A 576,716-nucleotide genomic window follows, 5' to 3' on the forward strand; every position below is an offset into this window, starting at 1 on the left:
TAATCATATACATACCAATAAGTGTATGTCGAAAGCCTTCACAAGTGGTTAACAATAAGGTTCAATCAACCTCAATATGTAGTCGACGATGCAATTGTAGCTTGGGCCTCCATGATAAGGACGGACAGCGAGAAACCTGAGGAACATAGAGAAAATAATATAAAATGGTCGTGGATAATCGAATTTGTATAACAAAGGAAGAAATGCAGGAAAAAATCATAATGAGGTGACCTCAGGGGGGTGCCCACGTGGCAGAAGCCATGATGTCTCGGAAGGATGCATATTAAGGCCGGCGCAAATGAATTCCATCAGTTTATAATCAAGAAAATAAACAAAATTGCCAAGAACCTATACAATATGACAAATCTCAGTGTTTTGAAAAAGCGAAAGAAGGTCAGCCCAGTGGGTCCCTGGCTACGTAGAGGAACAAAGCAACAGAATCCCATGCTGCGCAGGGTCCGCGGGCGGGGCTGCAATCCACGCTAGGCATATGATTAGAAAGCTGTAAACGTCAAACAGAGTAGATGTGTAACAGTGACGTGGCTATAATGAAGATGCACAGGGACAAAAGTTTGTAAGAGAGCACAAAATAAAATAAGATTGTAGGGCAAGGAGGCAAAGACGGTTGTAGTGTCCTCCGGCCGGGTAGCGGTGCAGTATACCCGCGCCCGGAGGACGCTGCTTAGGGCCAGCGTGTGACGACACACGCCGGCTATAAAATAAAGGGGCATGGCCCGGCTCAGGCAGTCGGGACCACGCGCATGAATCTAACGGATGTGTCCCTTGTTTTAATTGCAGCTGCGGCACTGTTAATAGCCCCACGTTTGCAGTCCATTACACTGGCGACAAGGCGGAAAGGAGCCTGCGTGCACTGCTGTGTGCAGTCGGTCCCCAGCAGTGGTTTGGAGCCCTTGATGTGGGCCATATAACCAGGGGGGCTCTGTTTATTCAGTGGAAGCCTGCGGTGGTGTTCCTGTGCGGCCTGCCCTGGGCTGGTGATGACCCCCAGCTCTGTGAGGTGTCTGAAGGAGAGTGGGAGTGTCCCTGAGCGCCCGGGCTGAGCCCTTCTGTGTGACCTCCACACTCCTCTGGTGACAGAAGATCACGGGGAAGCCTGCTACCCAGAGCGCAGAGAGAGCCTCTGGCTGCATTTTTCGGCACCTTCGGCGGGGCAGTGACTGCTGGGTCCAGGAGGTAGGGCGCGCACGTGCCGCGGAGAGCGTCTGCGACTGCGCAAGAATGGTGCCGATCCCGGCCATTGAGCCATTTACAGTGGATCGCACCCCATCGTCCCTCGCCCGAGGTGGAATGACTGGACTGACCGGCTACAGATATACTTCGAAGGGCCAGGCATAGCCCGAGACAGGCGCAGGGCCCTACTGCTCCATTTGGGGGCCAAAGACATCCACCGCATATACAAAACTTTAGTGGAGGCCACACCCAAAACCTACATGACGCTGCTGAACTCCCTAAACGCACATTTTGAACCAATGGTGAACAGAGACTATGAGAAATGTATTTTTCGCCAGGCCAAGCAGGAGGCTGAGGAGTCGTTAGACGCGTTTCACGGGCGGTTGAAGGAATTGGCCAGTACATGCGGATTTAGGGATGAACAGGAAGAAATCCGGGGGCAGATAATCCAGGGATGCTACTCGTCCAAACTCAGAGTGAACATCCTCTAGGAAGATGGGAAACCCCTGGCTGATATCCTCACCCTGGGCAGATCGAAGGAGCTATCACAAGCCAGAGCGTCCCACATGGAGGCAGCCCTCCACCGACCCATCAAGACAGAGCAGGCAAATGCAGTGGAAGTGGTAAATGTAGTGAGGCCCAAGGCACGCCAAGCCTCAGGGAAGAGACCGCAAGAGAAGAAAAAGGAGTGCGGTTACTGCGGAGGCACGCCCACCGCATGCAAGATTGCCCGGCGAGAGGGAAGAAGTGCAGTTCCTGCGGATGGATGAACCACTTCGCGGCGGTGTGCCGCTCCACAAAACCGTGGAAAGAAGCAGCACAGGCAGTAGTGGAGGCACATGACAGCGAGGACATGGACGACGACGCAGGAGACTACCCAGTCCACTACGTATTTGCAATCGATCAGCCACGACAGAAGAGACAACGACTTCCAAAGTGCAGGTTCAAAATTCACCAGCAAGATGTGAGAGCCACCATAGACACTGGGGCCTCGAATGGCAGCGAATGTGTACAATCAGTAAAGCCCACACCCGCCCTTGCAGGAAGCCAAAATCAGGATGTTCGCATACGGACAAAGGAAGCCTATCCCACTCCGAGGATGTTTCAAGACAGAGCTAAAACCCCAGGACCTCAAGATCCCCACCATGGTGTACGTGACCCAGGAAGGAAGCGGAATGCTGCTGAGTGGGCAGTCAGCAGAGGAGATGAAGCTAATTTCATTCGCCATGGTGGTGCAGGAAGAAGAACTTGTGGTCATCATGGAGGAGTTCGAAGACGTCTTCAAAGGCATTGGATGCCTAAAAGGGAAGGAAGTCTCTCTCCACATTGACCCGTCAGTTCAACCAGTGGCTCGGAGACACTGGCAGATTGCGTTCCACCTGCGGAAGAAGGTCGAAGACGAACTGGAGGCACTAGAGAGATAATGGATTATCGAGAAGGTCAGTGGGCCCACCCCCTGGGTGTCCTCGACCGTAGTAGCACGAAAGCCGAAACAACCAGGACAAGTCCGCATCTGTGTCGATACACACCTTCCGAATGCAGCGGTGAAGAGAGAACGTCACCTAACCCCCACCATCGATGACATCTTGGGGGAGCTGAACGGAGCGAAATGGTTTTTGAAGATGGATCTACGATCGGGTTACCACCAACTGCCACTCCACCCAGACTCTCGATACATCACCACTTTCTCGACGCATGCCGGTCTCCGATGATATCGACGTTTGAATTTCGGAATCTCGAGTGCTGCGGAGGTGTTCCAAAACACCATCCACGAAAGTTCTCAGTGGAATCACGGGAGTCCTGAATGTGAGAGACTACCTGCTGATATATACTTTGTGGATGGAAGAACACCATCACCGACTTCGCAAGGATCAAGAAATCCGGACTGACCCTGCACCGAGAAAAAATTCAGTTCTTGAGGAACAAAATCAGCTTCTTTGGCTATACATTTTCCTACAAGGGAGTGGCCCCGGACCCCGACAAGGTAAAGGATGTCCAGGAAGCCCCAGCACTGGCCAATATCTCGGAAATCAGAAGTTTCCTAGGAATGGTGAACTTCTGTGGGTGTTTCGTCCCAGACTTGTCCAACCTCACGAAGCCCCTCCGGGAGCTGCCAAAGTCTACCACCACGTGGCAATGGGGCCCGGAACAGGAGCAAGCCTTTAAAGACACCAAAGCAGCCCTGTCTGCAGACACTACACTATCATACTTTGACCCAGCCCTACCCACCAATGTTGCTGTGGACACCAGCCCATACGGACTAGGAGCAGTGCTCACTCAACTATTGAGCAACGGGGAGTGGGCCCCGATCGCCTATGCGAGTTGCTCACTGACGGACACGGAACAGAGATATTTGCAAATTGAGCGAGAGGCGATTGCCATCCATTGGGCCTGCCGGCACTTTCACGTATATGTGTATGGCCATCCATTCACCTTATCCACAGACCACAAACCACTCATTCCCCTGTTCCAGGGGTCAGTATCCAAGCCTCCCCCGAGGATTGAAAAATGGATCCTCCAGCTACAAGGGTACGACTACCAATTGGAGTACAAGCCAGGTTCCTCCAATCCAGCAGACTACCTGTTGCGACATCCCAGGGCCGCCACTAGAGCAGAAGAGGGGTATGCCGAGGACACAGAAGAATATGTCCGGCTTGTGTCCGAAAGGTCAAGGCCACTCCCCATGAGCCTGTAAACCATTGTAGAAGCCACCCGGACAGACGAATGTCTGTAACTACCCATAAGGGCAGTCCAATCGAACAACTGGCGCCACATCCAATCAACCATGACCAGGCGGACGCCAAAAGCAAGAACTGTCCTGGAGGCCATCATGAGAGTGAAAGACGAACTGTCGGTAGACAGCAGTGGTTGTCTACTCAGATGCCCTCGACTGGTGATCCCCTCAAGTCTTGCTCAACAAGCGGTGGATCTCGCGCACCGAGGACACCAAGGTATGGTGAAGACGAAGAGCCGGCTAAGGGCAAAAGTGTGGTTCCCAGGAATGGACCCCCTGGTGGAACTCATGGTCAGGACGTGCTCATGGTGCCAAGTGTCGGGCCAGCCAGATCGGCCCTCTCCCATCATCAAGGAAGACAACCCACAGCGGCCATGGGAATGTGTCAGCGTAGACTTCGGACACCTCCCAGATGGACGCTATGCCCTGGTGATCATTGATGACTACACGAAATATCCAGATGGCGAGATCGTGGGGAACCAGACAGCCACGGAGGTGATCACCAAGCTGGAGAAAACCATCACGACCCATGGCATCTTCGAAGTGGTGAAAACAGACAACGCCCCCCTTTCCACAGACAAGACTTTGCCGATTACCTCAAGGCATGGGGCATACAACACCGAAAAGTGACTCCCCGCTGGCCCCAAGCGAATGGGGAAGTAGAAAGGTTTATGCGCACCCTCAACAAGGTAATACGCATTGCGCATGCGGACGAAGCACCACTTGAAAGAGCCATTTACAGTTTCCTGTAAGAGTATCGGCTGACACCCCATCTCACGACTGAAGTAGCTCCGGGGCCAGGCAGCATGGGCCGAGTAGTACGGGACACCATCCCATATCACCCGAGTTGGACCCCGTCTCGGATTGACGCTGAAAAAGTATTTGCTAACAGGACCAATTCCAATGACCAGGCCAGCGCCAGCCGACGAGCCAGAGTGTCGGACAGTGTCTACGTCAAGGAACGGTACCCCAGGAGCAAATTCTGGCTTCAATTTGAACACCAACCTTGGACCTTCACCCGTCGCACTGGCACCTTAATAATGGCCCGAAGTGGAGCTGAAGAAGTCACCCGAAACATCTCTTTCTTCAAAAAGGTACAGGCTGGAACTCGGGAGCCACAGTCAGCGGACAACCTGGACGCCAGTCCCAATCATCGACCAGAAGAAGTAGAGCCAGATGGTGACCAGGGGATAACCCTCGAAGGGACTCCAGACGTGTCCGGCCAGAGTACCCCTGAGCTATTGGGGACGCCAGACAGAACCCAGCCAAGACCTCTGGAAGGGGAAGCCTCACAAGAAATGAATCAATCCTTGCCCTCCTCCCAGGGAAGCCACTCCGGGTATGACCTAAGACGCAACCCGATTCTGTCCTCCCGCCTGGCAGGGTTCATGGTGTAATGAACCAAGGACTAGAATCCTCTAAGAACTGGTAACAGATCTTCTCTGTCATATTATCAATAATTGGTTATTGTTTGATAAAGGTTGGAAGGAATTTAATGTCCTCCGGTAGGGTAGCGGTGCAGTCTACCCGCGCTCGGAGGACACTGGTTAGCGCCGGCGTGTGACAACACACGCCGGCTATAAAATAAAGGGGCGTGGCCCGGCTCCGGCAGACGGGACCATGCGCATGAAACTAACGGACGTATCCCTTGTTTTAATTGCGGCTGCGACGCTGTTAATAGCCCCACGTTAGCAGCCCATTACAACGGTGTGCTTAGTACCCATTTACCCTGATATACAAAGTAAATATATTCAGAAAGCCCGAGGTGAACGTTCGTAGATACAAGTCACAATGCCATTACAAGAGATAATAATAAAACAGTCTATGCTTACGAAAATAGGGGGGGCTACTAGTGGCAGAGGGGAAAAGGGAAAGCCAAGGACAGTGCCGGCGGAATAAAGAAAAAACAAACAAACATCCACGTGAAGGAACCGAGCAACAGGATCCCGTGCTGCGCAGGACCCGCAGGCAGGGCTACAATCCTCTGACAGTAACATGTACATAATTAAAGCCCTTGATATTATACTACATTTCACTGCTGCAGTGATCTAAATAACATAAATTGCTAATGGTAAATATATTGCTACAGTCTGTGAGGGCTATTTTATTAAGTGGAGGAGTGTTACTCCCCTGCTGTGAGCGCTACCAATATGAAAAATAAAACGATGAACTTATTTTAATACCATTATATTTTTTTTAACTACTGCACTCCCAGCCCAAGCCGAGTGTAAGGGTGGGACCTTTGCTTGTGATTGACAGCAGAGAGGAATGGTGACCAATTCAGTTTAAAGTGTGCATGTCACTTTGGCTGGCTGTCTTTCGATGGGCAGCCTGACATACACACCATAAACCTCTCCAACCCGAGCTCTGGTATACAAATGGGGGGAGAGCAGAAACAAGCACCCAGTGACTAAAGCAGCACTGAGCAAGCATACGCCAACCACTCCCAGTGCTTCTTTTGATCTGTTTATTATTCTAAACAGCATGAGAGCCACTTCAAGATTGGTTGCAAGAGTTGGCTCATGGACTGCTTGCATGGACGGACTGGAGAACATCGAGGACCGGAGAACGTGAGCCATTATGCATTTTATATTTAAGTATTTGACATACTGACAGTGAGTGGGACGAGCCACAATTAAGAGCTTTGGTGTTGACCCTGAAGAAATTGCTGGTTTTCCAGAGTGCTTGTCAGTGGGTCAAAATAATTGCTTTTTTTGCTGCACCACTGAATAATGTCATCATCTGCCACTGCTAAAGGCTCATTCTCTAGATCTATTTAATGAAGATATTGAAACACATAGCATCTAGCTTGTGAAGAGTGGTGCATCTGTCCAGTTTTATTTAGAGCTGTAGCTACAGAGATTTTATAGAAGCTATGATGAGCTACTTATACTTGATTTTCAAGCACAAATACCCATCCAAGTTGATTACCGAAATTTTGTTTGCCATTGATCAGAAGAGATGACAGATGTGCCACAAAGACTGAACTGACAATAGTACACAAACATGAACTCCACCGAAACCAAACACCTAACAATGGGATTGGGGAGGGGTGTGCCTAAGTGATGTTCAGAAAACCCAGCCTGAAAGAGTTCCTAAAAGAGCAAGCAGCGCCATGACACTTGAGCGCTTGCCTGCTAAGCTGCCACCCCTGATCCCCCCGGTAAGCACTTTTTTGATTGTTGGAGAATTTTTTTGTTTTAACGTTCATAACTTTTTTGCACAAAAATGATCCACATCAAATGTATATCCCTGGGGATTTTGAAGGTACACAGTGTTTGTGGATTCCCTTTGAGGGAACCAAGAAAATAGCTGAAAAGAAACACATTTTTTCGAGGGATATTGGGAAATATTGGAAAATGTGTTGTGCAAGAGTACCCATATTTTGTCTGCAAAAGGTTTGCCGAGCTAGGATCACCATCATCCCAATTCAGAAACAAGCAAGGTTGTGTCAAAACCTTTTTTTGCATTTTTCAATGAGATTGTCAATTTATTTCCTAATTTTAGTAGTTTCAACCGACATGCAGTTTGTGGGGGAAATGAGGAAGTAGGCAACATTCTGAATTCGGCAAGATACCTTAAAGTTTTCCAAACGAAACCAATCATTTACATAGAAAAACAATGAACATAAATGGGTAAAAATAGCTGTAAGTGACATTGTTTTCATCTGAAAACTCCCCTATCTACCTCCCAGGGGCAGAAAGACTTGATTTCCCGTCTTTGGTCCTCAGCCAGTGTGGGCCATTCCCGCCCATTGCTTTAGTTCCAGTTCTAATTCCCTTCTGGCTAGTCGGTTTTCTGCATTTTGGTATTTAGTCGGGAGGTATCTACTTAATGTGTGATTAGTAAGTTTTGGGGTATTCCTCTTATGGTTTAGATGCTAGTGTTTTTCCCTGGATTTCTATGTGTTCTGGAAATTAATTTCTTCAGGTTTGGTATGCCAGGGAGTTGGCCTGTTGCTTGTTCAGAACCGTGTGGAGCAATATTTTTTAATGGTATTTGTGTTGGCTCTTGCAAGCTTGTTTTGGCCTCTTTCAAGCCTTATAAGACATTCAACAGTTCTGTTTCTTTAATCCTTGGGGGGGTGAGGCCACGCCCCCTTTACCCCTCTATCCAACGCAGCTCTGTGACGCTTACTGGAGGTACCTGGTGGGTTAGTTGGACCCCAGGGACCCTCAGGATTGAAGGGGACTTAATCCCCCAACTTAAAACGCAGCACGGGAACGTTTGCACAGTGGTGAAGGGAGGAGGCGAGGCCTGATGTGACATGTGTGCAATCAGGCCCTGTGGCGCATTTTAAGTTGGGGGACTAATTCCCAAGAAAACAGTGTCCCTACTGTGCAACACTATGTAACATGATTTGTCACTTCTGAGGCCTTCTACAATTGAGAGGTAGATGTGCACTGGACCAAAACGTCTGGCTTTGCGATGACGCAGTGCACTGGAAATAACAAGAGTTGGCAGTTACTATCAGTCAGTCATTCAAGTTGGCTTTATTTTGATAATAAAATATCTTTAAAAGCAATACAGAAATAGCACAATTATTTAAAAAACATTAAGAGGATAAAAACCAAGCCATACAAAACTTGAATTCATTTATCATCATAGATGGCGGTAATACATTAACTAAGAAGGTACCAAAAGTGACCAAAATTAAACAATTTGAGAAAGCCGCTTTGACCTAATCAACCATGCCCAGCTTATATATTTGGATAGAACACAAACATACAGCGTCCGGGTATCTGGTCTTAAAATTCGCAAGGCCACACTACATTGTCGAGTTCCCAACTCCCTACACAGTGGCTTTAACCACCTTCCTTGGGGCATTTTATAGGCAGGACATTCAAACAAGAGGTGTGGAATCGTCTCTGGCTTAAGTGGACAGAAAGGACAAAAAAGGGTGGTTTGGGCTGGAGGTTTCCACCGTGCTGTCAAATCTCTCACCGGTAGCAAGCCAATTCTGAATTTAAAAAACAAAGCCCTGTCCCTGGGGATCGAAATAATGTCCAAGTAAAGTTCCCTGAGTGCCACATCCTTTACAAGCAGAAAGTCCCTTGAAGTCCGGCACAGGCTGAGCTTGGTGTTTCTCTTATTCGTTACCCAAGTCCAGTATAAGTTCTTCAGGGCTGCCTTGGGTGGAGCAGACCGAGATTGCCAAGCCCCTTCCAGCCTGAGCTCGACCAGCAGACTTTTCACATCCCTTAGCCACCTTATTTTTGCCCAGCCAGACATGTCTAATATCTCCCTTAGCCCCTCGGCATAGCTAGCAAGTTCCGGCACCCTCCATAGGCGAGCCCACAAGAGGAGGGGATGCAGCCTAGCCTGATCTTGAATGGAGCGACAGCCCATGTCCAGCAACAAGGGGAGAATGGGAGTGTTATTGGGGAGGGACATCAAATCCCTAAGAAACCTATTCTCAGAAAGAACTAACTTGCTCACATCCAAGGCGCCCCAGAGCTCTGCTCCATAGAGCACCGCACTAACGCCTCTAGCAGCATAAATGTCTAGCACTGGGGCAATAGGTTTCATCGATGATGCCCTTTGTTCTTTGAGAAGAGCCCCCACCACCCTTTTGTGGCTCAGGAGCATTTTATTAAGGTGACTATCCCACTTCATAGTGTCTAGACACTGAATACCGAGGTAGTCAAATTCCTTGACTCTTTCCAAGGGGACCGTATTAAGCACTGGGGGACGACCAAGTTTTCCTGGGAGGGTTCAATACAAGGAACTTGGTTTTATCGGTGTTAATCTTCAGACCCATTGACCCACAACATTGTTCAAAGCCCACCAGCAAGCTCTGTAGGCCAACCGGGGTTTTTGAAATTAGCAAGGTGTCATCTGCAAATAGTAGTGTGGGTACCCTCCTCCCTGCCAAAGATGGTGCGTCAGCAGGGATTTCTAGGAGGTGGTCCACTACTCCATTTATGTAGCGTGAAAAAAGGGTGGGGGCGAGGACACACCCCTGCCGAACTCCTCTGCTAACTTTGATGAGGGCAGTCTTTTGGCCCTGTGTTCCCCACCTCACCTGCGCAAAGTTATTGTCATGAAGCCTCATTATTAATCGCAGCAGATGCGGGGGCAGACCTAAATCGCACAAGACCCTCCACAAACGCTCCCTGGGCACATTGTCAAAGGCAGTCCGCAGATCGATAAACGCCAGATACAGACTGCCTTTGCCTATGACCACCACCTTCCAATATAGCATCAACAGCCGGAATGACTGCTCGATGGTCCCAGTACCCACCCTGAAGCCTGCTTGAAAGTCGGACAGTATCTTGTTTTCTTCTGCCCAATGGAGGACCCTCCCTAGGGTTACTTTCCCTGTCACTTTTTGAGACGTGTCTAACAGGCTTATGGGTCGGTAGTTTGCTGGGTCGTCCCGACTACCTTTCTTGAAGATCGGTAGGACCTCAGCACCCATCCAAGACTCAGGGAGTGAGGCTCCTTGCTCAGATGCATTGAGCAAAGAAGCAATCAAGACACCCCACTCTCCGGGGTTGAAATGAAGCAAATCCCCAGGCAAGCCATCCGGCCCCGCAGCTTTCCTTGGGACAAGGGATTTAATGGCATTTTCGACTTCTTTGACTGTGAAAAAAGTGTCCACCTCTAGATTACAACCACCAAATAAAGGTAGGGCAAAGGGGACCAACTCATCTTTCTCCGGGGCAGTATAAAGGCGAGAAAAGTGCTCAAACCAAGAAGCCTCGGGAATGTTACAAGTGATAAGTGAATCTCTACGTCTATGCTTAGCTCTAATTGCATTCCAAAAGCCCCTAGGATTCCTCCCTGCACTTGCGGATATCAGGTTACTCCAGAACTGATCTTCCCAGTCCTTCTTGGCAACCTTTTGGGCTGATCTGTAATTCTGCCTTGCAGCTGCTACTAACCCACCGTCTCCCTTCTTCACTGCTGTAATTAGAGCCCGTTTTGTTGCCCTACAGGCAGCGGAATACCAGCCTGGATTACCCTTCGGGCATGTTGCCCTCCGGTCGCTGCCTCCTCGGGTAGGGATGACAAAGAGATCGCCTATAGCTTTAGTGGTGTCTCTAAATAGAGAGGGAATCTCCTCAACAGTCAGTGTGGCCGATTCCAGCTTGGATGCAACACTAGTCATAATCATCCCTATTCCCCTAACCTTCCCCTCATCAAGGACAAACGTATCCCATTTTAGCCGTCTCCCGCAATTCGCGGCGCAGACTTCACCTGTCGACCTTATGACTGGGGGGGTTGGGGATCTATTGCCCATGCACCATAAGGGAGTTAGACACAGAGTAAGTGGGTTGTGATCACTATCCGTGGATGGGACAACCTCCATGTCTACCATGTGTGCCCAGAGCCGGAAGTCAAGGATGATATAATCTATCCTGGATGAGTGTCCAACCCTATTATATGTGTGTGCCCCATTCAGGTCAGAAATGGATCTCCCGTTAGCCGCCCTTAGCCTGAACTCCAAAGTAAGGGCGTTCAATTGTATGGCACGTTGGGACCATCTCCTGATTAGGGGTAAATCAAGAGGCGGAATACCTCTTCTGGTGTCCTCATCTATGGTGTCCAGAATGTCATCAGCTGCTAATGGCTCATACGTGCAATTTAAGTCACCCATAAGCAAAATGAAGGAGTTAGGGTTGCACTCCCTAAGCTCATCTTCCAAGGCCACTAGGGTCGGAGATGGTAAACCCCCTTTTAGGCCTCTAGTATAAATATTGAAAATCTCCAGGGCGTTACCTCTAAGGGGGTCCCTTACAGAAAGCCTCTGTAAGTCAGGCGACTTGGTTTTAAGCTGCCTCACATGAAAGCCCAAGGAGATACTGACCCAAATAGGTAGCCCACATGACGGGTGGCCCCTACCCACCAGGGGTGTGCTAGTGGGGACGTGAAAGGTCATGTAGCCCACTTTATGTCGGGGTTCTACAGACCATGTCTCCTGGAAAGCACAAATCCCGAAGGACTCGATAAGGGCATTCCAATCAGGCAACTCTACATTGCGGCTAATACCTGCCACATTCCAGCAAATCACCCTCAAATTACCAGTACCTGTAGGTAGCTCGGGAAGGGTGGGACACATAGGATGGGTTGGCCTAGGGTAAACAGTGTCGCTTCGGGCAACATCTGCCGTCAGGAGAATCCTGTTAGCGGCAGGACTGGAACCAACAGTTACATTCCCATTCTGAAAGCTAGAGGGGAAAACCGCTAAGGGAGCTGGGGAAGGGTCACTATCGCAAGTGAGCACACTATGCCCGGAGCCATTTAAACCACTACACCTAACCCTAGTGGTTCCCTTGCAGCCATTTATTGCCAATACTTGATCAACGTGTCAGCAGCCCCACCATGGCGAGTAGGGACGTGGGCCAACAATCCTTGGCGTGTGCCTGGGGTTAAGAGTCTCATAACGGGGATAACAGCTACTCCTGCCCTCCCTAAACACCTGGCTACCAGGCCAAAGGGTTGGCAGAGGCCGATAAAAATAACCAAGATCGCGGGTGTCTATACCCAGGATCTCACTGTTTGGGTCCTGATTACAAATGTGCTTGACTGCTCTGTAATCATTAAAGTTAACTAATATGCAGTCACCCTTTAGGTTTTTTGGCCTTTCACCCACCCAACCAACCCGTCTCACGTGGATGATTCGCCCATCAATAAAACCAGGGAGGGGTCTATTCTCTCTGAGCCAGAATGCTGTTTTATTTTTAACCCCTTCCATGCGTCGGACGGCCGGCGGCCGTCCGACGTCATGGTGGGCGTGTGCGGAGGACGTCCGGGGGCCGTCCGAACCACGACCACGCCATAAATCACCCGCACCGCGGGGGAATTTTCGCCGCAGTCAAGGGGTTAAGTTCAGTATACGACTCTTGAATACCTGGTTTAAGAGAGGGAACCCCGGTAAGGATAACCACAAATGGCTGGCATCCTGGGGGAAGGCTTGCATAAGGTGCAGTGATTACCCCTTTCTTGCCCTCCAACTGGGCTTTAGGAGCTGAGGTAGGGGGAGAGGTTCTAGTTGGGCAACAGGACCCACCAACAGTACTAGATGCTGACATGGTCTTGGCTGGTCCAGCTGCTCGAGGGTTGGGGGGGGTTGCGCTTTCTGGCAGATTTGGGGAGTTTTGAAGGTTTACCCAGGGATTTGGGCTGTGTTAGGTTAACCACGGGTAAAGACCCCGCTGCCTGCTCCCCCCCCCACAGGTTGTACTGGAGGTTCACTTGTCGTACTCTCCACGGGTAAGCCCTGCGACCTCCCCGCTACGTCTGGCGAAGAGCCGGTACCCCCTGTACCGGGCCCAGATATCAAGTTTGGTGCTTGCCCCTCCTCTCTCATTTTAGAGTGAAGTTTGATCAAGGATTTCACCGAGAAAAAGTTATCAAGGATGGTCTGTTCGAAGTTATCCACCCGCTCTGACAACTTTTTCAGCCTCTCTATTACTGGGAGAATAAGTGATTTCAGCAAACATTCAATCTTGGGGAGCAAAAGATTAACAGGAGGGGCACCTACATGGGAGGCCATCTGGGGATCTAAAGTCGGCTGTTGTTGCAAAATACCCATCCCCCCCATCCCCTCCCCTTTCTGTTGGCTTTCTGAGAGAGCTTCCCCCTCCCCCAAGCCCTTCTTCAGCACACCCCCTCTGGTCAGATTTTTCCTCCTTAATTTGTTATGGGGTTTGAGCATAATACCCTTACGAGGGCTGGCAGCACGCTTCCTTTTGGCTGAGTCAACAACCCCCTCTACCTGGGGCAACACTTCAGGTTGGGGAGAAGACGCGCTGTGAGCCTGGGACATAGGTGGGGTTATGATGGCTGGGGGGGGCGAGTTGGTGGACAAGTGGACAATCTAGCAATGTTACCCCTGCCCTACACTGGGCAACTAGGGACAGCCTGTCCAAACTAGCCCTAATTTGGTTGACGTGTTGGGCATCGCAGGGTGGGGAAACATCCAATAAGGGGTTGGCGACTTGGGCGGGGGAAGGAACTAACGCTAGGTGGCCCAGGGAAGAGCGTTTATTACCCAGGGATTCCCGTGATAGTCTACGCTCCGTCAAAGCAATCTCCTTATCTACGATTGAGAATGCGCGTGTTATAAATTGGTCCATGGTGCCACTCACAGAAGCACCCCCCCCTCCGAGTTATACTTGAATGAGTTGCCATCGGCATTTATAGAAGGCAACTACCTAGGGTTGAGCGATCACGGTATCTAGCAAGATGATCAGTCAAAGACCCATACACAAGAACTTGGGTCACCACGGGTAGAGTTAAATGCCGGACAAAGGTTGAGACCGACCAGCTTAGGGGGGTTACCTGGTCCGTCAATCAGCGAGGCGGCACTCGTAGATGCGGATGCGGGTGCGGCAAGTAGTCGCTGTAGACCACCAGTAACTCCAGCAGTTCCCAGACCTCTCACGGGCAGGACTCCACCCGGCGCCCAAACGTCAGCAAGAGTAGGCAGAGTGTTCCCAGTCAGTATATAGTTAGTGCAATACCCTGTAGGAGAAGCACAAGGTTCAAACCTCCTGTCCAATGTCACAAAATGATTATTAGTGGCAACCAATAGCCCTTACTTAGTACAGCTAGATGATCCGAAGGATTTCTTGTGGTGGGACCAAGGGGGGTGGCCCAGCCCAGTCTCCTTCAGCCACAAAACGGCCCCGCCCTTGGCCCGGGCTTCGCCTGGCTAGTCCCGCGAAGCGGGCCTCTGCGCCTGCTTTAAGCACCTCCTGGTGCGGGTGCAGCGTCAGCGGTGCGCGCCGCCGCTGTGCCTTGCGGGAGTTGTGGTCCCGGGGCGGCGGCGCGGAGAATGGCGTTTTCTGACTCTTGGCCGGTGGCGGCGTTCCATGTGGCCCTCTGGACTCTTGGCGGTGGCGGCGTCCAAAACAGGTAAGCTTCCTAGCAGCTTTCCCCCTCTCCGCCGGCCTCTGCGCCTGCTTTAAGCACCTCCTGGTGCGGGCGCGGTGTCAGCGGTGCGCGCCGCCGCTGTGCCTGCCGGGAGTTGTGGTCCCGGGGCGGCGGCGTGGAGAATGGCGTTTGCTGACTCTTGGCCGGTGGCGGTGTTCGATGTGGCCCTCTGGACTCGTGGCGGTGGCGGCGTCCAAAACAGGTAAGCTTCCTAGCAGTCCTTAAGACCTGGGAGGGTCTCGGTAGAAATTTCTCCTGGAAACATCCAACGCCCTTAAATTGATGTTCCTCTGCAAATTATCAAGCATCCCAAGCTTCTCATGAAGTTTCAATATGGCTTCCACCACACTCAGTTTGAAAATGGTCATCTGGCTGACACCTAGATGATAAGCAGCAACATTCCAGAGAAGCTCCAAGAAATTACAATCCCAGCAAGACCACACATCTCCAGATACTGATAGTCCAAATGTCGGAGAAACTCGGCGTCCTTCTCACTCCTGAAACAAACAGGCAGACACACCTGAATGCTGAGCGGGAAACAACGATGAAAAATTAAGCAAGAACCGGCTGGAAAAACTCCTGGGAAAGCTGGGTTTCAAAAATGCAGTTTGCGTTGTGGTGTAAAAACATCAGTGGAAAAAATCCAGGGAACAGCACGAATTAGAACTCCAGCGGGGAATACCGTCCGCTGCACAAACGCTGAGCAGGCAAGATTGTCAAGCCAAGTTACTATCAGTACACTAACAGGTGTCTACCTACAGTGAATATACATTAACTTCAGTGACATACACTTAAAGGTTTCATCAGAATCTCAGAATGAGAGCAAAATAATCAAAATCAGATTGGAGTGTGGCACTACTAGGAATAAACTTGAAATACAGATTGGAGTTATTGGTACAGCCATGGATAAACTCGGAACATACATTGGAGTTACTTGCACTCCCGAGGATACACTCAGATCACAGGGTGGAGTTACTTGCACTCCCAAGGATACACTTGGAGCACAGGGTGGGTTCAAAGGTTCATGCATATATCAAAGATTCTGAAGTGCTTTCTCTAAGCACTACTGTTCATCAGAGAAACATTGAGGTCAAGTCTTTAATACTTGGGCAATACAGTTCTAGTGCCAAGGTTTCAGGTAGGGTCCGTAGGATAAATACACAAGAAGTGATGGAGTAAATCATAGAGGGGTCATAGAAGAAAAGTCTATAGTCTTTGAAGAAGGAGATACCCGGTCCTGTTCACTACTATAGGAGGTTTAGTGCCCACTAACCTGATATAAAGTACTTATCCTAATTCTTCCACTTGACTGAAGTTCAAAGAAGACCTCAAGGCTTTAACTCAGGGAGTGACAGGGGCTCGAGAGAAGCTGTGCCGGTGGAAGTGAGGACAAAGACATCAAGGGAACTGGTGCCACAGGAACCACAAGTTCAAATGGACTTGAAGGAAACTGGAGCACTTCTCAGTTCCAGCCGGATTCTATACGTGAGTGAAAGGGGTGAAGCTTGTTCCACTGGTAGCGAGGCCAAGCCATGATTCAGGTTTGGGAAGGTTTTATATACACTATCAAAGGCTCAAATGATGTAGCTAGATCATGTTTGGCAGTTGCGGCACATATCTGTCTGGAAGGTTCTCTAACCTTGGAGAAAACATGTGTTAGTACACTCTCTTTGACCTTACACAATGAGCAGGTGCAACTTGTTGATCAGAACCAAAGAACAGGAAACAAGTGTATCATTTTCACTAGAACGTGCATAGCGGAAAACAACACCAAGGCCCAGTAGTAGCGGAAGCAAGGCTTCCCATTGGCTCACAGGATTCTGGAGAGGCTTGCAGGGATTCATGATCAATGGAATTACGGGTGCAGGGAAAGCATCGGTCATGGGTGTGCTGGGGAGCATCAGTCATTAGGGTGCTGTGGGATCATCAGTTATGAGGGTGCTCTTAGGGGTGGGCGGGATTTGAGTAATCGCGCTACGCAAAGCTCTGCGAAATGGTAAAAAATCTCCGCGAGCATGCAAAAGTTCAGCAAGCACGCGGAATTGCTTGTTCCACCTGTTCGCAATGCTTTTTTCCTGTTTACGAACTTTGTTTGCGTGCTCGGGGAGAAATATCTCGCAAACACCCATTTTGAAAGTGCAAACAAGCAAACAATTCCGCGAAGCCGTGGATCGTGGAATTGTTTGGCAATTCTGCGTTCTCCGCGGAACGTGAAATTACCCAAATTCCGGGAGCGGAATGGAATTTACCACCCAGGCCTTGTGCTGGGGGAACATTAGTCATGAGGTTCTTGGGGAAACATCAGTCAAGAGGGTGTTGGGGGATTGAGGAAAGCTCAGAGGGTGCAGGAGGAATATCAGTCATAAGGGTTCTGGGGGAACATTGGTCATGTGGATGCTGGGGAAGCATCAATCATGAGGGTGTTGGAGCAATATCAGTTATAGGGTGCTTGGGGAACCTCGGTCATGATATCATAGCGTGCCATTGGGATAAAGCAATATGAGCCTAGCATGCTAGACCATTACAGAGGGGGTGAGGAAGGGGTTGTGACAGAAAGGGTGCAGGAGGAGATCATGAAAGAGAGGGTGCAGGACGGGATCCTGACACACGGTAGTCCCTTCTGGCACACAGGGGTCACTGAATCAATCCAGCACATGGGCTTCTACCTGATCAGTTCAAGAGCAGATTTCTTACACCTTGCACAGGAAGTTCTCATGATATGCCCCAACCGGACCTTGGTTCTTCCAACACGCTCCTCTTCCTCACAGGGTACACCCGGCTTGGCTAGCAGACAGGTGCTGGCTCTCCAGGCTCCAGATCAGGTGGTCTTGGTTTTCCTGGGTGATGTTCCCTCACCCAGCAGGGAGACTAGCACTCCTGGACTCCCAGTCCTGGTCACAGGTAGGAGCTGACTAATCCATAAATAGATTCATGGGAGTGACCAGAGTTCATACCTACATGTCAGCCACAGTTATATGTGCATCAAAATAAATGTTAGTTCTGGGCTCCCAGCCCTACTCTTTATGATTCCCTTAACAGACTTTCTCTCTCTTCCTGAGATGTGTCCAGACCCCATACTTGTGATCTAACATTGAATCAAAGAGCACTTTGAAATGTACAGAAAGAGTTTTGCACTTCAATCATCCAGTTCATGTCTCACCCAACTTACAGGAATCCAACAATACAAAACCCATGTGTAGGGATTCCTCCACTCCTCATGTTTTCCGCCAGACCAATATAGGTTTCGAAAGGGAACCCAATGTCCTCCATGTAATGATGTACAAGTGCAGGCAAATTGAACTCAGTGTACAACCACAGCACACGTAATACACAGTACTGTTATCTTCATATATTATGCTACCAAAGGAAAAGCTGCATGCTGCAAATGCATTCAATCTGCTCAAAAGGTTCAGTGCTGTAGCTTTTCTGTATTGTACCAGAATGTGTTATTTTAAAAACACACACTGCCAGCATACATACATTTACCATGCGGACACTGTACTACACTTTACCCCTTGTGCAGTGTATTTCTTGCAAGAACATATGCACTCATTACATTTCCATTATGCACAACCCTCCACATCTACCTGATGTAAGTTAAGCACACAGCAGCAGAACTTTTAAAAAGGGGAGTGAGCCTGTAGGGCTCACTCCAGTAACAAAGGATAAAAAGGTCCTGTTCACTACCACTGATCACGACACAGCATGCTGCCTCCTCCGTGCTTGTGCTGCTTGACTTCTGATGAACAAATTATCTAGTTGCCATGTTTGTCAATGGTTCAAAAATTAAACAAACCAATGTTTTAATTAATTAGCCTGCATGATTTAGTTCACTTTTCTTTGGCTTATATGAAGAGCAACACATAGGGGCCCATTAGGATGGCGGGCGGACTTTGCCCACCCGCCATCCTCGTGTAAAACGGGACCGCCCACCATAGGAGCGGCGGTCCCGCCTTGAGCATTAGGATGCGCCTGCCACACAGGCGGGCGCATCCTGTATTTTTACCATTGCGGCGGGCGGTGCAGAAAGCACCGCCCGCCGCAATGGTAAAAATGCACGTTGTGCATTTCAAAGCACAACTTGACAGGCACCGCACCGTGCCTGCCATGTTGCACTTTGAAATGCAGGGGGTACCATAGGTACCCCCCATGTGCACCCCCCACCCCCAGACTCCCAGGAGGCCCGCAACGGCCGCCCGCAGGGAGTCTCTGCATGCCTTTCCGTGGCAGCATTGCCGCCACGGAAAAGCATGTCAGGAAGGGCATCCTAATATGGCTGTCGGTGTCTGATAGACACCGCCACCATATTATTCCTTTTCTGCCCCGGCCGCAAGGCGACCGGGGCGGAAAAGCGGCGGACGGTCTTTTCGTCCGCCGAGGTCCCCCCACCATCCTAATATGGCGAGGGGTCTTTAGTGCAATGATGTCGGGCGGATTGCCCCCGCCAGGCTGGCGGTGGCTACCGCCAGCCTGGCGGGGCAATACGCCTGACATCGTAATGGGCCCCATAGTTCTTGAACACACTTTTGTCCACTTTTTTTCTTTCATTTATCATTTTACATTAACAATTCTCATACAATATGATGTTTGATATAAAGGTACATTACTAGCAGATTCCTTTGTAACAAGCAAATGTTAGCAAAGCAGTTTACAGTTAAACAGGTACATTTTCCTTTCTGGCTAGTCTAATGTCAATCTTCTTACTACACTCCGTGAATTTCTACTTCCCTGTGAGGACTTCCTTTTCAACCAAATCCACCACGGCATGTTACTATGGTTAACTCGCTAACATTGTAACGTATCACTTCCTCACCCCACAGGTTGTACATTTTGACTGCCGTTTTGTCCTTCCAGGATAGGGGGTATGTCTGGCGTCTCTTGCGACCTGAGATATGCCCTAAGAGGCTCCAATATATCTTTAGGCCGTGACATAGGTGGTTGTAGTTCAGCGTACAACTCACTTGTGGTATCCCAGTATGTCATGCTCTTAAGCCAGCTCTTTACGGTAGGCTTCTGCCTGGTGCCCTAGCGAAGAATTACCTCTCGCTTCGCCAGCAGCATGGCAATTGCTATAAATCTACACGTGTTTATGGGAAGTGAATCTACATAGCCCATTAAAGCTATCAGGGGCATATCAGGATGTATGTCTGCATCAGCTGTTACATTATGTCTTGTATTTCTTGCCAATAAACGCTGATTGTGGTACAAGGCCAAAGCATGTGAAAAAAGGATGCCGCATGTTGATTGCATTTAGGACAGTGTGTAAAAGAGGTGTTCTTTATCCTGACCATATGTTGTGGTGTGACATAAGCCAGTCTGAGTACTTTAAATTGTAATAATTTGTGTCTGCGATTGCATGAGACTAATTTGACTTGTTCGCAGCAGCCTTTCCATAAGTCATCTGTGAGAGGTTGGCCATTGTCAGTCGCCCAAGTGTCTCTAATCTTGCTGTCATGACATGCTTCGCCATTTTATTGTAAATATGCCCCAATGTTTGGTGTGTAATATCGAATCCCAAAATCATCATATGCCTGAAATTTCAACATTTCTAACTTGTGCTTACATGTAAAATGCACTTTCAAGTTGCTCAGTTGGTTGAAAAGGTGACCACATACTCATAATACACATCTTCACAACTAAAACCCTTGTTTAACAAAAATACCCAAGATACGAATGTGAGAAACAACATAAACCATGTCACATGGAGAACAAACACTAGACGTATCAACTAAACTAAAAACCAGAAGTCCTAAGCCTTGTGTCCAGTTGGCACATCACACATCCTCTCTGGGCGTATGGACACACTCAACTTCACTTTTCACATCAATACTCATTGAAAACCTTGAACAACACATAACAACTAAAATGACCCTTTGACAGGCCATACATCCCCTATCAAGCTTCTTACCATTCTCTAGTGTAGTGCCTCATATTTCAGGGTTTAGGAGCAGACTAAGGGCCATGTGTACACCAACACAGATTCTAAATTTGTAAATGTGATGACCTATGTTGATCATTAACAAAAGAAGTGGAAGATATCCCCTTGCACATGGTGTTCTCATGTGTTCTTATTACAAGTAAATGGCAGTACTGGCAATACCCTGACTAGTGTAGCCTTACATATCTCACATGAAAGGGACATAACCATGCAGCTACTAATATTGTTGCATATGCATCTTTTAATACTAATCAGGGATTTTATTTGTCTCTCAACTTACAAAGGGGAACACAGGCTACAATACTTGTACATGCATGGTTTAATATGATGTGCAACAAGACCCATACTCACCCCCTCCTTGCTGCTGTCTGGCTTTCAACTGCTCATCCAGGTCTGGGTAGACCATTGTCAGGATGCATAGCATTAGGGGGGTCAGGGTGTGACATGCGCCCCCTCCTGCCTGGAGCTGAAAGGCCCAGCTGGACTCTTGCAATCTTCTTGGTCCAGCCTCTCAAGTCCTGCCACCATTCCCTGCAATGGACACAGCTCCGACGTGTGACCCCCAGGGACCGCACCTTCCAAGTGATGGTCCTCCACAGGAAGACCTTCTGATGGGTGTTGACCTGTGAGGATGACATGGTAGTAGGCCCTTAGTTCACATGCAACATGTACATATCCAAATTCTTTTACACATGGGTTATGAATAGCTGGCTCAAACAATGTAAATATTAGCATAGTGGTATTCTGAACACTGCACCTGTGGTCAATGAGGACTCTTTCTCATGAGAACGGTGATATAATGTTACAACCAGTACCTACACATCTACAGCAGTGTACTTGCCCAGAACAGGTAAATACACACTTTGCAATGCTTAGAAACAGATTTAGATGGATGACCCAATGATTATCAATGTCAGATGTGCATGGTCATGGTACAATGAAACTAACAATGCTGTCTGATCATCACTCACCTGCTTCTCTGGTGTGGCATATAAATGCTTGTGCAGGGGAAGGACTGTATCTACCAGCATTTTCAGTTCTCCGACTTTGAAGGCTGGGGCTCTGTGCCCTGTACAGCAAGACATTTTAGCTCCCAGCGTATGTCAGACAGCAGCAGAGAAATTACAAAAAACTGTTTGTGCAGGCAAGTGAACTCTCTCAGAAACTGCAAGACTTATATCTAGACTGCATGGGGGTCTTCAGTTCAGGTGGGCAAAGCGATAGGTAGGTGTTGGATACATTTTCCGACGTCATCCAATGCATTCCATTACATACTGACACCGCGCTTACCACTCAGTTCAAAAAATATCTGCGGCCCACAAGTAACTTGGTAACATAACTAATGGAAGTTTACCATGTCGGTTTACACGGGAGGCGGACACAATCAGAGAACCGCAACTGTCAACATAACAACTAACTGCCTATAGATGTGTCCAAATCGGTTCGGAACTGCAACGTATAAAAAATGCTTCAGCGGTGCAGAAAAAAAGAGGATGAACACTTTTTGAATTTGACGTCAAAGTCACAACATGAGCTAGTATTGATGTGTAAAGTGGCATATTTTAGCATACATGGTACATAGCTTATGACAAACAATAGTGAAATTCTCATAAAACAAAAATTTAATGATTGGTGTTGACAGTGTTCGCTATAACTTCAACTTCCATCAGGCTCTGTCCTGCACACACTCTTCCCACCCAGGCCAACCAGCCCACCTGGAACTATGCTTTCCTGACAGTGAGGGACACTGTACTAGCAATATGGCTGGTACATGTGGCTGGTGTTTGGAGCTCAAGGCCTAATGATAGTTGTGGCCAAGACAAACACCAAGTCCAAGTGTCAGCCATTCTAGCTTGTACATTTCCACTCACTGTCAGGAAAATATAGTTCCAAGAGGGCTGGTTGTGAAGAGTGTGTGTAGGACAGAGCCTGGTGGGAGTTGGAGTTATAGCGAACACTCCTCCTGCCACCCAGCCAAACCAGCTCAGCTGGGACTATGGGTACCTGACAGTGAGGGAAAGTGTACTCGCAAGACGGCTGACAAAGTTGGATGGTGTTTAGAGCACAAGGCCTTGATAGTAGTTGTGGTCAAGGCAAACACTATGCACCAGTGTCAGCCATCTTGCTAGTACATTTCACTGTCAGGAAAGCATTGTTCCAGGTGTGCTGGGTGGGAGTAGGAGTGTTAATTACTACATCTCCATCAGGCCCTGTCCTACACACCCTCATCCCACCCAGGCCAACCAGACCACTAGGAAGAATGTGTTCCTGAAAATGATTTGAATACACAGAGCATATTGTTCTGTCCAAAAACAACTCCAAAGAAATGGTCTCTATTGTCCAGAGTTTTTTGACCCCTTGTGCGGAGCGTATTGCCTTACCTGCATCCAACTCTTGGTGTGAGAAGCTGTCCTGTTTCTTTATAGGTAAGATCCAAATGATCCAGGACAGTTTTGGGACTAATATTGTTGGGAAGGCTGGACTCCCTATGCAGAATGCCCCAGTCTCTGATTTAGCCCCCACTTCTTTGACGGGTTTTTCATCCATTCCCCTGCAGGATTCACTGTCTATTCTAAAAATCCCTGAAATTGGTGCACAGACATAATATCGACTCCAAAATATCGTTTGGACAGAATATCTAGTTTTAAATATCGTTTGGAGGAAATATCGACTAGACAGAATATCGACAGCCAAAATATCGTTTTTAAGGTAAGTGAAGTAATATCGACTGTAAATAATATAGACAGTGAAAATATCCAAGTATATAATCTAGATAGTAAAAAATATAATTTTTTCAATAATATTTAATTATTTATAGTGTTTTTATGTTATAATATGTGTGAAAAGTGTCATTTTATTTTATAATTATTTTTAATTAATGATTTTTTTTTATTATTGTGTAATTTTATTCTGTAGCGGGTTGTGGGTTTATAGGGGAATAGGGTGGGAAGTAATTTAATTATAATTAATTAAATATGTAAATTTATTAATTGGTAGTAATAATTAATTAATTGGTAATTAAATAATATATGTTAATTATTTAAAATGTAATTGGTAATTAATTTAATTTAATTGATTAATTGCTAATTATGTAAATTAAAATAATGTATTTTCTGTAGCGGGTTGTGGGTTTATAGGGGAATAGGGTGGGAAGTAATTTAATTATAATTAATTAAATATGTAAATTTAATAATTGGTAGTAATATTTAATTAATTGTTAATTAAAAATATTTGTTAATTAATTAAAATGTAATTGGTAATTAATTTAATTCAATTGATTAATTGCTAATTATGTTAAATTAAAGGGTTATTTTTAGGGTTCAGGGTCAGTTTTTAGTTTTTGGGTAAAGGGGTATTTTTAGGGTTCAGGGTCAGTTTTTAGTTTTTGGGTAAAGGGGTATTTTTAGGGTTCAGGGTCAGTTTTTAGTTTTTGGGTAAAGGGGTATTTTTAGGGTTCAGGGTCAGTTTTCAGTTTTTGGGTAAAGGGGTATTTTTAGGGTTCAGGGTCAGTTTTTAGTTTTTGGGTAAAGGGGTATTTTTAGGGTTCAGGGTCAGTTTTTAGTTTTTGGGTAAAGGGGTATTTTTAGGGTTCAGGGTCAGTTTTTAGTTTTTGGGTAAAGGGGTATTTTTAGGGTTCAGGGTCATTTTTGGGTTTTTGGGGTACATATACAATATTGCCTATTATTTAATTAAATTTTGTTACTATATATATATGTTTTAAGAAATATGATTAAAAAAATATTATTTTTTTACTTTAATTAATTATTTAATTATTAAAAGTTATTTTAAGTATTGTTAATGATATTTTAGTAATTAATTTTTTATATTAATGTAATTAAACATTGTTTTTAGTAAAGTCGATATTTTTTACAACGATATTTTTGTAAACGATATTTTGTACTCGATATTTTTGTACTTACCTGTTTGTACATACAAACTCGATATTTTGGTTGTAGATATTTTTTCCTCGATATTTTGGGTAGTCGATATTTTGGTAGTCGATATTATTTCAGTGATCCCCTGAAATTATGTTCGGCAGTTGATCCCTGCCTAGCCAGGTAGCTAGCGGCAGCTGTGGAGGTGGTTAATTCTGAGCTTAACACCATTATTAATATGTCGCTTCAGACCGCCACAGTTCCACTTGAGTGGAAACAGGCTAAATTGCTCCAGCTGCTAAAAAAGCCGTCTTTAGATCCTCTTACACTAGCTAGCTACCGACCTATCTAACTACTCCCGGCTTTGGCGAAAGTGTGTGAGAAGGTAGTTTATAAACAACTTTCCAACTTTGTTGAGTCATCCGGTGCCCTCCACCCAGCCCAGTCGAGATTTAGGGCTACCTACAGCACAGAGGCTGCCCTTGTTGAGATGTTGAAGGCTATAGAGAATGTTTGGATGCAGGCAGCAGAGCAGCCTTGATTTTACTGGATCTCTCTGCCGCCTTTGATACGGTGCCCCATCATCAACTCTTGGCCCGTCTCTCCAACATTGGAATCTCAGGTTTAGCTTGGGACTGGCGTAGATCATTTTTAGAGGCCAGAACACAGCAGGTTTGGCTGCCCCCGTTTTCCTCTGCCCGAAGAAAGGTGACCACTAGAGTTCCGCCGGGCTCCACTCTGAGCCCCCTTCTTTTTAATTTAAATGTTATGCCACTAATCTATCAGGCGGAGGAGCTGGGAGCTAAGATCATAGCTTACGCAGATGACACTCAGCTCCTCTTTACATGGAAGGAAAAAGATTTGTCCCCGGATGTAGCCAAAAATTGTCTTTCAGCCGTTTTTAACTGGCTTGCAAGGGCCCAGCTCAAGTGCAATGAGGACAAGGGGCAAGATGGCGGCCGTGTAGAACGGCCGGGAAAGCAGCTCGACTGAGGAGATGCTGGTTTGATGGACAGTAAGACCTAAAACACCCGAAACCATGGACCCGCGGAGCATGGCGGCTTTGAGCCTGCGAGATTACAAGGATGCAATGGTATGAATCTGCAAAGATACGGAGATACGGAGATACATCCTAACCGGCAGAAAGAAGTGCGTTTGGATTTGTGATTAGCCTGTCAAAGGGAATATCGACTGTACCGATGCGACTTGCCTGCTGCGGGCCGCTCAAACGGCTGCTGCTAGAAGTGCTGCAGGCGGCAAGGAGGGGGAGAAGTGCTCCGGGTATCGGTTTGCTGGCAGAGGCAGCAGAGGCTGCGGAGTTGGCACTTACTACGGAAACACTGCGGAGCCTGCAGGCAAGGCGGGGTTTACAGCGGAGGTTGAGGAGGAGGAGGCAGACCGAGGCGGAGGCGGTGGTGCCGCAGCAATCAGAGAGCCAGCAAGGGCGCCCTCACCGTAGCACTGGGAACACAGCCCTGAGCGCTCTGGAGCTCCCCACAGACTGTAACCCGGAGGGGAAGAGCCGGGGAGACAGCACGAGCGGTAAGGGGCAGTTTGGGCTTACTGAAAGAAGGAGAGAAATTATGGCCCACAAAATCACTGCGAGCTCCAAGGCTGCCGCTAAAAGGAAGGCTGCAGCAGAGTTAGCTGCTTTATCTGCAGATAAAGATCTAGAGCGCAACAGGAGGAAGAAGCAAGATTCCCCCGTAAAAAAATTAGTACAGCAACAAGGGGGCAGTAAAGCTCATCCAGACTCCCAGGGCACCACCCCGATATCCAATATTTTTCAAAAACTGGTCAAAAATAAGGACTCCAATGACCCCAATGACTCTATTGGTCCGAATAATGAGGATATCCTGGCTATGGCAGGGGTTAATGATGGGGGTAATGATGGGGGGACCCCCAAAAATGCTGTGGTAGCACCCAGAAACGAAACAGAAACAGACACATCTATGTACCACGATCAAACTGGAGACATAGAGGGGTGTAAGAAAGCAGACACAGGCTCACCAGGAGATGCAACAGGAAAAGCAGAGGACATTCTGCTAGTTGCACCCCATGTGCTAGAAGAAATATTGGAGGAAGGGAACGGGGGTGATCCAAGCGACAAGAAAGAAGTCCCTAGCGAGGCGTTCTTCTCAGTATCGGAGGGTGGCGAATGGTCGGAGGAAGAGGAGGACAGCCTGGATCAAGAAATCAGTGGGTCCGACACTGACAGCGACCTGGACCAGGGCGGTTGCAGTCCCCCAATAACTGCAGTGAAAGTCACCTCAGGCTCGAAAATCCACCTCCAAAAAAAAGAACAGCAGACGTCTAAATCTGCCAGACCGGTTCAAGATAGCCCAGGAGGGGACGCGTCACAAATGTCTCTCCTGGAGGTTATACATCAGGAAATAATCTCTCATAGGGAAGAAGCTCGACAGGAAAGCCGCAAATCTCAGGCTGCAGCCAGGAAAATGCAAGGTGCGGTCAGAAAACTGACAAAAGCATGTGTGAGCTTGGGAGAACGGGTTAATAACTTGGAAGAGCGGGTTGTCTCAGTGGAAATTGGAGGCGCTGGAGAATAGGTCACGACAGAATAACCTGCGCATTCTGGGAATTCCCGAAGGATCAGGGGACTCAGATATGAAAGATATGAAAGCATTCGTGGTCAAGCTATTTGAACATGCCTTTACAGATCTGAAAGATTGGGATTGGTCTAGGGAGGTTCAGAGAGCACATCGTATACCTTTTAAGATTCATAAAAACGCTAAAGAAGGGGACAAACCAAGGGCAATTCTGATTTTTCTGGGAAACTTCAACCTGAGGCAGGCAATATCAGAGAGAGCGAGGCCTGATAAAAAAAAAGCTGTTGACGGTTATTCCTTTTTTGTGCGCCCTGACTTTTGTCATGTTACGGTGGAGAGACGCTGGAGGTTACGGCAGATGATCAAACCATTTCAGGATAAGGGCATGCAGGCGTATTTGATTAATCCTGCCCAATTGAAAATAATTAAAGATGGAAGAATATTATATTTTTCCTCTGAGATCAAGGCCAAAGAATTTCTGCAGCTATAGGATATTTAGAAATGTGTGGTAATGCATAGTAATGTTTAAACAGTATTTTGTAATATATGGAATTTGGTTTGGTATGGTATAATTAACTTGATTTGCATTTGGGGAGCATTTTGTTAAAAGGGATCTCTATTTAGGCTAATAACCATCACAATAGGTACTCGTAGGGGTGTTGCAGTGTGCAGTATACATGGTGGTGGGTGGTGGGTGATAGGGCTATAGGAATGTAAAGACGGGTTACAGGTTGTAATCTCCGCAATTCGGGCTGCGAACCATCACATTGCACAGACCTTAAGTCTGAGCGCCTCTAAGAAAGGGGGGGGGGAGCTCTGGCTGGGAGTGGGGAGAGGGGCAGCAGGGCAGCAGGGCAGGGAGGGGGAGGGTGGGGAAAAATGGGTAAAAAATAAGAAAATTTTTGAGATGGAAAGGTGTATAACTAATGCTAGGACTAGAACTATATGTATGTATAACAGACAATGTGGGGAAAAGAAATATGGTTATAATGTCAGACATTAGGATTTGCACTATAAATGTAGGGGGATTAAATGATTGGAAAAAACGACAAAGGATGTCCCATTGGGTTAGATCTAATAATGTAGACATTCTTTGTATCCAGGAAACCCATATACCCTGGGATAAAAGGAAGCTTCTGGATATGTATGGGTATACGCTGATAGGGTGCTCATCACAAACATCGATGATTAGAGGTGTGGCTATTTTGGCAAAATGCAATCTGGGGGGGGGTGAAACGTAGCAAATCTGATGGGTCTGGTAGATGGGCCATAGTGGAACTCCAGATGGGGATCACGCTTTGTGTAATTTATGGTCCAAACGAAGATGAGCCAACAGTTTATGATAAGCTGGAGGAAGAATTGGCTAATTGGGCGACCCCTATGATAGTGTGTGGTGATATGAACATTACAGCCGACTGGAAACAGGGAAGCAGGTATATAGGGCGTAAACGGAAGGTAAAGAGAGCTCTTGACTCTTTAATACAGTCACATGGTTTGGCTGATGTGTGGGGAGAAAAAATGCCCGGGGATCCAGGATATACATATTTCTCACACCCCGCACAGAAATATTCTAAATTAGACTATTTCTTTGTGACAAAGGGAGAAATCTGTAAGGTTAGAATTGTCAAACTACCTAGAATTATCTCGGATCATAATCCCTTGATATTGACGTATAAGACCCCCAATATCCAAAGAAAAATGTCAAAGTGGACTTTCGAAAAGAAACTTCTAAATGATGAAAGGTTTGTTAAACATATTAAACAGTGGGCAAAAGGGTTCTTCGAAATTAACAGATATAGCGCGTCTAGAAACAGCGTATGGGAATCTTTTAAGGCCTCATTAAGGGGGGAGACTATTAGCTGCGCAGCCAAATTAAGAAAAGAGGATAGAAGTAATATGGAAAAACGCACTCTAGAGTTAGCAGAAGCTGAGAAAAGCCATATAGTGGAGATAGTCTCAGGTCAGGATAGCTCGGGAACGGCTAGAACTATGGCTTTGATCAAGGGGGAGATTTTAAAAATAATTACACAGAAAGAGATCTGCAACTATCAGAGATATAGAGCAAGACGATATGAGACAGGCGAGCAAGCTGGTAGGGTCTTAGCCCTTCGCATTAGGCAAGAAACAAATAAAAATAAAATTGCGAAGATCAAATATAATGGAGTGGAACATACAGAACCTAAAGCAATAATGGAGGTATTCCAGAAATTTTATCAAAAATTATATGACCAGGAGACTGGGGTGGTAGCGCCCTCATATGACTACGGGCCACCATGTCCAAGGGTGGGAGAGGGGGATAAGATGCAATTGGACCTAGATATAACATCAGAGGAGATTAAGACTGCCTTATACGAACTAGCAGCGGGTAAAGCCGTAGGTCCAGACGGGCTACCACTAGAAGTTTATAGGGCTCTGGAAGAGGAAATTCTCCCTATACTTTTAGACCTTTTTAATGGAATCATCTGCTCTGGGAAGATCCCCAACACATGGAAACAAACTAACATCGTAATATTCCATAAGAAGGGGAAGCCGGAGGAAAGTCCCGGTTCGTATCGGCCAATTTCCCTGATAAATTCGGATGCAAAACTTTACTCGAAAGTTTGGGCTAAAAGATTAGGGAGGGTTATCGGCCAACTTGTCTCACCCTGGCAGCATGGGTTTGTCCCGGGAAGGGGTACAACCGAACACACGGCGCGGGCAATCTCGCTATTTGACGCAATTGCTGCTACGGGGAGAGATATGGCCATGATCCTTTTAGATGCCGAAAAGGCCTTTGACCGTGTGGTCTGGGATTTTATGTGGGAGGTTTTGGCTAGAAGGGGCTTTGGAGAGAAATGTAGGAATGCAATTAAAGCTATGTACATGGATCCTGTAGCCAGAATCACGGCAATGGGTTTACAATCAGAAGAAGTGGTGATCAGGAGAGGTACTCGACAGGGATGTCCCTGCTCCCCGATACTCTTTTCACTCTTTATCGATCCTTTTATTAGGAAAATCCTTGCTTCTGATAACATATCCCCAGTTATAATCAATGGTTATAGTACTAAATTATTGGCATATGCGGATGACTTGGCAATCACTACCACGGATCCTCAAATGGCAATGATTGAACTTACTCAACTCGCGCATGAGTTTGGATTATGTTCTGGTTATAGGCTTAATGCGGAAAAAACAATAATAATCGGCACAAAAAATATTCATAGAAGAGACCCAAGATATGTGGATTCTGCGGTTTACCTTGGTGTAAGAATCAATGCTAATGTGGGGAAAATTATTCAGGAGAATTATCTGCCTTTACTTGCCTCAATAGATAGAGAACTCAGAAGAATAGATGTCTTACATTTATCCTTGATCGGAAGAGTAAATGTATTGAAAATGTCAATGTTTCCGAAATTGCTGTATCTATTCCGTGCCATACCCTTACTGGTAGAAGAGTGCCTGCTAAAAAAAAATGGAAGCTGTTTTTTCACAATTTGTGTGGCAATATGGAAAAATTCGGAGATCCTTGGCTCGACTTTCTGCACCATTGGAGGGAGGAGGGCTGTCTGCACCTAATCTGAGGTTGTACCATTGGGTTTGTTTAATGTTGCAAATGAAATACTTAGTGAAATATGATGTCCAAGAGACTCCACCTGGCTCTTATAGAATTCCGTCAATATATGAACTAATAGTAGGAGAAAGGGCTCGGGGCCTCTTAACACGAGAAATTAATATTTCATATTTCAAAAGGAGTAAAAGCAAAGTAATGCTAAGCGCATGGGGCACGTGGAAGGCAATATTGAAATTTCTGAAAATCCCGAAGATCAATGGTACAACTGACTTATGGAGCTCAAAACCCTTCTCTCATCTTGGACAGAATAGAAATAGCAGCACATGGAAGATGCTGGGTATCAGATGTCTGGGGGACGTCATGTGTAGGGATGAATTACTAGGGTTTGATCTCCTACAACAGAAATTTGGTATTCCTGCCAATCATTGGTTTTTATATCATCAACTCAAGCAAACGATCAATTCATTTAGACCGAGATTAGCAATACAGGAGCTAAATCCTCTTGTGAAGTATGTAATAAATGGTGGCAAGAGGATCAAAATAGGGTATAGCCATCTCTTGAAGGGGTTGGGTGACGATATTGGACAAATAGAGTCTGCCTGGGCTCAAAGAATAGGGGATCCAAACATAGATGTAGATTACGCTCTTGCATTGAATAAAAGGGTATTAAGAGCAACTAATTTAAAAGCACAGCATTACAAGATGGTCTTTAACCTGTATTATACCCCCGCAAAGTTGTTTCAATGGGGCCTAAGAGACAACGATAAATGCCCCAGGTGTAATCAAGGCCCGGCGGATTTACTGCATATGTTTTATTCTTGTCAGAATCTTACACCTGTTTTAACAGAAATGGAAACATTTTTATCGGGGTTGCTAGAGCACCAAATATCTCTATCCCCAACCACTGTCTTGCTCGGCAGGGATGAAAACTTAGTAATTGAACATGAAGCTGAAGCTTTTATTTTTCTATCAGTAGCTGTTTTTAGAATCTTAATAGCCGCGGCCTGGAAAGACCCGACACCGCCCTCTTTTCAGATGTGGTTAACTAGGCTGATGGGGATCCATAACATAGAGGAATGCCTATACAGCTTTAAGGGTAAAAGGAGGAAAGATTATGGTAAAAAGATCTGGGCTCCCCTTAGGAACTGGAGAGAGCTGAGATGAATAGACTTTTTGAGCTGAAGGGAGAACGATCCTCCTACACTGTCAGGACTGTAACATTTTTGCATATTTCATGATTCTGATGTAGATACAGAAATTGATATATATTAACTGTCTGATTTTATCACATGCTATCTAGTTTAAGTACATATGTGTAAATGTCTGATTGTATCACATGATATCCAGTTTGTATTTGTAACCTTGTTTTATATTCCGATCCATCTCAATAAAAAAAATATTTAATAAAAAAAAGAGGACAAGTCGGAGGTTCTTCTGTATGCGTATTTTCCCTCCCAATTCTGGGAAGATCTTTGGCCTGCAGACTACCCCAGGCATAACTCAGTTGGCATCCCGGTTAAGAATCTGGGGATCTGGTTTAGTGAGGAACTCCGGTTTTATGTGCAGATAAAAAAACTGGCCGGAGTGTGCTTTGGCACATTAAAATTACTTAGAAAGTTCCTGGCATTGCTTCCCAGACCAGCAAAGGAAATGGTGACTCATGCCCTCATCTTGTCGCCTATTGATTATGCAAATGCATTATATATTGGCCTTCCTGGATACCATCTGAAAAAGCTGCAAACTGTTCAAAACGCGGCAGCAAGAGTGCTGCTTGGTATCACTGGCAGATCAAGCACAAAGCAACATCTTCGTGATCTGCATTGGCTCCCCCTGATGAAGCGTGTCCAGTTCAAGGCCCTCACTCTAGCTCACAGTGCCCTATATAAATTCAGGCCTCCATATCTCAGGAGACATTTTGATTTCTACGTTCCCCGAAGACAACTGCGATCAGCCACATTATGCCTTGCAGTTATTCCCCGATAACGCTTTACTTTAATGGGGGGCATCTCTCTCTCTCTTTTAAGGCGGCCAAAGCCTGGAATGCCGTTCCATATGAACTGCAAAAAACTCAGGAGGCTGTTTAAAAAGCTATTAACGACCTTGCTTTTTAACTAATCTACAGCTCCTCCTAGCTCCGTGCTTCTTGTTTTCTGCAGTTGGCATTTGCGCCAGGACACTCTTGAGTATCCATGCGCGCTATAAGTGTTTTATAACCTAACATAACATGAGGGGAAGTGTCATTGCAAGATGGCTGACACAGGTGCATGGTTTTTGGAGTACAAGGCCTTAATGGGAGTTGTGAATAAGTGTGTACATGGCAATAGTTTTGTGACATTTGTTCTTCATTACAGGTATGCAGGTTATCTGTAGTACATACACATCACATATTCTTTGACTATTAGTTTGTGTGAATAAAATAACAACATTTGGCTAACTTGAACCATTACAGATATGTCTGCAGAAGTGTCATTGGTAACTTGTATGAAATGTAGAGCTCATACTTACCAGACTCGAGTCTGTCAGGTATTCCAAATAAGCTCTCCGGCAGAATGATGGCATGCACCTTCCCCTCCAAGGCAGTAAAGTGCACAGGTGGATTGGGAGAACCCCAACATCTGTTGTGTGCCAGATGGTTTTTCTGGCCAAACGCTTGACCCTCTTCCTGATATCGTACCACCTCAATTGATTGATTGATTGATCGATTTTTTGTGTGCAGGGTGGGGCCTACCACATTCACTTTGTTGACTATCCTGTCCCATATCTGTATATTCTGACTGATGGAGGTCTGTTGGACTAGGGTTCCATATAACTGGGCCTCGACTCTAAAGATTCCATCAACAAGCACTGTCAGCTCCTCATCAGTAAAATGTGGCTCCTTCTTCTTCGACATAGTGAGTGCGAAGGTGAATGCGATTTAGAATGGGGTGTCTTAGAAAGGAATCTAAACCAAAACATTTATATGTGCAGGTAGTTATGTGATTGCAGTGAGTGAGTCTGTGCAGGGCTGACAGCAATATCTGAGGAAAGGCTCCCTACTTCTCTCAGCAGTATTGTGTTGGCAAAGGATCATGGTCTGGGAATGTTTTTGTTATAGGTGGATGGCTGGGTGTGTCTACTTTTTCAATTGACATCAGCTGTGTTTTTATTTTTGCGCTGACTATGCTTGGCATTGTGTTATTTGGCCTGAGTTTTTCTGATTTACACTTGCCATGTGGCACACAAACTACCATGGGTCCTCAACCGCCTCCGATGCATCATAATTGGCTCTGCAGGAAAACCAATGCATTTGGAGTGTCGGAATTCGTATAGAACAGCCTTTCCGGCCAATGCGGTTGGATTGGACTCATTTCCAACCAGCGCAGTCAGTTCAAATCCGTCTCCTACCGACGCAGTCGGTGATTTGCCTGGAATACATCATAATATAGCGTTCAGAGACTTTGCGGATTAGTCGGGCGGAATGTCTCCGCGACCGCTTTGGTCAGACAGTCTTTCCGACCGACATCGTAATAAAGCCCTAAGTGTTAATGGTGCCAAGTATTTCCTTTGCGGGTCAGGATTTGGAGGACATGCCAACAACAGGGAATATTTCTCCCTGGGCAATTATTGTAATTATTGGTTGAAGATGATAGAAGCACAGAAGAGAGTTGCAGGGCACCAAACTACACCTGCCATTAGGAAGCAGAAAAGAGCCAATCAAAGCTAGCCGAAAATCCAGACAGAAAATTATCCAAACATATTGAAGAAAATCCTAATGACTGAAATAGTAGTAAAAGACCACAATGGAACATCAGAGAACTACAGGCTTTACAATGCATCTTCATTCCAGCACCCCTTACATATGCTTCAAAGAAGAATTGCCATCTCAGAAATAAAACTTTGAAACAGACACTTTGCAATAAATGATTTACAAAACAATTACTAAGGCAATTGTTAATGCACCTATCACCAATAAGTAAAAAATTATACAGAAAAAATGGGTGCACAAGTACAAGGATCAGCCTCCATAAAACTGCTTGTGGAACACAATGTTTGCATCAATATTTGACAAAATAAAAACCCAGTACTCCAAACATCAATTAGATTCAAATAGTATAATTTTTATCATGAGTGATTGGTCAAAACATGCATTCTTTCATGTAATGCGAAAAGTTTTCAAAGCAATTGTAAAACTCCTTTATTTATAATCTTCTTTGGTAAAAATGTTTTTGCTTGTATCCATAGCTATAGGGACTTCCTCAGGGCTACAAGAATATGTACAATATCTATATTTTCAAACAAAAATTGCCAAGTGAAGAAGCCCACACTCTGATGTAGTTAAATAGTTACAAATACTTATTTAATGTTCATAAATAGGTTTAATCTGGTGCCACCTTATAAAAAAGATTTAACCCACTTTCTTTCGGCAACAAAACCGTCATGATCACAGGTGAATAAGTTGTGTTACATGCACCATTTTTTAAAGCAATATGTCACAAATGTGTAAACATAAAAAACAGGCAAGGGCATTTCATGTGCACTGTATAAACTGTCAGCCATATTTACATTTCTCATGTTCTATTTTTCATTGTCACAAATGTAATAAACTTATCCTGTGTGCAAAAATCAGACATCACCATTCTCTTCATTTTTTATTCAAACAAAACTCAATGCCTAGCTCTAGATCTCATCAATGACTGTAAATTACCAATCTTCACCCTTCGGTGCAGTGTTAAAGAGTCATGAGGCATTTGAATGCATTAAAGTCAATGTAATCTTTGTTTTTTCAGTACACGATCGCATGTCCAGCCGGGGCTCAGTGGCATTTTACTGAGACTGCACTTAGCACTTCTAAAGCGATTGGGCAATACTGTTGCTTGAAATAACAATACATTAAATTAAAGTCTCAGATGCAAGCAATAAATACCAAAGACACATCCTTGGCACCCTTGATGTTGTCTGCCATATTGAAACATGTAGATCATACTATTGTGCCCAAATGTGTATTCTCTACTCATCAACATTTCCTTGGGCTTTGTCCATGTGTTGCAGTTGGTAAATGTTAAAATCATAAACACTCCTGATAGGCAACTTTTACAATCCATTATCCTGCCTACAGTAATTCCACTTGGACTGCCTGTATCCTCTCAACTGAAATTTTATTTTTGCGCTGACTATGCAGAATGTCAAATAAATCTCTCTAGGAGAGGCTCTCTGGTAGGGGACTTCCTTGATATCAAAGCACTGTCCTGGTATGAACCAACTACCCCAGCCAAGGTCATAGAGAAGAACATCAACGCCCAAGTCTCTGAGTTTATCAAAGTAAACCACATCCTGGACAACTCCGAATCAGGCTTCTGAAGCAACCACAGCATAGACACTGCACTCCTTTCTGCCACAGATGACATCTGCTCCCTCCTTGACTGGGGTGAGACAACAGCCCTCATCCAACTAGACCACTCGGCCACCTTTGACCGGATTCACTCCTTCCACACCAGCCGGATCCAGCGAATCAGACTACCACCGTTCCTCTCAGAACCCATGACGGTCAGCTGTGGAGTACCCCAGGGTTCCTTCCTGACTAAAACCCTCTTCAATGTCTACATGGCCCCCCTCGCAGCTATCATCAGAATACATGGACTCAACATCGTCTCCTACATCGATGGCACCCAGCTGATCCTCTCCCTCACCATTGATCCCACAACCGCCAAAACCAACTTCCATAGTGGAATGAAGGCCATTGCAACCTGAATATCTGTATGGGTGAGGAGCAAAATGTTTATCAAAACAGCCGTAGATAGAGCAGAGCTCCAGAAAACCCCATAATAGTGTGTGGCTAGGTCTGCATGCTATATTGTATGTTGACCAGTTTCCTGTTTGCATATCTTGCAGTCTAGCACTTTAATACAATTCTGGTGGAGAAACAGGGCATACCCTGTTTTAAATGTTTTTAGCTCAACATTTCTTTCAGCTTAGGCTGTTTTCTTGCTCTTTATTTGTTACTGTTCTGTATGTGCTAACCAGTCACACAAGATGAATTGCTTTTCTGATCTATGATGACATGTTTGTATGCCACTGCAGGGAATGTTTTATTTGTATTGTTTTATGTTGTTCTTTTATGATTCTGTAGATTGAAATGAAGTATTTAAAGAATGGATAAAGGAGAACTTCAAAGAAAGACAAGAAAAGAAGAGCATCACCAATAAAAAAATATATCTATTTTGCATTTTTGAGCTCTCTGGATTCAGGTGGATCAGAGTAGAAGAAACAAGTCCTGCCACACTGGCACCCAGTACGGCATAGACGTAGTTGACCCACTTCATCTGAAGGAATGCCCTGCTCTGTATAAACAAACACAAGGCACAACATTTATGTTAAATTATCACTTGTGTGGACACAATCATGAGACGCAAACTATTTTTACAAATCAGTTACCTATCTTTAACAAGGGCTCATCTACTCCCTTTATCCTAAAACCACATGTATCTGGGACATAGTTTCAATTAGTCTCCAAAATGAATGAACATCTCCTCGTCTTTATTTAAACCTTTTGACCCTTACTATCCAGCTCCAATATATACTTAGATTCAAACTGCTTCTATTTGCATTTTCGATTTACATCTCTTAACAAGACTGGAATTCTGTCAAGGGCAAAGTAACAAAATAGTTCCCTGTTACCTTTGTGCATGGTTTGAAAATGGAGTGCCACAGGGTATTGTTTAGCCCTGCTTTTTATGGATCACATATAATCCTGCAAGCGTTTCTTCACTGGAAATGTGGTGCAGCCTAAGCAATTTTCTTCACATGGACACACCTGAGCATATATGCAAAAATCAGAATGACAAGTAAGATATGTCTCAATGCATTTGTGTGTTTTACTCAGAGGGGAGAAGTATTGTTTCATGTTACAACTAGACTTGAAGGCTTTGCAACTTCCACATTTGTAAAAACCCACTACTGGCGTGCCAGATTTCCTGGTCTTACTTGTGACATTATTTCTACATAATTTGTCTTTCAGAGATATACCCTTCCTAAAAGTAATGTTTGGATGGTTATCTAACAAATTTGAAAGTGTGTTCACTGTTTTCAGTACCCCCCCCAGTGTCTGTTCAGTGTATTCCTTTCATCTCTGGCCTTATTACTAAAGATTGTGATGAGCTTTGCCACAGTTATGGGGGTCCTCTGAGCTTTTTCAAGAGAGATCTTTAAAATAACTTCTTTGCATTCATACTTTCTGAACCTAGTCATTATCACTTTACATTCTTCATAGAGGGTGGAACCAGAGCTGCAACTCCTACGAGTCTGTAGGAATTCACCATATGGGATACTATGTATTAGATTTTTGGGGGTGACTGCTTTATGCATGCAATAATGTATTGTCGGGGGGTGGCTAGCAGCCAAACGAAATGGCCACTGCCTAGAGAGGCTCTGGGATCAGCCCGACATCCCCATCAATCCGCTGCACAATCCGTCAGCAAACAGCAGTAAAAGGCATCGTATCTGGCGTCAGAATTAACCGGGCACCCTTTGTCCTAACTGAGAGCCCCAAGAAGTGGTGAATTTCGAACTTGCATGGTGCCCAAGAAAAGCGGCCTGCACCACTCAGCACGCCGGGGTCTGGCGTGCCGCAGAGGCCGGGCGTCGATGTAAGCAGGGCACTGGAACCAGCAAGCGGCAGTGCGGCATCTGTGCGATGAATGCTGCGGAGTGGCCTGTGCTGGGCTACCCGCCTGAGCACAGCAGTGTGTAAAGCCGACATCGAGCTGCAATTTATGGACCTGAACCCATGCGCGAGGCCGGCCCTGAGAAGCGGCGATGCATATGCGCCATACCAGCTCTCACCTCCACAACCAATTGGTCTCTACACGGAGGCAGCAACGAACAGGTGAGCGCTCTGATCGCCGCAGCCAGGGAAGTACTGTTGGTGCCCCCAGCATGGAGTTGGGCACCCAGGGCTGGTGCACCTTGGCCTCGGAGGAATGCCATCCTCCAGACCAGCAGCATCAGTGAGAACGCGGAAGGAGGGGGAACCCTGCCAACACCTTTTTTATCCAAAAGCAGTTACCCTCTGAACGGCACCTCTGCATGGCAAGTACTACTACCAATGAGTGGAGCGGGCAGATGGCAATGATGAAGGTGTGGCTTGAACAGTGCTGGAATATCTAATGACTGTGTTTGGTCGGGGTCTTGGTGGATCCATTGCAGTCCCTGTGGGCTGCACAAATGCTGTGAGTTTACTGGTGGTTTAAAAATGGAAGCCCACTCCGTAGGGCTGCTTCAACTGGAGATGGAATCTGCAGGGGCTCCAACCACCCCTGGCACAGGAGATTTGCGTCAGGAAAACAGAAAGGCCGCACATGGCGACTACTGCCACATATTCGCATTACTTCTAGTGGTGCACCTGTGGTCTGGCCATAATCGGGGGCCAGGGTCAACACACTGTGCAGCACTGGAAACTTGAAAAGTACGCGTACAATAAACATCCGTGGGACCAGATGGTACACAGCACCCCACGCGAAAAGTCCCTCATATCTGATGGCCCAGCGGAGGTTACACTACAAGACATAATGTCCACCCTAAACAAGATCCAAGCCAGTGGGATCGATCTCCACAGACGTTACGGTCCTGTGAGCTGGCTTTCAGAAAATGACCGCAAGAGTGACGGAAGTCGAAACAATCACAATTACTATCTCCACAGATGTGGCAGTCCTGAAGCGGCAAGTGCACCAACTAGAAGCAGAAAACAAGCTCATGGCGGCCAAGCTCAACGTTCAAGAAGGCCGCTCGATGTGCAACAACGTCCGCATTATTGGCGTACCGGAGGGCAAAAGGGTCCGCATTAGATCTATTTGTTGAAGATCTTATTAAGACCCATATGCAGCCGGAAGGACTGTCCAGTTTCTTCTCAGTGGAACAGCCCACCGGGTACCGGGTGGCAGGCTGAGACCGGAAGCCCCCACCAGACCTATAATAGCCCGTATATTTAATTTTCGTGATCGCAACGCCATACTACAGATGGCGTGAGTGGCTCCTCCATTGTGCCTCGAGAACTGTGCAGTGTCATTCTTTCCGGACTATACGGCAGCAGTGACTAAACAACATCAGAGCTTTCTTGAGATCAAGAAAGAAATTAGGCGTCAAGAGCTCAATTACTCAATTCTGTACCCCGCAAAGTTGAGAGTAGAGACAGACAATAAAACCTGTTTTTTCAGGACTCCCGAGGAAACCCATGTCTGGATGGGAAGATGGCGTTGTGCCCCATGGCCTACGTGGAACAGGAAAGAAAGAGCAACAGTAGCTATTGGGAGCAGCTTCACAGTTCTCAAGAGACACAGGCTCACTGGAAGACCTAACACAGGGGAGACCGAAAAATGACGATACCTTGAGCTCCAACACTTCAGGGCAGAAACCTGCTGGACGCCGGCTGGGAGGTCGCATAGAAGTACAACACCATTGACACTAACGTACTGGGCCAACGTTCCTGGCCCGCTTTACTGTGAACTCTGACCCGCCTGGCATCTTTAAGGTTAAACATTGCATTTTATACTGTGACGGACTTAATTGATCAAGTACATTTTGAATGCGGGGATGGTTCGGGATGATTGTCAGACTAATCTCCCCCCTCACACAAGTACAAGTTATGGGGAAAAATAAGCACTCTGCGAAGTTGAAGTGGCAGGTAGTTATGTGTCTGTCTTGCAGGGAGGCAGGGAGGGGACTGGGTGAGGATCAGTTAAAGTTTATGTTCACTTTGTTCACACAGGTACACCAAATGCTGATTAGGTCTATACACAGTTTGTGTTCGCTACCGATATTGCATTGCCTTCCAAGCTCTGTCATCCAAAATGTGCCCCCTGACAGGAGGGGATGACTTGACCAACCTTATGCAAGCACAGTCTGCGACCCTTAATAGATTGGGCCCCCCTTTTCAATCAAATCATGGAATGTAAACAGCCTACATGACAAGATAAAGAGGGGGCTGGTACTGCAATATCTTAAACGACAAGCCCCAGCAGGAGCCCTCATCCAAGAGTCACACTTAGGTCGTCGCCGAGTGGATGAGAAGCAGCCGTCTGAAGCTGAACTTGGACAAGACGGAGGTCCTCATCTTAGGTCCCGCCCCCTCTGCTTGGGATGACTCCTGGTGGCCTACCGCACTGGGAGCAGCGCCGACTCCTACGGACCATGAACGCAACCTGGGTTTCATCCTCGACTCCTCTCTCTCCATGTCGAAGCAGGTCAACGCCATCTCCTCCTCCTGCTTCAACACCCTCCACATGCTTCGCAGGATCTACAAGTGGATCCCGACCAAAACAAGAAGAACCATGACCCAGGCCCTTGTCAGTAGCAGGCTGGACTACGGCAACGCACTCTATGCAGGTATCCCGGCAAAACACCTGCAACGACTGCAACGCATCCAGAACGCCTCAGCCCAGCTAATCCTCAACATCCCTCGACGTCAACACATCACCCCCACATGAGAGACCTGCACTGGCTCCCCGTCAACAAAAGGATCACCTTCAAGCTCCTCACCCACGCACACAGAGCACTAAACAACACCTGACCAACCTACCTAAACAACAGACTCAACTTCTACAGCCCCCGCCCGCCTGCTCCGCTCCGCCAGCCTCGCCCTCGCCGCCGTCCCTCGCATCCAACAAACAACGTATGGCAGCAGATCCTTCTCCTTCCTCGCTGCAAGACCTGGAACACCCTCCCCACCCATCTGTGGCAGACCCAAGATCTGCTCACCTTCAGGAAGCTCCTCAAGACCTGGCTCTTCGTGCAATAGCGGCACCCCTCCCCTCAGCGCCTTGAGACCCTCAAGGGTAAGTAGTGCACTTTACAAGTTCACTGATTGATTGATTGATTGATTGACAGGTGGGGATTTAAAATGGCGGCGCACTCTGAGTTCACTTCAGGTTCAAGGGCAGTGGGGATTCTTGTTCGTAAAAACTTCCCACTAGTTATAAACGGATCCTGGACAGACAATCAGGGATGGTTCGTGGCTATCTCATGTCAGTGGGAGGGGCAGGCGTACAATTTAGTCTCTGTATACATCCCACCTGCTCTGCAGAATCTTGCCTTCCTGCCCCTTGGTAAATTCCTGCTCGCACTCTTGCAATGCAAATGTATTATAAGGCCAACTTTAATGCCACACGGAACGCTACACTTGACAGACACCCCGCTAGGGACGAATGAGGGCCTCATCCTCATCTGTCTGAATTCCTTGATGCCTTTGGTCTAGTAGACGTTTGGCGCTTGCGTTTCCCTCAGGAACGACAATACACCTTCCACTCGGGAGCACACAATAGCCTCTCCAGGATAGATCACATCCTTACACTCTCGTCTGGCTTGGCGAGAGTATCGGAGGTTCTTCACCTTCTCAGAGGTATTTCCAACCACTCCCCTGTTCTGATACAATACACATCTCACATCTTGGGGAGGTGACGCATATATCCCATATACCCTCGTATTTTTAATGACGCCATTATTTGGAAAGGCCTACACAATATCACATGGCAATACTTCATGGAAAAACGAGCACTCAGTAACTTCCCCGATGACCTTATGCTAGGCCTATAAGGCAGTCCTGCGTGGCCAAGCAATATCCTTAATTACCTCACATAAACGTGACACAGTGCGTCAGGTGCAGACTCTTGATCAGGCAGTGAGCCAAGCCGAAGCCAAACACTCTTCTGATCCCAACGATACTACAGCTTATAAGCTTGGCCTCACAAAACAAGAGTACAGGACTACATGTGGGAGGAAGCTAAGGCCAAGGTCACTAAAACACAACACACTATTTACAAAGTTGGTGACAAGGCTGGCAAGCTTTTAGCTTGGCTGGACAGGAGGGAGTGTGCCGATTGCTGGGTGGCACAATTCAATTTAGACACCAGTGATGCACTTACAGACCCGCAGGACATAGTAAATGTGTTTGCTAATCATTACGACACAATATACACTCCAAAAGCCACAGCCACACTAGAAGAGAACCTTGCATTCCTTCACGACATACAAATGCCCAAACTTGCATCCCAAGAAGCTTGGGCCTTGGAGGAGGACCTGAGTCCTGATGAACTAACACTAGCCATAAGTGGGCTCCAATCAGGGAAAGCTCTAGGTCCCAATGGCATCCCCATCAAACTCTATAAAAAAGCAGCATGTAAACTCGCACCACACCTGCTCAAAATGTATGAAGCTAGCCTTAAGGCGGGTACACTTGGTATAGATCAGCTCACTGCGACAACAGTAGCGATCCTAAAACCCTGTAAGCCCCCTCAGGACTGCTCATCATATCAACCAATCTCGCTGCTTAATCCAGACGCCAAAATGTTAGCAAAGGCACTGGCCGCTATGCTCCAACCATACCTTACAACCCTAGTGCACCCGGACCAATCAGATTTTATGCCAGGCCGCAATACAGCACTTAATCTGAGACAACTTCATAGTGTAATGGCCCTCATGCCCACTATCCAGGAAGAGGCTGTGATACTCTCCTTGGACGCATGTATGGCCTTCTATCTAGTTGAAGGACCTTTCTTTTTGCAGTGCTGCAACACTTTTGCTTTGGACCCAAGTTTGTGCCTGAATCCAACTTCTATAGGCATAACCTCTGGCACATGTGGTGGTAAATGGGCGAGTCTCCGCTGACTGTCCCCTCGGTAGAGGAACAAGACAAGGCTGTCCACTGTTTCTTCTTCTGGTAGCTTTAGTATTGGAACCCTTGGAGGCCTGGATAAGGAGGGACCCAGGGATACGTAGGCTTAAGTGGACGGAGGGATGGGAAGATCACATTTCCCTATATGCTGATGACATCCTACTGTATATGGCATCCACCCGAAAATCAATATTTGTCCTATTGGACATCTGTGCATCATATGGGAGGGTTTCTGGCTATACTATTAACTGGGCCAAGTCTGTTCTCTACGTGCTTAGTGGCTCATCTCCACGGTTGCCACCCCAGAGTGCATGATACTAGTCGCAGACAGGGGGTTTAAATACCTTAGTATATGTATTACTTCACAACCCGCACATACTTCATTGAGCAAAACCTCTTGGAGCCCTTGAAAAGACTCGGCCACAATGTTAAACTTTGGCACTCCCTACCACTGACGCTCCTGGGTTGAGCTGCCCTGTTCAAAATTATTTTTTGCATGAAGGAGTTAGGTCCTTAAATGGGACGAGGGGTAGGCTGAACCCTTGTAAATACCAAAAAAGAAAATAATGCCCACACCCTCCTTATTTACAATGCATCTGTTATTTCTCTTAGGACAAAATGAAACTTAATTAGATCTGTTCAGGTATTTTTATTTTTACCAATCACTTCTATTATTTTGACAAAATTTCATATCTTTCCTTTCAGGCAGAAAAGCAATACATATTTACAAAACACTCAAATTACTTTTTACATACATATATACATTTTATACAACAACAACAAATACAGAAATTATTTGTTCACAAATTAAACAAGGGACATCCATATAACAATAAACATTTCAGTTATCATTTCACTCAAACTTGATTTCTTAATTCAAAATTATACAAGACAACGTCAAATAACAGGAGCGTTAATGTATATGCCTATTTTCTTTGTACACTTAATATTCAAGTTTGCTCCTGTTGATATGCCGACGTGTTTCGAGTTCGGGGAACAAGTTCCCAAACTCTCATCAGGGCCTTGTCATTTATCTGTAGTTTTCAATCATGAAGGGAGTTTTTTCATAATCCTTTTTGGGTACGCTTTTATTTCTTTATATGCACCAGAGCAGGATGGGAGGACTTGTCAATTATGTTGGTCTTCCTCATGTCCTTCCACCAATGTATGACGTCTCAAATCAATAAGCACTTGGCATATGTTCGTGAGTAACCTGTTATTTAATTAGGCATGTGTCTCCCTCTCCTCGCGCAAACATGTAACCCGTCTTCACTCGATTACAACGTGCACAAGCCTTAGACCAAAAATTCCTTAGAGTACGGACTACATTTTTTAAAAATAATGTATTGTCAGCAGTAGTTTTCCTATTGTAGCTTAGATGTTAATTTTCAACTCTTCAAATATAACTTTGATAGCCAAAAATTCAACACTTACATTGCTTTTTATCCCCTTCAAACTTCGAGTTGTAGGTATTGAAATTTAGTTTGGCAATAAAACTAGACACCTTTTCCTTCTCACCTTTCCATATCAGGAACAGGTAGTCTATGTAGCATAACAACACTACTACATATATGCCAAATTATTCTACTGTCTTGGACACTTGCTTGCTCCCACCACCCCATAAGTGGATTGGCATAGTTAGGAACAAAGCAGGTGCCCATTGCTGTGCCCTGAATTTCTGTACACATCTGGTTATCAAAGGAAAATAATTTGTTGTTGAGGCAAAATTCAATCATAGACAATATTATATCTGTATGAAAAAATAGGGAAAGTGACCATGCCCTAAGAAAATGTCTGCATGGCAGTATTCTTTCCCCATGTCGAATGCTTGTATGTATAATGCACACATCCAAGGAAATTAGAAAATAGTCACTCTCCCATGGGATGTCATAAACCCTACGTAGGAAATCATTACTGTCCTGGATATAGGACAGAAGGGAAAACAAATGGACGCAAGAAATGATATAGGACAGTATGGAAGACTCAAATTGACGCAAGAAATTACCAATATATTTGGATGTGTGTTTCAATATTGATTCAATGGGTCTCCCTGGAGGAGAAGCTGGCTTTTTGTGCAGTTTTGGTAGTAGATACAATAGTTGTATCTTAGGGAACCTATTGAGTGGGAAAGAATATTACTCCCACTCAATACCTCATTGTTCTCTGTTGTCTAGGAGCATGGCATAATACCTAGAATTAGTTGTTTCAATATTATGTTTTGATACAAATTTAAAACATTCAATATTTCTTAATTGCATCACATCCTCTTGTAAATAGGCTTCACTGGAGGGGATCACTGTATATTTAAACTTACATTGTTCCATAACATTGTCACCCTTATCCGATTAGTGGATGACAATGCCATTGTCCTTTCATTTGTCGAAAGATAGTCTGATTTGCATTTTAGTAAAGACCAAACTCTCAAAAGTATCAATGGAATCAAAGGAGAAGGTTAAAGGTGGATGTTGACCTGACGTCAATTGGAAAGTTCATCTCAAAGTTATTGCCCATAGTTTCAAGATTCAAATATTTATTCCCTTTCAAGTCTGTTTCTGTGTCTAACTCAGCAAGGGTTAATAGCAGGTCAACATCACCAATACTTAAATTACTCAATGTGGTTTGTTCCAGTGTTTTTGTTTACATATTTGTGATGTATTGCTTTTAAAAATGTTGCTTATAACACAACAAATTCACCAGTGAGAAGGTGGTTTTGTCACCTTAACTTGTTGGGTTAAACCTTTTCTGTAAGGTAGCACCGGATTTAACCTTCTTATAAACATTCAATAAGTGTACCCATTTAACTAGATTGAAGTACCCGCTTCCTCACTTGGCAGTGGGATTTGTGTTTGGATTCATGACAGGGTGCGCTGCCCGGGCGCGCGCTGAAGGCACGAGGGTCCCAACCATGAGGAACTGTGAGAGGAAAATATTTCCAATTTATACACATAAAACTAAAATCATATGTACAAAGACATACTTACAGCACAAGTTCACACACCCAAACATATATTTATTTTTTGTTGGTATGGCTGGTATGGCTCAAAAAGTTATTTTCCTACATAACACTGCATTAAGATTATTAATAAGTACAAGTAGCATTTGTAATTCTTGCTTCACCACCCCGGATAAATACATTGCAATGAAGCCAGCAGTTCCAAAGTATAATAATATGGAACAAACTATGTGGTTATGTTAATGCTCACGTATTTCCATTCCATTTTCAATAATATCAAACATATACTTTTTAATGTAATACTTTTTTCATAAAAATATTGTTCTCAATCATATTTCGTTAACGTTTATTCATTAGTGTGGGCGGAACTTACATTAAAGCTTTGTGAGATTCTGTGGAGTTCCGCCCACCTTACAAATTTCATGTATTGTAAGTACCACAGGGGTGGCTCCAAGTCTCAGTTTAAGATTGACTCATAAAATGCAATTAAATACAATAATATGAAATGGAACTTATTCATACAGTCAATATTTTCTCATGAAGTTGGCATGAACACCCTGCCTTAGTGTTTGAAAGTTAATGTGTTTTTCGGGAGGTGCAATGTTTTTATAAACCATGAACTAGTTCACTTTAATAGGAGAAGCCTCATCTGAAGGGCACGTCTTGAGAGGATGATGCTGCTTGCCCTACTAATGATCCCAGAAATATACACCACTAGCTACCAACTATAAATGACATTGGGAACAAGACAATACAAGCCGCTTCTTAACCAAATCTGAAGGCGCCATGTAAGGCTGCAGTAATCTCTTCCTAGGAATATCAGAATTATTTTTTGTTAGCAGTCAGGGTGTATTAATGATGAAAAGTCTGACAACCCTTTCCAATCAATGCGGAAAAGCTTCAGTTTTAATTTCTCCAGCAGTGAAAAAAAATAAGTTTAGCTACATTGCAACTCAAAAAAGCACGGCTCTCCTGGCCAAACACCGCTTATATGGAGAGCGATATTGATGCTGCCATTTCAACCAGAACACACTGAATTGCCTCCTATTTGTTACCATCCATACATGATGGGCAGATTGAAAGGAAGAAGAGGGAGGGGGAAGCTGTTATGTTCGGTCTGCTTCTGAACTAAATTCTTCCTTGCAGAAGGAAGGTGGGAGGGAGACCAGTGCAGAACTGAGGGAGGAGAGCTACAGACGGAAGCATGGGCTAGTAATACCACCGAGCACCAGGAACCTCAATACTCAGGCTGGACTGCAGTCGGTCACACCCCTATATCAGAGCTGAGCTGTAGGTATGCAACATAAACACCTCAAGGCGCTATGCCACAGCAGCCGTTGTACCAAGCATTAAGTATAAGGAGTCAGCGACTCAATATGGTACCCAGGATGAGTTGCCCATGAGGCTAGGTCTAGGGCGCCTGCTGTGCTCTCAGTTGGCGACGTCTCTCTGCCCTTTTTTTCCATCTTCATTTGCCATTTCGTTTTACAACTGCAGCGTGATGGGAAGGAGCCGGTGCAGTAAAGACAGAGCCGAGGATATAGCGTCTCCTCACACCAAAGAGAGGAAAATGACTAGAGCAGGGGCAGACAAAGTCAACCTGTGATTAGACCTAATATAAAAGGACTCAACAAGGGAACTCTGCATAACCTATCATTTGGGTGGGTGGTAAATGTTGCAAGGCCGAACTCTACACTGCAAGCGGAGCACGGAGTGGGCAAAGTTTGTGATCTCTGTCGTCAGAGTCGAGTATACTGCCCACCATAAATTTAATGTACTCAAATCTGATACTATTCAAAACTCATCCTTACACCCCGAATTAAAAGCAACATAGAATGAGGCATTATATCATTGTCCAGCCTTTCTTATGAATATTGATGTGTTCAAATAAAATAAAGAAATGTACGTTCATCCAGTCTCATTACTAGTAATCTGTAGCCATTTGTAATCCTCCAGTGTTGTATGGAAGTTGATCATTATGTCCAGAGGTGAAAAGTGAGATAGGAAAGTATAGCTAATCAGCATGTTGCACTTTGTGCCTAATGTTTGACAGAATACAAGTGAACTATTTGGAAATCCAGTGCATTCCACATGTCCATCATAGTACACTAGAAAAAAATACGGTAAAGCTGCGACTTTAACACATCCTATTTTGTCCCAAATACCCCAAACATATATATTTTGACTTCTAAATTAGACAAAATCTCCAGCAGATGGACATAAACGCCATTGTGCATATCCGTGCCCAAAATGTACCAATTTATATTGCACCCTGTGATTACAGTGGACTCAATAAAAACACCCTTCACTTCTACACTCTCAATTGAGTGTGATAGTTTCATCAGATGGATCATATGCATCTTGTGCTAGCTCCCATTCACCATATAAACATAGCATCATCATAGAAAATAAATCCGTCCTTAATCTAACTTTAAAAAAAATTATTTAAGAGTATTGGTACTAGAAATAAACAACATAAATGTCCCAGTACAATCCTCAATCTAGCCCTCAAAATAAGAGTATGAGTTGTAGGAATCTGCAAATACCCAAGGTCCAATCCTACTGGTGACAACATAGTTCCCATATAGCTTCCCACGCAACGTCCATGTGTAGTGTAGAACGCTGTTCCATTTTGAGATGCCAATATATACGTAGTCGACTGAAAGTCACTAGACCCCCTTCAGGAGAATACTACCAAAATTTACATAGCACTATCCCTGGTGAATGTAGCTGCCATCTTTATGAATGAAAAACATTATATGCAGCCTCAAAAGAATGCTCCCAAAATAAAAGAAGTACCATTCCAGACTCAATATCGCTGCCATGTTTGTGAGGGAAATTGTTAAATACAGCCAAATAGAATATAGTAAAAAAAAAAAACAAGTGACTGAGTGAAAATAAATTTAAAATTGGAGCTGGTGATGATAGCCATCAGTTTTTATGTGAAGGAAACAGCATCCCAAATAGAGGAGAATTGAACTAAAAGCAAAGCTATACTTTTGGGAAAAGCTCACGTACAAAATAAAAATGAACAAACCCAAGTCTATTTCATCCATCCAATGAACCAACCTCACCTTTATATATACTCTTATAAATACTTATGGTACTATGCCCACCAAATTTAGAGCTGTCCCCCACAAAGCAAATATCTCTAGCATTTCCTGAAATGTTAATACTGTGGTTCCTTTGAATGCATTGTAAGTTTGGAACGGCTCAGTCAACATGACTAAGGCGTACAACAAACTTTCCACGTTTTTTTTTATTTTCAAAAAACAAAATCCCAAAATAGAATTTTATTTTGAAAATATAAAAGCACAATGACCCCCTTGCCCTGGGTATTCTCATGTGTAGTGTGGTGCAGAGTATGGTGTCTATAATGCGTGACAATGGTGTATGGTAGAAGCAGTGGTGGTCGGGCTTGGCGTGTACTTAGCTGGAATATCAACAGCATAAGAATGGCCGCTAAGTGTTGGCATGAAAGGGTGGAACTCCTCCTTCTGAAACCTCACCTGCTTTGCCTCTTAGAGAATCATCTATTTACGATAGAGTCTAAAAATATGAATATTCCGGGGTGCTATATTTCTGGGGTTCAGGCTTGGCAGCTTGCAAGTGAGGGGTGGTTTATTTAGGCAAGGGTTAAAAGGCTGGAACTCTTTAGGTCTAATATTTATGAATTACAAAGATGGCCTATTGCCAATATAGCAAAAGATTAGCTGTTGTTTGGATTAGCTAATGCACCCATTGCCTTCCAACATCTCATTTATGATGTCTAATGGGATTCAACAGATGTTTTTGCTGTAACATAATTGGAAGGCATCTTGATTAACCCTGGGCGAAGCACTACGCTATGCTCGCGGAGTAGCACAGTGCGAACATGCGTAGTGCAGCGTAGCGTAGTGCAGCGGTCATTTTTTGCTTGTTCGCGGTCCTGAACGTCATGTTCGCGACCGCGAGCAAGCAAAATGACATCCCGGCGAGATTCTCAACGCGAGGAGGTCAGGTTTCTCATTGTGAGTGGTTGCGCATGCTCGCGACCGCTCTCAATGAGAAACTACCTGTTTGCGTTGAGAAAGCAGCCTCTCGAGTAATAATCTACTCGAGCAGCAGAAAACTACAGCTCGCACTGTGCAAGATGCAGTTTTCAAAGCTTGCACAGTGCCGGATGCTTGTCCAGACTGTGCAATCATTGAAAACGCATCTTGCACAGTGCGAACATGCTACTACGCAGCTCGCGTAGTGCTACGCGAAGTTCGCGTAGTGCGAAGTGCACTTCGCGTAGCTTCGCGTAGCGCTACTTCGCGAACTACGCCCACCCTTAATCTTGATACACTGATCATTATTAGATTAGTCATAGAAAACATGCACATGAAGGGTTTTCAAGACTGAGGTTAAATTCCTTTCATGGAAATTTGAAGTAAAGACAGTCTGTACGATTTGGTGGTCTCTAGTTGGCAGAGGTAGGTACCTTTGACCAAATAGGGTCCCTTGCATCTAATCAGGGTAAAGAGATACACTCCTAAAATAACCCCTGCTCACCCCCTTGATAGCTTGACACGAGCAGACAGGCTTATCTCAGAGGCATGGTGTAAAGCATTTGTGAACACATACAGTAACCCAGTGACAACACTACAGATGGACACCACACAAGTTGTAGTTTAAAAATAAGTATTATTATTTAGTCTTAACACAAGTGACAAAAATCCACAATACTGTACTATAGAAATGGTAGAAATAGCTTAGTTCTCTTTAGATGGTAAATGCGACACATTAAGTTCAATGTACCTTTGGATGCGTAACTCTATACAGCAAAAGTGTTGCAGGGAAGGTGATGAGTTGGTTCCTTACACGCAAGAATGGTGATGCGTCGGTTCCCTAGTGCTGCGTAGGGGACGGTGATGCGTCGGTTCTTCTCAGCATGGGGAGGTGATGCGTCAGTTTCTTACTGCCGCGTCCGTGGCGATGCGGCCTGCAACGCCGTGATGGAATGAAGATCAAAATGGTGTCTTCTTCTTGATATAACAACTGTGTGTGCACGCCCGACGGCCGTGCGGCTACTCAACTATTATTCCGAGCCTCAACAGGCCCTGCAACACGCTTCTCCGGCGATGCGACGGCATCTCCTGTGAAGGTGACACTCTGCTCTGGTGATGTGAGGCGCTTCGGGTGATGCGATGGTGACAGCGGCAGCGGCGATACGCTTCTCCGGTGATGCGACGGCATCTGCTGCGACTATGACAGTCTTCTCCAGTGATGCGATGACAAGGGCTGTGGTGGCGACACGCTTCTTCGACTCGAGATGCGCTTCCAGCTCTCAGCAACATGCAGTCTCTCGGAAGGCCCTGCTCATCAGCAGGCACTTCAATTCCCAGCAAGGGAAGACAGGGGAGTCTTTTGTCCCTGAGACTTAAGCAGGAGGCAAGATCTATCTCAAGCCCTTGGAGATCCTTTACAAGTTGATTTGAAAGTAGCACACAGTCCTTTCTCCTTTCTTTGGCAGTCAGGCAACCACTGCAGGCCAATCCCCCAAACAGCACTCAGCTTACGAATAATCTCCTCCTCAGTTTCTCTGGTTCCTCTCCTCGTCAAAGGTTCTTCTTGTTTCCCAAAAGTGATCTAAAATTCCGGGGTCTGTGTCCCCATATTTATACTAGCAAATGCTTTGACCTCTGAAGGCAGAGGGTCCTGTACCCAGTTAAAACCAGTTCTGTGCAGTCCTGGAGCACATTGTTGACAAGACTCCTTCTTTACTGTGACAGTGTGGGCCAGAGACATCAGACACACTACAGGAGGTGGAGCCATCATTGTGGAAGGCAGGCCCATCCTTATTCTGGTCCCAGGTGCAACTCCTCCCACACAGACTACATGCAGATAGCTCTATTCAGCCCTTTTCTGACTCACCCTGTCTCCTGGAATCCCCCAGCCCCTGTCACTCAAACTCCAGACATAGAATACACACCCTAGCAGAGGCAGGCTTGGATAGTTAAGCAAGAAAATACCTACTTTCTAAAAGTGATATTTTCAAACACAGAATGTTAAAACCAACTTCACTAAACATGTATTTTATCATTCTGAGATCAGGCATGCTAAACTCGAATTTTTACCTAGTTCCCTGAGTCAGTTAGGATTATAAGATGTAATAATAAAACTGCCCATTCTGGCTCGTGGGGAAAAGGTAGCCTTGCAATAGTGAAAAACAAAAATGGCTGTAATTCGGACATGCCACACACATCAAGGCATGTCCTACATTTTACCTACAATGCACCCTGCCCTTGGGCCTACCATAGGGGTGACTAATATGCAGAAAAGGGAAGGTGTAGGGGCTGGCAAGAGGGTGCATGTCATGCCTCGGGACTCCCCTACGCTGTCCCTTTAAGATTCATGTTATTTAAGGAACTAGGAAACAAGGAACGACGCTTCACGTTCCTGCGTCAAGCTCCCTTTGTTTCCGGATCCGTCTGAATCCAGTTGCCTGACCTTGTATTTCCTGTTTGGATCTTCCTGTTGATTTTTTGGCTTAGCGTATTCGGCCCCCGCGCTATCTAGTGCGGGCTTCGTTTTTACGCTTCTAAGCCGCAGCGTTTCGCTGCCTTTGGGCGCACTTCATAGACGCCTAGTTTTTGTTCCCTTGTTCTTGAGCCTCGCCCGGCGGCCGGGCTTCGCTCCGCCATCCGGCTGGGCTCAGCCTTGCTCTCCGCTTGGGGAGTTCGTTCACGGCATTTTTGTGAACTTTCTTGTTTCCCCGCTGGTCTTGGGTCTCGCCCGGCGGCCGGGCTTTGCTCCGCCATCCGGTGGGACTTATCTTTTTTTTTTTTTATATATATTTTTATTTGGAGTCAAAAATACATCACAGAAAAGAAAAGGGTTTTTAAAAGTACATATTTTGATCATTCAGGGCACAGGCTTAACAATGAATTCTCATATTCTTTAAATACAAAAGACAAATACTCAATTCAAACATGCATTAGATAAATAGTTAAGACTTCTAAAATGGAAAAGCTTATATAAAATCATCAGAATATGAATCGGAGGGGGAGGCAAAGTACATAATTATATTTCCAATATTAATAGACAACCAAGTATGCGGATTAACAATTTATACATCTTTTACATAAGTCTGCCTCCAATTAGTTATCGGGGCCCAGAACCTTCTTCCGAAGTCTCGTACTTTCCCTCTCTTATACTCATATAGGCAAGTCTCAATATTATGTATACCAAGGAATCTAGATAACCACATATGAAAGGATGGTGCGACAGTGTCCTTCCACCCCGCAGAAATCAAGATCCTAAGAACGGCAACAGAGATAAATACCAGTGCTTCTTCTTCCTTGCCCAAATTTAAATTTGAATCTGTGCCCAAAATCATCAGGGTAGGGGATAGATCGATCTTATGACCTAGCAGCCCCTCCCATAGCTTTTCAATCTCTTTTTTCACTGGAGTCAAGAGAGTGCAAGAGAAGAACATATGCAGTAGGTCTGCCTGACCCCCCCCACATCTTGGGCAATTATCGTCCGCTCTAGCCCCCCATGTGTATAGTTTTGCCGGAGTATGGTATAGGTTAAATACCGTTTTATAATGTTGAGCTCTTAGGTTAGTAGCTCTGAATATTCTTTTATTCAATGCTGTACGGTGTAGCTATTGTCCCATTTCCTCAATTTTATTCCCACTTAGTTAGTTAGTTAGTTATGAAGAGTCCTATCAATTCCTGTCCCCATTTTTGTTACACCTCTTCCTTCCATGTCCCCTGATTTCCAGTGTATCTACATATTCCTGACGTGAATACTGGATCCCCCCTTCCTTGGCATTTGGTGGCACTCTTGCGTGGATCAGGGTGGGTGCATATATTCCACACTACAGGGAATCACGGTAAGAGCGCTCAAGCGCTACCAATTCTTTTATCATTATTGGCTCTTATGTGAAGATTATATATTCCATTTTGGTTTGTTATAGATGGTTATAAACATCTGCAGAAGAAGTGGGGGGAAGGTTCTTTGTGTGCCATACAGTAGTGAAGGTATCTTCAAGGCCTGTTACACAACAGTTGAAGTAAGAAGGGGATTAATTAGACCATAGTGTTATGTACAGTATCTAGTCTACAAGTGCTCATTTTCCTATTGTGTCATCCCTATCCCAGCTCCAGACGCTGTACCTTATTTCCAACTTCATACGTTAAAGCAGCAACACATTAAGAGCCTAGGGTACGTGATAGGTTTTGTGTGCTTGTATGTTAGCGTATTCCAGTTATTGGGTTAGAGCTAGAGTGTTTTACTTCCTCTTTTTGTTACAGCCTACCTGTTATCCGGTTCCCTTCATTGAAGCACCCCGCATTCACTACTGGAGATCACCATCAACCATCTTTGTTTCCCCCATCTTTCCTTGTTTTGTTTCCCTGTTTTCCCCTGGCGTGTCTCTCGTACTCTAGTGCTTGATAGAGTCGGAAGGCCGTAGGGGAAGGCTGCGGACTACTCTTCGGATTCCTGACGCTCCTGTGGAACCAGCCTGCAATCCTTACAGAACGTGAAGCCCACGTGGTACGTTCTGCCCGAGCGTCATGGATCTCGAAGCAGTGACCCTGGCAGACCTAGCAGGTATGTTAGGTAATCTGCAGGTAGAGACACAAACTCTAATGGCAAGGGTAGACACACTCCAGAGGCACCAGCCTTCGGGGGCTTCAGGAGGGGGTACACCAGTTGTACAAGTGACTACTCCCCCTATCATTCCGCTGGCTCCCCCTGAGAGGTTTGCAGGAGATGCAGCACGATGCGCTGCTTTCCTCAGCCAGTGTCAGTTACACTTTTCTTGTAAAGCCGCCTGTTTTCCCTCAGATCAGGCCAAAGTAGCCTTTGTGATCTCATATCTTAGTGGGTCAGCGGCCGACTGGGCAATTCCACTAGTAGATAGGGACGACCCTTTATTACATAGCTACTCAGCTTTTAGGCGAGAGTTCCGCAAACTGTTTGATAGACACATGTATACTCATTCAGCTGATACCGAATTGCTAGACCTTAAACAGGGTACCCAAGATTTGGTATCTTATATAACCAAATTTCGCAGCTTGGTGGTTGAATCCGAATGGCCTGAAGCAAAACAGAGTACTATGTTTTATAGGGGTTTGCGGGAGGAATTGAAGGACGCTCTCTCTCAAATAGTCGACCTTCCCACCTCCTGTCCAGCATTAATCGATTTGGTAGTAAAAATCGACCATCGCTGCCAAGAAAGAAAGAAAGAGAGAGGGAAACATGAGTATCGATACGCTGTCACGAAGGAGAAAAAGAGCACTCCTTATAAAGCCAGTGAAGACAGCGAACCTATGCAGATAGGTGTTGTTAGAGGACCTTTGACTACAGAAGAGAGACAGAGGAGAAGAGCTCTTCGGCTTTGTCTTTATTGTGGTAAAGCAGGTCATTTTTTGCGGGAATGCCCGGTAAAACCCAAGCGCACACAAACCAAGTTGTCGGGAAACTAGCAAGCCTGGGTTCTTGTGAGACAAAGAACCCAGGTAGATCTGGTCTTACAGTCTCTTCTTCTGGCATTAACACCACTCCCACGAACCATCTATACATTTCAGTACATATGACTCAGGGTGCACTTGGTTTACATGTATTGGTTATGATTGATTCTGGGGCGTCCGGAAACTACATGGACCAAGAGTGGGCAAAAGAGAATATGTTAGCCTATACAAAAAAGGAGACACCCAGTACTGTTACTACTATAGATGGCAGTTTTCTTATTTCTGGCCCTGTAACCCAACGTACCAGTCCTATTCACATGACTATAGATTCTGATCATCATGAAGAAGTGATGTTCGATTTGATTTGTTCACCACAATTTCCGGTATTGCTGGGTATTCCATGGTTGAGGTCTCAAAATCCTGTTATTAATTGGGAAACATCTACAGTGACCTTTCCTTCTGTCGTACCTTCACCCGTAGTGGGGGCAGCTGTAGAAGACTTAAGTATAGATAGCGACAGTAAAATGTCCAGTTCGGCATTACCGCCTTGTTACCAAGATCTACAGGCAGTCTTTGATGCTAAGGAAGCTGAGGTTCTTCCCCCACACAGAGTATATGACTGCCGTATAGATCTAGAGGCAGGAGCTAGGATTCCTTGCAGCAGAGTCTACGCCCTTACGGAAAAGGAGAATGTTTATTTAAGGGATTATTTGGATTCCATGATTAAGAAAGGGTTTATTCGACAATCTCGGTCCCCGGCCTCTTCTTCTTTATTCTTCATCCCAAAACGAGAAGGGGGTCTGCGATGCTGCATTGATTATCGGAAGTTGAACGATGTTACCATCAAGAACCGTTACCCCCTGCCTCTCATCGCCTCTCTCCTTGACAAAATACGCAATGCCCAATATTTCACTAAGTTAGACTTACGTGGGGCTTACCATCTAGTGCGTGTCAAGGAGGGAGACGAATGGAAGACTGCCTTTTGCACCAAATACGGTCTCTTTGAATATCTTGTAATGCCCTTTGGGCTATGCAATGCCCCTGCGGCGTTTCAATTCTTCATTAACGAGGTGTTAAAGGACATGCTTGAGATTTATGTGATTGCTTACATAGATGATTTGTTAATATTTTCTTGTACTTTGACTGAACACCAACAACATGTACGCAATGTATTGGAACGGTTGTTTGATAATCATTTATATTGCAAGCTAGAAAAGTGTACCTTTCACACCAGGGAAGTACCCTTTTTGGGATATGTTGTATCCCCTAGAGGTCTTAGTATGGATACCTCCAAGGTAGAGGTTGTGTTGGCATGGCCTGCTCCTCGTTCGGTAAAAGAGATCCAAAGCTTTCTGGGTCTAGCCAACTTTTATCGACGGTTCATCCGTGATTTCTCTACCTTGATATCACCTGTCACATCACTATTGAGGAAAGGAGTTCCCTTTGTGTGGTCTGGTGCGGCAGATCGTTCCTTTCGTCTGTTGAAGAAGGCGTTCACTAGTGCTCCTGTCTTGCGTTATCCAGATCCTGCATTGCCCTTTGTGGTGGAAGTAGACGCTTCTCAAGTGGCCGTGGGAGGTGTGCTGTCCCAAGCGGATGCAGTGACTGGAGAATGCCATCCAGTTGCCTTCTACTCACATAAGTTCACTCCTGCAGAATACAATTATGCCGTAGGGGACAAAGAACTTCTTGCCATCAAGAAAGCATTTGAGGAGTGGAGGCAGTATCTCTTGGGGGCTAGATATCCTGCTGTAGTGTATACAGACCACAGAAACCTCCAGTACCTCAAATCTGCCAAGGCACTAACCATGAGACAGTTACGCTGGTCACAATACTTTAGTGGATTCGACTTCACTGTCCAATACAGACCTGGGAGGAAAAACGGCAAGGCGGATGCCCTGTCACGATTGGGTTTCGACATCCCTTCAGACCCCATTGAGCAAGTCAACATCATTCCCAGAGCTAACATCATAGGAACCATACTAAACGAGGAGGAATTCCTAACACGGGTCAGAACTAGTCAAGTTTCAGTAGACATGATGCAAGTGGTAGGAGCACAGGAAATGTCGCTGAGAAGAGGACTGGTACGGGTACAAGGGGGAGTGGTGCTACCGTCAAAAGAGTTACAGGAACAGGTCCTAAAGTGGTATCATTCTCATCCAGTAGCAGGCCATCCCGGGATCAAAAGAACTATAGAAGCAGTGCGTGACCGTTTTTGGTGGCCTACTATGCGGAAAGACATCGAACAATATGTGAAGACATGTTGTGTATGTGCTCAAACCAAAGTGTCACGTCTCAATCCAGTGGGCCTTCTCATGCCCTTACCTTCACCTGCAGGTCCTTGGCATACTGTGTCCCTTGATTTTATAGTAGAACTACCGCTCACAAAACTGAAGAACAATACATTGTTAGTGGTAGTAGACCTATTCACTAAGATGGCTCATTTCGTGCCATTAAAAGGCCTACCCACTGCAGTAGAGCTGGCCTCCATATTCATGCAACAAATAGTCCGACTGCATGGTTTTCCTTCTGTTCTAGTGTCCGATAGAGGGGCACAATTCGTGTCACGATTCTGGAGAAGTTTATGTTCCCTTCTCCACATAGATGTCCGTTTGTCTTCCAGTCACCATCCACAGACAGACGGGCAAACAGAGAGGGTTAACCAGTGTTTCGAGCAGTACATACGGAATCAGATGTTGCAAACCCTGGAAGATTGGGATGAGTTAGTCTGGTTAGCTGAAATCTCTTATAACCACAGCACACACTCCTCCACCAAAACCTCACCTTTCTTTTGTACATATGGCTATCACCCCAGGTTGTTGCCCTCCGGTGTCCCTACTGATTGTCCAACCCCGGCTGCCTCAGAAAGGGTAGAAAGACTACACGAAGTACAGAAAAGAGCATTAGAGAGTCTTGAAATGGCAAAAGTGAGATACACTGAAGGAGCAAACCTACACAGGAGATTGGAACCCATTTACACACCAGGAGATGAGGTCTGGCTCTCCACTAAATACATTACTCTGGGGGGTCCACGCAAGTTTAGCCCCAAATACATAGGTCCTTACAGGGTGGAGAAAGTGATCAATCCTGTTGCCATCAAACTCGTCCTGCCTCCCTCCTTTAAGATCCATCCAGTCTTCCATGTGTCGCTACTCAAACCGGTTGAACCGGGGACTAGGGTTCCTATAAGACCTGCTCCTGTTACTCTGCAAGATTCGGAGGAGTTTGAGGTTGGGGCCATCATAGATTCCCGGAGAGTAAGAAACACATTGCAATACCTGGTTCATTGGAAGGGATATGGTATGGAGGAACGCACATGGGAGCCAGCGGCCAATGTCCATGCTCCCCGATTGCTGAGAGAGTTTCATCGAAGATATCCTGACAAGCCCAAACCGGGAGGGGAGCATTGTGGGGGGAGTGTACTGTCATGCCTCGGGACTCCCCTACGCTGTCCCTTTAAGATTCATGTTATTTAAGGAACTAGGAAACAAGGAACGACGCTTCACGTTCCTGCGTCAAGCTCCCTTTGTTTCCGGATCTGTCTGAATCCAGTTGCCTGACCTTGTATTTCCTGTTTGGATCTTCCTGTTGGTTTTTTGGCTTAGCGTATTCGGCCCCCGCGCTATCTAGTGCGGGCTTCGTTTTTACGCTTCTATGCCGCAGCGTTTCGCTGCCTTTGGGCGCACTTCATAGACGCCTAGTTTTTGTTCCCTTGTTCTTGAGCCTCGCCCGGCGGCCGGGCTTCGCTCCGCCATCCGGCTGGGCTCAGCCTTGCTCTCCGCTTGGGGAGTTCGTTCACGGCATTTTTGTGAACTTTCTTGTTTCCCCGCTGGTCTTGGGTCTCGCCCGGCGGCCGGGCTTTGCTCCGCCATCCGGTGGGACTTATCTTTGCTTTACCCTAGGTTCTAGAGAGTTACATCCGACAGCCGGAATTAAGCTCCGCTGTACGGTGTAGCTATTGTCCCATTTCCTCAATTTTATTCCCACTTAGTTAGTTAGTTAGTTAGGAAGAGTCCTATCAATTCCTGTCCCCATTTTTGTTACACCTCTTCCTTCCACGTCCCCTGATTTCCAGTGTATCTACATATTCCTGACGTGAATACTGGATCCCCCCTTCCTTGGCATTTGGTGGCACTCTTGCGTGGATCAGGGTGGGTGCATATATTCCACACTACAGGGAATCACGGTAAGAGCGCTCAAGCGCTACCAATTCTTTTATCATTATTGGCTCTTATGTGAAGATTATATATTCCATTTTGGTTTGTTATAGATGGTTATAAACATCTGCAGAAGAAGTGGGCGGAAGGTTCTTTGTGTGCCATACAGTAGTGAAGGTATCTTCAAGGCCTGTTACACAACAGTTGAAGTAAGAAGGGGATTAATTAGACCATAGTGTTATGTACAGTATCTAGTCTACAAGTGCTCATTTTCCTATCGTGTCATCCCTATCCCAGCTCCAGACGCTGTACCTTATTTCCAACTTCATACGTTAAAGCAGCGACACATTAAGAGCCTAGGGTACGTGATAGGTTTTGTGTGCTTGTATGTTAGCGTATTCCAGTTATTGGGTTAGAGCTAGAGTGTTTTACTTCCTCTTTTTGTTACAGCCTACCTGTTATCCGGTTCCCTTCATTGAAGCACCCCGCATTCACTACTGGAGATCACCATCAACCATCTTTGTTTCCCCCATCTTTCCTTGTTTTGTTTCCCTGTTTTCCCCTGGCGTGTCTCTCGTACTCTAGTGCTTGATAGAGTCGGAAGGCCGTAGGGGAAGGCTGCGGACTACTCTTCGGATTCCTGACGCTCCTGTGGAACCAGCCTGCAATCCTTACAGTGCACTTGCCCAGTCAACATGGCAGTACCAGACTGCACACAGGCTCTGCAATGGCAGACCTGAGGCACACTTTACAGGCTTCTGCTGTGGGTGGCGCAACCAGTACTGCAAGTCCACCAGCAGCATTTGATTTAGGAGCCCTGGGCACACGCAGTGCAGTGTACTAGGGTCTGACAAGTAAACCAAACCAGCCAATCATGGAGTCACTAATCCATACATCAATTTACAATAGGGAGAGCATATGCACTTTAGCACTGATCAGCAGTGGTAAAGTGCCCAGAGTCATAAAACAGCCAACAACAGGTCAGGAAAAATACAGGAGGAAGGCAAAAAGTTCAGGGATGACCCTGCAAAATGGGCCAAGTCCAACACACTCTCTTCCCAAAGTTATGTTATATTGTATACAAGGATTACCAAAAATCCTGTAAGCTGCAAGCTATAAAACAATGGCTATTAAAACAATGGAATGTTGGGAGCTCCATTGAAAACAATGGAGTGCTCTGGGCTTATAATGGCTGGTATAAGCCTGGAGCACTAACATTCCAATGTTTCTTTGTTCACAGCTCTGGCTGTGAACAAAGGCTTCAGGGAACCTGAGGGGATTCTAATCCCCTCCCGCTCCCAAAAGGCTTTGTTTTTTTTGTTAGAACATTCTGTCCTCTAGTGACAGAATGTTCTAATAGCCTTATAGCCCTTCGTAGATGGGCTATACCGCTATTAAAGTCCCTCTCCCTTGTTAAAGGCCCTCGCCTTCGGCTCGGGGCCTTTAACGCTGGAGAGAATCTTTAATAGCCGGAATAGCCCTCTACGGCGGGCTATAAGGCTATAGTATAGTAGATATTTCAATCAAATGCACAGAATTGTAGGTTTTGTTGAATTTGTTTTAATGCTTTTTTCATGACGTCTTCATCATTACAACTATATTTAGGAAGCTCACATAAGAGCGTCTTTCAGTTGGGAAACTGTAAAGCAAACAACCTTTGATAATCTCAAGAGGAAATTTACCACAGCCTCATTAACCTACCATGTGACTCTTTGAACTTATCAATCGCTAGAACTGGCACAAGAAAAGAGGGTGGCCCCCTGTAGTCACACAGTAGTCACACAGTCATCAAGGGCGGTGGGCTACCACAATTATGGCCCTAGTAATTGATACAGTAAACTTGATCTCAAATAAGAGTATGTGCACTGGACCACACCACATAATACAGGTGGAGTAACTTTAAGTATATTGATATACTAAGGTCATATCAGCAGAAAGGGAATCTACCATAGGGATCCGACAGTCCTGATGAGAGCCGGTAGAGGCACGGATTCCTTCAGAAACATGCCGACCTTTATGCAGAAGGGAGGGGTGTAGGGTGCATAATACATTCCCTTATCCACCATCCTAGGGTATAAATTACTTTTTTTTTTATTTGACAAGGGAATCCAGTAATAAAATTGTTATCAGGATATCCCTTAGTTAGTTTTAAGACTCATTAAATGCACCTATTTTGGATCCTTATTTTTCCTTTTCTATTTGTTTGTATTGTCTCCCCCACCCTATTGCTCTATCTCAAGAATTGGTCTGTGCTGAGGCATCGCAGAAGCCCTATGAGGAAGCTTGCCACAGTACGTCGTTGGTGAGGGCAGTTTTTTACAAAGTAAATGTGCTTTTGCTACACCTTATTGTAGACTACACTTGATACTAATGTTGACTTCAGGAAACCTTACTTCTTTTCTGTGTTTTTCTTGTTTTCCAGAGTCCCTTGCTGGTATTTATTGAGGAATTTCTTGCTGTTTGTTTACTGGATAATCTGTTCGTAGTTTGATGAATGCCAATGGAGAGCCATTAGCATGTGACTGAATTACCACGATGATAGAATCACAGTATGGATAGCTGAACTTACCATGGAAACATACACACAATTTATGGTATGATGTTTATTGATATTAAGGATGTATACTTAGGGCCCGATTCACACAATTTATCTGAAACAAAATCCTAACTTTACAACTTTCGGTATTCACAAAAGGCATTCAGTAGTAGTATTGTTAGGATTCCTAACTTTTCTACTACTAAACTGAGAAAAATCCTAAGTTTACGACTTTCGGTATTCACAAAAGGTATTTAGTAGTAGTAAAGTTAGGATTCCTAACTTTACTACTACTAAATGCATTTTGTGAATACCGAAAGTCGTAAAGTTAGGATTTTGTCTCAGATTACTTTTGTGAATCGGTACTTACAGTTTGAGGTATTCATAAAGAGGTCATGTGCTAATTTACTACTACACAGGGACATTACATCTTCTATAGCAATATGAATATACTATGAGATCTGTACTTGTAATATGTCTTTTATGAGTAACACCAAGGATAATATGTGTAGTTCAATAAAAGTGACGGTTACAGGGCTTTTTCTTTTTTCCCCTCTGTAATCAGTGTTTGGTGTTGCTCTCTTCATGCACCTTTGTCTTTTACCTTCTTTTGGGTATTATAGTTGATTCTATGCAAATGTGGCTTTTTAACTTTGTAAAGGTCTAAAATGTATGTAATTTGTGGTCAGTTTTTATCTTATTCTAAAGCCCTGAAGACGTTACGTTGTGTTAAAAGGAACAAAATGGGTTGTCTGTTAGGTGATTTTGATATTTAATGAAGAATACAGAGAAATAGAAATTTTAGTTGGCCACTTGGATATTTGTCAGTTCATTGTAACTTTAAAGTTGCTCTCCTCTAATTGGATTAATAGAATATCGTTGCCCCTATGGTAAAATGTAAGAGAATGACTAAAAGGAGGTGTACTCGGTTTTTGCTTTGCCACAGCTGCTTGCATTGCAGCATCAGTGTTCTAACTCTGCCTTCTATAATCTGTTTCTACGTTTTCACTCCAACTGAAGCCTTATCTCTTTTCCTTTATAAATGGAAGCTGAGTGTTGTAGGTGGTGGGAGATAGGTGGGTTACCTTTGTAATCTCGTCTATGGGCTACTTAATGGAAATACTCAGGACATTTTCCCCTAATTCTGGTTGCCAGTACAATGAGTTGCACTAGCAGGAAAAACTCTGCATCAGCTAGTAACTCCTTTCATGCTCTGCTTCTGCCCTCTCCTGCTTCAGTTGCCATTATTTTATGGCTCATCCAAGGCATGCCTCCATTCCCACATGCATGACTACTGTCCTGTGTCATTGCCATCACATCCTACACAGGATTCCTCCACTCGACCTGCCCCCTTTAACTCTACTGCCTTGAGCCCACTAGGCCAAAGCTGGGTCTTGGAACTTTACAGAATAGATAAGGCAGGGGGCATTTTCCATACTTTTGCAATGATCCATTTGAAAGAAAGCAATCTATCCACCATGAGATATGTCTTTTCGACATTGTATCTTCAATAACATTTAAATCAGTATTAATTTGTAACATTTTCAATAAGTGAACTCATTCCTTTGTTAATTATTGTTCCTCAAATCAGAGAAGCACTCCAGTGTTATTTCATAAACATTTGCAATATTTTTAAGGCGCACACATTTTCTCTTGTATGTCAGGCTTTTAGGGCCTGGTTAATATTTTGATGGGCGGCCCTTCATGCCGCATGGGCATGGAGTGATATACTCCATCCCTATGGTGAAGGGCTAGCCCGAAAAATTTATAAATGACTACCAAGCAGGTGGTCAATTTCAATGCATTGTCAGAAACTGCCATTTTGGCTGTTCATGTCAATGTATATTGCTATTTGGTAAAGGCTGCATGATGCAACCCTGCACAAACACTATTTTATTTGTATTTTCAAAAAGAGAATCTCTAAACTGTATTGTCTTTTAGACAATAAAAAAGTAATGCTCCTTTCATCATGAGAGTCATCTCCTATGATGGGGAGCATTATTTGTTTTTTTAATTTCCCTCAGCGCCAGGGATTGCCTGGTGGTGACAGACAGTAGAAAAAATAGCTACATGTCCACCCATCCTGATTGGGCGGGCAGACATAAAGCCATTTTTCCAACCAAGCAAAAGGTGCATCCACATTTAAATTGGACAGGCAGGCCTTCATGTTAGCTGAATGTATACTCCGTCACCGTTGTAACGGAGTATACATAGCATCTACATTTAAATCGTCCCCATAGTGTGTGCATATCCAATCACTAATCCAACTTGTACCAAGTCACTAGCATCATCGTCCAACATTCTGTAGCAACTGATGTTTTTATATACATTCAAGTGAATTACTATAACTGATCCCAGTAGTCACCTGCATGACAGTAATTAAAACCAACAACTATAGACATCTTCAGTATGGATTTTGTTCCATCTCATATTCAAAATACTAGACTAATGCTCACTTTGGTGTCTGGATTACTCTTCTGCTCATTCTCTAAGTGGCAGAACCTTCTCTTGGTGTGTGGAGCTTCTTGTCCCACCCCAGAGATGTGGCTACATTGGGTTTTCACTCCTGTGGAAAAAACAAAAACAAAAGAGCAGCTCCTACCCTACATGATTACCATATGTCCTTCGAAGTCGGCTTCCTCTTTGAAGCTCACCTTTTGAACTCACGCCCTGTTTGGACTTCCTGCCACAGGGAGGTCACACCTACTGCCTTAGCAGATCCTTTGTGTTCCTTCCTGAGAGTTGTTTACACCTCTCCGTAGGAGGGCAGAGGGCTGTCTCAAGGACAGCAGCTTGTGTGCAACCATAACTGCCACTGGAATACTTGCCCAAAAAGGTGCAACCTTCTAAAGTTGCCATTTATGCCAAAAGTTACATGAAATTCGACTTCCGCAACAAGTCATGTTTAATGTAACAATTCTTTTGATACCTTGAAGTATCATATTTAGTAGTCCCATTTAGAAGATATTACTACTGAATTGTCAGCAGATAACCTAGTACTCAACTATGGGACTACTAGCCTTTAAAAGAAACAATGTGAAGTGTTTACAGGCAGTGTTGTGTTTATTACAAACAAGGGAACCCACAAGGTAGGAAGGACCCTGGGTGTCAACTAGTTATGAAAACCAATTGGTCTTTTAAATAATTATAAGTCAAAAAAACAGTAAATATAGACCAGAATCAGTACTATATTGAGTTTAAGATGTCCAGTCGGACATTTGAATTTAATAGATTCAAAAGCGGTTGCTAGCGATAAATCAGAACGTAATTGAGTGGGACACAGTCCTGTATACTTCAAGAACAAAACTTAAAGACAATCACAATTAAACACACATTTATTCAGGAAAAACAAAACAAGCTTTTTGCCAATACAAAATAGTGAGGGCAAGCTTTTAGAAGTAAACAGTAATGCACTCGTTTTAACATGTGAGTTTAACGTGCATGCTGTTTAGAGAGTCGACAACGTTTCGATCTATTACTAGATACAGAGATCATCATCAGGACAACAGTATATAGTAAGCCTGAAAATACGCTGCCTGTAAAGAAAAATTAAACGGGGAGGGAGGCAGGAAACAAAACATTAAAAAAACAATTATAAGGCAGCGAGAGAAAAAGCCAAGTAATCTCCAGAATTTAGACCACACTGTGAAGCTGAAAATTACATTAACAAGGAGTATTTAAGGGTGAACCAACAGGCTTGAGTGAGTGACAGGCCTGAGAAATTAAGAGCGCACATGCTACTTGCTGAAGGATGCTTGAAAAAGCGAAGGCCAAGTGATCCCTGCATGTAACCTGGATAGGTGGGACTTGGTAATTATTTGTAGGCATCCTGTGATTGTGAAGGATTGCGAATGTGGTAGTGAAGCGGTAAAAATGGAGGCCGAGTGATCCCGGCATGTGACCTGGAACAGTGGAACTTGGTAAATAATTTAAGGCATCCTGTGTTTGTGAAGGCCTGTGACTGTGGTAGTTAAGCGGTAAAAGTGAGTAGGTATCTAAAACCATGATGAGAATGCGCAACAGGTTCTTGAGATTTAAAAGAAAAGCGATGAGCTAAAACGTTCCATGAGCAAAGGGCTAAAAAGTGAGCCCTGTGGGGTGTGGGCCGCGGTGAGGGACTGGAGCAATCTATAAGGTGGCCATGCAGGTTGCAGGGACTCACCTGGATGGCGAACGTGGGGTAGGAAGCATCCAAGGTTGATAGAAGTAATGAGTGCTAAAACATTAAGCGGAGGTGGGAGGGGTAAGGAAAGGGACCGAAGTGAACATCATCAGGGGCGGGAGCTTACCTAATTCAATGTGAGATGGTTGAGAGCCATTGCAGATCTTAATGATAAAGCAGAACCGGATAATTATACGGCGCCAGTGTAAATTAGGATGGCGTCCGTGGGAGTGAGTGCGGTGGCGGCTGATTGCCGAACACAGGAGGGGCAGTTACTTGCTGATCACAAGATATTGCCTGAAAAAGAAGAAAAAGGACGTCAGAGGCATACGATGGCACTTAGTGGAATGATCCCCTGGGTAAAGAAACCCGTCTTACCAATTATTCCTGTGGGCCGTCTGGAGAAGAATCGCTGGTTTGTGAACGCCGCGAGTGAATGGCTAAAAGGGACGGCAAAGGTCACGTGACATGACGCTCCGGAAGGCATGCTCCCGTGGTTTAGTGGGATAATGGCATCCATGTTGGGTGAGTGCTGATGTGCATTGTAAGGACCCAGTGTCGAGTAGAGTTGTGACATACATGGAAGATTTTTAGGCATGTATTAGACATTTATACTCATGACAAAATTGGTCTAAACAACGAATACATGATAAGATGACTACTGGCACTTAGAACATTGCATTTTGGAGTTAGTTGATGGAATACTGGCATCCATGTTGGGCGAGTGAGGAAGAAAATTATATGAGATTCATGACATGGAACCTATCAAAGGCATGTAAGTGACATTTATATTCATGATAAAATTATTCAGATTGTGAACATTACATTTTAGAGATTAATGAAACATTGGTTGTTACTGTTGGTAGGAGGGGAAGTTAAGTAGCAGAAATTAGATTAAGGCTGTCCAATCTTCATTCCTGTTTAGACCATTTCTGATAGTGTCCAAACGGATGATAAGTTTTAGTTCCTCTTTATTCAAAAGTTGTGCTGGGTCAGCCCCTCTGGCTGGTAGTTTGACAGTCTTGAGCACAGTCCACTTGATCTCATCGTCTTTGTGACCTGCGAGATTGAAATGTTCGACCAGTGGTGCATTGGGGGTGTTGTAGCGAATCCTGCTGCGGTGTTGTCCGATACGAGTCTTGATCTTTTGTGTGGTCTGTCCGATATAGTTCTTCTGGCAAGGGCATTGTATCAAATAGATGATGTTGCAGGTGTTACAGTTGGAAAAAGTACTCAAATTGATGACAACATTCTCAAATTTGAAGGTTTTCCCTTCCATAGTTAAATCACACATATTGCAATTGCCACATTTTGAGTGTCCTACCAATGGTGTGAGACCCCACTGTGCATCCAGTGTAAGCCGCGATTTTTGCGGAAGGCAAACAAGGGGTGTTCCATGTTCAGAGTCCCTGCGTTAAGTGTGGGATAGATTTGCGGATAGGGTTAGATGTCATTGAAAATATTGTAATGCAGACTATTCTGTTGGTGTTAGTTTTAGGTTTTAGGCTTTGGTGATAGCAGGATTTGTCTAGGACAATACCGCGTACGCTTTTGGGCATTACGAACTAAACATTTGGGATAGCCATGGGCCTTAAGTTTAGTGGTTAGGACGGAGTCTTCTTGGAAGTAATCTTCCTTGGTGTAGTAGTTGCGCCTGATGCGTAGGAATTGGGAATAGGGTAAGGAGTCACGCAAAGCCCTGGGATGATTGTTTCATACCTTAGCAGTGTGTTGCGCTCAGTGGGCTTCCTGTAAAGTCTAGTCAGTAATTCGCCATTAGAGTGATATATGGTGAGATCCAAAAAGGGAATTAAAGACTGTTCTAGTGACAGGGTAAATTGAAGCCTCAGGCAGTTGTTGTTTAGCAAATGTAAAAGTTGTCGAATTGTTGCCTCATTGTTATGCCAAATTTTGAAAACATCATCGATGTAACGGCGCCAAAGTGTGACGCCGGAAATGAAGGGGTTAGTGGGTGACAAAATGATGGTGGTTTCTAGGAAATCAATGAAGAGAATGGCCAAGTTGGGGGCAAAAACCTGGTAAAACTCATTGTCAAAGGTGAAGAAGTTCCTGGTGAGGCAAAGCTCAAGATGTTGTAATATAAAAAGTGTTGTAACAGTGTGTGGCCTAGGTCTGGAGTCGAGAGTTTCTTGAATAACTGTCAGGGCCAGGACCTGAGGGATGTTAGTGTACAGTGATTCGACATCCATTGTGCAAAGTAAGTTGGTGGTTTGTTTAAAAGGGTGTTGTTCAACCATGTTTATCATTGCCATGCTGTCCCTGATATAGCATTGTGTCTGGGGTACAAAATCCTTAATGAAAAATTCAACACATTGGCCGAGTGGCTCCAGTATAGAGCCACAACCCAAAACAGTAGGACGGCCAGGTGGGGTAGTGAGGCTTTTGTAAATCTTTGGTAATGTGTAAATCACTGGCATTCTTGGTGACTTTACGTTTAGGAATTGGAATTCTTTCTGGCTGAGATACCTTTCGGTTTTGGCTTTGTTGGTGATTTGAAGGATAAGCCCTTGTAGTTCCTTTGTGGGGTTAGTAGGAAGTCTACAATAATGGTCAGTGTTAGATAATTGGCGTAGTATTTAAGCTTTGTGAGAGTCTATTTCTTGTAGGACAATGCCCCCGCAGGACATGTGACTGTACAGCACCCTGCGTAAGCACTCATTAGGCCTGCCTTAAGAGTGACTTATATTTATGTTAAAAAGAAAAGTTTGGGCTTTAAATGACAAAATCAAGTTTAAACCTGCTCAACGAGTCTTTACTTTGTCACATTTGGGTGGCACCATAAGTGCTGCGGTCTACAAGGGACACTTAACATACAGGCTCTGGGTACCCCTGGTACCATATGCTGGGGATTTTTAGTAATATAAGCTATGCCAATTATGGATAAGCCATTTAAACGTTCACGTTTAAGGGTCAGGAGATATGCACTGAGGCCTGGTCATCAAGGCCCAGTGTATCAAAGTTATTACACCAGCACAAACGATGGGGCAACAAGTGGAGGTGAACATGCAAATATCAACTTCTTCACATTGATTCAGTGATTTGGTATGCAAAGAAGGCCAAGCATAAATAGTTAGGAAGTAAGATGTGTAATAATGTCTTACACTTCCTGCTCTGGTAGGCCAGATCGACTCTGAATGGTAATACTACCTACGGGTAAAAACGTGATTGACTCAGTGCTTGAATTAACCTCAGCCATTAGTAACTTATGTGGTCCACCTGGTACTCAATAGTTATTTTTCCATGGAAGACCGAGACTGATTTGCATATTGTTGGGCCCTGTCTGTAGTTGCCCAGTGTGAAAAAGATAAATACTGATCAGATTTCCATTTGCTTTTTAATGGGTTTGCATTCGTATATGAAATTAAAAACAATAGCCTATCCAGCACTATGTTGTGTCCCTGCTTGGTTCACACCATGCACGTGTAATTACAAGCATCACCACTAGTCGTAAACTGCAGGCTCCCTCCATATAAAAAGCATAACACTAAAAATGAGAGGAAAGGGATATGTCTCTGAAAACACATAGGAAAGCTTTTAAAAATATTATGAGTAAAACATATCTGGGGATTCTACAATGGGACTCACTTGTGAAAGTACAGGAAGTCATTGCTTAGGAATATAACATATTCAATATATATGACAACTAGATATAGAAATATAATTTTAATATGATTTGACTTTTCTGTAGATTGACTGATTTGCTTATGGTTTTGATATCGGAGTTGCACTGGCATATGCAAAGAAAAATGTATTTAAATGTATTTAATAAACACTGTTCAAGCTGACTCTTTATTAAATCCATCACACTAGGAAATGGTAAATCGTGTATACCTAAGTTGCTACAGAAATTGTTTTCCTATACCCATTAAGCTGATGGTTGAGGCAAGAGAAGGATTCATCTCCTAACCTAATGTATCTGTTGTGAATTTCTTCATGCTAGGAGTTACAAACACATCTCTCTGCAGACAGATTGAAGGCTGCATATAACTCTAGAGGCAAAGGCAAGGTCATGATATGCTGTGCCAGACACACTGAGTTATCTGCCTCTCAAAGAGATAACTAAATCAATCCAAGTTTAATAGTTCAAATCCGTATTCTCGAGGGTAAGCTCATCCAAGAGTATGTGAGTATGCTATAGACCTTGCAATGTGGAAAATACAAACAGCCGCATCTAGAGGTCAGCACAAGAGCATAAATAAACAGAGATGATTTTTGTGTATGTTTTTTGTAGTGTAATGTATTATTTCGCACCAGGATTGTGATTGCTTTGCTTAAGTGATCAATTGTTAATGCTGCTGAAAACTGAGGATGTAGTATGTACCAGTGTGTGTTCGTGAAGGTATTCACACATGTTTCAGTGCAATGTGCAGAAGATATTACAGTTAGAGCTAGCATGGCACTGTAGTTATTGGAAATGAACATCTTTTGTGTGGTGTACACTCAGGTTTTAGCCTAGACTGTTTTGCTGGCTTTAGAACTCTGCACTTTATTCCTGATAGTCAGTGTTAAAGTGCATGTACTTCCCTGCTTAACAAGATGAAGTTGCCATACCACTAAGTTGGATTTTTAGCTTACATATAAGTCCCTAGTATATGGTATAAAATGTACCCAGATCTGTAATTTAGATGTCACAAGTGAACTACAGCACCCATTGTGCCATCCACTAAAGTTACTCCTAAGTAGCCCTTACTGCCCATAGGTAGGGTGCATGGTATTTAAAAGTAGGACATATGAAAGCGTCATGCTAATCATGTCCTTACTGTGAAAGGTACCAAAAACTATTTTCTCTTTAGCAGGATCCACTGCTCCATAGAAAAACAATGAGATACAACACTACATTTAATATTATTTTCTCTGGCTTGGAAACACTGTAATTCTTGAACTTTTTGAAAAATGTATTACAGTCCCAATTCCCCAATTCACTAGTGAATTCTGAATTGTAATAAATATTTTGGAAAAAGGTACTTTTATAAAGTTACCTTTTCCTTGCCTAAAGCTTCTGGGCGGCCATTTGCATGAGCTCCGGCTATCACACTATCACCCCATTGATAGAGTGAACTTGCTTTCAAAGCTGTGATAATGGCCTTTGGTATGGAGAGATGCTCAGTTCCTCTGGCAGGATGATTGGCTTGAGGTGCTGAGGAAATTTATTAACTTCAAAAAAGCCTACCCTGTCACAGCCAAATGTTAGCTCACACCGGGGCAGGGCCCTTCTTTGTTCCTGCAGTCAGGTAGGCAGAAACCCCAGTGGGACAGGAGCTGGCCCTTGAACTGGTATAGAGTAACTATAGAGGAGAGTTTACTCAATTCCCTGTCCATAAATCTGAGAAGGCCACACAGGTTTTTGCACAAGGGGAGAAGGTTCCACCATCATGGATTTACATAGAGAGAGGCAATGTGAGATGGTTTGCAGTAGGGCACATTGGAAGTGCTGCAAAAGTAGGAAAGATTACCCCTAGGAACATTTTATCCTATTCGTTAGAAAGGGGCCAGGAATCACCCTTATCCACATGCTGGTGACAGACATAAATGTGGCACCCACAGTGCCCTCCTCAGAACACTTTCCGATCTTGTGACAGAACAGAAGAGTACTGGACCTGCTGTTTGTAATCTGATGTGAGGATAGAAGTGTCACAAAAAGGCAGGCACAAATGCCTTCAAGTTTCATATTCAGGCTCAACCACAATAAAAAAAGGTAGAACAGTGTTATTTCCTCTATAGGCATATATTTCACTACAACTCCCATGGTCCATTGCAAACAGCTCAATCAGTCATGTGCGGGAGTGACTATATATAGAGTACTTACACATAGGCCAAAGTGCATAATTTCACCCGTGAAGTCAGTTTTGTTCTCGAGTGGGGCTGAAGAAGTGATGATTTATGGCTGGCAGTTTTGGCAGCATTTCTATGCTTTCCAGTAAAAGGAACTGTGGATTTTGGTGGCTAAAGGAGGTCTGCCTTTTCTGTCGTTCTCAAGTTTCCTGTTAAAGTACCAGGGAAGGACTTCTCTGGTGGTTCTTCGATACACACCAGCTGGTGTGTTTTTATTTTCTGAAGTGCAAGGTGTGCTTGATATATTTGAAACCATTTCTTCTTTGTGGAAGTCCTATGACCATTTGCATGATACAAGCCTATTGCTAGGAACAGCTGTTTAGCTGAAATTCTTATCCTGTTTGGCAAAGCATGCTGGGCTTCTGACATTATACCGATAAGTGACTGTTTGGTTTTTAAGTTTAAGAATGTTGTCCTGCTGAATCACAGAATGTTTTTTTTTTACTTCTTGCTTTTTTTCTTAACTCCCAAAATACAAGACTAGTTCTTCTATTTTTGAAAGGGGAGATTATTCCTTGTGACATTTAACCTTGCGAGATTTAATAAATACTTTGCAAGTAACATTTTCTTTTGTGAGTAGTTATCATTTACCTAAAGAATTTTTTTCTTTTTGCTGATTTTGGTCCATTGTCTACACAATAACCATTACAGAAAAGAAAGAATTTTCTGACTCTAATGTTTGGTGACATTATTTGGTTCATTGATGTGAATATTCATCATTGACAAACATACATATGTACTAATGGCAACTCGAGTTTTTTATGTGCTATTGAAATCTGACTTTGTAATGTTTTTTAGGACGCCCATATTTGTTAATGATTTGTAGTATGTCGTATGTGATGTACTTTCATGCTTTTTATTAACCGAATCAAGTGGTTTGACTGACTGACTGACTGACTACATGGGATTTACAGTGTGTGCATGGTATGTATGAATTTCTTTATAACACATATCATGCCTTACACTAGTTCCACAAAGGTTTTGAATGAGGATTTTTGAATTTATTTGTAATTCATTTGTATTGCAGCATTTCTGTGCAGATCATCAAGGAAGGGATGAAAAAGGAAAGCCATTGGTTCCAAAAGGCAGCAGTGCTTTCCAACTTCTTGTGCAAGTCATCCAGCAAGGCACCCAAACACTGGACAATTCCCATACCGTTAGCGACCCTCCGAACACAATGCGATGTGCACTCATAAATGCCAGTTCAGCAGTTAAGCACTGCTTTGAGTTAGCGGAATATATTGACAGTCACCTTTTTTATAGCGCTTTCGTAACTGAAACTTTGGTAAATGCATCGACCCCTATCGGTTCTTCAATCCATAGACTGAATAGACCACTTAAAAGGGGAGGGGCTTAGGCATTATCTATAAAGACTCCCTCAAAGCCAAATTTTAGTCAGAAGCTTCGGCAGATTGCAAAGCGCTGTATTTTAGCTTCAAAATTACAAAAAGTAATCTTTTTAAAGTATTTTTGTCTATCTTCCTCTGGACCCTAGGAGTAGCTTTTAAAAAACCTTGGGCTCAATTGAAAGCTGGGGCTTGCACAAATGATTTAACAGTTTTAGGAGATTTTAATTTTCATATTGAGCTTTCTGAAGACAAGGACACAATGGCTCTCTTAAAGACAATGAATGCCCTGGGCCTTTCACAAATATTGCACAAGCCCACTCAACTGGCGGGTCATACGCTAGATGACATATTTTATAATAATGCACACATTAACATAAAAGATGCTATACCCCTAACATGCTCAAACCAACTTGCTATTATTTTTTACTTTAATATCTCCAAAATACAAAACAGTAGAAGGCTTGAAAGAAAATGGAGGTCGTAATATAAATATCATGGGAAAGAAATATACAAGAAAACTTTATCTAAATACAAATGTATACTCATGAAGGAAAAAAAACTGCGACACCCAGTAGATAGATAGTGCCACAAATTGCTCTTGAGAATTATTTCAGGTGACTGCCAAACTAAATAAACTCCCTGGTAATAAAGGAGCAAACAGCAGCCAATCGTTATGTGATTCACTTGCCCATTGCTTTAGGGATAAGGTTGACCAAGTATATCTGGAGTTTGCCACAAATAAAAATCTGAACTCCATGAAAAACATTAAAAATATATACCCTACTGAGGAGGAAAGAAACAATCAGAAAGACCTTAAAAAACTCAACTCCTTTTGAGTTTGCTCCAGTGTCACTGTATCAGGGGATTTAGCGAATCAACACTACTAAGTAGGAATCTCCAATAGACCCATGTCCGCCATCGGTGATGAAACTGATTTCAGAACTTGTAACTAACAATCTTACAAACATTTAGAACTCTGTGTTTGGGACTGGGCTTTTCCTTCACAGTAGAAAAAGGCTTCAATCCTTCCACTTCTTAAAAAAGCTAGCCTTATCCCTGCCCTGAGGTTCCAACTATCATCCCATCTCCCATCTGCTGTTTTTGGCAAAAATAGTGGAAAAGGTAATGAAGCAACAACTGATGTATTTTATCCAGGAAAATCATCTTCTGGACCCAACACAGATTTGGCTCAGACCTGAACACAGCACAGAGATGTGCTGATCAAGGCCACCGAGGAGAGAAGAGCTGCGTCGGATAATGGAGTAACTGGGACATCCGATGGTGCTGCGCCGCTGCAGCGCCGGAGCCGGTTCCAGGGTGTAACGGAGCCAAGACGACACCTCGGGCGTGGAGACAAGATGGCGGCCGCCATCACCTCCACTTGAAACCCGGGACCGAGACGGGCCGAGATGGAGGCGCGACCCGCGGCGGCATAGGTGAGACGGGGACCACCACACAGCGAAAGACAGCAATGGTTCAGCTCCCGACTGCGGCGTTGGGTGGGTGCGCCGCCGCCGGGGGCCCTGATTGACAGGCGGGCCCCCCGGACTCCCCACCGCGCGAACAATGAAAAGTGGAGACGGGAGAGAGTACTGGACCACACACGGCCTGGCAAAGGAGGGAGCAGTGCAGTGAGGTGGCTGCCCAATGCTATGGCTCCGACCTTTTCTGTGTAGCGGACCGCCGGAGCGCCATCAACGCCGAGGCTGCCTGACTTCAACATGGCGCCCGGTACAGACGCAGATTGTGGCCCCCTGAGGAGTGGGACTGGGGTTGAGCAGAGAGCTACGCCAGTGACCACTGAGGCTACCGTGTGGGGACCCTGGCTCTAATTCTGCTTGGCGCCACCAGAGCTAAGGCCCGGGCTCATCGTGAATCGCTGGGGTGCACACACTGACACCTCCTGGATAACAATCCATGCCGTTTCAAGCCACTGCTCGCCTGCCTGACTTTAAAGTGGCGGCCACCATGGAAAATCAGTGCCCCGTCTGTTTACTTGGACTCGAGGACCCACACCTACCTCTTACCAGGTGCTACTCTAGAGGGGATAATAAATTGCTGCTCGCTCTTAATCCTGGTGCAGGTTCGCCAAAGCGCCACGATCGTCTTTACCACCATCTATGCGACCCCTGTTTAAGCCCCCTAGCCACAAAATGGCGCCCATTCCACTTCATCACGGATAACCTATGCATGTCCCGAACACCGGCAACACCCCGCACGCAAAGAACCACTCAAGCCTGCACAATGGGAAAATCAATAATCATGCAGAACCTGACTGTACCTGAGAAGGCACCGGAGATTCTGCCGAGTACCCGCACATTGGCTAAGCTGGCAACTATAGCCCACCTGATACATGGGAACTTTTCACCGGACTACCCTCCCCCTATCCCCCCTCGCTCTACTCCTCTCCGCTTTCCTGCTACTGACCTCTGCCTTCACCTGTCCTGGCCCTAATCCCCACCATGTTTATCTCCTCGCTCTACTCCTTTCCACTTTCCTGATAACGACCTCTGCCTTCACCTGTCCTGGCCTTTAGCCCCCACCCTGTTTACCTGAGAATTTTCCCTCGCCATCTGAGATCTAGCTATTCTGTCTGAAATCCGAAGGAGCTACCTCGTTTAGCTATAGGGGAGACAGGTCGGGGATCCCCTCCATGGACGTCACCTACCCTCTCCTTCAGGAAGCAACTCAAGACCTGGCTGTTCAAACAGTAGCGGACCCCCCTCCCCCAAGCGCCTTGAGACCCTCCGGGTGAGTAGCGCACTATAAAAATGCTTTGATTAATTGATTGATTTATTGACCCAGACGGTCTTTAGCCAGACTTCCTTTCGTCTCTCCTGTCGCCCCTTCCCGAACCCTCCCCCTATTTTTGTCTCTCCTTCTCTCCTCTCTCAATGGACTGAGACTGAACTATTTTGTCGAATGCCCAATGGAGCTACCTGGTTTAGCTATAGGGGAGATGGGCCGTGTAATCCCTCCTTGGTCATCACCTACCCAGCCGGCCCTTAGACAGACTTCAATTCATCTCTCCTTGTTGTCTCTTCCCCTATCCCCGTTTCTCTACTTCCATGCCCCCACCCCTCTACCCTCCATCTATTTTGCCCTCCACGTTTCTTTAAATATTTTTCCCACTGAGACCGAGCTATATGGCCAATGCCCGGTGGAGCTACCTGATAGCTATAGAGGAGATGGGTTTTGAGACTTCCCCTCGACCGTCACCTACCCAGCCGGACCTTGGACAGCCTTTCCTTTTGTCTCTCTGCCGCTTCTCCCTCTACCCCTTTACCCTTACCCCTCCCCCTCTACACCTCAATTATCTTGTCTCCTATGCTCTTGTTATTGTCTGTCTAGCAACTGATGTAAATTGGAACTGATTTAATCTTGTAATGTAATTTTTGTGGAACCTCATGTAAAGCACTCTGATACCTCCGGGTCTAGCCAGCGCTATATCAAACTCTTGAATAAATAACTAAATAAATATTCTCCTTGATTTGTTGGCAACATTCGATATGGTTGATCATTTTGCTCTGATCAACTGATTTCAGACCATTAGTATAGGGAATAGGGGATTTTCCCTACTGAAATCATTCCTAGAAGGAAGAGAACAAACTGTGTCCTTAGTCTCTTTTACTTCAAAATCATTCTCCCTTCCTTGCGGGGTCCCGCAAGTGTCCTCACTCAGCCCTACCCTTTCAATCTTTATGAAACAGAGTCAGCATCGCTGATCATTTCCTTTTTATTTTTTGTTACCCCCTATACTAATGACACACAACTTATGCTATCAGTGGACTGCACTGGCTGATAGTTAGGAACCGCATAAAAGTCAAGGCACTCTGCTTAGCCTATTAAGCTCTCCAGGGCATTGACCTGATTTTTTAGACAAACTTTTAAGTGGTATGAGCACAGCAGAAATGTAAGATCTCTGGGGCTAACAATGCTGTTGTCCCTAAATTTAAGAGCCCTAACTGGGGCGGAATCAGTTTTTTCCTTCCCGGCCACTAAAATATGGAATCTGACTCCACGTATTATTAGGGCTGCTCCCTCTTTGCTTACTTATAGAAAGGAACTAAAAACTTTGAGCTTTTAATAAATAAACTTTTACTTGGATTTTATCCAGTTGTGCTCCAACATTTGCTAGCGCCAAGACACCCCTGGGTAATCGAGCACTCTACAAATTGCTTAACATTAACATTACCATATCCTGAAATTGAGACATAGAAGTTCTTTGGCTCCAAAGATCTCTGGAGGACCGCCACCAAACTACCAAGCTGATCCGAAATAGGTGCGTTGCTGCTAGGCCAAACACTCAGATTACTCCCAATCTAAACTTTTCCACAGCAGCAAATCTGATACACCGGGACATCAAGGAGAGCGTATTCTGCCTCGTGGAGCCCTGTTTGGCTAGAGCTTGCAGGCTTGCCCTACTGGAAGAATCCAAACTGCCAAAAAGTGACTAAGTCTGAACACAGAAATCTTCACAGGGCAGAGATGCCAAAAGTATCCAGCCAGCAAGGTGCCCTTGGTGGACACAAAATTCAAATTTAACCCATTCAGAGTTTTCTCGCCCAAGGTCAATTGATTCGCCGAGACCTCATCCAGAGGCTATCCAACGACATGAAGCCCTCTTTGGCCACAGTGCTGCTGCCTTATCTCGCTCAGGATTTTTGACTTCTATTTCAGAGACTGAGGGCCTTAGAATAAGTATTGCAGTCCATGGGACCGCCGTACTCATGGTGGTGGCATGACCTCTGCCACACTGCGGGCCCGCCTACAGTGTTACAAGTGTGATGGTCAGACTGACACAGTCCACTGGGGATCCAGGATCCTGCAGCCATCACGCAGAGATCAGGGAGCTGCAATATGCTGGCAGTGCGGCTGCCGCACCACCAAGCATTTTACAAGTTACCTGTCCACCTCCCCTTTCACGGTGGTGCCTCTCCTGGGACTGAAAGTGCATGTGGGTGGCAGATGTTGTGCCCCCCTGGATTTGTACTCCCATTCACCTGCACTGTGTGGAATGCATACCACACCGTGTAGGAACATGCAGTTTGTTTTCTCACTGCAATGGTCCTTATGTTAGGCTCTTCTCCGAGTCTAACAGACCACTACTGTCAGACAGCCACTGCAATGCCCACCCGCCATGGATTACACTCACACCCTTGGCAGTACTCCAGCGGAAGGTGGTGGCGTCGCAGCTGGAGGATCGCAAAAGTCTTAATACGGCCCTAAGTCCGATGGTAAAACTTACAATGGGGTCAACACTAGTTTCTGTATGTGATCCATGCACCACAGCCTTAACTTATTCCTAGGTTCTGGTCAAGTGCAACCAGATGGTTGCACTTAAAGCTTTTGGCACAATTTATACATATAGACCTTACAAATGTATACCTCCTGTTTCCCTTATTGGACTTTTGTCATTTTAATGTCTTTTAATTTATTAAAATATATTCTATTTCTGTAAATTATTTTGGGATTGTTCTTGTGTTATTTTTTGACTTTATTACTGCTTTGGAACTGAATATATAGCTTGAACACTGCCTCTTAGTTAAACCTGTTGCCTCTGTGCCATATCTACCAGGGGGGTTTCACTATCATTTAATAGTGACATTAGTGGTTCACCCTGACAAGGGTTGGTATTACTTGAGGTCAGTACTCACCTCCCTCAATTAATACCCCAATTTCCAATAGTATTATACTGCTACATAGGTAGGTACTAAGGAAATACTTATTTATATTTATTTCATAAAGTTTTATATAGCGTGAACATGATGCCGAAGGATATCAGGGCGCTATACAAAAGGACCCAAGTGCCCCCCCACAAAACCAGGACGTTTATTATAGGTCATTTTGAGGTTTCCACAATACGTTTTGGGCCCTTGCCTGTCGCGGGTACTTGACCAACCCACAAGAGTAAGGTACCATTTTTATCGGGAGACCTGGGGGAACACTGGGCGGTAGGAAATTTGTGTCAGCCCTGTGATCCTCCAACTTTCCCACACAGAAATTTGAGAAAAATTAGATTTTTTCATCAAAATTTGAAGTTTGCAGGGGATTCTGGGTAGGAAAACATTGGGCGATCTATGCAAGCCATACCTCCCTGGACTCCCCCAGGTTTCTAGTTTATAGAAATATGTGGCTTTGGAAAGTTTCCGTAGATGACCACCAAGCCCAGGGCCAAAAACCCAGGAGCCCCTCTGCAAAATCAGGTTGTTTTATGATAGGTGATTTTGATGTCTCCATAGTATATTTTGGGCCCTTGCCTGTCGCTGGTACTTGACCCACCCACACGAGTGAGGTATTATTGTTCTCAGAAGACGTGAGGAATGCGGTGTGTGTGAAATGTTGTTGATTTGCGCAGATTACGGAACTTTCCATCACAGAAATGTGTGGAAAAGGTGTTTATTTGACAATGTTTGAGGTTTGCAAGGGATTCTGGGTAAGAGAACCTGGTGAAAGCCACACAAGTCACCCCATCCTGGATTCCTCTGGTTATCTAGTTTTAACAAATGTATGGGTTTGCTAGGTTTCCCTAGGTGCCGGCACAGCTAGGGTTCAAAATCAACAGCTAGGCACTTTGCCAAGAAAGAGTCACTGTAAAAATGTGGTGTGTCCATGTTGCATTTTGGGTCATTCCCTGTCGCGGGCACTAGGCCTACCCACACAAGTGAGGTATAATTTTTATCGGAAGACTTTGGGGAATGCAGGGTGCATATAATTTTGTGGATCCAAACAGATTCCAGAACTTTCCATCACAGAAATGTGAGGAAAATGTGTTTTTAAACAAAGTTTGAGGTTTGCAAGGGATCCTGGTGAGAGCCACACAAGTCATCCCATCCTGGATTCCCCTGGGTGTCTTATTTCCAAAAATGTAGAGGTTTGCTTGGCTTCCCTAGGTGCCGGCAGATCTAGGGTTCAAAATCTACAGGTAGGCACTTTGGAAAAAAGAGTCCGTTTTCACTGTAGAAATGTGGTATGTCCACGTTGCATTTTGGGCCTTTTCCTGTTGCGGGCACTAGGCCTACCCACACAAGTGAGATACCATGTTTTTAGGGAGACTTAGGGTAACACAGAATTGTAGAGCAACTGTTATTACCTATTAACTTTTGATGCATTTCTGCCTTCCAAATGTAAGACAATGTGTTAAAAATAAATCACTTTGAAAAATGTGCTAGTATGGGTACCCACAATTTCGGAGATGTGCAAATAGTTACTGTTTCTAAACTCTATATTTTGTTCCCATTTCAGAAATACATAGGTGTCTTTCATACCGATTTCCCACAGCTATATTTTCCCAAATGAATTGCTATATGCCCGGTACACAATAAAAAAAACATTGCAAGATGCTGCTCAGTTATTGGCTCTGGGTTCATATGGTTCTTGGTGAACATACAAGTTCTATATATCCCCACAACCAGAAGCGTCCATCGGATGTAATGGTATATTGCTTTAAACATTCTGTGATACTTACAAGAAGTTACTGGTGAAAACGTTGGCAAAAATGGCTGTTTTTTTTAACTCATTTCATTTTTTCCTATTTTCAACTGTTAGTTTCTAAAAAAAAAAATTGAAGAATATACACAAATGACCCCTTGCTGAATTCAGAATGTTGTCTACTTTCTTTCGAGTAAAATGCCAAAACCGTGTAAAGAAATGTTGGTTTTCTGACTAAAGTCAGCTTGTGCTGCAATTGAGTGCTGGTAGCACGAGTAGCGTGATTAGCACCATACATTGCACAAAGGTGCATGACCATTCAAGTTGATTTTGCTGCCGCTCGAGTAAAAAATGTACTCAAGCAACAGCAAATCTACCTACGGCAGTCATCTCACTATGACTCTTCACAAATGTCGGAGACCGTCTACGTTAGAAAATTGCACTAGAGGACACTAAATCTCACTCAGGCTCATCAAATTGCATATTCTGGCACCTAACGGGAGAAAAGAGCTGTCACTCAGCAATTGGCGGAATTTGGGCAAAACTCCGGGCTAAAGGTTAACGCTGAGTGGCCAAAATTCCACGGGGGAACAGAACATTCCACCTACCTCTAAAATCAGACTCTAAAACTTGATTGACAACGAGAAATATTATTTGAGCTGAGGAGGTTTAGCACCTGCTATTTTTTGGCATTGATGTATACATTGTAACCATCGTTACCCTTCTGAAATAATATGATACATCATTTGCTTTTCACGGTTAGTAGATTATTCTCGGTTTGCTGCATAATTCAGTCAACCGTTCCCACGATGCATAACTGCATTGACTCTGTAAATAGGTAATGTTAGCTACCAGTATCAAATAAGATCCTGGAGCCAAAATAGAAATTGATGGGGCCAGAATAGCTAAGAATATTCCAAGAGATGAGCAAAATAAGAACAAATGTTATATTCTATTAAATGTTCCTGCTACATAGGATGCGGCTAAAATTCAAAATGGACAATAAAAAATAAACAGTGTAATAATCAATTCTAGAGATGCAATGGCATACTCCACTGTGAGTGCCACATACTAACCCCGGATTGTAGCTGAAAATAGTGTTATTGATTTACCCGGCTACATTTTCAGAAAAAATGTAAGCTCACAGTGTGACACGTTTAGGAGCTTTATAAGCCTAAGTTTTTATCTGACTGTGATAGCTTTTAACAACGTTGGACACCTGGTTAGCATAACAAGGTCAGCTGGGCAGAGTGATGCCGGTATGCTGCAGTCTGAATAAATTAGATTTAAATCGTTTTGCTGAAAGTATGAATTTAGAAACGCTGACTCCAAGTAGGAAAAGTGTAAAACCCATCGTTGTTTGTGACAAACTTAAAAAAAAAAAAGAGAGAGAGAGAAAAGTTCGGTGCGCTTTCAGTAGGCCTCACTTGCGGCATATGTTGAGCCTGATTATGCTGCAGCGGAGCTAATCGATGCTGCGTCACTGGCACGCGCGCATCGAGTCCTGCCGCATAGCGAGCATGCTATGCAGGGCCTCACGCAGCCAGTATCTGTGAATCTTGAACTTCTCCTTGGAGATTACTTCGGAGACTTTCATTTCATGGATCATTTCAAAGGTCATGCAAAAAGGACTCCATCCTCTGCATAATAAGAAGGGAAATGAAGATGGCGAATGAATGTAATTGGATTTCTTGGCATAACTATTCATGAAAAGCCTCGTGCACATTTGTTTTTATGCCAATGACTAGGAGGGCATGCACGGCTCTAACATCCAACTTAGTATATAACATTCGTAGCAGCGTGGCATTGCTATTCTCTTTTATCCTTTCCTCTGCCGTTGTAAAACAGGACATCTCCTTCTTTATTTTTGGTGTCGGGTGTAGTTTCCGTCACCCAGGGCTGACTTGGTGTAAGAAATGCAGTGAACAAAGATTACCTCAAAGAACTATGAAATGGTTTGGTTAGTTTTAAGAGTAGAGGCAATTAGATTATTTTGCAGCAGTTCTTATAGCATTACAGCGGCTGTCTGAAAATATGCATAACAGGCATATGATTACATACATGTAATCAACGTTTTCTTTTTGTGTTCAAAGTATTTTATTGCAGTTTAAACAAAAAGGAAATACAATTAATAAATGTAATGAGTGATACAGGCTAGACCAAGCGGTACATATGCAAAAGGTATAAAGGAACATATGAAATCAGATATAAACAAATGACGGATGGCAAAAATAAAAGGTAAAATTGTACAACATGTCCTTGTAAAAAGTAAGAAAAAACGGTTCATAAGTAAAAGTAGCATATATACTTAAAAAAATAACCAAAAATATTGTGTAGGGGGGGTGTGGCTTGCCGTGGAGTGTAAAGGCCGCTTGAACGAGCGGCTCCGCCGATCCAACCCGATGTTCCCCGGTAAATCCGACCAATTATACATAGAGCGAGGTCCGCATGGCTCACCGACCGCCCCGGTACTGGACTGGCCTCCAAAAAATCAGATTGATCCTGAGCAGGAGGCAGGGCGGAGAAGGGACTACCAATGAGCAGTATCCCCGGACTTGAGTGGCAGAGACGTAGCGCACTGCAGTCCGTGGCATGAAGATCCAGCTTCTGGCAGCGTCAGCGGTGCCCTCTGAAGACAGGAGTCGGGGTTGCCACCAGCCGGAGAAGCCTGGGGACACAACAATGGGAGAAATAGGCGGTTGGCCCGTAGAAGAAGAAGACGGTGTGGTGATGTGGGTCTAGGCCTGATCACGTGAGGGGCAGGTATAAATTAATGACACACACACTCTGGTACTGGGTAGCCGGGAAGACCACGAGCGGTCGTACCCGGGGTTTATTATACCCTCGGGGCGTGCCCGCCCTGAGGGGTGGAGTGGATGCGTGAATATGGTTACATTGTTTGGTAGAGCCCGCCTGGCTCTCTACATCCCTCCTTTATTTCAGTCCGCTTCATTCTGGGTTCTTGGCCTTCAGGGAGATGCGCACACAAAGTCCCTTAGCCGGTGGCTCGGGCCAGGGTTTGGCCGGAGATGGTATCTTTGACTTCGGCCCTTCGGTGTCTGGGTGACCCCAGCCGGGGACACCTCTTCTTCCTCTCTGCAGGCCGGGGAATTGGCAATAGATGAGTTCGGCAGCGGACTTGGGACTCTCATTGGGTCTTCGACTGGCCTGGGAACGTCTGAGTTTCTCACCGGTGATGATGCTGTCGGAGACTGTCTGCCGTTCCATGGGTTGTCCTCTTCTTCCTCTTCCCGGTCCCCCGCTCTTCCTCTCGCCGGCTTAAAACACGACACATTCCTGGTCACTCTTTGGTCACCTTTCCTGACTGTCACCATGGTTCCTTGGATTTTCTCTATGGTCCACAGGTCCGGTTCATAAGGGGTCCTATACTTCCATCCTGGGTGTCGATCATGGACCACCACAGCGTCCCCTTCCTGAAGGCTTGACTCTCTCGCGTGTCTGGCCGCACTTGCTTTCCGGTTGGTTGATTCTCTTCGGGATTGAATGGCATCTTCGTCCCTCTCTGGCGAGGCCCACGTGCGAGCAGTTGGAATGGTGTCTCTGGGAGCTCTTTTAAACAGTAGATGTGCCGGGGCACATTTGGTGGTGCTGTGGGGCGTCTGCCTGTAAGCTCCTAGGAATTGGTCCAGAGCTGCTTCCGGATCATCGCCGTGATCTACGGCGATCCGCAGGGCTCTGTTAAGGGTCCTCATGAGTCTCTCCACCTCTCCGTTTGCCTGGGGCCACAAGGGAGTGATTTTTCGATGCTTGATTTGGAGGGCTTCCAGGTAAGCTTGAAACTCTCGGCCTTGGAAGGGAGGGCCATCATCTGATTTGATTTCCTCCGGCAGGCCCATCGTTGCGAATATCTTATTCAGAGTCTTTTTGACCTGTGGGAATGCTGTAGAGTGGATCACCTCCACCACCGGGAATTTGGAGAAGGAGTCGACTAGGACCAGTGTGTGTCGGCCATCCGGGAAACTCCCAAAGTCCAGGCTCAGGTGAGTCCACGGTAATGTCGGGGGGGGTTCAATTATGACCGGTGCTTGCGCCGGATCCCCTCCGGTGATGAGACACGCATGGCAGGCTTTCATCATCTCTTCTACTTTGATGTCCATCGCCGGGAACCAGACCCGACATCGTAGCCTGGCTTTCGTCTTAGCCATCCCCTGATGTCCGACGTGGGCGAGGGGCAGAATCTTGGCCTGGAGGTTTTCCGGCACTACTATGAGGTGCCCTCGCAAGACCACTCCTTCATCTCCGATGCTGAGCTCGCTCTTGATCTGCCAAATCTGCTGGCGGGCATGACTGACCTCAGGTCTGAGTCCTTGTGCCCCCTCCAGAAAGTGCGCCCATTGGTTATCACGGAGCGCGTGCTTGACTCTGCGCAGCATTCCGTCTTCTTCCGTGGCTTTCCCGATTTCCCGCAGTGTCATGGTCTCCGGGCAGGCGCTTTCTGAAATCATGTGCACAAAGGCGTCCGCCTCGTGACTGTCCTCTAGTCGAGTGGCCGGTTTAGTGCTGTCCGGGTGTCTTGACAGGTAGTCCGCTGGATTGTTGGCTCCGGGGCGGAAGATGACCTTAAAGTTGTACCCTTGTAGCTGGACAGCCCACCTTTCGATTCGGGGAGGGGCCAGTCGCGATGATCCTGCAAATAGGGGCACGAGGGGTTTATGGTCCGTTACCACCTGGAACTCTTGACCACACAGATACAAGTGAAAATGCTGGCACGCCCATTTGATGGCCAGGGCTTCTCTCTCGATCTGTGCGTAACGGGTCTCCGTATCCGTGAGAGCTTTACTCGCATAGGCCACTGGCTTCCATATATCGGCCCCATATTCTTGTAGGAGTACCGCTCCCAGGCCCACAGGGCTTGCATCGACCACCAGCTCCGTCTTTCTCTTCGGTTGGAAATACGCCATCACGGTGGTGTCCAGTAGGCTGTTCTTTATCGCCTGGAACGCTGTATTGGCCGCCACCGTCCAGTCCCACTTGTGATCATGACGGGTGAGCAGCCTCAGTGGCTCTGCCAGGTCTGCCAGATTGGGGATGAACCTCCCGCAATACGTTGCCATCCCGAGGAAGCTCCTGACCTCAGTCGGGTTCTGCGGGGTGCTAGCTGTCCTGATGGCCTCTGCTTTCTTGGGGTCAACTTTCAGGCCTTCCCGGGTGAACGTATAGCTGAAAAAGTCTATTGATTCCTGGTAGAACGTGCATTTTGATTTGTGTAGCGTCAGACCCTGTTCTGCCAGTCGTCTTAATGTTGCTCTCAGGTGTGCGTGATGTTCTTCGAGTGATTCAGAATACACCAGAATGTCATCGCTCAAGTTTATGACTCCACTCAGTCCGGATAACACCTCCCTGATCGCGTTCTGGAACACTTCGGCTGCCGACGAAATTCCAAAGCTCAGCCTTTTGTACCTCCTTAGACCTATGTGTGTTGAGAAAGTGGTGATGTAGCGGCTGTCTGGCTCCAGCTCCAGTTGGTGGTACCCCGCGTTTAAATCTAGTTTGGAGAACCACTTTGCGCCGTTGAGGTCCGCTATGATGTCCTCCATGGTCGGGGTGATATGCCTTTCTCTCTTCACAGCTACATTTGGCAGGCGCATATCCACACACAGCCGTATTGCCCCTGGCTGCTTAGGCTTGGGTGCCACTACAAGAGGAGAAACCCACGGCGTGGGCCCCGTCACCTTCTCGATAACTCCGAGATCTTCGAGCTTCTTTAGCTCTTCCTCCACCTGCGGCCGCAGGTTGAATGGGACTCGCCTGTGTCTTAGGGCCGTCGGGCGTATCGACGTGTCTATGTGTAGCTTGAATTTCTTGTTCTTTAGCTTCCCTAGTCCTCTGAACAGTTCTGGAAACTCTTCCATCAGGAATTCCGCATGTGACTGGTGCACCTGGTTTGCAAAGAACACCAGTCCAAGGTCTTCGGCGGTGTGGCAGCTTAGTAGCGTGCCTTTCTTCCCTTCCGTGACGTGGAATTTCACTTCGGTTGAGTACCCTCCATGCACAATTATTGTCTTGATCACTCCGCGCAAAGGCATAGGCTCAACTCCTCCGTACGTGTATATCCTCGCTTGAGAGCGGACCAGTTCCGGCTTTGGTATCATCTTCTCATACTGGTCAGAGTCCATGACGTTCACGGATGCCCCAGTATCTATGAGTGCTTGGACCGCCGTGCCATCTACCTTGACTGAGCACATAGAAGGGGGCCGTCTTCGCGTGGATACCGTGGATGCTCTACCCACATATGAGACGACGTAGACTTCGTCGTCTTCATCGTCCTCGTACCGCAGAGGTCGCTCTTGGGCATGGCTGTCTGGTGGTGGGTCACCATCCTCTTCTAGCGACAGCTGGCGTACTCTCCTTTGCAGATTTTTCGTCCTGGTCGTCACCGGTCTGTACTTTCCGCCTCGACACACCTTGGCGAAGTGGTTCAGTCTGCCACATTTTGAGCACGTGCGTCCCTTTGCTGCGCACGCTGCTGTGGCGGAGTGGGCCTCTCCACAGTACCCGCACGAACTCCCTGGCGCTGTCGTTTGTTGCGGCCGACTTGCTGCCGGCTTTCGGTGGATCGTCTCCACTCTCTCCATCTTGACTTGCACAGGTTTGGTCGGTGCTGGGGTGGCTACTGGGGTGTACAGCGCAGTTTCCATCTCCTCCGCCCTTACGTCAGATAGCTCGTGCGACCTCGCGAGTATCAGGATCTCATCGAGCGATATCCCTGGTTGTCGCAGGATTAGTTTCCTTAGCAGCTTTGAGCGGCACCCCACGATGATTTGGTCTCGTATTTCCTCACGCGGGTCCGTGAACGGGCATGTGTTTGCCAGCCGACGTAGCTGTGCATAGAACATGTCTACTGACTCGGATCCCGTTTGCCATGCTCTTTTAAATTTAAACTTTTCGAAGTCGTTATTCAATTGGGGGTCAAAATGCTTGTTCAGAGCGGCCACTGCTGCCTCGTAATCGTTGTCTCTCCCGGTGTTGGGAAGAGTCTCAAAGAGCTCATCTATCTCCGCGCCGCCATACAGGATCAGTAAGGACCTCTTGACCTCGCCATCCGTCTCCCTCGTGCCCTTGAAGTAATGGTTCAGTCGACGTACCCATGCCTTCCACCTCACAGCCGCAGTGGCTGGATCTGATGCCTCGCTGAATGGTGGAAGCGGCGCCGCTCCCGAATGTGTATGATGGCCGGTTTGCGGGCCGGGGCTGCGGCTTGGGCCTGTACCTGATTGTTTCCCGCCCGATCTGGTGGTGGCGGCTGTACGGTTGGGGCTGGTGCATCTACTTGCTGCGCTGGGGCCCCATCTACGAGGGACATGTCTGCCCTTGGATGCTATGCTCGGCTGTCTCTTGCCCTTTTCCGCCCTGCGTCGGGCCTTGCTACGCTTGCCGCTCTCCCTGCACCTTCCTCGGCCGGATACCTTGGGGCAGTGGTCGTGTGTAGACCTTTGGCGTGCCCTTTTCTCCCTTCCGCGTGTTAGTGCAGTCAGTTGGTTTGGCCAAGTGTTTGTTTCCCTTCTGGCCTGCAGACGCGGCCACGTGGAGGCAGGGATGCCTGCAGTACTCCCAGCAGCCGCTGGGGGCCGCTTCGAGTGGTTCGCGCGGTTCGCGCTCCTCGCGCAGCGTGCTCACAGGGCCCTGAGCAGCAACCGGCAGAGGACGCAGTGGCCGGAAGGCGTCGCGCGACGCACTGCTAAGTGCGCGGCGAAGGTGGGGTGGGTGGAGGCGCGGCACTGTGCTCCGCCGGCCTCCGCAGCGTGGGAACTGCTGTCCAGAGTCTGCACTGGTGACCTGCAGACGTCGCCGGGAACACGGGCCAGGTAGGCCGATAGGCGCTCGCAGGGGGCTGATTCTGCGCACTCACCCTGGGCGCTCCACGGTCCCGGCCCTGCCAGCTGAAGGCGCTTCCGACGGGAAGACGGGTGGGCAGGCCGCGGACCGGAGCAAAGCAGGAGTGGACACCGAGCGCTTGGGGCAGCGCCGTCACTCCCTCGTCTTCTCCTGCACGCGCAGGACAGGCCGGCCTCGTCGCCAATGTGGTGATGTGGGTCTAGGCCTGATCACGTGAGGGGCAGGTATAAATTAATGACACACACACTCTGGTACTGGGTAGCCGGGAAGACCACGAGCGGTCGTACCCGGGGTTTATTATACCCTCGGGGCGTGCCCGCCCTGAGGGTTGGAGTGGATGCGTGAATATGGTTACATTGTTTGGTAGAGCCCGCCTGGCTCTCTACAGACGGGAGTGAGCACTGAATAGAGTCCGGTGCCCTGGGAGAATCAAGGTGGATGAGAAGGAGAGCAGACCCATAATAATTGATGTGGCGCAGTATCGTGTGCGACGGTAAGTGAACAGAGGCAGAACAGCCGCAAGTGTGGGGGACACAGCAGACGTGCACCGGCGAGTGCGCCATTACACACAATGGGAGATGACGGCCCTAGCACAGCCATTTTGGTGAGGCTTAATCTGCTATATACAGGCCAGTCAACCGAACAGTGCATATAGGGCCAGATGTAGGTAATTCGTATTTACCGATTCATAAATATCGAATTTTACTGATTCGGTATTTATGAATCGGTAAATATGAAGGTGTGAGATGTAGGTATTTTTTCAAATAGAAATACCGAATCGTTAATATTCGGTATTTACCGATTCGGTAAATCCCGAATTGGTATTTCCTATTGATTCCTATGGGCTGTGAAGCCCATAGGAATCAATAGGAAATACCGATTCGGTAATTACCGAATTGGTAAATACCGATTCCTGCCAGGGTGCAGGGGGTGTCACTTTGACACCTTCTAGCACCCCAAATACAGGCATGTGTGCCATGTGGCACACAGACATGCCCTAAGGGCATGTCTGTCTGTCACATGGCATAGGTGAGCATGCACACATGTGCATGCACACCTGGATTCGGTATTTTACCACCCAATTGGATTGGGTGGTAAAATACCGAATCTGTAAGGCCTTTGGGACTCAGAAGAGTCCCACCTACATATTAAAGTTACCGAATCGGTAAAAATACCGATTCTGTATTTTACCGATTCGGTAAATTTACCGATTCGGTAAATTTACCGAATCGGTAAAATTGGCCCCCTACATACCGAAAACCCATTTACCGGTCGGTAACGGCCGAAATCGGCCATTACCGGTCGGTAAATGGCCACCTACATCTGGCCCCTAGTGAGCCCCTAGTGATTTAAGACTCAGAATCGGACCCGTAGAGAGGGCACCCAGGGACCATATGAGGGACCTGTACACCAGAGGAAGAGGAGGCCAGGGTAGGAGGCTGCAGAGAAGCTGACATGCACAATAAACTGCTGGTCCTGCGATTGCCTCTATTGAAGGGTGCCTGTGTTCACAGCAGGTGACAAAGAGAAGTTTTTTGGCCCTCCGCCCACTTCAGTGGTCTCACGAGAATGGCACTGTAACCATGACAGGGGCCAGAGGTTCACGTGGCCCCACCAGACAAAATTGGACAAATACGCTGTGCCCAGAGATCAAACGGCCAATTCAGAGGGGGCAGATGCCTCCGATCGCAATCAATGACCTCCCAAGCAGTAAACCCGGAACCTACATTGCAGGATGTCATGACTTCAATACAGGGGATCAAAGCAGACCGGGCAGGCAAAAGTGACGTAGTAACTACGGAGGTGTCCCTGCTCAGGGCAGACCTACGCAACATGAAGGAAAGAGTAATTGAAGTGAAGGGAACGACGGCTGGGCTGGTGGTGGACAAAAAAATCCTGCAGAAGCAAGTCCGAGAATTAGCACAGACAACGAGGGATCTAGAGGCCAAGCTGGAGGACCAGGGGGGCGCTCCTGCCACAATAATATCTGTATAATAGACTTGCCAGAGAGGGTGGAGGGACAGGCAGGCAATTGAGAAAACGAGGCAGACGTGAGAACCCACGAAAAAAGAGACCATATCCGGTTTGAATAACAGTGGGACCAATCAAAGGGGATCCACTCCAAGCCCACCAATATCCCTCGTTGAAACAGAAGTTTTAATTTGTAAAGCAGAGAGCAGCTCCTGATATCCAGAAAGGAAAGAAAATAGAGAAGAATAGTAAAAAGCCATCGAATAAACACTACCCGACCTGTTCCTACATATGAAAGGTCTACCCATCAACAAGGAGTAGACAGGCACGGAAAGAAGGATCACATCAATATACCAATACAACGTGCCCGACATCTTTTAGAGACGGATTCCTATTTGGGAAAACGGTGTACCCCTTTAAATAACTGTCTTGTCCTGAAGAAGGTGTTCCCGCATCCAGGGGGCTAACACCGAAATGCGTCAACGCACCTGATTAAACACAGAATCCAAGCAGAGCCTAGGGAGTAACAGATACTCATGAATTTTTGATACTGTGACCCCTTTCTGAATACACAAAAGGCAATTGGATCAAGTAATGTTGTAGCACTAACACTGAAAGCTACCACTTTTCCAAGGGGTTTGTTTGCAGATTAATGTTATGTATTTTTATTAATTGATTAGGAATGTGCTAATGTTCTTACCTTTTTTGATTAATTAATTAGGAATGTGCTAATGTTCTTACTTTTTTATCGGTGTTCAAAGTGTAAAAAATACTGTGGACAATTTCGCTCAAATGTCAAGAAGTAACATGTACAATGTTGTTTTAAAAGCTTTGTTTTACTTAAATATGTTTTCAGGCAAAATCCTTTTTGCTGAAATTTGAAACTGATATATATAGGTTATTTGTTCATCCTATACTTTTTTTTTAAATAAAAGACTGTGAGCGTTATATTATAGTGTGGAAACTTCAATTAAATGCTTCCTTTTGTATAAATGCGTGTTGGATGAATGAGATATTAATACTAGTGAGTACTTTTAGCTTAATAGCAAGGTTTTTTTCCAGGGATTCTCCTTAGACTTTCCTTGGGGACAGGCAGAAGACCTGTTTGTTGAGGACCTTGTAACTAACTCTCACCAGCCCATGGGCCTATCAAAATTATTTTCACTGGAGAATCCCTGGAGTATGGCCGAAGTCTGGAGCCATGCCACGACCCATAATTGAGAGACTATTTAACTACTGAGACAGGGATGTGATCCTTCAGGTGGTCAGGAGCCTCCACCACTCGAATATGATAATGTCCTCATTACCTTCTATCCAGATTTTATGCAGAAAGTGCAACAGAGAAGACTAACTTTTCTGGACATTAAAAAGAGCCTATGTTAGGTACTCTGTGCTTTTCCCGGCAACACTTTGAGTGATGGCAGAGGGCAAAGTATGGTGATTTGAAACTCCCAACAAAGCCCAGGATTGGTTAAACAGCTGGAGGACAGTTACGAAGTCACGGCACCAACAGCAGAATACATCGAGGGATGATGCAGTAGATCCTGATGGTGGGCCTGGATTGGGGTGCTGATCAAGAAAAAGGGACAGCTGTGTTGATATAGGAGTATTATCGCAGTGAGAGACTCCAGGGGTTTGGGACCTTTGAGACTATGTTTGGTTTGACCTGACCTGGCGCAGATGAAGTGCGATAGCATGATGGCCTATCGGTTGAATACCCTTTAAACAGATAAGACTTATGCTTCCTATATACAGCCAAATGTGATGAAATACTTTTGCACTTGCCTAGATCTAAAACGTTCCAGCACCTACATCACACATATTAGTAGGTGGTTGGGGATGGACCGGCGGTCTCTCTGGCGTTGAGCCGACCCCAGTTGGGATTGTTGTTTTGGGGCAACAGGCACTCTGCAAGTTGGGGTGGTGGTTGTTTTTGAACCCGCAGTGCAGCAGGGGGGTATTCTCAGGGTGTGCAATGCTGGATATAGCACTGTTTTAAAGTTATACAAGTTGCTAGCCTGGCAGGGTGTGCGACGATGAAGCGGCATACAAACAGGAAATATGTGTGCAAGGTAGACTCCTCACACATGTGGTATATGGGATACAGCCCCAGTGCTCAATCATACACTCATGTCAGAAATGGGCACCAATGAGTGCCGGACCTCCCCTGGACAGGGGCAGGACTACGGGTCCTGACCTGGAACGTCAATGGGCTGCAACACAAGATAAAACGTACAGTGGTGCTACAATACCTCCTTAGACAGATTCCTGACATAGTACTAATCCAAGAATCTCACCTTAAGGGTACAAACTACAAGGCGATTTATAGGTTTGGATATAAGTTAGCAGCACATGCAGGCCTCGCCAAAAGTTTGAGATGGGTTGGGATCTTGCTCCGGACGATTCTACCCTTCACTCCCGAGAACATATGGCATGACCCACTGGGCAGATATGTGGCCATCACAGGAAAGTGGGAGGGCAAAGTACTTAATCTCTGCTCGTTCTATGTACCACCAAGTCTGCACTTGGACACATTGAGGGAGTTGGGGGCCTTGTTACTAGATCTACTGGATGAAATCCTAATAATGGAAGGGGGCATGAATGCAACAATAGATCCAGGGTTGGAAAGGATATCGGCGACAGGTCGGGAGAATGGACAGGATACCCTAAAAGATTTTGTGGGTGCGATGAGGCTAGCACACTTATGGAGAATGCACAATCCAGAGGACACAGAATATACGTTTCACTCCGCCCCACATGGAGGGTACTCATGCTTAGATTATCTGATGACGCAAGCAGTGCATGCACATTGGTTTACAGGGACAGTACATAAGGCAAGGGGAATTTCTGATCACTCGCCTGTAGAAACCCACTTAAAAGGAGTTATGAGAGATTATACCATGCCCTCCAGAGTGGACCTCTGGCGCTTTAAGGATCAGAAGATTAGACACGAAATAGGAGAGCAGATGGGACAATATTTCAGGGATAATGTAGGAACAGTGGACTCGTCATGCATATTGTGAGAGGCCTACAAGGCGGTGATGCGGGGGTACGTGCAGGGTCTTGTGGCAGGGAGAAAGAAGGAGCAATGTATCCAACAGGACACATTAGAGAAGGAGATCCGACAGCTGGAAGGGAAGGCCATGGGATGTAGCAAGACAGCAGCGCAGGTTAGGCAGCCAATTTGACTCAAGCAAAAAGAGTTGAAATATATAGTACAAGAGGAAGCCAAGAAACATGCCAGAGCGACCCAAAAGCGACTATACAAGGTTGGGGACAAGGCCAACAAGTTGTTAGCATGGTTGGAAAAGAAGGATAAAGAGCGCAGCTGCGATTAGAGATAAAGACTCCACAACAGGAGACTAAAATGACAGGTGAAAAATAGCTTCAGCATTTGCGGATCACTACGAGGCCCTATAAAAATCAACATCCAATAGAACGAGGGAAGATTGTGAGGAGCTGCTCAGAGACCTCCCAGTCCCATGACTCTCGGACAAGGACAGGGAAGCATTGAACAAAGACCTCATGACAGAAGACATACTAGGGACCATGGGGGACCTAAAGTCGGGTAAAGCGGCTGGTCCTACCGTAATACCCATAGAATTCAATAAGGGAGTGACATAGAAATTATCCCCACGCATTCTGGCTATGTATAATGAAGCCCTCAGTGAGGAGAGCTACCAGCAGACCAGAGATTGGCCACAATCATGGTAATCACGAAACAAGGTAAGCCATCAGAGTACTGTGGATCATACCATCAGATATATCTAGGCTGTGGGGTTTTAGGTTTAAACCTATAATAACCGATAAAACCCCACTGAAAGAAAAATAGCCCTCACCGGTGAAAACATATAAACACTGAAAAAACACCTGCACAACCACAAACTAAATGCCAATCAAAGAAAGGAAAAAGGGAGTGAAAGAGTCATTTTTTTCTTCCTGAAGAGGTCAATACAATTTAACTTTGTTGTACAAGCTAGCAGTAAGAAAGACTGGCTAACATTATTCTGCTTGAGTTTTGTTCTTTAGGGATGCCACTAAAATATTGTTTCTTCTTCCTTTTACTTTTTTCAGTTCTGTGGCCTCTGATCTAAAGATGCAGGGTTTAGTTTGATATTTTAGGTGTAGTTTAATTATTTTATAAACTGAAGAGAATCAGGAAATATCAAACTCATATTTGATATTTTGGCTGCATTTGATTCTTTCACTGATAGGTAAAATGGCTGGTTTCATAAAAATCTTTCCTAATATGTGTCATCACATTTACCCACAGAGAATGGGTAAAAACCTTTAATACATCAGACCATAGTTTCTAGGGGGTCAGTATTGATGGTAGGTGAATTGCCAACACCTCAGGCTTTAAACATTCAATGCAAGGTATAGTGACAAGTATATATATATCACCAAGCATCTGGGATAGTGGTGAAAACATGACACCAAACTTTTGGAAAACATGGAACACAGTGTCCCTTGTAATGCTCTGCAAAAAAGGTTCTTTCAAAGTTCAACAAAGATTGGAGTGATATTGTTTGTATTTGCAGTGATTCAGCTATGTATATAAAAAAGTTGTGTGATGACCTGTCAAATTGATACCCGAGCTGAAGTAACTCCCTCTAGGAGATCCTTGCCACTTGTTAGATGGTATGCTGAAAGCATCTTTACAGTCTTCAGAGTTAATGAGGGATGCTATTGACTTTTTAGTCCATTCTGGTGCACTGTTTTCTTATGCACAGGAACTAAAACGCAAATATTTATCATTTTGTGCTTTATGTGGCATCAAAGAAAGATTCATCCCAACTGTGTCCCTTAGCTGATGGTTCTCATCCCAAGGGGCTATGAATGCTGAGAGGGCCTTTTCACAGAAGTTTACATGGGAAGGAAAGAGCGAGCGCACATGACCCAAAGACTCACTGAAGAAGTATTGTATGGTGTACTACAATAAGATTAAATTGCAAAAATCTATTTGGACCTCATATACACTATATGTACACTGTTTATATACCATGTTCTTTCAGGGCAGATTGAAGGGTTCACGCTATGTCTGAAACATAGAGAACCCATCCTATTTTCAAATTCCCACAGAGGAGAAAGGACATATTTGTAATAATTCCTCAACCGAGGAATGGGATTCCTAATCACACTGGGTCAAAGATGTGTGTCACAAAGCAAAACATTTCTTACCAAGACAAAGCAAGCAAGCAAGCAATAATAAAAGCAAAACGTTCCATAAACACCGGAAAAACACTTTTTCTGTTGTTTTTTGTGGCGCGAAAATGTGTAACCACTGATAACAACTGTTTTTAAGATATTGAAAACACTGAAAAAACCCCACCAGAATTCACCAAAAATAGAAACTGAAAATAGGAAAGCCTAGATATATCTCCTTAACGTAAATGTATAGGCATTTATATAGCGCACTACTTACCCGTAGGGTCCCAAGGCGCTTCGACCGCTGCGAAACCCTTCCTGGCTTCCCTGAGAGATGGTCCCTTAATGGGTATCTCCAGGGTGAGACCAGGCATCCCCGGCGGTCTGGTGGGGCCGTTAGTGAAGATGAGGCAAGCTAATGCCCAGAGTTGCCGAGTGTGAACGCTGATCAGAGTGGGCACCGAGGCGAGAGAATTATCGAGTCCGCTGACCCTGGTCCAGAAACCTGCCGCGCCGGGAATCGAACCCTGGTCCCGGGCCGTCCTCTGCTCTCGGGTCTGCCGCCTCTAACCAGTGAGCCACACTACTTCACGTAGAGGTCAAGCTACTGGCAAAGGTATTGGCAAACAGGCTTGGGGTGGTTGTTTCCTATTTAATACACCCAGACCAGTCTGGGTTCCTGCATCACAGGAGCACCAGGATTAACCTGGGAAGACTGTGCGATGTCTTACATGCTATTAACATTGACTCAGGGGGAGATGCGGCACTGGAGCCCCTGGTGTCATGGGTCAGAATGGACCCATTCATCTGAGGAATAGGTGGGGACAGGGACTGGGACGAAAAGATATCTCTGTATGCCGATTACATACTGCTATATGCCACCAACCCTGTGTCCTCAGTTGGCCGAATCATCCATATATTCCACCTGTCCAGAACCTATTCGGGATATGGAATAAACTGGAACAAGTCCCTACTAAATGTACTGTATGGCACAGCACTGAACCTGCCCATTAGCACTCGTTCCTTAGAAATAAAAGATGCATTTAAATAACTAGGTATCATAATATCCAAAGTGAACAACCGATTCCTAGGAGAGAACTTGTCCCCCAACTAGATAGAGTACACAGAGATATCGTCCACTGGAGGAAGCTCCCACTGTCCCTAATAGGGCGTTCAGCCATTTTCAAAATGAAAGCGCTGCCACAATACCTGTAACTACTAAAGAACACCCCATGTAGCTTCTTTAAACAGATAGATTCCTAACTGAGACTACTTTTATGGGATGGAGTCCAGGCTAGAATTGCCCTACAAAATTTGCAGCGCAGTGTTTACAAGGGAGGGCTGGCAATTCCTGATATAAAATGTATTATTGGGCAGCGCAACTAATAACCATTAATGAGTTATTTTTTTCAGGAGGAGAGGAACCCGCTTATAGAATGGATCAACACTACATGGGAGGAGGAGACTACTTAGCTCTGCTGAATGGGTGAAGAGTGAGTGGTGCACTACCCCCACATACTAAGGTGACAATACAAGTCAGGAGGTAAGCTAACACATTCCTGGGTTGGGAAAGCAGGTTGACTGAACGAATGCCACTATGGGTTGGCAACCACCTAAGGGAAGTGGGCCAACTAAAATGATTCCAACAATGGCAGACCATAGGGATAGAATACCTGGGAGACTTGTGGAGAGGGAGTAAGTTGATAGGCTTTAACAATCTCAAAATAGAGTACCAGATGTCAGAGAAGGAGTTCTTACGTTACTTGCAGTAACAACATGCACTAAAAAGACATGTAGTAGATGGGGAACAAATTGCAGAATATAATCCACTTGAAGACAGGCTACTTATGGATCCCATGCTTGAAAAGGCTGTTTCATTGGTATATAAAAAGATAATGAACAATTCCCCTGAGCCTTTGATAGCTCTTAGAGAGGCCTGGACAAGAGACTTAGAGACATTGGACGATGAGGATTGGACGGAGGCGATACAGAGTCCAAGGTTGGTGGCGATAAAGGCCATATTTCGGTTGATACATTTGCGTATACTGCACAGATCATACACCTCCAAGGTGCTTCTGCACCGGATCAGGCACAGTGACATTGACCAGTGTACACAGGAATGTGCGGAAGCGGGAACATTCTTTCATATATTATGGTCCTGCCCTAAGGTACAACAATTTTGGAAGGATGCCTTACATGTCTTGTCAGAAGTAAGTGAGCTGTTCCATGCAATGCCAAATGGCATATTCTATGTGTGAAGGGTGAGGTTAAATGGCCAAAATATTTTAAAATATGGCTGGCAACAGCGAGCATAGTTGCTAAACACAACATAGCAAGGGAGTGGGAGGCAAGCCAACCACTGAGTGGGACAAAATGGCAGGAAGATCTGGACTGGTGCTGCAATGCTAAAAAGGTGGTGTTCCAGGGGAGAGGGTGCCCAAAGAAATGGGACAAAATATGGGGAAGCTGGAAACACTACAGAGGACTTTAACTGTTGGCTAGCTAGCTGTGTGTGGGAGAAACAGGAAAGATTACATACTGAAACACACTGAAGTGTACTAAACCTTGCCTTCTTATGATAATCTTGCTGTGTATGCAAAATGATGTAAGAAAGCGAACTGTGTAACAATACAAATCTGCTGAGTGTACTTGTTGACTTCCATGATGCCAGGTTTTGTTCACTTAAGAAACAGATTACAAAAAAAAAGAAAATATTGTGTAGGGATTGGAAGGAACAACCAGGTATCACGAATTATACTGTGATGGTTAGACGAGGGAAAAAACAATGAGACAAAGGGGGAAAAGATAGTGAGGGAGGGGTAGTGATGCGCCAGTGGAACTGCTCCAAAGTAAAAATAAAAAAACAAACGCAAAGAAATCTTAAAATGGTACAGGTAATAGAGGTGATAGAATTGTATGCCCTGGAGTCCTGTGCACAGTGTTGAATATAATTGTCCAAAGATCACCAGACTACAGTAGAGATAATTGGAGAGGAGTGTCAACCAGAGTGCTGCATTTGAGCGTGTCCTGACTGTTAGGAGAATGTAAATGCACTTACTGTCTTTCTCGTGCCCTTTTACATAGGTCTAGCACAGTTCACCAGATTAGGATTAATAGAACAAACTCCTTGGCATCCATGTGGCGTTAGCATTTGCGTATTGACTAATAATATAGGGCTGTCATACAGACATAATACATATAATGCACAATCTACATCGTTACAAGATTCCCGCAAATATTTATTTTGGATCTACATTTACCAATATCGGGGCATCCATAAATTGGTGTGGGGGCCTAAGGGATGGTAACAGTTCTCATGTATGACTTGAGAGACACTTAGACATTGGAAATTACTGGGACAATCAGTATTATCGGTCCTAGTTCAATGGTTATTGTGTATTGTTTGAACTATTGAACCTGGAAACACTAGATTCACAAAGTTGCCACAAATCTTTAATCTGACTTGGTCCTTATCTCCTGTTACCAGCTGACGCAGATTTATAGAGGATCTTACAATGAAGCACCATAGAGGGGCATTTCTCTCTTGATCTAATTCTGCAAAGCTAATATCATTTTGGAATACAGATATAGATTAGGACAACTTTAGAAGTAGAGTCAGACAATACTTTTTTTACTGACTTGTGGGAGTTTTTTCTGCCCTTTTCAATCTCATGTCTTCCCCTCATTTCAATAAATTCAAGATCCACATTAAAATAATTATGAACTGTGTATCTGTCTTGTGCGCACTAAATGTACAAAACTGAAACATCTGTTACATGAGCCGTTATTTTACATTCCACCGGTAGTGTCAAGGGTTGTTATTGCAAATGTATAGGCGCTTTTTAATGTAGTGGAAGGATATGTAAACTTTTAATCAAATAAAACTTCAGAATACTTTTCAAGTTGCCAGACAATCTGAGGAATTTTGTACATGTCAACATAATTTAGCGGCTACACATCCTAGAGGCCAGTTAATTTTCATGCACTTTCTTAAGATTAAAAGTTGATAGTGAATGCTAATTGTTTTGCTTATTGTAATTTACCAAATGAATAAAAATAGCACTTTCTTGGCCCTACGTAAAATTTGTCTTCCTTTGTCAGATTTGTATGAAACCTATTATCTCTGTACTGAGTTTTACTTTCCATAACAATAAAAAAAAATAGAGACATGTCTGTGATTTTTGATTGCATTTGTCAAAGTTTATTAGTAAATAAGCACTATTTGTCCTCATTTAACTATGTCCCCCTTGATGGGACTGCACCATACTTATGGTATTTTTTGAATAGAAATGATTTTGTTTGTGCATTGCTCTATGTAAGTTAGCATGTGTGGCATTAATTTGTATCTGGGTGCCATTTTGAATCAAGATCGAAATGGATCCTTTGCCATTACAGAGAAATGGCCTCTTCGAGGTCATGTTTTTTCAAAGCTGAGTTTTGCTACACTAATGAATGCACTGTTCTTATTAGCGCATACCTTTCCTACTAGGTAGAGGCCTTCTCCCACTTGTCTAGTGGCAGGGAGAGCCAGAGCGAACTTGGATAGTAGGTAGTGTTGTCCGGGTTCAAAATCAAAATTCATTCCCTGTATTTCTCTGTTCAGCTGCATCTGCTTGGAAAATTCCATTGTGGGCATGCCTTCATTGGTTCTGAAATGTACATAATGTATCTTTATGCTTGCTGATGTCAGTCCCTCTGCAGCACTGCTAGTGACTTAGCAGACTCGGCTCCACTCTGGGTGTACCTGAATAAACAGTTATTGGTTTGTATTCTCTACTGTCTGATTGACTCTTCATTTGGTAAGGAAGGCTGAAAGGTGGGCGTGAGTGACCCTGGTGACCCTAATCGGGACACTTGAATGAATGAATGAAATGAAATTGGATTTATAAAGCGCATGGCTGCCCTAGAGCGTCCCAGCGCTGATGAAAATAATAAACAATAGTAATAATAGCAGAATACTCAAGAGGGGAAGATCTAGGGTGTGTTAGGGAAAAGGAAGGTTTTGAGTGCCTTTCTAAATTTCGGATAGGAGGCTTCCATCCGGAGCTCCCTGGGAAGTGCATTCCATTTTTTTGCCGCATTCAACGAGAACCGGCGGCCTCCTGAACGTGCTTTCCTGACTCTAGGAGTAGTGGCCAGGTTTTCTCCCTCGGACCGCAGGGTTCGGGCTGATTTATAGGGGCGAATCATGTCTCTCAAGGCCGGAGGGCCTTTGCCTTGCAGTGTTTTATGAGCGATACAGAGCGATTTGAAAGAGATTCGCTCCTGAATTGGGAGCCAATGGAGGGCTCTTAACAGGGGTTTGGCTGAGGCCCGCCTCGATGCCCCCATGAGCAGCCGGGCTGCGGCATTCTGTACTCATTGGAGAGTATTAATGGAGGCCAAAGGTGCAGCCAAAAAGAGGGCATTACCATAATCCAATCTAGATAGGATTAAGCCCTGGATTAGTAACTTTCTTGATTGGAAAGGCAGAAGAGGGAGTACCTTCCGCACTGCTCGGAGAAGGCCAAAGCAGCATCCGGCAACTTTCTCTGCATGGGTCTTAAACGTTAATTGAGGTTCAAACCAGACCCCAAGACTTTTAATTTTTTCCTTGGGTGGAGGAAGTTCGCCCATGCAGGAGGGCCAGAGCTCAGCGGGCAAAGATGTCGCTTGATTACCCAGAAGCATGATCTCTGTCTTAGCTCCATTTAATTTGAGCTTAGAATAGGTCATCCACGCGGAGACTGCAGTTAGACATTTGAAGAGATCATCTGGGCATCCCCCTTGGCGTGCCAGCGAGACGACAAGTTGTGTGTCGTCTGCATAGCTGATGGATTTGATCCCAAAGGGGGCTATTACCTCCTCTAACGGGGCCATATAGACATTAAACAGTGTGGGGCTCAAGGAGGAGCCCTGAGGAACCCCACACTGAAGTGGAGTGGATTTAGACATGGAACCATTTTCCCATATCCTGAAAGATCGTTTTTCCAGGAATGATTCCAGCCATTTGAGGGCAGATCCTGTGATGCCCAAGTTGGCGAGACGTTTAATCAGGGTTACATGGTCCACGGTGTCGAATGCAGCGCTTAGATCCAGGAGGATCAGAGCCGCTGATCCCCCTGAATCCAAGATGCATCTGGCCTCCTCTGTCACCGCTATGAGGGCCGTGTCGGTGCCCTGGCCTGGGCGAAAGCCCGTTTGAGAGTTGCTCAATAGACTATTAGTCTCTAGAAAACCAGAGAGCTGCCTGTTCGCCAGTTTTTCGGCCACTTTGCCCAATCCCGGAAGCAGGGAGATAGGGCGAAAGTTGGCCAAATCCGAGGTGTCTAAACCCGGTTTCTTTAAAAGCGCTTTGATTTTGGCCTGTTTCCAGCTCGGGGGAACAATGCCTGTGGTAAAAGAACTGTTTAGCAACTCTGTGGCCATGGGGGCTATGGTACTCATGATCTGTTTAAGGATGTGCATCGGGGCGGGGTCGGAAGGAGAACCACTCTTTATGTTCGAAAGAGTGGTGCAAAAGTCTTCCCTGGTTATAGCGCTAAACGCTTTAAATTGAAGACTAGTGGACCCGGTGGAGAGGGCTTCGATAGACGGAATTGCAGGAGAGTGAGGGAGACTGTCAAGAATTTTCTGTATCTTTCCATCGAAGAAGACTGCTAATTGATCGCACCTTGCTTCGGGATCATTGTGCATGGTGATTAGGGCTGGAATTTTAAGAAGCTGGTTAACGATTTTATACGTTTCCCTAGAGGAGTTGGCTGCAAGTCTGATATTCTCCTCAAAGAAAGCTGCCTTTGATTTCTGTCGTGCGGCTTTATAGAGCCTCAGGGCCGCCTGATAGGATGTCTTGCTGTTAGGTGCCCAATCTTTCCTCCACGTGCGTTCGGATTTTTTACAGGCCTTTCTGAGATCTCTTACTTCAGCCGTAAACCAGGGGGATTTAAAAGTACTGCTCTTTTTTATAGTTGATTTAAGGGGCAGAACCGTGTCCAGAGAATTCGTAAGCCAGTTATGGAAATTTGTGTCTGCTTGCAGAGCATCAGATCCAACTTCGGGAATGGACTGTTCAAGGGCAGTTTTCAGGCTTTCCACCGAAAGCCTCGGCCAGGCTCTTTGAAGTATACGAGAATACGGAGCCTTGACCTTTTCGGGAAGAATTTCCCAGGAAAAAGGCACAGCGAAGTGGTCCGACCATGGTAGGGGCAAAGGGGACCTCACTATAAACTGGGAGTTGTTATAAAAGATCGGGTCCAACAAGTGGCCTTTGTTGTGGGTGGCTTCCTTGTTTAAGAGCTCAAGTTCAAAGGTTTTAAAGTTTGAGATTAGATCTACGGCGGATCTGTCCTTGAGATCCTCAAAATGCAGGTTTAGGTCTCCTAATACCATAAAGTTGGAGGCCCGGGCTGCAGCTGCTAAGGTGGCTTCTAGCAAGGAGTCAGAAAAAAGCCTAAGACTTCCTGGAGGGCGATAGATGAGGAAGCCTGAGAGGGAAAGGGTCGGTGAGATCTGGATATTAAATCCGGCACTTTCTGTATCAGAAATTCCACCCTCCTCAAGTCTGCAGGTCAGGGAGTCTTTATAAATTATGGCAAGACCTCCGCCCTTCCCTTGCTCTCTATTATGATGCTGAATGTTAAAGCCGCTTGGAAGTGCGGAGATAATGTCAAAGTCAGTGTTTGAGGATAGCCATGTCTCCGTGAGAAATAGCACGTCCAGGTTGCAGTCTTCAATAAGCAGACTGATCTCTACCGAATGTTTTGGCAGAGATCTGCAATTGAGTAGCGCCATCTCCACTAATCGCCCTGCCTTCTTAAGGTTAGACTCCTTCTGGTCTGGGCAGACTTGGCAACGGCAGAAAGGGGCATCACTCCGGGCATGCTGCTGGCAGCCCGGGTCCCCGAGATGTTGAAGTGCCAAGAGCTCCTTCCGCGATAGTCGCGAAGGCCCCGAAGGAACCACGGGCAGAGTGGCTGGCCCGAGGCCCAGTCTGGCCCGGACGGGCCCAGACGGGCTTGCCTCTGGCGCGCCTCCGGCGCGCCATCGGCGCGCCCGCTGCGCCCGCCCGCTGCGCGGACGGGAAATGGCCTTCATTTTAAGGCGCCCGGGTCGTAATTCGCCCGGACGCTAGAGCGCTAACCGGGCTTTCCCTCCCAAGATGGCGGCCAAAGTCGTCGCCCTCGGGGAAGCCCGTCAAGTCCGAGTATGGCCCAGAATCGGCCCTCGGTGAGCCTAAGGTGGGTACAGTAGCAAGCCCCAGTTGTTCCTGGCCAAATTAGTGCTCCTGTGCAAATATGCAGAAAAAACGACAACAATTTTAAAATAAGTATTTAAAAGCAAGTGGTGTGCAAAATGTGGCAGATAAAATGATTTGCGTGGCCTAACTCCCGGCTTTCCGCCTCAGGAGTGCTCCGTTATAAAATGAAATTACTGATGCCTCATTGCCTGTGCTTTTTAAGGTGCCCGGGCCGTAATTCGCCCGGACGCTAGAGCGCTAACCGGGCTTTCCCTCCCAAGATGGCGGCCAAAGTCGTCGCCCTCGGGGAAGCCTGTCAAGTCCGAGTATGGCCCAGAATCGGCCCTCGGTGAGCCTAAGGTGGATACAGTAGCAAGCCCCAGTTGTTCCTGGCCAAATTAGTGCTCCTGTGCAAATATGCAGAAAAAACGACAACAATTTTAAAATAAGTATTTAAAAGCAAGTTGTGTGCAAAATGTGGCAGATAAAATGATTTGCGTGGCCTAACTCCCGGCTTTCCGCCTCAGGAGTGCTCCGTTATAAAATGAAATTACTGATGCCTCATTGCCTGTGCTTTTTAAGGCGCCCGGGCCGTAATTCGCCCGGACGCTAGAGCGCTAACCGGCCTTCCTTCAGTATGTTGAGTAAGCAAATTATTCTATGAGTATGTCAAAGTCCATTCAAATCCATAAAGTGTCATTGAAAATATTTACAATTTAAAGATGTTTTATCCTCCCCCTTTACTCTTCCACCTCCCCCACCTCGTTTGATCTCATTGAACTCTAAGATCATTGCACTAGGAATGACTTGCCTATAACCTTCCAAATTTCATGCAGGGCCATTCGTCAGCACTGAAATGTATCAGCAAAAAATCAAGATTTTAGGAGTAAGCTTAACATGCTCAGTTACCAGCAAATTTATTGAAGATCCATGATGTTGCACTAAAGTTGTTAACATATTTGAGGAAAGGATATGGCTTTACGGCTGGAGCGGTGCACATGGAAGCTGGGGAACTGTGTTTGAGTCTCGGCAGGGACGCTTAACATTCTGTGATTCTGGGCAAATCATTTAATCTCCTTGTGCCCAACAAAATTTAATGTGTCCCTCTGCAACGTAACTGGTGCTCATGTAAAGCCATTTGATACCTTTGGGTCAAGTTTGCACTACATAAAACTCCGGAATAAAAAATAATGATTCTGCTCCCTTAATGTTTTTTTATCTCCTAGCTGGTTGTGCGTTAAACGGTATATTCTTGTACTGGATGTTAGTTGTTGAGCAATGTCAGAGGATGACACATGTGGCAAATGTGTTCCTGCTATTTAGTCCACCAGGGTTGTTCGCTTATGAATAGCCGGTTATTGGACCTTTCATGTGAGATCAGTTGAACCTCTAAATTACTTTGTGCATGTAAAGGCCAGTAACACTGGCCCTGGAGACATACACCCAGAGTCTAAGGGCCCGATTCACAGAATGAACTTAAGACTAAATCCTGAACTTACTACTATTTGGTATTCACAGAATGCACTTACTACTTTCAGGATTCAGAGAGTGAACTTACTACTTTCGGTATTCACAGAATAGATTTAAGACTACTAACTCTAAGTCCGAAATCGGGGAGTAAATTCCGGCCCGGAGGCGGAGCTTCCAGCTTGAGGGCGGAGCTTGCGGCCCGGAGGCGGAGCTTCCGGCTCGGAGGTGGGGATTTTTGCCATGCTGAAATCTCCAACTCTGGGCCGCAAGCTCCGACTCCGGGCCGGAAGCTCCGCCTCCGGGCCGCAAGCTCCGCCCCCAAGCCGGAAGCTCCGCCTCCGGGCCGGAATTTACTCCCCGATTTCGGACTTAGAGTTAGTAGTCTTAAATCTATTCTGTGAATACCGAAAGTAGTTAGTTTATTCTGTGAATCCCGAAAGTAGTAAGTTCACTCTGTGAATCCCGAAAGTAGTAAGTGCATTCTGTGAATACCAAATAGTAGTAAGTTTAGGATTTATTCTTAAGTTCATTCTGTGAGTCGGGCCCAAAGTAATTAAACATCCACAGTGTCCCACAATTTCTTATTTATCCACGAAGGGTCCATCCATGCTAGGCAACCCGCAGATTCCATTGCTTTTCACTTTCTCCACCTTGTGCATGGGCTTTTAACTGAGGCTAGAAAGTTTAAACAAGCATTTGCAATGCATTAGGTCTTGCAATTGTCATATTTTGAGCTATTGTCATTGTGTTTTAAAAACAAATAATAAAAGGCATTGTTATTTACAATAGTTCAAAGTTTCTAAAATGCAAGACCTATAGCTATAATACATAATATTATACCATTAAAGTTCCTTGTACAAGTACACCCACATACTTACAGTTACAAAACACAGCAAATAAGGAGGCACGCTATCTAAAATAAATGGTAAAAAAAGTAGCATTTCAAAAACTGACCTCCAGTCTGCACACAGCATGCAGCATTACACCTACCCATAAAAGTGTTTTTTGTGCTGCGTTGGAAACATTATGAACATGTCGTACATCTGAGCATTGCATTCTGTGCACTTTGATAAAGCGCTGTGCACAGGTAGATGACGCTGTCTAGCTCCTGTTTTGGGATCTTGGAAATGCTAAGGAAAGTTTTTCCTTGGATCCCTCTGGATGCAAGAAAGACTCTCATTCAGGCATTGATTGTGAGTAGGCTGGACTATGGGAATTTCCTATTGGTCGGACCAGAGAAGAACTGTTCTCTAGTCTCCAGATACTGCAGAACACCACAGATAGAATGGCTTTGAACAACCCTAGACGCATCCCATCCTGCTGCAGTCCCTACATTGGCTGCCTGTTAAGAGGAGAGCAGTCTTTAAACTTTTGACCCTGGTGTTCAAGGCAAGGTAAGGTCTGGTTCCGGCATATCTAAAAAAGAAGGTAAGAGCATATGTGTCGGGGCGTCAATTAAGATCCATTAACCAAAATCTATTAGTCCCATGCAAAATCAATAAAGTGAGAATGGGAGGGCGGGCTTTCTCATATCTGGCCCCCTTCCACTGGAACAGGCTACCGGAAGCATTACGGGGCTGTACATCCCTGGTTTACTTCAAAAAGAGCTTAAATACCTGGATGTTTTAGGAGCCTAGGCCCTCCAATGGGCCTGTTTTCTCTGTATTGTCGGGTGCCGAGAGATCCCCCCGGGTATGATTAGTAGCGCCTTGCAAATGTTAAATAAATAAAAAAATCCATTTTACAATGGCATTGTAACAAATACTATACAGGTAACACCACAAGATTTTGTGGGCTGTTAGTGAGTGATGCTACACATCAGTGTTTAACCCTATCTGCGGTGATAGGGTTGTCACCTTGTGGCTTCCTTATGAGAGACTGGAGTAAGATCGTAGAGTTCCAGAAAGTAATTACCGTAGTTTAGGTGGAAAACCGTTGTGTAAAATTAAAAGTCTGGCATAGGGTGGAAGCCATTTTAGGAAGGCTGCTCTTTTGTGCCCCTTCTGCAGGGGGGTTAGCAGCAGTGACGGGGACACACCTTTAGTTTTGAGGTGTGGTGCAGAAAAAAAGAAATTCACACGGCCTCCCTTACAAACTCGCAGTTCCGCCCATTGACGGACAACTCCCAGAATATCTACAGCCGTTTGAATTTCAAAAGCTACCCGGCAGCGCTAATATTATTGACGAATTACATCCTTTAAATGATCAACAACAGAAGATGAACCTGATCCGAGGTCCATTCACAGATGATGCATGTAAGTAACTGACACTGACAGGTGATTTGCGTACCTGCTCCTACCCAGTACTTTTAATGGGTACTTGTTTTAGCTGCGCGTCTTCAGGCATGTTAATAAAATCTGCTTTAAAATTCTCAATGGTCCCAAGTGCCCCAATGATGCATCCCCAAGACCACACCTACTTTCCTCCTCAGCACTGCCGTCTAGGAAGAATCGATGAGTTCTTTATGTGAATGTTGAAACTAATAGTTGCAGATACAGTTGTTTCTCCTTGACTAAAGCTCAGGGTGTATGATTCTTATACACCGTTAATCAGATTCATTCTGCATCCTTCTCCGAAATGTCAAGGAGCAGAGCCTCTGCCAGATTATGCCCAAGGAGGAAGTCCTGCTGCTCTACAGGAAAGAAAGTTCACCCTTCTTTGTACAGTGTTTTCTTCGTTCTGTATCTCCTCCCTGATCTCCTCCCTGTTTTCTGTAAATGCACCTCGACACTCCCACTTTGACCACAAGCATTTTCAATGCAACAGGTCTCGTGAGTTCAAGCTATCAGCATCGTAAATGACAATGCATTTTATTTATGTTTAAAAAAAAACATAAATAAAAGGCATTGTCAATTACAATGGCAATAGCTCAAAACCACGTAAATGTGCGACCTATTGCATCAAGCCCCACATTAAAATGTACAAGTGCCCCCTGTGAACTTGCAAGTGACAAAGAAAAATTGAAAAACGCAACCTGTAATGTTTTGCCGACCTCAGAGGGGCACAGAGCATGTGTTGGCATTTATATTACAGCGGCCTCAAGCATGGGCATCTGCGGGGGGGGGCAAGGAGTGGCGCTTGCCTCCCCCGAAGCGTCTCTCCTTGCCCCTCCCCCCCCCCCCGCGCACGCCCATGTACACAAATGCATCCCGGAGGGAGACCTGACGCCGGGCTCATCCTAAGGCAGGACATCATCCAACCGTCCGCCTTAATTTTAGGCATTGCAGGGAACAGAGATGTTGCCTGCAAAAGGCCTCAGCTCCCTGATGGGGCAACCGCGCACTCCCCTGTGCACAAGAGCAGCCCCACCCCGCCCATTATCATTCTGTGTGGGGCCGATTGCCACATGCAGAATGACAATGGGTCAGTCTGGGCTGATACAGCATGTGGTGGCCTCCTCCGGCCTCAGTTCAGGGCAGGGCATTCTGTCACATGGAAGTGCAAAAACGCCCATGCTGCTGCTAGGTGATAATCCAGTTAGCCAAAGGAAGGCTGTGAAAGAAGTTGAAAGGAAAGGATTATAGATATAGTATAGCAGCCATGGTTGCTGCTTTTTTATTTTATGCAACTAACAATCATAGACAAAGACAATAGTTCTGGCTTGTTTTAGGTGTAACATTACTTGTTCCAAGTGTAACGTTACTTGTTGTATTATATATCTGGATGCAATGACAGAAGCAACAAAAATACCAGTCGGGCGGCACATTATATTAAGCACAGATTTTTAGCTTATTTGTTTTAAGCCACGCATTTTATTACATCAAACACCCTTTTGGAGAGACCCTCCTAGTTTTTTCAAGCCACTTAACGCTCTGGAAACAACACCATGTCAGTCGCCCAACATCAAGGAACTGTGTATCATGCATGACTCATGCCTTCCACTTTTTCAGATTGCCTATGTGCATTGGCATAGTGAACCCTGCTCCACCCACCCCTTGCTTTAGGAACTACAGCAAGGGTGAAGTTCTTTATAACTCTCATAATTACTGTGAAAAGGTGAGTGAGTATGTAAGTGAAGAGATGGGTGGATGGATGGCTGGATAGATGAGTGAAATGATGGATGGATGAGTGAAAGGGTGGATGACGGGCGAGTGAATAGGTGGATGGATGAGTGAAATGATTGATGGATTGATGAATTGATAGGTGAAAGGTTGGATTGATGAATTGATAAGTGAAAGGGTGAATGGATGGACGGATGAGTGGAAGTGTGGCTGTAAGGCTGGATGAGTGAGTGAAAGGGCGGGTAGATGGACAAAAGGATGGATCAATGAGTGAAGGAGTAAAAAAGGGTGGATGGATGAGTGAAAGGATGGGTGAATGATAGGTTCAATGGATGGGTTCCTGAGTGGATGAGTAGATGGATGGGTGGGTGGATGGAAGGATGGATGGCTAAGTGAAGGAGAATTGAAAGAGGAAGGGGGATGGGTAAATGGATGACTGAACGGATGAATGGCTGGATGGATTAGTTAATGGATGGATGGGTGGACGAGTGGAAAGATGAGTGTATGGATGGATAGGGTGAAAGGGTAGATGGATGGATGATGGATGAGTAAAATAAAAGGGTGGATTGAGGATAGATAAGTAAAATGAAGGATGAAGGAAACGTGATGGATAGGTTTGTAAATGGATGAATATGGACATTGTTGGGCACACAGATGGAAGGACAGAATCAATGGTGAAAGACTGAATGATGGATGAAAGACTGAATGTTGGATGAAAGTATTAGACATTGTAAGCCCCATTAACTTAAGCAACATTTCCTATACATTGACTTTCTCATGAGTGATTGTCTCTTTATAATATGTGTGTGTTGTAACGCACTCGAAAACTCTGCCCACATACTTGGGATGAGTAGCACTATAGAAGAAATTAAATAGACATGAGAGAGGGTCTATATGAAGATGAGGGGCGCCATTGGAGGGTGGTATCAAGGCAAGTCTGGCCGGACTGGGCATCAGGTGTTTTCTCTGGCAGCTGGAAAGGTGGGGGCTGTTTTGTTACCACAAAGGACCTGCACATTTGCTAAAAGCTGCGCGCATACTGACAAACCATGAAGTGAACAATTGTCTCAACTTAATATAAACTTATTTTCCCTTGTACTTTAGTGGTTGTCTATTTACTTACTTACATCAGAGAATATTGCACAATAATATAAGTCTGTAAACCTTACCTTTTGTCCTGAATTTTGACCCGCTGTCCTGAATTTTTACACTCACTGTCCTGAATTTTCACCCATGCCAGTTGGCTTGTAAATCTGCCCTGTAGCGTTCAGCTTTTGGTATGCCAGTGGGGTAATTTTATGGTTCAGGGTGGGTATGGGATTTGGGGTGGCAGTGATCATTTTAGGGTTCAAGGTGGGTATGAGTGGGTGCCAGGGGTAATTTTAGGGTTCAGGGCGGGTATGGGTTTTGGGGTGCCAGTGGAAATGTTAGGGTTCAGGGTTCAGGGTGGATATGGGTTTTTAAGTGCCAGGGGTAATTTAGGGTTCAGGGTGGGTATGTGTTTTGGGTTGCAAGGAGGGACATTTTAGGGTTCAAGGCGGGTATGGGTTATGGGTTTTGGGGTGCCAGGGGGCTAATTTTAGGGTTCAGGGAATGTATGAGTTTTAAGGGGCCAGGGGGGTAATATTAGGGCTCATAAGTGTGCTCTAATTGTTGTCCAGTTTCAAATGCAGAATTCACCACTTTTTTTTCTCAGCTTGGTCTGAGCATTACCCGAACCTGATTGTCTGCCAGTTTAGCCCCGCCCCTATTGATTAACATTAGCCACGCCCCTTCATTTGCCAGGTTAACCCCCCCTGGAAAAATTTCTGCGGATGCCCATGGCCTCAAATGAGACCAGTAAACAGCAGCGCCGATGCTGGCGCCTTGGCTGCCCGGAGTCGAGCAGCGGGGTTGCAGTGGCAAGAGGAATGCTCCCTAGCAGTAGAAATAGCAAGTAGTTCCCAATGGAAAAATTAACCAGCTACAGCGTAAGGGGACTGTAGTTGGCCGGTGCTTCTGGGTCCAAAAGAGAAGGGCTGAATCGGCAGAGACAACGAATGAATTGCAACCAAAAAAGACCTACGCAGGAATGAGCCAACGGTAAGCACAGGCGGAATTTACCCTCGGTATAGTGCTTACAAGAAGTCTTGCAGACAGCGCACGCACTGTCAAGGCTCGACCTAAAAATGGTCATCACTGCCTAATCCAAAGATGATACATCATCATTTAACCCCTGCTCCAGTCCATCCCTCCCTTACAGCTTCATGGAATGTTTCAATATGGCGACATCAAGTGATCACAAATCTCAGTTCTCAAAGACCTTTAAGCCGACCTTCAACTGTTGCTGCCAAAGAAGGTCCTTCACAACAAACCTTCAAAGGGGTCTTCTAGAGAGAATGAATACAGAAGCCTGGCTGCTCCAGTATTACTTCTTCGGAAACGGCTTGCCCAGCCCTGTGCAGGCAATGTGTATGCATTTAACATATGTCGATTGTGCCACTACTGTCTTCTTCTCCCAGGAACAGACTTCCCCAAATGGGCCTATTGTGTCGGTAAGGCTTTGGTCTACGATATGACAAGCAGACCAATTAACTTGGTAAAGTAGAATAGTTCAAGCAAAGAATCTAATTAAGTGCCGATTCAGAGAATTATGACTAACGCCCAAAGTACATGAACAAGTACAAATATGGCCAAAGTAATATTAAATAGAAAGATACTTTAAACTCTCCTTTATGATTAATCAACGCGATGTTGTTATTTTGGCACAGGTTGTGCCTACAATGTAAATCACGACTCTTAAGTTGAAACACTACTGATTTACACATTATAGTCAAAAAATAAATGGGGATTTTTTTTTGAATGAGCAATTAAATTATAAGGCATAGGACATAAACACGTATTAAAGATCCCAACTGTGACAGGTAACTTGTGCACAGATATGTGTCTGTGTTAGTCAGTAATTCCACTCACTCAGCCCACATACGTTGCACACACCCACAACCCAGAGCACTAAGGAGTGTTGGGCACACTATTAACAGCTATTCACAGTGGGAATGGGTACACATGGGGGTTGCGCGGAGGACCTGGACTCACAACCAAACGCTCTCGTCACTGCCACATGCCATGGACAGAGGGACTGATGCCCCATTAGAGTTACGTGCAGGGTTTAGCCATATGTCAGGCTATGGCAAGTCCTGCTGCTCACAACCAAATGCCATGCACAGCAAGTTTACCAGCCCATGGAGTCCTGGGCACAGAGGCCGCAGGCCAATCCTTGATGCATTTTACTGAAAGTGATGTGCAGCACCAGATTGGCCACTGGTGGAAGGTTGGACCAAGTGCCAAGCCGTGGGACAAGGCCTAAAGCCAACACTGACTGGCTGACAGGCTTTCCACAGAGGGAGATTGATTTTAGATAATCTTGTTTTAATATCTCCTGAACAAATACAAAAAGTAACTCAAAATACAGTTAGAGTGAAGTTATGTCTAGTTTCGAGAACAAAACCTTAGCATTTGTCTTCTGAAATTCGCTTATAAAAAAAACACAGTTGAAGTGTAGTTAGAAAATAGAACCGAAATCCCCTAAAATTCTAAAGTTGTTGGTGTGCTACAAACCATAGCTTGAACAGTACACCTGCACAGGAAAACCCTACGCACATTTGTTGTGCGAGTTATAATTTGCATGACATGTATGCAAACCATGGAACTAACGACAGATAGATAGATAGATAGATAGATAGATAGATAGATAGATAGATAGATAGATAGATAGATAGATAGATAGATAGATAGATAGATAGTCAGTCCTCATTAACGGTATAAAGGTATCTGGAAAATACCTATTTAGACTGAAACTAGTGTGTGAGCCCCCTGTTCCAGCACATTCTGAGAACTTTCGGCCAGATTCATGAAAGGGCCGTTTTGCGAGTCTTTAATAGCGATTCATAAGGAATCGCTATTAAGGACTTGCAAAACGGGATTCATGTAGGAATTGCTAAATAAATTGCGATTCCTACACATTCCTTATTTGCGATTAGCAAATTGCTAATCGCAAATAAGGAATAACTCCCCATTCATTCCTATGGGCCTTAAGGCAATTTGCTAATCGCAAATAAGGATGCGATTTCAAGGGTGCAGGGGTGTCCAAAGGACACCCTGTAGCACCCCTGAAATGTGAATTTACACTGATGTTGTGCACACACATGTCCAAAGGACATGTGTGTGTGTAACATGCAACTTAGAAAAATACATTAAAATGCATTTTTCTAAGTTTTCGCTATTTACCACGAGGTTTGACTTCGTGGTAAATAGCGGTCCTAAATTGCGAATTCGCTATTTTTAAATGTTTCATGAATAGCATTTAAGGAATCTCTAATCCTCGCATATTTGCGAATTCTTTATTAGCGATTTTTGCATTTGGGATGATGAATCCCAAATGCAAAAATTGCACTCGCAAAGGGCCAGATTCTCAGAATCTGGCCCTTTTGCGAGCGCATTTCGCTTGATGAATCTGGCTGTTTGTCCTGAAACATTTTGCGAGTGACAGCAGTGATTTCCATGGTAACAACACATTCTTCAGGAAATTATACATCACATGGTATCGGTAAATTAATTTGTGACATTACTAATGTGGTTTGCCCACAATACGTGTAATTGTGCACAGAGAAGGCAACACCACAAAATTATGTAAGATTTATTCGAGAGTGCTTCGAAATTTCAAGGTTTTCTAAATTATATTTATAACATGTATGTCCAATCTATCAATAAACAAAAGCATTTCTTCGCAGACTGGTATCAAGAACCGAAGAGAGACACTTTTTTGAATGACTAACTTCAATGTCTGATCATTTATCATTTTGATACCTCTCATGGCCAGTAACTAAATATAAAACAACTGAAAACAAGATAAATAACTTATGGAAATTGGGCCCATCATTTTCATATCATGTAAATGAAACTTCCCAGAGTCATTTACATATAAAAATAACAAACAGAGCGGACATGGAGTCCTGCATTTAATCTCTAAATTACAATGAACAGATGTGAAACATTAAGAGAACAATATTCATGTTGGCAAGAGAAAACACTTTAACACAGCATGCATTGATCCTAACAGATTGGTTTTTAAATGCTTTTCACTTGTGATGGATATGAAGAAGACAGAGCAACAAAATGAAGCAATAAACTAATCCATATACATGCTATTTATATGGATAATAGTGTTTGTTATAAAAAATACTATTTTATAGCCAATATGTATGTTGTTTGTTGCTGTACTTGTCATTAAACCGTTCTACATCCAGCGGGCTTTTAGATAAGTAACTTAACAGAAATTAATAAAGATTGTGTTGCACATTAGCTTCCATTTTAAAAAGGTGAATCTGCCACACTGTTGACGCGATTCTATTCTAAATGACTGATAACGTGTTGCTGATGAACTTTTTGAAAGCACAGAACAATAATGCTAGCATCCCGCCAGAATACTATGGCCAATGCTACTTACCGCTCCCAAAATGTAATTGCTGAATACTTAAGGATGCTCTCTAATTTACTATGGAACCTGGACATGTGAGGAGCCTCACTATGTTACTGATCTCCCTGCAAACAGTGAAGATATGAGATCGGAACCAGGAAAGGCTGTCTAGCAGAGTCTTGGATAAAAAAGACATTGCAAAGTATAAACTCCTAAAATGATGGCCGGGGTACAAAAAACACACCTCACACTTGCTTCAATTGTTATAATAGATGGGATTCTTGGACCATAAGCAACACAATTAAAGATCACTAAAATATAGCACACCACAGAAAGCCCACGGAAAAGAAAGAACAAAGGCACATCTATAAGTAAACCATACAAATATGACAAAATAACTATACTTGTCTTACAATAAACTGCAAGACATAAGCAATTACAATTGTGAAAATAAAATGTGCACATCAACACATACACAAACACATGCACACCCACATGCAGAGATACACAAATGCCTGTAAAACAACCAAAGTGCATGCGAACTGCAAGACACAGGCCACAGATGATATGCCAGTGAAGGACAACTCAGCAATCTGAATCATATCCAACTCCATACTGGAGAGAACATCAAGGCCCTCATTTTGACCTCTTTGGTTTCACTTTTGACCACGATATTACAATGATGGCAGTCAAAGGTGAAACCAGCCGCTCATTCCGGCTGGATTCCGACGGGTTAAGGATCCCTTCGAACAGGCACATAATCCCTTAAGGACGGTGTTTCTGCCATCGGGATTACGATGTCGGTTTCCGACAGGCTTTTCATGTCCGGCTTTCCAACATGAAAAGCCTGTCAGGAAGTTATTTTGGGGGCCCTAGGAGGGCCCCCTTGCAACAGTGGCCTCCGGTTTGGGGACCCATATGGTGCCCCCCTGTCAATCCCTGCATCGAGTGGCAGGCACCGTGTGGTGCCTGCCACATGGTGCAGGGATTAACAAAAACGTCTATAAAGGAATGAGTTGTTTGCGACCGCACCATGTGCGGTCGCATCCTAATACTGCAGTCATGACTGCAGACCGGAGGTCGGGTAGTCCCGATTCCACAAAGGCTGTCCACCAGACATCGTACGAGGCCCCAAGTCTCGGCAAATAGGAATTTAGGGTTTGTCAAGATGTTGAAACGTCACCAAATTCCAATATGATCGATGACACACCTTAACACTGTTTAGTGCCAACACATGCTCAACTCCCATTACAAGCTTTAAAATACATTGAGTAACATGACTGACTTGGAAAGCACTGGCTAGGTGCTCTTGATACTGCCACCTCCATAGATCACGGTATCCATTATGGATAGTATTGGAAAATGGCCCTCTCTGAAGGGTCACCCCAAACATTGTTTTCTTCCTCCTTTTTTTACCTTCTTTTTGACGGCTTTAGGACTCGGAGGACTTTACCACTGCTAACCAGGGCTAAAGTGCATGTGCTCCCTTCTTGAAACATGGTATAAATGGTTTACACCAGTTTGGCACATTTACATTTCTTGTAAGTCCCTTGAAATGTGGTATACCATATACTCAGGGCCTGCAAATTAAATGCTACTTTTGGGACTGCAGCACTGATTGTGCCACCCACACAAGAAACCTTTCAAACCTATCTCAGGCCTGCCATTGCAGGGCCTGTGTGTGCAGTTTACATCCATTTCGACTTCTCATTTAAAACTACTCAGCAAGCTTTAAAGCTCCCTTTTACTACACATATGTCACCCCTATGGTAGGCCTTAGGTAGCACGTAGGGCAGGGTGCTGTGTAAGTAAAAATGAGGACATGTGCTTTTACATTTCTCATGTCCTAGTAGTGACAAACCGCTACATTTATTTTTCGCCACTTTGTGGCCTACTTCTCTCATAGGCTAGCATTGAGAATCCCTTAAGACACCTTTAAGCTGTAATGCTGGATCAGAAAGGAGTGGCTGCATCATGTTTTATATCTTTAGAATGGTAATGATAAATCCTCTTTAAAGTTGGCTTCAACCTTAATATTTTATAAATACCACTTGTAGAAAGTGGACATTTCTCTGCACTGTGCCTTACAGTATGTCTTTAATACATGTTTGGGGTGAGTGACAACCATACTTTGTGCATTCTTTCTAGACAGCCACAAATACAGGAAAGGCGGGTGTGACAGAGAACGTATCTGCATTCATCTGGATTCTGATTGCTCTTCCTAAGCAAGAAGGGAGGTGGAGCTGACACTTACACCTGAATAGGCAGTGTCCTATTTGTTTCCCACACAAAAGGCTGATCACGCCCTACTGATTATCTGGAGACAGGGCTGGGAAGAATGGGGGGCCTGTGCACTTCAAGGGGCTGCTTTGATGTCACAAGCACATCTGGGCATGAGTCCTGGACCTCTGACCCTACCAAGAAAGACACTACTGGACTTGTAACCGAAGCTCTGCCAGAAGAACTGCTGTGCTGCTTAAAGGACCCAAATGGATGCTGATCCAGAAGGCCTGCTTTTCTGATTGTTGCCCTGCTGCTCACTGACGTTTCTCCAAGTGTTCTCCAAGGGCTTCTTGGCTTGGCTCCTGTTGCTTGAGACTCAGGGATATCAAAGTCTCTATTACCGCTGCTAAGCCTGATTCACTGGAAGCGGACCCAGACACTTGCAACACGAACATAGACACATCTCCTGTCTGTGTGTAGCAGAGCTGGGGCATCGACCCAGGTGCAGGAGTAAAATCACCACTTTGCACTCAGAACCAATGTAGCACATCGGACCCATATATCACTGTTGCAGCAGTTTGAAGAGATTGATCCATCCAGTGACTGTGTGGAGAAAAACGGCACATCGCTCTATGGATCCAATGCTGCTCATCCCGGTGCCTTGCCTTCAGAACTCATGCATCGCCATGACTGTGGCTAGAAGAATCAACTCAACCTCGATCTGCGGGATTGACATCTATGCATCTCCCGGTGCATTCCGCAGTTACAACCAGGAAAGGTACTTTGCTTTCCCAGGTCTGCGTGGGTCCTGTAGCCAGCCACTGCTCAATCGTGATGGGCCTGAACTTTGACTTTGCCCCGGTCCAGCGTGACCTCAAGTAACCCCTAAGGCGATATTTGCGTTAAGTGCTTATTTTCACTTATTCTTTTGAAATTGAATTCTCTACTTGAAATATTCAGTGAGGCACTAACAAGAGATCCTACTTCACCAAATAGGAAGAGATGGAAACCGTGGGCCAATAGATAAAGTTATATGACAATCTTTTAGAATACTTTGAGAATCTGGCAAAGTGCAGTTGAGGAATCCTCTTGGATGGGCATCTGCTATTCACTGTTTGCCATTTTCAAGACAGGCAAAAGGTGATACAACGGAAAGACAAGGACTTTCAGATAACACTAGCAGTGAAGCACTATAGTATTTGCTGGTGATGCTATCTATAAATCCAGAGATATTGGTTCATAGCCATTAGTTAACCACCTAGATGATAAATATTTGCTAAAGAGATTTCAGACTCCTATCTCCTCAAGTACCTCTTCTTCCAACCCCAAAACCGTCATTGCTCTCACTGCTCTAACTGTCCGAGCAAGCCTCTTGCCGCACTTTAACCATATCCTCTATAAATAACTGGTTATAAAGCTGTACCCCTCCTTCGCCCATTGCTCCTGTTGTCTGCTACACTACCTCATAAAAAATGCAATTTTCAGCAATCTGTTTCTTTACAAGTGTTCTTTCCAATTAGGCATCAACAACAGAAGCCACATATATAAATACCTATGTAGCAGTTTAGTGTCACAAGTTATCCTGAGGTGTGAGGTTGGGAAAGAGGTGCTGGAGAGCCTGTGAAGGGCCACAGAGCAAACACAAGGAGGAGATGGATGGAGTGCTGACACTTTTCAGACACTCACCACCAGTCACAAATCTTGGTTGAATCCATCATCATTCTTTAACTCATTACGCCACCCCAGTTCAGACATAGCTATATGCAAATCAGTCTTAACCCTCTGTCTCATGGGAACAGTCCAGCCCGAACTGCCAAGCCAGGTCTTCCCATGACTGGAAACAAGCCTCCTGGGGCCGGTTTTACGGTAACACCCCTCATCAGTCAGGCAAGCTTGCATCCAGTGGCAAAGTAAGCAAGGGTCCCACGTCTGGGCATACCCTGCCAACTTAGGGCAAACAAAGCAAACACAAGGAGATGATGGACGGAGCGCTGAAACTTTTCAGACACTCGCCCCCAGTCCCAGATCTAGGTTGAATCCATTATCATTCTTTAGCTCACTTCGCCACCCTGTTCAGAGCCTGTGAAGGCCCACGTAGAACTTGGAGAAGACGGAGCAGGATTCTACTTAAACAGACTCCAGGATTACATACAGCAAGAGATCAAAGGCAATTGGTCATGTGCTGAATAGTATATTTTTGAAGCTCATAAGAATGATGGGGGAACATGGTGGTCTGCTGAACGTGCTGGCTGCGAGCTCTGAAGCCTCCGCCTGTAACGCCGCTTACCTGAATGGAATCATAGCCTTTCACACTTCTCCGAAGTTGTGCTGCCTTTCTTTGACATTTTAGTTTTTTCCCTGTTTGTTTGCTTAAGGGCAGGACTCTGAGGCCTGTGTCCCCCCCAGCGGCAGCGCCACGGGGGAGGTAGAGAGCTAAACACAGGCTCTCTCTGCCTCTTGGTGCCCTCCGAGCCCTGACGCGATCGGCATGCGGCAGCCTGAATCAGATTAAAGGGTGTCGTAGGCAGAGCCAGCACCTGTCCTCTGGCAGTAGACCCCTTTCCAGAGCCTAGGGAGTGAAAAAAGAAAACAACGTCTCCTGCACATAGAAAAGGACTGGACAGGACAGCTAAATCATTTAAAAAAGGAGGAACAACAGCTGATGTAGAGGAAAATACGCCAACCTCCCTAATACCTGCTACTTCTCAAACTGTAGAGAAACAAACCCAGATACACATGAAGGAATACAAAAGTTGGTGGAGGAGAATTACAAAGTAATGGTGTGATTCAGAGTTTAGACAGCAGCTCAAAAACTGCACTAGGGATTACTACTCTGGGTGGTGCAAAACTCAGCACCCGTAAGACTGCGAAAAGGGGTGCTAAATCCATAATACCATCTACAAACCACTCTGGATAGAGACTTAAGATTACCCCTTCCTTAAGATCATATTTTAAGATTAAGAACACTGATGAATCTCAACCACACCAGACCAAGACTTCCAGAATGGAATCTCCCAATATCATTGAGGAAGTAGATTCTGCAATACTTTCAGAGAATCGTTTCCCCCCCTGCGGAGTGAAAATGTGTCTACTATCCCCTTTGGGGGCATTTTGCCCACAACATCCTAAACAACATTAGAACCAAGACGTACTCTTATGAATGCTTGAGCTTTAGAGGGGAAGATGGGGGTGGGGGCAGAGCATAGAAGGTCAAAACATAAAAGAGATACCGAACATAGAAATTTCCCGGATCCTGCTCACCCTATCATGTGAAATTAAAGACAAATTTGCTGTTACGGAACAGAACCAAGCTAATATTGAAGCAGCTTGTGAGGATTTGGAAGAGAGGCTGGCAGACATTACGGAAAGACTTCTTGTAATGGAAACCTCTCTGGGATCACTGCAAGAGGAAGTCAAAATAAATCAAAAGTAAATAACTGCATTGAAGACAGGAGAGAAGGAGCTGAGGGACAACCTTGAGGTTCTGGAAAATAATTCCAGAAGGAATTATCTAAGGGTTCTAGGTGTTCCGGAAGGCATGGAGGGAGGAAATTTAAAGAATTTTATGTTAGATTTATTAGTAGAATTCGTCCCAGAAACAGTAAAACTAGATCCACAGAATGACATTCAGAGGGTACATCGTGACCCTTTTAGAAAACCTCCGGAATAGGGAAAGCCTAGAAAAATGTGTTCAATTTCAACACCAATACTACCAAAGAGCTAATTCTCTCAACGGCCCTTAGGGGCAAGCAGTTCAAAAAGCAAGATTGGTCCTTTATGATTAGGTCAGACATCACAAAGGCTATGCAAACTTACCGAATGGGAATTAGGGAATTAGGGAAGTACATCCAAGACGTGAAGACTTCAGGGGCAACTGTACATATAAAATTCCAGGCAACTCTCAGAGTGATAAGAAAGGGGGTTGAGGTAGAGAACTTAATTGCTAAAATCAAGACTCATAAAGATTCCGAAATTGCATTAAGTCATTGTATAAGGCAGAGGCAAGAGCTCAAACAGGGCATGTTGAAATACCCAGATTGGATACAGGGAGGGTTCCCTGTATCAGGGAGGGGTCCCTAGGGTGGGTGGGAGAGGGAGCAGGATGACATTTATGTGCTTTTTTGTTTATTTACACACAGGGTGGGGAGCAGATAGGGAAAAAATAAAACAATATGGTTCTCATTAGTGCAAAGAGATAGTATTTTAGGAGCGAGAGGAGCGTTTGAAGGTTGGCACTGTATAGGGAATGGGAAGGAATAACCAGAGAGTATGGCTAATAAGTTAATACCTTAAGAATAATGTCCTGGAATATAAATGGCTTAAGGGTGTCTTTCAGGTGAAGGAGGATTCTGGAATTTATTAAGCTTTCTGATACTGATATTATCCTATTGCAAGAGACGCATCTACGCTATAAAGAGTGGCTAGAAATCTTAAAGAGGAATTGATGATTTTCGCATCTGGTGTGTACAAACCAAACTTGTAATGTGAAAGGAGTGGGAATTATATATAACAAATTGGCCCAGATTAGGATAGAGGGATTGAAGGTGGACTCTAGGGCCAGGTGGGCAATAAGCTTCTTTAAAATTCATAACATAGGATATGCCTTTGTGTCCTATTATGGCCCAAATATTGATGATCCGACAACACTTAAGGAACTATATTAACACCTTCTTGAGACAAAATATCATATCATTTTGAGAGGAGATTTTAATACCCTTCTGGACACAGTCCTGGATAAATCAACTTTTAGGGCAGCAGTAAACTCTCCCAAAATGAGGGAGTTTGCCTATTCTTTGATACAAAATGTATCCATGGTAGATATATGGAGACTAAAAGCAGGACAGGAAAGAGGGTATACTTTCCAAACTAAAAAACTGACCCTGCATCAAGAATTGATTTTTGATTGTTGAGGCAATGAGGTTTATTTTCTTATATGTGTGTGTGTTATATTTCCCCTTGGTCCTATGCCCTTAATATTTTTAAGGGGGGGGGGCTCATGTATAATTCTGCAGTGAGATCACTGATGACATCACCGATTACATCTCAATTGACATCACTGATGACATTATCCAGCAAACTAAACTTAAATACCCTCCATTAAATACCATTTAGATTTATTTTAAAGTAAGAAGAGAACACAGATGAGAGTTGTACAGCACAGAGCTCCCTGTAACCTTATTATCTACAACATTCCCTTATCACCTAAGAGACAGTTCTCAACAGATGGTCCTGTCTCTTCTGAACCACTTCTCTCAACACTAATAACCAAAGTAATACATTCACCATATAGGCTAGTCTATTGCAAACGACAAAAACACGATTCATGAACTTGAAAGATGTCCGGACTGCAAATGTCAGATTTACGCAAACAGCTACAGCATACAGGCAGTAGAGAGGTTTTAGCGGAGAGGTCACCAGTGTAGAGGCTAGTTTACTAAGTATTGTATTCCAACTTTATTAAATGGTATTACAGATCAGATGACATATGTTAGAAATAGTATCACTAATTAGTTGTACAGAAAGAATACTCATTTAACTTTTTTTAGCAGCATAGTAAATATCTTTAAGTCTCAAAAACTTTAATGAAATGCTTAGCTTACACTCACTGGATGATGTCATCAGTGATGTCATTTGAGATGCCATCAGTAATGTCATGAGGGATGTCATTAGCCATGTCATAAGTGAAGTAATATGTGAGATCATAAAAATTGCATTGCGGGGGCACGAGTTAAAGTTTGCTCTTCTAACTATACCTATTGAATTTCTATTGTTTTGTGTGTGTATGTTAAATCTGAACCTACCTATATCGTCCCTGTAACCTTTGTTTATTTAGTGGATTGCTACTTTTTTTGTTTTCATTCATAACTATAACTACCCTGTAAGCTTTGGTTTTTTTTTTAAATGAATTTGTTTGTTTTTTTAAAATTAATTTCTAAATATAACATCCCAGTAACCTTTGTTTTTTTCTACGAATCAAATTTATTATAATATTAATTGCACTACAATTTCACTTATGAGGTTAATTTAGTAATACTGTCTTTTACAACTCTATAAACAAATTCAATTTTCACAAAATGCATGTGTGAATAGCTAATAATAATAAGAAGAAGAAGAAGAAAGTTTATTGTTTGAGTTAATTAAAACCATAACAATACATTTTGTAAAATCAAGTACTACAGATGAAACTCTTAATGTTTGGCTACATTCTCATTCCCTTAATCCTAAAACATTCTGTATCTAGTGCAAATATTTTCTTATTTTTAAAATATAGACGTTTTGGTGTACATAATATACAAATTAAAAAATCGATCAAAATCGAACAAGAGACTTTTGTTGATCCATGTAAAATATGACTCCCAAGGTTCTGGTACTATTCTTTGTTGAGTCCGAGAGAGCCCTCTGCCGCAGAGTCCACCATCCTATTACCCTATTCTAGGCAGGGTACCAGGTTACATTTCAACGCTTGAACATGAGCCAAAAGGAAGTTTATTAATAGGCAGTTCAAACGGGTGTCTGTTGGATTTAGGGTTGCCATAATCGCCGATCTGCACGTTCTTATGCCTCGATCGTTCATGGCCTTTTTTAGTAAGATGGCTGGAGCATGGGCTAAATTCGGGCAGATACAAACAAGGTGAATGAAGTCCTCCTTGCTGCTCCCACATAATCCACAATTTTTGGGTCCGTCATGAACCCAGATTGGCTGGTCCATGGTGGAAGGAAATTTTCCCTGTTGTAGCTCCATTAGCTGTTGTTTTCTAGGGGCCGGGAATGTAATTGTTAGATTCGGGGCTGCAGTGAGTGTTTTGTATTTGGATATAACCATCCAGGCATGTTTTCTTGTGCTGAAGGTGGCTTTATCAAATAAAAGTAAATGGAATTTTGCTGACTTATTTATGGCTTGCTTGAAGGCTGGGCAAGGCAGATTGGTTCCCCAAAGGTTTATTGTGCCGGTGTCTGTTAAGGCCTTCTCGAGAAATTGATTGTATGGGGACTTTGCATCAGTTTTTATTTCGTCCCACAGTGCTTTGTGCAATTCTGAAGCTGCTATATTCTGTTTCAAGCTATACCAATGCTTGATAGTCGCATACTTCCTTCCCAGTGTTTCGTTTAGAACTCCAAATTCTGTTCTCGTCTGAGCTGGTGAAGCTTCCCGTTGAATTTGGAAGGTGGATTTGTAGATAGCCGTCTGTACTCTATTCAGTAGATCCACATCTTTCCAGTGGAGGGCTATGCTGCCGTATGACAGCGTCGGGAGCACTTTAGCTTTTATTGTTACCAGTAGAGGTTTGTATGATGGCCCGTGAGCTTTTTTGCTAGAGACCTAAAGGCTCTCTAGGCAATGTAAGTTTTTGCTGCTGGTGATTGTGTCAGTTGTCGAAGTTAAAGCCCAAGTACTTGTAGTTAGGCACAGCTTCTATCTTTTTTCCCTCCAGTTGGACGTGTTGATTGACTATCCGTCGTCTGGTGATGAGCATTGTTTTGCTTTTTGTTGTGTTTATCTCCAGGCTGTTAATGGTTATGAATTCCACCAGCCCCTCAAGTGACCTTTGAAGGCCAATCTTAGTTAAGCTCATCAGTACGTCGTCGTCCGCGTAGGATAAATGAGTTAGAGGTAAGGAGCCTAGTTTGGGGGGTGGGATGAGATCTTGTTTAGGCTTGAGGCTAGGTCTGCCATAAAAAGATTGAAGAGATGCGGGGCCAGAACACAACCTTGCTTAAGGCCTTTGCTGGTATTGGTTTTTCTTGAGAGCCGTGTTCCGTTCCCCAGTTTTACTTCCATCCATGTGTTGGAATAAAGGAGTAAAATTCCTCTGAGTGTTTTTTCCGGAATATTCCAGCTGCGCAGTTTCCTCCATAGGATATTGCAATCTACGCTATCGAAGGCCGCCTTTAGGTCAATGAAACAGAGATGGAGGAGCTGTTTCCTTCGTAGGTATTTATCGGCTAGCACTGAGAGTGACAGGACGTTTGTCATTGTCCCCCTCCCCTTCCTGAAGCCTGTTTGATTTGGCGGGATTATCTTTGTGGCATCAGACCAGCTTATCAGATCTTCAAGGAGTAAGGTTGCATAGTACTTCACATCCACATCCAGGAGAGCGATCAGTCTATAATTTGCTGGAGATGTTCGGTCTCCTCCTTTGAAGATAGGTGAGATTATTGAGCCTTGCCAGCTTGATGGAATTTGATTTTCAATTTCTACCTCATCGAATAGTTTTTTTAAATTTCCACTCCAAAAGTCCGGGTCAGTTTTGAATACTTGTGGGGGAATGCCGTTCGGGCCTGAAGCTCCACTGCCGCGGCTCTTCCTTATTATTCTTCTTATGTCGTCCTCGCAGAAGCCTGGGTGTATGGAAGTGTCTGCTGTCTCGTTGTTCTCCAAAGGTTGTGCATCTTCTTGATTGGGCATTGATGTCCATTGATCCCCATCTGATAATTGAGTTGCACTGCATTCTTCCTTCGGGAATGCTGCATTTGTACAGGGGGTTTTGTGTTCGCCACTAGCTATGGAGCTCGGTGTTCTTTGTGTGACCTTTTTATTATTGTTTTGTTCTTCTGCTCGTGTGTTTGGCAGATCTTGTATTACATCCGAGAATCTCTGTATTAATAGCGCAGCCCAGTCCGCTTCTTGGACATTTGATGTTATTGGGTTTGAAGGATGGTTTAAGCCATTGATGATCCTCCAGAATGCACTTGAGTTGGTGTTCTTTGCCGTGCAGAGTAATTTTGACCAGAAATCATCCTTTAGGGATCTTTTATGTTCCCACATTTTCTTTTTATACTCTTTCTTAAGATTCTGTTTAACTACTTTCTCATTCTACTGACTTTTCATTAATATCGAGCTCTAGTATTTTGAGTTCTCTTTCCTTCAATAGTTTTGTTCTCACAGCATAATGGATCATTGCTGCAAGTTCACTAAATCTTGCCTTTGCCCCCTGATCACATATCCCCTGGAGTCCCACACTTAAACATCCCAATTTAGTTTTCTTTGAAGAGGCTTTAGAAATGTTTCTGAATTCAAAGAAAGCCTGGTGCTCTGGGTCAGCCTGCTGGTACTCGTATCACCACCCCTCCAGGAATAAGAAGCAAAGGAGATAGTGTCGGGGTCTTATGTATCCAGCTGGGTGGTAGCAGACTTGGCGGCTAATCCTGGCTTCGCCTTTTGACCAAAAGTATGTTCTTTGACAAATCGTGTTTCTTCAGGTGCCAAAATCAGAAAGTCTAAAAAACAGATGGGCTGCCTTGATTTAAAACCATATAAAAAGTACCTGGAGGATATGCTTTACTGCGGGTAGAGGGGAAGGACTCCCAAATTATTCTAAGACACCTGTGGTATGTATTCTGATGGGCACAGCTTGAGTGAAATTGGCTGGCTCGTATCTGAAAAGACTTGATCCAAGTCTGAAGTCATGACACCATCCTGCAGGACTGTCTAAAAGAGTGGGCAGGTTCCAAGTTTATGCCAGTAGAAGGTAGCCTTGCGTTAATGTTTGTTCTCTCATCACAGCACACTCAGTAAAGTGAGAGAAATTTGGTCAGGGAATAGAAATCTCTGCATGTGTGCAATAGGAAACCCTCAGTGTGTGGTGTGTACTATACAACATAAATGGATCATGTATATTGTTTGTGATGGGAGTCTGTTGGCTGAATCTGAGGAGGGCACAGAAGACCCATACGTAGATGCTGCATTTATATTGCGATACTACGTCTCAAGTTCACTACACACACAACTACCCACGCATACAGACACACACACACACACACACACACAAGAGATACCTTAATTGCACATATTTCAGAAATTCTGCTGTAAATCGTTGTATTAACCCACTGGAATTATAGTTAGGTGGGTTAATGCCCATGCTATAAAGATTTGAATTTACCCTGCAGTTCACAGGTTTTGCCCTGAAAGGGAGTACTCAGCATTTCATGTTTTGAGGTTGACATCTTGCGTGCTATCAAGTAGGGTGATAGTGGCATCAAGTGATAATTCAGTCTGTGGCATCCGCTATGTATATAGATATTATGATTGTTATCCCGTCATCAATGTTAGTGATTATGACAGCCAAAGCAGGTACACAGGGAGTTACAACCCCTGTAACTGTAACAAAAGCTACTCTGCTCTACAAGGCCATGACTTAGATGATATTACAGCAAAAAATTAAAAACAGGTCTAGGGGGTCAGAGTATTCCTACACTGACCCCTTCTGTGTATTATTTTACTTTTTTCTTGGGACTCCACTGATCAGATCTTAGCATGATCTCTGTCGGATCCATGCAGGATCCACGCCCCTAGATTTCTATATTTTTATTTTCTGAAGTAACTCCAAAACTACTGAAGGTTTTTACAACAAATGACAAAAAGGGATCTTTTTCTACCAAGAGTTAGCCTTCTGACAATATTGGTCCTTTGTGAAATTGCATGGGGAAAATGCATTTTGGGTCCTCTCCCTTTTTCTTGGCCCCTGGTTGATGGATCACCCTGAACTTTTCCAGGCAGCAGCTGGAGTGAATGGTAAACTGGTTTTGAAAATTTGTGTTTGAATATATATATTACCTACTGGCGGTCGCCAGTAGGTAGTTATAGTTAGAGCCTATTATCCATAGGAAAAGCGTTTGTTCTTTTCCCAATAACTTTGGTGCCGGTTTACTAATCTTTGCGAAGTTCTCAAAACTAGTGGGGAGCTCCGGTCCGCTTCTATCTTAAAAGTTTCAAGGTGTTTGGGCTAGGGGGGGCCAAGAAAAAAGTGGGGTCCCAAAACATGTTTTCTCCATGTTAATTCCCATAGAAAACTTTAGACACGGCTACAGCCCGAACTGCTGAATGGAATTACACCAAATTTGGCAAAAAGGTAGCCCTTGGTTCAGAAAGAACTGATATATATATATATTCAGTGAAAAAACCATAGGTTTCACACCAGTTATAGTTAGGAATTAGCATTTAAAAAACCTATTAAATTCACTGAAAAAACCATAGGTTTCACACCAGTTATAGTTAACTGGAAATTTTACTCGCATAAAACGATTGAAATTCCCACGTTATAGTGATGTCACTGACCATGTCATGAGTGATGTAATATGTGACGTCATCAGCAGTGCATTGCACACGCAAGTTATAGTGAGTCCAACTAACTATAATGTGGGAATTTCAATGGTTTTATGAGAGTAAAATTTCCAGCTAACTATAACTGGTGTGAAACCTATGGTTTTTTCAGTGAATTTAATAGGTTTTTTAAATGCTAATTCCTAACTATAACTGGTGTGAAACCTATGGTTTTTTCAGTGAATTTCATAGGTTTTTTAATAGCAAATCTCTATAGGTATGAAATGTAATATTTTTTATATTGAATTTTATATTTTATAATTATGTAATATATTTTTTTATGTTTATTTATTTATTTATTTTTTTGTGCCCCGGAGCGCTCCCGCAGCGTGCACCGATGCGCTCACCGGTGAGCGCAGTGTTACGGCGCACCCCAGGGCGCGTACCGGTGAGCGTCCCGTTAGCGCTATTGCCGCGAACGAAAACAACATCGTGACGTATCGCGTAGCCGCGTAATGCATCATATGACGCAGGGCGTAACCGCATCCGGAAGCACCCGAGCGCATACGATCGTGCAACGTAAGCGCCGCCGGGTGTGCCCCTGGGCACGCACCCGGGCGCGTAGCGTAAGCGCGTCGGGTCATGTGATCTGAAAATAACACTTTTCATTGGTTCAGATCAGTTTTGGTTTCCAAATGATGAAAGCCCGGATCATGTGACTTGAAAATAACACTTTTCATTGGTTCAGAACAGTTTTGTTTTCCAAATGATCAAAGCCCCCACCTTTTTTCCACATTCTCACTTTGTTATTTGAGTGAGGAAGACCTGCTTTTTCCTAACAGAGATGGCTACAGTCATATCAGCAGCTGGAGCATCTGCCCCACCACCACCACCACCACCATCAAAAAGACCACCAGAAAATCACATTGGTGGTCAAGAAGAAGAGGAGGAGGATGATGAAGAGGAGGAACAGACAAGGCACTTCCTGCCTGAAGATAATCCCCCATACAAACCCAAAGAGCACTTCATATGGGAGTATTTCAAAATCCCAAGGGGTTTCAAAAAAGTCAACGCTGCGAAGGTGACTTGTCTGATCTGTGGTGCTGAGCTGTCCAGGGGGAACCACAACAAAAAAGATTCCTTTGGGATTCATACGATGATTCGGCACATGATGCGTTTGCACCCTAACAACTATTCTGCAGCAGAGGTAAGGGACCCCTGAAGTAAGCTACCCCAATCAACAGCCAGACCCTCAACATCGAAAGAACCCACTCCATCGGGTCCAGAGGCAAGGGAAACAGTCCCAAATATACAATCAAAGTTTGGGGATTACAAAATTGTTTGCATATATTGCAACAAAACAATTAATTATGGTCAGCAGAGCATCACACTAATTAATGTTGCTATGGATAACCACAAATGCCCGAGGAAACCATCATTTTTCCTGATTTTTTTTGTGCTCCAGTTGAGCCATTTTCAATTTCGTTTTTTGTTTCTCCCCAAAGAAAATACAAAAAAAATATAAAACTGTTCAGAAAAGCCAAAAAAAGTAAAAAATGTTCAAAAAAACAATAAAAAAATATAAAACAACAAAAAGAATAAAAAAAACAGTTCTTTTTAGAACTACCTCTAATTTATAAAAAAAAACATTTTTAAAAAACTCTGACATTCTTTTTTCTCAACGGTACGTGTAACGGTACGCTCCCGGGTACGCGTACCGGGGCGCGCACCAAAAAGAAAAAAGAAAAAAAAAAGAATGAAGGAGTGAGCATGAGGGAAAGGGACAGAGAGAGTTATGTTAAGAGAAAGAGAGCTAAACGGAACAACAGAAAGTGACTGTAAGTAAAGAGCAGTAAAAGAGGGTGGATAAAAGTGAATAAGGGTAAGACATGGGGAGTGACAGACAGAAAGGAGAGAGACAGTAAAGGAAGGAGTGACTGAAAGGGAGTGAGTGAAGCAGCAAACAAAGGTAAGTGAGGGAGTGTGGGTGAGTTGTAGGGAGTGAGCATGACGAAAGAGTATTGACAGATTGAAGGGAGAGAGACAGCGACGATAAGAGAGACAAAGTGAGGGAACGGAAGTGAGAAACTGTGAGGACAGACGGACTGAGAGAAGTAGTGACAGGAGTGAAGTAAATGATTAAGGGAAAGGGAATGAGTGAGGAGCAAAGGAAGGGAACAGAGGGTAAGGGAAGTAAAGCAGGGGGACTGAAAGAAGTTGAATGTGCGAGGGGAGTTAGGGAAAGGGGAGTAAACATGGAGGATAAGAATACGTGAAGGAAGCAGAGTAAAGAAACAGGAGTGAGGTAGGGTGAGAGAATAATAGTGAGGTTAAAGGAAAAGGTGATGACAAACTACATTTTTTAGTCATACTTACCATATAATTAATGTAACTTTAATTACATTCTTTTACTATAATTTGTATCTGTGAAAGAGAGAAGGAATAAATAAGTTATAATTAGTAAAATATGTATTTTAAAATAAAAGATACAAATGAAGAGGTTAAAAATCATAACAGTGTATTAAGAAATAAAGTAAGATTGAAGGACACAGAAAGGGAAAGAAAGTAAAGTAGAAGGACAAAAAGAGGGAAAAGAAATAGAAGGAGAGCAAATTACTAAGAGTAAGGCATATAGTTTCACTGACAGAGAGGAAGAGAAGAAGAGAGAAATGAACTGAAGGTAAGAAAGATACTAAACGAATGTGAGTTAGCAAAACTAAATCAGGAAACAGGAGTAAGTAAAAAGATAATGACTGAGAGGGAAAGGAGTCTAATTAAGGATGCATTTATGAGAATGAGGAATGGAAGATAACTGAGAGTAAGTGAAGGAGAGTCATAGTGTGAAGGGATGAAGGGAGAGAGGATAATATAGAAGGATTGAGGGAAAAGGAGTGAGGAAGTTAGTAGACAAAGAAACTAAGGGAAGGACTGAGTGAAGTGTAGTACAATGAGTGAGGAAAGGAAAATGAGTAAGGGAGCAAAAGAAGGAAAGAGAGGAGAAGAGGACTAAAACAGTGGTACTGAAAGAAAGTGATTCGGTGATGAAAGTAAAGAGAAGAACATTGAAAGATAGGAAATGAGGGGTAGTAATGGAACCAGAGTAAAAGAAAAGGGGATGAAGAAATAAATCTGTTTCTGCTTACATGAGAGACTATGGAATGGGTTCAATATACAACAATAACTTGCGTTACAACATGCAAGATATCTACAGAGGAGACGGTGTACATTGAATTTAAGACTTAAATCACCCACACAACACAACAACTCTATGCAGAGCTACTCTACCTCTAAGCACTTTAAATTAATATTTTACTGTTTCACTGGGTTTTCCCCATGTGTGTGGGGGGTGTGTGTGTGGGGGATGTGTGGGGTGTGTCTGTGAGGTGTGTGTGTGCGTGTGGGGGGGTGAGGTGTGTGTGTGGGTGTGTGGGGTGTGTGGGTGTGGGTGGGGGTGTGGGTGAATAAGGTGTGTGTGTGGGTGTGTGGGGTGTTTGGGTGTGGGTGGAGGTGTGGGCGTGTGAGGTGTGTGTGGGTGTGTGTGTGGGGTGTGTGCGTGTGGATCTGTGTGGGATGTACTTGTAGGTACCTAAATCAGCCACAGAACCCAAAAGCTCTTTTCTCAGCTACCCTACCTCTGATCACTCAAAATGATTATTTTACACTAACTTTTTTAACTATTTTTCACCAAAGTACGCTCCCCGGTACGCTCCCCGGTGCGCGTACCGGGCACTCCCCCCACGAAAATCGAATTTTTTTTTGCCCCGTGGGGCCCTTTTATGGCCCCCACATCAAACCTAGGGGGTCAGGAGGGGTCTACCCTGCCCCCTTATGGTCATTTCCCCCTTTGTTTTTGCCACCTCTTGTGTCTCGATCCTACCGAGACACAAGATGGCGGCCGCTCCGGACTGTTTGGAATGTTGACAGACACCCGAGAGCCAATCAGCTTTCCGCGCGCGAACTCGCGGTACCCGCCTGGTGCGCTCCCCGGTGCGCGTACCGGGGCGCGCTTATAGATATATATATTTTTTTGAACCTAAATTACTCAAAATACACTGGAGCACATATCTTGAGACATAGCAAAAGCACATCGGGCTACCAGTCCCTACAATTTTGCCAAGTTTGGTGGAAATCCATTCAGCCGTTCGGGCTAAAAGTGAGTCCAACCGCCCTATGGAAATTAACATGGGGAAAACACGTTTGGGGACCCCCTTTTATCTCGGCCCCCGCTTGACGAATCCCCCCCAAACTTTCAGGGAAGGACCGGAGCGCCGCGAGGCACATTTGAGGAAAATTTCAGGCAGATTTCTCAACCGGCTCTAAAGTTATTCCCAATAGAATGTTGCGATTTCCCTATGGAAAACAATCTTAACTATAACTACCTACTGGCGACCGCCAGTAGGTAATATATATATATATATATATATATTCACTGAAAAAACCATAGGTTAGAGACCATATATAGTTAGCTGGACATTTTATTGACATAAAACCAATGAAATTCCATATATAGTTAGTTGCACTAACTATATATCGCGCACCCGCAATCCACTGCTGATGATGTCACATATTACATCATTCATGACATGGTCAGTGACATCACTGATGACATCACTGATGACATCTCAAATGACATCACTGATGACATCACTGATTACATCTCAAATGACATCACTGATGACATCATCTAGAGTCTGTGTGTTTTTGTAAAGTTTAAATATGTTTTACATATTGAAGAATGAGTGGATGTATGGAAGACTGAGTGTGTGTGTGGCTGGCTGGGAGGTGTGTGACTCTGTGCATATCAATGTGTACTTGTATCAGTGATTGTATAAGAGAGTAAGTATGTGTTAGTATATGTGTGAAAAGTATGGTGTTCTGTGTTTAACTGTATAGATGAGGAAATCAAAGTGTGATTGATTCTTCACAGGACTGACTAGGCGTATGAGTGCATATGATAGTGTTGTAATAATGAGTGACTGTATGTATGAGTGATTGTATGGGTGAATGAGTGAATGTGTGTGTAGACGTAGGAATCAGTGAGTGCGTATGTAGTAACTGGTATTGGTGTGTCATGATGTCATCAGTGATGTCATTTGAGATGTCATCAGTGATGTCATCAGTGATGTCACTGAAGTATGGTGTTCTGTGTTTAACTGTATAGATGAGGAAATGGAAGTGTGATTGATTCTTTACAGGACTGACTAGGTGTGTGAGTAACTCCATGGATGAGTGGCAGTGTGTGAGTGTCTGCATAGGTGTATGAGTGCATATGATAGTGTTGTAATAATGAGTGACTGTATGTATGAGTGATTGTATGGGTGAATGAGTGAATGTGTGTGTAGACGTAGGAATCAGTGAGTGCGTATGTAGTAACTGGTATTGGTGTGTCATGATGTCATCAGTGATGTCATTTGGGATGTCATCAGTGATGTCATCAGTGATGTCATTTGAGATGTCATCAGTGATGTCATCAGTGATGTCACTGACCATGTCATGAATGATGTAATATGTGACATCATCAGCAGTGGATTGCGGGTGCGCGATATATAGTTAGTTCAACTAACTATATATGGAATTTCATTGGTTTTATGTCAATAAAATGTCCAGCTAACTATATATGGTCTCTAACCTATGGTTTTTTCAGTGAATTTTCAAGGTTTTGTAAATGCAAATTCCTAACTATATATGGTCTATAACCTATAGTTTTTTCAGTGAATTTCATTGGTTTTTTAAAAGCTAATATCTATAGCTGTAAAATATATTCTTTATTACGTGACGTATCACGTAGCCACGTGAGACGCCTCATGACGCGTCGCATAACCGTGACGTATCGGCTCTGCAGCGCAAACAAAACCCGTAACGTAAGCGTGCCGGAGCACGCTTACAGATATATATATTTTTTTTAACCTTAATTAGACAAAATCCACACGTGCACATATCTTGAGGCCTTGCAAAGGCACATCAAACAAACAGTCCCTACAATTTTGCCAAGTTTGCTGGAAATCTATTCCCTTAATTTTTTTTTTACTGTTTCTCTTGGTTTTCCCCTTGTTACGCTTACCGGGACGCTACCCGGTACGCGAACCGGACGCTCCAAAAACACAAGATGGCGGACTCCCGTTACGCTGCCGGTTAGCTGCCCGGTTCGCGTACCGGGAAGCGCCTCTACCGCGAAAAATCGCGGGGGACTTTAATATCCCCCTCATCAATCCTAGGGGGTCGGGAGGGGTTTACCTTGCCCCCTTTCCTTCATTTCCCCCTTAGTTTTTCACCACATCTTGTCTCTCGATCGTACCGAGAGACAAGATGGCGGCCGCTCCGGACTGTTTAGAATGTTGACAGACACCGGAGAGCCAATCAGCTTCGCTTCGCGAAGTTCCGTTACGCGTCAGGTACGCGAACCGGGGCGCTAACCGGAGCGCTGTCACAGATATATATATTTTTTTAAACGTTAATTTCTCAAAATCCACTGGAGCACATATATTGAGACATAGCAAAGGCACGTCGGGCAAACCATATCTACAATTTTGCCAAGTTTCATGTAAATCTATTCAGCCGTTCGAGCTAAAAGTGAGTCCAACCGCCCTATGGAAAAATTAATGGGAAAAATGTGTTTTGGGACCCCCCTTTTTTCTCGGCCCCCCCTTGACGAAACCCCCCCGAATTTTCAGGGGCTGCTCAGAAACAAAATGTGCCATTTTCCTGAAAGTTTCAGCCAATTCCGTCCACAAACGCCAAAGTTATTAGACATAGAATTTTCAGAAATCCCATAGAGAAAAAATCCTAACTATATATACCCACTGGCTATCGCCAGTAGGTAATATACATATATAAACATATATAATCTGCATATCTATATAAATATAAATGCATGCATACATATACATATATGCATACATATGCATGTTATTTACATGAAAGTTTTAAAAACACTAATAAAAGCAAAGCTAAAAAGCCACCTCATTACAAACAGAATGGCTTTAACTTAAACGAGGGCGAGGTCTATTGCATTTTCAATGCTTGTTTACTTTGGTTCTATCAAGAAGGCATTCAGATGTGTCACACATTTGCCATAAATTCTGAATGTTAGCACTCTAGTTGCTCATTAGATCACTGTAGTAAAGCTAGTGCTCACCAGGGAAGTCTGCTGCTAATCATGGTTTGCAGCCATTTTCCCGCATTTTTTATCCCGCAGACTTTCAGTCCGCATACCATTATCCCGCAAGGTCATTGACCTCGCATACCATTATCCCGCATTTTTTCAAAACGCATGTGCATTTATCGCGCATGCCTTTACAAAGAATTACGTTTTAAAGGCATGTATGGTAAATGCATTTGCGTTGTGAAAACCACGATGACGAGAGAGGTAAGTGGGTTTGTGTTAATTTTTTCGTGGGTTAGTGATTGTGTAGTGTAGTGTTGTGTAGTGTAGTGTTGTGTTAGTGTAGTGTAGAGTTGTGGTGGTTGTTTAGTGTAGGGTCATGCTGGGGGTAGTGTTTTAGGGTTTAGGGTTGTGTTGTAGTGTTTGTGTAGTGTAGGGTCATGCTGGGGGTAGTGTTTTAGGGTTTAGGGTAGTGTTGTAGTGTTTGCGTAGTGTAGGGTCATGCTGGAGGTAGTGTTTTAGGGTTTAGGGTTGTGTTGTAGTGTTTGCGTAGTGTAGGGTCATGCTGGGGCTAGTGTTGTAGGGTTTAGGGTAGTGTTGTAGTGTTTGCGTAGTGTAGGGTCATGCTGGGCGTAGTGTTTTAGGGTTTAGGATAGTGTTGTAGTGTTTGCGTAGTGTAGGGTCATGCTGGGGGTAGTGTTTTATGGTTTTGGGTAGTGTTGTAGTGTTTGCGTAGTGTAGGGTCATGCTGGGGTGTAGTATTTTAGGGTTTAGGGTAGTGTTGTAGTGTTTGCGTAGTGTAGGGTCATGCTGGGGGTAGTGTTTTAGGGTTTTGGGTAGTGTTGTAGTGTTTGCGTAGTGTAGGGTCATGCTGGGGTGTAGTGTTTTAGGGTTTTGGGTAGTGTTGTAGTGTTTGCGTAGTGTAGGGTCATGCTGGGGTGTAGTGTTTTAGGGTTTTGGGTAGTGTTGTAGTGTTTGCGTAGTGTAGGGTCATGCTGGGGTGTAGTGTTTTAGGGTTTTGGGTAGTGTTGTAGTGTTTGCGTAGTGTAGGGTCATTCTGGGGGTAGTGTTTTAGGGTTTTGGGTAGTGTTGTAGTGTTTGCGTAGTGTAGGGTCATGCTGGGGGTAGTGTTTTAGGGTTTTGGGTAGTGTTGTAGTGTTTGCGTAGTGTAGGGTCATGCTGGGGGGTAGTGTTTTAGGGTTTTGGGTAGTGTTGTAGTGTTTGCGTAGTGTAGGGTCATGCTGGGGGTAGTGTTTTAGGGTTTTGGGCAGTGTTGTAGTGTTTGCGTAGTGTAGGGTCATGCTGGGGGTAGTGTTTTAGGGTTTAGGGTAGTGTTGTAGTGTTTGCGTAGTGTAGGGTCATGCTGGGGGTAGTGTTTTAGGGTTTAGGGTAGTGTTGTAGTGTTTGAGTAGTGTAGGGTCATGCTGGGGGTAGTGTTTTAGGGTTTAGGGTAGTGTTGTAGTGTTTGCGTAGTGTAGGGTCATGCTGGGGGTAGTGTTTTAGGGTTTAGGGTAGTGTTGTAGTGTTTGCGTAGTGTAGGGTCATGCTGGGGGTAGTGTTTTAGGGTTTAGGGTAGTGTTGTAGTGTTTGCGTAGTGTAGGGTCATGCTGGGGTGTAGTGTTTTAGGGTTTTGGGTAGTGTTGTAGTGTTTGCGTAGTGTAGGGTCACGCTGGGGGTAGTGTTTTAGGGTTTAGGGTAGTGTTGTAGTGTTTGCGTAGTGTAGGGTCATGCTGGGGTGTAGTGTTTTAGGGTTTTGGGTAGTGTTGTAGTGTTTGCGTAGTGTAGGGTCATGCTGGGGGTAGTGTTTTAGGGTTTAGGGTAGTGTTGTAGTGTTTGCGTAGTGTAGGGTTATGCGGGGGTAGTGTTTTAGGGTTTAGGGTTGTGTTGTAGTGTTTGCGTAGTGTAGGGTCATGCTGGGGGTTGTGTTTTAGGGTTTAGGGTTGTGTTGTAGTGTTTGTGTAGTGTAGGGTCATGCTGGGGGTAGTGTTTTAGGGTTTAGGGTAGTGTTGTAGTGTTTGCGTAGTGTAGGGTCATGCTGGGGTGTAGTGTTTTAGGGTTTTGGGTAGTGTTGTAGTGTTTGCGTAGTGTAGGGTCATGCTGGGGGTAGTGTTTTAGGGTTTAGGGTAGTGTTGTAGTGTTTGTGTAGTGTAGGGTCATGCTGGGGGTAGTGTTTTAGGGTTTAGGGTAGTGTTGTACTGTATGTGTAGTGTAGGGTCATGCTGGGGGTAGTGTTTTAGGGTTTAGGGTAGTTTAGTTGTTTAGTGTATGCTAAAGGCATATTCGTTCTAAAAGTTTTCGTTATTTTAATTTGCGGCCTAATAGTACATGCGGGATTTTTTTTGCGGACTGATGGTATGCGGGATTTCGTCATATATTCGCTAATCATACTTTCTATGGCAAAATGAACCCCCTCATTTTGTTCCTTTTTAAATTAAATGTTTTAAGAGTTACCACTTTATTCCAATCAAGATGGCTTCAGGTGTGCCATACCTTTGTAATAAGTAGGACTGTTAGCACTCTAGTTGTTCTTTAGAACACTCTGGGACATTTTGTCATTGGGCTATAGTTGGGCTACATCTGGCTGATATTTGGGCTACATTTGTTTTTTTTTTGTCTCTGGTGGCCATCTTTGGGCTACATTGGGCTACATTGGGCTACATTGGGCTACATTTGGGCTCCAACATATATATAGCCCAATGTAGCCCAATATATATTTTTCAAAGTTAATTTTCGTAAAAACCACTGGAGCCTATATCTTGAGACATAGCAAAGGCACATCGGGCTACCAGTCCCTACAATTTTGCCAAGTTTGGTGTAAATCCATTCAGCCGTTCAGGCTAAAAGTGAGGCCAACTGCCCTATGGAAAATTGCATGGGAAAAACACGTTTTGGGACCCCCCTTTTTTCTCGGCCCCCCCTTGATGAAACCCCCCCAAATTTTTCAGGGGCTGCTCAGAAACAAAATGTTCCATTTTCCTGAAAATTTCAGCCAATTCTGTCCTCAAACGCCAAAGTTATTCGACATAGAATTTTCAAAAATCCCATAGGAAAAAAATCCTAACTATATATACCTACTGGCTATCGCCAGTAGGTAATATATATATATATATATATATATATATATATATATATTCACTGAAAAAACCATAGGTTATAAACCATATATAGTTAGGAATTAGCATTTACAAAACCTTGAAAATTCACTGAAAAAACCATAGGTTATAGACCATATATAGTTAGGAATTAGCATTTAAAAAACCTTATTTTACTCACACAAAACCAATGAAATTCCATATATAGTTAGTTGTACTAACTATATATCACGCACCCGCAATCCACTGCTGATGATGTCACATATTACATCATTCATGACATGGTCAGTGACATCACTGATGACATCACTGATGACATCTCAAATGACATCACTGATGACATCACTGATGACATCTCAAATGACATCACTGATGACATCATTGATGACATCATACAGTGACTGTATTTTTCTGTAAAGTTAAAATATGTCTTACATATTGAAGAATGAGTGGATGTATAAGTGTCTGGACGAAGGATTTAGTAGGTGCATGACTGAATGTATGAGTGAGTGGTTAAATGTGTCTCACTGAGTGCATGGGTTAGTGACTAAACTGTCTTAATTTGTGCATCATTATGTCTTTTGTTCTGTAAACTGCTGCATGTGTTGATCAGTAGCTATATGAGTAACTATATGGGTTATTGATTGGTTGCCCAAGCATTTGTATGGGAGACTGAGTGTGTGTGTGGGTGGCTGGGAGGTGTATGACTCTGTGCATAGATGTATGGGTTCAAAAGTGCATGTGGAAACAGCTGTATGGGCGGTTGACTGTGTGCATGACTGTATTGGTGAGTGAATGGATATCTCAGTGCTACATGTCAAAGTAAGTACATATGTAAAATACAGTACATGTGAGAGTTGACATATATAAATAACTGTGCATAAGAGCCAGTGAATGTGTGAGTGGCTGTATGGATCATTGTGCTCTTGTATCCAGGATTGTATAAGTGAGTAAATATGTTTTAGTATATGTTTGAATAAGTAAGATGTGTATAACTGTATAGTTGTGAAAATGGAGGTGTGATTGATTCTTTGCATGACTGACTAGGTGTGTAAGTAACTCCATGGATGAGTGACAGTCTGTGAGTGTCTGTTTACACTGAGTGTATCTAAGGTTATATTAGAGTCTGAAGAGGTTCATCGTATTATCACATGAATGATGTCATCAGTGATGTGATCAGTAATGTCAAATGAGATGTCATCAGTGATGTCATCAGTGATGTCATTTGAGATGTCATCAGTGATGTCATCAGTGATGTCATTTGAGATGTCATCAGTGATGTCAACAGTGATGTCACTGACCATGTCATGAATGATGTAATATGTGACATCATCAGCAGTGGATTGCGGGTGCGTGATATATAGTTAGTACAACTAACTATATATGGAATTTCATTGGTTTTGTGTGAGTAAAATAAGGTTTTTTAAATGCTAATACCTAACTATATATGGTCTATAACCTATGGTTTTTTCAGTGAATTTTCAAGGTTTTGTAAATGCTAATTCCTAACTATATATGGTTTATAACCTATGGTTTTTTCAGTGAATTTCAATGGTTTTTTAATAGCAAATATCTATAGCTATAAAATGTATTCTTATTTAAATCCCAAAATATATTTTATATGTTTATTAATAATTTTTTTTAAATATTTTTTTTGTTTCGCTCCCGGTCCGCGAACCGGGAAGCTTCCCGTTAGCTCAATTTGATGCCGCGACCCGGTCCGCGAACCGGTAAAAAATCAACTTAGTGACGGTATCGCGTTGCCGCGTAATGCGTCTTATGACGTACTGCGTTAGCGCACCCGGAAGTGCCCCGGGGCGCGGACCGAGGCGCGAAGCTCAGCGACCCGGAAGCTAACCGGGGCGCGTCGCGAAAGCGCGACGTATCGCGTTGCCGCGTAATGCGTCTTGTGACATACCGCGTTAGCGCACCCGGAAGTGTCCCGGGGCACGGACCGAGGCGCGAAGCTCAGCGACCCGGAAGCTAACCGGGGCGCGTTCCGCAGCGCGTAACATGAGCGTGAGAGGTCATGTGACTTGTTAATAAAACTTTTCATTGGTTCATTTCACTTTTGGTTTCATAATGATGTAAGGCTAGGTCAGGTGACCAAAAAATAACACTTTTCATTGGTTGAGAATTATTGTTTTTCCCAAATGATGAAAACCCCTCCTTCTTTCCTCACTCTGACTTTCATCATTGTGAGAGGAAGACCTATTTTGCTTGTTGGAAAATGGCTTCATTGGTTGCTTCAGCTGGTGCACCCCCACCACCACCTCCACCTCCTCATGGGAAGAGAGGACCACCTCCCCAGGTCATTACCAACACTGAGGAGGAAGATGAAGAAATGGATGAGGAGGGAGAAGAACCACAGTTCTTAGAAGAGTTGCCCCGGGTTTCCAGAAAGAAAGCCAGTTTCATCTGGCAGTTTTATTCGATCCCTCCTGGCCAAAAAAAAGTCAATGCGAGGTATGTCACCTGCCGCATATGCAAAGAACAATTGTCCAGAGGGACGGACAAAAAATACAGCTATGGAAATCACACAATGCACAGGCACATGACAAGGAAGCATCCACTAAATTACAGCCGGGCGGAAATAAGGGATATGCAGGACAATCCAAGACCAACTCCTGTGGCCAGACCAACAATAGCGATTTCTCTAACACCAGAAGAGGCACGGGAAACTGTGCCAAATATTCAAGAAAATTTTGGGCACATGATTCACTTATGTATGCACTGTCGTGCATTATTAGCTTGTGGCAACATGAGCATCAATGCTATAAACCTGGCGTATGAACACCATGATTGCCCTAACCGCCCCCAGTAATTTTTTTTTTGCTCCTGTTGAGCCCTTTTCAACGCCTGTTTTTTGTTGTTTCCCCCCCCCAAAAAAAAACCAAAAAAAATATAAAATCGTTCAAAAAATACAAAAAAAACAAAAAATGTTCAAAAAATAAAAAAAAAATATAAAACAACAAAAATATAAATATATATATTCACTGAAAAAACCATAGGTTAGAGACCATATATAGTTAGCTGGACATTTTATTGACATAAAACCAATGAAATTCCATATATAGTTAGTTGCACTAACTATATATCGCGCACCCGCAATCCACTGCTGATGATGTCACATATTACATCATTCATGACATGGTCAGTGACATCACTGATGACATCACTGATGACATCTCAAATGACATCACTGATGACATCACTGATGACATCTCAAATGACATCACTGATGACATCATCTAGAGTCTGTGTGTTTTTGTAAAGTTTAAATATGTTTTACATATTGAAGAATGAGTGGATGTATGGAAGACTGAGTGTGTGTGTGGCTGGCTGGGAGGTGTGTGACTCTGTGCATATCAATGTGTACTTGTATCAGTGATTGTATAAGAGAGTAAGTATGTGTTAGTATATGTGTGAAAAGTATGGTGTTCTGTGTTTAACTGTATCGATGAGGAAATCGAAGTGTGATTGATTCTTCACAGGACTGACTAGGCGTATGAGTGCATATGATAGTGTTGTAATAATGAGTGACTGTATGTATGAGTGATTGTATGGGTGAATGAGTGAATGTGTGTGTAGACGTAGGAATCAGTGAGTGCGTATGTAGTAACTGGTATTGGTGTGTCATGATGTCATCAGTGATGTCATTTGAGATGTCATCAGTGATGTCATCAGTGATGTCACTGAAGTATGGTGTTCTGTGTTTAACTGTATAGATGAGGAAATGGAAGTGTGATTGATTCTTTACAGGACTGACTAGGTGTGTGAGTAACTCCATGGATGAGTGGCAGTGTGTGAGTGTCTGCATAGGTGTATGAGTGCATATGATAGTGTTGTAATAATGAGTGACTGTATGTATGAGTGATTGTATGGGTGAATGAGTGAATGTGTGTGTAGACGTAGGAATCAGTGAGTGCGTATGTAGTAACTGGTATTGGTGTGTCATGATGTCATCAGTGATGTCATCAGTGATGTCATTTGGGATGTCATCAGTGATGTCATTTGAGATGTCATCAGTGATGTCATCAGTGATGTCACTGACCATGTCATGAATGATGTAATATGTGACATCATCAGCAGTGGATTGCGGGTGCGCGATATATAGTTAGTTCAACTAACTATATATGGAATTTCATTGGTTTTATGTCAATAAAATGTCCAGCTAACTATATATGGTCTCTAACCTATGGTTTTTTCAGTGAATTTTCAAGGTTTTGTAAATGCAAATTCCTAACTATATATGGTCTATAACCTATAGTTTTTTCAGTGAATTTCATTGGTTTTTTAAAAGCTAATATCTATAGCTGTAAAATATATTCTTTATTACGTGACGTATCACGTAGCCACGTGAGACGCCTCATGACGCGTCGCATAACCGTGACGTATCGGCTCTGCAGCGCAAACAAAACCCGTAACGTAAGCGTGCCGGAGCACGCTTACAGATATATATATTTTTTTTAACCTTAATTAGACAAAATCCACACGTGCACATATCTTGAGGCCTTGCAAAGGCACATCAAACAAACAGTCCCTACAATTTTGCCAAGTTTGCTGGAAATCTATTCCCTTAATTTTTTTTTTACTGTTTCTCTTGGTTTTCCCCTTGTTACGCTTACCGGGACGCTACCCGGTACGCGAACCGGACGCTCCAAAAACACAAGATGGCGGACTCCCGTTACGCTGCCGGTTAGCTGCCCGGTTCGCGTACCGGGAAGCGCCTCTACCGCGAAAAATCGCGGGGGACTTTAATATCCCCCTCATCAATCCTAGGGGGTCGGGAGGGGTTTACCTTGCCCCCTTTCCTTCATTTCCCCCTTAGTTTTTCACCACATCTTGTCTCTCGATCGTACCGAGAGACAAGATGGCGGCTGCTCCGGACTGTTTAGAATGTTGACAGACACCGGAGAGCCAATCAGCTTCGCTTCGCGAAGTTCCGTTACGCGTCAGGTACGCGAACCGGGGCGCTAACCGGAGCGCTGTCACAGATATATATATTTTTTTAAACGTTAATTTCTCAAAATCCACTGGAGCACATATATTGAGACATAGCAAAGGCACGTCGGGCAAACCATATCTACAATTTTGCCAAGTTTCATGTAAATCTATTCAGCCGTTCGAGCTAAAAGTGAGTCCAACCGCCCTATGGAAAAATGAATGGGAAAAATGTGTTTTGGGACCCCCCTTTTTTCTCGGCCCCCCCTTGACGAAACCCCCCCGAATTTTCAGGGGCTGCTCAGAAACAAAATGTGCCATTTTCCTGAAAGTTTCAGCCAATTCCGTCCACAAACGCCAAAGTTATTAGACATAGAATTTTCAGAAATCCCATAGAGAAAAAATCCTAACTATATATACCCACTGGCTATCGCCAGTAGGTAATATACATATATAAACATATATAATCTGCATATATCTATATAAATATAAATGCATGCATACATATACATATATGCATACATATGCATGTTATTTACATGAAAGTTTTAAAAACACTAATAAAAGCAAAGCTAAAAAGCCACCTCATTACAAACAGAATGGCTTTAACTTAAACGAGGGCGAGGTCTATTGCATTTTCAATGCTTGTTTACTTTGGTTCTATCAAGAAGGCATTCAGATGTGTCACACATTTGCCATAAATTCTGAATGTTAGCACTCTAGTTGCTCATTAGAGCACTGTAGTAAAGCTAGTGCTCACCAGGGAAGTCTGCTGCTAATCATGGTTTGCAGCCATTTTCCCGCATTTTTTATCCCGCAGACTTTCAGTCCGCATACCATTATCCCGCAAGGTCATTGACCTCGCATACCATTATCCCGCATTTTTTCAAAATGCATGTGCATTTATCGCGCATGCCTTTACAAAGAATTACGTTTTAAAGGCATGTATGGTAAATGCATTTGCGTTGTGAAAACCACGATGACGAGAGAGGTAAGTGGGTTTGTGTTAATTTTTTCGTGGGTTAGTGATTGTGTAGTGTAGTGTTGTGTAGTGTAGTGTTGTGTTAGTGTAGTGTAGAGTTGTGGTGGTTGTTTAGTGTAGGGTCATGCTGGGGGTAGTGTTTTAGGGTTTAGGGTTGTGTTGTAGTGTTTGTGTAGTGTAGGGTCATGCTGGGGGTAGTGTTTTAGGGTTTAGGGTAGTGTTGTAGTGTTTGCGTAGTGTAGGGTCATGCTGGAGGTAGTGTTTTAGGGTTTAGGGTTGTGTTGTAGTGTTTGCGTAGTGTAGGGTCATGCTGGGGCTAGTGTTGTAGGGTTTAGGGTAGTGTTGTAGTGTTTGCGTAGTGTAGGGTCATGCTGGGCGTAGTGTTTTAGGGTTTAGGATAGTGTTGTAGTGTTTGCGTAGTGTAGGGTCATGCTGGGGGTAGTGTTTTATGGTTTTGGGTAGTGTTGTAGTGTTTGCGTAGTGTAGGGTCATGCTGGGGTGTAGTATTTTAGGGTTTAGGGTAGTGTTGTAGTGTTTGCATAGTGTAGGGTCATGCTGGGGGTAGTGTTTTAGGGTTTTGGGTAGTGTTGTAGTGTTTGCGTAGTGTAGGGTCATGCTGGGGTGTAGTGTTTTAGGGTTTTGGGTAGTGTTGTAGTGTTTGCGTAGTGTAGGGTCATGCTGGGGTGTAGTGTTTTAGGGTTTTGGGTAGTGTTGTAGTGTTTGCGTAGTGTAGGGTCATGCTGGGGTGTAGTGTTTTAGGGTTTTGGGTAGTGTTGTAGTGTTTGCATAGTGTAGGGTCATTCTGGGGGTAGTGTTTTAGGGTTTTGGGTAGTGTTGTAGTGTTTGCGTAGTGTAGGGTCATGCTGGGGTAGTGTTTTAGGGTTTTGGGTAGTGTTGTAGTGTTTGCGTAGTGTAGGGTCATGCTGGGGGGCAGTGTTTTAGGGTTTTGGGTAGTGTTGTAGTGTTTGCGTAGTGTAGGGTCATGCTGGGGGTAGTGTTTTAGGGTTTTGGGCAGTGTTGTAGTGTTTGCGTAGTGTAGGGTCATGCTGGGGGTAGTGTTTTAGGGTTTAGGGTAGTGTTGTAGTGTTTGCGTAGTGTAGGGTCATGCTGGGGGTAGTGTTTTAGGGTTTAGGGTAGTGTTGTAGTGTTTGAGTAGTGTAGGGTCATGCTGGGGGTAGTGTTTTAGGGTTTAGGGTAGTGTTGTAGTGTTTGCATAGTGTAGGGTCATGCTGGGGGTAGTGTTTTAGGGTTTAGGGTAGTGTTGTAGTGTTTGCGTAGTGTAGGGTCATGCTGGGGGTAGTGTTTTAGGGTTTAGGGTAGTGTTGTAGTGTTTGCGTAGTGTAGGGTCATGCTGGGGTGTAGTGTTTTAGGGTTTTGGGTAGTGTTGTAGTGTTTGCGTAGTGTAGGGTCACGCTGGGGGTAGTGTTTTAGGGTTTAGGGAGTGTTGTAGTGTTTGCGTAGTGTAGGGTCATGCTGGGGTGTAGTGTTTTAGGGTTTTGGGTAGTGTTGTAGTGTTTGCGTAGTGTAGGGTCATGCTGGGGGTAGTGTTTTAGGGTTTAGGGTAGTGTTGTAGTGTTTGCGTAGTGTAGGGTTATGCGGGGGTAGTGTTTTAGGGTTTAGGGTTGTGTTGTAGTGTTTGCGTAGTGTAGGGTCATGCTGGGGGTTGTGTTTTAGGGTTTAGGGTTGTGTTGTAGTGTTTGTGTAGTGTAGGGTCATGCTGGGGGTAGTGTTTTAGGGTTTAGGGTAGTGTTGTAGTGTTTGCGTAGTGTAGGGTCATGCTGGGGTGTAGTGTTTTAGGGTTTTGGGTAGTGTTGTAGTGTTTGCGTAGTGTAGGGTCATGCTGGGGGTAGTGTTTTAGGGTTTAGGGTAGTGTTGTAGTGTTTGTGTAGTGTAGGGTCATGCTGGGGGTAGTGTTTTAGGGTTTAGGGTAGTGTTGTACTGTATGTGTAGTGTAGGGTCATGCTGGGGGTAGTGTTTTAGGGTTTAGGGTAGTTTAGTTGTTTAGTGTATGCTAAAGGCATATTCGTTCTAAAAGTTTTCGTTATTTTAATTTGCGGCCTAATAGTACATGCGGGATTTTTTTTGCGGACTGATGGTATGCGGGATTTCGTCATATATTCGCTAATCATACTTTCTATGGCAAAATGAACCCCCTCATTTTGTTCCTTTTTAAATTAAATGTTTTAAGAGTTACCACTTTATTCCAATCAAGATGGCTTCAGGTGTGCCATACCTTTGTAATAAGTAGGACTGTTAGCACTCTAGTTGTTCTTTAGAACACTCTGGGACATTTTGTCATTGGGCTATAGTTGGGCTACATCTGGCTGATATTTGGGCTACATTTGTTTTTTTTTTGTCTCTGGTGGCCATCTTTGGGCTACATTGGGCTACATTGGGCTACATTGGGCTACATTGGGCTACATTTGGGCTCCAACATATATATAGCCCAATGTAGCCCAATATATATTTTTCAAAGTTAATTTTCGTAAAAACCACTGGAGCCTATATCTTGAGACATAGCAAAGGCACATCGGGCTACCAGTCCCTACAATTTTGCCAAGTTTGGTGTAAATCCATTCAGCCGTTCAGGCTAAAAGTGAGGCCAACTGCCCTATGGAAAATTGCATGGGAAAAACACGTTTTGGGACCCCCCTTTTTTCTCGGCCCCCCCTTGATGAAACCCCCCCAAATTTTTCAGGGGCTGCTCAGAAACAAAATGTTCCATTTTCCTGAAAATTTCAGCCAATTCTGTCCTCAAACGCCAAAGTTATTCGACATAGAATTTTCAAAAATCCCATAGGAAAAAAATCCTAACTATATATACCTACTGGCTATCGCCAGTAGGTAATATATATATATATATATATATATATATATATATATTCACTGAAAAAACCATAGGTTATAAACCATATATAGTTAGGAATTAGCATTTACAAAACCTTGAAAATTCACTGAAAAAACCATAGGTTATAGACCATATATAGTTAGGAATTAGCATTTAAAAAACCTTATTTTACTCACACAAAACCAATGAAATTCCATATATAGTTAGTTGTACTAACTATATATCACGCACCCGCAATCCACTGCTGATGATGTCACATATTACATCATTCATGACATGGTCAGTGACATCACTGATGACATCACTGATGACATCTCAAATGACATCACTGATGACATCACTGATGACATCTCAAATGACATCACTGATGACATCATTGATGACATCATACAGTGACTGTATTTTTCTGTAAAGTTAAAATATGTCTTACATATTGAAGAATGAGTGGATGTATAAGTGTCTGGACGAAGGATTTAGTAGGTGCATGACTGAATGTATGAGTGAGTGGTTAAATGTGTCTCACTGAGTGCATGGGTTAGTGACTAAACTGTCTTAATTTGTGCATCATTATGTCTTTTGTTCTGTAAACTGCTGCATGTGTTGATCAGTAGCTATATGAGTAACTATATGGGTTATTGATTGGTTGCCCAAGCATTTGTATGGGAGACTGAGTGTGTGTGTGGGTGGCTGGGAGGTGTATGACTCTGTGCATAGATGTATGGGTTCAAAAGTGCATGTGGAAACAGCTGTATGGGCGGTTGACTGTGTGCATGACTGTATTGGTGAGTGAATGGATATCTCAGTGCTACATGTCAAAGTAAGTACATATGTAAAATACAGTACATGTGAGAGTTGACATATATAAATAACTGTGCATAAGAGCCAGTGAATGTGTGAGTGGCTGTATGGATCATTGTGCTCTTGTATCCAGGATTGTATAAGTGAGTAAATATGTTTTAGTATATGTTTGAATAAGTAAGATGTGTATAACTGTATAGTTGTGAAAATGGAGGTGTGATTGATTCTTTGCATGACTGACTAGGTGTGTAAGTAACTCCATGGATGAGTGACAGTCTGTGAGTGTCTGTTTACACTGAGTGTATCTAAGGTTATATTAGAGTCTGAAGAGGTTCATCGTATTATCACATGAATGATGTCATCAGTGATGTGATCAGTAATGTCAAATGAGATGTCATCAGTGATGTCATCAGTGATGTCATTTGAGATGTCATCAGTGATGTCATCAGTGATGTCATTTGAGATGTCATCAGTGATGTCAACAGTGATGTCACTGACCATGTCATGAATGATGTAATATGTGACATCATCAGCAGTGGATTGCGGGTGCGTGATATATAGTTAGTACAACTAACTATATATGGAATTTCATTGGTTTTGTGTGAGTAAAATAAGGTTTTTTAAATGCTAATACCTAACTATATATGGTCTATAACCTATGGTTTTTTCAGTGAATTTTCAAGGTTTTGTAAATGCTAATTCCTAACTATATATGGTTTATAACCTATGGTTTTTTCAGTGAATTTCAATGGTTTTTTAATAGCAAATATCTATAGCTATAAAATGTATTCTTATTTAAATCCCAAAATATATTTTATATGTTTATTAATAATTTTTTTTAAATATTTTTTTTGTTTCGCTCCCGGTCCGCGAACCGGGAAGCTTCCCGTTAGCTCAATTTGATGCCGCGACCCGGTCCGCGAACCGGTAAAAAATCAACTTAGTGACGGTATCGCGTTGCCGCGTAATGCGTCTTATGACGTACTGCGTTAGCGCACCCGGAAGTGCCCCGGGGCGCGGACCGAGGCGCGAAGCTCAGCGACCCGGAAGCTAACCGGGGCGCGTCGCGAAAGCGCGAACGTATCGCGTTGCCGCGTAATGCGTCTTGTGACATACCGCGTTAGCGCACCCGGAAGTGTCCCGGGGCACGGACCGAGGCGCGAAGCTCAGCGACCCGGAAGCTAACCGGGGCGCGTTCCGCAGCGCGTAACATGAGCGTGAGAGGTCATGTGACTTGTTAATAAAACTTTTCATTGGTTCATTTCACTTTTGGTTTCATAATGATGTAAGGCTAGGTCAGGTGACCAAAAAATAACACTTTTCATTGGTTGAGAATTATTGTTTTTCCCAAATGATGAAAACCCCTCCTTCTTTCCTCACTCTGACTTTCATCATTGTGAGAGGAAGACCTATTTTGCTTGTTGGAAAATGGCTTCATTGGTTGCTTCAGCTGGTGCACCCCCACCACCACCTCCACCTCCTCATGGGAAGAGAGGACCACCTCCCCAGGTCATTACCAACACTGAGGAGGAAGATGAAGAAATGGATGAGGAGGGAGAAGAACCACAGTTCTTAGAAGAGTTGCCCCGGGTTTCCAGAAAGAAAGCCAGTTTCATCTGGCAGTTTTATTCGATCCCTCCTGGCCAAAAAAAGTCAATGCGAGGTATGTCACCTGCCGCATATGCAAAGAACAATTGTCCAGAGGGACGGACAAAAAATACAGCTATGGAAATCACACAATGCACAGGCACATGACAAGGAAGCATCCACTAAATTACAGCCGGGCGGAAATAAGGGATATGCAGGACAATCCAAGACCAACTCCTGTGGCCAGACCAACAATAGCGATTTCTCTAACACCAGAAGAGGCACGGGAAACTGTGCCAAATATTCAAGAAAATTTTGGGCACATGATTCACTTATGTATGCACTGTCGTGCATTATTAGCTTGTGGCAACATGAGCATCAATGCTATAAACCTGGCGTATGAACACCATGATTGCCCTAACCGCCCCCAGTAATTTTTTTTTTGCTCCTGTTGAGCCCTTTTCAACGCCTGTTTTTTGTTGTTTCCCCCCCCCAAAAAAAAACCAAAAAAAATATAAAATCGTTCAAAAAATACAAAAAAAACAAAAAATGTTCAAAAAATAAAAAAAAAATATAAAACAACAAAAATATAAATATATATATTCACTGAAAAAACCATAGGTTAGAGACCATATATAGTTAGCTGGACATTTTATTGACATAAAACCAATGAAATTCCATATATAGTTAGTTGCACTAACTATATATCGCGCACCCGCAATCCACTGCTGATGATGTCACATATTACATCATTCATGACATGGTCAGTGACATCACTGATGACATCACTGATGACATCTCAAATGACATCACTGATGACATCACTGATGACATCTCAAATGACATCACTGATGACATCATCTAGAGTCTGTGTGTTTTTGTAAAGTTTAAATATGTTTTACATATTGAAGAATGAGTGGATGTATGGAAGACTGAGTGTGTGTGTGGCTGGCTGGGAGGTGTGTGACTCTGTGCATATCAATGTGTACTTGTATCAGTGATTGTATAAGAGAGTAAGTATGTGTTAGTATATGTGTGAAAAGTATGGTGTTCTGTGTTTAACTGTATAGATGAGGAAATCGAAGTGTGATTGATTCTTCACAGGACTGACTAGGCGTATGAGTGCATATGATAGTGTTGTAATAATGAGTGACTGTATGTATGAGTGATTGTATGGGTGAATGAGTGAATGTGTGTGTAGACGTAGGAATCAGTGAGTGCGTATGTAGTAACTGGTATTGGTGTGTCATGATGTCATCAGTGATGTCATTTGAGATGTCATCAGTGATGTCATCAGTGATGTCACTGAAGTATGGTGTTCTGTGTTTAACTGTATAGATGAGGAAATGGAAGTGTGATTGATTCTTTACAGGACTGACTAGGTGTGTGAGTAACTCCATGGATGAGTGGCAGTGTGTGAGTGTCTGCATAGGTGTATGAGTGCATATGATAGTGTTGTAATAATGAGTGACTGTATGTATGAGTGATTGTATGGGTGAATGAGTGAATGTGTGTGTAGACGTAGGAATCAGTGAGTGCGTATGTAGTAACTGGTATTGGTGTGTCATGATGTCATCAGTGATGTCATCAGTGATGTCATTTGGGATGTCATCAGTGATGTCATTTGAGATGTCATCAGTGATGTCATCAGTGATGTCACTGACCATGTCATGAATGATGTAATATGTGACATCATCAGCAGTGGATTGCGGGTGCGCGATATATAGTTAGTTCAACTAACTATATATGGAATTTCATTGGTTTTATGTCAATAAAATGTCCAGCTAACTATATATGGTCTCTAACCTATGGTTTTTTCAGTGAATTTTCAAGGTTTTGTAAATGCAAATTCCTAACTATATATGGTCTATAACCTATAGTTTTTTCAGTGAATTTCATTGGTTTTTTAAAAGCTAATATCTATAGCTGTAAAATATATTCTTTATTACGTGACGTATCACGTAGCCACGTGAGACGCCTCATGACGCGTCGCATAACCGTGACGTATCGGCTCTGCAGCGCAAACAAAACCCGTAACGTAAGCGTGCCGGAGCACGCTTACAGATATATATATTTTTTTTAACCTTAATTAGACAAAATCCACACGTGCACATATCTTGAGGCCTTGCAAAGGCACATCAAACAAACAGTCCCTACAATTTTGCCAAGTTTGCTGGAAATCTATTCCCTTAATTTTTTTTTTACTGTTTCTCTTGGTTTTCCCCTTGTTACGCTTACCGGGACGCTACCCGGTACGCGAACCGGACGCTCCAAAAACACAAGATGGCGGACTCCCGTTACGCTGCCGGTTAGCTGCCCGGTTCGCGTACCGGGAAGCGCCTCTACCGCGAAAAATCGCGGGGGACTTTAATATCCCCCTCATCAATCCTAGGGGGTCGGGAGGGGTTTACCTTGCCCCCTTTCCTTCATTTCCCCCTTAGTTTTTCACCACATCTTGTCTCTCGATCGTACCGAGAGACAAGATGGCGGCTGCTCCGGACTGTTTAGAATGTTGACAGACACCGGAGAGCCAATCAGCTTCGCTTCGCGAAGTTCCGTTACGCGTCAGGTACGCGAACCGGGGCGCTAACCGGAGCGCTGTCACAGATATATATATTTTTTTAAACGTTAATTTCTCAAAATCCACTGGAGCACATATATTGAGACATAGCAAAGGCACGTCGGGCAAACCATATCTACAATTTTGCCAAGTTTCATGTAAATCTATTCAGCCGTTCGAGCTAAAAGTGAGTCCAACCGCCCTATGGAAAAATTAATGGGAAAAATGTGTTTTGGGACCCCCCTTTTTTCTCGGCCCCCCCTTGACGAAACCCCCCCGAATTTTCAGGGGCTGCTCAGAAACAAAATGTGCCATTTTCCTGAAAGTTTCAGCCAATTCCGTCCACAAACGCCAAAGTTATTAGACATAGAATTTTCAGAAATCCCATAGAGAAAAAATCCTAACTATATATACCCACTGGCTATCGCCAGTAGGTAATATACATATATAAACATATATAATCTGCATATCTATATAAATATAAATGCATGCATACATATACATATATGCATACATATGCATGTTATTTACATGAAAGTTTTAAAAACACTAATAAAAGCAAAGCTAAAAAGCCACCTCATTACAAACAGAATGGCTTTAACTTAAACGAGGGCGAGGTCTATTGCATTTTCAATGCTTGTTTACTTTGGTTCTATCAAGAAGGCATTCAGATGTGTCACACATTTGCCATAAATTCTGAATGTTAGCACTCTAGTTGCTCATTAGATCACTGTAGTAAAGCTAGTGCTCACCAGGGAAGTCTGCTGCTAATCATGGTTTGCAGCCATTTTCCCGCATTTTTTATCCCGCAGACTTTCAGTCCGCATACCATTATCCCGCAAGGTCATTGACCTCGCATACCATTATCCCGCATTTTTTCAAAATGCATGTGCATTTATCGCGCATGCCTTTACAAAGAATTACGTTTTAAAGGCATGTATGGTAAATGCATTTGCGTTGTGAAAACCACGATGACGAGAGAGGTAAGTGGGTTTGTGTTAATTTTTTCGTGGGTTAGTGATTGTGTAGTGTAGTGTTGTGTAGTGTAGTGTTGTGTTAGTGTAGTGTAGAGTTGTGGTGGTTGTTTAGTGTAGGGTCATGCTGGGGGTAGTGTTTTAGGGTTTAGGGTTGTGTTGTAGTGTTTGTGTAGTGTAGGGTCATGCTGGGGGTAGTGTTTTAGGGTTTAGGGTAGTGTTGTAGTGTTTGCGTAGTGTAGGGTCATGCTGGAGGTAGTGTTTTAGGGTTTAGGGTTGTGTTGTAGTGTTTGCGTAGTGTAGGGTCATGCTGGGGCTAGTGTTGTAGGGTTTAGGGTAGTGTTGTAGTGTTTGCGTAGTGTAGGGTCATGCTGGGCGTAGTGTTTTAGGGTTTAGGATAGTGTTGTAGTGTTTGCGTAGTGTAGGGTCATGCTGGGGGTAGTGTTTTATGGTTTTGGGTAGTGTTGTAGTGTTTGCGTAGTGTAGGGTCATGCTGGGGTGTAGTATTTTAGGGTTTAGGGTAGTGTTGTAGTGTTTGCATAGTGTAGGGTCATGCTGGGGGTAGTGTTTTAGGGTTTTGGGTAGTGTTGTAGTGTTTGCGTAGTGTAGGGTCATGCTGGGGTGTAGTGTTTTAGGGTTTTGGGTAGTGTTGTAGTGTTTGCGTAGTGTAGGGTCATGCTGGGGTGTAGTGTTTTAGGGCTTTGGGTAGTGTTGTAGTGTTTGCGTAGTGTAGGGTCATGCTGGGGTGTAGTGTTTTAGGGTTTTGGGTAGTGTTGTAGTGTTTGCATAGTGTAGGGTCATTCTGGGGGTAGTGTTTTAGGGTTTTGGGTAGTGTTGTAGTGTTTGCGTAGTGTAGGGTCATGCTGGGGTAGTGTTTTAGGGTTTTGGGTAGTGTTGTAGTGTTTGCGTAGTGTAGGGTCATGCTGGGGGGCAGTGTTTTAGGGTTTTGGGTAGTGTTGTAGTGTTTGCGTAGTGTAGGGTCATGCTGGGGGTAGTGTTTTAGGGTTTTGGGCAGTGTTGTAGTGTTTGCGTAGTGTAGGGTCATGCTGGGGGTAGTGTTTTAGGGTTTAGGGTAGTGTTGTAGTGTTTGCGTAGTGTAGGGTCATGCTGGGGGTAGTGTTTTAGGGTTTAGGGTAGTGTTGTAGTGTTTGAGTAGTGTAGGGTCATGCTGGGGGTAGTGTTTTAGGGTTTAGGGTAGTGTTGTAGTGTTTGCATAGTGTAGGGTCATGCTGGGGGTAGTGTTTTAGGGTTTAGGGTAGTGTTGTAGTGTTTGCGTAGTGTAGGGTCATGCTGGGGGTAGTGTTTTAGGGTTTAGGGTAGTGTTGTAGTGTTTGCGTAGTGTAGGGTCATGCTGGGGTGTAGTGTTTTAGGGTTTTGGGTAGTGTTGTAGTGTTTGCGTAGTGTAGGGTCACGCTGGGGGTAGTGTTTTAGGGTTTAGGGTAGTGTTGTAGTGTTTGCGTAGTGTAGGGTCATGCTGGGGTGTAGTGTTTTAGGGTTTTGGGTAGTGTTGTAGTGTTTGCGTAGTGTAGGGTCATGCTGGGGGTAGTGTTTTAGGGTTTAGGGTAGTGTTGTAGTGTTTGCGTAGTGTAGGGTTATGCGGGGGTAGTGTTTTAGGGTTTAGGGTTGTGTTGTAGTGTTTGCGTAGTGTAGGGTCATGCTGGGGGTTGTGTTTTAGGGTTTAGGGTTGTGTTGTAGTGTTTGTGTAGTGTAGGGTCATGCTGGGGGTAGTGTTTTAGGGTTTAGGGTAGTGTTGTAGTGTTTGCGTAGTGTAGGGTCATGCTGGGGTGTAGTGTTTTAGGGTTTTGGGTAGTGTTGTAGTGTTTGCGTAGTGTAGGGTCATGCTGGGGGTAGTGTTTTAGGGTTTAGGGTAGTGTTGTAGTGTTTGTGTAGTGTAGGGTCATGCTGGGGGTAGTGTTTTAGGGTTTAGGGTAGTGTTGTACTGTTTGTGTAGTGTAGGGTCATGCTGGGGGTAGTGTTTTAGGGTTTAGGGTAGTTTAGTTGTTTAGTGTATGCTAAAGGCATATTCGTTCTAAAAGTTTTCGTTATTTTAATTTGCGGCCTAATAGTACATGCGGGATTTTTTTTGCGGACTGATGGTATGCGGGATTTCGTCATATATTCGCTAATCATACTTTCTATGGCAAAATGAACCCCCTCATTTTGTTCCTTTTTAAATTAAATGTTTTAAGAGTTACCACTTTATTCCAATCAAGATGGCTTCAGGTGTGCCATACCTTTGTAATAAGTAGGACTGTTAGCACTCTAGTTGTTCTTTAGAACACTCTGGGACATTTTGTCATTGGGCTATAGTTGGGCTACATCTGGCTGATATTTGGGCTACATTTGTTTTTTTTTGTCTCTGGTGGCCATCTTTGGGCTACGTTGGGCTACATTGGGCTACATTGGGCTACATTTGGGCTCCAACATATATATAGCCCAATGTAGCCCAATATATATTTTTCAAAGTTAATTTTCGTAAAAACCACTGGAGCCTATATCTTGAGACATAGCAAAGGCACATCGGGCTACCAGTCCCTACAATTTTGCCAAGTTTGGTGTAAATCCATTCAGCCGTTCAGGCTAAAAGTGAGGCCAACTGCCCTATGGAAAATTGCATGGGAAAAACACGTTTTGGGACCCCCCTTTTTTCTCGGCCCCCCCTTGATGAAACCCCCCCAAATTTTTCAGGGGCTGCTCAGAAACAAAATGTTCCATTTTCCTGAAAATTTCAGCCAATTCTGTCCTCAAACGCCAAAGTTATTCGACATAGAATTTTCAAAAATCCCATAGGAAAAAAATCCTAACTATATATACCTACTGGCTATCGCCAGTAGGTAATATATATATATATATATATATATATATATATTCACTGAAAAAACCATAGGTTATAAACCATATATAGTTAGGAATTAGCATTTACAAAACCTTGAAAATTCACTGAAAAAACCATAGGTTATAGACCATATATAGTTAGGAATTAGCATTTAAAAAACCTTATTTTACTCACACAAAACCAATGAAATTCCATATATAGTTAGTTGTACTAACTATATATCACGCACCCGCAATCCACTGCTGATGATGTCACATATTACATCATTCATGACATGGTCAGTGACATCACTGATGACATCACTGATGACATCTCAAATGACATCACTGATGACATCACTGATGACATCTCAAATGACATCACTGATGACATCATTGATGACATCATACAGTGACTGTATTTTTCTGTAAAGTTAAAATATGTCTTACATATTGAAGAATGAGTGGATGTATAAGTGTCTGGACGAAGGATTTAGTAGGTGCATGACTGAATGTATGAGTGAGTGGTTAAATGTGTCTCACTGAGTGCATGGGTTAGTGACTAAACTGTCTTAATTTGTGCATCATTATGTCTTTTGTTCTGTAAACTGCTGCATGTGTTGATCAGTAGCTATATGAGTAACTATATGGGTTATTGATTGGTTGCCCAAGCATTTGTATGGGAGACTGAGTGTGTGTGTGGGTGGCTGGGAGGTGTATGACTCTGTGCATAGATGTATGGGTTCAAAAGTGCATGTGGAAACAGCTGTATGGGCGGTTGACTGTGTGCATGACTGTATTGGTGAGTGAATGGATATCTCAGTGCTACATGTCAAAGTAAGTACATATGTAAAATACAGTACATGTGAGAGTTGACATATATAAATAACTGTGCATAAGAGCCAGTGAATGTGTGAGTGGCTGTATGGATCATTGTGCTCTTGTATCCAGGATTGTATAAGTGAGTAAATATGTTTTAGTATATGTTTGAATAAGTAAGATGTGTATAACTGTATAGTTGTGAAAATGGAGGTGTGATTGATTCTTTGCATGACTGACTAGGTGTGTAAGTAACTCCATGGATGAGTGACAGTCTGTGAGTGTCTGTTTACACTGAGTGTATCTAAGGTTATATTAGAGTCTGAAGAGGTTCATCGTATTATCACATGAATGATGTCATCAGTGATGTGATCAGTAATGTCAAATGAGATGTCATCAGTGATGTCATCAGTGATGTCATTTGAGATGTCATCAGTGATGTCATCAGTGATGTCATTTGAGATGTCATCAGTGATGTCAACAGTGATGTCACTGACCATGTCATGAATGATGTAATATGTGACATCATCAGCAGTGGATTGCGGGTGCGTGATATATAGTTAGTACAACTAACTATATATGGAATTTCATTGGTTTTGTGTGAGTAAAATAAGGTTTTTTAAATGCTAATACCTAACTATATATGGTCTATAACCTATGGTTTTTTCAGTGAATTTTCAAGGTTTTGTAAATGCTAATTCCTAACTATATATGGTTTATAACCTATGGTTTTTTCAGTGAATTTCAATGGTTTTTTAATAGCAAATATCTATAGCTATAAAATGTATTCTTATTTAAATCCCAAAATATATTTTATATGTTTATTAATAATGTTTTTAAATATTTTTTTTGTTTCGCTCCCGGTCCGCGAACCGGGAAGCTTCCCGTTAGCTCAATTTGATGCCGCGACCCGGTCCGCGAACCGGTAAAAAATCAACTTAGTGACGGTATCGCGTTGCCGCGTAATGCGTCTTATGACGTACTGCGTTAGCGCACCCGGAAGTGCCCCGGGGCGCGGACCGAGGCGCGAAGCTCAGCGACCCGGAAGCTAACCAGGGCGCGTCGCGAAAGCGCGACGTATCGCGTTGCCGCGTAATGCGTCTTGTGACGTACCGCGTTAGCGCACCCGGAAGTGTCCCGGGGCACGGACCGAGGCGCGAAGCTCAGCGACCCGGAAGCTAACCGGGGCGCGTTCCGCAGCGCGTAACATGAGCGTGAGAGGTCATGTGACTTGTTAATAAAACTTTTCATTGGTTCATTTCACTTTTGGTTTCATAATGATGTAAGGCTAGGTCAGGTGACCAAAAAATAACACTTTTCATTGGTTGAGAATTATTGTTTTTCCCAAATGATGAAAACCCCTCCTTCTTTCCTCACTCTGACTTTCATCATTGTGAGAGGAAGACCTATTTTGCTTGTTGGAAAATGGCTTCATTGGTTGCTTCAGCTGGTGCACCCCCACCACCACCTCCACCTCCTCATGGGAAGAGAGGACCACCTCCCCAGGTCATTACCAACACTGAGGAGGAAGATGAAGAAATGGATGAGGAGGGAGAAGAACCACAGTTCTTAGAAGAGTTGCCCCGGGTTTCCAGAAAGAAAGCCAGTTTCATCTGGCAGTTTTATTCGATCCCTCCTGGCCAAAAAAAAGTCAATGCGAGGTATGTCACCTGCCGCATATGCAAAGAACAATTGTCCAGAGGGACGGACAAAAAATACAGCTATGGAAATCACACAATGCACAGGCACATGACAAGGAAGCATCCACTAAATTACAGCCGGGCGGAAATAAGGGATATGCAGGACAATCCAAGACCAACTCCTGTGGCCAGACCAACAATAGCGATTTCTCTAACACCAGAAGAGGCACGGGAAACTGTGCCAAATATTCAAGAACATTTTGGGCACATGATTCACTTATGTATGCACTGTCGTGCATTATTAGCTTGTGGCAACATGAGCATCAATGCTATAAACCTGGCGTATGAACACCATGATTGCCCTAACCGCCCCCAGTAATTTTTTTTTTGCTCCTGTTGAGCCCTTTTCAACGCCTGTTTTTTGTTGTTTCCCCCCCCAAAAAAAACCAAAAAAAATATAAAATCGTTCAAAAAATACAAAAAAAACAAAAAATGTTCAAAAAATAAAAAAAAATATAAAACAACAAAAATATAAAAAAAAAAGTTCTTTTCAGAACTACCTTCCCTTTCAAAAAAAATTGCTAGAATGTTTAGCACTCTGGCAAGCTCTATTTCTTTTGGTTCGCTCCCGGGTTAGCTTCCCGGTACGCGGACCGGGAGCTAACCCCAAAAATTAAAAAAAAAAAAAAAAGAGTAAGTATAAGGAAAGTAAACAGAGAGTAATGTTAAAAGAAAGACAGCTATAGGGAGTAAAGAAGAGATACTGTTTAATAGATCTATTTACCGAAGAAAAGACGGAAGAGGGTATAATTGTGAAAAACAAAATAGATAACGAAGTGAAAGAAAAAAAAAGAGAGTATAACATTAACAAAGAAGAGTTTCTTGGAGAATGTGAGTGAATGTTCAAAATAAGATTAAAACATGAGGAATAACAGAGAGAAAAAATAGAAAACAGAAAACAAAAAATAACAGAAAAAGATTAATTGAAACAGCAAAGAAATGTAAGTAACATAGAGCCATATCATCAACATAGGCAATAAAAGTTTTGCAGCTTTTATTGGCAGAAATGTGTCGCTAAAGCTGCTTTTAGCGGCAGAAAACTGCCGCTAAAACCACTTTTGCACCAGTTTTCTGCCAATAAAAAGAGCAATAATTTTATTGGCTGTGTTCATAATATGCCCCTACACTACACTACACAGAGAAAGCATAATGAACAAGTAGTGATAGAGTGATCAGTCAAAGACACTAAGAGTAATAGAGACGGATTGAGTGAACAAGAGTGAGGAACTATGAGAAGAGAGGGACTGAGAAAAAGAGTGGAAGGAGTTGAGTAAGTAGGTAATAGGGAAAGGAATGAGGGAAGTAGCAAAGGCAGGAAACTGAGGGTTAAAGAAATGAAGCAGTGGAACTAATAGTAGTTAAATGTGATAGAAATGTAACGAAAAGAGTACAAAATATTTACCTTATAATTGTCGTTAAATTACTCACTTTTTGTTTTTATACTTTCAATCTGTGAAAGAGAGAAAAAACATTTGAAAAATATTAAAACATGTATTTAAAAATTAGAAAAGACAAGGGAAAAGATTGAAGGACAAACAGTTTTTCAACAACTTTGACACTTACAGAAGCTTCTGCTTCTCCAGGCCCCCTACACAGTCCTAAAGATATACATTTTAAACTAACAGTATCTTGATGCAGATGAAGTGAGGCCTATCTTAAAACATGGTGCATCTTTTGCATTGCTGTTGTTTCAGAAAAGTGTCGCAAGACACTAAAATTTTAAATAATTGCTTCAGGATGCCAATAAGATGTCTACTATCCAGAGGTTTGTTTGAGGTGAGGCCTACTCAGGGTTGCAGATGAGATTTACACTTGTTGAAGAGTACAGAGGAGATAATACATGTGAAGGTCTACCAATGAAGTGAGTCATGTCCACTGCACTCTTCAACAAAGTCCAAACCTCCTATGTTTCCCTGGACAGACCTAAACTTGATCTGCACAATGTGATTCGTAATGATAGGAAACACAGGTGATGTAATTGAAATACGTGCAATTTATTTTGCTCATTTCACAATCACATAACTTGTGTTTCCTTTGCTTAGGTATCTCATTGTGCAGATGTAGTCTAGCATATGAAAGAATACGCAGAAGTGCAGCACTGCATGCAACAACTTTGACACTTACAGAAGCCTCACCTTCTCCATGCCTCCTACACAGTTCTACATATACATCATAAATGCAAACAGTACAGAATTAATTATACATGTTAAATGGTTTATTTTTGCTGTTCTCAGAATGTATCAAAATTCACTAAAAACAGTGACTTGAAGGTATTCATCATATAACAGCGGGGAAAAAAAAACACAATCAAAATGATTGTGTTTAAAAAACCCATACAACATAAGAAATCAAAATTCAGAACTCCTTAAAGTTAACTTACTTTCCATGACGTCCAAGGATGTCCTATGAACAGCTTACACTCTTTTGTGCTGTTATTACTGTCAGCCCGCCACTTTCTGAAAGAAAATCTCCATCGTTTTTAAAAACACGTTACATGCAATAAATGACTTCTTGCTCTCTACCACAAGTTTCCACAAGGCCAAATCTGGTCAGAGCCATTTATAACTCTTGGATTTCTTGTAAGCCAATCCCGTCATTTGGCATTTCCGCAACTTTCAGAATTAAAATGTTGAAGATCATTTTCACAATCCTGGAATAGTAATATCTTCCCCTTCTTGCTCAGTCATGTTCTACATTTCCTATGACACTGATACTGCTTACTATGAAGCAGGCTTACACTACCTCTATGACTACTACAATTATTTAATTCTCTACATCACTTTTAATCACAAAGCAATGTAAAACAGTAGACAGCATTGCAGACTTACATTCCCTCTACTCCATGTTTTGATTGGCTGCTTCAATTAGCTTATAAAAAGAAACAGTTTTTCTGAACTCATTCAAAGTGCACGTATTTCTCCATGACGTCCAGTCCTATGGTTAATAGTTATGTCTCTGAACTACACTTATCCTCAAGGCCAAATTGTGTAGGAGCCATTAGAACTTCTTGAAATTCCACAGAGCACATCCCGAGATTATTTCCCTAAAATTTTGGTTTTAAAAACACCAGGTAAGAGTTTTTAAGGTCATACGGCAATTTTTTTTTGAAAATTAAAACAGAATCATTGCAGAATGACCAGCCATTTCTAGACTTTAAATAAGCTGTGTAATGTCCTGATGTTATTGAAGGGCCGTCATGATATGTAATTGCTGCAGTTACAAAAGTCCTTCCTGATATTGACAACTGCGAAGCTACAAAATTTTTAATTAAAGTTGTCAATTTTGTTCCATCAGGCCTACATCGTTGGAACATTAAAATGACATACTGGCCATATGTTCGTATAAATAATGTGGACATCATTTCAGATTTACATTGGCTACACTCCATGTTGTGATCAGCTGCTTTTACTAGCTTATTAAAAGAGACTGATTTACTGTCTGGCAAAGTTAAATATATAAATCTTTCTGAGTCTACACTAGTAGTACTTGATACCATACAGTTCTCGCAGTCATGCTGCCATTGATAAGAAAGCCCAAACAGCTGATCTACATCTACACCTTCAGCATGTAATACATCAAGCATATACATTAAAAACTCCTGACAATCTTGCTGAATATTTTGAGAGAATTGTGTTTGGCCTGAACATCTGTCTAACAGATTTCGAATTTCAGACACACTTTCTATGTTTCTTCTATCAGTGCTACATTTCTCTAACACAGAATTTAACAAACTGCAAAATCTTTGATCAGAATTGACCACAATCTCTTCTTTTACATTTTCTAGAGAAAACAAAACATTAACCACTACATTAGCATAGCAGTTGACACCAGAACTGTTTTCAAACTGAAAACCAACAACATCTTCAACAGAATCCTTTTTGTTTCTGCTTGTAATTTTAGGTTCATCGACTTTTCGTATTTTTGCTACAACCTCCCCAGTATTGGTCACATTTCTTCGTTTCCGGCCTACCACACGTTTCTCAAACAAAGGATACTGAGGCAAATGTGGCGCATACTCTCTTCTTAACCTATTGTATTCCTTAACACAATCTAGATCAGCACAAATGTTTGTGACATCACACTCAATCAAGTACAATCCCGATAAAGTTCTAACTCGTGACAATGCCACATATGCCATACCCTCCTTGAACACAGAACTGCCAATATTCACCAATGCACTGTCTACACTTAAACCTTGCGATTTATGAATTGTCACCGCATATGCCAAGCAAACAGGAAACTGCTTACGGCGAACATATAAGTCTTTTACAAGCAAAAATCTAGCAGAACAACGACCAATTAGCTGTACTTCCTCAATGCCATCAAATTTAATTTTTAAAAATTCAATTCCATCTCTATTTCTGTATTTCACAAAATCAACAACATTACCCATTGATCCATTTACCAGACCTCTTTCAACATGTAAATTCCTTCTTAAAATTATACGGCAGTTCAAGCACACATTCAGAGTCTTTTCAAAACCTGCAGTTTTAGATATACTCTTCTCTAATGAATCCAATTTTGTTTTCAGATTCTCAGACAAAATAATTGTTGATCCCATATGCTCTACTCTATCAATAGCTTCCAGTTTCACAATCTCTTGCTTTTCTAAATGCAACATTTTGTTGTTAAATTTGGCACATTCTGCAAGAGTTGGCATCAAACATATTCCAGATTTCTTCTCAGTAATTTTCTGAAAAATATTCTCAGGCACAACATCTTGTTCTGGATATAAATTTGACAGTAATCGTGCATGTAAAGCTTCTTTCCCATGCTCGGTCACTTTTCCAATTCTAACATCTTGTAGAATAGTCTTGTAAACTTCATCCTTCGCCTGACGCATATTTTCATGCAGTTCAGCATAATTGAAGTTTAACCATATATTGACTTTGCCAATGCTGCCTAGGCACTTCCTGGTATCTTCATGCGTGAGCATTTTGAACACAGGTTGCCCTTTCACTGGTGTCAGCTGCAGAAGATCTCCGAAAACAATGATGTGTTTGCCACCAAATAACACATCATACTCTGTTTTGAGAACTTCTTGCATCCTCAAATGCACAAAGGCAAGCATGACATTGGAAACCATGCTTACTTCGTCAATGATAAGAAGTTTCATTTTCCTCAAGATTCTTGAAACTTCAAAACAAGCATCTCCAGATAGCTTGTGATATTGTAATTTGTTGTCATGCTCCACTGGCAGCATCAGTAAACGAAGTAAAGTAATCCCTTTAATATTATGTGCTGCCAGTCCAGTTGGAGCGGTGACAACACAAGACAGCGATGACTCTGTCCTTTCCTGCAAATAGCATGAAATTGCTTTAATGAGGAAACTTTTTCCAGTTCCCGCTTCTCCACTCACGTACAGTCGGACAGGCTTCAACGACGTACATGAGCACTCTTTCTTATCATGACTTAATCCATGATCAATTTGCATGGTAACTTCGTCATATATTTTCCTCTGCTCAACGTTGAGTTGTCTTTCCAACTCTTCTAAGTTAACCGCATCCTCTTGAGCATGTGCCATGGCTCTTTCCACTTCATTCATAGCAGTGGCAGCTTCATTTTCAATAACAGGTCCTCCTAGTGGATCCTGACTCAATGAAGCAGAACTCTGACTGTCCTGAGAACTGTCTCTGGCAATCTCGGCTGCAATCGTTGCTTCCTGCTCAATTTCCGCATTTAACATTTCTACATATTTGGGAAAAGCAGGACATTCTATGGTCTCCTTGGCGGCATTGAAAGAGTCTTCGTAACAGAGGAAATCTCCAAGCAGTTCCTCTTCTGCACGCCAAGGCTTGAAAAGTTGCAAAAGTGCTAAATAGAAAAACTCCTTTTTTTCAGGAGATTCGCCACTCAATTTTCGATGGTTTACCAAGTGGCATTTTCTTTGCTTGACCAGACATCCCTCACTTCCTATTACAGCATACACTCCTTTCTCAGTATCTTCTTTGATGTTCCTCTTGAATATGTAATTTTGAAGAACCTCATACAGACAAACATTCTCGAGGTGAATGCTTCGATTTGGATAATATGTATCCAACATGTTGGTCTTCAAAATGTCGGTACTGTTTGGCTCCTTTTCCGCCAAATACTCAATTTCCCGCACAGGTTTGAGAACTCGATTACGCGTTGCAGCAAGACCAAGACTCGCCCAAACGATACTCCTGGACTTGGCATAGAGACTTGCTGAAGACAACCGGTCAGAACATTCGTACGCTCCGATTTCTCGATGCGACAACATCTTCAGACTGAAACTGTACAACTTCTTGCTGAGGCTCTTTTCATGGGAAATGTCCTCCCACATATCCTTCAATTCTGTCTTCTCTTTTTTGGTGATGTAAGACGTCACATACCGAGCCACAGCCATACAGTTATCAGCCACAAACTGTATATCCATGTTAGCATTCCACATGGACAAAATCACCGGGTTGTAGTCGTTGATGTACTTGGACTCTTCGTTCCTCTTCAAATTGTAAGTGTTTTTAGGTGATTTCTTCATGACATTGTGTCGCAGCGAAGACATCAAACTGTTTACTCTTCCTTTAGAAATCACCAGTCGTGGAAAGCCGAAACGACATTTAGTGTAGAACTTGTCCTTGTTTCGGAATTTACGACGGCAGTACTTTCCACATCGATGGCTTTGGAAACGCAGAACTTTTTATCTTAGCCTTTTCTTCTCCTTTGCGTTTGGAACAGCACATGTAGAATACTGTTGGATGAAACTCATCACTGAGTCTTCTGGATCCGTTCCAAATTTAGGTGCATCCTTGATCCACAGCAACATATGTATATGAGGAGCACCTCTTGCTTGGTACTCCTTTCTCCAGAAGAAATCCAACACCTCTCCAAGAGGTGGATTCTTCTTATTCATGATGAAAGACATCATAGCTTCAAATCTATGATTGAAGTACCTACATACATTGACTGGATCCAAAGAGCACAGTTCTCCGGGTGTCTTGAATTCGATGTTATGTACGTTAGCATTTGCCTCTCCTAGAAATTCAAGTAAGTCTTCCCAGCCATACTCGGCACAGCTCAGAGTGAGGAACCATGTGGGAGTACCTAAGTTCCTCAGCATACATTTTAAATCACCATGACGACGGTACCAGTACTCATTAGTACCACGCTGACACGCCATGAGATTAATCAGGTGAGAATCCAAAATACTGTCTTGGACATTGACTTTATCCATAAAGTCACTTGCCGATATGTTTTGCATGTGTATACCACTTTTCAAGATGTGGTTCACTGCATATGACAGTCCAGACAGATCGCTTTCAAACAGGAGATGAAACAAATAAGGAATGCATTGTCGAAACCTAGCATCTCCTGCATACAATCGCAAAGTCCGGTATTCAGAAGCAGGAATTTGATGAGGTCGCTCATCATATCTTCCTCCCTGACCTGTTGGAAAAAGCTGTGGGAAACACCGAGCTTCCAAACTTTCCTCCCAAACACTAATGGGACTCCCTTTGGCTTGTTTCATTTGAAACAACTCAATAGCATTCCCCATGACTTCCTTGGAATGCAAAGGATGAACACTATAATGTTCATATATTTCTTCACTAGTAGAGGGTTCTACTTTCTCAATTTGACCAGCACACAAATCGCTATCCTCTTCCTCACTTACTTCCTCTTCTGCAACATATACATTCTTATAGTATTTATTATTTTTTTTCAAATACAATGTTGCCTTTTTAACTTTCCTAACATCTACTAAATCTTGCCATATTTTCTTATTCTTTGTCGGAACCCCATTAACTAAGATAACCAGAGGTTCCTCTTCCACTTTTTCTACTCCAATTGTGTTAATGTTTACCTTCAAATCTAGAGGCAAATAAACAACTCTTCCCTTTAATCCTCTCTGTAAATCTGATGGAGGCAATTTCCCTGTCTTTGGCTCCATTCTTACAATAGCCTGAAAGGGATGGATACTTTGAATCAAAATAGATTCATAAGTATTTAAATCCTTCAATTCAGAAGGAATCTCAACCAATTCCAGATTATTATGAACTGCTCTAGCAGGCATCTGGTTTTGATTTAATTTGCAACAACAATAACTACACACACGTTGATCCAATCCCAAATCAAAACAATTTTCTACCATCAAGTATGTTGCGAAATCCTTCCATTCACTATTATTTTCCCTTTCACTTTTTGCATATAAATCCACTAACTTAGTCTGATTCTTATAATAAGTGCGTCGACAACACACACAAGTGAAATTAGGCCTCTCACTTGATTTCACCTCAAACGTCGCAAATTCCCTCTGGAAATTATCTGTACTGGAAACCTGTACACTATCTTCCACATGACCCTCTTCTTCTTGCTCAATTTCAACATTCTCCTCTTTACTTCCAAAGTAACAAAACTCAATTTCTTCACATATATTCTTCACATCTATTTCAGAACCATGCAAAAGAGCAGCGCATAATTGTTTAAGCATAATTGCTGGACTCTTAGCATAATACAACATTCTAACTAATTTCCTCACTTTATTATGATGCACTGCTAGCATCCTGAAATGATGAAAAACACTCTGGCATACTCTCCTGGAAAGACAAGCCAGTGAATGACCATGCAAACCTGTCACTTCTCTTACTCTGCAAGGATCTAATTCTTGCAACAACCTTATTTTCTGCTTCAAACTTTTCTTATTAAATGACCGTACAAAATCACAAAGCAAATTGATGGAATCCTGTCGCACACTGCAAATACTACTACACTTCCAGGTGTACACAGGACCCTTAGCACGTCTTCCTAAAACCTCATTACCTAACACCTACACCTCTTCTGCCTCTGTTGTCACAAGTTTTTCTTTTTCAACTGGACAACCATCTTTCACTTCATAAGCACGACCACTGGTGTCAACTGCATGCACCAAATCATTATCCTGGAAATAACTCTCCTCATTAAAAAATGCCTCACAGCTTGAACTATGCATCCATTCTCCAGAAAAAACTTCAAAAAAATTACTACGATTAACTATTCTCTTCCATCTACTATTTCTTTTGAAATCATAAATTGCCTTGTTTAGCTTCCTAATTCTATTGATTATCAAAATAAATAACTTACGTTTAATTTCAAATGCCTGATCAATAACTTTCTCAACTTTTTTTTTGTCTTATAAAAAACCAGTTTCTGTTGACCTTTCTTAATATTTTTTAACAAATTGCCAATTATCCTGTTGCGGAACATTCGTTTACGAATCTCCCTAAACTGTTGTTTCCCTCTACTATCTCTTGCTCTAGCAGTAACATTTTTGATTGGCCTTTCCTTTCCATTTGAATTCCTTCTCGTTTTATGGACTGAAACATTTTCTGTAGTAATATTTTTTTTACTACACATATTTCTTATGAAATATTTTGTGCTCTTACCCGGTGCTTTCTTCGTGACTTGACAAATCTTTTTGTTAGAGGACTGCTGCTTATTTTCTTTCACCTGCTGTCTTTGACGTTTTGCAGCCTTTCTCTGTCTTTCTATTGTTGGCATGGTGAAATCTTGAAATGATCTGCAGTTGAATCTGTGGTAAAATATAATAAAAAATGTTATTAACCATTATTACCAAACAGTAAAACAATAACAGTGATCAAAAACTTAACACACTACTTGACATTTTAAATAGAAGATTTTTTAGTCCTTGCAAATTTACAATACAGAAATAGCAGAAAAGAAATGACATTTATATTTATGTTACCTGTGCTATTTTATATGTGAATCTGATCTAATTTTATGAGCATATTTTAATATTTTATTGAAGACACTACACATAACCTGCTTTTGAAGGTGTCTTTATTTTTAAATTAAACGGTTTACCTTTTTACTTTTTATTAATTATAAATTTTAAAAATAAATGTTTATATTTCCATAGGCTCAAGCAGGTCAGCTTCCCATCCTATGTCATATAATTCGGACAAATCTGCATCCTCATCACGCTCTTCTTCATCCTCAGGATTTAAATCATCCAAGGGATCAACATCCACTGATGTTTCAATTACAAGTTCAATGATGAGGTCAAAATCAACTGATTGCAGATTGTCGCTCATGTTGAGGTTGTCTTTATCTTTAAAGAAAGATAACAACAATGAGATGTTGCAGAGTAAGAGACAAATCTCAGAGATTATAATAGTAAAATTGTTTAACAAGAGTAATATTTTGCAGCTATTATTTAGCCATGTCCAGCAATGCTGAGCAGGTGAAGACTATGTCTAAATTTTCAGTGAACAGAACTCATCTCTTCTTAACCTTGGATAAGCCTCACCGACTCTGTGTGTCCTGCACATACTTAAATGTAAAGGGGCAGATTTATGTTAAATGGCACATCACCAGGCATGCACCAGTTAACGTGCACCACTACTCTGCCACCCATGGTGTGCCGTATTTACAATCAGATAGGAGAAAGCTTCGTCAAAACCCTTCGCCTGCTTTAAGCAGGCATAGGTCTTGACGCAACATTGTGGAGATGGGGCACCCCTGAGCCTTGCTTGAGCTGCATCGCACTTGCGATACAACTCCAGCAATCACTACCTTTACAGCACAGATACGTCACGCATCTGTGCCATTTTTGCCCCATGATGCCCCGCGTTCTAAATGCAGCACACCATGGGTGGCGGAACAGCGGCGCAGGATGACTGACACATCCCTGGTGATGCACCAGTCATCATAAATCTATCCCTAAGCTTCTTATCTTGTTACAGATGAACCGCCATATGTAGCATGAAACTATTTTGCATTTCCTAAATAGCGAATTTTAAGGAATAAATAGCAATTCTTTACCATTCCTAATTTGCAATGAGCAAATTGCTAATTGCAAGTTACCCATTCATTTCCATGGGCTAGGAGGCTCATAGGAATGAAGGTTTAATTTGCGATTAGCAATTTGCTCATCACAAATTAGGAATTTTTCCAAGGGTGCAGGGGTGTCTCAAGAACACCCTGCTGCACCCCTGAAAAAGAAATTTGGGGGCATATGGCACACATACATGCCCTAAGGGCATGTGTTGGCGTCATATGGCACCTTTTGTTTTTTTGAAAAAAAGCTTTTTGAAAAGAATTCACAAATTACCACCAATTTACCACAATAGTTTCCAAATCCTTAATGTCATTTTTTACATATTTTTTGTTTGATACATTGCATTTAAGTAGTCACAACACTTGCAAATCCTTCAGTGCAATTGCAAAATAAGGAATAGCAAATTTTGCTACTCCTTATTTTGCATCAAACTTGTTTGATACATACCATTTGTCTAATTAACATTCGCAAAGGCCGAAATTCGTAGAATTTTGATCTTTGCGAATGCTAATTAGCTTGATACATATGGCCCCAAGTGAGGCCTGTCTTGCGACATGGTGCATCTTTTGCATCACTGCTGCATCGGTTTCATGTGGTACGTTTTTTTTACACCATGACATATCTGCCTAAATGCATCAATTTGTAATGTTGTCGCCTCATAGCAAATCTTTTGCACCGCCGCTGCATCATAAAAGTGACGCACAGTGGCACAAAAGAGGCATACACCTATCATAAATCTGTCCCTAGCATTTTAAATGATTAATCCAGGATGACGATAAGGTGTGGCCTATCCAGAGGTTTGTTTAAGGTGAGGCCTACTCAGGATTGCAGATTAAAGTTACGCTTGATGAAGAATACAGAGGAGATAATACGTGTAAAGGCCTACCAATGAAGTAAGTAATGTGCACTTTATTGCGCCAGTCATCATAAATGTATCCCTAAGCTTCTTATCTTGTTACAGATGAACCACCATATGTACCATCAAACTATTTTGCATTTCCTAAATAGCAAATTTTAAGGAATAAATAGCAATTCTTTACCATTCCTAATTTGGAATGAGCAAATTGCTAATTGCAAATTAGCACCGCCGCTGCATCATAAAAGTGACGCACAGTGGCACAAAAGAGGCATACACCTATCATAAATCTGTCCCTAGCATTTTAAATGATTAATCCAGGATGACAATAAGGTGTGGCCTATCCAAAGGTTTGTTTAAGGTGAGGCCTACTCAGGATTGCAGATTAAAGTTACGCTTGATGAAGAATACAGAGGAGATAATACATGTAAAGGCCTACCAATGAAGTAAGTAATGTGCACTTTATTGCGCCAGTCATCATAAATGTATCCCTAAGCTTCTTATCTTGTTACAGATGAACCACCATATGTACCATCAAACTATTTTGCATTTCCTAAATAGCAAATTTTAAGGAATAAATAGCAATTCTTTACCATTTCTAATTTGCAATGAGCAAATTGCTAATTGCAAATTAGCACCGCCGCTGCATCATAAAAGTGACGCACAGTGGCACAAAAGAGGCATACACCTATCATAAATCTGTCCCTAGCATTTTAAATGATTAATCCAGGATGACAATAAGGTGTGGCCTATCCAAAGGTTTGTTTAAGGTGAGGCCTACTCAGGATTGCAGATTAAAGTTACGCTTGATGAAGAATACAGAGGAGATAATACATGTAAAGGCCTACCAATGAAGTAAGTAATGTCCACTTTATTGCGCCAGTCATCATAAATGTATCCCTAAGCTTCTTATCTTGTTACAGATGAACCACCATATGTACCATCAAACTATTTTGCATTTCCTAAATAGCAAATTTTAAGGAATAAATAGCAATTCTTTACCATTCCTAATTTGCAATGAGCAAATTGCTAATTGCAAGTTACCCATTCACTTCCATGGGCTAGGAGGCTCATAGGAATGAAGGTTGCAATTTGCGATTAGCAATTAGCTCATCACAAAATAGGAATTTTTTCAAGCGTGCAGGGGTATCTCAAGAACACCCTGCTACACCCCTGAAAAAGAAATTTGGGGGCATATGGCACACATACATGCCCTAAGGACATGTATAGGCGTCATATGGCACCTTTTGTTTTTTGGAAAAAAAATGCTTTTTGAAAAGAATTCGCAAATTACCACAAACAAGAAGTTGGTGGTAGTTTCCAAATCCTTAATATCATTTTTTACATATTTTTTGTTTGATACATTGCATTTAAGGAATCGCAAAATTTGCAAATCCTTCAGTGCAATCACAAAATAAGGAATAGCAAATTTAAGAATTAAGGACATTTTAAGTAATTTCCACATGTGCAGTGTTTTCAAATTATGATTTGAAAATCGTTTTTGGGGAAAAGTAATGGTTTGCAAATTTATGACAAGGACATAATGGTGTATGCTTCTCTATAAGGCATTTCAGTGTCTCTGATGTCATTTTTCCCATATTACATTATAAGACCTTTCCCCATAGAGCACATTCCTTGTAAATATGCTCCCACCTGTGCATGGTGAATTTAGATTTTGACTGTTTGAGTCACATAGCCATGTTAAAAGTCACCCCAAAAAATTGCAAACGCTTTAAAAAAACACATTCATGTGTCTTAAGGACATTTTAAGTCATTTCCCCGTGGACAGTGTTTTGTAAGTGGCGCAAAAGAGGCATACACCTATCATAAATCTGTCCCTAGCATTTTAAATGATTAATTCAGGATGACGATAAGGTGTGGCCTATCCAGAGGTTTGTTTAAGGTGAGGCCTACTCAGGATTGCAGATTAAAGTTACGCTTGATGAAGAATACAGAGGACATAATACATGTAAAGCTCTACCAATGAAGTAAGTGATGTCCACTTCATTGCGCCAGTCATCATAAATGTATCCCTAAGCTTCTTATCTTGTTAGACATCAACCGCCATATGTATCATATAACTATTTTGCATTTCCAAAATAGCGAATTTTAAGGAATAAATAGCGATTCTTTACCATTCCTAATTTGCGATGAGCAAATTGCTAATTGCAAATTACCCATTCATTTCCATGGAGCAGGAGGCCCATAGGAATGAAGGTGCAATTTGCGATTAGCAATTAGCTCATCGCAAATTAGGAATTTTTCCAAAGGTGCAGGGGTGTCTCAAGAACACCCTGCTGCACCCCTGAAAACGAAATTTGTGGGCATATGGCGCAATAAATTTTAACAACATTCCTTTACCTCAAAAACGATTTTCAATTCATAATTTGAAAACACTGCCCACAGGGAAATTACTTAAAATGTCCTTAAGACACATGAAAGTGTTTTTTTATTGCCTTTCCAGCATGGTTGGGTTACTTTTAACATGGCTATGTAACACAAACATTTAAAATCTAAATTTCCCATGCACAGGTCGGAGCATATTTACAAGCAACTTGCGCCACAGAGAAAGGTCTTACATTAAAATGGGAAAAATAACATCAGGGACAGTCAATTGCCGTATAAAGAAGCATACACCATTATGTCCTTGTCATAAATTTAAAAACAATTCCTTTTCCCCAAAAACGATTTTCAAATCATAATTTCAAAACACTGCACATGGGAAAATTACTTAAAATGTCCTTAAGACACATAAAAGCGTTTTTTGATTGCCTTTGCAGCATGTTTGTATCACTTTTAACATGGCTATGTAACACAAACATTCAAAATCTAAATTTTCCATGCACATGTGGGATCATATTTACAAGCAATTTGCGCCACATAATTCATAATTTTCTCCTTAAAGCACACTATTCTCTATCTAAATTAAAGAAATATTTTCTCACCTTAGCAAATACTTTGAGTTTGAAAACAGTCTCTGAAACACACCAATTTGTCTTCAGCAGAGCAAAAGGTATGCACTCCAGAGTCTGCAGCTATCAAAAGCACAGAAATGCTGTAATTCTTCACACATATCTCTCATGTCACCCAATCAAAACTCTTCCCTCACTTTTTTTCAAATGAAAACCCTTCCCCCCTCTGCCATTTCATGCCTTTTCTGCATGGCAACCACCTCTTGGAAGACTTCTGGTGTTTGCAAGTTCACACAACTTTGTTGCAATTGAACTCTGAACTCTCAGTGCACCTGCATATCCAGTGCATTCTTTCATTTAATGATTTTTTATTGACCATTCAAAATACATCTTTCAAAGAACACATCCGTGCACCCTAACTTTCTGTTTTCAGCAATCAAAATCCACCAATCACTGTTACTGCTTCATGAACACAGAAACTCCACAGTTTTTTTCATTTTAAACTCTCATTTTTTCAACTACCATTTCATTGCCACACTTCATCTGACTGCAGGAGAACCTTCTCTCACCATGTTTTCTGTCTGGATTGTTGGACATAGTTATATTCACTGGGCTCAAAGGTACGTTGAAAACAGGAAATTACCTAACCTCAATTTACAAGATGTGGAAATTAAGTGGTTTGGCCACAGAGGATTAAAATGTCACCAATTGATACCATTGGTGAAAACCTTTATGCATTTGTCCAAACCTGACCTGTTAATTGTGCACTGTGGAGGTAATGACTTGGGCACTTTGACTGGTGTAGGTCTGGAAATGCTTTTAAAGGACACCTTTGAGCAATTAATGGCACTTTTTCCTCAGACTGCCTTGGTATATTCAAATATATGCCAAAGACAGAAATGGAGGTGGTCAAACCAATTTTGTCCACAAATTGAGAAGTCGAGGAAGCATGTAAACAAATCTGTTTCAGCTTACATGAGAGACCATGGAATGGGCTCCCTGTACAACAATAACTTGCGTTACTACATGCAAGATATCTACAGAGGAGATGGAGTTCACTTCTCAGATGAGGGCAACAGAATTTTCACTCTGAATTTAAGAATGTGCATTGGTACCTACTTATAAGTACCTAAATGTACCATAAACCCAAAAGCTCTTCTCAGAGCTACCCTACATCTGATCACTCACAATTATTATTTTACTCTAACATTTTTCACTAATTTTCAACAAAGTACGCTCCCTGGGGCGCTACCCGGTACGCGAACCGGGAGCTAACCTCGCGAAATTTTTTAAAAAAATGTTTTTTTTTCGCACATATGGGCCTCCTCAGCCACCCTCACAAAACCTAGGGGGTCAAGATAAGTCTACCGTGCCCCCTTCTACCCATTCTGAACATTATTTGCCCTCCATCTTGTATCTTAATTCGACCGAAACACAAAATGGTGGACTCCCGTTACGCTTAAGGTTCGCGAACCGGGGCGCTCAACGGTTCGCGTACCGGGTCGCTCCCTGGGAAGCGCACCATCAAAAAAGGTGGGAAAGTAGTTCACAGAAAAGCCACTGGAGACAATTTCACCAAATATAGACTAGCTCATACTACATACCAATCCCTACCATTTTCACAAATTTGATTGGAATTCCATTTAGCCATTTAGCCTGTAGACCTCTCTAAATACCGTGAGGTAAATTACTTCACAAAACACATCTGAAGTGTTGGAATTGACAACCAATGAAAATGTTACTTTCATTTTCTACTTTTTTTACCTGACATTTGATTGGTTATATACCTGAATATATATAAAGGAAGAGAAGAAAACACAGCCATTTTGACTACTACTTCTTGGTGTACATTTCAATAGGATTTTCACTAATTCCTTCAACTTCTATCTAAAGGTAAGTTTTTATTTTTAAAACTGAAGTATATTGTGCACTATAAGTTAATATGGTAAACTTTTTCTGATAGTTATATACTATCCCTCTGTAGTAGTTATAGATTTAGATAGACTTCTCTGTTATAGTTATGGATGGAGTTAGGCTTCTCTTGTATAATTATGAATTTACTTACGTTAAATCACATACACTTTTTTATATTCCTACTTCCACTCTGATACTATACACTGCCCAAAGATAAATTCACTGAAAAAAATGCCTATCTAAAATTATTCCCAACATTGCCCTATCTCTACTAATATATATTTTTTTAATCCAAATTTCAGGCAAAATGGAAGGCGAAAACCAAGTTTCTTTTGAAATGGACCTGCAAGAGAGCAGCCAAGAATTGATTGATACAATTGATCAAATTGACATTGAATTTTTCGATGAAACTTGGGACAATGAACTACTGCAATGTGTACAAGCAGTAGATAACCTCCTTGCAAATGAGGACATTTTACACCCTCAGAGACTACAATGTATATTCCATGATAATTATGAAATTTCTGACAATGAAATGTTAGAAAGTTTAATAAATTATGAAACACAATCACAATAAAAAAAAATGCTTAAAAAATAAAGAAAATAAAAAATAATCAACAAAACCAACAATCAATTAACATACAGCATTTGAAAAGTCTATCATTCATTTTTCATTGCAGTACGCTGCCCAGAACGCTTCCCGGTTCGCGGACCGGGCGCTCCCCACGCAAAAAAACAATTTATTTTTTATTTTTTGTGCCCCGCGGGGCCCTTTTAAAGCCTCCACATTAAACCTAGGGGGTCAGGGAGGATCTACTATGCCCCCTTATGGTCATTTGCCCCTTCGCTTTGGCCTCCTCTTGTCTCTCGATCCTACCGAGAGACAAGATGGCGGCCGCTCCGGACTGTTTAGAATGTTGACAGACACTGGAGAGCCAATCAGCTTCGCTACGCGAAGTTCTGGTACGCGCCCCGGTCCGCGAACCGGGGCGCTGCCCGGAGCGCGCTTACAGATATATATCTTTTTTTAAACGTTAATTTCTCAAAATCCACTGGAGCACATATATTGAGACCTACAAAAGGCACATCGGGCTACCAGTCCCTACAATTTTGCCAAGTTTCGTGCAAATCCATTCAGCCGTTCGGCCTAAAAGTGAGGCCAACCGCCCTATGGAAAACTCAATGTTAAAAACACGTTTTGGGACCCCCCTTTTTTCTCGGCCCCCCCTTGACGAACCCCCCCAAATTTCCAGGGGCTGCTCAGAAACAAAATGTTCCATTTTCCAGAAAATGTCAGCCAATTCCGTCCACAAACGCCAAAGTTATTAGACATAGAATTTTCAAAAATCCCATAGGGAAAAAATCCTAACTATATATACCTACTGGCGACCGCCAGTAGGTAATATATATATCTTTACACGCGAGCGCACATATATATATATATATATATATATGTATGTCTCTATCAGTTTCTATCATGAAAGTCACAGTCTGTATTTTTGAACTCTGATCTTTTTACAGTTTTCGATATCATATATTAGTATTTGTTCTGCTGAAATTTGAATGTATGAATTATAGGTGGATGCGCAAGTCACTGTAACAGTAAAATGGATTTCTCTGCATTTGGTACTTTTTCCTTAGCACTTTGTGGGGTAAGACAGCTTTAACATATTGCACATATTCTGAATTTAGAGTCTCCTATGAGTATGAATCAAGGGGGCAGGAACATGACACTTTAACTGCTAATTGGATTTCTTTGCATTAGGCACTTTACCTTTTTTTACTTTTATGTGGTCAGATGGCTCTAAGATATTGTATATCAAAAAAGAGAGTACGCAGTTCCCCAGTTTTAAAATTAGACAGATGAAACCTAGTGAGTGAAGGCACACAAGGAGGGGGATCCACCTTGTTGGTATTAGAGTCCTCACACACCCAGCAAGCTAGGTGTCATGCTTCATCATATGAGCTCGCTCCTCGTCGGGTCGGCGGTGCAATGGGCTCTTTAGCAGGGATCTTTTGTTCTTGCTGTATGGTGCTGTGGGTGTGAGGGCCCTAGAGAAGGAAGTGAGTGGTGTAGATGTGTGTAGGTGGTTAAAAAAGGCTGGGTTGTCCAAAACAGAACTTTATTAAAGTGGTAACCCACCTTACTAAAAACAAAAAGAGTGGCTGCTCTCTGGCTTAAGGGTCCAGAAAAGCAGTGTCCTACTTTATATCAATGGTCGACATGTTTAATGCAGATATGTTCAAAATGATACAGTGCACTTCTTCAAGGCCAAATAAGACTATCTACACTATTAAGGAAGGGTGAGTAGTGTCCACACCGTATTGATCAATGTGCGAGCATGAAGTCCTGCAAAGGCTGATGGAACCTGGAGGGGATGACAAAAAACACAAAACAATGTTGTCATCCGGTACATACTCACTAGGTGTGATTCAACTGTCAGTGAGGAGAGACGGATGAACGGCCCCAGTTCAGGTTCATACTTGCTTTCCTGCTCGGACCCTGCATTAGCAACAGGGGCGCTTTTCCTTTTTGAATAGTACACGCATTAAACAAGCAAAGAGTTTTGATGATTAGTCATACCCACGCTTAATTAAAAAACACTAGTTTATTTTAAACCACACCGTTGGTTTTCTCTACCAGGGTCAGGCCCTGAGAATCTGTAGGGGCCATGGCACCCTTACGGTCCTAGTTCAGGGCCCCAACAGTCCCCGTTCTTTCTTCCACCCCCCCATGGTTTCTCCCTTTTTATTTCTCACCCACTTCCAGGACATCTACATTGAGGTATCGACGCCTGGGGAAACCGCTGGAGCGGAGACTTCCTTTGAGTCGGGTGAGTGATTCCACGTCACCCTCTGCTGTTTTAATCCTACTGTGTTTGACCCCAGTCCTTTGGCTTTTTTAACCTTTCTTTTGAATATTTATAGAGTTTGGAGAGGTAACTTCACCGTCTTATGGATAATAAATGCACCTAAATTTAGAACCGATTCTGATGAACTGTTTTGTCTTTCATTGAAGACTATGTTACCTGTGCCATTCCAAAACAAGACAACAGGTTTTACATTTTCAAGTTATCGATGTGGAAAATATTGTTGCCGAAAATACACGCCAAAGGGAAAAGTTTTATTGAAAGAATTGGATGGTCTGTTTGACATAGTGGTACCTGCTGATTTATGGACTGAATGTAACATCACAGTTGATTGGCCTAGTGATGAAAACCCAAGAGATGAGAAAACAGGTGCACGTTCAAAAGAAATAATGAGGAAATATAACCAGATGATTACTTTCTTGAAATGGCAAATTCCCCCAAAATAGACAGATTGGATAAAAATAGACAGAACTACACAATAAATAAATGAGGCTGTACCTGCTTACTATGATTGTCTGCTACAGGTATTCAAGCAGTATAGAGGTTTTGAGAATATTGGTGACAAAGGTATGGGAAATTTAGTATATTGATTTGTATCCGGATTAAGACCAGAGATATGTCAGATGATACAAACACACATGTTGTGTTGGCAATTGAAACCGATCGATGAAGTCTTAACGTATGCAAAATACTGTGGAGATGAGATAGATAATAGACAAAAAAAGTTAGAAGAAAAAGTAATGTGGGCACAAGTAAAACTGGCAGAACAGCAAAAACTTAGAACAAATAACAAACAAAATAGAGGATCAGGACAGAATGAAAATAATAGGGGAATGTAAAGAGGAAAAATGAGTAGAGAAGAAGGAAAGAAAAAGTTTCCTTGTCATGGGTGCGAAAAATTGGGGCACCGGAAAAACAAGTGTAAAAATATTCAAACTATTAATGGCCCAAATTAAAATGTAAATCTACAGACGCAGAATGAGGTAATATTGAGTAAACCACAACTGGTTGTAAATCCAGAGTCAGTTACTCAAAACTATAAGTTCAGGCGAACTTATTATATGTGAGCTTGTATTATATGTATCTCTGGTACCTTCAGTGGTTTTCAAATAGTCAATCACTTGCGATTACCTGGTAAAACAAAGGCAAGTTGGAATCCCACATGCTGCACACCAATATGAGAAGTCGGCCTGGCATAAGCTGTACACTATTCTAGTGGGCACCTTGCACCAGTCCAAATGACCTTTATTGATGGTGGGTTGAAAACAACCTTTATAGAAAGCTATCCTTGTGGTAGCTGTGGAGAGCAGCCTTTAGGCTAAGTCTTGGAGGAATGTAAAGCAACTTGTTTCACCAGTCTATGATCTTGTGAATGACCAAATGAACGGAGAACCACACCAGGGATATATATAAAATATATGTATTTATTCTAAACACATCCCACTAGTCTCTTTATGAGGCTAGAGGAAAAAGTACATTTGGTAAACTTAATAACACACAGTATAGTAGCACATTATACGTTGAGCCCTAGGGGCGTACCAAACCAAATATCAATAAAGTGGTATGAGAACTACAACTTGCATAGATACAAGGCCTAGAGCCTGTAGAACAGCTGGGCTCACCAGGAACCACCCAAGGTAGTGAGAGGGGACTCACGGGAATGCATGCAGTGTCTAAACACAGCCGCGAATCACCATTAACTTCTATGGGGAAAGTCGCGGTTGGAATTTTAAAGATAAAGGACACTTAAAGGAGGACTTTGAGCAACCCTTGAAACTTAAGGGGTTCTAGAGCCAACACCCACAGAAGCACCGGAGTACTCGAGTTACATCACCCAGGGAAGCTGGGTGCATAGGTGTCTTTTGGTGTGGGGTTTCGTCGTCGTTTTCAAAGGCGATCTGCTGCAAAGTGCTGCTGCTGAAGAACTGGAAAGTGTCCGAAGTGATCTAAGCCTGGATTGAAGATGAAAAGAACCTGAAAGCAGAGGGGACAAAGTCTGGGTCACTAGCCAGTGACCAGGGGCACGATATTCGAATGCCCACAGATGTCGGATGATTTCAGGTGAAAAAGATGAAGCGTGACTCTTCAGCCTGAGGACCAGGAGGTGTAGACGATGACAAGGTGCTGGATTTGAGCTGTCCCACAAAGGATGTAGAGTGCTGCGCTGTCCTTGCCTGGATTGGACCCAACAAGCCTTGGAAACAGCAACCCATGCAGGAATCAAAGAAGTGCTTCAGTGCAAACAAGCAAGGTCTGAGGGATTCACCACTTGGTGGGGGTCAGATAATGTCTGGAGCAACCAGAGAAGCCCTAGGAATATCAGAATGGCCTTTGTGGGGATCCACTAGACGACGGACCAGGGATTGCAAAGGAGCCTCAAGCAGAAATGCAAGAAAGAGGCCCACGGAACACTCATGGGTTGTAGGCCCACACTCTTCACTGCAGATAGTGCTCTGGGCTTGGGCTATAAGTAACACAAAGCACAACTTCAGGAAATCTTGGTAAGGCAAATGTGCATGGTGTCCAGGGATTCTAGTTCCACATCACTCGTGAGGGCTGCAGGTCTCAGCTTTGCTAGGGACTCGGGTCGGCCTTCGAGAAGTCTGGAAATCCTCTACTTTGGAATCTGGCAGGAGCTTCAGAGATGCAGACCGGCAAATGCTTTACTGGGGCCTTATTGAACAGGGGAGTCACTCCTTGACCACAAGGGAGATTATTCCAGCCTCTAATCTTCAGTAGAGCGTTGAAGTTCAGGATTCAGTTTCATAGTTTCATCCAGGTATAGTTTAAAGTCCTGTTGCCAGGTTTCCCTTACTTATACTAAGAAAAGGGCCTTGACATACTCTAGTTTACCCACCTATGGGAGGGTCTGGAAAACGGGTTGGCTACACCCATTTCCTTTGTCTAGTTTCGCACCAGAGCAGGGGCTGGTAGCCCCTGGAACCGGTTTGAACTGGGCTATGCACAGGGACACCAAATGTGCCCCAATGCAGACATCAAAGCACTCTCAGAGTGCACCCACCCAGCCCTAATACACTAAAGCATGTCTGGGAGGTGGTTACACCTCCCTGTGACCGGAAACCTATTGTCCAGGCCTCCCCTGCCGGATTTCAGTCAGCAGCAGGAGGCCAGACTTGTGCCTGTGGCTGCAGCATCCATTTAGTGATGCCAGTGCTCTTTTAAACTATTACCGGTTAGACCAGTGTGTACATGTCTATCCCTCTAGAAGGGGGGAATTCTAGCCCCGCCGCCAGGACTGGCAGGGGGTAGGATTCCAATGTGTTTGACACCAAACACGACATGTTTCCATGCAGCCATTCCAAAGTTAGCATTTACCACGATGTTATAATGCACTTAAGAGCATATGGTCTGGCTGCATCACAGAACAGCCTCAGAGAATAGGCTCCAAAAGCTGCAGAGGGGCCCAGCTCATGTGTGGGCACCCTCTCACACAAAACTAAGCACTCTGCCTTCAGGATTGATGAGGCCTGCCATAGGAGTGACTGATAGGCCTATATGTGTCAGTGATTAAAAGTAGATATAGATAACCTATATCTTAGTAAGGTGTGCATGCACCACCTTACCCAGGCTGCAGTAGCAGTCCTGTGGTGCCATTTTGGAAGGCTTCCCAGGGGTGGCATAATACATGCTTCAGCCCCTGGAAGGCCTCTGGGGTACCTATGCCCTGAGTACCTGGTGAACCATATACTAGGGACTCACAAGGGTAACCCAGTAGCCAATCTGGAGTGTACCTAATGTACATACAATAATTTAGAGAGGAAACAGCTAGGCTGGGGTTCTGGATAGCAGGGCCCCCGCCAGACTAAAGTAAAAAAACAGTGAAACACCAGCAAAAAGTCGGGGTAACCATAGTAAGCGGATCCTACTCTCCTACAGTTGCCATCTGCCCCTATGCAACATTTTGTGAACAGAGCAAAGTACAGTGTGGACACCGGATTTCAAGGAGAAAGTGGTAAGCTAAATTCAGTAACTTCACAATTTCTTTTACTGAACAGTAGTTCATCGGAGGATGAATTATGACGGTGCCTGAGGAGGGGGGAATAGGAATGCATACTTGGCGCATCCTTACGCGTAGATAAGTCAGGTCTATATATTGATGGAAAAGTAGAAGATATTACCTTTTTATTGGACACTGGTGCTACCCATTCTACTGTGAGAACAGCAGACATCCCAAACCCACCCCTCTCAGGTGAAGCCCTCTAAGTAGTTGGTATTTCTAATACCAGATCAGAACTCCAGACACAGAGCCCATGGAGGTGTGCATTGGTAACTTTAAAGAAATGCACAAATTTGTGGTCTGTGACTCCAGTCCTGTAAATTTGTTAGGCATAGATTTACTATGTAAGATGAACTGTACAATCTTTTGTACACCGGATGGTGTGACAATTCAATCCCCTGATGAAGATAGTATTTACAAATTAATGCTAGCAAAACAAGGTACGGAGGTAGATTTAATGTATTCAGTGATGACAAAGGATGACCTACCTGATGAGTTAAAACTGGCAGTAAACCCAGAAGTGTGGGATTTCACTGGGAAAGAAGTAGGGTTGATGGCAGGTGTAGAGCCAGCAAAAGTGACTGTAAAGGAAGGTGCTATTTTTCCAAATACGAGACATATAAGATGAGCCCGGAAATTCAATCAGGTGTCATACCAGAAATAGAGTGAATGATCCAAAAAGGCATTTTAAAAGAAATAATTAGCAGTCCTTGTAATTCGCCCATTATTGGCATTAAGAAACCTAACGGGAAATATTGCATAGTGCAGAACCTCAGAAAAATAAATAAAGTAGTGGTGCCTTGTTGTTCTGTAGTGCCAAACCCAGCAGTAATTCTATATCAAATACCACGGAATGCAGGATGGTTTACAGTAATTGATTGGTGTCATGATTTTTCTCCATTCCTTTATACCCTGACAGTCAATATCTCTTTTCATTTAAATTTGAAAATCGTATCTATGTCTGGAATCGAGTTCCTCAAGCGTACACAGAAAGCCCTTCAATCTTTAATCAGATTTTGAAAAAGTGTCTAGAAACATTAGTGATGCCCAGAAGTTCAGTTTTGGTCCAATATATAGATGATTTATTAGTCACCTCAAAAACATGAGAAGACTGTGTCCTAGATTCTATTGCATTGTTCAACCATTCGGCAGAAGGAGGGCATAAGGTGTCACCAGAAGACTACAATTTTGTCAAAACCGAGTTAAATATTTTGGACATCAATTAGAAAGAGGAGTGAGGAAAGTAACACCTGAAAGGATTAAAATAAAAAAGCAGATGCACTTACCTCAGACCCAAAAAAAAATCTGAATGTTTCTTGGTGTTGTAGGATATTGTAGGCAATGGATTGTAGGATTTTCCTTACTGGCTAACCCATTTATACAAATTACAAGAAAACGAGCAAAAGATCCTGTAGAATTGGACAGTGAAATCATGGGAGCTTTTGTAAAGTTAAGAAATTGTCTACGCGAAGCCCCTGCTCTTGGAATGCCAGATTATACGAAAGAATTTGCATTATTCTGTTGTGAACAAGATAATTGTGCGCTATCAGTGCTAACCCAGAGACATGGTTTGATGCGACATCCAGTGGCATATTTTTCTGCTACTTTGGACCCTGTAGCTTCGGCATTACCTGGTTGTTTGAAAGCAGTGGCTGCTGCTTGCAAGAGTCTTGAGCATAGTGCATCTACTGTAATGGGACATCCTGTGAAAGTATATGTCCCTCCTTTAGTGGAAATTCTTTTGACCAGACCAAGAACTCAGTATCTTACCCAAGGTAGGATGACAAAATATGAAATAATTATTTTGTGCCCTGAAAAAGTAACAGTAATCAGGTGTACGGTTCTGAATCCAGCAGCCCTATTACCTGATGTATATGGAGAAGGAGTGAGGAATGATGTTAAACATGACTGCCTAGATGTTACTGAATATTGTACCAAACCTCACCCAGACATGCAGGAAGATCCCCTGAACAATTGTGAAAATTAACTATTTGTAGATGGCTTGTGCATGAGGTGCAAGGAAGGAGGATTGAGTGCTGCTTATGCTGTTTGTACATTGGCTGGAATAGTCGAAGCATCCTATTTACCTGGAGTCAAGTCTGCACAAGTAGCCAAATTGATTGTTTTAATTAAAGCATGTAATATTGGGAAAATTGAAGAGTAACCATTTACACTGATAGGCAGTGTGGTTACGGGGTTGTGCATGATTTTGGCCAACTTTGGATACAAAGGTATTTCATGACTTCTTCAGGAACCCCTATCAAAAATGGACAATATGTGAAAGAACTTTTAGAAGCAATACAACTGTCAAAAGAAGTGGCTCTGGTCAAATGTGCTGCACATCAGTCAGGAAATGACAATGTGACTGCTTGTAATCGTTATGCTGACCAAGTAGCTCAGTATTGTGCCAAAACTAAATTGACAGTAAACAAGAAAAAAATTGAAACGATAGGAATCTGAGGCCAACTTATGCTTATCTCAGCCATAGAAACCTGGGATGAAGTGAAGCATTTACAGGATGAGGTAGAAGTAAGTGAAAAGGAAGGGTGGATTAAAACAGGATGTCAAAGGAGGGAAGAAGATGGTGTTTGGGTTCATCCATATGGCAGGCCAGTCATGCCAAACTGTTTACTCTCACAACTAGCAAGAATGTACCATGGAGATACCGACATAGGTAGACATTCTATGATTAGACGGTTTAGACAGGACTGGTTTAAACCGAAGTTTTGGGCTGTCGCAGAGAGCCTGTGCCAGAGTTGCTTAGTTTGTCAACAGAATAACCCAGGTAGAAAGACAGTGGTAAGCTGGGAAAGAATTAAAAAGGTAGAAGGACCATTTGTAGGTTGCAGGTTGATTTCATTCAGTTACCACCATGTAGAGGACTGAAGTACATTCTTGTTATAGTGTGTTTGTTCTTACGGTGGAGGAGGCATATCCAACCAGGAGAAATGACAGCATAACAGTTGCCAAATAATTATTGAGGGAACTCGTTTTGGTTTTCCAGTAACAGTGGAATCAGATAGAGGATCTCACTTTAGTAATGAAATTATTCGATTGATCTTCAAAACATTCAAGATTGACCCGAAAATTGCACTGTGCTTACCGTCCATAGGCCTCTGGGGTGGTGGAACAACTGAATGGTACAGTAAAATCAAGATTGGAAAAAGTTTGCGCATCCACACCACTGTGCTGGCCAGATGCATTGCCTCTTGTTCTGATGGGACTCAGAAACAATCCTGACAGAAACACAGAGAAAGCTGTACTAATTTTAAATGCGCACGGGTGCTAGCGTGTATTTTGGCGCGCAGCGCTGTAATTTTTTTAAAAAGAAATTTTCGTTTTGCACAAAGCCTCTAATAATAATTGTACTATCTGTATTTTAACTGCCACTAGTTCGCCCACATACCTGCACCTAAATTGTGTCCCCACTGTGCCTTGTTAGTGTAGCTCGAGGCGCCCGGCCGCCATATTGGGACTGCTGTGGATAGTGTGCCACTGGTCAGAGCGCTCTAGTGCTCTGCGTGGACAACAGGTGAGCCTGTATTTAAGGCGAGCACCTAGTGTGGCTCGACCTTAGAGAAAGCTGTACTAATTTTAAATGCGCACGGGTGCTAGCGTGTATTTTGGCGCGCAGCGCTGTAATTTTTTTAAAAAGAAATTTTCGTTTTGCACAAAGCCTCTAATAATAATTGTACTATCTGTATTTTAACTGCCACTAGTTCGCCCACATACCTGCACCTAAATTGTGTCCCCACTGTGCCTTGTTAGTGTAGCTCGAGGCGCCCGGCCGCCATATTGGGACCGCTGTGGATAGTGTGCCACTGGTCAGAGCGCTCTAGTGCTCTGCGTGGACAACAGGTGAGCCTGTATTTAAAGCTCGCTTTCTCCCGCGCAGCGGTGACGCGCAGCGGAAGCGCCTGACTCTCGCCTGAGTCGAGCCAGAGTCTGCCCGTCTGCGCCCGTCAGTCGAGCCAGAGTCTGCCCGTCTGCGCCCGTCAGTCGAGCCAGAGTCTGCCCGTCTGCGCCCGTCAGCGTCCCGGAGGCGTACGAGGCGACGGGCAGGACTGGGCAATTGTATTCCTTATATAGCTTGAGCTTGTGAGCATGATGCTTTACTACTCGGGTTCGGAACTTCGTTCCTTGCAACTCATCAATGGCTCCTGCCGTACGGTGTTTCCTGCTCGCCACAAGGGCAAGTACTGCTGCCCTGAGTGTGGCTGGCGCCCGCAGAAATATCTTGGCGGGGCGCCGCAGGAGGTGGTGGTTAGCGCTAAACATCTGGGCTTACTGCTCAATACTAGATCTCTGGGCAGGCATGCTCTGGACATATTTGATCTGCTGGACTCAGAAAAACCTTTGTTTCTGATGCTCACCGAGACGTGGCTCGGTGAGGCGTCCAACCCAGATGTTGCTACTGCTCTCCCGCCCGAGTATAACATCTTCAGGCAGGATAGGCCGAAGGGGCGTGGAGGGGGGGTTGCACTAATAGTAAATAAAATAGCCACCTGTACCATCATCCACTCGGACGCGATCAAGGATTGCGAATCCCTTGCCTTTGCCATTGTCCTTTCACCGCACCAATCGATGAAGGGTCTTCTAGTCTATCGGCCGCCAGGGCCTATGGGCTCTTTCTTTGAAGAGTTCCAGGCGGTGACTTCTTCCTTATTACTCACGGCAGAGCATTGTATTGTTGCCGGGGATTTTAACGTCCACATGGACGTGGAAACGGATGCCGATGCGATAAAAATGCGGGAGGTCACAGCCCCTCTGGGCCTGGTTCCATATCATATCGGACCGACCCATGAGAAGGGACATACTTTAGATCTGACCTTCTCTACGACCCCTATAGAGATGCTGGCTCCTAGCCAGGTTCTTTGGTCCGACCATAGGTTGGTGAAATTTTACTTCTCGGAAGTTAGGAAGCCCTCCGGCGCCCCCCGGCAGTCTTCCGTGGGATTCAGGGCACTTCACCGGATTACTCCGGAACTGCTAGCACAAGCTTGTGCGGACCACCCTTTCGTGTTAGCAGGAAACTTAGAGGAGGATGTGGAACAACTGCAGGCCTGGTTCTCAGAGAGACTTAATGATCTGGCTCCTCTGAGACCCCTCCGCAAACCTGGAAAAGGTGCCTCTGCCCCTTGGTTTACTGAAGCATTGGCGGCCTCTCGGCGCCAATGCAAGGTAGCGGAAAGAGCATGGCGCGCAAATTACGACGCAGCGGCGAAACTCACCTACAGGTCTGTGGCGAAAGCTTACCATCGGAACATCCTCGCGGAGAAGAAGGCTTATTTCGCGAGAAAAATTGAAGCTGCCTCCAATTCCTGTAAGGAGCTTTTCGCCGTTGTGCGGGAGTTCACAACGTCTCGCGCAGTACCAACCCAGTCTTCCCCTCCTGCGCCTTGGGTCAGGGCGATTGCTAATTTTTTCACCTCTAAGATCCAGCGGATCCAGGACTCCTTCCTTGTGCTGGAGCCTAAGATACCGGGTCGGGTGGAGAAAACCGCTGATACCCGACTCAACGCAGGTGTGGCCTTGGCAGCTTTCCCTCCTCTCTCGCTGACCGCCTCATTTGACCTGATGGCTGGCCTTAAATCAGGTTCCCCTCGGGATGCCTGTCCGGCAAAATTTTTGGCTAAAATGGCAGCTGTCATCAATCCTCTTGTGAACCCCCTGTTGAATTGTTCTCTTGCACAGGGTGTGGTTCCCCAGGCCTGGAAGCAGGCCATGATCATTCCCCTGCTTAAAAAGCCTGGCCTGGATGTGGAGGTGTTGGCGAATTATAGACCTATTTCGCTCCTGCCGGCTTTTGCAAAGGTAATTGAAAAGCATGTCCATAAGGTGCTTGCCGATTACCTGGAGTCACATGACCTACTGCACCCTACCCAGTCGGGTTTCCGCGCCAATCTTAGCACCGAAACAGCCCTCCTAGAAGTCTCGGAGGCGATTAAGGAGGTGCTGGATTCGGGCGGGAGAGCGATGCTGGTGATGCTAGATCTGTCGGCGGCCTTCGACACCGTCCCGCATGAGGGTCTTCTTGCAAGACTCTCAGAGGTTGGTCTCCGAGGGACGGTGCTCCAGTGGTTTCGATCTTTCCTGGCAGGCCGTCGACAAACGGTCTGGGCTTCTGCTTGCTCCGCCGAGATGTCGCCATTGGGTGTCGGAGTTCCTCAGGGCTCTGTCCTGAGTCCAACTCTATTTAACATCTTTATGACCCCTTTGGCGGCATTGGCGGAGTCTTTCGGGGCCCAGATCGTTTCTTATGCCGATGACACCCAGCTCCTCTTCACCTGTGAGAGGGGTGCGGACTTCGATGGAGGTAGGATCCAGGGTTGCCTTGAGGCGGTGTTTCAATGGTTTCATCACAATAGCCTCAAGTGCAACTCGGATAAATCCGAGGTCCTCTTTTTTGGGTGCAGTTCGGATCCGGACTGGAAAGTGTGGTGGCCTGAGTACATGTTTCCACCAGCAAGTTCGTCCCAGGTGGCTAAAAACCTTGGGATTAAGATCGATAATGGCCTCACACTACGTTCACAGGTAATCGGTCTCTCTGGTACCTGCTTTGGCCTACTCCGGATGCTACGCAAGTTCCTTCCCCTGTTATCGGAGGAACATAGGAAGATCACGGTGCAGGCGATCATAGGCTCGAGAATTGACTACGCCAACGTCCTTTATCTCGGCTTGCCAGAGTATCTGCTCCAACGGCTACAGGTTGTCCAGAATTCGGCAGCACGGGCCATTTTTGGACTATTGCGCCGTGCCAGAGCCTCGGGTCTTCTGGAGGCTCTGCACTGGCTCCCTGTCCGGAAGCGGATAATTTTTAAAACGCTTACTCTGGCGCACAAAGCCTTGCACGCCTCCGGAGCAAAATACCTGCAGAAGAGGCTGGCCTTTTATTTGCCTGCTAGGCCGCTCAGGTCTGAAGCCCTGTCTTTTGCGGCGGTTCCTCGTGTGAAGAGAGCCCGCATCGGAGGCCGCTCTTTTAAACTACTAGCACCTCAGTTATGGAATAAACTTCCTGTGTCCCTGCGCAGCATTCCTAATTTGTTGGCCTTTCGGAAAGGGCTTAAAACCTGGCTCTTTTCCTCTTAGTTTCGGCCCCTTTTAGGTTTCTCTTATTTCTGTCTCTTATTTTCCCTGTTGTGTTATGAGATTAGTGCGCAATCTAAAGCGTCGGGACACTCTTCTGAGTAGCCGTACGCTATACAAAACCCCTGCATAACATAACATAACATAACATAACACAGGGTTGAGTCCCCATGAAGTACTCATGAGGATAACAATGAGATTAGCCTTCTTACCTGGACACAGACTGTTAAGCACAAATGATGATCTGGTATTGGACTAGGGAAACATCCTTTACAATGCTACTTTTACCACGCAGTGCTTTTGCATCGCAACTTTTACAACGCAAACCATTACAACGCATTGCGCTGGGGGGGCGCTCTAGGATAGGGAATAGATTTAATTTACTATTCAACACCTTCCCTAGTGTCCACGGGGACTGGAGTTGGAATAGTAAATTAAACTATTCACTATCCAGCACCCCAAAGCGCTATGCGTTGTAATGGAATGCGTTGTAAAAACCGTTATGTAAAAGCATGCGTGGTGAAAGCATGCGTTGTAATGTCATACATCCATTGGACTATGTTAAAAGATTGGCTGACCTAGTGTATTCTGTCTCTCAGCAGGTTGGAGAAGATGCAGGGTCAGGCAGCTGGATCCAGCACATGATCTAATCCTGGAGACTGGGTGGTAATAAAGAATCACACCTGAGAGACGTGTCTGGCACCCAGGTGGAGTACCCCAAAACAAGTTATACTGGTTACAACAACAGCAGTGAAATGGGCAGGATTGCCTTACTGGATACATGCCAGCCATACCAAAGTAGTACCAGCTCCTGATGAAGAAACCCAACAACAAGAAATCAAAGTTGAGGGCGCAGAAGGTTGTGTAACTGAAGAGCCTAGAATAACAAACTCTGAAGTAGCTGATCAAGAACACCCAAGTACTAGTCAGGAAGATTGGGTACCAGCTTTCGACAAGTTCAGAGGACCTGAATGGACTTATGTGACTCTTGAAGAACTTAAAAATTTAGATTTAAATGAAGAAAGTGATGAAGAAATAATTGCAGATCAAAATGACAAAAGAGAGGTGAGACCTCCTTGAAGACAAACCAAGAAAACTTAAATTGTTTTGAAAGTTATGAAAGAAGACAGATCTTCTTAAAATGGCTAAAAATAGAGCTGCAGAAAGACAAAAACGAAATTGTTTAAAGAAATGTTGTAGAGTATGTTTATGTAGTATCCTATTAGTGATTATAGTATGGTTAGGGTTAACGATAGTGATACCATATTTGATGAGTATAGAAAAAAAAAATAGTACAGATACAGATGGAAAACTAGCTAACATAAAGGGAAATAGAGTAGAACTAGAACCATCAGATGGGTTAGAAATACATCACACAGTAACAGATAATAGCCCAGATTTAAATGTTTTCACCAAGTTATTGTTTGAATATGTAGATACTACGGAAATTAGTGATTGCTATGTATGTATGAAATTACCAGATTCAGTAGGAGAAGGTGTTACATATCATCATTTACCGGTAACATATGGAATTTCAGGATGTATGACGTTACAACGCAGGCTATTACAACGCCTCCTTTACAACGCAGTTTTTACATCGCATTCCATTACAACGCATAGCGCTTTGGGGTGCTGGATAGTGAAAAGTTTAATTTACTATTCCAATACCAGTCCCCGTGGACACTAGGGAAGGTGTTGGATAGTAAATCAAACTTATTCCCTATCCTAGAGCGCCCCCCAGCGCAACGCGCTGTAATGGTTTGCATTGTAATGACCGCGTTGTAATGGTAGTGCGTTGTAAAAGTTTTGTTGTAAAGGTTGTTCACCGTATCCCATGCAGTATATTAGCAAGTCTGTTCTATAAAACAGGGAAATTGCAGTATTATTACTCACATTTACATGTGAACTTTCCAGAGGTTCCTGTTCGAAAGAATATGAATCCAGTGCTCACCAGTTTAGCTGCACAGTTAAAGGGAAAATTCTTCTTAGCACAAAAACGCAATAGATATAGCAGAAGCTCACAAGTATAATTTGACATGTTCATTAAAAGAAAAATATGTTTGAATTTAGTAGAAGAAAGCAGACAAGATTTCCAGAAGAAAGCCAACAAACACGAACCCAAAAATCCACAATGGGCTGAGGAAGAAAGAAGTTTTACACCTGGCAAGGCTCAGGTTGCGATGGCACTAGATTTCGAAAAGAAAGGGAAAATTTGTCTCCATGGGTTAAAAACTGACTATAACAATGTATTTATTGGTTCCAGTGAATGTGAACATAATTTTTTTAATATTGGGTGATGGGGACTAAAAGGGGGAACTGAGCGAGTATTGTCCGGTATCTACTATATATGTGGGAAAAAGGCTTACTTTAAGCTACCTAAAAAATGGTATGGGAGTTGCTAATTTGGAAGAGTATTCCCTAAAGTCTATCATGTAAAAAGAATCACTGGAAGCAATGAAAACAATAACGAACTAATAAGCAATAAAAGAGCTTGGTTTGCAGAAATAGTTGGAGACATATTTAGTGAATTGATACCTTCAGTCATAGCATTTCTGAATACAAGAAGAATTTGTCAATTGTCCACAGTAGTGGATCGCTGATGAACTGATACTGCTTGAGGGTTTCTAATGATCAATACTGAAATGGTTGCGATCTGATCTATGGTTTTGCAGAATCAACTTGCCCTTGATATTCTACTGGCAAAAGAGGGTGGAGTTATGAAAGCGGAACATTGTTGCACTTATATACCTCACTAATTAAATAGGAGGAGTACACCCTGGAGGCACCTCAATGTCTCAGTCAGAGAGATAGAGGTGCACAAGACAAGCACAGATTCATCGTTTGTTAGAAGACCCCTCACTCACCAACCTAGTTGGTGACATGCTTCATCATAGGGGTCCCACCCGGATAGCCAAATGCCATCTGGGTGTGCTGCAACACCTGACAACAGTGGAGCGGGTTTTTTTTTTTATTTTATGTGTGTAAGTGAAAAACAGTGTTTTAAAAGTTGACCAGTTGAAAACTCTCTACAAAAGCCTCTTCATTCTGGAGTAACTGAGCAACCATAAAAATATTCGTGGGACACCATGCCAGATTAGGTTGGCCTGTGGTATCAGAATTGAAGTGAAGAACAAAAATGGTCTACATGTTTCAACCTCTTGAATGACTATCAGATTTTCGTCAGGACCAATGGAGGTAACCCGGGCAGTATACACACGCTAAGGTGTACCCTACCCTTGGCTACTCAGGAACCTCACCTAATACTCACAGTGGTGGTTAATGTTTCCTTTCCTGGTTTCTAGAAAGAGAAATCATGTAAAGACAAAAACATTTACAAAGCATAATTCATTAAATACAAAGCGTGTTTTAAGTGCTCCTCTCGTACAACATCCAGTGCTCTGTGAGGTGAAGCAACAATGGATGTGATTGCATGACCCACAGCTGGTCATGCCAAGTATGCCATTAACGTGACTATGGCACCATAGGACTATGAAACTGCCTTTGATTATATATTACAACCCACTCTGTGCTGTGTGTCTGTGCACTTTTTCAAAACTCGCAGTGTTTGTACAAATCCAGTTGTGAACGGTCAAAGTGCTGCCGAAGGGCGGGTATACCACTTCTCAAAAGATCAGAACACAGACTTGCATTTCGTCTTTAAATTCATGGGTGTCTACGCTCGCACTCAGCTGGTGTGGGATTATTTAAAAACAAAGCTGGTCGTCATACATTCGGAAGGACACATGCCAGCGAACACCATTAGCAAGAACAAAGGAAAAGACGAGGGAGTGAGGCCTACTTACAGCGCTAAAGTAGCGTGCCTCATGGGCGTCGGGTGTGAATATACGATCCTACCACGATCTAGGTGGGAGAGTCAAAGGGATTAGAGTGGAGGGCGGGGAGAGGTGGGACAAACAAAGTGGTGCCCACCCGCTAAGAGACTGTGACTTACTGTGTGTAGAATCTGTAGTGGCTGTTCCACCTATTCCGTAAACCTCATTGGGCCCCTAGGATAATGCTGAAGGCTCTGCATGATGTTAAGTAGCCGGCATTTCCGGGTTGATGCTGGGCAGTGCTGCTTGAGGTGACGCGAGTGCTGGAAGCGTCGGGGCGTGGTTGCCTGTGCTGACATGAGTGCTGAAAGTGTCGCGGGCGTGGTTGCCTAACGAGAAGCTGTTGCTAAGGATGCTGCGAGCACGAATGTCTTGATAGAGACAATGTAAAAACACTTGTTTCGCGTCCAAAAAGCGGGGGTGCCTGAATGAATCATGCAGTCACGAGGAAGGCTGAGGTTATTACAGTGAAAAGGGGTGGTCTCGGGGGGGGCGGTGTCTCCCTTTGAAACAATCCTGTCAGGGGATGATGAGGATAGAAAAAGAAAGAGGAACGTAGCGCCCTGGTTATTTAAAACTCATGGAGATGTGCTAGTGTTCCGTCCACCTTTTGCACGCTACCAAAACCTTACACTAGCACATCTCTATGAGTTTTAAATAACCAGGGCGCTACGTTCCTCTTTCTTTTTCTATTCTTATTATCCCCTGACAGGATTGTTTCAAAGGGAGACACCGCCCCTCCCCCCGAGACCAAGATGTGTTATTACACACACTGACAAGTAACATTTTGAGATACTCTAATCGTACATGTGTGTGAAAAACATTGTGTGTGTTTTGTAATTGCCACAACAAGTCCTGTGTTGTTTCTATGTGTGAATTCACGCCACACATTCCACCTGCTTGTTTTATACTTTTCTAGACACAACCACTCTTGCCTTGGAAGCATGCATGCACCAATATGGAGCATACCACCCATATATGATCGCAGCATGGAAAAACAAATGTATACCCCTACTCAAAGGAGAGGGGCTGTTATGTTATGTCTAATGCCTTCTCTTTATTTTTTACATTTCAGGTATACAACGAGAATTAGAAATCGTATGTATCTTAAACGCATGCTTTATTAGTAGCAGCGTATACCCTTACACTTTAACTTTATTTATTTTCCTATTAAAGTTTATTTAGGAGTGGCAAATACAGGACTGGTCCCTGTGTGGTCCTGAGGAAGAGCTAGGGGAGGCTCGAAACATGTCGACCCCACACTGAATCCCTTCCCATTTAACACAGTGTCAACCCCGCTTTTAACCATACCTACCTAGGAGCAGGAATAAAATTGTTTATGCCCACTAGCACGGTATTTTAAATCACTATACATCCACTCCACCACACATTGCACCACACATAGTCTTCCACAAAATAGTGCTCCTACGTAACTCCGCAAGTCGTGGCACGCCCCAGTTCGTAGAGAGCTGGGATGGCCCCAATGATATAGCATGTCACCATGGGGAAACCCTGGTGAGTGAGGAGACTCAAGAAAGACATTTTTCTTTCTTCCAGGCTTTTTACTGACCGTAGTGGGCAGAAGCCATTATCACAAGCTAGGTCTCAGAACCCGAAATTTTGGGTTTATTTTTGACTAGAAATTGGGTAATACATTAAAAATATTACAAATTTGGAAAAAGAATTAAAACCACTGCAAGTTGACAGTTTATGGAAGAAATTAATGAACAGTCTAACATCAATAGGGTCATGGTTTGCTAATATTGGTAAAGGATTTGTAGCTCAAGTAATACCACCTATTCCTTGGAATAACTATGATAAGTTTGGTAATAATGATCTGGAGCAAATGTGTTTAAAGGAGAAGAAAATATGAATGAAATAAACAGGGAAAGAAAAGGAAATACGAAGAAATTAGACTTGAAGAATTAAAAGAAGAATTATGTAAGAAAATGAAGAACATCAAAGGAAAAGATGAAATAGAAATGGAAAAGATAGAGAAGGGAACGAAGATATGCTAAAGTTGGTCTTTGATTTGGGTATGGGTGGTTGTTGATGGCATAAAATGCCATCAGAGAGGGAATTGATGGAGCAAGGTTTCGCAAATAAGCAACTTGCTCCGATGTAATCCCCATATATAACCTCGTAATCAATTACTAATAACGTTTGTAATACTAATTTACATGACATTTTTTCACACTTATTAGAAAAGGGAGAAGCTTGACTATGTATTTTTCTAACAAGTAACCAGAGTGTAACTCAAATGGCTGCTAACGCGGTAAAACATACTGCACATGCTTCAACTGTATAAAGTCTTAACGCTCGGAGGGAAATCACTTCTGCGCAATGATATTTAAAATGGCCGCTTAAGAACTCACATGCTAAGCATCGGCTTCCTGAAGCTAAACCGCTTTATATACTAAGTGTCAATGCATAACTAGTCTTTTTAATTTAATGGGATTAGAGTGGTATACAGTGAAATCATTTTATTTGAATCTAACATTGTCTTTTTGACTTCTCTGTTAGTTGGTATTTGGGCCTCAAAGAGAGCTAAGAGCTGAGAATCATGTGACCCCTATACCCATGTGTGATAGAGACAACTCCGGAGTCATGATCTAAAGTCTTGGAACCTGATCAAGGATACACCTTTCAAATGTCCTGGGAACCAGCTGAACATCCTGAAGACTCAATGGACAAATGGACAAACTGTATACAATGTTGATAAATGTATTATGAACATGGGTGCGAAATACAGCTTGGGAGAACCAAATTAATAGGCGGGAACATCAGACAAAGGTCTTCAGAAAAAGTATTAAACTTAGCATGGTGTGATGATCAACCCCTTGGCTTTCTCCAATCAGAATTAGAAATTTCCACAAGTTTGAAACATATAGGGGTGTAACATGCCATCAAAAGGTATAATTGGGGTAGTTAGTTAGATTAGGAAGTATTATCTCTGCCAGAACGCTGAGAGATAGAGATGTTGTCCGAATGCTGATAGAAATACCTAAAAGCAGACTAAGAATGTTCAAGTAAATAGAAATAGGAAGGAGATTTGCTGAAAAATCGAGGAGGCAATAGAACTAGGAAGGAGATTGCAGAAGAATCAAGGGGGAAATTAGCATCAGAGAGTGGTGAGATACAGGCATCAAATCAGGAAGAGGTTACCTGTCCTGTCCTATTCCTGTCCTGAACCTGACACCTTTCCGAGGGGCCCAAACTCTTGATCAGAGGAGTCTGATTTTGCACCACCCCAGGTAAATATAAATCTGTGCATTGTGTCAATGTGCCTTTACTCTCTATCCTGTCTTCCTGAGGTACATGTTATTGAATTTTATAGTTTGATTTAGATAAATCGAATCTTACCTCTTCAGAATGATGGAGTTAACTTTGTGATTTGTCTTTGATTTACTAAGAGAAAATTCAGATCAAACTTTTAAACTTTATACAAGTCTGTGGTTATTAATGAACAGAACAGGTAAACGCATAAAATGGTTATAATTACCATCATAATCAACTAATATAGATCCATTTATAAAGAAATGGCTTAGTATTAAATAGGCTCAAAACTGAGAGGTAAACGGACATATATATTTAGCCCTAAAATTGATCCCCAGTGGGGTTTCATTGACAAGATTGTGTGTGTGTCAGTGTGGTTCATCGGCCGAATGAATATTTAAAGATAATTGTCCGCAGGTTGGTGTCCCGCTGAATCAGTGTATTTGAAGTGTTTTTATTGATAGGTATGTTGATCTTGAAAGTGATGACGTTGTGGTCGCTCCAGCTTAAGCTAGAGTAGTATGTCATTGTGGCTTGTTCTATGGCTGCAAATGTGACATCTAGACTGAGTCCTGCAGAGTGGGATGGACCGGAAATGATTTGTTGGAGTTGAAAATGTCAAGTTTGGTTGTGATAATTATGGTTGTGGTTAGAATCTTCTTACCAAACCTTATGAGGAGGTCTCCTAGAATGTATAGGGTTGTGTGGTCCAAATGGGTGCTGGTTATTGTATCTAGTATGACATCTTTAAAGTTGGCAGTGCTGTGTGGTGGTTTATTTCTAAAGAGGAATAAATACGTTATAGTAATAGGGGGTGGCACCTAATCTTCAAGGATTCACAGTCATCCATGGTGTGGTTTTTACTTGTGTTATGTGTTGTGATTGTTTTGGTTGTTAGCCTTCCTATTGAGATTTTGCCAATATAATTTTTCTTTGCGATGAGAAAATCTGGTGGAATGGCTTTATGGCATGTGGGTGCATAGTCTTTGCTGAGCCCTGTTTCTGTAATGAAAGTGCGGTCCAGTGTTATCTCTGAGAGTAGGTCAAAATGTTGATGCACATTTTTTTCATGTACCTTGCGTTGAAGAGTAGGCTTTTTTATTTTTGTGTTTCTTTCTTTTCATGTAATGTGCTTTGAGGAGGGTGTAGGGTGTAGTATGGATGGAGGTACGGGGCATAGGGCATATTGGTGTGGCTGGGTTGTGGGCTATTTTGTTTGCAACCTTTAATGGAGACATTAGGGCGGTTGTGTGTAGAGAAATTAGCAATTTGAGATATATTTGTATGTGGGGGGCCTTTGTGGTGGGTAGTGGTGTTGCATATGTTGTGTTGAGCGGAATATGTGGAATTGTGAAAGAAGATATGATTAGGGGGACCTAGTGGTCCTACATTTGTACCTTCCCTAGATCTTTGGTTTCCTTCTGGTCAGTAACATTGTGTTTGTATGTTCCCATGGTTGTTGTTTTGCAAATGGTGTGTTATTTGTGATGGGTAGTGTGGTGTTGGCTTTGTGGATGGTTTTGTTGTCCATATAGCATTGAAGGATTTTGGCTATGGTGGTTAAGGAGTAGTCACTGCTGTAGTCAAAGCCTAAGGTGCCCTTTTATCAAAAGCAGGTGGGCAGACCTTTAGTTTTTTGTTTGGGGCTCAGACTCCTCCAGTGGGACATGGTTGCAGGATGCATCTTTAACCTTTGGATAGATAGGATTGGGTGCTTGATTCCAGGTCTACGGAGGTCTGGTAGTCCAAAGGTTTTCCAAGTCACAACTTTTTACAGTTTTAGGATATGTCCAGTTAGACCTAGGATCCCAGGAACAGCACTTGGGGGTCAAGACTCACACCAGTGGAGGTCAACAGCAGAGTTCTATCCAGGTCCTGTTGCCAACGGTCAGCTGGGCACCTGAGAGAAAATCCCTCTTGCAGCTTGTAGTATCCCTGTAGCTACACAGGAGATCATCCAACTAATCTTTCGAAGCCTAATATATGACCAGGGAACAAGTGGGAGCAAGTCCAGTGCTTCAGGTCTTCTCACAGGTCTCAAACAGCAGGTGCAGTTCTTCTTATGTTCCTCTAAAGTTCCAGAGAGTGTTCTGAGGAGTGTGCCTTGGGTGCCACATATATGATTGGCATCAGCCAGTGGTTGTGTTGGGGTGACTACTGGCTCCTCTCTTACCTAATGTGGTAAAGGGTTCCAGGGATAACCCTTCCCATTGTGTGTAGCAGTTCCTGTTTGTCCTACTCTTACCAATACCACAGTTCAATTTGCTCCAAAAATGCAAAAGGGGGGAACACTTCACTTCTTCTGCTGTGCAGAACATGTGTCCCCACATAGAGTTGTGGCCAGGGAAATAATTAGTCCCCACCTTTGTAGTCACTCAGAACCAGTTCTGGGGGTAGCTCTCCTCTCACTGGGTTTGGTGTCAGCCTGGCTGGGGAAACAAAAGGTTGCCTTCTCCAGGTCTCAGCCTACATCCTGCCAGTGTAAAGAAGAACAACTGCCCACAACCCAGGCTATTGATTCTGCACTGGGAGAAGTTTTCGCATCTGATTAAGGTCAGTTACTAGCTGGCCAGCTGCTAGGGCTAATGCAAATTAGCTTATGTAAGAAATTGGGTTGTTGGTTGACTGGTGTGTAAGCCCTGGTCAAGCAGAAACCACAATCCATGTGTCTCTAGCTTGCACCAATCATTAGGAACTGCGCACTTGCAGGCAACATAATCTTAGGATGGTGCCAGTCTGATTCCATGCACCCCCATAGGATATGTAGTCCCTTGGACCAGCTAGCTCGCAGTGCCAACATTAGCCCTCATAAATATGAACGGGGAGCGAACAGTTCTAGCAACCCCAGAACACGACAACTCTGTTCCCGCAGAAACCATAGTGACAGTTTTGTTTAGGCACTCGTGCTTTCCTTTGCTCAAAGAAATATACAAAGAATACACAAAGGGGCATTTTCAATATTTATTGAACCAGAGAGACTCTTGTATAGAATGCATGGGCTGTGATGCTTAATAGGCAGAAGCAAATACAAGTTATAATGAGTGTTGAAAATAAAACAAATAGTTCCACCATCTTTTTGAGACAGGTTATTTATGAGTACATATAAAGGAGAATACAATTGAGTGTACCCCTACGATGCTAACCCTAACCTACGTGTCTTGGGGGTGAATGTATGATCTGCCAAGAAAACCCCCGTATGGATAATCTAACCCCTTTACCTGGTGGGTAAGAGTGTAGGAGCCCCTCTTGGTCACAAACTGGACACCTCTCACTGAGATGTCAGGCCGCTACTATGTGAAAGCTTCTGCATGCAGGGACCTATCGAGATCAGCAGACGTATCTCCTCTGATTATGTTAGGAAACAAAAGGCTATACATAGAAAATGATATTCTTGCCTTGTGTCGAGATTGTGATCAGGGAACCATTGTTTGTGTTCTACAGCTACCGGTGTCGCCATATGGTTATAATAATAAACACATTTGTGGTACACACGTGAGAGGCCTTGCACTAATGCCAGGCAGTGTTATAGTATTCTTACAAATTGTTCTGTGTCAGCAAGGTCGATGTTTCTGCAAAACCAGTCAAAGCGTCTCAAATGCACAATGTGTGTCAAGCCTAAATGCGTCAAAGAGAAGGCAACTTCAGGAAAAAGGATGATACTAATGACTTTTGGGTCTAACTAGGGTATATGACACCCACTCCTCGCACATATGTTGGTGAAAAGCTATTCACAACAATCTAATCAAATGTTTGCATAAAAGAAGATGCTAAAGGCTGTATATAACAAAATAGCAAAAAAATCATGTTAAAATATAGGCACTCATGCTATTTGGGTGCCCAAACCAGAAAGACGGCCAAACGTATATAAAAATATTAATGCACTTAAAACAAAGGCATTTTAAAAACAAATCTGGAAGAAAAAATAGGCCAAATAAAAAGTTCCCACCACACAAAAAGTCAGATGTTTACATGTTCCGAGTGGTAGAAAAAACATTGCTGTTCCCAGCTTTTGTAGACAATGTTCCCAGAGCCAAATCTCTGAGCAAATCGATAGAGCAAATATAGTCCCATCCAGCCCCCACAGCAGCAGCTGAGGGAGGAAACACAGTCATCTTATGTTCCTTTGAAACAGAGCTTAGATCTAAACCAGTAGGTGCAGAGGTATTCACAATTGACAGCTGTACAGATGGGCCTTCAGGGGGTCCACCAGCATGTGTATGTTCCAAGGTTCATCCAGCTCCGATACCAAGCACAAATCCAGGGCACTCTCGTAAGTGCACAAGAGGCAGTGGAACACAGGCTGTACACAAAAAGGCCATACAGGCTGGATAGACAGAATCCAATGCTCTTTGAGTTCTCAAAGCAGGGGTATGCCAAATAAATGCACCATGCATTCACGGCACAGCAGGATGTGAGGCAGTGCCAGCTCCAGTTGTTCCCGAACCCAGACATCCAATGCAGCAAAAATATAATTAAAGCAGTAGCCTTGCAACTAGGATCAGGACCAGTGGAAGACCTCCAAAGATGCTTTCCAGATGGAATGGATGAAGGATTGAATAACTCTGAATACCATTGGTAAGGTGCTGACTAACCCAGAGCCTATGATCTTGAAAAATCCTACAAGTCCAGTCATAGTAGACATATAAAAAAATTAATGGACCAGCTCCCCAAAAGGCTGTGGGAAGTTTGTGCAGAGAAGCACCTGTATCCCCGAAGAGGAACATGCCACCTGGAGATCAAACATTTCCTGGGCCGAAGTTAAGGTCACATCTCTCTGAAATAATGAGGCTTTCAATTTGATCAGGGCATAAAAGCACACGCTGGTAGGATTAGTTGAAGGCCACGGAGTGTCCTCCCTAAATACAAGGGTAGGAGGAAATAGGACTTATATGCAACATGTCGCAATGGAGGATACGGTTAGCACATAGGCAACTGCTGGCTTCATTCCACAGCAACCCTGATTGTTCAACATCAAGTAACTCCCATTCAAGATCAGGCTGAAAGTTGGAAGTATCACAGCCGCCTGAGATTCTTTTAAGTGAAAGATTCACCACAGATGCATTGCATGCCCCATGAAATGAAACCTACTTGCACTTTAGGGACCAACTTAAAGTATTCTCACAGTCCAAACTGCTGAGAAAATCTTAAATGTCCTCATTTGTATACTATAAAGTGAAAGGAAATTCACATTGGTTATGTATGAATCCTTCACCTAACGCTTTCATACCTGCCCACTAGATGGTGTTGTTGAGTGTACTGAAAGTGAAAAGTGGAGATCAGCAGCGTAATGTACCCATGGATTAGCCAATCCGAGGATGCTATCTCTGCAATAGTGAAAAGGAATTTGTCTAGTTTCTCAATGTGTAACATTGTGTATTTAGCATCTTTCCGGGCCATTGTTGTCTGCTCTTTCGAAAGATGGTAAGGTGAAAACAGGTTTGTGACGCTAATGTGTCGTCATGGCACGTGGCCAGATCATAATGTTTGTAATGTGGTGCCTAACAATATATTCAACCTATGCTGGACCTACCCATATTATAATGCATACAAGTTTTGCTGAAGCACTTCTAATGTGGATGAGATAATGTTACCCAGGGAATACATTCTAGATAATAAGGAAGTCATCCTGTTGTCCACCACCGCCATAGCTTGTTTTAAGTTAACCCTGTCAATCTCATGCACCTTTCAGCAGCTTCTTTATTAGAAAGTTTCCATATCTCATTATAGACAGCATAAAGGAAGCTCTTTTGAAATGATTTCTGAGAACCCACTAAAATATTTAATAAATCAAGGCCATCAGATAAAAGGGACAAGTGATGTTTAACCTGGGACAGTGTCCAGGGTTTTAGCCAATCAAGGAGGTTAGAACAGTGTATGCTGTTCCTATGGCGGAAGACCAAGATGTCATGCAGGGAGAAGGAAGGGGAAGGACGGGATACTCCAGGTAAAGGAAGGAAGGCTGGGGGAGAGCTCCTATAAGGAGCAAGGCCCCTCATACACCCCGAGAGTTGTCATGCTTCATCATAGGCCAGCTCCTTGTTGGGCCACAAGTGTGCACGTTGCATAACTGTTCGACTGGCATTATTGCCATAAATAGCACCAGAAACTATTACAAGTCATTTGTCCTCATTTCCTATGGTTTCACTCTACAACATTACGTCCCTCCCAGAGATTTAGTTATTATTAAACCGTCCTCTTGTATTCTGATATAATTTCCAGGGCCAGCTGTCATTCTTAATCTTTACAAATAGCTTGTGAGCTAGTCTGACCCTGCAATGCTAATAAAAGGGACTAATATTTTGGCTGTTTTTTAAGAGATCAACTTTTTCCAGTGTGCTAAAAGATCTTTAAGTGTAAATAGAAGATTGGCTTGTACCTACGGGCTCCTGAGACTAGTGCGTTAAAATATTTCTCCTGGTAGGAACACTGGAGGCAAAATACAATGATAGCAATTGCAAAATCATCCATTGTTAAAGCCAAAAGTTCCAAAATAGCAACAACTATTGGCTTTCCCAGTGCTTGAAGGTGTTAAGAGCCATATGTATGAACTCATTTTCCTATAGACACATAATGGGTAAAACTCTTTGATACATCTGGCCCTAATTAAGTTCACTGCTGTTTGAATAATTTGGATCTCCCGTCTGTCAGGTTCCTCAGTGCCTAGTCATTTTATTTGTTTGCTTTACGTTGCTATTGTGCTCTACCTATGTGATTTGATAGGAACGCTTGTCTAAATTGCATCATAGTATACCACTTGGTACAAGTTTGTATTGCCAAAACATAAACAAAACAATTTGCATTTAAGCGTAGATCATGAACGGGAAATAGGTGGTGACAGTAAAAGACAAATTCTTCAGTTTGAAAATAAGCTGTCTGTATTCAACTTCATTTATGGAAATCGTTTGTTTGTTGCTGACAGAAAGCTATTAATTTCTAGCTAGCTTATGCTTTTTCAGGGAGTTTAGATGTAGGGCAAATATTAATGGTTAGGCATGTGTGATGGATGTTTCCGCTTAGAAGACTCTAATGCACTTCTAAAAAACAGGCAATTGCTGATTATGTGGTATTTGCAAGCTTTCAGCTCCAAAGAGCATATGGTGCATTGTGGCCTGAATACCATCAACACACACGTCGTTACATTATGAGCAGGAAGAGTGGAGACAGCTGAAGGACAAGTCAGGGATGGTGACAGCCGAAGGACGTGAAAGGGAAACATTGAGCATAACTGAACAGTTCTGGGATCAAGGAACCTTTTTGCATAACATATTGTGCTTAAGAACATTTATTTAATTTGATTTACCGGTGTTGCCGGCATTTGGATATATATTCAATAATTTCATGTTATTCTGATGACGCATTAAATTATAAACAATCTTTTTTTCCCATAGCATTTTTTTATATGAATTTTTAGGCAGGCATCAAGAAATGTGCTATTGGTCACAGTATAAGTTCAGTATCAGCAATGTTACCAAACGCATATCACGAATAACCATTTTTCTGCGAAGTCGATCATTTTTGTAGGCAACTGATTAGATGTGTGCATTTATCGGTATTAATATACCTCTTTAAACCAATAGAGCTCTGAATAAGAGAAACAAATTGTATTTTTTTTAATCAAACGCTTCACTTGCAAGTTTAATTTTTTTGAATGAGCCCTTTGCTCTCCTTAAGGTATTCACCCCGACCCCTTGAAGTAATCAGCTGCATACTTATCAGCCCTTCATCTTGAAGGACAGGACATGATGTTTTAAGGACATGCACTAATGAACTAACTTTATCCGCCCACTAGGAAAAAATAAATCAATATATGTTCACCGAATGTTCATTTGAAGTTCATTTCTTTGGTAAAGCAAAACGAATTAGCTAAAAGTTATCAGTGAACACAGTTTGGAAACTCTGGTGTTTATCATATAATTCCTTGCTGTTTTTTTCTGGTCTTCTTAGGTTCCTTGTCACGTGCAATTGTGTCACACATTTTTGTAAGGTCATTTGCGGCTGATTTAGAGGACAAAATTAAGCAAATGGGCGTAATAATCCACCGTGTGGGTTTGCTAGGGCCTATGTCATGAACAACATAAATAACGGAGCCACAGACGTGTATACAGGCTACGGGATTAAGACCCTGTGAGGTCGGCATAACGGGCTGTGCTTAAATAATTACGGGGCATATTATCAAGAACAGGCGATAAAATGATCGCCGCATTATCGGCAGGAAACTGCCGCTAAAGCGGCGATAATGGGCTTGATAATAGGTCCTTGTAAATTCCCATAGCAGCCCAGGTTAACGCTAGAACCTGGGCTGCTATGGGAATTCACAAGGGCCTATTATCAAGCCCATTATCGCCGTTTTAGCGGCAGTTTCCTGCCGATAAAGCGGCGATAAGTTTATCACCTGTGCTTGATAACATGCCCCTACATCCCTCTCCAACTTGGCCACAACCTGTGTGCTTGTGCTTGACAGGCAAAGTCTCTGAGTCTTGGGCGTGGTGGTGGATTTGGCCTCAGGTTGTAGAGCAGAAGGTGGTGGTGGCTATCTATGCCTCCAGACCCATGCTCGAGCTGGGGACTTGCTTCAGTGCTTTCTCTTGTACTCAGTGGTCTGACAGTGGGGGAGGTAGAGGAAACTTCTCCAGGGTCAGATTGTGGCCACAGGTCCTCCCAATCGACCTTCTCATCCTCGGACAGGGGGTTCTGCCAGCTGGGCGCATCCATCTTCAGGAACCATGAGATGTTCCTCATGACTGCCTCTTGGCCATTTCTGGCAGTGACCATGGTGCCAGTCATGCTGGTGATTGTCCATGTACAGGGCTCAAAAGGTGTCCGGTACTTCCACTTTGTTCTACGGTCCTTTATTAGCACAAGACCTCCTAGCAGGGGTTGTGGGGAGTTAGCATGTCTCTTCAGACTCACAAGCTTGTTGGTTCATGTACGCCTAGCCTGAGCACTTGCTGGTTTATACAGGATCGGCACCCATTCATGGGAGACGGGGATGGTGTCTCTTATGTGTCCCTTTAACATCAGGGACCAGGGGGAGCCCTGCGTGGTGCAGTGGGGTGTCCCATGGTACTCTCACAAATATTGGTGCAGGCTGAGTTCTGCATTGGAGACTTCCACTTTAGTGATCCAGAGGGCTGTATTCAACGTGCGCAGAAAGCACTCCACCTCACCATTGGCTTGTGGCCATTGTGAGTAATGCAGCAGTGCTTCATGCCCAAGGTTGTGAGTAAGTCCTTGAACTCCACCCCGTGGAATGGCGGCCCGTTGTCCATTTTTATTCCCTGTGAGAGGCCAAACAGGGCAAAGGTCTTCTTCAGCACAGGACCAACATATGAGGAGGCTGTTGAATCGACCACTTCGACTATGGGATACTTGGAGTAGCTATCAGCAATGAATGCCATCACTCATCCATCCAGGAAATTCCCAAAGTTTATTTCTCATCCAGGATTTCATCTGAACGGTACCTCGGTGGCCTCCTTGGTCTAGGGTTGTCACCCGAAGTTGGAGAGTTTCAGGGGTTACGATACATGCTCCCCGTAATATGAGGCATTCAGTTGTGATGCTTTATTCATTGTGTACCTTCCATATCTTACAGAGGCACTCTACCTAAGGCCGTGCCAGTTCTTGGCATCTCAAAAGATGTTTTGCATGAGCCTTGTTGGAGGGCATCCATCACCTTCATCATGACCGAGTCAGCTTCGGTCACCTCGCTGATCTCTGGGATGCTGAGCGCTTGGGGGCACACTCCTCGGGACACCTTGGTCACATACTCCTCCGTGGTGTCCGTGTTGTCACTGTTGTCATCTACGGATCATGGTGGGTGATGGCAGAGGAAGTCAACAGGGTTCTTGGCTCCTTGTCGATAGACTACTTCCAGCTAGTAGTGTTGCAGCTGAATCGGCAGGGGAGGATGTGATGCTGTACAATGGAATAAGGGGATGGGTGGTTGGTGATGGGTGACTACATGGAACAGCCACCCGCTGAGGAAGAGATTAAAGTGAACACAGGGCTACTTAATGGCCACTGCTTCTCTCTCTATTTAGGAATACCAATCTTTCGTTAATGTAAGAGCTTTGCTGGTGAATGCAAATGGTGCCAACTTGCCAGGCTCCACCTCTTGGGAGAGCACAGCTCCCAGACCTGAGGGGCTGATGTGTACCAACAACTCAGAGTGCCTCTCAGTGTCAACGTAAGCCATGTTCATCTTGTTGAGCAGGGCTTCTTTTACATTCCAGAAGGCATCTTCTTCGCTGTAGCCCCATTTCCAGGGAACATCTTTCTTGTTGAGAGATCATAGAGGCTCAGCAATGGTCACCAGGTTCAGGATGAACCGGCCACAATATGTGGCCATTCCCAAGAAGCTGCATACCGCAGATACTGTAGTTGGAGCTGATGCTTGTTTAATGGCATGAGACTTGCAGGGATCCACCTAGACTCTATCCTGCTTAAAGGCGTAACAGGAAGAACTTGATTGTGATTGAAGGAAAGAGCACATATCTCTGTAGAGGGTGGCTCATTGGTTTGATAGCTATTTCAAGACCACTCAAAGCTGCCACTGTTGGTCTTCAGTGGTTATCGCATTGATCAGGATGTTGCCACTTACGTTCTTGACATCCTGTAAGCCAAACTGGGTCTTCTGAATCACACCTTGGAAGACCTCTGCTCCAAAGTTCAGCCTCTAGTATCGGCATAGCCCTAGGTGCATTGAGAATGTGGTGATATATGGGGGCAAGATGGCATCCGAGCAGGATGTGTGAGTGAGAGCTCAGTGCTGTTCCCCTTTCCAACGGTTGCACGGCTGAGAGGGCATCGAGATTCAGCTAAGGAGGAGCATGGATAAAGATAGAAAAGATCTACTTACAAAATGTTTTACCGACGGTGATCTTTCGTGGCTTGATGATGATCGGATCGGTAGCGGGCAGCCCAGCGGGAGCGTGGAGGCTAAGAAGCCACAGAGTCTCCAGCGTGTCTAGCGAGTTCAGTGTGTGCAGTGGACTTCCACGTTCCAATGTGTGAGCGCTGCAGTTGCGATCATTGACGGCGGTGGGAATTCTCTTGCATTACTGAAAGGATGCCACCGGGGAAGGCAGATTGGGACGTTGTGGAGGCTTGACAGCAGCAGCAATAACTCCTGGAGGACACCCGGTAAGCGTGTTTAAAGAGGACAATATTCTGAACTGGCTACAATGATTGTTTCCTGCAAAAACACTATGTGTAGTAGTGATCCGCTACATTTTCTCACCTAAATTGTCTCAACCACCCGAACTTTTGTTTGGTTTTTCAAGAGTAATAATTGTAAGGGCAAGCTGTTACATTGTTTCACCCTAAACTGCTCTAACCTCCTGAGACTCTTTGTGGTGGATAGATCGTGACAGTGAACGCTTTTTTAGCGAGGCAGGCTGACTGAGAGGGGAAATATCAGTGGGTACTTGGAAAAAGGGAATTTATATCCAGTTAATTGCAGAAACTGTAGCAGCAATTACGTTTTAAAGGAGGTTTTTTTTTATCTACCCCTCAGAGAATCTGGAAATTGAAGATATTGTTATAACATAAGTTACTATTGCTACATCATAGTTAACAATATTCCTTCAAAATCTGGTTGTGAAGCAAAACTAAGTCAGTAAGTGATGCTGTGAGTAGAGCCGTACTCTCAGCTAGTTGCACAAAAGGAGGGGTAGATGAAGTTGGTGCAGAGACTGCGGTACAAGAGATCAGCAATAAGAAGTTACCCCAGGCACCCCAGATACATCAAATATTTCTGCCAACAAAAAACAACCTATTGCAGCATCTACTCGGAGTCTGGCTAAGGAAATAAATGATAAAGAGGAAATATCTATGAGTAAGCATTCTGAGGGGGCACAGAAGAGGGAGCACCATAACCACCAGGTTTCAGGAAATAGTACCTGTGCCTGCGGATTTAGGAGGGACTGTGAAAATGATCAATTCTGCAGTAGCACCTACAGGGCAGCAAGAGGAGTCTTCTACATTGGACGCAATAGCTGATCTGGGCCTCGAAGGTGCTAATAGGGAGAGCGACTCAGGGGACGGCAATTTTTTCTCTTTATCCGATCATTCATCTGCTGATTATAAGGATGGGGAATCAAGCATAAAAAAACTTTTTCGGGGAAAGATCTGGGATTAGCTCTGGTAGTAAGCTTAATACATCAAATCCGGAAGAGGACAATCTTAAAACGACCATGGTGCAAAAACAAAGGGCTTGCAAGGAGGTTGAAGCTACAGGTCAGGTTAACATAAGTGATGGTCTCTCTAGTTCTATTACAACTGAACTACCACTTGCAATGGCAATGACAAAGGGGGTTGAAGGAGATGAACAATCACAAGCAATAAATCAGCAAGGGGAGATCTCATTAGAAACAATTTACCAATGCATTACAGAGCATAGGGCTGAGACTCATACGGAAAGCACTAAAACACACGTTGCTTGTCGAAAATTACCGAACGCCGTTAGGCGAATAGCAAAATCCTGTACTGAGTTCACGGAACGATTGAATGAGGCGAAGGCAAGAATTTCTACACTAGAAGACGATATGGCAAGACAAAAGACATTAATGGATAATTTGCAGCAATATAAAGAGGATGTGCAAGCTAAACTTTTAGATGTGGAAAATCGTATTCTTAGGAATAACTTGCAGCTTTTAGGAATTCCTGAAGGCATCGAGGGACAAGACATTCGTAATGTTGTCGTGGAACTATTCACTGAAGCCTTCCAAGAACTAAAAGACTGGAATTGGTCCAATGAAGTGCAGAGGGTGCACAGGTTCCCATTCAGACAGAGGCCCACGAAACCCGGTGACAAGGATGGCAGACCAAGAGCAATTTTGATTTGTCTGAGTAATTTTCTGGCACGCCAGGCGATATATGACCTGGCACAGCCAGATAAAAAGTGGGCTGTGAAGGGAACTCAATTCTTTTTTGTCATCAAGCTGTGGGGAAAAGGTGGAAGCTACGCCAGTTAATAACTCCTTTTCAGGGGAAAGTAGCGCAAGTGTTATTGCTAAATCCTGCCACCCTCAAAGTGATGGTGAAAGGCCAAATACGCTTTTTTTCTACAGAATCAACAGCGAAGAAATACTTGGCCTCAATATAAATGTTTAATTTTGATTCTTTCTTTTTTGCTGCCTTTATAGCTGTGTATAAGGGTTTAGAATTTCATCGCTAGGGCAACTTGGTGGTGTTAGTATTATGGGTGGGCTATGTGTAAGGTTATCGGATTTAGAAAATGGTATGTATGGGAAACCCAATGCAATGTATTTCATTTAGTTTTGTGCTAGCTAGACAGTGATGGGGAGGATGGGGGAACACACAGGGGGGATAACTCACTCTATATCAATAGGGCCACTGGCCGTTGCCTGCAAAATGGGGAGAGGGAGTGTGGAGGGCGGGTGGCATGGTGAGGGTTGGGGGTGGCGGCATGGGGGGGTTGAGGGAGTGGTATGAGGGAATGGTGGGGGGAGCATTTCAGAAAAATAAATCCATGCGCAAACATTTCTGATTTTTTAGGATGGTCAAGAAGTATCAGATTAAGTTTAGGATTAAGACTAAGATTAAGAATGAGTCTGCAATAAGTGGTTTACTATGTGAGATATTGGAGATATGGCGGCTAAGGGAATTCGAATATGTTCTTTTAACGTTTATGGTTTAAATAATAGTAATAAAAGGCGTAGAATAGCTGCAGAATTACGTATTATAAAACCAGATATTTTGTGTGTCCAGGAAACATATATACCGTGGGTTTAACGCAAATTTTTGCAAGAATTGGGATACACACTTCTGGTTTCAACCAGGCAGACCTCCACTAATAGGGGAGTCTCTATTTTGGTACATGGTGGTATCATTGGGACAGGGAGGGTAAAGATGGATAATTATGGGAGATGGGCGATCTTCGAATGTTTAATAGGAACAACTAAGTCTACTATTTGTTCTGTTTATGGGTCAAATGTTGATGATGCTGGTATATTGGAAGATTTAAACGTTGAAATGGCATCTTGACCCACTCTGCTAATCTTATGCGGGAATTTTAATATCCATTTAGAGGGGCACATTTTAATTCCCAAATATAAGTATGTGGGCTGCAAATCTACTGTGTTTAAGGCCCTAGTTCAAGTATTGAGGGATCATGGGTTAGTGCACACATGGACGACACTACATCAGGCTGATCCTGGATTTACGTTTCACTAACATCCACATCAAAAATTGGTTAGATTAGACTATATATTTATGCCTAGGGCACACGCAGCTGGTGCAAAAAGGCAGTTCTGGCCCGAATCGCTGCTGATCATGGTCTTCTTTTGTTGGATTTATATATGATTTGGCAAAGGAAGGGCGGAACGACATTCTCTTTTAACATGAAACTATTGAACGATAAGGCATTTAGAGATCATTTAATCAGGTGGACAACGGATTTCCTGACAATAAATAGGGGACTAGCCTCGGGTCCTATCCTACTGGACACTCTTAAAGCTGGAATACGGGGCGTGGCACTTAGTTTTGGGCTAGCTAAACTCAAACAAGGGCAAATAACAACTTACCAGCTGTTGGATAAGCTGCAGGAAGCGGAACTGAAATTGATTAAGATACTTAGACAGGGGCTAGATGTTAAAGCTACAAATAGTAAGTTAGTGTCAGTCAATGCGATTTGGTGCAGGTTTATTGGCATTCAATATAATATCTATAAACAAAGTAGGTATGAATATGGAGAGTCGACCAGGCAGCATCTTGCACAGAGACTAAGCTAGACAATTCCTAAACACATAGCTTTTTATCCGTGTCTTAGTGATCTACTAATACATTTTTATTTCTTCTTTTGATACTCATAAGACACTCTTAATTTATTCGCACTGCACGCCTCTTTCACTAAACCAGCTCCGCAGTAGTCTGGCATCGCAGCACTCCAAAAAGGCACTCAGCCTTTTTGGTGGGGCCCGATGATGAAGCATGACACCGACCAGGTCGGTGTGTGAGGGCTTTCTTACCTACCCAAGTCGGGCCAGGTAGTGTTCTTTCTTGTTTTGCTCCTTTAGTGTGGTTTCCCTAAACACCACTGACCTCTCTTTTTTTGTTGATACTCCACAGAAAGTCAACACACAGGTGTTGAAGAATGGAGAATATTTATCTGAGCAAAATGAGATCAAAACAACAATAGTTCTATCAACAGAGGTTGAGATATGAATTTGTAAAGATTAAGTGCAAAAACAGTTCCTAGAAGTCAATAGTGATAAAAGGTTACTTGAGGTCAAGCAAGGCCGGGGTAAATTCAAAGTTCAAGTCAACCACGATCGAGGGCAGGCCTGCATAGGACTTAGATAGGTCCCACTTGGTTTAGGCGTAGTGTCAACGTCAAAGACTTGGGGAGTTGAGAAGGCACTGCGTTGCTCCATGAATCGATGCGAGCATCAGCACTGCTCCGCACCGTTGATTGAAGCTGCGGTGCCAAACTCCTTTGCGATGCAGTGTCTGCGTTGATGTCAAGCAAGAAGTCCATCGGCGTCGATCCCCGCCGGCTGTAGATGCGATGTCATCAAGCAACAGCGGCTTCAGTGTTTAAGGCGATTCATCGGATCCAATCATGTGAGCCTGGCTCATTGAAAGGGATAAATCGAGGCACCATTTCACACTCAGAATCCCCTACTCCATCTTTTTCCAATTGGTCATAGGGCAGAGGCACCCTTTTACAATGGTTGGCGTGCACCCAGTTCTGTTGGCCAGTGACCTTGACAGCTGTGCGTGTAGCCAAGAGGACCTGCTCCCGTCCCTTCCAGTGTGGCTCCAAACTCTTCTTCTGATGAGAACCAAATCTCTAGGCCGAATGTCGTGTCTAGGCCCCTCTGGTGTCACTGGCAGGGATTACCAGATCTGTTGGTGAATAGAACACAAACTTTCAGTTAACCTGCAAAGATAGTCTATCAACAACGGATACTCAATATCTGAAAACTGCTGAGGGCGCTCCAGACATTTCCCAGGCGTCCAAACACGACCTCGTACGGTGACAATCCTGTCCTACATTGTATTGTTGTTCTTGTTGAGAAAAGAGCTAATGGTAAAGCATCTGGTCACTGTAACCTTGTAGTCTCCTGCGTTTTTGACCATTATCCTTCTCAGCGAAACCTGCTGACTGTGGATGATTGGCAGCATGAAACTTTTGCTTGATACTCAAGCCATCACAAATTAATTGGATTACTTTGACATTGAAATGACTTCCATTATCACTCCAGATCAAACGGGGCAAGTCGAAACAAGGAAAGAATTCCTTCAGGAGTACTTTTGCAGTCGTTACGGCTGAATTATCTTTAGTGGGATAAGCCTCAACCCATTTACTAAAGGCACAAACAACCACCAAAACATTTTTCAGATTATTGCACCTGTCTAATTCAATATAGTCAATCAGGAGGACCTCAAAGGGGAAAGTGGGTGGTGCAAACTTACCGCATGGTGTAGGGATACCCTTTCCAAGATTGTGCATCATGAACACGATGCAATATATCACAATGTGCAGCTGTCTTCAAAATGTTATCATTTCACCACACAGGGTCTAACAACTTGCAAATAACCTCAGCACTAATATGAGCTGGACCATGGGCCATCGTAACTAACTACGGGAAGAACATATGCATCCAGCAATATCCATCTCTGCTTCCCTGACTTATCAATCCAACATTCCTCATCATTAAGTTGTGCTGTACTTTCTTGCCATATTGCTAATTCTTCTATTGTGGCCTCACGTTGTATTTCCTTCACATTCTCAAGTGTATCCTCACACATGGTAACTTCAGGCACCCTCCTAGTAGGACCTGCTATGAACATTCTATGAACATTCTTTTCATTTTAGTCTGGGCTGTTTCCTTAGCTGTCTGATTTGCAACAGCATTTCCCTTACCTACATTGTCAGTGACTTTCTGGTCTGCACTACACTTTGTTATAGCTTATTTTTTAGGGAGAGGAGAGGAGTTGGCCTAACGGCTAGGGCGCTCTCGACCTCGGACCTGGGGATCTGGGTTCGAGTCTCGGTAACGACGCCAAAACCTCCTGTGATTCTGGGCAAATCACTTAACCTCCACGTGCCTAAAATGTAACTCATGTAACGTAACTGGAAAATATGTAAAGCGCTCTGATACCTGATTCGGTTCGGGTCTAGTTCGCGCTATATAAAACTCTGCCAAAAAAAAAAAAAAGGGAGTGTCAGAGCGGACAAAAGCCTCAATATATAGTGCCCATGCTGAATCTTTGTACCATGTGAAGTAAGGAACCCTCTCTCTGCCCAGACTCGCCCATAATTATGTGCGACTCCAAGGGTGTACTGGCTGTCAGTGTAAATATTGACAACCAATCCCTCACTGAATTCGCATGCTGATATTAAGGCAACCAGCTCAGCAGCTTGAGCCGATCGATAGGGAACTCATGATGTCTCAACTACTGTACACAGCATGGTGATAGCAAATGGAGCAGTTGTAGTTAAAGCAAGAGCCATCGAAATATAGTTCCACTTGTGGGTAGGATTAGTGAACATCAGTCATGTCTACCGATCCTTTTGTCTTCTGTCCCAAAGATGCAGTCATGTTTGTCAACTTCATCACTCTCAGAAGAGAGGGGCTGTAATGTGGCTGTATTCAGAGTGGCACATCTTTTAATTGTGATATGTTTGGCAAACAATGTCAATGCATAGCCAGTTAGACGTGCACTGGTGAGGTACTGCGTCTTTGTTGTATTCAAAAGTGTACCATGACTGTGAGGTCAGTATCAGGTATGAGTTCAGCCGATTGTCTTTTTGAGACGGCCACAGCCGTGACCGCTGTTTGGCAAATCGGGAAGGCTTTAGCGACAAGGTCAAAAACAGCAGAAAAACAAACGCAGCAGTTGCTTATCTCCAAATGTGTGTGTTAAAACAGAAAGCACACAACCAGCCATCTCATGGACGTACAACACAAACACCTTGTTATAATCAGGAGAACAGAGTACTGGAGCCAAACAAAGCGCAGTTTTCAATTGCTCAAAAGAATGCTGAGATTCAAGTGCCCAAGGCAGGGGCTCATGCACATCTTTAGTGGTTAGTGCAAGCAAGGGTTCAAATAGTAAGGAGTAGTTAGGTATCCACTGTCGACAGTAGGAAGTGATACCTATGGAAGCACGTAAATCTCATCTTTCTGAGTCTGTGGGATGGGCATTTTAACAAAGGTACTGATGCGCTCAGGAGTCAATCTCCTACCCTCCTTCAACAGCAGATGACCTAAGTAGGTGACGTCCTGTTGACAATACTGCAATTTAGAAAGGAACACCTACAGCCCTGCTCGGTATCAGAAGTGATATGGAGGTCGTCAACATACTGCACCAATACATTACCTGTGTGTGGGAAGCGTAAGAGAATCCAATTGACCTTTCAGGGCCTGACTATAAATGCTTGCACTCTCTGCATAACCCTGTGGGGCTCGACAGAACCTAAAGCTCCTACCAGCTAGGGTGAACCCAAATAGATATCTGCTATTTGGATGAATAGGAACACTGAAGAAGGCATTTTTCAAATCAATGACAGAAATAATTTAGCAGAAGAAGGAATCATTGTCAAAAGAGTGGTAATGTCAGGGACCACTAGAGACTGGGGAACCATTATTATATTAACTTTGCACAAATTATTCGCAAAACGATAAACATCTCAATGCTCATCAAGAGAACCTGAGGGTATCAATTTAAGAATTGGAAGAATAGTGCTATTACAAATATTAGCTGGTGTCTCCTCAGCCACTTCCTTCTTCATCATATCACTTGATAATTTACAATAAGGCTCGCTCTCCTACCTGCAGTATTTTATACTGAGGGATCAACAGCAAAATAGCACTGTCCTTAACTCGTATTGAAACTGGTGGTATCTGCAGCAGTGTAGTGTAGTTCCTATTTCCCTTACAGGCTCTGCGCATTGGAATAATATACACTATAGTTTTTGCATAGTTTTAAGGTCAGTATGCTCCTATCGAGTACATTAAACTTAATTACTTGTGTGTGCCAGATCAGTTTCTGACAACCGCTTAAACATGACAACTTTGTTTCTCTTAGAATCGGAACATGTCTCAGAATTGTGGAAACAATAGATAACAGTTTCACTCAGTTAATCATGCATGCTTAGTTTCTGCAGAGTTGCAGAGAAAGAATAGAAGGGTGTTTCAATAAAAGGATTTACTGAACAGTCTTAGTTCTCATGCAAGTGAAATGAGCTGTTATGCTCGTTAGACAGCATGCAAGATATAAAATATACACCGTGAGCAGTAAGAAGAAATAATACTGCAATAGCATTGTCTTTTAGCTATGACTTATATTCATATCAACATACATAAATAACACTGGCTAAAAGTGGATACTCATCTGGTGCTTCTAAATAATTCCATCCCAGTGTACCTAACCTAAGTGTAGTACGAGGTAAGAAATAGGTGCTGTTTTCTATAGTATGGTATGCTATAGTTTGTATGCCAAGAGTGCCTCTAGGTTTTAGTCTGCTCCATACCTTAGAATGAGAAAGGTGGGAATGTCTTTCCAGATCTCAAACTCCAACACCCTACAAAGGGAGTCAGAATACTGGAAGCTGGAATCTCTGCGAGCAGGGAGGACAGCGTCTGGTCAGTGTGTCAGGCTGGGTTTTGAATTCCTTCCAGACTTGCAGTGGCGAGCCGCAGCCGAGTAGTGCAAGTATTCAGCTGCAACCATGGTTTGCCATGGTAAGTGAAGGTATGTTTATACCTGGAAGGTACCTAGGAATGCTAGCATTGACTTAAAGTCGGGCAGAGGAAGACGTCATGAATGAACCATTAGTGTATAGCAGTTCATTCATAATAAATAAGTTCTTGGAGAAATCAATAATCCAAGCAGGGAATGTCCCAATAGCTTAAGGGCCTGGTTTCTAAGAACTTGTTGTGGCGTGGGATGGACGGATGTAGGTGACCATGCCTGTATTTGGATTGCATGGCCAATGCCTAAATAAGGACTGGGATTCTATGCCTAAATAATGGCAATGTGAGTTGTGCCTACATAAGGACATGATTCAGTAAACCTATGTACGGGCATCTAAATTGACACACAACAGCAGTCCCACGTCTGTATCACCTGTCACCCACAAAGTGGGTGCCACATCAGCAAATTCAACAGGAAGAGGCGCATCGTTAGACAAACACTGTTTAGCTCGCACTACATCTGAACCCATTGTCATATAGACACCTGCTGGGGAACAATAAATCGTAGCATGAAATGTCTTCAACAAGTCCAAACCCATCAAATTTTAACCACAATTAGAAGTCAACAGAAATGGCAATTCACAGTAAAAGGACCCAAAGTCAACACAAGGGGCCTTGAAATGAGGCTTACAACTGGTATACCAGAAACACCTACCAAAACATTATTATGGCCAGACAGAGCCGCCCCAAGGACCATGTTTTGAGAAACAGAACTTTTCGTTGCACCTGTACCCACCGAAAATTCCTTAGTGGAACCTTGTAGTTCCGCTGTTACATAAGGACCACGCTGATCTACAGGTATCAGCATTGGTCCCTCGCTCTGTCCCTGGCTGTCCTAGCTGTAAGACATTCCTGTGACTTCATCCATATCACAGTCATCATGGTAGTACTGTCCATCACGAGGGTCATCAAAATAATTATTATCAGAACGACCTTGTGAGGCTGCAGTGTTCTGAGCCCTTTCAGCCCCACAAGCTCCATGACCTCGTCTACGAGAACCCTGTCCCCTGGGGACTGCCACCTTTTCCAAAAGCACAGGACACTCACTACCCCAATTTCCCTTCTCCTAACAGTACGCACATTGATTTGGCCCCAAAGGCCAAAGTATTTGGCTGCCTACTAGTGAGTGGAAGCTGTCGGGCAGTACCACCACATCCTCTACCAATTCCCCTAAAAGCCTGCTGTAATAACACTTTCATCTTTAAATCCTTGTGCCATTTCTCTGTCCTCTCTTTTTTCTCATTATTCCTATATTCATAAAACTGTGCCATATTCAAAATAACAGAAGGGGAATAGGTGGACCAAGTACTTTCAGAGGCCTGCAATCGATTCCCAATTTCAGGAAGCAAATTAGAAACAAATATATTAACAAACACCAGAACACCTCCCTGGATAGACAAATCCTGCCCACTGTAATCCAAAAACACACCTTCAAACCGAGTGAAAAATTCAGACACACTCTCATCTTTCTTTTGTCGACAAGCTGATAATTTATCCCAATCTACCTTTCTTGGCGGAATAAGGGAATGCATATAGGTAATAATGTGGCGTGGCAATGCCAACATTTCTGCTTGAGGCTTGTCACCTGGCATTCTCTGCCGGTCCCATGCTTAAATTTGATCCTATCCACCTCCCAATTCCACAACATGATCTTGCAAGTGCACCTGCCTTCAAATGTCAACCGGAACCGGTAAACCAAAGAAGATTTTAATGTCAGCAAGACTCATTACAGTGGAAGAATCAGCTTCAGTCAGTTCTTCATAATATGCAGTAGGATTTTTCCTAGGGTCAGTTAAATGAGTCTTCTGAGACAATACTTCTTTTCCCACTAGTATAAACCCATTGTTCCTGAAAATGGCCCGCCTCCCTTACCCTAGTAACATTGGCATGGCCATCCTTTAACACTGGTATTTCTGAATGATATATAGGATGAACCTTCCGAATCGGAAACTGAGACACTGACCTGGAACTTTTCTCATGTAATCTTCCCCTATAAGCTATTATTGTTCCAATATTAGAAAAAAAACTGCCCTGACCCCAATTCACTAATATACACCCGATCTCTAACATCATATAAAACTTGAGGGGCTTCTGCTTCAAAACACTGCTGCCAAAGACCAATTCAAGTTGTGCACATGGGTTTAAAGGCATGCTGTTGTATGAAGGTTCAAAATTTCTCATAGTCGCACAGACATCCTCTACACTATAGATAGGATTACGGGCCCACTGCGCATTCTGATTGGCTATTACCTGTTTCTCGTCATCTCACACATCAGATCACACTAACGGTCCCATACGCTTCTTAAATTTCATCCAATCCCAATCATCAAATCCGTGTACCGGCGTCCTACTACTGACTAGTATCGGAGGATGAAAAGCCATAGTTGGAAAGGCAACAGAAGTAACAGGCACTAACGTTACTGATGGTTGTGTTGCAGGAGAAAGAGCTGGAGAAAGGGACGCTGAGACAATAGGTGTGGCAGAGATACTAACAGTCGCAGTTGCCACAGACGGCAAAGAAACAGAAGGAGGAGCCGAAGCCACAGCAGTTGAAATACCAACAGTAGCTTCAAGAACAGAGACAATAGATGCAACTGTAATTGGCGGCTGTGAGGTCACCATAACAGTGAGATATATTCTTTGTGGGGCGTATGGAGGCGGAGTCGAGTATCCAACAATTCCACTACAAAATCATCATCTTCTTCCTGAACCACATACGATTTATCAATTTATAATCAAAACCTTCTATCTTCACATGCAACACCCCTTTCCTGTTTTTCCCTGTCATATACTACAGCCTTCTGAGTCAATGTATGCATTCTTCCTTTCCGGGCCTCTTTTTCTGCCTTCAATCGCCTCTGTGTAGGTGCTTTCTACCATGTTCCGAGGGAATCAAACATAGACTGTCTACTTCGTCTCTTAAACAAATGATCTTGTAAATACTCAATCTTTTGTCAATCGAAAGTGCCCGTCAATGGCCACTGCCACAGCAGGGACAATGCCACAACTTGGCGCCGGCTGACTTTCTTCCAATAGAGCATCAGTAGAACAACAACAACAACAACAACAACAACACATAGAAAACAACTTACTTACACTAGGCATTCTGAAAAGAAATCAAATTCACTATTTTATGCCTAGCAAAATAATTAGAATTGCTTTTACCCCAAAGACGGCCCTTAGACTGTACCGGAAACAAACCAAAACAGAACTATATAGACAAAGAACCAAAACAAACTCAACTGATATATGCAGGTTAAACAAATTATTTCTCCACTGCTGACTCTGCAGACCAAACGGTCAGATCCAAGGGTTTCGCCTTGCAGGAGTCCAGTCTGGATGACTACTGGGCAAGGCGCTGTCTGGCGGGACAGAAGGGGCAGCTGTGAGTACCAGAAACTCTTCGTGCAGGGATCACTGATCCGTCGGTCCGACCCGACGATGGCCTCGACCTCGCCCCCATCTGCGGAAGGGGATGGGCTACTCTCCCGAAGGAGTCCCCGTTCGGGCACCAATTGAAGGAAGTGGCACGATTATGGTCACCCGGGTCACTCACGACCACCTCTCAGCCTGCCATACAAATGAATATTCAATCAGACAGTTGAGAATACAAACCAATAACAATTTATTCAAAGTACATTCAGAGCGTAGCCCTGTCTGCCCAGTCGCTAGGAGTGCGCAGAGGGACTAACATCAGCAAGCATAACAGTACATTATGTACAGTTTGAAACCAATGAGAGCACGCCCACCATGTAATTCCCCAGAGAGATGCAGCTTGACAGTAAATTACAAAGTAGTAAGTTTCAATTCTGAGGCCAGACACGCACTATCTCCTCTTCAAGGCCATTCTGCCTGTGCCCACCGCAAGACAAGTGGGAGAAGGCCTACATCTAATAGAAAGGTATGCGCTAATAGGAACAGTCTATTCATGAGTGTAGCAGAATTCAGTTCAGAAGAAACATAACCTAGGGAAGGCCGTTTCTCGGAAACGGCAAATGGTTGGTTGTGATCACAATACAAAATGGCGCCTGTACACAAAATGGCGCCGCAAATGCTAACTTATATAAAACAATGCAAAAGCATGATTTTTATTCCAACAACGGTTTGAAAACGGCGGAACTTCTCCATCTTATCGAAAGTAGCCAAACACCGGCGACCGTTGTGTTAACTCTATTGGTGATCTAGTGAAAACCAACCTGTTTCATTGCTCTCCGTGGACTGCAAGGGTATATCTCAGTGCAGGTATCGACTGCCTCTGCTTAGATGCTGAATCCCGCACCGCTTCCGTGCCCCCAGTTCCCCACGATGCCAGCAGTGTTGGTCTGAGACACCCGAAGACTGGACTGGAACTGTATGTGGTATGCATACCTATTGCCCCACACATGTTTTCCTCCATAGTTGAATATTGAACTGCTAAGAAATTTGCACTGTCAAACTTCTGAACCCTGAACGGTATTTTTAATGAGATTCGTACTTACTGTAATGCAAAGACCTTGGTCCTAAATATAAAATATAAACAAAGTATAGTTTTTTTTAACTTGGTTTGGATTCTCTTCTTGAGTCATTGTGTTTATTATTGATAACTGTAGTGCAACAAATGTCTTACACTCCTATGTAAGGCCTGAGGCTGCTCGACCACACTACCACAAATAGAGCACTTTGGGCTTTATATTGAACCCTTACCACTTTTGGGGAACCCCTGGGCTGTGTGCATGGTAATACCATCTGGTAATAATACCAGATACAGAGGCAGCTTCTTACAGCAACTCCTAAAAGAATGCCCAGTAGTGTTTTTAGGATTAATTGAATAATAAGTAACTTAACAGTGATTTTTGCTTCTCTTTTGGTTTTGAGTAGTGGTCCCTTGCTTTGTGATAACTTTTCAAGTACTATTAGTTATGGACCTTGTAAAATGGTCACGGAAATGCTGAACTAATTGTACAATTATTAGATGATATGTTAATGTATGAAGGAGAATAACGATAAGAACAAAACTGACAGAAGAATTCGAAAATGACTTATTTGTTTTGTTTCGGTAATTAAATTGCCATTCATGGCCTTCCACAGGGACATATACTTCTAGTATTGTAATATGGAATAATAGCGACAGCTTTTGCGTGAGCAAGTAATATGAGAGAGCCCAATTACCTTTTACTGAAGGAAGCGTGGCAGCTTATATTATTCTAGTTAGCAGGTAATAAGGTATGTTCTCTTTGATAAATGTTAAGCAGGAACATCATCAACTGAGAGTGGATTTTTAGATTGCCCACTAAATGAAAAGGTAGTCTTATTTTTGCTATAAATGACACGCTGCAGGCGTGGCATGTATGATTTACTAATTAGGCTGCTCAAATGGGGAAAGTGTTGTATTCACTATCCGAGGCACTTAAATGGGAATTTCTCATGGAATACTTTTTTAGTATCTATTTTCTGTTTATTATGTTTGGTATGAGATATAGAAACCAGAGTATGTTCGCCATTTGAGATGGCATAAAGAACCATTTGTCCCGATGAAGGAGAATGAAAAGAATCTTGAGTCCTAAGTCATTGACGCGTGCGCTCTGAAGGACATTTTATGATCATTTGACTAACAAGTGCCTTGTCTGAATTAAAATGAGACAAATAAAAGAAGAAAATAGATTGAACGGGTCTTCTACCTAAACTGTCATTTCTCAGACAAGTATGAATCTCTGGAGTGATGATTTGGGTTCCTTGGTAAGACTTTAATTGTCTTCATTGTTTAATAATAACGCTATGATCATGTTAACATGATTTTTATCATTGTATTTGAGAATCTAATAAAATGATGTATTATTTGTGAAATTTCTGTAAATCCCTATTGGGCAATTTCATTCACTACTAATGAGCGATAGCGGAATAGAATGTTCTTGTCTCCCCTCTGCTTCTAGCAGATTAAAGTTCTGCTATTTGATATTTGATATAGTCAATTCTAAAAAGTCTCATTGGTATGTTAGCACCCTCTGCAGATTACTGTTCCTATTACCTACTGGCGGTCGCCAGTAGGTATATATAGTTAGGATTTTTTCTCTATGGGATTTTTGAAAATTCTATGTCTAATAACTTTGGCGTTTGTGGACGGAATTGGCTGAAATTTTCAGGAAAATGGAACGTTTTGTTTCTGAGCAACCCCTAAAAATTTGGGGGGGTTTCGTCAAGGGGGGGCCGAGAAAAAAGGGGGGTCCCAAAACGCGTTTTTCCCATGTTAATTTCCATAGGGCGGTTGGCCTCACTTTTAGCTCGAACGGCTGAATGGATTTGCACGAAACTTGGCAAAATTGTAGGGACTGGTAGCCCGATGTGCCTTTGCTAGGTCTCAATATATGTGCTCCAGTGGATTTTGAGAAATTAACGTTCAAAAAATATATATATATCTGTAACAGCGCTCCGGGTAGCGCTCCGGTTCGCGTACTTGACGCGTAACGGAACTTCGCGAAGGGAAGCTGATTGGCTCTCCGGTGTCTGTCAACATTCTAAACAGTCCGGATCGGCCGCCATCTTGTCTCTCGGTAGGATCGAGAGACAAGAGGAGGCCAAAACAAAGAGGGAAATGACCATAAGGGGGCATAGTAGATCCTCCCTGACCCCCTAGGTTTGATGTGGAGGCTTTAAAAGGGCCCCGCGGGGCAAAAAAAAAATAAAAAAAAAATAGTTTTTTTTGCGTGGGGTGCGCCCGGTACGCGCACCGGAAAGCGGTCCGGGGAGTGTACTATGAGGAAAAAAGAATGATAGACTTTTCAAATATTGTATGTTTAATGATTGTTCGTTTTGTTGTTTTTTTTTGTTTTTTTTTATTGATTGTTCGTTTTGTTGGTTTTTTTTGTTTTTTTTTATTTATTTATTTATTTTGGTTGTACTTCATGAATTAGATATAAAAATAAATAATGTCTCAAACAATTTTTAATTATTAAATAAAAATGTATTGGTCAGAATGTTCATAGTTCAATAAAACTTCCAGCATTACATCATCTGGAATCTCCACAAACATTCATGTTTCTATGTCTTGTAAGCATTCAATAAATTGTTCATCCAAAGACTGATCCATAAAATCTTCATCTAAAAATTCTTCATTTAAAATCTCCTCAGATGTAATGTCGAAGGAAACATTGATATTTTCGTGCTCCCCTTCCATTTTTTTGCTGTAAATTCCATAAAAAATAACTATATCAGAAGAGTTAGGGCACTGTTGGGTTTAAGTTCAGAGAGGTAGTTCTGATTTTTTAACAGTGAAGTTAACTTTGGGTAGTGTATGGTAACAGAAATTATCAACTTACTTTACAGAGAGGTGAAAATGCTCTTGAAATGTACTTCAGTAAGTAGTAGTCAAAGTGGCTGTGTTTCTCTCTCTTTCTTTATATATATTCAGGTACATAACCATTCAAATGTCAGGTAAAAAAAGTAGAAAATGAAAGTAACATTTTAATTGGTTGTGAATTCCAACACTTCAGATGTGTTTTGTGAAGTAATTTACCTCAGAGAATTTAGAGTGTTCTACAGGCTAAATGGTTAAATGGAATTCCAACCAAATTTGTGAAAATGGTAGGGATTGGTATGTAGTATGAGCTAATGTATATTTGGTGAAAGTGTCTCCAGTGGTTTTTCTGTAAATTACTTTCCCACCTTTTTTATGTGAGCGCCTATCACTGCGCGCCCGAACTGGCAGTGTTACGGGAGTCCTCCATTTTGTGTTTCGGTAGAATTGAGATACAAGATGGAGGGAAAATAATGTTCAGAATGGGTAGAAGGGGGCATGGTAGACGTATCCTGACCCCCTAGGTTTTCTGAGGGTGGCTGAGGAGGCCCATATGTGCGAAAAAAAAAAAAAAAATTCAAATTTTCGCACGGTTTGCGTCCGGTGCGCGTACCGGGTAGCGATCCGGAAAGCGTAAATTGTGAAAATTAGTAAAAAAAGGTTACATTTAAAATTTGTTTATAGTGATCATAGTTAGGGTAGCTCTGAGAAGAGCTTTTGGGTCTGTGGTACATTTAGGTACTTATAAGTAGGTACCAATACATAGTCTTAAATTCAGGATGAAAACTCTGTTCCCCTCATCTGAGAAGTGAACTCCATCTCCTCTGTAGATATCTTGCATGTAGTAACGCAAGTTATTGTTGTACATGGAGCCCATTCCATGGTCTCTCATGTAAGCTGAAACAGACTTATTTACATGGTTCCTCGATTTCTCAATTTGTGGACAAAATTGGTTCGACCACCTCCATTTCTGTCTTTGGCATATATTTGAATATACCAAGGCAGTTTGAGGAAAAAGTGCCATCAATTGGTCAAAGGTGTCCTTTAAAAGCATTTCCAGACCTACCCCAGTCAAAGTGCCCAAGTCATTTCCTCCACAGTGCACAATTAACAGGTCAGGTTTTGGCAAATGCAAAAAGGTTTTCACAAATGGTATCAATTGGTGACATTTTAATCCTCTGTGGCCAATCCACTTGATTTCCACATTTTGTAAATTGAGGTTAGGTAAATTTCTGTTATCAGCATACCTTTGAGCCCAGCAGATGTAACTATGTCCAACAATCCAGACAGAAAACATGGTGAGAGGAGGTTCTGCTGCAGTTAGATGAAGTGTGGGAATGAAATGGCAGTTGAAAAAATAAGAGTTTATAATGAAAAAAAATGTGGAGTTTCTGTGCTAATGATTCAGTAGCAGTGATTGGTGGATTTTGATTGCTGAAAACAGAAAGTTAGGGTGCATGGATGAGTTCTTTGAAAGATGTAATTTGAATGGTGAAGAAAAAATCATTTTATGAAAGATTGCACTGGATACGCAGGTGCACTGAGAGTTCAGAGTTCAATTGAAACATTGTTGTGTGAACTTTCAAACACCAGAGGTCTTTCAGGAGGTGGATGCTATGCAAAAAAGGCAGAAAGGGCAGAGGGGGGAAGGGTGTTGATTTGAAAAAAGTGAGGGAAGAGTTTTGATTGGGTGACATGAGAGATATGTGTGATGAATTACAGCATTTCTGTGCTTTTTTTGGCTGCAGCCTCTGGAGTGCATACCCTTTGCTCTTCTGAAGACAAATTGATGTGTGTCTGAGACTGTTTTCAAACTCGAAAAGTATTTGCTAAGGTGAGAAAAGATTCATTTAATTTAAATAGAGAATAGTATGCTTTAGGGAGAAAATTAAGAAGAAAGTTGTGTATTTAAAATGTTGCTTTGTGTCAAGTGTTTTACAAATAGATTTTGATTCTTTGAGTTACATAGCCATGTTAAAAGTGACGCAAAAATGGTGCAAGGGCCTTAAAAAAACGCTTTCATGTGTCTTAGGGCATTTTAAGTCACTTCCCATGAATATGGTTGAATAATTGTTTTACATGATGGGTTTAAAAACGTTTTTTGAAATCAATTAGGTTTTTTAATATGTACTGCTAGAGTTTCATAGGTTGCTTGGGATATATTAACAAGCAATTGAGGGCCCGATGTAGGTCGGTCGGTAACGGCCGAAAATCGGTATTTTCGGCCGTTACCGACCGGTATTTGAGCTTTGCAATGTAGGGACACATATTTCAGAGAATCGGTTTATTTACCGATCGGTAAATTTACAGATTCTGTAAAATACCGAATCGGTATTTCTACCGATTAGGTAAATTTGGTATGTAGGTGGGACTCTTCTGAGTCCCACAAGCCTTACCGATTCGGTATTTTAGCATCAAATTAAATTTGATGTTAAAATACTGATTCAGGTGTGCATGCACATGTGTGCATGCACACCTGTGCCATATGACAGGCAGACCTGCTCTTAGGGCAGGTGTGCCTGCCAAATGGCTCCCGAAACTTTTTTGGGGGTGCTAGAGGGTGTCAAAGTGACACCTCCTGCACCCTTGTCAAAATCTGTATTTACCGATTCGGTAAATACCGACCGGTAATGTCCCATTCATTCCTATGGGCTTCAAAGCCCATAGTAATGAATGGAGCATTACCGGTCGGTATTTACCGAATCGGTAAATACAGATATTTACCGATTCGGTAAATGGAACATCTGGATGTTCCTACATACTCCCCCTTCTTATTTAGCGATTCCTAATTACCGAATCGGTAAAATTCGGTAATTAAAAAACGGTAAATAAGTCCTACCTGCATCGGGCCCTCGAGTCCCTTTGATGTTATTTTTCCCATTTTAATTTAAGACATTTCCCCGTGGTGCAAGGTCCTTGTAAATACGCCCCCATGTGTGCTTGGCAAATTTAGATTTTGATTGTTTGAGTTACATAGCCATGTTAAAAGTGATGGAAAAAAAGGTGCAAGGGCCTACAAAAAAACGCTTTCTTGTGTGTTAGGGCATTTTAAGTCACTTCCCCATGAATGTAGGTATATAATTGTTTTACATGATAGATTTAAAAACGTTTTTTGAAATCAATTAGGTTTCTTGATATGTACTGCTAGAGTTTCATAGGTTGCTTGGGGCATATTTACAAGGTCTTTGAGTCCCTTTGATGTTATTTTTCCCATTTACATTTTAGACATTTCCCCATGGTGCAAGGTCCTTGTAAATACGCCCCCATGTGTGCTTGGCAAGTTTAGATTTTGATTGTTTGAGTTACATAGCCATGTTAAAAGTGATGGAAAAAAAGGTGCACAGGCCTACAAAAAAACGCTTTCTTGTGTGTTAGGGCATTTTAAGTCACTTCCCCATGAATGTAGGTATATAATTGTTTTACATGATAGATTTAAAAACGTTTTTTGAAATCAATTAGGTTTCTTGATATGTACTGCTAGAGTTTCATAGGTTGCTTGGGGCATATTTACAAGGTCTTTGAGTCCCTTTGATGTTATTTTTCCCATTTTAATTTTAGACATTTCCCCATGGTGCAAGGTCCTTGTAAATATGCCCCCATGTGTGCTTGGCTAATTTAAGTACTGATAGGGTGTGCTTCTACATAGGACCCGTGTTGTGTATTCAAATTTAGACCAGAAAATCACATTTATGAGAAGGTCATATTGGTGTCTGCGTCTTCAAATAAATATTGAACTGAGAAGTATTAAACTGAGGCTAAATTTCATCTGCAACCCTGAGTAGGCCTCACCTCAAACAAAACTCTAGATAGTCCACACCTTATCGTCATCCTGAATCAATCATTTAAAGTGTTAGGTGCAGATTTATGATGGCCGTGCGCCTCTTTTGTGCTGCTGTTCCGTCACTTTTATAATGCAGCAGTGATTTACAAGATGTACCATGTTGCAAGATAGGCCTCACTTCATTGGTAGGCCTGCACATGTATTATCTCCTCTATATTCTTCAACAAGCCTAAATTTCATCAGCAACCCTGAGTAGGCCTCACCTCAAACTTTTGTGACGCAGCGGCGGAGCAAAAGATGCGCTATGTTGTGACATATTTACAACTTGAAGCATCAAGGAAGATGTGTCGTGCTGTAAAGTCCTGCCCCACATGAAAGGTGCGTCAGGTTTCATGTGGGCGTTTTGTTGCAGGGTGGGCAGTCATTTGCATGAAAGCCCTGTAAAACTAACACAGTAAAATTAAGAAGATTTCACTGAGTCACCTTTATGGCATTGCTGAATCAAATCCTTACGCCTGTTTGAAACAGGCATTAGGAGAGATGCACCATGCAATGTGTGGCTTGCCCCTGTGCATTGCAGTAGATATGTCGCGTTTATGACGTGATTCCTGCAATGCGCCGTTTTTGTGGAACAGATGCGTGATGCATCTGTGCTGTTTTTGCTTAATGGTGCTCTGCATTGTAAATGCGGCACATCATGGGTGGCAGAGCAGCGGCGCACGTTAACTGGTGCATCCATGGGGATGCGCCAGTTAACATAAATCTGCTCCTTTAAATTTAAGTATTAGCAGGGGACACAGTGTTGGTGAGGTTATCCAAGGTTAAGAAGAGATGAGTCTTGTTCACTGAAAACTTGGACATAGGCCTCACCTCCTCAGTATCGCTGGACATGGTTAAATAATATCTGCAAAATGTTACTCTTGGTAAATAATTTTACTATTATAGTGTCTGAGATTTGTCTCTTACTCTGCAACATCTCATTGTTGTTCTCTTTCTTTAAAGATAACGTGAACATCAACCATGAGTGATAATGAGCAATCTGTTGATCTCGATCTTATCAGTGAACTTGTCATTGAAACGTCAGTAGAAGTAGATCCCTTGGATGATTTATATCCTGTGGATGATGAAGTAGTTGATGAGGATGCTGATTTGTCAGAATTGTATGACATAGGGTGGGCATCTGACCTGCTCGAGCCTATTAACCTATAAAGACTTTTAAAAATAAATTTAAGTTACTCGAAATGAAAAGTAACCATGTAAACCGTTTTATTAAAAATTAAATACAACTTCAAAAACAAATTGTGTGAAGTGTCTTTAATGAAATAGTAAAATATACTAATACAATTAGTTCAGATTCACATATAAAAGATCACAGGTCAAATGTGGAAGCATTCCATTTCTTTGCAACTATTTGTGAGTTTTAAATTTCATAATGCTCTAAAAATTATTGTATGTAGAATTTATAACTAGTATGTTAATTTTTTGACGACTGTTATTGATTTACTGTTTGGTAATAGTGGTTAGTAACATTTTTTATTATATTTTACTACAGATTCAACTGCAGATCATTTCGAAATTAGAGAATGCCGTCTAAGGATAGAATCCGAAAGCTTACAAAACGTCAAAGACAGCAGATTAGTCAATGCTTGCAGAAGTCCTCTACAATAAAATCTCGTCAAGTCACCAAGAAAGCTCCGGGTAAGAGAACGAAATAATTCCTTAGAAATATTTGTAGAAACAAAAGTATACCTACAGAACAAGTTTTAGTCCAGAAAAAGAGAGCCAATTTAAACGGAAAGGAAAGGCCAATCAAAAATGTTACTGGTAGAGCAGGAGATAACTCTGTGCATGGTAGTAAAAGGAAAAGTCAGTTTAGGGACATTCGTAGACGAATGTTCCGCAACAGGATAATTGGTAATTTGTTAAAAAATATTAAGAAAGGTCAACAGAAAGTGTTTTTTTATAAGAGAAAAAAAAAGTTGAGAAAATTATTGATCAGGCATTCGAAATTAAGCGAAAGTTATTTATTTTGATAATCAATAGAATTAGGAAACTAAACAAGGTAATTTATGATTTCAAAACAAATAGTAGATGGAAGAGAACAGTTAATCGTAGTAATTTTTGTGACGTTTTTTCAGGAGAATGGATGCATAGTTCAAGTTCTGAGGCATTTTTTAATGAGGAGAGTTACTTTCAGGATAATGATTTGGTGCATGCAGTTGACACCAGTGGTCGAGCATATGAGGTGAAAGATGGATGTGTGGTTGAAAAAGAAAAACTTGTGACAACAGAGGCAGAAGAGGTGTTAGGTGATGAGGTTTTAGGAAGACGTCATAAGGGACCTGTGTACACCTGGAAGTGTAGTAGTATTTGCAGTGTGCGACAGGATTCCATCAATTTGCTTTGTGATTTTGTACGGACATTTAATAAGAAAAGTTTGAAGCAGAAAATGATGTTGTTGCAAGAATTAGATCCTTGCAGAGTGAGAGAAGTGACAGGTTTGCATGGTCATTCATTGGCTTGTCTTTCCAGGAGAGTATGCCAGAGTGTTTTTCATCATTTCAGGATGCTAGCAGTGCATCATAATAAAGTGAGGAAATTAGTTAGAATGTTGTATTATGCTAAGAGTCCAGCAATTATGCTTAAACAATTATGCACTGCTCTTTTGCATGGTTCTGAAGTAGATGTGAAGAATATTTGTGAAGAAATTGAGTTTTGTTACTTTGCAAGTAAAGAGGAGAATGTTGAAATTGACCCAGAAGAAGAGGGTAATGTGGAAGATAGTGTACAGGTTTCCAGTACAGATAATTTTCAGAAGGAAATTGCAACGTTTCAGGTGAAATCAAGTGAGAGGCCTAATTTCACTTGTGTGTGTTGTCGACGCACTTATTATAAGAATCAGACTAAGTTAGTGGATTTATATGCGAAAAGTGAAAGGGAAAATAATAGTGAATGGAAGGATTTTGCAACATACTTGATGGTAGAAAATTGTTTTGATTTGGGATTGGATCAACGTGTGTGTACTTATTGTTGTAACAAATTAAATCAAAACCGGATGCCTGCTAGAGCGGTTCATAATAATCTGGAATTGGTTGAGATTTCTTCTGAATTGAAGGATTTAAATACTTATGAATCTATTTTGATTCAAAGTATTCATCCCTTTCAGGCTATTGTAAGAATGGAGCCAAAGACAGGGAAATTGCCTCCATCAGATTTACAGAGAGTTGTTTATTTGCCTCTAGATTTGAAGAAAAACATTAATACAATTGGAGTAGAGAAAGTGGAAGAGGAACCTCTGGTTATCTTAGTTAATGGGGTTCCGACAAAGAGTAAGAAAATATGGCAAGATTTAGTGGATGTTAGGAAAGTCAAAAAGGCAACATTGTATTTGAAGAACAACAATAAGTACTACAGGAATGTATATGTTGCAGAAGAGGAAGTAAGTGAAGAAGAGGATAGCGATTTGTGTGCTGGTCAAATTGAGAAAGTAGAACCCTCTAAAAATGAAGAAATATATGAACATTATAGTGTTCATCCTTTGCATTCCAAGGAAGTCATGGGGAATGCTATTGAGTTGTTTCAAATGAAACAACCCAAAGGAAGTCCCATTAGTGTTTGGGAGGAAAGTTTGGAAGGTCGGTGTTTCCCACAGCTATTTCCAACAGGTCAAGGAAGAAGATATGATGAGCGACCTGATCAAATTCCTGCTTCTGAATACCGGACTTTACGATTGTATGCAGAAGATCCTAGGTTTCGTCAATGCATTCCCTATTTGTTTCATCTCCTGTTTGAAAGCGATCTGTCTGGACTGTCATATGCAGTGAACCACATCTTGAAAAGTGGTGTACAGATGCAAAACATCTCGGCAAGTGACTTTATGGATAAAGTCAATGTGCAAGACAGTATTTTGGATTCTCACCTGATTAATCTCATGGCGTGTCAGCGTGGTACTAATGAGTACTGGTACCGTCGTCATGGTAAATTAAAATGTATGCTGAGGAACTTAGGAACTCCCACATGGTTCCTCACTCTCAGCTGTGCCGAGTATGGCTGGGAAGACTTACTTGAATTTCTACCAGAGGCAAATGGAAACATTGAAAATATCGAATTCAAGACACCCGGAGAACTGTGCTCTTTGGATCCAGTGAATGTATGCAGGTACTTCAATCATAGATTTGAAGCTATGATGTCTTTCATCATGAACAAGAAAAATCCACCTCTTGGAGAGGTGTTGGATTTCTTCTGGAGAAAGGAGTACCAAGCAAGAGGTGCTCCTCATATACATATGCTGCTGTGGATCAAGGATGCACCTAAATTTGGAACAGATCCAGATGACTTAGTGATGAGTTTCATAGAACAGTATTCTACATGTGCTGTTCCAAACGCAAAGGAAGACAAAAGCCTAAGAGAACAAGTTTTACGCTTCCAAAGCCATCGTTGTGGTAAGTACTGTCGTCGTAAATTCAGAAACAAGGACAAGTTCTACACCAAATGTCGTTTCGGCTTTCCACGACCGGTGATTTCTAAAGGAAGAGTGAACAGTTTGATGTCTTCGCTGCGACATAATGTGATGAAGAAATCACCTAAAAACACATACAATTTGAAAAGGAACGAAGAGTTCAAGTACATCAACGACTACAACCCAGTGATTTTGTCCATGTGGAATGCTAACATGGATATACAGTTTGTGGCTGATAACTGTATGGCTGTGGCTCGGTATGTGACATCTTACATCACCAAAAAAGAAAAGACAGAATTGAAGGATATGTGGGAGGACCTTTTTCCATGAAAAGAGCCTCAGTAAGAAGTTGTAGAGTTTCAGTCTGAAGATGTTGTCACATCGAGAAATCGGAGCTTACGAATGTTCTGACCGGTTGTCTTCAGCAAGTCTCTATGCCAAATCCAGGAGTATCGTTTGGGCGAGTCTTGGTCTTGCTGCAACGCGTAATCGAGTTCTGAAACCTGTGCGGGAAATTGAGTATTTGGCGGAAAAGGAGCCAAACAGTACCGATATTTTGAAGACCAACATGTTGGATACATATTATCCAAATAGAAGCAGTCACCTCGAGAATGTTTGTCTGTATGAGGTTCTACAAAATTACATATTCAAGAGGAACATCAAAGAAGATATTGATAAAGGAGTGTATGCTGTAATTGGAAGTGAGGGATGTCTGGTCAAGCAAAGAAAATGCCACTTGGTAAACCATCGAAAATTGAGTGGCGAATCTCCTGAAAGAAAAGAGTTTTTCTATTTAGCACTTTTGCAACTTTTCAAGCCTTGGCGTGCAGAAGCGGAACTGCTTGGAGATTTCCTCTGTTACGAAGACTCTTTCAATGCCGCCAAGGAGACCATAGAATGTCCTGTTTTTCCCAAATATCTAGAAATGTTGAATGCGGAAATCGAGCAGGAAGCAACGATTGCAGCCGAGATTGCTAGAGACAGTTCTCAGGTCAGTCAGAGTTCTGTTTCATTGAGTCAGGATCCACTAGGAGGACCAGTTATCGAAAATGAAGCTGGCACTGCCATGATTGAAGTGGAAAGAGCCATGGCACATGCTCAGGAGGATGCGGTTAACTTAGAATACTTGGAAAGACAACTCAACGTTGAGCAGAGGAAAATATATGACGAAGTTACCAACCAAATTGATCATGGATTAAGTCATGAGAAGAAAGAGTGCTCTTGTACGTCGTTGAAGCCTGTCCGACTGTACGTGAGTGGAGAGGCGGGAACTGGAAAAAGTTTCCTCATTAAAGCAATTTCATGTTATTTGCAGAAAAGGACTGAGTCATCGCTGTCTTGTGTTGTCACCGCTCCAACTGGACTGGCAGCACATAACATTAAAGGTATTACTTTGCATCGTCTACTGATGCTGCCAGTGGAGCATGATAACAAATTACAATACCACAAGTTATCTGGAGATGCTTGTTGTGAAGTTTCAAGAGTCTTGAGGAAAATGAAACTTCTTATCATTGACGAAGTAAGCATGGTTTCCAATGTCATGCTTGCCTTTGTGCATTTGAGAATGCAAGAAGTTCTCAAAACAGAGTATGATGTGTTATTTGGTGGCAAACACATCATTGTTTTCGGTGATCTTCTGCAGCAAACACCAGTGAAAGGACAACCTGTGTTCAAAATGCTCACGCATGAAGATACCAGGAAGTGCCTAGGGAGCATTGGCAACGTCAATATATGGTTAAACTTCAATTATGCTGAACTGCGTGAAAATATGCGTCAGGCGAAGGATGAAGATTACAAGAATATTCTACAAGATGTTAGAATTGGAAAAGTGACCGAGCATGGGAAAGAAGCTTTACATGCACGATTACTGTCAGATTTGTATGCAGAACAAGACGTTGTGCCTGAGAATATTTTTCAGAAAATTACTGAGAAGAAATCTAAAATATGTTTGATGCCAACTCTTGCAGAATGTGCCATCTTCAACAACAAAATGTTGCATTTAGAAAACCAAGAGATTGTGAAACTGGAAGCTATTGAACGAGTAGAGCATATGGGATCAACAATATAGAGATGGAATTGAATTTTTAAAAATTAAATTTGATGGCATTGAGGAAGTACAGCTAATTGGTTGTTGCTCTGCTAGGTTTTTGCTTGTAAAAGACTTATATGTTCGCCGTAAGCAGTTTCCTGTTTGCTTGGCATATGCGGTGACAATCCATAAATCGCAAGGTTTAAGTGTAGACAGTGCATTGGTGAATATTGGCAGTTCTGTGTTCAAGGAGGGTATGGCATATGTGGCATTGTCACGAGTCAGAACTTTATCGGGATTGTACTTGATTGAGTGTGATGTCAGGAACATTTGTGCGGATCTAGATTGTGTTATGGAATACAATAGGTTAAGAACAGAGTATGCGCCACATTTGCCTCAATATCCTTTGTTTGAGAAAAGTGTGGTAGGCCGGAAACGAAGAAATGTGACCAATAGTAGGGAGGTTGTAGCAAAAAGACGAAAAGTCGATGAACCTGAAATTATAAGCAGAAAGAAAAAGGATCCTGTTGAAGATGTTGTTGGTTTTCAATTTGAAAATAGTTCTGGTGTCAACTGCTATGCTAATGTAGTGGTTAATGTTGTATTTTCTCTAGAAACTTTAAAAGAACAGATTGTGATCAATTCGGATCAAAGTTTTTGCAGCTTGCTGAATTCTGTGTTAGAGAAATGTAGCACTGATAGAACAAAATTAGAAAGTGTGTCTGAAATTCGAAATCTGTTAGACAAATGTTCAGGTCAAACGCAATTCTCTCAAAATATTCAGCAAGATTGTCAGGAGTTTTTAATGTATATGCTTGATGTATTGCAAGATGAAGGTGTAGATGTAGATCATCTGTTTGGCCTTTCTTATCAATGGCAGCATGACTGCGAGAACTGTAATGTATCAAGTACTAGTAGTGTAGACTCAGAAAGATTTATATATTTAACTTTGACAGACAGTAAATCAGTCTCCTTTAATAAGCTAATAAAATCAGACGATCACAACATGGAGTGTAGCCAATGTAAGTCAGCAATGCTGTCCACATTATTTATACAAACATATGGCCAGTATGTCATTTTATTGTTCCAACGATGTAGGCCTGATGGAACAAAATTGACAACTTTAATAAAAAATTTTGTGGCTTCGCAGTTGTCAATATCAGGAAGGACTTTTGTAACTGCAGCAATTATATATCATGACGGTCCTTCAACAACATCAGGACATTACACAGCTTATTTAAAGTCTAGAAACGGCTGGTCATTCTGCAATGATTCTGTTTTAACTTTCACAAAAAAATTTCCTTTTGACCTTAAAAATTCTTACCTGGTGTTTTTAAAACCAAAATTTTAGGAAAAAATCTCGGGATGTGCTCTGAGGAAATTCAAGAGGTTCTAATGGCTCCTACACTATTTGGCCTTGAGGATAAGTGTAGTACAGAGTCAAAAGTTAAATGTGGAAATGTGGAACATGAGTGAGCAAGAAGGGTGAGATTTTACTACTACAGGATTGTGAAAGTGATCTTGAACGTTTTCTTTCTAAAAGTTGCGGAAAAAAAGAAAATGACGGGATTTGCTTAGAAGAATTCCAAGTGTTATAAATGGCTCTTACATGATTTGGCCTTGAGGAAATGTGCGGTAGAGAGCGAGAAGTCATTTATTGTATGTAACATATTTGTCAAAATGATGGAGCTTTTCTTTCAGAAAGTGGCGGGCAGAAAATAATAGCAGCACAACAGAGTATAAGCTGTTCATAGGACATCTTTCGACATCATGGAAAGTAAGTTACTTTTGAGGAGTTCTGATTTCTGATTGGATATGTTATATGGGTTTTTTAAACACAATCATTTTGATTGTGTTTTTTTTCCCCGCTGTTATGTGATGAATACCTTCAACTCACTGTTTTTAGTGAAATTTGATACATTCTGAGAACAGCAAAAATAAACCATTTAACATGTATAATATTTCTGTACCTTTTTGTATTTATGATATTCATTTAGAACTGTGTAGGAGGAATGGAGAAACTGAGTCTTCTGTAAGTGTCAAGGGAGGCGAGTAATGTACATTGCTCTGTTGCATACAGTCCTCACCTTCTGCATACTCTTGGATATGCTAGACTAAACCTGCACAATGAGATACCTAAGCTGAGGAACTACAGGTGATGTGATTGTGAAATGAGCAAAAAAAATTGCACGTTTTTCAATTACATTACCTGTGTTTCCTAACATTATGAATCACATTGTGCAGATGAGGTTTAGGCCTGTCCAGGGATACAGAAGAGGTCTGGCCTTTGTTCAAGAGTGCAGTGGACATGACTCACTTCATTGGTAGGCTTGCACATGTATTATCACCTCTGTACTCTTCAATAAGCCTAAATTTCATCTGCAACCCTGAGTAAGTCTCACCTCAAACAAAGCTCTAGATAGTCCACACCTTATCGTCATCCTGAATCAATCATTTAAAGTGTTAGGGGCAGATTTATGATGGCCGTGCGCCTCTTTTGTGCTGCTGTTCCGTCACTTTTATAATGCAGCAGTGATTTACAAGATGTACTATGTTGCAAGATAGGCCTCACTTCATCTGCAACAAGATACCGTCAGTTTAAAATGTATATATTTAGGACTGTGTAGGGGGCATGGAGAAGCTGAGGCTTCTTTAAGTGTCAAAGTTGTTGCATCCAATACTCACCTTTTGCGTAGTCTTTAATATGCTAGACTACATCTGTACAATGAGATACCTAAGCAAAGGAAAAACACAAGTGATGTGATTGTGGAATGAGCAAAAAAAATTGCACGTTTTTCAATTACATTACCTGTGTTTCATAACATTACGAATCACATTGTGTAGATGAGATTTAGGCCTGTTCAAGGAGATAGAGGAGGTCTGATGTTTGTTCAAGAGTGCATTGGACATGACTCACTTCGTTGGTAGGCCTGCTCATGTATTATCTCCTCTGTACTCTTCAATAACTTAAATTTCATCTGTAAGTCTGAGTTGGACTCACCGGAAACAAATCTGTGGATAGGCCACAACTTATCAGCATCTAGAAACAATCATTTAAAATGTTAGGGGTAGTTTTATGATGGCTGTGCGCCTCTTTTGCGTCGCTGTTCCGTCACTTTTGTGACGCAGAATCAGTGCAAAAGATGCACCATGTAGCAAGATAGGCCTCACTTCATCTTCAACAAGATACCGTCAGTTTAAACTGTATATATTTAGGACTGTGTAGGGGGCATGGAGAAGCGAAGGCCTCTAACTTTATTTCTTTGTAAAATTGGATGATTGTCAGTCTTTTCCCTTGTCTTTTCTAATTTTTAAATACATGTTTTAATATTTTTCAAATTTTTGTTCTTTCTTTCACAGATTGAAAGTATAAAAATAAGAAGTGACTAAGTTAACGATAATTATAAGGTAAATGTTTTGTACTCTTTTCGTTACGTTTCTATCACATTTAACTTCTATTAGTTCCACTGGTTCATTTCTTTAACCCTCAGTTTTCTGCCTTTGCTACTAACCTCATTCCTTTCTCTATTACTTACTTACTCTACTCCTTCCACTCCTTTTCTCAGTCCCTCTGTTCTCATAGTTACTCACTCTTGTTCACTCACTCCGTCTCTATTACTCTCACTGTCTCTGACTCATCACTCTTTAACTACTTCTTCATTATGCTTTCTCCCTGTAGTTCAAGCATACTAAGAGGCATATTATCAACACAGGCAATAAAATTATCGCTGCTTTTATCGACAGAAAACTGCCGCAAAAGCAGCTTTAGCGGCAGATTTCTGCCGATAAAAGCAGCGATAATTGTATTGCCTATGTTGATAATATGACCCTATGTTATTTACATTTCTTTGCTGTTTCAATCATTCCTTTTCTGTTACTTCTTCTTTTCTGCTTTCTGTTTTTTCACTATGTTATTCCACATGTTTTAATCTTATTTTGAACATTCACTCACATTCCCAAAAAACTCTTTTTTATTATTCTTCTACTCTCCTTTTTTTCTTTCATTTCCTTAACTATTTTATTTTTCACAATTATACCCTCTTCCATCTTTTCTTTGGTAAATAGATCTAATAAACAGTATCTCTGTGTTACTCCCTCTAGCTGTCTTTGTTTTAACATTACTCTCTGTTTCCTTCTATTATACTTACTCTTCTTTTTTTTAAAAAAAATGTTTTGGTTCGCTCCCGGTTCGCGTACCGGCGAGCGAACCGGGAAGCGAACCGAAAGAAATAGAGGTTGCCAGAGTGCAAACATTCTAGTATTTTTTTATAAAGGGGAGGTAGTTCTGAAAAGAACTTTTTTTTAATTATTTTTGTTGTTTTATATTTTTTTATAATTTTTCTGAATATTTTTTTACTTTTTTTGTATTTTTTGAAAGGTTTTATATTTTTTTGTTTTTTTGGGGGGGGAACGAAAACGATTCATTGTAAAGGGCTCAACAGGAGCAACACAAAAAAAAAGATAATTTATTATCTGAATCGTTTTGTACAAACATGATTGTCAATTGCTAAGTTGATTAGATTGATGCTACTTTCTCTGTAGCAAATCATCTGACCGCAACGCACGCACACTTGTTTGACTGCCCCGAACCTCATCTGTATATTTGGGACCGTCTCCCTCGCCTCTGGTCCCGTCACTTCCTGTACATTTGATCTACTGGCCACAGGAGGAGGGTTATCCTGCAGGTGACGTACCTGCGCAGCACTGTAGTTGATAGGGTGCCACCTGTCCATATGGCGATGCATTGTATAATTCCCATAACTGTATTTTTTATCTGTCCCTCTGGACAGATCTTTCTTGCAGATAAGGCAAGTTACATACCGGGCATTCACTTTTTTTTGGCCCAGGGGATATTTAAAAAATTGCCAAATATAATTTTCTTTGACATGAGACCTCCTGGGCTCCTCAGGCAAAAACTGCCTCTCTTGCTGCTCTTCCTCTTCTTCCTCTTCTTCCTCCTCTTGCTGAATGATAACTTCAGCAGGTGGTCCTCTCTTCCTAGGAGGTGGTGGTGGTGGTGGGGGTGCACTAGCTGAAGCTACAACACTTGCCATTGCTAAGTGATGAAAAAAGGTCTTCCTCTCACAAAGATGAAAGTCAGAGTGAGGAAACAAGGAGGGGTTTTCATCATTTGGGAAAAAGAAATAGTTCTAAACCAATGAAAAGTGATATTTTTAGGTCACATGACCTAGCCTTATATCCTTAGGAAACCAAAAGTGAAATGAACAAATGAAAAGTGTTATTAACAAGTCACATGACCTGTTATGCTTACGTTACGCGCTCCGCGCCGCGGCCCAAATTGCTTCCGGAAGCTGTGCTTCGCGCCTCGCGTACCTGAGCACTTTCGGGTGCGCTAAACGCGACGCGTCATATGACGCATTACGCGACAACGCGATACGTCGCACTTACGCGACGCATCACGATGTTGTTTTCTAACGCGGCAGTTGCGCAAACGGAACATTTACTGGTTCGCGGAGCGAGTCGCAGCAGCAAATTGAGCTAACGGGAAGCTACCCGTTCGCGGACCGGGAGCGAAACAAAAAAAAATAATAAAAAAAAATACATAAATTTTTTTATTAAAAACATATAAAATTTCGATTAAAAGAAGAATACATTTTAAAGCTTTTGATATTTGCTATTAAAAAACCATTGAAATTCACTGAAAAAAAACATAGGTTATAGACCATATATAGTTACGAATTAGCATTTACAAAACCTTGAAAATTCACTGAAAAAACCATAGGTTATAGACCATATATAGTTAGGAATTAGCATTTACAAAATCTTGAAAATTCACTGAAAAACCATAGGTTATAGATCATATATAGTTAGGAATTAGCATTTAAAAAATCTATTTTTACTCATACAAAACCATTGAAATTCCATATATAGTTAGTTGCACTAACTATATATCGCGCACCCGCAATCCACTGCTGATCATGTCACATATTACATCATTCATGACATGGTCAGTGACATCACTGATGACATCACTGATGACATCTCAAATGACATCACTGATGACATCACTGATGACATCTCAAATGACATCACTGATGACATCACTGATGACATCTCAAATGACATCACTGAAGACATCTCAAATGACATCACTGATGACATCACTGATGACATCTCATTTGACATTACTGATCACATCACTGATGACATCATTCATGTGATAATACGATGAACCTCTTCAGACTCTAATATAACCTTAGATACACTCAGTGTAAACAGACACTCACAGACTGTCACTCATCCATGGAGTTACTCACACACCTAGTCAGTCATGCAAAGAATCAATCACACCTCCATTTCCTCAACTATACAGTTATACACACCTTACTTATTCAAACATATACTAACACATATTTACTCTCTTATACAATCCCTGATACAAGTTCACAATGATCCATACAGCCACTCACACATTCACTGGCTCTTATGCACAGTTATTTATATATGTCAACTCTCACATGTACTGTGTTTTACATATGTACTTACTTTGACATGTAGCACTGAGATATCCATTCACTCACCAATACACTCATGCACACAGTCAACCGCCCATACAGCTGTTTCCACATGCACTTTTGAACCCATACATCTAGTGAATCAACTGCTCACACATCTATGCACAGAGTCATACACCTCCCAGCCGCCCACACACACTCAGTCTCCCATACAAATACTTGGGCAACCAATCAATAACCCATATAGTTACTCATATAGCCACTGATCAACACATGCAGCAGTTTACAGAACAACAGACATAATGATGCACAAATTAAGACAGTTTAGTCACTAACCCATGCACTCAGTGAGACACATTTAATCACTCACTCATACAGTCAGTCATGCACCTACTAAATCCTTCATCCAGACACTTATACATCCACTCATTCTTCAATATGTAAGACATATTTTAACTTTACAGAAACATACAGTCACTGGATGTTGTCATCAGTGATGTCATCAGTGATGTCATTTGAGATGTCATGAGTGATGTCATCAGTGATGTCACTGACCATGTCATGAATGATGTAATATGTAACATGATCAGCAGTGGATTGCGGGTGCGCGATATATAGTTAGTGCAACTAACTATATATGGAACTTCAATGGTTTTGTATGAGTAAAAATAGGTTTTGTTAAATGCTAATTCCTAACTATATATGATCTATAACCTATGGTTTTTTCAGTGAATATATATATATATATATATATATATATATTCACTGAAAAAACCATAGGTTATAGACCATATATAGTTAGGAATTAGCATTTAAAAAACCTTATTTTACTCACACAAAACCATTGAAATTCCATATATAGTTAGTTGCACTAACTATATATCGCGCACCCGCAATCCACTGCTGATGATGTCACATATTACATCATTCATGACATGGTCAGTGACATCACTGATGACATCACTGATGACATCTCAAATGACATCACTGATGACATCACTGATAACAACATCCAGTGATTTTTTGTTTCTGTAAAGTTTAAATATGTCTTACATATTGAAGAATGAGTGGATGTGTAAGTGTCTGGACGAAGGATTTAGTAGGTGCATGACTGACTGTATGACTGAGTGATTAAATGTGTCTCACTGAGTGCATGGGTTAGTGACTAAACTGTCTTAATTTGTGCATCATTATGTCTGTTGTTCTGTAAACTGCTGCATGTGTTGATCAGTAGCTATATGAGTAACTATATGGGTTATTGATTGATTGTCCAAGTATTTGTATGGGAGACTGAGTGTGTGTGTGGCTGGCTGGGAGGTGTGTGACTCTGTGCAGATCAATGTGTACTTATATCAATGATTGTATAACAAGGTAAGTATGTGTTAGTATATGTTTGAAAATATAAGGTGCTCTATGTTTAACTATATAGACAAGAAAATGGAAGTGTGATTGATTCTTTACAGGACTGACTAGGTGTGTGAGTAACTCCATGGATGAGTGGCAGAGTGTGAGTGTCTGTATAGGTGTATGAGTGCATATGATAGTGTTGTAAAGATGAGTGATTGTATGTATGAATGATTGTCTGGGTGAATGAGTGAATGTGTGTGTAGACGTAGGAATCAGTGAGTACATATGTAGTAACTAGTATTGGTGTGTCAATGGTTTCAAAAATTATACTCTGTATTTAACACTGGGTGAAACAGAGGTTATATTAAAATATGAGGAGATGCATTGTATTGTCACATGAATGATATCATCAGTGATGTGGTCATTGATGTCAAATGAGATGTCATCAGTGATGTCATCAGTGATGTCATTTGAGATGTCATCAGTGATGTCATCAGTGATGTCACTGACCATGTCATGAATGATGTAATATGTGACATCATCAGCAGTGGATTGCGGGTGCGCGATATATAGTTAGTGCAACTAACTATATATGGAATTTCAATGGTTTTGTGTGAGTAAAATAAGGTTTTTTAAATGCTAATTCCTAACTATATATGGTCTATAACCTATGGTTTTTTCAGTGAATTTTCAAGGTTTTGTAAATGCTAATTCCTAACTATATATGATCTATAACCTATGGTTTTTCCAGTGAATTTCAATGGTTTTTTAATAGCAAATATCATAAGCTGTTGAATGTCAAGTACGTGGTAAGTGAAAACATTTTCGTGTTTATGCACACTGATCTGCTTTGAATGGTGCCCCCCCCTCATTTCTATTAGGAGTACTCTCTCTTTGCACATAGTGAAGGGTAGTTAACGCAGGCCTTTGCCCCCGTTGTAATACGTCGTGCCTGCTTCTCTCTCCATTTGATTGATTGTTATCCAAGTATTTACTGTTTTAGAATTGGTTCTCTTTGGTTCATTCTCTATTTACAAACAAACACAGAGTCGCAATACTCTATTTAGTCTTTGCAGATAACGAAAAATCGTGTAAAAAAAAAAGAAAAGGAATCGAGCAAAATCAGTAGGCCACTAACGGGATATCTTTTTGACCTCGCTAAAATAGAAACATTAGGAAAAAACCCTCATGACAAATACAAAACTAGTGAAATGAACTGAACTCCACACAATGATGGCTGCAAAACAGCTCGGCTCCGCCACCCACCCCGCCCAAAATAACGATAAAGAGCGGCTGCCATGATTGGTTGCGGAATGGCCACGACGGAGCTACGAAATGGTACTGCTCTCATGCTAACCCCAGCTTCAGTCTGAAACATCCAGAAACACTGTAGACTACCAATTCGATCAGTTCCGGTAGCGCCCCAATGTAACCCGGTAGAGAAGAACTAGCCCTCCCCTCTTTGACTGATGGTTCTTGTTGCCTGTCCCTTCTGTTGTCATTTAACAGAACTATTTAGCCTGCTGAAAGAAGTTGTGTTCCGACCGCTGGTTGGTGGAGACATTTTGACTATATTCTGGACCTGCGTTGTCGCGTAATGCGTCATATGACGCGCCGCGTTAGCGCATCCGGAAGTCATCCGGGGCGCGCAGCGCGTAACGTAAGCATAACAAGTCATGTGACTTGTTAATAAAACTTTTCATTGGTTCATTTTACTTTTCTTATTCTAATGATGAAAGGCTTGGTCATATGACCTAAAAATTACGCTTTTTATTACTTCCGAACATTATTTTTTCTTAAATATATGTTATAATGTTCCAGGCTAATGTACTTTCCCGGAAAATTTACAACTGTCCTGCAAGTAAAATATATTCTTTTTTCGAGAAAAAGGGCGTTTCTTCGTCCCATGACGGAGCCGTTGAGCAAAAGAGGGTCGACCTGCTGTCTTAGTCGCCGATACGCCTGAATATGAGATTCTTATCGACCACTTTATGTTGCAGGAATAGAAAACACAACAGCCCTTGACCATTTATCTTTACTGCGTTCCTGCGTATTATACCTTTTACCCTTCATGTAATTGGTCTGCTTTATTTCACTTGCCTTTTAATGATTCTAAAACAGTGACTATTATTAAAAACTTCACCAATGTATATACTACTACCATGTTTTCTTTTAAAAACCTTTATTGTGAAAATTTCATTATACAAATACAAGCCTATAACCACGTGGGCCTGCCACGGAGCAAACTGTAATCGTATATGATGAGTAGACATTTACACTGTAGAGGAACGTAACGGGCGGGCCATTAGGTTGCAAGAACTAAGGTGTCTAACAGTTACGGAATCGGTGGACGTACATTTTATAATTAAAATACGACAGGGCCAGTTACAATAAAATTATCTAGATATACATTTGCGGGCAAGTACCATGGGTGACGTTAATTCGAACTTTCAATAGTACAGTAATCAATAACACATCAGAACTTAATATCAATAGGGATGTCGAAATATTCAATCAATTCTCGTCCCCGCCCGACATGTGCTTCAAAACTGCATACGTATCTCGTGATTTCAAGGTTCTGCAACCAGTACACAACAAGGAGTTACGAGTCCCATTTATTCCGGCGCCATTTTGGGCGAGGACGGGCAGGTCCAGGATATAGTCAAAATGTCTCTACCAACCATCGACTATGATGATGTTCATATGCTGTATTTATTAGAGTAACACTCATCTGTCCACATGAAATTAATTTGCCACAATCTAAACATGTCATTTTAATCTTTCCAAAGTTCTTCTAAATATTTGGGACCGTTTCCCTTGCCTCTGATGCTGTCAGTGCCACTTCTTTGATGAATGTACTAGCAGGTCAGGGGTTCTCCTCCAAATCTCTCTTTTATGCAGCACTATAATTAATTGGTGCCACCTCTCCATATGACGATGCATGGTATAGTTACCATAACTATATTTTTTTTCGGTTCCTCTGGAGAGTTCATCGTGGCAGATGAAGCGTGTAACGTACCGGGCATTTACCTTTTTTTGCATGTACAGGAAAGGAAAAAAAAAATCGAGCGTCCGAGTTCTAAGGTGTCCCAGGGCCATTTTAGTGGACCAGGCCCAAATCCAAAGAACAGGCCGCCATTTTGAGAGTCCTGTTGCAGCCGCCTGTCGCTGTAGCATCAAGAGCAGCCGAAACTCAGCTGAATGGCAACTGAAACGGTAAAGGGGCGCCCCACTACAGCAGACGAGCCTCCACCTAGGAAGGCCCGTTCACGCCGCCTCCCCCCCCCCTTCGGGCACCCCACGCCGTTATTCGGAGCAGTATTGTAGGATGGCCACACCAGTGCGGCAACTTGCTAGACATCACCTCGGTGGTAACCGAATCTCAACGCCTTGTGGTGTCTTCTATTCAGAAAACATTGTTATGCTGCCTTCGACCTATTCGCCGCAAGTGCGCACACAACTCAACTGCATAGCTTGCTAGACACCACCTCGGTGCCATCCGGATCTTGGAATCTCAGCGCCTTTTGGTGTCTTCTCTTCAAAAAATATTGTTGCGCTGCCTTTGGCCCTATTCGCACATCGGTCCGCTACTGACGCCATCTCACAGGCTAATGGGGCGCCCCATGCCGACTTTCAGCATTGTAGGATGACCACACCAGTACAGCAACTTGCTAGACATCACCTCGGTGCCATCCGGATCTCGGCGCCCCACTGCAGATGAAGTGCCTCTCAACTATGAAACCACCACGGTGACATCCGGATCTTGGCGCGTTGTGCTGCCTTCGGCCTATTCGCACATCGGTCCGCTACTGACGCCATCTCACAGGCTAATGGGGCGCCCCACGCCGAGTTTCAGCATTGTAGGATGACCACACCAGTACAGCAACTTGCTAGACATCACCTCGGTGCCATTCGGATCTCGGCGCCCCACTGCAGATGAAGTGCCTCTCAACTATGAAACCACCACGGTGACATCCGGATCTTGGCGCGTTGTGCTGCCTTCGGCCTATTCGCACATCGGTCCGCTACTGACGCCATCTCACAGGCTAATGGGGCGCCCCACGCCGAGTTTCAGCATTGTAGGATGACCACACCAGTACAGCAACTTGCTAGACATCACCTCGGTGCCATCCGGATCTTGGCATCTCAACGCCTAGTGGTATCTTCCATACAGAAAATATTGTTGCGCTGCCTTTGGCCCCATTCGCACATCGGTCCGCAACTTAGACATCACCTCGGTGCCATCCGGATCTTGGCATCTCAGCGCCTTGTGGTGTCAGTCAGAAAATATTGTTGCGCTGCCTTTGGCCCCATTCGCACATCAGTCCGCTACTGACACCATCTCACAGGCCAACAGGGCGCCCCACGCCGACTTTTACCATTGTAGGATGGCCACACCAGTGCCACAACTTGCTAGACACCACCTCGGTGCCATCCGGATCTTGGCATCTCAGCGCCTTGTGGTGTCTTCTATTCCGAAAATATTGTTGCGCTGCCTTTGGCCCCATTCGCACATCGGTCCGCTACTGCCGCCATCTCACAGGCCAACGGGGCGCCCCACGCCGACTTTCAACATTGTAGGATGGCCACACCAGTGCGGCAACTTACTAGACACCACCTCGGTGCCATCCGGATCTTGGCGCGTTGTGCTGCCTTCGGCCTATTCGCACATCGGTCCGCTACTGACGCAAACTCACAGGCCAACGGGGCGCCCCACGCCGACTTTCAGCATTGTAGGATGGCCACACAAGTGCTGCAACTTGCTGGACACCACCTCGGTGCCATCCGGATCTTGGCGCGTTGTATTGCCTTCGGCCTATTCACACATCGGTCCGCTACTGACGCCGCCTCACGTGCCAACGTATTTTCTCCGCATTTTATACCCTATGCCGCATAACAGGTCATGTGACTTGTTTATAAAACTTTTCATTGGTTCATTTTACTTTTGGTTTCCTAATGATGGAAGGCTTGATCATATGACCTAAAAACAACACTTTTCATTGGATGAAAACTTTTTTTTTTCCCAAACGATGAAAGCCCCACCTTGTTTCTGGATGTTTCAGACTGAAGCTGGCATCAGCATGAGAGCACCACCATCTCGTAGCTCCGTCGTGGTCATTCCGCGAGCAATCATGGCAACCGCTCCCCACCAGAAGCCTACAGGAGTCGGGGGCCCCCAAAACTTTTGATGAATCCTCAAGGCGGAGGGGACGCTTTCGAGAATGGGGTCCAAGACCTAGCAGACAAGCGTCCGATTTCCAAGGTGTCCCAGGGCCATTTCAGTGGACCAGGCCCAAAAAGGAAAGAGCCTGCCGCCATTTTGAGAGTCCTGTGACAGCCGCCTATCGCTGCACCGCAAGAGTGGGCGCAACTCAGCTGAATTGCGGCTTTTGACACAGTGGACCAAAAACGGACGGAATGGCAACTGAAACGGTAAAGGGGCGCCCCACTACAACAGATGACACTCCACCTGGAGAGGCCCGTTCACGCCGCCTCCCCCGGGGCGCCCCACGCCGTTATTCGGAGCAGCATTGTAGGATACCAAAACCAGTGCGGCAACTTACTGGACATCACCTTGGTGCCATCGTTCTGCTGCCTTGGAACTATTCGCACAACAGTTTGCTACTGATGACCCACCCCCCGCGACGCCCCACGCCGGAAATCTGGACGTTGTGCTGCGTTGGGACTATTTGCACAGCCGACCGCTACTTCGTTGTTTTTCCCTAAAAATGTTTATATGTTATTACTATTTTTGTTTTCTTGTATATATTTATAAATTATTAAAGTTTTATAATCTTACTACTTTGTCGGAGTGCTATATATTTTTAATGTGACACATAATTGTAAAAACTTTGATGTACAAAGAGTCATCCCTGGAATCTTCCGCTTCAGGCTCGGTCCCCTCCCCAATCACAATACAGGATGGTTTTCAGATAATAGCAACGCTTCTGCTGTGACGGATCTCATCGAGTGTGGGCCTTGATCTACTATAACTCCTTTGAAGAGGGGTGATTTTTACAGCTGGGGCCATAAACTAGATCTGCAGGGCTAGCTGATACCCTAGGACCAGCCTGGACAATCGGACACAGAGGAAAAGGAGTGTCAGAGGGTGCGGTAGTGAATAGGGCGAAAGGGAGGTGTCGGGCGGGCACAGGGTGTGATTCTCAGGGAAGAGCAGCGCAGATGGGGGGAGGTTTATTACCCATGCATAAGACAGAGAGCGGGGGTGACCACTGCCTGGGGGAGATGCTTGCGAGGGTGGGGAGCCATGCTAAGGATCGACAGCGTGCACAGAGTGGGTCTGGTCAAGGCATCTAAAATGGCTGCCGTGCACGACAAAAGTGTGGCATTTGAAAAAAGACAAGATGGCGCAGACAATGTTTTTCAACACTTCCTGATTTCCTTCGAATCGAACGTTAACAGACGTTGGGGCATATTACCAAAGTTAAGCGATATTTATCCCTAACGATGCTTAGCAACGATTTTTTTACCGCTAAGCATCGTCAGAATTTATCGCAGATAAACCTTGCTATTATCAAGGTTTATCGCAAATACGATAATAAACGACCGCAATGCATTAATATCGCTGAAAACTCAGCGATATTCATGCATTACCGAGCTAATGCTCTTAGCCATGTTATCCACCTCCCATTGGATAACATGGCTAAGAACTGCTCAGGGCAGGTGCTAGCTTTTGGAGATATTCGCGCTTATCTCGAATATTTCCAAAAGTTGATAATAGGAGATAGCGATGTTAGCGACTGTTTCCAGTCGCTAACATCTTGGCATGCCCACTTTGCATGTCATTAGTGATAAATATCACTCACATGCAAAGTGGGGCCCAAGATGGTCGCTATCTCCTACTAGCCGTCGCTAACTGGTGTTAGCAACAGCTAGGTAATACAGATATAATTTTATCTCCGCGAAGCAGAGCGCTGTTACAGATATATATCTTGTTTTTGAACGTTAATTTCTCAAAATCCACTGAAGCACATATATTGAGACCTAGCAAAGGCACATCGAGCTACCAGTCCCTACAATTTTGCCAAGTTTCGTGCAAATCCATTCAGCCGTTCGATTATTATTATTATTTTTTTTTTGCCCCGCGGAGCCCTTTTAAAACCTCCACATCAAACCTAAGAGGTCAAGGAGGATCTACTATGCCCCCTTATGGTCATTTGCCCCTTCGCTTTGGCCTCCTCTTGTCTCTCGATCCTACCGAGAGACAAGATGGCGGCCGCTACGGACTGTTTGCAATGTTTACAGATGCCGGAGAACCAATCAGCTTCGCAAACCTCCGTTACGCGAAGCGGAGCGCAGTTACAGATATTTATCTTTTTTTGAACGTTAATTTCTCAAAATCCACTGGCGCACATATATTGAGACCTAGCAAAGGCACATCGGGCTACCAGTCCCTAATATTTTACCAAGTTTCGTGCAAATCCATTCAGCCGTTCGATTATTATTATTATTTTTTTTTTTTGCCCCGCGGGACCCTTTTAAAACCTCCACATCAAACCTAGGGGGTCAGCGAGGATCTACTATGCCCCCTTATGGTCATTTGCCCCTTCGCTTTGGCCTCCTCTTGTCTCTCGATCCTACCGAGAGACAAGATGGCGGCCGCTATGGACTGTTTGGAATGTTCACAGACGCCGGAGAGCCAATCAGCTTCGCTACGCGAAGTTCCGTTACGCGTAAAGTCCGCGAACCGGAGCGCTGCCCGGTCCGCTGTTTCAGATATATATCTTTTTTTGAACGTTAATTTCTCAAAATCCACTGGAGCACATATATTGAGACCTAGCAAAGGCACATCGGGCTACCAGTCCCTACAATTTTGCCAAGTTTCGTGCAAATCCATTCAGCCGTTCGGGCTAAAAGTGAGGCCAACCGCCCTATGGAAAACTCAATGTTAAAAATACGTTTTGGGACCCCCCTTTTTTCTCGGCCCCCCCTTGACGAACCCCCCCCAAATTTTCAAGGGCTGCTCAGTAACAAAATGTGCCATTTTCCTGAAAATTTCAGCCAATTCCGTCCACAAACGCCAAAGTTATTAGACATAGAATTTTCAAAAATCCCATAGAGAAAAAATCCTAACTATATATACCTACTGGCGACCGCCAGTAGGTAATGTGTGTGTATATATATATGTGTGTGTATATATATATATATATATATATATAGGATTCCACAATATTGCAGGGCGTGCAACCCGCCGGTAGCACCAACACGAACACAGGTACAGACCACAACAAGGGTTGTTTAGATTTATGAAGTGCTTTATTCCATCAATGGGAACGGCAACATGACGCGTTTCGTCCGGGAAACCAGGACTTGATCACATGACAGTCCCAGAGATACAAGTGGTTAAATACTGTCGGTCACTCCCCTTGACTCCTCCCATTGCTGAGCATGGACATAGTAAACATACTATTTCATGTTGTGTCATTGAGATCGGCTGGCTGTCACATATACTTCAATTCCACATATATATATACATTAATAACATCATTGTATCAATAGAATTCATCAAAAAGGAAAATATATATAAATATATAGTGGTTCCTGAACTTTCTCCACATAGTGTGAGTAGAGATTGATCTAAATGAGTCCAAAGCCCAAAGTTTGTACAAAAGGACACAATATACATATATATTACCTACTGGCGGTCGCCAGTAGGTATATATAGTTAGGATTTTTTCTCTATGGGATTTTTGAAAATTCTATGTCTAATAACTTTGGCGTTTGTGGACGGAATTGGCTGAAATTTTCAGGAAAATGGCACATTTTGTTTCTGAGCAGCCCTTGAAAATTTGGGGGGGGTTCGTCAAGGGGGGGCCGAGAAAAAAGGGGGGTCCCAAAACGTGTTTTTAACATTGAGTTTTCCATAGGGCGGTTGGCCTCACTTTTAGCCCGAACGGCTGAATGGATTTGCACGAAACTTGGCAAAATTGTAGGGACTGGTAGCCCGATGTGCCTTTTGTAGGTTTCAATATATGTGCTCCAGTGGATTTTGAGAAATTAACGTTTAAAAAAAGATATATATCTGTAACAGCGGACCGGGCAGCGGCCCAGGACGCGTACTTTTCGCGCAACGGAGCTTTGTGAAGCGAAGCTGATTGGTTCTCTGGCGTCTGTCAACATTCCAAACAGTCCGTAGCGGCCGCCATCTTGTCTCTCGGTAGGATCGAGAGACAAGAGGAGGCCAAAGCGAAGGGGCAAATGACCATAAGGGGGCATAGTAGATCCTCGCTGACCCCCTAGGTTTGATGTGGAGGTTTTAAAAGGGCCCCGCCGGGCAAAAAAAATAAATAATAATAATAATCGAACGGCTGAATGGATTTGCACGAAACTTGGTAAAATATTAGGGACTGGTAGCCCGATGTGCCTTTGCTAGGTCTCAATATATGTGCTCCAGTGGATTTTGAGAAATTAACGTTCAAAAAAAGATATATATCTGTAACAGCGCTCCGCTTCGCGTACTTTTCGCGTTACGGAGCTTTGCGAAGCTGATTGGTTCTCCGGCGTCTGTCAACATTCCAAACAGTCCGTAGCGGCCGCCATCTTGTCTCTCGGTAGGATTGAGAGACAAGAGGAGGTCAAAGCGAAGGGGGAAATGACCATAAGGGGGCATAGTAGATCCTTCCTGACCTCTTAGGTTTGATGTACCATTTTGCCAAGTTTGGTGTAATTCCGTTCAGCCATTCAGGCTGTAGACGTATGTAAATGTCCTATGGAAAATTGCATGGGGAAAACACATTTGAAAGTGTTGAAATTTAGAACCAATTAAAATGTTACTTTGGTTTGTATTTGTGTGTGATGAAAGTTAATTGGTTATGTATATATGTCAAATGAGAGGAAACCACAGCCATTTTGTGATACTACTGTCTGAGGTACATTTGTGAGGAATTTTTGGTGGTGAATTTCTGGTGTTTGATTTACACAGTACTAACACTTTTCCTACTTTTAAAAAGGTGAGTTGTTAATTTGTAAGGGGAACTATGTTGTACACTTGAAGATAATTTGAAAAATGTTTCTGTTATTTATTTGCAGTCCTTCTGTTATACTAAATAATTGATAACGTTAGTTTTATATTATGTATTACTAAAAACGATAAATGAAAGTGATTATTTTTTTCTGCAATTTACAGCAAGCAATTTCAAAATAAAATGGCTCACAATGAAGAGACCGTGGCAATTTCTTTTGAATTGTCCACTACATTGATTGAAATTGAGAGCACCAATAATGAAATATTGTCACAAGGAGGACATGACTTGTATGATTCCATTAGATTGATTGAAATGGACAGCACCAAGAATGAAATATTTTCACAAGGAGATGACTTGAATGATTCCACTACATTGATTGAAATTGAGAGCACCAATAATGAAATATTGTCACAAGGAGGAGATGGCTTGTATGATTCCATTAGATTGATTGAAATGGACAGCACCAATAATGAAATATTGTCACAAGGAGGAGATGACTTGAATGATTCCACTACATTGATTGAAATTGAGAGCACCAATAATGAAATATTGTCACGAGGAGATGACTTGAATGATTCCACTACATTGATTGAAATGGACAGCACCAATAATGAAATATTGTCAGAAGGAGGAGATGACTTGAATGATTTTTTTGATCAATCTCTTGATGGCGAATTTATCGAGTGTTTGGAGACCATAGAGTTACAAGAATCATCATTGCAGACTTTTAATGAGGAGATTCCAGATGAGATGATTGAAGAGGAAATTACTGATGAGGACATGTTACTAGTTGTTTCAAATTTAGAAAATTCTGAAGAATAAATTTATATTTAGAAATCAAAAATTGTTTGAGACATTATTTATTTTTATTTTTAATTTATGAGGTTGTAGCGAAGTGATTGTAGTACAAAATGAGACTTATAGTATAGAGTGCAACATTTTTATGTTACATGGTAAGTTTACTCATATTTACTTCCCTTCTGCCACTATATTATCTCCAATGTGTATTTGACATGTCTTCTTCATCTCCGGCCTCCTTTCTCTCAGTGTGTGTCTCCGATGCATCTTATCGCTGGTATTTTGTGTAATTACAGAAGAGAGTAAAATAAAATAGTTCGGAACGTGAAAAGGGGGCAAAGTAGAGTACTCCTCACCCCCTAGGCCTTTTTAGGCGGTCCCAAAAGGATCAGTTTCTGCTTTCCTGAGAGATTATGGTATGAGTTCCATATACCACAATAACTTGCATTACAACATGCAAGATATCTATCTCCTATTACCAACTTTTGGAGATATTCGCGCTAAGCGCGAATATCTCCAAAAAGTAACACCTGCCCTGAGCAGTTCTTAGCCATGTTATCCAATGGGAGGTGGATAACATGGCTAAGAGCATTAGCTCGGTAATGTATGAATATCGCTGAGTTTTTAGCGATATTCATGCATTGCGGCCGTTTATTATCGCATTTGTGATAAACCTTGATAATAGCAAGGTTTATCTTCGGTAATTTCTGATGATGCTTAGCGGTAAAAAATTCGTTGGTAAGCATCGTTAGCGATAAATATCGCTTAACTTTGGTAATATGCCCCAACGTCTGTTAACGTTCGATTCGAAGGAAATGAGGAAGTGTTGAAAAACATTGTCTGCGCCATCTTGCCTTTTTTGAAATGCCACACTTTTGTCGTGCACGGCAGCCATTTTAGATGTCTTGACCAGACCCACTCTCTGCACGCTGTCGATTCGTAGCATGGCTCCTCACCCTCGCAAGCATCTTCCCCAGGCACTGGTCACCCCCGCTCTCTGTCTTATGCATGGGCAATAAACCTCCCCCCATCTGCGCTGCTCTTCCCTGAGAATCACACTGTGCCCGCCCGACACCTCCCTTTCGCCCTATTCACTACCGCACCCTCTGACACTCCTCTTCCTCTGTGTCCGATTGTCCAGGCTATCAGCTAGCCCTGCAGATGTAGTTTATGGCCCCAGCTGTAAAGAATCACCCCTCTTCAAAGGAGTTATAGTAGATCAAGGCCCACACCCGATGAGATCCGTCACACCACACGTGTTCCTACTATCTGAAAACTATCCTGTATTGTGATTGGGGAGGGGACAGAGCCTGAAGCGGAAGATTCCAGGAATGACTCTTTGTACATCAAAGTTTTTACAATTATGTGTCACATTAAAAATATATAGCACTCCAACAAAGTAGTAGGAATATAAAACTTTAATAACATATAAATATATACAACAAAACAAAAACAGTAAAAACATTTAAACAACGAAGAGACCGTGGCAATTTCTTTTGAATTATCCAATAGATTTATTGAAATTGACAGCACCAATAATGAAATATTGTTGTCAGTAGCGGTCTGTTGTGCGAATAGTTCCAAGGCAGCAGAACGCGCTGAAATCTAGATGGCACGAAAGTGATGTCTAGCAAGTTGCCGCCCAGCAAATAACGGCGTGGGGCGCCGCGGGGGTGAGTGAGTCCAGTAGGCACCACAGCTATTCTTAGCGGCATTGCAGAATTACTGCTGGGGACAATGCCTGTGCTGTAGCAGGGTCACAGCAGAAACAAAAAGGATTCTGTTGAAGATGTTGTTGGTTTTCAATTTGAAAACAGTTCTGGTGTCAACTGCTATGCTATTGTAGTGGTTAATGTTTTGTTTTCTCTAGAAAATGTAAAAGAGGGGGAGGCAGTCCAAAGTTCCGTTAAAAGGGCAAAGGAAAGGATCGGTGGTTTGAACTATCAGTCAAAAAGGGGAGGGGGTGCAACAATTTTTCCTACCGGGTCACACTGTGCTTTCACCGGAAGTGAGGTCTGCAGGATTCTAGTAATTCAAAGTGAGGCTGGCGCCGACGTCCCGCGGATACAGTTTCGTCACTCCACGGGTGATCATGGCAGTCATTCCCCATCGGGGGTCGGAGACTCCCGCGGCTCCTCTAGAATCTTCAAGGTCGTGGAGGACTACGGTGGTGGAGTCAACCAGTGACCGGGCCATTTCTTTATGCTGGGCCCGCTCTTGCCAGGTCGACCGCCATTTTGAGAGTTCGGTAGCTACTGGCGATCGCGGGGTCAAATGAGCGGACGGGCTCCACCCTGCCGGGCGAGACGTTGCAGCATAGCCACAGTGGAAGAACCCTTTTCCGGGCGCCTGGAGCGCTGAGGGTGCAGCTGGGAAGCCTCCACCTGGGGAGGCGGGAGAGGCCTGTTCGCACCGTCTCTCCCTGCCAGTGCATCCCACGGCGTCTCGCTTGAGATTTGTTATGGCCGGACCAGGCGATGAGGACGAGGGGGGGGGGGGTCGGAGGCATGTGCAAGACATCCCCCCCCCAGTGTTGTCGCAGCCATTTTTCAAGAAAGAAGAAGTGTCCCGTCCGTCTTCGGGCCGGGCTTCCGGTAGATGTCGGCCGGACGCCCCTGGCTCTGGCCCCATTAACGGGTTTCTTGGTTTATTGGCTGCAGCCGGATCCCGTCGGCCTCGGCCCCCCGACCGTTGGTGGCCGGACCGGAAGAGCATGTGGCGGGACTACCTGCAACTCTCAAGGGCCACCGCGGCCGGACTGGGAGAGAGAGGGGAGGGTCGAGGAGACATTCCCCCCCCCCTGCAACTGTTCAGCGTTGTAAAGGCAATCCCCTGGCCGGGTCCCGCTGGTCTCGGCCTCTCCTCCGGCTACACCCTACGTTAGGATCTCCTGGCCGAGGCGTGGCAGCAGGACCTGCTTTATATGGGCTGCTCCCGGCTGGGCGTAGCCGGAACCCTGCCCCACCTTGGAAGTTTCCAGAGTGGGGGCGGATGTTCTACTGACTTGCATTTTCCCTAGTCTATCGATTTTTTGGGCGTGGCAGGCGGTGGGACAGCGAGGGGTGATTTGGTTTCTCTTACTGTTTTTCTGGTCTCTCACCACTGGCATATTTCTAACGTTTTCTTGTTTCTAGGACATTAATAGGTTTTATCATTACGTTATGTTATCGTTTCTTTGTTCGTTGTTTAATAAAAGTTCATGTTCATCAGTGGCCTACTGATTTTCGATTTCCTATTCTTTTCTTTCCAGGTTGTTTCATGCTAAAGTTTCTGTTAACAGGATACAGTGATCACTTCGTTATTATTGCATATGTCTTTTTCACTAGGGGTGCTCTCTGGTCGGGCCAGATGACGTATGTCTAGTAAATGGTCCGGGTGAAACAGGTGCATCAATCAGTGGGGAGTAGATAGGCATGACAGATTACAACGGGGGAGAAAGGTCCGCATTATGTACCCTTTCACTACTTGCAAAGATTTTCCTACGTTTATTTGCAAACAGGGAATACCTCCAAAAAGAACTAATTCCCAAACAGGCAATGTTCGGACAATCAATCAATCAATGAGGAATGAAATAGGTACGACGTGTTAAAGGCTTGCGTTACCTACCCTTCACTATCTGCAAAGGGAGAGAGAATATTCCTATTCTTCCTCGTTTGCAGGCAGAGAAGATCCTTAAGAGAACCAACTTCGAACAATTCAATGCTCGATTCAAACAATCAACAAGGGGTACTGTGAACACAAATGAACGCCGCTTATGTACATACGCATTGCTATTTTCAACAGGTTGTTCCTAATGTTTCTATTTTAGCGAGGTCAAAAAGAGATCCCATTAGTGGCCTACTGATTTTGCTCGATTCCTTTTGTTTTTTTACACGGTTTTTCGCTATCTGCAAAGACTAAACAGAGTATTTTGACTCTGTGCTTGTTTGTAAATAGAGAATGAACCAAAGAGAACAATCAATCAAATGGAGAGAGAAGCAGGCACGACGGATTACAAAGGGGGCAAAGGGCTGCGTTAACTACCCTTCACTATCTGCAAAGAGAGAGTACTCCTAATAGAAATGAGGGGTGGGGGGTAGCATTCAAAGCAGATCAGTGTGCATAAACACGAAAATGTTTTTACTTACCACGTACTTGACATTCGACAGCTTATGATATTTGCTATTAAAAAACCATTGAAATTCACTGAAAAAACCATAGGTTATAGACCATATATAGTTAGGAATTAGCATTTACAAAACCTTGAAAATTCACTGAAAAAACCATAGGTTATAGACCATATATAGTTAGGAATTAGCATTTAAAAAACCTTATTTTACTCACACAAAACCATTGAAATTCCATATATAGTTAGTTGCACTAACTATATATCGCGCACCCGCAATCCACTGCTGATGATGTCACATATTACATCATTCATGACATGGTCAGTGACATCACTGATGACATCACTGATGACATCTCAAATGACATCACTGATGATATCTCATTTGACATCAATGGTCACATCAATGATGATATCATTAATGTGACAATACAATGCATCTCCTCACACTTTAATATAACCTCTGTTACACCCAGTGTTAAATACAGAGTATAATTTTTGAAACCATTGACACACCAATACTAGTTACTACATACGCACTCACTGATTCCTACGTCTACACACACATTCACTCATTCACCCATACAATCATTCATACATACAATCACTCATCTTTACAACACTATCATATGCACTCATACACCTATACAGACACTCACACTCTGCCACTCATCCATGGAGTTACTCACACACCTAGTCAGTCCTGTAAAGAATCAATCACAGTTCCATTTTCTAATCTATACAGTTAAACATAGAGTACCTTACATTTTAAAACATATACTAACACATACTTACTCTCTTATAGAATCACTGATACAAGTACACATTGATCTGCACAGAGTCACACACCTCCCAGCCAGCCATACACACACTCAGTCTCCCATACAAATACTTGTGCAACCAATCAATAACCCATATAGCTACTTATATAGCTACTGATCAACACATGCAGCAGCTTGCACAACAACAGACATGCTGATGCACACTTTCAGACAGTTTAGTCACTAACCCGTGCATTTAGTAAGACGCATTTAATCACTCACTCATACAGTCAATCACGCACCTACTAAAACCTTCATTCAGACACTTATACATCCACTCATTCTTCAATATGTAAAACATATTTAAACTTTACAGAAACACATAATCACTGGATGTTGTCATCAGTGATGTCATTTGAGATGTCATCAGTGATGTCATCAGTGATGTCATTTGAGATGTCATCAGTGATGTCATCAGTGATGTCACTGACCATGTCATGAATGATGTAATATGTGACATCATCAGCAGTGGATTGCGGGTGCGCGATATATAGTTAGTGCAACTAACTATATATGGAATTTCAATGGTTTTGTGTGAGTAAAATAAGGTTTTTTAAATGCTAATTCCTAACTATATATGGTCTATAACCTATGGTTTTTTCAGTGAATATATATATATGTATATAAATAAATAATACATATTACAAATACAATGATAAAATCAATGAAAGTGGTAAAAATACAGGGCAAGTGCCCAATGCTGCGCCCAGATATTACACCAATAGAAAAATATTAACCTGTTATTATTGTTCAAGGAGGTCAGAGGGGACACGGTTCAGTAAAAGGAGAAAAACCACATAATATAATAAAAAGTGAAAAAAATAGTGCAAAGATATTAGCCCATAAAATGGACTAGAGCAAGATAATTTCAAAGAATTACAAATTATCAGCAGCAAAACGTTTTTCTTAAAGAGAGAAGTGCAAGGTGCAATAAAGCGCAAAAACCGGCTAATACATCATAATCAGCAGAAAAGTACATATCAATTGAAAAGATGTAATACTGTCCTAAGATTTAAAAGAATTCATAAGACAAAAGAAAATTAGGTTGCACCTAACGTGTGTTCAAAAATGGATAAACATTTCAACAAGTTATCTAACAAGATAAAAATACTTGTTAAAATCTTTATAAACCGCTAAGAATCAGTAGATAAGCCCAATGAGTTAACATCAAATCATCCTCAGCACAATATCAAAATCGGTAAAACCATAAATATAGGTAAAACCATTAAAACACTGTGCTTATAATGAAAAAAAGCTAAAATTCCTTAAAATTAATGGTGGTATAAACCAAACTTAGGGGATATGTGATAACAAAATTCACAAAAAATTATGAAGATCTTCCCCCATATTCAGACCATTGGGAATTTTGCTATTGAGAAGGACTATGTAATGACTTTCCAATTGCCTCAATTTCTTTTCTCTGTCTCCACCTCTTTTGGACAGAGGAACAGCATCAATTACAAAATATTGTAAGTCATTTAAATTGTTGTTATGTACTAATTTAAAATGGCGCGCTACTGGGTAACTTGGGTCAGAATTAAGCATGGGCGTAAAATCTGTTCCGCTCGCGGATTTTGCGGATTTTCAGCAAATTCGCAATCCGCGAACTCTCGCAAATTTGCCGAAAATTCGTAAATCCGTGCAAAGCGGATTTTTTGCTCTGTCGCACTTGCCAACTAGAATACTATACAATTTCGCGGGAGTAAACACTTGCGAACACGTAGATGCGGCGGGCAGCGACAATCTCGCAATTGCGAGATTGCAAAATTTGCAATTTCGCACAAGAAATCCACCAGCAGGCAGCATAAACCTTGAAAATTATGATTTTTATCAGAATAACTCCTTAGGTTAACATTTGCCTGCCCTTTTTTTTTGCAAGGAGTCCATTTTGGGGTTGGTGGGGGGTTGGAGGAAGGAAGTGCCCCACAGTCACCAACTTCCTGTTCCTGTCCAGCAGGCTCCTCCCAGTGCTTTCTCCATGTGCTGGTCACTTTGATTTGGATCTTGAACTGAAAGGTTTACTTTTTGTGGATGCTGCTGGATATTTGGATTTTTGCAAAACTGAAAGCACTCAGCAGGTGCAAAAGTTCAATCTTATCATTAGTAACCATTCCCTGTAGTGCTTCCTTAGGGGCTCCTTCAGAGTTCAGTTGCCTACTTGCAACTATTCTATGACCCTGCTCTGACCCTCACAGCAGGCTCAGAGAATAGCTACAAGTATACAACAAAGGTCCTGTTAAAAAAATTACACTGCAACAGAAAGCAATTACAGATAAGGAAGCAGGTGCCAGCCTGGAAGTTCAAATTCAGTGACACATTAATCAGCCCCTAATTCATTCATGTCAGTTGAGGCAGGGCAGGTGTGCTTTTCCCCCCATAATCTACAGTGATGAACTAGAGGGTGGCATGGGTGAGCCAGAGGGTGGCATGGGTGAGCCAGAGGGTGGCAGTGGTGAAACAGAGGGTGGCAGTGGTGAAACAGAGGGTGCTGTGATGAACCAGACATAGAAACAACATGGTCGCGACCGTTGCTACCCGACAAGTAAGTTCGCGTTTGCGAACTGGTAAAAAACCCTTGCAAAATGGCAGAAACACTTGCGAACACACAAAAAAAAAAGCAATCCGCAAAATTCGCGAGAGTTCGCGGATTTTGCGGATTGCGAATCCGTAAATACGCAATTTCACGGATTGCCAATTCGCAAAATCCGCCCATGCTTAGTCAGAATTTACTATGGCCCGAAGATGTTGTAAAATGCGGTTAAAAACTTGTAACTTAGTGCTACCAACATATAGCAACTCACAAGTACATTTTAAAACATAGACCGCATGATCAGTTTTGCAGGTATAAAGATTATTAATCTTGATGGCAGTCTTAGTGAGTCCTTCATGATACTCAGTAGTGTTGGTTCCAAATTTACAAGCCCTGCACGAACTACATTTGCGAAACCCAGTTCTGTTGGATAGCCAGTTAGATTTAATGTTAATCTCCGGACTAGATTTAACCAGAGCATCCCTCATTGAGGGTGCTCTACGAAAAGTAATTCCCGGCATGTCTTCCAACAGGGGAGCTAATGTAATATCCGTCTTCAGGATAGGCCAATTAGATTTTAAAATCTGTCTGATTTTCCTTACTTGTTTATTAAAAGTGGTAATTAAACTTCCCCATAAGGGATGCTTTAATAAGATGGCGAGGATGATTACTTTGGGCATGTAAAATCGAATTTCCTGCCGTGGATTTTCTATGCATCCTAGTCATGATACTATTATCCACAATATAAACCTCTACATCCAAAAAGTCAACACTCACATTGTTAATATTTGCTGTAAATTCAAGATTCAATGATTTTGTATTGATGTTTTTCACAAATTCTTCAGCAGAAGCCTTGCAACCTTGCCATATTATAAAGACATCATCTATGAAACGCCACATGTTGACAATACCAGTCTCAGAGTCTCCCAGACAATCACGGAGCCCACCAAGAACATGCTTCTCCCACCAGCCCACGTGTAAACACGCGTAACTGGGGGAGAAGCATGCTCCCATCGCCACACCACGCAATTGTTGGTGGACTTCATTGTTAAACAAAAAAAAAATTTTGAGACATAAATCAATCATTGTGATCAGCATTTTGCTGTGTTCAAAATACTTAATGTCCCTTTTAGACAAAAAATATTCAATTGCCGTTAAACCATCACTATGATTGATCGATGTATAGAGAGAGGTTATATCCATTACCAGAAACATATAATTTATTTATTTTATTTATTTATTTATTTGGAATTTTATATAGCGCGTAGTTACCCTCGGGCATCCCAGCGCTTATCCAGGCAGCAACAATAACCACAGAACCAGATCAGTCACATCACATAGGAAATAGATGTGTTTTCAGAAGCTTCCAAAAACGAAGAGTACAAGTCTCTAAGCGCATCCTCAGTGGAAGCGCGTTCCAGAGAGTGGCTGTGTGAACCGAAAATCTTCTACCACCAGTACGGGCCTTATTAACCCTAGGAACCTGAAGCAGATGTTTCTGGTCGGAGCGCAAAGCTCTGTTAGCTTTATAAGGCACCGCTAAATTCCTTAGGATGGAAGGTCCCTTCCCCTGGAGGATTCTATATGCTGTGCAGAGAGCTTTGAATTTAACCCTCTCCCGCACTGGAAGCTAGTGCAGTGTCTTCAGGGCGGGTTTAGCTGACTGCCTCCTTGGCACGTTCGTCAGCATCCTAGCCGCGACATTTTGGACCCACTGAAGCTTACTGAACGTTGCTTCTGGGGCACCAAGGAAAATAGCATTGCAATAGTCTAGCCTTGAAATAATCAGCCCCTGAATAAGTAGCTTCCTCGATGTCAAAGGGAGGAGAGGCAAGACTTTACGAGCTGAACGGAGGAGCCCGAAACAGACCCCTTGACTTCCAACTAACATCTTTCAATTTAGTTAAAAAATCTCCAGTGTCTCTTAAGTAAGTGGGAAGAGCCTCCATACATTCATGAAGAAAATAATCCACATATTTAGATATTGGCTCTAATAGCCCATTTTGGGCAGAAATAATGGGACGCCCAGGTATAGGTGAAGTACGTTTGTGGATTTTTGGTAATAAGTACAAAGTTCGAGTAATAGGAAAATCCTTCTTTAAAAACTCAAACACTTTTTTGCTTATTAAACCGTCTCTTTTGCATTGTGCTAAGTTCGTATGCACAAGTAGTTTCACTTTATTAAGTTCATTAACCCCTTCCATGCTCATGACGAGCTCAGCTCGTCATGCAGCACACTGCTCCTGTGCTGATGACAAGGTGAGCTCGTCATGAATAATGGAGTAAATGAAAAGTCAGCGCAGAGGGGGAATTGCCTTAGCACTAATGTGGTTAAAGGAGGCTTTTCTGTAACAGGCGGGATCACTCAATTGTCTCTCTGCTTCCTTAACATACAGATCCCTTGGCCATAAAACGACTTTGCCGCCTTTATCTGCTTTATTGACTATGAGTTTATCCTTCATAGCAACAGTTCGATTCAAGTTTTTTAGGTCATCAATCACACGATCATTAAAAATGTCAATAGCGTCCCTAGGCATAACTGGGACAAATGTGGACCTCGGACAAAAAGGACTGTTACCAGCACTGCCACTCCTAATGCCCATAGACCTCAAAACTTCCTGACTGTTGGCTATGGATTCTGTATCATCGTTTACAAGGGAGTGAGACATTTTCAGACCTGTGGTATCTGATATGGTCAAAGTCTTACTCACTTGTGATTCTTTCAGAAGGGCAGTGGCTAAATCACTCCTTTTGTTGAGAGTATGATATTTCAAAAGTTTTAATTTCTGGATAAACTTAAAGGTATCAATCCTCGTTTGTGCATATTTAAACCCATTCTTCGGACAGAAAGAAAGTCCTAAAGCAAGGAGCTGGGTCTCAGCAGTGTTTAAATCCAATTCCGTTAGGTTAATCACCGTAATTTTAACATCAGTATTTTTTAGAAGTTTTAAGTAATTTTTTCCATTTTTTTCAGTTTTGTCTTTATCTTCTTCATATTCTGCTTGTATAACAACGTCATGTAAAGTAGTTTTGGAGGGGAAATTGTTATGCTTTACTTCGCTTGTGGGTTCCCCTTTCCTCTTTTCTTTTTCGTGAAACCGCCAGCGTTTCCTCCTCTCTTTACGAGATTTGTTTCGCCTTCTTTGCCTCTCACCTGCGGTGTGCCCCTCGACCTTAAAGTGTTTCGCCGATCTTCCACCATAAACCCCAATTCCTCAAATGGGGTAAAGCTACTAACAACACTTTGTTGGGTCATTATTTTCATCCTCAGAGCCTACGCTGCTATAAATGGAGCTCTGGTCAGTATCTGATTGTACAAGGACAGGTGATTGCTGGATCGACGGAGTTTGAACCACCGATGTTGATGCAGATGTGGTCAAAGCTTGCCTCTTAACTGGCTCAAATTTCTTCGAGAAAGTAAATATTCTGCCATTCTCGTAGTCAGACTTATCCCTTGCAAATTTGAAGGCTTTGCGTATTTTAACGGTCTCCTCATATTTCTCCAAGTGCTTTTTTATATCATCACGCCCCTTAGTAATAACATCTTGTTGCTCCATATCGTTAAGCTCGAGGTTTAATGCTTCAATTTGGGACCTTAATTCAATTCTGTCGATTTCGGCGTATTTCACCAAGATTCACACCATCCCCAATGATGCATCTAGATTGTGGTGGGCCCACTCCTTAAGCATGAGGGGATTTGGATTTTCGAACGATGGTGCTATTAATACCCTCAAACCGCGGGGCACCCTTCCCGCCTCTTTGTATTTTTCCAAACTTTTTTTCTCCCACCACTTAGTCAGCTCCGTCCGGAGCAGTTTTTCCAATTTCTTAAGTTTCGACTTTACATCATCAGATTCATTTGTTTTTTCTTTAGGTTTTCCTCCAGTAATTATAGCCGGTAAATTTAAAAAAAGAGCATCAGCTGCTTGCTCTCGATCTCTGAAAATGTCAGCTGCCATCGCCATCTTGATGTTGGAATATTGTGTGTATGGCACTTGTTCGTAAACCACATGTGTAATGATTAACACATGACTGGTAATAGAAAATATTGTCCCTCTATCTCTCAAGACCCGCAAATGACCATAGGGTAGCAATAAGCGGCAACAAGCTCACCTCCGATGCCGTCGGGAAAAAATTCTCAGGTCCTCCGACGCCTCGTAGAACTCCGCGAACGGCAATCCTCCTGCAAGCTGTGCCGCGTTGCACTCCCAATATACTTCCGGTCGCGGGGGGCTGGATGCTAAGATACTCCTTCCGGGTTCAAGAAACAAATCGTAAAAACGATATCGGCCAAGATGCTCTCCAGCCAGCAATAATAGCGAGAGGGTTTGTAAAGGACGGAATCGGCCTCTCCGTCCAATTAAATAGGATTCCACAATCCTGCAATGCGTCTGACCCGCCGGCAGCACCAACACGAACACAGGTACAGACCACAACAAGGGTTTTGTAGATTTATGAAGTGCTTTATTCCATCGATGGGAACGGCAACATGATGCGTTTCGTCAGGGAAACCCGGACTTGATCACATGACAGTCCCAGAGATACAAGTGGTTAAATACTGTCGGTCACTCCCCTTGACTCCTCCCATTGCTGAGCATGGACATAGTAAACATACTGTTTCATGTTGTGTCATTGAGATCGGCTGGCTGTCACATATACTTCAATTCCACAAATATACATTAATAACATCATTGTATAAATAGAATTCATCAAAAAGGAAAAAATATATAAATATATAGTTGTTCCTGAACTTTCTCCACATAGTGTGAGTAGAGATTGATCTAAATGAGTCCAAAGCCCAAAGTTGGTACAAAAGGACACAATATACATATATATATATATAAATAAATAATACAGATATATATACACATTACAAATACAATGATAAAATCAATGAAAGTGGTAAAAATACAGGGCAAGTGCCCAATGCTGCGGCCAGCTAATACACCAATAGAAAAATATTAACCTGTTATTATTGTCCAAGGAGGTCAGAGGGGACACGGTTCAGTAAAAGGAGAAAAACACATAATATAATAAAAAGTGCAAAAAATAGTGCAAAGATATATATATATATATATATTACCTACTGGCGGTCGCCAGTAGGTATATATAGTTAGGATTTTTTCTCTATGGGTTTTTTGAAAATTCTATGTCTAATAACGTTGCCGTTTGTGGACGGAATTGGCTGAAATTTTCAGGAAAATGGCACATTTTGTTTCTGAGCAGCCTTTGAAAATTTGGGGGGGGTTCGTCAAGGGGGGGCCGAGAAAAAAGGGGGGTCCCAAAACGCGTTTTTCCCATGTTAATTTCCATAGGGCGGTTGGCCTCACTTTTAGCCCGAACGGCTGAATGGATTTGCACGAAACTTGGCAAAATTGTAGGGACTGGTAGCCCGATGTGCCTTTTGTAGGTCTCAATATATGTGCTCCAGTGGATTTTGAGAAATTAACGTTTAAAAAAAGATATATATCTGTAACAGCGGACCGGGCAGCGGCCCAGGACGCGTACTTTTCGCGCAACGGAGCTTTGTGAAGCGAAGCTGATTGGTTCTCCGGCGTCTGTCAACATTCCAAACAATCCGTAGCGGCCGCCATCTTGTCTCTCGGTAGGATCGAGAGACAAGAGGAGGCGAAAGCGAAGGGGCAAATGACCATAAGGGGGAATAGTAGATCCTCGCTGACCCCCTAGGTTTGATGTGGAGGTTTTAAAAGGGCCCCGCGGGGCAAAAAAGAAAATAATAATAATAATCGAACGGCTGAATGGATTTGCACGAAACTTGGCAAAATTGTAGGGACTGGTAGCCCGATGTGCCTTTGCTAGGTCTCAATATATGTGCTCCAGTGGATTTTGAGAAATTAACGTTCAAAAAAAGATATATATCTGTAACAGCGCTCCGCTTCGCGTACTTTTCGCGTTACGGAGGTTTGCGAAGCTGATTGGTTTTTCGGCGTCTGTAAACATTCCAAACAGTCCGTAGCGGCCGCCATCTTGTCTCTCGGTAGGATCGATAGACAAGAGGAGGCCAAAGCGAAGGGGCAAATGACCATAAGGGGGCATAGTAGATCGTCCCTGACCCCCTAGGTTTGATGTGGAGGCTTTGAAAGGTTCTCGCAGGGCAAAAAAATATATACCGTTTTTTTAGTTTTTTTGCGTGGAGTGCGCTCGGTTCGCGAACCGGGAAGCGTTCTGGGGAGCGTACTTTCTTGAAAATTAGTGAAAAAAGTTAGAGTACAATAATAATTGTGAGTGATCAGATGTAGGGTAGCTCTGAGAAGAGCTTTTGGGTTTATGGTACATTTAGGTACTTATAAGTAGGTACCAATGCACATTCTTAAATTCAGAGTGAAAACTCTGTTGCCCTCATCTGAGAAGTGAACTCCATCTCCTCTGTAGATATCTTGCATGTAGTAACGCAAGTTATTGTTGTAGAGGGAGCCCATTCCATGGTCTCTCATGTAAGCTGAAACAGATTTGTTTACATGCTTCCTCGACTTCTCAATTTGTGGACAAAATTGGTTTGACCACCTCCATTTCTGTCTTTGGCATATATTTGAATATACCAAGGCAGTCTGAGGAAAAAGTGCCATCAATTGCTCAAAGGTGTCCTTTAAAAGCATTTCCAGACCTACCCCAGTCAAAGTGCCCAAATCATTACCTCCACAGTGCACAATTAACAGGTCAGGTTTGGGCAAATGCATAAAGGTTTTCACCAATGGTATCAATTGGTGACATTTTAATCCTCTGTGGCCAAACCACTTAATTTCCACATCTTGTAAATTGAGGTTAGGTAAATTCCTGTTTTCAGCGTACCTTTGAGCCCAATATATGTAACTATGTCCAACAATCCAGACAGAAAACATGGCGAGAGAAGGTTCTGCTGCAGTCAGATGTAGTGTGGCAATGAAATGGCAGTTGAAAAAATGAGAGTGTAAAATGAAAAAAACTGAGGAGTTTCTGTGTTAATGAAGCAGTAAGAGTGATTGGTGGATTTTGATTGCTGAAAACAGAAAGTTAGTGTGAATGGATGAGTTCGTTGAAAGATGTATTTTGAGTGGCGAAGAAAAAATCATTAAATGAAAGAATGCTCTGGATATGCAGGTGCACTGAGAGTTCAGAGTTCAATTGCAACATTGTTGTGTGAGAGGTCTTGCAAGAGGTGGTTGCTATGCAGAAAAAGCAGAGAGGGGGCAGAGGGGGGAAGGGTTTTGCTTTGAAAAAAAGTGAGGGAAGAGTTTTGATTGGGTGACATGAGAGATATGTGTGAGGAATTACAGCATTTCTGTGCTTTTGATAGCTGCAGACTCTGGAGTGAATACCTTTTGCTCTGCTGAAGACAAATTGGTGTGTTTCTGAGACTGTTTTGAAACTCAAAGTATTTGCTAAGGTGAGAAAAGATTTCTTTAATTTAGATAGAAAATAGTGTGCTTTAAGGAGAAAATTATGAAGAAAGTTGTGTTTTTCAAATGTTGCTTTGTCTCAAGTGTTTCACAAATAGATTTTGTTTCTTTGAGAAATTGTAATTGGAGAAAATGTGAAGTATTAGTACTGACAGGGCTTTTATGTGCATAGGAGCTGTGGAGTGTTTTCAAATTATGACTTGTAAATCGTTTTTGAGAAAAAGCAATGGTTTTAATATTGATGAGAAGGACATAATGGTGTCTGCTTCTTTATAAGGTAATTGAGAGTCTGTGATGTTATTTTTCCCATTTCAATGTAAGAAGTTTGTCTGTGGAGCAAATTGCTTGTAAATATGCTCCCACCTGTGCATGGCAAATTTAGATTTTGAATGTTTCCGTTACATAGGCATGTTAAAGGTGACGGAAAATGCTGCAAAGGCAATCAAAAAATGCTTTTATGTGTTTTAAGGACATTTTAAGTCATTTCCCCATGTGCAGTGTTTTCAAATTATGAGTTGAAAATCGTTTTTGAGGTAAAGGAATGTTTTCAAAATTTATGTGCGCCATATGACCCCAAATTTCTTTTTCAGGGGTGCAGCAGGGTGTTCTTGAGACACCCCTGCACCGTCGGAAAAATTCGTAATTTGCGATGAGGTAATTGCTAATCGCAAATTGTACCTTCATTCCTATGGGCCTCCTGCTGCATGGAAATGAATGGGTAATTTGTAATTAGCAAATAGGTCATCGCAAACTAGGAATGGTAAAGAATCGCTATTTATTTCTTAAAGTTCGCTATTTAGGAAATGCAAAAAACTTTGATGATACATATGGCGGTTTATCTCTAACAAGATAAGAAGCATAGGGATAGATTTATGATGACTGGCGCATCATTAGGGATGTGTTAGTCATTCTGTGCCGCTGTTCCGTCACCTATGGTGTGCTGCATTTACAATGCGGCGCATCATGGGGCAAAAACAGCACAGATGCGTGACGTATTTGTGCCGAAAAGTTGGCGCATTGCTGGAGTTGTATCGCAAGTGTGATGAAGCTCCAGTAAGGTTGAGGGGTGCCCCTGTCGCAGGGTTTCTGTTCTGACACAGAACTGTGGACAGAGGATTGGAACCTCGGCGAATTAGGGTGTCCCAAAACTCACCTTAGTAATCAAAACCCCTTAGCAAGCTAGGTACAGTGACACATTGGATATAACAAACTCTCAATGTTTAGACAATCCAGAATATGAACTTATAGTACCTCAGGATACGTGGAACTCATGAACAGTCGGTCGTTATATATTTCTTAGAAACGAGAACATGGAGTTAAGAAGAACACATGTGTATTTGAAATGTTTATTTACTAATGCCGTCTTCTCAGGCGTAGTATCTTAGATTATACAAGTACACATATTATCAGTAGCAAAATTACCAGCATAGTTAATAGTACATAAAAAGCGAATGGTGACAGTATGTTAACATGCTGTAAATGAATAAGAGTTAGCAACACTTATAAGCAGCCGCGGGCCGTGGAGGGAGTTACGGTGGGCAGGGAGGCGGGGAGGGGGAGGGGCAGGGTGGAGAGGGCTTCACCCTGCCCCTCCCCCTCCCCGCCTCCCTGCCCCACCGTAACTCCCTCCACGGCCCGCGGCTGCTTATATCTCACCCTCCCTAATACACATAATATATTATTTGCTAAGAAGGTCTCTTTGTGTTGGTTTAGGGCGTGCCGATACTTTAGTGTCTTAGATTTGAAGGAATCACATCAGCATAGAAAAGATAATCCATATGCCGTGCTTAATATCGCCAACGGCATTGTGCCATAATATTCTAGCATGCGATTGCGGAACAGTGTCAGCAGCTGCAGGGCGGGAGCTTGCACAGGAGGGACATCCATATTTAAAAATGTAAAAAAGCACAAGAGCGTCCGCTGGTAATGCAAGTAAAAATGGGAATCCACGAAGCAGAGTGGAAAAAATAGAATGTAAGAAAGCAGGGATGACTCCAAAGATTTTCTCAAATGAAGTCACGAGACCACTGGTAACAACTTTAAAAAAGTGCGCCAGGCTCTTTGTGGAGGATGCGTTAGAGATAGTCCGAACCATCTTGCTGAAATGGAAAGGCGAATCTGTATTTAAAAGGGTCTGCAGCTCTGTACGGGTGTTCGCTGTGTGAAGGACGAAAGTTTCACGGGCCGAACTCAAGGCCACCTCTCTCTGAGACAAAATAGCTCTTATTCTTGCCATGCCGTTGAAATGTGCTGCCAAGGTTGGTATTTGTGGCCAGATTGAAAACTCCCTATGTTCATGTGTGGGAGGAAATAGAACATTTCTGCAGCAATTAACCCGTTCATTTACTGTTACGATAAAATGAATACTTTTAATTACCCCAGAACAATCTTCATTATTGAGCATCAAATACCTACCATTTTCCAAGAACTTGAACGTGGGGATGATAGCAGGAACTGGTGTGCCTTGCAACACGCAAGCCATATTTGGTCGGTGTTTGTTGCATGAACCGTGTAACTGTATGTGCCTACACATTAGTGAATGATCTGGCGTCTCAGTGCATTCCTCTCCATTCAGATAAAGTTCTTGATCATCTTTGAAAATCTGTATGTGTATGGAAGCGACCAGACTTGATGAAGAAAACCACTACCTAAAGGTTAATAACGACCTATTGGTATATATTTCATACAATTTGAAAACTTATATAAAGCAAAAGGCAGCGTTATTAAACCGTGGATAAGGCACGTTGCCAAAGCAGTCAACCTTTTGGATTTATACTGGAAATGTTAAAGGAAGAATTACGGAGTAGGGCCTGTAAATCTTTAATAGACAACGAGTAAAATTACTCCAACCATCGTATTCCTCTAACTCCGGGATAGTAGGGGTGTTTAATTTTTTAGAAGTAGCCAATCCAAAGCATTTGGTCTGGGAAATTGTTTCATTCACAAACAACATATGTTTTGGGATGAGACATGCACGGTGGAAAGCCTCAGTGCCTTGTACCTGCCAGGTTCGTGAACCCCAAACTGATGTAGATCCTGGATATTTTTACTCTGTATTACGTTAGCATGGTCTCATTACTGGTTTAAACGCCATTTTTCCTTTTTTGTAACTTCTGCACACGACACTTAGTTGTTGCTTTAGCTTTCAGCCTACCTGCGTCAAGATCTATGCCTGCTTCAAGCAGGCGCAGGGTTTTGATGTAGCTTTGTCCTATCTGATTGTAAATGCGGCACACCGTGGGTGGCAGAGCAGCGGTGCACGTTAACTGGTGCATCCCTGGGGATGTGCTAGTTAATATAAATCTGCCCCTTTACATTTAATTATGTGCAGGGGACACAGAGTAGGTGAGGTTTATCCAAGGTTAAGAAGAGATGAGTCCTGTTCAGTGAAAAATTGGAGATAGGCTTCAGTATATTATATACTTAAGTAGTGTGTTAAGTTTTTGATGACTGTTATTAATTTACTGTTGGGTAATAGTGGTTAATAACATTTTTTATTATATTTTACCACAGATTCAACTGCAGATTATTTCAAGATTTTAGGATGCCTAGCAAAGAAAGAGTAAGAAAGGCTGGAAAACGTCAAAGACAGCAGGAGCATGGAATATTGCAGCAGTCCTCTAACAAAAAGATTTGTCAAGTCACCAAGAAAGCACCGGGTAAGAGTCGAAAAACAGTCATAAGAAATATGTGTAGTAAAAAAAATATTACTACAGAAAATGTTTCACTCCAGAAAAGGAGAATGAATTCAAATGGTAAGGAAAGGCCAATGAGAAATGTTACTGCTAGAGTAAGAGATAACTCTATGCATGAAAGTAGAAGGAAACAACAGTTTAGGGATATTCGTAAACGAATGTTCCGCAACAGGATAATTGGGAATTTGTTAAAAAATATTAAGAAAGGTCAGCAGAAAGTGGTTTTTTATAAGAGAAAAAAAATAGTTGAGAAAGTTATTGATCAGGCATTTGAAATTAAACGTAAGTTATTTATTTTGACAATCAATAGAATTAGGAAGCTAAACAAGGTAATTTATGATTTCAAAAGAAATAGTAGATGGAAGAGAATAGTTAATCGTAGTAATTTTTGTGAAGTTTTTTCTGGAGAATGGATGCATAGTTCAAGCTCTGAGGCATTTTTTAATGAGGAGAGTTATTTCCAGGATAATGATTTGGTGCATGCAGTTGACACCAGTGGTCGATCTTATGAAGTGAAAGATGGTTGTCCAGTTGAAAAAGAAAAACTTGTGAGAACAGAGATAGAAGAGGTGTTAGGTAATGAGGTTTTAGGGAGACGTCCTAAGGGTCCTGTGTACACCTGGAAGTGTAGTAGTATTTGCAGTGTACGACAGGATTCCATCAATTTGCTTTGTGATTTTATACGGTCATTTAGTAAGAAAAGTTTGAAGCAGAAAATGAAGTTGTTGCAAGAATTAGATCCTTGCAGAGTGAGAGAAGTGATAGGTTTGCATGGTCATTCACTGGCTTGTCTTTCCAGGAGAGTATGCCAGAGTGTTTTTCATCATTTCAGGATGCTAGCAGTGCATCATAATAAAGTGAGGAAATTAGTTAGAATGTTGTATTATGCTAAGAGTCCAGCAATTATGCTTAAACAATTATGCGCTGCTCTTTTGCATGGTTCTGAAATAGATGTGAAGAATATATGTGAAGAAATTGAGTTTTGTTACTTTGGAAGTAAAGAGGAGAATGTTGAAATTGACCAAGAAGAAGAGAGTAATGTGGAAGATAGTGTACAGGTTTCCAGTACAGATAATTTCCAGAGGGAAATTGTGACGTTTGAGGTGAAATCAAGTGAGAGGCCAAATTTCACTTGTGTGTGTTGTCGACGCACTTATTATAAGAATCAGACTAAGTTAGTGGATTTATATGGAAAAAGTGAAAGGGAAAATAATAGTGAATGGAAGGATTTTACAACATACTTGATGGTAGAACATTTTTTGATTTGGGATTGGATCAACGTGTGTGTACTTATTGTTGTAACAAATTAAATCAAAACCAGATGCCTGCTAGAGCAGTTCATAATAATCTGGAATTGGTTGAAATTCCTTCTGAATTGAAGGATTTAAATACTTATGGATCTATTTTGATTCAAAGTATCCATCCCTTTCAGGCTATTGTAAGAATGGAGCCAAAGACAGGGAAATTGCCTCCATCAGATTTACAGAGAGGATTAAAGGGAAGAGTTGTTTATTTGCCTCTAGATTTGAAGAAAAACATTAACACAATTGGAGTAGAAAAAGTGGAAGAGGAACCTCTGGTTATCTTAGTTAATGGGGTTCCGACAAAGAATAAGAAAATATGGCAAGATTTAGTAGATGTTAGGAAAGTCAAAAGGGCAACATTGTATTTGAAAAAATATAATAAATACTATAAAAATGTATATGTTGCAGAAGAGGAAGTAAGTGAGGAAGAGGATAGCGATTTGTGTGGTGGTCAAATTGAGAAAGTAGAACCCTCTACTAGTGAAGAAATATATGAACATTATAGTGTTCATCCTTTGCATTCCAAGGAAGTCATGGGGAATGCTATTGAGTTGTTTCAAATGAAACAAGCGAAAGGGAGTCCCATTAGTGTTTGGGAGGAAAGTTTGGAAGCTCGGTGTTTCCCACAGCTTTTTCCAACAGGTCAGGGAGGAAGATATGATGAGCGACCTCATCAAATTCCTGCTTCTGAATACCGGACTTTGCGATTGTATGCAGGAGATCCTAGGTTTCGACAATGCATTCCTTATTTGTTTCATCTCCTGTTTGAAAGCGATCTGTCTGGACTGTCATATGCAGTGAACCACATCTTGAAAAGTGGTATACACATGCAAAACATCTCGGCAAGTGACTTTATGGATAAAGTCAATGTCCAAGACAGTATTTTGGATTCTCACCTGATTAATCTCATGGCGTGTCAGCGTGGTACTAATGAGTACTGGTACCGTCGTCATGGTGATTTAAAATGTATGCTGAGGAACTTAGGAACTCCCACATGGTTCCTCACTTTGAGCTGTGCTGAGTATGGCTGGGAAGACTTACTTGAATTTCTACGCGAGGCAAATGCTAACGTAGAAAACATCGAATTCAAGACACCCGGAGAACTGTGCTCTTTGGATCCAGTCAATGTATGTAGGTACTTCAATCATAGATTTGAAGGTATGATGTCTTTCATCATGAATAAGAAGAATCCACCTCTTGGAGAGGTGTTGGATTTCTTCTGGAGGAAGGAGTATCAAGCAAGAGGTGCTCCTCATATACATATGTTGCTGTGGATCAAGGATGCACCTAAATTTGGAACGGATGCAGACGACTCAGTGATGAGTTTCATAGAACAGTATTCTACGTGTGCTGTTCCAAACGCAAAGGAGAAAAAAAGCCTAAAAGAAAAAGTTCTACGTTTCCAAAGCCATCGATGTGGAAAGTACTGTCGTCGTAAATTCCGGAACAAAGACAAGTTCTACACCAAATGTCGTTTCGGCTTTCCACGATCGGTGATTTCTAAAGGAAGAGTGAACAGTTTGATGTCTTCGCTGCGACATAATGTGATGAAGAAATCACCTAAAAACACATACAATTTGAAGAGGAACGAAGAGTCTAAGTACATCAACGACTACAACCCGGTGATTTTGTCCATGTGGAATGCTAACATGGATATACAGTTTGTGGCTGATAACTGTATGGCTGTGGCTAGGTATGTGACATCTTACATCACCAAAAAAGAGAAGACAGAATTGAAGGATATGTGGGAGGACATTTCCCATGAAAAGAGCCTCAGCAAGAAGTTGTACAGTTTCAGTCTGAAGATGTTGTCGCATCGAGAAATCGGAGCTTACGAATGTTCTGACCGGTTGTCTTCAGCAAGTCTCTATGCCAAGTCCAGGAGTATCGTTTGGGCGAGTGTTGGTCTTGCTGCAACGCGTAATCGAGTTCTGAAACCTGTGCGGGAAATTGAGTATTTGGCGGAAAAGGAGCCAAACAGTACTGACATTTTGAAGAGCAACATGTTGGATACATATTATCCAAATCGAAGCAGTCACCTCGAGAATGTTTGTCTGTATGAGGTTCTGCAAAATTACATATTCAAGAGGAACATCAAAGAAGATACTGAGAAAGGAGTGTATGCTGTAATAGGAAGTGAGGGATGTCTGGTCAAGCAAAGAAAATGCCACTTGATAAACCATCGAAAATTGAGTGGCGAATCTCCTGAAAAAAAGGAGTTTTTCTATTTAGCACTTTTGCAACTTTTTAAGCCTTGGCGTGCAGAAGAGGAACTGCTTGGAGATTTCCTCTGTTACGAAGACTCTTTCAATGCTGCCAAGGAGACCATAGAATGTCCTGCTTTTCCCAAATATGTAGAAATGTTGAATGTGGAAATTGAGCAGGAAGCAACGATTGCAGCCGAGATTGCCAGAGACAGTTCTCAGGACAGTCAGAGTTCTGCTTCATTGAGTCAGGATCCACTAGGAGGACCTCTTATCGAAAATGAAGCTGCCACTGCTATGAATGAAGTGGAAAGAGCCATGGCACATGCTCAGGAGGATGCGGTTAACTTAGAAGAGTTGGAAAGACAACTCAACGTTGAGCAGAGGAAAATATATGACGAACTTACCATGCAAATTGATCATGGATTAAGTCATGACAAGAAAGAGTGCTCATGTACGTCGTTGAAGCCTGTCCGACTGTACGTGAGTGGAGAAGCGGGAACTGGAAAAAGTTTCCTTATTAAAGCAATTTCATGTTATTTGCAGGAAAGGACAGAGTCATCGCTGTCTTGTGTTGTCACCGCTCCAACTGGACTGGCAGCACATAACATTAAAGGGATTACTTTACATCGTTTACTGATGCTGCCAGTGGAGCATGACAACAAATTAGAATATCACAAGCTATCTGGAGATGCTTGTTTTGAAGTTTCAAGAGTCTTGAGGAAAATGAAACTTCTTATCATTGACGAAGTAAGCATGGTTTCCAATGTCATGCTTGCCTTTGTGCATTTGAGAATGCAAGAAGTTCTCAAAACAGAGTATGATGTGTTATTTGGTGGCAAACACATCATTGTTTTTGGAGATCTTCTGCAGCTGACACCAGTGAAAGGGCAACCTGTGTTCAAAATGCTCACGCATGAAGATACCAGGAAGTGCTTAGGGAGTATTGGCAACGTCAATATATGGTTAAACTTCAATTATGCTGAACTGCATGAAAATATGCGTCAGGCAAAGGATGAAGTTTACAAGACTATTCTACAAGATGTTAGAATTGGAAAAGTGACCGAGCATGGGAAAGAAGCTTTACATGCACGATTACTGACAAATTTATATCCAGACGAAGATGTTGTGCCTGAGAATATTTTTCAGAAAGTTACTGAGAAAAAATCTGGAATATGTTTGATGCCAACTCTTGCAGAATGTGCCAAATTCAACAACAAAATGTTGCATTTAGAAAAGCAAGAGATTGTGAAATTGGAAGCTATTGACAGAGTAGAGCATATGGGATCAACAATTATTTTGTCTGAGAATCTGAAAACAAAATTGGATTCATTAGAGAAGAATATATCTAAAACTGCGGGTTTTGAAAAGACTCTGAATGTGTGCTTGAACTGCCGTATAATTTTAAGAAGGAATTTACATGTTGAAAGAGGTCTGGTAAATGGATCAATGGGTAATGTTGTTGATTTTGTGAAATACAGAAATAGAGATGGAATTGAATTTTTAAAAATTAAATTTGATGGCATTGAGGAAGTACAGCTAATTGCTCGTTGTTCTGCTAGATTTTTGCTTGTAAAAGACTTATATGTTCGTCGTAAGCAGTTTCCTGTTTGCTTGGCATATGCGGTGACAATCCATAAATCGCAAGGTTTAAGTGTAGACTGTGCATTGGTGAATATTGGCAGTTCTGTGTTCAAGGAGGGTATGGCATATGTGGCATTGTCACGAGTTAGGACTTTATCGGGATTGTACTTGATTGAGTGTGATGTCACAAACATTTGTGCGGATCTAGATTGTGTTAAGGAATACAATAGGTTGAGAAGAGAGTATGCGCCACATTTGCCTCAGTATCCTTTGTTTGAGAAACGTGTGGTAGGCCGGAAACGAAGAAATGTGACCAATACTGGGGAGGTTGTAGCAAAAAGACGAAAAGTTGATGAACCTGAAATTATAAGCAGAAACAAAAAGGATTCTGTTGAAGATGTTGTTGGTTTTCAATTTGAAAACAGTTCTGGTGTCAACTGCTATGCTAATGTAGTGGTTAATGTTGTCTTTTCTCTAGAAACTTTAAAAGAACAGATTGTGGTCAATTCGGATCAAAGATTTTGCAGTTTGTTAAATTCTGTGTTAGAGAAATGCAGCACTGATAGAACAAACATAGAAAGTGTGTCTGAAATTCGAAATCTGTTAGACAGATGTTCAGGCCAAACACAATTCTCTCAAAATAGTCAGCAAGATTGTCAGGAGTTTTTAATGTATATGCTTGATGTATTGCATGATGAAGGTGTAGATGTAGATCACCTGTTTGGGCTTTCTTATCAATGGCAGCATGACTGCGAGAACTGTAGGGTATCAGCTACTACTAGTGTAGACTCAGAAAGATTTATATATTTAACTTTGCCAGACAGTAAATTAGTCTCTTTTAATAAGCTAGTAAAAGCAGCTGATCACAACATGGAGTGTAGCCAATGTAAATCTGAAATGATGTCCACATTATTTATACGAACATATGGCCAGTATGTCATTTTAATGTTCCAACGATGTAGGCCTGATGGAACAAAATTGACAACTTTAATTAAAAAGTTTGTGGCTTCACAGTTGTCAATATCAGGAAGGACTTTTGTAACTGTAGCAATTATATATCATGATGGTCCTTCAATAACATCAGGACATTATACAGCTTATTTAAAGTGTAGAAATGGCTGGTCATTCTGCAATGATTCTGTTTTAATTTTCAAAAAAAAATTGCCATATGACCTTAAAAACTCTTACCTGGTGTTTTTAAAACCAAAATTTTAGGGAAAGAATCTCGGGATGTGCTCTGAGGAATTTCAAGAAGTTCTCATGGCTCCTACACTATTTGGCCTTGACGATAAGTGTAGTACAGAGACATAACTTTTTACCATAACACTGGACGTTATTGAGAAATACGTGCACTTTGAATGAGTTCAGAAAAACTATTTCTTTTTATAAGCTAATTGAAGCAGCGAATCAAAACATGGAGTAGAGGGAATGTAAGTCTGCAATGCTGTCTACTGTTTTACATTGCTTTGTGATTAAAAGTGATGTAGAGAATTAAATAATTGTACTAGTCATAAAGGTAGTGTAAGTCTGCTTCATAGTAAGCAGTATCAGTGTGATAGGAAATGTAGAACATGATTGAGCAAGAAGGGGAAGATATTACTAGTCCAGGATTGTGTAAATGATCTTCAACATTTTAATTCTGAAAGTTGCGGAAATGCGAAAAGACGGGATTGGCTTACAAGAAATCCAAGAGTTATACATGGCTCTGACACGATTTGGCCTTGTGGAATCGTGTGGTAGAGAGCGAGAAGTCATTTATTGTATGTAACATGTTTTTGAAAACGATGGAGGTTTTCTTTCAGAAAGTGGCGGGTTGAAAGTAATAACAGCACAACAGAGTGTAAGCTGTTCATAGGACATCCTTGGCCGTCATGGAAAGTAAGTTAACTTTAAGGAGTTCTGAATTCTGATTTGTAATGTATGGGTTTTTTAAACACAATCATTTTGATTGTGTTTTTTTTTCCCCGCTGTTATATGATGAATACCTTCAAGTCACTGTTTTAGTGAAATTTGATACATTCTGAGAACAGCAAAAATAAACCATTTAACATGTATAATTAATTCTGTTCTGTTTGCATTTATGATGTACATGTAGAACTGTGTAGGAGGCATGGAGAAGGTGAGGCTTCTGTCAGTGTCAAAGTTGTTGCATACAGTGCTCATATTCTACGTAGTCTTTTATATTTCATTACTTTCACTGTTTCTGACAGATCTAAAAAAATTTTTTTTAAAAGAACAGTAAGTATAAGGGAAGGAAACAGACAGTTATGTTAAAAGAAACACAGCTATAGGGAATAAACTAGGGATACTGTTACCCGCAATCCTCTGCTGATGATGTCACTGAGCATGTCATGAATGATGTAATATGTGACATCATCAGCAGTGGATTACGGGTAATAGTATCTCTAGTTTACTCCCCTATAGCTGTCTTTCTTTTAACATAACTGTCTGTTTCCTTCCCTTATACTTACTGTTCTTTTTTAAAAAAAAATTTTTTGGGTTCGCTTCCGGTTCGCGTACCGGGGAGCGAACTTGGAAGCGAACTAAGAGAAATAGAGGTTGGCACAGTTGCAAATATTGTACCAATTTTTTTATAACGGGGAGGTAGTTCTGAAAAGAACTTTTTTTTAAATTGTTTTTGTTGTTTTATATTTTTTTTATTATTTTTCTGAAATTTTTTTTACTTTTTTTGAATTTTTCTGAACAGTTTTATATTTTTTTTGTTTTTTTTTCGGAGGGGGCAATGAAAACGATTCATTGTAAAGGGCTCAACAGGAGGAAGAAAACAAAAAAAAGAATTTATTGTTTGGGGAGTTTCGGACAAACATGAGCATGATTGTTAATAGCTCTGTTGATCAGAGTGATGCTACTTTCTGCGTAGCAAATGATTCCACTGCAATGTACGCAGACTTGTTTTACTTCACGAAATCTCGTTTGTATATTTGGCACCATCTCCCTGCCCTCTGGTCCCGTTACTTCCGGTACAACAGATCTTCTGGCCATAATAGGGAGATTATCTAGGTCGTCCTGTTCCTCTTCTTCCTCTTTTTGCTGAATTATAACTTTAGCAGGTGGTCCACTCTTCCTTGGATGTGGTGGAGGTGGTGGGGAAGCACCAGCTGAAGCTAGTAAAGAAGCCATTGCTCACTGGTAACAAAGGGTCTTTCTCTCACAATGATGAAAGTCAGAGTGAGGAAAGAAGGAGGGATTTTCACCATTTGGGAAAAAAAATAGTTCTCAACCAATGAAAAGTGTTCATTTTAGATCATATGACCTAGTCTTACATCATTAGGAAACCGAAAGTGAAATGAACCAATGAAAAGTGTTATTACCAAGTCACATGACCTGCTGTGTTTACGTTACGCGCTTTGCAGGGCCTCCCGGTTTGCTTCCAGAAACCTGTGCTTTGCGACTCGGTAAGCGTACGAGTTCGCTAACGTAGCACGTCATATGACGTATCACGCGACAACGCGAAACGTCATGCGGACGGGAGGCGTCACGATGTTGTTTTCTAACGCGGCAGTTGCGGTAAAGAAACGTTTACCGGCTCGCGGTCTATTTCGCGGCATCAAGGTCAGCTAACGGGAAGCTTCCCGATTCGCGAAGCGGGAACGAAGAAAAAAAAATATTTAAAAAAAAAATTATTCATAAACATATAAAATATATTTTTGGATTTAAAGAAGAATACATTTTACAGCTACAGATATTAGCTGTTAAAAAACCAATGAAATTCACTGAAAAAACCATAGGTTATAGACCATATATAGTTAGGAATTAGCATTTACAAAACCTTGAAAATTCACTGAAAAAACCATAGGTTATAGACCATATATAGTTAGGAACTAGCATTTAAAAAACCTTATTTTACTCACACAAAACCATTGAAATTCCATATATAGTTAGTTGCACTAACTATATATCGCGCACCCGCAATCCACTGCTGATCATGTCACATATTACATCATTCATGACATGGTCAGTGACATCACTGATGACATCACTGATGACATCTCATTTGACATCAATGACCACATCACTGATGATATCATTCATGTGACAATACAATGCATCTCCTCACGTTTTAATATAACCTCTGTTTCACCCAGTGTTAAATACAGAGTATAATTTTTGAAACCATTGACACACCAATACTAGTTACTACATACGTACTCACTGATTCCTACGTCTACACACACATTCACTCATTCACCCATACAATCATTCATACATACAATCACTCATCTTTACAACACTATCATATGCACTCATACACCTATACAGACACTTACACTCTGCCACTCATCCATGGAGTTACTCACACACCTAGTCAGTCCTGTAAAGAATCAATCACACTTCCATTTTCTTGTCTATACAGTTAAACATAGAGCACCTTACATTTTCAAACATATACTAACACATACTTACTTTCTTATACAATCATTGATACAAGTACACATTGATCTGCACAGAGTCACACACCTCCCAGCCAGCCACACACACACTCAGTCTCCTATACAAATACTTGGACAATCAATCAATAACCCATATAGTTAATCATATAGCTACTGATCAACACATGCAGCAGTTTACAGAACAACAAACATAATGATGCACAAATTAAGACAGTTTAGTCACTAACCCATGCACTCAGTGAGACACATTTAATCACTCACTCATACATTCAGTCATGCACCTACTAAATCCTTCGTCCAGACACTTATACATCTACTCATTCTTCAATATGTAAAACATATTTAAACTTTACAGAAACACACAGTCACTGGATGATGTCATCAGTGATCTCATCAGTGATGTCATTTGAGATGTCATCAGTGATGTCATCAGTGATGTCACTGACCATGTCATGAATGATGTAATATGTGACATGATCAGCAGTGGATTGCGGGTGCGCGATATATAGTTAGTGCAACTAACTATATATGGAATTTCAATGGTTTTGTGTGAGTAAAATAAGGTTTTTTAAATGCTAGTTCCTAACTATATATGGTCTATAACCTATGGTTTTTTCAGTGAATTTTCAAGGTTTTGTAAATGCTAATTCCTAACTATATATGGTCTATAACCTATGGTTTTTTCAGTGAATATATATATATATATTCACTGAAAAAACCATAGGTTATAGACCATATATAGTTAGGAATTAGCATTTAAAAAACCTTATTTTACTCACACAAAACCATTGAAATTCCATATATAGTTAGTTGCACTAACTATATATCGCGCACCTGCAATCCACTGCTGATCATGTCACATATTACATCATTCATGACATGGTCAGTGACATCACTGATGACATCACTGATGACATCTCAAATGACATCACTGATGACATCATCCAGTGACTGTGTGTTTCTGTAAAGTTTAAATATGTTTGACATATTGAAGAATGAGTGGATGTATAAGTGTCTGGATGAAGGATTTAGTAGGTGCGTGACTGACTGTATGAGTGAGTGATTAAATGTGTCTCACTGAATGCATGGGTTAGTGACTAAACTGTCTTAATTTGTGCATCATTATGTCTGTTGTTCTGTAAACTGCTGCATGTGTTGATCATTAGCTATACGAGAGGCTATATGTGTTATTAATTGGTTGCCCAAGTATTTCTATGGGAGATTGAGTTTGTGTGGGGGTGGCTGGAAGGTGTGTGACTCTATGCATAGATGTGTGAACAGTTTATTCACTAGGTGTATGAGTTCAAGAGTGCATGTGGAAACAGCTACATGGGCAGTTGACTGTGTGCATGAGTGTATTGATGAGTGAATGGATATCTCAATGCTACATGTCATAGTAAGTACATATGTAAAACACAGTACATGTGAGAGTTGGCATATATAAATAACTGTGCATGAGAGCCACCGAATGAGTGAGTGGTTGTATCGATCATTGTGAACTTGTATCAGGGATTGTATAAGAGAGTAAATATGTGTTAGTATATGTTTCAATAAGTAAGGTGTGTTTAACTGTATAGTTGAAGAAATGGAGATGAGATTGTTTCTTTGCATGACTGACTGGGTGTGTGAGTAACACCATGGATGAGTGGCAGTGTGTGAGTGTCTGTATACACTGAGTGTATCTAAGGTTATATTAGAGTCTGAAGAGGTTTATCGTATTAGCACAAGAATGATGTCAAATGAGATGTCATCAGTGATGTCATCAGTGATGTCATTTGAGATGTCATCAGTGATGTCATCAGTGATGTCACTGACCATGTCATGAATGATGTAATATGTGACATGATCAGCAGTGGATTGCAGGTGCGCGATATATAGTTAGTGCAACTAACTATATATGGAATTTCAATGGTTTTGTGTGAGTAAAATAAGGTTTTTTAAATGCTAATTCCTAACTATATATGGTCTATAACCTATGGTTTTTTCAGTGAATTTTCAAGGTTTTGTAAATGCTAATTCCTAACTATATATGGTCTATAACCTATGGTTTTTTCAGTGAATTTCAATGGTTTTTTAATAGCAAATATCATAAGCTGTCGAATGTCAAGTACGTGGTAAGTGAAAACATTTTCGTGTTTATGCACACTGATCTGCTTTGAATGGTGCCCCCCCCCCTCATTTCTATTAGGAGTACTCTCTCTTTGCAGATAGTGAAAGGTAGTTAACGCAGGTCTTTGCCCCCATTGTAATCCGTCGTGCCTGCTTCTCTCTCCATTTGATTGATTGTTATCCAAGTATTTACTGTTTTAGAATTAGTTCTCTTTGGTTCATTCTCTATTTACAAACAAACACAGAGTCGCAATACTCTGTTTAGTCTTTGCAGATAACGAAAAATCGTGTAAAAAAAAAAGAAAAGGAATCGAGCAAAATCAGTAGGCCACTAATGGGATCTCTTTTTGACCTCGCTAAAATAGAAACATTAGGAACAACCCCTCATGACAAATACAAAACTAGTGAGATGAACTGAACTCCACACAATGATGGCTGCAAAACAGCTCGGCTCCGCCACCCACCCCGCCCAAAATAACGATAAAGAACGGCTGCCATGATTGGTTGCGGAATGACCACGACGGAGCTACGAAATGGTGCTGCTCTCATGCTAACCCCAGCTTCAGTCTGAAACATCCAGAAACACTGTAGACTACCAATTCGATCAGTTCCGGTAGCGCCCCAATGTAACCCGGTAGAGAAGAACTAGCTCTCCCCTCTTTGACTGATGGTTCTTGTTGCCTGTCCCTTCTGTTGTCATTTAACAGGACTATTTAGCCTGCTGAAAGGGGTTGTGTTCCGACCGCTGGTTGGTGGAGACATTTTGACTATATTCTGTACCTGCGTTGTCGCGTAATGCGTCATATGACGCGCCGCGTTAGCGCATCCGGAAGTCATCCGGGGCGCGCAGCGCGTAACGTAAGCATAACAAGTCATGTGACTTGTTAATAAAACTTTTCATTGGTTCATTTTACTTTTCTTATTGTAATGATGAAAGGCTTGGTCATATGACCTAAAAATTACGCTTTTCATTACTTCCGAACATTATTTTTTCTTAAATATATGTTATAATGTTCCAGGCTAATGTACTTTCCCGGAAATTTTACAACTGTCCTGCAAGTAAAATATATTCTTTTTTCGAGAAAAAGAGCGTTTCTTCGTCCCATGACGGAGCCGTTGAGCAAAAGAGGGTCGACCTGCTGTCTTAGTCGCCGATACGCCTGAATATGAGATTCTTATCGATCACTTTATGTTGCAGGAATAGAAAACACAACAGCCCTTGACCATTTATCTTTACTGCGTTCCTTCGTATTATACCTTTTACCCTTCATGTAATTGGTCTGCTTTATTTCACTTGCCTTTTAATGATTCTAAAACAGTCACTATTATTAAAAACTTTACCAATGTATATACTACTACCATGTTTTCTTTTAAAAACCTTTATTGTGAAAATTTCATTATACAAATACGAGCCTATAACCACGTGGGCCTGCCACAGAGCAAACTGTAATCGTATATGATGAATAGACATTTACACTGTAGAGGAACGTAACGGGCGGGCCATTAGGTTGCAAGAACTAAGGTGTCTAACAGTTACGGAATCGGTGGACGTACATTTTATAATTAAAATACGACAGGGCCAGTTACAATAAAATTATCTAGATATACATTTGCGGGCAAGTACCATGGGTGACGTTAATTCGAACTTTCAACAGTACAGTAATCAATAACACATCAGAACTTAATATCAATAGGGATGTCGAAATATTCAATCAATTCTCGTCCCCGCCCGCCATGTGCTTCAAAACTGCATACGTATCTCGTGATTTCAAGGTTCTGCAACCAGTACACAACAAGGAGTTACGAGTCCCATTTATTCCGGCGCCATTTTGGGCGAGGACGGGCAGGTCCAGGATATAGTCAAAATGTCTCTACCAACCATCGACTATGATGATGTTCATATGCTGTATTTATTAGAGTAACACTCATCTGTCCACATGAAATTAATTTGCCACAATCTAAACATGTCATTTTAATCTTTCCAAAGTTCTTCTAAATATTTGGGACCGTTTCCCTTGCCTCTGAAGCTCTCAGTGCCACTTCTTTGATGAATGTACTAGCAGGTCAGGGGTTCTCCTCCAAATCTCTCTTTTATGCAGCACTATAATTAATTGGTGCCACCTCTCCATATGACGATGCATGGTATAGTTACCACAACTATATTTTTTTTCGGTTCCTCTGGAGAGTTCATCGTGGCAGATGAAGCGTGTAACGTACCGGGCATTTACCTTTTTTTGCATGTACAGGAAAGGAAAAAAAAATCGAGCGTCCGAGTTCTAAGGTGTCCCAGGGCCATTTTGGTGGACCAGGCCCAAATCCAAAGAACAGCCATCTCACAGGCTAATGGGGCGACCCACGCCGAGTTTCAGCATTGTAGGATGACCACACAAGTACAGCAACTTGCTAGACATCACCTCGGTGCCATCCGGATCTCGGCGCCCCACTGCAGATGAAGTGCCTCTCAACTATGAAACCACCACGGTGACATCCGGATCTTGGCGCGTTGTGCTGCCTTCGGCCTATTCGCACATCGGTCCGCTACTGACGCCATCTCACAGGCTAATGGGGCGACCCACGCCGAGTTTCAGCATTGTAGGATGACCACACCAGTACAGCAACTTGCTAGACATCACCTCGGTGCCATCCGGATCTCGGTGCCCCACTGCAGATGAAGTGCCTCTCAACTATGAAACCACCACGGTGACATCCGGATCTTGGCGCGTTGTGCTGCCTTCGGCCTATTCGCACATCGGTCCGCTACTGACGCCATCTCACAGGCTAATGGGGCGACCCACGCCGAGTTTCAGCATTGTAGGATGACCACACCAACTTGCTAGACATCACCTCAGTGCCATCCGAATCTTGGCATCTCAACGCCTAGTGGTATCTTCCATACAAAAAATATTGTTACGCTGCCTTTGGCCCCATTCGCACATCAGTCCGCAACTTAGACATCACCTCGGTGCCATCCGGATCTTGGCATCTCAGCGCCTTGTGGTGTCAGTCAGAAAATATTGTTGCGCTGCCTTTGGCCCCATTCGCACATCGGTCCGCTACTGACGCCATCTCACAGGCCAACGGGGCGCCCCACGCCGACTTTCAACATTGTAGGATGGCCACAGAAGTGCGACAACTTACTAGACACCACCTCGGTGCCATCCGGATCTTGGCGCGTTGTGCTGCCTTCGGCCTATTCGCACATCGGTCCGCTACTGACGCAAACTCACAGGCCAACGGGGCGCCCCACGCCGACTTTCAGCATTGTAGGATGGCCACACCAGTGCTGCAACTTGCTGGACACCACCTCGGTGCCATCCGGATCTTGGCGCGTTGTATTGCCTTCGGCCTATTCGCACATCGGTCCCCTACTGACGCCGCCTCACGTGCCAACGTATTTTCTCCGCATTTTATACCCTATGCCGCATAACAGGTCATGTGACTTGTTTATAAAACTTTTCATTGGTTCATTTTACTTTTGGTTTCCGAATGATGGAAGGCTTGATCATATGACCTAAAAACAACACTTTTCATTGGATGAAAACTTTTTTTTTCCCCCAAACGATGAAAGCCCCACCTTGTTTCTGGATGTTTCAGACTAAACTGGCGTCAGCATGAGAGCACCACCATCTCGTAGCTCCGTCGTGGTCATTCCGCGAGCAATCATGGCAGCCGCTCCCCACCAGAAGCCTGCAGGAGTCGGGGCCCCCAAAACTTTTGATGAATTCTCAAGGCGGAGGGGACGCTTTCGAGAATGGGGTCCAAGACCTAGCAGACAAGCGTCCGATTTCCAAGGTGTCCCAGGGCCATTTCAGTGGACCACGCCCAAAAAGGAAAGAGCCTGCCGCCATTTTGAGAGTCCTGTGGCAGCCGCCTATCGCTGCACCGCAAGAGTGGGCGCAACTCAGCTGAATGGCGGATTTTGACACAGTGGACCAAAAGCGGACGGAATGGCAACTGAAACGGTAAAGGGGCGCCCCACTAAAACAGATGAGACTCCACCTGGAGAGGCCCGTTCACGCCGCCTCCCCCGGGGCGCTCCACGCCGTTATTCGGAGCAGCATTGTAGGATACCAAAACCAGTGCGGCAACTTACTGGACATCACCTTGGTGCCATCGTTCTGCTGCCTTGGAACTATTCGCACAACAGTTTGCTACTGATGACCCACCCCCCGCGACGCCCCACGCCGTTATTTGCTAGGTGGCAACTTACTAGACATCACTTTCGTGTCATCTAGATTTCGGCGCGTTCTGCTGCCTTGGAACTATTCGCACAACAGTTTGCTACTGATGACCCACCCCCCGCGACGCCCCACGCCGGAAATCTGGACGTTGTGCTGCGTTGGGACTATTCGCACAGCCGACCGCTACTTCGTTGTTTTTCCCTAAAAATATTTATATGTTATTACTATTTTTGTTTTCTTGTATATATTTATAAATTATTAAAGTTTTATAATCTTACTACTTTGTCGGAGTGCTATATATTTTTAATGTGACACATAATTGTAAAAACTTTGATGTACAAAGAGTCATCCCTGGAATCTTCCGCTTCACGCTCGGTCCCCTCCCCAATCACAATACAGGATGGTTTTCAGATAATAGCAACGCTTCTGCTGTGACGGATCTCATCGAGTGTGGGCCTTGATCTACTATAACTCCTTTGAAGAGGGGTGATTCTTTACAGCTGTGGCCATAAACTACATCTGCAGGGCTAGCTGATAGCCTAGGACCGGCCTGGACAATCGGACACAGAGGAAAAGGAGTGTCAGAGGGTGCGGTAGTGAATAGGGCGAAAGGGAGGTGTCGGGCGGGCACAGGGTGTGATTCTCAGGGAAGAGCAGCGCAGATGGGGGGAGGTTTATTACTCATGCATAAGACAGAGAGCGGGGGTGACCACTGCCTGGGTGAGATGCTTGCGAGGGTGGGGAGCCATGCTAAGGATCGACAGCGTGCACAGAGTGGGTCTGGTCAAGGCATCTAAAATGGCTGCCGTGCACGACAAAAGTGTGGCATTTGAAAAAAGACAAGATGGCGCACACAATGTTTTTCAACAATTCCTGATTTCCTTCGAATCGAACGTTAACAGACGTTGGGGCATATTACCAAAGTTAAGCGATATTTATCCCTAACGATGCATTGCAAAGATTTTTTTACCGTCAGAAATTATCGCAGATAAACCTTGCTATTATCAAGGTTTATCGCAAATACGATAAAAAACGAGCGCAATGCATTAATATCGCTGAAAACTCCGCGATATTCATGCATTACCGAGCTAATGCTCTTAGCCATGTTATCCACCTCCCATTGGATAACATGGCTAAGAACTGCTCAGGGCAGCTGTTACTTTTTGGAGATATTCGCGCTTATCTCGAATATTTCCAAAAGTTGATAATAGGAGATAGCGATGTGAGCGACTGTTTCCAGTCGCTAACATCTTGGCATGCCCACTTTGCATGTCATTAGTGATAAATATCACTCACATGCAAAGTGGGACCCAAGATGGTCGCTATCTCCTACTAGCCGTCGCTAACTGGTGTTAGCAACAGCTAGGTAATACAGATATAATTTTATCTCCGCGAAGCGGAGCGCTGTTACAGATATATATCTTGTTTTTGAACGTTAATTTCTCAAAATGCACTGAAGCACATATATTGAGACATAGCAAAGGCACATCGGGCTACCAGTCCCTAATATTTTACCAAGTTTCGTGCAAATCCATTCAGCCGTTCGATTATTATTATTATTTTTTTTTTTTGCCCCGCGGGGCCCTTTTAAAACCTCGACATCAAACCTAGGGGGTCAGCGAGGATCTACTATGCCCCCTTATGGTCATTTGCCCCTTCGCTTTGGCCTCCTCTTGTCTCTCGATCCTACCGAGAGACAAGATGGCGGCCGCTACGTACTGTTTGGAATGTTTACAGACACCGGAGAGCCAATCAGCTTCGCTTCGCAAAGCTCCGTAACGCGAAAAGTACGCGAAGCGGTGCGCTGTTACAGATATATATCTTTTTTTGAACGTTAATTTCTCAAAATCCACTGAAGCACATATATTGAGACCTAGCAAAGGCACATCGGGCTACCAGTCCCTACAATTTTGCCAAGTTTCGTGCAAATCCATTCAGCCGTTCGATTATTATTATTATTATTTTTTTTTGCCCCGCGGGGCCCTTTTAAAACCTCCACATCAAACCTAGGGGGTCAGCGAGGATCTACTATGCCCCCTTATAGTTATTTCCCCCTTTGTTTTGACCTCCTCTTGTCTCTCGATCCTACCGAGAGACAAGATGGCGGCCGCTACGGACTGTTTGGAATGTTGACAGACGCCGGAGAACCAATCAGCTTCGCTTCACAAAGCTCCGTTGCGCGAAAAGTCCGCGAACCAGAGCGCTGCCCGGTCCGCTGTTACAGATATATATCTTTTTTTAAACGTTAATTTCTCAAAATCCACTGGAGCACATATATTGAGACCTACAAAAGGCACATCGGGCTACCAGTCCCTACAATTTTGCCAAGTTTCGTGCAAATCCATTCAGCCGTTCGGGCTAAAAGTGAGGCCAACCGCCCTATGGAAAACTCAATGTTAAAAACACGTTTTGGGACCCCCCTTTTTTCTCGGCCCCCACTGGACGAACCCCCCCCCAAATTTTCAAGGGCTGCTCAGAAACAAAATGTGCCATTTTCCTGAAAATTTCAGCCAATTCCGTCCACAAACGCCAAAGTTATTAGACATAGAATTTTCAAAAAACCCATAGAGAAAAAATCCTAACTATATATACCTACTGGCGACCGCCAGTAGGTAATATATATATATATATATATATATATATATACCAACATCTTTCCAGCACTTCCTTGCGGCAAACGTGGAAATCCATGGACCACCAGGCCGCTTGCAGTGACAGGTCAGTTTTTATAGCACCTTAATCTCACTCCTCACATTGACGCGTTTCGGGCATCCAGTGCCCTTGATCACAATGTTGACACAGTGGTGCGTCATTGTTTTTATATGTATTTTTTTCTCTCATTTGCTACACCACGTGACAGTAGATAGTGAAAAAATACTCGTATCATGAGGCTTTTTTTCTTTCTTTCTTTCCAAGGAGTATAAACATTGTCTGATTTCTATATGTTTAAGCATATTCAATACATATAAGATGACATATTATCTGTGCAAATAGCGTATGCTTGAAAATTGTGCAAAATACGCAAAAAACATGTGCAAATTACGCTACATGTCCATATTAAGATCCGCAATATTTAGTGCTAATTTCCACCTAAATGCAAGGCAATGTGCAAAAAATGCAGAGAAATGTATGTCCCTATATAGTGTACAATATAACTGCCTAAACATTCTCTCAAATGAATTGAATTAAAACATACAGTCTATCCATATATTGACATCAACTGAGTTCATTGAAGGTTGTGTGTTGTTCAATGCCTGCTTAATATACCTTGTGCACCATAAGCAATCACAGGTGAGGTCCGGGTGCTCCTTGTACGTATGGGTACTTGGTAGCTTGGAAATTAACGTGATCACCCTGCCGTGTAAGGAGCACCACCCTGAAAGAACCAGAGGTCATGGGGTCTGTTGAATAATGGGCCGATAACATGGAGCAGCAGCGTATGGATCTTGCACGAATCACGCACAGCGAGGCCCATCTGTGGGCTTGAAAGGTTACCAGCTGAACATTTGGGCGATGAAAGGCACTACAAGTCCCATAAGTCCCATCCAGGGTGTGCATCTATGCAATTAATGGGGTGGTGCCTCAAGCACTCTTACAAAACTGCCGAAGCCTCTGAAGAGAAATGGGACACTTCGAAATGCGTCAGGCATCCAGGGCATTTTGAACAGTGAAAGGAATTGTTGTGTTGGAGGCGTGCTAACCTATTAAGGCTCCTTTTGTGCAGCAGAGGTCCGGGTGCTCCTTGTACGTATGGGTACTTGGTAGCTTGGATATTAACGCGGTCACCCTGCCGCGTAAGGAGCACCACCCTGAAAGAACCAGGGGCCATGCGGTCTGTTGAATAATGGGCCAATAATGTCAGGCTGCAGCGTATGGATCTTGCCCGAATCACGCACAGCGAGGCCCATCTGTGGGCTTAAAAGGTTACCAACTGAACATTTGCACGACGTGAGGCACTACGAGTCCCATAAGTCCCATCCAGGGTGTGCATCTATGCAATTGAGGGGGTGGTGTCTCAAGCGCTCTTTCGAAACTGCCGAAGCCTCTGAAGAGAAGTGGGGACACTTCGAAACGCGTCATGCATCCAGGGCATTTTGAATAGGGAAAGGAATTTTTGTGTTGGAGGCGTGCTTACCTATTAAGGCTCCTCGTGTGCAGCTGAGGTCCGGGTGCTCCTTGTCGATATGGGTACTTGGTAACTTGGATATTAACGCGGTCACCCTGCCGCGTATGGAGCACCACCCTGAAAGAACCAGGGGCCTTGCGGTCTGTTGAATAATGGGCCGATAACTTGGGGCAGCAGCGTATGGATCTTGCACAAATCACGCACAGCGAGGTCCATCTGTGGGCTTGAAAGGTTACCAGCTGTACATTTGCGCGACGTGAGGCACTACAAGTCCCACAAGTCCCATCCAGGGTGTTCATCTATGCAATTAAGGGGTTGGTGCCTCAAGCACTCTTTCAAAACTGCCGAAGCCTCTGGAGAGAAGTGGGGACACTTCGAAACGCGTCAGGCATCCAGGGCATTTTGAACAGTGAAAGCAATCGTTGTGTTGGAGGCGTGCTTACCTATTAAGGCTCCTTGTGTGCAGCTGAAGTCCGGGTGCTCCTTGAATGTATGGGTACTTGGTAGCTTGGATATATATATATATATATATATATATATATATATATATATATATATATATATATATATATATATATACATATATATATATTACCTACTGGCGGTCGCCAGTAGGTAGTTATAGTTAGGATTGATTTCCATAGGGAAATCGCAACATTCTATTTGGAATAACTTTGGCGCCGGTTGAGCAATCGCGCTCCGCTCCTTCCCTGAAAGTTTGGGGGGGATTCGTCAAGCGGGGGCCGAGATAAAAGGGGGGTCCCAAAACGTGTTTTCCCCATGTTAATTTCCATAGGGCGGTCTGTCGCACTTTTAGCTCGAACGGCTGAATGGATTTTCACCAAACTTGGCAAAATTGTAGGGACTGGTAGCCCGATGTGCCTTTGCTATGTCTCAAGATATGTGCTCCAGAGGAGTTTGAGTAATTTAGGTTAAAAAAAATATATATACCTAGAGCCGCGCCCCGGTACGCGTACCGGGAAGCGCTCCGGGCGCGCCACGCGACTTGCGCACGGCAAGCTGATTGGTTCTCGAGTGTCTGTAAACATTCGAAACAGTCCGCAGCGGCCGCCATCTTGTGTCTCGTAGGATTGAGACACAAGAGGTGGCAAAAATCAAAGGGGGAAATGAGCAAAAGGTTTGATGTGGGGGCCATAAAAGGGTCCCGCAGGACAAAAAAAACAATTTAATTTTTTTTCGATTTTCGCGGGGGGAGCGCCCGGTACGCGCACCGGGGAGCGTACCGGGGAGCGTACTTTGGTGAAAAATAGTGAAAATAATAGTGTAAAATAATCATTTTGAGTGATTACAGGTAGGGTAGCTCTGAAAAGAGCTTTTGGGTTCTGTGGCTGTTTTAGGTACCTACAAGTACGTCCCACATACACCCACACGCACACAACCCCACACCCCCACACCCACAAACTCCCCACACACACCTCACACACGCACACCTCCACCCACACCCAAACACCCCACAACCCCACGCCGACACCTTACACATCCACACCCACACCCACATCCCACACACCCACACTCAAACACACACCTCACCCCCCAACACACACACACACACACGCACACACAGATATCTCACAGACACACCCCACACATCCCACACACACACACCCCCCCCCACACACACACACACACCTCACAGACACATCCACACAACCCACACATACATACACATCCCACACACATACCCCCCACACCCACACACACCTCACACACCCACACTCCCACCTACACCCAAGCACCCCACACACCCACACCCACACACACACCTTACACACCCACATCCCCACCCACACCCACATACCCCACACACCTATACACCTCATCCCCCCCAGACACACACACACACACATACACACCTCACAGACACACCCCGCACATCCCCCACACACACCTCCCCCACCCCCACACATGGGGAAAACTCAGTGAAACACTAAAATAATAATTTAAAGTGCTTAGAGGTAGGGTATCTCTGAATAGAGTTGTTGTGTTGTGTGGGTGATTTAAGTACCAACATGTAGGTACCAATGCAGAGTCTTAAATTCAATGTACACCGTTTCCTCTGTAGATAATTTGCATGTTGTTCTAGAAGTTATTGTGGTATAAGGAATCCATACCATAGTCTGTCAGGAAAGCAGAAAGAACATGGAGGCAGGAGATGAAAAAGAGATGTCAAATACACATTGGAGATAATATAGTGGGAGAAAGGAATTATCTATGAGGAAAATTACTATGTAAAAAAAAAGTTGCACAGTATACTATAAGTCTGACTTTACATTATAATCAATTTGGTACTAGTTTAAGAATTACATATAAAAAATGAATAATGTCTCAAACAATTTTAGAATTACTAAATATAAATTTATTTTTGAGATTCATTTTCCAAATTAAATATAACGTCTAACATTTGACTGTCCGAAATGTCCTCTTTTTGAGTGAACATAACTTCCAACATTTGACTGTCAGAAACGTCCTCATATTGAATTAACAAATCCACAGATTCTACATATTGTAGAAGTTCATGGTCCCGTGATTCATCCATGAATTCCAAGTCATTGGGTTCAATGATTTCTTCATTGTTCATCTCTAGGACAATTTCAAAGGAAACGTTTTGTTCTCCTTCCATTTTTGTGCTGAAATTTGCATTAAAAAAAATCCGTAGAAATATGGCACTGTTGGGTTTAAGTTCAGACAGGTAGTTTTGATTTTTTAACAGTGAAGTTAACTTTGGGCAGTGTATGGTAACAGGCAGGAAGTAGAAATATAAAAAAATGCCTGTGAAGAAACGTAAGTAAATTCATAATTATAGCAGAGAAGCCTAAGTCAATCCATAAATATAACAGAGGAGCCTATCTCTATCTATAACTATAGCAGAGGGACAGTAAATAACTATCAGAAAACGTTTTTACAAATTAACTTAAAGTGCCCCTTACAAATTATCAACTTACTTTACAGAGAGGTGAAGAAGACAAAATGCGAAAATCCTTTCAATATGTACCTCAGGTAGTTGTAGTCAAAATGGCCGTGTTTCCCTCTCATTTTTCATTTATATTCATGTACATAACCAATCAAATGTCAGGAAAAAAAAGTAGAAAATGAAAGTAACATTTTAATTGGTTGTCAATTCTAACACTTCAGATGTGTTTTTGTGAAGTAATTTACCTCAGGGTATTTAGAGAGGTCTACAGGCTAAATGGCTCAATGGAATTCCATCGAATTTGGGAAAATGGTAGGGATTGGTATGTAGTATGAGCTATTCTATATTTGGTGAAAGTGTCTCCAGTGGTTTTTATGTAAATGAACTTTTAAATTTTTTTTAGAGCGTTTCCCGGTGCGCGCCCCGGTACGCGTACCGGCAGCGCTACGGCAGTCCTCCATTTCGTTTTCAGTAGATTTAAGACAGAAAATGGAGGACAAACAACATTGGGAATGGGTATAAGGGGGCATCGTAGGCACTCCTTGACCCTCTATGTGTTGTGAGGGGGTCTTAGGAGGCCCAAATAGGCAAAAAAAAAAAATGTTTTTATTTTTCGCGGGGGGAGCGCCCGGTACCGGGGAGCGTTCTATGGTGAAAAATAGTGAAAAAAGTTAGAAAAAGATAATCATTTGGAGTGATCAGAGATAAGGTAGCCCTGAAAAGGGCTTTTGGGTTCTGTGGCTGATTTAGGTACCTACAAGTAGGTACCAATGCACAGTCTTAAATTCAGGAGGAATATTCTATTCCCCTCATCTGAAAAGTACACACCATCTCCCCTGTAGATATCTTGCATGTTGTAACGCAAGTTAATATTGTATATTGAACCCATTCCATAGTCTCTCATGTAAGCAGAAACAGATTTATTCACATGTTTCCGTGCTTTCTCAAATTGTGGACAAAATTGATTGGACCACTTCCATTTCTGTCTTTGGCATATATTGGAATATACCAAGGCATTTTGAGGAAAAAGTGCCATCAATTGATCAAAGGTGTCCTTTAAAAGCATTTCCAGACCTACCCCAATGAAAGTGCCCAAGTCATTTCCTCCACAGTGCACAATTAAAAGGTCAGGGTGTGGCAAATGCAAAAAGGTTTTCACCAATGGTATCAATTGGTGACATTTCAATCCTCTCTGGCCAATCCATTTAATCTTCACATTTGGTAAGTCAAGGTTGTGAAAATTTCTGGTAGCTGCATACCTTTGAGCCTAGTGGATATAGCTATGTCCAATAACCCAGACAGAATACATGGTGAGAGGAGATTCTGATGCAGTCAGATGAAGTGTGGAAAAGAAATGGCAGTTGGAACAATAGGAGTTTGCAAAAAAAAACCTGTGGAGTTTCAGTGCTCTTGAATCACAAGCAATGATTGGTAGAATGAGATAGTTGAAAACTGAAAGTTAGGGTGCATGGTTGTGTTCTGTGTAAGAAGTAATTTGAATGGTTAAAAAAAAGTCATTTAAAGAAACCTTGCACCAGAAAAGCTGGTGTATTCGCAGGTCAAACATCCTTGCTGAGGTGATTTGCAACATTGTAGAATAAACTTTTAAACCTGGGAGCTCAGTGAGGAGGGAGTTGCTATGGTAACAGGTAGAAAGGGCTGAGGGGGGGAGGGTGTTGGTTTGAAAATACAGAGGGAAGAGTTTTGATTGGTTACCATGAGCAATATGTGTGTAGAATTAGAGGTTTTCTGTGCCTTTATGGTTTGCAGTGCCTGGAGAACATACCTTTTGCTCTGCTAAAGAAATATTGGTGTGTGTATCTGACACTGTTCTGAATCTCCTGAAATATTTGTAAAGGTGAGTTATGATTCATTTAATATACATAGAGACTTGTATACTCTATGGAGAAGATTTGGAAGCAAATTGTGGTTTTTTAATGTTGCTTTGTGTCATGCTTTTTGATAATGCTTGGTAAAAAGTTTTCACTGCATAGAGTAATTGTATTTTGTAAAATTGTGAAGTTTTAGTAGTGACATGGAATGCTTCTACATAGGACCTGTGCTGTGTTTTTTAAATGTGATGTCAAAAACGATTTTGGGAAAAATGAATGGCTTTTACATTTTTTTAAAGAAATAAAGAATGTGTGCATGTTTAAAGAAATACATTTGACTCTTTACAATGATGTTACCTGTGTAGGAAGCATATTGAGTTTGTTTGCATAGAGGAATTGTATTTTGTAAAATTGTGAAGCTCCATGTGAAAACGTTTGCCTCAGTCGTATCCCTGCTGTGAGGCAGATGCTTGTACATAGGATCTGTGCTGTGCTTCCTAAATGTGACATCAAAAACGATTTTGGAGAAAATGAATGGTTTTTACATTATTGTGTATAATGTGACGCAGAGGTTTAAAAAGTGACGCATCTACCTACATGTGTCACTATTTAAATATGGGGCAAAAAGGTACATGTTTGGGCTTTCCTGGGAAGCGTAGGTGGTGAGGCTTGTATCTAAGAGTGCAGTGGCCTAGGCTTCATGAAGCATATCCCCGTCTGCATTCTTAGACACAGGTGTCAATTTGACTCTTTACAATGATGTTACCTGTGTTAAGTCAGTGTAGGCAGCATATTGAGTTTGTTTGCATGGAGGAATTGTATTTTGTAAAATTGTGAAGCTCCATGTGAAAGCGTTTGCCTCAGTCTTATCCCTGCTGTGAGGCAGATGCTTGTACATAGGATCTGTGCTGTGTTTCCTAAATGTATGTCAAAAACAATTTTGGAGAAAATGAATGTTTTTTACATTTTTGAGTATAATGTGACGCAGAGGTTTAAAAAGTGACGCATCTACCTACATGCGTCACTTTTTAAATATGGGGCAAAAAGGTACATGTTTGGGCTTTCCTGGGGAGCGTAGGTGGTGAGGCTTGTATCTAAGAGTGCAGTGGACTAGGCTTCATGAAGCCTATCCCCGTCTGCATTCTCAGACACAGGTGTCAATTTGACTCTTTACAATGATGTTACCTGTGTTAAGTCAGTGTAGGCAGCATATTGAGTTTGTTTGCATAGAGGAATTGTATTTTGTAAAATTGTGAAGCTCCATGTGAAAGCGTTTGCCTCAGTCTTATCCCTGCTGTGAGGCAGATGCTTGTACATAGGATCTGTGCTGTGTTTCCTAAATGTGATGTCAAAAACGATTTTGGAGAAAATGAATGGTTTTTACATTTTTGAGTATAATGTGACGCAGAGGTTTAAAAAGTGACACATCTACCTACATGCGTCACTTTTTAAATATGGGGCAAAAAGGTACAAGTTTGGGCTTTCCTGGGGAGCGTAGGAGGTGAGGCTTGTAGCTAAGAGTGCAGTGGACTAGGCTTCATGAAGCTTATCCCCGTCTGCATTCTTAGACACAGGTGTCAATTTGACTCTGTACAATGATGTTACCTGTGTTAAGTCAGTGTAGGAAGCATATGGAGTTTGTTTGCATAGAGGAATTGTATTTTGTAAAATTGTGAAGCTCCATGTGAAAGCGTTTGCCTCAGTCTTATCCCTGTTGTGAGGCAGGTGCAAGATTTTGACATAATAGAGTCCTAAAAGTGATGCAGTGAAATCTCATAGTTTTCACTGTGTCATTATTATGAGGCTTTTTGTGGAGAAATGACCTCTCTCTGTACATTACACTTGACAGAGGTATAATGTGGTGCAAATTTTTTAAAAATTGACCCATCTAACTACATGCGTCACTTTTTAAATATGGTGCAACAAGGCACATGTTTTATGCTGCCAATGCGTCACAAAAAGTGATGCATCAGTAGTGCAAAATTGACTCATGGCTTTATAAATGAATTGTATTTTGTAAAATAGTGAGGTTTCAGTAATGACATGGAATGCTTGTACATAGGAACTGTGCTGTGTTTCTTAAATATGATGTCAAAAACGATTTTTGGGAAAATGAATCACTTTTAAATTTTGGAGTATAATGTTGCACAGAGGTTTAAAAAGTGACGCATCTACCTACATGCGTCACTTTTTAAATATGGGGCAAAAAGGTACATGTTTGGGCTTTCCTGGGGAGCGTAGGTGGTGAGGCTTGTATCTAAGAGTGCAGTGGACTAGGCTTCATGAAGCCTATCCCCGTCTGCATTCTTAGACACAGGTGTCAATTTGACTCTTTACAATGATGTTACCTGTGTTAAGTCAGTGTAGGAAGCATATTGAGTTTGTTTGCATAGAGGAATTGTATTTTGTAAAATTGTGAAGCTCCATGTGAAAGCGTTTGCCTCAGTCTTATCCCTGTTGTGAGGCAGATGCAAGATTTTGACATAATAGAGTCCTAAAAGTGATGCAGTACAATCTCATAGTTTTCACTGTGTCATTATTATGAGGCTTTTTGCGGAGAAATTACCCCTCTCTGTACATTACACTTGACAGAGGTATAATGTGGTGCAAAAGGTTTGAAAAATGACGCATCTACCTACATGCATCACTTTTTAAATATGGTGCAACAAGGCACATGTTTTATGACGCCAATGCGTCACAAAAAGTGACGCATCAGTAGTGCAAAACTGACTCATGGCTTTATAAATGAGGATCAATTGTGTCATCTGTGTTACCTGAGATTAGGAAATAGATTATGTAGATGAGGTGAGACATGTCCAGAGGGACAGAGGAGGAGAGGTTTATGATCAAGACTGTATTGGGAGAGAGGCCTTTCTCAGGAAGCATAGGTGGTGAAGCCTGTGTATAAGAGTGCAGTGGACTTAGACATAGGTCTCATCTTCTTTGTACTTGTGGACAGAGCTGTCTTCCACTATACTCTTCAATACAGGCCTTACCTTTTGTGCACCCCTGGAGAATCCTCACCTGATCTGTAACCCTGTATAGATCGTTTGCTTTTTGTCATTGCTTTGTTGTTTGGTAATAGTGGTCTATTATGTGCTATTTTTTTCTTTAACACAGATTGAAATCCAGATTGGAAGAGTAAGCAAACATGCCCACAAGGGAAAAGAAAAGAAAAGAATGTAACCGCCAAAAATCAAAAACAACAATGGAATTACAGCACTCTTCCACAACAAATACTTCAAAAAACAGGAACCAAGCTCCTGGTAAGACAACTAAGTCTTTTATTCGGAACATATGTACTTTTAAAAAAAAATGGACAGTATGTAGAAAAAGAGAATGACAGAGTAAATTTGAAAAGGAAGGAGAGAACCTCAAAGAATCCTACAACTGGAGCAGGAGAGAATAATATGTATAGGAATAGAAGGCAGAATCAGTTTAGAGACATTCGTAAACGAATGTTTCGCAATAAGGTGGTTTTAAATTTGTTAAAAAACATTCGGAAAGGTAAACAGAGAGCTGCTTTTTATAAGAAAAAGAAAAGTGTAGAGAAGATTGTTGATCAGGCTTTTGAAGTTAAGAAAAAATTATTTATTTTTGCAATCAATAGAATTAGGACACTTAACAAGACAATTGATCTTTTCAAATCAAACAGTAGATGGAAAAGAGTAATTAATCAGACTAATTTTTGTAAAGTTTTTTCGAGAGAATGGATGCACAGTTCAAGTTGTGAGCCATTTTTTAATGAGGAGAGTTACTTCCAGGATAATGATTTAGTGCATGCAGTTGACACCAGTGGTCGAGCGTATGAAGTGAAAGACGGTTGTCCGAGTGAAAAAGAGAAACTTGTGCCTAGAGAACTAGAAGAGGTGTTAACTGATGAAGTTTTAGGGAGACGTACTAAGGGTCCAGTGTACACTTGGAAGTGTAGTAGTATTTGTAGTGTGCGACAGGAATCAATTGATTTGTTTTGTAATTTCTTACGTACATATAGTAAGAAAAGTCTAAAGCAGAAAGTGAAGTTGTTGCAAGACTTAGATCCTTGCAGAGTGAGAGAAATCACAGGTTTGCCAGGCCATTCACTGGCTTGTCTTTCTAGAAAAGTATGTCAGAGTGTTTTTCATCATTTTAGGATGTTAGCAGTGCATCATACCAAAATGAGGAAATTAGTGAGAATGTTGTATTATGCAAAAAGTCCAGAACTTAAGCTTAAACAATTAAACAGTGCTCTTTTGCATGGAACTGAATTAGATGTGAAGAAATTGAGATTTGTTATTTTGGTGACAAAGAGGACAGTGTAGAAATTGACACAGCAATTCAAGGTAACGTGGAAGAGAATGTACAGCTTTCAAATATAGAAAAGTTTGAGCAGGAAATTACCAGGTTTAAGATGAAATCAAGTGAAATGCCAAATTTTACTTGTGTGTGTGTTGTCGACGAAGTCATTATAAGCATCAAACTAGATTAGTTGATTTATACGTAAAAAGTGAAAAGAGGAATAATTATGAGTGGAAGGATTTTGCAACTTATTTGTGGGTGGAGAATTTTTTTGATTTGAGTTCTGATCAGCGTATTTGTAAATATTGTTATGATAAATTAAATCAAAACAGAATGCCTGCTAGAGCTGTTCATAATAATCTGGAGTTGGTAGACATTCCCCGTGAATTGATGGATTTAAATACATATGAGTCTATTTTGATTCAATGTGTCCATCCTTTTCAGGCAATTGTTCGCATGGAGCCTAAGATAGGGAAATTGCCTCCTACAGATTTGCAGAGAGGATTAAAGGGAAGAGTTGTTTATTTGCCCCTAGATTTAAAAAAAATATTGATACGATTGGTATAGAAAAAGTAGTAGAGGAACCTTTAGTTATTCTAGTTAATGGGGTTCCAACAAAGAGTAAAAAAATCTGGCAAGAGTTAGTGGATGTTAGGAAAGTCAAAAAGGCAACGTTGTATTTAGTCAAAAACAATAAGTATTACAAAGATGTATGTGTTGCAGCAGAGGAAACAGCTGCAGATGAAGACAGTGATTGTTCAGGCGGCCAAATTGAAAAAGTTGATGTGTCTAGAAGTGAAGAAATATATGAACATTATACTGTTCATCCTTTGCATTCCAAAGAAGTAATGGGAAATGCAATTGAATTGTTTCAAATGAAAGCAGCAAAAGGAAGTCCCATTAGTGTATGGGAAGAAAGTTTGGAAGCTCGTTGTTTTCCACAGCTATTTCCAACAGGTCGAGGTGGACGATATGACGATCGACCACTTCAAATTCCAGCATCTGAATATCGAACTGTAAGATTATATGCTGAAGATCCAAGATTTCGTCAATGCATTCCCTATTTGTTTCATCTACTGTATGAAAGTGACTTGTCTGGTCTTTCTTATGCAGTAAACCATATACTGAAAAGTGGAGCACATTTGCAAAATGTTTCGGCGAGGGACTTTATGGAGAAAGTGAATCTGCAAGATAATATTTTAGAATCTCATCTAATCAATCTCATGGCATGTCAGCGTGGTACAAACGAGTATTGGTACCGTCGTCATGGGGAATTGAAATGTATGCTAAGAAACTTAGGAACTCCTACATGGTTCCTCACTTTTAGCTGTGCCGAGTATGCATGGGACGACTTACTTCAATTTCTACGAGAGGCAAATGTAAATATACAAAATATAGAATTCAAAACACCTGGAGAACTCTGTTCTTTGGATCCAGTGAATGTATGCAGATATTTCAATCATAGATTTGAAGCTATGATGTCTTTTATTACCAACAAAAGAAATCCTCCCCTTGGAGAGGTTTTGGATTTCTTTTGGAGAAAGGAGTATCAAGCGAGAGGTGCTCCTCACATACATATGTTGTTATGGATTAAAGATGCACCCAAATTTGGAACAGATTCGGATGAGACAGTTATGAGTTTCATTGAAGAGTATTCAACATGTGCTGTTCCGAAAACTACGGAAGAAAACAGTTTAAGGCAACAAGTTTTACGCTTTCAATCCCATCGTTGTGGAAAGTACTGTCGTCGAAAATTCAGAAACAAGGACAAGTTCTACACAAAATGTCGTTTCGCCTTTCCACGACCAGTGATTTCTAAAGGAAGAGTAAATAATTTGATGTCTTCTCTGCGACATACTGTGACGAGGAAATCACCAAAAAATACATACAATTTAAAAAGAGACGAAGAGTCCAAGTACATCAACGACTACAACCCAGTGATTTTGTCCATGTGGAATGCTAACATGGATATTCAATTCGTTGCTGACAACTCTATTGCTGTGGCTCGATATGTGACGTCTTACATCACAAAAAAAGAAAAGACAGAACTGAAGGGAATGTGGGAGGATATTTCACATGAAAAGAGCCTAAGCAAGAAATTATACAGTTACAGTCTGAAGATGTTGTCGCATCGAGAAATTGGAGCGTATGAATGTTCTGATCGATTGTCGTCAGCATGTCTCTATGCCAAATCTAGAACCATCATTTGGGTGAGTCTAGGTCTTGCTGCAACACGAAATCGAGTTTTGAAATCTGTACAAGAGATAGAGTATTTGGCGGATTAAGAACCAGAAAGTACAGATATTTTGAAGACAAACATGTTGGATACATACTATCCAAATAGAAGTCCTCACCTTGAGAACGCTTGTCTCTATGAAGTTCTGCAATGATATATTTATAAGAGGAACATCAGAGAAGATATCAATAATGGAATATATGCTGTCATTGGATGTGAAGGCTGTCTAGTGAAACAGAAAAAATGTCATTTGATTATTCATCGCAAATTGAGTTGTGATAATCCAGATAAAAGAGAATTTTATTATTTGGCTCTTTTGCAACTGTTTAAACCATGGCGTGAAGAGGAGGAACTTCTTGGAGATTTTCTCTGTTATGAAGACTCCTTTAATGCAATGAAGGATACCATAAAATGTCCTGTTTTTCCAAATTGTCTGCAAATGTTGAATGAAGAAATAGAGCAAGAATCAACAATTGCTGCAGAGATTGCGAGAGACAGTTCTCAAGGCAGTCAGAGTTCTGCTTCATTGAGTCAGGATCCATTAGGAGGACCAATTATCCAAAATGAAGCTGCCACTGCCATGGATGAGGTGGAAAGAGCTATGGAGCAAGCACAAGAGGATGTAATTAATTTAGAAGATTTGGTGAAACAATTAAACCTCGAGCAGAAACAGATATATGACGAAGTCACAGAACAGGTTGAACATGGATTGAGTCATGAGAAGAAAGAGTGCTCATGTACATCATTTAAGCCTGTCCGACTGTACGTGAGTGGAGAAGCGGGAACAGGAAAACGTTTTTTGATTAAAGCAATTGCATGTTATCTGCAGAAAAGGACTAAATCACCGCAGTCTTGTGTTGTTACCGCTCCAACTGGGCTGGCAGCACATAATATTAAATGGATTACTTTGCATCGTTTACTGATGCTGCCAGTGGAGCATGATAACAAATTGCAATATCACAAGCTATCTGGAGATGCGTGTTCTGAAGTTTCGAGAGTCGTGAAGAAAATGAAACTTCTTATCATTGATGAAGTAAGCATGGTGTCAAATATAATGCTTGCTTTTGTGCATTTGAGAATGCAAGAAATTCTTAGAACAGACTTTTGTTTGGAGGAAAACATATTATTGTTTTTGGAGATCTTTTGCAGTTGACTCCAGTGAAAGGACAACCTGTGTTCAAAAAGCTCACACATGAAGATACCAGGAAATGCCTAGGAAGCATTGGAAACGTTAATATATGGTTAAACTTCAAATATGCAGAACTGCTTCAAAATATGCGGCAGGCAAAGGATGAAGATTATAAAAATATTCTACAAGATGTAAGAATCGGAAAACTAAGTGAGCATGGGAAGGAAGCTTTACATGCACGATTAATTTCAAACTTGTATCTAGATGAAAACATTCTTTGAGAGGATATTTTTAAGAAAATTAACTAGAAGAAATCTGCCATATGTTTGATGCCAACTCTGAAAGAATGTTCCATGTTCAACAACAAAATGTTAAATTTAGAAAATGAAGAGATGGTGAAACTGGAAGCTACAGATAAAATAGAGCATATGGGAGCAACAATTGTTTTGTCTGAAAATTTGAAATCAAAATTGGATTCATTAGAGAAGAGTATATCTAAAACTGCTGGTTTTGAAAAGACTCTGAATGTGTGTTTGAATTGTCGTGTCATTTTGAGAAGGAATTTAAATGTTGAAAGAGGTCTGGTAAATGGAGCAATGGGTCATGTTGTTGGTTTTGTGAATGACAAAAATAGAGATGGAATTGAAATTTTAAAAATTAAATTTGATGGCATTGATGAAATAGAACAAATTTGTCGTTGTTCAGCTAGATTTTTGCTCGTGAAAGACTTATATGTTCGCCGAAAACAGTTTCCTATTTGTTTGGCATATGCAGTGACAATTCATAAATCTCAAGGTTTATGTGTAGATAGTGCTTTGGTGAACATTGGAAGTTCTGTGTTTAAAGAGGGTATGGCATATGTGGCATTATCACGAGTCAGAACTTTATCAGGATTGTACTTGATTGAGTGTGATGAAACAAAGATTTGTGCAGATCTAGATTGTGTTAAAGAATACAATAGGTTAAAAAGAGAGTATGCTCCACATTTGCCTCAATATCCTCTCATTGAAAAACGTGTGGTAGGCCGAAAAAGAATAAATGAGAGTAATTGCAGTGAGGTAGTAGCAAAAAGACAAAAAGTAGATGAAACTGTAATTGTAAGCAGAAGGAAAAAGGATTCTGTTGAGGATGTTGTTGGATTTCAGTTTGAAAACAGTTCTGGTGTCAACTGCTATGCTAATGTAGTAGTTAATGTTGTTTTTTTTCTTCAAAATTTACAAAAACAGATTGTCGAAAATCAGGAACAAACATTGTGCTGTTTATTGAATTCTGTGTTAGAGAAATGTAGTAGTGATAGAGGAAAAATAGAAAGTGTTTCAGAAATTAGGAATCTTGTAGACATATGTTCAGGTCAAAATCAATTTTCACAGATAATTCAGCAGAATTGTCAGGAATTTTTAATGTATATGTTTGATGTTTTGGAAGATGAAGGAGTAGATATAAAAAATCTTTTTAACCTTTCTTATCAATGGCAACATGACTGTGATAACTGCGCTTCATCAAGTACTACTACAATAGATTTATATATTTGACTTTACCAGACTGCAAATCTGTGCCTTTTAATAATCTAGTTAAAGCAGCTGATCACAATATAATGTGTACCCAATGCAAGTCTACAATGCTGTCCACATTATTTCTACAAAGTTATGGTCACTATGTCATTTTAATGTTCCAACGATGTAGACCTGATGGAATTAAATTGACAACTTCTATTAAAAATTTCGTGGCATCTCATTTATCGATATCAGGAAGAACCTTTGCAACTGTAGCTATTATTTTTCATGATGGTCCTTCTACAACATCAGGGCATTACACATGCTATTTAAAAACTTCTAAAGGTTGGACCCAATGTAACGACACTCATTTGACTTTCAAACAACGTTTGCCTTTTGGCTTTATAAATTAATTCCCAGTGTTTTTACAGCCAAAATTTAGGTAAAAGTAATTGGCTACTGAAGACGGGAGCACTTAATAAAGGTTGTTTTGCTGTTTAAAAATATATTCTGAGTAAAAGTGATCCAGGCAATATAAAAAATTGACTTGTCATATAGGTATTGTAAGTGGATCTCATAGTATTTGATGTTAGTATTATACAAAATGATGAACATGAGTGAGTCAGAGATAGTTTTACAAATACTTAAATATTGTGAAAATGTTGTAGAGCCTTTCTTTCACAACATCGGGAAAAAGGTCATTTCAGAGTGCCTTAGAATTAATTTGTACATATACTCATACATCCGACACTATTTGGCCAAATGGAAAGGTGCAGGAATGAGTAAAGAGTCATGACTGAAAAAAGGAGTATATGAAAATATTGAAAATATTTCAGATGTTCTTGGAGCTTTTCTTCTAGAAAGTCGATGAAATGGATTTTTAAGTGTACAGCAGAGTACTTTCCAACGAGAAAAGGACCACCATGATACAGTATTTGGCCTCAAGGAAAAGTAAGTCAATTTAACTTTAGCGTACATTTGTCATTTGTCAGTATTTAAGTTTTTTTTTAAAACACAATCTTTTAGATTGTGTTTTTTTTCCCGCTGTCATATGATGAGTAATTTGAACTCACTGTTTTAAGTGAAATTCAATATATTCTGAGAACAGCAAAAATAAACTTTGTAACATGTTGTACAAGTTATTTTATACTTTGGATTGTGTAAATTAAATTGTATTCCCATTCTCTGACACTTATTTTCCTTTTTCCATCCTCTTTCAGCACTTTTTAGTCACTTATAATGTCTTTCTCTCACTCTCTGTAACCCCGTTCCCTTACTCCACTTCTTTGACAACCCCTCATTCTCTTTTCAACTGTGTGTATCCCGTCTCTCCGTTGCATAACTTTTCAGCTTTCAGTCTCTCTGCTTTACTTCTCTTTTCCGTACTTTCCTCCTTTGCTCTTTTAGTAATTCCTGTTTACTCACTCAGCAGTATTATTGCACTCTATCACTCTAAATCACCCACTCTCCCTAGCTTATCTTTGTTTGCTCCTTACTTTTGACCTCTTCTTCCTATTTTTCGTTCACTACTTCTATGTCCTCAGTGTCTCACTCTACTTGTGTTATTTTCACTTGTGTTTATCTACCTTCTATCACTTCTTTTAACAACAACTTCACTGCTCCTCTCTCATCGTTCTTTATCCCATTTCTTTTACTCTGGTTCCATTACTATCCCTCATTTCCTTTCTTTCAATGTCCTTCTCTTTACTTTCATCACCAAATTATTTTTTCTCAATACCACTGTTTTAGTCCTCTTCTCCTCTCTTTCCTTCTTTTTTCTCACTTACTCATTTCCTTTTCTCACTCATTGTACTCCACCTCACTCAGTTTTTCTCTTAGTGTGTCTACCTTATAACTTCCTCAGTCCATTTTCCTCAATCGTTGTATATTATCCTGTCTCCCTTGATCCTTTCACTCTATGACTGTTCTTCATTTACTCTCAGTTATCTTCTATTCCTCATTCTTCTAAATGCATCCTTAATTAGACTGTTTTCTGTCTCAGTCATTATCTTTTTACTTACTTCTGTTTCCTGATTTAGTTTTGCTAACTCACATTGTTTTAGTATCTTTCTTACCTTCAGTTCATTTCTCTGTTCTTCTCTCTCTTTTTGCCTGTGAATCTATATGCCTTACTCTTTGTAATTTCCTCTTCTTCTATTTCTTTTTCTCTCTTTTTGTCCTTCTACCTTGTTTTATTTCCCTTTCTGTGTTCTTCACTCTAACTTTATTTCTAAATAGAGCGTTATGATTTTTAACCTCTTCATTTTTATCTTTTAATTTAAAATACATATTTTACTAATTATAACATATTTTTTCTTCTCTCTTTCACAGATACAAAGTGTAGTTAAAAAATGATTTAAAGTTTTATTTATTATATGGTAAGTATGACTAAAAAAATATAGTTTGTCATCACCCTTTGGTTTAAGCTCACTAACATTTTCTCAATCTACCACACTCCTGTGTCTTTACTCTGCTTCCCTCACTTATTCCTATTCTACATGTTTACTCCCCTTTTCCGATTTCCCATCTCATATTCAACTTCTTTCAATCCCTTTTCTTTACTTCACTTATCCTCTAATCCCTTCCTTTGCTTCTTCACTCATTCTCTTTTTCTTAATTATTTACCTTACTCCTACACATACACCTCATCCCTCTTCCAACACATACACACACCTGTAACATACACCCCATACACACCACACACATACCTCATACACACAAAAAATCCTCCCACACACACTCCTCAAACACACACACACATTCCATACAAACACATACATCGCACATATTTACACCCACAGTCATACACTCCTCACACATATTTCACACACCCTCACCTCCACCCACACCGAAACACCCCACACAGCCACATCCACAGACACACCTTACACACCCACACTGCGACCTACACCCACTGACACCCTATAAGTCACACACACTGCATTACTTATTTTTTTGCTGTTTTACTCAAGCCCATTCAGGTACTGTTTCCTTTACTCTCTTTGTCCTTTCTCTTTGTCACTCCACATGTGTTTTCGTAATTCAATTTTTCTCCCTCTTTCCCCCCTCTTTACTTATCCTACCTGGTCTGTACTCACTTTCCCTCATTGTTCTTTATTTATCGTGATTCAGCCACTACCCTTCATTCTCCATTTTTTACTGTATTTTCTTTTTCTTTTAACAGCCAATCACAGTCTCACACTATCTCTACTTTAGTGTTCTTCCTCTCTCTTCCTTTCTTTCGCTCCTTTAGTCATTTTACTTTTTTAACTTTCATCCAACTACACCTTCTCTATTTTTTACTATGTAATAAACAATCCTTCTGTGGTCATCTTGTAGTTCTTTTTCTCTTAACATAACTCTGTTTGTGTCCTTTCCTCATGCTAACTGCTTCATTAAATTTCTTTTTTCTTTTTTGGGGGGGGCGCGCCCCGGTACGCGTCCCCTAAGGACATTGCGCTTACCCGTGCGTTCACCGGTACGCGCCCCGGGAGCGCCCCGGGATAAAAAATAAAAAAATTGACATAATTATACAATATAAAATTCGCTTTAAAATTTATAATTTTTTATAACTATAAAGATTTGCTATTAAAAAACCATTGAAATTCACTGAAAAAACCATAGGTTTCACACCAGTTATAGTTAGGAATTAGCATTTAAAAAACCTATTAAATTCACTGAAAAAACCATAGGTTTCACACCAGGTATAGTTAGCTGGAAATTTTACTCGCATAAAACCATTGAAATTCCCACGTTATAGTTAGTTGGACTCACTATAACTTGCGCGTGCAATGCACTGCTGATGACGTCACATATTACATCACTCATGACATGGTCAGTGACATCACTCATGACATCACTGATGAGACCATCCTTGTGACAGAGTGACAGACCTCCTTTCACTGTAATGTAACCCTGGAAACACATATTCCAAAATAGAAACTAACATTTTCAAAAAAATGGAGATACCCATACCAGTTACAACACCCAATTCAATAATTATACCATGTATATACACATCCACTCATTGACCAACAGTTCTATATAGTCACTCATACATATACTCACTCATCATATGTAGTGATACACCTATACATCCTGTTACACACCGACAGTCATCCAAAAGATACTCTCACACATACTCACACATGCAAATAAACTATTGAACATCTATTTATTTGCATATACAGCTATACACACACTACCACCTTACTTCTAAGGAAACTTCCACATACTTACTTACTTACACAATCACTTATAGAAACACATACTAATTTAAATAGGAACTCTTACAATCTCTTACTCTCACATATACTCACTTATATACAACAATATTCACATATACTAGATTTAAACTTATGTAGTTACTGATAAAGAAACTAGTGAGACACTCATTCACTCAGTAACATACACATATACACAGTCATCCACCCATACAGTCCTGCACATATGCTGTCTTCAAAACACATACAAAGAGAGAGTCAGTCATTCATGCATCTATGTGCTAAGTAATACCCCCACCAAACCATACAAACACTCATACTGATACTAAGAAAAACATCTAATAATCCATATACATACACATGTAGCTACTCACCAACCCATGCAGCACTTATACACAAAGTGAAACACTAATACATATATTTAAATATTTAAACATTAGTCTCTAATATATGTATTCACTAAGATACACTTAAAAACCAGGTAACCAATCAATTTTGTTTTAAAAAAACATCCATGTAAACACTTATTTAAACATTTATTCTTCCATCAACTTTTATATATACATATATAACACATATTTATTTTTTAAAAAGAGACACATTCACTGGATGGTGTCATGAGTGATGTCATGAGTGATGTCACTGACCATGTCATGAGTGATGTAATATGTGACATCATCAGCAGTGCATTGCACGCGCAAGTTATAGTGAGTCCAACTAACTATAACGTGAGAATTTCAATGGTTTTATGCGAGTAAAATTTCCAGCTAACTATAACTGGTGTGAAACCTATGGTTTTTTCAGTGAATATATATATATATTTTGGGTCTGCTTCACTGTATGCTGGACCCAGTTGGACCACAGCACCCAGCATGCACTTTGCCCTGATCCACAACCACACCGGCGCAAAGGAGGAGGAGCCGGGAGACTGCCTTAAGGGAGGGGTCTCTGAGTCCAGGGATGTGACCACCAGCCTGTGAGACCGGCACTGATGAGGGCCGAATCCGGCTAGAAACGCGTCTGCCACAAAGCGTTTCACGGACTGCGAGGACTGGTTTGTGCTGTGCTCAACAAATCCCCTGTTGCCACAAAGCGTTTCACGAACTGCGAGGACTGGTTTGTGCTGTGCTCAATAAATCCCCTGTTGGTAGCCGGAGCTGTGTCCTGCTTGTTTTCAGTGGAGAGAAGCAGTGGTATGGATCTATAAGGCCGGTTTGCTGATACCTGCTTAAGGACACACCCTCTCGTTCTGGTGCTCCGCATTCACTCAGCAAATCTTTCGGTGTGAGTACTAACAGTGCTAAAATGCGGCGCCCCCCCAAACAACTAGTCATTGCCAATTGGCGGTTATTTGAGTGCGGGGAGAGAGTAGGCAGTATGCATGCTGCCTGATAAGGATACCAGCAGAGGTAGAGCGGGACGATTCTTTCAGGACATTGTCTGCGAGTGCTGTGCCCAGCGCCCTGAACTTGGGGCATCACTTGGTGTTTTGGGTCTGCTTCACTGTATGCTGGACCCAGTTGGACCACAGCACCCAGCATGCACTTTGCCCTGATCCACAACCACACCGGCGCAAAGGAGGAGGAGCCGGGAGACTGCCTTAAGGGAGGGGTCTCTGAGTCCAGGGATGTGACCACCAGCCTGTGAGACCGGCACTGATGATGGCCGAATCCGGCTAGAAACGCGTCTGCCACAAAGCGTTTCACGGACTGCGAGGACTGGTTTGTGCTGTGCTCAACAAATCCCCTGTTGCCACAAAGCGTTTCACGAACTGCGAGGACTGGTTTGTGCTGTGCTCAATAAATCCCCTGTTGGTAGCCGGAGCTGTGTCCTGCTTGTTTTCAGTGGAGAGAAGCAGTGGTATGGATCTATAATGCCGGTTTGCTGATACCGGCTTAAGGACACACCCTCTCGTTCTGGTGCTCCGCATTCACTCAGCAAATCTTTCGGTGTGAGTACTAACAGTGCTAAAATGCGGCGCCCCCCCAAACAACTAGTCATTGCCAATTGGCGGTTATTTGAGTGCGGGGAGAGAGTAGGCAGTATGCATGCTGCCTGATAAGGATACCAGACGAGGTAAAGCGGGACGATTCTATCAGGACATTGTCTGCGAGTGCTGTGCCCAGCGCCCTGAACTTGGGGCATCACTTGGTGTTTTGGGTCTGCTTCACTGTATGCTGGACCCAGTTGGACCACAGCACCCAGCATGCACTTTGCCCTGATCCACAACCACACCGGCGCAAAGGAGGAGGAGCCGGGAGACTGCCTTAAGAGAGGGGTCTCTGAGTCCAGGGATGTGACCACCAGCCTGTGAGACCGGCACTGATGACGGCCGAATCCGGCTAGAAACGCGTCTGCCACAAAGCGTTTCACGGACTGCGAGGACTGGTTTGTGCTGTGCTCAACAAATCCCCTGTTGCCACAAAGCGTTTCACGAACTGCGAGGACTGGTTTGTGCTGTGCTCAATAAATCCCCTGTTGGTAGCCGGAGCTGTGTCCTGCTTGTTTTCAGTGGAGAGAAGCAGTGGTATGGATATATATATATATATATATATATATATATATATATATATATATATATATATATATATATATATATATGAAACTAAATGTCCGTCTGCTTCCCTTCAATCTCGGCCGGGTGCTGCAACAGCGGGTGATGGCACTACACGGGTCACAATGAGACCTAAGCTCGATCGCACAGAAAGTACGCAGCACTCGCAGGGACGTGTCCAATAAGTTTATTGGGCAAAAACACTTCTCAAAGACGCGTTTCGGCAACCGCCTTTCTCAATTAGAGGCGGGCGCCACCATCAGGCAGTGTTTAAATACATCCGTTCATAAAAATAAAGAAAGGACTAATTCCTGCAGAACATGGCCACCATTAGTAAGTGGTACACACACAGTTAAATTCACTGTCAAAACACAATCAGTAATGCAAGGAAAGTGTAACAAAATCAACAGAACAATTAAGCCCTGAATGGGCATACACACAGAGATGTAGTGGCGCATTTACTTAACCACCTTGCAATTTTAAGGAAATTCATAAATGGACTGCTAGCTCCTCCCCAGCATTTAGGCCACCTGGTTTTTTTGTTTGGTTCTCGATTATGTGGTGAGATTCCAGCCTTCGTAGTTGGAGCAACCTGTTTCCTCCCCTTATGTCTGCAGGCACTTGGTCCATGCAGTAGAAGCTGAGAAGTTCTCTGTTGCTTTGGTGAGACACCTCAAAGTGTCTCGCCACTGGATATGTGGGGTCCTTATTTTGAAGAGCCCTCAGGTGTTCTAAGATCCTAATCTTGGTTGGATGAGTTGTACTCCCGATGTAGCGCAAACCACACGGACATACAAGACAGTACACCGTGTGGCTTGTGTTACAATTCATTAAACTCATGATCCTCTTGGGCTCCTTCCTCCCCGGTACTTGGTAAGTTGACACTTTCTTGCTGTTTTTGCAAGCTTTGCATCTGAGGCATGGGCAAAACCCTGTCAATTTACCAAATGGCAGGGTTTTTTCCTCTTTTTTACTGTGGCTTTGTACAACACAACACATCACTGGAGTAGTTCATAATCAGCCTCATATTGTTCTGATTGGCCTTTTTTCTTTTTTGATGCCATATTGCTGTTTTTAGAAACTAATTCTGATCTAGATCTTTTATCAGCTTTCAACTTTGCCTCATGCAGTATTTCTTTACTGTATCCTCTCACTTGGAACCTCCTTATACTCTCCTTGGCCGCTGTCTCATAATCACATTGTCTTGTACAGTTTTTCTTTATTCTTAATAGTTCGCCATAGGGTATACTAGATATAGTTTTCCCTGAGTGGCAGTTGCTGGCATGGAGCACAGAGTTTCCCGCTGTGGGTTTCCTGTGTAATGCAGTACAGATTTTCCCTTCAGCTATGAACACTTTAAGGTCCAAAAAGTTAACTGTCTCTGCGCTAATTTCACCAGTGAACTTGAGATTCAAGTTATTATTGTTTAGTACATCGACATATGCTCTAGCGCACTCCACTGTGCCTCGGTAGATGATAAATAAATCATCTATGTACCTGTTCCAGGATAACACTCTTTCCGTCCATTGGGCATTTACTGCCGCCTAGGCCACCCGCTCCTCCCACCAGCCGACGAATAAATTCGCGTAGCTGGGGGCGAAGCAGGTGCCCATCGCGGTTCCACACACCTGTCTATACATTTGGTCCTGGAACAGGAATATATTGTTACTTAAGCAAAAAGTTATAAACTCCAGTAATATTTCATTGTGTGCCGTAAAGTGTATGGGACGTGTCTCTAAGTACCATTTTATTGCTTCTACCCCTTGGAGATGATCTATACTTGTGTAGAGGCTCGAAATGTCAAGTGTCATCATTACCAAGTCATCATTCCAGTTCATATCATCAATTTTGAGGAGAAAGTCAGTTGTGTCCTTTATGTATGATTTCAGCATTTTTACAAAGTCATAGAGAAAATAGTCCACAAACCTCGACATCTGTTCCGTTAGGCTTCCCACAGACGAAACAATCGGGCGTCCGGGTGGACACGTTGCATGCTTATGCATCCCAGGCAAATGGTAGAATGTTGGTACCTTTGGTTGTTTGCATTCCAGGAAGGCAAATTCCTCCTTACTGAGCATCCCCTTGTGGTACCATTTGTTGAGCAAGGAACGATAAGCAAGGACACTCTCATCAAATGTCCTTTTGGTAACCTTCATGTAGTTCTTTTGGTGATCCAATTGTGATAGGGCTTCCTTAACATAGAAATCCCTGGTCATCAAGACGACGTTTCCGCCCTTGTCAGACGGTTTGCAGATTATTTTGTCATCCCTCTTTAAATCCATTATTGCTTTCTTTTGTTGTTGTGTTAGGTTACCACTCCCAAATTTCTTCTTTCTTGTACCATTACAATGGCTCCAAAGATCTTTAGCCATCACTTCCGAAAAAGTATCAATTGCATCAGCCGGCATCATGGGACAGAATCGCGATTTTGGCTTAAAAGGACTATCCGGTTTCATTTGTCTCACGCCCGCCCAATTTCTATTCTGGGTTGTTGGCGGTATTAATGTCAAGGGATCCCCCTCTTCTGCTAGATCATTCATAACAGCAAGTACTTCAATATCACTCACAGTTAGGGCTGGTCCCGCTTCACCAGAAGATTTGAATTTCTCTGGGCGTGTCTTTCCATTAAAGTATTTTAACAGTTTGATTTTCCTACAAAATTTGAAGAGGTCAATTCTCAGTTGTGTATACTCAGACTCTTTACTCGGGCAGAAGTTTAATCCCAGTCGTAAAACATCCTCTTCGTCTTCAGATAGGGTTCTTGACGTGAGGTTCACAACTGTCAGATTCTGAGTGTCTATCGTCTGTTCCAAAACTTCTTGCTCCTGGTCATTCTTGGTGAGGCGTCGCTTGCGTTTGCTCCACCCGCCCCGCCTTGTCCTGCGTTTACTTTATTTTTTCTCTGTGGCTTTGATTCCACTGGCTTTCCACGTCCCCCCGTAGTCCGTGTTTCCCTGATCACCTGAAACTCGTCTAAAAAAGGGACGGATGCGGGTTCCAATCCAGGTGCTGGCGCCACATTCCTTGTTGATCCAGAGGCACCGCCCTCTCTCTCTTCCTCACTCTGTTCATTTTCAGTTACATCAGATTCAGAGGTCTGTACCGTTTCCATACTCTTATGGCTCAAGATCCTTTTCCTAGGCTGGTCATACTTTTTTGAGAACGTGAGTATCCGACCTTGCAAATAATATCTCTCGTCCCACTCGAATTTGTCTTGTTTTCGTCGTTTGATCTTTTGCTCATACGCCTGAAGGCGTTTTTTCATTGTCTCCCCTAATTCATTTTGCCTTTCTTTATCTGTATTCAGGGTGATCTCATCCTCCGATTCCGCTATTTCACGTAGTGTGATGTCTCTATCGCACCATGCGAACTTTATCAGTAACATCAGCATTCCCTTCGATGAGTGAGCCGATAAGTTGGGACACTTCGAAACGCGTCAGGCATTCAGGGCATTTTGAACAGTGAAAGCAATCGTTGTGTTGGAGGCGTGCTTACCTATTAAGGCTCCTTGTGTGCATCTGAAGTCCGGGTGCTCCTTGAACGTATGGGTACTTGGTAGCTTGGATATATGTATACATATATATATATATATATATATATATATATATATATATATATATATATATATATATATATATATATATATATGTATATATATATATTACCTACTGGCGGTCGCCAGTAGGTAGTTATAGTTAGGACCTAGTTTCCATAGGAAATCCACAACATTCTATTTGGAATAACTTTGGCGTCGAGTGATGGAATTGGCTGAATTTCTCCAAGAAAATGGCCAGCTCCGCTCCACTCCTTCTCTGAAAGTTTGGGGGGGGATTTGTGAAGCGGGAGCCAAGATAAAAGGGGGGTCCCAAAACGTGTTTTCCCCATGTTAATTTCCATAGGGCGGTTGGACTCACTTTTAGCCCAAACGGCTGAATGGATTTCCACCAAACTTGGCAAAATTGTAGGGACTGGTAGCCCGATGTGCCTTTGCTATGTCTCAAGAAATGTGCTCCAGTGGATTTTGAGTAATTTAGGTTCAAATAAATATATATATATCTATATGCGCGCCCCGGTACGCGCACGGGGCGCGCCCCAGCCCGCTACACGAGTTCACGAGCGGAAACCTGATTGGCTCTCGGGTGTCTGTCAACATTCCAAACAGCCCGGAGCGGCCGCCATCTTGTGTCTCGGTAGGATCGAGACACAAGAGGTGGCAAAAACAAAGGGGGAAATTACCAAAAGGGGGCAGGGTAGACCCCCCCTGACCCCCCAGGTTTGATGTGGGAGCCATAAAAGGGCCCCGCGGGGCAAAAAAAAAAATGTTTTTTTATTTACGCGGGGGAGCGCACCGGGGAGCGTACCCGGGAGCGTACTTTGGTGAAAAATAGTGGAAAAAGTTAGAGTAAAATAATCATTTTGAGTGATCAGAGATAGGGTAGCCCTGAAAAGAGCTTTTGGGTTCTGTTGCTGATTTAGGTACCTACAAGTAGGTTCCAATGCACAGTCTTAAATTCAGGAGGAATATTCTTTTCCCCTCATCTGAGAAGTGCACACCATCTCCTCTGTAGATATCTTGCATGTTGTAACACAAGTTATTGTTGTATATTGAACCCATTCCATAGTCTCTCATGTAAGCAGAAACAGATTTATTCACATGTTTCCGTGCTTTCTCAAATTGTGGACAAAATTGGTTGGACCACTTCCATTTCTGTCTTTGGCATATATTGGAATATACCAAGGCAGTTTGTGTAAAAAGTGCCATCAATTGCCCAAAGGTGTCCTTTAAAAGCATTTCCAGACCTATCCCAGTCAAAGTGCCTAGGTCATTTCCACCACAGTGCATAATTATGAGGTCAGGGTGTGGCAGATGCAAAAAGGTTTTCACCAATGGTATCAATTGGTGACATCTCAATCCTCTCTGGCCAATCCACTTGATGTCCACATTTGGTAAATCAAGGTTGTGAAAATTTCTGATAGCTGCGTACCTTTGAGCCCAGTGGATGTAGCTATGTCCAATAATCCAGACAGAATACATGGCGAGAGGAGGTTCTGGTGCAGTCAGATGAAGTGTGGGAATGAAATGGCAGTTGGAACAGTAGGAGTTTGCAAAAAAAAACTGTGGAGTTTCAGTGCAAGCAATGATTGGTGGATTCAGCGAGTTGAAAACTGAAAGTTAGGGTGCATGGTTCTGTTCCGTGAAAGAAGTAATTTGAATGGTTAAGAAAAAGTCATTTAAAGAAACATTGCACCAGATAAGCTGGTGTATTGAGAGGTCAAACATCCTTGCTGAGTTCATTTGCAACATTGTAGAATAAACTTTTAAACCTGAGAGCTCAGTGAGGAGGGAGTTGCTATGGTAACAGGCAGAAAGGGCTATTTGTTTTTTCGATTTACGCGGGGGGAGCGCCCGGTACTCGCACCGGGGAGCGTACCGGGGAGCGTACCATGGAGAAAAAAGAATGACAGAGTTTTTAAAAAATGTAGCATTTTTTTAAAAATTGGAGGTAGTTCTAAAAAGAACTGTTTTTTTTTATTATTTTTGTTGTTTTATATTTTTTTATTGTTTTTTTTAACATTTTTAACTTTTTTTGGCTTTTATGAACAATTTTATATTTTTTTGTAATTTTTATGGGGACAAACAAAAAACAGGGAATTGTAAACGGCTCAACTGGAGCAAAAAACATCAGTAAAAAATTAAGGTTTCTTTTTGCAGTTGTGGTTGTCTCCAGCACGGTTGATCAGTTTGATAGGTGGGGGCTTTCATCATTTGGAAAAAAAACAGTTCTGAACCAATGAAAAGTGTTATTTTCAGGTCACATGACCCGACGCGCTTACGCTACGCGCCCCGGGGCGCGCCCGGGGGCGCTTACGTAGCACGATCGTATGCGCTCGGGCGCTTCCGGGTGCGCTTACGCCGTGCGTCATAAGATGCATCACGCGGCTAAGCGATACGTCACGATGATGTTTTCGTTCGCGGCAATAGCACTAACGGGACGCTCACCGGTACGCGCACCGGGGCGCGCTGCAAGACTGCGCTTACCGGTGCGCTCATATATATATATAGGTTGATCACTCTCTGGAAACCTCCTGTGACCTTCAGGATTAGAAACACGATGGAATAATAGCCCATGCCTCTCTCCGACGCCTGAGCCAGAAAAATCTCCTTCTTCTGCAACAATAAACAAACTCCATCCACCAATGCCTTCCTGCTGAGAACATGCCTTCCTGCTGAGAACAACCAGAGGATGCGGCATTATAAATGTCCCTGAGGATGGGGGATAGGTGAGGAACTCTATCTGGTAACATGTTCAGGACACTCAATACTCACTTGTCCCATATTGTGTGATTCCAAGACACCAGGAAATTATGCAGCCTTCCACCAACCTCTGGTGTAATGCCAACTTGCTCTCTGGTGGTGGCATCATCAAGCACACTGCTTAGGGTTCCCCAAATCTGGAGGTGGTTTCCCCTGGAAATTTTCATTGAAAACCCAAGCCTTAGCCCTTCTGACCCTTCAAGGCAATCCTCTCCTGACGGGATCCCTGATTAAAGGACTTCGCCGAAGAGAAGAAAGGCTGCTTCTGCTGCTTCCTAAAGGCAAAGTAATATTTCTGTCCCTTGCCATAAAGTCTTGGACCTGTAAATGGCAACTTTGAAGCCACTGATTTCTTCACAGCATCTGTGTTCCACCCTTTCAGCAACAGATTATGCCTTGCCGCAATGGAAGCACCACAGGATAAAGCTTGGACATAAAGCAAGGCATCGGAATATGCTTAGGATCCTTCCACTCACTCAAGAGAACATCAATAACAAAGGGACGAATGGTTAGGGCAATATTAGGATGCTTCTGAAATTGCAAGAACACCATGTCCTTAGAAGGCTGGCAACCTTCTCATCGGGAAATGCCATGTTCCCACTCACATGGGAAAGAATGTCCGGCAACATATTCTCATGTACTTCCTCTTATGTTCCAGGGAACTTGCAGAGGAATCCGCAGATGAATTTGAGCTGGAAATGTCAGATTGTAGCTCCAGCCCACCACTAAAACGTGTACCAGGCTTCTTCTTCTTGACGGAAACCAAGGCCTCGAAAATTAGCAGCTTAAGACTCCCCTCGTCAACTATCTTCCTAGCCTTAGGGGGAGGAGATGACACCAAACTCCCCACTGAAGAAGAAGAAGATGATGTGGGCGAACAATGCCTCCTCTTCCCAGCATGCTTCCCCATATTTCAGCCAGCAGAGAGGTACCAACTCCACAACAAGAGCAGTACAATGTGAGCCACAACCCGGCTCACCAACAGATATAGGCAGCCAAGAAATGCAGTTAAAACTGTATCCAACATGAGCAACATGTGATTGACAGGACAATCTTCATAAGAATGCTTACAAACACCACCCGGCGCAAGGCAGAAATGTCAGACGGCGCTGTCATACAACATCTTAGTCAGCAGCGGGCAATGTCAAACCCAGCCGCACCGCCACTGCAGCCGCCTGTGGATGAGGCCAGACTGGAGGTAAACTCCCATCAGCCTAACCAAGAGCTAAGCTCCTCCATTTCCTCTCCCAGGCAAACACACAGCAACCCAAGACAGCAGGGAAGCCTATTCTGACCCGGAGAATGGAGAGCCTTCCTCCCCCCAAACTGCACATCAACCATGCGGTCAAACCATGCGGTGACTGCAGCAGCCACGAACGTGCTGATAAGGTGGGAATACCAATTAGCATAAGTCAATGAGGGTACACTGAAAGAAGACGCCAGCCCAACAAACAGTTCTACCCAGTGATAATAGGAGGAAGTGCATACCTGGAATTGCAGCAGACCATTGCTGCGTCCCAACTTCAATTGCTCCTACGCTAGTCACGGCCGCCTCTCAAAGCCCAGCAGAGAAAGAAAAGCCACCAACATTATTGGAGGTAAAAGCCCAGCAGCTACCTCAGAGTCACCCGTATCCCATCAGACACAGGGAACAAAACAGGGTGTGCTAAGGTATGGCTATTTTATTATAGCATTTAGCAGGGGGGTTGGCAGGGTTTGCAAGTTTTTCCTGCTTTGTTTGCTGTCTGTGATTAAATACTACCTCATTGGTTATGACTGTGTCGAGGATGAGAAACGTAGAGATAATTCCACACAAACACATTACTACACTAAGGGCCAGATGTACGACCCTTTATTGCGGCCGCAAACTGGGAAACCTTCAGTTTGTGGCCGCAAAAAAAGGTAATAGCATTTGCGACTCTCGCTATTAAGGGCTGCCCCTTCCTAATAGCGAGTCAACGTGCTATGTACTAGTGTTTTTTTACCGCATTTTCGGCTGCAAAACACTTGCAGTTTACCACCTACTTCAAGTAGGTGGTAAACCACTCACAAAGGGGAAGGGGTCCCCAGAGTATGTTGGAAAATATTTTTTAAGAGCAGGCAGTGGTCCCAGAGACCACTGCCTACCCTTAAAAAACTAAACTGAAAAGTTTTCTTTTTCTTTTTTAAATGCATCCCGTTTTCCTTTAAAGAAAACTGATGTATTTTAAAAGAAAACTGATTTATCAAAAAGCAGTGGGAGGGCTGGCATTCCAAATGGGCTCGCACATGCGAGAGTCTCATTAATATTAATAAGCTTCACAATTTGCGACCCCATTGAGAATCGCAAACAGTGTGAAATACATGGTTGTACATCAGAAATTACGCCTCACAAATTGCGACTCACAAAAGAGTTGCAATTTGCGATGTGCAATTTTCTTGGTCGTACATCTGGCCCTCAATCTATTATCTATGGAAGAATTAAAGAGAGAATTGTTACAATTATGGGGTAGTTCCAGCGACTATCCACAAGTGGGCGTGCACTAAGATATCATTTTTAACATAACGTCTGTCATAAATATTGTGCATTTGTGTGTTTGGAATGCACCATCTAAGCAGTCAAGTTAATTTGGTTCTTACATAAATCCCACAAAACAATTGATATAGGCAAAACTGAATGGCAATTATCTTGAAGAGCTAAATATTTGCGATGGCAATGTACAATCTGATTGATGATCAATAAAATGACCCGTTTCCTAATTTGTGTAGGTGTTTTCCGGGGCTCATTGTCAGAACTCATTTTAGATCATGATTCCTATTTAAATTGTTTACATTCACTATTACGCTGACTCTGCAGTGGCCGTTTATATGCACATTTTACAAGAAATAACAACTGCTGCTGCTAATGCTGCATTGCGAATAGTAAACAACATATATTTGAATTCTAGGTTCCCACTGAAACCAATGGGCAAGTGGTGTCAGTGCAAGTACAAGGCTTCTCTTGTACCCTGAGAGACCCCACACCTAAACCTAAAATGTCAATAGCCCACCTTGCATTGTCAGGTACTTCCTACTAATCGTTAGGATCTGTGTGTTTGAAGGACAACATAAACTGTGGGTGAGGTGCCTAGACTAATTCCAATTTCCAAGCACTTCCACAGGATATGTTGGCCTGGAGTCAAGCTAGCTCACAGTGCCACCATAAGCCCCCTACCCCTACCAGGGAGTGAATGGTTTCTGGTAACCACTGAACATGACAGCCCTGACCCCTCAGGGATCATGGTAAGAGGTCAGGCTCTCTTACTTAGTCACATGTGCTCTTTTGTTCTAAGAGAAATATACATTGAATGTACACTGGGATGTTTTCAATATATTTATTGAACCAACGTTATTCTTGTATAAAATACATGTGCTGGGATAATCAGTAGACAGAAGCAGATGAAAGTGATTACAAGCACCAAAAGAGTAAGGAGTAGATATAGTTCTACCGGTACACAACCTTTACAATGCAGTTGTTACATTGTTCTACCTTTACAGAGCAGTCATTACATCGCAACATCCTTTACATCGCTTGTCATTACAACACAGCCATTACATTGCATGTCACTACAACGCATGTCATTACAATGCATGTCACAACAATGCAGACATTACATCGCAAGTCATTACAACGTATACCATCACAATGCACAGTACCCTTACACTATCCAAAACTTACCCTACTGTTGCACTTACTGGAGTTAGAATAGTAATTTTTACCCCTACACTGTCCAACACTTACCCTACTGTTGCACTCACAGGAGTTAGAATAATAATTATCACCCCTATACTGCCCAACACTTACCTTAAATGCAATGTATTGGTATGCATTGTAATGGGATGCATTGTAAAGGTATAATGCGATGTAGTGGAATGCAATGTAAATGTAGTTTTTGAAAATGCGATGCAATGACATGCTATGTAAAAGAATGCGTTGTAAAGGATGTTGCAATGTAAAAACTGCGTTGTAAAGGCATGCATTGTAGATGTATGCGTTGTAACATCATACATTCCATTCTACCATGGTGCTAAAACAGTGTATACAAGCACGCATATAAAATAAGGTAGTAATCAGTCGTACTCTTACTATGCAAACCCTACTCTGTGTGTACCTACAGTGTGTTGAGGTGTGGAGGAGTGAAGCCAAAAATCCCCCCAGGGACGATCCAACCCTATTGCCTGGTAGGAGAGAATGTAGGACCCCGTCTTGGTCACAAACTGGACACCCCTCATGGAGAAGTCAGACCACTATGTGGTAAAGTCTCTGCATGCAGGTACCTTCAGTGTCAGCTGAAGTGCCTCCTTGGCTAATCCTATGGGATGCAGATTATTTATAATAATTAGCATCCTTGCTATATCTGTACAGATTAGCAATGTTATGGATATATAGAAAGCCCTGTCGCCCAGTGGATGAAAATAGAATGACATTTGTACATTCGTGCTTAGATGTCTTGTACTTGGTGTTTAATGCACTGTGAGAATGTTATACGCAGCCAAATGTGTAAAGATAAGTGATTTCAGAGAAACTAATCCAACATCGTCATGCACACAAATATGTGCAAAATATCACAGCAGAAATGTTATTGTGAAAAAAGAGGACAGTGCATGTAAGAAATTAGCAGCTTTGCTACATGGGCCTAAACCGGGCACATAACAGTATGGGCATCGAATAGTGCTCTAATTTCTGCCAGCCTCAAACTAACCCATGCAGTAGAATTGACTGGCTAGCATTGCAGAGTCCAGATTTTGTTTGCAAGCCCCAGACAAAATACGTAAATAATGTCAAGCTGTACCATGGCAGACAAGTAACCCATCTAGAATTGTTTGTTGTATTTAATTCTGCTATTTTTTCCATTTTCAATGCCAATTAGCTATAGAACAATGTCACCATGTTTAGAGGAGAAGCGCATGCACTTTAGCACTGGTTGGAAGTGGTAAAGAGATCAGAGTACTAAGGCCTATGAGATAATCAGTAAAAAACTGAGGCAAAAGGCAAAAAGTACGGGGTAACCCATCGGAAAAGGTTATTTTGCAACACCCACCCACCCAGCCTACGCCAAGGTAGACTAATCAATATCTTGATGGACTTTCCTGCTTAGGTTGATAGAATTTAGACAATTCCTCAGTACTGCAGGGGTGCTTGCCAGTTCTACACCTTTCGGAGCCCGTTTGGACCCCTCTGTCTATTCTGCCTGTGGCCACTGAGATAACCCATGTTGAATCCTTCTCCTTACCTGTGGACCGCATCTGTGCAGCACCTACGTTTCTCAAAGATGCATCTCAGCAGGTAGACAATACAACCATGGGGCCAACAAAGTGATGTGGCCTATTGTTCCTCTTGGGTCTGACTTCGGTCCCCAACCCAAGCAAAACTCTATCTATAAGGACAGCAACCAAAAGAGGCAACTGACAGCTCTTAGTGTCAAGAGCCAGGCCATCCAGCAGTCTCTGTCTCTGTGGTTTCTCAGAGTAGGCGGCAATATCCCTAGGTGTCTTGCATCCTTCCTTGACTCGACCTCTTACCTACCAGTTCAGGGGTGGTATCCTGCAACTGGGCGTCCAACTCAGGATCTGTTTCCTTGGGCTAGACAGGAGACAGAGTGAGTCGTTTCTCCCCATAATCCTCCATGTTGGGTTATGTAATCTCTATTTAGAAGTGATACTCACAGAAAACTGAACTGTCAGGGTGCCTGTGGTGGTGACCCTCAAAGTTCTCCTGACAATGGTTGGCAACTCATTACCCTGAATGCAGTTATTGGGCATCTGGGGACTCACCATGACCCTTCTATGGGTCACCTCCCCACCCCACTCTAGGGATATCAGGGCCATAGGGTGGAAAATGTCCTGGCATTGGCCAGAGTCACTCTCCACAAGACACTGGTGTACTGCTCTGGGGAAATGACCTCTACCACAACCATGGTCGTGCTAGCCCCCGTATCCCTCAGCGCATTGATTGGGGCCCAATTGACTCCCATTTGGTGGAAGTTATGACTCCCCCCTTCTGGGATCACCAGCTCACCGTCTGAGTCTATCTCTAAGATGAGAGAGATCATGGCATGTTTAATAACCTGCCCTTAGGAACTAAGCTTCCCTAAGGGCATATGGGTCATCCCAGTAGAATTTCCCCCTGTGGGTGGTTTCTTTGGAGAGACAGAGTTTTCTGCACTCCGTGGAGCTCGCGAAGAGCCAAAACTGTGCTCCGTGTTTTTTCCCCGCTCGCGCATGGTAGAATTTCTACCCAAGCGGTAGGAAGTTCGCACTGCACTCCGCCACTTTCGGAACCCCGCTGAGATTTTTTGTCACCTCGAGAGTTCTGCATAGGGAAACTCCGCAAACTACATCCAGGCCCCACCACCAGACCGCCCTCCTTCTCAGAAGAGACATGGGAACCCTTTCCTTCTCCTTTACCCTGGGACCTGTCAAGGTTGCTCGTGACCTCCCCATCACTCTCATGGGGAAATCCTGAGCCACCCTTCTTGGGTTCACTCCCAGGTACCTTTCTGGACACTCTGGGTCTGCCCCAATTGTCCGACTCCTCAGCAAGCTTCCTGGAATAAGTAAGCATGCTATCAACCAGGTATTGGTGCAGCTCTGAAAAATACGTATCAAGACTGTGCTCTTTTAAAAACAAGTTGTTCAACCCTTGATAATCATTAGCTTTGCTGCCCCTCACCCAGCCTTTCGGTGCTTTACCAGCATTGTGCAACAAATCCACCAATATTTGTGTAGATAGTTTGTGACTAGAACTGAACCATTGCCTGTACTTCTTATGGGTCAGCCTAACCTTGCTGACTAAACTGGCCTTCATGGCAGTGTAGCTGGCCTGATCCCCCACCTCTAATGTAAGGAGTGTGTCCATCCTCACTATGGACCTGTACCACCATAAGCGATCCCCCTAGAATTCCTCTGGGACCCTGTGCACTTTCAAAGCCACTTCAAAGGCTGCCAACCATGGGTTGCATGCTTTTGTATTTGCTGTAGGCAATGTTTGTGGAAAACTGACTCACCTGGCCATATGACAGGCTCCCAAACTGCTAAAGTACCAGCCCACAGACTAATCTGTCAGACCATCACATCACTGCCCGATTGCCCTATAGTTCAGTCTTACCCTGTCTGTCATGAGCCTGCCTTAAGGGTTGTGATTGTATCAATGTTGAAAATGTTGACTGAACTTTCCCAAACAACCACAATGTTTGGACCTCATTGCACACAGACCATCCTTAAATTATCAATGAGTGGCAAAATCTAATTCAAAGACAGAATTCCACATATTTCTTGGAAAGATTCTCAAATTGGAGTGCATTGTGTGTTGGAGATTCCCCTCATGGTTCTATGCTGCACTCATGTCTCAAAATCGTACATTACTCCGAACAATGCTGTCATGGTTTGATAGCTGTACACCTTATTAATTAACAAGCTACGTTTTGATGATTCCTGTAAATACAATATACAGTTTAATTTGGGTAGCCAGGGCTAGCAGAGGTTATCTCTGGATTCACTTTTGATAACTCTGACACTATTTTTGCTTTCCCTAATTTCAGGGCCTGTCTTAATTATAGAGTGAACTGTTTGTGCCATGGCATACCTTTTAAAATGTGCACCATGCCCCGTGCAAAGAAGGGACTGCCCTCTGATGGTAGCATTGGCTCTAAATGTGCACCACCATGACCAAGAAGGAACGCACAACCATTTGCCGTCTCTTCTGTAATACCAGAGTGACCCAGGTGCATATAAAGCTGGCATACATGCCTGTTGTTCTCCTGTAGCACTATTTGTCATACTTCCCAGGTGTAAAAAGAGACCAGCAAGAGCAAAAAGCAACGTGCTTTAATAAACCCAATAACTCTTGACTTTAAATAGCTAAGGTATTTCCTTTGTCAATGCTTGCTTCCATTGTTAGACAAACACATGCATATAGATGCATTTTAATACTTAAATTAATATAAAAAAGAGCCCCCCTCAATTATATAGTTGAACATAACTCATCAAATCAGAAAGCTGTTAGACAAAATTCTCCTGGGCAGAGCAAACAAATGAATGGGCTGATTTACCATTGAATGAAGAGGAGAAAAGCGAAGTAAAAAAGAAGACCATCCTGTAATGAGCAAGGGGCTGATCCAAAGCCCACTCTATGTATATTGGAAACAATATGTCTGGTCGCAGACAGCTCTGTAGTTGGAACAGAAACAGAAACAGAAATATCCATATTTATTTTCTCTAGTTTCCACTTCGCACTTACCGCAGTCTTTTTACAATATGTAGCCTGGGGGGGTCCAGGCTACAGCGTGAGCTCGTCGTGAGGGCAAAGGCAACGGCGCTCTCACCTTTCTATCGGCGGCACAGTGCTCCAGCAATCCACGCCGTGAGGGGAACGGCTAGAGACACAGCACACGCCGGTCCTGGCAGCAGTGGGACACTACAACTCCCAGCTGCCCTGGGAACTGGCGCACTACTGACACCCACGACGTGCCCGGAGGCGCCTTAAGAGGAAGGAACGCCTCCCGCATCGGGGGACGCGCGCGAGCGGCGCCAGGCGAAGCCCGGGTAAAGGGCGGGCCATCTGTGGCCGTCAGGGGCAGGAGGAGGCAGGGCAGGGCCGGACCCTTTACATCTACGCATGGGTAAGCGCAAGAAAAACGCTAATACTGATGAGGGGGGGAGTAAAGCCAAGGTGCCAAGACATTCAAACACCATTATTCGTATCTGTCACCCGCTGTGGGGGCACTGACTCAAGAGATCGCAAACGCAGAACACGAACTGGGATTGATATCCACCTCTCTCTCTAATGTATCCAACTCTCAGGAGACACAGTTAACTGTCGCTGCTGACGTCCCCCCTATTCCTTTGGACCCAGTGGTTATTATTGCAAATCCTACCCCCACCTGCCACAGCTGGCATTGGCCAGACACAGGACAATGCTCCAATACCGCACACACCACAGAGCACTCAGCTTAATGGTCCACCTTTACTGAAGCGGAAACAGGGGAAAAACAATAATGCACCAGGCACATTCATTACACCTTCGGATGCACTGTGAGAAAAGCTGGAGGCCCTCTTTGTTGCCAGGATTGAGCCTCTGCTTGTGGGCATCGCTAAAGACATTGTGGACACATTGAACACTTGCTTGGAAGGTCTTTTAAAGAAATGTTCCTTGATAGATAGACTCACCAATGTTCATATTCCGCTCCCAGAGGTCCCTAACGTAGGCAGAGCAATACAGGGAGATGGTTGTATGGAGATGGTCAGTCCCAGGGGAGCGGATCCACCTTCAAGTGGGGTGGTGCTTGTAGAAGAGGGACGGCGGGTCCTTAGTGCCCCTCTCCTGAGTCGGGAGGCAATTGTTCCCAACCCTATTGACTCAGTATGTGCCGGGAACCAGCATAGCACCCTTTCCCACAGGAAGGCAGTGGCCAGCAAATCCTATTTAGACCTACCCCCGGAGGCTGCCCCATTGGTCGCAGTCTTTATTGGGGTCCCCCCACTCAAAGATGGAGAGCGGGAATCCGCTGCTGAACTTATGGTTAAAGCTAACACGTGGTGCGGTGATGCCTGTTGCGGGGTGAACATCTCAAATAAGATTATTTTTGCTAGGAGGGTGGGCTGGATTGGGAAGCAGCCAAAGATTACCCAGGGGGATTGTGTAGTAATCAACTTTGATAGGGCCAACCTGGCAGATAGACTATTCTGGGATGGTTCAGCCATATCATCGAGAGATCAGATGAGACCGGTTCCCCTGGGGTATTTTTATCCTCCTAAAGTGTGGAGCATTGGGAAACATCGATACCCAGAGAGAAGCCGGGTTTTGAGTCCAGCCCAGGGACGGGGTGGCCCACATTCCCACACCCTCCGAGGCCTGACATTGCTCCCCAGGCACTATACCCCCGGGTAGCCCATAGATTGACAGAGGGTTGTGGACCGATTCTGAGTAATAGTTTCTCCCCACTGTCAGGACTTGAGGAAATCGATTGACTACCAGACCCGATGCTGCCTCCCACGGACGGGACTCCTGACCCTGAAGAGGACGCAGCTTGCAAAATCCTTAGCTGGAACGTGGCTGGAACCAAATCCAAAAGAGAAGATGAAGAATGGGTTGGCTTTGTTACCCGCCACAAAGTCATAGCATTCCAGGAAACATGGGATACCCCACCCAGTTTTTGGTTAGATGGTTTCACCAGCTTTGTCGTCCCTGCAGCCCCCAGTAATGCTGGCAGAGCCAGGGGAGGCCTTATATTCCTCTTTTCATTAAAACTTAAAGCGACTTTAAGAATGGTTAAAATTGTCTCACCAAATATTTTAATAGTAGAAAGGGAAATCACTCCTACTCGGAGAACCATTTTCATTAATTTTTATAACTCGTGGAACAGGGAGAATGCCAACGATAATATCGCTACCCTGGAATCCTTTTTAATCACTGCCAGTCAAAATAAACATATTATTTCTGAGCTCGTCCTTTTGGGCGATTTTAATATTCATCCCTGTAGTGACCTGTGTGGCATAAGTAAATATGAGGGGTCAGCTGGGCTAGAGGCTCCCCACTTTGAGCACACCAAAGCTGGAGAGGAGCCATAAGACTTGTTGGCCAATTGTAATTTATTTTAGCCAATCTCCTCGGAAGGGGGGACAAGAACAATTACTTACAAGGGCTCGGAACCTGGTACCATTACTGATTATATATTCCTGTCCTCTTGTAGAACAATTGCCTCTCCATATAGCGACCATAATCCTGTTGCACTTGATGTGCTCTGGGGGGGACTTCATGGGACCTATGCCTTGCCTTGCTAAGCCGAGGCCTGCTTTACGCTCGGTGGATCAGGGGAGAAGGCTAAAGTGGGCAAATGTGGTACCTAAAAACTTTTATGATGAGCTCCACCCAAAAATAGAGGAACATATGGCGATTTTTCAGGACACTAAGGCCACAGATTATGACATAATAGGGGCCTTTGAAGTAATTTGTAGCCAAATCTCGCACGATCTGATGACGAGAACAAAGCAGGGTACCAAATACTTCTGTCTCTGGTTTGACTCGAACTGCTCTAAGGCGCGTAGAGCATTAATATTAGCCTTAAAACATACACCGACGGATAAGGCGGTGATTACCGCCTTAAGGAAGGAGTACAAGCAAGCACTTAAAGTTAGGAAAGATGACATCAAGAAAGCTGCTTGGGAGAATTTACTTTGCTCGGACGTCCTGCGGGACAGTGGGCAATATTGGGCCATAATTAATCAGCCTTTTTTTTCCGACTCGGCCAACACTGATATGGATTGTGTCATCCTGGATGACAAATGGCTGGGCCACTTTAGAGCAGTGTATGGAGATACGGACACAGATAGCTATGCGAATCCCATGTTAGCCATTGAGGCTGGACCTATGTGCTTTAATCAGAGTGAGGTGGAGAAAGCCATCCTAGCCACAACGAAGAACAAAGCCCCGGGCCCCGATGGGGTTCCTGCAGATTTTTATATATATTCACCTAAGCTCTGGGCTAGGGTCCTAGCTAACGTTTTTACTGCTGCAAATGGTAACTCATGGCCTACCACCTGGGCCACTTCTATTATAGTTCCAATCTTCAAGAAGGGCCAGCGTGATGACCCATGGTGTTACAGGCCCATATCTCTCCTAGACTCTGCAATTAAGATCTTAGGCAGAGTCCTTTTGGTTAGACTGAGGGATAGTATCGAGAGCTGTGGTGGGTTATCTAACATCCAGTATGGATTTAGAGAGAAGAGAGGCACTTTGGAGCAGTGCTCCAATTTGCATCTGCTGATCTCTAAATACATGCTAGCTAAGGAGGGGTCATTATTTTTGACATTCATGGACCTCTCCTCGGCTTTCGACCTGGTGAACAGGGCCAAATTGTGGGACATCCTTTTAGAGATCGGGATAGACGGGGCACTTGTCAAGTTTATGGCGTCCCTCTACCAGGAGCTGTTCGCTACAGTCAGATTTACCAACGAGGGAAGGTGTACGACCAGATTTAAATCTATGCGAGGGGTATGGCAGGGCTGTATCCTGGCCCCCCTCCTCTTCACTATCTATATTAACGGACTGGGCAGGCACTTGGAAGAGGTGGAAGGGGACGTCCCGCGTGTAGGAGATGTAAAGATTCCTGCTCTCCTATACGCGGACATCGCAGTCCTCATAGCCCGTACTGGTATCGGTCTCCAGCGTCTGTTGGATGCGTTCGGAGCTTTTATGGACCAACTGTATTTATAGGTGAATACGAACAAATCCCACACGATGGTGGTCGGATACCACAGAAACAAGGGCAAACCAAAAACTTTCAAGTGTAAGGGTGAAGTGGTTTCGGGAGTGGCAGTTTTCCCCTACCTGGGGGTGCTCTTCGACGAGAGGGGCTCGTGGGGTCCCCAGGTTAGGGCAAAAAGTCTATCTGTGGCCAGGTCTTCCACGGCCCTCATGGGTTTCTCAAAAAGGATGGGGGCTAGACCGATGGAGGCCCTACTGAAAGTTTTTAACACCAAATGCATTCCATTAGCAATGTATGGTTCACCCCTATGGGGTTATGTACATCTCGAACCAATCCAGAGGGCAGAAAACAGGTTTCTAAGCTCTTTATTGTCCGTCCCCCAGTCCACCCCAACCTTTTCAATCCATGCGGAGGTGGGTCTGGTCTACGTTACGGATAAGCTTAACCTGGCACCCTTAAAATTTTGGCTAAAAACATGGCTCAACAAGGAATTAACCCTTAATCATGCTATTATGAATGATGTCATGTCTCTAGATCATTCTAAAAAAGTTCCATGGCTGGATTATTTGAGGAAGTCCTTCGAACAATTGGGTCGTCCTGAACTCTTCGCCTCTCCTTCCTGCATCAGGAAAGAGGACGTAGACTTGACTAAAAAGCACTTTATGATGAGGGCAAGACTGGGCCGAGAGGAAAGGGAAATGCAGAAAACTACAGTCAGATCACATTATCTGCTATTAAACTCTACCTTGCTTGAGCCTTACCTCAGCATTGTTACCAGGCCAGTTCATAGGTTTTTATTGATTAAGTTCAGATTTAATTTGATTCATTTTTATTTGGGCAGTTATCAGTCATGGGTCAAACCAGAAATAGCCTGACCTTGTATCTGTGATAATTTTTCAACCCAAGATACCATGCATTTTGTTATGTTTTGTGGTTTGTTCTCAGCATTTTGTTATGTTTTGTGGTTTGTTCTCAGAGATACGGCAAAAATATTTAATGCCAATTTTAAAGGAGGCAGGCTTCCTTCAAGTGAGGCCGGCACTACTCTACCTCCAGTCACTGAGCAACACTCGTATAATATTTTGCATGGCAAATTATCTAGTGGCGGTGTCTAGAATTAGATCACGTAACGCACCACTGAGTGTATTGTAAGAAGTTTTTAATAATTGCAGACCTCATGTAGCTTAACTTCTGACCCAATGTATTGATTATAACCCAATGTACTGATTATAACGCAAGTGCAATATATATTTTTATATGTATATAAATGTTTTATATCTTTTATGATTTTAATGAAATCGAATAAAGTATTTTGACTGACAATATGTAGATTTCTGTTGGTACTAGAGTGGGACAAGTGTTCAAGCCTGTTATATCAGAGAATATGTATGCATTTTTCTTTTTTTTAATATTTTTTTTTATTGAGGAGAGCATCAGGGACATTAATGACCCAACCTTTTCAAGGAGCTTAAAAAAAACCTTTGAACAAGATATACAAATCCAAGATAAAATGATATTTGACGAGCCAAAAGTGCATGATAACAATAGATAGAGATAAGTCTGTCATTCAATTGAAATAGTACTGCAGATAAAAGATACAAACAGAAGATTTAAAAAAATTCTACCGTGGTCTGGCCAGCAGCACTCTTCCCACTTACATTTAAATTATCATCCCCCCATCTTACAGATAGAAATATAAAATCTCCTGGCTTTCTAAGCTGCTGAAGTGCTAAAGTGCAACAGTCGACCTGGCGTCTATACCGTCCTCGTCTTCAACAGTAACTAAGTATTTCCAGGTCGCAGTGAACTTTTTTGTTGCCCCCACCCGCTTTGCATATGCTTCTTTAAAAGTCCTGGTATGCTTCATCCTAGTTAACCATCTCTCATATGAAGGTACTTCTGCCGACCTCCAATTTTGAAGAACTAAGGAGCGAGCAACAAGAGAAGAAATAGCTATGAAGGTACCCTCTGATTTTGACAACTTTGTCCCCAGACCCGTTACACGGAAGAGGGCAACCTCTGATGACTTCAGGAGTGCCCGACTTATGGCCGCAAAGATCCTGCCCAAGAATACCCCTAGCTTTGGACAGGTGAAAAATATATGTAGCAATCCCCTTTCCCCTTCTGACTGACAGCGAAAACATCTATTCTCCACCTCTGGATATTTCTTGGTGAGAGCTTTGGGAGTGAAGTATGCCATCCATCGGGACAAAAAGGCCGTTCTTTTAAAATTGGCAGCTCTTAAAGCCTTACTACTTAGCAGGGATAAGGCCTGCCACTCCTGGCTAGAAAAAGTGCATTGAGTCTCCCGGGTTACTCTCTCCAGAAATTTCTCAACCAACCGAGACTCGCTTTGGGTAAACAACAGCTGGTACCAGTTGCCCACCCCTCTAACATTTCCGCTAAATAGAGCAATCACCATTTTGGTTAGAGCACAACAGGACAAAAGATTATCAGGCACATGCATCAAGGTAGACTTTGCGATTCCTTCATTGCTATTATTAAGGAATCGCAATTAAGGAATCGCAAAAGCCTATGCATGTAGAAATCACTAAAACAATAGCGATTTCTCAACATTCCCTAATTGCGACTTGCAAAGTGTGATTCGCAAATAAGGAATGTCTTCCCATTCATTTCAATGGGCCTAGAGGCCCATAGGAATGAATGGGAATTGCATTCGCAATTTGCTAGGTACTCGCAAATTGCGCATGCAATTTCAAGGGTGCAAGGGTATCAAAAGGACACCCTGTTGCACTCCTGAAATCTGCATATGAGTACATCTTGCATAAACACATTCCCCAAGGGCATGTGTGTGTGTAAAATGGAACTTTAAAAAATCCACTTTAGTGCATTTTTCAAAGTTTTTGCAAATTGCCATCAAGTACACATTGATGGTAATTTGCTACTATTAGCAAAATCGCAATTTTTGTTTACTATAATGCATTGGATTTAAGGAATCTCAGTTTGTGGTTCCTTAAATCCTAAATGCAAAAATACGGGTCGCAAATGGGCAGATTCTGAGAATCTGCCCGTTTGCGACCGATTTTTCTTTTGATGCATGTGCCTGTATATCTATTTACAAAATATACAATTTGCAAAAAATACAAAAAACAGGCTTATTATGGTCATCACATCTATCCAGTACCTCTTGCCAGGTAATCAATCTTTCCTGAATTAAAAAACGGCCCAGTTCTTCTAGATCACAATCCTTCCAAATTATAAGATGATTAGAATGAATTTGAAGTCCCAAACTTTTACACTCACTTAATTTCAAAAAGTGAAACCCAGAGAAGCCAATTTGCTTAAAAAAAGTGATCTACTAGAAAATTGCAGGAGAGTTTTATATCTGGTCCTTTTGGGGAGTTTTGAGATTTTGAGAAATCTTGGGATCTGGGAGCCAGCTTCTTGTACCATTCTATCTAGGATAAAGTTATCTAATGGCCCCTTTAGAAGACAGTAAACATGCTGTTAAATCCAGAATCGCAGACTCGTAATATGTTCGAATATGCGGTAGTGCTAGCCCACCTTGATTAGTATCAAGTTGTAGCACTGAGAGTCTAACTCTAGGAGCCTTCTTCCTCCATACGAACATCCTGAACATGTATTCGAGTTTTTTAATGTAACTATTGTTGATTTTCATTGGTATAATAATAAACAAGAAAATTAAAAGGGGAAGTATGGACATCTGTAAGAAGGCTACCTGCCCTATCAAAATTAGCAGCAAACGCGACCAATTTTCCAATAATTTCTTAATTTTTCCACGCGTTGCCTCATAAATCAACTGCCCATATTGACTTGTATCAAATATCCAAAGATACCGTATAGGATCTTATTTAAGGGCCTGTTGTTTCAAATTTGCCGGCAGAAAATCTGTATTGGTGTTGCAAATTAAAATCTAATTTTTATTTTGATTAATTTTATAGCCCCCAATTAGTTCAAATTGGCTAAATTTGGTGAAAACCCGGTTCCAATTCTGACTTTTGGGGTTTGATAAAAAAAGTAAATAATAAGGGAGATAGAGGGCACCCTTGTTTGGTCCTGTGGTTTATATTTACTCACCCTACTTGGCTTACATTTATGACCAGCTGAGCCCCCTGATAGAAGTTCCTAAGCATGGTTATGACCTGACATGGAACATCAAACCTACCGAGACCATAAAACAGGGCATCCCAGTTGACCAGGTTGAACGCCTTTTCATCATAATGCATACAGGCATCTTGTTAATGCTAAAAACAAATTGATCGCCTGAATCAAGAACCCAGCGTTAGTAGACATCGACCTCCCGGCAACAAACCCGGCTGGTCTCTGTTGATCACTTCCTGGGCTAGTGGCATATGCTCTGCGCCCAAGTATTCATCAAAATCTTATGATCAGCATTGAGAAGACTGATTGGTCAGTATGAATTAACATCCTTGGGGTTCTTACCCTTCTTCACAAAACTGACAACAATAGCCCTTTTGAAAGCAGATGGAACAGCACCTCTGGCTTTTACATAATTAAAGAGTATCGTCAAGAAAGGGATCAACTCATTAGCAAATACTTTATAAAATTCTATAGGCAGCCCATCGTCACCACAGGCCTTCACTCCTGCAATTTAATTTAGGACTGCCAAAATCTCTGCGGATGATATATCTCTTTGAACCTAGTCTACAAGGGTATTGGATAGCCTCGGTAGTTCTACCCCTTCAAAGTAGTTATGTATCGCATCTTGGCTAACCACATATTTAGTAGTGTAAACCTGTTGATAAAGTTCTGCAAAAACACGGGCAATCCCCTCCTTATCAGTCACGTCCAATCTGGTCTGAGGATCCATAACCTCTGTAATTAGGGCAGATTCCTGTCGCGTCTTATTAGACCCAGTTTACCAACTATCTGGCTTTCCTCATAAACATGCTTTTGATAGATCAGTGAACTATTGATTTATTCAACTATAAAATAATCCCTTAGCGCTTCCTTAGCTTTTTTCAGCTGGCCCCATGAAGGGGAGTTTCTCTGGCTTGAAGCATTTTCAACAACTTGTTGCAATTCAGCTATTTTCATCCGTCGAGTTTTTAACTGTGCCGCTGAAAAGGGAATCATTTGTCCACGAACAGCCGCCGTAAATCTACCCCATACTGAAAAGGGTTCTGCCGGCCCCTCATTTCTTTTTCAAAAAATAGAGTATCCACTCTCTTAGTCCTTCTACCCATTGAAGATCCTGGAGAAGGAGATGGTCCAGCTGTCACCTGGATCTTGTTCTCCTCCCATCCTCTATTTCTAATTCCACCCTGATATAAGAATGGTCCGAGAAGGCATTTGCTCCGATTTCTGCCTCTGCAAGGTTCAAGGATCACAAAGATACAAAAAAATCTAAAAGTGATGCTGTCTGAAATTGGCGAGAGAAATAGGTTAAATCACAAGTCCCTCGATTGACTTTACTCCATGAATCGATCAGCTGAAGATCTTGCATTAAAACCTCAAAGACTCTTTTAGTCTTTGGCTACAGTTGTTTCTTATTTTTATTTGAGGTGTCTTCTCTCAGATCTTGGATGTTATTAAAACCCCCTCCCAGAATAATCTGACCAAGGAACCATCTGGAAGTTCATGTAACGTTGACAACACTGATGGATCATCCATAATTGGACCATAATAGGTAATGAAATTCAATATACTCCTGTTTATCCTCACCATAACCCATAACCACCTTCCCTGAGGATCTCTCTGAACTTGGGCAAATTCTGAAGCCATGCTTCTACAAAAATAAATAGCTACCGCTCTCATTGCCACCCCGGCTGAGGCAAAAAAAGCTTTAGAGAACGCCCCAGGGATAAAAAGCCTTGGTGAGTTTGTTTTTAGAAGGGTGTCCTGCAAAAAGAGGACTTGAGGCATAAAAGTGGCCAAACATCTTTAAGCCCCTCCCAAATTTGTGTCTATTTAACATACCGTTCACATTTACCGACATGATACGACACATTCTAGCCATATTCATGTTTCAAGTAGATCCAATGATCATTTTGATTCAAACCCCTATTCCATTCATCTAAGCCCTGGTTGCAACTGCTCTTTTTACTGCCATACACCCACACCCACCCACCCCGACCCCGTGAGTCCCCACCCCTCAAGCAATGTGAGAGAGCCCGCTAACCACATCTCTCCCCCCCACTACACTAACGGGTGCCCTGGACCTCCACCCTGGGTGACATGCCCCCCTCCACACAGCAATGGAGACCCTAAAGATCAAATTACCACAGATTCATTATATAGACGAAATCTCTTTCAGTAATTCCTGGGCTTCTTCTATACTTGAGAACATATAGAATTTCCCTCTCACAAGCACCCTAAACTTCGATTGCTGGGCAATAGAAGCCTGCGCCCCTTGGGCTTTGAAGAGATGCAAACGTTTCAAATACTCTTTACACCTGCATGCGGCTGCCACAGACATATCTGCGAAAATCCAGCATTTAGACCCCTCATTGATAGAAAACTGTCTCTGCTGTATTGCCTGCTGTATTGCCTTAGCCAAAATTTTCTCTTTCATGTGGTAATCTGCAAATTTAGCCAAGATAGTACCTGGAAATTTGGGATTAGGTAGGGGGTGAGTGGGAACACAATCTGCCCTTATTAGTGTTAATTCTTTGGTAAATTCAGGTAGAACCTTTTGTTTAATAAATGATTCAACCCATTGGAGAGTATTGGCTCCCTCGCTTCCCTAGGTACCATGACAATTCGAAGATTCAAATGGCAAGAATGGTTCTCCAATTCCTCAAGTTTATTCTCAAGAACTATTTTATCTTTCGTTGCTGAATTTACTTTCAGGAGCATGGAGTTCATCTGATCCTCTAGCAGGGCAATCCTCGATTCAGCTTCCTGCATTCTTACAGGGAAGCCAGCCACTGCCTTCTCGATTTTCCCGAGCCGATGATGTAAGGCAACTATCTCATTCTCCTGGGATGTCTTCATGTCTCTAATCTCATCCAATATGAGATTAAGCATGGTCTTTATTTCAAGCTGTTGCGTATTGGCTCCTTTAGTTTGTAATTTGGGTTTTTCTTGTTGAGATTTACGATCCAATCTGACTGACTGGCCTGGCCGTTGCGGATCACCTTTACTAGGTATCCGAGGTGATAACTGAGACTGTGCCCCAGAGGAAGACTAATCAAGAGCCGAAAGTTGAACTGATGGTGCTGGAGCTGGTGAAATGGCCTGGCAGCGCACTGGTCGTCCGCCTCTGGCAAAGCCAGGGTGGCTGCCAAAGGTGCCGGGGCCCGGAGAGGTGGAGATATAAACATAGTCTGGAAAGAGATAATTGACACTTCTTCTACTGCTATTTCAGGTGCCTCGTTTGATATCGTCAGAGCTACCATAGCTTAAGCAATTGTAGGCTGAGCGTTCTTTTTAAAGCATAAGGGGAAGTCTTTGGAACGTTTTTAGCTCAGCCTTTTTAGGTTTTGCCTGCAAGTGCGCACGTAGTGCGCATGCGCTAGCAAAACCTCTTGAGTTCTATATCGATCGATGACCCGCCTCTGTCTCTCATTGGCTAGCTCCATAAATGGAGGCTAGCCATTGGGAGACAGAGGCTGTCAATCGCGCTTTCTCGAGAAAACGCGATTTGGGGGCGTTTCTCTGGCTTTTTTTAAGCCCCGCCCCTTTGTCCCGGGCCACGCTGTCATTAGCTGCCGGCCCGGGACACCCCCGTGACGTCATCCCCAGGCCGCGCTGTGATTGGCTGGCCGGCCCGGGACCTGACTTGTTTTTTTGAGTCGGCCCGTTTTCGTCTTTTTACAAGTGTTTGTTGTTGGAGTTGGCTGCAAGATTCGAGTTCCCACGAGGCAATCAGGTAAGGAGCATTTTTTTTCTTAATATAATTTTTCCCTGTTTCCCGCCCCCCCCCTCCCGCTGTCCGTGTCTGTTCCGCCCCCCTCCCCATGTGTCCGTTCTGCCCCCCTCCCAGTGTGAACTGAAGCCTTTGCCCGGTATGTTTTTTTCATTTTTGTGAGTGCTTGCTGTCTTCTCCCGCGTCCCCTCCCACTGTCCGTGTGCCCTACCGCCCCCCCTCCCGCTGTCTATGTGTGCCCGTTCCCTCCTCCCCCTGTGTCTCCGGCATTGTAATGCGTGTTGGGCTTGTTTTGATAGGACGAATGTTTGTTTTGGGCTTCTTTTGAAAGTGAGTGGGGCCGGAAAGCCATTGGAAGGCTGCAGGGAGAAAAAGCGGCCGAGGAGAGGAGCGAAGTCCCCGAGGAGAACGCCCGGTGAGTGATATGGGCTGGGGGGAGCTCTGGTGACGCTGTGGTGCCTGCGAGAGGCACAGTGTTGGCAGGCAAGGTGAGCGGCACCGTCTGGTCAGAGGGCCGCTCCCACAGGAGGCCCCTTTTCTTCCTGAGTCCCCCGAGCGGGACTCCATCGTAACGGCAGCAGACGAGCGGCCCTGTGGCAGCGGGCCGCCCGCTCCGCCAACGTGGGGCATTGTTTGTTTTAAGAGCCTAGTGGCAGGCTCCGATGGCATTTTCATTTACAGAGAGCCCAGAGGGGCTCAGCGGGCACCTTGGTGATGTCGAGCCCCCAGAGGGGGGGCTCCAACGACGACCGCATTTTTGTTAAGAGCCTGCTTTGACTTGTAACTGGGGTGATTGTTTGGGTTCTAGTGCTACAGATCACGGTGGGCCTGATTCCTGTGCTTGTCGTGTGGATGATTACCTGGCTGGTTCTGCGGCTTGCTATTAGGATGTTTGCTAGGTGGGTTCTTAAAGGGAATTTAGGTGGATTCTCTGCATTGAATGTGGTTTTATGACGATGGCTTGGCTGGGTTCTAGATTTTGACCTTATGATTACTTTGCAGGATATGGTACATGTCCTTAACATGATTAATTAACTAAGTGTCCTGTTTTGCAATGATTTCACTGATGGGTCTGGTGTTGTCCTCTGCTTTGTGTCCATCTCATTGTGTGTCCTTCTAAGGTATTCTGGAATGTGAAGTGTGGTGTCAGGTGTGTCTGTGTCGTTCTGCCCTCCGTTACAACCACCCCCCCCCCTCGATTTTGTGTCCTTCTGCCCTCCGTCTGCCTAGTGTTTTGTGCGGTTCTGCCTACCCTTAGAATCATCCCCCCTCTTTTTTGTGTCTGTCTGCCTCGTGATTTGTGCCGTTCTGCCTCCGTTAGAATGACCCCCCCTCGTTTTTGTGTCCTCCTTCCCTCTGTCTGCCTGGTGTTTTGTGCCAATCTGCCCTCAGTTATAACTTTTTTCCCCTCATTTTTGTGCCGTTCTGCCCTCCGTTAGAATCATCCCCCCCTCGTTTTTGTGTCCCTTCTTCCCTCTGTCTGCCTGGTGTTTTGTGCCGTTCTGCCCTCTGTTACAATCACCCCCCCTCTTTTTTGTGTCCTTCTGCCCTCTGTCTGCCTCGTGATTTGTGCCGTTCTGCCCTCCGTTACAATCACCCCCCCTCGTTTTTGTGTCCTTCTTCCCTCTGTCTGCCTAGTTTTTTGTGCCAATCTGCCCTCAGTTATAATTGTTTCCCCTCGTTTTTGTGTCCTTCTGCCCTCTGTCTGCCTGGTGTTTTGTGCCGTTCCTCCACCTGAACTGAGCCCTTTAAAATAAGGCCATGCTCCAAAAAGTACCGCAGCCCCCTGCCCTGAACCACAAAAAACTGCCCCCTACCTCCGTGAAGTAGTCTGACTCTGCTCCCTACCCTCCCTTGGCGCCTAAAACTGTCCCCTGCCATGCACCCTACAAAGCCTCGACTTAGTAAACAGTCCCTTCTCTGTGTGCTTCGAGGCCGTAAAATGTAAGCCTAGGCACAAATGGATGGTTGGATTTGTAGGGTAAAGTTTTATTTAATGTGATTTTATGTAGCGCGAACTTTACCCGAAGGTGTCGGAGCGCTTTACATAAGAACCAGTTGCCAAACCTAAGGACTTTGTATCTTTTACTTAACGCATGTAATCCAAACAGGAAAACAATTGAAATGTACTAGATGTAGTCACACAAAGAATAGACTGTTGATTCTCGTTATATTTCGATATACATATAGAAGGGATATGAATAGATGTACTGCAAGAGTCACATAGGAATGTTAGAGTAGAGAGGTCTACTGCATATACTAGTGAATACAGTCATCTCTATATACAGAAAAAATGAGTTATATTTAGAGGGGTCGGAGTGGGACGCAGTGGGTGGATGGATGTATGCATGATGCATGGATGTATGGGTGGATGCATGGATGGGTTGTTGGTTGGATGGGTTGGTGGATTGCATAAATTGTTGAGGGATTGGCTGTATATATGCATCTATCCATCCACCCATCCATACATCTATCCATACACCCATCCATACACCCATCCATGCATGCACCCATCCATGCATCCACCAACTCATCCATGCAAGCATTGCAACAAGAGCCCGCAGCTCTCCTTCGTCTCTCCTCGCCCCCCTTTCCCTGAGCCCGCAGCACTCCTTCATCTCTCCTCGCCCCCCCTTCCCTGAGCCCGCAGCTCTCCTTCGTCTCTCCTCGCCCCCCCTTCTCTGTGCACTGCCCTGCTATTGTAAATGACAATTTTATTTGTTAAAAAAAAAACATAAATAAAAATAATGTCAAGAACAATGCCAATAGCTCTAACTTTAACAAAGGCAAAACCATTGCATTGTAAATGCTTGTTTATCACTGTTGCTGACTCACTGGTCTGCTCCTTCTCCCTGGCGGTGGGGCCATCAACTAGAGTCGAACCAATAGAATCCTCCTCCCCTTGCTGGGGCTCAGACTGCTCTTCTTCAGAGCTCTCAAAGCTTGAGTTCAGGCCCAGCCGGTTTGAAGTATTCCCAGCTCTAGCCGTAGACAGTGTAGCTTTTGCTTGGGCTAACCACATTTTGGCTTTAAGCCCTGCTGCGGCGTCAACTTTGGCAATCACATTTGTCTGTTTTTCATATTTCCCCATCTTTCCTGAATCCTAGGTCCTGTGCACCAAGGGGTTCTAGCACCAAAGGATAGAAAAAAACTAGCTTAATATGCCCACTGCTACAAGTCCTCTCAGCTGGCAGGGTTTCACTTAAATGCCTGTTTGTTGCGTATCAACCTCTAAATTAGATTTTTAATATTTGATTAATCTTACTGCCAGATTCCATAATTCGAGCCAAAGCTTTCCACCAAACACCAAGCACCTCGTTGCCAGTCTCACCTCGCAGCAGCAGTGCGTTTGCCTCCTCCTGTAGGGTGACCAACCGTCCGTAAATTTCACGGACAGTCCGTAATTGGGACCTCACATCCGTTGTCCATAAGGATCCTTTTAACGGATGCCTTTTGTCCGTAATTTTGCCCATCACAGGGAGCAGCTCTACTCCCCTGTGAGAGGCCTCACCCCCCCCCCCCCTGATGGTGCCGCCTCGCGCTCCTCCTGGAGCACAAGAGCAGCCCCTCCCGCCCATTGTCATTCTGTATGCCAGGTAATTGCCACATACAGAATGTCAATGGGGCAGTCTGGGTGTTAAAGCATGTGGTGACCTCCTCCTGCCTCAGTGTTCAGCAGGGCATTCTGTTAGATAAAAGGTTAAACGCCCTTGCTGCAACGTGAAAAAACTATTTATTTAAAGAAGTCTGTAAAGCAAGTTAAAAAGAACGGGTTATCGTTCTTATACTGTCTCATAATTTTTTAGAACTGAAGTATTTTCAATATTATATTCAACAAAGCCCTTGTTACTGCTTTTTTATTTGAAGCAACTAACAACCATTGACAAAAGCCAATAGTCCTGGCTTGTTGTTGGTGTAATGATACTTGCTGCATTATACATCTGGATGTAATGACAGAAACAACATAATACCAGTCGGGCAGAACACTATGCTAAGCGCAGATTTTTTGCCTATGTGTTTTAAACCACACCCCCTTTGAAGAGACCCCCCAGTTTCTTTTACACCACTTAAAGCCCTGGAAACAACACAATGTCACACTCACCTCCCATGCTGGCACTGTGCATCATGCATGACTCAGGACTTCTACGTTTTCAGTCTACCTATGTGCAGGGGCATAGTGAGGTCTCATCCACCACACCCCACCCCTTGCTTTAGGAACTACAACAAGGTGAAGTTCTTGGTGGGCCTCTTCTGTCTGCAACTCTGCAGACAAAGGCTCATCTCATAATGTGAAAAGGTGGGTGAGTAAATAAGTAGAGGAATGTGTGAATGGCTGGATGGATTACTGAAATGATGAATGAAAGGGTGAATGGGTAGATAATGAAAGAAAGGATAGATGAATGAGTGAATGAGTGGAAGTATGGATGAGAGAAAATGTAAATAGATGGATGTATGGGTGGAAGGGTAGATGGATGGGTAAAAGGGTGGATGGGTGGGTGAAAGGATGAATGGATGAATGAAAGGGTAGATGATGGACGAGTGAATGGGTGGGTGGATGAGTGAAATGATGGATGGATTGATGAATTGATAAGTGAAAGGGTGAATGGATGGAAGGATGAGTGAAAAGGTGGATGTAAGGATTGATGAGTGGGAGAAAGATGGGTAGATGGACAAAAGGATGGATAGATGAGTGAAGAAGTGAAAGGGTGGATGGATGAGAGAACGGATGGATGGATGAGTGAAAGGATGGATGAGTAATAGGATCAATGGATGGATTCATGTTTGGATGAGTAGATGGATGGGTTGGTGGGGGGACATGGATGGATAAATGAAAGGGGGATGGAGAGAGAAAGGGAGAATGAATGACCGAAAGGGTGAATAGGTGGAAGGATAAGTGACTGGGTGGATGGATGAGTAATGGAATGGATGGCTGGATGGGTGAAAGGGTAAATGGCTGGATGGGTGAGTGAATAGATGGATGGGTGGAAGAGTGGATGGATGACTGTATGGATGGATGGGGTGAAAGGTTGGGTAGATGAATAATGAATGGATGAGTTAAAGGGTGGATGGAGGGATGGATGAGTGAAATGATGGATGGAAGGATATATGGTGGATAGGTTTGCAAATGGTTGAATATGTTTCGATATAGATGGGCATACAGATGGAAGGACAGAATGAATGGTGAAAGACTGAATGATGGATGAAAGAATGATTACACCTTGTAGCACCCATTATCTTAAGTAACATTTCCTACATATAGACATTCATGTTAATATGAGTCATTGTCTCTATATAATGTGTGTGTGATGTAGCGTACTCCGACACCCTGCCCTACATACTTTGGATGAGTAACACTATAAAATAAATTAAATACACATGAGAGATGGTCCAAGTGAAGATGAGGGGCACCATTGGAGGGTGGTAGCAAGGCCGGACTGGCCGGACCGTGCATCGCGTGTTTCCCTGGGAGGCTGGAAAGGGGAGTGGGGGCGCAGTTTTGTTACTGGGGGCTGGCACTGCAAAGTTCCTTGTATATCCAGTAGTTTTCAATCAACAATAAAAGCGGCCTCACCTATATTCAGGTGTGGTTCACCATTGTCTGGTGACTAATGTACCTGCTGGAGCGAGATGCAAATTTTGAATCATCTAAGGTATCAAGCTGCGGCCATACTGAAAAACCGTGAAGTGCAGGTGTCTCAACCTAATATAAACTTCTTTTGACTTTTACTTAGGTAGTTGTCTATTTACTTACTTATATACTATTGCGCGACCACCTCAGAAGTGTCTGTATAACTTACCTTTTGTCCCGAAGTTTTGTCCTGAATTTTGACCTTTTGTCCTGAATTTTTGTCCTGAATTTTGTCCCTTTGTCCTGAATTTTTACACTCACTGTCCTGAATTTGCACCTGTGCCAGTTGGTCACCCTATCCTCCTGACGTCCTACCGGCACCCAAGGTCAGCATCTATGTCTCCATTAGCTGATTCTCGCCTCTAGCCGTGAGCCTTGCGTCGAGATAGTCTCCAACTCGGCAAGCTCCTAGCCGCTGAAAACGCGGATTAACCGAGGAGAAATCCTTCTGTATGCCGGCCGGCGGCTTTCCGCGTTCAGCGACTGGCTCTGCTCAGCTCCGGAACTCCAACACCAAGGTACGAAAATCTGCGCACTCTATTACCGGGGAGAGGAGAAGCGGTCACCTGAGGCTAGGCGGAGGCAGGGATCTCCGCAGCCATCCCTACCTCTGTGTTCTGGGTCTCAGCAAGAGCCGCTCTAAGCACGCAAAGTTTATCGCCACAAATCAGAGATGCGGGGTCACTCATGTATGCATTTTTCTAAATGGAAATCTGCAATCAACACAACAAAACCTGTCAAGGACGGTTTACTGAGTAACTCTGGTAACGTTTCCTGACTCTCTCAGCAATGAGATGAGAATATTTTGGACAAGTGTCTTCTAAGAAAATATTGCTCTCAATTGTGCAATGGAATTGTCTCTCCCAACATATCCCCAACCCAAATTAGGGTCACAGATAATTCAAACGGAGTACGATAGCAAAGTTTACTTCATTAGGACCTATTGATGAGCAGGCTAACATAAGAAGACATCAGATTGATCCTTGCACATTTTGAACATCTTAAAACAGATATCAGCATTAAAAAAGTATGCACATTTTCTATTTAATTCCCGCTTGGGGCTGGCAGATGCCCAGCCAGCATGCATTACTCAAAACAAAGAGAAACAGTTTTAGATATTAAGGCAGCGTTCACAGGAATGGCACATTCAGACTAATACCACTAGCACCAAGGAACCGCTTAGTGCATTGTCCCTGCCAAGGCACTACCTAAAGATGTTGTCACAGCCAAGAAATATCTTTGGCACTGAGGGAGAGTTCGACGGGCTGGACCATCAGCAGGGCAGTCACTCTCTAACCAGCCCCGTACACAAAGAAACCCTAAGGAAGAGGGCTTTGTTACTAAACTCAATTACTCTCTACCACTTAACACCGTGACCGCAGTGCGAATTCCGCTGTGGTGCTGGAGAATTAATGAGGGGGCGGGGTTCGGACGGCCCCTGGCCGTCCTTCGCACACGCCCACCATGACATCATGGAATTGGTTAAATACCAGTGGTTGCCATTTTTACCAAGTAACACACCAAGGAACTTTTTAGCGTTTTGTCCCTTAACTACCAATATTTGCCATTTTCAACCTGGGTATTGGGTGGGCGGTAAATGAGCGATCTGTACATCACTGGACCTTGTGGAACAAAGATGGTACCCTCTGGGGCTGCCCATACTTTTAAATTCCCTGCCCTGACCATTCCCTTCAAATGACCACTTACATTAAGCTTTCAACTTAAGCTGCACGTCTCTCTTGTAAGCAAAGGATGCTGGGAAACCACACAAGGGAGGGGGGACAGTAGCCCAGCCTATACAAAATGGATGGCTCTGTTCCCTGCCCAGTGGATCGACTGATTCCGCGCCTCTGATGTTAGTGAGAGTCTTGATCCATAAGTTATCTATAATTTAAAATGTTACCACTCAAGATATTCTCTCTTTTAAGGGATATTTACATTTATTGCATTTTTTAGGATATGATTCCAGCACATGACATAAAACATTCACACACAGCTGTAAAAATTGACATATTTCAAGAATATAGCTTATGTTCCTTAAATAAAATTCTTTATTAACAGCCTGCTCTGGCTTCTATTTCGAAATTTGTGCATGCATTTTCAAAATATAATTGATTTTTTTTTTACTTCATAATGTGCCTTCTCCAGCATGTCTGGGAATCTAACATATTGCGACACGTACAGCCTCTTCTAGTTGTTTTTGTTCTGACTCTTTGAAAAGTTAACTGTTCTCGAAAAGCATGCTCCCCTTTCAACAGCTGAGGATGTACCCAGAAGCACTTGACATTTCCTTTTGGTTTACGATTCAGTCAAATGAAAATCAAAGGGACACCTGCTGGCACGGATAATGGCTCCAATGAAATGATTGCAGCATTAGACTGTACTTGTCCTATAAAGTCTATCCAAGCCCTTCAATGAAAAGTGCAAGCGATAACAGTGAAGGCCATACAGAGGAAAGGAATGTAAATCCTAAATCAATAAAATGAATAGCTTAGGTCAAACACATTGGCCAGTGACATTGCTCCCGAAGTCGATCACTCTGACAGCAAACTAGAATGTGAATGTATTTTTCAAAGCCAGAAAAACGAATGTGTTTTACTCTAACTAGAAAAGGGTGCATTTTAGGAAGGCACTGGCTAGTGTATTTTGAGCCTCTCTTGCCTTTCCGGTTTTTCCATTTCTATCATGCTGACATACTTAAATTGACAGAAGAATATTTATGGGTTAGAATCATTAAATATTACCTCTTATGTACTTTTTCAGTTAAAGATAAGTTGCAAAATTAATGTGGTATGGGTTTAGCCCTGGTCCCCAGCCTTTTAGAGGCCACGTACTTATGATTATCAGGTGTATAGTTCAATCAATCAATCAATCACGGGGTTTATAAAGCGCACTACTCACTCATGCAGGTCTCAAGGAGCTAGCAGGGTGGGGGGGCAGCTCCGGATCAGTCGAAGAGGCAGGTCTTGAGGTCCTTCCTGAACGTGTGCAGGGTTGGGGAGAGTGTGATTTTCACGGGGAGCTCGTTCCAGGTCTTGGCTGCGATGTAGGAGAAGGATCTCCCATCTCGTCTGTTTCTGCAGATGCTGGGGACTTCTGCTAGGGCGAGGTCGGTGGAGCGGTGATTCCTCTTGGGTACATGGAAGGATACTCTCTCTTTGAGGTATTTGGTGCGATGTTGTTGAGGGAGTTGTGGGTGAGGAGTTTGAAGGTGAGCCTCTTCTGGACGGGAAGCCAGGGGAGGTCTTGTAGGTGTTGGGTCACGTGTTTGTGATGCGGAGTCCTGAGGACGAGTCTGGCAGCGGCGTTCTGGATGGTCTGGAGCAGAGCTCTGTTGATTCTGGCGTATAGGGCGTTGCCGTAGTCCAGTCTGCTGGTTATGAGCGCGTGGGTGATGGTCTTTCTACAGTCCGGGGGATCCATTTGAAGGTTTTGCGGAGGATGCGCAGGCAGTTGAAACGGGTGGAAGCGACGGCGTTCATCTGGTGGTTCATGGAGAGGGAGGAGTCGAGGATGATGCTGGTGTTTTGTGCGTGGTCTATAGGAGTGGGTGGGTTCCCGAGGGCGGAGGGCCACCAGGTGTTGTCCCAAGTTGAGGTGCAGGGCCCGAGGATGAGGACCTCGTTCTTCTCTGAGTTGAACTTCAAACAACTGTCTTTCATCCAGGCTGCCACATTCTTAATTCCTTCCTGGAAGCAGAGACTGGTGTCTTCAGGGTTCTTCGTGAGTGAGAGGATGAGCTGGGTGTCTTCGGCATAGGATACAATGCTGAGCCCATGCTGTCTCATGATGGCTGGAGGTGGCAAATGTAAATGTTGAAGAGCGTGGGGCTGAGAGATGATCCTTGGGGTACTCTGCAGTTGATATTAGTGGGTTCGGAGAGGAAGGGAGTGATTCTGATCCTCTGGGTTCTGCCGGAGAGAAAGGATCGGATCCAGTCGAGGGCGGCTCCTTGTATCCCTGCATCGTGAAGTCTGGCTGCGAGAGTGCACTGGGAAATGATGTTGAATGCTGCGGAAAGGTCTAGAAGTATGAGGGCTGCGGTGTGTTCCTGGTTGAGTAGCATGCGGTGGTCTTGGTGCTGTGGTTATTGCAGAATACAGTCTGGGAGGTGTCTAGGATGGAGTTCTCTTTGATGAAGGCGGTCAGCCGGGCGGTCACGAGTCTCTCTGTGACTTTGGCCGTGAAAGGGAGGCGAGAGATGGGCCGGTAGTTTTTCAGGTCAGCTGGGTCGGCTGTGGGTTTCTTGAGGAGGGGTGTACCTCCACCCGCTTCCAGTCACCTGGGACGATGCCAGACATGAAGGAGGCATTGATGGTCAATCCAAGTTCGGGTGCGATGGCAGCAGCGGCCGTGTGGAATATGTGTGGTGGGGAGGGGTCCGTTGGGGCGCCTGAGTGGGTTTTCTTTATGGCCATGGTGATGTGTTCAATGGTGGCCTGATTCCAGGTCATGAATTTTGGCTTGTCGGCGGCGTAGGGGGGGTGGTGTCTGGCGTCTGTGTGCTGAAATTGTCATAGAGGGCCTTGATCTTCAGATGGAATTAGGAGCTGAGCTTGTCGCAGAGTTCCAGGGAAGGTATGACATCCGTGGCTTTGCTCGGGGGTTTTGCAAACTGCTGTGTGACGTTCAACAGTTGCTTGGAGTTCATCCCGTTGGTCTGGACTTTGTCTCTTATGAAGGTCAGCTTGGTGTCTCTTATCCGCTGGTGGTATTCCTTCAGTGTGCACCTGTGGTTGTTCAGTGCTTCTGTGGTTTTCTGGTTTCACCAGGCTTTCTCTAGGCATCTGCAAGAGGGTCTGACTTCATGTAGTTCTGTGGTGAACCAGGCGGCCTTCAGAGGGCGTTGTTTGGCGGGGTGGTGGAGGGGTGTGAGCTTGTCGGCGCACCGGGAGATCCAATGATGAAATTCTGTGGCTGCAAAGTTGCTGTCGGTCGTGGCACTGGGGGGTCTTGGAGGAGGCTGGTGGTGAGGAGTTCCTCTGTGACCTTTGTTAATTGGTGGTGGTGTTAAAGGTGAAGTGGACATAGTGGTGGTCCGTCCAGAGGGGCTGGGTGGTGTGGCTGAAACTGATGTTTGTTCCTCCCGTGAAGGTTGGGTTGAGGGTGTGTCCAGCTCTGTGTGTGGGCATGTTGATCAGCTGCTTCAGTACGAGGTAGGCAAGGTTGTCGAGCAGAGTGATGGAGTCGGGGCTGTTGCGGTTGTAGAGAGAGGAGGCGAGCTAGGCCATGGTGGTTAAGCCTGAATAGTGATTGCAATGTGCGTGAAAGGAGCTAAGAGACTGATTACCTGGGGCTTATTTATGAAAACGTCACACAGTGCAGCGCAGTAACTCACCTTGCTGTGCTGCAATGCCTGACAGGTAAAGGGCAATAATGCGACGCATTTAAGGCATTATGGCACATTCCTGCCTTTTCCTCTCTTCCAACAACCTTTTGGCAGCCTTGCTCCAATACAGGCACCCTTGCACCATTGTGCTCGGGTGCTTGCATTGTATGCAGGATTGTTTTTGTGCAGGACTGGACACCTTCCTGCACAAAAAGAACCCTGAGAGGAGTTTTCCTCTCTCTGTGTTTCTACAGCACACACATATGTTGGACTTGGCCCTTTTGGCAGGTTCGTCCCTAAATGTTTTGCCTTCTCCTAGCCTTTTCTATGACATGGTGGTGGTGGTTTTAGGCCTCCGGGCACTTTAGTACTGTGGTCCAGTGTAAAGTGCATGCGCTCTCTGTGTACATTTGGTAAGGTTGGCCTGCCCTCCCATAGGAATGCATTGGGGATGCCCTGCTCAGTGTGTCAGTGGTAAATCCTGATATGAGAGGTGCAGCTTGGTCAAGTTTAGTATATTTGGAATTGTATTAATAAATTATGCGCAATGTTGTGCGCATATTTATTTTGATTATTTTAGAAATGCCACTTTTAGAAGTTGGCATTTCTGTGTGCTATGTGTCTGCCTGCCTGATGTGAAATGCATGTCTGGCTTGTGAGTGACAGGGCCTGGGAGGTGTGTGTGGCTCCAGGAGGGGCAGTGTGAGTCAGCACCAGACTGAATGGGATATCTGTGCTGGGAGTAGTGGGAGGAGTAATCCCCTGACTCTGAATAGGACTGTACAATGCTGGATTCGCCCCCTGTGGTGTGTCTGATCACCTAGCCTCCACCTGACAAACGAGAAGAGGTGCTTGGCAAACAAAGTGCTCCAATCCCCCCTGAGCCAATTTCATGTGGTTCCCCCAAACCCTACTCTACAGACAAAGGAGGGAAGTGGTATAAAAGTAGGGGCAGTGACCCCATGTTTTTGGTTCTGTACTGTGCTGGTGCTGTTCCTGATCCTGCTGGGGGGTGCTGCTGCTGCGGCCCAGGTGGAACCACCATGAGGGCTTGCCTCCCTGGGCCCAGCATCGCCCCCTTTATCTCTAAGACCTTTTTTGGTTGCATCTAGCACCTCGTGAGCGCTATATGCTTCATTATTCCAGGAAGGAAGAGAGCATGGGTTTGGCAGCGCTGCACTGCATGAGGAGAGGGAGGGAATCCCCAGCGTATGGATTCTTTCATGAGGCCGTGGAGCGGGTGCCCACCCCGCATTCTTTGTGTACTGAGCAGGAGACCACCCCGCTTATACTTTTATTTAAATGCCGGGTGCCCACCCCGCATTGGTGTGTGATGCAAAGCAGGTGCCCACCTCATGTTTGTTAAAGGAGAATCACCGCTGCAGCCTGATCTGTCCAACCCGGAAGGCAGGCAGACTCCGCCAATGGTAGCGTGGACGGTTGAAAGCCCGCGGCCCGGCGGGGCTCCCGTGAGCTGAGGAAATCCCACAAGCAGGAGAGATGCTTGTGCCGGTCAGCGGGGCTCTCTTAGTGAGGAGAGAACCCCGCGAATTGCAGGTGACCCCGTCCAGGGCCTCGCAGGCCCCACTCTGGAGTCCCGGAAGAGGGGCACCGGGCGAAGAGAGGAGACGGAGCCTTCATACCCTGTGAGGGGGGCCACCGTCTGTTTGTTGACGGCACATTCCGAGGCACATTGTTGGTGCCTGAGTGGTCAAGCCCTTGCGGTCCGCTCCAACGATGGGCATGTTTGCCTCAAGAGCCCATGGGAACCCAGAGGGTCCAGGGGGGCCTGTCCCTCTTTCAGTTTTGGCCATTTTTACAGCTGCCCCACCTGCAAGAGGGCAGCTGCACCGATGGGGGCCATTTGAGTTAGAGAGCCCCCGAGGAGGGCCTCGTGGTGATTTCTCAGTAGCGGGCAACTGCAACGTTTGGCTCATAAGTTTTAGAAGTCCCTGAGTGGGACAAAAGGTCACAGTGGTGCCAGGCCTTCTTTACTTCACGCAAAAACAACAGTTGATGGACAGAATGCAGAACAATGTCATACATTCCCCCAGTACAGAGATCTGGGCCTAAATCCATCGTTTTTTTGCTCAACATGCCATTCCAGTTTGAACCCAGCCATATGCAAATCAGTCTTGACCCTGTGCCACATGGGAACAGTCCAGCCCGAACTGCCAAGTCAGGTCCTCCCTGGACTGGAAACAAACATCCTAGGACCGGTTTGGGGGTTTCATCCCTCTGCAGCCTGGATAGCTTGATTCCAGTGGCATGGAGAGCACGGGACTCACGTCTGAGCATACCCGTCCCAGTCGGGCAGTTCGGGCTGGACTATTCCCATGAGGCACAGGGTCAGAGTGATTTGCATATGGCCATGTCTGAACTGGGGTGGTGGAGTGAGCTAAAGAATGATGATAGATTAAACCCAGATCAGTTGACTAAGGGTGAGTTTTTGATTTGCTCAAGCGCTCCGTCCATCATCCCCTTGGTATCTCCTTTGGTATCGCTTTGTTTGCCCTAAGTTGGCAGGGTATGCCCAGACATGGGTCCCTTGCTTACTTTGCCACTGGATTCAAGATAGCCTGGCGGATGAGGGTTATGAACCGAAACCGGTCGCAGGATGCTTGTTTCCGGTCCATGGAAGACGTGGCTTGGCAGTTTGGGCTGGACTGTTCCCATGAGGCACAGGGTCAGACTGATTTGCTTATGGCCATGTCTGAACTGGGATGGTGGAGTGAGCAAAAGAATGATGATGGATTAAACCCAGATCAGTTGACTGGGGGTGAGTGTTTGATTTGCTTAAGCGCTCCGTCCATCATCCCATTTGGTATCACTTTCTTTGCTTCACAGTAGCATGGAAAGTAGCATCAGCTGCAATGTTTAGGCCAACAGTTCTTTGAGGGCATTTTTAATTAGATGGAAGTGAGGTACACTCCTCCGCCCCAGCGCAATTGCGTACTTGTGAACTCTGCTGCCTTGGCAGCTGCCCTGATATTTTGGACATAGGGCATTTGAACCATCTGAGAAAGCCAGTTGGCCAGGGGGACTGTGAGGTTAATAGGGAGCCAGGCCCTAATGTGATTTATGTGGTGCGCAGGAAATGTGATTCATGTACTGTGATATATGCCTCTAGTATGTATGTTTATGAGGATATTCCCTAATCTGAGATTTCTACTTATGAGGATACTGCATAATGTGTTTATGCTTGTGAGGTTATTGTCTAATGCGTTTAAGCAGGTGCGGTTATTGCAATAATGTGTTTATGCTCACGAGGTTGGTGCAGAATTCATTCCACACCTAATGTGATGCTGCATGCATAATATGATTTATGTTGCAGGAAATGATGCTGAGTACAGTATTTTGCCAGTAGTTACTGGTTGTGTTCTACATTTACTATTTGTGCTTGTGAAGGTTCTGACGGTGTCCCAATTGGCCCTGTCAGGTGTATATAATCCCCTGTAAATATTGCCTAGTGCCAGTTGGCACAGTGTATATTGCGTGATTACTATTCTACTGTGTTTATGATAATACAAAGGCTATTTTTATAGACAACCTTGTGTGGAGTTCCATTTGTGGTGTGCCTAGTGTGTTGTTGCTGTGTGTGTGTTGCGCACATGCTTTACACATTGCCTCCAGAATCAGCATGACTGCTCGTGCCAAGCTACCAAGGGGGTGAGCAGGGGTTAACTTTGGTGTGAAACTCCCTTGCCTTGACTAGAGTGGTGGTTTCTTCCTGGCTTTGGCGTAAGCCTTAGCCAACCAGAAATCCCATTGCTAACAACATAGAAAGAAGAATAAACGAGGAGGAATAAAGCTATTTCTCCTCATTATGGCTCTCCTGAAAAAGCTAAACTTTTTAGCTCAGTTCCAGGTTTACCAGTTCTGGTAAGTCTTGGAATGCGTCAAAACCCATGAGAGTTGCGGGGGAAGGACTTGGATACCACTTGAGTGTGTGAAATGGGAAAACAAAAGAAATAGGATGAGAAACTTATGGGAATTAATGTTGTCTATTTAAAAAGTTGTAAATTAGACTTGATGGCTCTGAACCATAAGCATCAAGAAGATATTTTAAATCCACAAATCCAGATTTGTAAACTGGTGAAAGGTCCACATAGAAGCACGGATCAACCTGTAACTTTTAGGGACAATGAAAAATCTTCTGATTAGACTCTAAAACACACACTTTAGGGGTGTAAGAATCTGGTTATTAGTTGGAAACAATGAGAGTCCTTTACAAGTAATATATTTGCCATTTTCCTTCGACTGAGAACTAAGTACAATTTTGTAGAGCTGACTCTCTCAGGGTATGAAGGCAGAGCAGTCCAAGGCCTATTTGGGGGAGGTGATGTGTGCTAGTACCCCAGGAATGGAGAAAACAACACCCAATAAATCATTGATGAGGCAGTGTTTTTACTTATAAAATGACAAATGTATTTTAGCATGCTTGCAATACTCAATGCTCCACATTAAATTACAATTCTATACAAGTTAGCCTGTGGAAATACATATTGTGACATCCTCTAACGGTATCCAGCCCAGTAAGCCCTGACTTCTAAATCCATGATACCCCAAACATATACTGTATATAATTAAGGAGGTATCATTATCAAATGTCAGGACTACTGACCTTGTCAAAGCATCACAGCAATAATAAAAGCAGGATGGTACCATCTTAGAATGACATTCATATATGTAGTGATTCACTGTTACCTTTCGGCCTAATTTAGATCTTGGTGGAGTGGTTACTCGGCCACAATGGTGACGGATATCCCGTCCGCCGAAATATAAATCCTATTGGATACAACAAAATTTATATTTTCGCAGATGGGATATCCATCACCGTTGTGATGAGAAAACCCCTCTGCAGAGATCTAAATCAGCCACCCTGTCAATATCAATAACTCATTACAATATTAAATTTACTATGGGCATGATTCTTTTTTTGCTTTACCACATGCTGCAAAGCAGCTCTCAGACTTAATGGTCAATGTACCTGCACTCCAGAATAAGTAGGCAAAATGTTTTAGCTCCAGAAATGCTTGAACATAGCTTAAACTTTTCCTGGGGCATAAATATGCCCCCATGTGGAGATATAGGGTGCCATACCAAAGTGAAAGGGGAGCTCTTGTGGGGAATGTTGCACTCCCTGCAGCCCTCCCAAAAACATCTGAACCGTTGGTGGTGCCCCTGTCCTTCCTGGTGCACCACAAAAACAAACCATGACCATTTTGCAAAATGTTGCCGGTTGCTTTCTCTTTAAAAAGTGGCTTCTCACCCTGTGAAAAGGCTTCTTTTTCTTTCTTTCTGTTTGAAGGATGGCTTGATCTCCAAGCAGGGAACCCACATCAATGTTTTCTGTTAGGGGCTGTGAGGGAGTTTCAGATCCCCCGATGCCATCCAGGTACTCCATGTGCCAGCACAGCTCGGAAAAACTGGCAGAGGAGTTGGATGCTCCATTCTGTCTTCTGCTCATGTGGTCCACAGGTTGGAATCTCAAATCTGGAGTGCCCCAGCACCCCAGGAACAGACTCTGGGGGCATGAGAAGATCTCTGGGACCCACTCCGGGGGAATGTTACCAGGGCTCAGCTCCTTCCAGCACACTATAGAAGCAGAAGGGAAGGTACTCATTTTTTCTACATCCACTTGCTGGAACAGTGAAGGACAATAGGCATATTCTGAGCATAAATAAGAATGGTTGCCATGCGTGCCACCAGACAATTCCCTATCTGGGGGCCATGGATCTGATCGGAGAGTTTCAAACCTAAAAGAATGGAATGTCATTTGGGCCCAACCTTAGATAGTACCTCTTGGGTACTGCAATTGTCCCTCTAGTTTATCCAGCCCTATTGAGTCATTTTGATTTATCATGGGCTTGTATTGCTGATATTGGCAAGCTATTGACCTCTGAAAATTCCAATTCCCAGGAAATGTAAGTTCATTGCTCTCCCACTGAGGAGGGATCCCCGAGGAAATGCCCTATTGCTCTAAAGCTCCTCGCTCAGAACCTGTCTCCAGTCCAGTCCAGGCTCCTGGCATTTATCCTGGTCCCATGAACGTCTTCAGCAGTATCCTCATTGCCAAGGGAGAGTTCTGTCCCTGTCCTGCCCCCACCCAGTCCCACTGCCTCTTTTGAATATTTGCAGGGCACTTTCTGAAGCCATAGTCACTGGTCCTGGACAAAACAAATCCTAATCCCTGGGTTCAAGCTTTAATCAGGAGGCCTAATATCTGTTTCCATGGCATAAGGTGTCTTTCTCTATCAGCCATGAATTCTTCTGGTGTAATTTTCACAAGACCTACAATGTTTTCAAATGTCTTTCCCTTGTGCAGGCGTTTTAAAAAGAGGTTTAAAATTTTCAGAATGTTGACAGCTTACCAAACCCTAAGGTTACACATCACCACTCCATTTCTGTCCAACCCTCCTGCACAGCATCTTGGGACTTTCCAATATGACAATATCAAGTGGTCTGCAGGCAGACCTTTCATAAACCACTAAGCTCTGCCTTTACCTCCCACAGCTTCCTCATGCCTTCCCTACAAACCCACTAAGGGGAGCTCCTCCTGTGGCTTGTTCTAAAGGTTTGGCCACTCTCCTTCTTTGTGACTGTAGTTTTGAGCCTTCCCTGGAAAGGTGCAGTGAGAACATACAATTAGGACATACATATTCTGTCACCACCATTTACTCTACAGGGACAACACTAATCCCGGTCAAATGGCCCTATTGTGTGTGGATGGGTTTGATCATCCTACTGCCCAGCATAGTAACCCATGCGCCCACAGCAGGGTGCTTTAAGGCATTATCTGATTAGGTGCTTAGTCATAAAAAAAACTTAAAGTGCCAGAATTAGAGCAGAGATGTGGAAACTAAAACTTTATCTGCTTTGGGGAACTTGTTTACTACAAAATTGGAATGCCAACCTAGTCTCTAGGCCTAATAATGATGAAACTCTACATTGGTGTAGATTTCCAATCTAGGGTAAAATACAATGAAATACACACGTTTTTCACTAAACCACTACAGGTATACATACCCATGCTATGGATGCTCACTCACATTATAAGGCCTGCACAGGTCTGCACTTATCCTTGTAGGGTCCCCTCGTTAAGTGTCTACCAGTGCACCGATACCGGGTTGAGTTAGACATTACTCTCACTCACTTAGCCTGCGTGTGTGCACATATGTGTGTACACGCATTTGCACACATGTTCAAATGAAACCAGCTCAGAGTATAACTGTGCAGCATTGAACCTAATCTTGAAAGGAGGACCCTGGCTGTTAGAACTCTCAATGTATATTAACAGAGCTTACAATGGATGAGACTCTCTTAGCGAGACTCACTCATGGCAGAAATCTGAAAAAGCAAAATATCCAGCAGGATTACATTTCGCACAAAAGGTCTATCTCTTCTTGCTAATAATACCCAAAACCTCATTGGGATATTAAGTTACAGCAATTGGAATACGGCATGCTAAAAGAAAGATTTATCAGATCCAGGGATTTTAAACAAGTCAAGCTGCCGCAGCCGGTAGTGGGAGTACCGGCCGGGCGGTGACGTGGGGAGGGGGAGGGGGAGGGGCAGGGTGGGGGGTAGTAATGTATGGATTATGGAGCTTAACAGGTAAGTAAACACATAAATAAATAAAACGAATTTTGTTGCGCGCACTGCATCGCATTTGGTGATGCAGTGCATGCAACAAAATTTGTTTTATTTATTTATATGTTTACTTACCTGTTAAACTCCGTAATCCATACATTACTACCCCCCAACCTGCCCCTCCCTCACCCCACGTCACCTTCTGGCCGGTACTCTCACTACCGGCCGCGGCTGAAGTCAAGAAAATCAGATGGTGGCACTCAGCTGCGGCCGGTAGTGGGTGTACCGGCCGGGCGGTGACGTGGGGAGGGGGAGGGGCTGGGTGGGGGGTAGTAATGTATGGATTACGGAGTTTAACAGGTAAGTAAACATATAAATAAATAAAACAAATTTTGTTGCGCGCACTGCATCGCATTTGGTGATGCAGTGCATGCAACGAAATTCGTTTTATTTATTTATGTGTTTACTTACCTGTTAAACTCCGTAATCCATTCATTACTACACCCCACCCTGCCCCTCCCCATGTCACCGCCCTGCCGGTACTCCCACTACCGGCCGCGGCTGGTGGCACTGTAGGAAAGTGTATGTGACCTTTTACAGCATCCTATTTTTTTTTGTCTTTAAATGCCTCCAAGAGCACAAGTGATCGACCATGGGGAGAGCCCAGCAATTGAAATTAACACATCCTTTGTTTATTTCAGATAATAGAAAAAATTAAGTTAAACAATCTCTCCTTTTGGCAATAACAACAATACAATCATAGTTCATCAAACCACATGATGGCCAAGGACTTATTTAGTCATAAAACAGCATAAAACCTGTAAAGCTAAGACATGAAATGAGATATATAAGTGTGCTTAGTTTGTAACTATATTAGGTTCTAAGGGGCATATTACCGAGGTGTGCATTGCAAAATGCACAACGCACATCTCCGTATCGCCGGCTATCGCCGGATTTCATCGCCTAATTAGCGCACAATTATCAATGCGCATCAGCGAGGTGATTAGAAATCCGGCGATAGTCGGCGATATGGCACATTAGCGCATGAAAACAAACGTTGTTTTCATGCGCTAATGTGGGCCTTGATAATATGGGGGGGTGGATTCAGCTTTATGATCCACACCGCCATGTTAACAATGCCTAACGCCTGGTCGGAGCAGGCGTTGGGAGACCTGCGATAAATGAGTTTATCACAGGTTTTTGTCTCCCAACGCCTGCCTTGGTAATAGGGTGTTCCCACCTCCAACCACATTTTACATGTGGTTGGACGTGGGAACGCCCACTTTGCATGTCATTAGCGATGTTTATCGCCGACATGCAAAGTGGGCTCAGCCTAGGCTTTAAAGTGCCCTTGGTAATAGGGCTCTAGCTGTATCGCCGCTTTCTCGGCACAATTCGCCGAGAAAGCGGCGATACTAGCCCTTGGTAATATGCCCCTAAATTCCTTCTGCATTATCCACACAGTATTGAAGAATTGGGCCACGCTTCTTTGAACTTCAAAGCCATCTATCCATGTGCTAAGGATTCTTAGTTCATCTAACTGCTGCATTGCCCCGAGCTGACGGCAAATCGATATTATCCTTTTTTTTCGTGGATGGTTATAAACATTGTAGTCGAAAAACAGATGTGGCACCGTTTAATAAGCTTTACCACATGCAGGGAAATAATTGTTCCCATTGTTTTCCCTGTCCCACTACAGACACAACTACTTGTCTGGATCATCTTCGATAAGGGATTCAAACAGGTATAGCTATGCAGATTATTCACTTTTTCTGGTGCTTGGACAAGTATACATTTAGGATTTGCACTATGTCTCCCCTTGGACTATAGCATTTTAAGGCCACAATTGTAGGGAAATCAGTTACTATCATCTATACCGGATAGTTTAGTGAACTATTAACCCATATCATCAGACTGCACGAATATTTTAGTAAAACTTTTAACCCATAGGTCGTGGACATTATATCCACCATAAGATCGGGTTCTGCTCTTGATCCATGTCCTCTTAAAGTATTACTTCCTGTCATCGAAGAGGTGCTTCCTGCCATCACTTCTATCTGCAATTCTATGTTCACTTCAGGCATTTACCCAGCTACTTTAAAACAGACTCTCATTAAACCACTGTTAAAGAAACCTCATCTTGACATGGAAGAATTAAAGAGTTACCGACCTATTGCTAGCCTCCCATTTCTGGCAAAAATAGCCGAAAAGGCACTGAATTTACAACTTTCGGCCTTTATAGAGGATCATCATCTGCTTGATGATTCCCAGTTTGTCTTTCGCCAATATCATGGGACGGAGACGGCTCTGATCAAAGCCGTGGATGATATTAGATCCATCCGTGACGCCGGGGGGGTAGCAGTCCTGATACTGCTTGACCTGTTGGCGGCTTTCGACGCGGTCGATCATGCTACTTTGATCGACCGTGTCGAGAACATCGGTGTCCAACACAATGCCAGGAAACTGTTGGCCTCCTTTTTGGCCAATAGGACTCAGGTGGTTACAATGGGATCTTTCCATTCTTCCACTTTGTCTCTGCCATGTGGAGTTCCCAAAGGCTCATCCCTTAGTCCGACACTTTTTAACATCTACGTGTCGGACCTTGCCAATGTCATTCGTGCACATGGGATGAGCATTACCTCCTATGCAGATGACACCCAGCTGGTCCTTGCCATTAAGAATGACGGCCACAAAAAAGCCAATGATCTCAATCAGGGCATGTTGGCAATTGGGAACTGGATGGCTTCCAATTGCCTAAAATTAAATTCCGACAAGACGGAAGTAGTTATTTTCGGTCATCTGACCCTGGAATGGTCCTCTTGTTGGTGGCCTTCATCATTAGGCTCTCCCCCTGAGCCTGTTAGCAAGGTGAGGAATCTGGGAGTCATTTTTGACGACCGTCTCACCTTTCTCTCACATGCTAACCAGATCACGTCCGCCGCTTTTTATAAATTGAGGCTAATCAAGAAAATCCTTCCTTTTCTTCCTGATTCAGCTGGCAAAACCTTGGTCACCTCACTGGTACTGACAACCCTGGATTATTGCAATGCTCTGTTCTTGAATGCACAAGAAAGAGTTTTGAATAAAATGCAAATAATCCAAAACTCAGCAGCCAGGCTTCTGGGCAGAATCCCCAAACACCATTCTGCTTCCGCAACCATTAGAGAATTACACTGGCTACCTATCAGGAATAGGATAAAATTCAAAGCTCTTTGTATAGTGTTCGAGGCCTTGCACAATACGGGACCTGCCTTCTTCACTCAAAATTTGATTCCTTACTGTCCCTCTAGAACCCTACGTTCCTCCAGTCTAAATGATCTCGTGGTTCCCCGCAGTAGATCTGTTCTATGAGGAGACAGAAGATTTCTTGTTTCAGCCCCCAAACTTTGGAACACTTTGCCTCCCTCGATCAAATCAAGCCGCTCACTCTGGTCTTTCCGTAAACAACTCAAGACCTGGCTTTTTAATCAGTAGACCCACTCTTCCCTTCACCGGTTAAATTCTGCAGAAATTCTAGCGCCGAGACGCCCATGGGCCTTTGTTCGCGCTCTAAAATTTTTATTAATAAATAAACAAATAAATATCATCTGACGTGCACGAGTGCCGACCCCGGCAACAAGAGACAACGCTGAAACATTAGCTACTAACACCAGTTCTATCGCCTACGTTAGTGCACAATGTTTCTTGAAGCGAATATAATTCAAAGTAATCAATAAAAGATACCTAGTCCCGGTACATCAGTTTCGTCTGGGTTCCTGCTACATTCCAGGATAGCAGGATAGGAGATTCCATTTTCCGAATAGTTCAATTGTGGATACAGTGTCAGTAATATCCTTTTAAAATAGAACTATAAGACGTATGTACTATCATTTAGGGCATCTCTTAATGTGAAAATTGTAATCATTAAATTACGAATAGCATTCATTTTCACCTGTACTTGACAGTTGCAAAGAAAGTGGACTTGATGAGTCGACTTCTTAAGAACTTGTTGGATTTCCTGTAAATGAACTCCTTCTGATGTCTTGGGGTGTCAATAACAGTTTACTAATTGTTTTATCCATATGCCACAATATTTATGAATGGTATATGCATTGTTGTTTCAGATGTTTCCCATTAAGGCGGAGCAACAAACGTATACATTTCTGGAACTCATTTATTGTAATGAATTGATCATTCAAATTCGATTTGACATAGATGATATTTCCCTTTTTTCCATATTTATTTCTCGAGCCAGGCCTATGCTTAATTGAATTTAAAACTTGACATTTTGGATTATACAGCTATAGACCTGAATGTAACATTATTCCTACTAATAAAATAAGCCATTTTCCCCAAAACATTTTCTCCTTAAGTTATCAGGGACAAGAGGTAAATTAATATTTTCGGGATTTGTAGAGACAATAACCCATTATCGAGGGAAAATAACTTCAATTCATCCCATCCATTCCATGAGAACTCTGGAGGCATAGCAATTTGTGTATTTCATTATAAGCTACAACCTACAACTTTGTTTGTTGTTTTTTGGGTTACTGGAGCACCACATATTAATGCCTCAACAATAATAGAGACATTTAGCAAAGACCATATTTAATAGTAAAGCATTGTTGTTTTTGAAATGTAATCAGAGCTGATTGGCCACATTCTATTAGGGATGCTAAAGCCATCTTTCAGTCAAGGGCAACACACTGTTGAATGCCAAGCCAATTAATGCATCACCAGCCCATGTCAACAAAGAATGTTTGTTAAGTTATCTGTTTATGTCTTTCTCAGTGTGTGTATTCATGGATGAACTGGGACATTTGAAATTGCCAAATTTTGATGTGTTTGAATTGACTTCAAGTCAATGCAGTCATGGCATTTTGGGTTTATATTTACACAAGTGTAAATGTTCACCATTACATTCACTTATGTCTAAGGTGTATTTTCAAATTGCATTTGGGTATTAACCCTCACCATAGACAATATTCCATACTTTGTTCTAGAGTGGGTTTGAAACACAATCCTGACACATTTTAGAGGCAACCAATTAAATAATTAGTTATACTCAAAAGGAGGTAAGGCAAATATCAGTCGCAATTTTTTTTTTGCGAGTACACTATGTAGTTGCAAAAGGAGCACACATACTTTATTAAATCTGCCCTCACCCACGACAAGTTGTGGCATGCTTCATCATAGGGCTGGTACTGAACGCCTCAGCATAAACCAACGCTATAGGCAGAGCAATAGGGAGGGGTAGACACTACAAACAAATAGAAAGAAGAGGATCCTCCGAAGGTGCATACAGTGAATTTAAAACTGACTATGAGGTATCATCATAATAGATATAACAAGCATTGTCATAGCCAATAGGTCTTGCCTTTGGGACCTTATGTGTTTAGTCAGAACTTTTGGCTATGTTGTAGAGCATTGTGGCTGCTGTGCACTATGTTGAAAAGTTTTACTAAAAAGTGTTAAGCATTTTTGTTACCTTTATGCAAACAAAGACAACATTATATACAACTAAAAAACCTAATTAAAAAAGATTTTAACATAAAAAATGTCTTCAAGTTTTTTTGTACTTGCAATGCTGGCAAGTTGTTCCTGCCTGTTCTCATGCTTGTTTGTTATAATTTTTTTTGTTATGGGGGAGTGGGACATAAATAATGGGGGAGTGGAGGTTGCAAAACAGTAATTTAATTAGAACCCGAACAGCGGACGGGCGCTAGGGGAGAATCAACAGATTCCAGATTCCAAGGGCAGACTGATGTGATGCTTAGTTGCTGCGCTGATGCAAAATGGTGGTGGTGAATGATGTTTGGTGCTCAGGTGTTGACACTATATGGTGTGGATTGGAGGTACATTGTGCATTGTGGAGATCTGGAGTTGAAATATGTTGTTTGGTGTGTAATTATGCGGTGTGTATGGGAAATGTGTGGATATAAATTGGTCCGCTTAGCAGCCTCTTTTCTCTGTTTTATGCCCTCTCATCGCTAGCGCGGGGACACGCCGGTGCGCGTAACTCAGCGCTCTACAAATGCCCCTATTATTATTATTATTATTATTATTATTGGATTGTGTGGCCTGGAACTGTGGTGTTGAGTGAAATTATGCTTAGTGAAATTGTGTCATGGTGTGGAGTGCATTTATGTTGATTGGTGGTATGCGGTATAGAGTGCATTTATGTGGAGTGTGTTTATGTTGCATTGAGTAGAGTGCAGTTAAGTGGCGTGTAATTATCTGGCACTGAGTGGTATTATGCGTAGTGTATTTATGTTGCATTGAGTAGAGAGTAATTATATGGTGTGTAATTATGTGGTACTGAGTGGTATGTGGAGTGTATTTTTGTTGCATTCGCTTAAAATTATCTTGCTGAAAAGGAACACATCCCGTACATGACAAAATATGGAGACATCGTGCCCCACATCGTATCCATAGTTTTAGGTATATCATTGAGTGTGGTCTTCCTGGGTCAAATATGTCCCTTTTCTCATTACACCTTACCGAATTCTTACCGAATTCATTATGTTGAGCGCTAGAACTGGCCCTGGAGTAGAGGGAGACTCCCTGTAGTCACAGTCTGTGAGGAAAATTTGTTGTCAAGTCAGTATTCAGACCCCCAGGGTAAACGTAATACTGGGGCACCACTATCTGAAATGATGTCAATAATCAGTGGTGCCAAAACTCAACAGTGCAAACTAAATGCTACCTTATAAGCTGAAGCGAGCCTAACAGCTCGTAAACCCAAGCCTTGTGCAAATACATTAAATTCCCAATGTATCAAAGGATTCTAGACCCCCAATGCTCCTTACTTCTTCACAGGTGGTTCGCCACCACCTTGTCAGTCTCTCCTCGTGCCGTGAAGATAGACGGACCCGCGGAGGACCAGCTTCTTTTGAAAGGCAATCCCTTCCCGTCACATGGGAGCTGCTTTTAACATCATGCACCCCGTGGTGCGAGGAAGAGACCTCTGGGTCGCTGACCTACGTATCGCAAGATGCGTGATTGGACCATCATTACATATGCCAACAACAAAGTAATGCATTCCGATGGGGAGGCAGACTAGAAACACGAGATGGGCACATGAAAAAAATGTATTATTATGTAATTATGGTAACTTGGGCCCTGGAATAGATGCTGTCCTATTAATACTTAGCCAAGTGAATAACTACAACGAGGCGGGGAGAAAGAGCTATCGGATATCAGTATGACAACGGAACATAACTTTTCAGGGGGCCACCAAATGTGATCATGGGTTGTGAGAGAATTACACTATGATGTTTGAATGCAAATCAAGCATCAATACGGAATAGAGAAACTATTGAGGAATGCACACAGGGATCCCTACATAGCAATATATAGGGAGAAATCCTGCACCCTCCAGGTGTAATAGGGGAGGAGCAATAGAAAGGTTAGAGCTGTATTGCAGTAATGTAGAATCTATTGCCTACCCAGGGCTGCCCATGGGATATCATCATTGAGCCCTGTTTCATGATTGCAAATCTTATAACCCACTTCTGCTCATATATTAACAGAGCATTTGATGGGTTCCTTGTGTTGTGTGAGATGAAAGGTATGTCCAGCATGGTCCAATAGATGTCCTCCATAGTGTGACCCTTCTCCGTATAGTGTGATGTGAGATGTGTACTTATCCACGGACAACGAATGTTGTTTCTGTGCTTCATTATTCTCACTTTTACCTTTCTACATGTCATACCCACATAAATCAGGCCACATAGACACCAGATTATGTAGATGACATTAGAGGAGTTGCAATTAGTGTGCACTTACTGTTCCCAAGGATGATTTAGGCCCACATCAACACTGCTGCTGTTGGTGGTCAATCTACACACGTCACATAAGCCCCACTGAGTGTGGCCTGTGACTAGCAGAAGGTTCCAGGCACCGCGAGCATCCCCCTGGGGGGTTGTTTTCCACTTTAGAATGGACAAAGTGGTCCCTGATATTAGAACCTCTCCTGAAAGAAAACAATAGTTATCAAGCTGGAGGGCACTTGAATTCAGTATACACCAGTGTTTTAAGAAGATACACGTTATTGCAGTAGAGGCATTGTTAAATGTCGGAACACATATGGTGTTCTTCTTCTCAGGCTTTCTACTTTTTCCAGCAGGGCATCCCTCTGGCAGTTCCATGCCCTCTTCTGAGACCTCCGAACCACTTGCCTGGGTTTACCTCTGTTGTTCCATTTTTCATAGAGGAGGGTGGCTTCTTCCATGAACTTCTCTGGTTCTGAGCAGTGTCTACGAAGACGCAGGAACTGCCCCACTGGGAGTTTTTCCCAAAGGGATTTTGCATGAAAGCTCCCAAACTGAAGCAGACCATTTTTGTCTGTAGGTTTGTGGTGGACTTTAGTGGAGAGTTTCTGTTTATATGGAAAAATCACTAAGTCCAGAAAAGGGAGGCCCTCCTTGTTGATAGTCGTGGTAAAATGTAAAAAGTGTTTTGATTGCTAAGCCAGTGCATGAACTCTGTTATAGACTCCTCATTGCCTCTCCATATGAGGAGGACATCATCTATAAAACATTTCCAGACACGGCTATTTTGTATCCCTAGGTCCCCTGCATCAAAGATGTATTCCTGCTCGAAAGCAGGTACATACACCCCCACCAGGCTCGGCCTGAAAGAACTCCCCATTGAAGTACCATGGGTTTGTAAATAATGGGTCCCCATGTATTCAAAGAAGATTTTTGTGAGTGCTAACTCCGCCAGATGTAAAATAAAAGGCCTGGGGGTTTGGCATTGCCAGTCCTGTTGAAAAAGTAGCTCTTCCACCACCCGTAAAGTTTCCATTTGAGGAACATTGGTGTACAGGGATTCTACGTTTAATCCCACCAAGTACTCCTCATCATGGTTGAAGTTCATATTACTGAGAAGGTTGAGAACCTCAGTGGTGTCTTTGAGGAAAGCCATTCTACTCTGAACCAAAGGTTTAAAAAAGAAGTCACAAAATTGTGACAAAGGTTCAAGAATAAAACCGATGCCAGAATCAATTGGTCTACCTCGAGATGGTCTTTGGTTAATGTGTAAAATGCAAGTGTGATGGGATTTTTTTCTGCAAACAACTGGCCTCATGCTCCGAGATCCAGTCATTGTTCAATGCTTCCTCAATAACTGTGGACATTTCTCTTGTTAGATCAGGTGTAGGATCTCTCGGGAGAGTGAGTCTGTATTTTTCTCAAATCTTTAATGTCATGAACCACTGCTCTCTCAAACGTTATCACTTCTAGTGGTAGTATGGAGCCAATTGGGGTAAAATTAGATTTTGGTTGATAGTTGGTGTCACTCCTTTTCTCAAATCTGTCTTCCCGGCCCTCAAGGAAGACTTTTAGTCTTACCAACCTAAAGAACTCCGAAAGCTCCTGATGCAGTCTGAAGTTGTCCAAGGTGTTAGTAGGGACAAACCCCCGACCCTTGTTAAGCAATGTCTCTTGGGGAGTTGTCAATTGGATATCCGAGAGGTTAATCACTAGATTCCCTCCAGGCTGGTGCCCGGTGAGGGGTCCCGTGCCAAGATGCTGGTCACCCTCTGATTGAGGTGTTCCCACTGGACCCCCAGTGTCACTCTTTGCTTTCCCCTGCTTCTGCCTCAAAAAGGGGGGCTTGTCGTCTGTGGAAAGTGTTGGTTGTTGTTGGAACCCTGCATCATTGGGTATGGTTGGTATATCTGCGCCCACCCAAATCCTTGTTCTGGTACATTGGGTTGTAGTTAAATCCAGGGCCTTGATGCTGTCCTGTGCCTCTTCCCCTTCTTCTTGGTCTGTTGTCGAACTTACTGCCATCACTGTTTGAACTCAACAATTCAGAACTTCTACGTCCTCCCTGTTGCCCTTTCTTTGCCCCTTCCATCTTTTTTTTTTACATATTCATCTATAGTGTATTGATTAATCTTGTCTTTTTAGAACTTCAAGTCCTTCTGTAACTTAGAGATTGTGAGTTACATAAGGTTTTCCTTATACTCTCCAATTTCCTTGCTAGTCTCCTCAAGTTTCTTTTCATATGTGTAAACAAAAATGGGGGGAGATAGATGTAGATGTTAGGTTAATCCTCCATGCCATGGGTACTCACAAAGTTTCTCGCGGGGGCCAAATTTACAGTGTGGTTTGTGGCAGAGGGCCGTACCACTGGGGGAAGGGACAGTGGGGGAGGGTGCTGGGCTAGAGCAAAAAAAAAAACTGTGACTACGAGTTTAAACACAGGCCCCTGCAGCGGACACCTTAGTCCACTGAGCCACCAGACCCGGCATACACACATCTTTCTCTCTCTCTCTCTCTCTCTCTCTCTCTCTCTCTCTCTCTCTCTCTCTCTCTCTGTCGCCCTCCCTCTCTCTATCTCTCCCTCCCTCTCATTGTCTCCCTCCCTCTCTCTCTCTCTCTCTCGATATCCCTCTCTCTCTATATCTATCTCTCTCTCTCTCTCCCTCTCTCTCCCTCCCTGTCTCCCTTCCTCTCTCCCTCCCTCTCTCTCTCTCTCTCTGTCTCCCTCTGACTATCTCACTCTGTCTGTCTCTCTCTCACTCCGTCTCTCTCTCTCTCTGTATACCTTTCTCTGTCTCCCTCTGTCTCCCTCCCTCTCTCTGCCTCTGTTGCCCTCCTCCCCCTGTCTGTCTCCCTCGGTCTGCCTCCCTCCTTCTGTTTGTCTCCCTCTGTCTGGTTCCCTCTGTCTGTCGCCCTCTGTCTCCCTCTGGATCCCTATCTCTATCTCTCTCCCTATGTCTCCCTCCCTCTATTTCCCTCCCTCTATCTCCCTCCCTCTCTCCCTCTGTCTCCCGCTGTCTGTCTCCCCCTGTCTCCCTCTGTCTGTCTCCCTCCCTCTTGCACTCTGTCTCCTGCTCCCTCTGTCTCCCTTCCTCTGTCTTCCTACCTCTGTCTATCTCCCCCTCCCTCCCTCTGTCTCCCTCTCTCTCTGTATCTGTCTCCATCCCTCTGTCGCCCACTGTCTCCCTCCCTCTCCCTTCCTCTCTCTCTCTCCCTCTGTCTCCCTCCGTCTCCATCTCCATCTCCCTCTCTGTCTCTCTGCCTCTCGGTCTCTGTCTGTCTCAGTCTCTGCCTCTATCTGTCCCTGTCTGTCCCTGTCTCTGGCTATCCTTGTCTGGCTGTGTCTCCCTCCCTCTGTCTCCCTCTCCGTCTCTGTCTGTCTCTGCCTCTGTCTGCTCCTGTCCCTGTCTCTGCCTCTATCTGTCTCTGTCTATCTCTGTCTCTATCTCTGTTTGTCTCTGTCTCCCTCCCTCTCTTTCTCTCCGTCTCCCTTCGTCTTTGTATCCCTCCCTCTCTCTCTCTGTCTTTCTCTCCCTCTCTCTCTCTGTCTCCCTCTGTCTCACTCAGTCTGTCTGTCTCCCTCTCTCTCTGTCTCCCTCCCTCTCGCTCCCTCTGTCTCCCTCTGTCTGTCTCCTTCTGTCTCCCTCCATCTGTCCGTCTCCCTCTGTCTCTCTCTATCTTTCTCGCTCCCTCCGTCTCGCTCCCTCTGTATCCCTCCCTCTCTCGCCCTCCTCCCTCTGTCTGCCTCCATCTGGCTGTCTCCCTCTGTCTCCCTCTCTCTGCCTCCCTCTGTCTCCCTCGCTCTGTCTACCTCTTTCTCCGCCCCTCTGTCTCTCTCCCTTTGTCTAACTCTGTCTCCCTCTCTCCCTCTCCCTCCCTCTGTCTGTCTCTGTCTGTCTCCCTCTGTCTGTCTCCCTCTGTCTGTCTCCCTCTATCTGTCTCCTCCCTCTGTCTGTCTCCCTCCCTCTGTCGCCCCCTCCCTCTGTCTATCTCCCTCTGTCTGTCGCCCTCTGTCTCCCTCCCTCTGTCTGTCTCCCTCGCTCTGTCTACCTCTTTCTCCGCCCCTCTGTCTCTCTCTCTTTGTCTAACTCTGTCTCCCTCTCTCTCCCTCTCTCTGTTTCTCTCTCCCTCCATCTGTCTCCCACGGACTCCGTCCCTCTGTCTTCCTCTGTCTCCCTCCCTCTGTCTCCCTCTCGCTCTGTCTCTCTCTCTCTCTGTCTCCCTCAGTCTCTGTCTCCCTCTGTTTCCCCCTCTCTCTGTCTCCCTCCCTCCCTCTCCCTCCCTCTCCCTCCCTCTGTCTGTCTCCCTCTGTCTGTCTCCCTCTGTCTGTCTCCCTCTATCTGTCTCCTCCCTCTGTCTGTCTCCCTCCCTCTGTCGCCCCCTCCCTCTGTCTATCTCCCTCTGTCTGTTGCCCTCTGTCTCCCTCCCTCTGTCTGTCTCCCTCCCTCTGTCTCCCTCCCTCTGTCTCCTTCCCTCTTTCTCCCTCCCTCTCTCTATCCCACTGTCTCCTTCTGTCTGTCTCCCTCTGTGTCTCCCTCTCTCTCTGTCTCTCTCTCTGTCAGTCTCCCTCTCTGTCAGTCTCCCTCTCTCTCTGTGTCTCCCTCTGTCTGTCTCTGTCTCTGTCTCCCTCTCTATGTCTCCCTCCTCTGTCTCCCTCCCTGTCTCCCTCCCTCTGTTCCCTCCCTCTGTTTCCCTCCAACTGTCTCCCTCCCTCTGTCTCCCTCTGTCTCCATCCCTCTGTCTGTCTCCCTCTGTCTGTCACCCTCTGTCTGTCTCCCTCTGTCACCTCACCCCAGCTTCCAGGGCACACACACAGCCGCACCCGAGTACTTCAAGGTCTTTAAAAGACCATTTACTTGTTGATGAAGCTTTGTTGTGAATCGCCCGGCCCCATTGAGCATAGTGTCCCAGAGTCCATGCTGCTGCAGCGGTGTCTGTGACACTCTTTAAATGTTTTTAAAAAAAACACAGGTACAATGTATGTAAGGTCCGCAGGCCACGAAGGAAGACTTGTCGGGCCGCTGGCAAGTCACTGGCCATACTATTAGTACCCGTGCTCCAGACTGTGTATAGTTATTAACAAATCTGTAAATGACAGATCAGCGAACCTAACCAAATGGAAGGGCTTCCGCTAAATATGTAAAATAATGCCCCAAAACTAAGAAGAGAAAATTCTCTTCTTGAGTCCCCTCACTCACCAATGGTTGCCCCTCGGTGACATGCTTCATCATTGGGGCCATCCCAGATAGCTACTGTCTGGGATGTGGTGCAACTTGCGGAACTACGTAGGAACACATTTTGTCAATCCAGTGGGGTATGTAGGTAGACCAAGAGGGCTCAATTAAATGTATGCCACAGCCGTAGCATTGTAGAATCCCTTTGTGGATTAACAGGTCATTGTACCCGATCAAGCTGACTGACGCTTCTTTTTCTGAATCTACACGCGGAGCGCTGTCCTGCTTTTCTAATATTCTGCCGAGAGAAACTCCCAGTGCATTGTCACTGTTAATCCACAAAGGGATTCTACAACGCTACGGCTGTGGCGAAAAATTAATTGAGCCCCTCTGGCCTACCTACATACCCCATTGGATTGACAGCCTGTCCTCACATTGAGTACCCGGTCGAATCCTCATGTGAGTAACTTCTTTTCCTCTATTCTTCAAGTGTGACACATCATTTTCACAAGGCTGCGCAATCATAAATTCAGATGTCCCTTCATCAATAGTCCTGAAAAGACCCCACATTGTTTTTAGGGTCGAAACGCCGTCCACAAACAGAAGAAGCAAACCATTCTCCCAGCACATATCATTGTATATAGCTGCTGTTCACATGGAATTATTTTGATAAAGGTCGACTTGTACAAGCTGTGGAAACCTTGTATATAATATTCACATTGTCACATAGGTTTAGGTTCCCTTTGTCACTTGGGACACTATGCACAAATGTTGTTTTCATGTTTTATGTTTACTCCTAACTTTATTGTTTAAAAAATCCATAAAATATACTACACTGGAATCGGTGTGTTAGTGGTTCCTTTCCGCTCTGCCATTATCTAACCTTCTATATTACGATTGTGCTTATGTATCATAACCTCATTGTATATCATTCCACAGGGACCACTGTTTTTCCAATATAACATCTATTCCAGGGCCCATTTTACAATAATAACAGAATAATAATTTTTATTCTCATGCCCGTCTTGCCTTTCTGGTCTGCCTCCCCATCAGAATGCATTACTTTGTTGTTGGCATGTGTAATGACGTTCATATCACGCATCCTGTGATACGTAGGTCAGCGCTCTAGCTGTCTCTTCCTCACACTACGGGGCGCATGACGTTAGACGCAGCCCCCACTTGACGGTATTGCCTTTCAAAAGACACTGGTCCTCCACGAGTCTGTGTATCTTCACATAACCCGGAGAGAACAACAAGGTGGCGAGGAACCACCCTTGAAGAAGTAAGGAGCATTGGGGGTCTATAATCCTTTGATACATTGGGAGTTGAGTGTATTTGCAAGAGGCTTGGGTTTACGAGCTGTTAATCAGGCTTCCGCTTATAAGGCAGCATTTACTTTGTACTGCTGAGTTTTGGCACCACTGATTATTGACATCATTTTGGATAGTGGTGCCCCAGAATTACATTTACCCTGGGGGCCTAAATACTTACTTGACAACCATTTTTCCTCACAGAGTGTGACTACAGGGGGTTGCCCTCTTCTCCATTGCCAGTTCTAGTGCTCAACATAAGGAACTCGGTAAGGTGTGCCGTGTAAAGGGACATATTTGACCAAGGGGGACCACACTTACTTATGTACCTAAAACTATGAGTACAATGTGGGACACGGTGCCTCCACATTTTGTCATGTACGGATGTGTTCCTTTTTCAGCATGATGATTTTAGGCTCGTCATATTTTGAACGTATGTCACTCACAATTTGTGATTATGAAAGATACGATAGAGAGGGTCTTTGTTTGGCCTTTGTTTAGGGTGTGTTATTTGCGAATTTAGAAACACCCTAGTCGCACCGAATGGGTTGTTTTTATATAGTTTAGCACTATGAGCTCACATCTTTCACTTTATTGTGTGCATATATTGTTTCAGCGCTGTATAGATTGCTTTTACTATTTTTTCTTTCCGTTACAGTAACCATCTGATTAGTAGTGAAATTTAACGCTCCAGACTTACAGGTGGAGTAATACCTAGTACAGTGTGTATACTAGAGGGGATTTTTTAATTAGAAGTAGCATAGGGATCTTGTTTGTCCTTGCGAATGCCGGTTAAATAATCTGACCACGGCAGAAACATGGTGACCTCTATGCAGAACAGAGGGGTGGTGAGTTCATAATCCACTCACACCACCACCATCCAAGGGGACTTGAATATCCCTTTTTTATATCTGACTAGGGAATCCAGGAATAAAACTATTATGATAATATCTCATAGTCAGTTTTAAATTCACTGTCTGACTTTACCTTCGTAGGATCTTCTTCTCTCCTCTTCTTTCCCTTTTTCTATTTGTTTGCAGTGTCTACCCCTCCCTATTGCTCCATCTCTAGCGTTGGTTTGCGCAGATGCGTTCAGTAGCAGCCCTATGATGAAGCATGCCACAACTTGTTGTGGGTGAGGGTAGTTTTAATAACATGTGTGTGCTCCTTTTGCAACTTTATAGTGTACTCGTAAAAAATGTTTGAGACTGATATTCGCCCTACCTTCTTTTGTGTATATATATTGTGTTTGAGGAGGATGAGGTAAGGTTGAATCCTTCTCCCCCTCTTTTCTGTGAGTACTAAACAATTAAATAACACACCTTTTAAAAATCTTCTTAGATGTCACTGAGCCAAACTCTTATAAAAGCAGAGTGCCGCAGACAACCTCCCCGCCCCGCCTGACACTAAATTGATGGACCATTTGGACAGCCCGAACTGTAACTCCTGCCCCACTATCACACCGGGGGCTGAAACAGACGCAAGGGAACAGCGTCTGGAATTGCCAACGTATTCCAACAGCTCCTCTCTCTTGACCTTAAAAAGGCCGGACCAATCAGGACTGCGCCCTGGGTGCATGGGTCCCAGCTGCGGGCGAATCCCGAAAAAGTCACAGGTAAGCCGCTACCTGTCACTAGACCCACCTCCGTCCCCGAAACCATTTTCTAGGTGTTTCACAATCATATCGGAATCTCTTAACTCCCCAACACTACCCACCTTATTTCTCGGAGAGACCGTAGCTCCTATCAACTAGCGCCCCCACCCACATCCTCTACCCCTCCACCCTCTCTGCCCCCAGCCACCTCTGCCACCCCATCCACCTACAGTAATGAGCTGACCCAAGCTACCCCACTCCCTTCGCCCATGACCACCCCATGATCGATGCCCCTATTTCCTCCTTCTCCTCACACATAGAACGACCTGCCACTGTTATCTCCATGCCCACTCCCTATCACCCATGTCCCCCAAGATCGCATCCTGTCTACATAAAACCCCACTCATATAGAATGATCTCTCGGTTAAACACCCAGCCCAAAGTCACTCCAGCCACGTCCACTGGGCTAGCAGATTTACCCAGCTCCACAATGATCACTCACTCGGACACAATGCCTTCCACCACGACAACCAACTCTAACCCCCTCTCCTCTCCCCTCATAAAACGACATGGGCCAAACTCCTTCTCCATCACCCCGCCCTCTAGCCTCACACCTAATGCAAAAAAATCCCTCAAACACAAACTGATCAGGCAATTCCCCGAATCCCTCTTTGCAGGCATCTATCACTGTTCCTGGAAGGGTCAAATAAAAATGGACCTCATCTTCCACACAGTTAGACCAGGCTATTGGATCTCCACCCTGAGAGAAAAACGCCAAGTCACCAAAACTACTAAGACGACCCATAGCTGCAAGCTCTCATTCTACTCCCCTAATCACCTGCCCCACTACGGGTTCACATCGTGACCATATACTCCAACGGAACAGCCTTGATCCAAGCCAACAACGCCAATCTTGAGGCTTTTGATCTTCTATTCCCCTCTCTACACTCTAACTCTGTTGCGCTTGACGCCCATCAGGGCCACCAGCCCCTAACACTGAAAACCCTCCTGACACCACCCCCTGGGAACACAGGCACCCCTGTGCAACCCTTAACCCTCCCCAATCCCCCCGAAACTAAAGACACGGCTTCTCCAACCGCCCCAGCTCATCCTCCAGAACTACCCCCGATAGTGAACACCCCACAAGCAGCACTAGCTGATCGCAAGACTAGCCATAAGTCCTCCAAGCCCCGATCTCTACTGCCTCTCAAGAATAACTGACCACCACAACCTATACACCCCCTCCCTCCTCCCCAGAACACCACCCAATCAGACACCACAACCCAATCAGACAACCTAATTAACACCAAAAGACAACACAATTCTATCACCTCTCCCTGCCAAAGAGACACCACCCCAAAGCAACACCCCCCCCACTCAGAAAGAGACACAGTGCCACCTCACCCGCATCGAAAACCAAATCGACATTATAATACAAGGCATGAATCTTATCCTTACCAACCTCTCAACACTACACAACCTTCCCCTAAGCACCCACTCCACCACATTCTCCACCTCCAACACACACCTTAGACCAACTATACCATCGCCCTCGAGGAACCCACCCTGCCCCTCCTCCTCCCCCTCACTCTATCCATCACTCCCCTCCCTTTCCCAGGCAAAAATACCAAATAGAGCGACGAAAGCCATGTCCTTGGTAGAAGCGCGCAAGCTGGCCTCATCTTACACAACCCCTCCCACCCACCTCCCACTATCCAATATCCAGGTAATCACCGGTTTCAGAAATGACCTCGCCCTCCCAAAACCCCCCCGACCCCCAGCCTCCCTCATTACCATCCCGACCGAACCAAGAATAAAAGAGTCCCCCCGTACCAACTGCATGCTCATAAATTGCAGATCTGCCACAAAACACTCTACAGAGCTGGCAGAATCCATTCTCAACCATAACATAGACGTAGCCTTCATAACTGAAACCTGGCTAAATGACTCCTCCACGCCTATCCTAGATATGCTCGTTCCTCCGGGCTTCGCCATCATCAATAAAGATAGAAAGGACCAAAAAAAATGAGGAGGTGTGGCAATCATCCACAACAACAGCCTATCAGTGGTTGAAACCGATACCTTTAAATACAACTCCTTTGAATGCCTCACTGCCAACATCAAAACCACCAACAACAATGTATTACAATGCCACCTACTATACCATCGCCCTGGTAAAACCGCCACGTTCACAGAACAACTGTCAGACCTGATCGCTCATTGCTCGCTCCGAGAGACCAACAACCTCATTCTAGGCGATCTCAACCTTCACTGGAACGATGTGAACAGTGCTACAATACAATCCCTAAATGAGCTACTACTTTCCAACAACCTTACCCAACACTGCTCTAAAGAGACCTACAACAAGGGGGCAATCTTGGACGCCATCATCACCCAACATGATGCAATCACTATAGACCACATCCTTCCGGTAGATTGGTCAGATCACCACCTAATCCTATTCCACTTCGCCCAACCGATCCTGTGCCATCCACCCATCACTGTCCCCCCTACATGGTCTAGGAACCTATCGCAGATCAACACAGTTGAACTAGAAGAAAGAATAGCCTCCACCCTGCCAATCTGCTCGGACGGCCTCTATACTATTGAACTCACCTCACACTACAACACAACCATGTCCGCCATCCTAGACCAATTAGCACCCCTGAAACAGAAAAAACCTAGGAACATCCTTTCCAGAACCTGGTTTAACAAGGACATCAATGAGGAAAGAAGACATCTTAGAGCCACAGAACATCATTGGAGAAAGAACCCCTCCTTCAGCCGCTGTGAGGAACTCAGAGCAGCAAGAAGAAGGTACAAAAAGCACATCAATAGCGAAAAAACAAACATCTTCTGTACTGCGCTGGATAAGGCAAAAAACAGACCAAGAAAACTCTTTGACATCATCAAAAAACAAACTTCCAAGCCATCTACTATCCATGTCCAACCCTCCAAAACCCTTTGTGATAACTTCGCCAACTTCCTTAACGAAAAAATCTCCAAGATCAAACTCTCCCTTGACATCAACCTTTACCCTCCTCGCGATAATGACCTCACAGCTACCAAAACCACCGTTAGAGGTCGTCCCACATTCACCTGGTCCTCCTTCGACCACATCCACGAAGCCGAGATCCTTAATCTAATCTCCTCTTCCAAACCCTCATCGCACAACCTTGATCCCATTCCCTCACAAATGGCCAAAGATCTGAAACTCACCCTTGCTCCACTCTGGTGTGAAATCATAAACAGCTCACTAAAAACTGGCATCATACCAGACTGCCTCAAAGTCGGCCAAGTTTGACCTCTTCTGAAGAAACCAGGCTTAGACACCAACGACCTGAATAACTTCAGACCAGTCTCCAGTCTTCCCTTTCTAGTCAAAATCCTAGAAAAATGTGTGCTCCGCCAACTAAACAACCAGATCGAAAACATTAATCTACTAGACCATCACCAATCAGGATTCAGAAAAGGCTATAGACCCGAAACTGCAATCCTCAACATAGTAGATGACATCCGCAACTCCCTTGATTCAGATAGTTGTTGCCTACTCATCCTCCTAGACCTGTCAGCAGCCTTTGACACGGTAGACCACAGGCTGCTCATCAAGTCCCTCAAAGAACGTGTAGGTGCGGATGATGTGGTCCTTCAATGGTTCTCCTCCTTCTTCCAGAATCGCTTCCAAAGAGTTAAAATCAAATCCTTCGCATCCGACCCTCTCCCCGTGACAAGAGGTGTCTTTCAAGGATCCGTTCTCTCGCCTCAACTGTTCAACATATATATGGTAACCCTCACCACCATACTGAAAAAAGCTAACATCCCTTTCCATCTCTATGCAGATGACACCCAGATCTACCTGGAAACCTCCTCCTTTAATGACATTCTAAGGCTCAACAACACTCTCAGAGAAGTCCAACACTGGTTAGCAATGAACCACCTCAAACTCAATCAAGGAAAAACTGAGATCCTCCTCATCTCTAACAAGGAGGAGAACCCGCAAATCATTGAATGGGTGAAAGCAATCAATGCCCTCAATGGGAATCTCACCCTGACTAACTTGTTAAAATCACTTGGAATCACCCTTGAACACAAACTATCAATGACGAACCACATCAAGAACTCCGCTAAGAGCTCCTTCCTCAATTTTAAGTTTCTCAATAAAACCAAACCGCACATTCCGCAGAGAGATCTCAAACAAGCCACCCAATCATTGGTGCGGTCTAGACTGGACTATGGGAACGCAACCCTCTCCGGAACAGCTCTCTCCTATCTAGCGCCACTCAAAACTACCCTCAATGCGGCTGCCAGAATGGTATCTGGTGCAAAGAAATTCGACCACATATCGCCCGCACTCAGAGATCTAAAATGGCTCCCAGTGGAAATGCGCGCTAGTTTCAGAACTGCCTGCCTTACACATAAAGCCCTTCACACTGGGAAACCAGAATACCTAGCCGCTAAGCTTAAGAAAGCTGGTCAGTCCAGAAATCTCAGAAGTTCAAAGTCCCTCCTACTCATCCCCCTGAAAACGCGTAAACAAAAAACTGCAGCCCGCTCTTTTGCAGGCAACGCTCCTAAAATCTGGAACTCCATCTATGTGGACATCAGAACTACCCCCTCCTTTCCAGAATTCAAGTGCCGACTAAAAATCTTCTACCTCAACCGTGCATTCCCAAACTCAATTACATAACTAACACGCCTGTCCTGGCTCAAAGAAGTTCAATAACAACTTTGATCTTGCATCGAGAATACTATGAATCGAAAATGTCTCTGGATTGCTCCACCTCAACAGCACACCCTGAAACTTTGACCGCACTACCTCAAAGTCGCACCTTAGCCGCTACATAATTTCTAACCTCCGAACATGTATGACTCTATTTTGCTTTATTGTTATGTACTTGTCTTCTCTCCATCCTCTGTAAAGCGCTCCGATACCCTCGGGTCTGGCCAGCGCTATAGAAAACTTCTAAATAAATAAATAAGTGTTACATGATACTCCTGTGTTTTACAACTTCTTTGGGACAAAGACTAAAAAAATACAATCTACCTTCTGGGATCCTCAGTTAAAAGCCATTTTCAAAGTCAGTGGCCCTCCTAAAACTCACGTTTCTATGCACACATTTACTCATTTAAACCAACAGCTATTCTTCTGAGCCACTGAGAAAATGAAAAAAATTCAGTCTTTCCATGGCTCCATGCCTGACACCATATATTACTTTAGCACCTGACATCAGAAGATCAATCAGCAAGACATAGCAGTGGTAAAACATAGTAACATCCAACACATGTTGTGCAGATAGGGCGTACCATTAAAACATCTTATACATGATATTGAGCTAAAAAAAGAGTTCGAGTCCTGTGTCAGATGAACTATTGCAACACAATCTGATGAAGCATGCAATTGAAGGGCATGCAAAATCTTAAAAGCATGCAAAACCAAGCAGTTTAACTCCTTACCAACCAAAATAAACTTTGCCCATCCTGTAGAAAGCCATTTTGAAGTTGGTAAGGTTCTGATTCTTAAAATCAAAGCCTTCTTACCACAAAATGGCTTTTCTTAATTCTCCAAACCCAACTACTGATTAGGTAAAGGATCACTGAATCTTAACAAATAAATAATTGAGTTGGGAATAAATAAATATTCGGTAATTGGAAGGGACGTGTTAAGGATGACCATTCCAGATACTGAAAATTTATGCTATGTATTAATGTTTTGCGTTTGAAGTCCGGTCGCAAAACATTAACATTTTACAAACTGCTTGAAAGAGGTAGGAAGCGTTCGCAAATAGGAAGGGATCCCCTGGGGACCCCTTCCGCTTTGTGATTGTTCACATAACCATATTTTATGAGGCAGCAGTGGACCATAACACCACTACCTGCCCATACAAAAAGTTTTGTGTCATTTTGTTTTTATGCACATCCCATTTTGTTTAAGGAAAATGAGCTGCATCTAAAAAAATAAGTTATTTTATTTAAAAGCAATCACAGGCATCAGGCCACCATGCCTGTGAATGTGTTATACGGTTCCCACTTAAAAAGGTAGGAACATATATTAGGACAATAGGACTTGACTTCAGACTACAGGAAAAGTTCATCTACACTGTCAGAGACTGTTCCTGACTAGCTCACAGTGCCTCACTTGAACTCCTAAACTTTCTGAGCTGGCAGGTGATATTTGTACCTTGAACATGACACTCTGATCCACATGAAAATCGGGGAAACAGGTCATACTCCTTTTGTTATTTAGTTTCATGCCCATGGTAAACACAAGGAAAGATATGAATTATGTTTTAACACATTTATTGAAACAATCGTAATCTTGCATTGAAAGAATTTGCTGTGATTAGAAGGCAGATAAAACAAAGCTATGTACTCAGCATTATAAACATGGTGAAAAGAATAAGCAATCCAACCATGGCAGTCTGATTTCTATGTATATATGTTTCTATTTATCACTACCCCTAATCTGAGAGCATACTGAGCGATCTCCTATGTTAGCAGTGCCCCATACATGGATAACTTGACCAAGGAATTGGCCTAGTGTGGAATTTGCCATCCCTCTCCACAGGATAGAAGATCATCATACGCAAAGCTGCATATCGAACTATTGCAACACAATCTGATGCAGCACACAATTGAAGGGCATGCAAAAGCAGTCGTTCCAGGGCTATCATGGCTGGAGTGCCCCTCTGACCCATAAATGGACAGTGCACAGTTTATGTAATAAAAACAATGTGTTAGAAGTACATCTATGATGCTATGATGTGTCTAGATGTTAGAACCTGTTCCCTAATGGGCAAGGCAAAAACTAGTATAACTTGTTTTCTTCTTAGCCTTAAACGAAGAGTACAGACAATGTAGCAGAAAAGGCTTTCTAAAAACAAACAACACGTGCAGCGTCTTCTCAGAAAATAATATTGTGCACGTTGAAATTAATTAAAAAAATTGTTTTAATTAAGTCAACCTAAAACAGGTAAATTGTGAAATAAAAATGGAGAACTAAAGTGGGCCCAAAAAGTCCTTACTGCACTCTTCCTTTGGACGTGAGCTTTTTGTAAAAAGGTCACATATAAACAACTATCATGTGTCCAACCAAAACCATTATTTAATAAAGAATGCACTGAAGCTATAAAAGACCCCCGCTCCCTCTGTCCAGCAAAGAGCCTTGGTCTTGTGTTTACCTGACGCCCTCCGAAGTGACACGCGGCTGGGTTGCTAAACCCGCGTGAGCCGGCCGGAGTCCAGAAGAAGCTTGTCGCACCCTCCGAGACGGCGGACAGTGCTGCATTGCTGTCTGCGACTTTCTGTTCTGACCTGAGGAGCGGCAGTGTGACAATTTTGCCCGGAGCGGAGCTGAGGGGAACGTATGCTCCGGGACCGCAGCTCTCCCGCAGCTGCAATTTTGATATGCGGTGAGTGCGCAGTGGTGTGGTTTCCCCAGCGTTCATCTAGAGATCGTGTGGGGTCTGTCGGACGACCCGTTCTGCTGGGTGTGGTGTTTGGGGGTCCTGATGAGGCATGAGGAGTGAGTGATTTCTGCTGTCATAGCCGTCTCAGCCAGCACTGTTGCCTCTCCATTGATTTTCGCTAGGCAGGATCTGTATTGCCCTGAGTTTGTCCCATAGCCTGGAGTTGTCACGCTGTGGATACTGACCTCCCCAGACTCACCCCGTTGCTGAGTGTTTCAGCTGACCCAGGGACTCTACCTACGGCTTATTGACTCGGGGCTGCCTGCTTGTGCATTGCCACGATAGTTGGATGTTGGTTGTTGGGGATCTTCTGCCACATGAGAGCCTTCGCAAGTACGCCTGTGAGTGAGGGGATGACTGCATGTGCTGGACACCCGTCCACGTGTGGAGCGCTGCAAAACCAATTTGATTGATGCACCCCATTTTGTCCTATCCTGGAGTCTTTGCTACAAAATATACTGCGACCCCAAGGAAGGGACAATCACCGCTGCTGAGACCCTAGACTTGCTGCTCACGCCTCCACCCCCACCGCCACTGCCGCCTCTGAGACGCGATTCCGCCTCCTATGAGGAGGGGACTGCCAGAGTGCTGGACTTCAATTCATCACCACCCCCTTTTGTATGGCCATGTCTGAACTGTGGTGGCAGATTGGGCTAAAGAACGGTGATGGATTAAACTCAGATCTGTTGACTGGGTGTGAGTGTTTGATTGGTTCAGATGCTCTGTCCATCACCACCCCCTTTTGTACCACTTTGTTTGCCATAAGTTAGCAGGGTATGCTCAGACGTGAGTCCCTTGCTCACTTTCCCACTGGATTCAAGCACTGGATTCAAGCAAGCCAGACTAAAGACGGCTGAAATGCCAGAAACCGGTCCTCGGAAGCTTGTTTCCAGTCCAAGGAAGGCATGGCTTGGCAGTTCGGGCTGGACTGTTCCCATGAGGCACAGGGTCAGACTGATTTGCATATGGCCATGTCTGAAATGGGGTGGCAGAGTGGTCTAAGGAACGATGATGGATTAAACCCAGATCTGTTGACTCGGTGTGAGTGTTTGATTGGTTCTGATGCTCCGTTCATCACCACCCCTTTTGTACCACTTTGTTCGCCATAAGTTGGCAGGGTATGCTCAGACGTGAGTCCCTTGCTCACTTTGACACTGGATTCAAGCAAGCCGGGCTGAAGACGGCTGAAATGCCAGAAAACGGTCCTCGGAAGCTTGTTTCCGATCCAGTGAAGGCATGGCTTGGCAGTTCGGGCTGGACTGTTCCCATGAGGCACAGGATCAGACTAATTTGCATATGGCCATGTCTGAACTGGGGTGGCAGAGTGGGCTAAAGAACAGTGATGGATTAAACGCAGATCTGTTGACTGGGTGTTAGTGTTTGATTGGTTCTGATGCTCCATCCATCACCACCCCCTTTTGCACCACTTTGTTTTCCATAAGTTGGCAGGGTATCCTCAGACAAGAGACCCTTGCTCACTTTGCCGCTGGATTCAAGCAAGCCGGCTAAAGCCGGCTGAAATGCCAGAAACCGGTCCTCGGAAACTTGTTTCCGCTCGTGGGAAGGCATGGCTTGGCAGTTCGGGCTGGACTGTTCCCATGAGGCACAGGGTCAGGCTTATTTGCATATGGCCATGTCTGAAATGGGGTGGCAGAGTGGGCTAAAGAACGATGATGGATTAAACCCAGATCTGTTGACTGGGTGTGAGTGTTTGATTGGTTCTGATGCTCCGTTCATCACCACCCCTTTTGTACCACTTTGTTCGCCATAAGTTGGCCGGGTATGCACAGTCGTGAGTCCCTTGCTCACTTTGCCACTGGATTCAAGCAAGCCGGGCTGAAGACGGCTGAAATGCCAGAAAACGGTCCTCGGAAGCTTGTTTCCGATCCAGTGAAGGCATGGCTTGGCAGTTCGGGCTGGACTGTTCCCATGAGGCACAGGATCAGACTAATTTGCATATGGCCATGTCTGAACTGGGGTGGCAGAGTGGGCTAAAGAACGGTGATGGATTAAACGCAGATCTGTTGACTGGGTGTGAGTGTTTGATTGGTTCAAATGCTCCGTCCATCACCACCCCCTTTTGTACCTCTTTGTTCGCCATAAGTTGGCAGGGTATGCTCAGACGTGAGTCCCTTGCTCACTTTGCCACTGGATTCAAGCAAGCCGGGCTGAAAATGGCTGAAATGCCAGAAACCGGTCCTCGGAAGCTTGTTTCCGGTCGTGGGAAGGCATGGCTTGGCAATTCGGGCTGGACTGTTCCCATGAGGCACAGGGTCAGACTGATTTGTATATGGCCATGTCTGAACTGGGGTGGCAGAGTGGGCTAAAGAACGGTGATGGATTAAACCCAGATCTGTTGACTGCGTGTGAGTGTTTGATTGGTTCTGCTGCTCCGTCCATCACCACCCCCTTTTGTACCACTTTGTTCACCATAAGTTGGCAGGGTATGTTCAGACGTGAGTCCCTTGCTGACTTTGCCACTGGATTCAAACAAGCCGGGCTGAAGACGGCTGAAATGCCAGAAACCGGTCCTCGGAAGCCTGTTTCCGGTCCAAGGAAGGCATGGCTTGGCAGTTCGGGCTGGACTGTTCCCATGAGGCACAGGGTCAGACTGATTTGCATATGGCCATGTCTGAACTGGGGTGGCAGAGTGGGCTAAAGAACGGTGATATATTAAACCAAGATCTGTTGACTGGGTGTGAGTGTTTGATTGGTTCAGATGCTCCGTCCATCACCACCCCCTTTTGTACCACTTTGTTTGCCATAAGTTTGCAGGGTATGCCCAGACGTGAGTCCCTTGCTCACTTTGCCACTGAATTCAAGCAAGCCAGGCTGAAGACGGCTGAAATGCCAGAAACCGGTCCTCGAAGCTTGTTTCCGGTCCAGGGAAGGCATGGCTTGGCAGTTCAGGCTGGACTGTTCCCATGAGGCACAGGGTCAGACTGATTTGCATATGGCCATGTCTGAACTGGGGTGGCAGAGTGGGCTAAAGAACGGTGAAGGATTAAACCCAGATCGGTTGACTGGGTGTGAGTGTTTGATTGGTTCAGATGCTCCGTCCATCACCACCCCCTTTTGTACCACTTTGTTTGCCATAAGTTTGCAGGGTATGCCCAGACGTGAGTCCCTTGCTCACTTTGCCACTGAATTCAAGCAAGCCAGGCTGAAGACGGCTGAAATGCCAGAAACCGGTCCTCGAAGCTTGTTTCCGGTCCAGGGAAGGCATGGCTTGACAGTTCAGGCTGGACTTTTCCCATGAGGCACAGGGTCAGACTGATTTGCATATGGCCATGTCTGAACTGGGGTGGCAGAGTGGGCTAAAGAACGGTGAAGGATTAAACCCAGATCGGTTGACTGGGTGTGAGTGTTTGATTGGTTCAGATGCTCCGTCCATCACCACCCCCTTTTGCACCACTTTGTTCGCCATAAGTTGGCAGGGTACGCTCAGACGTGAGTCCCTTGCACACTTTGCCACTGGATTCAAGCAAGCCGGATGAAGACGGCTGAAATGCCAGAAACCGGTCCTCGGAAGCTTGTTTCCGGTCCAGGGAAGGCATGGCATGGCTTGGCAGTTCGGGCTGGACTGTTCCCATGAGGTACAGGGTCAGACTGATTTGCATATGGCCATGTCTCAACTGGGGTGGCAGAGCGGGATAAAGAACGGTGATGAATTAAAAACCCAGATATGTTGACTGGGTGTGAGTGTTTGATTGGTTCAGATGCTCCGTCCATCACCACCCCCTTTTGTACCACTTTGTTCACCATCAGTTGGCAAGGTATGCTCAGACGTGAGTCCCTTCCTCACTTTGCCACTGGATTCAAGCAAGCCGGGCTGAAGGCAGCTGAAATGCCAGAAACCGGTCCTCGGAAGCGTGTTTCTGGTCCAGGGAAGGCATGGCTTGGAAGTTTTGGCTGGACTGTTCCCATGAGGCACAGGGTCAGACTGATTTGCATATGGCCATGTCTGAACTGCGGTGGCAGAGTGGGCTAAAGAACGGTGATGGATTAAACCCAGATCTGTTGACTGGGTGTGAGTGTTTGATTGGTTCAGAAGCTCCGTCCATCACCACCCCCTTTTGTACCACTTTGTTCGCCATAAGTTGGCAGGGTATGCTCAAAAGTGAGTCCCTTGCTCACTTTGCCACTGGATTCAAGCAAGCCGGGCTGAAGACGGCTGAAATGCCAGAACCTGGTCCTCGGAAGCTTGTTTCCGGTCCAGGGAAGGCATGGCATGGCAGTTCGGGCTGGACTGTTCCCATGAGGTACAGGGTCAGACTGATTTGCATATGGCCATGTCTCAACTGGGGTGACAGAGCGGGATAAAGAACGGTGATGAATTAAAAACCAAGATCTGTTGACTGGGTGTGAGTGTTTGATTGGTTCAGATGCTCCGTCCATCACCACTCCCTTTTGTACCACTTTGTTCACCATCAGTTGGCAAGGTATGCTCAGACGTGAGTCCCTTCCTCACTTTGCCACTGGATTCAAGCAAGCCGGGCTGAAGACGGCTGAAATGCCAGAAACCGGTCCTCGGAAGCTTGTTTCCGGTCCAGGGAAGGCATGGCTTGGCAGTTCGGGCTGTACTGTTCCCATGAGGCACAGGGTCAGACTGATTTGCATATGGCCATGTCTGAACTGCGGTGGCAGAGTGGGCTAAAGAACGGTGATGGATTAAACCCAGATCTGTTGACTGGGTGTGAGTGTTTGATTGGTTCAGATGCTCCGTCCATCACCACCCCCTTTTGTAGGACCAGCATCCTCTCGGGGCAAGCGCACAGGGAACCTGATGCCGCAGCGCTAAGGAGGAGGCCGGACAGGGCCACCTTATTAACAATTTGTGCCTTAAATGTATATGTCCACAGTCTGTCTTAAGGGTCTAGTGTCTCCGGGGCAAGGATTCTTACTGGTACAGCTATATAGTCGGTCTTACTAGCGGACTACCCCCTGATACAGGCTATTATACTTCCCTGATCTCACTTACTTACACCAATAAAATGAACAGAAGAAAATCCCTCACAGGACAGGGAGTGGTGGGGACTCTTGATGCATTCTTGCTTCATGCAGAGTCAGCTCTCATCCATGAAATCTCTCTAACAGAGAGAAGGCGATCTCTGGAACCTAAATCTTTCCAGGAGTGGTCTGATCATATGGATGCCCCTACTGATATCGACCACCAAGAGTGCCCTTCCCCTATCAGGATAGAGAGAAGTAATATTACAGAAGCAAACAACAGTATCACGTCGAGGGTTGCAAATGCCAAACCTATAATAAACACCAGGGGTCAGAAAATAAAGATCAACCAGGGAAATAACTCCCCTACCCAATCCAGAAAAGAAAGGTGCAGGGTCAAAGTAAACTTACCCATCCAGCTCCAAAAAAAGGTCATAAAAGTAAAACCACGAGGAAGGAGTCAAAGGAGGAGGTTGAGGGGCACTCATCTGCAATTAGACCCGCTATAATAGTGCCTTCCACACGTCCCCCAATAACTTCAATAGGCACTGACAATCCAGAGTTCTGGGCAAAAAATGGAGGGCTGATTACAACCCTATTCTAACCCCTATTTCAAAAATTAAATTGCATAGAAATAAGCATAGAAAAGCGTGAGCGGCTGCAGCAGCCCATGCCGAGTCATTTAGGACCCCACACTAGCCAACCCATTGACGAACCATCCTAACTACCCCACTGTTACTGAGAACACAGAAACAATAGGAGACAAAGGGACCCTTCCCACACAAGCAGGACTCACAAGCCCTGGCCAGACGACCGCACTACAAACAGGCCAACTGGCTCCCCAAACTACGAGTCAGAATAAGGCAGGTATGTCCACTGAATCTTATAAACCGCAGGCCCTAAGTTCCGTGCAGGAACGCTTATTAAGAATCCAAAATGAGCCCTCTTCTAGGAAGATCAGGACACGATTGTTTAAGGGAATTACAAATGAGAAATGTACATCACAGAGCATCACACATACCTAGTGAACTATCTGTCTCAATTGCGTTACACCTTCCCCTAGAAGCCACCCCTTATACAATAGTGCTGGCCAATGTCCCCTTGTTTTAAGACGGCACTACGGAACATTGGTCTTCACTTAAAAACAAGGCTCTGTCAAGCTCAAGGTCTGCAATATCCTCCCCACTCTTCTCAGAATTAAAATGGTTAGACAGGTTGGTTTGATTGGCAGATCAAAGAAAGTCCTGGGGGGTCTGTGTTCTTTCTTTCTTTCTTTCGGGTCACCCAAACTAGTCCAAACAATCCTTGATAGGGCGGGAACTTGGTCAGTTGAGCAAACAGGGATCCATATTCTACCTCTGGGGTTTTTCTATAAGACTCCCAGCCATAATCGGATGCTATATGGGTTGGATGATGGTGGGGGATGGACACAACCCAGATATAACATCACATTGAACAATCGATTTGCCGCTTTAGGTAATATGGATGATAATGATTGAGTGAGGCCACTCAATGACCAGACATTCCACACTGTCTGCATTGCATCGCCCCATATGCAGGGTCTAGTAAAGATAGGTGGAGTTAGAAGTGGAGAAAGGTACAAAGCAATGGGAGTTTCTGCTCCCAATAATAATAATAATAATGCCGACCATTAATCGAAATTTATAACTCACAACAGCTGGCAAACCTACCTCACACAACCACAGAAATAAAGCATTCTAGAGTTAGGAGCGACCACTGCCCTTCAGAAAAGGAGCTCGAAAATCATAGTAATCCCACAAACCCCTCAAAATTCTATCTTGGAACGTTGCAGGTCTCCGCTCCAAAAATGATAACCCGGAGTGGGGCACCTTTATCCAAGATTTTGATATATGCCTGTTCCGGGAAACCTAGGATAGGGAGAACTCGCATAGACCGGGTTATATAACCTTTAATGTACCTGCTATATCAGGGGCGAAGGGCAGACCATCTGGGGGGCCAACCATTTGGGTTGTACAGTGAAAAAGGTGGAGAAGTCATGTAGAGATATTCTTTGTCTTATCCTGAGCTCCACCTACAGGACCAGGCTAGTGCTCATTAATATCTATTCAAGGCCAGTAGGGTACGGGCAACAGTCTCCCACACTTGATACATTACTTTCATTTGTATCCACAGTCAAAGATAATGACATAATGATTCTGGCTGGTGGTTTTAATTGTCAGTATGAACCTTTGAAGGATCTTGAGGTGGGGGACCTAAATGAGGAGGATCTGCACTGGGCCATTCCTGTGGCTAATGCTCCACCAGTCCGAATATGGACCCCTCTAGCTCTAGAGTTGAACACCCTTGTTTTGACTCATTCACTTAGGACGTGTAATGGATGCTCTAATTCTGATAGCCCGGCCAATTTCACCTATAATAGGACGGGCTCTTCTTTGATCTTAGAATACATCATGATGAATACTAAATCTTGACATTGGATGCTTAATTTTAAAATCATCCCCAGATATGACAGCGATTATAATGCCCTGACCCCAGAACTGGATTCTCCATATAGAGGGGAAGTCCACACGGGCCACCTGTTGAAAACCCCAGGCCCAATTTTGACTAGTTGCAGGAGGAGAGTAAGATGGGGCACCTTATGTGAATCACAAGATAGACTATCTTCTCTCTATCAAATAATCATGCCATATCTGGAGCTAGCGTCCCACCTAAGCAAGTCTGAAGCTCCTATTTGCCCACTTGATGAATTGCAGAAAACCGTCAAGGTTTAGTGACCGCTCTGGTGGATAGTCTCTTCTATGTAGAGCAAGTAAGGGAGGGCAATGTACCCAGACACTCCTGGTACAATGATAAATGTAGAAAGACTAAGACATCCCTGCTCACAGCCATCAAATCTAATTACAAACAGGCATAAAGGAAAGCAGATTACTATATAAACGTAATCAAGTTTGCCAAAAAGGAGTGGGAAGGGGAAAAATGGGAGACTCTGAAAGACGCTCTGAAAAGGAGGCATGTGAGGACCTTTTGGAAATTGATTAGCTCAGACTCAAAGGAGGATAAACAAGCTATTGAACCCAACCTGGGTGCTGAGGTTTGGAGGGCCCACTTTCACTCACTTTATACCAGGGCACTCTTGGGCAACCAGAAAATCAGAACCCTCTTCTATATATAGTCAGTCCGGAAACTCCTGCAATAACGATAAAAGAGGAAACAGTTGCTATTGTTCGAGTTATCCCAGCAAAGGCACCGGGGTTAGATAGGATTCCTCGAGAACTATATCGCACTGAACCCAGTGTTTGGGCTCCGTACCTATGGAGTATTTTTATTGCCAACCTGCAGGGAATGGAGATCCCCTCAACATGGCTAAGGGCAGAAATCATCCCTATTTATAAGAAGGGCTCACCCCTCCATCCTGCTAATTAATGGCCCATAAGCCTCATTGATGTCGCAAAAAAAATCTTTGCTCGAGTGCTTCTGGACTGCTTGCAGATCTGGACGGAGGAGTTCTCCATTCTAAGTCCATATCAGGCTGGTTTCCGAAGAAAATCGTCCACATTTGACCACATTATCGGGTTGCAATTATTGCACTGGAAAACAGTGATAGTGGAGGGTGGCAGTCTCTACATGATCTTTGTGGACCTGAAATCGACCTTCGATTTAGTCCCTAGGGAAAATCTTTGGGCTATCCTATCTGACTTAGGGGCACCCGCTTATTTACGCGAGATCTTGAAAAGACTGCACACGAACAACTTGCCCAAATCAGATATGGGACGAATGGAGACCTCACTGATAGCACACCCATAGAGAGAGGGGTGAGACAGGGGTGTGTGCTGGCCCCAGCCTCTTCTGCACTTTTATTAATGGCTTAATAGGAGCTCTGTCAGCGGGGGGGATCTAGATGCACCAAAACTAGTGGGTCACAAAATATCTGCCCGGATGTTTGCAGATAAACACCCTCCTGCTGTCAAAATCACCGACAGGTTTTCAAAAGGTTTTGGATATCTTCCATCTATTTTGTAAGAACAGGGGCCTGGAGATTAATACCCAGAAAACAAAATACATGGTGTTCAATGCAAGGCATTCCAAACAATCTAACCGACAATTAGCAGGGGAATTCTTAGAGAGAGTCCCTTGTTGTGAATATCTGGGACTATCACTTAACGAGAAAATGGAGTGGGGTGATCAAATTAGGAAGGACTCTCTCAAGCTGACACAAACATCTGGGGGCCTTGCAAAACAACAGAGGAAGTGCGCACACAAGATGCTGGGGCCGGTGCTAGAAACCTACAACGCACAAGCCAGAGGGGTGACCCTGTGTTGAGTGGAGTTATGGGGCCACAATTCTTCCGAACAGCTTGCTAGGATTGAAAATTAATTCCTTAGAAAGCTGACGGGCCTATCCAGCAGTACTCCACTAAGCCCATTGTCGGTGGAGGTCGCGTTTAGACCTCTACTCTACTGGTGTCGCCTATGAAGCACCCCAGAACTACCCATGTACAGGGAGGAACTAAGGGGGGTGGTAAACCTCAGGGGAGCTAGCAAAACACCTGGGCTCACCTTTATTAAGAAATCATTCCTGTTCATTGGAATGGGAGATCTATGGGTAATCCAGAAAAGAGCTCTTTGGTAACACCTAAAAAAGTCTTGATCAAAATCCTTAAAGACTACCACGTCAATCTATTGCTGAGGTTCCCTAGGACAGGCATACTTACATCATCATTTCTAGAAGTCAAACAGCATTATACCTTAGAATCTAGTATAGATAACATACAGCCCCCCGCTAGAAAACTTTAAATGCAGTTTAGTCATGGTGTACTCCCTCTAAGCGCTGTTACATATAAACGGGGGAAGCTCTACGAAGGACTGTCCGTTTTTCAGACACTGTACGGAGACTCACCTGCATGTTCTGTTTTTTTGCCCTAACTGCAAATACAATTAGAGCTTGTTGGCTATGACAGCTCTGTAGGAATCTCTGAACCCCTCACTGCCTACAGGCTCACAGGATCCTTAAATACAACACTGCTATGCCAATTGTGTATTCCGTCTCCCGATTCCTGATTTCTATGTGGTGTGCTCACTGTGCGCTTCTAAAGAAAGCCCAAGCCAAAATCACCCAATCTAGGCATCCGGTACTTTCTGGGGTTCTCTATTTTTAATCAATCTTAATATACATGAATTTTGTACTTTATGTCTGAGATACCTAGTGCCTATCAGTACATTTAGCACTCTTTTAACATTAATGTTCTTCCATTCTTATGTGTATATAAGCTTTATCTATAGATCAATTGTATCAAACTTTTAAATGTTTTATCTGTGCTTTTAAGGTCTTGTGAGGTCGAAATAAAGTATCTCTTGAATGAATGTAAAAGATAATTGCAGCAAGCCATTCAACGATTTCTAGCTCAGAAATCAAAGAAGCTAGATCCAAATACAAACAGATTCTAGAGAAGACGATGAGAGCATGAAAAGACAAAAGGTGGCAAAACCTAGTTCATGCTGCTAGGACAAATAATAACAAAGTATTCTTGGCATATATAGTCTCACTGTAGCCTCATTAAAGCTCATTCTGTTTCATATTACATACAACCTGACAAATTGGTGTGTTACTTCCTCTGTTCCTATCCCCTCTCTCCTGAATCTTTCCCTTTGCCCACTACACCACCTAGCCCCCTGTCCTTTTGTGCCCTTTGACTAAGCATTGCTTCTCCCTTGTTGGGGAAAGATCCAATATTTATACTGTGGAGTCTCAGCGAACCCGCTGAGAGAGTCCACAGCGCCCAGGGAGCCACTCACAGTTGAGGTATGGTATGGCATCCCTGGCCAAAGCACTTCCTCTCCCCTTTTTGGGAAAGGATCCTGTATGTAGGCCTTGGAGTCTCAGAGACCCCTCTGAGAGAGTCCACTGCATATAGGGAGCCTCTTGCAACAGAGATGGGGAATATGGTACCACTTCCCTTGGGATCACAGCTTACTGGACTTTGGATGCAGCTCTGACTCGTCTTCCGGTTTTTGTCCCCGTCACTTCACCTCTTTCTTCCATGATGTGTCTCTCACCCTCCTCTCCTCTTCCCTCCTCCATTCTCTTTCTTCTTCCCCTGCTCTTACCCCCTCCTCCCCTGAATCTCCCCCCGGGCCTGCTTTTTCCCTCACGTATATGTCCTTTTTGTTTGTCTCAACCTTACTTGTCACTATGTTGCCAGGCTCTTATAACTCTGTAACCTTTCTAACAATGTAATCTGCAATTATGGTCTGAATACTCATGTAAAGCGCTCAGATACCTCCGGGTCTAGCCAGCGCTATATAAAACCTTTAATCTCTGGTCTCTCCAACACTAGAGGAGCTATAGAACACCTTAAGTTGGCAAAGGCTTCAGACAAGATCCCCGTTCATCTGTGCAAATAAGAGCCCACTGTTTGGTCTAGCTATATTAATCTCCTGTCCAATGTAATTGCAGTTGGCCATGAAATTCCTGAAACTTGGAAGGGGTGGAGATCATTCAAATCTACCAAAACGGCCATGGCATTGACCCCTCCAACTATTGCCCCATCAACCTTATCAATCATTTACAGAAGATCTTTGTCAGGCAGTTACTAGATAAACTGTTAGATTGGACACATGATTATCATATAACTTCACCAATACAGGCCAGTTTTCTTGCTAAAACCAGTACTTTTGAATAGGTGTTACAATTTGCCACCTTGTACTGGAAATGTGTCTTGCTTAACAATAAAATGTCTATGTGGTGTTTGTTGACTTATGTGTAGCTTTTGATCTTGTCCCTTGGGATAAGCTCAAGAGTGTCCTTGCTTAAATGGGTGCTCCCCCTGAATTTGTTAACCTCATAGTATGCCTACACAAAGATAACTATGCCCAAATGTGCTGGGGTGTCAAAGGCAAACAGCCCAATCGTATCCCGGTTAATAGAGGCGTTTGCCAGGGGTGCATGTATATTAATAATTTGGCTCCACATCTTTTGGATTGACTGAATATCTCTCCCTATCTAACTTTTCACAGATGATTCATTACTCATCTCCAAGACCCTGATTGACCTACACGACTTAAATGACTGATTTGTCAAGTTCTGTCACTAAGAGAGGGCTTGAACTGAAATCTTCTAAAACAAGGTTTGTGGTATTTAGTAATCAACCCATGAGGAAGTGTGCCATGAGGCTTGGATCTAATAAATGGAACACGTTTATATCTTTGATAATTTGGGTATACATTAGCCCCAACAATTTGTTAGGAACCCCAACTAAACAAGAGTTCGTACTTATCCAACATAGGTCTAAAGCTACAACACACATGCACTTTAGCATAATTGAAGTCCTTGGATTTTTGGTTAGGGGTGATGTCCAGTGCCGAGTTAATTCACTATAGCACTTGTCTAAAGGAAATAATGAACTTTACAAATCCACATAAAATTCCCTGGCTAAAGTATGTCTCTACTTGGTTTATCAAACTTGGTCTCAAAGGGCTCTGGGACAACCTAGCAACCATTAAAAAAACAGATGTAGGTGTTTTAAAGTCGAACTATTGGACTTTTGTTTATGAACATTATGTCTTAAACGTGGGCAATGGGTGTTTAACTAACACATGTGTTTGTTTTAAACCTGATCCCCAGTTTGAAACATTCTTATAAAATATTACTCCTCCTCTTGTTAAAAGTTTATATGTAATGTTACAAATGGGGAGCCTGCCACTCAATGCACTGTGAGCGAAATGGCGGAATGGTGTGACAAACATCACTTGCCCTGCCCATGGCATAGGCCCCGAAAATGGGAAACAAATATTGCTTTGCTGCCCAGTATACTGTTCTGCACAACCTAAGTAGATTCGACCGGTGTGCTTGAATCTACAGACTAGAAGATACGATGTTGCTTCAGAATATTGAAATCTGATACCTTCAGCTCTACAGTTTTTGGTGTGAGTCATTTCCTGTGGAGTGTGTGGTACAAAAGGGGCTAGCTACTAACGTAGCTTAAGTCATCTTCTTTGGATCAAAGGTAAGGTCTTATCCCATGATTATGTTTTAGTGTCTCACAATACATTGTACCCTTCTTCCCATGGAACCTTGCTCAACCAGAAGAGAACATAGATTGATTGTGGACCTTTAACTATGTATCACTTATGGTCCATTGTTGTATAACCAAATCATGTGTTCTGTATTTTATGTGTATTTGTTTTAGCTAGACCCAAGCATATTTTTAGGGATGCTATGTTGGATGATGCATAGTTTTAATAACTTGTCTATGTGTTTTGAAAAATGTATTGAAATTGATCATCAATGAATTAACAATAATCATGTATTTTATACTTTGCATACCACACAACACATCTGATGCTGGTATTCTACAATATTGTGTGTATATTTATACTTTTTTATACATCTATAGATTTGAGTACTAATTCATTGTATTCCGTAACAGTTTTTATTATAGTTTGTTGTTGTTATAACTGAATAAAGTATTGGAAAGTGGACTCAGCTTCCAAATAAAAACTAATCTAAAAGAAAACCATATTATAAAAAGGGTCAAGTTCAGAAACCAAGCAAATAGAAGACAACTAAAAATATGGAAATTAAAATGTACAAACAAATTAAGAATTAAAAAAGCAATTTATATACAAATGGCAAATTAAAATTCACAGGTGGCTCCCAAGATAATGTCCGTGTTCTCAGTGTCAAGGGATTCCAGAATGTATTCAGTATCTGCAGACATGATTTCCTCAATGGCCTCATTTATTAGCTCCAAAGAACAAACCTGGTCAGCACATTCAACCGATGACAAAGGCTTGGTATCCTCCATTGTACCCACAGGAGAAGAGCAAGAATCCAATAACTGAGGAGCCAAAGCTTCCATTTCCAAGGAACAGAATGGCTTATAGAAAGCATCCTGGAGCAATGGCAGTATCTTCGGGTAACTCCGAAAATGGGTCCTATATGGACAACTCAGCAGAATTATGTCCAGAGATGGTACCAATTACATTGCATGGCAAATGTCAAGTTCACACTCAACAGGGCACCAGAGACTACGAAACACAAACTGGATGCAGGCAAGCCTCATTGGTCTAAAGGACAGGAACCAGTGATCATTCAGTTCCTGAAGCAAGGACAGTTCGTAAACCTGCACAATGCGTTCACCACAGAGCTAGACATGTGGCAGATTCGTCAGCACCTGGCCTCCAAATGGAACATCCATTGCAGGGCAGCACAAATAGGACCAAAGAACCACAAATGAAAAATAACACAAGTGGTCTGCCTCCAAAACCACTAGAAAACCTAGAATTTATAAAGCACAGTATCACTCCAAAAATGGTCTGAAATGTGCTAATGAAACCAGACCCAATGCTTTGAAATTGTACACCACATAGGCAGTGTTAGAATCATTAAATATGCATTGCACAAGTTCAGCAAAAAATGGTGAGACAAGTTAATGCACAGTAATGATTGAATTTCGGGGGACAACCTTACTCATTGTAATTTAAATGTTTCACAGGCAGATGTGAGTGCCACATCCTTCTACTACAATAAGGTCTTTATCTGCTCAGTTTGGGAAAGTTATACTTCCAGGATGGAATGGTAGGCCATAGACCAACCAACTGCTGTAGCTGTGTGTGTTGGAGGAAATAGCACTGAGTTGCTACATGTGTTTAACTGAGAGACCAAAACCACATACGGGACACCTGCTCTAAACCCTAAGCAACTTTGATCATTCAACATCAAATTACTTCCATTCGAAAGCACTGGAATGATAGGACAAATTGATGAAGCTGGTTCTCCGTTCAAGTAACAGATTGGCCATCAACGCATTACATGCCCAGTGCACTGTCACCTCTTTACAAATCAAGTCAAGTCAAGTCAAAAAGGCTATATTTAGATAAAAGTTATCATAAAAGCTTCATAATAAAAATACATGAATTCATTTGATTAAAATAGGGGAAAGAAAATACAGCAATTTAGTTCAAGACAGTATTAAAAAGTTTCAATTTCATTTAAGAGAAGCGTTTCATAAATAAGATTAAAAAGAAGATTAAACAATTGCATTTAGCCTTTTGCTTCTGATGGACCATGCCCATGATAAAAATTTGGAAAGAGTGCAAACGTACAAGGTGTGACAGTCTGACATTAATATGCGTAGTGCCTCCTCATGGCGCCTGGTCCCCAGCAGGCGGCACAGGTGCTTGAGCCATTTTTTCCTTGGTAGGGCATACTCCCGGCATTCAAACAGAAAATGCGCCACTGTCTCTGGTCTAGATGTGCACACATGGCAGTACTCTGTGGTTTGAGCTGGCGATTTCCACCGGGATGTAAAAGCATGCAATGGAAGCGTTCCTGTTCTAAATTTGAAATAAAGGGCCCTATCAAATGGTTTCTCAATAGTGTCTAAATAGAGTTCCCGAAGTGGTAGGTCCTTGAATTTCAAAAAGTCCTCCTTGAGTCTGCCCGAAGAACAATATTTGCTCCGTTGGGATAGAATCCAGTTCCAATAGAGCTTCTTGAGCATTGCCTTTGGGGGAGAAGATCTATTTGCCCAGGCTTCACTTAGACCCAAGTTGAACAAGAGAGATTTCATGTCTCTTAACCATTTGATTCTATGCCATCCTGGTGACGCCATTATTTCTAAAAGCTCCTGCGCATATTTGGCAAGCTCCGGAACTCGCCACAGGCGGGCCCAAAGCAAAAGAGGCCGGAACCTAGCTAGCTCTTCAATGGGACGACATCCTAGATCAAGCGTTAGTGGAACCATGGGAGTGCCTTGGGGAAGTGACATGATGGCCCTTTACAAATCGATGAGTGACTGAGCGAAAATGAATATACGCTTCCACTAAGGAACAACTTCCGCTTCCCACTTACACATTTCTGATAAAAGGGCAAGGATCACATTTCACGAGAAAAACTCTCCTCTTAAAAATCATACCTATCAACTGGAACATTTTTCAGGCAAGATGCTAAGGCAAACGTTGAGATTGGTAATGAAATCACTCCATATTAGCCATAATGCTAATGGTGTTTCAGCTACTGTGAAGGGCAACTGTTCAAATTTCTCGACGTTTAACATTATATATGTAGTATCATGTTGCCTACATGTTAAATTTAAAGGCAGAAACTAATTGTTGTCTTCAAATAGTGCAATGGCACACAGTGAGATTTCAAAACTTGTAATGTTGAGCTCAACTGCATAATCGATCTAAGCTGACTCTACCCAGGTATATAAAAAAGACATGCCATTTTGTATAATGGCAATTGCAGAGAATACAACGCTGACAGTGTATTCATGCATTATTAAAAACAGCAAGTACTTTCTGTAAATGAGCATGAACAATTTGCCTTAGATGAGCAGCGCTTCAAACTTCATTATAGGCAGCATAAATGGTTCTTTCGGACCTCGGACCCATAAAGAAATCTTGTAAACCCATGTCCTCCAAAAGGAGAGAAACATGCATTTTACTGCTGAGAAAGTGGAATGATGCAATCACTGCTGGCGTCATTTTCCACTGGAATAGGTAGTAATCATCCGTGAATGCTGAGACTGAATTTTAAGAGGGACTGGTCTGCTAGGTTTAAAATCCTGTATAAAGGTAAAACAAAAAGGAGCATAGCAACCATTCATGTCCACTGACAGCACCTGAATATGCTGGATTGTATGTACCATTTTGCACCATACTATTGAGCTTTTCTTAAGTGTAATTTACCAAAAGTTGACAATTATCAAAAAGTGTTGAGTAAATGTATTTCTTTAATTTTGGCTAGACCCAAACAAGTAATCTGTTGTACTGTCTCATTTAATCAAATCATCTGTTGTGGAATATCTAAAAAGATATCTTTGCCCTACATAAGCAAGACATCTGTTCCCCAAACTGCTTTCGAATCATAGTGTCTTTCCAATAGTAATAGACTTTTTTGTTCTAGTTGGCAAATTAATGAATCCAACAGTGCAAGATTCTGGAACACTGTAAATAAAATAGATAACACGAATGCCCCCGGAGTAAACTCCCACATCACAGAGGTAACTTGCGTTAATTATCTGTTCAATCACTTTAATGACGAAGAGTCAAGCTCGGGTCATCGAAATCCGGAATTCTGTAAGCTGACTGTGATGGCTCTAAAGCGTCCAGTGGTGGACAACAACTTCCCAGGTTCGATCGAGCAGTTGAAGGGACGCATTGCGAAAGGTCGGAAGGAGGGAGCCCCAGGCCCAAATGGAATTCCTCCCATCGTCTATACACAAGATCCAAATTATTGGGCTGAACAATTGCTCCCGCTCTTTATAGACTCCTGGAGGGCTGAACAGCTTCCGTCCTCCTGGAGGGGCTCAATAATAGCTCCAATCTATAAAAAAGGCAATAAGAACGAGGCTAAGAACTGCAGACTCATAGCCCTTATAGACATAGACGCAAAATATTTCTCAGTGCTACTCCTGGAAGAACTAACTTCCTGGGCATCAAATAAAAAACTAATCCCTATCAACCAAACTGCGTGCCATATCGATTTCTCAGCCGCTTTTGATAGCATTGACAGAGGGAAATTGTGGTCAAAACTTTCGGAGTGGGAGGTGGACTCCAAGCTGCTCAACATACTGATCTTACTGCATTCAGACACCTGGGTCCAAATAAAACTGGGGGCCGGCAACTATTTATCAAAAGAAATTCCGACCACAAAAGGGTTGAAACAGGGGTGCGTCCTTGCACCGACCCTGTTCAACCTTTTTATGTCTGACCTCTCTAAAGATCTGGATGAATGCAACCATCATGCCCCAAAGCTAGGGGGCCTTACATTGTCGAATTTATTATATGCAGATGATCTGATACTAATCAGCCACACCCCAGTAGGCCTGCAACATCTTATCAACACAACTAGTAAATTTTCCAAAAAAAACGGCCTGACCATTAATACGGAAAAATCGAAGGTGATGGTATTTAATCGAAAATCAAAAAAGCAAATATTTCAATGGACTCTGCATGATCTCAAAATTGAAACAGTTCAAGAATATATATATCTGGGGATAATCTTCGATTCCAACGGCTCATTCCAGCGACATGCAACAACAATAAAAAACAGAGGGATTTCACTGGCCATCGCTTTAAAAAATATCAAGAACAAAATAGCGGGCCCAAATGTAATCCCCTTGCTGGATATATTTCGAGCAAAACTGCTACCATCAAAAACCTATGGCAGCGAATGCATGAGAGGGAGAGACGAAGTCACTTTAGACAATGCGGTCAGCAAAACACTTCGAATACTCTTCTCACTCCCTTCTTATACTTCCCCAGCACAGCTAAGGTTGGAGTTTGGCTTACAGAAGCAGCAAATGGCACGTAAGGGCGCATATACAAAATGCTGGCATAAAGTTAAGAACACGGCAAAAGACTCCCTGAACGCCCACCTTTGGAAAGAACTGGAGACAAATAAGGGATCCCCTGCAATGGTCTACCTCCAAGCAGCTATAAAATCCCTTGCATTAAAAGACCTTTGGGACTTGAGCTGCTCACATAAGTGCATCAAGCTCCTGGTCAACAAGTCAGTGAAAATCCTTTCCATGGAAGAAGACTAACTAGGAGATCACATGGGTGGTATGTAATCCAAAGCTATACCAGCGCTTCACCCCAACCATACCTCAGCACCAGCTTTTCAAGGAAGGTGAAGGAAGAATTCCTGCGACTGAGGATGGGGGTAATCCCGTCAAAAACCCATTTTCCCCCATGGAAACGCCTGGAATCTAACTCCAACTGCAGGCTTTGCGATAATCCAAAGAAGGACGTTTTATACTTGTTATGCAGCTGTTAAGCTCTAGACAGTGCCCGAAGGGGCCAACTAACCCAGCTCAGGAAGCAATACGGTGTGCGATCTCGCAGACAAGCACTGTTGTTCAGCTTTAAGGGAGAAGATATTCAACTAGCTTGCCGACTAGTGCGCTTTATGAAAACAGTTAATTCGATCCAAAATCCAGAGGCCAGCGATTGAACTAGACTCATAAAGATCCGCTTTTGCACTTTAAGAAAACTTTTTCCTGATCATCAAAAGACTCAGTAATTGCTGAACGGTTTCTTCCTTATTATACAAATGCAATCCATTGTGCTACTTTGTATGGATTTTTTGCCCATATTTTTAATTGTCTTTTATTGATTTTATGCGCTTTTTTGTAAAACTCATGATTGTGAATTTGTTTGTTTGCTGTTTTTATAAAGAGTCATTGCAAAGATTTTTATTAATCACGCAATAAAGTAAAGTGTCTTGAATCCAAATTAATCATTTTGTTTGTGTTAACATATCTTTCTTTTTCTGTGAGGGGGTACATTTAAATAGAAGGAACAGGAGCTGAAGGACTATGCCCTGAAAAGGGTGTACACTTTCCATGTATGTTTTGGAGCTACCTACCGAGGCACAACTTGCCAACACTATAAGAAGTCACTAACCCTGGGTGTCTGGTATCTGTGTATAATTGCGTGGGTCGGGCCTATGGATACTAAACCCTCTGGTGGTACCCTTGAATCTTGTTTGAATCTTGATTGACACCTACTTGTGTCGATTGGCTAAACCAACCATCCCTTCCAATTCAGAGCTGAGAAATCGTATGTACCATCCTATATCATTGCACCCAGTACCTCCCCACTAATCAGTATGTCCTTCAATATTTCTTCAGTAGGTATGGGAAAAGGGAAGTGTGGTGTTTTCAAGTCTTTCATTTTAGAACACCTGTAGCAGGTAGATTGTTGTACTGTTCTGTGCATGCACTGGACTTGTATTTCTGTTGGGTGCCTGGGTCTCTCTTGGGTGTGTGGGTGAAGTAGGGAGGTATCAGGGGTGGGATGGCATTCTTCATACCTTGTCTGGGGTGTCGGAGCTGTTAAGGTCTGCCACGCCACTCACACTTTCCGGCAGCAGGGTACCCTCAACCAATTTCTCTAGTGGCGTGTAATCAGTGGCAGTGGAGCTCCCACCACCGTCTTTCTTGCCTCCTCCTGCCTGGCAGCTACCTTTTCCTTAGACCTCGGGCGCATATCGTACCAGCAGTTTTGCAGGCCTTCTACGCTGCGGTGGGTGACGCCAACGATGTTGACCTTTTCCAGGATGTCATCCCAGATTCTGCGTTTGCTGGTCTCTGGCACACAGGGATTTTTTTTCCAAAAAGCAGCTCATGGCTCACCACCATCATCTGGATGAGCAACTCCAGCTCCATTTCAGAGAACTGTTTTCTCTTCCTGCTTGTTTCCCCCTTCTGCTTATCCTGTGTGGCTATTTCTCCTCTCTCAGTAGCAGTGCACTGCTGCCTCAGCCCTCCTTCCAGCCTCTCACTCTGCTTCTGAAACTCAGGTGCAGCATGGGTAGTCACACTTCCTGGTTGTGATGTCATCAAGCTGCACCTGAATTTCCGATTCGCCGATTTGCAATTCCTTATTTACGATTTCGCAAATAAGGAATCACAATTTTGGTATTTGTATTCAATTCAGCTCATTTTTGGGAATCGCTAAATATTAGCAAACTTTTAATTACATCGAGTATTGCGATTCTCAAAATGCGATTCGCAAAAAATCTTATTTCGAGATTCACAAAATCTGAGTTTGATACATATGGCCCTATGTTTTTAAAACAATCATGGATGTTTTGAAAACAATCATAAATGTTTTGAAAACAATCACCAATGCTTTTCTAAATATGTGCGATCATGCACAGCTGTCTGTTGGCCAAGGAAAAAGTGGTGACCCTTATTATGTAAGTCAGTTACAGGGATTATTATAGAGTACCAAGAGCCTGGTGTTGAGGAGACAGGAGCAAGCTACTAGGTAAAATATCACCTGTTTATAATCGTTATTGTCGTGTGGATGGTACTATGTATATAAAATGGGGTATACAGGACAGGACCATCCTAAAGGACATGACAGTCTAAGAAATATGTTTATAAATGCAGGCTTTTTGTAATTTAATTGATTGAACCTCCAAATGTAAAGATGCAACCCGTATGTTATTCCTTGTCATTTTTGTCTGTGGGTTTTTCTTGTGTTTCAAGCTTCACCTCCGAACTGGCCTGGACAGGATTAATGAACATTTCACCATGACCTCCTTCCCTTGCACCTTGCCAGTTTGGGCACAAGTGAATGATGAAATGCTGTACCTACTACTACCAAATTCTGTGAGCTACTAGATTGAAGCATCTAACTACAGCGATACGAGTCAGCAGCAGAAGGCTGCTACAGTTGGCGTTCCATGAGCTTCTAGATAAGAACATCAATGTACTGGGTCTCAGGACACACAGTATGCGGCCTCCTGCTGCAGAGCCATCACTGAATCGTCGGCAGATAGGCTGAATCACTGCCCTGAGGAGGGTCTTTACTATATCTATTCCTCCACATGAGCTGTTCCTGGTGCTTGGCTGCTTTATAAAATATTCAGATTTTTCAGTGGCAACAGCCATTTTGCTCCCTTCACGCCATCTCTAAAAAGTTTTGGTTTGATTCTTAACTATAGCACACTTCCATGGCTCACTAATTCCTCAAATTTTGACAGTCCCTATGATGACCGATTAAGTAACCAGGGTCAAAACACTGTTGATGCATTTGGAAAATGGAAGCCATTCAGATTAATCTCACTACTGACTAATAATATTGTATATACACTCAAACAACATCTGTGCTGCTATGGAGATATGGGAAGGGAAGACTACCTGGGATGAGAATGATTGCCTATGCACTTGTGACTGTCTCAGTGTGCTTGCCTATGTTTGGAAGTAAGAGAATGTGGGTTTGTCTGTCCTCCTCCACATGCAAATTCATTTATCAGTAGCCCTTGAGACATGACATGACCCCTAGCATCTCATCCAGGCACTGCTATACCATGACTGCTTCGGGCTTGATGATGGGTCTCCGTTGGATAGTTATTGTAATGAGGTCCAGTAGCTGAGATGTAGTTTCAGTAGATTATTTATTAGGTCCATGTAACAGCTGGCAGGTGACAAGTATATCAGTAGCAGCAGCCTCACCAGGAGCATCCTCCCTGCTGTTCAAACCATCCTAAAGTGTCAACACTCACACCAGGCACCCAAGCATTCAAACATGTCGGTCACAACAACATTCTACACAGAACACTCACACAGGCTGTGCAGCTATAAACCAGGTAACATAGGAACAGTATTAACACAACAGCAAGATACTACATATCTTCTCCTCTTAAAATTGAAAATTAAATAAACTATACCAAATGGAAATAACTATGCACCACAATGTACAAATACATTAAATAGTCCAGAAGCCAAGGATTTAAGGTAAACCACCACATCTCAAGAGGGAACAAAGACTGAAGAAAGGAGGAAAGATGAATACAAAGATTCACAGGAAATATCACCCATCATCCCTCTTTATTATTAAAACCAAATAGAAATGATACACAAACGTTCATTTCACAAGTACTAAGTGAGATACTAACACATGAAAAGAAACGTGAAACATCAATTCATGACAGATGCAAACAAGCTTGCAACCATGCACCGCAAAGCACTGTGAAGAGAAACCACAGGTGACATGCACCCCCAGAACACAATCCCTATGGGTGTACTGCACCTCATTTATAGACTCCTCATGCAAGGAGCAATAACAAAAACTGTGGAAAAGGGACTAAAACTCAACTTGCAACCCCTCATGTAAGGGGCAAAACAAGCAAAAATGGAACTGTGACCCGAAAGAACCCTTGTGTAGGAATTCCCAATGCACTGTGTAGATGGGACTAACACACATTCAGTCACCCCACTAGTAAGGGTCATAATAACTTATCTAAACATCCCTCATATAATGGTTATTTTTTTACTGGAAAACTGGGTAAATGAGAAATACCCCCATAAAGCTACACCTCCTGTAAGGGTCGCGTGACTAGCCGTCTAGAAATGGGACTACAACGCATAGCCTGTGTAAATGGGAGTGACACCCATTAAGCCATCCCTCCTGTAAAGGTAAACTTACTGAATGGAAATGGGACTGAAACCCATTACCATCCCTCATGAAAGGGATACTGACAACTAGAGCAAGCCAAAACCACCACAAACGATGCCTCCAAAGTGTGTGGTATTACAAACCACGAGAATGAGGGACCACCACCCATTGAAACAATAAGACCACCCTCCTGTAAGGGTCAGTATGAACATACAACGTAAGAAAATGAGCAGACAATACCCAACAACAATCCCTTGTGGGATAACCAACTAGCCAAGTATCAACATATAGTCAGAACAAATAAATAAGGTAAGGACGTCAATACAGGCATTACAATTAAAATGAAGCAATAATCACTGTAGAACATGGCCAGATGAAAAACACAGTGACCATAGACAAGGAAAACTTCGCCGGTGTGCGACCTCCCACCCAAGAAATGTTAATCAGGCTACACACTGGTCACACGTACCCCAGATAAAGAGACACATTTTCAAGTTTTGTGACCCTAAAGGAAGGTATCTTGAATGCTGCCAACACAAATGTTTCAAAAGAGGCAGAATAGTCAAGCTGAAATAGCTGCCAACACCATTAATAGACACTCGACCCTTTGTGAAACGTTATGTTGCTCGAAACAGTGTTGTGCAGCCAACTGTCAAAGAAATCATGCCACTGCAGAGTCTTATGTCAAAAAATTAAATGATGATCACTAGGCTGCGGCGGTTGAAAAATGCTGCAAAATAAAGATTGCAAAGCATCTTGTACTAAAGAAAATGATGACGGCACACATCGATGATGCTCGCTGAATGGCTCAAGGTGTGTCCGAGGAGTAAAGCGAGTGACATCACCTTAGAAGCTGCATATCATCAGAGGAGATCTGTCAGCTGCTCCACACGACTCCAGTTCTGAGGTAAGCTGCGTGCGTATTGAGCAGCTCGTGCTGCCATTTTAAAAATGCACAATGACAGTTTAACTGCCCAAGATCCAGGGAAAACATGCAAGCAAAAAACAAAACTCAACAGAAAGACCAACAGCTGATGGGCATCTCCATACGCCGGTACCAAGACCACTTTGAACACGTTGTCATATGCAATGAGCAGAATTCATGTGCAAAAATTAAGGGTGGGTGCAGTGCTCCGCTCCGTCCAGGGAGTGTGCGTAGTGTTGCTTTCTTCGCGATTCGCAAATTAGGCGTAGTAGGCAACACTATGCACACGGCATGGCGGAGCGAAGTTGCCTGCCACCCGCCTCCCTCCCGCCCTCTTCTAAATACCCAAATATAATGTTAAACATTATAAAAGTAATTAAAAAGGACTTACCTGAGATGCGGCGGCCCAGGGCTCCCTCTTCCTGTTGTAGCGCTGACTTCATCCAGACAAATGTGCATGTGCGAGCACCCACGCATGCGCATTTCTTGCAAGAAATGCGCATGCACAGGCACCCGCGCATACGCATTTGTCTGGAAGAAATCAGCCCGACACCAGGAAGAGGGAGCCCCGGGACGCCACATCTCAGGTAATGTCATGCCTGTGCCTGCGCGCAACAGAGGTCCGCTGTCCCGTTAACCAACACGTCTACCTACTTCTAGGCTGCAAAGCGTTATTCCGATCTCAGCCTTCACTCTTCCCTTTGGTTGGCAATGGTTGGCAAGAGATACCGGAAGACAGTGAGCGCATGCGTGCGGAGTAGCGCATGCGCAGTAGTTAGCTGGTGGTATTTAGTTCCGCCCAAGACGTACAGGAAACGCTTCGCGTTTAGCCAGCAAGTGATTCTCGTTCCGGGTCACGGTGAAAGGCGTCCGAGGAGTTAGCGGTGGTTCCCGGGCTTCATAGTTTCCTGCGTCTTCCTTTATGTGAATCTCGTGAGTTCTAGAAGCAAGTATTTTGTTCATCCGTTGTAGTTTTCTCTTTTCGTTCCCTTTGTTATCTCTGCCTATTTCGCAAGCCTTTGTTTGCGGTTCCGGCAGACAAGCTGATATCGTGTTCTGACATAAGCGGTTCTCCCTTTTTTCTTGATATATGCCTTGTGAAAGTAACAAGGCGCCTACTCCTGTGGTCCCTTTCTTATACTTTGGATTCTTATATAGAGCGGGTTGCAGAACCCGTGAAGGTGAGCTCTCACAATTGTTATACTACATACACCCTCTGGTCTTATTGGTATTTACAAGGTGTTTTCTGTCTTCAAGACCCCCAGGTTTGCAGATACCGTTCCTCCGCATTATTATTTCCTGATATTTCCCTCTCCTATCATTCAGCTTCTCCTCAGTATCTGAAGGTATATATATTTCCTCAGAGCAGGATTTAAGAGTAGCGTGGGGAGGTGTTGTTATTATTAACCTTGTGGTTTCTTTTACTACAGTACCAAGACTAGAGAAGATTGAAGCAAGTCTATCCTTGGTGAAGATTGAGGAGTGTTGTGTTTCTTCCCCCCTATCCTTGTTTTGTTCCCCTGTTTCCCCCTTGTCACTTCTTGTGGGTTATTGTATTATCCTGACTCTCGAGAGTGATAGGGGTGAGGCAGTGGGCTTAGCATCGAACTTCCAGGACACTCCCGAGACAACAGGTGCGTGCATGACAGGTAAGTCCTTTTTATTTACTTCTACAATGTTTAACATTATGTTTGGGCATCTAGAAGAGGGCGGGAGGGAGGCGGGAGGCGCGTAGTGGGGCTAAACAAAGTGTGTGAGTGGGCATAGATTCCCCCCACTTCGTGGTGCTTCGTGTAGCCCCACTACACACACTACGCCCACCCCTAGCAAAAATGTAAATAGCAAAGAAAGAACATGCCATGAAAGATTGCAAAAAATTGGACAGAATGTAGAACAATGTCATACATTCACCCCAGTACAGAGATCTGGGCCTAAATCCATCGTTTTTTTGCACTCCACACCACCCCAGGTCAGACATGGAAATATGCAAATCAGCCTTGACCCTGTGCCTCATGGGAACAGTCCAGCCCGAACTGCCAAGCCATGTCTTTCCTGGACCGGAATCAAGCATCCAAGGACCGGTTTCTGGCTATCAGCCGTCATCAGCCTGGATAGCTTGACTCCAGTGGTGTGGAGAGAATGGGACTCACGTCTGAGCATACCCATCCCACTCGTGGTGAGAAATGAAAAAACAACAATTGATGGACAGAATGCAGAACAATGTCATACATTCACCCCAGTACAGAGATCTGGGCCTAAATCCATCGTTTTTTTGCACTCCACACCACCCCAGGTCAGACATGGCAATATGCAAATCAGCCTTTACCCTGTGCCTCATGGGAACAGTCCAGCCCGAACTGCCAAGCCATGTCTTTCCTGGACCGGAATCAAGCATCCAAGGACCGGTTTCTGGCTATCAGCCGTCATCAGCCTGGATAGCTTGACTCCAGTGGTGTGGAGAGCATGGGACTCACGTCTGAGCATACCCATCCCACTCGGGGTGACAAATGCAAAAACAACAATTGATGAACAGAATGCAGAACAATGTCATACATTCACCCCAGTACAGAGATCTGGGCCTAAATCCATCGTTTTTTTGCACTCCACACCACCCCAGGTCAGACATGGCAATATGCAAATCAGCCTTTACCCTGTGCCTCATGGGAACAGTCCAGCCCGAACTGCCAAGCCATGTCTTTCCTGGACCGGAATCAAGCATCCAAGGACCGGTTTCTGGCTATCAGCCGTCATCAGCCTGGATAGCTTGACTCCAGTGGTGTGGAGAGCATGGGACTCACGTCTGAGCATACCCATCCCACTCGGGGTGACAAATGCAAAAACAACAATTGATGGACAGAATGCAGAACAATGTCATACATTCACCCCAGTACAGATTTCTGGGCCTAAATCCATCGTTTTTTTGCACTCCACACCACCCCAGGTCAGACATGGCACTATGCAAATCAGCCTTGACCCTGTGCCTCATGGGAAAAGTCCAGACCGAACTGCCAAGCCATGTCTTTCCTGGACCGGAATCAAGCATCCAAGGACCGGTTTCTGGCTATCAGCCGCCATCAGCCTTGATAGCTTCACTCCAGTGGTTTGGAGAGCATGGGACTCACGTCTGAGCATACCCATCCCACTCGTGGTGACAAATGCAAAAACAACAATTGATGGACATAATGCAGAACAATGTCATACATTCACCCCAGTACAGAGATCTGGGCCTAAATCCATAGTTTTTTTTGCACTCCACACCACCCCAGGTCAGACATGGCAATATCTAAATCAGCCTTGACCCTGTGACTCATGGGAACAGTCCAGCCCGAACTACCAGCCATGTCTTTCCTGGACCGGAATCAAGCATCCAAGGACTGGTTTCTGGCTATCAGCCGTCATCAGCCTGGATAGCTTGACTCCAGTGGTGTGGAGAGCATGGGACTCACATCTGAGCATACCCATCCCACTCGGGGTGACAAATGCAAAAACAACAATTCATGGACAGAATGCAGAACAATGTCATACACTCACCCCAGTACAGAGATCTGGGCCTAAATCCATCGTTTTTTTGCACTCCACACCACCCCAGGTCAGACATGGCAATATGCAAATCAGCCTTGACCCTGTGCCTCATGGGAACAGTCGAACCCGAACTGCCAAGCCATGTCTTTCCTGGACCGGAATCAAGCATCCAAGGACCGGTTACTGGCATAACAGCCGTCTTCAGCCCGGCTTGCTTGAATCCAGTGGCAAAGTGAGCAAGGGACTCACGTCGGAGCATGGTATGCTCAGACGTGAGTCCCTTGCTCACTTTGTCACTGGATTCAAGCAAGCCGGGCTGAAGACGGCTGTAATGCCAGAAACCGGTCCTCGGAAGCTTGTTTCCGGTCCAGGGAAGGCATGGCTTGGCAGTTCGGGCTGGACTGTTCCCATGAGGCACAGGGTCAGACTGATTTGCATATAGCCATGTCTGAACTGGGGTGGCAGAGTGGGCTAAAGAACGGTGATGGATTAAACCCAGATCTTTGGACTGGGTGTGAGTGTTTGATTGGTTCAGATGCTCTGTCCATTACCACCCCCTTTTGTACCGATGAAAGATTGCAGGCAGAGTCCAAACCATCCGTGGCTGCGATACACAACCCAGGGCTGACAGAAACCATGAGCATGTAGCATACCAGGATAATCACGAGAATGTCTGTGCACGGTGTTGAACGGCCTGAAATATTTTCCGGGACACGCAGAAACACCGAATAAAAGGCACAGGCAGTATTTTGTTGAGCTTGATGAAGCAACCAATTCTTGGTACTTTAAAGTCCAAACGATGTGACGTTCGTGAGCACAGCACGCCTATACTGGGGCTGTCTGGTATGAAGGACACTGGTGGGGCTGCGAGGCGTGATGCTCCAATTTCATGTATATCTTCCATAGGACCAAATGCAGAGCATGAGTTTCTCTCCAGATTGTCGCCAAAATGTGTCATAATGAGATCCAGTAGCCGAGATGTTGTTTCAGTAGATTATTTATTAAGTCCATGTAACAGCTGGAAGGTGACAAGTGCAGCAGCCCTCCCTGCTGTTCAGCCCGTCTTCAACTGTCAACACTCACACCAGGCACCCAAGCATTCCGAACATGTTCATCATTTCAACATTCCACACAGAACACTCATACTCGCTGAGCAGCTAGGAACCAGGTAACGTAGGAACAGTATTAACACAACAGCAAGATACCACAGTAGTGCAGGTAATTGTTGCCATATTGTAATTGCAATTGCATTCATGTAGCTCTTACTACCCCTGACAAGGCGTTGAAGAGCTTTTTTGGCGAGTAGCACGCTAGTCCAGAACCAAAAAAGGATGAGTGGTGAATTAGTATAGGGAGACATGAAATTATTTCAGAAGAGTACATGTGAGTTTGTTGTTTGGATTGAAAAATGATAGTGGAGAGATAGAAGAGGGAAGGGTTTGCATTTATAAAGCTCTTAATACTTTTGATGAGGTGTTGAATCGCTTTTCAGGGGTAGCACGCTACTCTGGAACCCAAAGAGGATTAGTGGGGAATTAGTATAGGGGAATATGAAAATAATTTGAGTTTTGGACACCTGGGTGTCCACGGCAGCTTAATGTTTTTTTCGTGCCCACCCCTGATATAATGCTGCCCAACATATAACAGTATTAAATCTTGGCACATTGGGTGATATGTGGCAGAATACTGGCTGCTAGTGGCATAATGGTGGCAATTTGTGGCGTACCTAGATCATGGCCCATGTGATATCAAGCAGGCTACGTCATATTGGTGGTAATTTGAGGTATATGTTAGGTCTCCATGGCGTGTGCGACAAAAGCATCCACCCATGCATGCTTACTAATGGCAAATATTCGTGCATTGTGTGCATCAATGGTGTGGCGTTGTTCACGCTTGGAGTAATGCATGCCTTCACATAATGATGGAAATCCTCACATATTGTCAGGATGCATGGCTAATGATACTCATTCCTGATATGATGGTAGTGTAAATACTTATCATATAATATACGAGTTTTTCATTTGAAAACAATTTGCGCGGAAGTCACAATCTCTCCTAATGTGACACACTAATAATGTTTGGTCACAGAGCTTGTGATTACTAAGAAAACAGGCTAGTATTTTAGCTCAAATGCGTATTTATTTCATCACAAATGATAACCATCTGTTTGGGTATCATACTGTAACACAAAATCATAATGGGAGATATGCATGAAAAAAAGAATTCACTGGCAATTACTGTTTTTGACCACTGTGCCATTCTAAACAGGGATCGGACACGAGCAAATCCAACTTGGTCCTGCTCTAATAGCAATAGTCTAGTCTAAACTGCCAGGCCAGACCCCATGTGAACAGGAACCCAAGTAATCCAGCACTGCCTTCAGTCTTACTGGGTCACTCTACATTTGGGACATTTTAATGTATGTATCCAAAATGTTTTGATCAAAATGAAAATGATGATAAGAATGTTATGAATGTGGTAGGAATGATAGGAAAGTGTGTTTTCTTCCCCAAAACTGTCAAACTGGTGTTTGAGGTCAGTGTGATTTGAATTACTGTGGTGTTTGGGAGACGTTATGTTTGAGTTTGTTCCTTAGCGCCAGATGGCATTTGCTGCTACTACTTCATGAATGGTGGAGGCATTTTATGTTCTATATTGATTACGTTTTTCATGACATTCTGACTACTATTATTTTATGCCTAAACCTGTAAAATTGGTAGTGGTATCTCTGCAGTATGAACTTTTAGAACATGTCTACCTCTGCGGTCTACAGTATGAGAGTGAGTGATGTATAACTGAATTTGTTCACCATGTCCCTTTCAAGTAGACTATCATTATTAAAACAGGACTGAAAATCTATTTTGAAGGGACAGGATGGGAAAATAGAACGCAGTAGAATGCTAATTTTCTTAAATTTAGAGGGGCAGATTTACAAGGAACTGAAGCATCTGCATAGATGCGTCAGTTTCTCTGCTCCAGCGCCAAATGTTCTTGCGCCACCATTGATGCGCTGTATTTACAATACAGTGCTCCGTGGCGCAAAGATTAACAGATGAGTCAGGAATTCTGACGCATCTGTTGGCCCAAAAGTGACTCATTGCTGGAGTTGCTCATGAGAGGGATGCAACCCCAGCAATGCGCCACAACAGATAGGTGAGCCTCATTCAAAAAGCCCAGCGTCATTCCTTACGCCTGGTCTGAGCAGGCGTAGAAATTTAGACGTAGTGAAGACGTAGAGTGATGCAGTGAAATGTTGTCAATTTCACTGCATCAGTTCTACGTGGGATTTTGCGTGGGGACGCCGATCCTGCATACATTATACCTGACGCAGGTATAATGTGATGCGGGGTTTTACAACGTGACGCATCTCCCTAGATGAGTCACATTATAAATTGGCAGCATTGTTTGCTCCTTCGTTAGGTAAAAAAGGTGACGGAATGGCAGCGCAAGGGGCTTGTAAATCTGCCCCAGAGTGTTTGTTGTCTCCACAACAATCCTCAGTTGCTCTGTCATATACAGGGTATAATAAAGAATACCACAACTCTGGTGTAGAGCACTAAAGGGAAGTGCTGTAACCATCAGTAATATGTGCTTTGCACACACACTGTTCCTCATGACCACTCACTGTTTTATTAATTTTATAACTATTGTTGATTCTTTTGAAGGTGTGTTTGTCGGTTTAAATATCTATTTATGCCATTCAATTTGCTGTCATTATAAGCACACACATTTACAAAGTAGGACTGCAAAGGACTACTTGAAGGAGCCGGTCTCACTTTCACAATAATGCATGCACATGTACTTTGCGATACGGGAGGTTAGTGAAAATGTATGATACATCTAACCAAATGTTCTGCAACCTAAACATAAGGTCTGCTTGCTTAACAGGACTTATCATTATAAATTATACAAATGTATTGGAGATGTTGTTAAAAGAAATATCTCAAAAACATCTAGATGTAAAAATCTAACTCAATTATTATTATTATTATTCTGAGTTTTGTATAGCGCCTGGTTACCATTAGGCATCCCAGCGCTCACCAGAGAATGAAACTACCAGAATAGTGCGGAAGTTAAGCAGAGAACAAAAAAGTTTTTAAAAGTTTGCGGAACCGAAGAAGGCTAGCTTCCGAACGTAGATGTAGGGGAAGAGAGTTCCACAGGGTGGCCACGTTTATAGAAAACCTTCTGCCACCAGTTCTTGCCTTCTTCACCCTCCCTACCTGCAGAAGATGTTGATGGTCGGATCGGAGAGAGCAAGGGGCCTTATAAGGCTGAACCATCTCCCCCAGAATAGGTGGACCTACCCCCTGCAGGACTTTATGAGCGATACAGAGTGACTTAAACTTCACCCTGTCCCTCACAGGGAGCCAATGCAGCGCCTTCAGCGCGGGGCGAGCAGACTGATGCCTGGGGAGACCTGTCAAGAGCCTGGCGGCCGCATTCTGCACTTGCTGTAGTTTGTTCAGGGTGGCTTCTGGGGCACCCAGGAACAGCGCGTTGCTGAAATCCAGCCGCGAGATGATAAGCCCCTGGATGAGAAGTCTCCTAGTGGCCGCTGGAAGCAGAGGTAGAATCTTCCGAGCTGAGCGGAGCAGGCCAAAACACACGCCAGCAGTCTTTTTAGCATGGGTTTTAAACGAAAGGTCCTGCTCAAGCCACACCCCCAGGCTCTTAATCTCCTGCTTGGGAGTGGGTGCTGGTCCAAGGCAATCGGGCCAGCTGCTGGGGGACAGAGATGGAAAAGAGTTCCCCAGCAGCATCAGCTCAGTCTTGGAGCCGTTGAGCTTTAGTGCTGAGCTGCACATCCATGTATAGATCTTCTCCAAACACGAGTGCAGCCGGTCAGGATGGTGAGCCGACTGGGAAAGGCCTACCACCAGCTGAGTATCATCAGCATAACTGATGATTTTAATACCCAGCGGCAGTACCACACTCTCCAGGGGGGCCATGTAGACATTGAATAAAGTAGGGCTCAATGAAGAGCCCTGTGGCACACCACACTGGAGAGGGATTGAAGATGATTTTTCATGGCCTTCCCACACCTCGAATGTACGTCCTTCCAAGAAGGAAGCAAACCACTCGAGGGCCAGACCAGTGACCCCCACCCCCGCCAGCCGTTGGAGAAGCACCTGATGGTCCACGGTGTCGAAAGCAGCACTGAGGTCCAGGAGGATCACTGCCACTGATCCCCCCGAATCCAAAATGCTCCTAGCATTCTCCACGACCGCCAGCAGGGCGGTGTCGGTCCCCTAACCAGGGCGAAAACCCGTTTGGGAGTCGCCTAAGAGGGAGTTGGCCTCCAAGAAGTCCGACAAGCGGCAATTCACCACCTTCTCCGCCACCTTACTAAGGCCCGGCAGCAGGGAGATAGGCCTAAAGTTGGCGAGGTCGGCGGGGTCCAAATTAGGCTTCTTTAAAAGAGCCTTAACCACCGCCCCTTTCCAACTAGGGGGTACTACCCCTTGAGTGAGGGACAAGTTTATAAGGTCCGTCACTGGGCCGCCGATAGTAGAGGCCACCTGTTTTAGATATTTAATAGGTGCCGGGTCTTTCGGGGAGCCACTCTTCATGGTTCTCAAAACCGAAAGAACTTCCTCCATAGTGACGGGGCCAAAAGAGGCCAGCTCTACTGATCGCATCCTAAACTGTGAGCTGGAATTGTCACCCAGGGAAGAAACCTCAGCTTGCCGGGGAAGGGAAGCCAATATATTGTCGATTTTTGTTTTAAAAAAGGAAGCCAATTCTGTAAATTTTTTGCGTGGGTCCTCGTGGATGATCTGAGGTTCGGGGGTATTCAGTAGTTCCTTAATAACCCTGAATGACTCTTTAGAAGAGTTGGCCGCAGAGCCAATTCTCTCCTCGAAGAATCCAGATTTTGCCTCCCGAATGGCAGATTTATATCTACTCAGAGCCACCCGATATTCTTTCCGACTCGTTTCATTCCAGTCTTTCCTCCAGGACCGCTCTAACCTCTTGCAACCCTTCCTCATTGTTCTCAATTCAGACGTATACCAGGGCGCCGAACCCACTCTCTTCCCCTTCATAAGTTGTTTCTTTTTGGTTAGGAGGATATCTAACGAATCCGTAAGCCAGATGTGTAAATTCGCTTCCGCGACTAGCAGGTTAGATCCAGGAGGGGGCCGCGTTGCCTCCAGGTGTACCGCCCAGGTATCGACCGGGAGCCTCGACCAAGCTCTTTCCAAGGTGTAAACCCTTGGGACCATTGCAGCTAGGCTATCAAATTGCCACACTGCGGATACCAAAAAGTGGTCTGTCCAAGGCAGGGCCAGCGCAGGAGATGAATTAAGGTGGTCCAGGTTTGAGAAAATGGGGTCCAGCAGGTGTCCCTTCTCATGGGTCGCCCCCGGGTTGGCCAGATGATCCCAAAAGCTTTGAGATCATCCAGCAGATCTACTCCCGGGGCGTAGCACTGCATTGTGTTACTTTTGTTGGAATGGCGCTCCATGGGAGGAGAATGAGCGTCTCATGCATCTACCCATGGATGTAGGTGCATTGCCAAATTTACTAAAGCTATTAAACCTAGAAATGTGTCAAAAAGTTACTCTTCCATGAAGTAGAAGTAACAAGGATGAATATCTTTATTTCTCCTTGTTATTCCCTCTTTCTATGCATGCTGCAATCTGCAGCAGACATTGAAAGAGAACAATGCAACAGGAGATTGATTTTTGGGCAGGAAGGTGACCTTCCTGTACAAAAAAAAAAAATTCTGCCTAAAATGCAGACACCCTCTCACCATGGTGCAAGAGTACCTGTGTTGGTGCTAGGCTGCACATAGTGCTCCAATGCAAAGAGGTGGCCGAAATGTGCCATATCTTAGTAGAGATGGTGCTTGTCTGCTGTCTCCCTTTCATGCAACACAGCACTGCAACGTTGATTGCTGCCCAGTGTTGAGTGAAATATAAATAAATCCGTCCCGAAAAATATCTAAGAAGGTTTAAAGTTAGGTGATTAAAATTCCCTGGCAGGGAATAGTCAATATCATTGCTCATGCACGTGCACATACTTGCAGATTGGTGTGCCTTGCAGTACGCAACCAACATCAAGGAGGGATGGTCCATCAAATTTGCTCTTATCAAAATCACCTTTGTATTTCTTCCACGCTGTTCAAACAGCATAGAGATTTGAATTTATTATACATGGAATTTGTGTGATAACTAAGCGTTTTTAATCCTCGAATATATATGTCAGTCTACCAAGCACATAGAAAACAGACGGCAAGAAACGATTACAAGCTTATGAAACTATTCAAGAGGACATTTACGTATTTCCCCGGGAAAGTGTTTTCTAACAAGGTATCAAGTATGAGACATCTGCTAAGTGTGATAGAAGCAGAACCTGCTGTACTTGTGAAAACATGTACCAATACTAATAATTCCGTTGCCGAGTTGTTAGCTCTGATGAAAGTGCACTGCCAGCAAAGAAAAAAAATGTAAACACTGTGTGCCTTTTTTGGTTAACAAGCAAATCAAGCAAGCTTGTTTTCAGATCACCAACGTCTGTTGGAATAGGTCTACATGAATACTTCTTCAAAATATAAGATAATGAAGCTGAGACCATCATTTTCTAAAGAATTCGAACATGCCAACTGCTATGATTCTTTGTTCTATGAATGATTCTGGCAAGGTAACTAAAGTGTCCACACTCTAAGTTTATCGTTCATGGAGCGACGACGAATTACCAAGGCTCGCAAATATGAAAGAAAGTAAAATATCAATGTGAGCTTTGTTTATAATAATTGGAGGGTAATTAGCAGTATTATATTTCTACTATTAATTAGAAGTTGCATAGCACACAATCCATCTTTAGGAGGACTTCACAGAGATTTTTACATATAGCTGCTTGAACCTAAGATTGCCCTCTCTGAGAATGTTGTCATGTTGTTACATCAATGATTGGCTCAGAAGACGACCAATGGCAAAGTCAATGTTTGTCTTTTCCAGGGAATGGTCCATAATAATGCAAGGTGGCACTCTGTGGAATTTCGCAAAAACAAGCAGCTTGCAAAATATCAGAAATCATGCAAATGACAATGATGTAATTAAAATTTCACCCAGGCCCACTTATAGTTAGCTCTATAACTTTTGAATTGCTTATATTTTTGAGGTTTTGAATGTTATCTTCTATCTCATTTCAAAACCTAACTAAAAGGTCAGTGTTATCTTTTTTCAGTGAATTTCTGTGAGTTCTTTATTGTTAGACCTGGCATCCTTGACATGGTTTCTCCTGACTTTTTGGCTTCTGTCCTCCTGGTATTTCTGACTTCGTTTTTGCTGGCTTTAGGAATCTGAGCACTTTACCACTGCCAACCAGTGCTAAAATGCATGTGCCTTTTACTTTAAACATGGTAATATTGGTTTTAACCGCAATTAGCATATTTGATTAAAATATAAATCCCTAGTAATGCACACTACATGTACCCAAGGCCTGTAAATCAAATGCTACTAGTGGGCTTGCAGCACTGATTGTGTCACCCACATAAGTAGCCCTTTAAATATGTCTCAGGCTTGCCACTGTAGAGTCTGTGTGTGCAGTTTTAAACTGTCATTTTGACCTGGCAAGTTAACCTACTTGCGAGGCCCAAACCTTCTATTTTATTACATATACATCACCCCTAAGGCAGGCCCTAAGCAACACATGGGCATGGTGGAAAGTATTTAAAAAGGAGGGCACTTCCTTTTAGGTTTTACATGTCCTGATAGTCAAATGCACTTAAATTTATTCTTCACTACTGCAAGGCCTATCTCTCCCACATGTTAACATTGGGATTGCCCTATTACATTTATAAGTGCAATCCCCAATTGGTAAGAGATGGAAAACCCAGATTCGGTATCCCTGAACTCACAATTAAAAAATACAACTGATGGAGAAGGTGGTTCCTAAATTGCAGTTCTGAAAATTACACTTTTAGAAAGTTGGCCTTTTCGTACTTAAAAACATTTGTTGCCTTTTGCCTGTCTCTGGAATACACATGTGGCGTGGGTGACAGCTAGCTTCCTGCATTCCCCCTAGACAGCCGCACGCAACGGAAGAGTAGGTATGACTGAGTAGCCATCTGCAAGTTGATGAGTCATCTTGAACAGGATGGGAGGGAGGCGCTGACACTCTACACCTGAAACGGCTGTGTCCGGTCCCCCCACAAAGGATTGCATACCCTCCTGGAGCGAGTCTGGGGCCAGGGCAGGGAATGCAGGGTCATGTACAATTCAAAGCATCTCTTTGATGTCTCTCTACTTCAAAGGACTCAACGGGAATAAGTACTGGGCCTCTGACACCACCCATCAGAACACTCCAGGAAGTGAGGATATTCTGCCAGGAAGAAGGACTGCTGTGTTTGTCTGCTGCTTCTTGCCTGGGAGTGAGAAGCTGCATCTATACATCCCAGAACCATAGTGCTGTCTTAGGGATTGTTGGCTTGCCTCCTTTTTCTAAAATCTCATGAATATCAAAGACTTCACCTTCATCTTCAACTCAGCACCTGGACTTTACTTTCTGCAAGTCTTCCTCTGCCAAGTGGCACCAATCCATTCCAGGGTCCTTGGAAGTGAGTTTGAGGTACTGTATCTTCCAGAACCTTCACATTGATGCCAATGCATTAATCAGAACTGATGCATCTCCTGCTGCTAAATTAGGATTGATACATTACTGTTGTGGTTGGATCAAGAATCTGCGTATTTTAGCCTTTTCAACAATCAAAACCAATGCATCTCCTGCTGCGAGACTAGGATCAATGCACCACTGCTGTTGCAGGGATCAGATTGGTGCACCCCACTCAGAACTGCCACATCGCCTGAGGAACCACAGCTTCAGGACCAACAAGTTGCCGCCACTGCATGTAGAAGATCAATGCATCACTCCTCCAGCATGGAATAGCCTGGGGCATTGCATTCAGAACCACCCTTCTTGGAACCAGTGCTTTACTCAATGAAACCAACGCATCACCACAGTTGTGTGGAGAAATCCGGCGTAAGACCCCAACTGAGAGGGGATCATTGACACATCTAATGCTGCGACAAGGATTAAGGTACTTTTTGTTAAGTGGGCCCTGCATGGTTCTTGTAGCCAGCCTGTGCGTCATCACAAGTGGCCTGAACTCTTGACTTTGTCCCTGTCCAGTGTGACCAATTAACTTTTTAAGCACTATTTGCTTCTCAGTGCTATTTTTGCATTCAATCTTTTCAAATTCATATCGTGAGTTCTACTGATTGGATTTTAGTTGTGTTGGTCCTGTTTTATTTTTACAATTATTCTCTATTGTTCTAAACTAGTTTGGAGTCTTTTCATGGTGGTTTTACCTTGTTATTGTGTGCACAACTACTTTGCACATTGCCTCCTAAGTTAAGCCTGACTGCTCTGTGCCAAGCAAGCAGAGGGTGAGCACAGGGTAATGTTTGATGGATATCTGACTTACCCTGACTAGGATTGTGGTTCCAGCTTTGACAGGGTGTCTACTCTGCCAACCAGAAACCCAGTTTCTAACATTGGTGGCAGCTGTGGGATAGGGCTTGTATTTGTGCAGTACATACAGTGATTGGTGTATGCTACTATCCATATCTCAGACTAATTCAGACCTTTTAAAATTCTCCCAGATTGGCATTTTAATTTTTTTCAAAAATCATGTTTCTATCTGGGGAAGCAGAATCTGCACCTGCAAAATTGGAATTTGAGCTATCCAAGCTAGGGACCTACACTGTGCCCCAGCTCAATGATTTGAAACTTCTACTAAAGGCTTCACAATGAAGGTGGACCAGCAAAATGCACTGAGAGCCTGGATAGAAGCTTGTGATGCAGTACTTGTGACCCCAGAGGAGAAGGATGAGTTACTTGATGGTGAAGAGGAGCTGGACCAGGATTCACAGGAGAATCTAGGACTGCTTGTGGGGCAGGGGGCTAACAGCCTGCAAAGAGAGATGTTTCTCCCCAGGACAGGGAGCAGCACATCATCCAGAGGCCTGTCCCTTGAAGCTTGTTAAGCTCAAGTTCAAGGAAATGAAATTAGCTCAAGAGGTGCACCTGTTAGAGCTAGACATAAGGGCCAGGAGGAATGAATCCTGCTAAGATTATCCATTCCAAAGGGAACCGGGGGCAGGGGGCGGAGCAGCCTTCAAGAGGTTTTTACCCACTACCCACAAAAAGGCATGCTGGCGCGACCGCGCAGCGCTGCCTCCCTGGTGTTCAGGGCTCGCCTGGGCGCTATTTTATTTTTAAAAACAAGCATTTTTTTAAACTGATTTTATGAATTTGTTACTGCTGGTAGCATACTTACTGTTCTGTTCATCTTACTGTTGTCCTGGTTGTTGAATGCAAAGGGGCGATTGCTCCGTTCCAGAGGGAACCGGGGGCAGTGGGCGGGGCAGCCTTCAAGAGGTGAGCAGGCTAGTAGTTTTTACCCGCTACCCACAAAACGTCACAATGACACGAGCGCGCAGTGGACGTGCTGCTGGTGCTGGTGAGTCTAAGGCAAGCCTGTCTGCGCCCGTCCGCGCTCGGACCGGGCTCAGGAACTGTTCCCCTGGCTGTCCGAGGCTAGATGCTCTGTCCACATGGGATTAGATCCGAGGGGGGGTGGATATGCGAGCTGCCCGAGGATCTCGCCTAAAGCAACCCTGAAAGATCGTCAGGTAGGTGCCCAAAATGCCATCTGTTTCTTCCCTGTATCATGGATCACCCCATTAACTACATGGTAATAAGAATGCCGAGAAAATGAGCCAGTTGACCCTGCCCCATTTAAATGCTTACTTCTCAATGCTCGGTCACTAATTAGGCATAGCACGGAATGCACACTGCTCATTGAGGAACACAATATTAAGCTGGCCTTCAGAACCGAGGCCTGGTCAGATAAAGCCTCAGGTCCTAACCTCGCCAAAGCTACACCCCCAGGCTTTTTTTGCTATATGCTGGATAGACCAATTAGGAGGGGCGGGGGGCTGACGGTTATTTATCACAACACCCTGGAGCCCTCCTTTCTCACAGCCTCCAATCTGGCCTGTAAAGCACTGTCGCTAAGTGTACGCTTGTCCTGCCATGACACATTTAAGGTGATCCTCCTCTATCGCCCCCCGTGCCCCAGAGGTGCGATTTTAGAGTCCATAGGAACGCTCTTAGAGGAGGGGCTCTGTGCCAAATCCTTTACGATAATGGGGGACATTCATTTTCATCTCGAAGATCTTAATGACCCTGATAATATGAGACTACAACAAGTTATAAGTGATGGGGACCTCAAGCAGCTTGTAGAAGGTCCTACCCATGCAGCAGGACTTACGCTAGATGGAATTCATTCCAATAATTCCAGCCTCATTTGCACAGAGGCTTTGCCACTCCCTTGGACCGACCATGCCACTTTCCTATTTGAACTATCATGGTCCAGTTACCCTCAACATAAATCAGAGTCCAAGGAAAAAATTGCAAAAAGGGACTGAAAAGACAATAATAGCCTAGATTTAGGTAATCTTGTGAAAAAAACAGCCCACAAGTTCCCTCCGAGAGTTGATGAAGCCACGGCTGCCTACACGGAATGGGTAGATGTGGCATGCAGCAAATTAGCCCCGGTAAAATTGTGGACCCACAAGCTCGTCCTTCCTTCAGCCCCTTCATACTCAGAAAAGTTTTTAAAGTGTAAACTCAACTGTAAATGACTAGAGTGAGCTTGGAGAAGAGGTTATAATAAAAACGAATTAAGAGGCATATGAAGCAAGTCTTACGTTTTATAAAAAATTACTTCTTGACAACAAAAGGACATATTTTTCGCAGCAGATCAATAAAGTCAAATCCTCCTAGAAAGAACTTTTCAAAACCATAAGTAACCTCACAGTCCTAATATGCCCAAAATACATAGCAGCCCGAACTATGTGAATCACTTGCCTCCTTCTTTCTGCAAAAGATTAAAGCCATGTTCTCCTCATTCACGCATATGAAGACGGAGGCTAAAGCGGTTTCAGCCAGATTGGTGCCTATTGGTTCCAAAATAACACCTATACTAGATGGCTTTAAGCCTCTAGAGACACAAGAATGTATCAAACTTCTGATGTCGATGATACGATCTGGATCCCCTCTGGACCCTTGCCCGGCGTTCATGATTAAACAAATCCAGGACATCAGTCGGTCAGACCTTACTGTCCTGTTCAATACCAATCTTAACTTGGGCCATTTTCCAAAATCTTGGAAAATAGCATCTATTCTCTGAGCATGGGCTGAAAATTCGTTCCGCTCGCGGAATTTGCGGATTTTCTGCGATTTCGTAATCCGCGAATCTCACGAAATCGCAGTAAAATCCGCAAATCAGCGGGGACACATTTTCAGCCAAGCACTTAAAGGGTTACAGCAGCAGGTGCAAAAGTTGAAGCTAATTTTTTGTAACCTTTTACAAAAGGGTTACAAAGAAATTAACTTTAACTTGGGCACCTGCTGCTGTAAGCCTGTAAGTGCTACCTGGCACCTCGTTGCCTACTTGCAACTATTCTCTGACCCTGCTCTGACCCTTGAAGCAGGGTCAGAGAATAGTTACAAGTAGGCAATGAGGCGCCTGTCACGAAAATTAAACCTCAACAGGAGGCACTGACAGATATAAAAACAAGCATTTGCAATGCAATAGGTCTCGCATTAGGAACGTTTGAGCTATTCGTCTTGTAAATGACAATTTTTTTTATTTATGTGTTGGTTTTGAAAATAGCTAAATTAATAGCTTTGTCATTTACAATGCCAATAGTTATAACTTTTGCAAATGTGACACCTATAGCATTTGTAATGCGACATGTTTTGTATTTAAGTGACTTAGCTGTATTGATATTACAAATTACAATGGCTTTTAATTTTTTTAGATAATTAATACTTAAATAAAAGTGATTTTAATTTATAATGGCAATAGCTTAAACTTTTGTAAATAACCTTTGTGAAGATTATTTTCAGTGTATTTTATTGTGACGAAAATCCAAGAACAGAATTGAAATATTAACATCTTTTTGTGACATTTGTAATAAAGTTTGAAACATTGAGAGAACATATTTGAACCAGTTGTTGTTGAATGGTTGTGCAGATTGATGCTGTGGTGGCGCAGAGTGGTGCTGTGGTGGTGCTGAGTGGTGCTGTGGTGATGTTGAGTGGTGCTGTGGTGGTGCTGAGTGATACTGGGATGGTGCTGAGTGATGCTGGGGTGGTGCTGAGTGGTGATGTGGTGGTGCTGAGTGATGCTGTGGTGGTGCTGAGTGGTGCTGTGGTGGTGCTGAGTGATAATGTGGTGGTGCTGAGTGATGCTGTGGTGGTGCTGAGGGATGCTGTGGTGGTGCTGAGTGAAGCTGTGGTGGCGCTGAGTGGTGCTGTGGTGGTGCTGATTGGCGCTGTGGTGGTGCTGAGTGATGCTGTGTTGGTGCTGAGTGATGCTGTGGTGGTGCTGAGTGGTGCTGTGGTGGTGCTGAGTGATAATGTGGTGGCGCTGTGTGATGCTGTGGTGGCGCTGAGTGGTGCTGTGGTGGTGCTGAGTGGTGCTCTGGTGGTGCTGAGTGGTGTTGTGGTGGTGCTGAGTGATGCTCTGGTGGTGCCGAGTGATGCTGTGGTGGTGCTGAGTGGTGCTGTGGTGGTGCTGAGTGATAATGTGGTGGTGCTGAGTGATGCTGTGGTGGTGCTGAGTGATGCTGTGGTGGTGCTGAGTGATACTGTGGTGGTGCTGAGTGGTGCTGTGGTGGTGCTGAGTGATAATGTGGTGGTGCTGAGTGATAATGTGGTGGTGCTGAGTGATGCTGGGGTAGCGCTGAGTGATGATGTGGTGATGCAGAGGGCAGAAAGGCACAAAAAGCAGTCTAACAAAAGGCAGAAGGGCAGAAAAACAAGGGAAAAACGAGTCTAACAGAGGGCAGAAGGGCACAAAAAACCAGTCTAACAGAGGACAGAAGGGCAGAAAAACAAGGGAAAAACGAGTCTAACAGAGGGCAGAAGGGCACAAAAAATGAGTCTAGCGGGGCAGACAGGCACAAAAACGAGTCTAACAGAGGGCAGAAGGGCACAAAAACGAGTCTAACAGAGGGCAGAAGGGCACAAAAACAAGGGAATAACAGAGGGCAGAAGGGCACAAAAAAACGAGTCTAACAGAGGGCAGAAGGGCAGAAAGACAAGGAAAAAACGAGTCTAACAGAGGGCAGAAGGGCAGAAAAACAAGGGAAAAGCGAGTCTAACAGAGGGCAGAAGGGCACAAAAAACGAGTCTAACTGGGGGCAGAATGAATCCCGCCCTGCGTGTTTGTCCACGAAGATGCCACCTTTTTGTGCAATACCTCTACTCAACTGGAGTACTTTCTACTGTCTAATCAGTAAGTGCTCCCTCGTTGGCTAAATGTATAGGGGCAGATTTACAATAACTGGCGCATCCCCAGGGATGTGCCAGTTATTGTGCGCCGCAGCTCCGCCACCCATGGTGCGCCGCATTTACAATGCGGCGCACCATGTGGCAAAAACGCACAGATGCGTCACGTATCTGTGCCGTAAAAGCAGCGCATTGCTGCTCCAGCAATGCTCTGGGGGGCCCTATCTCCCCAATGCTGCATCAAGCCTTGCGCCTGCTTCAAGCAGGCGCAGGGTTTTGACGCAGCATTGCCTAAAAGTGACTGAGTGAAATCTTGTAGATTTCACTCAGCCACTTTTAGGAGGCGTTTCTGCGCAGGAACGGCCTCCCCTGCGCCGGAACGCCTCCTGATGGCACAGGGCTTTACAACGTGACGCATCTCTCAGATGCGTCACGTTGTTAATACCCAGCACCATGGTGCATCTTTTGTGCTGCCGCTGTGTCACAAAAAGTCTCGGTAGAGGGTGGCAGTGGTGAACCAGAGGGTGGCATTGATGAACCAGAGGGTGACAGTGATGAACCAGAGGGTGGCAGGGGTGAACCAGAGGATGACAGTGCTTAACCCCGCGTGTGGCAGTGCTGAACCAGAGGGTGGCAGGGGTGAACCAGAGGGTGGCAGGGGTGAACCAGAGGGTGGCAGTGGTGAACGAGAGGGTGGCAGTGGTGAACCAGAGGTTGGCATGGGTGAACCAGAGGGTGGCAGTGGTGAACCAAGGAGTGGCTGTGGTGAACCAGAGGGTGGCAGTGCTGAACCAGAGGGTGACAGCGGTGAACCAGAGGTGCTGTGATGAACCAGAGGGTGGCAGTCATGAACCAGAGGGTGGCAGTGGTGAACCAGAGGGTGACAGTGCTGAACCAGAGGGTGGAAGGGGTGAACCAGAGGGTGCTGTGATGAACCAGAGGGTGGCAGTGGTGAACCAGAGGGTGGCAGTGCTGAACCAGAGGGTGACAGTGGTTAACCAGAGGGTGGCAGTGGTGAACCAGAGATGCTGTGATAAACCAGAGGGTGGCAGTCATGAACCAGAGGGTGGCAGTGGTGAACCAGAGGGTGACAGTGCTGAACCAGATGGTGGCAGGGGTGAACCAGAGAGTGGCAGTGCTGAACCAGAGGGTGGCAGTGGTGAACCAGAGGGTGGCAGGGGTGAACCAGAGGGTGGCAGGGGTGAACCAGAGGGTGGCAGTGGTGAACCAGAGGGTGGCGGTGATGAACCAGAGGGTGGCAGTGGTGAACCAGAGGGTGCTGTGCCCATACACGACCGCATGGGTAACTTGCAAGCGGCCCGCGAACACGCAAAAAGCCCCGCGAACACGCATAAAACCCTGCGAACATGCAAAAAACCCTGCGAACACGCAAAAAACCCCGTGAATACGCAAAAAAACAAAAATCTGCAAATATGCAAGAATTCCCGGATTTTGCGGATTGCGAATTCGATTTCGCGCGAATTCGCAGAACGCGAATTCGCAAATTTCGCCCATACTTACTATTCTCTCTTTGCTTAAAAAATCAAATCTGGATCATAAGGACCCGAATCATTTTAGACCTATTTTGCGTCTCTCATTTTAGGCAAAAATTTTGGCGAAAGCTATGAACGCCCAACTTAGCATGTTTCTCCAGACCAACAGCGTACTGGATCCTACTCAATATGGCTTTCGTGCTGAACATAGCACAGAGCTTGCCTTGATTAAATCTACAGAAGAGGCATGAGAGGCCTTGGATCAGGGAGGCGCAGCGATATTGATCATGTTGGATCTCTCGGAGGCCTTCGATATGGTCTATCATGAGGTTTGAATGGACCGTCTATCAGAAGTGGGGGTTGAAGGCAATTCCTGGAATCTCCTGAAATCATTTCTCACCGATAGAATACAAATGGTGGATTTGGATAAAAATAGGTCAAGGCCTTTTTCCTTCCTTGTGGGGTGCACATAGGTCATCCCTCAGCCCTACACTTTTTAATGTGTATGTGTCCCCTCTGGCAGCCCTGATAGGATCTTTCGGGTTCCAACTGACAACTTATGCGGATGATACGTGAATCCTGCTGTCCCTCCAGCGAGGCCAAAAGGCGGAAACTGGAATAGGATGTCATGATTTTATGAAAGCCATCTCGGGATGGATGTCATCTAATTGCCTGAAACTCAACACAGGAAAAATGGAGGTCATCATATTTGGCAACAACTTAAATCTTTGGAAGCCTGACTGGTGGTCGGAAGAAATGGGGACGCTCCCGGTTCCAACAAAAAAAGTGAAGAACTTGGGGGTGATCGTGGACAACAGACTCACTTTTGGTGGTCAGATAAGTGGGGTTGTCTCTTCAAGTTTCTTCCTACTCAAAATTCTGAGGAAAGTAAAGTTCCTTCTTCTGGTAGACATTCTGAGAACAGTGGTCACAGCGTTCATTCTGTCTCGACTGGACTACTGTAAAGGTCTCTACATGAACATCCAAAAGTGATATTTGAACAGACTCCAGATCATGCTGAACACTGCAGTCAGGCTGCAGACGGGCATTACTAGGTTTGTCTTGGTTAGGAAGGGACTTAGAAATCTTCACTGGCTCCCAGTAAAACAGCTGGCCTAATTTAAAGCCCTCTGCATGGTCTATAAGGCCCTTAAGGGCGCAGGCCCGAATAGTTGAAACATCATCTACAATGGTACCTTCCCAGAAGAACTTTGCGCTCTACGGAAGCAAAACTAGCGATTGTCCCCCATGTCAAAAAAGCTAGCTGGGGTGGCGGAAGCTTCATCACGTGTGCCACAAAGGCTTGGAACAGCCTACCTCTTCATCTCAGAAATTCAGCTGAGCTCCTTTCCTTCAGGAAAAGGGTTGAAAACCTGGCTTTTTACTGTATAGTCACTTTATCACAAGGAACCAATTAGGCAGTGCTCAGCGTCAGGACACGCTAGGGTAACAGTTGCGCTTTAGAAGCTCTATTAACATAGCATAACAACATAAGACGGTGGCAGCAGTTCATCAGTGTTCTCTGACAAGAGAGCACACATATCCATGGGTCTGGTACCCGCTTATGGAGTGGGAGATGACATAGCGGATGGTTTAAGGCATATTTAAGGCATATGACATTGCTTTACAGATGTACAAGATCACTTAAGGTGTTGGTGGCTAGTCTGTGGAAGCACATCCTTACTGAGTGGAAACACCCATATGGCCTTGAAGAGAGTGACAGGATGAGGTATCCCTTGATGAATGAAGCCCTAATCAGGAAATATGGTTTGACCATTGAGAAATACATGTAGAAGTTTAATGACAATGTCAAACTATCCCCATAGACCAGGGTAGATTGTGATGATTTTTTTGTGTAAGGCATTAGGTGAAGGGCAGTGATGTTAAGGATTATCAGGGGCTGTATAACTTTACTGCAAAAGAGCACATAGTACTTCTTTGTTTTCCAGTTCTGCACTAGCATTTGGTTGATAGTAAACTCTCTGACCATAGGGGGCTTGCTAAGGAGGCAGACTGCTGGATCAGCATCACGGTCCATATAAAGGTGTCAGGGGGTTTTACCATAAGAGTGGGCAGGGTCTTCACCAGAAGTGGGGGGGGGCAAAAACAAAAGCAAGGAGTTCTCTAAGGGACTCAAAATAGTTCATTTGATCAGGACTTTGATCTCTCTGCTGAGAAGAAAAAGAACTGGCTCCCTGACAGTAAGTATGTAGGGAAGGCACTCCTCAAGTGTTATGAGTGTCAACAGGATGGACAATGCAAGGTCCCAAGTGGACATAGACCCCGACCGGTTGGCAGTCTCTCGGTTGACTAGAGTAGCTCTTGGAGAGGAGTTTGTCCCAGCTTGTGGTGGGGTCAGAGTTCATGTTACCCTAGTGTCCCTGGGTGACAGAGAGATCATACAAAGAACACACATGCCTACAAATACTAGGAAGTGCAGGCAGTTGGTCACTATTAATAGGCCATGGGTGGAGGCTCTGACAGACACAGGAGCCAGCATGGCTACTATCCGGTGTCATCTAGCAACTTCAGAGCACGTAGTCTCTAAAGTGTTCCACCAAAATTTACTGCTGACAACCGTGAGAACCACTACCCAGTGGATCTGTTTCCCTTTGAGTGAGGTGTCTCAGGTTCCTTGAGGGTAGCTGTGAGTTCATCGATGCCTGTGAATTCACTGCTTCGGAACAACCTAGGACATGTCTCCTGGAAGGAGATGGAGCTCAAGTCACACTTGGAGATGTTGGGGTTGCCTGAGTGGGTCTGACGACATAGTCCATGGCAGCCTGTGAGGGTGGTTGAGAGGACCTGAAGCCTCGATAAATGGCCCATGTGCCTGGCAAGAAAAGGAAGGCCAAGGGTTATAGAAAACCCACTTTAACCTGAAACTTCCACTGTCTGAGAGGAGCCTGACCCTGAGGGGGAAGCCCTGGTACCTACAGGGGAAGATGTGACCAAAATAGGAGACTGTGGTATGATAATAGGATTCACTATGTTTCTTTTGTAGGCACCACTCTGAGAAAATAAGTTTAATAGCGGTATACTATGTTATATTATCCAGTTTGAAAGCAATGTATGATGTAACAAAACATTTTTTATATATGCTCTTTATACTGTATCACATTACATACATTTAAAAAAAAAAGATTATCCGCTTATTTTTTGATTCATTAAACAAAGATGGTAAATTCCTGATGAAGACACAACTGTGTCGAAACTGTGTTGAAACGCGTAGAAGAAACCGTCTTGTCTTCCCACATCAATTGGGTTATCGTCAATATTGTTGATCATATTGAATTATCAATCTAAAGAAGTTTCTGACTCTATGTATTTTAACATGAACATATGACAAAGTATTTTTATCATTTTTTATCGAATTTATTAAATTGAATATTCTTGTTATTTCAAGGGCATGTTTTATTTCTTTTTGCTCACATTGCTTTTCTCCTATATTTTGCCTGGGTTTGTTACCTTACACCAACTAGGAGACTTGCCTGATCTGTCCAATTGGCAAAAGGAAGTAGGTCTCACTAAGGAAGAGTTCTGCAAGATGCAGAAGGAGTGCCCTACTCTTGTGGGTCTTTGGCAGATGGTTGAGGCCCAGGCAGCTGGTGACTCCTCTGGCAAACACCAATTTACTGGGAGAATGGTCTCCTGTAAAATGAACCTAAGACGCTTAAGCCTCGTGCAACACACGTGTTGGTGGTACCCCAGTGCTTCAGGTCCTTCCTACTAGGTATGGCTCATTAATTCCACTGGCAGGTCATTAGGGGCATGAGAAGACCTTTGACAGGCTTGTTACCCACGTCTATTAGCCTCAAATGAGGAAGGTCTCAGATGTGTTGTGTAGGTCCTGCCCTACCTGCCTGGCGAGTGGAAAGTTAGTGGGGAGGTGCAATGACCACCTGCAACATTTCCCTGTCATTAGCACCCCCTTTGAGCTAGTTGACATCAACAGTGTGGGGCCTCTGGATCCCAAGACAGCCATGGACAACATATTCATTCTGGTCCTGCTGGACCTTGCCACCTGGTACACGGAAGCTATCTCTCTGAGGACTGTAACTGCACCCACCATGGCCAGGGCATTGACAGAGATCTTTACCTGCGTGGGTTTCCCTAAGAAGGTGGTATCTGACCGGGATGCTAATTTAATGTCTTTGTACATGAAGGCCATGTGGGAGGAGTGTGGGGTATCCTACAAGCGCAACACTCCTTACTATCCCCAAACCAATGGGTTGGTTGAAAGATTCAACCACACTCTCAAAGGCATGATTATGGGCCTGCTTGAGCCCATGAGGTGTAAGTGGGACGTCCTCCTGCCATGTCTTTTGTTCACCTACAGGAATGTACGATACTAGGGGGTTGGCTTCAGGCCCTTCAAACTTCTGTATGGGCACCTGTGATAGGTCCTCTCAGTTTGGTGAAAGAAGACTCAGAGCAAGCTCCCAAAAAGCCACTCCAGGATGTAGTTAGCTACATGCTGGCGTTCCAAAACCGGACAGCCTGCTACTGAAAACTCACACAGTAGAATCTAGAAGCCAGCCAGGAGGTAATTAAATTCTAGTATGACCAGAATATCACTCTGGTTAAGTTTCAGCCTGGTCAAAAAGTGCAGGTGATGGAGCCCGTGGAGCCCAGGGTCCTGCAAGACCATTGGCCTGGGCCTTACGAGGTGTAGGAGTGCAAGAGTGATATCACCTACTTGGTGGGCCTCAAAACTCCCAGGAACCCTTTAAGGGACCTTCAAGTCAATCTCTTCGTACCCTACTTTAAGAGGTCCGAGCTTACCATGTTCTTGGTTACTTGATGATGGGAAGGTAAAGGGGGTTTAACGTCTCCCCAACCTTCTAGCTTCCAAGGAACAGAATGGGTCAGTGGAGAGTGTAAGCCTCTCCTCTACACTAAGCCTATATCAACAGAGAGACTGCCAGCAGTTGCTGGGACAGTTTGCCTCTATGTTATTTCTTACCCCAGGGGTCGCAACATAGTACTCCCATGATATAGATACTGATACTGGGGACAGTATGACTGTGAGGAACAGAATGTACAGGTTATCTGACAAGGCATGAGCCTGCATCAAAGAGGAAGCCTCTAAGATGCAGGGGTTAGGGGTCGCCAAGGCTGTCCCAACAGGTGTCAAAAATGAACTTTGGTTTTGTGTAGGCTACTGTGGGCTCAATGCACTCATGAAGACTGATCCCCAGAGCCGATTGGCTCATAGATCGGTTCTGGAGTTGCCAAATTCCTCAGTACATTTGACATAAAGTCTGGATACTGGCAGATTGCCTTGACCGAGGGGGCCAAAGAGAGGTTAGCATTCTCAACATCTGAAGGGCACTTCCTGTTCAGGATTTTTTAACAGATAAGGAACCCAAAGTTATATAAGTGACCAAGGGTACAAGTATTTATAGAGGAACAAGAGGTCCTTTCCTGCTGAATATTCCTCAGCATAAACCATAGAAGTAAAATGAATTCTATGTCTGAAGATCCAAATGGATTAATACATGTACTTATTCAGTCATATAACAAACAAAAATAATAAAGTGGTTAAGTGCCTGCAGGGGAAAAGGCTGAGGGCCCTACTCTGGCGCTAATACCAGAGATGTCTAGGGAAGACCTCGCGAGGCTATGTAGCAAAATTAAATCTGGGTCCCTGCTAGATCCTATGAAACCAGCACAATTTATCGAGTCACTAGTGCTTTTCCAACAGCCGCTAGTTGAGATATTTAATCTGTCCTTCTCCATGGCCGCAGTTCCAGTGGCCAGGAAGCAGGCCTGGGTCTCTCCCGTCATCAAGAAACCTCAAAACCAGAGAATTTTAGACCTATTTCTCTCCTCCCGTGGGTGGCGAAGATTGCTGAATCTCATGTAAATAATGTGTTATCTCAATACATGAGCCTCCATAACATTCTGGACCCATCTCAAAATGGCTTTAGATCTGGCCACAGTACCGAATCCGCCCTGTTAGCCACTTCTGAACATCTGCGATTGATTCTGGATGCCGGTCAGAGTGCAGCGCTGATCCTTTTAGATCTCAGCGCTGCCTTTGACACGGTCTCACATGCAATTCTTTTACATCGCCTAGAGGCAATAGGGGTCATCGGATATGCACTGGAATGGTTTAGGTCATTTCTGAGGGACAGATCCTTTCGGGTATCGGCTCCACCATTTCTCTCTCAAATACATCCTATAGGCCAGGGGGTTCCGCAAGGTTCAGCGTTGAGCCCGTCTCTGTTTAATTTTTATGTCCAGCCGCTGTCAGAGGTGGCAAAGAACTGGGACCTAACGATGGTATCATATGCTGATGATACCCAACTTGTGATCACTCTAGCCGAGGGGCCATCTACATCGGCCACTAGGTTCAGAGACGGGTTGACAGCTCTGGCCCAATGGATGGCAGACAACTGTCTTCAGCTTAATGCGACCAAGACTGAGGTCCTGCTGTTGGGGAAAAACACCACCCTCTGGGATGCGCATTGGTGGCCAGACTCCCTAGGGACTATGCCTATACCTAAGTCCTTAGTTAAGAACTTAGGAGTCTGGATGGACTCCTCGCTTAACTTTCAGACCCACACTAAGCGAGTGGCTGCCACCTGCATGGGCTTGCTAAGAGGCCTTAATCCCCTGCTGAAGATTTTTTGAACCAGCAGTGCGACAGCTTATTGTTCAATCTACTATCTTGTCGCGACTGGACTACGCTAGTGTGCTGCTCCTAGGGGCCAATAAAGCGGAGACTCAACGACTCCAACGAGTCCAAAATTTGGCAGCTAGGATATTGGTGGGACTTCCCCGCCGATGTTCGGTCAGGTCTACCATCAGGGGTCTTCACTGGCTTACAATCTCTGCCCGGATTCAGTTTAAAGCGCTTTGTCTGGTGTTTAAGATCATCAAAACTGGAAGCCCAGAACTATTATGTACCCTTCTGACCCCATATGTCCCTCACCGAAACCTGCGCTCACAAGGACAACACCTGGTGACGGTGCCACAGATTAAACTCTGCCGGATAGGGGGTCGCTCATTTAGATATATGGCGGCCAGGTTATGGAACTCCTTGCCGATCCATGTCCGGAGTTTGGAGGATGTACCAGTTTTCAGGAAAGCAATTAAAACCCTCCTTTTTCCTTCAACATAGCCTTTGGATGTTGTTTGGTGAGCTCTCAGGCGTTTTTCTGTTCCCGTAGATTGTCAGCGCCGGGACGCCTCTTTGCTGGGGCAGCTGTGCGCTTTAAAAAACAGCTAACATAACATAACATACCATAACATCAGAACAAGAAGCTGGAATTTCAACGCTCAGACATTTTTTAGTTACTGTAAAAATAATACACATGTCATGTCACATGTCAGTTTAAAGTACCAGTGTTATCAAAATTTATCTTTATAACATTTTCAATAGTAATGGTACTATTTGTCAACAATGTTTTGATCCCTCCTTACAATATGGGTGTCATCAGGAGGACTTAATGAAATATGACCGAGACACCAAAATGCCTTTAAGGAAATGTAAAGAGGATTGAGAGGCAGAGAAGAAATGTAAAGAGAAGTGAAAAGTAGGAGAAATACATCAGATTCCCAGAAAAAAGAGGGGAGAAGAATTTGAAATTGATTCACAATAATTGAGCCACAGCGAAAGGCAATGACCAATCAATCCATGCGCGTACCTGGTCAACCGAACTTGCAGCACAGTGTAGATTATATTTTGCCAAGATTGCGAGGTAACTCATGCGGGTAATAACGTGGTGATCCGACCAGAGGGATAAACTGAGTAATTAAAAACCTGAATAAAAAGGAAACTGACCTTTGTATTGGCACCCTTTAGGGTACTATTGTGCCTTGTAGGGACGGGAGACCTGTCCCTGGCAGCATGGTATCATACAATCTAAATTGGATAAAATGGTATAGTGAGCCTAAATTATACAAGCAAAAATTACAAGAAGGACCGGAATAACTCGAAAGACGCACCTGTTGGGAAAGTGAGTGTCCAAGAAGATTTTACAATTAAAGGTGATGGAAAGGTGAGTTGGTGGGGCTGCAGATCTAAATTAAAGAAATTGAAGATGGACAAGGAGATACAAATACTAATTGTGGCTGCGAGTGCAAGTATGACAAGCAGGGGAAGGGTTTTCTTACTGTGTGCAATTAAAGAATGGCAATAATTGCTAATTTATGGGATGAACATCAAGCCCGCATCATCTTAATGAAGAGAATAATGAAAGTAGGGACACAACACAAGAACCTGAAATAAAATACAAAGTGTGACGATCTGAAGAGCTGCATGGATGGAAACTGAGTTACGTGAAAGCTCACGGGTGAAAAATGCATAACCTACCATGTAGCATGGAAATGGTAGATTTATTTTTTCTGTGTATCTAGATTGTGCTTCCTGCTTAAAATGAGGTGCCTACTTTACCACCCAGAAACCCAATTTTTAACATTGAGCATATTCAAACTTGAGCATAGACCCAACCGTCTATGGCAACCTGCAGCCAAAGCACCACTGCACATGCCTTATGGGTGTGAACAGCAGGAGGTTGGCTGCAGGCTTGTTCCAAACCCTGCCTCGGGTACCCAAACCATGCGGCTCAATGCCTTAAGCCATGTACAGTGAAGCGTTGGCTAAAGGGACTTGCATCAGGCCAGGTTTAGGGCCCAACTGTCCATACACATGCCTAAACCACTGCAAGCAGCAACTTACCACTGGGCCTGGTCTTTGGCCCCATGTAGCGGGGTGATGGCCCCAGGTCCTGACCAGAGCAAGGTCCTATGCTCAATCCCATACATGCTGCCAACCACCTGTTTCTCACAACATCAGAATGGGCATTGTGGCAGTTTGGGTGCAGGGTCCTGTCTCCAGGCAGATAGTTGATCAAGCCCTATGAGGGTGCTCAACTCCCCACGTGTACCCCACCACCACTGTGCACAGCCTACAGCAGAATGCAATGGTTGGTTGGCCCTCCCTACTGCACCTGACCTACAGCTTGCAGAATGATGGCTGTCCGCAGGTTCTGGTCTATGACCAGACCTTTGGTTTCTTTTCAATTGATTTTTGGTACTACACTACTGATACCAGCTACCTGGTACTGGTACTGTGGTACTGGTGCCCTGAAATATATATATTTTAAATTGTATTTAGGCTGGTCCCTTGTGAACCCTTCTACATGTTCCCACCCTGCCTGGTTATTGTTTTTTTTTTTTATTGTTCAGAACTCGGGGACCAATTCCCCTAGTCCTGTAATGGCATCTGCAATGTTTTGTTCCGAGTTGCGGCCAGCCAATCAGATCCTTAATGTCTGAAAAAAGCCCCTCTTTAAATGCTAATTTCTGAAACACAGCTGAAGGGGCTTACATCAAGTCCCATAAAGCAAACTTTCTGAGTCAATTTCTATCTTTTTGACGAATTTTGTGAAAATCTGTTTATCTGTTTTTCCTGCATTGGAAAGAAAAGATTTATGTGGCAAATAACATCTGAAAAATTAGTTTTGGCACCCCTCCTTTTTCTTGGCCCACATGATGGATCATAGCAAAACTTTCAATGAAGGAGGTGAAGTGTATGAACTTTTTTGGGAAAGTGTCATTCACATTCGTTCAATGGTACTGAAGTGATATACACATATATATATTACCTACTGGCGGTCGCCAGTAGGTAGTTATAGTTAGAATTGGCTACCATAGGAAATCCGCAACATTCTATTGGGAATAACTCCGGCGCCGGTTGAGAAATTTGTGTGTAATTTTCCAATATTTTGGCCAGCTCCGCTGCGCTCCTTCCCTGAAAGTTCCCGGGGGATTCGTGAAGTGGGGGCTGAGAAAAAAGGGGGGTCCCAAAACGTGTTTTCCCCATGTTAATTTCCATAGGACGGTCTGACAAGTCTACAGCCCGAACCGCTGAACGGAATTACGCCAAACTTGGCAAAATTGTAGGGACTGGTACGTAGATGTGCCTTTGCTATATTAGGTGAAAATTGCTCCAGTGTTTTTTTGAAAATTAACTTCAAAAACACATATATATCTATAGGCACGCTTCGAGCGCTCACAAGTGCGCATACCGGGGAGCGCACCCGGCACGCTACGGGAGTGCGCGAGCGGAAAGCTGATTGGCTGTCGGGTGTCTGTCAACATTCTAAACAGTCCGGAGAGTCCGCCATCTTGTGTCTCGGTAGAATCGAGACACGAGAGGTGAAAAAGAAAGGGGGAAATAATTAAAAGGGGGCAGAGTAGACACCCCCTGACCGCCTAGGTTTTCTGAGGTGGGCCTAGAAGGACCCTGAAGGGCAAAAAACCTTTTTTTTTTGTTGAAATTTTCGCGGGGTAAGCGCTGGCTGCGCTCACCGGTGCGCTCTCCGGTACGCGCACCCTGAGCGCACCACGGGGAAAAACAGTGTAAAAAAATAGAGTAAAAAAATAATGTAGAGTGTGTAGAGGTAAGTTAGCTCTGAAAAGAGCTGTTGGGTTAAGTGGGTATTTTTTGTACCTACAAGTAGGTACCAATGCAGAGTCTTATATTCAAGAGGAAAACTCTATTCCCCTCATCTGTAAAATGCACACCATCTCTCCTATAGATGTCTTACATGTTGTAACGCAAGTTGTTGTGGTAAATGGAACCCATAGCATAGTCTCTCATGTAGGCAGAAACAGATTTATTTACATGTTTCCTTGCTTTCTCAATCTGTGGACAAAATTGGTTGGACCAGTTCCATTTTTGCCTTTGGCATATATTAAAGTAAAGTAAAGTCCACATTTGTAAAGCGCACAATCACCCGTAAGGGTCTCTAGGCGCTGGGGGGCCGTCGGGAAGATTAAGCGAGCTATTGCCCAGAGTCACATGGTGCTGGGCTAACCTGCCGCCGGAGCCGGGGATCGAACCGTGGTCCCCAGATTCCAGCGTCAGTCGCCCTGGCCGTGGCGCCACACCTCTTCCTCCTTTGTCCAATCCATACAATATTAGAAAATACCAAGGCAGTTTTTGGAAAAAGTGACATCAATTGCCCAAAGATGTCCTTTAAAAGCATTTCCACACCTACCCCAGTCAAAGTGCCCAAGTCATTGCCACCACAGTGCATAATTATAAGGTCAGGGTGTGCTAAATGCATAAAGAATTTTACTAATGGTATCAATCGGTGACTTCTGAATCCGCTTTGTCCAATCCATACAATGTGCACATTTGGTAAATCAAGGTTGTAAATACCTCTGTTAGTTGCGTATTTTTGAGCCCAGTGGACATAGCTATGCCCCACAAATCAGACTTTTGTCATTTTGAAGGTAGGTGTGTGAAGATAGGTGTGCTTCTAGTCAGATGAGTTGTGGAAATGAAACGGCAGTTTGATTATGAAAAAAAAGTGTTTGAGAATCAGTGCAGATGAATAAGTAGAAATGATTGGAGCTTTGTTAAAAATCTCCACTGAAAATTAGGGTGTATGCTTTTTTTTTTAAAGAAGTCATTTCAATGGTTGAGAAAAAGTCATTTAAAGAAACATTGCATTTCATTAGCTAGTAGATTGAGAGGTCAAGCAGGCTTGATGGATTTTTTTGCAACATAGTAAAATGAACGTGTGAACTTTGTGTTGGTTTTAGAGGGAGTTACCATGGTTACTTGGTGAATGAGCACTCGGGGGATGGGTGAATGTTATGTGAGTTTCAAAGTCTTGAAATCTTCAACCAATTAAAATGTGCAGTTTGCTTTTGAATTTGTGGGGGAATAATTTTTATTGGCTATGTGCAAGAATATGGCTCTGAAATCAGAAAGAATCTGTGCCATTATTGAAAGCCTCCCAGTGAAGGAAGCATTGTTCAGAGATTCTGCTTAAGAATATCTGTTGACTGTGACTGACACTGTTTGACATCTTCCAAACCATTTTTAAAGGTGAGTAATGATTCTTTTAAAAAAGATAGAGTTTAAAGATTTTTTACAAGTATCATAGTGTGTGTCTCTGTGAATTAAGGAATGATATTTTTACCTTTTTCCATAATGTTAGCTGTGTGTTTATAAGGTAGTCTTCTTTATAAATTGTTTTTTATGCTTGGATTCAATGCTGGTTTAGAAATTGTGTAATGGTTTCATTGGAGTTGTAAATATGCTCATTTTTTTTAAGCACATTGTGCAACCTGTAACATGGGTAGAAGGAGTGAATGTCTGGAGAGGGATAAGAAGAGCAGATAGAAAACCATATGAAATGGTGGGGAGATGCATAAACACACAGCTATGTCAAAGATTGTGCACACAGCTTGTAAATATGCAGGCAGACAAAGCAATCTTTGACATAGGTGTGTGTTTATAAGGTAGACTCTCACAGTGATAAGATCTCTCACGGCATTTCATATTCTTGTCTGGGTGTATATTTACAAGCTGTGTGCACAATCTTTGACATAGCTGTGTGTTTATAAGGTAGACTCTCACAATGTTAACATCTCTCACATTACATAAGGTAAGGTCATGGGATTGCCCCATGTGAAAGGATGTATTGCTGGAAATTATTTTTTTTCTACAATTTTTTACACTGTTTTTCCCTGTGGTGCGCTTGAGGTCCTCATTTATGAGGCCATGCGTCACTTTTACGCTGCCGGTGCGTCACTTTTTGTGATGCAGCAGTGGTGTAAAAACTTGTGCCTTGCTGAGTTATATTTACAAAGTGACGCATCTAGGTAGATGCGTCACTTTGTAAAGCCCTGTGCCACATTATACGTGCGTCAGGTGTAATGTATGCAAAGGGGGCGTATTGACGCAAAGAAGGGTTGTACAAATGACGCAGTGAAATCTATGAGATTTCACTGCGTCACTTTTAAGACGCTGTTGTGTCAAAATTTTGTACCTGCCTCACAGCAAGTGTAAGACTGACGCAGGCTCTTTCACTTAGGGCTTGCCCCATGTGAAAGAATGCATTTTTGGAAATTATTTTTTTAAATGGCATAAATTGAGATAGAATATACAAAAAAGAGAGGCATATTTACAAGCTGCGTGCGCAATCTTTGACATAGCTGTGTGTTTATAAGGTAGACTTTTTTATAAATTGTTTTTTATGCTTGGATTCAATGCTGGTTTAGAAATTGTGTAATGGTTTCATTGGAGTTGTAAATATGCTTATTTTTTTGAAGCACATTGTGCAACCTGTAACAAGGGTAGAAGGAGTGAATGTCTGGAGAGGGATAGGAATAAGCAGATAGAAATCCATATGAAATGGTGGGAAGATGCATAAACACACAGCTATGTCAAAGATTGTGCACGCAGCTTGTAAATATGCAGGCAGATAAAGTAATCTTTGACATAGCTGTGTGTTTATAAGGTAGACTCTCACAGTGATAAGATCTCTCACGGCATTTCCTATTCTTGTCTGGGTGTATATTTACTAGCTGTGTGCACAATCTTTGACATAGCTGTGTGTTCATAAAGTAGACTCTCACAATGTTAACATCTCTCACATTACATAAGGTAAGGTCATGGGATTGCCCCATGTGAAATGATGTATTGGTGGAAAAAAAAAAAATCTACAATTTTTTACACTGTTTTTCCCTGTGGTGCGCTTGAGGGCCTCATTTATGAGGCCATGCGTCACTTTTATGCCGCTGGTGCGTCACTTTTTGTGACGCAGCAGTGGTGTAAAAATTGCACATTGTTGAGTTATATTTACAAAGTGACGCATCTAGGTAGATGCGTCACTTTGTAAAGCTCTGTGCCTCATTATACCTGCGTCAGATGTAATGTATGCAAAGGGGGCGTATTGACGCAAAGAAGGGTTGTACAAATGATGCAGTGAAATCTATGAGATTTCACTGCATCACTTTTAGGACGCTGTTGTGTCAACATTTTGTACCTGCCTCACAGCAGGTGTAAGACTGACGCAGGTTATTTCACTTAGGGCTTGCCCCATGTGAAAAAATGCATTTTTGGAAATTATTTTTTTAAATGGCATAAATTGAGATAGAATATACAAAAAAAGAGAGACATATTTACAAGCTGCGTGTGCAATCTTTGACATAGTTGTGTGTTTATAAGGTAGTCTTCTTTATAAAATGTTTTTTATGCTTGGATTCAATGCTGGTTTAGAAATTGTGTAATGGTTTCATTGGAGTTGTAAATATGCTCATTTTTTTGAAGCACATTGTGCAACCTGTAACATGGGTAGAAGGAGTGAATGTCTGGAGAGGGATAAGAAGAGCAGATAGAAAACCATATGAAATAGTGGGGAGATGCATAAGCACACAGCTATATCAAAGATTGTGCACGCAGCTTGTAAATATGCAGGCAGACAAAGCAATCTTTGACATAGGTGTGTGTTTATAAGGTAGACTCTCTCAGTGATAAGATCTCTCATGGTATTTCATATTCTTGTCTGGGTGTATATTTTCAAGCTGGGTGCACAATCTTTGACATAGCTGTGTGTTTATAAGGTAGACTCTCACAATGTTAACATCTCTCACATTACATAAGGTAAGGTCATGGGATTGCCCCATGTGAAAGGATGCATTGCTGGAAAAAAAAATTTTACTACAATTTTTTACACTGTTTTTCCCTGTGGTGCGCTTGAGGGCCTCATTTATGATGACATGCGTCACTTTTACGCCACTGGTGCGTCACTTTTTGTGACATAGCAGTGGTGTAAAAATTGCACCTTGTTGAGTCATATTTACAAAGTGACGCGTCTAGGTAAATGCGTCACTTTGTAAAGCCCTGTGCCACATTATACGTGCGTCAGGTGTAATGTATGCAAAGGGGGCGTATTGACGCAAAGAAGGGTCGTAAAAGTGACGCAGTGAAATCTATGAGATTTCCCTGCGTCACTTTTAGGACGCTGTTGTGTCAAAATTTTGCGCCTGCCTCACAGCAGGTGTAAGACCGACGCAGGCCCTTTCACTTAGGGCTTGCCCCATGTGAAAGGATGCATTTTTGGAAATTATTTTTTTAAATGGCATAAATTGAGATAGAATATACAAAAAAGAGAAACATATTTACAATATGTGTGCGCAATCTTTGACATAGTTGTGTGTTTATGCATCTCCCCACCAATGCTGTGAGAGATGTTAACATTGTGAGAGTCTACTTTATAAATATTTATATTGAGTTTTTAAGAAGCATATTGTGCTTTTTTATGATGTATATAATGGAAATGAATTTTGTTAATGAGTTAGTTTTCTGCTTTAATTTGTAGTGGTCATTTAAATGGGTTGTGCTCTGTGTTAAAAACGATTTAGTATGGATAATGTTTTCTGGTAAAAAGTCTGGTGTATATATATATGCTTATATATAGGTGGCCTGTTTTTGGCCAGTAGAGAGAGTGAAATATTATGAGCAGAGACACATATACTGCTTGCAGAGGCAGAGATGGTAAATTACATCTAATATGCTGCTTATGTGTTTAAGTTGACATTGCGAGTCAAGCTTAATTTGAAATGGATCTGGCTGAATGATATTCTTATTTGATGTCTTAAAAAATATGGAAGTACATGTTTTTTAAAGACATGGTATATTACATGTGACATTCTGGTCATCTGCCTAATAGCACACTGATGGGTGAATGAAGCTTCAGTCATAGTGTTATTTTAGGCACTTGAGCAGGATGTTATATGTAATGAGCAATTAATGTTTTGTGTTGCATATATATAGGTGGCCTGTTTTTGGACAGTAGAGACAGTGAAATATTATGAGCAGAGATACACATACTGCTTGCAGAGACAGACATGGTAGATTACATGTAACATCCTGGTCATCTGCCTAAGATCACACTGTGACTGAAGCTTGATTCACCCATCACTGTGATCTTAAGCAGAGTCACACATACTGTTGGCAGAGACAGACATGGTACATTATATCTAACATTCTGATTATGTGCCTAAGATCATACTGTGACTGAAGCTTGAGTCAAACATTATTGTGATGTTAGGCAGAGTCACATATACTGTCGGCAGGGATAGACATGGTACATTATAACTAAAATCCTATTATTCTGTCTAAAATCACACTGTGAGTGAAGCTTGATATAATGAGCAACTAGAGTGCTAACATTCAGAATATATGGCAAATGTGTGACACATCTGAATGCCTTCTTGATGGAACTAAAGTAAACAAGCATTGAAAATACAATAGATTTGGTGTGATCTTAGGCACATGTGCACGATGTTACATGTAATCTACCATCTCTGTCTCTGCAAGCAGTATGTGTGTCTCTGCACTAATTATTTCTCTGTATCTACAGGCCAAAAACAGACCATCTATATATAAACAAGATATACCATTAATTAGTAAATCATTTTTGACACAAAGCAAAGCACATGTAATGTAAATGAGCCTTTTGTTGTATACTAGTGTTTATATTGTTTATTTATTGTAATTGCTATGTAATATGTTTGTAGTGGTCTATAATATGTTATTTTTTGTTTTCCACAGATTATAATCATCTATACAAACAAAGAGAAAGATGCCTTCTAAAACAAGGAGAGCAAAAAATTATAAGAGAAAATTAAGGTCAAAGGAAAAAGAAAATCAAGAACCAACCAAAATAAAATCTTCAGAGAAAAAGAAAAATGCTCCTGGAAAGCAAAGTACAAATTTTCTTAGGAAGTTATTGAAATGTGAAGCAAAAAAAAGTTGTTTACCTAAGTAAAATTAAACACCTGTAAATTAAAAAAAGACAGGATATCCTTCTAAAAATGTTAGACGTGTACAAGGAGACAATATTTTGAAAAGCAATAGAAGAAGCAAACAATTTTCTGACATTCGTAGACGAATGTTTTACAACAGGATTATTTCCAATTTATTAAAAAATATAAAAAGGTATAAAAAAGACAGCTTTTTACAAGAAAAAAAACATAGTTAAGATCGTGGATGAAGCATTTAAAGTGAAAAATAAATTGTTTTGTTTAGTAATGAATAGAATTCGTACACTTGATACGAAAATCAAAGTGTTTAAATCAAAATGTAAGTGGAGGAGAGTAATTAATCAAACTAATTTTTGTGATGTTTTTTCTGGAGAATGGAAGCATAGTTCAAGTTCTGAGCCATTTTTTAATGGAGAAAGTTACTTTCAGGATAATGATTTGGTGCATGCAGTTGACACCAGTGGTCGAGCATATGAGGTGAAGGACGGTTGTCCGGTTGAAAAAGAAGAGATTGTGCCTAGAAATACAGAAGAGGTGTTAGCTGATGAAGTTTTAGGGAGATGTCCTAAGGCTCCCGTGTATACATGGAATTGTATTAGTATTTGTAGTGTCCGACAGGAATCAATTGATTTGTTTCGCACTTTCTTACGGACATATACTAAGAAAACTGTGAAACAAAAAATGAAAATTTTACAAGTGTTAGATCCTTGTAGAGTGAGAGAAAAAACAGGTTTGCAAGGGCATTCACTGGCTTGTCTTTCAAGAAAAGTATGTCAGAGTGTTTTTCACCATTTTAGGATGTTAGCAGTGCATCATAATAAAGTGAGGAAATTAGTGAGAAGGTTGTACTATGCAAAAAGTCTAGCACTTAAACTAAAACAGTTAAACAGTGCTCTTTTGCATGGAACTGAATTAGATGTCAAAAACATTTGTGATGAAATTGAGTTTTGTTACTTTGGTGAAAAAGAGGTTAGTGCACAAGTTGATACAGTAATGGAAGGTAATGTAGAAGAGAATGTAGAGATTTAAAGTACAGAACATTTTGAAAATGAAATTATAAAGTTTAAGGTCAATTCAAGTGAAAGGCCTAATTTTACTTGTGTGTGTTGTCAATGGACTCATTATAAACATCAGACTAGATTAGTTGATTTATATGTAAAAAGCGAACAGATAAATAATAATGAGTGGAAGGATTTTGCAACTTATTTGTTGGTTGAAAATTGTTTTCATTTGGGCTCTGATCAACGTATTTGTACATATTGCTATAATAAATTATATGAAAACAGAATGCCTGATAGAGCTGTTCATAATAATCTGGAGTTGGTAGACATTCCTTCTGAATTGATGGATTTAAATACCTATGAGTCTATTCTGATTCAATGTGTGCATCCTTTTCAGGCTATTGTTCGCATGGAGCCTAAGACAGGGAAATTGCCTCCTTCAGATTTACAGAGAGGATTAAAGGGAAGAGTTGTTTATTTGCCTCTAGATTTTAAGAAATATATTGATACCATTGGTGTTGAAAAAGTAGAGGAGGAACCTCTGGTTATTCTAGTTAATGGTGTTCCGACAAAAAGTAAGAAAATCTGGCAAGAATTTGTGGATGTTAGGAAAGTCAAGAAGGCAACGTTGTATCTGGTAAAAATTAAACAGTACTATAAAAATGTGTATGTGGGAGATGAGGAAACAACTGTACAAGACGACACTGATGTCTCTGCTGGACAAATAGAAAAAGTTGATGTCTCTAGAAGTGAAGAAATTTACGAACATTATAGTGTTCATCCATTGCATTCCAAAGAAGTAATGGGGAATGCTATTGAGTTGTTTCAGATGAAAAAAGCTGAAGGAAGTCCCATTAGTGTATGGGAAGAAAGTTTAGAAGCTCGTTGTTTTCCACAGTTATTTCCAACAGGTGAAGGTGGATGATATGACGACCGACCTGTTCAAATTCCTGCATCTGAATACCGGACTTCAAGATTATATGCAGAAGATCCAAGGTTTCATCAATACATTCCATATTTGTTCCATCTACTGTTTGAGAATGACTTGTCTGGACTTTCCTATGCAGTAAACCATATACTGAAAAGTGGAGCACATCTACACAATGTTTCGGCAAGGGATTTTATGGATAAAGTAAAACTGCAAGACAGTGTTTTGGAATCTCAGCTAATTAATCTCATGGCATGTCAGCCTGGCACTAACGAGTATTGGTACCGTCGTCATGGGGAATTTAAATGTATGCTAAGAAACTTAGGAACTCCTACATGGTTCCTCACTCTTAGCTGTGCTGAGTATGCTTGGGAAGACTTACTTGAATTTCTACGAGAGGCAAATAAAAACATTGAAAATATTGAATTCAAGACACCTGGAGAACTGTGCTCTTTGGATCCAGTTAATGTATGCAGGTATTTCAAATTTCAATCATAGGTTTGAAGCTATGATGTCTTTTATTACAAACAAAAAAAATCCTCCGCTTGGAGAGGTGTTGGATTTCTTTTGGAGAAAGGAGTATCAAGCAAGAGGTGCTCCTCATATACATATGCTGCTATGGATTAAAGATGCACCTAAATTTGGAACAGATTCAGATGAGAAAGTGATGAGTTTCATTGAGCAGTATTCTACATGTGCTGTTCCGAAAAGTACAGACGAAAACAATTTAAGACAGCAAGTTTTACGCTTTCAAAGCCATTGTTGTGGGAAATACTGTCGTCGAAAATACAAATCCAAAGACAAGTTCTACACGAAATGTCGTTTTGCATTTCCACGTCCAGTAACATCGAAAGGAAGAGTCAACAATTTTATGTCTTCTCTGCAACATACTGTGACAAGAAAATCACCCAAAAATACATACAACCTAAGAAGAAATGAGGAATCCAAATTCATAAATGACTACAACCCAGTCATTTTATCCATGTGGAATGCTAACATGGATATTCAGTATGTGGCTGACAACTCTATTGCTGTGGCTCGATATGTGACGTCTTACATCACAAAATCAGAAAAGACGGAACTGAAGGAAATGTGGGAAGAAATTTCACTTGAAAAGAGTCTAAGCAAGAAATTATACAGTTACAGTCTAAAGATGTTGTCACATCGAGAAATTGGAGCGTATGATTGTTCTGATCGGTTGTCATCAGCAAGTCTATATGCCAAATCTAGAACCATTATTTGGGTGAGTCTAGGTCTTGCTGCAACACGAAACCGAGTTTTAAAATCTGTACAAGAAATTGAGTATTTGGCGAAGAAAGAACCAGACAGTACAGATATTTTGAAGACAAACATGTTGGATACACACTATCCAAATAGAAGTACTCACCTTGAGAACGCTTGTCTCTATGAAGTTCTGCAAACCTACATTTTTAAAAGGAACGTCACAGAAGACATCAATAAAGGTGTATATGCTGTAATTGGATGTGAAGGCTGTGTAGTAAAACAAAGAAAAGGCCATTTGATTAATCATCGAAAATTGAGTTGTGATTCTCCAGACAAAAGAGAATTTTATTACTTAGCACTTTTACAACTCTTTAAACCTTGGCGTAGAGAAGAGGAACTACTTGGAGATTTTCTTACTTATGAAGATTCGTTCAATGCAACCAAAGATACCATAGAATGTCCTGTTTTTTCAAGTTATCTGCAAATGTTGAACGAGGAAATACAGCAAGAAGCTTCAATTGCAGCAGAGATTACTAGAGACAGTTCTCAAGACTGTCAGAGTTCTGCTTCATTGAGTCAGGATCCACTAGGAGGACCAATTATACAAAATGAAGCTGCCACTGCCATGGATGAAGTTGATAGAGCCATGGAACAAGCTCAGGAGGATGGAGATGATTTAGAAGATTTGGAAAAAGAACTAAACGTTCAGCAGAGACAAATATATGACCAAGTCACACAACAAATTGAGCATGGTTTATCACATGAGAAAAAAGAGTACTCATGTACATCATTTGTGCCTATCCGACTATATGTCAGTGGAGAAGCAGGAACTGGGAAAAGTTTCCTGATTAAAGTGATTGCAACATATTTGCAGAAAACAACGGAATCATTGCTCTCTTGAGTTGTTACTGCTCCAACTGGGTTGGCAGCACACAACATTAAAGGAATTACTTTACACCGCTTATTGATGCTGCCAGTGGAGCATGATAACAAATTACAATACCACAAGCTATCTGGAGAAGCTTGTTGTGAAGTTTCAAGAGTACTAAAGAAAATGAAACTTCTTATCATTGATGAAGTAAGCATGGTATCAAATGTAATGCTTGCTTTTGTGCATTTAGGAATGCAAGAAACTCTTAAAACAGACTATGATGTGTTATTTGGAGGCAAACACATCATTGTTTTTGGAGATATACGGCAACTAACTCCAGTGAAAGGACAGCCAGTGTTTAAAATGCTTACGCATGAAGATACCAGGAAGTTCTTAGGAAGCATTGGAAATGTTAACATATGGCTAAATTTCAAATATGCAGAACTGCTTCAAGATATGCGACAGGCAAAGGATGAAGACTATAAAAATATTCTGCAAGATGTAAGAATTGGAAAACTAACTGAGCATGGCAAAGAAGCATTTACATGCACGATTAATATCAAATTTGTTTCCAAAGGAAAATATTCTCCCAGAGAATATTTGTAAGAAAATTCCTGAAAAAAAATCTGTCATATGCTTGATGCCAACTCTGCAAGAATGTTCAATCTTCAACAACAAAATGTTAAAGTTGGAAAATCAAGAGATTGTGAAACTGGAAGCTATTGATAAAATTGAACATGAAGGAGCAACTATTATTTTGTCAGAGAAGTTGAAATCAAAATTAGATTCTTTAGAGAAGACAATATCTAAAACGGCTGGTATGGAAAAGACTCTGTTTGCATCTTTAAATTGTCGTATAATTTTACAACGTAATTTAGATGTGGAAAGAGGTTTAGTAAATGGAGCAATGGGTCATGTTGTGGATTTTGTGAATTACCGAAATAGAGATGGAATTGAAATTATAAAAATTAAATTTGATTATATTGAAGAAGTACAACAAATCAGTCGTTGTTCTGCTCGCTTTTTGCCAGTGAAAGATTTATATGTCCGCAGAAAACAGTTCCCTGTTTCTTTAGCATATGCAGTAACCATTCATAAATCTCAAGGTTTAAGTGTTGATACTGCTTTGGTGAATATTGGAAATTCTGTGTTCAAGGAGGGCATGGCATACGTTGCTTTATCTCGAGTCAGAACTTTATCTGGATTGTACTTGATTAATTTTGGTGAGACAAAGATTAATGCAGATCTAAATTGTGTAAAAGAATATAAAAGGTTAAGAAGAGAGTATGTTCCAAATTTACCTCAATATCCTCTGTTTGAAAAGCGTGTGGTAGGCCGAAAAAGAAGAAATGAGAAAAATTGTAGTAAAGTTGTAGCAAAAAGAAAAAAAGTAGATGAACCAGTAATTGTAAGCAGAAAGGAAATGGATTCAGTTAAAGATGTTGTTGGATTTCAGTTTGAAAATAGTTCTGGTGTCAACTGCTATGCTAATGTAGTGGTTAATGTTGTTTTCTTTCTCCAAACTGTACAAGAACAGATTGCTGAAAATCGTGATCACTTTGTTGTTTATTAAATTCTGTGTTTGGGAAATGTAGCAGTGATAGAACAAAAATACAAAGTGTTTCCGAAATTCGAAAGGTTTTAGACATATGTTCTGGTCTAAATCAATTTTCACAGAATTTTAAGCAAGATTGTCAGGAATTTCTAATGTATATGCTTATTGTTTTACAAGATGAAGGAGTAGATGCAGAAAATATTTTTGGCCTTTCTTATAAATGGCAACATGATTGTGACAATTGCTCCTTTTCAAGTAGTACTACAGTACACACTGAAAGATTTATATATTTAACTTTACCAGACTGCAAATCAGTGTCTTTTAATCTTTTAATAATCTAGTTAGAGCAGCAAATCAAAACATGGTCTGTAGTCAATGTAAATCTGAAATGCTATCAACTTTATTTTTAATAAGATATGGGCAGTATGTTATTTTAATGTTCCAACGATGTAGACCTGATGGGACTAAATTGACAACATTAATTAAAAATGTTGTGGCTTCTCAATTATCAATTTCAGGAAGAACCTTTACAACTGCAGCAATTATTTACCATGATGGTCCTTCAACAACATCAGGACGTTACACAGCTTATTTAAAATGTGAAAAAGGTTGGCAGCTCTGTAATGATACTTAATTGACTTTCAAACAACGTTTGCGTTCTGACTTACTAAATTCTGACCTGGTGTTCTTACAACCGAAATTTTAGGAAAGGTAATTGGCCTATGAAGATTGCAGCAGTTAATATAACTTAGTTTGTTCTTCAAAATTACTTTCTGAATGAGAGTGATGAAGGTAATAAAAAACATGTAGTTCTCATAGAGATAGTATATGTTTATTATATAAAGTGTGCTGTGAGTATTATAGGAATTATTTATTAAATGTAAGCTAGAGATGGAAGTAAAATTCTTGTTTCATAACGTGAAAGATGTTGGAGCTTTTCTTTCAGAAAGTCGGGTAAATGAGACATTATGAAAACAGTGTACTAATTTCCAAAAAAAGGACTTTCCATATACTGTTTGGCCTCGTGGAAAAGTGGATGGATCAAAAGTGAGTTTAGATATGGTTTTTAAAAAATTACATTATTTAAGTAATTATTCAATGGGTTTTTTAAACACAATCATTATGATTGTGTTTTGTCGGCCGCTGTTATATTATGAGTAATTTTGAAGTCACTGTTTTAAGTGAAATTCAATATATTCTGAGAACAGCAAAAATAAACCATTTAACATGTTGTTGAAATTATTTTGTATTTTCTGTGATTAAATATATATTATTTTTCCATTCTCTTAGGCTCACTTACCTATTTCCACCCTCTATCACTCTTTTTAACTCAACCTCACTGGCCTTTTTTGATTCTCCCTCACCTCCCTTCCCTTATTCCATTTTCCACACTTATTCTCATTAACCACTCCTTCACGACTCATTACCTCTCTCCCATCCACCAATTTCCAGCTGTCAGTCACTCTACTTCACTCCCCTTCCCTTTGTTTCTTTTCTTTATTCCCTCAATAATGCTCCTTCTCTCATTCACCTTATTACACTTCACTCACTTCTTTTCTCACTTCCTATATCCTCTCACATCCTCACTCCCTTTCCCTCACAGCCTGTCTCTTAGCTTCAGCCTGTGGATTCTCTCAATCTATTACTCCTCTTCCGTCATGCTTACTCCCTAAAAATGACCCACACTCCCTTCCATACCTTACTTTGCTCTCTTACTCAGTTCCTTTGTGTCACTCTTTCCTTTACTAGCTCTATATTCTCACTCCTTCACCTCGTTTGTCTCAAGCTTACTTGCTTTTATCCTCCCTTTATTTTTCCTTTTTCATCAACCTCCCTGCCCTTCACTCACCCTCACTTACCCTTGTTAATCTCCTACTTTGTCTCTTGTATTGTAAAATATATATTATAAATATTGTAACTTATTTTGTTTTGTCTTTCACAGATATAAATTTAAATGAAAATATAAAACTACGTTGATATTACCTATAAGGTAAGTTTGATGTAGAATATTTATTTTCTCTTTGATATTCCCACACCTCTGTTTCCTTATAGCGCTTGCCTCACTTATTCTAAATCCCTACATTTACTCTCTTTTTTCACACTCTTCTCTTACTCTCACTTTTTTTCAGGTGTTCTCTTTTACTTTCTTTCCTCTGTCTTCTCTAACTTCTTTGTTTTTCCCTTCCTTTACTGTCCTTACTCCACTTCACTAATTCCTTCTCTTACTCCCTCTGCCCTCTTACTTCTACACTCCCCTTACCTCATTCTCTCTCTTTTAGCCTCATTCTGTCCATCTCTTTAGTCTCTCACTCGTCTTCTGTCGAGATCACTCCCTATAACTTAGTTATAGTCACACATTCACCTTTTTTGATACCTTCTCTTTTACTTACCTTCCTCTCTCTTCCCTTCCTTTGTTCTTTCATTCTTTTCCCTACCCTTACTCTCCTTACTCCACTTCAATAACTTCTTTTCTCAAATCCCCTGTCTTCTAATTTATTCACTCCACTTTTCTCAGTCTTTTTCTATTACCCTCAAATAATTTCCAGCAATATATCCTTTCATATGGGGCAAGTTCCATGTGAAAGTACCTGCATCAGTCTTACGCATGCTGTGAGGCAGATGCAAGAGTTTCACGCAATGGTGTCCTAAAAGTGACGCAGTGAAATCTTATAGATTTCACTGTGTTACTTCTAAGACTTTTCCTTGCGCCAATATGCCCCATTTGCATACATTACATCTGACGCAGGTATAATGTGGCGCAGGGCTTTACAAAGTGACGTATCTACCTTGATGTGTCACTTTGTAAATATGACTCAACAAGGTGCAATTTTTAAAAGTGACGCATGGCCTCATAAATGAAGCCCTGAAGCGCAACACAGAGAAAAACAGTGTAAAAAATTATATAAAAAAAAATTTCAATAAATGCATTTTTTCACATGGGGCCAGCCCCATGTGAAAGGGCCTGCATCAGGCTTAGGCCTGCTGTGAGGCAGGTGCAAGATTTTAACACAACGGCGTCCTGAAAGGGACGCAGTGAAATCTCTTAGATGTTACTGCATCACTTGTACGACCCATCTTTGTGTCAATACTCCCCCTTTGCATATATTATACCTGGTGCAGGTATAATGTGGTGCAAGGGTTTACAAAGTGGCACATCTACCTAAATGCATCACTTTGTAAATATGACTCAACAGGTGCAATTTTTACAATTTTGCAATTTTTCTCTGTTAGTCTCATTCTCTCCGTCTCTTTAGTCTCTCGCTCCTCTTCTGTCAAGCTCACTCCCTATAACTTAGTTATACTTACACACTCACCTTCTTTCAATCCCCCTACTTCACTTCCCTTCCACTCTCGTCCCTTTTTTTGCTCCCTCACTCATTTTCCTTTCCTCTCTCACTAAATTTAGGACTGGGGATGGCAGCGGTGGTTCTCTAATGCTCAAACAGTGATCATAATACTTTGTTCCCCGTAACAAAGTAGGGCATCACAATTTTTGCATTTGATGGATGCCTCATTAAATACAGGCTGAATATTTGGGATCAGCTGCTCTGGTCGCCCCCTGACCGATGCAGTTATTCCTCTAGTTGAAGTAGAGGCACTATCTCTTGGGGCCTCTTGCGCCAGAGCCCTGACACTCTTTTGGGCATAGTTCTGGGTGTGCCTCCTCTGCACATGCCGAATCATAGTTGGATTACCAAAATTGTACTTCATTATGGGGTCTTTTCTGCAAAATATAGTATGGCACATATTGAACTCCACCTTTGGAGTATTACAATTCACTGTCTTCTGAAAATACAAAAAATGGCGGCGATAGTTTACATTAGAGAGAAATAGTGAGAGAAAGAAGGCAGGAAATGAAAAGGAGATGTGAAATGCACATTGGAGAAAATATAGTGGGAAAAGGGAAGTAACTGTGAGTAAACTTACTACGTAATACAGAAACGTTGCACTCTATACTATAAGTGTCACTTTATACCACAATCTTTTCACTACTATCTCATACATTTCAAGTACAACAACAGAAAAATGTCTCAAACAATTTATAATTTATAAATATAAATTTATTCTTCAGAATTTTCATAATTTAGAAGTACTACTAGCATTAATTGATCAGGAATCTCCTCATCAGAACTCTTCATAAATGACTCCTGGAACTCAACATAGTCCAAACATTCCATTAATTCAGCTTCCAAAGTCTCATCATTAAAATCCTCCATTCCTTCTTCTCTCAAAAGAAGGTCTTCTACATGGATAGTGTTATGAATAGGATCATTTGAGACCTCAATCAAACTCTCCTCAACAAAGGTTGCAGAAATTTCAAAATTAATATTAACGGTGTCCTCATTGAGATTCATATTCTTTTCAAATTTCTTGCTGTAAATAGCAGAACAAAATCACTTTAATTTATCGTTTTTAGTAATAGATAATATTAAACTAGCTTTAACAAGTATTAAATTCCCCTTACAAATTAACAACTCACCTTTTAGAAAGGAGTAGAAGAGATAATACTGTGTAAATTTCACACCAGAAATCGAACACCGAATATTCCTCACAAATGTACCTCAAAGAGTACTATCACAAAATGGCTGTGTTTCCCTCTCATTAGAGAACCATTTCATTAGTAGAAAACCAATGAAACTTCATCACACACAAATTCAAAACCAAAGAAACATTTTAATTGGTTGTAAATTTCAAAAGCTAATTGGCTCTTGGGTGTCTGTAAACATTCTAAATGGTCTGCATAGTCCGCCATCTTGTGACTCAGAACAACAAAGACACAAGAGGTGAAAAATAAAGGGGGAAATAATTAAAAGGGGGCAGAGTAGACACCCCTTGACCCCCTAGGTTTTCTTCTGAGGGGGGCCTAGAAGGACTCTGAAGGTCCCAAAAACTTTTTTTTTTTTTTTAATTTTCGCGGGGTAAGCGCTGGCTGCGCTCACTGGTGCGCTCTCCGGAACGCGCACTCTGAGCGCACCACGGGGAAAACCAGTGTAAAAAAATAGAGTAAAAAAATAAGTAGAGTGTTTAGAAGAAAGTGATGCATTGCTGGAGTGTGTCACAAAAATGATGCAACTGCAGAAATGCATCCTTGCACATGGGGCCAGTCCTATGTGAAAGGGCCTGCGTCAGTCTTACGGCTGCTGTTAAGCAGGCGCAAGATTTGGACGCAACAGCATCATAAAAGTGACGCAGTGATATCTCTTAGATGTCACTGCGTCACTTCTACGACTCTTCCTTATGTCAATATGTCCCCTTTGCATACATTACAGCTGGCGCAGGTATAATGTGGCGCAGGGGTTTACAAAGGGACGCATCTACCTAGATGCGTCACTTTGTAAATATGACTCAACAAGGTGCATTTTTTACACCACTGGTGCGTCACAAAAAGTGATGCATCGGTGGCGTAAAAGTGACGCATGGCCTCATAAATGAGGCCTTCAGTCTTCTACTCATGCGTCATATTTAATGTATGACGCATTATGTTGCAAGGAGTTACGGATACGTCAGTATTTCTCACGTATCTGTAAGCGCAAAAGTGATGCATTGCTGGAGTGTGTCACAAAAGTGACACAACTCCAGCATTGCATCCTTTCACATGGGGCAAGTCCCATGTGAAAGGGCCTGCATCAGTCTTACGCCTGCTGTGAGACAGGCGCAAGATTTTGACACAAAGGCGTCCTAAAAGTGACGCAGTGAAATCTCATAGATTTCACTGCGTCACCTCTACGACCCTTTCTTGCGTCAATACGCCCCTTTTGCATACATTACACCTGACATAGGTATAATGTGGCGCAGGGCTTTACAAAGTGACGCATCTACCTAGATGCGTCACTTTGTAAATATGACTCAACAAGGTGCATTTTTTACAGCACTGGTCCGTCACAAAAAGTGACGCATGGGTGGCGTAAAAGTGACGCATGGCCTCATAAATGAGGCCTTCAGTCTTCTACTCATGCGTCATATTTAATTTATGACGCATTATGTCGCAAGTACTTACAGATACGTCAGTATTTCTGACGTATCTGTAAGCGCAAAAGTGATGCATTGCTGGAGTGTGTCACAAAAGTGACACAACTCCAGCATTGCATCCTTTCACATGGGGCAAGTCCCATGTGAAAGGGCCTGCATCAGTCTTACGCCTGCTGTGAGACAGGCGCAAGATTTTGACACAACGGTGTCCTAAAAGTGACGCAGTGAAATCTCATAGATTTCACTGCGTCACCTCTTCGACCATTTCTTGCGTCAATACGCCCCTTTTGCATACATTACACCTGACGTAGGTATAATGTGGCCCAGGGGTTTACAAAGTGACGCATCTACCTAGATGCGTCACTTTGTAAATATGACTCAACAAGGTGTATTTTTTTACAGCACTGGTGCGTCACAAAAAGTGACGCACCGGTGGCGTAAGAGTGACGCATGGCCACATAAATGAGGCCTTCAGTCTTCTACTCATGCGTCATATTTAATTTATGACGCATTATGTCGCAAGTACATACAGATACGTCAGTATTTCGGACGTATCTATAAGCGCAAAAGTGATGCATTGCTGGAGTGTGTCACAAAAGTGACACAACTCCAGCAATGCATCCTTTCACATGGGGCCAGGCCCATGTTAAAGGACCTGCGTCAGTGTTACGCCTGCTGTGAGGCAGGTGCAAAAATGAGGCCTTCAGTCTTCTACTCTTATTTTTTCTTTCACTTTCTCTGTTTATTCACTGCCTTACTTACCTGGTCTCACACTTACTTGTCTTTATCCAGTCTTTATCTCCACTCTTACCAAAACATCACTGCTCTTTTCTTACCCTTCCACACCCCCGTTCCTTTACTACATTTTCTTCGCATATCCACATTCCCCATGTTCACTCTCCTTCTCCTCACTCTCCTTCCCCACACTCACCTTCTTTCAGTCCCCCTACTTCACTTCCCTTCTCCTCTCGTACCTTTTTTTGCTTTCTCACTCATTTTCCTCTCCTCTCTCACTGCACTCCACTTCACTTACTCTTTTTCATTTTTTTAAGAACACAGCTCTTTGATGAGAATTGGAGGTAGTTCTGAAAATAACTTTTTTTTTCTCCTTTTTTCTTTTTTTAGAACAAAAACAAAAACAGGGAATAGGAAACTGCTCAACAGGAGCAAAAAAACAAAACAAAATTAGGGCTGGGAACGGCAGCGATGGTTCTCCAATGCTCAAGCCATGAGCAGAACACTTTGTTCCCCATAGCAAAGTAGCTGATCGCAATATCTGCATTTAATAATGCCTTTATTAAAAGCAGGCTGAATGTTAGGAATCAGCTCTTGTGATTGCTCCCTTCCTGATGCAGTTTGTCCTCCGGTTGAAGTAGAGGCCCCATCACTGGTAGCCTCTCGTGCCAGAGCCCTGACACTCTCCCGGGCATAGTTCTGGGGATGCCTTCTCTGCACGTGGCGAATCATGGTAGAATTACCAAAACTGTACTTCCTTGTGGGGTCTCCTCTGGAAAGTACAGTATGGCAGATCTTACACTCCACCTTTGGAGCATTTACTTTTTTACGTTTAGCATTTACGTCCCTCAGGTATATCAAAAAATTTCCATATGAAATGTTCTTTGACCTTCGGCTGAGGAGGCACTTCATTTATGAATCCATCGGAGTCATCACTGCTGCTGGATGCTCTGGCAGCCATTGTATCCACAGATTATAAGCAGAGAAAAAAAGAGGTCTTGCTCTCACCAAAATGAAAGAAGAAGTGAAGGAAAAGGGTGGGGTTTTCATTCTTTGAAAAAAAAATCTGTTAGCAACCAATGAAAATTGTTATTTTAAAGTCACATGACTTGACGCGCTTACGCTACGCGCACCGGAGCGCTTCCGGGGGCGCTCCCACGGCGCGAACGTAGGCGCTTCCGGGGGCCCTCACGCGGCGCAAACGTAGGCGCTTCTGGGGGCGCTCACGCTGCATGAACGTAGGCGCTTCCGGGGGTGCTTACGCGGTACGCCTGAGTGACGTTTTGGTAGCTTTACGGAAATCAAAACTCATTTCATTCGGAAAATCAAAAATACTGTTTTATCAGTATGGTTCAGAATGTCTTGCATTATTATTTATTTTTTTTACATATTTTTTTTTACTAATGCAGAAATAGCGCTCTCGCTGTGCTCTCGGGAGAGCTTACCGGTGCGCGCACCCTGAGCGCACCAGGAAAAAATGATTAAAAAATATATATATACATTGAACTAATAATTTTTTTTTTTTAAATATAATTATTATTTGTTAAAAACAGCTAATAAAAAAAAAGAAACGTAGGTTACAAAGTGAATATACAAAGGAATTAGCATTTAAAAAACCTTTGAAATTCATTGAAAAAACAATAGGTTTCACACTCGTTATAGTTAGGAAGTAGCATTTAAAAAACCTTTGAAATTCACTGAAAAAACCATAGGTTTCACACTCGTTATAGTTAGAAATTAGCATTTAAAAAACCTTTGAAATTCACTGAAAAAACCATAGGTTTCACACTCGTTATAGTTAGAAATTAGCATTTAAAAAACCTTTGAAATTCACTGAAAAAACCATAGGTTTCACACCAGTTATAGTTAGCTGAACATTTTACTCATACAAAACCATTGAAATTCCTACGTTATAGTTAGTTGGACTCACTATAACTCACGCGCCCGCAATCCACTGCTGATGATGTCACATTTTACATCATTCATGACATGGTCAGTGACATCACTGATGACATCACGGATGACATCTCAAATGATATCACTGATGACATCACTGATGACATCTCAAATGACATCACTGAATACATCACTGATGACATCTCAAATGACATCACTGAAGACATAACTGATGACATCATCCAGCGACTGTGTGTTTCTGTAAAGTTTAAATATGTTTTACATATTGAAGAATGAGTGGATGTATAAGTGTCTGCATGAAGGATTTAGTAGGTGCGTGACTGACTGTATGAGTGAGTGATTAAATGTGTCTTACTGAATGCATGGGTAAGTGAAGTAAATTGTCTGAATGTGTGCATCATTATGTCTGTGTTTGTGTAAGCTGCTGCATGTGTTGATCAGTAGCTATATGAGTGGCTATATGGGTTATTGATTGGTTTCCAAGTATTTGTACATGAGGCTGAGTGTGTGTTTTGGTAGCTGGGAGTTGTGTGACTCGGTGCATAGATGTGTGAGCAGTTGATTCTCTTGGAGTATGGGTTAAAGAGTGCATGAGGAAACAACTGTATGGGCGGCTGACTGTTGCATGGGTGTGTTGGTGTGTGAAGGAATATCTCAGTGCTACATGTCCAAGTAAGTGCATATGTAAAACACAGTGCATGTGAGAGTTGGCATATATAAATGACTATACGTGAGAGCCAGTGATTGTGCGAGTGGCTGTGTGGATCAATGTGTACTTGTATCAGTGATTGTAAAAGAGAGTAAGTATGTGTTAGTATATGTTTGAATAAGTAAGGTTTTGTGTGTATAACTGTATAGATGAAGAAATGGGAGTGTGATTAATTCTTTGCATGTTTGACTAGGTGTGTGAATAACTCCATGGATGAGTGGCAGTGTGTGGGTGTCTGTATAGGTGTATGAGTGCATATGATAGTGTTGTATTGATGAGTGACTGTATGTATGAGTGATTGTATGGGTGAATGAGTGGATGTGTGTGTAGACTTAGGAATCAGTTAGTGCGTATGTAGTAACTGGTATTTGTGTGTCAATGGTTTCAGGAATAGTAGTCTGTATTTAACACTGGATGTATCAACGGTTAGATTAGAGTGTGAGGAGGTGCATCGTATTATCTCATAAATGATGTCATCAGTGATGTCATCAGTGATGTCATTTGAGATGTCATCAGTGATGTCATTAGTGATGTCATTTGAGATGTGTCATCAGTGATGTCACTGACCATGTCATGAATGATGTAATATGTGACATCATCAGCAGTGGATTGCGGGCGCGCGAGTTATAGTGAGTCCAACTAACTATAACGTGGGAATTTCAATGGTTTTGTATGAGTAAAATGTTCAGCTAACTATAACTGGTGTGAAACCTATGGTTTTTTCAGTGAATATATATATATATATATATATATATATATATATATATATATATATATATATTCACTGAAAAAAACATAGGTTTCAGGGATGTTATAGTTACAAATTAGCATTTAAAAAAAACCTTTGAAATTCACTGAAAAAAACGTAGGTTTCAGGGACCTGATAGTTAGTTGGACATTTCACTCATACAAAACCATTGAAATTCTGCTGTTATAGTTAGTTGAGCTAACAATAACTCCCGCCTCCCGCAATGCACTGCTGATGATGTCACATATTACATCATTCATGACATGGTCAGTGACATCACTGATGACATCTCAGATGACATCACTGATGACATCATCCAGTGAATGTGTGTTTCTGTAAAGTTTAAATATGTTTTATATACATGCCAAGGCGTATTAAAGAATAACTGGATGTATAGGTGTCTGGATGAAGGATTTAGTAGGGGCGTGATTGACTGTATAAGTGAGTGATTAAATGTGTCTTACTGAATTAATGGGTTAGTGACTAAACTGTCTGAATGTCTGTATCAGTATGTCTGTTTTTGTGTAAGCTGTTGCATGTGTTGGTCAGGAGCTACCTGAGTGTCTATATGGGTTATTGATTGGTTGCCTAAGTATTTGTATGGAAGACTGAGTGTGTGTGTGGGTGGGTGGGAGGTGTGTGACTCTGTTCATATATGTGTGAGTGGTTGATTCACTGGGTGTATGACTTTAAGATTGCATGTGGAAACAGCGGTATGGGCGGGTGAGTGTGTGTATGGATGTTTTGGTAAAAGATTGGATGTCTAAGTGGTAAATGTCCAAGTAACTACATACGTAAAAGGCAGTGTATGTGAGAGCTGGTGTATATAAATGACTGTATGTTAGAGTCAGTGATTGTGAGAGTCAGTGATTGTGTGAGTGTATACTTGTATTAGTTATTATATAAGAGAGTAAGTATGCATTAGTATCTGTATGAATAAATTAGGTGGTGTGTGTGTATAACTGTGTAGGTGAGTAAATGGAACTATGATTCATTCTTTACATGACTGACTATGATGAGTGCATGACTGAGTAGGATGAATGGTGGTGTGTGAGTGTCTGTATAGGTGTATGAGTGCATATGATAGTGTTGTATTGCTCAGTGACTACATGTATGAATGGTTGTAGAGGGTGAATGAGTGCATGTGTCTGTTGACCTAGGAATTAGTGAGTGAGTTTGTAATAACTGGTAATTGTGTCTCGATGGTTTTGAAAATGGTACTCTGTATTTTACAGGGGGTGTATCAAAGGTTATATTAGGGTTTAAGGAGGTGCACAAGATTGTGACGTGGATGATGTCATCAGTCATGTCATTTGAGATGTCATCACTGATGTCAACAGTGATGTCACTGACCATGTCATAAATGATGTAATATGTGACGTCATCAGCAGTGCATTGCGGGGGCGCGAATTATAGTTAGCTCAACTAACTATAACGGTGGAATGTCTATGGTTTTCTATGAGTGAAATGTCCAACTAACTATAACATCCCTGAAACCTATGTTTTTTTCAGTGAATTTCAAAGATTTTTGAAATGCTAATTTCTAACTATATCATGTTTATGTGACCCACCTGTGCCCGGAGCATTGAGGCACAATTTGCGTCCGACGGAAGGACAGTGCACCAGAGGGAAAGTTGAATGAGTAGGGATGGACTTCATTGATGAAGAATAGGTACCAGCGATAGTATAGGAAAAAAGAGATTGGTGCACTGGCCTGGGCGCTGGACAGGATTAGTTGAGAGTGTCCTCCCAGGAGGGAGGGTGCCACTTCTTGAGTGAAGAGGATTTTTCCAGACAAAGCTAGACAAGTAACTCCACCGCCGGTGCTCAACAGCTCCTAGGCCAGATGAACAATAGGAGCCTATCAGTGATTGCTCTCTAAAAGTCACCAGAAAGAAGAGTTTTGCCCCTCCGGTTCCCTGGTCACCAATTCCATTTTGTTTAACCCTGGGTGGTGAACTCCACTCGTGGAGTTTGCAGAGTTTTCCGCACTCCACGTTACGCGGAGCTCGTGGACTTCGGAAAAACTCCAATTTGCGGAGCGGAGTTGTTTTCCTCGTTCTAGTTCACCAATGTCAAGTTGGAGAGAGCGAGTGAGGAAAATCCATCTCCCGGCGAGATTTTTCCTCATTCACGATCGTCAACATCAAGTTGGCGAGCACAAGCATGGTAAATAAACCTCCAGGTGGGATTTCTCAATGTGAGGTGGTCAGGTTTCTCATTGCGAGTGGTCGCGTATGCTCACAACCGCTCGCGTTGAGAAACTGCGCGTTTACGTTACGAAAGCTGCTGCTCAAGTAACAATCTTCTCAAGTGGCAGAAAGAAAAGCAGCGCTCGCTTGCGCTGTTCATGGTGCCGTTCGCGATGATTGCACAGTGCAGACAAGCATTCAACACGATAAATCACCACAAACTGCATTTTTCGACCTCACTACGCTGCTTGTGGAGCTTCACTTAGCGCAGTGGAGTGTTTATACCACTTTGCGGAGTGTCGCGTACCTCAACTCCGCGAACTCCGCCCAGGGTTAATTTTGTTACATTTCTCTCCCAATCACCATGTATCCGTTTGGTCACCCAATTGATGAGGAAAATAGCATTTTGCACCTCCCTGTCCAGAGAGGGGTCGGTACATAGAAAGTGCAAGTTGCATCCCTAGTTGTTATTGTACTAATACTAGTGTTAGGAACTTCCCACTCCCTGAATGAGAAGTATCCTGTGCACTCTCAAGTTCATGCAGCACCTGCCACTCTTGTGAACATGTTTGTTAGTTTGCCTCCTCGCACAGGGGAGCACAGGAGGACATACAATGATGATACAAGTGTCTAGAATGGAGTACCTTCGATTCTGTTCTCCAGTCCCAGATATGACATTTATAGATTTCCACACTGCAAGTGAATGTGTACATTATGCACCTGTTATGATAGTTAATATGACAGTTCGTTTTTGTATTATAGAACAACAACTCATAGGGGATGGTCCGAGGGAATGTTTAACGACCCAACAGGTAAATACCCCCAGTGTAACTGCAAAAAGAACAAAGAACCTGTAGGTCGAGTAACGCTGAGACACTGAAACTAACACTGGACAAATTGCACAAAGAAGATTACATCAGTAATCTGAGAATAGACTGGCTATCAACAATTGCTGTTGGAGTCCTATCAGCCCACCCAGATGGTGGAACCTCATCATGTAGGACACCCAAACCTCGGTCTGTGTGCGAATGCCCAGATGTATTTTGGCATCGCATCACTCGGCCATGGTCTGGTCACCGCAGTTGTTCATACAGATGGTGAAGCTGATATGTGCAGTGCAAAAATTAAATCAAGTGAGGTGTATAAAATGGCTGTCGAGGCAGACAAGGACCTTTATTAGTGTTTGCCTAGACGTCAGATTAAAAAATAGTGGAAGAACAGTGTGACAAAATCACTGTCTAAATTGCTTGGTGGAATTCAAAAAAATAGGGCCAACATGTTTCTGCCGTATCGTGAAAGTTCACCGGCATTCATCAGGGCCAAGCTTCTTATATGCTACTGCAATCACACTATCAATCATGCTAGAATGAAATGATATTTAGAAAATATAACAGACCATTATCAAAGTAGAATAAGAGTGGTCATTCAGGACCATCCTACCACTTCTTCTCAATTTGCTCAACAGATGCAAGTGGTCTTCCCTGTAAAGAATACAAAGAAAGAAAAAACCATGTAGCCAATGCAACCACATGATACTCATTAAAGAATAAACAAAAAATTAAAACTTAAGTGTGCACTTAGTGAGAAGCGCTGTTCTTGTGCAAAACCAGTGATAGTTAAACTAGACTCAGACAAGCCCATCACTGCTTAGTGATGGCCACTTGAAATGTGCGCTATATTTCGTCGCTGAACAGATAATCTGCATATTATTTCGAGAACTTAGTATAACACTTACCCATCAATGCGTGGGAAGCAAGCCTCACCTCACCCGGCAACTGCTCGGAGGAATAAGGCACCGCTCTAAACATGTAAGTGAAGACAGTTCTTTTGTTAGATACCTGTCACTGGATTTAACTCTATGTAATTGTTTAAAGAACCCAATAATTTTCTGAACTGTCCAAAATGGTCCCCCTCACGGTGAACCAGATGAAAGCATTCATCGACTAACATCAACAACCCTCTTTAGCATATCTTTGGTTAGTGCTATGTGATGTTGAATAGCACAGGTCTCATTTGCATACACCCGCTGAATGGTATTGCTGGAGAAAAACGTGAGAGTTACCCCTCAATGTGCTCATCTCTATAAGGGAGAGTAGTTACTCACGTCTCTGTCCCGCTGTTTGTAATACGGTGAAAGCTCAACCCCAGGTCAATGTCTTGTTTTCATGAAGACGAAAGGAAAAGAGATCACCCGTGTTTGGAACTCTATACCATTGTGCCCGTATTCAGTCATGTAACGTGACTACATACAATCCAAGACTGACGTGGAGCAGTGGATGTCAACAAGTCTTAATTTAGCATTAACTACAGTGAGCTGACTCAAACTTACGAAGGACCTAGAAACCCCCCTGCCCTAGGTCATGGAGTAGTTCTACATGGATCCCTGCAGTCAAAACAGCCATTGTTGGGCCAGCATTCTAGCTATGTAACCATAATTCTGTGCAGACCCACCAATCCTCTCTTACCTGTCCGTCGGTACCTCACGGCAGGGTCACGAGCCGAAGGGGAGGCACCGACAGGCAGGCGGGACGCGTTTATATACTCTTGCTGAGTACGTGATTGAACTCAGCTGGTCCTCCCGTCGGTGCGGTGATGCATGCGCGCTGGTGTATCACTATCGACATCGCATGCGCAGATGCCGAAGAGTCGTCCAACGCGCATGCGCGTTGGTGTCACACTCACCTCCGTGAGTAGCAAGGGGGTTGTTGATGTTAGTCGATGAATGCTTCCATCTGGTTCTCCGTGAGGGGGACCATTTTGGACAGTTCAGAAAATTATTGGGTTCTTTAAACAATTACATAGAGTTAAATCCAGTGACAGGTATCTAATAAAAGAACTGTCTTCACTTACATGTTTAGAGCGGTGCCTTATTCCTCCGAGCAGTTGCCGGGTGAGGTGAGGCTTGCTTCCCACGCATTGATGGGTAAGTGTTATACTAAGTTCTCGAAATAATATGCAGATTATCTGTTCAGCGACGAAATATAGCGCACATTTCAAGTGGCCATCACTAAGCAGTGATGGGCTTGTCTGAGTCTAGTTTAACTATCACTGGTTTTGCACAAGAACAGCACTTCTCACTAAGTGCACACTTAAGTTTTAATTTTTTGTTTATTCTTTAATGAGTATCATGTGGTTGCATTGGCTACATGGTTTTTTCTTTCTTTGTATTCTTTACAGGGAAGACAACTTGCATCTGTTGAGCAAATTGAGAAGAAGTGGTAGGATGGTCCTGAATGACCACTCTTATTCTACTTTGATAATGGTCTGTTATATTTTCTAAATATCATTTCATTCTAGCATGATTGATAGTGTGATTGCAGTAGCATATAAGAAGCTTGGCCCTGATGAATGCCGGTGAACTTTCACGATACGGCAGAAACATGTTGGCCCTATTTTTTTGAATTCCACCAAGCAATTTAGACAGTGATTTTGTCACACTGTCCTTCCACTATTTTTTAATCTGAAGTCTAGGCAAACACTAATAAAGGTCCTTGTCTGCCTCGACAGCCATTTTATACACCTCACTTGATTTAATTTTTGCACTGCACATATCAGCTTCACCATCTGTATGAACAACTGCGGTGACCAGACCATGGCCGAGTGATGCGATGCCAAAATACATCTGGGCGTTCGCACACAGACCGAGGTTTGGGTGTCCTACATGATGAGGTTCCGCCATCTGGGTGGGCTGATAGGACTCCAACAGCAATTGTTGATAGCCAGTCTATTCTCAGATTACTGATGTAATCTTCTTTGTGCAATTTGTCCAGTGTTAGTTTAAGTGTCTCAGCGTTACTCGACCTACAGGTTCTTTGTTCTTTTTGCAGTTCGTTTTTGTATCCAGGAGCGGGGGAGATTAAGGTGGGTCAGAACATATGACTTCATTTACAGACGTAACATGACAATAGGCTTGTCTTAAATTCTGTATCATAATGTTCACTTCGCCCGTGAATCACAATACGGTTATCTATTAATCATGGGCATTGAGCGAGAAAACATTGGTTACTTAGAAGTAATAATAGTCAGACATAGTATACGCCGCACTTATCATAACAACGCGGCAAATATAACAGCAAGGTCATGGGCCATACATAACTAAACAGGACATGCCAATCACTACAGTATTATTTACATAGAACTACAGAACGTAGAGAGATATTTTGCCATGTTGATAATTATGAGTTAAGATCTATATACTATGAAACTTTCTTGAGTGAAAATTTTGACCATCTCTGTATAAAGAACTGAGAGAGATTTTTTGCCTAAGAGACATCAAGTGGCCTCAGGATAAAGAATTGCCATTTTTATGTTGTTGCTTTACAAGAATACACGAACTAAAGACAGCACTGATAGGAAGCTGACCAATTTCATACTTCTCTATCTGGCTGTGTTCCTTTCTCCCTACCCCCTACTTCTATTTATACAGGTACTGCTGGACCTCACCGGAAACAGATTAATGTATCTAATTCCTCACACTTCTTCTAGAATAAATATTCCTGAGGATATCACACACAGAGACACCTATAGTCTCACCACACCTTACCACCCTGGTCCTGATGAAAACCCACCTGACACACAGAGGCAACATAAGGGCTTAAACATGTCAACCGCCTTTTTTAACAATTTTTTAAGTACGGGAGATCCATAAACAAACGTCAATATGCACTACAACCAATCTTTTAAATAATATCTCTAATCCAGATCTATTAAACTCACCCCTGGCTGTACGAGTATTTTTTGGTCACCTTAGCCTATGACACTAGTATCCCTGATCACTATTGCACTAACCAGGGGTACACCTCCGGGTGGAGGAAGCATGAGCACTAACCCCATGATGATGCTGTCACGTGATTAACAGTAGAGCGGAGAATCAAGTTATACCGCTACCTCTACCATCTGCATGTGAATGAGGGTTTTTTATTGGGACACTGAAAACTGAGAAATGCTAACCCAGGTTATGCAGGACAAGTGATCCACCCCCCACTTGATTTTTGGATATAGATTAAGGAAGCTGAATGGATCACAGCTTCTTCTGTTTCCCTCCAATTTGATTATTTGTTTTTATTGTTAAAATTAGCCAAGCTACAATCACTAACAGAATGCTACATATACAGATTCTACAATGTTTCTTTAAACAATTTAGTTTTGCTCTTCCATCAACTCTATCCTCAGCCATTTTAGTCTTCTTTTTTTACTTTATTTTTTGAAATGTTGATTTCTTTTATTAGTTCAAGGAGGTCTCACTTCTCCTTTGTCAATCTGTTCTGCAATTATTTCTTCATCACTTTCTTCATTTAAATTTAGATTTTCAAGGTCTTCAAGAATCACATAGGTCCATTCAGGGCCTTTGAATTTATTATTCAGGATTCTTAGTCTTTGAGTTCTTCGTCTGTGTTTTTCAATTTACTGTCCTGATTGACTAGTGACTTCATTCACATGTTCAGGTTCCTCACTTATTGTCTTTCAGTGATATTTGAATCTTTTGATGCCACCTGGCCGGTTATCACCCTTTCTGACCTTCTTGGCTTGGACTGCACTTTCACTTTACTCGTCTCTCTTAAGTGTTCTTTTATTTTCATTATGTTGTGGCACAATTTGATTTTCTTCATCTTCTGTGTCCCTCTCTATCTGTCCTTCTTCAGGGCTTTTTATAGTGACACCATCCACCTGAACCTGTTCTTCTTTTTCCATCTGATCCTGTTCATGTCTTACTTCAACTCATTCTTCTTATTCCTGAACTTGTTCTTCTTTTCCTAACTGGTTCTGATCAGGTCTTATTGCACTTTGCTTGTCTGCAGCCTGTACGTGTTCTTCTTCTAAGCCTATCCGTCCCTCCTCAGATCTGTGAATATTTTGGTTCACCTCTGTCTGAGTATATTTTTCTTCCCTTTTCTGATCTTGCTAAGGGTCTCCAACAATCTTAATTTCATTTTCCTAAGCTTGTTCTTCTATACCTGTCTGGTCCTCTCTAGTTTCTTGTCTTTCTAATCTTGTTCTACTTCTCGTTTTAATTATCACATCTGGTATGTCAACGACAGATAGCCAGTCTTCCTGACTTGTGCTCGGTTGTTCTTGGTCAGCTACTTCAGAATCTGTTATTCTAGATAACTCAGCTCTGGGATTGAGATCATGTGCTTGACCTGGCTGCCTGGCAACTGCATCTTCTCCAACCTATTGAGAGATGGAATGCACTAGTTCAGCCAATCCTTTACAATAGTCTAATACCAGATCATCAGTTATACTCAACAGTTTGTGTCCTGGTATAAAAGCTAGTCTCATTGTTCTTCCCATGAGAATTTCATGGGGACTCAACCCTGTATTTCTGTCAGGCATGTTTCTGAGTTCCATCAGAACAAGAGGTAATGCATCTGGCCAACACAGTGATATGGATGCACACACATTTGCCAATCTTGATTTTATTGTGCCACTCATTTGTTCTACCACTCTAGAAGCCTCTGGGCGGTATGCGCAGTGCATTTTTTGTTCAATTTTAAATGCTTCACAGATTAACCAAATTATTTAATTGTTAAAGTGCGATCCTCTATCTGGTTCTACAGTTACTGGAAAACCAAAGCGTGGAATTAACTCCCTTAAAAGTAGTCTGGCAACTGTTATGCTGTCATTTCTTTTAGTAGGATATGTTTCCACCCACCATAAGAACAAACAAACTATGACAAGAACATACTTCAATTTCTTAAATGGTGGTAACTGAATAAAATCTATCTGCAACCTCACAAGTGGTCCTTCTGCCTTTGCAATTCTCCCGCAACTGACCGCTGTTTTCCTGCCTTGGTTTATCTATTGACAAATTAAACGTCTCTGGCAAAGACTCTCTTCGACAGTTCTAAATCTCAGATTGTACCAATCCAGTCTAAAGAGTCTGATCATGGCATCCCTGCCTATCTGTGTATTTCATTGGTATATTCTGGCCATTTGTGAGAGCAAGCAATCTGGCATGACTGGTCTACCGTCTGGATAAATCTATACATCATCTTCTGCTCTCCTTAGACACCCTGATCTTATCCAACCTTCCTTTTCACTCACTTCCACCTCATCCTGCAAATGCCTTACTTAATCCCATGAGATTAGCATAAATTGGCATCTGTATCCACTTGTTTCAATTTTCCTGTTTTCTGACATTTTATTTCCTGCACAGTACTGGGCAACCTGGTCAGCGTATCGTTTACCAGCTACCACATAGTCATCTCCTGACTGATGTGCAGCACACTTGACCACTGCCACTTCTTTTGGCAAATTGTATTGCTTCCAATAGCTCTTTCACAAATTTTCCATTTTTAATAGGGGTTCCTGAAGAAGTCATGAAATCCCTATGCATCCAGAGCTGGCCAAAGTCATGCACAACCCTGTAACCATACTGGCTATCAGTGTAAATAGTTTCTCTCCAATTTTTCCCAATTTTACATGCTTTAATTAAAGCTATCAATTCGGCTATTTGAGCAGGCTTGACTCCTTGCAAATAGGATGCTTCAACTATTCCAGCCAATGTGCATACAACATAAGCAGCACTTAATCATCATTCCTTATGCCTCATGCACTAGCCATCTACAAATTCCATGTGTTCAGATTCTTTCAGAGGCACTGGACGGGGTTTGGTACAATATTCAGTAACGTCCAGACAGTCATGCTCAACTTAATCTCTTACTTCTTCCCCATGTACATCTGGCAATAAGGTAGCCGGATTTTGGATAATACACCTGACTACTGTCACATTTTCTGCTCCTAACATAATTATTTCTTACTTAGTCATTCAGTTAGGAGTAAGGTACTGACTTTGTGTCCTAGTTGAAAGATTTCCACTGAATGTGGGACATGAACTTTTACAGGGTGTCCCATCACAATGGACTCACTTTGTTCAAGACTCGTGCAAGTGGCAGCTACTGCTTTTAAGCAGCCAGGTAATGCTGACGCTACAGGATCCAAGGTAGCAGAAAAAAATGCCACTGGACGTCACATCAAACCATGTTGTTGAGTTAACACTGATAAGGCACAATTTTCTCTTTCACAACAAAATAATGCAAATTCTTTTGTATAGTCTGGCATACATAGGGCAGGAGCTTCACATAAACAATTTTGTAATTTCATAAAAGCCTTCCTGCTTTCATCATCCTATTGGGTCCTTTGCTCGCTTCTGTGTCATCTGTATTAGTGGTTTGGCCAGCAGAGAAAAGCCTATAATCCACTGCCTACAATACCCCACTACACCAAGAAACATTCTGATTTCTCTCTGGGTTTGTGGTAACTGCATTTGTTTTATTATCTATATTCTTTCAGGGGTCACTTTTCTCATCCTCTTTCTAGTTGAACTCCCACATATTTAACTCTAGTTCAACAGAATAGTAATTTCTCTGGAGACACCTTGTGTCCACCATCAGCCAAATAATTTAACAAAGCAATGGAATCAGCAAAGCAATCACCTTGTGACTTGTAGCGACGTGTCAATCGTCAATATATTAGACTAAAACTGAATTTCTGGGAATTACTAGTGTTTCTAGACACTTTTCAAAATGTGGTTAAATATTGAAGGGCTTTCTGTGTTCCCTTGAATAACCTGATTACACACAAAAATACGATCCTCAAATTTAAATGAAAAGAGATACTGCCTGTGTTGGTGTAACAAAATGGAGAAACATGCTTGACATAAATCAATTACAGTAAACCATACTACATTCCATGGTATTTGGTAGAGGATTACTGTTGGATTCGGCACTACAGGGCAACAAGACACCACCATTTTGTTAATTTTTCCTAAATCTTGCACTATCCGATATTTTCCGCTAGGTTTCCTAATGCCAATTATAGGTGAATTACAAGGACTGCTCATTATTTCTTTAAAAATGCCTTGTTCAATCATTCGTTCTATTTCTGCTGCAACACCTGCTTTAATTTCAGGGCTCATTTTGTATTGCCTAGTGTTTGGGTAGACAACACCTTCTTTTACAGTCACTTTCACTGGATCCACATCTGCCATTAACCCTACTTCTTTTCCAGTAAAATCCCACACCTTTGGTTTCACTGTAATTTTTATTTCATCAGGTAGATCATCTTTGGCCAGCAGTGAATACATTTAGTCTAACTCTGTGCTTTGTTATGCTAGCATTATCTTGTAAATACCATCTTCATCAGGAGTTGCAAACAACAAATCTGTGCATTTCCCTAAAATTGCCAATGCGTACCTCCATGGGTTCTATGATTGGAGTTCTAATCTGGCTATTTAAAACACCTACTACTTGGATGGCTTCTCCAGAGAGGGGTAGTTTTGGGATGTTTACTGTTCTTACAGTATAGCGGGTAGCACCAGTGTCCAACAAAAAGGTAATGTCCTTTCCTTTTACCTTCCCATTAATATATGGACCTGGTTGATCTACCGGTAAGGATGTGGCAAGTAAGCGCTCCCCTTCATCCCCCCTCAGGCACCGTCATTGATCCTCTTCAAAAGAACAACTGTCTGTAAAAGAAATTGTGAAGTTATAGAATTTGCCTTACCACTTTCTCCTGAAAATCAGGCGTCCGCACTGTACTTTGCTCTGTTCATAAAATTTTGCATGGGGGCAGGTGGTAAATGACTCTGTTGATTACCAACCTGCTGCAGCTGACTCATTATAACCTCTTTCTGCGTCTGTGGATTTAACGTTTGATTTGGGCCATTATTATTCTGAATATTTTTACACTCATTTTTCCAATGTCCCAACTTTCCGCCCCCATAAAAAGGATTTTTTTTTTGGCTTCCTCTCTACTCATTCGCCATTTTGGTTTACCCCCACTATTTTCAGTCTGTCCATATCCTTTTACTTGATCATCAGTCTGACTATTTAATTTAAGCTCTTGTTGTTCTGCCAATTTTACTTGTGCCCACATTACTCTTTCTTCCAACTTTAACGTCTATTTTCAATGTCATCGCCGCTATACTTGACATATTTTAGAATCTCATCGATGGGTTTTCTCTGCAAACACAACATATGCTTCTGTATCATCTGTGACATTTCTGGCCTTAGTCCAGACACAAATTGATACACAAAATGCTCCATACCTGTATCTCCGATGTTCTCAAATCCACTGTACTGCCTAAATACCTGTAACAGGCACTCATAATAAGCATGCACAGACTCATTTATTTATTGAGTTGTTCTATCTATGTTTATCCAATCTGTTTCTTTTGGTGGAATTTTCCCTTTCAAGAAAGTTATCATCTGGTGATATTTCTTCATTACCTCCTCTGAAGGGGCTCCCGTTTTCTCATCTCTTGGGTTCTCATCACTGCGCCAATCGACTGTAATTTTACATTCGATCCATAAATCTGCAGGCACCACTATGTCAAATAGACCATCTTAGGGGCATCTTTACAAGGGCTTTATCTCTGTTTCTTTGGCTCAAAAAGCCAAAAAAACGGCGATAAAACTATCGCCCTATTTCCAAGAGGGTGCTAACATGCCTAATTGCATGTTAGCACCCTTTTTCCCAATGCCTCCATTTGCATCTCTAATGAGATGCAAAGTGGGTGTCACTGGGCGTACCCCGGATGGACTACCTTGCAAATATAGTTGATGTTCACATCAGGATATTTACAAGGCAGCCCACAGGATTTTTATCACATGTTAGTTTTAGGAGAAAACCGCTGCTTTCTCCATAAACTAACATCTGCTAAAATGAAGACTTACCTATCCCTGACATTGGGGTGGATTATGCTGATACGACCCTGCTGGTCATATCAGCAAGGTTATTGCCGTTTTGCAGGGAACATCGCTGGAAAACCAGCGATGTTCCCTGCAAAACGGCGATTTTTATCGCCCTGGAGTAGCGCGTTGTTAATAACGCGTTACCAGGGTGAGAAATCCCAGAGATAGACGGCGATAAATAACGAAGCACTAAGCGCGCTTTGCGTTTATTTATCGCCGTCCTTGTAGATATGCCTCCTAATCTTTCAACAAAACCTTAGAAACGTTCACAAACCTTTCAACCTGTCTATACCATTCAACTGGCTTTTCTCTTAATTTTGGGAAGTCATTAGTAAATGACAAAATATCTTGTCGAGTCCATGGAACATGTACATATCCTCCTCCTGGAACCTCTCTCATTGGGCACAATCTTTCTGTCTGTCCAGATTCTCTCAGTAAAGATTCAGATGTGCTCCTATTTGCCTGTGCTTCCTCCTTTTTCTTTGCCCACCTAGTTTTCCACCTGTCCAAGTCTCTCCATTTTTGTAATATTGTCATTCATTCTTTAATCTGTAATTTCCTTCCTGACATATTCATATTTTCCAAATCTTTATCAGTAAATTCTGATCTGTATGGTTTCTGGAATACTTTCGATCTCCCTATTTCAATCCCCATTTCAGAGGCAAGCTCCATCAATTTTTCATGAAATATCTTAGCATTCCTAGTAATGCTTCTACATATGAACAACAACTCTTCTTCATTGTAAGTGTTTAGCCTATAAATTCCCACATTTCCATCCATCATTTCTTCTAATTCTACTTTTAATTTGAAGATGTCTGAAAATCTTTGGTTGTTGGTTCGGTTTGTCTGTTCCCTGTGCCCACCTTTCTAATTCTTCTGGAGATATTATAGTTGCCCTTTTAGTTCCTGTAGATGTTTCTAAGCGTATTTCTTTTAAACAACTTGGTGTAACTCTTTTCAGGGTTTCATTTATCTGTTCTCTTATCGGCAAATCAATTATTGAGATTACCGAATCGCATTCACCGACTTGATCCTCAGTTATCATATTTTCTTTTCTAGGTTCTATTACCGGAGTGGTCATAACTGGTGGTTTTGGACAATTTGCCTTATCCACATACAATGGAACAACAGGACCTATAGTCACAGGTATAGTCAAGGCTTCAGGGTGTGTACTCAATTGGGCTATTTTCTGTATCAATTCTTCTCCATTTTTATGTATTGCTTCTTTTTCCTTTTCCTGGTGTACCCTTCCATTTATTGAGTCATGCATAACTTGTGGAACCAAAGGTGCTTCTAAAGCGGGGGCACTTGGAGTAGTTCTACTAGGTCATTCCTGATATGTTGGAGCATTCTTAGTTAGGATGTCTTCCATAAACTCATCTTCCGATTCCCCACAACCTAGCATTGTTAAATGCTTAGTTTTTCCTGTACACTTGCCCCCGACTTTTCCTCTAACATTAATACAGGATACAGTCCTTCCATAATTATTGCTTGTCTCCATTATTTCATCTGATCTTCACGTGAATCACACATTCATTTAGGGTAAAGTCCTCTATAACTCCTAGTATTCTAGATCTGTCGCACTCAAATGACTCAGTTTCGCATTCTTCTAAAGCTTCATACTGTATTAATCTGGGTCTGGGCTTTAATACATTCTTCCGCATTCTTACATTTTGAAAGATTCTTCCATTGAACGTACCATTTTTGGGGAAAGCTAATATTCTATCATTTTTGGAATTTTCTATCCAATTTTCTTACCACACACAGGTATGATAACCTCTTTCCATCAACATAAATGAGGCAGGAGTCTTTGGTGGTGGGATAAGGATTCCCTCTCTAGTCTAAATGGGTTTATCTTACTTGAAGTAATTTTTGATTTTCTCCATAAGCAACATTTTTCTTTTCTCTCCGTACATTTTAGGAGAAAATCCTTTTATATATTTGTCTCTTGCAAAACCTAAATATCTTCTATCTGGGCGATTCCCTATTAATGTTGGATCATATTTCCACATATAAACTCCAGTGTCCAATACTTTTACGGCTTCTATTTTTGATAACCAATTAAATTATTTTCCACATTTGGGTTTCACCAATCTTAGTGCGGCTGTTATTCTTTCATCCAATTAAACTTAAGCTTACACAATTAATTTGGCCAATACTAGTGTGGCTTTATTATGACTTCAGTATCACTCCTTCCTACGGACCCCACCTTTACAAGTCTCTGTCAATTACACACCCGCTGTCTCAACCAATCCCAGCACAGCACTCTGTGACATCAGCGCAACTCTGGCAGCTGACCCTCCCTTCACAAGGTAATACGAGAACGTATTTTCTTTTAACTCTTCACCAAAATTTCATTAATACCAACATAAGAACATTCGCTACTCTGTCAATGCCGTTAAACTAAAGAATAGTTGATTTCTTTTGCTACGAGTAAGACCTTCTGCTTTCTCTTCATACACTGCGAGCAAAACCCTTCCACTTACCCTTTATTCAAGCTCAGAAGAACCTGCTACTCCTTTGGTGTTACCCTTTCTAGGTGATATAACACCAGAGTTTCACCAGCGAACTCTTTTCTATCAATCGCTCTCACTTTTACACGGTAAATAGTCCCCATTTTAACACTGTGTAGCTCTTAAGTGCTATTTCCAAGCAGACGAATAACCTCAGTGCAGTGTGGCTTCCATTTACCACCCGCTATACTCTTCCAGAGAATTTCCAGACAACTTAAAACATGATACAAACGTATTTGTTAAAACATAACCAATAATCAAAAAACTAGTCAATAACAAGCATAACTCTGCTACCAACAAACTGATCCAGTGGGTTACCAACCTCAGGAACTCTATCACCATATATTCCCCATGGCCCATAAACACACACTCACTCACATAATCTGGTTATCACCGCTGGGGGTCAATATTTATAAGTGCTTTCAGAAGATCAGTTACCTGTTTCATTAACTAATCTTTTCACTGATCAAAAAGTTATTTCCTCTGGTCAATGGACCTATTAGCTGGAACTAGTTGATGGTGAAATGACATAGGTTTATGTTATCTTCTGTTCTATTAAATAACCACATACTCGGGAAAAGTTTAAATGATTTATCTAGTTAAAATCATATGAGCCAAACAAATTACAGCACAAACTTCATCTCTCCTAGGAAGTAAGAACAGTTTACCCAATATTTAGTTATCTATTTAAATGCAAGTTTCACAATAACAGTACCTCAGGAAAATGAGGATAGAGAGAGCAGCACACTGACATACTGCACAGAAATATAATTACCTAGGATGGTGTGGAAATCAGCCCCTTGGCCAAGGAAATTGATGGGTCTCCTGGGATAGATCAGGTGACTGAGAATTCAGGACAGGATTCAGGACAAGATAGATGACTTTATCTGGATTCAACGCCTGCATCGCACCCCTCTCTGACACTAACATCCTCCTCGATTCTTCAGCGACCTTCTTATAATAGATTACCTCCTCGATTCTTCTGCGATGTTCTAATTATTTGGCTTTAAAATTTTAAGTCTGCTTCTTCAATATTCGATCAGCACTCGGACAACATCCTGGTCCCTCAGCGTTCTAGTCTTGCTGAGACTGACTTTTTTGTTCTAACTAAACTACCTCAAGTATATCTTTCTAATGGCAACTACCACACCTAAACGTTTCAACTCTACAAAACTCCCAACTCTGATTGGGCAAGATAAGGGGATGATCAGCACACCATGCTAAGTTTTAATAATTTTCTTTAGTTCTTTGTTTTATGTTCCCGCCCATCAATTTGTTTTCCCAAGCTTTATTTCCCACCCGTATTCACATTTTTATCAACAACAATGTATACATATTACAGTTGTCAATTGAGTTTGCAGGATGTTCAACAGGTTCCCAGGACATGTACCCGGGACGGTATTGGACGGGTTTCAAGATTTGAAATCAAGGTGTCTGGCTTGGCATCACAGCGCCTGCGTGAGGTGTCATGTGTAATGTAGACTTTAGCATCGTTCAGAGGCCCAAATACGAACTAAATGAGAGGTCAAAAGAAAATGTATTAATTTTGAATAAAATGATTTCACTGTATACCACCTATCTCTACTCTAATCCCATTTACATGTAAAGACTCTCCCCGCATTAGCATTAAGTAAATAGCTCATTTTAATTTCAGCAAAGCAGATGCTTAGCATGTGAGTTTCCAAGCGGCCATTTTAGATGCATTTGCATAGAAGCAAAATGTTCCCTCGAATCGTAAAGACGTCATTCTGCGTAGATGTATTTGACTCATGCACAGTACAGTTTCCCGCGTTAGCAGCCATTTTTAAGTTCCACTCAGGTTACTTGTTAGTAAAACACATATGCAAGTTTCATCTAGCTACAAATATATGTAATGTGGTGCATATTAGTTACACAATACATTATTAATACAATGTTACAGGTTTATATGAGAGGATTGCATCGAACAAGTCTCTTTTATACGAGTCCTTGCTCCATCACGGGTTTGCATCTCGCGAGCTCCTGAGGACTCAGAAGATTTTTGCAACACAGGAGGTGGGTTTCCAAGGCCTCTGAGGTTGATCTGTGCTCTCAGCAAATCTGAGGCCTATATCCATTGTGGGGACCGTGCAACATGAACCCCTGTGCACTGTGTACTTTTGTAACAGCTTATGCTTTTTGGCAATCCCAGAGGTTGTGCTTTGGGCTACTTGTAGTCCCGACCCAGAGCAATATTTCCACTGAAGATTTCCAGCCTATACTCCACGAGTGTTCCGTGGGCTGGTATTTTGTGATTCAGCTCGAGGTCCCTTTGAGATCCCTGGTCCGTTAGCCTGTGGGTCCCTGTGAAGGTAACTTTGACTTTCCGTGGGCTTTCTTGATTGCTCTAGATGTGCCCTGACTCTCCAACACTTGGGGAGTCTCCAGGACCTTGCTGGTCCTCACCGAAGCCGATTTTCTTGGACTACATGGGTTGCAGTTGCCAATTCTTGTTGGGGTTCAATCCGGACACTGACCCCCCTGTGGTATCGGGTTCTGTCAGGCCTACATGCTCTGCAAAAACTCTCGAACCATATAATAGAAGTTGGCACGGAAACTGGAAAATGCAAAAGACAAGTTTATTAAGACCCCATGGGGTGGTGGTACATTCCTACAGCACCCTTCGGGAATGCAAGAAGATCACCCCGAACATCGGTGCGCTACCTCTTTTTTACAGTTTAACAGCAATAAAAAGGTAGGCGGTATACATTTCAACAGTTTAGGTACATATAAGGGCATTTTTGGAACACAGCCAGTATGTGGGAGGGGCTTAATACCACTGGTCAGTTTGGGGAACATTCCTAAGGAGTGACCACTCGTTAGTCCAAAGATCAGATGTACGCTTGTGCAAGACTGACCACTGCTAAAAATAGCCTGTTGCTGGGCAGGGTAAAGGTTCATTGGCATGGAGGAAGGACAAAAGGGCACGCTGACCACGAGGCCGCATGTTCATACAAAATGGAAGCCACCAAATACAAAAATGGCCCCCGAACATTTGGTCAAGTTAACAGTAAAAGCTTGTGTAGCTGAACTAAACGCTAACTCAGGTACTGCCAAATTACGACAGACGGCCCTTTTAGCGTTTAGCTGAAGCTACCTCATAATGGAAGTAATCCGGATGCTCATCGTCAATGTCTATCATCATAATTTTCATTACTTCGGCATTACTCATTTGTACATTTTTAGCAATAGCTCGTTTGGATGGGATACAGGCAGTAACACATACAGAGCATAAGGTAGGACCACATTGAATACATAAACAACAGAAGAAGAATATCCCAATAATTACGCATAGAACCGTTAACAGTTTCCAACCCCATGTACTGAGCAGAGTCCAAAACCAACCAGAAAAGGTCCAAGTACCATTGTCAGGGTGAATTTCAGCAGCTATTTTGTGCAATTTTGAAATGGCATCATACACAGATGGCGAATTATCAGGGACATAAACACAACGACTACTTCAGATGATGCGGCATGCTCCCCCACGATCAGCTAACACTACGTCCAGAACCATTCGGTTCTGAAGCATAACAATTCTCGTAATCTGGAGTTCTTCAGTTATATTCCCTAAAGCAGAGGCATTTTCATGAGCAACTGCTTCCACAACACGTGTTAGCCGCCTTATTTTCCTGCTGTTTAAAGCAGCACCAACGAAAGAGAATAGACCTAAATTAAAATCCACATATTGCTGTAGTGAAGTGTCTGTTTGGTCGACACCATCAATGTCCAATGTTCTCTTAACTCTGTTCAATAAAAAATCATGATACAATACAAAATCATTATGGTACATAGGCGGGGCAATAAACACAGGGGGCAATACAAAAGATATATAACAGGTGCCTAACCATCCAAGAGGAAGACGATGATAACCTTTATTACCGCAAATAAAATAAGTGTTTCGTGAGGCCACAAAAGAAATACCATTGGGTGTATCAAACGTGGGAGTAGTATTGCATTCACTCTTCCCTACCGGAATTGTTCCTTTATTTCTGACGCAAAGATCTGCTTTTGATTGAATAACTGTAATCACATGTAAACTAGACATATTTGTAAGTCTCTGATTAGTGTAGATACGAGGTATAGATACATTGTCCGGTCGATATTCTTCCCATTCAAATTTAGTTCCTTCCGCTTGTGGATAGCCATCTCAATCATTGTAACAGACCTTATTCAATCGGAAAAGTAGTCCACCTTTTGCTGGCCATCTTAAGGTAAAGAGAAGAGTGTACCAAGCATTACACGAACCATTGTGAGAAAAAGGAAGAGGAATAAGAGGTGTTCCTCCTTTTTTCTGATGTCCAGACAACATCCCACATACCCAACAGTTGGTGGTATTGGACATATTGTGCGTATGGTGTAAAATTTGAATGAAACTATTATTCAAGTAAGTCTGTCTATGTCTTTCTTCATGATAGGGCAAAGTAAAATGGAAATGTTCAGATGGAACTGGAGTGGTAGGCAGTAAATATTATCTTGCAGGAAACAGTTTCTCTATAGTCCAAGCTATTACTGCGATTACCACTATTGTCATAGCAAAAAGAACTGCACCCAAAATTCTTCTATTTCTCAACGTCATAGGTGCCATAGTACAAAGAACAAAGTCTAAAAAAAACAAACTAAAAAATAAAAATATAGTGCTGAGAACCGAGGCTGCCGCTGGTTTCTTCTCCGAGATTCAAGACGGGTGTCGCTACACTGGGCAGAACTGATCCCCCCCCCCCTTGATATTCCCGGCTTCCGTTTTCACAAACCTCGGAACGGTTACTAACCAGTCACAAAAAATACAAAAAATATTATTTCCTTGGCCGTAGATTGTACTTCACTCCACCAGAAATAGTGTGGTCCGGGAAGGCTCCCTCCGACTCATGAGACGCAACAGCTGGGCTCCTCTCCGCGTCCAAGATGTCTCGGTAGTCAGACAGCACAGTAGGGTTCACCAGATCCGGAGAGACACGTCGGCAGTGCGTTGAATGTATCCACTGCTTCTTATTCGTGACGCGCACAGCCGTTCGCGTTGCCAGCAGTACCTGTTCAGGGCCACGCCACCTCGGCTCCAAACTGCTGGATCTCTCAAACACTCGGATCAAGACGTGATCACCAGGACGAAGATTGTGAGCCTCTCCAATGGAATTGTCGGGGAGTGCTTCTCGAACCTGTTGATGAATAGAAAGTAAATCATTTGTTAATCGTGCCAAATAATCGTTCATCATTATACAAGGCACATCATGTATCAAACGAGGCTTTGGAACTCCCCAAATATTCATGGGCCTTCCAAACACCACTTCATAGGGTGTGAGGCCAGATCGGGAATGTGGCACTGATCTAATAGACAGCAATGCCAAAGGCAAAGCGTCCAGCCATTTCAAAGACGTGGATGCCACGATCTTCGCTAGTTTCAGCTTCAGAGTCGCATTGTATCTCTCCACTAGACCTGCTGACTGCGGGTGGAATACAGCATGACATTTTTGCTTAATTCCCAATCCTTTCAGGACATGCTCCACTACTTTCCCAACGAAATGAGGACCATTATCATTCCATAAAAATTTACAAACACCATAACGCGGGAAGTACTCTTTGAGTAACACCTTGGCTGTTGTCAATGCTGTATTATCCTTCGTAGGGTAGGCCTCAATCCATTTACTGAAGGCACACACCACCACTAGGACATATTTGAGGTTATTACAGCGCTCAAGCTGGATGTAATCCATTTGCAATACTTCGAATGGTGCAGTAGGTGGAACGAACCCTCCTTTAGGAGTATAGGTCCCTTTAGAAGGATTGTACTGTAGGCATATCAGACAGGTCTGCACTACTCTCCTAGCCGTGCTGGCAATCTCAGGATGCTCCCAAACTCGTGTAAGCAATTTAGTAATTGCAAGTTCTCCAACATGTGCCAGCCATGTGTCATTTGAACCATTGCTTGCAAGTAAGCAGCAGGCAATTTCCATTTCTCCATGTCTTTGCTTCTCCAACAACCCTCATCATCCAGTACTCCCTCTGTTGCCCATATTGCGAGTTCTGCTTCAGATGCTGACTTCTGTATGTCTAGAATTTCTTCTCTAGCATCGTGCCATCGCTCAGCTTGTGATCTCACCACATACATAGGGGAGGCGTTTTGTAACATGGCAGTCTCTCCCGCTATTCGGTCTGCAAAAGCATTTCCTTGCCCTATTTTGTCTGTCACTTTCTTATGTGCACTACACTTGATTATTGCTACCTTCTTTGGACATAACAGTGCATTCAGAAGGTCACATACCAGCTCTCCATACATGATGTGTGTTCAGTGCGAGGTCATAAACCCTCGTTCCTTCCAGAGTAGGCCAAAATCGTGCACTACTCCAAAAGCGTAACGGCTATCTGTATAGATATTCACACTTAGACCAGCACTTAACTCACATGCTTTCGTTAAGGCTATCAGTTCAGCTGCTTGGGCCGATTTTTGCGGTATTCGTGCTGTTTCTACCACTGTCTTAAGTGTCGTGATCGCATAGGCTGCGGAAGCTGTACCATCTGGCAACCTCACACACGATCCATCAACCCACATTTCCCCATCTACATCTGGAAGTGGCGTGTCCTGTAAATCGACACAACCCTTTGTTTGTTTGTCAGTCAGAAAAACACAGTCATGTTGTTCTTCCTCCTGGGTCTCAGTAACAGGATATGGCAATAAAGTAGCAGGGTTCAGAGTAGCGCACCTCTTCAATGTAATGTGTGGCGCCAACAGTGTTAACTCGTATCCCGTTAAATGGGCACTGGTTAGATGCTGCGTTTTCGTTTGATTCAATAGCGCATCTACCGCATGGGGAACTAACACCAACAATTTGTGCGACAAGACTATTCCCTCACTCTGCCGTATAGCTACTGCTGTTGGTGCAACTGCTCGAAAGCATCCAGGCAGTCCTCGAGCCACAGGATCGAGTACCGCTGAAAAATATGCACAAGGCCTCTGTTTGTCTCCGTGTAACTGTACTAAGACTGACAATGCACACCCATCCTTCTCATGTACATACAGTGTAAAGAGCGTTGTATAATCTGGTGTACCTAACACTGGTGCAGAACAAAGAGCTTGTCTCAATTGCTCAAAAGCATTCTGACATTCATCCGTCCATTCAAGGGGGATTGGTGCAGTTTTGGACAGCAATGCTAACAGAGGTTTTACAATGTACGAAAATCCTAGTATCCATTGCCTACAAAAGGACGTCAAACCTATAAAAGCGCGAACATCCTTCTGAGTGCAAGGGACTGGTGTGTCTAAAATTGCTTGAATTCGATCTGATGTCAATGCACGTCCCTCCTTAGACAAAAGATGACCGAGGTAGGTCACCTTTGGTCTACAGTATTGTAACTTTTTTCGTGAAACCTTGTGATTGTGTTTAGCAAGGAAAGAAAGTAAGGAGAGTGTACTCTCCTCGCATTGCTCGTGTGTGTCTGCCGCGAGCAAAATGTCATCGACATATAGGATAAGAGCCACCCCAGACTGCAAATCAAAAGAATCAAGCTGTCTTTTCAAGGCCTGGCTGTAAATGCTAGGACTTTCTGTGTAACCTTGAGGAACTCGACAAAATCTATATGATTTATTATTTAGTGTAAAACCGAAACAAATATCGGCTGTCAGGATGAATGGGGATCGAAAAGAAAGCGTTTTTAAATCGATCACCGTAAATGTAGTAGATGTGGATGGGACCAAAGTAAGTAGGGTGGTAATGTCAGACACTACTGGATACTGGGGTACAACTATCTTGTTAATTTCCCTTAAATCAATAATGAAACAATAGATCTTAGTATCCGTATCTTTCTTTAGGATTGGAAGAATTGGACTGTTGCAAACATTGTAGAGAACTTCTTCCACCACCCCTGCCATTATCAAATCATTCACAATGTGTGTTAAAGCTATTTCGCCTTCTCTGGAGATCTTGTACTGAGGAACACGAGGCAAAGTCGCTCCCTCCTTTACAGTAATACGTACAGGAGGAATGATCATTTGACCCACATCAGTATCGGACGTAGCCCGTAAAGTGCTAGGAAGGGAAGTTAACGCATCGGCCTCCTGCATGAGGCACGATCTCTCAATCTCCGGGTAGTTCTCATTCAGAATAACCCGCACCCCTTCAGGGGCACAGCGTATTGTTGCACGAAAATGCTTTAGCATGTCAAGTCCCATAATATTATCTGGTGTATTTGGAGATAATAGAAACGGACATGGAGCAATGAATTTATCAACGTGAAATGTAAGAGGCGTAGACAATGGGCATAGAGAAGGTGTTCCATCAAACCCTATTGCAGTAATTGTTTCGCCAGACAGGGGAGCCCTTGGAACCAAGTGTTTGGACAGAGCGCTACGAGTAGCTCCTGTGTCAACCAGAAACTGATCAGTAGAACCCAAAAATGTGCTGATATATATGGACCCCTCTGATCGACTGGTACTTCAACAGATTCCACACCGCATCCTACGCAATCCTATGCATATCTATTGTCCTGAGACCCAATATTCTCTCCTTCAGCTATCTGATATTGATTTCGTCGATCAAAAGTATTATGTTCATCCTGACCACGACCCCTCTCTTCAAACCTACCACGATCATTCGCTCCACCCCTTGGTCCTGAATAACTATTCTACTTCCTCGACCCCTCTGACTACGCTGTTCACGAAGTACCGGACAATCTGCAATCCAAGGTCCAAACTGCTTACAGTATGCACACTGATCCTCAGAAATGTCAGAACGAGGGGGAGACGCAACATACGATCCTCGTCTACCCTATCATTCCCTCTCGATTGCGTAGCATTAATCTGAGCCATCATCACCTTCGTCTTTAAGTCCTTCGCTTTCTTATCACTACTTTCTTTAGCCTCCAATTCCTGTCGTTCATAATACTGAGCCATAGTTAATAAAGAAGCGGGCGTTGCAGTGGTCCATGAACTTTCACTAGCTTTTAACCGTTTTGCAATCTCCGGTAGGAGATTAGCCACATACTTGTCTACGAACAAGTGCCTGCCCGTGTCCTCTGTTAATACCTGACCACTGTAATCATGGAATGCTTCCTCAAAACAGGAAAAGAAATCAGAGACCGATTCGTCCGACTTCTGTTTACAAGACGCCAATACTGTCCAATCGATCTTTTTAGGGGGAACAAGCGTTTTCAATTTATTCAAAATAGCCGTCGTAAGTCTAAAATCAATTGACACGGCTTGCATGCAGCTTCCCTATCTAAATCAGCTCTAGCTATATCCTTCCACTCTGCACCTAAAATCGCTCGATCATCAAACTTACGAATCGCCCTCCACATATCAGGAGGCAATATCAACCCAAAGAAAAGATCAATATCAACTAACGTCATAATGCACGAAGAAATAGCGCCCTCCACACCTTCATAGAAAGCTGCTGGATTTTTACGGGGGTCAGGCAAAGCATTCTTAAGCGCCATAACATCTGCTCTATTCCATGGCGTATAAACCCAATTATACACAAAATAACCCTTCGCATCTTTAGACCTCTTATCATCATCCGTACCATCCCCTTTAGGAGGAACATACAAAGGCGCAGCCTCTCGCATAGGCATAACATTAACTGCAACACTCTTATCTGATCCATAGATAGGGCATTCTCTGGAAATTTCCGTCGATCCAGACGCTGATGGATCCGATGCCTTTTTCGCCGCTTGCAATCGTGTCGCCTCATCTCGTAACCGAATCAAACGCTGGAAAAATTCATCCGCATCTGAAAGAGCAAAAATACCTTTACGGAAATTCTCACGACCAACTGATATATCTTTAGGTTCCAACTGAAGAGAATACTTCCTAAATCGCTCAATAACTTCATCTGTGAAATGATTTAAAAAATACAATCGTTCCTTATCGGACCATTTACTCATAAGACCATCAACCTCTGGAACAGTCATAGTATTTATATTAAGTTTACGAGCAATCGAACGCAATTCCGCCATACGATCGGTAGGTAACCTGGTACGCTGTTTATCCTGATTATCCTCGTCCGATTCCCCATCCGGAGCCGTAGGCTGAACATACGGAGGCGGGCAACGATCTAACAATGAAAAATCATCTAATTCATTAGTAAGGACAGGATAAAGAGGACGTTGAATAGGAAACTGACCATTAACTTGTAAATTACGTTCTCGACTCTCTTTCTCTTTCTGTTCCTGAAATTCCTTCTCCTGTAGCTGTAAAGCTTTATCCCGAGCAGCCTTTCGCTGCTCTTTGTCCGCCAAGGCTTCTTCACGCTTCATTCGTTCACGCACCGCTTTCTCCCACATACGCACACAATCAAACATATCCTGTCTAGACCTGCGCCGAAACAGACATTGTTCCACATACTGAACTTTTCGTAAATCAAATGACCTATGTAGTGGCCATTGCAATTCACGATCCGTTTTGGTGTATTTGTGCCATAATGTGCTATACATAATAGGCGGTAGGCCAAATTTAATGTACATTTCGCGATTAGGAGTTCCCTCTGGGGGAGCCGGCTGAGATTAATTTAATCGATAATTGGTACCATTTCCAAAGCAGCACATTTCTCGGAGTGTGCTGAGAACAGGCATGTTCAAAATATCACGAAAACGCGATATTACCACAAATGGCACTTAAATGTACTTTACGCACGGTGTGCCGTTAAAACAAATTCAAAATCAGAGAAATATCCCTACATGGCTGCCTATGTGAGGTGCACTCCACATATAATTCAAATCATAGGTCCAAACGTTAGCTAACTCATACAAATTCAAATTCAAATTCAAAAAGCCACAGTAAGTGTCAATAGACTACCTTACCAAACATAAGCTTACCAAATATTTTCAAAAGTGTCCAGATTCCAACTGCCAAGTTCCGTAACCGAAACAGCAAAACGGGCACTACACGACAAGCCAAACAATCAGGATCTCAGTCGAAGACCGGCGCCACCTGGAAGGTCAGATCAGAAGGAAAGGAAAAAACACCGTGGGTGCCAAGACTCGGGTCACTCAGTGGCAGCGTGCGCGTCCATAGCGAGTTTCCAATCCTTCGTCGTGACCTCACCTTCGGGCATCCGAGTCGCCAATGAGTCCCTTCGTGGTCGCCAATTGTGGTATCGGGTTCTGTCAGGCCTACATAATCTGTAAAAACTCTTGAACCATATAATAGAAGTTGGCACGGAAACTGGAAAATGCAAAAGACAAGTTTATTAAGACCCCATGTGGTGGTGGTACATTCCTACAGCACCCTTCGGTAATGCAAGAAGTATCACCCCGAACATCGGTGCGCGACCTCTTTTATACAGTTTAACAGCAATAAAAAGGTAGGCGGTATACATTTGAACAGTTTAGGTACATATTTATTGCATTTTTGGAACACAGCCAGTATGTGGGAGGGGCTTAATACCACTGGTCAGTTTGGGGAACATTCCTAAGGAGTGACCACTCGTTAGTCCAAAGACCAGATGTACGCATGCGCAAGACTGACCACTGCTAAAAATAGCCTGTTGCTGGGCAGGGTAAAGGTTCATTGGCATGGAGGAAGGATAAAGGGCACGCTGACCACGAGGCCGCATGTTCATACAAAATGGAAGGCACCAAATACAAAAATGGCCCCGGAACATTTGGTCAAGTTAACAGTAAAAGCTCGTGTAGCTGAGCTAAATGCTAACTCAGGTACTGCCAAATTACGACACCCCCCCAGCACTCGACATCCTTTGTGGGACAGTACACCTCTGGACGTTGGTCATCGTCAATGTCTCGTGGTCCCCGTGGCTTCAGATTCAAGCATCGTGTCATCTCACCAGAAGCACCCGACATCCGTGGGCATTCGTCTACCGAGCCACTGGTCGCCTTGAAGTGACACAGACTCTGTCCCCTCTGCTTTCAGGTTATTATCACCTCGAATCCAGGCTTGGATTCCACCGGACGCTTTTCATCTTCCCGGTAGCAGCACTTTTCAACATCATGCTATTGAAAACGACGAAGATTCCCGACATCACTTGACATCTATGCACCCGCCTCCCCTGGGATAGGTAACACGGGTACTCCTGTACTCACAAGGATGCTGGCCTAAGAACCTTCAATGTTTGAAAGGGTTTGCTCATAGTCCTCTCCGAAGTGTTCTTAATCTTTATAATTCCAACCGTGACTTTCCCATAGAGTTGTACGGAGCTCGAGCCTGTGTTCTCACACTGCCCCCATCCTTTGTGGGTCCCCTAGGTCACTACTTTGGGTGTTCCTTGGGGTCCCGGCGATTCTACTTGCTCTAAGCACAGTGTCGAGTCATGTTGTGGCTGGTATACCACTTTTTTTAGTATATGGTTTGGTCTCACCCTAGAGCCCACTGTGTATTGTGCTAATTACTGTCGTTCTAGTGATTTAATATTATGTGCTTTTTTCTCTAATATCATAAAGAGATTAGTAGAGAGTGTTTAGTAATAAATACATATATTTGATATATTCCTTGTGTGGTTTGCCTTTCATTTGGTCATTCAGGAGGTTCTGATCTGGCAAAGCAAGCTGCTTTACATTCCTTCGAGACTTAGCCTAAAGGCTGATCTCCACAGCTACCACTAGGATAGCCTTTACCTAATCATCAATAAGGGTTGTTTGGACTGGTATAAGGTGCCCACTATAATTAGTGGTCAGCACTTTCCAGGCCAACTTCTCACACTGGGGTACTATAAAAGACAGAAATGCTGTTGCATTTTCCAGGAAGCAGTGAATATTTTACGAGTGGTTCTCTCGCTGTTCAGGAGAGCCGCTTTCCTTTATTATTTTGTTTTTGTTTTCTCTTCTTTATAGTGGGGTCCTCAATCACATCTGAGACACACTACACATGGCTCTAAGATTGAGTTAGCTTAGAAGCTCCCTCCTGCACTATCAGCTCCCTGCCCGGATGACTTTCTTCCTGTTAGTGTAGAAGAGAGTAATCTCCTTCTCCCTGCCCACTCTGTGAGGGCAGGGTGTACTTCGGCAGAGGTGGCTGACCCACTCTCCTCAGTCATAAGCACGATGAGCAGGGGCAATGTCATTGTTATTTGGGTTGGCACAACGTTTCTTCCCTGTTCTCTGTGTGTGCATTGGGGCCCAGAGTTTGGGTCCCAGACCTCCTTTCTAGTATTGGCTCCTGGGGAGATGGGGCACCCTGTGGGCAATTGAACCATGGGGAATAGGACCCCAGGCACACCTGCTCCCCCCTCCAAAATATTAATTCCTGGACCCCACACCAACCCTCAGGCATTGGGCAACCTGGGGGCAATTTTAGGGAATGCAGCAGAGCCCCATGCACTTTGTTTTTTCCCAGGGGTCAAAGGTTAAATCCGTTAAAACCCCATAACTCAGTCTCTGTTCAGTCTGTATTGGAAGATTCTGGGCTAAATTTACTCTTGTTGATGAGTTATGGACAGTAGGAGCATGGAGCTGGTTCCCCAGGATCCCGGTGCCATCTTTTCTCCTGGTCTTTGTCTATGTTACGCCCCTCCTCTTTCTAAGGCACAGAAATCCAGATCTTACCCAAACAGGAGGTGCCTAGGGTGTGTAAGGGACCAGGATCAGTGGTCCAGGCGCCGGGAAACCCTTGTTGGGTAGCTGAGCGCCATACAAATGCAAAAAATAAATAAATAAAAACATGCCGGTGCCGGGGTCAACTGTAGGCAGAGTCCTTAGTCCATTAGGACATCAAGAGCATGTCCTTCCGGTTTTCTATGGAGTTGCTGCCATCAAACTCCGGTATCCCTCTCAAACAATAGCAACTCTCTCTCTCTTGTGCAAGAGTTTTTAAATGGGGGTGAAACGGTTTTGTAATCAGGCTGCACTTGCCAATCTTAGGGTGATACCTCACCCCTCCGCCCCTCTCTCAATCCTGCTCCACGGCATGATAGGATGATTCAAGATGGCTCCATTAGGAAGCCACTGTTCACATCTCCTCTGTGAACGTCAGCTCTGCCCCTTGATGACATTACGTTCAGGATATTTTCCACAAAAACTTCAAAGGGGAGCCCCCTCCTGTGTTGGCACCAAAGGTCTGGAATTCGCCCTTTGTACAGTGGGTCTGGGTTGTCTCAACCCCGGTACACTGTGACAGTTAATCAGTAGATGCAGATTTTCTTCCCTGACCCTTTCTCCTCAGGAGCTGAGTGCAACACTGCTAATTACTCTGTTTGTGTGGGGAGGGCTTGTTCCTTCTGCTGGTGAGGAGGGTAATTAACTAGGCCTAGCAGAGTGACAAAAGGCCTCAACTCAGTGACCCATAAAATGTGCGTATAGTACCTTGGGACCTGCAGATTGAAACTGGGTGCCGATGTTTCAAATAACCAAGTAATGTACAGAGTTCCCCAAAAGATCATGTTAGTGTGGCATAGTAGTCTCTCTCTCTATGGATAGATGTGTAATCGATAGCCAGGGAACCAAGGGGATCCCTTATCGGAACTAGGAAGCCTCACATAACTAATTAGCTGGATGACTTATTTTCATCCCGCAAGATGGTTGTCTTGCCTCATCAACGGCTTCCTGCTCCTACGTCAAGCCAGCGCTGCAATGCCTGAAGGGTAGCACAAAGTGCTACGCTTTTATGGAGTTCTTTTGTTCCTTGCCGTAGTTGAGTGCGTGTGAGGGGCCTAGGAAGGTGAAGTAGTGAGCGTGGAGGGGTGTGTTAAAAAAGGTTAGTTTAGCCCACTAGGACAACTTTATTCATGTGGCTAACTGCCTTATTAAAATAGTGAAAGGAGGGGTACCGAGACACAAAGTCGATGTATTTTGGCCTCGTTCAACCCTCGCCTGTGGTCAACATGTTTCATGCCCTATTGGCAATTCTTCAGGACCTAATTGTGCTCATAAACTAATAAGGTGCCCAAAGTGGGCTTACAGTGTATGCAGTATACAACCTGAGGGGTCAGTAACCAGGGCAGGCCGTTGGTCCTGCGTGGAGATCAGCCCCTCAGACCCTGAGAAAGATCCCCGCAGACTGTTCTTGTGGGACCTGTGCTTCTAGGTAAGTACCCGGTCAGCGCGAGGCCAATGCCTCTCGGAACCTACACCCACACTCGGCGCGGTCAGGCACGCAGAACAGCTGATCTTTTGGGGAACTCTGTACATTACTTGGTTATATGCTCTTAGGACAGGTACACTGGACCCCTTTAAATATTGTCCTTTTTAGGTCCCTCCTTGTTGTTTCACTGCCGATGTTTCAATCCAGTTTCATACCTTATGGGACTTTGTAGGCCAAAGAGAAGAAAAACTGCACTCTAAGGCAGATTTTCCCCTGTATATATATCTCACAGTGTCACAGCAGATAAAAAGTAAACCCTACTGAATTTTACTGAGTATCCCTAATATTATAAGACCTATCCCAGGTCAACTTTTAACCTTGCAGTGCTCCCTCTGCACCAGGCTACCTGTGCGCGGTTAACAGGATGAACACAATGTTAACCTCATACGCGTACCCTGCACACTTTTGCACACACTCGTGCACATATTCACATGTAACCAGCAAAGTTCTCCTTACCTTAGCTGTGTCACAGAATCTTTATCTCTAAAGGCGGGCACTTGCGGAAAGCATGCATAGTCCAATGACCATGTGATTACCATGCGTGAGACACAAGTAGTGTGCCTCACCCACAGTAAAATGACCAAAACAGGGTGATCAACAGGCAAAAAATTGGGCACAGGAAATGGGAGGAATCCAATTGCGACACGTAGTTGCAGTTTAGCAAGGGTAAAGTTCTACAGCTAGCAAACACAGATAGGACAAACACCAGAGAATATATCACACAAAATATGGTAATTTCCCACAGTGTACATATTTATATATCATACCTTTACAAATGGTGAAATTTCTTGCAGATGTGCAATTGTATTTTGTAATTCTTTTCTCCACAGGTAACCATTTTTCCTGTTGAAAAGTATCTTTCTTTACGCCACTCTTACTTCGAGAGTGTCTATTTCCAATTTTTACTCTGGAAGTGGATTTGCAGCTGACCTATAACTGATACAATTTCCAGCCTTTATAGGCAAAGGTTGGGCTGAAAAAGCGTTTGTGAAGATCCACAAATAGTAACATGTGGATGCTTCCATTCTTATAAGGCATTCATGCACCTCAATTACCACTCCAAGGGCCCGATGTAGGTAAATCTCATTTACCGACTCTAGAATACCGAATTTTTCCGATTCGGTATTCTAGATTCGGTAAATGAGATGTAGGAAATAATTCGGTAATTTTTACCGAATTGGTATGATTCGGTAATTACCGAATCGGTATTTACCGATTCGGTAATTGCCATTGATTCCTATGGGCCTTGAGGCCCATAGGAATCAATGTCAATTACCGAATCGGTAAATACCGGTTGGGAAAATTACAGAATTGTCAAGGGGTACAGGGTGTCCCTTTGACACCCTGTTGCACCCCTGATTCTGGCTTGTGTGCCATGTGACACACATACATGCCCTTAGGGCACATATGTATGCCTCGTGGCACAGGTGTACATGCACAGATGTGCATGTACACAGGAATTCGTTATTTACCACCAAATAGTATTTGGTGGTAAATAACGAATTCTTAAGGGCCTGTGGCACTGTTTTCAGTGCTACCTACATCTAGATATACCGATTCTGTAAATTTACTGATTCGGTATTTTACCGAATCTGTAAATTTACTGATTCTGTACATTTTAGGCCCCCTACATATCAAAAACCAAATACCGGTCGGTAACGGCCGAAATCGGTCGCTACTGACCGGTAGTTGGTTACCTACATCGGGCCCCAAGTCCCTGGGAAATATATAGTGGTAAAATAAAATGTTGTGAGTTTTATGAATTTAAAACCCCTCTTTATGACGAACATGTTTTTACACATATTAAAAGAGACAATTTGAGACTTAAAGCGGAACTCACGCTTGTGAACATCTTTGTAAAAATCGATAATTTTTTAGAACTAGGATTACATTAGCGGTAATAAGATCCGTGATGTCCACTCTCTCAATGTTTCGTAGCATTTGTATTCAGTTCTTCAAAAATAAAAGTCAATTAATTAAATCCTGGATAAGGGCAATATATCCGACAGCTAGGATTTAATACATTCACGAAACGCAATAGAAACTGTGCCGAGAGTTCCAAACTTATGATAAAAAATTAACTCGTGGTACCAGGCTGAAGGACAATAAGTAGAGAAGTGAAAATATGTTTCTGTTTGCCCTTGGAATCAAAGACAGAAGTGAGTGTCCGCATTGAAAGAAGGAGCTGGTCCTGCCCTCGAGGAACTTGCTGACAGCTTGAGATGCCCATGACATGAGCCAGCTGTTTAAGATTCCCCATCTGCGGTTCTGACTGAGGAAAAGAAGTAAATAATTTGATAGGAAAGCTTCTGAAGTTTGTTAATTCCATTTTCTTGTTATTTTTATAACTTTTTTATTTCCCATGTTATATAATGAAACATTGCTGTTCGATTTGTAAGTACATAAATACCTGTGCTCTATGTTGTTGAAAAATGCTGCCTATATTGGATCCTCATGGTGTAAACGTTTTTGAAGCCTTTGATCTGCTTTTTTGCTCCAAATACAGTATCATGTGCAAACAGGTAGCACATAGCATCAATATAGGGATCATTTAAATCTTCTCAGAGGCACCTATGCATACATTCCCAACAGTTCATACAAACCTTCCCAATATTATTGCAGTGGATCATTTCAATGTTACGTTATACAGGCCTTCCTTCGCAATTTCAGATACATTTTCATTTATTCCACACAAATCAGCCAGGGGGGCCCTCTAGAACTCTTGCAACAGTAATCTGTTTCATAATTCACAGGCCATAAAACTAATACTTTGTTGTAGGCCGCTTTCGTTTAGCCATATTTCCCCTTCCATCATTCCATTTGTCACCTAAACTAGTTGTAGTGTTACAGGCCCCCAATGTCTCTTTCCACCTGCCTTTCCATGGCGGGTAAACCGCCATGAAACGGCTGGCGGGGAGGGACATCATAATCCCTACGATGGTGCCTGGCAGGCACTACCACCGTTGTAGATATTATGGCTGCCTCTGACAAACGAGTGGTGTAAACGAGCCCGTCGGATGCGTCTTTCCGACCGCCAACCTTCCGCCCGCCATTGTAATATGGGGTCAGTAAATATGCTTACAATGGCTGTGAGACAGCCGCCGACAGGTTGTCGGTGGCGGTCTGACCGTCATTGTAATCGTGCCCTAAGTACAAAAAAATGAAAATGTACGGTCATTTTATTACACACACTCCTAAATGGTATGCATTATTTACAAATATATACAATCAAATCAGTGAAAACACCTTTGGCGATACTCTCAGGAGATGCTACACCCCTAGTGGGTGCACCAATCAACCACAATACCTCACACCTACACTAAATGCAATTTCAGAATATAAAGGGATGCATTTATATGGCAGTCAGGTTTCAGGCAAGATCACAGTACTGAAACTACAATTCTCAAGTTAGTGGATGATGTCCTATAAGCACTAGTCCAAGATAAAATGTTTCTCTTAACACAGTTAACCATGGGAAATTAGTAGATCAACTAGAAAACAGGATGGGATTAGGAGGAACCGTTCTCGAATGGTTCAAATGCTTTTTGCGGAACCGCTCTCAAATATTCTTAGCTAATCAAAATCTATTTTCTCCTTCCCCGATTATGATTGGAGTTCCGCAAGGCTCAACTCTCTCCCCAACTCTTTTTAACCTCTATCTGGAACCATTAATTGAAATACTGCGTATTGCCAACATCTCTTTCCATATGTATGCAGATGACACACAGAGCTGAATCAAACTGCCTTCCCTAGAGGAGATGAAGACAATGAATGAGGGCGGGGTGTGGCTAGCGCCCGAAGAAGATGGCGGCGTTTCCATAGCTCTCCCGGACGGCGGAGGAGATGGCTTCCCCAACGTCACTTATTTTGCTATGTGACTACTTCTTGCTGCAGAATATGGTGTAGGAAGCCTTCCTGACTCGGAGGATTCGATTTTGGGAACCTCTACCGAGCTCTCTCATGCCCTATTCATCAAGTGAGTGTGGCGCGCCGCCTTTCCCGTTACGACTGCCATTTTGTTTTTATCGCTGACGGGGCTCGGCTCCTAAGCGGTATTTTCAATTATTGCATGCCGCCCTGTCTCCTTTAACGCGGCTTGCTGAAGCTTCAATTCAATTCACTTTCAAATGGGCTTTTATTTAACTGCTCCTCAGTCTGCAACTTTATTCTTTACCGATTTTACCATGTTGCAGTGCCTGCCGATTTTCAGTCACAAATCGCTGACGGAGTTCCAGTTCCTAGGCGCGTATTAGCGCCCTACTGCCTTTTACCACAGATGACTCTCTTCTTTCTCTCAATGGGCAATGTTTATCTTATAGCGCCTTCTTTTTATCATTGAGGAAGTGCGATGTTATGCTTTTTTGACACTTTTTGGTCAAATATTTTTCATTTTTCCTCGAACGGATAGTGTACCTCAACTGCTCTTTGTTCTCAGTTCATTGACTCTTTCCGCTTTAACAGCGATGTGTGCTCGAATGTCCTCTACTTATTATTGACAATTTCTTACCACTTTTACTGGATTTCTACACTTATTACAGCCATCTCATCCAGCGATTGCAACGCAATGACTGACTTATACGCTTTCTGAGGTGATTGCTTTGTCTCTTCATGCCAGACCCCATGGTATCAACATTTCTTTATGGCTGTTCTTCGTTTATATGACAGAATGTTCAGAATGTAATTGATATATATTGCCTTAGTATTCATTTGATATGGTTATTTTTTATGACATGCCTCTTGCCTTACATCTTTTTATCTGCCAATCTTTATTTTAGAGGATTTACTGTTTATATCATTTAGACCTGCAATATTTGGCTGCATTTATACAAAGTGACTTTTACCTGTTGCAACTTGCGCCTTATATGCCTTTGATTTCACTGACTCTATATTTGTGGCTCTTTCCATTGTCGTTTGAACTCAATACCTTTGCTGTTTTATTTACCATTTTTTTACAGCGTCTCATATACCAGTTATACCTATTTAGTTCATTGACTGTTTGTAGCCATATTCTAGATGTTGTGAACTGATATCTTATTGTTTATGTCTTAAATTCCTTGAATGGTTCGCCTCTTCTATGGGAAGGTTATCAAAGGACTTACATAAAGCATCCTCCTCCTCACGTATATTTTTAATTCACACAAGTTCTTGTTACCAGTGTCTCACAATGGAGGATACATCCGACGCATCTCCTAAAAGTTCATCAACATCTTCAGCCACGCCAACGTCTTCTGCTAATAAGGGCTCCATCAGAAGGCTAAAAAAGGACCCTCCATCTCCTCCCAAGCAGTCTACTTTGGCTACAATGGATCTTCTTTTAGTGGAAATTAGGGAATTACGCCCTTTTATTGAAGAAACTAAAAACACGCTACAAATGCTCTCTGAAAAATGGTCAATGGTTGATGAGCGAGTTAACGTGCTTGAACAAAATGTTGTTTCTCTTAACTCTTCTGCATCCAAGATAGATACACTCTGTGCACAAGTCTCAGCTCTTCATAAGCAAGTTGAAAACTTGGAAAATAGAAACAGAAGAAACAACTTACGCATTTATGATCTTGCTGAGGGTTCAGAGGGCTCTGACCCCATGTCTTTTTCAAATGTTTTTTACCAAAGGTTCTCCGATTACCAGAAAGTACCACTCTTAATATACAAAGAGCACATCGTCTAGGTCCCCCTCCTAATGCGTTGTCTGCCTCTCCTGCCAAAAAATGAAGAGGTGTCATCATCTATTTTCTTGAATTCACTGATTTGCTTAAAGTATTGTCTGCTGCCAGAGCATGAACCGGATTACCTGGTCAGGAAATACTCTCTTCTTTTCACAGGACTATGCAAAGTCTACTGCAGATCGGCGCAAAGCATTTCTTTCTCTCCGACCACAGCTTCGTTCTATGGGAGCACGTTTTGGATTATTTCATCCTTGTCTTTTCAAAGTGACTCTCAATAATAGAACCACCACTTATGATGACCCGTTAAAGCTGAAGAGCTTTCTCCACTCTCAAACAGTTGACACAATGGACATTGCTTCCACCACGACTTCTAAATAATTTCATCTTGCTGATGGATTTTGATCCTGTTGAGCTCACGTTTTGTGGTTCATAATTGTTACCTTTAAGAATTGTTTCACAATGTATACTTAATCTATTTCTTTGATTCACTAATATTGTTCTGCATTGTTCTTCTCTTCTTCCACACAGATTCCCCTCCTACGTGCTATCTCCTTCCCTAATGTCTTGTAGTCCGTTGGAGCCGTTTTTACCCTCCTGCCTTCCTCCTCAAGTTATGGACCCGTCATTGTTCTATGTGGCCTCCATCCTCCCACCCCTTGTATGTTTTGGACGTTATGTAAGTTGACTACTCTTGCCATTTTCTTGTTTTATCATGTCTTCTTTTTCCTTTTATGTCTATGGCTCTCCTCTTGTTTCTTCTCTGACCCTCGTTTCAGCTTTACTTTTTATCTGTACTCAACATTCTTTTCTTGCTGCTCTCCTACTTTTCTTTTCTTCTTCCTAGTCTGTACTTTTCTTTTTTACTTTCTGATCTTTCTATTGTCATACAGCTGGTTAGTTTTATCATTAAGCTTTTGCTCTTTATGGGTATACTTTCATTGGCTTTTAATGCATTTCAATGACTTTCTTATGTGCATTTTTAGTTCTTGCTCTTTACAAATATGCTTTAACCGGCTTTTGTTATATCTTTACTGTCTTTTTCTATGCCTTTAAAAATTATATCCTGGAATGTTAGAGGTTTGCACTCACCTATTAAGAGTCCTAGAGTTTTTACACACCTAGCCAAACTCAATGCAGATATTGCTTGCATATAGGAATCACACCTATCAGCTGAAGAATCTGCCAAACTGAAAAGGGGCCGGGTAGGGGAGGTTTTCTTTTCCCCAGGTGATGGCAAGTGTAATGGAGTCCTTATTTTATTCCGAAAATCCCTTTCTATCTAGATAATAACGAATTGCATGGATCAATTAGGTAGATGGGTTTTGGTTAAATTCATAATAGATAACACTCCCATTTCCCTTTTAAACATATATGCCCCTAGGACTGGTGATGCTTCCTTTTGGACCTCCTTATCTCCACCTATCACGCAACATTATGACAATAATTTTATTCTTGCAGGCGACTGTAATCAAGTTTTTGACCCTTTCTTAGATAGTCATTCTACTAGCACATACACTCCTCACAAATCGCACAAATCTTTTACACAACTTACTCATCAATACAAACTCATTGATGCATGGAGGCTTTGTAATCCCACCCTACGAGAATACTCATTCTTCTCACCGCCTCATCAAACGCAATCGCGATTAGATAATTTTTTTATCTCACATCACCTTTCTCATTCCCTAATTGCTTCGGATATCAGCTCTATTTTGATATCAGACCATGCACCAGTGACTATACATTTGGATATATTGCAGAAACCTACCCTCACTCGGAAATGGCGTTTTAACAATTCCCTTCTTCTTGATTCAGACTTAGTCTCTTCCTTTAACTCTTTTTTTCATGAATACTTCTTGTTGAATAATTCTGACAATATTTCCTTTCGTATAGTTTGGGATGCATTCAAGGCATCTGCTAGAGATTTCATTATCGGCTATGTCTCTCGCAAACGGAAAAAAGCACAACAAACTACTAATGATCTTTTTTCCAAAATCAAACAATTAGAACATTCTTATTATACTTCTAAATAAAAGGATTGTTTACATGAACTCATCGCTACTAAATTCCAATTAATAACGACACAACAAATAATGCCTCCAATTTTTTATTAAGATCTAGTGCTAAATTTTATGGTGGTCAAAATAAGGCTAGAAAATTATTGGCCAACTATTTGAAAGTAAAACAAAATAAAATCAACATAGAATCTATTTTTGGTCAAGATTGTTTATTGAAACATAGAGATGATGATATCTTACAAGCATTTCTTCAATTTTATAAAACGTTGTATTTATCCGAAACAACTTCCTCAGATCAATCTATTTGTCAATTTTTGTCCAAAATCAATCTCCCTTCTGATAATCTTCCAGATCTTTCCTCATTAGAAACAGATTTAACAGAAAAAGAACTTCTTTTTGCACTGAAAACTCTCAAAAAAGATAAAGCTCCGGGCCCAGATGGCTTTACAGTAGAATTTTTTGTTCACTTCTCCAAATTACTTATTCCCAAAGTGCATATCCTTCTATCCACATTCCTTGATTCTGGAACTTCTTCCGCTCCTTCTCAGATGCTCTCATTTGTATTCTTCCTAAACCAGGTAAAGACCCGCAACATTGCAAAAATTATAGACCCATCTCCTTGCTTAATACCGATTATAAAATGTTCTCAAAAGCTCTAGCCCTACGTTTAGAATCCTACTTACCTGACCTTTTAGGGAAGGAACAATCCGGCTTCGTCAAAGGCAGATTGCTTTCAGATAATACTAGATTATTTTTTGACATTCTGTCTAAGACCTTGCATTCCTCACATTCTCTTGCAGCTATAGCTTTAGACGCTGAAAAAGCTTTTGATAGAGTCGAGTGGTCATATATTTTTCATACTTTGAAGCGGTTCGGCTTTGGTCCCAAAATTTCTACCCTGATTTCTCTCCTGTATTCTCACCCAAGAGCAGCTATTTCAGCGAAAGGTGGCATATCTTCTTATTTCTCCCTTGGTAGAGGGGTTAGACAGGGTTGTCCACTCTCTCCTTTTTTGTTTAATCTTGCTCTAGAACCTTTTTTACTGCGGATCCGCCAAAATAATGAAATTCATGGTTTTAACTTTCAACAGACCACAATTAAAATGGCGGCTTATGCTGATGATGTTTTACTGTTTTTATCTAATCCCAAATCATCTCTTCCTGCGTTCTTAGATGAGGTTAATTCCTTCACGCGAGTCTCTGGTTACAAATTAAATAAAGATAAATGCGAAATTTTACCCCTTACTAAATACACTTATAAATCTGATTTTACTGATTCGGGATTCACATGGAATCCTAATTGTATTAAATACTTAGGTCTCCATTTTGCTTCCTCCCTTTCGGGCACAGTCACTCATTGTATGGAAGACTGCATACAAAAAATAACCACTCTCACCACAAAGTGGCATCTCCTATATCTATCTTGGTGGAGTAGATTAGATACAATTAAAATGATTCTTTCCCCCATAGTTTTGTTTACAATTTCTAATATTCCATTCTCTATCCCTTTAAAACACTTCAAGAGAATTAATTCTATCCTATCTCTCTTCTTATGGGGTCATAAAAAACCTTGTATGTCTTTATCTAAACTGACTCGCCCCAAAACAGAGGGTGGGGTGAATTTTCCAAACTTTTCCCTGTATCATAAATCCTTTTTAATAAATCAAGCATCGAGATGGATTTCTGATCCCTCCATACCTTCTCCTCTTTGGTCGACCCTAGAACAGTCTTATATCTCTCCTTTTTCTTTTAAAGAATATCTTTCGTTCTCTCGTAAGCCACAATCCTTATCTACTCCTATTCTTAAACATACTTCTAAGATCCTCCCACCTCCTCTTTTCTCCTCTTTTTTTGAGCAACCTATTTGGCATAATACCTTAATTTTAATAAATAATAAACAAATTTTTTGGAAATCTTGGAGACATCGAGGCCTCATTTGGGTGCACCAATTATTTCATCAGGACCACATTATTTCCTATTCACTAGCTGCTGCTTCTTTTCATTTTCCTCCCACTTTCCGCGCTAAATATTCGATATTAACACATGCACTTCAATTAGCTTATAACACTCATATCACTTCTCCTTCTCTTCCATGTCAGGAGCCCTCTAACATATCCACACTACGAACCTTATTAATTAAAGGTACCAAAGCTTCCAAGATTTATGCACTTCTTCATGCTCCATCTTCATCACGTGGTAAAACAGAAGAAGCCTGGGAAGAGGATTTAGATGTTTCTTGGCCTATTGAGTTATGGGATAAAATATGGCTGAAAATACGCAAATCATCTAGAGCTGCAAACACCACTCAGACATTATTTTTTGTTTACAACCGACTTTTATTATCGCCACTTCTTCTTAGCAAAAGATATTCCGATACTTCTGATACATGTTGGACCTGTTCTTCACCACATGCAGACCTACTCCACTTACTTTTCAAATGTGCCCCAGTTCACACGTTTTGGGTTAAGGTATGGTCTCAAATCAATACTATTTTCTCCTCTAGTCACCCTTTCTCTATTTCACATATTTTCTTAGGAAGTACTTCTCATATTTGGGATCACTGTACATTTACCATAAAAATATTTGATCTACTATTAGCAGTGGCCTTCCAACAAATCACCAAACTTTGAAAGGACCTTACCAAACTCTCTTATCAAGCGTGGTGGTATGCTGTATGCTATAATCATAGATTAGACACGACATTTGTTTACATCATTTTTTGATATGAGTGCTAGGTGTTCTTTGTCTCAAACCCCTTTACAACAAGAAGTTGCTAAATCTCCATGAATTCCCTTAGGTCGAAATATTTCCTCTTACTATTATATATTCTATTTTTAATACAAAGTACTGTATGTATTTAATTGATATGTAATTTATTAATTGCCGGTTATACTTGCATATTGTTTTGTTTTTCTCTACTTATTCTTTAAATGATGATCTCACTTGTTTTGCTGTATGTTTTTCCCATTATCATTACTACCTTACCTTGTATATGTTCATCTTATTTATATTAATAAAATATTTCTGAACTGAAAAGACAATGAATGAGGCACTAAAGCTGACTGTGCAATGGTTAGCAAGTAACCAGCTCAAACATGATGTGCAAAAAACAGAATTCTTACTAATATCTCCTCCTAAAACTTCCACTGACATATTAGAATGGAGCAAGTCAATCCCTGCACTGAACCACACCACGATCATAGTAGACTAAGCCAAATCTCGAGGAATCACCCTGGACAAGTACCTGAACATGCGGCCCCACATAAACACACTGGGCAAAAATGCCAGGTTTCACCTGAGCTACCTGAAAAAACTAAAACCATTCCTAGAAACTTCAGACCTTAGAATGGCAGTGCAGGCTTTAGTCATCTCTAGGATCGAATACAAATGTTCAACTCTTTCAGGTCTGTTTAAGATCTCAACTGCTCCTCTTAACAGGTTCAAAAAAATTCTACCACTTCTCACCACACCTGAAGGCACTGAATTAGCTTCCTTGCGAAGCCAGCATCCAACTCAAACTGGCCTTTACCACACACAAAGCGTTACACGCTAATTCACCTTCGTATCTAGCTCCAGAAATTGTGTTAATCTGAGGAGGCAGGCACTTTCGGAGTGCTAGGAATGTAGTGCTGAAACCACCACTCTTCCGGAACAAGAAAACATACAACAGATCTTTCTCTGGGGCCGCACCTAGAATCTGGAATTTACTGCCGGCAAACATTAGGAGGGTTCCAACCACATCAAGATTCAAGAATGCAGCTAAGACTTTTCTATTGGGCACATTTCTTTCATAACCTCTCTCAGAGCAAACATCAAACAACGGCTTAGAAATATTCAGTCTCTCTTTACTGGAGCATAACCCGCTAGCCTTGCAAGATTTCGTATATGTAACTTATTGATTCTGTACCCCCTTCTCTCGCAGAGCCTGACCACAGATCTTCCAAGGGCGTTGCCCAATTGTTAATGTAACATATGGTATTGTGTATGGTGTTTAGCTTTTTGCATAATTTGTGCTTCATTGTAATCTTAAGGGCAAAGATTGGTGCATGCTCAATTGTTCCGCTTCTGCTTTGGATTGTAAAATCTCTCCCAGATGTTATGATCGCTTGCTCTTATTCTACTGAACGTTCTGTATCTCTGTGAAATGCTCTGATACGTTTGCACTCTATAAAACTCTAAATAAATACATTTATTGTTGGTCTTGGCCTTTTTGCAGGGTTATCCCCAAACGTTTTGCCCTCCTCCTGTATTTTTTCAGAACTGTTTTTGTTATCTTTAGGACACTGGGCCCTTTACCACTGTTATTCATTGCTAAAGTGCATGTTCTCTCTCATTTAAATATGGTATGATTGGCTTACCCCTGTTTGGCATATTTATTTTACCGGTAAGTCTCTTGTACAGTGGTTTCCCATATACCTAGGGCCTGTCAAATACATGCTTCTATGGGGCCTACAGCGCTGCTTGTGCCACCCACAGAAGTAGTCTTTCAAACCTATCTCAGGCCTCTGCCACTGCAGGGCTTGTGTGCACTCTTAAGGTAGCCCATAGGTAGCCCTATGGGCAGAATGTTGTGTAGGTAAAAAGTAGGATATGTGCCTTCATTGTGTAACATGTCCTGGGAGTGACAAACAGCCTGTTTGGTTTTTCACTGCTGTGAGGCCTATCCCTGTCATAGGTTCACATTAGGAATTCCATGATATGTTTATCAGTGGTAATTTCGTATCTGGAAGAAGTAGCATTTCAGTGTTTGGCATGTTTATAAATGAAGGTGGATTTTCATTACTACTTTAGAAATGCCACTTTTAGAAAGTGGACATTTCTAGGTGTTTATGACTCTTTATGCTTTGCAGTCTCACTCCACGCCACGTCTAAGCTAGAGTGACAGCTGGGCTTAAGCATACTTTCCAGACAACCATCACACAGAAAGGGTTGGGTTGAACAGGTTTGCATCTGCATTCCTCTGCATTTTGACTTGCCCTCCTGGGCTGGGAGAGTGAGGGGTGTTGACACTTTACATTTGTATTGGTTGTGTCCTGCCCTCACACAAAGGCCTCATCTACCCCAGCTGATATCTAGAGCCAGACATGGGAATGAATGGGGGTGCTGTGCACTTCTAAACAATCTTTTGGAGTTACCTACAAATCAAAGGCATCTTGCACGCAAGTACAGGGGCCCTGACCCCACGATCTTAGACACAGTGTGCGACTTGTAACCAGACGCTGCTGGCTCTACATGCTGCACCTTGCCAGAGGATTGCCAGTAGGATCCACCATTGGACTTAACTGCTTTGTTGTGCTGAACTGCTGCCTACTGGGCTGAGAGAAGGACTGTCACTTTGCTGCAAGGACCTTTCTGCTGGTCTGCCTGCACCCTGCTTTTGGTGCCCCCAGTGTTCTCCAGGGGCGAAATGGTTGGACCCTACCCTGTTCTGTTGGACTCTCAGGGGTTTTAAAGAGTTTACTGGTACCTATCCCTGCCATAGGAACCTGATTCCTGCAATTCTGAACTTGGAAACTCAGCACGTGTGGAGCGCCTCTTTTGGTACAAAGAGATTAGACGGTGTGTTTGCCTCGTGTGCTGATCACCTCACTGCAGGAAGCTCTGAGGTCACGACCAAATCGACAGTGTGCGTGGAGTGCTTTCTATTTTTTACCCTTGAGGAGAGTGGCATATTGTTCTCCCAAAGTGCAGCCATGAGAGAACCCCCTTTTTGAGGCCCTTTCTTCTGGTGAACCGTACCGCCGAGGTGAAGATGCAGCTCTGAGGGTTTGTTTTGGCGTCACTCTCTCCCCAGCGGTAGCCCGTCTGTGACCAGGCCCGGACAGGCCGTTGCGGGCACCGGGCAATCCCCCGGTGCGCCGCAAGGGTGAGGGCCGGATTTGGGCCCAGGGGGGCGTTTTTGTTACAGGGCCGTTTTTGCAGCATAGCTGCAAAAGCGGCCCTGTAACAAAATCGGCCGAAAACCGGCCCAACAAAGAGCTCGGTCACACCCCCAGGGGGCTGGCCGAGCACTTTGCCAGGGCCGGTTTTGGTTCTCAGTCCGGCCCTGTCTGTGACCAGTGCCGAGGAGTGCAGTTGCGCCACTCAGCCGAGGGTACAGAGCGGCATTCAATGGAGGGTAGGCAGAGATGCCTCCCTGTCTGCTGCAGGAGCAGGTCCCCAGGGATGTGAGGACCACTCTCACCACAGCATGTGTTGGAGATAAGCCGGGACCACTGTAGTTGCACTGCGTGAAGGCAGGCAACTACCTTTTTAATCCTGTAAGCAAAGGGACAGAATGCGGTCTCCCACTTCCCTGTTACACTACGGGTGCTTTCCCACATAAACCTGTTGGGGCTTGCTCCTACCCTGCAGCAAATTTCCCGAACTGCCTTGTGTGTCTCTACGTTGCTCTTGACCCGAGAGGTCTTGGAGATCGGTTCGCATGCAACTGAGTACTCCAGTTGCCAAGGAGATGTAGGAATTACGGCACCTTGGGGCAATGGTTTGTCCGTAACAGAGTCACGAGTCCAGGTGAAACTCGACGTGTCTCTGCACAATTTTTCATGGCCCTAAACTTGCAAAGTATTTAGCATATTGTTATTGCCTGAAAATGCCCTTAGCAAAAGTAACATGTTATGTGTAATAGGCATGCAGGTGACTCTGAGCCAATCGCTTGTTCCTTAAATTACTATATGTTTACTAATAGGACAGGTGAGCCGATGGCTGTGTTGCCCTTCCTGAAAAAAAGGCTCTACATCACATATTGTGCTCTAATGTTTTGTGTTGTCTAATATTATGCTCAACACCACATCATGCACTCATTTGTTGTGTTGGTGACGTGTTGATTTATGGGTTTTTGAATCATTACCTACTACAATACCTGTCCTGAATGTACCAATATATGTAGTTTTTATTCTTTTACTGACCAGATAGCGAATATCATTACAGGATTGCATTCATGTGCGCATTAATGATGTTTCATCATGTGTGCAACATATAAGACTTTATCTTATTGGACTAACTGTGATGTTACATCACAATAGCCTAGTTGGCAAAGTGATTATTGGTTTATGTGATTTTGATCTATGCTTATATGCAATACAATCTATAATCACCACTGGGTATGGGTTCCCACGCAGTAAGGCCAAACCCTGCCTTAACTATTATTACCGCACAATATGCCAATACTGCCGAGTAATTTCAACATACTATTTTGTTTCCTGCATCTGAATTTAAACTGAATGCAAGGGAGACTCTTATCATTGAGTTAATCCATATAGGTTTGCATTTTATTTGCAAATATTCCTCTTTTTCATATTTTTCAGAAGATTTTTTGTTTACAAAAACATTTTTTGAAGCACATTACAAACAAACAAAACATAAACATTAATTGTGAAAAACTTTTCTTTCATCCTTCATTCATACTGGGGGACATGATCCATCATACTCAGCAAACACTCAACCAATTGTCAGTCTAAAAAGTCATACAGTTTTTACAATTTATATACAATTTGTATTATGAAGCCATAGATTCTCATTCGTAATATGACTCTCAATTTCCAAAGAAAGTGCATTCAAATATCTTGTGGCTTCCACGTATGAAACGTGATCTGAAAGGGTCTACGCGTTTCGAACTCCTTAATTCTGGAGTTCTCGTCAGGACCGTGGGCTCTTTAAATTAGAGCTAGCTGTGCCTCGAGAGACGGGACCCCAGTGGAACACATCGTGAAACGAAGGCGCGCTGTGAACCGCCCGCCGATCTCCAAACAAAACTGAATTTGACGGCGTGCACAAACCGGACAACCGAACTAGAAAAGCAAGACACATTTTTTACCAGTGGTCCCGCTTCGCGGAACATGATGAAAACGATGAGGCACAGCTAGCTCTAATTTAAAGAGCCCAGAATTAAGGAGTTCGAAACGCGTAGACCCTTTTAAATGTTTTTGTAAACAAAAAATCTTCTGAAAAATATGAAAAAGAGGAATATTTGCAAATAAAATGCAAACCTATATGGATTAACTCAATGATAAGAGTCTCCCTTGCATTCAGTTTAAATTCAGATGCAGGAAACAAAATAGTATGTTGAAATTACTCGGCAGTATTGGCATATTGTGTGGTAATAATATATGAAATACAGGCACGTATATCTATATTGTACTGTGTGGAGTTTCTTTTGTGGTATATTTATTGTGACTGATGTATGCGTGTGTTGCGCAAACGCTTTATACTTTGCCTCTCGGATGAGCCTGACTGTTTGTGCCAAGCTAGCAAGGGGGTATGCAGGTGTTATCTTGGGTGTATAACTCCCTCACCCTGACTAGAGTGGTGAGTTCTGCCTGGCTTAGTTGCATAACCTAGCCAACCAGAAAACCCATTTCTAACAATGTTCAATAAGGTAGGCCTACTGGCTTTGTCAGGGTTGTCACCAGCTTTGTATATGGAGAAAACCCACACACACACACCCACACCCACACACACACCTTAAACACTCACATCCCCACCCACACCCACATACCCCACACACCTACACACACCTATACACCTCATCCCCCCTCAGATACACACACACACACCTCACAGACACACCCCACACATCCCCCACACACACCTCCCCGCCCCACACATGGGGAAAACTCAGTGAAACACTAAAATAATAATAATTTAAAGTGCTTAGAGGTAGGGTAGCTCTGAATAGAGTTGTTGTGTTGTTTGGGTGTTTTAAGTACCAACATATAGGTACCAATGCTGAGTCTTAAATTTAATGTGCACCGTTTCCTCTGTAGATATCTTGCATGTTGTTACAGAAGTTATTGTGCTATATGGAATCCATATCATAGTCTGTCAGGAAAGCAGAAAGAACATGGAGGCAGGAGATGAATAAGAGTTGTCAAATACACATTGGAGATAATATAGTGGGAGAAAGGAAGTATCTATGAACAAAATTACTATGTAACACAAATAAATTGCACAGTATACTATAAGTCTGACTTTACATTATAATCAATTTGGTACTAGTTTAAGAATTACATAAAAAAATGAATAATGTCTCAAACAATTTTTGAATTATTAAATATTAATTTATTTTTGAGATTCATTTTCCAGATTAAATATAACGTCTATCATTTCAGTGTCCGAAATGTCCTCATTTTGAAGGAGGAAATCCACAGATTCTACACATTGTAGAAGTTCATGGTCTCGTGATTCGTCCATGAATTCAATGTCATTTGGTTCAATGTTTTCTTCATTGTTCTTTGCAAGGACAATTTCAAATGAAATTTTTTGTTCTCCTTCCATTTTGGCTGAAATTTGCATAAAAAAATATATATCAGTAGAGATAGGGCACTGTTGGGTTTAAGTTTAGATAGGTAGTTTTTAACAGTGAATTTATCTTTGGGCAGTGTATGGTATCATACTGGAAGTAGAAATATAAAAAAGTGTATGTGTTGAAACCTAAGTAAATTCATAATTATACAAGCCTAAATCCATCCATAACTATAACAGAGAAGTCTATCTAAATCTATAACTATTACAGAGGGATAGTATATAACTATCAGAAAACGTTTTCCATATTAACTTAAAGTGCACAATATACTTCAGTTTTCAAAATAACAACTTACCTTTAAAAAAAAGTTGAAGTTATTAGTGAAAATCCTTTTGAAATGTACACCAGGAAGTAGTAGTGAAAATGGCTGTGTTTCCCTCTCTTTCTTTATATATATTCATGTACATAACCAATCAAATGTCAGGTAAAAAAAGTAGAAAATGAAAGTAACATTTTAATTGGTTGTCAATTCTAACACTTCAGATGTGTTTTTGTGAAGATATTTAGAGAGGTCTACAGGCTAAATGGCTCAATGGAATTCCATCGAATTTGGGAAAATGGTAGGGATTGGTATGTAGTATGAGCTATTCTATATTTGGTGAAAGTGTCTCCAGTGGTTTTTATGTAAATTAACTTTAACATTTTTTTTAGACCGCTTCCCGGTGCGTGCCCCGGTACGCGTACCGGCAGCGCTACGGCAGTCCTCCATTTTGTTTTCGGTAGATTTAAGACAGAAAATGGAGGACAAACAACGTTGGGAATGGGTATAAGGGGGCATCGTAGGCACTCCTTGACCCTCTATGTTTTGTGAGGGGGTCTTAGGAGGCCCAAATAGGCAAAAAAAAACAAAAAAAAATGTTTTATTTTTTGCGGGGGGAGCGCCCGGTACGCGCACCGGGAAGCTTACCGGGGAGCGTACTATGGTGAAAAATAGTGAAAAAAGTTAGAAAAAGATAATCATTTGGAGTGATCAGAGATAGGGTAGCCCTGAAAAGGGCTTTTGGGTTCTATGGCTGATTTAGGTACCTACAAGTAGGTACCAATGCACAGTCTTAAATTCAGGAGGAATATTCTATTCCCCTCATCTGAAAAGTGCACACCATCTCCCCTGTAGATATCTTGCATGTTGTAACGCAAGTTATTATTGTATATTGAACCCATTCCATAGTCTCTCATGTAAGCAGAAACAGATTTATTCACATGTTTCCGTGCTTTCTCAAATTGTGGACAAAATTGATTGGACCACTTCCATTTCTGTTTTTGGCATATATTGGAATATACCAAGGCAGTCTGAGGAAAAAGTGCCATCAATTGATCAAAGGTGTCCTTTAAAAGCATTTCCAGACCTACCCCAGTCAAAGTGCCCAAGTCATTTCCTCCACAGTGCACAATTAAAAGGTCAGGGTGTGGCAAATGCAAAAAGGTTTTCACCAATGGTATCAATTGGTGACATTTCAATCCTCTCTGGCCAATCCATTTAATCTTCACATTTGGTAAGTCAAGGTTGTGAAAATTTCTGGTAGCTGCATACCTTTGAGCCCAGTGGATATAGCTATGTCCAATAATCCAGACAGAATACATGGTGAGAGGAGATTCTGATTTAGTCAGATGAAGTGTGGAAAAGAAATGGCAGTTGGAACAATAGGAGTTTGCAAAAAAAACCTGTGGAGTTTCAGTGCTCTTGAATCACAAGCAATGATTGGTAGAATGAGATAGTTGAAAACTGAAAGTTAGGGTGCATGGTTGTGTTCTGTGTAAGAAGTAATTTGAATGGTTAAAAAAGTCATTTAAAGAAACCTTGCACCAGAAAAGCTGGTGTATTCGCAGGTCAAACATCCTTGCTGAGGTGATTTGCAACATGGTAGAATAAACTTTTAACCCTGGGAGCTCAGTGAGGAGGGAGTTGCTATGGTAACAGGTAGAAAGGGCTGAGGGGGGGAAGGGTGTTGGTTTGAAAATACAGAGGGAAGAGTTTTGATTGGTTACCATGAGCAATATGTGTGTAGAATTAGAGGTTTTCTGTGCCTTTATGGTTTGCAGTGCCTGGAGAACATACCTTTTGCTCTGCTAAAGTAATATTGGTGTGTGTATCTGACACTGTCCTGAATCTCCTAAAATATTTGTAAAGGTGAGTTATGATTCATTTAATATACATAGAGACTTGTATACTCTATGGAGAAGATTTGGAAGCAAATTGTGGTTTTTTAATGTTGCTTTGTGTCATGCTTTTTGATAATGCTTGGTAAAAAGTTTTTACTGCATAGAGTAATTGTATTTTGTAAAATTGTGACATTTTAGTAGTGACATGGAATGCTTCTACATAGGACCTGTGCTGTGTTTTTTAAATGTGATGTCAAAAACGATTTTGGGAAAAATGAATGGCTTTTACATTTTTTAAAAGGAATAAAGAATGTGTGCATGTTTAAAGAAATACATTTGACTCTTTACAATGATGTTACCTGTGTTAACTAAGTGTAGGAAGCATATTGAGTTTGTTTGCATAGAGGAATTGTATTTTATAAAATTGTGAAGCTCCATGTGAAAGCTTTTGCCTCAGTCTTATCCCTGCTGTGATATGATATAATATGAATGGTTTTTACATTTTTGAGTATAATGTGGCGCAGAGGTTTAAAAAGTGACGCATCTAATTACATGCGTCACTTTTTAAATATGGTGCAAAAAGGTACATGTTTGGGCTTTCCTGGGGAGCGTAGGTGGTGAGGCTTGTGTCTAAGAGTGCAGTGGACTCTTTACAATGATGTTACCTGTGTTAACTCAGTGTAGGAAGCATATTGAGTTTGTTTGCATAGAGGAATTGTATTTTGTAAAATTGTGAAGCTCCATGTGAAAGCTTTTGCCTCAGTCTTATCCCTGCTGTGAGGCAGATGTTTGTACATAGGATCTGTGCTATTTTGGGGAAAATGAATGGTTTTTACATTTTTGAGTATAATGTGGCGCAGAGGTTTAAAAAGTGACGCATCTAACTACATGCGTCACTTTTTAAATATGGTGAAAAAAGGTACATGTTTGGGCTTTCCTGGGGTGCGTAGGATGTGAGGCTTGTATCTAAGAGTGCAGTGGACTAGGCTTCATGAAACCTATCCCCGTCTGCATTCTTAGACACAGGTGTCAATTTGACTCTTTACAATGATGTTACCTGTGTTACCTCAGTGTAGGAAGCATATTGAGTTTGTTTGCATAGAGGAATTGTATTTTGTAAAATTGTGAAGCTCCATGTGAAAGCTTTTGCCTCAGTCTTATCCCTGCTGTGAGGCAGATGTTTGTACATAGCATCTGTGCTATTTTGGGGAAAATGAATGGTTTTTACATTTTTGAGTATAATGTGGCGCAGAGGTTTAAAAAGTGACGCATCTAACTACATGCGTCACTTTTTAAATATGGTGCAAAAAGGTACATGTTTGGGCTTTCCTGGGGAGCGTAGGATGTGAGGCTTGTATCCAAGAGTGCAGTGGACTAGGCTTCATGAAGCCTATCCCCATCTGCATTCTTAGACACAGGTGTCAATTTGACTCTTTACAATGATGTTACCTGTGTTAACTCAGTGTAGGAAGCATTTTGAGTTTGTTTGCATAGAGGAATTGTATTTTGTAAAATTGCGAAGCTCCATGTGAAAGCGTTTGCCTCAGTCTTATCCCTGCTGTGAGGCAGATGCTTGTACATAGGATCTGTGCTATTTTGGGAAAATGAATGGTTTTTACATCTTTGAGTATATTGTGGCGCAGAGGTTTAAAAAGTGACGCATCTAACTACATGCGTCACTTTTTAAATATGGTGCAAAAAGGTACATGTTTGGGCTTTCCTGGGGAGCGTAGGTGGTGAGGCTTGTATCTAAGAGTGCAGTGGACTAGGCTTCATGAAGCCTATCCCCGTCTGCCTTCTTAGACACAGGTGTCAATTTGACTCTTTACAATGATGTTACCTGTGTTAACTCAGTGTAGGAAGCATATTGAGTTTGTTTGCATAGAGGAATTGTATTTTGTAAAATTGTGAAGCTCCATGTGAAAGCTTTTGCCTCAATCTTATCCCTGCTGTGAGGCAGATGCTTGCACATAGGATCTGTGCTATTTTGGGGAAAATTAATGGTTTTTACATTTTTGAGTATAATGTGGCGCAGAGGTTTAAAAAGTGACGCATCTAACTACATGCGTCACTTTTTAAATATGGTGCAAAAAGGTACATGTTTGGGCTTTCCTGGGGAGCGTAGGATGTGAGGCTTGTATCTAAGAGTGCAGTGGACTAGGCTTCATGAAACCTATCCCCGTCTGCATTCTTAGACACAGGTGTCAATTTGACTCTTTACAATGATGTTACCTGTGTTAACTCAGTGTAGGAAGCATTTGTTGTTGTTCGTTTGCTTTTTGTCATTGCTTTGTTGTTTGGTAATAGTAGTCTATAATGTGCTATTTTTTTCTTTAACACAGATTGAAATCGTTATTTCGAGAGTAAGCACAGATGCCCACAAGGGAAAGGACAAGAAAACAACGTAACCGGGAAAAATCAAAAACAGCAACTGAATTACAGCACTCTTCCACAACAAATACTTCAAAAAACAGGAACCAAGCTCCTGCTAAGACAACTAAGTCTTTTATTCGGAACATATGTACTTTAAAAAAAAAATGATGGACAGCATGTAGAAAAAGAAAATGAGAGAGTAAAATTGAAAAGGAAGGAGAGAACTTCAAAGAATCCTAAAACTGGAGCAGGAGAGAATAATATGTATAGGAATAGAAGGCAGAATCAGTTTAGAAACATTCGTAAACGAATGTTTCGCAATAGGGTGGTTTTAAATGTGTTAAAAAACATTAGGAAAGGTAAACAGAGAGCTGCTTTTTATAAGAAAAAGAAAAGTGTAGAGAAGATTGTTGATCAGGCTTTTGAAGTTAAGAAAAAATTATTTATTTTAATAATCAATAGAATTAGGACACTTAACAAGACAATTGATGTTATCAAATCAAACAGTAGATGGAAAAGAGTAATTAATCGGACTAATTTTTGTAAAGTTTTTTCTGGAGAATGGATGCACAGTTCAAGTTGTGAGCCATTTTTTAATGAGGAGAGTTACTTCCAGGAGAATGATTTAGTGCATGCAGTTGACACCAGTGGTCGAGCGTATGAAGTGAAAGACGGTTGTCCGATTGAAAAAGAGAAACTTGTGCCTAGAGAACCAGAAGAGGTGTTAACTGATGAAGTTTTAGGAAGACGTACTAAGGGTCCAGTGTACACTTGGAAGTGTAGTCGTATTTGTAGTGAACGACAGGAATCAATTGATTTGTTTTGTAATTTCTTACGTACATATAGTAAGAAAAGTTTAAAGCAGAAAGTGAAGTTGTTGCAAGACTTATATCCTTGCAGAGTGAGAGAAAAGACAGATTTGCAAGGACATTCACTGGCTTGTCTTTCTAGAAAAGTCTGTCAGAGTGTTTTTCATCATTTTAGGATGTTAGCAGTGCATCATACCAAAATGAGGAAATTAGTGAGAATGTTGTATTATGCAAAAAGTCCAGCACTTACGCTTAAACAATTAAACAGTGCTCTTTTGCATGGAACTGAATTAGATGTGAAGAAGATTTGTGAAGAAATTGAGATTTGTTAATTTGATAAAAAAGAGGATAGTGTAAAAATTGACACAGCAATTCAAGGTAATGTGGAAGACAATGTACAGATTTCAAGTACAGAAAAGTTTGAGCAGGAAATTACCAGGTTTAAGGTGAAATCAAGGGAAAGGCCGAATTTTACTTGTGTGTGTTGTCGACGAAGTCATTATAAGCATCAAACTAGATTAGTTGATTTATACGTAAAAAGTGAAAAGGTGAATAATTATGAGTGGAAAGATTTTGCAACTTATTTGTGGGTGGAGAATTGTTTTGATTTGAGTTCTGATCAGCGTATTTGTAAATATTGTTATGATAAATTAAATCAAAACAGAATGCCTGCTAGAGCTGTTCATATTAATCTGGAGTTGGTAGACATTCCCCCTGAATTGATGGATTTAAATACATATGAGTCTATTTTGATTCAATGTGTCCACCCTTTTCAGGCAATTGTTGGGAAAATGAATGGTTTTTACATCTTTGAGTATATTGTGGCGCAGAGGTTTAAAAAGTGACGCATCTAACTACATGCGTCACTTTTTAAATATGGTGCAAAAAGGTACATGTTTGGGCTTTCCTGGGGAGCGTAGGTGGTGAGGCTTGTATCTAAGAGTGCAGTGGACTAGGCTTCATGAAGCCTATCCCCGTCTGCCTTCTTAGACACAGGCGTCAATTTGACTCTTTACAATGATGTTACCTGTGTTAACTCAGTGTAGGAAGCATATTGAGTTTGTTTGCATAGAGGAATTGTATTTTGTAAAATTGTGAAGCTCCATGTGAAAGCGTTTGCCTCAGTCTTATCCCTGCTGTGAGGCAGATGCTTGTACATAGGATCTGTGCTGTGTTTCCTAAATGTGATGTCAAAAACGATTTTGGGGAAAATTAATGGTTTTTACATCTTTGAGTATATTGTGGCGCAGAGGTTTAAAAAGTGACGCATCTAACTACATGCGTCACTTTTTAAATATGGTGCAAAAAGGTACATGTTTGGGCTTTCCTGGGGAGCGTAGGATGTGAGGCTTGTATCTAAGAGTGCAGTCGACTAGGCTCCATGAAGCCTATCCCCGTCTGCATTCTTAGACACAGGTGTCAATTTGACTCTTTACAATGATGTTACCTGTGTTAACTCAGTGTAGGAAGCATATTGAGTTTGTTTGCATAGAGGAATTGTATTTTGTAAAATTGTGAAGCTCCATGTGAAAGCGTTTGCCTCAGTCTTATCCCTGTTGTGAGGCAGGTGCAAGATTTTGATGTAACAGTGTCCTAAAAGTGACGCAGTGAAATCTCATAGATTTTACTGCGTCATTATTACGAGGCTTTTTGTGGAGAAATGACCCCTCTCTGTACATTACACTTGACAGAGGTATAATGTGGTGCAACAGGTTTTAAAAATGACGCATCTACCTACATGCGTCACTTTTTAAATATGGTGCAACAAGGCACATGTTTTATGACGCCAATGCGTCACAAAAAGTGACGCTTCAGTAGCGCAAAACTGACGCATGGCTTTATAAATGAGGATCAATTATGTCATCTGTGTTACCTGAGATTAGGAAGTAGATTGTGCAGATGAGGTGAGACATGTCCAGAGGGACAGATGAGGTGAGGTTTATGATCAAGACTGTAGTGGGAGAGAGGCCTTTCTCGGGAAGCATAGGTGGTGAAGCCTGTGTATAAGAGTGCAGAGGACTTATACACAGGTCTCATCTTCTTTGTACTTGTGGACAGAGCTGTCTTCCACTATACTCTTCAATACAGGCCTCACCTTTTGTGCACCCCTGGAGAATCCTCACCTGATCTGTAACCCTGAATAGATCGTTTGCTTTTTGTCATTGCTTTGTTGTTTGGTAATAGTGGTCTATAATGTGCTATTTTTTTCTTTAACACAGATTGAAATCGTTATTTCGAGAGTAAGCAAAGATGCCCACAAGGGAAAGGACAAGAAAACAACGTAACCGGGAAAAATCAAAAACAGCAACGGAATTACAGCACTCTTCCACAACAAATACTTCAAAAAACAGGAACCAAGCTCCTGGTAAGACAACTAAGTCTTTTATTCGGAACATATGTACTTTAAAAAAAAAATGATGGACAGCATGTAGAAAAAGAAAATGAGAGAGTAAAATTGAAAAGGAAGGAGAGAACTTCAAAGAATCCTAAAACTGGAGCAGGAGAGAATAATATGTATAGGAATAGAAGGCAGAATCAGTTTAGAGACATTCGTAAACGAATGTTTCGCAATACGGTGGTTTTAAATGTGTTAAAAAACATTAGGAAAGGTAAACAGAGAGCTGCTTTTTATAAGAAAAAGAAAAGTGTAGAGAAGATTGTTGATCAGGCTTTTGAAGTTAAGAAAAAATTATGTATTTTAATAATCAATAGAATTAGGACACTTAACAAGACAATTGATGTTTTCAAATCAAACTGTAGATGGAAAAGAGTAATTAATCGGACTAAGTTTTGTAAAGTTTTTTCTGGAGAATGGATGCACAGTTCAAGTTGTGAGCCATTTTTTAATGAGGAGAGTTACTTCCAGGAGAATGATTTAGTGCATGCAGTTGACACCAGTGGTCGAGCGTATGAAGTGAAAGACGGTTGTCCGATTGAAAAAGAGAAACTTGTGCCTAGAGAACCAGAAGAGGTGTTAACTGATGAAGTTTTAGGAAGACGTACTAAGGGTCCAGTGTACACTTGGAAGTGTAGTCGTATTTGTAGTGAACGACAGGAATCAATTGATTTGTTTTGTAATTTCTTACGTACATATAGTAAGAAAAGTTTAAAGCAGAAAGTGAAGTTGTTGCAAGACTTATATCCTTGCAGAGTGAGAGAAAAGACAGGTTTGCAAGGACATTCACTGGCTTGTCTTTCTAGAAAAGTCTGTCAGAGTGTTTTTCATCATTTTAGGATGTTAGCAGTGCATCATACCAAAATGAGGAAATTAGTGAGAATGTTGTATTATGCAAAAAGTCCAGCACTTACGCTTAAACAATTAAACAGTGCTCTTTTGCATGGAACTGAATTAGATGTGAAGAAGATTTGTGAAGAAATCGAGATTTGTTAATTTGATAAAAAAGAGGATAGTGTAGAAATTGACACAGCAATTCAAGGTAATGTGGAAGACAATGTACAGATTTCAAGTACAGAAAAGTTTGAGCAGGAAATTACCAGGTTTAAGGTGAAATCAAGGTAAAGGCCGAATTTTACTTGTGTGTGTTGTCGACGAAGTCATTATAAGCATCAAACTAGATTAGTTGATTTATACGTAAAAAGTGAAAAGGTGAATAATTATGAGTGGAAAGATTTTGCAACTTATTTGTGGGTGGAGAATTGTTTTGATTTGAGTTCTGATCAGCGTATTTGTAAATATTGTTATGATAAATTAAATCAAAACAGAATGCCTGCTAGAGCTGTTCATATTAATCTGGAGTTGGTAGACATTCCCCCTGAATTGATGGATTTAAATACATATGAGTCTATTTTGATTCAATGTGTCCACCCTTTTCAGGCAATTGTTCGCATGGAGCCTAAGATTGGGAAATTGCCTCCTTCAGATTAGCAGAGAGGATTAAAGGGAAGAGTTGTTTATTTGCCTCTAGATTTCAAAAAAATATATTGATACAATTGGTATAGAAAAAGTACAAGAGGAACCTTTAGTTATTCTAGTTAATGGGGTTCCGACAAAGAGTAAAAAAATCTGGCAAGATTTAGTGGATGTTAGGAATGTCAAAAAGGCAACGTTGTATTTAGTCAAAAACAATGAGTATTATAAGCATGTATGTGTTGCAGCAGAGGAAAAAGCTGCAGATGAAGACAGTGATTGTTCAGTCGGCCAAATTGAAAAAGTTGATGTCTCTAGAAGTGAAGAAATATATGAATATTATACTGTTCATCCTTTGCATTCCAAAGAAGTAATGGGGAATGCAATTGAATTGTTTCAAATGAAAGCAGCAAAAGGAAGTCCCGTTAGTGTACGGGAAGAAAGTTTGGAAGCTCGTTGTTTTCCACAGCTATTTCCAACAGGTCGAGGTGGACGATATGATGATCGACCACTTCAAATTCCTGCATCTGAATATCGAACTGTAAGATTATATGCTGAGGATCCAAGGTTTCGTCAATGCATTCCCTATTTGTTTCATCTACTGTATGAAAGTGACTTGTCTGGGCTTTCTTATGCAGTAAACCATATACTGAAAAGTGGAGCACATCTGCAAAATGTTTCGGCGAGGGACTTTATGGAGAAAGTGAATCTGCAAGATAATATTTTGGAATCTCATCTAATCAATCTCATGGCATGTCAGCGTGGTACAAACGAGTATTGGGACCGTCGTCATGGGGAATTGAAATGTATGCTACGAAACTTAGGAACTCCTACATGGTTCCTCACTCTTAGCTGTGCCGAGTATGCATGGGATGACTTACTTCAATTTCTACGAGAGGCAAATGCAAATATACAAAATATAGAATTCAAAACACCTGGAAAACTGTGTTCTTTGGATCCAGTAAATGTATGCAGATATTTCAATTATAGATTTGAAGCTATGATGTCTTTTATTACCAACAAAAAAAATCCTCCCCTTGGTGAGGTTCTGGATTTCTTTTGGAGAAAGGAGTCTCAAGCGAGAGGTGCTCCTCACATACATATGTTGTTGTGGATTAAAGATGCACCCAAATTTGGAACAGATTCAGATGAGACAGTGATGAGCTTCATTGAAGAGTATTCAACATGTGCTGTTCCGAAAACTACTAAAGAAAACAGTTTAAGGCAACAAGTTTTATGCTTTCAATCCCATCGTTGTGGAAAGTACTGTCGTCGAAAATTCAGAAACAAGGATAAGTTCTACACAAAATGTCGTTTCGCCTTTCCACGACCAGTGATTTCTAAAGGAAGAGTAAATACTTTGATGTCTTCTCTGCGACATAGTGTTACGAGGAAATCACCAAAAAATACATACAATTTAAAAAGAAACGAAGACTCCAAGTACATCAACGACTACAACCCAGTGATTTTGTCCATGTGGAATGCTAACATGGATATTCAATTCGTTGCTGACAACTCTATTGCTGTGGCTCGATATGTGACGTCTTACATCACAAAAAAAGATAAGACAGAACTGAAGGAAATGTGGGAGGACATTTCACATGAAAAGAGTCTAAGCAAGAAATTATACAGTCTGAAGATGTTGTTGTATCGAGAAATTGGAGCATATGAATGTTCTGATCGATTGTCATCAGCAAGTCTATATGCCAAATCTAGAACCATCATTTGGGTGAGTCTAGGTCTTGCTGCAACACGAAATCGAGTTTTGAAATCTGTACAAGAAATAGAATATTTGGCGGAGAAAGAACCAGAAAGTACAGATATTTCAAGGACCAACATGTTGGATACATACTATCCAAATAGAAGTAGTCATCTTGAGAACGTTTGTTTGTATGAGGTTCTGCAAAACTATATTTATAAAAGAACCATCAGAGAAGATATTAACAATGGAATATATGCTATCATTGGGTGTGAAGGATGTCTAGTGAGACAGAAAAAAGGCCATTTGATTAATCATCGAAAATTGAGTTGCGAAAATCCAGAGAAAAGGGAATTTTACTATTTAGCTCTTTTGCAACTCTTTAAGCCATGGCGTACAGAAGAGGAACTACTTGGAGATTTTCTCTGTTACGAAGATTCTTTTAATGCAACCAAGGATACCATAGAATGTCCTGTTTTTCCAAATTATCTGCAAATGTTGAATGAAGAAATAGAGCAAGAAGCCACAATTGCTGCAGAGATTGCTAGAGACAGTTCTCAAGACAGTCAGAGTTCTGCTTCATTGAGTCAGGATCCACTTGGAGGACCAATTATCCAAAATGAAGCTGCCACTGCCATGGATGAGGTGGAAAGAGCTATGGAACAAGCTCAAGATGATGAAGTTAACTTAGAAGAAACAACTAAACCTTGAGCAGAAACAGATATATGACGAAGTCATAGAACAGATTGAACATGGATTCAGTCATGAGAAAAAAGAGTGCTCATGTACATCATTTAAGCCTGTCCAACTGTACGTGAGTGGAGAAGCGGGAACTGGAAAAAGTTTTCTGATTAAAGCAATTGCAACTTATATGCAGAAAAGGACTGAATCACCGCTGTCTTGTGTTGTTACTGCTCCAACTGGGCTGGCAGCACATAACATTAAAGGGATTACTTTACATCGTTTACTGATGCTGCCAGTGGAACATGATAACAAATTGGAGTATCACAAGCTATCTGGAGATGCGTGTTCTGAAGTTTCGAGAGTCCTGAAACTTCTTATCATTGATGAAGTAAGCATGGTGTCAAATATAATGCTTGCTTTTGTGCATTTGAGAATGCAAGAAATTCTTAGAACAGACTATGATGTCTTATTTGGAGGAAAACATATTATTGTTTTTGGAGCTCTTCTGCAGTTGACTCCAGTGAAAGGACAACCTGTGTTCAAAATGCTCATGCATGAAGATACCAGGAAGTGCTTAGGGAGCATTGGAAATGTTAATATATGGTTAAACTTCAAATATGCAGAACTGCTTCAAAATATGCGGCAGGCAAAGGATGAAGATTATAAAAATATTTTACAAGATGTAAGAATCAGAAAACTAAGTGAGCAAGGGAAAGAAGCTTTACATGGACGATTAATTTCAAATTTTTACTCAAATGAAAACATTCTTCCAGAGAATATTTTTAAGAAAATTAACGAGAAGAAATCTGGCATATGTTTGATGCCAACTCTGAAAGAATGTTCCATGTTCAACAACAAAATGTTACAGTTAGAAAATGAAGAGATAGTGAAACTGGAAGCTACAGATAAAATAGAGCATATGGGAGCAACAATTATTTTGTCTGAAAATTTGAAATCAAAATTGGATTCATTAGAGAAGACTATATCTAAAACTGCTAGTTTTGAAAAGACTCTGAATGTGCGTTTAAATTGTCGTATCATTTTGAGAAGGAATTTAAATGTTGAAAGAGGTCTGGTAAATGGAGCAATGGGTCATGTTGTTGGTTTTCTGAATTACAAAAATAGAGATGAAATTGAAATTTTAAAAATTAAATTTGATGGCATTGGCGAAATAGAACAAATTTGTCGTTGTTCAGCTAGATTTCTGCTTGTGAAAGACTTATATGTTCGCCGAAAACAGTTTCCTATTTGTTTGGCATATGCGGTGACAATTCATAAGTCTCAAAGTTTAGGTGTAGATAGCGCTTTGGTGAACATTGGAAGTTCTGTGTTTAAAGAGGGTATGGCATATGTGGCATTATGACGAGTCAGAACTTTATCAGGATTGTACTTGATTGAGTGTGATGAAACAAAGATTTCTGCAGATCTACATTGTGTTAAAGAATACAATAGGTTAAGAATAGAGTATGCTCCACATTTGCCTCAATATCCTCTGATTGAAAAACATGTGGTAGGCCGAAAAAGAAGAAATGAGAGTAATTGCAGTGAGGTAGTAGCAAAAAGACAAAAAGTAGACAAAACTGTAATTGTAAGCAGAAGGAAAAAGGATTCTGTTGAAGATGTTGTTGGATTTCAGGTTGAAAACAGTTCTGGTGTCAACTGCTATGCTAATGTAGTGGTTAATGTGTTTTTTTTTCTTCAAAATATACAAGAACAGATTGTTGAAAATCTGGATAAAAGATTATGTTGTTTGTTGAATTCCGTGTTTGAGAAATGTACCAGTCATAGAGCAAAAATAGAAAGTGTTTCAGAAATTCGAAATCTTCTAGACATATGTACTGGTCAAAATCAATTTTCACAGAATATTCAGCAGGATTGTCAGGAATTTTTTATGTATATGTTTGATGTATTGGAAGATGAAGGTGTAGATATAAAAAATCTTTTTAGCCTTTCTTATCAATGGCAGCATGACTGCGACAATTGTACTTTATCAAGTACTACTAGAATAGACACTGAAAGATTTATATACTTGACTTTACCAGACTGCAAATCAGTGCCTTTTAATAATCTAGTTAAAGCAGCGCATCACAATATGGTGTGTCCCCAATGTAAGTCTACAATGCTGTCCACATTATTTCTACAAAATTATGGTCAGTATGTAATTTTAATGTTCCAACGATGTAGACCTGATGGAAGTAAATTGACAACTTCTATTAAAAATTTCGTGGCTTCACAGGTATCGATATCAGGAAGAACCTTTGCAACTGTAGCTATTATTTTTCGTGATGGTCCTTCTACAACATCAGGGCATTACACATGCTATTTAAAAAGTTGTAAAGGTTGGACCCAATGTAACGACACTCATTTGACTTTCAAACAACGTTTGCCTTTTGGCTTTATAAATTCATACCTAGTGTTTTTACAGCCAAAATTTAGGTAAAGGTAATTGGCCTATGAAGACAGGAGGAGTACTCATATATACTCATACATCTGACACTATTTGGCCAAATGAAAAGGTGCAGGAATGAGTATAGAGTCATGATTGAAAAAAAGGAGTATATGAAAATATTGAAAATATTTCAGATGTTCTTGGAGCTTTTCTCGTAGAAAGTCGATGAAATTGATTTTTAAGTGAACAGCAAAGTACTTTGCAACGAGAAAAGGACCTCCATGATTTACTATTTGGCCTCAAGGAAAAGTAAGTCAATCAAAGATTAGTGTACATTTGTCATTTGTCAGTATCTAAGTTTTTTTTTAAAACACAATCTTTTAGATTGTGTTTTATTTTCCCGCTGTCATATGATGAGTAATTTGAACTCACTGTTTTAAGTGAAATTCAATATATTCTGAGAACAGCAAAAATTAACTATGTAACATGTTGTACAAGTTATTCTATACTTTGGATTGTGTAAATTAAATTGTATTCCCATTCTCTGACACTCACTTTCCTTTTTCCATTCTCTTTCAGCTATTTTTACTCACTTATAATGTCTTTCTCCCACTCTCTGTAACCCCCGTTCCTTTACTCCACTTCTTTGACAACTCCTCATTCTCATTTCAACTGTGTGCATCCCCTCTCTCTCTTGCATAATTTTTCAGCTTTCAGTCTATATGCTTTACTTCCCTTTTCTGTATTTTCCTCCTTTGCTCTTTTAGTAATTCCTCTTTACTCACTCAGCAGTATTATTGCACTCTATCACTATAAATCACCCACTCTTCCTCGCTTATCTTTGTTTGCTCCTTACTTTTGACCTCTTCTCTCTATTTTTCCTTCACTACTTCTATGTCCTCCTCAGTGCCTCACTCTCCTTGTCTTATGTTCACTTGTGTTTATCTACCTTCTATCATTTCTTTTAGAACAACTTCACTGCTCCTCTCTCATCGTTCTTCATCACATTTCTTTTACTCTGATTCTATTACTATCCCTGATTTTCTTTCTTTCAATGTCCTTCTCTTTACTTTCATCACCAAATTATTTTCTCTCAGTAACACTGTTTTAGTGGTCTTCTTCTCTCTTTCCTTTTTTTGCCCCCTTACTCATTTCCTTTTCTCACTCATTGTACTCCACCTCACTCAGTTTTTCTCTTAGTGTGTCTGCCTACTAACTTCCTTTGGGTCAACCCTTCTACTGTAACCCCATCTGAGCAGACATTGGTCTGCGAGGTTCCCCTTTTACCTAACCAATTCCCAATTCCTTTTCAGAATGGTAGAGAGCGAAACACTTTCATACACCGAGGCATACATTAACCAACTGATCCAAGAAAGATCAAATCAATTTTTATCTACAGACACACCTAACATTGATTACACTCTTAAGGATAAGATCTCACGCCTTGAGAGACTGGAGAAGAAACTTGTCCGGACCCGTCTTCATGGCCACTTACTAACCAAGTATTCACAACCGAATATTATTCCCATAGGCCTTCAAGTGAGAAACGAACCGGCCATTTTTGTGGATGTACCTAAGTTTAAAGAGGGTTTTAGTTTCGTGGCCAACAATTGCTCCCGGCACTGGATGGTGCTGGGGGTCGAAACGGCGGCAGAACAGGTACAATCACTCTTAGGAGAGATTTCCAACTTACAATCTGAGATATCAGGAGATACAGCACTTACAAACGCCAAGGAAGCCCTTGACAACTTGGGCAAAAGTTTGAAAGACTTTGAGGTAAAAGCCCAGCAAAACAAATTTGAGAAAATAGCAAAAGACATCAGACTATATGATAAGAAGCACACATATCCATACTTAAACGAAGATTACTACAAGCAGGACACTCAGGGTCGTTTTACTGGCAGAGGAGGGGGCAGCTTCCGGGGCCGTAGAAACTACACTACGTTTTCAGACTCATCGTTTAGCAGTGACAGTGACACAGACCAGGGTGTATACATTCAGGGCTACGGTTATCAAGTTGGTTGGAATCCACCACAAGGCCCGTACTACCCCCCACCGCCTTTTTTAGGGCAGGGACAATGGCGCCCACCCAGAGAGAGGGGTGGCAACTGGAGAAGAGGACCACCGAGGGCACAACTTGCCGCCAACCCCAACTGGGATCAATCACGCGGAGGAGCCCAGAAACAAGTCACTTTCCCACAGGAGAACCATGGAGAAATCTCCACACGCAGGAAAGTATACCGCTGGTAAACAGTACTGAATCACCAGTGGTGAATCTGTCAACTTAGCCCCTCAATGAAGATGAAACCAAAGTATTAAGTAAGGGTCTATCGTTCGTCCCTACTGGTTTTCCGAACAGATTCACAATCAAAACAGAACTCAAGAAGTTTTTTCGCAAAATTAGATTGAGATACTTTTTCAAAAACAGGCCACCACAAGGAAGGTTATCCAACACCGGATTGAGAATACCCTCAACATTTGTCCCACCATCGAATACTATGACCCATCAAATCTTGGCCTATGAACATGTGGTTCTTAGAGATGTGCAAAAAACGCTACAAACTCCTAAACGAACTCGTCTAAACATCTCCAATCAGGAACGCAAAGCACTCACTTCTCTGCGTTCTAACAAACAAATTGTGATCAAACCCGCGGACAAGGGTGGTGCCATTGTGGTACAGGACACTGAAAAATACAAAATGGAGATCCTTAGACAGCTACAGGATGGTAACAGCTACAAGAGACTGCGTGGAGACCCCACCAAAGAACTTGCTGAGGAGATCCTGACAGTCACTCAAAAAGGCAGAGACCTTGGTTTTCTGAGTGACCTAGAATTTGGTTACCTTAATCAGACGGACCCTCGCTTACCCACCATTTACTGTGTACCTAAGATCCATAAGAGTATGCAGGACCCCCCCGGACGCCCCATAGTATCCGGGTGCGGATCCCTCTTGGAACCACTCTGCAGATACATCAATTTCTTTCTGAAACCCATTGCTGAGGAAACGGTGACCTACTTACGTGATACCACCCAGACTGTAAATCTTCTGGAAGGCCAACAATTCGACCCCTTGACCCAGCTTCTCGTTACTTGTGATATAGTTTCACTTTACACCAGCATTCCTCAAAGACAAGCACTGGATGTGATGCAAGCTGCTCTTGATCGACGGCCAGCACCGATGGCAGTACCAACTGAGTTCATCCTCTCCTTGCTCACCATTGCTATGACGAATAATTATTTCATTTTCCAAGGCAATTTTTACCTCCAGACGAAGGGAGTCGCCATGGGGGCGGCCTTTGCGCCTGACCTGGCGATAATCTACATGGATGACTTCGAACATCGATATATTTTGAACAACTCCAATCCATACCGTGAACAAATACTCCTGTTACGTCGATATATCGACGACGTACTGATGATATGGGCTGGTACCAGTACTGATCTAGACTCTTTTCATCAATGGCTTAACCAGCAGAGCCCTGATATACAATTCACTCTACAATCTGACTCCAATAAAATTGATTTCCTGGACATAACCATCTTTCACGAGGATAACCAACTCCTGACCACACTATACCGGAAACCAGCAGAACAAAATTCCCTCCTACAATACCAGAGTCATCATCCCCGGGCCTTGAGGGACAACCTACTGGTTGGCCAATTCTTCAGGATACGGCGCAACTGCACCAAGAAGGAGGATTACTTCTCACAGTCCACTGACCTGAGTACAAGACTTTTGGCAAGAGGCTACCCCCGTAGACTCATCAAAAAAGCACAGAAACGTGCCTGGTATAATCCCTGTGAGAGTCTACTGGCAGCACGACCCAAAGATGAGAGACAACAGAGGATGATTTGTGTAACCACGTTCTGCACTCAGAGCAATCTGATTCGCAAAATTGTGAATAAACATTGGACTCTGGTGTCTGGCGAGATCGACCAACAAGACCCCCCCATGCATGCTTTCAAGAGAGGAAAGAGCATTCGAGACCATGTGGTATGCTCCTTTTTGGACCCCCCGGAACAGCCCACTCTGAGAACAATGTGGAATCTTCCACCAGTGTTGGGTCATTTCAAATGTGGGCAGTGCAAGGCCTGTGACACAACTATTCAAACCCAACAATTCATATACCGACAACATACCATCGATCTCAAGGTATTTACCAACTGCAACACTAGCTGTGTCATCTACTGCATCATCTGTCCTTGTAAACTAGCATATATAGGCCAGACGCAACAGAAAATTAAGGCACGCATTTTACAACACCACAGTAGGATCAGATGTGAGGTACTTGGGGCTCCCTTGGTTGACCACTGCATGAAACACAAACATACACTGAATGACCTGAGGTGGTTGGTCCTTGACAAAGTCACTCTAGGGCCGCGAGGTGGAAATGTATCAAGAATTTTGAACCTCAGGGAGAGTAAGTGGATGCTGTTACTTGATACAATCCTGAATGGCCTCAATGAGCAGGATTCAAGCTATACACAATTAGCCTGCCTTGATTGAATTATGCTTGTAAACTGTCTAGACTGTGTGTATAGTGTTGTATTTCACCCCCTTTTTTATAGAACAAGCACAGACCAAGACGCATATGCCTCGCCATTACAACAAATCTCGATAATCTACTTGAATGCATCTACTTATTGTGGATAATTGAATACCTTTCACATATGTCTGTGATATCTGTTTGAAATGTGTTTTTTGATATTATACGCCGTAAGATGTGACTCCAATGATTGTAAGGTCACAATTTACAGCGATTAGGTTTTTTGTAAGAATAGGCCCTTTTTCCAAATCCGAAGATCCCAGGTACTAGTCTTTTTTCACTGGCCGCGCGGCACCAGCATCTAGCTGCTGCATGCGCGCGCGTCTCTCACTAAGCATTTCGTTACTGCAGGGAGCGGCTGTCCCCTGATCGAGTTGCTGTTCCTTAGTGATCTATTCCGCGGTAAGCATGTTGTCGAGAGACCTTTGCTACTCTATTTGTACTATATGGCCCATTAGAGGTTTTTCTAACAAATGGCATTATCCATAGATTAATGGCATCTGAAGCACGTCTCTGATTCCGAATTATCGACCCTGAATTCTACAGGCGTTGTTTAGGTAAATATCTTATGTAACTAGTGGTTCGTTTGTAAGAGGGCTGGTTTTCCGTGCAACAATGAGATTATTCTCCTTTCTTTAACGTGATCATGTCTCTCCACCCGATATGGTTTACAAACTGCCGTTAATCCATTTGTTCTGGACAAGAAATATGTGCAACCTACTTGTTAACATAGGTGTAACAATCCTACCAGCCATGTAATGAGGATGGTTTCTTCCGACTAGTCCCTCAGTCTGTTGAATGTTTTTAACCCGGATGGGTAACTTAACAAGAGACGGTCTACACTGTGACCTGTCTATCTCATTATATATCTAGACCAGTCTACCAGTCAGATATACAAGAGTTCCTTGTTTTAATATTTCCACATAAAACAATGTTTTGTAGCTATTGCCTCAATGTATGCTTCTTGAATTATTTCTCCTTAATTTGGCTTATGATAGACATGGTGCATTTGTGTACCCAACCCTTCATGGCACCCAGGCTTATGAATATGCCATTCTCCATTCATAGGTACTACCCTACGCTCAACCTCCCTGCGGAGCCGGCTGGCCCATTCATGATTCTTTACCCAATTATCGGTGCCCCCTAACACTCCACGTCCTGATGAAGACCCCATTGTAAGGTGCAACCTACCTACACACGACAGGGGTCGAAATGTCGACTGTTTTTTCATATGACCTACCCATTTTTACAAAAATGTATTAATAATTGTGTAGACAATTGTATATGGGATAGGAACTAACTGTTATTCATCAAAATGTGTGTGGTGACCTAACGCAGCACCTTGTGATTTTAAACATATCCAATATTGTTATATCACTACATCTGTCTGTAAATGGTCTATTTACTACCTTGATCTGCACTAAACCTCCCCTCACGACACTTGTGTCCCCCTTCCTTTTCCTTTTTTCACTCTATGGGCACATATGTTAATATTGTTGACGTGTGCTACATAAGATGTATGCATAAGAGGATGTGATTAAACAACATCTTTCTTAAAATCATGGTACGAATCATATGTACAAAGAGTTTTAAAATTTGTGTGCATGTTAATCCTACATAGTCTGGGACCCCTATCTATGTACTAACTTCCTCAGTCCATTTCCCTCAATCGTTGTATATTATCCTCTCTCCCTTCATCCTTTCACTCTATGACTGTTCTTCACTTACTCTCAGTTATCTTCTATTCCTCATTCTTCTAAATGCATCCTTAATTAGACTGTTTTCCATCTCAGTCATTATATTTTTACTTACTACTGTTTCCTGATTTAGTTTTACTAACTCACATTGTTTTAGTATCTTTCTTACCTTCAGTTCATTTCTCTGTTCTTATCTTCCTCTGTGTCAGTGAATCGATATGCCTTATTCTTAGTAATTTGCTCTCATTCTATTTCTTTTTTTCTCTTTTTATCTTTCTACCTTACTTTATTGCCCTTTCTGTGTCCTTCACTCTTACTTTATTTCTAAATACAGTGTTATGATGTTTAACCTCTTCATTTGTATCTTTTAATTTAAAATACAAATTTCACTAATTATAACTTATTTTTTCTTCTCTCTTTCACAGATACAAAGTTTTATTCATTATATGGTAAGTATGACTATACAAATGTATTTTGTCATCACCCTTTGGTTTAAGCTCACTAATATTTTCTCAACGAACCTCACTCCTGTGTCTTTATTCTGCTTCCCTCACTTATTCTTATTCTCCATGTTTACTCAAATTTCCCTATTTCCCCTCTCAAATTCAACTTCTTTCAATACCTATTCTTTACTTCACTTACTCTCTGTTCCCTTCCTTTGCTTCTTCACTCATTCTGTTTTTCTTAATTATTTACCTTACTCCTACACACACACCTCATCCCCCTCTCAACACATACACACACCTCTAACATACACCCCACACACACACACGACACACACCTCATACACACAAAAAATCTCCCCCACACACTCTTCACATATACACACACATTCCATACACACACATACATCACACACATATACACCCCACATCCATACACTCCTCACACATACTTCCCACACCTTCACCTCCACCCACACCAAAACACCCCACACAGCCACAACCACAGAAACACCTTACACACCCACACCCCGACCTACACCCACTGACTCCCTATAACTCACACAAACTGCATTACTTATCTTTGTTTGCTATTTCACTCAAACCCATTCAGGTACTGTTACCTTTATTTTCTCTGTCCTTTGTCTTTGTCACTCCCCATCTCTTATCCTAATTCAATTTTTCACTCTCTTTCACCCCTCTTTACTTATACTAACTGGTCTTTTCTTACCCTCCCTCACCGTTCTTCATTTATCCCAGTTACGCCACTAACGTTCATTTTCAATTTTTTTCTGTCCTATCTTTTTCTTTCAACACCCACTCACATTCTCCCACTATCTCTATTTTAGTGTTCTTCCTCTCTCTTCCCTTCTTTCGCTCCTTTAGTGATTTTACTTTTCTCACTTTCGCCCTATTACACTTTCTCTGTTTTTAATTATGTAATAAACAATCCCTCAGTGTTTCTCCGTCTAGCTCTCTTTCTCTTAACATTACTCTCTTTGTGTTCTTCCCTCATGCTAACTCCTTCATTCATTTTTTTTTTCTTTTTTTTTTTTTGGTGCGCTCCCCGGTACGCGCTCCGGGTAGCGACCCGGTACGCGTACCCTGCAGAAAAAAAATTGACACAGATTCTTTAAAAATATAGGTTTATTTTTATAAAGTAAAGGTAGTTCTAAAAAGAACTGTTTTTTTCTTCTTTTTGTTGTTTTATATTTTTTTCTGTTTTTATGAACATTTTGTACTTTTTTTGGCTTTTCTGAACACTTTTATATTTTTTTTGTATTTTTTATGGGGAGAAACAAAAAACAGGGAATTGTAAATGGCTCAACTGGAGCATGAAAAAAATCAGGAAAAATTAGGGTTTTTTGGGACACTTATGGTTATCACCAGAAACCATAATAAGTTCAATGCTTTGCTCACCATAAGCAAGTAACTTGTTACAATATTTGCATACAATTTTGTAATCATTAAACTTTGGTTGGATAGTAGCCAATGTGTCTCTTGCCCCTGAACCCGGAGGAGTGGGTTGTTTTGATGTTGAGCGTCGAGACGTTGATGGGGGTAGTTTACTGCAGAGTTCCCTTAACTCTGCATTAGAGTAGTTGTTTGGATGCGCACGCATCATGTGGCGAATCATCGTGTGATTCCCGAAGGAATACTTTTTGTTAGGGTTCCCCCTGGATAGGTCAGCACCACAAATTAAGCAAGTCACCTTTGCTGCGTTGACTTTTTTAAAACCCCTTGGGAGTTTGTAGAACTGCCATATAAAGTGCTCTTTGGGTTTGTAGGGCTGTTTATCTTCTGGCAGGAACTCCCTTGTCTGTGCCTCCTCTTCCTCATCCTCCTCCTCTTCCTGTTCACCACCAATGTAATCTTCTGGTGGTCTTTTAGATGGTGGTGGTGGTGGTGGTGGGCCAGATGCTCCAGCTGCTGATACTACTGTAGCCATTTTCTGAGATAGAACTCAAAACAGGTCTTCCTCAGTCAAAGGACAAAGTCAGAATAAGGAAAAAAGGAGGGGGTTTTCATCATTTGGAAAACAAAAGTGTTCTGGACCAATGAAAAGTGTTATTTTCAAGTCACATGATCCAAGCTTTCATCATTTGGAAACCAAAACTGATCTGCACCAATGAAAAGTGTTATTTTTAGATCACATGACCCGACGCGCTTACGCTACGCACCCCGGGGCGCGCCTCGGGGCACGTCGCGTAAGCGAGTCGAGACGTTGCTCGATCGTATGCGATCGCGTGCTTCCGGGTGCGCTTACGCAGTGCGTCATATGACGCATCACGCGACTACGCGAAACGTCATGATGTTGTTTTCGTTCGCGGGAATAGCGCTCTCGGGACGCTCCCCGGTACGCGCCCCGGGGCGCTTCGTAACATTGCGCTCACCCGTACGTTCACCGGTACGCGCCCCGGGAGCGCCCCGAAGCAAACAATAAAAAAAATATATATATATTTACACAATTTAAAATTTGTTATAAAAATTATTACTTTCATACCTATAGATATTTGCTATTAAAAAACCTATGAAATTCACTGAAAAAACCATAGGTTTCACACCAGTTATAGTTAGGAATTAGCATTTAAAAAACCTATGAAATTCACTGAAAAAAACATAGGTTTCACACCAGTTATAGTTAGCTGTAAGTTTTACTGGCATAAAACCATTGAAATTCCCACGTTATAGTTAGTTGGACTCACTATAACTTGCGCGTGCAATGCACTGCTGTGGACGTCACATATTACATCACTCCTCTTTGTCGGAGCGGTGCTCCCCTGCGGCAGGACGGGCGCAAATAAATCACGCATTTCATAAACATCGTGAGTCCTGATTGGACACCTCTAATGAGTCTAAGCACGTTGGTTGCTGGCAAATAAATCACGCTCAGGGTCAAGGAGTGCTGCTTATTACTAACCGGCTGACCTGATTGATGCACCGAATAAAGCATATGGGGAAAAGCTCTTTGTGCCCGAGTGCTCCCTACCTGTTGGACAACTCCCCACTGAGCGTGACTTATTTGCGGCCGTCCTGCCGCAGGGGAGCACCACTCCGACAAAGAGGGGGGCCACGAGACTCCGTACTACAAGGGGCCTCAGAAGGGGGGCGTCAAAGATGGATTAATCAGTCACGCATGCTGGAGCTCAGTGAGAGTTGTGAAATGCAGTTTAATCACGGCGCAGACCATCGGAGGATTTAATTCAGCACTTCATCTCCCAGCAACCAACGTGCTTAGACTCATTAGAGGTGTCCAATCAGGACTCACGATGTTTATGAAATGCAAGGGAAGGTGGAGTGAATCTGTAATCCCTCTGAAGAAGAAGAATTTGAAACGCGTCAGGGTCAAGGACTGCTGCTTATTATTAACCGGCTGACGTGATTGATGTACCGAATAAAGCATATGGGGAAAAGCTCTTTGTGCCCGAGTGCTCCCTACCTCTTGGACAACTCCCCACTGAGCGTGATATATATATATATATATATATTGTAAACAATGGCCTTGTAGCTTGGGAGATCACTCGACGCCGCTCATGTGTGATGCAGCCTCCCTCCTTACTTCACATAATTTTTCGTTTTTGCCCAACGCGTTTCAAGGTAGAAACCTCTTCTTCTGGGGCCTGGGGCTGTGAATGAAAAAACATCTGAGTCTCGCATACCATTTCCGGTTTTATTTCATTCTTGCACCTCCCTCCAATGATGTATGGCACAGTTCAAGGCATTATGGTGCATGATGGGACATTTAGTTCTCAGTGCGAGAGTCAGATAGTAATTCAATGTTTTTTTCACCTTTTTAGTTCATATTGTTACCTTAGTAGGTTGTTTTTCATTCAGGCAGGCTTAATTAGCATATTCAGCGCCGTGCTCAGCAGGTTTAAAGGGTTTAATCCTGAAGCCTCACTTAGCTGGCCTTCCTTGTCTCTGCCAGCTAACGATGGTGCATCTCCCCACGGTCAGGCGCCGTGTAAAATATTGTAAACAATGGCCTTGCAGCTTGGGAGATCACTCAACGGCGCTCATGTGTGATGCAGCCTCCCTCCTTACTTCACATAATTTTTCGTTTTTGCCCAACGCGTTTCAAGGTAGAAACCTCTTCTTCTGGGGCCTGGGGCTGTGAATGAAAAAACATCTGAGTCTCGCATACCATTTCAGGTTTTATTTCATTCTTGCACCTCCCTCTAATGATGTATGGCACAGTTCAAGGCATTATGGTGCATGATGGGACATTTAGTTCTCAGTGCGAGAGTCAGATGGTAATTCAATGTTTTTTTCACCTTTTTAGTTCATATTAGGCTGCATCACACATGAGCGCCGTCGAGCACGGCGCTGAATATGCTAATTAAGCCTGCCTGAATGAAAAACAACCTACTAAGGTAACAATATGAACTAAAAAGGTGAAAAAAACATTGAATTACTATCTCACTCTCGCACTGAGAACTAAATGTCCCATCATGCACCATAATGCCTTGAACTGTGCCAAACATCATTGGAGGGAGGTGCAGGAATGAAATAAAACCGGAAATGGTATGCGAGACTCAGATGTTTTTTCATTCACAGCCCCAGGCCCCAGAAGAAGAGGTTTCTACCTTGAAACGGGCAAAAACGAAAAATTATGTGAAGTAAGGAGGGAGGCTGCATCACACATGAGCGCCGTCGAGTGATCTCCCAAGCTGCAAGGCCATTGTTTACAATATTTTACACGGCGCCTGACCGTGGGGAGATGCACCATCGTTAGCTGGCAGAGACAAGGAAAGCCAGCTAAGTGAGGCTTCAGGATTAAACCCTTTAAACCTGCTGAGCACGGCGCTGAATATGCTAATTAAGCCTGCCTGAATGAAAAACAACCTACTAAGGTAACAATATGAACTAAAAAGGTGAAAAAAACATTGAATTACTATCTGACTCTCGCACTGAGAACTAAATGTCCCATCATGCACCATAATGCCTTGAACTGTGCCATACATCATTGGAGGGAGGGGCAAGAATGAAATAAAACCGGAAATGGTATGCGAGACTCAGATGTTTTTTCATTCACAGCCCCAGGCCCCAGAAGAAGAGGTTTCTACCTTGAAACGGGCAAAAACGAAAAATTATGTGAAGTAAGGAGGGAGGCTGCATCACACATGAGCGCCGTCGAGTGATCTCCCAAGCTGCAAGGCCATTGTTTACAATATTTTACACGGCGCCTGACCGTGGGGAGATGCACCATCGTTAGCTGGCAGAGACAAGGAAAGCCAGCTAAGTGAGGCTTCAGGATTAAACCCTTTAAACCTGCTGAGCACGGCGCTGAATATGCTAATTAAGCCTGCCTGAATGAAAAAAAACCTACTAAGGTAACAATATGAACTAAAAAGGTGAAAAAAAACATTGAATTACTATCTGACTCTCGCACTGAGAACTAAATGTCCCATCATGCACCATAATGCCTTGAACTGTGCCATACATCATTGGAGGGAGGGGCAAGAATGAAATAAAACCGGAAATGGTATGCGAGACTCAGATGTTTTTTCATTCACAGCCCCAGGCCCCAGAAGAAGAGGTTTCTACCTTGAAACGGGCAAAAACGAAAAATTATGTGAAGTAAGGAGGGAGGCTGCATCACACATGAGCGCCGTCGAGTGATCTCCCAAGCTGCAAGGCCATTGTTTACAATATTTTACACGGCGCCTGACCATGGGGAGATGCACCATCGTTAGCTGGCAGAGACAAGGAAAGCCAGCTAAGTGAGGCTTCAGGAATAAACCCTTTAAACCTGCTGAGCACGGCGCTGAATATGCTAATGAAGCCTGCCTGAATGAAAAAAAACCTACTAAGGTAACAATATGAACTAAAAAGGTGAAAAAAACATTGAATTACTATCTCACTCTCGCACTGAGAACTAAATGTCCCATCATGCACCATAATGCCTTGAACTGTGCCATACATCATTGGAGGGAGGTGCAAGAATGAAATAAAACCGGAAATGGTATGTGAGACTCAGATGTTTTTTCATTCACAGCCCCAGGCCCCAGAAGAAGAGGTTTCTACCTTGAAACGGGCAAAAACGAAAAATTATGTGAAGTAAGGAGGGAGGCTGCATCACACATGAGCGCCGCCGAGTGATCTCCCAAGCTGCAAGGCCATTGTTTACAATATATATATATATATATATATATATATATATATATATATTTTACCTACTGGCGGTCGCCAGTAGGTAGTTATAGTTAGGACCTAGTTTCCATAGGAAATCGTCAACATTCTATTTGGAATAACTTTGGCCCTGGTGGATGAATCTTTGCGAATTTCTCAAAGAAGATGGCTCGGTCCGCTGCGCTCCTTCCCTGAAAGTTTGGGGGGGATTGGTGAAGTGGGGGCTGAGATAAAAGGGGGTCCCAAAACGTGTTTTCTCCATGTTATTTTCCATAGGACGTTTAGACACGGCTACAGGTCGAACGGCTGAATGGATTTATAAGAAATTTGGCAAAACTGTAGAGTCCGGCTCGCAGATTACGCTTTTTTTGGAATGGTGTAAATCCGTTCAGTAGTTGCTGAGAAAATTAAAGCTAAAGTCAATTATATATCTATAAGCGCGGACGGGTGCGCGCACTCAAGCGGCTGCGCATGAGCGGAATATTTTTTTGCTGCGTGACGTCTTTTAACGTTCGATTCGAAGGAAATCAGGAAGTGTTGACCGCCATTTTGTCACTGCGAGTAAATATATTGTCATTTCAAAGCGTTGGAACATGGAAAGGGGAGAAGGTAGAGATTGTTTTGCTGCGTAGGTTCTCTCAGGGTGTGCAGTAAGGCCCTTAAACGCGAAAATATATATATATATATATTTTTTTTTAAGTTGCGGGGTGCGCGCACTCGGGCGCGCACACCTATTTACAAGTGTGTGAAAATGGAGATAAATCAGAAGTTTGAGTGCTTTGATATAAGGTGGCTCTGAAAAGAGCCCTTGTGTTAATTGAGTTTTTTCTGCATTTATAAGTAAGTACCGATGCAGAGTCTGATGTTGCAGAGGAAGATTTTGTTTCCCTCATCCGTGAAATGAACACCATCTGTCCTATAGATGTCTTGCATGTGGTAACGCAAGTTGTTGTGGTAAATAGAACCCATGCTATAATCTCTGAGGAAAGCAGAAACAGATGTATTTACATGTCTCCTTGCTTTCACAATTTGTGCACAATGTTGATTGGACCAGTTCCATTTCTGTCTTTGGCATATATTGGAATATACCAAGGCAGTTCGAGGAAAAAGTGTCATCAATTGTCGAAAGGTGTCTTTTAGAAGCATTTCCAGACCTAAATGTCCTAAAAGCCAAACCTTCATTTTCAAGGCAGATGCACTCGTACTCCGATGGGTTCTGGAAGTGGAATGGAAGTTAGAAGCTGAAAGTCAGGATAAAAAAATGGATGAGGCTTGGTGTGGTTGAAAAACAAAATATGATTGGTTGATTCTAATACGTGAAGATTGAAGGCCTAAGAGATTAGGGGGAGGAATAGCTATTATTTACAAAAATTCTTATAAATGCTATCTTGAACCCCTATCCTTGAATGCCTGTGAGATAGCTTGTTTTAAACTCGCATTACTTCCTACTTTTACATTGACCGGCCTACTGGTATACCGACCACCCAGTTCAGCAACAACCTGGATATCTCAGTTCTCTGACTTAGTAGGCTCTCTTCTGATCGACACCAGCACCTTCCTGATTGTAGGTGACTTAAATATTCATTTAAACGACCCTCAAAATACGGCTGCCAATATTTTGATCAATGATTTAGCGGCCATGCATATTTTGCTTCACAATCAGGGGGCCACTCATAGAGATGGCCACTTACTTGACCCTATATTTTGCAACCTTCCTCAGATCCAATGCCTTCCTGCCTTACCCCTCCTATGGTCAGATCACTTTCTTACTTATATTACTATCTCTGGCGGGGAAGCCTCGTCCCCTCCCTACATATCATCCCTCTATGGTCACAGAAATTGGAAGAAACTTGATCTGACTCAACTGAACTCGGCACTGAACTCTGTCCCTGATGAACTTTTGAATGGCGTAACTAATATGGAGGACATAGCTGCTTCAACGGACAGGTGGCTCCTGGGAGCCATTGACACCTGCCTGCCGTTGACAAATAAGAGAATCAAATCTCATAACACTCCAGCGCCATGGTTTAACGACGCACTTAAGGCAGCTAAATCTAAATGTAAACGCTACGAGCGTCTCTGGAGGAAAGACTACTCTCATACTTCTGGGGAAACCTACAAAAAAGAACTCAAGCAATATCATAGGGAGTGTGCTGCAGCTCGTGCAGCCTATGTCACCCAGTCTATTTCAGCCGCAACAAACAAATCGAGGACATTATTTAATCTAGTTAAAGAATTAGCAGGATCTAAGTCTACTGCTGATCCCCCCTCTTTGAACAATGCTCAATGTGACGAATTGGCTCAGTTTTTTACAAACAAAATTGAAAGAATCTATGATGATATCTCTAAGCAGCAAGCGGAAGAAACTAATAATACTGCCAATAATAATCAGCAAATACAATCTACACCAACATATCTCCCTCTAATTTGCTGGCCTGAGATTACTAGCCAAAATCTACAAGAAATTGTTAGGACACTAAAATCAGGCTCCCCGGTAGATCCTCTCCCTGTGTCTATACTCAAGAAACTTGACACTAGGCATTTGTTTTTAATCTGTAAAATCTTAAACCAGTCCCTTGTCTCTGCCACTGTCCCTATATCATGGAAACATGCTAAGGTTACACCACTGTTGAAGAAACCTACGGCTGACCCTAAAGTTCTGGGTAACTTTCGTCCGATCTCTTTGTTACCCGCATTTTCCAAAATTTTGGAAAAACACGTCTATCACCATCTGGCCCACTACTTAGAGACAAATGACATCTTCCACTCCTCTCAGTCGGGCTTTCGACCCGGTTACTCAACCGAGACTACCTTGCTGGGGGTCGTAGAACACCTGCGGAGCTTAGTTGATAAGGGACTCACGGCTGCACTGATACTACTTGATCTCAGTGCAGCATTTGATACCATTTCGCATAGTATCCTGCTTAACTCCCTTTTTGATGTTGGCATAAGGGGAATTGCTCTTGAGTGGCTAACCTCTTATTTAGACCAGCGCTCTTTTCAAATTAATTCTAACATAGGCACCTCAGGTGTCTATCAGTCCCCTTATGGTGTCCCTCAGGGCTCGGTGCTTAGCCCCCTGCTTTTTAACGTATACGTGGCCCCTCTTGCCCGTATTGCGGAAAATGAAGGCCTAACCATGTTTAGTTACGCTGACGATTCGCAAATAATCTTCTCTCTGTCCAGCACAAACAAGGACTTACCTTCGCCCCTGAAATCTGGCCTTGCCAAAATCGCAACCTGGATGCGGACCAATCTGTTGAAACTTAACGGAGAAAAAACAGAGGTTCTAATCTTTGGCCCCAACCATGATCTATGGAATGCCTCCCACTGGCCATCCAGCATGGGCCCTCTTCCCATCCCATGTGACCAAGTCCGGAACCTAGGTATAACTATTGTGAAAGGACTCACGATGCAGCCTCAAGTTGGAAAACTTACTGCCATGTGTTTTGTTATCCTGAGATGGCTCCGTAAGATCATATGGATGATCCCCGAAGACACCAAGAAATCTGTAGTCAATGCCCTAATTACCTCTAGGCTTGACTACGGGAATGTCCTTTACCTAGGAGCAACCCAAGCTGTAATTAAACGACTGCAGCGTGTACAATATGCTGCGGCCCGTCTATTGCGCAAGTGCCATAGAAGAGAACACATGTCGGAACACGTAAAAACTTTGCATTGGCTTAAAATCGAGAGCAGAGTAAAATTTAAGACTCTCTATTTCATGCATAAGATAAAATTTGGTTCTGCCCCAAGATACCTAAAATCCCTAGTTCATGTCTATCTTCCCACTCGGCATCTCAGATCCTTTTCTCAGGGCCTCTTCAACGTGCCTAAAGTCCGACTTTCCAGAATGGGAGGTTGGTCCTTTTCCTACCTAGGTCCTAGGTTATGGAATTCCCTCCCCCTGGAATTGCGCACTGAAACTAATCTCGTTACTTTCCGTAGATCCCTGAAAACCTGGCTGTTCAACCAGTAAACCTGGCCTGGCTATTCATCTCCCTCCTCTCCTTTTCTGCACTCAATCTCTCTACCAGCGCCGGGAAACCCTTTTTGGGTAGCTGTAGCGCTTTACAAATCAAATAAATAAATAAAAAAATAAAAAAATTTGAAGACTACGTTGCACGTTAATGTTATGTAAAAGAAAAAGTAATATTGGATATGAAAAAAATGACATATAACAGAGATCTGGATAGGCAGGTGTTTCTGGAGGGAAAACAGTGCTGTTAGTTTGCTGTAGAACGTTGAGATATGAACTTTTGACCTGTGCCTTCAGCCAGGTGCAGAATGAGGTGTTACCATGGAAACAGCCAGAGAAGGCAGTGGGTGATGGGTGACTTTTATGTGACATTGAAAATATTGTGAGGGACAACCAAGCGCAATGTAAATTTGAATAAAAAATTTTGCGGGAGGAAATATGATTGGCTGAAGAGACATATATGAGTCTGTATTGACTGGATATCTGTGCCATTGAATTTTGGTTGCAGTGATAGCAGCATAATTGAGACTTCCGTCAAACGAATATCTATTTTGTGACTGTCACTGTTGTACATCGTACAAAGCATTGGTAAAGGTAAGTCTGTAACTGTTTGTTTTGTCATGTACCGTAAAATATGGTTTACTTACAAACAATGATTGATTTTCCTCATAGTGTGAAACTAAACTCATTTTTGGCTGTCATAATGTGTTGTATTTCTAAAACTATTTTTAAATTAAATATGAAATATGAAGTATAAAATATGTTTAATATAAAGAGTAATTATTTGTGTGATTTTGAAGCTTTTATATATAATGAGAGAAGTTGTTTATGAAGTGAAAAAATGATATTAGCAGAGAGACAGATAATGCAGATAGAGAGAGAAATGGTAAATTACATGTGATATCGTCGTTAAAAAATGCTAATGGTTAATGAATTCGTAAACTTTCTGTCACACGACAAAATTAGAGTGCCGGTTCTGGACGCGCCCTGCATTGGTGGGTGTAGGGTGAGAGGGGCAGGTGGTCGAGTGAAATAAAATGAAAAGTTGGTACATTACATGTGATACCGTCTTGAAAAAGTGGTAATGTTTAATGAATTCTTAAAGTTTCTGTTAGACGACAAAATTATAGTGCGGTTTGTGGCCGCGGCCTGCGATGGTGGGCGTAGGGTGAGAAGGGCAGGTGGTCGAGTAAAATAAAATGAAAAGTTGGTACATTACATGTGATACCGTCTTGAAAAAGTGGTAATGCTTAATGAATTCTTAAAGTTTCTGTCAGACGACAAAATTATAGTGCGGTTTGTGGCCGCGGCCTGAGATGGTGGGCGTAGGGTGAGAAGGGCAGGTGGTCAAGTAGAATAAAATGAAAAGTTGGTACATTACATGTGATACCGTCTTGAAAAAGTGGTAATGCTTAATGAATTCTTAAAGTTTCTGTCAGACGACAAAATTATAGTGCGGTTTGTGGCCGCGGCCTGCGATGGTGGGCGTAGGGTGAGAAGGGCAGGTGGTCGAGTAAAATAAAATGAAAAGTTGGTACATTACATGTGATACCGTTTTGAAAAAGTGGTAATGCTTAATGAATTCTTAAACTTTCTGACAGACGACAAAATTACATTGTAGTTTGTGGCCGAGGCTTGCACTGGTGGGGTGAGAGGGGGAGGTGGTCGAGTAAAATAAAATGAAAAGTTCTGACCATGAGGTTGTACACAGATTTGTGCAGTAAATGTGTTCGTAAATTGAGGTACCAAACGGAGTATAAAAATATCTCTCACACTCCTGCTGTTTGACTGCATCTTCATCTCCCTTCTGTTTTCCGTCTCCGTTGCCCTGTGTTATCTTATTGTGTGTGTGTCTGTCTGTGTCTGCCTTCAGTCCGGGCTGAGGAACTTTGCTGTGGAGGCACACACAGATAGTCTCATGAAAGTAGTTGGAACGTTTTCAAAAAACTATTTTTATAATTGAAATGCTTTTTTGAAGTGCTAGTGAATGTTTTCTTTCACAATTACCGCTCGGTTGCTTCCATAGAGCAGAGGGTATGTTGTATTTCACTACTTAGTGCCTCTGCATCTGCACTCTGTTCTCTGGTGGCTGGCGGAGAAGTGTTTGTTATTGTGGAGATTAAAGTGTGATAAGGAGTGAAATACGACATAGCGTCTGGTCTGTAGAAGCGTGGGAGCAGTGATTAACACTGAGAGAAGCGGAACTGCGGCAGTGCTTGGTAAGAGTAATACATTATTTTTTTACAGAGGTACAACTGTCTGCATGGTGCGCGACCTACTAAGAAAGGGTTCACGGGCTGTTATAGGCCTGCGGGTTCTAGTATGAGTAAATCAGGTCGACAAAAGAAAATATTAAGGTAGTACAGCTGAAGTTACGTGGAACACATGAATACTGTTTCAGTATACAATCATTTTAGTTGAGATTATGGATTAAAAGAGAGAACGTGTATATTTGAAATGTTTATTCAGAAATGCACTGTTTTCAAGGCAAGTTTCTTATCTAATACGAGTACAGACATTGCAAAAAACAAAGTAATCGGTATAGCCACTAGTACATGAAATATAAACGGTATAGTTGATGAAAAATGAATATGGTTTAGCAAAATTAATTATACACTCTTATGAGGAAGTATATTGGGGCAGATTTATGAAGGCCTTGCGCCGCCGGTGCGTCACTTTTAACATGGGAAAAAGTGACGCACCGGTGGCGCAAGGCCTTCATAAATAAGGCTCATTATATTTTAATAAATGGAAGAAGGTCTATGGCCTTTCAGTTTAGGAACGATACATGAAAATGCTAGTGGTTACACAATATGTCTTTATCAATTAGCTGTCTGCATGCGAAGCACTATCACGTTTCTATTATGCTATTGTGTAAGGGAAAAAAAACACGCCAAAACCGACAAAATGGCGAGAGGTACATGTATGTGATGTGTTGGATCGTACGCAAATCAGTGTTGAGAAGAACTACTGTATTGAGATATCTTTTGAAGGTTGCAGTATTGCATTTGAAGTACAGTACAAAAAACAATGGAAATATTATTGATAGAACATATTTTTCTCTTATGTATTAAAAAATATTTTAGTTTATGGAAAATTAAAGGAGCAGAGGTGTGTGAGGCGGAAATAAGCAGTTCAAATGCGAAATGGCGTTTACAGTTATAAAAAACTCATTCTATATTTACACATCAATTAGGGCACATGTAGCATATATTAGCGAGTTTTGCTTCGAGTACGTTTGAAATAACATAAGATAAGATATACAATAGAATTGTTGAGATTAGACTTTAATAAAAAATAAAGTTCAAAATCGAGTAGCTGAAGAAAAAAAATTTAGTCCACATAAAAGATCAAAATTTAATCAGTAGGAAATCATAATGTCCACTGTTAGTAAAGCCAATAGGTCTGTTCATGTTAAGAAAATATCCAAGAAAACGTGAAAAAGATAGGGAGGCAAAACGAAATGTGGACGTCAATGGCTTGCATAACAGTCATCCTAGGATTGTGTAGGCGAAGTAGGCAGCAACTGCTTCTAACAAGAAGTCACTGTTATGATCCGAAAACATGTCAGCCATCCAATTGAAAAGAGGAAAGCAGCATTCATGATCTGTTATTACCGGAGCCTCTAGTACCATCAGAGGACAGCTCGGTGGCTTTTCAATGTAGCTGTCTGTCAGGAAATCTTGCGCCGCTGCGAATATATCCCAATGACAAAGATATGCAACATTACAGGGATTCCACTTAAATAAGTCATGTAATTGAAAGTGCCTGCATGTGGACAACTAAATACATGTTTAGGCGTTTAATATGCAGCTTTGAAAAAAAACGTGCGTATGGTTCAAAAATAAAATGTAAAGGTTTAAAACAGGAGGGTCAGATGTATGGCAGATTAAAAAAATTACTACATGTTTTTCAATTGAGTTTTAGTATTGCTGTGTCTTATACATTTTGAAGGGGCAGATCTAGGCTCATGGTGGCCGTGGGCAGGGAGCGTAGGTAGGGGGCCCTGTAACAGGGGGTCCGGGCGGGGCGGAGTGCGGAGCCCAGTGAAGAGGGGGGGGGTCAGGGTGTTTGGAAGTGGAACAGAGCCAGAGGACACGTAATTCCTGGCATGGGCCATCACAGAAACATGTATCTATTGTCAGAGGATTATTATATTAAGGATATATATTGGCATGGTGGTACCTGGGTTTTGGTGATGCAGTGCAGGTGTACAGCTTGCATATGCCTAAGGCGAGCTCTGCATTTTCTGTGTAGGCAGTTGCTGTCCGTTACATGGGTTTTTACAAAACGTGTGTGTGGTGAAAATTAAATGTAAAGGTTTAAAGCAGGATTTTCCCCAGATGCATGGCAGATTAAAAAAATTACTACATGTTTTTCAATGGGGTTATCTTAAACATATGTTTCTTTATCTACTGTGCAGTTTTTCTGCATGTTGCCTATTCTTTGATTTTTACTGTTGCTGTGTCTTATACATTTTCCAGGGGCGGGTATAGGGTCATGGCAGCCCTGGGCAGGGAGCGTAGGTAGGGGGCTCTGTAACTGGGGGTTTGGGCGGGGCGGAGCGTGCAGCCCACTGAAGAGGGGGGGGTGGATCAAGGTGTTTGGAAGTGGAACAGAGCCAGAGCACGCCAAATTCCTGCCATGGGCCGCTACGCAAATATGTATGCATCCTTAGAGGATTATTATATTAAGGATATATATTAATATGGTGGCTCCTGGGGTTTGGTGGTCCTGTGCAGGTGTACTGCTTGCATATGCCCAAGGTTGGCCCTGTATTTTCTGTCTATGCACTTGTTCTCCGTCACATGGGCTTTTAGTTATGAAGGCCTTGTGTCGCTGGTGCATCAGTTTTAACATGGGAAAAAGTGACATATCTGTGGCGCAATGGTTTCATAAATGAGACATTTTGTATCTTATTGTAATGATAGAGAATCTTGGGGAATTTATCTGTTATGCTTGTTCTTTGCTATAATGGCTCTATGTTGTGTAAGAAATAAGTCTGTAATAAGTTAATAAAATTTTATTATTTTCTTTTTTACAGTGTTTGGTGCTGAAAAGCAACAACCTGCCTTCTGAATTACACAATTTGAGGAATTATATTTTTTTTTCAGGTGAGTTGGTATTTTTGCATAGGCAATTTTTGGATTCCACTTAAATAAGTCATGTAATTGAAAGTGCCTGCATGTGGACGACTATATACATGTTTAGGCGTTTAATATGCAGCTTTGAAAAAAAACGTGCTTATGGTTCAAAAATAAAATGTAAAGGTTTAAAACAGGAGTTTGCAAAGCGGTCGTGGAGGGTCAGATGTATGGCAGATTAAAAAAATTACTACATGTTTTTCAATTGAGTTATCTAAAAAATGTGTTTCATTTTCTACTGTGTAGTTTTTCAGCATGTTGCTTATTGTTTGAGTTTTACTATTGCTGTGTCTTATACATATTCAAGGGGCGGATCTAGGCTCATGGTGCCGTGGGCAGGGAGCGTAGGTAGGGGGCCCTGTAACAGGGGGTCCGGGCGGGGCGGAGTGCGGAGCCCAGTGAAGAGGGGGGGGTCAGGGTGTTTGGAAGTGGAACAGAGCCAGAGGACACGTAATTCCTGGCATGGGCCATCACAGAAACATGTATCTATTGTCAGAGGATTATTATATTAAGGATATATATTGGCATGGTGGTACCTGGGGTTTGGTGATCCAGTGCAGGTGTACAGCTTGCATATGCCTAAGGCCAGCTCTGCATTTTGTGTGTATGCAGTTGTTGTCCGTTATATGGGTTTTTACAAAACGTGTGTGTGGTGAAAATTAAATGTAAAGGTTTAAAGCAGGATTTTCTCCAGATGCATGGCAGATTAAAAAAATTACTACATGTTTTTCAATGGGGTTATCTTAAACATATGTTTCTTTATCTACTGTGCAGTTTTTCTGCATGTTGCCTGTTCTTTGATTTTTACTGTTGCTGTGTCTTATACATTTTCCAGGGGCGGGTATAGGGTCATGGCAGCCCTGGGCAGGGAACGTAGGTAGGGGGCTCTGTAACAGGGGGTTTGGGCGCGGCGGAGCGTGCAGCCCACTGAAGAGGGGGGGTGGATCAAGGTGTTTGGAAGAGGAACAGAGCCAGAGCATGCCAAATTCCTGCCATGGGCCGCTACGCAAATATGTATGCATCCTTAGAGGATTATTATATTAAGGATATATATTAATATGGTGGCTCCTGGGGTTTGGTGGTCCTGTGCAGGTGTACTGCTTGCATATGCCCAAGGTTGGCCCTGTATTTTCTGTCTATGCACTTGTTTTCCGTCACATGGGCTTTTAGTTATGAAGGCCTTGTGTCGCTGGTGCATCAGTTTTAACATGGGAAAAAGTGACATATCTGTGGCGCAATGGTTTCATAAATGAGACATTTTGTATCTTATTGTAATGATAGAGAATCTTGGGGAATGTATCTGTTATGCTTGTTCTTTGCTATAATGGCTCTATGTTGTGTAAGAAATAAGTCTGTAATAAGTTAATTAAATTTTATTATTTTCTTTTTTACAGTGTTTGGTGCTGAAAAGCAACAACCTGCCTTCTGAATTACACAATTTGAGGAATTATATTCTTTTTTTCAGGTGAGTTGGTATTTTTGCATAGGCAATTTTTTTGGGTGCACATGAAAATAATGAAGAAGATTTTTTTAAATGTTTGTAAAATTTCATTTTGAAATATGATTTTATTTTGAATTATTCACATAGGTTGTATCTGCTTATACTAGATATGTATTTTGAGATATTCTCCAGTGACAGTTGAAATTATCTTTTAATGGGCTTGGTGCATGTGTTGTTTTTGATGGAGTTCAGATTTACGGATCATTGGGTTATAATTCTTTCATGTTTCCATTACTTAAATCTTGTGAAGTGCTCATGATTTCTGAAATCTTGTTGCATTATGTTTGTCAGTCTTTCTCCTTTATTTACAGAGAGGTATTATGATATGGTTCTAGGTCTGATGGGTTTCTTTCCTGCATATCTGTGATTATACTATGTATAGGTATTGTTTTACATATTCATGCAGAGGTTTATTATGAGGTTGTTCTTCATGCTTAGTATGACATTTTGTATATGCTATGAGATTTACATGGTGAGTATGCTGTTGAAACATAAAAGGAACTGTCTCTGTGGAAAGTAGTAATCTGTTAAGTGAATGCTATGGTTTGTATAGTGTGAGCCTTCTCTTCAGAGTGCATATAGTTTACATAGCTCTTTGTACTGGTGAACTGAAAAAATGGGTCTCTAAAAATTAATTCTACAGTTAATCAATATTTGTGATATCTAGAAAATCTAAAAAGAAATTTTACCGTAAAATGTCTTTTAAGAACAGTAATTATTTAATGGAAAAAAAACATCAGTGTTAATGTTTAGGGTTATATTGTCAATTTCTTTTCAAAACAAGCGGAACGTGGTATCTTAAAATATATACAGTTAATAAGTTAGAAATTACAAACATATATGTAGTTTAAAAATTAGTAAAGGCACTTTTAAGTTATACATTTATGAAAAAAGATATAATTTAGTCTCTATATTTTTTAAAAAGGATACAGAAGAATAAACTGAGTCTAGTTATGGAGAATACCTCAGAAGAGAAACAAATTCATTTTGAAATCATTAACGAAGTGATGGAGGAAATTTTAGATGCAGTCTTTGAAGAGGAAATAGATAAAAATAATGATTTTATGGACATGTCTTTAGACTCAGCTTACTTAGAGATGGTAGAAGGAGATGAGGACTTTGGACTTGAAGAAGTTCCTGATGATATAATGGTGGAAGTTCTACTAGATTATGAACTTTTCAATGAATACATTTTTTTTTTATAGTAAAGCATTCTTGAAGACAGTTTTCTTGTCCTATTCGTCGATGATGTGCTTTATGAGAGTGATAAGACATGTTCTCATGAAGTGTAAAAGAGATTGTAGTAAAAAAGATTAAAACATCTACGATGACCCATAGTTCTTGAAAAAAGTGTACTGTTTGTATGCTTTAAAAATTAGAATTAAAAACTGTCTATAATGTTAAAACAGATATGGAGTGTGATAAAATTAAGAACCAACATTTACTACAGGATTTAATACTCTGTTCAGAGACTTTCTGTTATCTTCTTTATTCTACTTAGAAAATGAATCTGTTGTTTAAATTTGTATGTTATATGCTAGTAGTCAACTATAATATTTGTTATGTTTGTGTTTTACAGATTGAGAATTTCATCAAAATCTTAAATTAAGATGCCGACCAAAAGTGAAAAAAGAAAGCTCTATAAACGGACTTACAATTTGAAGAAGAAAGGAATTGAAGAAGTATCAAAAGAACATAGGACGGATAAAAAGAAGAGTGCTTCTGGTAAGCAAACCAAAAAGTTTTTGAGAGCAATATGTGGAAGGAAAAATGTTAGTATTGAAGTGCACAAGGAAAAAAGTATACCAGTATCGAGAAGGAGACATGGAACCAAAGATAAAAATGTTTCTGGAATCAGCAGACAGGAAAATCTGTACAGTAAAACTCGGATGAATCAATTTAGCCAAATCAGGAAGCGTATGTTTTACAACAGAGTAATTTCGAATTTATTACAAAAGGAGAAAGTTTCTAAAAGAAGATCTGCTTTTCTTAAGAAGAAACAATATATAGAGGGTATTGTTGAGCGCGCGTTTGAGACAAAAAGAAAATTATTTATTTTAGTACTTAATAGAATAAATACGCTAAATAAGGCAATACAAGTTTTAAAAGCTAAAAGTAAATGGAAGAGACACATAAATAGGAGTAATTTTTGTAAAGTGTTTTCTGGGAAGTGGATGCATACTTCAACTTCTGAACCATTTTTTAATGAAGAGAGTTACTTTCAAAGTAACGATTTGTTGCATGCAGTTGACACCAGCGGTCGAGGATATGAGGTGAAGGAGGGATGTGTAATTGAGAAAGAGAAAATTGTGGTTAGAAATGCAGAAGAGGTGATGGCTGGAGAAGCTTCAGGGGGACGTCCTAATGTTCCTGTTTACAGTTGGAATTGTAGTAGCATTTGTAGTGTACGACAGGATTCAATTGATTTCTTTCGCAATTTCTTACGTAAGTACACTAAAGAAAGTCTTAGAAAAAAAATTGTTATGTTGCAAGAATTAGATCATTGCAGAGTGCGAGAAAAAATAGGTCTGCAAGGTCATTCTCTGGCTTGTCTTTCTAAAAAAATATGCCAGAGTGTGTTTCATCACTTCAGGATGTTAGCAGTACATCATACTAAAATGAGAAAATTAGTGAGAAAGTTGTATTATGCAAAAAGTCCAGCATTTAAACTTAAACAGTTAAATAGTGCTCTTTTGCATGGATGTGAATTAGATGTTAAGAAGATTTGTGCAGAAATTGTGGTAAGTTATTTTGGTCCAGAAGAAGATAATGCATAAACTGATATAATTATAGAAGGAAATGTGTAAGAAAATGTTGGACATGTTAATATTGAAAATTTTGAACAGGAAATAATAAAGTTTAAGGTAATTGCAGGTGAGAAACCAAATTTTTCTTGTGTCTGTTGTCGACGCATTCATTACAAAAGTCAAACTAGGTTAGTTGATTTATATTTAAAAAGTGAAGATGAAAGTAATGGTCAATGGAAAGATTTTGCAACTTATTTGTTGGTGGAAAACTGTTTTGATTTGGGTTTTGAGCAACGTATTTGTAAATATTGTTATAATAAATTAAATGAAAATAAAATGCCTGCTAGAGCTGTTCATAATAATCTAGAGTTGATAAATTTTCCATCAGAATTGATGGATTTAAATACTTATGAGACTATTCTGATCCAATGTGTACATCCTTTTCAGGCTATTGTTCGTATGGAGCCTAAGACTGGTAAATTAAATCCTTCAGATTTACAAAGAGGATTAAATGGTAGAGTTGTATATTTGCCACTTGATTTAAAAAAAAAATATGGAAACAATTGGTGTTGAAAATGTAGAAGAGGAACCTCTAGTTATTCTAGTTAATGGTGTACCTACAAAGAGTAAGAAAATCTGGCAAGATTTAGTGGATGTTAGAAAAGTCAAAAAGGCAACGTTGTATTTAGTTCAAAACAATAAGTACTATAAAGATGTATACGTAGAAGAAGAAGATGTAAGTGAAGAAGAGGAGAGTGATTTGTCTATTGGACAAATTGAAAAAGTTGACCTATCCAGAAGTGAAGAAATTTATGAACATTACAGTGTTCATCCACTGCATTCCAAAGAAGCAATAGGGAATGCTATTGAATTATTTCAGATGAAAAAGGCGAAAGGAAATCCTATTAGTGTGTGGGAAGAAAGTTTAGAAGGTCGTGGTTCCCACAGTTATTCCCTACAGGTGAAGGTACACGATATGATCATCGACCTATGCAGATTCCTGCATCTGAATACCGGACAACAAGATTATATGCAGAAGATCCGAGGTTTCGCCAATGCATTCCATATTTGTTTCATCTTCTGTTTGAGAGTGACTTATCTGGTTTCTCTTATGCAGTAAACCATATTTTAAAAAGTGGAGTTCATCTGCATAATATTTCAGCAAAGGAATTTATGGATAAAGTGCAACAGAAAGATAGTGTTTTGGATTCACATCTAATTAATTTAATGGCTTGTCAGCGTGGTACTAATGAGTATTGGTACCGTCGTCATGGAGATTTGAAGTGCATGCTTAGAAACTTAGGAGCACCAACATGGTTTTTAACTCTAAGCTGTGCAGAGTATGCTTGGGAAGATTTACTTGAATTTCTTCAGGAGGCGAATGCAAACATAGAAAATATAAACTACAAGACACCCGGAGAACTGTGTTCGTTAGATCCGGTTAATGTTTGCAGATATTTTAATCATAGATTTGAAGCTATGATGTCTTTTCTTACAAACAAGAAAAATCCGCCTCTTGGTGAAGTACTGGATTTTTTTTGGAGACAAGAATACCAAGCAAGAGGTGCTCCTCATATTCATATGCTGTTATGGATCAAGGATGCTCCTAAATTTGGAAGAGACTCGGATGAAACTGTACTGTCTTTTATTGAACAGTATGCCACTTGTGACATACCTAACAGTACAACTGATAAGGACTTAAGAGGAAAAGTGTTACGCTTTCAAAGTCATCGTTGTGGAAAATATTGTCGGCGAAAATTCAAATCAAAGAGTAAATTCTACACCAAATGTCGTTTTGGATTTGCACGACCGGTACTTTCAAAAGGAAGAGTCAACAATTTGATGTCATCTTTGCGACATAACATCAGAAGAAGGTCACCTAAAAATACGTACAATTTAAGAAGAGGTGAAGAATCCAAATATATAAATGACTATAACCCAGTCATTTTGTCCATGTGGAATGCTAACATGGACATACAATATGTTGCAGACAACTCTATTGCTGTGGCTCGACATGTAACGTCTTACATCACTCACAAAATCTGAAAAGACGGAACTGAAGGAGATGTGGGAAGACATTTCTCATGAAAAGAGCCTAAGCAAGAAATTGTATACGTACAGTTTGAAGATGTTGTCTCATCGAGAAATTGGAGCATATGAATGTTGTGACCGATTATCATCAGCAAGTCTTTATGCTAAATCAAGGACTATTCTCTGGGTGAGTTTGGGTCTTGCAGAAACACGAAACCGTGTTCTAAAACCTGTGCAAGAAATTGAATATTTAGCCCAGAAAGAACCAAACAGTACAGACATTCTGAAAACAAATATGTTGGATACATACTATCCAAATAGAAGTATTTTTCTAGAAAACATTTGTCTGTATGAAATACTTCAAAACTACACTTTTAAAAGGAATGTTACAGAGAACATTGATAAAGGTGTATACGCTGTAATTGGACAAGAAGGATGTCTGGTGAAACAAAGAAAAGGACACTTGATTAATCATTGGAAACTGAGTTACAAAACACCTGACAAAAGAGAAGTTTACTATTTTGCTCTTTTGCAACTCTTTAAACCATGGCATAGAGAAGAGGAACTACTTGGGGAGTTTGATAGTTATGAAGATTCATTCAACGCTTCTAAAAGTAGTATTCAATGTCCTGTTTTTAGTAATTATCTCCAAATGTTGAATGATGAAATAGAGAAAGAAGCGACAATTGCAGCGGAGATTGCTAGAGATAGTTCACAAGATAGTCAAAGTTCGGCTTCATTAAGTCAAGATCCACTGGGACAACCAATTATCCAAAATGAAGCAGCCACCGCCATGGATGAGGTGGAAAGAGCAATGCAGCAAGGTCAAGAGGAAGCAATCAACTTAGAAGAATTAAAGAAGCAATTTAATGTTGAGCAAAGACAGATATATGATGAAGTGACAGAGCACATTGAGCATGGCTTTCGTCATGAGAGAAAAGATTGCTCATGTATGTCATTTCAACCTATTCGATTATATGTAAGTGGAGAAGCTGGAACTGGTAAAAGTTTCCTAATTAAAGGAATTACTACATATTTACAGCAAAGAACTCAGTCAACACTGTCATGTGTTGTTACTGCTACAACTGGATTGGCAGCACATAATATTAAAGGTATTACTTTACATCGTTTACTGATGCTGCCAGTTGAACATGAAAATAAATTACAATATCACAAGCTATCTGGAGAAGCTTGTTTTGAAGTTTCTAGAGTGCTTAAAAAAATGAAACTTCTTATTATTGATGAAGTAAGCATGGTATCTAATTTAATGCTTGCTTTTGTGCATTTAAGAATGCAACAGATACTTAAGACAGAGTATGATGTGTTATTTGGAGGTAAACATGTCATAGTTTTTGGAGATCTACTCCAACTAACTCCAGTGAAAGGACAACCTGTATTTGAAACTGTTACGCATGAGGAGACTAGAAAGTGCCTGGGCAGTATTGGAAATGTTAATATATGGTCACATTTCAAATATACTGAACTGATTCAAAATATGCGACAGGCAAAGGATACTAAATATGGTAATATTCTTCAAGATATAAGGATTGGAAAACTAACTGAAGATGCGAAACACACTCTACGAACACGATTACTTTCCAAGCTGTTTCCTAATGAAGATAATGTACCTGAGAAAATATATAGTAAAGAGGTAGCAGATAAATCAGTGATATGCTTGATGCCAACTGTGAAAGAATGTTCAGTTTTTAATGAGAAAATGTTGAATTTAGAAAATCAAGAAATTAGGAAACTGGAAGCTAAAGATAGAATAGAGCATGAAGGTAGTACTATTGTTTTGTCTGAAAAGTTGAAGTTAAAATTGGATTCTCTTCAAAAAAGTATATCTAAAACTGCTGGTTTAGAGAAAAATCTGTATGTATGTTTAAATTGTCGGATAATTTTAAGTAGAAATTTACATGTAGAGAGAGGATTGGTAAATGGAGCAATGGGTAATGTTGTTGGTTTTGTCAATTATACAAATAGAGATGAGATTGAATTTTTAAGGATAAAATTTGATGGAATTGAGGAAGTTCAGCAAATTAGTCGCTGTTCAAATCGTTTTTTGCTTGTGAAAGACTTATATGTCAGTCGGAAGCAATTTCCAATTTGTTTGGCATATGCAGTGACTATTCACAAATCTCAAGGTTTAAGTGTAGATTGTGCTTTGGTACATATTGGAAGCACTGTATTCAAAGAGGGTATGGCATATGTTGCTTTATCGCGAGTTAGAACTGTATGTGGACTTTATTTAATTGATTATGATGAGACAAAGATTAGTGCAGATTTAAATTGTGTGAAGGAGTATAATAGGTTAAGAAGAGAATATGCTCCAAGTTTACCTCAATATCCTTTAATTGAAAGGCGTATGGTTGGTCAGAAAAGGAAAAATGAGGAGAAATGTGCTGAAGTAGTTGAGAAACGAGGAAAAAAAGATGTAGCTGTTGTTGGTAGGCATAAGAAAACAGTTAGTATTGAAGAGATTGTTGGATTTAAGTTTGAAAACAGGTCTAGTGTCAACTGTTATGCAAATGTAGTAGTTAATGTTGTTTTTTTTCTCAAAAATGTTAAGGAACAGATTGTAGAAAATCAGGAGCAAACATTTTTCTATTCCTTAAATTCTATATTTGAAAAATGTAGTAGTGGTGAAAGTGAAGTAGGAAGTGTTTCAGAACTAAGGACTGTTTTAGACATATGTGCAGGAGTAAATCAATTTTCACAGAATATTCAGCAAGATTGTCAGGAATTTATTATGTATATGTTTACAGTTTTGGAAGATGAAGGTGTAGATATTGATAATCTTTTTGGTCTTTCTTATAAATGGGAACATAAGTGTGATAATTGCTCATTTTCAAGTAGTACTGATATAAACAGTGAAAGATTTATATATTTAACATTAACAGACTGTAAAGAAGTGTCTTTTAATAAACTAGTTAAAGATGCGCATCAGAACATGGTCTGTTCTCAATGTAAGTCTGGAATGTTATCAACTTTATTTATCCATAGATATGGACAATATGTAATATTAATGTTTCAACGATGCAGAGCTGATGGGAGTAAATTGTCAACTTTAATTAAAAATTTTGTGGCTACTCAAGTATCTATTTCTAGAAGAACATTTGTAACTGTAGCCATAATTTTTCATGAAGGGCCTTCCACATCATCAGGACATTATACAGCTTATTTGAAGTGTGGAAGTGGCTGGACGCTTTGCAATGATACCCAATTGACTTTTAAGAAACGTTTGCCTTTTGACTTAACTAACTCCTATCTGCTATTTTTGGAACCCAAATTTCAGTAGAATCACTTGCTGTAGGAAGATTAATACTGTAAAGATATGAAACTTTCTTGTTTACAAATATCATGTGACTGAGGGTCTACAAATCTATAAATGAAATTTGTGTTTGGTATAGTGATAACATCAGGTAGAAATGTAGTTAATGTTTGATGGTATAAAACATGTTACACATTTTTACTGTAAAGGTTCACAAAAGAATAGATAAGATTCAGATTAAGAAATTTCAGAAAAAAACTACTTAACTCATAGTATTTGGCCATGTGGAAAAATATGAGAGAAGAAAATGAGTACTTTAGATAATTATTTTAGAACATATATGGACGCAAGTTTTTGGGAGAGGTATTTAAAAGATAATGAGTTAACTTATACAATTTGGCCACGCGGTAAGGTATGAGAGAAGAAAATGTATACTTAAGATAGATTTTTATACTTGCACGGTGTTTTTTTGAGATATATTTAAAAATAGGTCGTATAGTTTAATTAGTTTGTAACTGTGGAATATGTAGTGTGCTTACTCAAGAAATTGCGAATTTGAGAAAAACATTTAAGATATGTTTTTTTCAGGTATTTATAATATGTATGGAGATTTTGGATGGGTTTTTTAAGCACAATCATTTTGATTGTGTTTTTTTTTCCCCGCTGTTATATGATGATTAATATTGAAATCACTGCTTATAGTGAAAATTAATGTATTCTGAGGACAGCAAAAATAAACCATTTAATATGTTGTTTGAGTTATTTTGTTACATTGAATTTAGAAATATGTATTAAAACATATTTTTTTTACTGTCTTTCACAGATAATATATTTATAAGGTAAGTACAACTAATAACATCCGAGAGTTTTCTCTGCCTCTCTCTTATTGACTCCTACTTTTTTTTATTTTATGAAATGTACATTATAATCTTATTTTTACTTTTCTTTCACAGGTACTACGTTTTTAAAAGAAATGTACTTTACTTTTTTACTATTTTTTAGGTAAGTATAATAAATAAAGAAACTTTTACATCATTGTGTCATTTCTTTGTCTATCCTGCTTAACGCAATGTCATGTTTAATATAAGCACTTCCACATAGGATTGGGTGCATTGTTATAAGGTATGCTTCAAAAGTGATTTAATGAAATGAGCGACATTTCACTGAGTGAGTTCAGCAACACTGATATATGAAAACATTGGTGGGAAATGATATTAAATGTTACATGTTGTTCTTTCCAGGAGTTTAAGTCCTTTGCTGCAGTGGCAATTCTGCCTCAGCATTAGGGAGCCGGGGGGCTGAGTGGTACTTCTATGCTCATGATAGAGCTACTCCTTCATGAGCCACGGTTGAGATCTGTTCATGATACAGTGATTCCGTCATGGCTCTGCTTAGTCAATAGAACGTGTCATGGAGGCGCAATATTAGTGCTGTGCAAGCACAGCGGCAAGCTCATGACAAAACTGGTCCATCCTGAGGACAGCTGAGGCAATGCTCGTGATGGAGCGGCTCTGTCATGAGGATGGAAGGACTTAACAGGTGTTAAAAAAACCTGAGAGAGTGTTGGTTGTAATTTAAAGGGCACTTTAAAACACATTGTGGCAGCTTATGTTGACGTTGCATCTCTTTGCGCCACAATTTCGTCAGTTTATTTAATACAATGACAGTGGAAATAATGTACCATATTTACAACGTTATGGATCTAGGAGATATGTCACATTCTAAGTGATGTAATATGTGACGTCATCAGCAGTGCATTACACGCGCAAGTTATAGTGAGTCCAACTAACTATAACGTGGAATTTCATTGGTTTTATATCAGTAAAATTTCCAGCTAACTATAACTGGTGTCAAACCTATGGTTTTTTCAGTGAATTTCATAGGTTTTGTAAATGCTACTTCCTAACTATAACGTGTGTAAAACCTATGGTTTTTTCAGTGAATATATATATATATATAAGCACCATTCAATCCTTTCTTTCAAAAAGATTGTGCCGAGCCCCAGTTTTCATGTAAACGTGCATTATTTCCATTACATAGCTGTGGCAAACACTGCCGGACACGTTTCCTGTTACAGTGGCATCTGAGGAAGGCAACTTAGCCGAAATGCATCATGCCCGTTTTTATTCCCAATTAAAGGTTTTCCGCTATTCCCCCATGTGGCCTCTTCACTTCTTTCACTCAAGAGGTTGCTGTTAATATTTTTCCACGCACGACAGAGGCGTGGTAAAGGGGCCCGCCCTACAAGAGGCTGGAGCAGCACTGGCACCTGCTTTGCATTCTGTCTTATCCAAGGAATTGGAAGGTCTCCAGTCCGCCTTGCAACACGGACGACGCCTGGCTGCTGCAGTGCAGCTCGTGACTTCACGATGAGACAGGTTCACTGTATCTCTGTCTCATGGCCCGACGGACTTTCAAAATCGAGGCTGGAGCGTAGTGGGGAACAAAGGAAGCCTTTGGGTACACCAACAAGCAGGAACGTACCACTTTGGACACCCCGGATTTGAACTTTCTTTTTACTTGCCTTTCACGTATTTCACTCTACATTCACCAAAACGGACTATTTTCCAAGCAACAATGCTTTCTGGGGACTGCAGTTCATTCATGTCTGCAGTGGTCACATGACAACGCGTTTTTGGTGTAACTGACTACTACCTACAGGAGTGACTGAGGCAAGTTCAAGATGCAGGGGTTAAGTTTTAATCCTGTTACAGTGGCATCTGAGGAAGGCAACTTAGCCGAAATGCATCATGCCCGTTTTTATTCCCAATTAAAGGTTTTCCGCTATTCCCCCATGTGGCCTCTTCACTTCTTTCACTCAAGAGGTTGCTGTTAATATTTTTCCATGCACGCCAGAGGCGTGGTAAAGGGCCCCGCCCGACAAGAGGCTGGAGCAGCACTGGCACCTGCTTTGCATTCTGTCTTATCCAAGGAATTGGAAGGTCTCCAGTCCGCCTTGCAACACGGACGACGCCTGGCTGCTGCAGTGCAGCTCGTGACTTCACGAGGAGACAGGTTCACTGTATCTCTGTCTCATGGCCCGACGGACTTTCAAAATCGAGGCTGGAGTGTAGTGGGGAACAAAGGAAGCCTTTGGGTACACCAACAAGCAGGAACGTACCACTTTGGACACCCCGGATTTGAACTTTCTTTTTACTTGCCTTTCACGTATTTCACTCTACATTCACCAAAACGGACTATTTTCCAAGCAACAATGCTTTCTGGGGACTGCAGTTCATTCATGTCTGCAGTGGTCACATGACAACGCGTTTTTGGTGTAACTGACTCCTACCTACAGGAGTGACTGAGGCAAGTTCAAGAAGCAGGGGTTAAGTTTTAATCCTGCTACAGTGGCATCTGAGGAAGGCAACTTAGCCGAAATGCATCATGCCCGTTTTTATTCCCAATTAAAGGTTTTCCGCTATTCCCCCATGTGGCCTCTTCACTTCTTTCACTCAAGAGGTTGCTGTTAATATATATATATATATATATATATATATATATATATATATATATATATATATATATATATATATATATATATATATTTGCCACAAAGTTGTCCCCTTGTAAGGAACAGAACGGAGCACACTGTGGGGGTTCAGAAATTTCTTTATTACTCTCAGCATGACGCGTTTCGTCACCTCGACTCATCAGATGCTGTTTGGTAACATGAGAAATTGACGTTTTTTCCAGTCATTTAAAAGCCTAGGTTGGGCTCCTCCCACCAAGTGTTCGGCCCGATGGGAATACATAGCCGTTTGTGGCCGCCATCTTTGAGTGTCTGTTTCTTGTAATAGTCCCTCAGTTTGTTTGGTTACTAGCGATGTTGGTTCTTCAATTTTGGATTTTATTTCTCGCTTTGGGTAAGTAACTCGCCTCTCAGATGTTTTCATCACACTTGGTTTTTTCGGAGCCTCACAATCCGCTTTTCTCCCCACTCGTCGGTCGCTGCGGAATTGTATCTGGGAAAGCCGGTTTAAGTAATCGGTTTGCCATTGTTTTCATCGCAATCCATTGTGGCATATATATATATAAGCACCATTCAATCCTTTCTTTCAAAAAGATTGTGCCGAGCCCCAGTTTTCATTTAAACGTGCATTATTTCCATCACATAGCTGTGGCAAACACTGCCGGACACGTTTCGGAACAACCAAGTTCCTTGGTCACGGGTCAACCAGGTGTTTACTCATGTCACATGATATAGTGCACAAAAAAATCACATATTACTTGGTACTTTGTATTTTACAGTGAGTGATCAAAGGTTATAATATGTGTTGGGATTCCCCTGTGATTAGCATGACCTCATTTGTAAGCCCCTAGTATATAACAGGGCAGGGGGATTAAAACTGCCTCTTAAAACGTGCCACGGGGTGCGTTTGCACACCGGTGAAGGGAGGGGGGGGCCTGAGATGACATATGTGCAAACACGACCAGTTGGAGTTTTAAATTGGGGGATAAAGTCCCCTTGAATCCTGAGGGTCCCTGTGGGCCAACTAACCCACCAGGTATGTCCAGTAAGTGCCACAGAGTTGCATTGCAGAGAGGTGTAAAATGGGGCATGGCCTTGGACCGCCTCTCTGTAACACAGCTCTGCGGTGCTTACTGGAGGTACATGGTGACTAGTTGGACCCAGGGACTCTCAGGATTAAAGTGGTCTTAATTGCGCAACGTAATATGCGACACAGGTCGTGTTTGCACATGTCACCTCAGGCCCTGTCCCCTCCCTTCACCACTCTATAAACATGCCCTGTGGCCGTTTTAATTTGGGAAATTAAGTCCCCTTAAATCTTGAGGGTTCTAGTGTCCCTCTAGCCCACTAGGTACCTCCAGTAAGCTCCACAGGGCTGCATTGCAGAGAGGTGTAAATAGGGGAACGGCTTAGACCACCTTTCTGCCATGCAGCGCAGTTGAGCTTACTGGAGGCCCCTTGTGGGCCAGTTGGCAGCCAGAGGCCCTCAGGATTGAAGGGGAATTATTTCCCAAACTTAAAACGCACCACAGGACGTGTTCTCGCACATCCCCTCAGGCCCCGTCCCCTCCCTTCACCACTGTGTAAACACGCTCTGTGGCCGTTTTAATTTGGGAGATTAAGTCCCCTTGAATCCTGAGGGTTCCTAGGGTCCAACTAGCTCACTAGCTACCTCCAGTAAGCGCCACAGAGCTGCGTTGCAGAGAAGTGTAAAAAGGGGCATGGCCTAGACCACCTCTCTGCAAGGCAGTGCAGTGGCACTTACTGGAAGCACCTGGTGGGCTAGTTGGCTCCCAGGGGCCCTCAGGATTAAAGGGGAATTATTTCCCCAACTTAAAATGTACCCCAGGAGTGTTTACACACATCAGCTCAGGCCCGGTACCTACCTTCACCACCGTGTAAACAGGCCTTGTGGCCGTTTTAAGTTGGGGGATTAAGTCCCCTTGAATCCTGAGTGTCCCTAGGGTCAAATAGCCTACTAGGTACCTCCAGTAAACGCCACAGAGCTGCGTTGCAGAGAGGTGTAAAAAGGGGCACGGCCTGAACCACCTCTCTGCAACACAGCGCAGTGGCGCTTACTGAAAGCACCTGGTTGACTAGTTGGCCCCCAGGAGCCCTCAGGATTAAAGGAGACTTATTTCCCCAACTCAAAACACACCACAGGGCGCATTTGCGAACTTGTGACAGCAGGCCACACCCCCTCCCTGCACCACTGCGCAAACCTGCCCCCTGGTGCATTGTAAATTGAGGGATTAAGTCCCCTTGAGTCCTGAGGGTCCCTGGGGGCCAACTAGCCCAACACTTACCTCCAGTAAGCGCCAGAGAGCTACATTGCAGAGTGGTGTAAAAAAGGGTGTGGCCCAGGCCACCTCTCTGCAATGCAGTGCAGTGGCGCTAAGTGGTAAGTGGTGGGCTAGTCGACCCCCAGGGATCCTCAGTATTGAAGAAGAATTAGTTCCCCAAATTAAAATGCACCACAGGGTGTGTTTGCACACATGTCCCCTAAGGCCCCACCCCCTCCCTTCACCACTGTGCAAACACGCACCGCAGCACATTTTAAATTGGGGGATCAACTCCCCTTGAATGCTGACGGTCCCTAGGATCCAACTAGCGCACCAGGTACCTCCAGTAAGCGGCACAGAGCTGTGTTGCAGAGAGGTGTAGAAAGGAGCGTGGCCTCTGAACACCTTTATGCACTGCAGCTCCCTGGTGCATACTGGAGGTACCAGGTAGGTTAGTTGGCCCCAGGGACTCGCAGTTTTCAAGGGGAATTAATTCCCCAATGTACAACTTGCCAGGGAGTGCATTTGCACAGTGGTGAAGGAAGGGGCCAGGGCCTAAGGTGACATGTGTGCAAACACGCCCTGTGGCGCGTTTTAATTTGAGGAAATAATTCCTCTTCAATCCTGAGTCAGGGTTCCTGGGGGTCAACTAGCCCACCAGAAACCTCAAGGATACGTCAGGGAGCAGCGTTGCAGAGAGGTGTTCAGTGGCCTTGCCCCTTTTTACACCTCTCTACAATTCAGCTTACTGGAGGTACCTGGTGGGCTAGTTTGCCCCCAGGGACCCTCAGGATTGACGGGGTTTTAAATCCCCGACTTCAAATATTCCACAGGGCGTGTTTGCACACATTTCACCTCAGGCCCCCCTCCCTTCACCACTGTGCAAACGCGCCCCGTGGCACGGTTAAAGTTGGGGGATTAAGTTCCCTTGAATCCTGTGTGTCCCTGGGGTCCAACTAGCCCACCACGTACCTCTAGTAAGTGCCACAGTGCTGCATTGCAGAGAGGTGTAAAAAGGGGTGTGGCCTCTGAACACCTCTCTGGAACGCAGCTCCCTGGTGCATACTGGAGGTTCCTGGTGGGCTAGTTGGCCCCCAGGGACCCCCAGTATTCAAGGGGAATTACTTCCCCGTCTTACAACGCGCCAGGGGCGCGTTTGGCAAGTGCTGCAGGGAGGGGGCGCGGCCTCCGGCGTGATGCCGTTCTTTTTTTTAAAACAAGGGTGCTCTGTGGCCCCCCTTCCTTTTGTATGGTATGGGGACTGGGGACCCCATCCCCTAGGACCTCACCCCCAGTTTCTAAAAATAATAAAAATGTTACGGTAGGGGGGCCACGTGGGCCCCCCTTTGGTGGCCAATTCTGGCCCCGTGGACCTAATCCCCCGGGGTATGGCCACATTTTTTTATTTTCTTTGGGAGGGAGGCCGTGTGGCCCCCCTCCTCAGGCCTATTATGGCCCAGGAAACTCCATGGAGACTGCGTGGCCCCCCTCCCAGGCCACTTCTGCCCATCCACCGGGTCTGGCCCTATCTGTTGGGGACCGTGGGGGGGTCCCCAATCCTCCCACAGTCCCGCCGGCTCCCCGCGTCCTGCGGGAGCCGATATTTCTTTTCCACAAGGGGAGCTACTAACATGCACCTCCCCTTGTGGAAAAGCAATCTGCTCTCGCTTCAATGAAGTAAAGCATTTTGCAGTGAAAGGGCGGGAGCCGCAATGTGGGCATCCCTGGACACTGCAGGAGCCAGCATTGTGGGGTGGCAGTCCCCAGGTCCATCATTGGCTCCAGGAGGGGGGCCGCGCAGCCCCCCTCCCACTTAATGCAAAGCCCCTGGGGTTTGTTGTCCCCGGGGCTCTGAATGGACCCCCTATTATAAATATTTAGTGCCTCAGTGAGGAGGCGGTCCCTGGGGCGTGTGGGTGGGCTTGAGTCCCCACACAGGTTAAATTTCTTTTTTTAAAAGGCCCGGTGTTGGCGGTCTCTGGGCCTGAGGGGGGCAGTGTGCCCCCGTAATCATAATTAATTAGAGCCCAGAGGGTGGTGGTCCCCGGGGCTTGGAGGGGCGTTAGAGGCCCCCAACTTTAATCTAACAAGACCCGTGGAGTGGCGGTCCCCGGGGCTGTGGGGGTGGCTGTGTGCCCCCCGCAAATATTCATGCTTTTTCCTGGGGGAGGCGGTCCCCGGGGCAGTGTGTGGAGGGATTGGACCCCCACACTTTTTTTTCGCTTGCCCCCAGGACCTAGCCCATCCGGGGGCTTTAATTAAACGAAGCGCGGGAGCCCGGGCTTCATTTTTTTAATTTTCGCCCGGATCCGCAGGTCCTCCGCGCATCCCGCAATTTAAAAAAATATAATAATAGTTTTTTGGGCCCTGGAGGTCCTTGTGGGACCCTCAAAGCAGGCCTAGGGGGTCAGGGTGTTTCTACCCTGCCACCTTTTTGTTTTTTTTTAGTTTGTTTTACTGATTACTAGTGCCTCGGTTCTACCGAAGCACAAGATGGCTGCCAACACTTCCTGGTTTGGAGTGTGTACAGTCAGCAACTACTTAACAGATTTACGCCATTTAACAAAAAGAGTTCTTTCTGTACCAAGGTCCACCTTTTTGCCAAATTTGGTGTAATTTCATTCAGCAGTCCGGGCTGTAGTCGCGGCAAAAGTTTCCAATGGAGAAAACACGTTTTGGGACCCTCCTTTTCTCTCAGCCCCACTTGACCAATCACCCCGAAACTTTCAAGTTATGAGCGGACCAGAGCGGGCCACGAGTTTTGAAAATGTTGCGAAGATTCATCAACCGGCGCTAAAGTTATTGGGAATAGAATGTTGCGATTTTCCTATGGATAATAGATCCTAACTATAACTATCTACTGGCGAATGCCAGTAGATTATGTATATATATATATATATATATATATATATATATATATATACATATATATATAATATATATGTATATATTACCTACTGGCGGTCGCCAGTAGGTATATATAGTTAGGATTTTTTCCCTATGGGATTTTTGAAAATTCTATGTCTAATAACTTTGGCGTTTGTGGACGGAATTGGCTGAAATTTTCTGGGAAATGGAACATTTTGTTTCTGAGCAGCCCCTGGAAATTTGGGGGGGGTTCGTCCAGGGGGGGTCGAGAAAAAAGGGGGGTCCCAAAACGTGTTTTTAACATTGAGTTTTCCATAGGGCGGTTAGCCTCACTTTTAGCCCGAACGGCTGAATGGATTTGCATGAAACTTGGTAAAATTGTAGGGACTGGTAGCCCGATGTGCCTTTTGTAGGTCTCAATATATGTGCTCCAGTGGATTTTGAGAAATTAACGTTTAAAAAAAGATATATATCTGTAAGCGCGCTCTGGGCAGCGCTCCGGTCCGCGGACCTTAAGCGTACCGGAACTTCGCGTAGCGAAGCTGATTGGCTCTCCGGTGTCTGTCAACATTCTAAACAGTCCGGAGCGGCCGCCATCTTGTCTCTCGGTAGGATTGAGAGACAAGAGGAGGCCAAAACAAAGGGGGAAATAACCATAAGGGGGCATACTAGATCCTCCCTGACCCCCTAGGTTTAATGTGGAGGTTTTAAAAGGGCCCCGCGGGGCAAAAAAAACTAAAAAAAAATTTTGTTTTTTTGCGTGGGTAGCGCCCGGTCCACGAACCGGGAAGCGTTCTGGGCAGCGTCCTGTAATGAAAAATGAATGATAGACTTTTCAAATACTGTATGTTAATTGATTGTTGGTTTTGTTGATTATTTTTTTTATTTTTTTATTTTTTAAGCAATTATTTATTATTGTGATTGTGTTTCAAAATTTAATAACATTTCTAACATTTCACTGTCTGAAATGTCGTCATTTTCATTGAACATAGCTTGTAATCTATGAGGGTGTAAAATGTCCTCATTTTGAAGGAGGTCATCCACTGCTTGCACACATTGCAGTAGTTCTTGGTCCCAAGTTTCATCCATAAATTCTATATAATTTGGATCAATTAATTCTTGGCTGCTCTCTTGCAGGACAATTTGAAATGAAACTTTCTGTTCGCCTTCCATGTTGCCTGAAATTTGGATAAAAAAAATATATATTAGTAGAGATAGGGCACTGTTGGGATTAATTTTAGATAGGCATTTTTTAACAGAGAATTTATCTTTGGGCAGTGTATAGTATCAGAGTGGAAGTAGGAATATAAAAAAGTGTATGTGATTTAACGTAAGTAAATTCATAATTATAAAAGAGAAGCCTAACTCCATCCATAACTATAACAGAGAAGTCTATCTAAATCTATAACTACTACAGAGGGATAGTATATAACTATCAGAAAAAGTTTACCATATTAACTTATAGTGCACAATATAGTTCAGTTTTTAAAATAACAACTTACCTTTAGAAAGAAGTTGAAGTGATTAGTGAAAATCCAATTGAAATGTACACCAGGAAGTAGTAGTCAAAATGGCTGTGTTTCATTCTCTTCTTTTATATATATTCAGGTACATAACCAATCAAATGTCAGGTAAAAAAAGTAGAAAATGAAAGTAACATTTTAATTGGTTGTCAATTCCAACACTTCAGATGTGTTTTGAGAAGTAATTTACCTCAGGGTATTTAGAGAGGTCTACAGGCTAAATGGCTAAATGGAATTCCAATCAAATTTGTGAAAATGGTAGGGATTGGTATGTAGTATGAGCTAATCTATATTTGGTGAAATTGTCTCCAGTGGCTTTTCTGTAAACTACTTTCGCACCTTTTTTGATGGTGCGCTTCCCAGGGAGCGACCCGGTACGCGAACCGTTGAGCGCCCCGGTTCGCGTACCTTAAGCGTTACGGGAGTCCACCATTTTGTGTTTCGGTCGAATTAAGATATAAAATGGAGGGCAAATAATGTTCAGAATGGGTAGAAGGGGGCACGGTAGACTTATCTTGACCCCCTAGGTTTTGTGAGGGTGGCTGAGGAGGCTTATATGTGCGAAAAAAAACAATTTTTTTAAAAAATTTCGCGAGGTTAGCTCCCGGTTCGCGTACCGGGTAGCGCCCCAGGGAGCGTACTTTGTTGAAAATTAGTGAAAAATGTTACAGTAAAATAATAATTGTGAGTGATCAGATGTAGGGTAGCTCTGAGAAGAGCTTTTGGGTTTATGGTACATTTAGGTACTTATAAGTAGGTACCAATGCACAGTCTTAAATTCAGAGTGAAAATTCTGTTGCCCTCATCTGAGAAGTGAACTCCATCTCCTCTGTAGATATCTTGCATGTAGTAACGCAAGTTATTGTTGTACAGGGAGCCCATTCCATGGTCTCTCATGTAAGCTGAAACAGATTTGTTTACATGCTTCCTCGACTTCTCAATTTGTGGACAAAATTGGTTTGACCACCTCCATTTCTGTCTTTGGCATATATTTGAATATACCAAGGCAGTCTGAGGAAAAAGTGCCATTAATTGCTCAAAGGTGTCCTTTAAAAGCATTTCCAGACCTACCCCAGTCAAAGTGCCCAAATCATTACCTCCACAGTGCACAATTAACAGGTCAGGTTTGGGCAAATGCATAAAGGTTTTCACCAATGGTATCAATTGGTGACATTTTAATCCTCTGTGGCCAAACCACTTAATTTCCACATCTTGTAAATTGAGGTTAGGTAATTTTCTGTTCTCAGCATACCTGTGAGCCCAGTGGATATAACTATGTCCAACAATCCAGACAGAAAACATGGTGAGAGAAGGTTCTCCTGCAGTCAGATGAAGTGTGGCAATGAAATGGCAGTTGAAAAAATGAGAGTTTAAAATGAAAAAAACTGTGGAGTTTCTGTGTTCATGAAGCAGTAACAGTGATTGGTGGATTTTGATTGCTGAAAACAGAAAGTTAGGGTGCATGGATGAGTTATTTGAAAGATGTATTTTGAATGGTCAATAAAAAATCATTAAATGAAAGAATGCACTGGATATGCAGGTGCACTGAGAGTTCAGAGTTCAATTGCAACATTGTTGTGTGAACTTGCAAACACCAGAAGTCTTCCAAGAGGTGGTTGCCATGCAGAAAAGGCATGAAATGGCAGAGGGGGGAAGGGTTTTCATTTGAAAAAAAGTGAGGGAAGAGTTTTGATTGGGTGACATGAGAGATATGTGTGAAGAATTACAGCATTTCTGTGCTTTTGATAGCTGCAGACTCTGGAGTGCATACCTTTTGCTCTGCTGAAGACAAATTGGTGTGTTTCTGAGACTGTTTTCAAACTCAAAGTATTTGCTAAGGTGAGAAAATATTTCTTTAATTTAGATAGAGAATAGTGTGCTTTAAGGAGAAAATGATGAATTATGTGGCGCAAATTGCTTGTAAATATGCTCCCACCTGTGCATGGTAAATTTAGATTTTGACTGTTTGAGTTACATAGTCATGTTAAAAGTGACCCAAAAAAGTTTTAAGATAGGCCTCACTTCATCTGCATCAAGATACTGTTAGTTTAAAATGTATATCTTTAGGACTGTGTAGGGGGCCTGGAGAAGCAGAAGCTTCTGTAAGTGTCAAAGTTGTTGAAAAACTGTTTGTCCTTCAATCTTTTCCCTTGTCTTTTGTAATTTTTAAATACATGTTTTAATATTTTTCAAATGTTTGTTCTCTCTTTCACAGATTGAAAGTATAAAAACAAAAAGTGAGTAATTTAACGACAATTATAAGGTAAATGTTTTGTACTCTTTTCGTTACATTTCTATCACATTTAACTTCTATTAGTTCCACTGCTTCATTTCTTTAACCCTCAGTGTCCTGCCTTTGCTACTTCCCTCATTCCTTTCTCTATTACCTACTTACTCAACTCCTTCCACTCTTTTTCTCAGTCCCTCTCTTCTCATAGTTCCTCACTCTTGTTCACTCACTCCGTCTCTATTACTCTTAGTGTCTTTGACTGATCACTCTATCACTATTTGTTCATAATGCTTTCTCTGTGTAGTTGAAGCACACTAAGGGGCATATTATGAACACAGCCAATAAAATTATTGCTCTTTTTATTGGCAGAAAACTGGTGCAAAAGTGGTTTTAGCGGCAGTTTTCTGCCGCAAAAGCAGCTTTAGCGACACATTTCTGCCAATAAAAGCTGCAAAACTTTTATTGTCTATGTTGATGATATGGCTCTATGTTACTTACATTTCTTTGCTATTTCAATTAATCTTTTTCTGTTATTTTTTGTTTTCTGTTTTCTATTTTTTCTCTCTGTTATTCCTCATGTTTTAATCTTATTTTGAACATTCACTCACATTCTCCAAGAAACTCTTCTTTGTTAATGTTATACTCTCTTTTTTTTTCTTTCACTTCGTTATCTATTTTGTTTTTCACAATTATACCCTCTTCCGTCTTTTCTTCGGTAAATAGATCTATTAAACAGTATCTCTTCTTTACTCCCTATAGCTGTCTTTCTTTTAACATCACTCTCTGTTTACTTTCCTTATACTTACTCTTTTTTAAAAAAAAAAAAAATTTTGGTTAGCTCCCGGTCCGCGTACCGGGAAGCTAACCGGGAAGCGAACCAAAAGAAATAGAGCTTGCCAGAGTGCTAACCATTCTAGCAATTTTTTTTGAAAGGGAAGGTAGTTCTGAAAAGAACTTTTTTTTTAATATTTTTGTTGTTTTATATATTTTTTTTTTTTTTTGAACATTTTTTGTTTTTTTGTATTTTTTGAACGATTTTATATTTTTTGGGGGTTTTTTTGGGGGGGGAAACAACAAAAAACAGGCATTGAAAAGGGCTCAACAGGAGCAAATTTTTTTTACTGGGTGCGGTTAGGGCAATTATGGTGTTCATACGCCAGGTTGATAGCATTTATGCTCATATTGCCACATGCTAACAACGCACGACAGTGCATACAAGTGTGGATCATGTGGCCAAAATTTTCTTGTATGTTTGGCACAGTTTCCCGTGCCTCTGCTGGTGTCAATGAAATGGTTATTCTTGATCTGGCCACAGGAGTTGATCTTGGATTTTCCTGCAAATCCCGTATTTCCGCCCGGCTATAATTGAGTGGATGCTTCCTTGTCATGTGCCTGTGCATAGTATGGTTGCCATAACTATATTTCTTATCCGTCCCTCTGGATAATTTTTCTTTACAGATGAGGCAGGTGACATACCTCGCATTCACTTTTTTTTGGCCACGAGGGATCGAATAAAACTGCCAGATGAAACTGGCTTTCTTATGGGAAACCCGGGGCACTTCTTCTAAGAACTGTGGTTCTTCTCCCTCCTCTTCATCCATTTCTTCCTCTTCCTCCTCAGTGTTGGTCATCACCTGGGGAGGTGGTCCTCTCTTCCCATGAGGAGGTGGAGGTGGTGGTGGGGGTCCACCAGCTGAAGCAACTACTGAAGACATTTCTGATATAGTAATAAAGGTCTTCCTCTCACAATGATGAAAGTCAGAGTGAGGAAAGAAGGAGGGGTTTTCATCATTTGGGAAAAACAATACTTCTCAACCAATGAAAAGTGTTATTTTTAGGTCACCTGACCTAGCCTTACATCATTATGAAACCAAAAGTGAAATGAACCAATGAAAAGTTTTATTAACAAGTCACATGACCTCTCACGCTCATGTTACGCGCTGCGGAACGCGCCCCGGTTAGCTTCCGGGTCGCTGAGCTTCGCGCCTCGGTCCGCGCCCCGGGACACTTCCGGGTGCGCTAACGCGGTACGTCACAAGACGCATTACGCGGCAACGCGATACATCGCGCTTTCGCGACGCGCCGCGGATCGCTTCCGGAGAGCTGCGTTTCGCGCCTCGGTCCGCGCCCCGGGGCACTTCCGGGTGCGCTAACGCAGTACGTCATAAGATGCATTACGCGGCAACGCGATACGGTCTCTATGTTGATTTCTTACCGGTTCGCGGACCGGGTCGCGGCATCAATTTGAGCTAACGGAAAGCTTCCCGGTTCGCGGACCGGGAGCGAAACAAAAAAAATATTTAAAAAAAATTATTAATAAACATATAAAATATATTTTTGGATTTAAAGAAGAATACATTTTACAGCTATAGATATTAGCTTTTAAAAAACCAATGAAATTCACTGAAAAAAACATAGGTTATAGACCATATATAGTTAGGAATTAGCATTTACAAAACCTTGAAAATTCCATGAAAAAACCATAGGTTATACACCATATATAGTTAGGAATTAGCATTTAAAAAACCTTATTTTACTCACACAAAACCAATGAAATTCCATATATAGTTAGTTGTACTAACTATATATCGCGCACCCGCAATCCACTGCTGATCATGTCACATATTACATCATTCATGACATGGTCAGTGACATCACTGATGACATCACTGATGACATCTCAAATGACATCACTGATGACATCACTGATGACATCTCAAATGACATCACTGATGACATCACTGATGACAACATCCAGTGACTGTATTTTTCTGTAAAGTTAAAATATGTCTTACATATTTAAGAATGAGTGGATGTATAAGTGTCTGGATGAAGGATTTAGTAGGTGTATGACTGACTGTATGAGTGAGTGGTTAAATGTGTCTCACTGAGTGCATGGGTTAGTGACTAAACTGTCTTAATTTGTGCATCATTATGTCTGTTGTTCTGTAAACTGCTGCATGTGTTGATCAGTAGCTATATGAGTAACTATATGGGTTATTGATTGGTTGCCCAAGCATTTTATGGGAGACTGAGTGTGTATGTGGGTGGCTGGGAGGTGTATGACTCTGTGCATAGATGTATGGGTTCAAAAGTGCATGTGGAAACAGCTGTATGGGCGGTTGACTGTGTGCATGACTGTATTGGTGAGTGAATAGATATCTCAGTGCTACATGTCAAAGTAAGTACATATGTAAAATACAGTACATGTGAGAGTTGACATATATAAATAACTGTGCATAAGAGCCAGTGAATGTGTGAGTGGCTGTATGGATCATTGTGAACTTGTATCCAGGATTGTATAAGTGAGTAAATATGTTTTAGTATATGTTTGAATAAGTAAGGTGTGTATAACTGTATAGTTGTGAAAATGGAGGTGTGATTGATTCTTTGCATGACTGACTAGGTGTGTAAGTAACTCCATGGATGAGTGACAGTCTGTGAGTGTCTGTTTACACTGAGTGTATCTAAGGTTATATTAGAGTCTGAAGAGGTTCATCGTATTATCACATGAATGATGTCATCAGTGATGTGATCAGTAATGTCAAATGAGATGTCATCAGTGATGTCATCAGTGATGTCATTTGAGATGTCATCAGTGATGTCATCAGTGATGTCATTTGAGATGTCATCAGTGATGTCATCAGTGATGTCACTGACCATGTCATGAATGATGTAATATGTGACATGATCAGCAGTGGATTGCGGGTGCGCGATATATAGTTAGTACAACTAACTATATATGGAATTTCATTGGTTTTGTGTGAGTAAAATAAGGTTTTTTAAATGCTAATTCCTAACTATATATGGTGTATAACCTATGGTTTTTTCAGTGAATTTTCAAGGTTTTGTAAATGCTAATTCCTAACTATATATGGTCTATAACCTATGGTTTTTTCAGTGAATATATATATATATATATATATATATATATATATATATTACCTACTGGCAGCCGCCACTTGGTAGTTATAGTTAGGACCAAGTTTCCTTAGGAAGAACATTTTTTCATGAAATTTTCCAAACGAATTCCTTGTTCATATCAGCTCTATGTCGATAAAGAGCTGCTTTACTGAAAATTCGACAGAAACAGCAGTTGAACAGTGGGTGGAATTCACTAAGAAAGTAGTGAAACCCCAAATCCAGGATAACTCCAACAAAAGGAATGTAAAATGGAACGAAGAAGGAAAGGGCTCATATATGAATCTTCCATATACATTAGCGAAGTTAAAAAGAGACCGAAACAGAATAAGAAGGCAAATAAAAACCACAGCAACTAAGGATGAAATCTTGAACAATCTAAAAACAATAGATCAATCCCTGAAGAAGCTAATATGGAATGTGAAATACCAAGCTAAACAGGAATTGTGGTCCAAATTGTTTCATGCAAGAAAACAAGCAAACGCAAGAGAATTTTGGAAAATTATAAACAAATTGGTACGGACGAACAAATTGGTAGTTTCATCAACTTTAACCGAGCAAGAATGGGCTACTTTTCTTGAAAAGCATTTAAACAGTAAGGGAGCTACAAACATCGCTACGAACATTCAAGAGAGCTCTATAATAAATGAGTTGCAAGAACAATTCATAATATCAAAAGAACAATTAGTAAAACTAATTAAGAAGCAGAAAGATGGTGCACCAGGTCCCAATGGGATACCATTTGCCCTCTTTAAAGAAAACCCGGACTTTTGGTCGAGCTATTTGGAAAAGGTATTCAAAGAAGTTATAGAGACAGGCAACATTCCTGAGTCCTGGCGAGGATCGCTAATTTCCCCCATATTCAAGAAAGGCAATTGGGCACTTGCCGAGAACTACAGACTCATCACTTTACAAGACACAGATGCCAAGCTGTTTGCAGGAGTACTACTAAATAAATTAAATGAATGGGTAACAAGATCTTGCCAATAAATCAAACTGGTTTTATTAAGGGGCTTGGAACAATGACAAATATCATGGCGTTATCACTAATATTTGAAAAATCACTCAGAGTAAAACAGCCCTTGTATCTGTGCTTTGTAGATTTTAAATCTGCTTTTGACTGTGTGCAAAGGAATCTATTGTGGAAAAAACTTATTGAAAAAGACATTCCAATTGAACTATTAAGACTGATTCAATTGTTACACAGTAAAACCTGGGTAAGAGTAAGGATGGGGGACGGCAGATCATTAACAAAGGAGATTCCAGCAACGTAAGGGCTAAAGCAGGGGTGTGTGTTGGCCCCCCTCCTTTTCAATCTATTCCTAGGAGATCTATCAGGGAACCTTGACGAACTTAATGCACATCCTCCGAAGTTAGGGGATAAAATGATAACAAACTTAATGTATGCAGACGACGCCATCCTTCTAAGCCATACTAAAATCGGTCTTTGGCGCTTAATTAGCAGAACGGTTTTGTATGCTCAGGAAAATGGAATGGTAATAAATGAAACCAAAACAAAAATCATGGTTGTCACCAGGAACATAAAACTGAGACCTAAAAATAAATGGTATATGGAAAACGCCCAACTGGAACAAATTGAAATGTCCAAGTACTTGGGTGTACTATTTGACCAGAAAGGAAACTATCAACTACAAAAACTGGACATACAAAGAAAAGCTAACTCACTAACTGCAGCATTCAAGATAGCACAGAAATCACTCGGAAATCTGTCCTATCGGCCACTTTTGAAAATTATAGGGGCTAAATTGCTCCCAACAATAACATATGGTAGTGAGGCACTAATGGGAACGGATGCAGAGTTGATAAACAAGGTCCTTTCCAAAACATATAAAACTCTCTTCCATCTCCCAAAGAATGCCTCCCCAGCACAAATTAGGCTGGAGTTCGGGTTAAACAATTAAGTTCTCGCAAGAAAAGGCCAATTCATCAAAATATGGTATAGGATCAAAAATGACCATGACAATCATATATCTCAGCTACTTTGGCAATAAATAAATAAGAACACAAGATCAGTTGCTTGGAAATATCTCAATGATGCATTAGAAGAGTTTGCACTAATGCCAATCTGGAACAATGTGATAAGCAACGGATCATTTAAAAAAATAGTAAACCGAACAACAAACCACCTATCACTTGTAAACGACAAAGATACGCTGGCTAAAAGAAAACATTTGTGGTCCGTAATAAATGGATACGAAAAAAAGAAAGTACAAGAATACTTGGAGATACCTTGGTCTGAAAAAAGTAAACAATGTCTTGTGAGAGCAAGATTTGGAATCCTGCCAGGCCTTAGTCACGCCCCGCCGTGGAAAAAACCAACAGCAGCACTTTGTGTAGACTTTGTAAAGGTGGAGAAGAGAATATTATTTACCTTGTATGTATTTGTCCCGGACTCCGTAACGAAAGAGGTGCAATACTTAAACCCCATTTTAATATGCGTGGAACACGGACATGTAGACAGGCATTGAAAGTCTGTCTGCATTCGAATGGTATAGTCATGAACGCTGCCTTTGTAAAATTTTTAAAGATAGCATCTACAAAACTGGGAGAATAAATTAGAAAAAATGATTTTATGAACACTTTTAAAGAAACTTCTTAGGATATAATTGCTTTTATTGTCTTGTATTTATTGAATATGTCTTTGTACTGGAAATATTGTAAGATTTTAAATAATCAAACAATAAAGAATTTACTTACTTACTAGCTCCTATGTCGAAAGTTTGGGAGTGATTCGTCAAGGGGGCAAGAGAAAAGGGAGGTCCCATGCAATTTCCATAGGAAACTTTAGACAAGGCTACAGGTCAAACGGTTGAGCGGAATTACTCTAAATTTGGCAGAGAAAAGGGGTTTGGTCCGGAAAGCACGCTGTTTGTATTTGGTGTAAATACGTTAAGTAGTTTTGGAGAAATATCGAAATTTACAGATATTAATATTTGAAAATTCTGCCATCTGATTGGCTGAGGTGTTACGAGTACGAGCTTGCTGCTTATTGGCTGCGAGCTGTGTGAGCGGTTGCAACTAGTAAGTGTTGGCAGCCATTTTGTGATTCTGTTAAAGCGAGTAAGGGGAAAAAGGGTGAAAAAAGTAGGAAAGAGGAGGGTAGCAGCACTGTAACCTTTGTGGGGTGTTTAGGGTGTTCTATACAGGGGGTGCGAAGCGAACTACTCATACCTACAGTCTGAAAGTGCTGGGCTACGGAACTTAAGTGAGGTATTGCCTAGAGCCTGATGCTGCTCAGGTGATCTGCTGCAGGACTCGGGGATTAAAGTGTGAGCCCAAACTGTGTATCTTTTGCTGTGAAGTCATGTGCCCTGGCCGCTGCACCACACCTGTGGAAGTAGTGTGAGCATGTGTTTATAGCTACTAGGACTAACTACTGACCCTTACTGATCTGAAAGTCCTGGGGTACGGAAAATATGTGAGGTATTGTTTTGAGTCTCATGCTGCTAAGCTGAGCTGGTGCCGGATGAAAGCGTGAGTCCAAACTGTGTGTCATATGCCGTGAAGTCATGTGCTCTGGCCGTTGTGACACATCTGTCCAAGTAGTATCAGCATGTAGTTATACCTACTCAGAGGTTCTTTTGTTTCGAACATTGTAACTTGTGTATGGTGCTTAGGCGGTGTTATACAGGGAGTGTGAAGGTAAATTTGCGTGTATCAAATCAATTCGGAATGTGTACAGTGCAAACTACTTACTCGTATTGGTCTGATGGCGCTGGGGGCGTAAGCTGAGCTGCTGCCGGACTCAGGGATAAAGCCGCTGAACTACTGACCCCTACCGGTCTGAAAGTGCGGGGACGGAAATTAAGTGAGGTATTGCCTAGAATATCATGCAGCTAAATTGAGCTGCTGCTGGACTGTGTGTCCTATTCTGTGAAGTCATGTGCTCTGAGCGCTGTGCCACACCTGTCCAAGTAGTGTCAGCAGTATTTTATACGTAGTACGAGGAAGTTTTGTTTGGAACATGGAAACTTGTATATGGTGCCTAGGTGGTGTTATACAGGGAGTGCGAAGGTAAATCAATACGCTATTTGTAAAGCGCAAACTACTCACCCCTATGGGTCTGAAGGCCCTGGAGGCCAGCGTGGAAATTATATGAGCAATTAAATGAGCTATTGCTCAGAGTCACATTGTGCTGAACGGCTGCCGGAGCAGGGGATTAAACCGTAAGCCCTGTGCTCTGAATAGGCCTGGGCGGTAAATTCCGTTCTGCTTGTGGAATTTGCAGAATTTGGGTAATTTTGCGTTCCGCGGAGAACGCGAAATTACCCAAAAATTCGGCGTTCCATGACATGGCGACATTTTTTGGTTGTTCGCGTTCCTAAATGCGTGTTTGCGAGATATTTCCCCCAGAGCATGCAAACAGCGATTGCGAACAGGAAAAAAGCATCGCGAACAAGCAATTCCGCGTGTTCACAGAGATTTTATACCATTTTGCGGAGATTTGCATAACGCAATTCCGCAAATTACCCCCACCCCTAGCTCTGAACTCATGTTTTCTGGCCAGCAAGTAGTGTCAGCATGTGTACATACGTACTAGGAGGAACTTTTGTTTTAAACAGTGCGACATCTGTAGGGTAATTGGGGGTGCCACAGAGGGAGTGTGAAGTTCAATTCTGCCGTTTCAAATCAATCCAGTATTTGTAAAGTGCAAACTACGCACTCGTACGGGTCTGTAGGCACTGGGGGGCGGCGTGGAAATTAAGTGAGCTATTGCCCAGAGTCATATGGTGCTATACTGAGCTGTCGCTAGAGCCGGTGATCAAAGCGAGAGCTCTGTGCTGCAAAGTCAGATCGTCTGGCCGCTGCACCACAGCTGTGTGGAGAATACATTTTGGCGAGGGTTGGGGAGTTGCCGTTACCTGGCCCTAAAATAGCGTGCCTAAGTTGTCAGTTATAGGGTGGCTCTAAATAGAGCCCTTGTGATCATTAGTTGAAGCTACATGTAGGTGCTGATGCACAACTTCAGGTTATTCAGAAAAACTCTATTTCCTTGATCTGTGAAGTGTACTCAATCACTTCTGTAGATATCAGTCATATCAAAACGTATGTTGTTATTGTAGTTCAACCCTATTCTATGGTCTCTGAGGTATGCAGACACAGCTTTGTTGACATTCTTCCTAGATTTTTCAATCTGAAGACAACATTGGTTTTACCATTTCCACTTCTGTCTTTTGCATATATTGGAATATACAAAGACAATTTGAGGCAAAAGTAACAACAATTGTCCAAAGGTGTCCTTCATAAGCATTTCCAAACCTACCCTAGTCAATGTGCTTAGGTCATTTCCACCATAATGCACAATCATGAGGTCAGGGTGTAGAAGATGCAAAGAGGTTTTTACCAAAGGTAGCAATTGGTGCCACTTCAATGCTCTCTGTGCAAACCATTTAATGTGCACATTTTGTAAACCTAGGTCTAAGTCAATACGTCTCTGTTCTGCATACCTCTTGCACCAGAAAACATAGCTATGTCCTACGATCCACACTAGCATTTTGAAGGTATGGCTGGAAGGTATGGAAACGTGTCTCTAGCTCATGCAGTTCATTCGTAGAATAAGAGATATGTTTAAAGATGGAGGAACTACTTTTTTTTGCCATACAAAACGACCTGATTGGGAGATGAAAAGCATTGTTTTTTAGTAGGTTGCACATTCATTTTGTGGAAAAGCATTTTTGTGATTGGTTCAGAAAAAGCAGTTTCAACGTGGATTACATATCATAAGATAAAATCTGCTCAACTCAGCCACACCTGCTACTTTCATTGGAAAGCACTGTTCAAACTTAAAACAATTGTGAACTTTTAATCTGCACCTGGCGTTAAATGTACGAGAAAATGTTGCAAAAACATATCGTTAGGTTTTAAAAAATTGATGAACTTTTAACCTGCATGTGTTGTAGAATGTGCTAGAAAGTGTGTTGATAGAATACGTTGCACTTCTAACTTCTATGTGTTCTTGAATATTAAAAAAACTGTTGAAGTGGAAAATTAAAAAGAAACCAATAGAGAGAAGTTTTGAAACCTAAAAGAATCAATGAACTATTCAAATTTTTTCATTACATGTAATTATGTGTGGAGCAACAAAATTACAGACACAACAGCACCAGGAAGAGAAACACACCAGCAAGGAGCACAAGTCACACAACCAGCCAACATCACACCACTGACCGAGCATAGAAGTGAAAACCACACTGCCTGAAAGGGAGAAGGGTGAACAAAAACTCACCTGAAGGGACATCTCACACACAATGAAGCACACACACATATGAATCAGAGTACATCAACATCCAAAACATTCGCACAATTGAACACAGGACACAAATGCATTCGCCTGTGGCGGATCAGGGTCCAAAAGCGTCAGAACAAAAGAGGCACGTCAGAACGCATAGGTACAAACCAACAGTCCAGATGGGGTAGCAATTCAATTATGGCAGGTAGCCAGAGATTGGCATACAAATTAAGATACAACACATTTGAAGAAAAGTGAAAATGTGGAAACTTTATCAAAAAAGTGTGTGTGAGTGCGGCCAAGAGTAGAGCCACAATAAGCAGACAAATGAAACAGCATGCCCGAATAAGGAACGTAGGAAAACGTCCATGTTCACCTCGGGGTAGTCCATCACCAACACACGTCATTGTCAAGCAGTGTTGGTTGTCCGCGCCTCGGACATAATTCAACACTAATGCCGTCATGTCCACTGTTGTTTTGGGACATGTGAGCAGATGTTCAATGTGCAATGATGCAGCAAGATACATGCAATGTGGCACATTGAGTCGTGGTTGCAGGTACCTTGTCACTCGTACATAAACGTGAGTGCAGCTGCGTAAGCCACTATCTCTGAGTGATGGTTGGCCACAATATTCGACATGTCGTCTACGTAATCCATCAGGTGACCGGGACAGATGTGCTGACTCCAACCACTGTAACCAATGTGCACCAAAGCAGAATCGAGAAGAGGGTCAATTTGGTCATTGACTACTACGTCACATGCAATCTCCCAGGCACAGTTCTCAACATGCATGCCAAAAATCTATGCGTGCCATAAACGGGCATCACCACTCCTGGTCGGGGGCCAACGGGGGGCACACACACCTGTCATAATCCATGTCAGCTACCAACTCGTTGGAGAGTCACACGCCCATGCACCACTCGGATAGGCACGTGCAACATTGCAATACAGGTTGAAGGCAGGTGATGTCCGCAATGCGGAATCTCAGCCGGTAAGTGATCCGCAGTACTGCCAAAGGCAGTGCACCCAGGACATGCAGCAGACATGCAAGGTATAGGTAGACATGAATGGAGTTAACCATGTGTTTGGGATGCTCTGCCATTGTATCAGTGGCTCTGCTTGTAGTTGCACTGGCTTGCCATGTGCCAGTGTTGTGGATGAAATGGCACAGCTTGGTGCAATGAGCCGGGTGTTTGTGCAATGGGTGCAGGGCAGGGGTGTAATGGGAGTATGTGTGAAGGCCATTTCATGCATGCTAACTATGACAAATGACTTTTGAGTGGGGGATGTGTACTTGTTGTTCTCAAATCGGCCAGTGCGTAGTGTGGGAGACAGATGCAAATATTATTGTATCTGACAGGGGGGCTGGCCACTTGCAAGTTCCTTCTCAGAGCAGCAGATGTGCTAGCGCAAGATAACTCAGACAATGAACCTTTCATCCCTACAGTAACTTCTCTAGCTGCATTAATTCAGGATGTGTACAAAGGCGAGTCGTGGGTATTGTGGGATGTCTGCGATCCTTGTCACCATGGATGAGATGCCCAGCACGTGGCACATGGGCAGGTTCAGTGTGTGTTACATTGCCAAACAGCTGCTCCTCCCTCCTATGAGGCCCTACACTTCTATACGGTGCGCTGTTGTATCCTGTGCACTCGTAAGGCACACCATTGTAATGCCTATTCGCGCATGTCCTGCAGCATTCCAACTACACCATGACAGTGTCGTATGGAGGTGGTGTATGCTACTTTACAACATCGACTGCTGCGGCCCTTGTGGCAGGCCACACGAGAGCACAGAGACACACTTACTGCACTTCCTGCACATGGAAATGTCCGAGACACCCCATTCCCCTAGCCGGATAGGCACACCCCAGCGCTGACCTGTGTGCGCCGGACCAGCACACACCGCTTGTGCATGCAGGAAGATGCCTGCATAGCTACATGTCCAGGGTCACTGCCAACGCTGAGGTTACATGGTAACATCCGGTGAAGATAGCACACTGTGAAGTTCCAGTGCCCATGTCTATCATGCTAAAACTATGACCAGAGGGACACACTTGCTCAGATGCAGGTTTGGGGGATGTTGGCGGTCTTGGGGTTGTTGCGATGAGTCTGGTGGCCCTCATGGGTATCCCTGTATCATGCTCATTGACTCTATTGCACCTGTGGGTGTTCCTGTGTAGCTCTTGGGTGCGTTCCCTTTCATGCTGTAGGTAGTTGTCCTGCTTAACACGAGCAGAAAGCAGGTGTAAAATCCCTGGTGCTAAAGCGGCTTATCAACGGAATTTGTTTCGCATCGGAGTTGTTGTGAAAGTTATGATGTGATTTGTTCGTGTACAGAAAAAAAAAAAAAACTGGGCAGTGTATCCCGTCAAGATCCAGCACCTGACCCACTATTCCCAATCAATGGAAATAGAATGAGATTTCTTCATTGATTTTGTGTGTACACTGTAAGTGCACCCACTACCACAGTGCAATTCAATACAGGATTTTAATATTTAGAATAAATCCCAAAGGTGCACCTCGTGTCTTTTTGCACGGGAACGGCAACTCTGCATTTCATTATCAGCACTTTAATGCAACTAAAGTTGAGATAAATCTAACACAGTATTCAGAAGCTGGTGCAAACTGCAGACATCACCAGTATTCCCACTTAAACATCTGTTGTAATATCCATCTCTTTCTCACTCAAAGTATTGCATATCTGTACGTGCTTTTGTGTAGAGAGGTGTCATGCATTCCTAAAACCATGGTAGAGTGTTTCGGTTTAAAGACACTTAATAGAAATAACCATCTTGTTCGTACAACCATTCTTTTTAATGTTTGAGATTGAGGTCCTTGTAGTTAATGGGGACAACCACAAAAGAGAACAATAGTGGTTCAAGAGAATAGGATATACTATTTGCTTTATTCATTATACAGGACAAGGAATGTAGGAACCTATATCCGAGGCCACACAAAGGAAGGCAAGGTGTTTTTTTCTGACTTGTCGGGTATCGATTATGATTGAATACTGATTCCAAACCCCCCCAATCTCGGTAAGTACCTGAGAATGTAAAAGATATGAATTTGTTGATTGGGATTTAATATGTCTTTTGGAATTTGCCATGCACGTTTCACTCGGGTGTCTGGTGGTGGTTTGTACTTATAGTGGTTGTAGATAACTCATTTCGCCCTGAGTAGGTAAGGGAAAATTAGTTTTTATATGTGTGTGGTTTTTTGTCCTTGGGATGTACATTCTTTGTCTTCTCTTCTCCTGGCACCTCTGTAGGGTCAAAGCAAAGGTAAATACTGTTCTTTTGGTGTTCCATAGATATGTAAATAATAGTGGACTTATTCAATACAATGTTTGTGGGCATCTTTTATAGTGTACATTTATATCTGTCTTTCTAGGTGTTTTTTTCCCCCGGGTTGAGTAGACATTTCTTTTTCTATCTGGCTGGCCCTGAAGAAGGTAGCATGTCAACTCTGTTTAGCCACTGAAACGCGTCGACTAGAGCCTGATCAAGATCCTGCCTTGTGCAGTTGCTTAATATGGTCTACTGAAACTACTATATTATTCGGTAGCAGATCCTTCCAGATTGATTGAATGTGTGTTGTGGAAAGGGAGTTTGTGGTATGAAAGTGGTTGTGTGAATTTCTTGTGTGTTTCCTCTCTCAGGGTCATTAATTGTTGTGTATATTATGTCTTTTGACTTTTTGTATATAGATATCTTGATTTTGGAATAATTCATGTATTGTTGTTCTATAATTGTGAAAAAAGATAAACATTTTATATATGGAAAATAGAGAATAAGATGATAAAAATATTTTTGATAAAAGAAATTAATTAAAAAGATATTTTTGGGAACTGGTTCTTGGATGGCTCACATATGAAATTGAAATAATGTCAAAGTAAAATAACTGTAGGTCAGAGGGAGACTTTCTGCTTTGATGCGTTTGCATTTCCCCTCTTCTCCCTGAACTTTTATTGCTCTTTCATAGAGGGTCCCCTTTATATTCCGTAGCAAACTGCAGACATCACCAGTATTCCCACGATAACTGCCCCAAAATGTAACACCATGGTGGACTCCTTCAAATAACAGTAATAAGAATGAGAAAGAGTCACACAGCACTTAAGAAAACAACCATAAAACGTTATTAGTACAAAAGGGGGTGGTGATGGACGGAGCATCTGAACCAATCAAACAGCGGTCTTGCTTGAATCCAGTGGCAAAGTGAGCAAGGGACTCACGTCTGAGCATACCCTGTCACACTTATGGTGGCCAAAAGCGGTACAAAAGGGGGTGGAGATGGACGGAGCATCTGAACCAATCAAAAACTCACACCCAGTCAAAAGATCTGGGTTTGACCCATCACCGTTCTTTAGCCCAATCTTCCACCCCAGTTCAGACATGGCTATATGCAAATCAGTCTGACCCTGGGCCTCATGGGAACTGTCCAGCCCGAACTGCCAAGCCATGCCTTCGCTGGACCGGAAACAAGCTTCCGAGGACCGGTTTCTGGCATTACAGCCGTCTTCAGCCCGGCTTGCTTGAATCCAGTGGCAAAGTGAGCAAGGGACTCACGTCTGAGCATACCCTGCCACACTTATGGCGCCCAAAAGCGGTACAAAAGGGGGTGGTGATGGACTGAGCACCTGAACCAATCAAACACTCGCACCCAGTCAAAAGATCTGGGTTTGACCCATCACCGTTCTTTAGCCCTCTCTGCCACCCCAGTTCAGACATGGCTATATGCAAATCAGTCTGACCCTGTGCCTCATGGGAACAGTCCAGCCCGAACTGCCAAGCCATGCCTTCCCTGGACCGGAAACAAGCTTCCGAGGACCGGTTTATTAAAGATTTTTTTTCTAATTTCTTTTTTTTCATAAACATATATGTAAAGGATAAACTAATAAACCAAATTTAACAAAAAGAAAACAAAACAACAAGGAGGAACACTCCTGTGGGGACCACGAATGTCGATGACACAGCATGGAAAATAAAGCAAAAAATAAGGAGGTTTGTAATGCCCATATTAAAGGAGTGAGAAACAGAGAAGGAAAAAAAAGCCAGGGAGAAAAAGAGAGGGAAGGAAAGAAAGGGAGTGAGAAAGGGAGAAGGGACAGACAGTGGGAGAGATAGAAGGAAAGGAAGTAAGAGAGTGAGAGAGAGAGTGAAGAGGGAAATGAGAGAGAGAGAGAGAGACACTGTATATATATCGCGCTCACTCTCCGTAATTCTTCCCTTACACTCGAATGGACACCGCGCACCCAAGCGGACTCACTTGAGAGAATTGTGCGAGCACTACAGAGACCGTCAGGCAGCAGCGCTGTCTACGCCCACCAGGGCGGGTCTCCTTTGATATCAGGTG

The sequence above is a fragment of the Lissotriton helveticus genome, chromosome 5_1 (genome assembly GCF_964261635.1).
Source record: "Lissotriton helveticus chromosome 5_1, aLisHel1.1, whole genome shotgun sequence".
Taxonomy (NCBI): domain Eukaryota; kingdom Metazoa; phylum Chordata; class Amphibia; order Caudata; family Salamandridae; genus Lissotriton; species Lissotriton helveticus.